This window comes from Podarcis muralis, chromosome 12 (genome assembly GCF_964188315.1).
Source record: "Podarcis muralis chromosome 12, rPodMur119.hap1.1, whole genome shotgun sequence".
NCBI lineage: Eukaryota > Metazoa > Chordata > Lepidosauria > Squamata > Lacertidae > Podarcis > Podarcis muralis.
Window position 1 is genome coordinate 48,109,252 of NC_135666.1, and position 576,716 is coordinate 48,685,967.

Here is a 576,716-nt window from a genome sequence, read left to right on the forward strand (position 1 = left end):
GAACTGGAATGGAACAGAGAAATAATTCACAAGGGCTTTTAAGGTTTTAATTATATCACGGTTAGGTGCTGTAGGTAGGCTTCAGTGGATAAAGCAAATTAAAGCAGCCACACTGGTGGGAAGTTTTCTTTCTCTTTAAGTTGTTACCTTGGCTGGAATTATGGGTGGTGTCCAAAATTACTTGTGCTCATAAGAATCATTACACTGCCCTGTTTTATTAATGCTTTATTGGTGGGTATTATTATTCTTGATGTACTCCTTTGTGTTCTAGTGCTGTTGCATAGATTTCTTATGATCTTATTGTGTCCTGAATAAGCGTCGCCACCCCCATCGTTCAGCCCGGACACTGAGGTCCAGCTCTGAGGCACTTCTGGCGATTCCCTCCCTGTGAGAAGTGAAGCTACAGGGAACCAGGCAGAGGGCCTTCTCGGTGGTGGCACCTGCCCTGTGGAACACTCTCCCATCAGATGTCAAGGAAATAAACAACTATCTGCATTTTAGAAGACATCTGAAGGCAGCCCTGTTTAGGGAAGTTTTAAATGTTTGATGTTTTAGAGTGTTTTAATATTCTGTTAAGAGCTGCCCAGAGTGGCTGGGGAAACCCAGCCAGAGGGGCAAAGTATAAATAAATTATTATTAGGTAAAGGTAAAGGTACCCCTGCCCGTACGGGCCAGTCGTGTCCGACTCTGGGGTTGTGCGCCCATCTCACTCAAGAGGCCGGGGGCCAGCACTGTCCGGAGACACTTCCGGGTCACGTGGCCAGCGTGACAAAGCTGCATCTGGCGAGCCACCGCAGCACACGGAAACGCCGTTTACCTTCCCGCTAGTAAGCGGTCCCTATTTATCTACTTGCACCCAGGGGTGCTTTCGAACTGCTAGGTTGGCAGGCGCTGGGACCGAGCAACGGGAGCGCACGCCGCCGCGGGGATTCAAACCGCCGACCTTTCGATCGGCAAGTCCTAGGCGCTGAGGCTTTTACCCACAGCACCACCCGCGTCCCATCAAAATAATAATAATAATAATAATAATTATTATTATTATTTGCAAACTTCTTTGGGTCTCACACATTAAACGGCATACAGGAGTTATTAGTATGTTGTTGTTGTTTTAAAAAAATGCTCAGTAGATCCATTGAAATTAATGACTAAATCAGGTCCATTAATTTAAGTGGCTCTGCTCCAAGCAAGTTGGAGCCAACCCTATGGCTTTATTGGGGCGAGCACTATTGTCCCATAAAACCAATGTGAGTCACATTGGATACGAACCTCCTAGGCATGACTCACCCCAACTGGGTAGGGGAAGAAGCCCACATCCTGCTGCTTAGTTGCACACTCTGCTTGTTGATTCAGAATTACGAGTGCACTGCCAAGCAGATGGGGACAATCGCCTGTTTGGATGTAGGTGGGACAACACACGTTCTCTTGTCATATCTCCCGAATGGGAGGATTAGAGCAGCAAAAGGAAGAGACCTGCTTGTAGCCTGATGCTGTGTGCAATTATTTCTGGATCAGGCAAAAATGTATTTTATTATTAAGGATGTGTTTTTAAAAAATGCAGGATGTGCAGATTTCAAAGGATAGCTGTGTTTTTGTTCGTGCATTGTTTTAGGAAGTGTGAACATGGTAGGTTCCCATTAAAACGTGACTCAAGGAAGAATTCCACCCCCATCGCTAGATCCAAGCCATTTAAACCATATGAGCTACATTAGCTAACTTCCATGCCTGCTTTCTCAGCTAGGTCCCCAAGGAGTCTGGAAACCAGTTGTTAGATGCCTCAAAGGAAACACTAATAAACCATCATAAACGAGTTGCGAATTCTCTAAAAAGATTGTGGTGAAACATGGTTTTCATATATGGGCTATTGGGCTTGGAATAATGTGCTAAACTCGAAGAAAGATTTCCCGCTGGACAATAATGGGCAACAGCATCTGAAGCAGCCTATTCAAAGTCAAAAGATTTCACTCAAAGGATTTTCATGGTATGGTCATTCAAATGGAGCTATTCGCCCTTCATTGCGGACCATGATTGATATCCATAAACCGTAAAAAGCTGTCGAGCCAAAACCAGGAGCAGGCAAGCCTGTAATGTCTGTCAACATCTCTTTGTCCGGGCACACATGCCTAAACAAAAATGTTTCAAGCAGGCACCAAAAAGACTATAGAAAAGGCGCTTGCCTGACATCAATCGGCAGGGAGTTCCGAAGTTTAGGTGCCATCACACTAACAGATTGATTTCTCAGAACTGTGAAATCATTTGCATATTAAAAAACAGAATAATTGCAGTCATAAAAACAATTACCTACATAGAAACAATTAAAAAATCAAATTTATAAAAGCAGTTTCAAATCTAGTACAGATACCTACTGAAATAAAAATATCCATTTACAAGGAAAAGGTAAAGGTAAAGGTACCCCTGACTGTTAGGTCCAGTCACCAACAACTCTGGGGTTGCGTGCTCATCTGGCTCTATAGGCCAAGGGAGCCAGCGTTTGTCCGCAGACAGCTTCCGGGTCATGTGGCCAGCATGACTAAGCCGCTTCTGGCAGTGCACAGAAATGCCATTTACTTTCCCACCGGAGCAGTACCTATTTATCTACTGGCACTTTGAAGTGCTTTTGAACTGCTAGGTTGGCAGGAGCAGGGACCGAACAACAGGAGCTCACCCCGTCGTGGGGATTCGAACCGCCAATCTTCTGATCGGTGCTGATGTTATACTCACAAACTCTTTGAGGAAGACTAGGATGAGAGAGATGGATCCTAGTGAGCTTTATCACTGAATATGGATTTGAACCCAGGTCTCCCGGGACAAGTGGTGCAACGTGATATAAAATAAGAACCAAATAGTTCTGTGTGCAGGGTGCTTTAGACTTTGTTTCCATCAAACACCAGCCCTTGGTGATGCATAGCAAGTCGTATCTGGAGCCCAGGAGTACGGTAATCCAGTGTGGCGCTGACACAGCCAAACAATGGAGAGAACTTGAATTTATTAATTTGCAGTTTTCCCTGAACAATGGCTCATGGCGTTATATATAAAGATAAATTTAAAACAGTGTGTTGCCTTCCAAATGCAAATGTCTGTGTTTAACTTCAGATTGCTTTGTACTGCGTAATGGACAAGAAAGCAGCAGGTAATGAATGCAGCCAGAGCGTTTGGGGAGTGGAAGGGAGGGTGTGTGTGAATTGAAATATAAAGACAAGCTGTGGATGCAGATGGAATTGTTAGGATCTAAGGATGTTCCTCTGGGGGGCCACAACTTTTCCTTTCAACAAACCCCCAGACAATTGCAGAAGTCTGTAACGTGTTCATATGGTGTACATTACAGTAGACTGAAGCTGAATCTTGCTAAGACCCAGATGCTGGTGAACGGTTCCCAGGTCCAAAAATGGAGGGTTGCCTGTTTTAGGTGGGGTTGCACTCCCTCTAGGGGAACAGGCAGTTTAGGGCAGTTCTTGGAACGATCTTTGTCCATGGAAGAGTGCCTGCCACCAACTTCAGCTGGTGAACCAACTGTGCCCTTCCCCGGATAGGAAATACTTGGCTATTGTGACACATGTGGTAGTTACCTCTCTTTTAGACTACTGTAATACTGTACACCCTGTGTTGGGCTTCCCTTGCAGCTAGTCCAGCTGGTGCAGAAAGCTGTGGGCAGGGTGGTAAGTGATGGTCCTTATGGGCTGTCATATTCTGGTCTCTGAAAAAAATTACACATCACTTGGGAAGACGGGCGAACTAATATCAGTGTACCGGAAGAAGCAAAGATCACCAGTGTTGAAGCAACGGTTCTTCAACATCAACTTCGTTGGACTGGTCATGTTGTACGGATGCCTGATGATCGTCTTCCAAAGCAACTACTCTATTCCAAACTTTAAAATGGAAAGCGTAATGCTGGTGGTCAACAAAAGAGGTTTAAAGACTGTCTCAAGGCAAATCTAAAAAAAGTAGTATTAACACTGACAACTGGGAAACATTGGCCTGCAAGCGGTCCAACTGGAGAACAGCCTTTACCAAAGGTGTCATGGGCTTTGAAGACACTCGAACTCAGGAGGCAAGGGAGGAACATGCTAAGATCCACACTGTGATCAACTCCCGCCCGGAAACCTATGTCCTCACTGTGGAAGGATGTGTGGATCCAGAATTGGCCTCCACAGTCACTTACGGACTCATTGTTAAAACTGTGTTTATGGAAGACAATCTTACTCGGCTACGAGTGATCGCCAAAGAAGATTCTGGTCTGATGCAGGATCCCACAGAGAACGAGGCCAGGCACACTATGGACATCTCCAAGTGACCAACAAGGGTTGGAAGCAAACGGAGGCCTCTGTATGCCTCTGTATGCTGACTACCTCCACCAGGCTCCACCCCTTGTAGAGAACTTTTGAGCTTTAAAGGGTGAACCCAATGGCCTGAAGATGAGCCTCCCTCCTTAGCTGAATTGAAATGACAACAACTCTTTGTTATTCAGAGAACTAGCAGAAGTTGGTGTTATTTGGAGACTGTCTGGCTGGCTGTCTGGCTTAGGAGGAGGTTGGGATGGGTATTAACTTTGGATCACTTCAGGCAGGCTCTCTTTGAAGGGCCCCAGCTTTGGTCCAAATATTCTCACCTAACTTGGGTATTCAGAATTCAGATGAAGAGGTTGCACAGCCCTACTGTTTGAGTCAGAGGGTGGTGACCAGGAGACAGTATTTAAGGATTTGATTAGATCCATGTTAGTTGCTGCCAGATTTGTGATAACACAGCTGTGAAAGTGCACTAGGACTCCTCCTTTAGATCTCTGGTACGGTAAACCTTGGGAAATTGCCATTGCAGCGAAGCTTACAAACCCAATCAATGTCATCAAGGGGCCAGTAAAACAGAATACCCCTTATTTGCAGAACGGAGTAGTTTTATTGTTCACGCTAATAAAAGCAGCATTACAAGGACACTCTCAGCCCAGCATACAACAATCTGCAGAAACAGTTAATGATTCAAGTATCTGGGGAATTGTCATCAGTTGATGTTGTTCATAATGCCCTTAAGTCCTCTGTTTGATTATTATGATAATGCTGATTGACTTCTATATTAGACTCATAATGAGAAAGGCTATTACGGTAGCTCAGCTGTCACACCACAGCAGTTCTCAGACCCTTCCTTTGATCTGGAATTTTGTTTTGTTTGAGAAATCTTGCTCTTTGATACAATCACATACAGCCCCTGTCGTCTGGAAACCATTTTTGGGTGGCACTGTGGTCTAAACCAGAGCCTAGGGCTTGCCGATCAGAAGTGCGGCAGTTCAAATCCCTGCGACGGGATGAGCTCCCATTGTTCGGTCCCAGCTCCTGCCAACTTAGCAGTTCGAAAGCACATCAAGTGCAAGTAGATAAATAGGTACCGCTTCAGTGGGAAGGTAAACGGCGTTTCCGTGCACTGCTCTGGTTCGCCAGAAGCGGCTTAGTCATGCTGGCCACATGACCCGGAAGCTGTATGCCGGCTCCCTCGGCCAATAAAGCGAGATGAGCGCTGCAACCCCAGAGTCGGACACGACTGGACAGGGGTCCCCTTCACCTTTACCTATGGTGCTGCAGTACTTTACTTTGGCCACCTCATGAAAAGAGAAGGCTCCCTGGAAAAGACCCTGATGTTGGGAAAGATGGAGGGCACAAGGAGAAGGGGACGGCAGAGGACGAGATGGTTGGACAGTGTTCTCGAAGCTACCAGCATGAGTTTGACCAAACTGCGGGAGGCAGTGGAAGACAGAAGTGCCTGGCGTGCTCTGGTCCATGGGGTCACGAAGAGTCGGACATGACTAAACGACTAATCAACAACAACATGGTGCTGCAGTAACTGGCGTGTACAGGGTCATCTAGTCCAATTCAGTTATATGAATCATTTCCAAAATATAATTATAAACAAGCCTCTTACTATGTACTATAAGACGTATAGAGTACTACACTGAAACGTTTAAATGTTTCATTGTCCTTGCAGCTTCCCGCCACACTTGCCATTCTCTCCTGCTGGACCAGTGTGGTGCACCCTTTGAGAACCACTATTGTAGAGCATGAATAGAAAAGGGGATGTGAGGTTGGGAGACAGCAAGGGTCAAAGTAATGCATGAATTTTATGTTTTCATTTTGTGTTTTTATGCGGTGAACTGCCCTGAGATATTCAGATGAATGGGTGGCATGCAAATTTAATAAATAATAATAACACCCTGCAATGCAGGAATCTTTTGCCCACTGTGCAACCCTGAGATTAAGAGTCTCATGATCCATCAACTGAGCTCTTCCCATTTAGCACATATTCTTCCGAAGGGCCTCCTGCTTATTGACAGCACCTGTTTCCCTCATCAACTTTTTAAATCTTCTAAAAACCACAACGGCTAAATACGGGCCTTCCCATTTTGGCCCGATTATGGCTAATCCAATACAGCTCTCGCATAATCCTGCCTCTAATCTCCATAATAACTTGTCCCTGCTGTTGCAAAAAACAAAAACACTTCATTTATATTCTGGGAACTAAATTCGATTCGAGCGCAAAAAATCCCCTCGGCCTATTCAGCTGGCCCAGATACCTGATTATTTGATGTAACATTGGACGCCAACTCAGCTATAGTAAAACAATTCAAAGAGGGCAAACGCCGTTCGTGGCTGGGAAGCTCAGCTGGGTAGAACGTGGTGCTGATAAAGCCCAGGTCGCAGGTTCGATTCCCCCCTAGAGGCGGACAGCTGCATATCCCCCGGGGTTGGACTAGATGACCCTCAGGGTGCCCCTAAGCTACCTAATTCTATTCAAATTTCCCGACTCCCAGGGTATCTTTCGTGCGTTCCCACAGCCGGGAATTCTAAGCGGGATGCTGGCGGGGGGGGGGGGGGGGAATCGGCGGAGCGGGACCCGCTGAGGGATTGGCTGCCGCCCGCCACGTGACGGACGCGAGGCAACATGTGCTATTGGCCTTCCTGGGCTGCCGCGGAGCATCGTCTTGCGTCGCGCGTGGCGGCGGCGGCGGGAGATCGCCGGGTTCCTCCGCGGCGGATCTTCGCAGCGGCGCTGCTCCTCCTGAGGTAAAATTCTGAGGTGGTGAGGAAAAGGGGGGGGGGGGGGTTTGGCTGAGGCTGCTTTTTCGGGACCCTGCCGTACGTTGTCCTCCTTAATTCCCTCAGAAAGTGTGTGGAAATCCCAATTTTGTGGGGCGAGGATGGGGCTTGCGGACGGATTGAGGGGGGTGGGTCGCGTTTTACGTGGGGTTTTCCCCCCCTCTTTGTGAGAGTTACGAGGCAGAGGAGGGGGAGATCCGTGAGGCGTTGGAAATATGACTTGGGTTTTCTTTTCTTTTTCGCCTCGCTCTTTTGGTTTTGAGGGTGGGGAGGAAGGGTGGAAGGAAATATATTTTGTCACCATCACCTTCATCATCATCATTTTATTATTTGCAAAGCAGGCAGTTTAAATTTAAACCTGGGAAATGCCTCTCGACTGAGGAAATGAGGAAAGGTGAGGAGAAAGGGTGGCATGAAATATATATTGTCATTATTATTATTATTGTTATTATTCTTATTTGCAAAGAAGGCAGTTTAAATTTAAACCTGGGAAATGCCGCTCGACTGAGAGGCGGGTTCGGAAATGAGGAAAGGTGAGGAGAAAGGGTGGCATGAAATATATATTGTCATTATTATTATTATTATTTGCAAAGCAGGCAGTTTAAATTTAAACCTGGGAAATGCCTCTCGACTGAATGAGGAAAGGGGTTCTCAGGATATCCAAATGAACCGGGGGTTAAATGAACCCTGTTGTTCTGTAAGGCGAATTTCAAGTGGGTTGGGTTTTGGGGTTTTTTTTTGCTACAGCCGGTTAAAAGCACACAACGTTTCAGCCCTGATAGAAGCACGCCTCTTTGAAGCAGCCAAGATACAGAGAGATTTCCATGAGAATTGTAGAGTTGGGAAGGGACCTCCGGTGGTCATCTAGTCCACCCCCTGCAATGCAGGAATCTTTTGCCCCATGTGGGGCTCGAACCCACAGCCCTGAGGCTTGTGGTCTACTGGCAGAGCTGGAAGTGAAGGTAGGTGGGTGGGTATGTTAGGGGTGGGGTGGGGTGGGGGGTGAGATGGAAGACAGTGAGTGCAAGACCAAATCTTAAGGGAAATTAACTTTTCATTAGCCATCACACCCATACCTAAAATCAAATGGTTCCTTGAAGCTCAGGGGTATTAATAATTACTGCAGAGTATGTGTCTGTGGAAGACATTTCTCCAAGGATCAATGGCTGTTTATTATTCATTTAAAATATTTATGAATTCATCTTTAATCATGGGTTTCTAAGCACTTTACAACAGATTTTTTTTAAAAAAAACTGAACAATGTACTCTCCAGCACAAAATAAAACAGTAGATTATTAAAAGCAACCAAATAAAATGAACTGTGCAGTAGGAATGTGGAATGTATAACCAAGCAGAAAAGGTTTTCTATCATGTGAGCAGAGAACATAATTGTGCATGTGTGTTTTTTTGTGCATATACAACATGCTCACATTTATTTATTTTTTAAAAATGGGGATGCTATTAGCTTATTTGAACAGGCTGCAAGTCTTAGGCAGGTAAATCGTACAAATTAACCCCGCAGTCCCACAGTTGGATTCACTTCTGAATCTACATGGATAGGATTGTGATGTGAACTACCCTGAGACCTCCAAGTATAGGTGTATAAGTTGAATAATAAATAAATAAATAAATAAATAAGTAAAGGTAAAGGTAAAGGGACCCCTGACAGTTAAGTCCAGTTGCGAATGACTCTGGGGTTGCGGCGCTCATCTTGCTTTACAGGCCGAGGGAGCGTTTGTCCGCTTCCGCAGACAGTTTTTCCAGGTTATGTGGCCAGCATGACTAAGCCACTTCTGGTGAAGCCAGAGCAGTGCACAGAAACGCCGTTTACCTTTCCGCCGGCGTGGTACCTATTTATCTACTTGCACTTTCAAACTGCTAGGTTGGCTGGGACTGAACAACGGGAGCTCACCTCATTGCGGGGCCTCGAACTGCCAACCTTACGATCGGCAAGTCCAAGCGGCACAGAGGTTTAAACCACAGTGCCACCCGCGTCCCGTTAAATTAATAAAGAAAGAAAGAAACTGGATCCATGTTGCACAAAACATGTAATATTTAAGAGGAACTCCGTTGATTTGCCTCTGGACATAATTCTGTAGGGATGTTTCTGGAAAATGATGCTGTCATTTTTCAACTGATTCCCACTGCTTCCAACCCCAGGTTACATGTTGTCTGTTTTTGTTTTGTTTTTTAAGCAAACTCTGAAAAAGTTGGCACCTTGCCTATTTAGCACCAATTCAGAGAACCAAATGCTCCTGTGTTCAAAAACTTCTGTGAATTTTTCATCAGCAGTGTTCTTTAACTGGTTTTCCTTAACTGATTTTCCTATCTACTGAGAACAAATGCTCTATAGGATTCAGAAAAAGTATATTCTGTTTTCTCATCTCTAGCATTTTGTTTTCAGCATTGCATGCTACAATGAGAATATCAAGGCTTCCAGCAACATCTGTTACAGTACCATCAAGTCTTACCATAAATTATCCCCTGTGACCATCCTTGTTTGAAAATATTTGTACAAAGTTATCTTGAATGCGCAGGCACTAAGCTAATTATGGTAAATTTATTTCTGGTAAGTCTGATTTTCAGGGATTCTTTAGATGCTAAGGATTCTACAGGATTTTTAAAAAATGATTCGTCAACTGAGAAAATTTCTAATCCAGTTAAGGAGCTGAGAGCTTACTTCACACTTGTAAATTCATGTTCTTGGTGCGTATATATATCAGAAATGACTAGGAAGAGTTATTTATATTTTTATAGGGGAAGAAGAAACAATGAATTGAGAAGAAATTGAGCAAAAGCATTAATGGAGATAACAGCCTATATGATGTGCACAAACAAAAATGCACAGGGAAACGTACCAAAATGTATAAATGCATGATAATGGAAGCTCTGGATGCAATCTCCAAGAGCTAAATGAATTTAAGCTACAGTCATAATAAATTCACATCTCGAATGAGATACATTGGATTTAATCAAAGGAAAATTAATTGTGGTTTAGATGCAATCCTAAGTACATTTCCTAAGGAGTTAGAGCCCATCTAGATAGCTGTTTTACTGAGGGTATATGGAATATCATGTCTTTGATATGTGAATAGTGCATAGTACTGGCAGCACATTATCCTCCTTTATCAGTTCTTCCCCAATATTCCTGCATTATTGCATCCACACTTTAAACTCTGCCCATTCTGTTTTCCACATTTCATCCACCCCCAGTTTCCCCTTTCCCCCAAACTAAAGTTAGTTGCCTTTGAAGCCATGCCACCATACTTTCATTTGTCGTCTTTCTCATGTTTTATGTTAGGGTTGTGGCTGTTGTGCAAAACTGTGGTTGTTTTCAGAGAGAAAAAACAGTATCTGGAATCAACAGGAAATAAAGTGGGAGTGATGCTGAAAACAAATCCTCCTCCCCACCATGAATATTTCATATAACCATCATGACTTGAATGACAGATATGCCGTCCATGAATGTTTTTCAAACCCCGTTTTATAACCAACCAGTGGTCACCACTATATCTTTATGGCAGGGAGTTCTATAAATTAATTATTTGACAATGGCTCAGTTTGCACATAACACAGAGTCAAATCATGGCTTAGGAGCAAACATGCAGGCTTACAGGGAGGAACTTGTGACCAATTTACTCCTCCTTCAGTCATTCTGCTGCGCTCTGCTAAGTCAGGGTAATGTGTCCTACAAACCTGGACTCTGGGTTTAGCTCTCTGTAGACAAACCCACGAGCTCTAGCCAAGGTTGGTCCTATGGTTTACAGCTTGTGGTTTGCCTTGGAGAGCTAAACCACAAACCTATGTTGATTGATATGCAAAGTCAAACCATAGTTCAGCTCAGTGCAGCATCAGAATAACTGAAGGGAGATCTCGCCAGGAGCATCTCATTCACACTAAGCCACAGTTTGGTTTAGCATTACATGAAAACAAGATCAGTGTCTTATATGGCAATTTTTCATATAAGAAAACAATATCTTCACAGTCACTTGTGATATGTGAGGTGTGTCTTTATTTTGCCACGAATGAGGAAGATGGCTGTGCGCGTTATCTCTGCTAGAAGAAACCTTAATGTGTCAATCAGCCCTTTGCCCCATTAATTTCTGTGGTACTTTCTTCGGTGTGATATATTACCTAGGGCAAAGGTGCTACACTAGCAAGCAGAAGAGCCATTAGAGAAATTTTCGTGTTATCTCCCCAGAAAAAAGTAGAAGTTAAAAAACAAAATCTGGTTTTCAGACTGATCTAGTTCAGTGGAGTCAGTGAGGAATGCCTTTAATAACTGCCATTTATTACTTGAAGTATCAGATGGGCACTGCTGCAAGTAGGATGTGGAAAGGCATAGTCTGTTGATAATCAAGCTGGACTGAATACACATAAGAACATAAGAGCTTTCTGTATCAGGCCAAAGGCCTTTTAGTCTAGCTTCCAGTTCTCACAGTGGCCAACCAGATGCCTGTGGGAAGCCCAGGAGCAGGACCCAAGTACATCATCACTCTTTCCACTTGTGATTCGTAACAAGTGGTGTTCAGAGAGTTACCACTTTCCGCAGTGGAGGAAGATCACTCACTTTTGAAAGGCAACTGATCCACCTCAAAAGGGAAGGGGATATTTGTCAACTGTTGGGTCTGCAAAGTTCGTTTCTAACTTCTCTAAGTAAGGGGAGCTAAGTTCCCCCTCCTTTTTTATGGAGAAGTGGCCCTCAGCTTAGGCAAGACTTTGAGCGATACTGAAGTGCTCACCTGGTTGATGCCCTTTTTGTCCTGTAGCACTGCAGTGCTGTGTGACTTGATTTTATCAGGGTTTCTTGTGTTGTGATCAAAAATAGTGTCCCCGTTACAGCAATGGGTTTATTGGCCTTTTCAGCCTCAGGGCCACATTATTCTCTAGTTAACTTTCTGTGGGAGAATGTTGCAAGTGGTGGGCATGCCGAAAGGCAAAAGAGGGCAGAAGAATCAATTTCAATGTTACCTTTGTACAAGAGGCTAGTTTAGACACACACTCACACACCCTCTTGCATACAGAAAAACAAGAATTTTCAGGAATCCAGCCAGGTAAAAATACCCAAGGTTTGAAGTGAGGCCAGTGAGAAGCTTGGAGGGCTGCATTAGGTTCCCAAGGCTGAGTTTCCTCTGTGTATCAGCAATAAGTTAGCTAGAAAGGTTGGCTGCCACTCAAGCCCACAGTGTTGTTTTGGTGAACTTTCACCATTCAAAATAGCATCTACATTACAACAAGCTCTCTCAGTCTTAGAACATCTTGCCAGCCCCCCCCCCCCCCTTTTCTTTTTGGAGAAGTTACCAGACAAGGAAGCTCCCTCCGTTTCACAAGGCATCTCGGCATCTTGACAAGGCAGATGCAATAGCATCATAAGGAATCCTTGTCAAAACATCCTCCTACTGTGTAGGCTGTAGGCACTGTGATTTATTATGCTAGAAGGAGATATCATTTTTTTGTGAAAATTCCAGGAAAGCACAGGAAGAATCGTTTCCTTTAGTTATCTTCTAGTGGAGTCAGAGCTATAGTTGGTATATCCTTGCTACAGCACTGCAGATATACAATGCCATGTGGTACATCTTTCAAACAATTGAAAATTACGCAATTGACTAAAAATACTGAGATTTTAAAATATTTTTGTTTTTTGAAAGAGTTGACCTTCCAGTTTACAAACTGTTGTTCATGTTCTCAATTTTTTTCCCTTAAAGCTGTGTGCTTGTAAGAATGCAGACATTTTTACCCCCCACCCCGTTTGAGAAAAATAGTTTTTGTTGGGCCAAGTGCTGTGCACATTTATTAAAAGTGAGCTTGAAAAAGATCTCTGTTCTATAGATACAGGGGAATCCCCAACTTATATGAGGATTCCATTCTGGGCTACTGCACACGTCACCGGAATGCACACAAGTGGGAAATCCCTCGTTTCTCCACCCAGCTCCATTCCACACTGTTCCACCCCTGCCCTGCCCCTTTTGGTTCTGTTTTCAGTGCATGTGTCAGTGGGAATTGGGTGCTTATTGCATGGAAGTGGGGAGACGCCTGTGTTACAGTTAGGGAGCCCTGTAATACTGAAGCATTCAACAATAATACTGTATTTCATGATGTCATCTGGTGTCTTTATGAGGCAGGATTCAAAGGATTTGATATTTTATTGTCTTCTGATTGAAGTATGTGCCTCATCAAAGTAATTAATTCATTTTACTGAGCAGCTAGGCAGCATATGGTTCCAGATGGCTTTATACAAACTCTTTGGCTTGTTTAAACTCCTTTGAGACGATTCCTCCCCTCCTTCCACGATACATGTTGCCCCATTGATATATTCCATTCTCTGACGTATCTTATAATGAACAGAGTGCAGATTTGACAATATCTCAGTTGAACATTTTATGTCACCATTTGCAACTCCCTACTGCTCATTTTAGTGCTTAGTTAAAGGGTTCTTCTGAACCTTGCATGGTCATAGGAAGCTGCCTTGCACTGAGTCAGATCATTGGTCCATCTAGCTCATTATCGTCTACTCAGTGATTGTTCAGGGCTACCTGGAGATGCTAGGGATTGAACCTGGTACCTTTTGCATGCAAGGCAGAGGCCCTGCCATTTAGCTACCACCCTATCTAAATGTTCAGATGTCATATGTGGCCAATAGGGCTGTTGTCTTGTGTAGGGTGGTACACTAACTGCGCTCATTCCTGGTGACTGGAGATTTGGACAGGTAAATAAAAGGCTTAGTGCTTGAATTCCTGCAGTGGGCTCTACAAAGGGCTGCATTTGAAGTGTGAGTAGAAATAAGACTTGGTTCAGAATGCTGCTGCTAAGGCTGTTAACAAATTTAGTTGACTTATTGAATTGTAAATTATTTCTTACCCTCCCTTCACCATGAAAGTTTACTCTGCTGGGGTTGCCACGGAGAATACCCTCTTTTATCGTGAAACCAGTCTTTGACTGGACAGTTCTTCAAATAGACAACTTCTTCAAACATAGAATTGTCTGCTGTGATGTAGGACATGTGGCCACCCTACTTAATAGGCCTATCATAAGCATTACTCAGCTATCTGATGTTGGCACTTTGCTTACATCCACTTTATATGTTCTAGATGTTATAAAAAACAAGTTCTGAGAAGAACTTTCAGAACATAGAGGGATTAGCTTTTCAGATCTATTAACACCTGAATTGTAACAGTGTGTTCTGAAATATGGATGGATTTCATTTTCTGGAAACCACCAGAGAAGTTTATAGGCTCCCATTTAAGATCAATGACCCACAGAATTGTTGTGGCCAATTGAAAGGAAGGTGATCTATCTGGGGAGATTCTGTTTGGATGGAACACTGTGCAGAATGCAGTGTGGCTAAGTAACTGGACATAATCACACTTTCTTTTAACTTTTCAGCTTGTCTCAATTGACAATAATCTTGAAAGCAAGACAAAGAATAATCCATCACCACAAATGAGAAAAGATAGAATCAATGGACGATGAGAATAAAAGTGTGACAGAGAGCTTTTACACATCTCGCTCCAAGGTATGTTTATGGTCATGATTTTTTATTATTGTTCTTTGTGCTCGTGAGGGAGAGCAATAAGGTGGATGTTTGCATGTTTTTGGAGGATAGGGGTGTGACACTGGTTGAATATAATAATAACAACATCCCTGTTACACCCAGTATAGCCATTGATTCTGGCAATCTTGGAAATGTGCTGTAGTACCAGAGTCAGCTGGATTCTTCTGGACTAAACAGACATGTAAGTGGGAGGAAGTTTGTAGGTTACATCCTTCCCCAGGCCACAACCCTCACTGGTCCTCCACACCATCCTTGATTGGCTAGAGCACAGCCTTGAACTCTGATAATGCCTCTTGATTGACTGGATGGAAGACCGAGAGGCATGTGAGTATGTGTAGATACCAGCCTTTACAAAGGTAAAATTCACATCACTGGCATGTGGCCCCCAGAATGCTGCCCAGAAGGGAATATGGCCCTTGGGCAGAAAAAGATTCCTCACCCTTGAGATCAGGCCTTGGAGAGACATTGGGGTGGCCAACGGATCAGTAATGTTCTTGATGACATAATTGTGGGGCACATTAGGGTCCAAATTGGCTTGCAGTTTGTCCTAGAATAAATCTACTGATTTTCAAAGTTAAGAGAAAAATAGTCTTTATTTTCCAGTTCCAAGCTCATTGCGGGTTGCTTCATCACTACTCATGCTGAAGACGTGAAACTGCTCTGCTATGGGCAGGGAATTGTTTGTTTGCTTTTTAAAGTAGTAAGCCTATGTTTCAGTGTAGCAGAAGTGAATGCTCAAGCTGTAAGGAGAAAAATAAGTATTAGAAAGGTGGGAAAGGACTTGTGGTGCTTTGGGTCACATGTCACAATCCCATCCTGTAGATGCCCATGGTGCTATCACAGCCATCCAGGGCTACTAGTCTATTCTTTCCAGAAGTTTTACAGGTGGCTAACACTAATTTTCTAGTTGAGTATTCTGAATCAGCATCATCTGGCTTGTTTAGCCACAACCTCCCTCATTCTTGCAGCAACCCATCTGGAAATGGAAGTGCCCAGTGTTGACTGAGGAGCCAGGGCATGAGTTTTTTACTGTGCTATACTTTGTGTATAAGTGAGTTAAAGGTTAGGAAAAGAATCTCTGGAGAAAAAGGTTGTGAGACCCTTGCCTCTCTTCTGATTTCATCTTGCAGCAAGTGACCCAATATACTGAAAAACACAGCATCTTGCTTTTTAAGACGGGGATGGAGGACTTGTGTCCCTCTGGATTTTCTTTGACCTCTGACCAACACAGTCAGTGATTAGGGATGATGGGAATTTTAGTCCAATAACTTTTGGAAAGCTACCGGTTCCTCATCATATGTCTTATGATATTTATGCAAAGCTTTTGAGGTGGGCCTCACAATGCAGTTTTCATTAGATTGTTACAACAATAAGCACCAGTAATCATGTCAGAGGCCCCATCTGCACTATATTTTTAAAGCATTATTATACTACTATAAACAGCCATGGTTTCTTCCAAAAAAACCACCACCCTGGGAACTGTAGTTTGTTAAAGTTTTTAAGGGACTCCTACTCCCCTTATAGAGCTGCAATTGCCAGAATAGTTTAGTAGCCAACTCCTTTTCCTATGGAACTCATTCTAGCTGTATAAAGGGAACAGGGGTCTGCTCACAAGTCTCAGCACCTCTAACAGACTACAGTTCTCAGGATGCATTGGGGAAGCTATGACTCTTTAAAGTGGTATGATACTGCTTTAAATATACTGTATAGTGCAGATGGGGCCACAATAAAACAGGAAAGACAATTGCAACGGCAAGATGGCTTGTTCATAAGTGCCTGTGCTAGCAGTTGAGAAAGGAAGGGGCCTCTGCTGAAAGCTGGATGGTGACAAATCCCAAGCTGTTTCCATTGCTGCTTTTCTCCCCTAGTACCATAGCCACAAGCCAGGAGACCAGACCTACCATTAGGCAAAGCAAAGCAGTTGCCTCAAGAGGCATATAACGGAGGGCAGGCACCCTCCTCCAATTCCCTTGAGTCTCTTAAGTTAGCCAACTGTCTCCAGTTGACATAAGATTCCAGCTGCGAGTCTTGCTGGATTCTACAGGTGTCATCTTGTCCTCCAACTCAACAGTGTAATGCCTTGGGCCAGCAACCATGAAGCACCTGAAAAGTCAGGGGCAATGTGAGAGAATTTGTGCTTTTCATGACCTGACTCTTCCTGGTTAAGAGGGCACACAGTTGGTTCCCTGCTTGTGCCCTCCTTGAATCATTCTCCCTGAATCGAACATCCCCCAGTGTCCCTGGTCTCATATAAATGGAGATGCATAGCTTGTGGCACATAAAGCATCCTATCTCCAGACTATGGGCTTGCACAATGAGGACAATAATAAAGAAATGTTGCTGGAATAAGTACAAAATGCTTTCACCAGCATCTTTTCAGAATTACCCATTGATTCTGGAAGATTTGCTGAGAGTCTAGAAATAAACACAGTACTTGCATTTTCCTGAAGTTGGCATGTACTCAGGCCAAATGGTGGTGCTTTAAATTCAGTTCACTGTAGAAGAGATGATACTGTGTACGAGACAATTGAGAATAGCTGTTACTCCATTTCCTGGCTCTTCTGGGTTTTATGCAGTCACTTAACAGCACTGAAGTGCAGCTGTTGAAAAGTGGTAAGGATAGTCTTTCGTACTGGTTAGTGCTTAAGATTTTTTTTTTAAAAAAACCAGACCCAAAATGTATTGCAGTGATAATTTAGGACTCAGATTGAGACACTGTTTATTGGATGATATAAAATGTATGTTTTGTAAACACTGAACAGTGTCTACTTTAAAACAGTTACAGATAGGTAGCCGTGTTGGTCTGCCATAGTCAAAACAAAAAAAATCCTTCCAGTAGCACCTTAAAGATCAACAAAGTTAGTTCTTGGTATGAGCTTTCGTGTGCATGCGTATCTGAAGAAGTGTGCATGCACACGAAAGCTCATACCAAGAACTAATTAAGTTGGTCTTTAAGGTGCTACTGGAAGGATTTTTTTACTTTAAAACAGTACTTTACTATTCTGTATAGCACTTTCCAGAGCTTCTCGTTCATGAAGGGAAATCTTCATAAAATACTGTATCAATGGTGTCTCACTGACACCATATTGACTGAGGGTTAAGATATACAAGAATAGTAGAAATATATGTTGGAGATATTCATAGGATGGTGCTGACACGTTTGGCGGGAAGGATCCAGGTGTTTTTTTTTGAAAGAAGGCTTTGTATACCATTGTTCGAAATTGAGAGAGCTATGATTTGTGATCCTATGGACATTTTTTAATGGATACGAAGGTTGTGTACACACTCCTCATTCTGTGCACTCCCACTGCTGGTTTGGGAAGTGGTGTACACACGATGTTAGTCACAATCCATATTTATCTTGTTGTTACCTAAGAAATGCTGTGTTTTCATGTATCCCCCCCCCCCAAACAAGCTTTGAACCGAATTGAGGAAAAGGATGGCCTAGTTCGGAACAGCCCAACTTTTCATACCTGCAAGAATACTTTGATATGGAAGCTGCAGGCAGTACTCTGCCTTGTCATGTGAAGAGGGGCATTTTTATGCCCCCTCAGCCCTCACACTGCCTTTCCAAAGCTGGCTAAGTTAGGTGCTAGGCTTTGGGAAGGAGGTGTGAGGCTCTGTCAGTGTCCTAGAGTTCTCCCATCTCCTTCCCAAAGCTGAGAAAGTGCTAAATAGGCTTTGGGAAGAAGGAGGGAGCACTCTAGGGCCCTGTCAGAGCCCTCTTTCCCAAAGCCCAATGCCTCACTTACCAGGCTTTGGGAAGGCAGCAGGAGGGCTGGGGTGTGTGTTAAATGTTGCCAAGGGCTGCCAAAAAGGCCTCAGGGGCCTCATGTTGCCCTCTGGCTGCAGATTGGACCACCCTGGCCTAGCTGCATTTTAAGGCAGTGATGAGATATGTGCAATGATACTTAGGTGTGATGTTTGATTTCTGTTGGCTGTAATCACCCTGTTCCCCTTTTGCATCCCTCCCTCCCTTTCCTAGCTTGCCCTTCCCTATTCTGTATCACCCTCCCCTAAAATTTAGCTTGTGAGCCTATCCAGACAGGAACTTGTCTCCTCCGCCCACCCGCATTTTCTTCCGTATGTTATTCTATCAAGTGTCATGTATATTGCAGGAGCTATACACATAAATAATTAAATGAATTATCAGAAAAAATCTTTTCTGTGTGGTGAGAAGGTCCAAGGGCTGTGTAAGCTGCAGGTTTTTGAGCCCCCTGCCTTGGGCAAGATACTGTCAGTGAATCCCCTCTGTCAGTAAGTCTCCCTTCTCACTGCAGCAGTTCCAGGAGCCTCTTGCCAGTGTTGAGGTGGGGGTCCCTCAACAGATGCTTGACCATGCAAGCTCTTGTCACCAACTCTGGGCAGGACTTAGTGAAGTCTGACTTCCTTTGGAAGGAGAAACCTCTTACAGTGTTTTTCAATATTTGAGTTTATTTACAAATATGCAAGTTGAGCGTAGCATTCCTACCAGCAGCAAATCCCCATGTCAGATCCCTGAGGAGCCACCCCAGCACACCTAAGGGAGCTCCTTTCCCTTCATATCTCTCTGTCCCTCATCCTCACCTCATTTTAAAAATGTTCCTGTTCTTCTCCTATCCAGAACACTAAAGAGAGCTCCAGCTGTTTCCTGACCATTGGCCACTATCCATTAAAAAATACCAACCAATAGGCCCCAGAGCGTCAATGCAGAGCGTGGCTCACATTATGTCATTTGTCTTGCTGTATATATTGTGTAATTGGAAGTGGTCTCGCCATAATCTTTCTTCTTTAAACAGTAGCAGCCAGAGTGTCTTTCATAATTTAGCCTCTTCACTCCTGCATCCCTAGTGGTAAGTTTGGCTTTTTTGCAGAACGTGATGCCTGAAGTGAAGTGATTGAGATAGCAACTAAGATGTTTTCTCTCTCTTTCTCCACCACATAAGTGCATGCATACCTCTCACTTCCCTCTTATCTCATGAGGATAAGTTAGAAGAAGTCATTAATCCTTCATAAGACAAATCATGAAGGGCTTCATTTTGGAAGTTCCAATGTTCCCAAAGCAGATGTTACCGTACGGATTTATCAACAAAGCCAGTGTGTGATATGAAATGTTTTGTGCTTTAACTCTCATGTAGCTATTTTACTAATATAAGGCATATTGGCCTCAAAGAAACTGATGAAAGGGAAGAAGCTACAGATAAAGCTCAGAGCCTTGAGAATTTAATCACTGGGTTTTCATATACGGAAGACCTATGGGTTAACCTTGTTTGGGATTTGTTCTGTCTCTGAACTGCTCTGCCTTAATTTTGGGTCCTGTAGACAAAGGCAAGTTTGTTTCTGTGAAGAATGGAACACTAAAATTAGAAGGGACTTACTTGCAAGTAAAGATGTATAGGACCAGGCTTTAAGCTGCTTAGAAAACCAGAGATTTTTTATTTATGTTTCTTAATCCATATATACAGCGATGATATACACCAGGGGCAGCCAAAACAGCACCTTCCAGATATTGTTGGACATTCAGTTCCCAGTCTGTGAACCACCCTGAGACCTCCAGGTATAGGGCGGTATATAAATTAAATAATAATTAAATAAGGTTCAGCCAGTATGGCCAGCGGTCAGGGATGATGACAGCCCAGTGATATCTGGAGGATATCTTGTTGTCTATCCTTGATGTAACCAGCAGAACAGATGGTGTTCTCTCCAGTGGCTAAACATCAGTTAGAAGCACCAGTGAATGACCTAGGACAGTCAGCAAGAAACACCCAGAATACTCTGCCTTAAGAGAAAAGTTTAAATCTTGAAGCAATTAAAGAAATGGGGGCCAGGATAATACCAGGGTGAGTGACCGTTGGAGAAAAGTTTATCTCGTTACAATGCAACACTCAGAAGGAGCTTGTCTACTTTTCTATCTGCCTATAAAGGTGAGCTATAACTAGAACAATGTCACCATGACCTTCTTTTTATTATCAGCAAGACTTGTTCTAAAGAGGCAGTGTTGATGGGAAGCATGTGCATTACAGTGGTACCTCGGGTTAAGTACTTAATTCGTTCCGGAGGTCCGTTCTTAACCTGAAACTGTTCTTAACCTGAAGCACCACTTTAGCTAATGGGGCCTCCCGTTGCTGCCGGGCCGCCAGAGCACGATTTCTGTTCTTAACCTGAAGCAGTATTTCTGGGTTAGCGGAGTCTGTAACCTCCAGCGTATGTAACCTGAAGCGTATGTAACCCGAGGTACCACTGTATACACAATTCTTTAACCTTATGTCCCTGATATTATAGAGATGGTAGCTAATATTTTTTAAATATCCATGTTTTATATCTAAAATTTCTCTCTGCCTTTTTTTTTGGCTCTGATTTATTCTTACACCTGTGAGCTGTGGAAATGTTAACCTTTGCCTCCAATTATAACTGTGTAAAATGTAACCTTTTATAAACACGTAAAACCAATAGAGGTCTTTTTGCTATCATAAATGAAAGGACACAAGTCTAGCCTGAATTACCGTAAGTAATCTGAGGTTATACTGACTGCAGTAGGAAAGGTAAGCACATGCTTAAAGCTCTTCAGTTAGAATCAGTAGAAAAAGGCATTTACCTTTTGACCAGAATGTGATTTAAGCATTTTCCTTTAGCTCTCAAAAGTGCTACTGTAATCTAGTAAATGGAATTTTTCACTAGTTAACCAAAAAGTACAATTTATTCACATAATTAAAAAAAAAATCTGGCAAATACTGCTCCAACCACATGATATCCTTGTGATGTTTTAAAAATGCTGTCTCTTAATTAATGCAAGATTGCAACTAGGGACTCCAATGAATTAAGCAAACTGTAGACAGATGTAACATAAATCCTATCTAGGTTAATCTTGATGAGCTCAAACGTGGTTACAGGAAATTAGCGATAATTAATATTTCACCAAGGTATATTGTTACATTCTTACCCGCAATCTGCTGTAGGCATTAGTGCTCTGGTGCGCACACAAAGATCATTTATCACCCCCCCCCATTTATTCCAGTAGCATGGGGGTTGGGGGAGAGATGCTCTCTTTGCATGTAGGAAATTCATTAAGGCAAATGGGGAGGCCTTCATGTCCAGGAATTCTTTGGGAATAGGGAGATAAAACGGGCAAGCCTGGCTGTGTGTTTCTGTCTAAAGAGGAACTTTTTCTGCATGGGTAAGAGATTTTTTTTTTTTAAAGTTTAATGATTTTACAAAAGCAAATTTCTGTTAAGTGAAGTACAGTTTCGCTTTATATTCCACCAGTTTAAAACAAACAACAGCAAGTCCACTTAATACTGAAAGCGATGAAGAAAGTCAATTTCTTCATATAATATCAATTTGCCTATTTTGGTGATATCTAAAGTCTTACACCCGCCATTCTTTAATAAACAGGAAGACTCTTCAGGCATTTATCAATGTCTGGTCATGTAAAAAGCTTCACCCCTGACCTTTCCACTTTGAGCAGGAAGGTCTGGAGGACCATAAGGGCATCAACAAGCCTCCTGCAACCAGGCTGATGGGTGGTCCATGTAGAGATCAGCATTCATTTACTTCTGAACAAATCAGACTTGACCAATTGCTCATTTCTTGTTTCTCTTATATCTGGGGTGAAAAGGATGAGTGTGGATTGTTACACTATTGAAGGAAGAGAGTACCGTATTTTTCGCCCTATAGGACGCACTTTTTCATCTCCAAAAATGAAGGGGAAATCTGTGTGCGTCCTATGGGGTGAATGCAGGCTTTCGCTGAAGCTTGGAGAGCGAGAGGGGTTGGTGCGCACCGACCCCTCTCGCTCTCCAGGCTTCAGGAAGCTATCAGCAGGCTTCAGGAAGCTATCAGTTCCCGCAGGGCTCCCTAGGCTGCGGATAGCAGCCTGCTGCCCGGAGCGCGGGGCGCGCTGAAGCCGCGGCTGGGGGGGGATATTTTTTTCCCCTTTATCCCCCCCCCAAAAAACTAGGTGCGTCCTCTGGGCCGGTGCATCCTATAGGGCGAAAAATACGGTATGTGACCTGTTGTACTTTATTAGGCCTGCTGGCCAAGTAAGTCTGCAGGTTTATATCATCACTTTCAGTAGTTAATTTACCCACCCTCATCTGGCAGGGTTTAGGTGTGTGGTGATGTTGTACCTGGACCAGGAAAGAAGCAGGGCATGCTGCCACATAGATCCTTTGTGGGGGTGGAACCAGAAGGGCTACGTTAAGCCCATTCTGTTCCTGGCCTAGCTGCCTTCCATCTTTTTGCAGCAGCTGCCAAATTTGTAGGATACCTGTGTTTCAGTTCATGCATTGTTTTTGGGAAGTTTGAGTTATGTAGGGGATGCAGATGAAACCAGATTTCTCCACCACCTATAGCACATGTGTACACACACACACACACACACACACACACACACACACACACTCAAATGGTCTATATTTGTTTTTTATGGGTTTAGCTTTTCACTGCATTACCTTTTCCATCCTGCAAGTTTTCAAGAGAGAGTGTTGTGGGGTAATTTATTTATTTTTAAGCCAAGCTAAGAATAACTATAGAGAGAGTCAGTCACCTTGTTCTGTTCACCTCTCTAATTTTGTCCATTGTGTTTTCTGATTGAAACACACAGTAGGTATCTTGTTGAAGTGGAAAGTTCTCATTGAGTGACCTTTGTCTCTCCACTTGCCTTTGTACTGCTTCTGATATAAACGACTTATAAGCAGTGTGGCTTATAAGCAGCAATAGATTTGATCCCTCCACCTCACATTCTGTTGTGGCCCTTGGCCCTTCCAATAGAAAGTTCTACATCCATAGTACAGTGGTACCTCGGGTTACATACGCTTCAGGTTAAATACGCTTCAGGTTACAGACTCTGCTAACCCAGAAATAGTACCTTGGGTTAAGAACTTTGCTTCAGGATGAGAACAGAAATCGTGCTCCGGTGGTGTGGCAGCAGCGGGAGGCCCCATTAGCTAAAGTGGTGCTTCAGGTTAAGAACAGTTTCAGGTTAAGAATGGACCTCTGGAACGAATTAAGTACGTAACCAGAGGTACCACTGTAGGCAACTTTTGAGTCTGGGTGGGTGCGATGGCTCTTGATGAGACAAGTCAAAACCAGATTACCTACTATCAATCAAGGTCCTGCTCTCCTTAACTCTCTTTCCCTTGTGTAATTCTGTCTGGTATGGGTAAGAGGGGATAATAATGAGCAATATGATATAAATTGGCTCTCCCTTCTCTTGTCTAAATAAACTAGTGTCTATCTTTCTTCCTTCAATCTCCTAGGCAAGGAACAGATAATTGTGAATGAGAGAGGATGGAGAGTTTTGACAAGGTCCTCTGGGGACAAGTTGGTAAAATGTGGGTTGGATGAGGTAACTGTAAGGTGGATTTGTAGCTAGTTGACTCACTAATGATTCACAAATGCTTACTAATGGTTCCTCATCATCTTGGAACAAGTAGGGTGCTGCAGATTCTGCCCTGGGACCATTGTTGTTCAATCTCACTTTTAAGAAAATGGCTTTAACAGTGGGGAGGAAATTAACAATGAGAAAACAAACCATACCCTTAGCGAGGCTGGATACGGAATCTAGACCAGCAGCTACTAATCCTCATCACCTTGCAGGGTATAATCCAGTAAAACATAGAATCATAGAATTATAGAGTTGGAAGGGTCCCAAAGCGTCATCTAGTCCCACCCCCTGCAATGCCGGAATTTCAACTAAAGCATCCATGACAGATGGCCATCCAATCTCTGTTTAAAAACCTCCAAGGAAGGAGAGACCACTACCTTCCGAAAGAGTCTGTTCCACTGTCAAACAGATTTTACTGTCAGAAAGTTCTTCCTGATGTTTAGTAGGAATCTCCTTCACCTTGCATAGTAGGAGAAAACAAGCTTGCTCCATCTTCCATGTGACAGCCCTTGAGATATTTGAAGATGGCTATCATATAATCTCTGTCTCCTCTTTTTGAGGCTAAACATCCCCAACACCCTCAACTGTTCCTCATAAGGCTTGGTTTCCTTGATCGCCTTGGTTGCCTTCACAGATTCTAGCTTGTCAATTGTTGTTGTTGTTTAGTCATTTTGTCGTCGTGTAGCTTGTCCATATACTTCTTAAATTGTGGTGCCTGGAACTGGACACAGAATTCCAAGTGTGGTACTACCTTGATCTGGACACTATACTTCTATTGATGCAGCCTAGAATAGCATTAGCTTTTTTTTTCTTCTTTTTTTTTTTTTTGCTGCTTCATCACTATTAACTCATATTAAGCTTGTGGTCTACGAAGACCCCTAGATCCTTTTCACATGTGTCCCCATCTTATATTTGTGCAGATGGTTCTTCCTGCCTAAGTGCAGAACCATACATTTGTCCTAATGAAATTCATTTTGTTAGTTTGGGCCCAGTTCTCCAATCTGTTAAGGTCAACTTGAATCCTGATTCTGTCTTCTGTGGTGTTAGCTGTTCTTCCCAGTTTGGTGTCATCTGCAAATTGGATGAGAATCCCCTCAATTCCTTCATTCAAGTTGCTTATAAAGATGTTGAACAACAATGGGCCCAGGGCAGAATCTGCAGTACCCTACTTGTTCCAGGATGATGAGGAACCATTAGTGAGCATTAGTGAATCATTAGTGAGTCAACTAGCTACAAATCCACCTTAGTTACCTCTTCCAACCCACATTTTACCAACTTGTCCCCAAAGGACCTTGTCAAAAGCCTTACTGAAATCAAGATATACTGTGTCCACAGTATTCCTCTGATCCATCAAGCTTGTATCTCACATTTTTTAAAAAAGAAAGAAATGGCGTGACTTGTTTTTGAGAAACACATGCTGGGTCTTTATAATCACAGCATCCTTTTTTAAGTGCACACAGACCAACTGTGTTCTAGGATCTTTCCTGGTATAGACATCAGGCTGACTGGTCGGTAGTTACCTGGGTCTTCTTGTCACATATTTTTGAAGATGGGGACAACATTTGTCCACCTCCAGTCTGCATACTGTCATACTTGCTCTATTTTTTCTCAGTAGTGTAATTGTAACAGTGCTGTAGGTTTCAGAATGATATTGATGTATTTCTGGGGAGATTGCAAAGAAGGTTCTCAACTGCTCTCATTCCATTTTTCTCTTGAAGAAGCCAAACCAGATTTGAGTAATTTCTTTCCTTAAAAAACTTCCACTCCCTCACTCCTTCACTTGCATTTATCACTATTGTGTTTTCTCAGCTAGTGTTTGGCACCTGTTTTTCATTTTCTTTTAGGGCTGGCAAAATTACTCTCTTGCAGTCTCTCTGGCTAATTAGGCTTCACTGTCTGGTGATCGCTGTGGCTTTATCCTGCTTTGTTTTAATTTGGATCTTCTGTCTCTTTGAACTCCTTGTGTCCTGTAAAAGAATGAAAATTTACTGCAGCTCACTGATGAGAAACCAGCACATTTTGTTCAGCTATATATCCTTGGCAAAGAACATGGTGTTGCACCACAATTCTAAACATATTTATGTGGTCCTAAACTGTCTGCATTTCAGTGGAACATACTTTCAAATAAGTGGCTTAGGCTGACAACTCATCTTTTTCCTACTCTTCCATTTTTTAATAAAACCCAGCAGAGCATTATATTACCCTCTCAGGGCCAAACTGCCACATACACATTTAACATGAGCTTTCCCGTTAATGGCATCAGTTGTGGGAAGAAGGCAAGCAGAGACAGTACTGCTTGAGGAAACATTTATTGGAAGAGGTCCTTGAGAACAGTGGTGCTGTTGGGCAGTTTTTGATTTTGGGTTTATAGGAGGCCTCTGCTTTTGATGGCAAGTTGGGGAACACAATTTTGCCTCCATTTGAGCCACGGACTTTTGGATCCAAAGAACTATGAATCCCAAATCCAGTCCCTATCCAGATCCATGTGGCTTAATGGTTGAAGTGTTGAACTAGGACGAGGGAGATCCAGGTACTGATCCTACTCAGTCATGAAGCATGCTGGATGACCTTGGGCCAGCCAATTTCTCTCAAAATAGCCTAGGTTGTTGTGAGGATAAAGGGAGGGGAATCATGTATGCTGCATAAACACATTGAAAGAAAGGTGGGATATAAAAAATAAAATAAAATAGAAATAGCACTGCTGCAAGAAGTTTACCAACTCATCCTTCTGACAACAGAGACTGGTCCTAGGATCCTTGGGTAATGTACTCTGTGTATTGGTATACGAGGTATCTTCAAAGGATTGTATCCAACAAAGTTCCACTCAAGAGTAGACCCACAGAAATTAAGGGACCTAAGTTAGCCATGTCTGTTAATTTCAGTGTGTTTAATGTGAGTACTGCTTGCATTGGATACTACCTAGAGCTACCTGCTTTATTTTGGGTACTATGGAAGACAGTCCAGCAAATGCCCAGCAGGACTGCCTTCAATCACATTTCTTGGCTGCCGTCTCCAGCTTCTATTTATCTATTTCTTTAAAAAGAGCAGGCCGCTTCATAAATCGCTGCAGTACACTGGCTACAAATTAAAACTGATAGCTTTCCCATTTGAGTGCACAACAGGGTAACCTTGATGTGGCTACTCAGAGGAGAGAACAGATTTAGGGAAATCATTAAAGGGAGGAAGCAGGAACATCGCTTCCACATTTCATGCAAGTTGCATAAGCTCTTAGTCATTTTGATACCTAATATCCTGAAATCTGACATGGATAACAAACCCGTTGGGGATATAACAGACTCTAATTAAAAAGTGTTTATATAATGAGACCATAATTCACCGAAGTATTAAAAGAACTAATGGCATGAACTCTTTCCTTGGTGTGTGTGTGTTTTAAACAGTTTTATCCTTAGTTTAACCTCTCATTATTCATTTCCACCTTTGGCCACTTATATAAAGCTGTAACCCTTTCTAATAAGATCTTGCATATGCTTCTGAGACTTTGACATCAAAAGGCTAATTTGCTATTGTTCTTCAGTGCTGGTTGATGCTTCAATGTAATACTCAGCACTTTTACTTCTTCTTCTTTTTGTATTCCATTGGGGATGTGTTTCCTGTTGAATATTTTTCAGCTGTTTATAAAATCAGGTTGTTGGTTTTTAGCCCAGAAGTACTGCCTGCAAATAAGCTGGCCCTCAACAGAATATAAAGACTATATGGTACACATATAGAACTGTGCTCTCATGAGGATTTTATGCATGATGGGAAATTGTGATGTTTCCAGTTGTGAGTTCTGGCCCTTTTATTGTAGGGTCCATTTTTGCATTTATCTCAATACACGGGGGTGTTTGGGCATATGGAAGTTGGGGAAGAGGTTCAGGTGGCAGTATCACATTCCCCTCCACATGTTGGTTGAATGGGAGAGAGGAGGACTGTGATAAAGGAGGGCTAACGTCTAAAAACATTGTGAGTTCAAATGTCCCAGCTCTCATGCCAATATTCAGCTGCAGATAAAATGGGTATACTTTGACTTTCAGCCTAATGAGCTGTTATGACAATTAATTACCACTCCATTCAGTCCCATATTGTTCCAAGGATGTAGATTGTAACACATGCTCAACCTTGCAGGATTAGAACAAGAAACACACACACACACACTTGTTGAAACGAGGTTCTCAGCCCAAGCCAAGATTGTAGGGTTGAGCCTAAGGCTGAAGGGCAGGGATGAATCCCAAGATTCTGTCATATCCTTCACCAAGAAATAGGTCCCACAAGCCCCAGACTGCATATTTCACTTGACTTTTAAATAGTCACCTGTTATGAGAGCTGCCAGTAGTAACATCTTAACTGTGTAAAGTACATCAACCACTTTAAGCCCAGGAGCCTTTAAGTCATAGTGTGTGGGTGTGATTGGATGATAAATGATTCTGAGGGATCTCCTATTAAGGAAATGCCCCTTTAGTTAAGGGGAGTAGTTTTTAAAAAATGACGTTCTTTCATGGTAACCCATATCTGACAGTGATGTCAGGTGATCTGTTTTTGCCTGCATGTCTTACTGGGTTTTGGCAGTGCCACGTACATAGTTTTGCAAGACCTAACAGTCCCGCTTTTGGTTCAGCTGCATGCTTACCTTCTCCACACCTGATGTCTCATATGAAGTGGCCTGATGGGCCAGATTGGAAGACCTGCAGGGCTTAATCAGGCCCATGGGCTGGAGGTTCCCCACCCTTAACTTAAAAACCCCCAATACCTGCTATGCCAATAATTGGAACTTTGGCAAACATGGTCTACCATCTACCTGATGATATCTGTGAGTGTGCCAAATTTCAAATTACACCAGACCTTGTTGTAAGCAGCAGATGACATGGATCAACCAAGAGGAGTGCAGGAGAGGATCGAGACAATGTGGTCCATTTCTGCTGGTCTCAGGCACTCTGTCTTCTCCATTAGGATTCGGGATGTAAAAGACCAATGAACAGTGCAGTAGTATGTAGGATAAGTTGTAAGCAAGCGTACTTTGTGACATTCCACAACATGACTGATCATAGGGCATGTATGTTAAGACGTCAGCCTTAGCTTCTAATTTTCTGGCTTTGTGGAGCTTAAGCCAACATGAAATACTTTAACTTTGATCTTAAACTACAGGATTTTTAAATTTTTTAAAAAATAATCAAGTATACCTTTTGTAATCATGCCTAAGGTTTGAGAAGAGGAAATTTTGTAGTGAAGAAGGATTTCAGCCTAGGGGTGCCCAGTATTTTCTGCAACCACTCCTTAGCCACTGAGCCATCTTCCCTAACTAATCATGTTGAACTCTACTCTAGTTATTCCATTGGTGACACTTTACCCTGCATTACAGTTTGATGTAGACAGACAGATTTTTTACAACCTGACCAGATGAATGGTTTCTAATGTCTTGTTTAATGTTGGTGAACACGACTGGGCAGGTTTCTTCTGTACCAGCTCAGTAAAGTCATTAGAATCTAGCCCTGACAGATGCCCAGATAACCTTCCCAGGATCTGACAGAAAGCATGAGAGATGGAAAAAAGAATAAGAGCCCAGAATCTCTCTAGAGATGCCTCTCCCACACCTAAATTACAACCTTGTTAGGGTTCCCTCTCCCCTTTTGTTAAGTGGGCACAGTATACGGTTCTAAAATCAATGTAATTTGTTCATTAAGTCCCCACAGCTGTTTTTAGATTTAGATTTTCACGCAATCATGACTGAACAGCTGGTGACCTTCGATCTTAAACTAAGCATCTCTATTGATGGGACTAAACAAGTGGAAAAAAAATCTGCAGCCACAGAAGGAGAGATAACCCCATTGGGGGAAGGAGAAGAAGAAAGAGTTCAACAAGAATGCAAACAGAAACCTGCAATTTTTGGGAACCAAAGAAACAGGGAAGACAACCAAGGGAATACAAATCTGCAGGGCCAGAAGAAGAGAGAAGCCCCCGGAATAACCAGATTACTGAGCCAACAAAGAATGAACAAGTTTGATGGGGACTTCTTTCTTGGGTTGGACTTTGGGAGATTTGTTCCTATTGGACAGATACCGTCTTTGTTTGACCTGGAAGAAAGAAAATATGAGGAGCTGGAGACGGAACTTCATGGAGAAGGGAAGACCAACAAAAAGGACTATAAACAAAATCGGCGGGGAGAGACTAACTGGGGCCTGAGGGCCTCGGACGTGAGAAATCCGGGCTAAAACTGTTGTCTTATTTTGAGGATACTTATTTGGGTAGGGGCAAAACCGGGGCAGGGGGGAGGGGAATGTAAGGTGGTAAAAACCTGGGATTTGGAACTGAAACATTATGATTTTGGATTTAATATAAAGAAGGATGAGTTTGTGGGAGAAAAATTAGGCCGACCTTGGAGAATAGATCCAAGATGGGAAAGGGAACATGTAAAAGTATGACAATTTAAAAATGGGAAACAGATAATTTGGAAGGAAAGATTTGAAAATTTTTTAAGAGATTTAATAAATAATTTGCTGAGTTATGTAATGAAAATGGAAGGTGGGCAGGGGAGTGTGGGGAAGTCACTGAAAGAAGGGAATGAAAATTTGGTTATGTTTTGTTTTGTGTTTGATTTACTTTTGTTTGGATTTCTTTTATGCAAGTTGGGTTTTTTTTTAAAAAAATTGAAAACTGAATAAAAATTATTTAAAAAAAAAATAGATTTAGATTTTCAAAAAATGAAACAGCAGCCTAATTCAGTTTAATTTTCAGTTTGCTTACCTCTTGCCAAAGAATTAATAGGGCATGCAGACTGGCAACACTTGGGTGATTTATTATGGAGTGCTATAACTAAATGACCAAGGCATTTTATGGTGCAAGAAGAGCTGAAAAACATCAGCATAAAGAGAATGTAATGCTTGCCACCATTTCTTTCTGACTACAAATAGCCTGCCCAAGCTAGTAAACAGCTGATTCATGGGTTATATGGAAGTGGATAGGGCACCTCATCCAGTGGCAGGGGAAAATGAAGGCAGTTTCTAAGTGCAGGATCGTAGTGGGCATGTTTTACCAGGAAAAGCCTGTCTAGTGCAGCATTAGTAATGGTCAGCCCTGGTATCAGAATGAGCATGTTAGCTTGAACTGCTGCCTACAATTCTTCCAAGAATGGAAGCTGCAAAGTATCCCTAAAAGACATTTAAGAGGGGAAAACACCAGAGATGGGAGTGAGTTATTGTCTGTGGTGACTCTTGAATAAAAGGGGAGCAAAAGTCCAAAAGGTGCTAGTTAATAATTTATTGTTTTAATCCAGCATGTTTGTAAAAGAGTTCCTTGAAGAAGAGTCTATAATATGTCTTAAAAATTGATGTTGTGTAGTTCCCTAAGGAAGAGTCAAAGGCTACAGTTTTATGCACACTGCAGTGGCAGCTATTTCTAAGCATGAGTGGCCGAATCTGTCAATTCGGGGTTCTCTCTGTTTCTTGTTTATCCAGTCTTAAATTCAGTTCTTCACAGTTCTGCATCAACTTGCATTTCTTACAAATAAAATCCTCATGAAAATTCATTAGCATTTTAGTATGACTTTCTCCTAATATAGAGGTAGCAACAGATTGCGCTGACCCTGGAAGTGACTTTAAAAATGGCCCTAAAGGAGCCCAGAAAGGGCAAAAGGGCATGAAAACAGTGCCTAGCAATCCCATGAGCCTTTGCAAGTGCAATCCCAGGAGCCCTGCTGGTGTTTTAAAAGTGTTTTCCAAGGCTCTCCAGAGGTTTAGCGGGTGTTTGCAGGCTTTTCCAATGGTGTTTCAAATATATGCAGTTTCACTTAAACTGCGGGACCTCGAAATGTAACCCCCGTGTAAATGGGGAGTTGCATGTACACATTTTTGCAAAATGAGTTCCCTTAATGCAATGCATTTTTGCATGTTATTGTCACTAATATATGCATTTTGTGCATATTTTATTGTAGTATATGCATTTTTGTACGCATTACTTGGCTGGAGAGCGGCATTGCAGAATTTGTTAAAGTGTGAATGTCAAAAGATGTCTGTTTATTGGATTGTGTATAGTTTCAGAAAGTTTGGATTCAGGAGGTTTATTTTAAATGCGAACTGAATAATGACTCCAAATGCATTGGGATTGAGTAAAACGTTTTCTTAGGACCCTTGGACTTCTTTCATCTTCCGTTTAAGAATTATTGACTGATGCACTTCTGATTTTCTGAAGGGAGTAGTGACTACACTGGGGTACAGTCATACCTCGGGTTGAATGTCCTTTGAGATGAGCGCGTTCGAAGAAGAAGAGGAAGAAGAGTTTGGATTTTATATCCCGCTTTATCACTCCCCTAAGGAGTCTCAAAGTGGCTAACAATCTCCTTTCCCTTCCTCCCCCCACAACAAACACCCTGTGAGGTGAGTGGGGCTGAGAGACTTCAGAGAAGTGTGACTAGCCCAAGGTCACTCAGCAGCTGCATGTGGAGGAGCAGAGACGCAAACCCGGTTCACCAGATTACAAGACTACCGCTCTTAACCACTGCACCACACTGGCTCCACACTGGCAACCTGGAAGTAACGGAGCGCATTACTTTGAGGTTTCACCGCTTGCGCTTGCGCAGACGCGCCAAAACGTGACCCGCGCATGCGCAGACATGGGTTACGTTTGCTTCTAGATGCGAACTGGGCTCCGGAACGGATTCCGTTCGCATCTAGAGGTACCACTGTATTCTAAGGATGCATGAGGCTGTAATGGGAAATCTATAGTGCATTAGAGTAGTCAAGGCTTGGCAATAAATGGTAGTCACAGTTATGAATGTGACAGAGACTGCCATAGCCTTCCTACCAGATGGATGGATTTATTGCGAAGCTCTCCTAGACATCACCAGTTTCCAGAAGCAGTTAGGCTTTCAACATAGACTGAATGTGTAAGGCTGACCCTCATAAGTGGTGCAATGACTAGCAAGCACTTCACAACTACCGGTACTTTCTCAGGAACAAAACTACTGTCCATTCTCTCTCAAATCAATAATACATAATAATTTAAACTGTTTCAAGGGGAAGGCAAAGCTCTACAGTAGATGTTACACCTTAGAAAAATACAAATCTGCCTTGGACTGTGAAAGTTTACATCCAGTGCTTTAATTCATAATTCTTTGTCACACAGTTCCTTCAATCTTGAATTATCATTCTGCTTGTGTTAATATTATGCAAAAGCAAAGTTTTTCTTTTTCTGCTCTCTCTATGCCACTGCATGAATCTCATGAACTATGTGAGTATGCATAAGTATCTGAATGATTAAATCTTTGACTGAAACCTAGGAGAAATAATTTTTAGCTTCTTGCTACAAACCCAATCAGTATTGGCTTTGAACCTTAACATCTGTTTACATCATCTATTCAGTTGTGGGAAATGATGGAAACAGCACTCCATAATTTCAAGATGCCCCAGTGATGACATCCTGTTTTATTGCATATGTTCCCGTAAGCTGCAAAATTTGTTAGTTCTGGATGTTTTTTTAATAAGGTCAGATGTGCAAACTACATGATAAATGAGTGTCATGTTTGCTAGTTACTTAACAAATTGAGCCCAGCATTGACACCTGTATTTTTTGAACTGAGTGTATGAATGCCCTTTTATTGTGGAATTATTGAATTGTGACCTATAGGACTGAGCTTTCTTATCGGTAAGGAAGCATTGACCAGAGTCTTTCACTTTCTCAAGGGTGGCAGTTTTTAGTACATTTTATGATCACTGAGCAATAATGCCTAGGGGCAGAAATAATTATTGGGGGAGTTGGTGATTATGTGGCCTTTCCGTCACAAACAGTACACAACACAAATAAAAGGAACCGTTTGATGATTAATCACATCAGTGATTTATCAAGGCCAGTATTGTTAACAAAAGTGGACAATAAGTCTTGAACACCATTCCCATTCCCATTTATTATATTTTTTAGTTCCTGGGCAGAGATTTCTTTTCCTAGCATTACTACTATTAGTCATGGGGTTTAGATTCACAAGACAATTTCAAGGGCAGACAGAAGAACAGCCAGGAAAATTATTCCTTCCTTTAGCAATGGTCTGTTTTTCTCTCATAAGGACCCAAGGTAGAGAACGGGGAAATGGACATCTTCTAAAAGTGTAATCAGCCATTTCCTATAACCTAGAAAAAATGTAGTGCCAAGTGCAATATTGTTATTATATTTTTAAAATAAATTTTATTATGCAAAAAGAGCAAAAACAAAGAAACAGCTCACATTAACAATAAAGACAACCCATCTTTAACATATATAATTCGTATAAATTGTCCATATGCCCAAATAGATATCGAAATGAGATTGGCAAATTAATATACATACTCAAACATAGAAAGGGCAGTGAGATCTTCTGACCACTGAGAAGTGAATGGTGATGTTTGGCCTTCCAATCTTTAACAGATCTCTTTGCAAGCATAAAAGCTTGCAAGATACAGTTTCATTGGCCAGGTATTAATCCCTACTTATTCTGATTTGTTTGTAAGGAAGTTAAACTGCAATGAACATTCATCCTGATTTGGTTGCAGCGAGTTTACATGTCTTCCCATTAATCATTGATTCATTGTACACTTTTCATTGCATTTCCTCATTACTTTCCTCACTGCAGTAAGTCAAGAAAATGAGTGGATTTGTTGGACTAGGGTGAGAAAGTGGTTAATCCACCTCAGTTGCATGAGCTTACATTTCATATGTACTGTACTTGAGTGCCTCCTGCAAAATAGTGAGTCTGGAGATATCCTTAGTTGCAATCTCTTCTAAAAGTAATTCAGTAAAGATCCTCAATAGCTATAGTACTGATACCAATGTTTCAGCTCTTTTTCTCATGTCATTTCAAAGAGCAGTGCATATTAATGGATGATAAATTGCCGCCACTGTAATTTATGTTGGTTGCAAGTGATTACTGCAGTCTCTAAAATTCACATATCGGTCATTTGGATGTTGATCCTTTATTACTGTTTTCATGTCTTGCAAGAAAACTGACACTTTGTAGAGATAATCATCTATTCTTTTTTTTTTTTTTAAATTTTAAAAAGTTTTTATTATAATCCAACATCTAAAAAACACATGTACATTATTAATAAAAAATGAAAAAGAAAAACAAATACAATAGAATAGTCCAAGAAAAACAAACATAATAGAATAGTCCAAAATCAATATACAATATTTCCGTTCCTTGACTTCCCACCACCACGACGAGATCTCTATCTCAACAATATTTACAGCAGTGTCTTTTACTAACTATCATGTTTTACTTCGCAGTTTTTAAATTATACCTACTGTGACTTTGGTATCTCCTAATGTCATCTCCATGTATGAAAAAAATTTGTTCCAGTCCTTAATAAATTTAGTATTTTTCTGTTGCCTAATCTTCTGCGTCATTATTGCTAAGTCGATGTGTTCAATTAGTTTGGTTCGCCAATCCGTGATTGTTGGAATACTGGGATTTTTCCATTTCTGCGCCAACAGTAACCTAGCGGCTACTGTTGCGTACTGGAATAGGGTTTGGTCGTCTTTACTGATCTCACTACCCACCATTCCTAAAAGGAATGCTTCGGGCTTTTTTGGAAAGGTATACTTTAACATCTTTTTTAGTTCGTCATAGACGGAACCCCAGAACTTCTTTACTACATCGCAGGACCACCACATATGGAAGAAGTCTCCTTCCTTCTTTTTACACCTCCAACAGGTCTTATCTCCGGTTTTATACATTTTAGCTAGTTTTGTTGGGGTGATGTGCCAGCGGTACATCATCTTTTCCATGTTCTCTCGGAGGTTGACACATGCTGAGAATTTCATGTCTTTGGTCCATAGTTTTTTCCATTTTTCATATTCTAAAGGATGTCCTATGTCTATGGCCCACTTAATCATAACTTCTTTGACTTCCTCATCCATGGTATCCCAGTCTAATAGTTGGTTATACATTTTGGCTAGGAGCTTAGACTTCCCTTCTATTATTTCTAACTGGAATTGGGATTTGTTCTTACTCATACCAGCCTTTTTATGTTCGTTCCATAACGAGTGAATTTGATGGTATTGTATCCACCCCGTTAATTTATCTTTTAACTCTTCGTAGGATCTAATTTCCCATCCTTTCTCAGATCTTTTCAGGAGTTCCTCATAGGTCCATCTTCTACCTTCCATATTCGTTTTTTTTATTGCTAGAATATCAATGGGTGACAGCCATAGAGGGGTACCTTTTTCTACCAAGTTCTTACACCTGTTCCACACTTCCAATAACGCTCCTCTTATAATATGATTGGAGAAACCTTTGTGCACACCTGCCTTATCTTGCCATAGGTAGGCGTGCCATCCAAACCTAGCATTAAAACCCTCCAGGTCCAATAATTCGGTATTGTTCAGTACTATCCATTCCTTCACCCAACATAAACACGAGGCCTCATAGTAAAGTTGCAAATTCGGGAGCGCAAATCCACCTCTATCTCTTTTGTCCGTGAGTAGCTTGTACTTAATTCTGGCCCTTTTACCCTGCCAAATAAATCTGGAAAGGGTCCTCTGCCAGTTTTTAAACATTGTTGTGCCCCTGATTACCGGAATATTTTGGAACAGGAATATCATTTTGGGAAGGATGTTCATTTTGATGGCAGCCATTCTCCCCTCCCATGAGAGGTATAATCTACTCCAACAGTCTAGATCCCTTTTGCATTCCCTCCATGTTCTGTTGTAATTATCCTCCACTAAATTTATATTTTTCGTTGAGAGCCAAATACCCAGATATTTAACCTTTCTTGATATCTTTATCCCAGATCCTGTTTCAATTTTATTTTTTGTTTGTTCATCTAGATTCTTTACCAACATTTTCGTTTTTGTTTTATTCACTTTAAACCCAGATAATCTCCCAAATTCCTCCATTACTTCAATGACTACATTCATCCTCTCTAGAGGTTCTTCTATTGATATTACAAGATCGTCGGCGTAAGCCTTAACTTTATATTCCTTTTTGCCTATCTTAATCCCTCTTATTTCCTGGGTTCCTCTGATCTTGTTCAATATTACCTCCAGGACCATGATGAATAACAGGGGTGATAAAGGACACCCCTGTCTTGTACCTTTTGTGATCTTAAATGAGTTTGTTAGGTTACCATTGATAATGAGTTTCGCTCTTTGGTTTGAGTAGATTGCTCTAATACCTTCTAGGAATGGCCCTCTTATTCCTGCCCTCTCCATACATTTAATGAGGAATTCCCAGGACACATTATCAAAAGCCTTTTCGGCGTCTATAAAGATTAAGGCGGCAGGGATATCAATCTTAAGATCCAGATATTCGATTATATTAACTACATGCCTCACATTCTCCTTCATCTGCCTACCCGGCAGAAATCCGGCCTGGTCTTTGTGGATTACTCTATTTAGGTATTTCTTAAACCTGTTAGCCATTATTCCTGCAAAAATCTTGTAGTCATTATTAAGCAATGATATTGGTCTGTAGTTTGATATATTAAGTGTATCAGAGTCTGGTTTGGGTATCAGTGTGATATGTGCCTCTCTCCACGAATCAGGCATTTCCCCTCCTTGGAGGATGTTATTAATTACACTGCAGAGTACTGGGACCAGCTGTTCCTCTAGGGCTTTGTAGTATTTTTGAGAGAGGCCATCTGGGCCGGGAGCTTTCCCGGGTTTCATTTTCTTAATTACTTCTCTAACCTCATCCATAGTTACTGGCTCGTTTAACATTGTCTTTTCCTCATCCGTTAAGTCTTCTTTCCCATATCTTTCCAAATACCTTCCCATCTCACTTATGTCTTCTACCTCTTTCTTTTTGTACAGATTTTCATAATATTGAAGGAACTTTCCCTTAACCTCACTGGGGTCCTCTATTATTTGATCTTCAACTTTAATTTTACTGATCACCTTTTGCTTTTGCTTTTTCCTCAATTGCCACGCTAACAACTTACCAGTTTTATTTGCTGTTTCAAAGTATCTTTGTTTCATTGTCTTTATTCCCCATTCTATTTCATGATTCAGCAATATTGAGTATTGGGTTTGTAGTAATTTATAATTTTGAATATACCTCTCATCCCCAGGGTTTGTTATTAATCTGTCCTCTACTTCTTTTAGTTGTTTAACTACCTCTTCCTTCTTTGCTTCTCTCAGGTTCTTTCTATATTTGTTCTGTTGAATCAGAAAGCCTCTTAGGACTGCTTTACTGGCGTCCCATACCACATTAATTTTTGTTTCTTTGTGTAGGTTATGGTCAAAATACTCTTTCAAGGCTTTCTTTGCCTTATCAGTGATCTCATCCTGTTCCAGTAGGTAATTGTTCAGTCTCCATCTATACGGGCCTGGTGAAGTACTCTTTATTTCCAAAAAGATTGAGTTATGATCTGATAGTGTTCTGGGTTCTATTGTACATCTCCCCGTTCTCAACGAAAGTTCCCTGGAGACCCAGATCTGGTCTATTCTACCCCAGCTCTGGTGTACTCCGGAGAAGTGGGTAAACTGTTTCTCTGTCGGGTTTTTATGTCTCCAGATGTCTATTAGATCTAAATTTTCTTTGAGATCGTCGAAAGTTTTTGGGAGTTTCCCCTGCTTCCCTTTCCTCCTTTTTTCGCTTCTGTCAATGTCGGGTTCCGGGACTCCATTCAGATCCCCTAACAAGATTAATTTATTGTTTTCTAGATCTAGTAATATTTGTTCCAGTTTACTAAAGAACTCGGTTTTGTTTGTATTAGGGGCGTATATCGATACTACATTAAATCTTTCCCCTTGGTGCGTTACTTGGATCCCTAGGATCCTCCCCTCCTCGTCCTTACATATTACTTTAGGTTCCAGTTTTTCTTTGGCATAGATGACCACCCCTCTCTTTTTATTCACCTCTGAGTTAATGAACTCCTTTCCCAGCTTTTTATTAATCAATATATGTCTGTGTTTTTTGGCCACATGGGTCTCTTGGCAGCACACCACATCACATTTTTTGTTTTTCAAGACTTTCACTATTTTATTTCTTTTCACTTTCTCATTTAGACCGTTGACATTCCACGTTAAAAAAGTTAAAGACATTGTTTAGAAGAAGCGTAGTGTTTATATCCGCTTATTAATCCTTTACTTCTTCCTCTTCCTCTGTTTCTTCCCCTGATTCTTCCCCTTCCGCTGCACTTCCCCCCTCAACCTCTTCTCCTTCTCCTTCCTCCTCCCCCCTCTGTAGTCTCGCCCTCCCCCCCTCCCCCTCCCCCTCCTTTCTTCTTAATGTTCCACTCTCCTTTTTAGTAAGCTCCTTCTCGTATCTTCTCAGGAACTTTTCTACTTCTAATGGGCTGGTCAGTTTAAATCTCTTATCCTTAAAAAAGAAGGCGATTCCCTCGGGGAATTCCCATCTATATTGGATATTGTTCCTTCTCAGAACACCTATTATGTGTCTGTAGCCTTCCCTCTTGCGTAATAACCTGACCGGGATCTCTTTCAGGACAATTATTGGTCTACCGCCTATTATGAGTTTTTTATGGTAACTTGTTTTAAGTATCAAATTCCTCATTCCTATTGAGTTAAACATTACTAGGCAGTCCCCTATGGGTTTCCTGGTTCTGTTCTGGAGTGATCTCGTTTTAATCCTGAAGGCGTTTTCTATTGTGTACGCGACTTCTTCTTCTTTAGTCTCTAACCAATTTGCTAATTCGGTAATTATTTTTTCTTTAATATTCTCTTTCGTTTCTTCCTCTATACCTCTAAATTTTAAATGCATTTGTCTTTGCCTCATTTCAGCCATCGCGATGTTATCCCATATCTGCTCCTGTGATTTGTTCAGCTCTCGCATCTCCTCCTTCATTTTTTCCGCCTCCCTTTTCTGTTCTCTTACGTCCTTTTGAATTTTTTTGTTAATTTCCTCAAATGTTTTTGCTTTGACCGTTAGCTCTTGTACTTTCTTTCCTAGCTCTCCTATCGCTCCCTCTATCCTTTTATCTATTCTATCTTGCATTTCCTCTAATTTATTTTCTATATTATTTTCGTTCTGCTTAAGTTCCTCCTTAATTTTTAGCCACAGAAAGTCCAGGTCTTTGATTTCTTCCTGCTTAGAGGTTCTATTCATCTATTCTTTTTAAGAACTTCACTTTTAAAATGCAGAATTTTTCATCTGCCTACCCGGCAGAAATCCGGCCTGGTCTTTGTGGATTACTCTATTTAGGTATTTCTTAAACCTGTTAGCCATTATTCCTGCAAAAATCTTGTAGTCATTATTAAGCAATGATATTGGTCTGTAGTTTGATATATTAAGTGTATCAGAGTCTGGTTTGGGTATCAGTGTGATATGTGCCTCTCTCCACGAATCAGGCATTTCCCCTCCTTGGAGGATGTTATTAATTACACTGCAGAGTACTGGGACCAGCTGTTCCTCTAGGGCTTTGTAGTATTTTTGAGAGAGGCCATCTGGGCCGGGAGCTTTCCCGGGTTTCATTTTCTTAATTACTTCTCTAACCTCATCCATAGTTACTGGCTCGTTTAACTGGCTGCCCAGGAAGACTCCCTGAGTGAGTGCTTGAGGGCCCTGCTCCTTCTTGCCACTTACCATCTGGCCTGGGGCGGGGCCTGGGGCCTCATGGGGACTGCGTGCGGCTTGCGGCCTGCTGCCCAGGAAGACTCCCTGAGTGAGTGCTTGAGGGCCCTGCTCCTTCCTGCCACTTACCATCTGGCCTGGGGCGGGGCCTGGGGCCTCATAAGGACTGCGTGCGGCTTGCGGACTGCTGCCCAGGAAGACTCCCTGAGTGAGTGCTTGAGGGCCCTGCTCCTTCCTGCCACTTACCATCTGGCCTGGGGCGGGGCCTGGGGCCTCATAAGGACTGCGTGCGGCTTGCGGCCTGCTGCCCAGGAAGACTCCCTGAGTGAGTGCTTGAGGGCCCTGCTCCTTCTTGCCACTTACCATCTGGCCTGGGGCGGGGCCTGGGGCCTCATAAGGACTGCGTGCGGCTCGCGGCCTGCTGCCCAGGAAGACTCCCTGAGTGAGTGCTTGAGGGCCCTGCTCCTTCCTGCCACTTACCATCTGGCCTGGGGCGGGGCCTGGGGCCTCATAAGGACTGCGTGCGGCTTGCGGACTGCTGCCCAGGAAGACTCCCTGAGTGAGTGCTTGAGGGCCCTGCTCCTTCCTGCCACTTACCATCTGGCCTGGGGCGGGGCCTGGGGCCTCATAAGGACTGCGTGCGGCTTGCGGCCTGCTGCCCAGGAAGACTCCCTGAGTGAGTGCTTGAGGGCCCTGCTCCTTCCTGCCACTTACCATCTGGCCTGGGGCGGGGCCTGGGGCCTCATAAGGACTGCGTGCGGCTTGCGGCCTGCTGCCCAGGAAGACTCCCTGAGTGAGTGCTTGAGGGCCCTGCTCCTTCCTGCCACTTACCATCTGGCCCAGGGCGGGGCCTGACAGGCCTCACCAGGACAGTTGTTACTGCCGGAGAGGCACAGAGTGTTTTTAAAATGTGTTTTTTTGTTTGTTTTTTAATTCTTTGGATTTTTTGTATGTGGGGGGTGGGGGTGGGATGGATGTTGGTTGGGCTTGGGGAATTATTTTATTATTATTATTTTGATGTTTTTGTAATTTCTACATTTTTCGCTTGTATTGTTTTATTGGTTTTGGTTGTTTGTTTAAGGTGTTATTTTGTTTTTGTTTTTAGGGGGAGGGTTCAGGGCTGCCGGGGAGTGGGCCCCAGCCCATAAAATGGCTGGGGCATGTTCCACAGGGCGGGATGCACTGGGACAACCGATCTCAGTGATCACGGGTAGGAGGAGGAGTTACGCTAAGACCAGACCCTATCATTACAGAGGAGGCAGGTTTAGTCGTTGTCTGAGGACTATCCCTGCCTCCGGGTCTGGTCCTGACCGGATGGATACTAGAATCAGCAAGGGATACCCACATGACCTGAAGGTGCTGCTGTGCAATGCCAGGTCAATGATTCATAAGACCACTGCCATCCATGACTTGATCATGGATGGAGGATTTGACCTGGCTTGTATAACAGAGACCTGGTTGGATGAAGCAGATGGGCCTGTCCTTGCCGCTGCTTGTCCACCAGGTTTCTCTTACGCACAGCAACCCAGGTCATGTGGGCGGGGAGGGGGGGTTGCAGTGATTTTTAGGAAGTCATTAGTTTGCACCAGGCGTCCTGTTGGGAAGACCCAGTTTTCTGAGTGCATGTTCTGGAAGTTGGGCAATAGGGGCAGTACAGGATTCCTTTTGGTGTACCGACCTCCCCGCTGCACCAAGGATTCCCTGCCCGAGCTGCTTCAGGTCGTGGCGGATGTTCTCCTGGAGACACCTAGCTTGGTCGTCCTAGGGGATTTTAACATCCATGCCGACACGACCTTACAAGGGGCTGCTCGGGACTTCATGGAAAGCATGGCCTCCATGGGGCTGTCCCTGAATAAGTCTGGCCCAACCCATAGCCGTGGACATGCCTTGGACCTGGTGTTTACCTCTATGGATGTTGGCGATCTGACACTAAGTAAAAGCGAAACGAAAGAAGTGCCATGGTCAGATCACTTCCTGGTGCAACTGGACTTCTCTGCGACCCATCCCCTCTGCAGGGAGGTGGGACCAATTCGGATGGTCCGCCCCCGCCACTTAATGGATCCAAATGGTTTCCAGAGAGTGGTAGGGGATGCTTTATCCCATGTTGATGGCCTTTCAGCTGATTCCCTGGTGACCCGCTGGAATGTGGAGTTAACCAGGGCTATTGACTGTTTGGCTCCGAAGCGCCCTCTCCGATTGCATGGAGCCCGGACAGCCCCGTGGTTTTCCACGGATCTGAGGGCAATGAAACAATCGTTGAGACGGCTAGAGCGCCGGTGGCGGAGAACTCATTCCGAATCTGACCGGACACAGGTTAGAGCTCAACGTCGAGCCTACCAAGTGGCGATAGCGACGGCAAAGAAGAATTTCTTCACCGCCTCTATTGCATCTGCAGAAAACAGCAGCAGGAGACTTTTTCAGGTGGTTCACAATTTAGCGGAACCACCTGCAACATCGGGGCCCAGTACGGGCCACATGTTCTCCTGCAATGATTTTGCAAAGTTTTTTGCAGATAAAATCGCTCAGATTCGGGAAGAAGTAGACTCCACCGTGGGAGCAGGGCCGGGGCGGGAGAGTGCTAGAGTTCTGTCTAGTCAAGCTGAGTGGGATCAATTCCAATCTGTTACCTCCGAGGATGTGGACAGGCTGCTTGGACGAGTGAAACCAACCACCTGTCTCCTGGATCCTTGCCCATCCTGGCTTATAAAAGCTAGCCGGGAAGGACTGGGCAATGGGCTTCGTGGGGTGGTGAATGCTTCCCTCCGTGAGGGAGCCTTCCCAGACCCGCTGAAAGAGGCGGTTATTAAACCGCTTCTTAAAAAACCATTTTTAGATGCGGCCACGATGGCCAACTATCGCCCAGTCTCAAATCTTCCATTCCTGGGCAAGGTGATTGAGCGAGCGGTTGCCGAACAACTCCAGGCACGCCTGGAAGAAGCGGACCATTTGGATCCCTTCCAGTCGGGATTCAGGCCTCATCATGGGACTGAAACTGCCTTGGTCGCACTGGTTGATGATCTCCGGCGGGCTAGGGACAAAGGTGAGAGCTGTTTCCTAGTTCTGCTGGATCTCTCAGCGGCGTTTGATACCATCGACCATAGCATCCTTCTGGACCGTCTTGAGGGGCTGGGAGCTGGGGGCACTGTTATACAGTGGTTCCGCTCCTTCCTCCTGGGCCGTGTTCAGAAAGTGGTGGTGGGGGATGAGTGTTCAGACCCCTGGGCCCTCACTTGTGGGGTGCCTCAGGGTTCTGTCCTCTCCCCCATGCTTTTCAACATTTACATGCAGCCGCTGGGAGAGATCATCAGGAGGTTTGGGCTGGGTGTTCATCAGTATGCGGATGATACCCAGCTCTACCTCTCTTTTAAATCAGAACCAGTGAAGGCGGTGAAGGTCCTGTGTGAGTGTCTGGAGGCGGTTGGAGGATGGATGGCGGCTAACAGATTGAGGTTGAATCCTGACAAGACAGAAGTACTGTTTTTGGGGGACAGGAGGCGGGCAGGTGTGGAGGATTCCCTGGTCCTGAATGGGGTAACTGTGCCCCTGAAGGGCCAGGTGCGCAGCCTGGGAGTCATTTTGGACTCACAGCTGTCCATGGAGGCACAGGTCAAATCCGTGTCCAGGGCAGCTGTTTACCAGCTCCATCTGGTACGTAGGCTGAGACCCTATCTGCCTGCGGACTGTCTCGCCAGAGTGGTACATGCTCTGGTTATCTCCCGCTTGGACTACTGCAATGCACTCTACGTGGGGCTACCTTTGAAGGTGACTCGGAAACTACAACTAATCCAGAATGCGGCAGCTAGACTGGTGACTGGGAGAGGCCGCCGAGACCATATAACACCGGTCTTGAAAGACTTGCATTGGCTCCCAGTACGTTTCCGAGCACAATTCAAAGTGTTGGTGCTGACCTTTAAAGCCCTAAACGGCCTCGGTCCAGTATACCTGAAGGAGCGTCTCCACCCCCATCATTCTGCCCGGACGCTGAGGTCCAGCGCCGAGGGCCTTCTGGCGGTTCCCTCATTGCGAGAAGCAAAGCTACAGGGAACCAGGCAGAGGGCCTTCTCGGTAGTGGCGCCCACCCTGTGGAACGCCCTTCCAGCAGATGTCAAAGTGATAAATAACTACCTGACATTCAAGAGACATCTTAAGGCAGCCCTGTTCAGGGAAGTTTTTAACATGTGATATTTTATTGTATTTTTGGTTTTTATGGAAGCCGCCCAGAGTGGCTGGGGAGGCCCAGCCAGATGGGCGGGGTATAAATAATAAATTATTATTATTATTATTATTATAACATTGTCTTTTCCTCATCCGTTAAGTCTTCTTTCCCATATCTTTCCAAATACCTTCCCATCTCACTTATGTCTTCTACCTCTTTCTTTTTGTACAGATTTTCATAATATTGAAGGAACTTTCCCTTAACCTCACTGGGGTCCTCTATTATTTGATCTTCAACTTTAATTTTACTGATCACCTTTTGCTTTTGCTTTTTCCTCAATTGCCACGCTAACAACTTACCAGTTTTATTTGCTGTTTCAAAGTATCTTTGTTTCATCGTCTTTATTCCCCATTCTATTTCATGATTCAGCAATATTGAGTATTGGGTTTGTAGTAATTTATAATTTTGAATATACCTCTCATCCCCAGGGTTTGTTATTAATCTGTCCTCTACTTCTTTTAGTTGTTTAACTACCTCTTCCTTCTTTGCTTCTCTCAGGTTCTTTCTATATTTGTTCTGTTGAATCAGAAAGCCTCTTAGGACTGCTTTACTGGCGTCCCATACCACATTAATTTTTGTTTCTTTGTGTAGGTTATGGTCAAAATACTCTTTCAAGGCTTTCTTTGCCTTATCAGTGATCTCATCCTGTTCCAGTAGGTAATTGTTCAGTCTCCATCTATACGGGCCTGGTGAAGTACTCTTTATTTCCAAAAAGATTGAGTTATGATCTGATAGTGTTCTGGGTTCTATTGTACATCTCCCCGTTCTCAACGAAAGTTCCCTGGAGACCCAGATCTGGTCTATTCTACCCCAGCTCTGGTGTACTCCGGAGAAGTGGGTAAACTGTTTCTCTGTCGGGTTTTTATGTCTCCAGATGTCTATTAGATCTAAATTTTCTTTGAGATCGTCGAAAGTTTTTGGGAGTTTCCCCTGCTTCCCTTTCCTCCTTTTTTCGCTTCTGTCAATGTCGGGTTCCGGGACTCCATTCAGATCCCCTAACAAGATTAATTTATTGTTTTCTAGATCTAGTAATATTTGTTCCAGTTTACTAAAGAACTCGGTTTTGTTTGTATTAGGGGCGTATATCGATACTACATTAAATCTTTCCCCTTGGTGCGTTACTTGGATCCCTAGGATCCTCCCCTCCTCGTCCTTACATATTACTTTAGGTTCCAGTTTTTCTTTGGCATAGATGACCACCCCTCTCTTTTTATTCACCTCTGAGTTAATGAACTCCTTTCCCAGCTTTTTATTAATCAATATATGTCTGTGTTTTTTGGCCACATGGGTCTCTTGGCAGCACACCACATCACATTTTTTGTTTTTCAAGACTTTCACTATTTTATTTCTTTTCACTTTCTCATTTAGACCGTTGACATTCCACGTTAAAAAAGTTAAAGACATTGTTTAGAAGAAGCGTAGTGTTTATATCCGCTTATTAATCCTTTACTTCTTCCTCTTCCTCTGTTTCTTCCCCTGATTCTTCCCCTTCCGCTGCACTTCCCCCCTCAACCTCTTCTCCTTCTCCTTCCTCCTCCCCCCTCTGTAGTCTCGCCCTCCCCCCCTCCCCCTCCCCCTCCTTTCTTCTTAATGTTCCACTCTCCTTTTTAGTAAGCTCCTTCTCGTATCTTCTCAGGAACTTTTCTACTTCTAATGGGCTGGTCAGTTTAAATCTCTTATCCTTAAAAAAGAAGGCGATTCCCTCGGGGAATTCCCATCTATATTGGATATTGTTCCTTCTCAGAACACCTATTATGTGTCTGTAGCCTTCCCTCTTGCGTAATAACCTGACTGGGATCTCTTTCAGGACAATTATTGGTCTACCGCCTATTATGAGTTTTTTATGGTAACTTGTTTTAAGTATCAAATTCCTCATTCCTATTGAGTTAAACATTACTAGGCAGTCCCCTATGGGTTTCCTGGTTCTGTTCTGGAGTGATCTCGTTTTAATCCTGAAGGCGTTTTCTATTGTGTACGCGACTTCTTCTTCTTTAGTCTCTAACCAATTTGCTAATTCGGTAATTATTTTTTCTTTAATATTCTCTTTCGTTTCTTCCTCTATACCTCTAAATTTTAAATGCATTTGTCTTTGCCTCATTTCAGCCATCGCGATGTTATCCCATATCTGCTCCTGTGATTTGTTCAGCTCTCGCATCTCCTCCTTCATTTTTTCCGCCTCCCTTTTCTGTTCTCTTACGTCCTTTTGAATTTTTTTGTTAATTTCCTCAAATGTTTTTGCTTTGACCGTTAGCTCTTGTACTTTCTTTCCTAGCTCTCCTATCGCTCCCTCTATCCTTTTATCTATTCTATCTTGCATTTCCTCTAATTTATTTTCTATATTATTTTCGTTCTGCTTAAGTTCCTCCTTAATTTTTAGCCACAGAAAGTCCAGGTCTTTGATTTCTTCCTGCTTAGAGGTTCTATTCATCTATTCTTTTTAAGAACTTCACTTTTAAAATGCAGAATTGAAGGAAGAAAATTGAATGAGAGTTTTTTGCTCGTTGGTTTGCTGTTGATTTCCACCCATTGTTTCTGTAAATGAATTGTCCTGACAGAAGCACTTTGCACAATGAATACAGAAAAGGGGAATGAATTGGAATCTCTCATCATTACAATTGAGTGTCATTTGGGCCATGCTCCAAAGTCCAATGGAGTTAATGAAAAGTATACATTGGCTTTGGGTGTATTCAGACAGCTGCTAACCACATGAGAACTACTTAAAATCTTACTATGTGTAGAGGCAATCTCAAGCTGCATGGTAAACCCAATGTTACCATCCTCTCAAAGCCACCTGGAAAGACAATTAAAGGGGCACATTGAGTAGATTTAAGAATCCAAACAAGACAGAAGTACTGTTTTGGGGGGATGAAGTAGGTGAGTGTGGGGGACCCCCTGGTCCTGAATAGGGTAACTGCCCCTGAAGGACCAGGTGTGCAGCCTGGGAGTCATTTTGGACTCACAGCTGTCCATGGAGGCGCAGGTCAATTCTGTATCCAGGGCAGCTGTCTACCAGCTCCATCTGGTATGCTGGCTGAGACCCTACCTGCCCACAAACTGTCCCGCCAGAGTGATACTTGCGCTGGTTATCTCCTGCTTGGACTACTGCAATACGTTCTGCATGGAGCTAACTTTGAAGGTGACTCAGAAACTACAACTAATCCAGAATGCGGCAGCTAGACTGGTGATCGGGAGTGGCCACTGGGCTACAACCCTTCGCAAGCTGACCTGCAAGTAAACCCCATTGAACATGTTGCACATTTCTGTACATTTATAAAAAATAAATCCAGTTGTTTTCAATGGGGGTTCCTTCCATGTTTCAGGTTAGTGTGCATAGCTTTGTACCCTTAGTCTTTAAATATGCATATTTTATAAAATAGACTAATGTTTAATGGGTACTGATTATTTGTGGTAAGAAACTTATTTCACATCATTTCTATTTCATCGCCAGCTTAATCATAATAATCATTTTATTATTTATGATCTGTCCATCTGGCTGGGTTGCCCCAGCCACTCTGGGCAGCTCCAACACATATAAAAACATAATGAAATGTCAGACATTTAAAACTTCCCAATACAGGGCTGCCTTCAGATGTCTTCTAAAGATTTAATGGTGACAGTGAGATGGCAGAGTTCTTCAGATAACGGAAAAGCTAAAGAAATAACACCTGAAAGTATATAATCCACTCTTTTTGTAATGGTTAGGGGCTGCAGAGATTTCTGCGGCCACGTTCTAACGATGAATTATATGAAAGTTAACTGCCCGTGTGAAAAGTAAGCTGAGATGGCATTAAAAAGAAATAGAGAAAACAGTATTTCTTTCAGTGCAGGACACAGTCTTGGCTACAACTAAAATGAAATATTTGTAATAAATGCATTTGGAAGAGCTCACTCAAAAAAAAGTGTTAGATGAAGTCAGCTAAGACCAAAGACAGAGCGTTCCATGGCAGCATTCTCCTACGGTGGGACCTGCCACTTGTGTTTGGTTCAGTAGGAATTACTCATAGGAGTGTAAGAAGCTGCCTGCTTCACGCTTATCATTGATCCATCTAGCTCGGTATTATCTAAGGTGACTGGTAGCAGCTCTCCAGGGTTTCAGTCAGGGGATGGTCCAACCCTACCTGAAGGTTACAGTCATTGAACCAGGACCTTCTTCAAGCAAATCAGATGCTCTGGCACAGAGAAGGAAGAACGTAAGCACTGCAAGGCACATTCAAACTATAAGAGAGCTATAAAGCATGTGCTGTTCATTCTTGTTTAGCCCCATCAGGAGTCCCAATGCATCACTGTTTTAAATTTGTGGTCTTCTGTAGTATCTGAGAATCTTGCTCCAGGGTTACGGCAAATAATTGCAAAGCTAGATGACAAGCCGTGTACTGTAGTGGAAACCATTTGATTCTCCTTGATTTGTGACACTGCAGTCCAGATTCTATCTAGATATGGGATATTGTTTCCCAAGTGATGTTATGAATAGTTTTTGAATTGCCTGCTGCTTTAATCTGAATGAAAAAAAGAAACCCAGATAAAACCCTACACCAGGGTTTTCAGCAGGGGGCCAGTCCACTGTCCCTCAGACCTTGTGGGGCGCTGGGCTATTTTTTAAAAATAATGAACGAATTCCTATGCCCCACAAATAACCCAGAAATGCATTTTAAATAAAAGCACACATTCTACTCATGTAAAAACACACTGATTCCTGGGCTGGATCTGGCCCCCGGGCCTTAGTTTGCCCACCCATGCCCTATAGAAAAACTATATAAACTATGCCTTCCATAGTTTATATTGTACATATTTATCTGGAAGGCAGAAGGATGGGTGGTTCAATATAGGAATTAAAGGGGATGTAGGCAGAGCTAAGTGTGAACACCATCTCTTCCATACCCTAAAAGTCATTTGAAGAAAGGGATTGTGTACAAAAGTGTACATATTGGTGGAAAAATGTATTACATTAGGGGAAAATTTTGCAAAAAAAGTGCCTTAGGCAAAACTGCATACAAAAATATGTATATTGAAAGAAATTGACACTAAAATGCTGATAGGTTTTCATAAGAACTTATGTGCCAGAATTGAGAGGAAACCAAACTGTTTTATTTGCCCACCCCTGCTATGTTCCAGACTACCAACTAGAGATGTGAAATTTCCAGAAATGTTGAAATTATGAGGAAAAAACGTTTCCTCCTGTTTCCCCCCCCCAAAAATGGAAATTTTGGAAACAATGAAAAAAAGTTCAGTGAGGAGTAGTTTTACAAATTGTGTGAAACACAGTGTAGTTAAAAAGTATTATGCTTGCAATAAAATAGGTAACTATCCCTCAAAAGCAACAACAACAAAAAAGCAAGAAACTCTCGGGTCTGCTTTCAAACCCTGAACTGTCTTTGCCATAGAAAGTCAATAAATGCCAAAAACAGAGAGAATCCAAGACAATTTTATTGAGCTGAATAAGAAGACAAAGGAGAGATTCAACTTCAAAAGACCAGATTGATTGACTGCAAACTGCTTTCCTTAGCATAACACTCTTGATAGATTCTCCAACAGGGAAACAGAGACAGCATTACACTTAGCAAGCACAATTTATACAGAAGTGAATATATCGTAGCTGGTTATTCTATATAAAAACAGGATCAGTAATCATTTCTGACCCCACAAAACCATCAACATAAATAATAATCAGATTTGCCCCTTAGCACCAACAGCAAATAAAGTTAAGGCCCATCTCAATATTTAAGCTCCATAGAAGGTCTACCTTTTGAGTAGTGCTTTTTTTTAAAGGAATATATACATACAACGACTGCAAGAAGATCAAACCTCTCCCATTCTTAAGGAAATCAACCCTGAGTGCTCACTGGAAGGACAGATCGTGAAGCTGAGGCTCCAGTACTTTGGCCACCTCATGAGAAGAGAAGACTCCCTGGAAAAGACCCTGATGTTGGGAAAGATAGAGGGCACAAGGAGAAGGGGACGACAGAGGACGAGATGGTTGGACAGTGTTCTCGAAGCTACCAGCATGAGTTTGACCAAACTGTGGGAGGCAGTGGAAGACAGAAGTGCCTGGCGTGCTCTGGTCCATGGGGTCACGAAGAGTCGGACACGACTAAACGACTAAACAACAACAACAACAATACATACAACACAACATATACATGCAGTTTATTCTATCTCATTTTCTGAACTACTGATATCATTTTCCATTTCTTCTTCTTCCTCTTTATCATTTTTCTCATGGACTTCTAAAAACTTTAGGTTTGCACGCATTGAAACAAGCTTTTCTACCCATTCACAGGTTAGTTTGTTTCTTGATTTGGTAGGACTATTACCAAACACAGACCAGATTCTTTCACATGCAGCAGAAGATGCAGGAATCTGCAGTGAGATGCAAGAGGTGTCAGAGGTCGTGTGGTATCAACCCCTCTGTAGGCCTTGCTGGGGCTGCTTCGTTTGGCATGTACTTGATTCCTTTTCAACATGGTCACCAGGAGCAGCTGGAATGGCCTGTCCAGTGGCTACATAGTTGTGAGTTACAATTTGCTGGGCATATGCTGCCTGTCCAGGGGCATTTAAAGGATTAATTTGCACAAGTTGGGCTGTTCAATGGCAGCTAGTGATGCTTAGCTGAGATTCATTAAGTTCCCTGTCTCTGTGCATAGTATCTGAGTCCCATAGCAGTTGGGGAACAGGCATTGCATCATTATATAATTACATCTGGTGACAACTGAGCCTTCTTTATTCTTTTGCAAAGGACAAAATTGCTGCGTTATTTTTAAAGAAATGTTAACAAATTTATTCCTTTATGTTACTCGTGTGCGGAAGGTGGAACAGACTAACATACACATTTTGCAAGTAGTTTCTCCAAATATAATGTGTATTTTGTATGTTATTTTCATGAATATATTCATTTATACTCACATTTCCCACTCCAGGTGGGAAATGTTTAGAGAACTGCATTGTTAAATTTGTCCTAAGTGTGAATTTTGAAGGAGATCTGTGTTTCAGTCCTCTATATTGTTTCAGAACATGCAAAATAGATAGTTTAGGGTTTACACGCAAACTGAATCGCATTATTCCACCATTCCTACCTTCCAACTCTTTGATTTTCTACCCTGAAGGCAGATGTGCCCAAGAGAGAATTGCATGAGGCTTGGCAGAGGAGCTCTCCACTGGGAACATCTTTTTTGTTCTGTTCCAGATTAGGAGCAGAAGTGTTTAAATTAAATAAAACACAGCCTTGCATGTCTTGCATTCCAAGCTTAAACTGGTGAATGGCTGTGATCTGCTCCAAGGGTTGCTAAGTCAGCTCAGCATCAGTTAAGTTTGTTTAGCTGAGATTTAAATCCCCAGCAAAGAATTTGCTGCATTTTTGAGAAGCAGAGGCATAATAAAGTATGTGAGCAGATCTAAAGAGGGAGAAGAAAAAGAAGCACCATAACATAGTGTAAGTAGTGTTTGATTGTATCTTTGTGACCTGTTTTGCAAATAGATTTGTCTTTAATTTTATCAGCAATAAATAAAACCACCAAGATGTTATTTTTACATACCAGACTTTTTTTTAAAAAAATTAAAATCCAAAGCCTTAGCAAGGGTACACTTTTAAATGAAAAGATCTGTTCTGAATCTATGAAGATCAAACTCCCTTAAAGAAAATTGTTTACTGGTTTGAGCAGATTCTGACAGGCTTAAGCAAATTATTTAACACATAATCTAAAAATAATTTCCATGATATAAAATGAAAATTGAATCTAAAACTGCTACATTGAATATTTTAACATTTACTTTGGTCTTTACATGGCTTAATTTGTTTTCTTTTATTTATATATGCTTCACTGATAATTGCACTTTCCCAAACTGATATAATGACTACAGGAGTTAACCGATTGCAGATAGGATATTTTAACGGAGCAATCCTTTATATATCTACTCAGGAAAAGCACCATTGACTTACTCCAGTTGTGGCCTCAATTCTGTAGATACTTACATGGAAGTATTTGGCTTACTTTTTATTTATTTCAACCATTTGTACCCCATTCTTCAGCCAAAAAGGCTCCAAGGGTAGCTTGCACACAATCAATTAAAACAAGGTGACTCTTGCCGGCAGGTTTGCAATCTAAAAAGCATGACACACAAGGAAAAGGAGACAGAGTGGGAAGAGCAGATGAAAACAAACTCAAGCACTGATTCTTAAAGAGTTCTTAAGACTTTAAGACTCTGATGTTGGGAAAGATGGAGGGCACAAGGAGAAGGGGACAACAGAGGATGAGATGGTTGGACAGTGTTCTTGAAGCTACCAGCATGAGTTTGACTAAACTGTGGGAGGCAGTGGAAGACAGAAGTGCCTGGCGTGCTCTGGTCCATGGGGTCACGAAGAGTCGGACACGACTAAACAACTAAACAACAACAAATAATGACCAGCTGGCATAGAAACAATCCAGGGGCATGAGTTACCTGATGGAGGTAGTCTCTCACCTGGATTGTCCTGCTTCCTATCTTTCCCATCGAGGCAGTCTGATGGAACAGCTGCTGACAGGCGATAGTTCAGCAAGAGAAGGCCTCAATAGGACTTCCTTTTTTTATTGTACTGCTAGGCTGTATGCACACAATACCTTTAAAGCACATTTGAAACATATTCCCTCCCTCAAAGAATTATGGGCACTGCAGTTTACCCCTCACAGTTACAATTCCCAGCAACCCTTAGTAAACCATAGTGCCCAGAATTCTATAGATCAGAAAGAACAGAGTTTCGAAGGAAGATTGTGGAAACATTACTTATGTGTGGTGAGCCAGTGTGGTGTAGTGGTTAAAAGCGGTAGACTCGTAATCTGGGGAACCGGGTTCGCGTCTCCGCTCCTCCACATGCAGCTGCTGGGTGACCTTGGGCTAGTCACACTTTGAAGTCTCTCAGCCCCACTCACCTCACAGAGTGTTTGTTGTGGGGGAGGAAGGAAAAGGAGAATGTTAGCCACTTTGAGACTCCTTCGGGTAGTGATAAAGCGGGATATCAAATCCAAATTCTTCTTCTTTTCTTCTTAAATGCAAATATGGCCATTGTAAACCAACAAGGGCAGTCCATACATGGAATGGATGGGAAGAGCCTCTCTGTGCGATCCCGTTCTTGTTCAGAGGCATGGATGTTAACACATGCTCCTTGGAGAAGGGAGACAACTTGCAGGCTTGGGTAGAGAACCATAGAATTGTGGAGTTGGAAGGCGCCACAAGGATCATGTAGTCCAACCCCCTGCAATGCAGGAATCTTTTGTCCGTTGTGGGGCTCAAACCCATGACCCTGAAATGAAGACTCTCCTGCTCTACTGACTGAGCCATCCCTGAAGACATGTTCACTCGTAGCTTGACAAGAGCTGAATCCAAAGCACATCTGCTGCCCAGATTGTCAATTTCCTCTTGGGAAAGTCCTGGGTGGGAGCAGAATACTGTTCGCAACTTCCCTGTTTCTCACCCAAAGTTGACATCCATCCATTTGGCAAGGCGCAACGGCTGACATGCACCAACATATGTTCGGTCTGCTACTGGGTGGGTAAGGATCTCTGGATCAAGGCCTACGTGTTTATCACTAAATGTGAAAGGCTTAGACGTGAGCAGTGCATTGTCTTTAAGTTCATTTTGTACTGTGTTGCGTAACTTAAATAGAACACTCTTATAGTTTGCTGTCAAATAAAAATAGTTCAAAATCAATTCTTTAAATACCAGACACCGCAGTTACGCAGTTATTAACCCTGGGTGTCTGCTTTTCTTCACAAATTGCACTCCAGAGACAAATCAAAGATTTCGTCTGTTTCTATTAAAAAAACAAAAGCCAGTGGTTAAGGCTCTTTAACATCACTTTCAACAAAGATATATATTCAGAATAACTTCTAAATGTCAACAAGCTAGATGAATTAATTATTGCAGTACTTCAATTCACCCAAACTGCATTAATTACTTTTAATTCAGGCTGAGCCCAAAGGGAGAGGGGAGTGCATTTCATGAACATTTTTAGCAGTGTCAAAAGGCACCCCTCATTTCCTTGATCTTTTTGCTGGTTGTTTCAAAAATCCAGTGCAAGTGTTCTGGGTGAGGGCAATGCTTTGTGACTGGCCTCATTTTTAATAGGTGAACACTTTGAGTGATTCACTGAACACAGGTCCCTTACCTTGTAGGTAGAATGACATTGAAGGAATAACTTTCTAAAAAGGGTGTTATTACTTAGGGAAATATTAGAACTTTGATTTTTCACATTAAAATACTGTGCCATACTGTTGTTGTTTGCACTGTATTGGCCACGTGGCTACCCTGCAGACAACAGCATCAATAAAAATTGCTTCATTGCTTTTTCATTATGATTCTTGATTATGCCACAAGGTTGCCTATACAGTGGTAAGTAAAGGTAAAGGTACCCCTGCCCGTATGGGCCAGTCTTGACAGACTCTAGGGTTGTGCGCCCATCTCACTCTAGAGGCCGGGGGCCAGCGCTGTCCGAAGACACTTCCAGGTCATGTGGCCAGCATGACAAGCTGCATCTGGCGAGCCAGAGCCGCACACGGAAACGCCGTTTACCTTCCCGCTAGTAAGCGGTCCCTATTTATCTACTTGCACCCGGAGGTGCTTTCGAACTGCTAGGTTGGCAGGCGCTGGGACCGAGCAACGGGAGCGCACCCCGCCGCGGGGATTCGAACCGCCAACCTTTCGATTGGCAAGTCCTAGGCACTGAGGCTTTTACCCACAGCGCCACCCGCCTCAGGTTAAGTACTTAATTCGTTCCAGAGGTCTGTTCTTAACCTGAAACTGTTCTTAACCTGAAGCACCACTTTAGCTAATGGGGCCTCACGCCGCTGCCGCCTGATTTCTGTTCTCATCCTGAAGCAAAGTTCTTAACCTGAGGTACTATTTCTTAACCTGAGGTACTATTTCTTAACCTGAGGTACTATTTCTTAACCTGAGGTACTATTTCTGGGTTATCGGAGTCTATTTCTGGGCTAGTGGAGTATTCTTTTGGTATACTTGAATGGTACTTTCGGGGCTGGACTTTTGTCCTAAAGTCCAGAGCTCCCCTCAGCAGATTGAGCAGGAGGCCCCCCCAAATTCTCCAGGTCTGGCTTATCACACTTTAGAGTTAAGTGAAATATGCATTACTATGTAAAGAACCCTGCAGAAACATTAAGTCCAGGGTCTAAAATTACCCAACTGCACCATTGTATACTTATTCCACCAAAGAGTAGTTGGTAGTTCAATGCAGCACTGTTGTGTAATTCACTAGGCATGCCATAAAGTGGCAATATGCAGGCTGGGAGAAATCTCTAATAAATTCATTCCTTGGGTTTTATCTCCACTGGGTGCTAACCTCTTGGCACCTTTCTCTAAGGAGTAATGATTGTTTTGCACAGTGAATCAAGCTTATGATGGAATGTGTAATACAATGCTTCTAAGAGCTAAAATAGCTATTTGCTTTACTTGAAGGGAAGTTTTTCATACGTATCTGTTTGTTTTACCCCCCACCCCTTTTCCCTTTTAGACTGAATCCTTCGTTTTGGTTTTTTCTTTTTCTGGTTGAAGTATCATTTGTGCAAGCAATGAACAGATTGATGAAATGAGGAAAAAAGTAGCATATGAATGCTTAGGCTATTGAGGAAAACATATTGCTCTCCCAGATTGGTGATGCTGCTTTTCTTGCAGCAGGCTGTGTTATGACCAGGGTATTGTGCGTGTTGTGTAGTCAACACAAATAAACAAAATAAGCACAACTCAAAATTCTTGCCAGTCCAGATTTAAAACAAAAAACTTAAATGCATAAAGACTTCACTTGTTACTGAAAATACCATATAGAAGGTGCCAGGCAAACCTTCGGGGAGGTTTCTCCATAGTTGAGGTGCCACCACTGAAAAGGCCCTCTTCTTGATATCCACCTGCTCAACTTTGCTTGGCATGTGAACCTAGAACAGGGCATCTAAAGAAGATCTTAATGTTCAGGAAGTTATATGCAGGAGGGGGCAATCTTTCAGGTAATCTAGTCCTAAAATGATTAGGGTTTGAGCTGTTAAAACTAGCACTTTAAATTGGGCCCTGGAAAAGATCAAGATGTAATGTAGCTAATAAAACAAATTTATAGGTAAAAACCTGTAAACACCTAAAATCTCAAATGATGCTTGCAAGGCATTAGAAAACCAGTGCAGATTTTGCTGCGTTTGGGCCGCCATCTGAAGTTGGTCGCCATCTGAAGATGAATGAACAAATGCTATTCCAGCTGTAGGCCAGGGCATACAACCCCATACAGAGTTTACAGCAGTAATTTGCACACTATCATTCATGTGGGTGAAGAAACAAGAGTGTTTGAAATGTGGTCATCTTTTCTTAATTTATATTTACCTTTCCAGATTTGGAGAGGAAACAAGTATATGCTTCTGTTAGTGGGAATCAAGTAGTGATGTATCTGAAATTCTGCTGCCCCAGAATCTTAGGGTGAAGGTAATAAATTAATACTAAACAACAACAACATATTACTTAAAGGTAAAGGTACCCCTGCCCGTACGGGCCAGTCTTGACAGACTCTGGGGTTGTGCGCCCATCTCACTCAAGAGGCCAGGGGCCAGCGCTGTCCGGAGACACTTCCGGGTCACGTGGCCAGCGTGACAAAGCTGCATCTGGCAAGCCAGCGCAGCACACGGAAACGCCGTTTACCTTCCCGCCAGTAAGCGGTCCCTATTTATCTACTTGCACCCAGGGGTGCTTTCGAACTGCTAGGTTGGCAGGCGCTGGGACCGAGCAACGGGAGCGCACCCCGCTGCGGCGATTCGAATCGCCGACCTTTCGATCGGCAAGCCCTAGGCGCTGAGGCTTTTACCCACAGCGCCACCCGCGTCCCTATGGGAATCAAGTAGTGATGTATCTGAAATTCTGCTGCCCCAGAATCTTAGGGTGAAGGTAATAAATTAATACTAAACAACAACAACATATTACTTACATCCCGCCTATCTGACTGGGTCGCATTTATACATACGAATGAGCACATGCGAACATACTGCAAATATGTGCCCTCTTTTTTGGGGCAATGCATTTTCTCTTTTGGGGCAATTCACAAGTGGCAAAGTAAATAAGGTCTGTTTCACACAGACAGAAGCACTCTTCATGTAGGATATGCCTGGCAGTGTAACATCAAGCGCAGCCTGAGTATAGTGATATCTCGGGTTACATACGCTTCAGGTTACAGACTCCGCTAACCCAGAAATAGTACCTCAGATGAGAACAGAAATTGTGTCCCAACGGCGTGACGGCAGCGGGAGGCCCCATTAGCTAAAGTGGTGCTTCAGGTTAAGAACAGTTTCAGGTTAAGAATGGACCTCCGGAACGAATTAAGTACTTAACCCGAGGTACCACTGTAGTCTTTCTACCACTACTATGCAGCTACTTGATCCATAGAGTTGTAGTGTGAAAAACACTTGCACTGCACTTCAGACACTTACGATAGGCATACATTTTTCTACACAAAGAGGATGTTCACACAGAAAACATATAATGTGCCCTTCGTAGGTGGCAAGTCAATAATGTTACTGCATTCCCATGAATCCGCCTGGGTAGATTAATGTTTTTATCAAGCCAGGGATGTTCTGCTCAGAAGGTTACCTGACCAAACATAACAATTCTGATTCCAAAGGCTGGAAGGAACCTCTTGTAGCTTAATACCTTTGTCACGGTGCTACACCGTTAAGATATTCTGTGGGAAGAGTGCCACCTATTGATTTGCCCACAACCATTTCTTGCATCTCTTAGCATGGAAACCTGCCAATGGACATAATGGTCTATTTATAGTCCTGCTTCAGTTATTGGAGCTGACTTGAGTAGCATGTCTTCAGGCTAAGTCTGTCACCTTGCAAGCCTTCAAAACCCAAAGCTGGCAAAAGGCTTGAGCTTGGCTACAGCAGGGACTCCATATAGAAAACGAAGAGAAGTATCTTTCTGTCGGCTGGCTGTCAGAGGTATTCGGCTCATCAGCTAGAGCAGGCACAGATTGCTTCCATCCTGCATCAGACAGGAATAGCTTAGAAAGGGGGATGTCTCACTGGAGGCTGAATCCAACCTGCGAAACAGTTTTATCTGTTTGCCCTCCTTTCCAGTGTCCAAGCCAAAAATCAGTGAGGTCAATTTTTTTCCTCACAGCTCATTTTTTTTTTAATCCATGTGAAAGATAAGGGTTACTCCCCTCTGTACAAGATTGGATCCAAAAGCTGACAGAATATGCTGAATTAGATGGCTTATCAGAAAAGATAAAGAATAAATCAAAACAGGAATTTGTTTCTAAATGGGAGGTTTTTAAAGAATATCTGAAAAATAAATATAGTAGTTTAAATTCTGTTGCAGCATTCGAGGAACTTCAGTAATAGTTGCTAGGTAGATAGAAGAAATTAGATTTATTGAGAATAAGTTTAATTATGAAAATGTGTATTGGCAATAAGTAATATGTATTTGAAATATGGAATAGACGGGAAGTTGGGTCTTTAGTGTTAAGACCAATAGATGTTTTATTGTTTGCCAAGAAAATTATGTGTCTATGGTTATTTTTCTAATTTGTGTGTAATTTTGTATTTGTGTTTTTTGTGTGTGTTTTTGTTATTGTATAAATAAAGATTTTTAAAATTAAAAAAAAAAAGAAAGATAAGGGTTACACCCACACCATACATGTGAAAGCATTAGTCTTCTACTAACAGTCATGGAAAACCTGGTAATTGTTAAGATTGTTAAAGTGCTGACTTCAGAACTACAGTTCCTAGCACCCTTAGCAAGTTACAGTTCCCAGGTAAATCCATATTAAAATGAAAATGAAATGAAAATGGCTCACAGTCCTTTGTGACTTTACAGTTAACTAATGCAGCCATAGAGAAACCTCCCTTACTCTAGGAAACACATCCATTTCAATCTCACATAAATAATGAAATAATTATGCACCACATACTACTCTTGTCCCTCGTTTGAGTAGGTTGTATACCAGTGTCAGTAAGTTTAATGAGCTGTTGTCCTGAACCTTGCCAAGGCACCCTGATGTTGACGTTTTCTCCACATGAGGCTCATGCAAGATGTCAGGCTATAGACAAGATTTATATTTTGCAATGCAGTTCCACTTTGCAGTCTTTTTCTTCAGGCCAGCTTGTGAGAGGAAGTTCCCATAAGGGAAGTTGTGTTCAGAGACTACAGACAAATAGGTGGAGGACCCCAACCTTTTTCCCAGCCAGGAATTCTGTGCCTTTAACAGCAAAGTGACAGGCAGAAATTGAGGAGGTGGTGTGTTCCCCACGATGCTGTGGAAAAAACTTCCAGATGACTCGGTGGCCATCACCACATTCTGTGGTAAAATGTTCAATTTTTTAATTATGGCGTGTGTGAAGAAATATTTCCCTTTGTCTGTCACGAATCCCCCACCATTCAGCATCCACAATCCTTTGAGGCTAGGGTGACTGGAAATAAAACCAGAGGAGAACCTATTATTATTATTATTAGTATTATTAGTATTATTAGAGCAATAACCAGATAGTGGTAAAGATTCAGCTGTGCCTCCTGCTTGGATAATCTGAGGTTCAGATGGCCCCCAATAGGGGTATATTTCTTCATTGGTATGCTGCTGTTAAACCACAGAGCCTAGGACTTGCCGATCAGAAGGTCGGCGGTTTGAATCCCCGCAACGGGGTGAGCTCCCGTTGCTCGGTCCCAGCTCCTGCCAACCTAGCAGTTCGAAAGCATGTCAAAGTGCAAGTAGATAAATAGGTACCGCTCCGGTGGGAAGGTAAACGGCATTTCCGTGTGCTGCTCTGGTTCGCCAGAAGTGGCTTAGTCATGCTGGCCACATGACCCGGAAGCTGTTCGCCGGCTCCCTCGGCCAATAAAGCAAGATGAGCGCCGCAACCCCAGAGTCGGTCACGACTGGACCTAATGGTCAGGGGTCCCTTTACCCTTTACCTTTTATGTTGCTGTTCCTACAAGCAGCTCTGGATAGCTTGGGAATTGTTGACATTCAGTTCTTAGAATAGATTGGGGTTTTCCATCAAGTGTGTGTACATCAAGGAGTGTGTGGAGGAGGGATGTAGAAAACTTAATTGATTAGAATATAATTAAATAGGCCTTTAAAATGTGGCATGCTTTACTGATAGTTATGGTCCTCTGGGCCAGCATGAGAGACAGTGAGTTGCCTAAAGCAATTAATATCACAGAGAAGGGATTGGGGCTCAGACCTCCACAAGCCATGTATCCACCGCAAGAAGAATCAGGAATCTTTGGACTTGTAGATGCTGTTAGACTAGAACTCCTGTCAACCCTGATCAGTGCCTAAGACTGATGGGAGTTGGAGCCCCAACAACACAAGGAGGGCACTACACCATGCCGGCTCTCCAATATTACTAGTTCTCAACTGGAAAATGGCACCTGCCCCTTCAGAAGCTCAGAAAACATCTTTGCATCTAGCACTGCAGGTGGCATTAATTATTGTAGCAATTTCTGTCTCCAAGCCTTGTCAAACTTCTGCTCTGCCAATTGCTGTCTATTGTGACACTGACAATATCCAGTGATTTCCCAGAAATCAAGATGTTGGGTACAGGACACCAGGCAGCCCTATTATTCATTCCTGAAAGAATATTTATTCATTTCTTCAGAGTGCCTCTTTATAGTGTCTTTATAGTTCTAAATTGAAGGACGCAGATGTGTTGGGCCTCCAGTCCAAATTCTTAAATTAAGCATGAATTGCCTAGGAGATTTCCCAGTCTTGTTGTTTGTTACATCAAACCTACTGCCAGCTTTATTGCTCAGAGATGCAACCACCTCGCCGAGAAGCTCATTTGGGCTCAGCTACAAAAGCTGTAAGTGCTGCCTTGAGACATTCATAGCCTGCTTTCTGCAGGCACCTGCGATTTTTTAATAATGCCATCAAATTCTTGTTGATAGAAGCTGAGCATGTGTAGGATAAGAAAACCTATAAAGAAAAGTTTAATTCTTACCCCCATTATGTCATTTGTTCTGTTTGCTTGGGTTGAAGCTGTCTGCCTTGAAAGGCTGCAAAAGCTCGATGCTGCTATTGTTTGTCTGCTTATATATCAAATGAGTCATTCAGATTGAGCATTGCTAGAATATCAAGGTATCATGAAAAGATCTGGATAAAAGCACTGGATTCTTGTTGTCAAGTAGAAATAGAGCCTTAATATTATCCTCTTCTTTCACAGAAAAGTTTAAGGGTTGTTTTTTTTGTTGTTTTTTACAGAAACCAACCAGAATATAGAGCTTAATTAAATTGACAAAATATGTAATATGAGGATTCCATTTAATTGACCTTTATTAAAGGTTTCTGCCTTGGGTGCAAGCAAGTGTGGGCATCTCATTACAGATTTTTTAAAAGTCCTTTTAAATAAGATGTTCTGAAACTGTTTTTTCCTCAAAGAGAATTATTCAAGATTAATGCAAGAAAATGCATCAGTATAATTAGGGGTCTGCCACCACAGTTTTCTCAAGCTCATCTTTATAATTTGAAATAAGAGTTCAATCATGTTGAAAATTACTTTTAAGTTTTCCATCTAGCTCTTGAACCCATTGTCCACATTTGGCTTGAACACATTGTCACCATTATTAGTTTTGGGTGATCTGCCTACTACCCTTCCTGGGAAAAGGGATCTTTTCACTGTTGTGCATGCCCTGGTAACCTCCCCATTGGACTACTATAAAGTACTCTACATGGTGCTATTCTTGAATGTAGTTCAGAAAATGCTGTTCAGAATTCAGCAGCATATAACACACAAAAACTATTTTGCATTACCTCCATGAGTTGCCTTTGTCCCCCCACCCCTACCCCCAGGCCCAATTCAAGGTGCTGGTACCTATATTTAAAACCCTTTATAACCTGGGTCTGGGACACTTGGGAAAGTGTCTTCTGCCTTGCCTACCTTCCTACTCTTTCAGAATGGTTACTGAAAAGCCTTCTGTCACTGCTAAAACATATTTTACAATAGTGACCCCTAAGCTTTGAATTCAGCTTCCTTTTACAGGGCCTTCTCAGTAGTGGCACCCACCCTGTGGAATGCCTTCCCATCAGATGTTAAGGAGATGAGCAATTATATAATATTTAGGAAACATCTGAAGGCAGCCCTGTATAGGGAAACTTTTAAAGGTTTGTTTTACTATGTTTTTATATATGCTGGAAGCTGCCCAGAGTGGTTGGGACAACCCAGTCAAATGGGCAGTGTACAAATAAATTATTATCATTATCAAGTCAGGAATTTGTCACTTTGAACCGTGCATCACCCAGGCTTATTTTAATAGTATGTTGGTATCAGTTTGCCCCTCTGCTTTGGTGTCTTGAGTTTCCAAATTTCATGGTGTGTTGTTTTAAATCTAGTTCTTCCCTTTGAGAACGTTATATTGCTTTACTAAACATTATGTAAGTATGTTTAGTTGCCAGCTGTTTTCATAGCCTATAGCACATGATCTACTTCTCGAAGCTGAATCTGCAGGCTTGGCTTTCTCTTGGAGAACGGCCAATGAACTACTTTATGACAGAAAAGCAGAGACTATTGGGTGCATGGTGGTAATGGGCATTCTGACTTCACCGCAGAAAAGGCCCATTCTGTTTGAACTGCCGCATGTGACACTGTGATGAGTTTATGGCCAGTCCATTTCCATCTGATGGTTTGACAGCATAACATAAATGTATTATAAGCTTGTGTCTAGCTGGCAATCGGATAGGGAGAAAGTGGCAAAATTTGTTCTATAAGAATGCAGAGTAGCTGTGTCTTCTCAGCCACCAAGTGATCACCAAAATGTGCAGCAAAACATCCCATGTATGGATCTGGGTTTTAGGGGGAGAAAGGATTTGTTTATATGATGCAAAAGAGGTGGATATTTCCTTGTGTTGTTATTTTTTTATTTATTCTTAGTGGCAGAGATGTTTCCTAGTTGTGACCCTATGGTTCAGCTTTCCTGAACCAGGGAAATTCTGTTTGAGTTGGTATGATGAGTCACCAAGCAACTTTTGTTTACTCTCTCTTTCTGAAATTTGTCCCTGTTACTTTTGGCAACAAAAACAAACACACAAATATTTTAATTTTTATAGCTTTCATACTTCATACCCTTTTTTCAAAAATGTTTTGATATAAACAAATAAAACCCCAGACCAAAAAAAAAAAAAAAAGGCTTAACAACTACAATGTCTTGACAGCTGAAGTAACATAATGTTGTTGTTGTTTTCTTATTACGGGTCCAGTGCAGAAGAAAACAATCACCATAATTATATTCATTAAACAAAGGGATTTAGGACATCATGAAAAACATCAACTGAGGTTAATTCTCCTGGCATTTGAATCATTATTATTTTTTCCAAATTGTGGCATACAAAGCTCAAAGTATACTTATTAGTATGAAAAATAAAACAGCTCCATTCAGGAGAGAAAATGTGTCCTGTTTCACTTTTCTCTTCTTGACCATGGGTTTGATATGTAAGCTTCTCTACAGTGGTGATTTCCCAAAGTTTACTGTTCCAGACATTTAAAGTAGGAGTCCTATTTTTTCTTCCTTAGTTGTTACCACAGGTCTGGCATCAACTATCATGAATCTAATTGAGTCCTTAAATACTCTACCTTCCTGCTTTAAGTAAAACCATGAATGTAATACCAGTTTTCAACAGTTGTTTGCCCATTTACAGTGCTCATTTCCTTGAGTTGCTTATCTCCAAACCTCACTGCCTGTGTAACTGCAGTTAAATATAAATGATCTCCTGACCACAACCCCTCCAACACTAGCATATATGTTAATCTTACTGGGGTGTATATAATACCATATGTGGATTGCTTTTATCTATTTTCTCTGGTATATGGAGACAGATTGCAGCAATTTCACTTTCTAGCAGTTTCACTCTTTGACTAGGAAATTGAATTTCCTTCCCTGCATCTCTTTCCCAAACTGCCCTAAGGATGGCAATCTTTCCTGTGACATCTTTTGTTAATATCTTTGAAACCAAAGCCCTCAATTCATCTTCCTTGGCCAAAACCAATGACATGAGATCCTCTGCTTGCTTCCTCCAGAATCTTTGTTAGAAATAACATAACAGATCGGCTGGGTATTAAGCCAGTTGACTTGTTTGTTGGGCGATTTATCTCCCAGTTGTTCTCCTGTGCAGGCGTGCTGCGTTCTGCCCGACATTGGGAGGCGCAATGTGTGTGTGTGAAATCATGCGATGGGATGAGGCCTGATGGGGCTGTTGCACTCTCCGAAAGGCCTGATGGGCCCTACTTGCAGCTGTGGGAGGGCCCAACTGGCTGCAGAATATTGAGGGTGCCCAGCTCCCTCAGTGAAAATTGGGGGGAGGGACTCAGCTCCCATGGCCCTGCAAAAATGGCACGCCTTCTGTGAGTCAGCAGGTGTTACTATAGAAGGCCCTGAGTGAGTACAATCTCTCTCCTTCCCTTCCCCTTAATTGTGTTTTAGTATTCACACACTGTAGATGGATGGATGATTTATTGCCATCATTTTGGAAGATCCACAAGGGATTAATGCAGATTCCCATGCTATCCATAGCACAGTTGTTCACTGAGTGACCATGTTGCTAGCACCTTGTCTACGTACAGCTTCAGCCTTCATGCTCTTGTTTTGAAGGCTTTCCATTGCTTTCTACCTGATCCTAAATGTCTTTAAACTATTGCTAGATTAGAAATAAACCGTGCACTGACATAGAAGCTATTCTTTGCTAAAAAGGCTGTCCCAGAGCTTTGTCAGCATGGCTTTCTTTCTCTGCCTTTTTGGTTGCTGGAGAAATAAAACTACACTGGCTTTCTGCCACCCCTAAAATCAAATTCAGATGAACCCGGTTCCTGTATAAGTATTTGGGCAGCACACAGAGCTTGCTGGTGGCACTGACCCAGAATTTCCATTTGTGGCCTTTGGCGCCTTCACTTGAGGGGTGGCACTGCTCTGCTTTGCATGATCATGGTGGCTTGAGCAAGGGCAGCTGTAGATACGAACAAACCCAGTATGGAAGAAACAGGGCTGTGCGCTCCTGAAGTATTCACACTGTGGACAGATTAGGCTGTTGTTTTTTAATGTAGCGCAGATCGTCCTTTTAATCTCTAAAAGAAATTATAATCACAAAATACAGTACAAGACCACTGTGTCAGCCTTTGGATTTGCATGAAAAACCACCCAGCTGGGAATAAGGCTTACCAAAATAAATCATTGTTTGTGGCAGTTGAAATGGACAAACACAGCGGAGGGGAAGCGAGGGAAAAGGAAAGGGCAGGCTAGCACCAGGGGAGCTTGAGGAATTTCACCTATGTGAACTCTTCTACAGAATGACCTGATCTGTACCTCTCCGACTAATGTGTGGATCAGAACCTAGCCATCAATCAGATTTTGCAGTTCACCAAATGTTGGGACGCAGTTTTAATTTATCAAAATAGGCATTTAAAGATGCTATTTTGAGAAGGTTTTTTGTTTTTGTTTTTAAAGAATAGAATCATGGGTAAATAGACAGATTTGTTTATCCTGAGCTAGGACAGTCCAACATGCAGCCATCCTTTATGCTCAAGTTCAGAGGTTACTGAGATAAATTGTGCCCCTTCCAAAGCAATTTGAATCATTCCTACACCAGTTCTCAGATGTTTTCAATCTGTCTGATGCAGGTTAAATCAACTAACTTGGCACTGAGTTGCTGTAAATTCTTAACTTCAACAAGCCTGTAAATAAACCATTTCACATCTTTTTCCAGACCCGTTCAGCCATCCTGCCTTGCTCTTGAGGGCAATGCTTCAACAGTTAATGCCGCTTATTCACTCACATGTAATAATTATAGTGTCTGCTTCTTAGAGCTGCCAGGAGCTGCACCCCACCGGGGCGGAAAGTAGTGACAGCAGCAAAGAACAATGCACTGTACAGAATCCTAAGCAGGGATTTGCTTGTTTGTGTGTAATGAAACTTCAGTGCCTTTCATCACGCTGGAGTAAGTTATCGTACTAAAAGCTCTTTCTCTGCATTGCAGTCTGGGCAAGTATAGGGCGGGTGTGCTCAAAGGAGACCCAAACAATGGACAATTTAATTTTGCTGTTGTTGTGTTGTGGCTATTGTAATCTCCCTGGCAATTTTCCATAACAAAGGCAAGTACAAAGCTGGCAGATTTAATTATGGCTGCACCGACTGGTAAGAATGGATTAAGGTTTCTGGTACAAGGATGGGGCAACCTGTTCAGGAGATCTTTTATTTTGTGTGCTAGCTCTAGCATGAAGTGATGTGTAAAGCTGCACATGGATTAAGAGGGCTTGCTGTACAAGGACTTTATAATCATAGGGTTGGAACAAATCTGGGGTTTCCTTCCCAATGAAAGTTACTTAAAGCATCAATCCCTGTCTGAACCAAGTATCGTCTAGTTAGCCCTTCCAAATAATCTTGGAGGAGTCTTGCCAAACGTCTTGCTTACATGTGCAGTTTGTGTACAACAGTTCCCTTCCTTTCCCTTGTGCTACTGAACTGTGCAGTTGCCACCATTCTCTTTTCTAGCATGTGCCACATTCACAAGAGCTTCTGTGCAACACATGACTCTCTTTGCACCCTCAAGGATCATACATGTTGCTCCCATTTCCCTCCCCATCCCCAGCCCATTACTTATTGATTTTTTGCCTCCTTCAACTTTAGCCCTAATAAGAGGAGAGTGTTGCAATGTGCATGAAAGAGTACATTCAAAATGGTTGAATTAAGCTTTTTATTATCCCCAGTGCTTAAGTTAATTAACCAAGTGATTCTCTGAGTAGTTTGTTTCTTAACAGCAGCCTAATAAGAAGCATATTCAATTCCCACTGAATTCACTCAGAGCACAGACGCTACACTACCTTGCCAGAGAGTGTCTTTAGGGAGTGTATAATCATACTTGAACGACCAATATTTTCATAATGGTTTTGTTTATGTGCTAATAAAATTATTGAAGGAAGGAAAGACCAATACAATGCAATGTATCTGCCAGCCACCAATGCTTAGATATACTGGTGTGTGCTGGAACATACTGATGATTAAAATAGATTTCTGGATGCCAAGAGGATGCAGTGGAATTAAGGAAAACACACAAAGGCTCATGAAGCATTTTTATTTACCAGCAGACACAGCCTATGCTTCCCTCTTAGGAGAAGCACTAGGTATCTTATTTTGCTTATGGCAAGTAATAAAACATTTTGCTGAAATTTCTAGCAAGGGGGAAAGGGAAAATAGTGACAACCATCCCAACTGCTGAAAACATCAGACCACAGAGGAAGGAATGGCGCCCTGATTGGCTTCTCTCCCTTGCTAGAAACATCAGAAATCTCTTCTCTACTCTTCACCACATGGCAACACCCTGGCCTTCACATAATCTTCCCCTCACTTTCCATTGTGTGTGGAAAGGTAGTGGTTGAAGAGACAATTTCAGCCTCTTTGCTTATCTTGTACCAGGCAATTTAACCCCATCTTCTCTTTCAGTTTCTCATTTTTCAAATCTTAAGTTCAGTTTTCCACATTTCCTAATCGGTTTGCATTAAAAACATAGTCCTCATGAAAATTCATCAGTATCTTAGTGCAAATCTATCCTAATAGGCATATTTTAATGCAGTTTTGCCTAACCTGCATGATTTCCCCTAATACAGTGGTACCTCGGTTTTCAACGTCTCCGTGGATGAACATTTCAGTTTTTGAACACCGTAAACCTGGAAGTGAATGCTTCAGTTTTTGAACATGCCTTGGAAGTTGAACATGAAACGCAGCTTCCGTATTGAGTTTTCGGTTTTCGAATGTTTCAGAACTCCAATGGTCTTCTGGAACGGATTACATTCAAAAACCGAAGTACCACTTTATACTGCTTTTTTATATTTTTATATATATTATTTTATATTATTATTATATCCTCTGGCAGATCTGACTCCGTTAATTTTCAAACTCACTGTGAAGTTTAGGAAGTCTTCTTAAGTTCCACGATGGTCGCAACGACATATGCCTCAGATTCATGCTTATTTTTGTTACCGAGCTTTAGATTTTTCATACCATCAAATGGTAATAAAGTCCTGGGTTAGGGAGAGCTGAGGATTTATGCCTCTGTATCAGGGGTTCCCAATGGTCCATAACCTTCATTCACGTGGTCCGTGGCCTATCTGTGGATTTGTGGTTGAAGATGGCACATCCATTGCAATGAGTATTCATACTGATTATTAACTTTTTTTTTTGCTTGTTTTTAAAGTTGTATTTTACTGTATTGGCTGGTCTTGATTTTGAGCCAGCCTGGTCTCAAGGGCTCAGGGCGAATAGCAACCACAAAATAGGAGACATTTCCCCATTCCCAAAAGGTTTACAAGCATATGCTCAGATTGTGTCAGTCTAATTTAGTGCAATTAGGATTAACACCTGGGCTTGGTTTTTACTTTAGAAAAGATTCTTTTGATGACCCTTCCCTTTGACCTATGGCTGAGGCTCCAGTTATTTATGAATCTTGCTTAGATTTATGTGTTCTCCTGCTGTTTCCTTTGCTCCCAAGAAACATCAAGGAAGACAGATTGTCTGTTCCATCAGAGCTTAGCTCTGGGGCTGCTAAGCTGCTAATAAAATCCTTAGTGTAAACTAAAGCTGCTTCATTGCTGCTGTATTTTTCACTTGACTGCCACATGTGGTTCCAAGGGACCAGTCCATCAACTACCAAGAGGGGATGGACACACACACACACACACACACAGAGAGAGAGAGAGAGAGAGAGAGAGACTATTTGCCTTTCTCCAAGCACCTTCCTTTGTGTTCTATGTGAATTGCAATGGAAAACAAAATAGGCAAAATCCTTGTTCAGTGATAGCTGAGCTCTCTCTCAATCTTTTTGGTTTTTATTATTGTTTGCTTTGTATGGCAGTTTAGGAAAGACCCTCTGGAATATTGCAGTGTGACAGCTTCAATAAAACTTCTCCCTTAATGGCTTCTGTATTCTGAGACAAGCCCTGCTATATCTGCCAATGACAGAAGGAACACTTACTTCGCATAATCAATTAATCATGGTTTTGCAAGCTGTACTTGAATTTTCTTGTTGGTTCAAAGCATGGCAACTGATGGAGACAGATTAAAATTAGGAGGAAACAGGAATTAGTGGTTCTGTCCATTCATTAGAGGGAGGCTGGGGAACAATCAGTAAAGGCTAGAATCAGATTCAGGAGACTGTGTCTCACAGTCACCAGTCCAGAAAGAGCTACCACAGTCGCCATTTTGAAAGCTTAATCATCTACAAAGGCAGTAATATTCATTCATTCATTTGTCCCTGCACTCATTATTTAATAGTTACTTAACATTTATACCTCACTTTTCACCACTTAGGCCTTCAGGGCAGCATACAAATATGCCTGAATAAAGTCCATTGCAGTGTCAGCAAAGGCAAGCTTCCCAGTGTATATCTTCCCTAAAGGAACAGAGTATCTTGCCCTATTCCTGAAGTCTACCCAGTATCTGGTTGTCTTGCCCTTGGGAACAGGGCAAAGAAAAAGGCGAGGGGAAAATGGCAGCGGTGGTACAGAATGTGGTGAAGCTCCTTGGCAAACAATATTATAAGGACACAATGGAGCAGTGCCACAACTACAGTGCCCGACTGTGCACTGAGAGAAGTATTTGATCGCCATTTCTCGACTCGCAGACTGGAGTGGCACAGAGTAACTGCTACATCTGGGTGGAGAAGCGGCACAGGGGGCCAGGTTTGGCATCTGGCCAGCTCTATTCCTACCCAGCTTGGGTGGAAAAAATGTCGCGCTCACCCTCCTGAGGATCCAAGGCTTCCCTTCCATTCCATTAAACCAGACACTGAGCAGACTCTAAAGAAAGAGGGTGTGATCTTCAGGGATGGCAGCAGCCTGGAGGCCCTTTTGAGAACGGACTCTCTTAAGGAGCACAGTCTGCCTGACCCTCATACTGACGAAGACAGCCTTGGCGAAATTCCTGTTGCCAATAGCCACACAAGGAAGAGGAACCTGATGATTTATTAGATGATGAGGACTATGAAGAAGACATGCCCAAATGCCGAGGCAAAGGCAAAGCCAAGGGCAAAGGAGTTGGGAGTGCCCAGAAAAAGCTGGATGTAGTCATTTTGGGAGACAACCGTATGCCTCTGACATTTATGGGAAGTGTTACAAGAACTGTCCTAGGCTGAGTTACCACTATGTGCACTCCCACCTACTGAGGAAGAGGGGGAAGACAAGTAACACTTGCAGCCCCCCCACACCTGTATCACAGAAGTCTGAGGAGCAGAAATCGAAGAAAGGTCTGGATTGTTGGCCTTGCCCAACAATTACTGCGACTTTTGCCTTGGAGACTCCCAAGATCAATAAGAAAATGGGGCAACCTGGTTTCATGTTCTGACTGTGGATAATCAGGGCACCCTTCATGAGTGGCTCCCTGTCTGTGGAATGCTCTCTCCAGGGAAGTTCACCTGGTGCCTTCATTATACACCTTTAGGCACCTGGTAGCATATGAGTAGCCAATATGTTCCTTTTTAACAGTTACCTGATGAGCTTTGAGCTGCCTCCCATATGGTCTAGCGGTTAGGATTCCTGGTTTGGGATGCGGGTGGCGCTGTGGGTTAAACCACAGAGCCTAGGGCTTGCTGATCAGAAGGTCGGCGGTTCGAATCCCCACGACGGGGTGAGCTCCCGTTGTTGGGTCCCTGCTCCTGCCAACCTAGTAGTACGAAAGCACGTCAAAGTGCAAGTAGATAAATAGGTACCACTCCGGCAGGAAGGTAAATGGCATTTCCATGCACTGCTCTGGTTCGCTAGAAGCGGCTTAGTCATGCTGGCTACATGACCCGGAAGCTGTATGCTGGCTCCCTCGGCCAATAAAGCGAGATGAGCGCTGCAACCCCAGAGTCGTCCACGACTGGACCTAATGGTCAGGGGTCCCTTTACCTTAAGTGAGCTTTGTGGCTGTGTAGGGATTTTAACGTGGAACACCCTGCCTCTTCCTTGTACAACTCCGTAACTTTTACTGTGGCTTTCAGACAGTTCAGTCCTTATGAACAGAAGCAGCAGCATTTGTGTTGTTGATTTCTTACAATATGTGATATATGCTGGTTGTCTTCTGTGACTGTTAAGACCCCAATTGGGGCACTGTATTAAATACCAAATGGCTGGCAAGCCATTTGGGGTTAGTTAACTTTAACTGAATATTAATATGCAGAGGTGGCAGACCTTACTATATGTATGAGGGTGTGTAAGTCCTAATTAATTCAGTGGGACACACTTCTAAGTAAAAAGGGATAGGAATATGCTGACAGTCATTGAATTCCTTTTATTTCCTGTTCTGTGTATCATTGTTTAGTTGGATATGCAAAAGCAGTTCTCTATAATGATGCTCTAAGGTCTGAATAATAATAATAAAACTGTGCCCTTCTCAGTTTTTCCGGTGAGACTATCATGCTCCCTCCTGTAACTGCTTCAAGCTGCATCCTAATTTTTAGTAAAGGGAGCCATCGAGGGAATGTTTGTATTTCTTCAGTGATCCGTCTGTCATTTCCAGTTACTGGCTTGGAAAAGAAATCCTTTTAGACTGTTCTGCTGCATTTTCCCCAACACCAGCTTCTAGCAACCTGGCAATCAAACCAGTTCAGATGTGACATGATGACACTATATATGCTCTCCAATTGTGCTACCTCACTGTGCACCTTAGCTGCTGGCATACATGGAATTTGTCCTTTGTACTGCTGTTGTGTGTATCCTCTGCCATCCCATTCCTATTAAAATGTGTTTTTCTTTTCTTTTTGCTTTTTGCAATGCCTGCTCCTGCAGACCGTAACTCCGTGATCGAGCATCTATTTTGCAGGCAAAAGATCCCATGTTCAATCCCCAGAACCTCCAGGTAGGTCTGGGTCAAAGACTCCTGCCTGAAACCCTGGAGAGCGACTGCCAGTCCGTGTTGTTGTTGTTTAGTCGTTTAGTCGTGTCCGACTCTTCATGACCCCATGGACCAGAGCACGCCAGGCACCTCTGTCCTCCACTACTTCCCGCAGTTTGGTCAAACTCATGCTGGTAACCTCGAAAACACTATCCAACCATCTCGTCCTCTGTCGCCCCCTTCTCCTTGTGCCCTCCATCTTCCCCAGCATCAGTGTCTTCTCCAGGGAGTCTTCTCTTCTCATGAGGTGGCCAAAGTACTGGAGCCTCAGCTTCAGGATCTGTCCTTCCAGTGAGCACTCAGGGCTGATTTCCTTGAGAATGGATGCGTTTGATCTTCTTGCAGTCCATGGGACTCTCAAGAGTCTTCTCCAGCACCATAATTCAAAAGCAGCCAGTCCGTGTAGACAATGCTGAAAGAGATTGCCTGATTATCTTACTCAGTATGTGGCAGCATCCTATTTTCACACACACACACACAGCCCACTCATAAAATATCAAGGCGATGTAAAACAGTTTCTACAAATGCAGTAAAACAGAAGATACATAAAACTATACAAAATGATTATAAAAATGATTGGCTCATGTTGGGGAGAGGGGGGGAAAGCGGAACCCTGTCAGCATAAAAGAAAAAGGTCTTCTAGAGATGTCAGTAGCAAGGATGCCTTCTGAATCTCTGCTGTAAAAGTGTTCCCCAGCATGGGGCTGGTGACACAAAATGTCCCACTTCTAGCTGAAGCCAGTCAGGCTTGTGAAACATGGGGAACAACCAATGATGCTCCTCCAGATTATCTCCATGATCAGACTGGGATGTAAGGGGTAGTAATACAAGAACCTTAACGTGGCCTGGTAGCATGTGGGTAGCCAATACAGACATTTTAGCAGAGCTGTCCTGTTATGACAACCACCTGCCTCATCAGCAGTCTATTCTGGTCCAGCTTTTGCCCATCCACCCCTGATTAGATCTTATGGGGAAGCAAAGCTGTATGTCAAGTGTGTACTGATGACACTGTGCTCCGGAACTCCTCATGATTGCTCCCAGTTGCTTCATGCAGATGTTAAATAGTAATGGGGACAAAATAGTGTCCTGTATTTCCACGCACTCTGGCACTTGTCACGGTCCTCCGTGCGCCAGTAGCTGTTGAGTCATGCTGGCCACATGACCCAGAAAGTTGTAGGTGGACAAACGCCAGCTCTCTCGGCCTGAAGTGAGATGAGCGCCGCACCCCATAGTTGCCTTTGACTGGACTTAACCATCCAGGGATCCTTTACTCAGCCATGCAGGTAAGAGTTATGCCTCCATAATATGGTGCATCCAATACCTATCTCACACATTTGATGTAGGAGTATATAGTCAATAGCATCAAAAGCCACTGAGATGGTCCCTCTCTTAATAAAGGTCATCTCTCAGGGTAACCAAGGCTGATTCAGTCCCCAAACCAGGCCTGAACCGAGACTGAAGTGGGTCTTATGTTCTGTGTCAAACTGGTGCTATTGGATATAGCTGTACTAATCTGAAAAAGCATGGGCTTTTCACTGCTGACATCCAGGATGGGAAAAAATGGTTTAGGCTCTAATTTGATCCTCAGCTAGCAAAGACATTCTGGTAATGATCAGCTAAAATGTGTTCCGGGCTTCACAGACCCTTTGATTAATGGGCATGCTGTCAAAAATAACCCCCATTTTCTACCTTAATGCTGAAAAGTGAAGCAAGTAAAAGGGATGAAACCCTGCCATGAAATGTTTTTAAAACAGAATTTTCCACGCAAAACATGTATTACTTTTTTTTTTAGAGCATGCCTTGAGCAAAGAATGGCCTAGTTTTGCTTTTGTGTTTTTTTAAATCCTTCTGATTTTCCTGCTGCAGCTCTGTACAACAAATGATGCTGTCATGTACCAGGGCAATTTTGGGCAACTGTAACTGCGTTTTAAAAAATGAGAAGACTGTTTTGTTTTTTTTGTAGAAATATGCTTGATCCCCGTTAGATCTTTTAGCCAATCAATACAGAGTTTAATCATTTTAGTCTTGTCACAAGTTACTTCATTTTTAATTAACAGGGGCCAGTGTGAAATGGACTAGGACTGGAGAGACCCATGCCCAACTCCTCACTCATCCACAAATCTCCCTGGGTAACCCTGGGGAAGTCACTATCTTAGTCTAACCCACCTCACATGCTTGTTTTGAGAATAAAAATGGGAGTGGGGGAGAGAACCATGTGTGTAGTGTTGAGCTCATTGGACAGAAGGTGAGAGAAATGAAAAATCTAATATATTTTGGGTAGAGGTAGCCTGTATAGCTCAGCCAGCCAGAAGAATTACATGGGTCCATGGGAGTGATGGCATATCAAGGGACAGAATTGCCTGGACTACAGGACACCAGTTTTCCTATTCCTGGCTTTCATCAATTAATTTTGTTTTCCAAGGTCCAATACAATCGCCATGGAGCATTTCTTCTGGCTGATTGACCTGCATAGGCTACCTCTACTCAAAATACATTACAATGGTTGTTGGAAAGACAGCCTTTGCAGGCTTGAAATTCTGGCTTAAAAGGCAAGGATCTCTGGGGAATCCTTTTATATCTACAGGATGATATGCAACATAGCACAAGCAGGAGTTCACTCATGCAGTGGGGTTACTCCTCCCTCCCCTCCTCTCTACAGAAGCCTGTACCCCAAAGATCTTTTGCAGAGAGATGAGGGACAATTTGGAGCACATTTGGGGGAGTGCAGAGGGGGACTGGAGGAAAGAATAAGATAAATTGAAAATCCTGTAACACGTGTGGATTTCCTTTGCACAAACAGGTGGAGTTAACCAGATGTCACCCTCTGTCTCTAAATGTAAAGAAAGCCTCTAAGAATGGACTGTGGGTGCACATGCAAATTAATGACATGATGACTGCAACCAATGTGAATGAGCCATTGTGGATATCAAACCTTAGCTAGAACTTTCACCTCAAGTTTAACTCTTTCCCATGGAGTCAGTTCACACATTCAGCTCCCAGGGATCACATGTAGGGAACCAGCCCTATGCTGCTATTGTATTTTGTTGCAAATGAAAAGACGTTTAGTTGGAGTTCTAGTAATTCCACTTAGCACTATGAGGTAATGCAACTTAGAAACGGTACAGTTATAAACAGATGATGGGTTTCATTCAGATTTTCTATCTCTTAAAGCGTTTAATTCTGTCTCAGCCTAATGCTAAGCAACATCTTGTCTGCTTGCTTGGAAATTTAGTGATGGCTCTTATTTCCCCTGACAAGTCAGAGAGCTAGCTTGATGGCTATTGGCTGGCTTTTCTGTTTGCTGGTAGGATTTGTACTGCAGCCTTACCTCCTGAATTAATGGCAGACTCTTCTATTATGATGCCCTGAATAACCATGGTGCCACTTGTCAAGGAGATAACGTTTGATGCTCAGGAGTGCAGACTTAGAAGGGAGGAAGATGAACAGCATCATTGTTAATTCTTTAATACGTGAAACTACTTAGCCAGCCACAGTTAGATCAAAGCCGCCCTTGAAAAGATTGTGGTTTCAGGATAGAGGATCCTGGAAGTGGTTTGGACGGCTACATTATAGCTGGTAGCCCTGGGATGAAAAAAAAAAATAGTGTGTGAAATTGTCTCTAGGTTCAAATAGCCTTTGTTTTCAAGTTTGGAATGAATTTGCTTGTGTACGTGTGTAAATATCTTTTATACGTACTTTGAGACATTGAAAAGAAGCTGAAGCTTGTTTGTCAGCAATGACTAATTGTTCTAAGAATAATACAGATAGTAGTATCAGCTGCGTATCAGTTCACCAAAAGTTTGGATAAATGGGAAAGTTTTAAGTTGGCATCTAAAAGATAACATTGTAGAAGACTGACAAATCCATATTTGTTCTTCTATACAAGTGTTATATGTATAGGGGTTGTACAAACAATGCAAAATGTGGCAGTATTAAAATGCACCTGTTCAGAAGAATATTCTATTCTCACTCACAATAGTTGGCATTCTGTGCCCACTGAGCATGTTCAGTCATCATTTGGATGTTTTGGGGATTCCCTCCAATTAGGTTGTTTTTTTTTAATGAAAGGCTCTTATTTTTTGTACATTTATGAACTTTGGGTTCCGCCAGAACATGCTGACATCTTCCTCTTGTGTATGGATTGTGCTGTTTTGACTAAATAAGGATCAGACTTTGAATAGATCACTGTTATGGATATGATATTTGCAATTATTGGGAAAACAGAGGCACCCTGTTCCATTGAGTCTCTCTTGTGCTGCATCTGAATAAGATGGATTCACACAGCATGCTCACTCGCTGTAAGACCATTTTTCTGTGGCAAAGAGCCATTTGAAACCTGGCTTTTGGATGGGTTTGTCAGGTCTTATTTTTCTGATAGTTACTGCAATCCTGGCTTGACATAGCATGAATCGTCTGGGGAAGGAAATGCTATAAAGGAATATTGCACCAGTACAATTGCTGGTTTAATATTCTCTTCCTTTATAGCTTTGCCTTGGCATGCATATTTGTGTGCCTGTATTTCACATTGTTTTAATGATTTACTTAAACAGCAGTTTTATATTATTGTTGTTTGAATAGAGCAGTCCCAGCACCTAAATATTCTTTATAAACATGTGTGACTCACAGCTGTCAGATTAAAGGATTTTGAGGTCTGGGTTTCAAATGTTTACTGCTTTCTGAAATTAGACTGCATGGTTCAACAAAGTATATTCCCTCTTATATAGCCAGCTATTATTCCACTGAAAAGTCAACCCTTTTACAAGGGACTGGGATTTAGTAAAGTGCTGTGGCGGTCAAGTGATAAAAGGTATGTCACATAGAATGTATGGGTAGCACATGGTAGTATCATTCATTCCTCAGCTTATGCTGTAAAAGAACAGATTGGTGGAGAAGACTGAATGCTTTTTTTCTGTTTAGAGAATTCCCCAGTGGCACATTTTACCTGGGTTTTGAGATGGCTCATTAATAACTTTTAGTAAATGAGAAGAGGCAGTTAAGAAAAGATGCCAAGATACCGAATAGGTTTATTCCTTTGAAACTTCATACACACCAAATGTTAAATGGTTAATATAGAATAATGTTGCTTTCCCATCAGCTCCTGTTGGCATGTGGTAGTAGCAGAACAAGGACTGGGGACCCGTAATCCTCCGAATGTTGTTGCACTATGATTATCATCATTCCTGACCTTTGTCATGCTGGCTGGTTCCCCTCCTCCGATTAATTCTTTTTCTCAGTAGTGGCAGCCCAGTTCTGAAGAATGTGTTGTACACTTTCAAGAGACAGATGAGAACAGTGTTGTTGTGCAGTGTTTGTCCTTCCAAAGTAGCTGTGGTTTTTAATAGGTATTTATTTTTTTGAATTACTTTTATTCATTAAATGCCTTTGTGACCAACCTTTCTTCCTAAGCATGAGTACAGTGACCATAGGTTTACTTTACAGAAGTGACTCCTCTCATTGAAGGGATCCTCTGTTTGAATGACTGTCTGGTCCAAGACCAGTTAAAACAAAACAAAACTGGAAAAAGCAGGGTCAGCCCAGGATGTTCTGCTGCCTGATGCAGAAGACAAGATGGTGATCCCATTCCCCAGCAAAAGTCAATGTGGGCAACGAAATAGCGTCCTCCACAGAAACTGAGGGAAGCAGGGTAGTTTGGAGAACTGGGTACAAGACAGGCTGCATGGTCCACAAATCTCAGCCCTCAAATAGAGGGGGATGCTAACCCCTTCCCAACACTTGCTGCCTGAGTTGGGTGCCTCACTTTGCCTAATGATAAGAAGGGAGAGAAGGGGTCTGGAAGGTGCCCATCAACAGGCTGAGCTGGTATACAGATCACTTGTTTACAGCCTTCGCAGCTATGCCCTGTATTTCTGTTTAAATTATAACAGTTATTTCTAAATTTGTCTAAATTAGAATATGTTTCCACCCCCTCAAATCTGTGTCTTCTTTTTGGGTACTGTGTAAGTCTCCACCTCCAATATACTCAGGGGAAGGATACAATTTAAGATACAACAAAGACCTCCAGTTTTTGTTCTTCTCCCACTCTTCACTCAAAAATTACAAGCCCTACTACTTATGTCTGGAATGCATTATATGTGCTGGGTTGTACAGAAAAGTAGCTCTGTTGCTAAGGAATCACAGCAGCCACAATACAGCAATGTGTTACAGCATGAAAAGGGATGGTTTCTATGGACTCTGGCAAACAGCATGTAGTGGGAATTCCCTTTGGATACACATTACATTAATCTTTCCATCTCACATCAGAATTGTAGTAAATTAATTTATGTTCCAATATCGCGGCTTGGCTGTGGAGCACTCTGAATGAACAGTTGTAAACACAAATGAAACAAATGGGTCTCCTGTGAGCTTTAGTTGCCATTTTTTCCTGTTGTCTCAGCAAAGCAATTGTGGAACACTCAAATTATTTTCAAATTTCCTTACAAATGTGCTGTTCGGGATTCTAGACGCTTGGCCTCCTTCTTTCCTCACACAGCTGCACCAAAGAAAGAGGCACATGTTTTTGACTGTATGCCTCTAAGTGGCAAGCGTATGGCTGGCATTTGTTAACACAGGAATAAAAGCAGACCTAATGTAGTCTGTGGCAATACTAACCAAGACAAGGGAGTGTACAGCATGGGTTATAAGAACACCTTTTGTACTTGTTCTCTTTGTTTGTGGCTGTTAGCATTTGTGTTACAGACTGGTGCTCCACAGTAGTCTCTGTGATGTGGAGGTTGTACTCAGAGTAGACTTGCAGTATTGGAAGCGAGACAGCAGCTGCAGCTGACAGAGGTGGTGGGCATTTTAATTTCCCACAATGTGCTAATATAGCTTCACTCCACGACATTATGGGAAATATAAATGGTAGCTCCCCAGAACTAGCCTGGATGCTAAGGACAGGGTTTGGGTAACACCAGTCCTAAGTATGGTATTTGCTGTTACCAGCATTCCAACACCTCCTCCTCCCAGTCTGCTCCCTCTGCTCATCATTGTCTCACCACCAATCCCCTGGCTCTGAGCCTTCTTCCCCTGGGGGCTGCCTGGGGGGCTCCCCTAAGGGTTGCCTCCTCTGCGTCCAGCTAGTCCATGACATAGCCTCAGGGTGAGTTATCATTATTATTGTTGTCACGATTGGTGTTTGGCGAAGTAGATAAATCCTCTGTTTACTTGATCAAGGAGATTTCTGCCCACATAATGAAACGAGAACTAACATGGACGTAATCCCCACTGTTTTCAGTGGACCCTACCAGTCCAAACCTATATGTGTTTACAGTGGTACCTTTGGTTACATACTTAATTCGTTCCGGTGGTCCATTCTTAACCTGAAACTGTTCTTAACCTGAAGCACCACTTTAGCTAATGGGGCCTCCCGCTGCTGCCACGCCGTTGGGACACAATTTCTGTTCTCATCCTGAAGCAAAGTTCTTAACCCAAGGTACCGTTTCTGGGTTAGCGGAGTCTGTAACCTGAAGTGTATGTAACCTGAAGCGTATGTAACCCGAGGTACCACTGTATTCAGAAGTAAGTAACACTGAGTTTACTTTTAGATAATTAGATATAGGGTTGTAGCCCTATTCCCAGGAACATATACTTCCAATTGTAGCTTAAAATTATTTAATTTCTAGTGGGAAAAAATGTGTCTTTTGGCCTTGTTCAGTTCACATAAGGGACAGTAAACATCACATGCTGTCTCAGAGAGGGGAGGGTGGGAAGAAATACATTTTAAGAAGATAGGAGACCATTCCTCGCCCACCCCCTGGGGCCTGGAATAAGATGTTAAATCTGAAACCCTCCTGAAGGTTGAAAATCTACTTGTGCTCTAGACACATGAATTGATACAGAAACAGCTGGGCACAGCTTAGTGAGCAGTTGTCAATAGCATGAAATTTATTATTATAATTGGCTGTAGATGACATTGCTGGAAGGGTCACCTGTAAAAGCAAGGAGTGAATTGACCTGGAGCTTTTTAAAAAATCAAGGTCTATGAGGTCAGAGTTTAAGTAATGCTGAGAGAGTCTTATATTAGCAAGCTCTGGGTTCTAAACAATCAAGCAAGACTAGATTGGAGCAATGCAGTTCTGAAGCTATACTGACCAAGGGGATGGCCACTTACGCAAACATGGAGACAATTTGGATGGGCGTCTAAAGATGGGTGTGAGATGCTGCTGCTGAAGAAGACTGATCTAATCCAAACAGATTTCACAAAGAAAATAGTTTAATTCTACTTTCAGTCATTTTAAAAGTAATACTACATTCATGAATTTTATGTGAGCATGGATTTGTAGAGGTCACATTTTGAAGTTTTTGTTTAGCATGACTTCATCCACTGAAGATATGTGGATGCTATGCAAAACTTTCTAAGTAAAACATGACCATTAGAAGTGATGCTAAAGGATGATCTGAAATTAGAGTAGTATAGGACAACTAGGGCCAAGTAATTGGTTTGACCATCACATTTATGGAAGACTATAAACTTCTGATTTTATTAGGAATTCAGTTCAGTTCACATTTAAAGGTGAACCTATATAGTTATGAAGCAATATGCAAACTGAAACACAACCATCCTTTGAAATTCACACTTCTCTGAACTTTGCAGTGCAGTTCCCCTGTCACGTAATGTGCATGAAAATGTGTATACTGGGGTAAGGTGTGCACAGAAATGCGTATGTAAGTGAAAGTAACATAAGGAAATTAATTACATTACTGGAAAGTGTCAGAAATTTGTAGATTCACCCCTCCCTAGCTTTGGTTTAACTTTTTGCTTTTTCAGAGTAGTCCTCCTGGGATAGCTGGGGAGGAAAGGGTTTTTCTGCACATACAACTTGCTGAAAGCAGGTCGCATGATCCTAGGATAATTTCTTGATCATCTTTGATAATGTTTTTGTACGATCCTTTCTGATAAATGGTAGGCATCTACTTGGGGTTATTCCTGTTGTTGCCATGGAGACTTCTGTACACAGCTGCAATTTGAAAGGGGGATCCTGTGGTTCAGTTATTTTTGTTGCACTGGAGATGCTGCAGCAGGAACATATTCCTCCTCCCAGCTGTTCATTAATTTCATCCATGTGCATACCTTCAGTTTTCTCACTCCATTACATGTGTGCCATCTAGAAAGAACCCAGGCCGGATAAATCAGTTAATCTCTGAACTGCCACCACCCCACTGTGCTCTTGCATTATATGCTAATTTTAAAAACATGGTTTTTAAAACTAGCTGTATGCGTTCCTAGAGTTGAACTGCAGAATGAATATACATCTTTAATTCTGTAATGACAGACTAATCTCAAAAATACAGAAGTGTGTCTTCGATGTAGGAACAAATAAAAGAAAAATTTTGGCTACCACAGGAAGGAAGTTGATATATACATACCACAGGATAAGGCAACCGTATCTGGCTAACCATGTCAAGACCACTGTCAGACTGGAGACGGGGTGGACTTTGGTAATATCGTGTCCCGAGTGAGGACAAAATTTGGCACCCCCACCAACTTTTAATAGGTACCCATATAAATATAGGTTTATGGTAGAAGAAGAAGAAGAATATGCACCCCCTCGGCTGAGCGCCCTTTACCGGGGGACCGCCCTCACTGCCCTAAATCCCATGCTGGTCTGGAGTCATCCACAAATGTACAGGATAAATAGATAGGAAGGTCACATATTTCCTAGCACAATAGCAACATACTTTTGCAGCTCTTCAAGCCTGCTTCCTTCTAATGAGTTTCAAATGCTCAAGTTGTTTATCTTTCACTGGTGACATTCAGAACTCTCTCTCTCCCTACACACATGCAAAAAGAGAGCAAATGTTGGTCTTAGCATCAGGCTGGCACCAGGTAGGTGTGAGCTGACCTTGATGGCTCATTTGAATTGCTTATTAATGAGCAGTGCACCCGTAAGAAAAATATCAGAGCACTATGGTCAGACTATTGTTTATTTCTTGTATGCCTGTTGATACCTAACAATAAAGCAACAATTAAACATTACCTTAGCCAGTGTTTGAAACTCCCATTGTTCTAGGCACATTTTGCAACAGGGGATTTCATTAGCGTGAGCAGTTTCTGAGCTCTGAGCACAGTACTGCGCCTAAGATTTCAGATTAAAACTGCAGAGTGGAAGGAAAGGAGGACCTTTTTCTGCTTCCCTACTCCCAGTTACTCTCTGAAGACTGGAGAAGAGAGCCTCTTAAGAATATTAGGGGGAGTGGGCAGGGGAAGGACTAGACCATATGAAAAATGAACACAATATTTTAGCTGCAGTTCATTCATTTTCAGCTTTGTATTCTTGTTATTAAAAAAAATCGTGCCTAGACATTCTGTTGTTGTGCCCATAACCTAGGTTAAAGGTGCCATTTAGCTCCTAGCTTTCATATATTGGTTTGTAACACTGACATTAGCTACTAAGCAAGGTTTTGTCGTAAAATCCAGCTGACTGGCATGAAGCAGTGGGGAGAACTGAGATGCATCCTGACATCCTGTCTGGCACCATTGCTGTTGCCTTTGTTTTTGCAGGACAGCTGCTGCAAGGAATAATTTCTCTAATGGACATATTCTCTGCCAGGGGCTTGAGTCCATGATATGTATGTCAGCCATTTTAATTAAGAGACTGGAATTAAATCTTCTCAGTAATTAACCTTCCTTTACAGTTGCGCCACTTTTTACTTTCCCTTTGATGTGAGAAAGGAATAATAGCTCGATATGCAGAAAAATCAATACCCTTTCCTTTACATATATTTCTTCTCCCTGCCCCACCCCAGCTCCAGCAGTTCACATCTGATAAAGGTGATGTGCTTTTGCCAAGAAAGCAAACTCTCTAGGTTCCTTTCCACATAAGAAGCTACATGGGTGAATTGGTTCCTGAGCTAGTGATGAGCAAACCCTGCTTCACTGCTCTGCTCAGAATTGTTGTTGTTGTTTAGTCGTTATTTGTGTCCGACTCTTCGTGACCCCATGAACCAGAGCACGCCAGGCACTCCTGTCTTGCACTGCCTCCCGCAGTTTGGTCAGACTCATGTTTGTAGCTTCGAGAACACTGTCCAACCATCTCGTCCTCTTTCATCCCCTTCTTATTGTGCCCTCCATCTTTCCCAACATCAAGGTCTTTTCCAGGGAGTCTTCTCTTCTCATGAGGTGGCCAAAGTATTGGAGCCTCAGCTTCACGATCTGTCCTTCCAGTGAGCACTCAGGGCTGATTTCCTTAAGAATGGATACGTTTGAACTTCTTGCAGTCCATGGGACTCTCAAGAGTCTCCTCCAGCACCATAATTGAAAAGCATCAATTCTTTGGTGATCAGCCTTCTTTATGGTCCAGCTCTCACTTCCATACATCACTACTGGGAAAACCATGGCTTTAACTATACGGACCTTTGTTGGTAAGGTGATGTCTCAGAATTGGCCCATCTCAAATAAATTATTTTTGCTGCTATACAAGTTGATTGATGTCATCAGGAATATGATGGAGTCCAGAGGTCTCTCTGATACCAACCATACTGTGAGGCCTTCTTTGTCACCCCATTCCCTTCCCATTCTTTCCCCACTTACCTGGCAGCACCGACTACTGCCAGGGGCTGTGCTCCACCCAAAGCCCAGCAGCAGCTCACTGGGTGGGGCACCATACCAGCTTCCTGACAGATGGGTTGCTGCTGCTTACTGGGAGGGAGCGAGGGTGGTGGAGGCAGTAGGGAGGTCAGCACAGTGCAGATGCCTCCCCATCTCCTCCTTCCCCTCCTCCTTGGCTTCTAGGGCTTGCTTTCTTGGCAATGAGCACACAAGGGCTATAGCACACCAAGTACATCTGATTCAACCTTTCACTCACACAGAGTGCCATGTTAGATACAGGGAAGCTGACTTATACCACTGGTCCATCTAGCTCTGTATGGGCTACACTAACTTCATTTATTTAGTAGCAACCAGGGCCTTGCAGAACCAGGCAGAGGCCCGGGCCAGGTAGATAATGTGCCCCCCTTTTTTTTACCCTGGGGATAACTGAAGTCTTATAAATAAGTAAGGATATAAATAATTTTCACTAAAGTTATGCTGACAAATAATTTTATTTCAAGGCTACGGAACTGATCTGTAAAAATATATAATGTAATTTTTTAAATAATGTATTATAATTTTAAGTACATTTTACAATAAATACTTTATTCATTTTAAAATGTATTATACAATTTTTAATAGTTCAATAATGTATTTAAAAAATCTATTCTTAAGTACAGTGGTACCCCGCAAGACGAACGCCTCGCAAGACGGAAAACCCGCTAGACGAAAGGGTTTTCCGTTTTGGAGGCGCTTCGCAAAACGAATTTCCCTATGGGCTTGCTTCGCAAGACGAAAGCCCATAGGGAAATCTCCGGGACAGCGGGGAAGCGCAGCGCGTCTTCCCCACTGTCCTCGGACCTCCTCCCGCCGCCCGGCTTCGGAACCAAGCTCCGATGCCGGGCGGCGGGGCCGCGAAGCCTGGGCGCGCTGATCTCAGCGCGCGCAGGCTTCGGCATGCTGGCAACTCTCCGCAAGCAGCGGGAGCGCTCCCGCTGCTTGCGGAGAGGTCCGCGAAGCCTGTCCAGGACAGCTTTTGAAGGGGGGGGGAAGCAAAGACTTTCGCCCCCCGCCCGCCTTCAGAAGAGGTCCAGGACCTCTTCTGAAGGCGGGCGGGGGGCGAAAGTCTTTGCTCCCCCCTGCCTGCCTTCAAAAGCCATCCGGGACAGCGGAGAAACGCGCTGCCTTTCTCCGCTCTCCCGGGAAGGCAGGCAGGGGGGAGCAAAGACTTTCGCCCCCCGCCCGCCTTCAGAAGAGGTCAAGGACCTCTTCTGAAGGCGGGCGGGGGGCGAAAATCTTTGCTCCCCCCCCCCCGCCTGCCTTCAAAAGCCGTCCGGGACAGCGGAGAAATGCGCTGCGCTGCCTTTCTCCGCTCTCCCGGGAAGGCAGGCAGGGGGGAGCAAAGACTTTCGCCCCCGCCCGCCTTCAGAAGAGGTCAAGGACCTGTTCTGAAGGCGGGGGGGGGGGTGCGCAAAAGTCTTTGTCCCCCCCCCCCAGCCTTCAGAAGAGGTCGGGGGACAGACTGTCCCCGGACCTGGTCTGAAGGCGGTTTCCCTAGGAACGCATTAATTGATTTTCAATGCATTCCTATGGGAAACCGTGCATCGCAAGACGAAAAACTCGCAAGACGAAGAGACTTGCGGAACGAATTAATTTCGTCTTGCGAGGCACCACTGTAGACAAATTTGACTATTAAATTATAACTTCTCCGTCTTCTTATTCTACTCTTAAAAAATAAGTATGCTTGTGAGAAAGCCACTATTGCTCATAAGCCACTATTTCTTTAAAAAACATGGTTTCCACCAAATTTTATCCTCATTGAGCTATATGTACTTGGGTGTAAGTAATATTCTTGGCCTAAATGGCCACATCTTCATCAATTTTTCATCATTTTCCAAAAAAAAAAAAAAAATTAGCGATAAGAAAGCCAACACATTTATCTTTAAGGTACGTGTGGTTTTAATTTTTGGCAAACAAGATTTCAAACAAAAACTAACCAACTTTTAACAGCATGAGAAACACGGTCCACCATCACATTCGCCTCCACCCACCCAGCGCCCATTCCGCGTTCCTCTGCGGAGCCAATTGCAGGCCCTGCCCCGGACACCAGGGAAGCTTTTCTCTCGCACTGCCATTCATGGCCCCAGGGAATCCGGCCACCACCGCCTTTGCGCCTCCATGTTCACCCCAGTGAATCCCCTGTGATTGTGAATATGCTGACCGAGTCCCCCTTTGGAATCTGAGGCCTGGGCCAAGTGGCCCATATGGCCCCCCCCTCTGTCTGGGCCTGGTAAGGTAAAGGTAAAGGGGCCCCTGACCCTTGGGTCCAGTCGTGACCGCCAAAACAGCTTAGATTCCTTCAACAGTTAATTGTAATGTCGGATGGCCAAGCACGCATTTCCCTGGTGAAATAGGATTCTCATCCCTATTATATATTTTTCATGGCAAACGGTCAACTACATAACAACAACCAATTAGCAGCATTTCCTCACTTGGCATCTCATAGGTATATTATAGCCATGGATAACTAAATAAGGAGGCAGAATTAACTATGCTTTATAATTGGGTTGGTTTTTGTTTACTCCCATAATGCAAAGTAAACTCTTCGTGCAATGAAGTGTGGGGAGGAAAACGACATTTTAACTTATGTGGGATAACAGTTATTTTTGTAGCCTTCCCCACATCTATAGTGTTTTTCAGTTATCTCGTTCATTACTTGCTTTTATGGTACGATATTGTTCAAGCGTTAATGACTTGAATGAAGACGTCTTTCATCTGCAATCAAAGGCTGGCAATTCTGCACGTTTCCATTTTTGTCTTGCTTGTTACCATTTGGGGATGGTTAGCAGGATCAATCTTCTAAGCACAGTGATTCTAGTAAAATGGAATGGTTACCTGAAATAGCATCTCCATAGCTAATTCTGCTATAAGTCAACCTGACACTAAAGGGTATCGCAAAGACCACAAAAAGGAAAGGTAATAAATAAGACATTGAACAAATGCTAATTGGGCTCTTTTTGTTTTATTTTTACTGCTAGATGTGTCTGACTCTGGATCATGGAGCTAAATTACCATGAATGTTCAAACTATGAAAGTTAGTGATTTAATTTCTACAGCCCACCAATTAGGGACTATGCTGGTGGTGAAAATAGCATACAAAACTTATCATTGGAGAAGTTGCTTGCAGACATGGGTATGTTAGTCTAAGTGCATTCAATAATGTGTTTATTAATATAAATTCACATTAAAGTACTGAAGAATTTTATGAGGATTTTTAAAAAATGTGCAGAAATATGGAGAACTGAATTTAAGACTGGAAAAAGGAGAAACCAAAAGTATTGAAATTGACAGATCCTTCAGTCCCCAGTGATGACTCATATGTTGTCTCCACACAGAGGCAGCTAGTGAGCGCACTGTAGGATTGCAACCTAACACATAATATTATTTATGAGATGCTTGAGTTTCAAGTATTCATTATACCAAAAAGATATTTTCAGACACAGCAGTGATTTGCAGAGGACCTTTAGACTGGAACATGGGAAGTAGTCCTTCATCCTCAATGCATCTTGTTGAAGCTAAAGTTCTTTCTTAATTGACAACATTTTGTACTCACATTTTGCCGTCATTTTATCCTACCTAGTTTAAGCATTACTAAGCCACCCCACCCTTTCTTAGCATTGTTTCCACAGCAATCTGTGCCCAATAAAAAGTTTTCTTTCTTCGGAATTTCACTGTGTGCTCCCCTTGACTTAATTTTGTCTCTAAATCCCACTACCTCGCCATCCAATATTTGCCCTCCTTTCTTCACAACTTAGCCCTCAGTTTGCCAAACTTGGCAGCTTGCCTCTCCTTATCTTCCTTCCTAAACCCAGTCTTCCATCCTCTTGATCCTATTTGCCTTTGAGCTTCCCGTCGTTTGTCAACAGCTTTTCATAATGGAATAAAACAAATGCAATATTTCATAGACGCTTTACTCCAAACCCTCCAAATCACGGGACGGAATCCAGAGGGCTGCTATGGGTGTCTGCAGGGGGGTGCTGGAATTGACAGTTTCACAACAGCTGTTGCATGGAGGCATCAATCCTATACGGTGCTGCTTTGCAAGTGGCTTTTCTGTAGGAGCACCTTGCACTATGCAGGATTGATGCAAGGAGGCATCAATCCTGTGGTGTGCTGCTTCAGGAATGGCGTGTCAGGCAAGAAGAAGAGTTGGTAAAGTCTCCTGGGAAGACAAAAGTGGCAGTCAGGTTGCGTCTTGACATGGGTTTTCCTGCTTAATGCCTGCCTTTTCTTCCTGCCTGATTCCCTGCCCCCTGACACCCCCAAATCATCCTGAGCCATCCAATCTGTCCTACAGCAATCAGTGGCTGTCCCTCAACCCACCTCAACCCCTTTAATCCCTTCAAATACACCCAGTTTGGCTTGGGACTCAGCCAAATCTGGTGCACAGCCCCAATTAATATGTTGTTGTTCTTCTTCTTGTTAATATCCCACCTTTCCCCCCCGACTGGGACTCAAGGTGGCCTACACAAAGCAAAACAACAGATGAAAGGCATAAAGTTAAAAACAAATAAAAGGTGATAGTTTAATTACGGTAAGAGAATTAAACCAATGTAAAAACAAATCTATTAATATGCAGGTTGTAAAAACAGCACAGCACTATTAAAATACCTTTTCTTAAAACAAAAGTCATTTCTCAAAAGCCCGTTGGAATGAAACAGTCTTCAGCTGCTGAAAGAAGCATGAGAAGGAAGCCAGTCTGGCTTCTCTAGAAAGGTCCAGCATAACCACCAGGGACACAGTCTCCCTGTCCAATTCACAGTGTAAGTCATCTACCAAGGTGGCCAAAGCCATCTCTTCCCCACAACCAGGTCTGAAACAGGATTGAACTGGATCTAGATAATCCATTTATCTCTCTATTTTGTATACCACCCTTCATCTGAAGATCACAGGGTGGTTCACAACATAAAAATTCAGAAACCCTTGGAGCTGAGATGCTACCACATATTCTAGTACCTTGAACAGAAATTAAATATTGGAGGCTGGGCGATAATTATCCAGTAAGGTGGGATTCAAAGAGGGCTTTTCAGTAGAGGTCTTATAACTGCCCCATTTATTTATATGCATTGTTGTATGTAACTGTAAATGTTGTATGCTAGTTACTTTAGGAAACCTGGAATGCATATGTGTAAAGTATGCATATAATAGGATATTTATAGTGTGCATAAGCTGCATAATTGTTAGTGGTTTTAGTGGAACTGATAAAAAAATTTTTTTATTATTTGTGAGATCAGAGGGCAAGATGGGAATTGGAAAGAATGCATGCATATAAGATCAACTTTGAGATTTTCAGAAAATTCCATCCCTACCAGAAAAACATCACTGTTTTCAAATAGTTCAAGAGCCTATTACATAAGCTCGTTTGCAACCATTCTCTCATCACAATTGCAATGTTTAATTTCTTTGTCATCTATTATATCAGGTCTTTCTAAATCATGGACTGTTGTCCTTATTTCTCCCTGAAGGGGAAATTTTGCTTTGTCTGTAGCTGTTCAATTCCCCTCCTCCTCTACCACCAGCCAGATATGTTGTTATGTTAAGCAGTCGAGCATTTCTACATGGTTTCTCTCAGCTCAGTCGTCCCCAGATAACACAAATGGACAGCGCTGTACATCAATCTTAAGCACAACAAACAAGCCAAGAAAATGTCGTGGTGAATTTGGAGCTTGGTAGATTGGTTTTTAATTGATTTTATTTTAAAAGAATTAAAAACCAAAGTGTATCTCCCCCCTTCTCTCTCTCTCTCTCTCTCTCTCTCTCTCTCTCTCTCTCTCTCTCTCTCACACACACACACACACACACACACACACTTACACACTTCAAATGCTTGCACTATACTGCTAATGCAATGGGAGCAGGTGGCTGATACATACATAATATGGTTGTGTCTACTAATACTCTAATTCAGAATCTCTTGAGGGGATTAATATCTAGACTCTTCAAAATGATATATTGTCAAAATCTGATTGGCAGCATCTCAGTTCATCTCCCCAAAGAAATTGTGTTATCTTTTTTGCCAATCTTCTTCCTTTGTATTGTTTTTCCTTCCTGCCTAGAAAACTTTAAAATCATTTGACGTACACATCTCTAGTTAATCAGCAACTCAAATAATATAACTTATTTTAAGGCTATAAGGTCAAGCCTCAAGATTTAACTAGCTTTTTAGGGTGCCTTTATGGTACAGTACTTTAGGTTCTCTACAGATAAAGGAAATTCAGCACTGAATGGTTATTGCTGAATGGACGCAACCCACCAGTCAATCTTCCATGCTCTTGACCAGCTCCCATTCATGTTAATGGGGCTAATGGAGAGAACATATTAGTGGATTGTGTCCTTTGTGTGTGTTGTTTGTTTCTTTGTTTTTACATGAGATTTTTGTGGTATCTGGCGACATTTCCCCCTTGATAAATGTTCCGGGTGTTATCCAACGTTAGTCATACTTAGAGTTGTTGGCATCTGTATCTTATTCAATCTAATTTAAACAGATCTTAGTCAAGGAGTTGTAGTTTTGTAGGTGAAGTAGGAACAAAGAAGTCCCATAATCTTTTAATATCTGCAGTCCCCTACATCAAGGATGGGGAGCCTGCAGACCTTTACGTATTGAAAGACAACAACTCCCACCATCTCTTACAATTGACTATGATTGTAAGGGACTGAGGGTAGTTGTAGTTCAACAACAACTGGAGGACCACTGTTCTATATCTTTAGGGCAGATGAAAATTGAACAACATCTTGTCGTGGAAATGCAGAATTTAGGAAGGTTTTACCTTGTGGTTTTTATGTCTGTTATGCTGGTGTTATTGGCATCAGAGGTGTCCAGAAAAAATGTTGGCAACCCTAAGAGATGCCCTTACCATCAGGTTTCTTCCCACCAGCTTTACCCCTTCAATCACGGGCCTTTCTATAGTATACTACCCCCACAGTTCCTCTTTATACCTCTCATTCTGTGGCTAGTTATTCTCCATAATCCATTCTGTTCTGCAAACACAGGTGCAATTCACCAATTGACTTTCTAAACAGAAAAAAATCATTCACATGTAGCATTAACTGTGCCCCTTAGCTCAGATAGCACAGAATTGACCTCAGTCAGTAGGCACCAGCTGAGCTTTCAACTTCAGAAATGACAATTAATGGGCCACAGTGTTTGTTGTAGGTGGATCTAACCTGCTCTGCCAGGGGTGGGCAACCTATGGACCTCCAGATTTTGCTGGACTACAGATCCCATAATCCCATAAACCATTGGCTGTGCTGTCTGGGGCTGATGGAAGTTGGAGTTCAACAACATCTGCAGGAGCATAGGTTCCCCATGAGTGCTAGGCACTCATTTTGGTTTAGAAATGAAGACATGAAACAGCCCAAGGCTGCCTCAAGCGGATTTCCTAGAAACGCTCACAGCCCGCAAGGCTGAACTTGGGTTTTCCCCAAAGCAGGGCAGGTTTTGTCAATTTCCCTCTCAGCATCCTGCTATATAAGTCTAGTTACAGTGCTTCTGTTCCGCATTTCATGCAGTCTTCTGGACATGGAGTACTAAAACTTCAGTATTATTATTAAGCAGCCTGTGCATTTTGTTAAAGAACTAAATGAAATGAATGCCAAGTTCAAAAGCACTACTCTTTAGATCATGGCCAGGTCCTTGCTGTACCTCTTAGGAGCAGATGTGTCAACTTGTCTTCGTTTCCTCAAGATACTTCAAGGGCCTTTGGGGCTTAAGAGTGCCAATTACCTGTGAAATAACAGATGGCCTCTTTGATTAGCCCAGATGAGTAAAAACACAATTGCCCCTAACAAAGGATTGTGATTAGTTAGTTACACAACAATAGAAAAAACCCATAACAGCTGTACTTAGAAACAAATGAAGGTTTTATTTATTTATTTCACTTCATTATCTTCTTTCATCATCACACAATGCCATCTTAATATTAGGACCACAAATTGTACAGGTTCCTTTTCACTTCTTTTTGGCAAATCACTTTTTGCAATTAAAGGAATGGATTAATAATTGCTCCCCAAAGGAGCGGTAATAAAGGCTTAGTGCGGGTTTACATATAATTATTGCATTTGTTCCAAAAGTCTCAGCATAAATCATTAAACATATGTTTTAACTAATTTCTTTTTAAGTAATCTTCCTCTTAAAAGGATTTTCTTTCTTCCTCTTTTGTATGTCATTCATTTGGTGGTTCTGTGCATTATTTTATTTTATTTTTTGGTATGCCTAATAATGACTATAGTAAAATTTGTTAACGGTGTACGAAGGCGTGTTGCTTCATCAAAGACTTTACAAGGATGGGCTTTTCTGCAGGCATAGGCAAAAGATAAATAATAAAAGAACATGCTCCTGCATTAGACACTAATACAGTTGAATGCATTACAGTGGTGCCTCGCAAGACGAAATTAATTCGTTCCGCAAGTTTTTTCTTGCGAGTTTTTCGTCTGCGAAGCACGGTTTCCCATAGGAATGCATTGAAAATCAATTAATGCGTTCCTATGGAAACCGCTTGCCAGGCTGGCGGTGGGGAGAAGGGCTTTTCTCCCCACCGCAAGCCTTCAGGACAGGTACGGGAACAGAGGGGAAGGCGCGCAGCGCTTTTCCTCTGTTCCCGGGGCTTGCGTGGGAGGAGGGTTTTTCCTCCCCACCGCCAACATTCAGAACAGCATTCTGAATGTTGGCGGTGGGCAGGAAAACCCTTCTCCCACCCCAAGTCTTCAGGACAGCCATCCGAAGGCTGGCGCGGGGAGAAGGTCTCTCCGCCCCCCCCGCCAGGCTTCGGAGCAGCCTTCCGAAGCCGGGCGGTGGGAGGAGAGGTCCCCGCCCCGCCGCCCGGCTTCAGAGCAGCCTTCCGAAGCCAGGCGGCGGGAGGAGGTGTCTCCGCCCCGCCGCCCGGCTTCGGAGCATCCTTCCGCCAGGCTTCGGAGGAGGTCCGAGGACAGTGGGGAAGACGCGCTGCACTTCCCCGCTGTCCCGGAGATTTCCCTATGGGCTTTCGTCTTGCGAAGGAAGCCCATAGGGAAATTCGTTTTGCGAAGCGCCTCCAAAACGGAAAACCCTTTCGTCTAGCGGGTTTTCCGTCTTGCGAGGCGTTCGTCTTGCGGGGCACCACTGTAGTGCAAGGTCCGAATACATTCATGAAAGATGACATGTAACCCCCCACCCCCCGTTCAACCCTTTTCCAGCATCCCTCATGTGTGCTTCCATGCTTGCAATTTGTGCAGCTTGTGGACAGTTCTAGCAAAGGGGAGCTCCACCCACTTTGGGCAGCATCTTCCTTGTGCTTTGACATAATCATATCATGCAACGCCAGCTGAACTGAGAAAAATGACTGCAGACAGGGTTCCAATATCTGTTCCTGAACAAGTTGTGTCTTCTGTTTTAGAGACAGAACACAATGGTGCCATTAGGGTTGCGCTCGGAGGCAAAGGTTTGGACATCTGTAGCCCATATTTGCAGGGCAGTGGGGGATGACATGTTCCTGCTCCCTGAGCTGAGCTTTAGAGTGGTTGCCCAGATTGCTTCCACTCTCTCACTAAAGTCACCGCTTGGAGCCACAGCTTTAATTTTCAAAGGCTAGCATGTTGGTGCAAGAAGAAAATATAGAAGGGTGAATTACTGGATGCCTAGATCCAAGTTTTGGGCAAATACTCTTTGGTGAGAACCCCAGCAGCGATTTAAAGTCACAAAAGTAAAGTATGCAGCAAACATTGCTGTTTGAAAAGTTTTTATTCCTTTCCAGATGCAATTTTGTCAGGCTTAGCTGTACTTTTGACATGTGTCAGTGCCTATAGAAAGAAAACAGCCACTTTCCCAATAAAAAGCAGACCTTGCTAAATGGACAAAGCAACAGGGTGGAAAGGGAGGTAGGGAATCGCACAACAATCATGCGACTAAGTCCACATTGCAGTTCCACAAATCTTATTATTTAGAACTAAACCTTAACTTGCAAAGCTTTATTAAAATGGTCTTGCACACAAACACTTCTCTTTACTTATTCATCCCTTGTCCAAGTATCTGAAGCTAATTTGTCATGTTGACATAGAGGGAACCAGGATTATTCAACATTCCACAGCAGGTGAATAATACTCAGTAAAAGCCAAGGAGATAAGTTGGTCTGACATTTACATTTATTTGGGATTCTCCCAATTGATCTGGGGGGAAACCCACATATATTTTCAAAATGAACTACAGCATTTGAGGTACAATAACTAAAATAGAGCATACATTTATAATTTGAGAATGAATCAATTCATGGAAATTATACCTTCCCATTTTTAGTTGCAGCATCTCATTTCCTCTCGGCGTATTTCTAATGGTATACAAACTATTGTGCTATATAAAAGAGGAATTATTTATGACCAGGCCATTGACTTATGATCCCTTGTTTTTTAGAAGGGAATAGCTTCCTTTGACATCTAACCCTGGAGCTCAAGGTTGAGATAAATAAAGGGCATTCCCAATGTAGGGGAGGCCATAATAAACCTTTTTATGAAATGTCAGATACACAAACCAGTACAATACCCTCCTCTTCTCTATATGTTGGTCACACAGCCCTCCAAGGCAGAATAAGTCATATTTTGAGTTCACTTTATTTCCCCGCCTCTTCTGGCTATATTGAGTGCATGATTATAGGAAAGGCAGTAAAGTGCTTCCATTAAAAAGAGGCTTAACCTGCAAGACAGAGGTCAAGGCACAACCTTAATCTCCATGACACAACTGTTGTATATGTGAATTCATCTATCCATCCATCTTGCTTGCAGTCGGAGCACAGGTTGTAATCATTTCACAGGATAGTGGTGTGGGAGGTTGGAATCAGAGATTTTCCATTCCAGATGACACAAAAAGATTAAAAAGAAAAAGTCCACTGTTCCTGCTCCAGAAAATAGCCCTGTAGTCTCTGCCACCCACCCCCCCAAAAAAAAACTAGGATTGGAGATAGGATCATACAACAAAAGTTGTTTGTCTTTGTAAAGGAGATTATAAAACAGCAGAATATTGGTGTTATTTCTTTCTGTGGTTCCTTGTTAGGTGGTGATTTGGGAGTGTTTTTGTTTTCTAAGGCTTCATTAGTAACTTGTGCACTGGAATGACACAATAAGAGCTGCTTAGCATTCAAATGTCTGAAGCATAAGGCATGTATAAAGATAAATATTTTTAAAAATAAATATTGTAAAGCATTTATAAAATTGTGCAGTCAGGCAGGGTTAGCATGCTATACAGTGGTACCTTGGTTCTCAAACGCCTTGGTACTCAAACTAATTGGATCCCAAATACTGCAAACTCGGAAGTAAGTGTTCCGGTTTGCGAACATTTTTCAAAAGCCGAACATGCTCCGTTTTGAGTGTTACGCTTCCGTTTTGAGTGCCACACTTCCGTTTTGAGTATTACGCTGAGGTCTGTCTGTTTTTGCTATTTATTTTGTGTTTTTGTGACTGTGTGGAACCCAGTTCAGCTATTGATTGATTGATTGTGTGACTGCAGTTTATTGCTTTCATTTTATGGCCCAATGGTCTGGTTAGATGGTAAAAATTTGTGTTAAATTGCTGTTTTAGGGGATGTTTTTAAAAGTCTGGAACGGATTAATCCATTTTGCATTACTTTCTATGGGAAAGCGCGTCTTGGTTTTGGAGTGCTTTGGTTTTGGAACAGACTTCCAGAACGGATTAAGTTTGAGAACCAAGGTACCACTGTACTGGCTGCTTGTGGTGCATGATGTCATAGGCACTGGTCAATAGATACTTATGTTGATACTCAAACATCAGCAGTCTACACAGCATTGCAATGAAACAGAAAATGAAGCAAGAGCTGACTGGGTGGAAGAGAATCACATTTCCCCAGAAATAAAAATTACTGCTTGAATGCAAAGAAGATGCAATTTTGCCATCTCAGGAGAACAACTGCAGGGAGAGACATTTGTATCCCCCCACAATAGCTGAGTAATAACTACACATCCATCACTCAATAAAACAATTGCCTAGAAATGCTCTCAGTGTTCAACGTGACTGATGTTCTTTCCAAGAGTAAATAGCTGTTATGGAAAGAATAATTCAAAGGAAAACTTTTTTTTTTTTAATATCCATTTCGGTTACCTTGAAGAAGCAAATCTGGCTGTTCAACTGAAATCCTAGTGAGGATGAAAGATTTATTGCAGATTTCATGATTCTACGCCACTTCATACTTATTGATTGCATTATTAGATGGCTTTCACGTTAAAGTCTCCCTTTGTGTAAACAAGTGGGGGGGGGGGAGCAGTGTCGTGTCAGAAGGCTCCAGTCTGAGCTATGTAAGTTTATCTGAACATCACAAGCAAGCCTGCGTGTGCACACATCCATCCTATACAGTAAGGAACCAAGGGTTCATTAATCCCAAATGGAATGTCTGTAAGGTCCTAATGTTCAGGCTCCGATGTTTCAAAATCACAAAATAGTGTGTCTAATGAACCGGCCTGGATCCTGTGAACATCATCAGAGGCCCTTCTTTGTGGGCCTCCTCCATGAGATGTCTGGAGGGTGACAACATGAGAATGGGCCTTTTCTGCAGTAGCTCCCCGTTTGTGGAACCCTCTCCCCAGGGAGGCTTGCCTGGTACCTTCATTATACATCTTTAGGCGCCAGGTGAAAACCTTCTTCTTCAATCCGGCTTTTGCCTAATGAACATTCTGTGTCCTTTTAAATGTCTTTGTTGGGAGCTGTGTATTTTTGTTTTGTTTTGTTTGTGTTTTTGTTATTATGTATTTTGTGTTTTTATTTTGTATTTTTATGCAAATTTCTTTGAATATAAACAGTATTGTATGCAATTTTGCCTAGCGTATACATGACTTGGCTTTTGAATTGCAAAAATGACTTGGCTTTTGAATTGCAAAAATTCAAGGAAGGGCAAATTTCAAGGGATGGTTGTGTTTTGCCTTGTGTATTATTTTGGTGTGAATTCAGTAAAGCGGCCTTTAAATGTGAACTGAATTGAACTGGATTTCTGCCCCATCTCTTCATCCAACCTTTCATCCACAACAAGACAATACCAATGCAACATTTCACAACAATGCCTTGTCAGCACAGCATGCTAGTAAAAGGTAAAGGGACCCCTGACAGTTAAGTCCAGTCACAAATGACTCTGGGGTTGCGGCGCTCATCTCGCTTTACTGGCCGAGGGAGCCGGCGTTTGTCCGCTTCTGCAGACAGTATTTCCGGGTCATGTGGCCAGCATGACTAAGCCGCTTCTGGCAAAGCCAGAGCAGCGCACGGAAACACCGTTTACCTTCCCGCTGGAGCGGTACCTATTTATCTACTTGCACTGCATGCTTTCGAACTGCTAGGTTGGCAGGAGATGGGACCGAACAACGGGAGCTCACCCTGTCACGAGGCCTCGAACCGCCAACCTTCCGATCGGCAAGTCCAAGCAGCACAGTGGTTTAAACCACAGCGCTAACTCCCCACAAAATAAACCTGCATCTTAAACATAGAAGCAGTCGTGACAGAGCGTATTCAGAGGTACAAATATGTCTATTGTCTTCAGCAACCTATAGTCTGTCTATCCTGGCCTGTGAAAACATACCAAAAGTCTCTCTTAGTTTGTATGTGTACCCTGAATTTGTTGGGTGATCCAACCCATAAAATAGGATTTACACAGCCACAACATGGTAGTTCCTCCCCTTCCTCTAATACAAGTTAATGGCTTATTTCATCTGTAGACAATCTGCATAATATAGGCAGATCTGCTTATGAGCTTCTCAGCTTCTTCTGATAGTCCCATCAGGGGCCCTGATGAAAGGGAGAAACCTTCAGATACAGATGGGGAATCATCCTTCATCTTTCATTCTGCAAACTGCCAGACAAACAGAAACCCCCATAGACAGGGGTGGGGGTTGCAGGAGTAGAACTGCAGCCCTTAACTGCAATTGATGTTCAGATGCAACTCCCACTGGGAACTGGTTCAAACAGATTTGCTAATGGTGAATAATTAAGAGCAAAATAAATAATCAATAATGCCCAGTACTTGTTGAGTCAATTGAGGTGGGGGATGGAATTCAATACTGTGAAGCATATTGGAAAGGATGGGAAGGAGGGTAGCAGTATCACATCAAGGGTTTCTTTTTTAACTGACTGGTCACTTTGGTGATTTTGATTGACTGGCAGCTTTTCAGGGGGTGGGGGGAAAGGTTAGGAGTCTCAGACCTGCCAGAAAGAGAGCTGTGAGTAGGTCACCCGTCCTCATTTTGAAGGCCAGAGAAGGCTGCAGGCAGAGCCTTTTCATCCACACTTCCCTGCCATTCTCTTTTTGTTCCTTTTCTACTTGAGCAGTTTTCAAAGGCCCCCAAATTGAGAGTAGAAAAGGTGGGAGAGACGTTTCCAGATCTAGTAGTGAATTTAAAGGGGAAATGTGCAGGAGGGGGCGGAAACACCTTCAGGTTGCAACCTGTCAGTTTTTAACCTCAACTGCAAGTTGCCTCCTCCCATCACCTCCTTTTTACAATGGTGCATTTGCAGCTTTAGTTTTTTTGTCATAAAGAAAGAAACAAAATCATAAAGATGGGGTTTTGAAGTATAAAAGGGAATTATTTACATAAAGGAGACATTTTACATCTGCTGGGTGATACGGTATTCCTTTAAAGTGAATGTGATGAAAGGCTCCTGAGCACGTTTGTCACATCTGAAGTCAGAGCGTTTTATCGCACATTGAATATATTAGATTTAATCACACGGAGACTTTGAATCTTGTGTCGGGTCATGGGCCCCTTATTTGCAAGGCCAGCTCTGATGCTTTGTTTATGAGCCCGAATGTGAACGTAGAGCTGAAGGGAGGTTTGAGCTTAAATCAGAGATCAGAGCATTCAGTGTGATAGGTAGCAAGTAGTGCAGAAATATTCTTGATGGCTGCAAATTTGTTTTAGGGCCCCACACCCCTGAAATCAGAACAAATTAAAACTTGACATTATTGGGGCTTGCCTACACTGCAGACTTAAAAGGGGTAGCTGCCAATTCCCAGGAAAAACAAGGGGGTGTGTGTTTAGGTCACAATGTACATGCCAGACATGCCCTGCTCCAGACATACAATTCACCATGGTAGGTATACACTGGTACATTTGTAGAACCCCTCACACCTGCTAAACACCTGGACATGGGGTTGTGGCAGGCTGGCCCACAGGGCTTCTCAACCCCCTGCAGGATTTACAATTTGGGGCACTGCAAATGTTAAGCGGGATATCATATTTTGGCAGCCAACTAAAAGGTTTGCAAGAACCCAACTAGAGAATAGAGAAAATACTCACCCAAGAAAAGGCTACTGGATAGGGTGAGCTGAGCAACCAGTGAAAACTTCATCAAGAATAAGCAGTTAACAAGCACAGAATAACTTTTTCATAGGTGTTTATGAAGCAGATGTTTATGTACACGTTGTCAGCTGAACAATGACTACTCATGTGCAGGATCTGATTTAGCATTCCAATATGGGGAAGAAATTCGGAGATGGGGGATGTTGATCAATTTGTAATGCAGCTAAGCATTTCAAGCGGGACATACTCGTATACTGAACCAAGTAATTATAAACGTGCGCGTTACAAAGGAAGTTAGGTTGGCAAGCACATGAGCCAGGGCTTTTTGGGTGGTGGCCCCACAATCTTGGAATACTGTCTCATGTTATATTAGGGAGTCCTCATCCCTGGATATTTTTATACAAGCCTTAAAAACCATGTGACCTTGGCTTACATAAACTAATAGTTGCTGTGGCTCTGATTGTGTGGTCTGGTCCTGGTGGCTGTATTGCTAGTTTTAACAATATGGGTTTTTGTTAAGATGCTTAAGTGTTGTTTATTGTTTTATTGTACTATAATGTGAACCACCTTGGGAAGAATTTTTATTCTAGAATTTTATTCTAGATTGTGCAGGAATTTATTAGATCAAAAAAATTCAGGGACTGCCACCAGAAATAAAGGGGAGACACCCCACCAAAAAAAACAAAAACAGTCCAATGAGGACTGTGTATGCTTAGTGTGTGAATAATGCTAAAGGACTGTTGCAAGGAATGGAAAACTGGGAGGGACACTGAGGGTCTTAAGCAAACATTCTCCACACTGCAACATTTTGTTGCAGGTCTCAGTAATCTTTTCCATAATTCTGCTGATTTCTGTTTTGTCAGGGCCCTACAGGCTTGAGATGCTGGTTGCAAGGCTCACACAACTGAATGCTCTTGCATATATTTTTAAATAGTTTTTATTAAAGATTTTCAAAAAAAACAATCCCTAGAGCTAGATGTGGAGGAGAATGTTCTAGCTCAGCCATAATACCTAGTTTGTAATGCCCAGTGACTTTTTGTTTTCATCTGTTTTCCTTTGATCTAGGACACTGTTGGCATCTTCCTCCTTCAGGCATAATGAACGATGCAGTGTTGGGGACCTGTCAGCTCCACTGGACCCTTTTGTTTTCTATTCATCATTATGTCTTAGTTGTCCTCTTTAATTTAGCCAGAGTTCAGTGTGGGGCACAGGTTGGAAATCACTCGTTGCAGAAGACAATACCTTGGCTCTGTATGGAGATTTCACACATCCATTTATCATCATGGGCTTGTGTGCAAGTGTGTGTGTGTGTTATTCCGGAAATCGGAAGCGAAAGCATCGCTTTCACTCTCCATGAACTCTGTGATCCAGGGAGGTTGGGTGGCCTTTGGCCCTAGGCTCCCCCCACCCCCCACTCTTGGCTGGAGGTGACTCTATGGTTGCAGGAGGCTAGGCAGCGGTGCTTGTAGGCAGCGGCGGGAAGGGAGAGCAGGTTTGAAGGGGAGCCACAGAAAGCAGGGCAGCAGTGGCCAGAGGTGCACTAGTTATGGTAGCTAGCTGCGTTATTACACATAAGGGTTAACTTTTCCCTTTAAAAAAATCAACAATTTTGGGGATGTCTGGATTTTTTACTTTTTGAAATATGGCAAGCCTACTCTACTGGGTCTTCTTTGTATCCTTGTTGAGTGTTTTGCCTAGGTAGAATGTGGCCTTGGACCTTGCTCATACTTCTAAACTGCCTCGATGGAGGGCAGAGAATCATCTAGTCTGCTGTACAAAGGTTCATTGTACAAAGGTTCATATTCATTGGTCTGCCCCACAGGCCACCCCCAGAAGGTACCCTAGAAGGAAATGGTGGCCTTCAGGCTGAAAAATGCCTCCCACCCCTGCCTTTAAAGCCAGCTTGATGTGGACAGACCACGTCAGTGGAGGAATAAATCTCTTAGATGACATCATCATCATCATTATTATTAATACCCCGCCCATCTGGCTGGACCTCCCCAGCCACTCTGGATGGCTCCCAACAGATTAAAAACAGAATAAAACATCAAACATTAAAAACTTCCGTAAACAGGGTTTCTTGTGAAGAAATATATATATTGGGGGGGGGGGTGAGCCCTGCCCCTTCTTTCTGTACATGAATAGGAATTCCTGCACAGGGACTATGTATATGCACCCCAGTACACATAGGATCTGAGTCAGGATGGATCTGATGGATTGAGCAGTCTACTTCCAGTCTGTGTCAGCTTCACATGTTCATAAGCCTGTTAAGTCCTGGTTTTGCATTCATTTGCATTTTTTTAAAAAAATTTGAATGAAAATTCATATTGAAATACATCTATGAGGTGTATTTCATCATGTGTATATTTATACACAGTAGATGCAGCTGTTAGGATTAGAAAGAACATTTAAGGTAATGATTCCTATAGCTCATTCAGCAATTAATAGCTTATCTATGGTATAGACCGTTTCGCTCCATAAGGCGAACCTAGTTTTTAGAGGAGAAAAACAAGGAAAGAAATATTCTGAACGAAACAGTGGGTGCATGATTTTTTTGGTGCAGGCTGTAGCCATGGACATGCTATGTGATCTGATGGTGAATTTGGGGTGACCCAATGCAAAAACCAGTAGTGATGTATGGAAGTGAGAGCTGGACCATAAAGAAGGCTGATCGCCGAAGAATTGATGCTTTTGAATTATGGTGCTGGAGAAGACTCTTGAGAGTCCCATGGACTGCAAGAAGATCAAACGCATCCATTCTTAAGGAAATCAGCCCTGAGTGCTCACTGGAAGGACAGATCGTGAAGCTGAGGCTCCAGTACTTTGGCCACCTCATGAGAAGAGAAGACTCCCTGGAGAAGACACTGATGCTGGGAAGGATGGAGGGCACAAGGAGAAGGGGGCAACAGAGGACGAGATAGTTGGATAGTGTTTTCGAGGTTACCAGCATGAGTTTGACCAAACTGCGGGAGGTAGTGGAGGACAGAGGTACCTGGCGTGCTCTGGTCCATGGGGTCACGAAGAGTCGGACACGACTAAACGACTAAACAACAACAACAACAACAATGCAAAAATCCCTGAGGATCCATGGGCTCTTACCTCCCCCCTCCCAGGCAGTCTCCTTTATCGCTAGCGTCCCTTATCTTCCTCCCGATCGCTTACCGGTCAGCTGCTTCCTTTCAACACCCCCTTCCCTCTTGTTTGCCTTAGTGTCTTTTCCTTAGCTGGAGCAGTTTTTTGCCCCTCCTTTTCTTCTAATTTCTCTCCTCATTACTTTAGTCTTTCTGTCTCCTCTCCTTGCAAGTTTGCTGTCTTTACCTCCCCGCTCCCAGGCAAAAATCCCTGAGGATCCATGGGCTCTTACCTCCCCCCTCCCAGGCAGTCTCCTTTATTGCTAGCGTCCCTTATCTTGCTCCCGATCGCTTGCTGATCAGTGGCTTTGTTTCAACACCCTGAGGATCCATGGGCTCTTACCTCCCCTGAGGATCCATGGGCTCTTACCTCCCCCCTCCCAGGCAGTCTCCTTTATTGCTAGCGTCCCTTATCTTGCTCCCGATCGCTTGCTGATCAGTGGCTTTGTTTCAACACCCACTTCCCTCTTTCAAAAAACAAAAAAACAAAACAAAAAGCATGATTTGCTTTTCTCCCCTGGGCAATTCAGCTCCAGGGACCACACATTCGCTCCATAAGACACACGGACATTTCCCCTTACTTTTTAGGAAGAAAAAAGTGTGTCTTATGGAGCAAGAAATTCAGTATTTTAAGGCCAGCATAAGCAATGCCCTTCTGATGTTGCTGAACAACAGCTCCCAGAATTCCTGATTGTTGGCTATGCGGGCTGGGACTTGTGGGAGTTGGAGTGTAACAAATCTGCAGGGCCACAAGTTGCTTACCTTTGCATTAAGCAGCTGCTATTATTATTTTAATACCTCTGTCTCCTTCGGTCCCATACATAACATCAAAAAGAGGTCTCTAATCGTCTCTGACATTAGCTTTGAGGAACAAAGCACTTCCCTGTTGCACATGTGGATAGTCCAGCCTTTGAGCTGCTTAGTCAGAGAAAGTATCCTTCACCCCACGTTAGGAAAGCTGGGTCGTACAAGCAGATGAACAGATCCCATTTACACAAAAACAGAGATTAAAATGCAAATAGATTTCCAAATTTTTAATCCTTCTTCCAAATATGTACACGATCCATTTGATCTGGGAAGTCAAAACCAGTTGACTGAAGCCCTCATTTGTCCACAGTCACCCTTGCATTAGTTGAGGCGAATTGCAGTGCATTTGCTTCTGTAGCTCATAGAAACTATTCCCCCTTTTAATCTTGTTCACATGAAGATTTCTGTAATCTCAGATGGATTTTATCTGTTGGAAATGCAGTTACGAGCTGAAATGCATAATGATACTCTTTTTTTCTTTTGTTTGCTATTAATGGAGATAGTCTCTCTCCCCCCGCCCCCTTCTTCTTGAGAACTATATTTTTGTATTGTGTTTGCTGTTCCAAAAAACTGGTAGCTTTATTTTTTTCAAGTATACCCACCCAAGAGGGCAGATTCCAAATGCTGAAATATTTATGATTTCAAAATTGTTGCACCTGGTTTTTCCTTCCTTTTTGTGTGCAAAGCATTAAAACTAATTAATGTCATTCTTTATTTCCTTTATTTCCATTTCTGGCTTTCTGTTTTCAGCAAAATTGTGCCATTTGCATGAGAAAAATGTCACAGTATGAGAAAGCTGAAAGCTGTGGGGTGGGGGTGGGGATATATGTGGGAAATAAACATCATTTCTGCTTTCACAGATATTTAGGACCCTAAAGATGGCTGCTCATAAGTAAGCCCCATTTAGTTCAATGCGATTTACTCACAGGAAGGGATGGGGAAGAAATTTGATTAAAATTTAAAGGTGAATCCCCCTAATTTTCTCTTTCCAAAACAGAATGCAAATTGGAATGCAGCCAGCCTTCAGCATTTGCACTTCTCCAAATTTCACAATGGGGACGCGGGTGGCGCTGTGGGTTAAACCACGGAGCCGAGGACTTGCCAATCAGAAGGTCGGCGGTTTGAATCCCTGCGACGGAGTGAGCTCTCGTTGCTCGGTCCCAGCTCCTGCCAACCTATTAGCTCGAAAGCACATCAAAGTGCAAGTAGATAAATGGGTACAGCTCTGGCGGGAAGGTAAACGGCGTTTCCGTGTGCTGCTCTGGTTCACAAGAAGCGGCTTAGTCATGCTGGCCACATGACCCGGAAGCTGTACGCCAGCTCCCTCGGCCAATAAAGCGAGATGAGCGCCGCAACCCCAGAGTCGGCCAGGACTGGACCTAATGGTCAGGGGTCCATTTACCTTTAAATTCCACAATGCAATTCTCCAGCCAAGTGATTTGCACAAATATGCATATACTAGGATCAAGTGTTCATAAAAGCATGTGTTGGTGAAAAATAACATACAAAAATGCAGTAGTTTGTGGAGAAATAATATTTTCAAAAATATGTATAAGGCAAAACTGCATACAAATATATGCATATTAGGAGAAATTCACACTAAACTGCTAGTTTAGTAAAAATAAAAATGCAAACTGGATCAGAACTGGGGAGAACTAAATTTAAGATTAGAAAAATGAGAAACTGAGGGAAACCCAGTTTGACAGATTTGCCCATCCTTAATCCCAGTTATAGGTTTGCAGCCTTAGAAAAGCCATGCTTACGTTGCTTTACTAGCATTTGATCAATTTTGGTGTAGCCTTGCAAGTCTTTTCTTCCCTTCCAGTCTGCTTTGTTTTCTTTCTTCATCCCGTTCTGTATTACTTTCAAAAGTAACTTCACTTTTAATACAGTGGTACCCCGCAAGACGAATGCCTCGCAAGACGGAAAACCCGCAAGACGAAAGGGTTTTCTGTTTTGGAGGCGCTTCGCAAGACGAATTTCCCTATGGGCTTGCATCGCAAGACGAAAGCCCATAGGGAAATGCTGGCGGTCGGGAGCAAAGACTTTCGCCCACAGCCGGCCTTCAGAAGAGGACCTCTTCTGAAGGCCGGCGGGGGGCAAAAGTCTTTGCTCCCCCCCGCCTGCCTTCCCCCCGCCTGCCGGGGGCGATCTTAAAATGCTGGCGGGCGGGAGCGAAGCGTTCGCTGCCGACCCCCAGCATTTTAAAATCTCCAAGGGACAGCAGAGAAGTCTCTGTCCCGGGGAGATTTTAAAATGCTGGGGGTCGGAGCGAAGCGTTAGCTGCCGACCCCCAGCATTTTAAAATCTCCCCCTGTCCCGGGGAGGTTTTAAAATGCTGGGGGTCGGGAGCGAAGCGCTGCCGACCCCCAGCATTTTAAAATCTCCCCGTGTCCCGGGAAGGTTTTAAAATGCTGGGGGTCGGGAGCGAAGCGCTGCCGACCCCCAGCATTTTAAAATCTCCCCGTGTCCCGGGGAGGTTTTAAAATGCTGAGGGTCGGGAGCGAAGCGCTGCCGACCCCCAGCATTTTAAAATCTCCCCGTGTCCCGGGGAGGTTTTAAAATGCTGGGGGTCGGGAGCGAAGCGCTGCCGACCCCCTGCATTTTAAAATCTCCCCGTGTCCCGGGGAGATTTTAAAATGCTGGGGGTCGGCAGCGAACGCTTCGCTCCCGACCCCCAGCATTTTAAAACCTTCCCGGGACACGGGGAGATTTTAAAATGCTGGGGGTCGGCAGCGCTTCGCTCCCGACCCCCAGCATTTTAAAACGCTGTTCCGAAGGGGGGGGTGGGGACACCTGCCCCAGCCGCCCCACTTCGGAAAGCTGTTCCGAAGCGGGGAGGGGGGGCGGGGACACCTGCCCCAGCCGCCCCACTTCGGAAAGCTGTTCCGAAGCGGGGAGGGGGGGCGGGGACATCTGCCCCAGCCGCCCCACTTCGGAAAGCTGTTCCGAAGCGGGGAGGGGGGGCGGGGACACCTGCCCCAGCCGCCCCACTTCGGAAAGCTGTTCCGAAGTGGGGAGGGGGGGCGGGGACATCTGCCCCAGCCGCCCCACTTCGGAAAGCTGATCCGAAGCGGGGCGGGGGCGGGAACACCTTCTGAAGGCAGGCGGGGGGCGAAAGTCTTTGTCCCCCCTGCCTGCCTTCCCAGGGGCTTTTAAATCGCCTCGGACAGCGGAGAAGTCCTCCGCTGTCCCGGGGTTTTTTAAAATGCTGGGGGTGGGAAGAAAAGCCCTTGTTCCCCCCCCCCCAGCCTTCAGAAGAGGTCCGGGGACAGACTGTCCCCGGACCTGGTCTGAAGGCGGTTTCCCTAGGAACGCATTAATTGATTTTCAATGCATTCCTATGGGAAACCGTGCATCGCAAGACGAAAAAACCGCAAGACGAAGAGACTTGCGGAACGAATTAATTTCGTCTTGCGAGGCACCACTGTATTTTACCCAAAAGGATCTATGTCTGCTCAACTGAATGACTTCACTTATATTTATAAGCTATAAAGCCAGAGTAGGATTTGACCCAAAGGATCTTACTCAGTTTATTTCATGGAGTTTTAAGTAAGGTTCATGACCATTAAGTGGTCTGGTTTTTTCAGCTGTTGGCAGAAGAAAGACTGACATTTCCAACCAAAATGTCTCATGGTTCTTATTTGTGCACAAGCCTGTTCTTGCCTCTCAGAAATCAATAAATTATCCAACTCCTATTTAAATACAATAAAAACTAGCACAGCAACTTATACATTATTACATAGTGCAGTTGACAGTAGTTGCTTAAGGCAGTCATGCATTGGGAATAGTAAATACACACACATAAATGGCAGTGGGCTCTTAGATATAGATACTGTATTCCTAATAGTGATTAATATAGAATGGTATGCTGGGTTGTTCACATGTATTGAAAAATTAATCTGTCTTTTGGAGGCAAAAGCCAAACAACACTACAGGTTAGTGCATGTTAATAGCTGGCTATATTTTGATGGTCACCACAAGGCATCTGCGGCAGGAATAAACAGGGAAAAATAAGCCTGATATAACTATAACCCGTCTCTCCTCAAAGTGAAGCTACTTAGTTAGTAAATTCATATCTAAGGCTTTAGAATGTTTATTCACAGGGTTGAATATATTCGTACAATCCTCCTTTTTGCACATTTAAAGCAAGGATGGGGAACCTCAACTTTCTGGCCCCCAGTACTGTCCTCAAGCGACACCCCTTCTTCCCTGGCCACACCCCTACACTGTAGGCTTGCCATATGTCTGGAAAATTCCAGACATGTATGGAAATCGGATGCCTAAAATAGCGTCCAGGGTTGTTTCCCCCCAGGGTTCCCCCTCCTTTTTGCGGCGTGCATGGCGAGAGCTCCAGCCACCCATGGCGCTGCTGCTGTTGGCGCTGGCTGCTGCCTCCCTTGCTTGGCTGTGCAAGGCCACCCCATCTAGGAACCGCTTCTCCAAGGCGCAGTTGTCCCAGCACAGTGTCCTGAGTGTGGTGGGCTCTTGCCACAGCCGCAGTGCCAGCACCTGGCACGCCTTTCCGAGGAGCCTAGACCCGCTGTTTACATCTTTGAGCCTGCCCGCCTGGCTACAAGGTTTGAGCATTCCTTTGCAACAACTCCCACCGTCTCCTGCAGGTAAAAGGAAGGCAACATGGGCTTGTGTGCAAGTGTGTGTGTGTGTTATTCCGGAAATCGGAAGCGAAAGCATCGCTTTCACTCTCCATGAACTCCGTGATCCAGGGAGGTTGGGTGGCCTTTGGCCCTAGGCTCCCCCCACCCCCCACTCTTGGCTGGAGGTGACTCTATGGTTGCAGGAGGCTAGGCAGCGGTGCTTGTAGGCAGCGGCGGGAAGGGAGAGCAGGTTTGAAGGGGAGCCACAGAAAGCAGGGCAGCAGTGGCCAGAGGTGCACTAGTTATGGTAGCTAGCTGCGTTATTACACATAAGGGTTAACTTTTCCCTTTAAAAAAATCAACAATTTTGGGGATGTCTGGATTTTTTACTTTTTGAAATATGGCAAGCCTACTCTACTGGGTCTTCTTTGTATCCTTGTTGAGTGTTTTGCCTAGGTAGAATGTGGCCTTGGACCTTGCTCATACTTCTAAACTGCCTCGATGGAGGGCAGAGAATCATCTAGTCTGCTGTACAAAGGTTCATTGTACAAAGGTTCATATTCATTGGTCTGCCCCACAGGCCACCCCCAGAAGGTACCCTAGAAGGAAATGGTGGCCTTCAGGCTGAAAAATGCCTCCCACCCCTGCCTTTAAAGCCAGCTTGATGTGGACAGACCACGTCAGTGGAGGAATAAATCTCTTAGATGACATCATCATCATCATTATTATTAATACCCCGCCCATCTGGCTGGACCTCCCCAGCCACTCTGGATGGCTCCCAACAGATTAAAAACAGAATAAAACATCAAACATTAAAAACTTCCGTAAACAGGGTTTCTTGTGAAGAAATATATATATTGGGGGGGGGGGGTGAGCCCTGCCCCTTCTTTCTGTACATGAATAGGAATTCCTGCACAGGGACTATGTATATGCACCCCAGTACACATAGGATCTGAGTCAGGATGGATCTGATGGATTGAGCAGTCTACTTCCAGTCTGTGTCAGCTTCACATGTTCATAAGCCTGTTAAGTCCTGGTTTTGCATTCATTTGCATTTTTTTAAAAAAATTTGAATGAAAATTCATATTGAAATACATCTATGAGGTGGTGGGAAGGATGGCAGAGGTTTCCTCCTCTGCGAAAAGGACTCAAATGGACCACTTCCGTCTGTGGACTTCCTTTTCTGCTAATGGAGGGGAAGGTCTACAATGTCTAACTGCTCCTCAGCAGACCTCAGGAACTTTGGGTTGCTCTCTTAATATTTAAAAGCCCTTCTTTGAAACTATTTACCTTCAGAATAACTCGCTTTATGCACAAGATCAATGGAACATAAGTAAATATTATTTTATTTAAGTGAAAATGATGTCTTCCCTTAAGGAAATATTGAACCATTTTCACATTCACAACCAGTTTTAAAATGAAATTGAGAGCAGGAAGAGAGAAGGGAGATATCCAAATAGGAGTATTCTTTGTCACCATGTGTATAAATAGCTGTAAAGTGATAGCATAAGTGAATGTCTCGCCTCTTCCACAGGCAAATGGAGCTAATAAAAGTGGCAATCCTAGGAGACTTCCATCTACAAATCAAATTTGGTCCTCCTGCTTTCATAAACTCCTGGCATTTAATCAGTGGCGGAGTGCTGTTTATTGGTTTGGCTTGCCGGGCAGATGCCTTCAACATCATCTCTCAAATAAGCTCCGAAGGAATTATAGTGGAGTGCATTGGAATAGCTTGCAAATGCCTTGAGTTGGAAGACAGGGAGAGAAGTTCTTATGAGAAATAAAAGGTATCAAGTGCCTAAAGATTGTTAACTTTTTTTTTTCAAGAGTTGGCTCTTCAGCCTGAAGTGGCAGGCTCTGCAGTAAAGCTCTTTGATAGATGCTGGTGGAGGCTTTCTGGATCTGGTTGCAATGACAAAAGATAACGGCTAGGATTCAAAGACCTGCATAGGCTTACACAGATTCCAGTGAAATGTTTGACACACAGAAACACCGCCACCCTGCTTTATTTAGCTGCCTCCCAACTGTTTTTCAAATTTCCCTTGGTTTCAGAAGCAGGTTTTCCCCCAATAAAAATAAGTCTTAAAATCCCCGTGGCTTCATGAAACTAATGCAATGCTTCTTTGGATCCATGTGTTTTGGTGATAAGGATCTGAACACAACAGTCACCTATAACCTTTGTTATATATTTCTTGGGTGCCTCCTGGAACTGCTCAGAGATCATTATGAATTGGTTGGGTGCATGCCAACTACTAAAATTACTGGGTGGGTGGGAGGAGTGGTGATACTAATTCTCTGTAAGAAACATCAGACAGATGGTTATGAAAATCGTGCAGGTGTGGGGGATATCTGGTCTTGCAGATGTGGGCTGGCATTTTTATACCAGCATTGTCAAAAAATGTGCATACATGAGGAGCACCCATCTCACAATCAACACCCTTGATGAATGGCTCCCAATCTGTATAATAAAGAGACCCAGCAGCAGAAATACTCAGTTGTCTGCTTCATTTTCATTCACATACCTTATTTTTTAAAAACTCACAGTTGGCAACTTGGTCAACCAAGTACGACGCAGGGACTCTTCAACCTATTTCTACAATTTCTGATTATGTTTTTTTAGCTGCTTGGAAGGTCAAAGAGGCCACATAGACCAGGATAGCTCCTTAACAAACAAACAAACAAACAAACAAACAAACAAACAAACAAACACAAAAGCAAACAACAAACAAACTTATTCATATCCTGTTCTTCATCATCTCCTAGACAGAATCATGAATAAACTGCAGGACAACCTGGAGCAGATGATACCATGAAGAGAAGTTTACAAGTCCTCTATTGCCAACTGCTTAGTAAGTAGACAGTCATCTGATTACTTTGATATTCTCTCTCTATTTTAGGTGTACTTACTTTGGATATGAGTAATACTACTCTTGCCACCCCCTTTCTCCCCCCTCTTAATGTTCATCAAAATTTATTGTCTTTTTCCTTCCATTGTTCATCTCATACAACCCACCTTATTCCTTTCTTCCCCTTTCTTGGGCTAGGGATTAAGTTGTTATATTGTTTTCTTTTAAGGGCAAGCTAGTGGTGATAGCAAATGGATGGGCCCATGTGTCTTAGAGTTGGATCTCTGCCAATTTCTCTTACAACAGTTGTCTGAACTACTAGGGACAACCTAGCATGTTGCTAAATGCCTGGATGCTGCCAAGTGCATGATTTCCTCTGATAACTGCTTAGAGGTTTTGATGATTAAGGGGTATATATAAAATAAATCTGCGGCTGCAAATTGTAATTCCCAGCTCCTCCATAGTGTTTAGAATGTAACTGTGTGCTGATGGTCTCCCCCCCCCCCCCCATTCTCAGTGATAAAGAGGGGAGGCAGTATAATGCTAGGCATAGGTGTCCGGTCTCAGCAGGGGTTGAGGTTGAGGTGGTGAGTGGTCTTTGGCACAGGCCCTTACAAACAAGGTCTCATCAGGAAAGGTGGAGTCACATCCAGTTCCTGGACAGAGGAGTGTCTAAGATTCTGGCTAGAGCATTTCCTTCTGTGCTGTGTAGAACTGTTGATTTAGCAGAATGGTGGTGCAGTCATTGGTTCCTGCAGCATGGAAGTGATGGGGGCTTTATTAAGAGCATTGTCTTGAGTCTGAGGAAGATGGCAGTACGTACTACTTGCTTCAGTTTGGGTCTGAGAGCTGAGAACAGCAGCTTCCCCAAAAGTTGGCTCCACCTCCCATGAGTTTTCCTCCAAGGAAGATGGGAATGGGGCCTGAAAACACAATAAGGTAAAGGTACCCCTGCCCGTACGGGCCAGTCTTGACAGACTATAGGGTTGTGCGCCCATCTCACTTAAGAGGCCGGGGGCCAGCGCTGTCCGGAGACACTTCCGGGTCACGTGGCCAGCATGACAAAGCCACATCTGGCGAGCCAGAGCCGCACACGGAAACGCCGTTTACCTTCCCGCCAGAGTGGTCCCTATTTATCTACTTGCACCTGGTGGTGCTTTCGAACTGCTAGGTTGGCAGGCGCTGGGACCGAACAACGGGAGCGCACCCCGCCGCGGGGATTCGAACCACCGACCTTTTGATCGGCAAGCCCTAGGCACTGAGGCTTTTACCCACAGCGCCACCCGCGTCCCTGAAAACACAATAGGATGCAGGTAAATTCTACCAGATGTTATGATGGGGGAGAACAGAGCCAGATGTGTATTTCTTACTTTTTGTAGCAGCTGTACATCAGGTCACATTTCTAATTTTATTTTTATTTTATTTTTTTAAAAAATTATTGGTTTTCACACTTATCGCATAAAAAAGATACAAGAGAAAAGAAAAACATTACAATACACAAAAGCAAAGAAAAACAGAATTATTACTTCCAAATCCTAATTTCATTACATTGATAACTGACTTCCTCGAATCCCCTCTAACTGAATTTCATTATATCACCTATTTAGCAGTTCTCCAAATTCGTATTTCTAATAATAGTAACTTCTTTGACATTTCTAATTTTAAGGTGTCTCTTTGTTCCATGCAGGACTTGTTTTTTGACCCTGAACTCTCAGATATAATCCACTAGTTTTATTGTTGTCATAGTAGCTGTACTTGCATGTTTGCAAATGAAGAATTTGTTTAGCTTTAGGGCTGCTAAATAAAGTAAAATTAAAGGGGATAAATATGTACTCAGTTCCTTTAGTTTAGTAGGTTTTATCTGTTGATAAATGTTTTATATCCAAACCTTGATTCATGTCATCAAATTACTTTCCGCAAGCTACATGCCATGCTATCTAATTCCATTAAAAGTTATTAGGTGTTTTAACTGCCATGGTTATTAGGAATTCTTTCGTGTTCATTTTTTACATAGTGATGGAATGTTTCTAGTCAGCAGTAATCTATTTAGGGATTATATATTTATGGAGCTATGGTATGGCTGAAAGTTATTTTCACATGTTCATAATTCACACAGTCTGAATAGATACATAGAATGTACTCATCTGTTTGCAAGAGAGGTTGAAAATCATTTCCAAAAAGAGGATTTCAAATTAGTTTACGAGGGTCATTCCCAACCCATTTATGAAAGTAGCACAGATTAAGATGTTTTTCTATTTACTGTTCTATTCATCACCACAATATAATTTAATAGAGTTTGAGCTAATGAAAATATTACATCCCAAGCTAATGCTAATTCAAGCACTGGTGAATGCAGTACTTTCTATAATTCACCTAAAATTTACTTCAGCTGCACGTAAGTGATTAGTATATTATTATTACTGATGTAATTCACTTCATCTGAGCATAGCAAGCTGTTTTATTGGTTCACCTTGCTCAGTATTACCTGACTAGCAAAGGCTTCTTCCTTGACTTCAAATAGGAGATATTCCTGGAGATGCCAGGAATTGAAACTGGGACAGTCTACTTCCAAAGCAGATGCTCTACCACTGAGCTTCAGCCTTTTCCCAACTGTACTTCGGATACATAGGCTACAAAAAACAAAGATTAATGAATCTTAGTCTTTGCATTCATAAGCCAGAATCTACTTCAGCTGATGCATGCATGCAGTTGGCAGGTTAGGGCAGGGATAGCAATATAGTGCTGCAATTGTAGCACCATTTACCTGGGAGAAAGCCCCAATGAATTCAGTAGGACTCACTGAGTAGACATGGTAGGGGTTGCACTGGTAGGAGATCAAAAAGCAGAGATAAACCATGGATCACCCAGCAGCTCCTCAATTCTGGCAGTCCCTTTTAGCTTGCTTTGCTTTTAGGTGGGTAAGCCTGCAAAACTGTCAACCAAGTAGAAGCAGGTTGTTGTCATGTGGTGATGCATATTGCACATGATGTGTATTATGTAGATGTAAGTCACAGACTGAAACATTCATTGATTTTTGCATGGCTTTTGAGAACAAGCTTCTAGGTTTCTAAAAAGTATTGGAAGCAGAATATAAAAGATATGTCAGCCCTTTCTGTCATTGTCCCCGATTGCTAGATTTGCTTTGGGCTTTTATTGTATAAGCTTTTCAAGTACAGAAAAGAGATAAAAAATACAAAGATCCTCTCAGGGATTTCAGTGACAAAAAAAAAGTACTGATGTGTTGTCATATAAACAGTGAAAGTGGCGCAACTTGTTATTAAAATACAACTTTTTCAAAAATGTGAATTTCAGCACAGGTTGAGTGAATGAACAGGCTAATTTTTTTGTACTATCTGTACAATGAAGCAGAATTGCTTCATTCTATCACTAAAGCTAGGCGGGGGGCAGGGAGAAGAATCTGTTCAGTATATTTGTTTGGAGCTATTGTAAAAGTGTTCTTTGTCCCTTACAGCAAAGAGATGATCTATATGTCTGTTTAATTTCCAATAAACTAGTTTGTTTATGCCTGCTAGGCAGACTTTCTACTTTAATGGGCTTGTTCCAATTGCTTTTCACACACTCCAGTTACCATTCATAAAGAGTAAGAACATATTAGACATGAATAGGGTTAGAAGGTTTTGATTCTGGAACTTTAATCCTCAAGGAAGCTGGCTCTGTGAAACACAGTCTCTCTCTCTCTCTCTCTCTCTCTCTCTCTCTCTCTCTCTCGTAGTAAAAATGTTTACTGGATTTTCTAAAACTGGTTACTAGTTCACATAAAATAACAGCTATAAAGATATCACCCTAGCCCATGATCTTGGCCACATTTATAGGAAAACCGAGGCCCATTGGATCAACATGTAATGTTAAACGGTGCCAGAGTTCCAGTGAAAATGCTGCTATCAGAGTGGAGGAGAAATTTCAGTGAGAAATGTGGGCTTGATCTTTCTGCTGAGTGAGAGCAAGTTTCAGGATGGTGTCACAGCATTCTTCCATGCAAGATTCTCATAAATTTACCACCTCCCTCCCTCCCCTCCCACTCATCTGCAGGAATACACATGGGTTCATGCGAGCATTACAATGGGCCACAATGGGACATCTATACAGTCTTCCTATAACCCCATCCAATATGGCTTTGCACCAGATTCGCTCCAGGTTCATGCCCCTAGCTTAAAATTGGACCTATTCACAGGGATTTGGGCATTGGCCAAGTTGGGTAGAGGTATCCATGGATCGCTGTTGGTCAGGATGCATGGCCCATAAGGACCCAAGGCTCTGAGGGTGGGGCATCAGGCAGGAAGGAAAAGCGGGCAGTATTTGGGAAAACCCTATGTAGAGGCTCAGACCAACTTGACTGTGTCTTCCTGGGAGAAGGTAGAAGCCACAACCACCTGGTACTACCTCCTTCCTGGCACTCCATCCCTGAACAGGTACCTCACACAGGATTGATGCCTGTGTGCACCAGCTGTTGAGCCATCACACCTTCAGGTTGCTCCTTTGCAAGTGGCTTCCCTGCAGAGAACCTGCTTGCAAAGGGACACCCTACAATTGACCCCTCTGGTCTCGATCAGGAGAAGGGAAGGAGACACATGTCCCTCTACCATTCCATGTACAGTAGCCAGCTGAACTGGTAACCAAATCTTAATTCAACATTAGTGAAATGAGAGCATCTTTCACCACATAAAAGGCGATGTCACAACAGAGAGGAATGGTGGGGAGGGGCATTCAGGAAGAATAGTTAGGAGTTGGAGCTGTTGCTCCCCAGCACCGGCCACATGAGGCGGATGCCTCACTTTGCCTAATGGTAGGGTTGCCCCTGCGTCCAGTGCCCTCCCAGCCATGCACATTTCTAGTTTGAAGCCTACCAGTAGCTAGGGTGGCAGGGCTCTGTTGTAGCCATCAAATGGTAACTTAATTTTAAATTATTATTATCATTTAAAAAGAATGCATCTATGAACTCTTATGGGGAGTTAGGCAGTTATTCTTAATCCTCAAGTAAGCATGCACAGAATAGAAGCTGTACATTACATTTTCAACATTTCTCTGGTAGATATACCTTCTATGCATAAATAAGAAGAATGGGGAGAAAGAAACCAAGATTTCAAAATAGGGCTTTTGTTGATAAGTGTCAATTAAAGTGAACATGTGTCTACAGCTTTCCTTCATTTGCCACCAGACACATATTATGCTACATTTGCTATTTTCATTAAGCGGCTGGCTTTGTAAGAAGAGTTTAAAAAACAACACACCCCTAATATGGTGATTAAGCCCTGCAGCTTGAACCATAATAATTCAGTATAGATGTTTGTTGTGCTTTCTTTCTCCATGGGTGGCTGAAACTGAATGTATAATAGTGATTTGGGGGGGGGGGGCGGGGAGAGACTTTAAGTGACTATGAACTTAAGCTCCCATCCAGGTTCTTTGGAGTTAAGCAGGACTAAACAGCTGTGCAGTGTGAGGTGTTTGCGGGCAAAGCTTCGCATAGTGGGTTGGATCCAGACTTAACAGCACAAGCCTATGCACATCTACTCAGAAGTAAGCCCCACTAAGTTTCTGCTAGACTTGTTTTCAGAAAAAGTATATAGGGTTGCAGCTAGGATAGCTGACTTAGCTCCTATTGAAATCAATGGGAAAAGCTAGTCATGACTTACATTCCATTAATTTAAATGAGAATTAAGTTCAACGAAGTTCTTCATTATTATTATTATTTATTGAACTTATATCCTGCCTTTCCTACCGAAGGACCCCAGAATGGCAAACACACCCTCATCAAAACAATAAAAAAACCTAAAAACAGTGAAAACATAGTTGAAAGCATCTAAAACAGTTATAGTTAAAATATTCTCAAAACAGTGAAAACATTCTCTCATCTCTGAATCCATATGTTAGTTGCATGAAGGAGGCATCACACGATTACTGAAGGGAAGAGTGGCCTCACTTAGATGTCCACATTGATTGCATGCAGGCTTCTTCACTGTGGATGACTATCGTAATATGTGAATGACTGAAGGCAGTCCCACACAGCATGTCCAACACCAGCAATGGCATGTGATTCCCCCTTCATACTAATAACCAATCCAGTTCAATGTCTCACTCCAATCCAGTGTTTCACTGGCTTTAAAAAACAAAACAACATATAGCCAAGGAGGCCATGATTGCACACAGGGGAAGGGGCTGCTTAAACCTTTCTCCTCTTGAAGTTTAACAATTAAGCATTACCCCTGTGAAATTGCTCCCCCCCCCGCCCTGTGGGTCTTTATTGTTATGAGTTTGCGATGTTAAGCTATATGCCAGACCCTTCTAATCCCTGGAGCAAGTGCTAAAAGCTAATCAAGTCTTCTTATTCCTGGAAATAGTCAAAGTAGGTTCTTGGTGATGTGGTGGGGGATTAAGGCGCTCAGTGCAAGAGCCTCAACAGACAAAGCCAGCGTTTGGAGTACAGTTTTGCAGCCATGGGACCTAGATGTAAAGCAGTAAACTGGGAGAAAACAGAGAGACAGAACAATATTTGATACCTGTTTGAATCCAAGGCTGTGGCTATGGGAGAAACAGTACCCTTTGGGGTGTTAATGCTGTTAACCTCTCCATCATAGGCTCAGGTTGTATATACAGTGGTACCTTGGTTTACGAACTTAATCCGTTCTGGAAGTCCGTTCTTAAACCGAAACCGTTCTTAAACCGAGGCACGCTTTCCCTAATGTGGTCTCCCACTGCCGGTGCCCTTCCACTGTTCGGCTTCCATTCTTAGACCGAGGTAAAGTTCGCAAACCGGGACACTACTTCCAGTTTTGTGGAGTTCCTCAACTGAATCGTTCATTAGCAGGGCTGTTCTTAAACTGAGGTACCACTGTATGTATAAATAAACCATATATCATAAAGACACCACAGTCTCCGCTGTGCCTCATTCTCAAAGGAAACCCAAACCCTGGGTAAGCACCTGGATCCCCTGAAATCTTGCATCACTCAAAGATTGGGATGGTGCGCAACAATATAGTTTCTTCTGTAGAGAAAAGCCACTAAGGAGGGAGCAATTATTATTAGCCATTACATGGATAATGTATTTCCATAATATGAACTGTTCACTGAATTTAGTTTTTCTTGTAGGCCAAGCTGAAAGCTCCTTAGTTTTTTCTGTATTTAGAATACACAATCAGAGCAGTAATAAATGTAGACCATTCGGCAACACATCTAGGCTGCTGTTTGATATATTTTTGGAGTTTTTGATATTCAAAAAGCAAAGGATGTCACTTTCTGTTTGAGAGGAAAATATAACACTAGGCAAAAAACATCACGAGTGGTGACATCTTCACTATTTATTCTGTCTGCTTTACTTTCAGTTTGAATCTGCCTCTGGGAGTGCTGCATTCTACATCCAAAGCTCCTTTGGATCTAGCTAGCTTAGAAGGAAACAATAAGGAATGAGTTATATGACTTGGTGACAGTCCGCTCATAGAAAACAGCAGGATGTTCCTCTTCCTATCTGGAAAAGTTGGTTGTTGATGTTTTTCTCCCAATCAGCATTGCTTTCATATTCTTCCTATGCATGAACCAGTTCCATAGCAGAAATCCAGTTGCGTTTTCAGATTTCTTTGATCATGTCAAATAGTGTTTTTAAGTAATGCAGAAGGCTGCATTCCTGTGCTTAGTGACACATGCATAAGCCTTGCTGAAGTCAGTACGATTTGCGCATATATAATTGATGGCAGAATGTAACTGTTAGACTTCAGTGAAACTGGGCATGCCTCCTCTTGTCAAAAGTATACACTTCTTAAGACACCAATTCTTTGAATTTCAAGCAGGCATGTGTAATGCAGAACAGTTTTCTATTTCTCAAAGCCAATGAGCATAATATTTGGAGTTTGGATAATTGCACGTATGACTGACTTCAAAGCTTGTTCTTTGTAACTAGGGATGAGGATAAATTTTATTTTGTTTGAATTTTAATGAGAAGCTACTTTATCCACACATTTTGAACACACATGTGAACCAGTCACAGTTATCTTTCTAAATTTATACTTTCCCCAAATTTGTGGTGCAGTTCTTCAACCAAACAATGTGTTGGCATATATTAGGGGATAGAGTGCAACCCTCGCCATACATTTTTTAAAACAGCATGCCAAAATGCATTATATTTGCATAAATTGCTTGCAGAAATGCGTAAAACTGCGTACAAAAATGTGTATATTTGGAGAAATTATTAATAAAATGCTGTTGAATTTTCATAAGGACTTTTTTATAATGCAAATAGCTGAAAAAAGTGTGGAGGACTGGATTTAGGTTGGGAGAAAGGAGAAACTGAAGGAAACTGTAATTGGAATATTCATCCCCATTTAACGCACTGCAGTGTTAAACAGATTTTCTGAGAAGAAAAAGGAGGTGGCAGCACCAAGAGGGCTGAAAGACCCTAGAAGGAGACAAAGCCTTGAAAGAATGTTCAAAGTGGAAACATTTACAGGAAATGCAAAATGCCCAGTGCATTTTGGTGTATCACCTTCTTCAGGGACAAAGAAGACAGCACTTGTGATGATTCATTTGAAGGACATTGAAGGAAATTTCTTTGCCTCTAGAGAAGGAGATAATTCATATATGAATCAAGCATGTTGCATTTCCCATAAATGTTTCCATTTTCAGTGCCATTTCTTCCCTTTCTTGGCAAAAGGTCTCCCCCCCCCATTAATTTTACTGCCGTAAATACACGGTTAAACTCTGTTTGTTCAAATGTGTGGATATTATCTGGTCATTGTTTCCAAATTGAGGAACATGAGAGATCTATGCTGGTCATACTGTAGCTTCCACATGTCTCCTCACGTTTGTTTTTTTGTTTTGCTCAGCAGCTATTTCCCCAACCCTGCATTGCACCCCCAGACTGTCAAGAAGGAAATACTTGCGTGCATGCCCTGTAAGGGAAAAGTTAATGGAGGGTAACTGAGAGTGTGCAACTAGTGATTGAGAAGAAAGGGGCAACACACAACCATGTGGTTAACTTGCCAGCAAACACTACCCAGTGGGAAATGTCAGTGTATAGGTATCAGAGACAAAAGAAATGTAAAGTGCTTTTGTATAGACAAACATATACAAATGCAGACACAGAAAGGAATGGATCTTTGTGACCCACATGCACACTAATACCATGATGTTGACACAACTTCAGTCTGGCTGATGCACCACATGTGCTGTTGGTTGGTTTGGTTATTAAATTTATATCTCAAAGCTGCCCGGGGTAGCAAAAGAAAAGTGACAATACATCAAAAACATTTCAAAAACAATTCCACAGCAGATGCAGACAGGGCAAAGATGTTGTGCTGATTCCAACTTTAAACTGGTGTTATTCTATCATATTCATCCAGAAGGGGGTGTAACATTAAGGGTATCATATCCATGTGTGTGCAAAATGAGCAGGCGAAAGGTTGCATAAATACATATAGGCAGGCCTTCACAATTTGTATTTGTTTTGCTCTGCACAGCAGAGACTTCCCTGACTCTGTATTGTACCCCAAACCATCAAATCTGACTTACGGTGCAGCAAGCAGTGGCAAAACTCATTTGCTGAAATAGAATTAATGGTGGTGAATTGTATTCAATGACACTCTAAAACCACAGATACAGTGGTGCCCCGCAAGACGAAATTAATTCGTTCCGCAAGTTTTGTCGTCTAGCGAATTTTTCGTCTTGCGAATTATTATTTAGAGAAAGGAAACAAAGTCGCGAGACGTTTTCGTCTTGCGAAGCAAGCCCATAGGGAAATTCGTCTTGCGAGGCAACTCGCAAACGGAAAAACCTTTCGTCTAGCGAGTTTTTTGTCTTGCGAGGCATTCGTCTTGTGAGGTACCACTGTACATTTGGGAAGTTTTGCAACCTAGCCAAAATATGCACAGGCGTAGGCTATTAAAAAGGAGCTGAGAGTATAGATTTGTATACCATGTTTTAAAACCATGTCATTAAATGTAGCATTAAAAGCTGATTGACTCCTACGTGATGGCATTGGCTGGTCTTGTGAGCAGACAGGCAAATCCCTGCATTTGCCCACAGTTCTCAGCATGATAGTATCTTGACAGAAGGCATCTTCACTTTTATGCTCATTCTGACACGTTTATAAGAAGAGCCAAAGAAAAGCTCTTTCAAGATTAATGAGAAAGGGTAGCTTTCTTTAATGCATATCCTGCATACACTTGCAATTTGCCAAGGCAGATTCCTTATGCTGGGAACCAAAGCAGTACAATGAGTTCATCCTATGCCAGACATATTAGTACAAGTTCATCATCTAATAGAAGATTTACATATGCAGTAGCCTATTTTCATACATGGCGCTAAAAGTGTCTTTCAACCTCTCTCCCACTGCATGTGTGAATGCTGTCAGCTCAGAATCAGAAGTGAAGGAGAGCTATTTTAAAAATGAATGTATATTCCAGCCAATGTGATTACTGAATAATGTATGTAGGAAATGGGGGGAAATGGATTTAAGCATCACTGTAAATATGCCATTAGCCACTGACATCTGTGGCACCTGGCTTTTATTTAGAGTATTTATTTAGGGTGCTTGTGAACTGCTCTTTCTCTAAAGGAGCAATGGATGATATACAACAAGCACCAAAGCAAAATATATCATATACACATCCAAGCTAAAAAATTAAATAATAAATCACTAAAACATAGTCATGCATTGCTGCTGTGGATTGAACCCCTCCTTATCACAGTATCAAACTGTAAAACCCTGGGTAAATAAAAATATATTTGGTTGACGTCTGAAAAGCAGCAATGTGAAAGACAGACACACCTCGGGGGGGGGAGGTAATTCCAAAGCTGAGGCCCCACCACATGGACCTTTCTGAACTTCCCAACTCCATGAATCCTGGCAGTGACCACAAGCAAAGCCCACCCACTTACCCGCCAATCTTAAGAATTGAATTGGCTGGCACTGGAGTATGTGCTCCTTCAGATGTTTGGACCCTGACTCATTTGGGGTTTATAAACTATTAAAGGTAAAGGTAAAGGGACCCCTGACCATTAGGTCCAGTCGTGACCGACTCTGGGGTTGCGGCACTCATCTTGCTTTATTGGCTGAGGGAACCGGCGTACAGCTTCCAGGTCATGTGGCCAGCATGACTAAGCCGCTTCTGGAAAACCAGAGCAGTGCACGGAAATGCCGTTTACCTTCCTGCCAGAGCGGTACCTATTTATCTACTTGCAGTTTGACGTGCTTTCGAACTGCTAGGTTGGCAGGAGCAGGGACCAAGCAACGGGAGCTCACCCCGTTGTGGGGATTTGAATTGCCGACCTTCTGATTGGCAAGTCCTAGGCTCTGTGGTTAACCCACAGCGCCACCCGCGTCCCCCTATAAACGATTACCAACACCTTTAATCGAGCCCAGTAGCACACAGGTAGCCAGCACCAAGCTTTTATTGGGTATAAGAAATGGTTCATAGGAAGTGCCTCTTTTCTATAGACAAAATGTGATGTATGCAGAGGAATGAGAGCTACTTTCTATGTAATGGCTTGATGGCAGTGAAAGTGCTCTTATAAGCCTCTCCATTATCAGGAAGCATAATAGGAGGCAGATTTCAATGCATAACTAATCAGAGATTGTGACAAGCTTCTGTCGTCCTACAGTACCCATATATGTTGTCACTGCAAAATGTAGCCACCCTGCATTTCTTCACCCCCTTCAGCTCATATTCACCACTCCTTCCCACCAAAAACCTCAATTAGTATGGTGATTCAGTCAATCCACACGGAATAAGTAGATCTGCACAGGTTGCATTGATGTGCACAATTTGCTATTCCTCTAGAGTTCTAACTTTTCCGTGGTACCTAGCAGGAAGTTTCTCCATACAGTTCTGAACACATCTGGCCTTAAGCATGCACTGCAATTACAGGCAAAACTTTGTAGCAATCTGCTGTGACAGTTCTTAATAGATAGCTCAATAGACTTGAATCTCACTGCCACTTTCAGCCTGGAGGTCTCCCATGCTGCTAACAAGTGTTCAACTGCATTTCTCAGCCTGGAAGAATATAGGACTAAACAGCATGATACCGGGAGTCCTTTGGAGCTATGAATCATTGCAGAAGTGCTTGAGAGAAGTTGGAAATTCGCACACTCCCAAAAGTCTTCATGTCACATCTTATTTGTACTTTCAGAAAGAGTTCGTAGAATATTAGAAGCTGCCGGTCTCCAATAAATTGCATGCAGCTCAGATGATTTATAGAAAAGTTATGTCTCCCTTTTAAATCCTGGGGCTTTTCATTCCTCTATTAGCCAATTTGTGAGGCTCTCCTCACTCTTCCAAGTTCTGATTCGTTTTCTGTCTGGGCAAGGGCGGAGGGCAATGTTATGTGGTGAGTGCAGTTGCACAGTGATAAAACTCAAGAGTTCCCCATTGCTGAAGGCATGAAGAATTCATGAACCATTATTAAGATATTGAATAATAAGAGGAAGTTGAAGAATAGCAAAATAGGCCATTCAGCATAACCTAAAATTTCCCTTAGTTGTGGAAGTAACAATTTTTAGCTTGCAGTGATCAATAAATGGCTTCTATTCCCCCCCTCAGAACTACCTTGTCTCTTTTTTCTTTTGTCCTTATGAAATGGGTCATTTTGGCCACTAAAGCAAAAGCCTAGCATTTGTCAATCCATCCATTTGTTGTTGGCACCATTTGTGTCCTCCACTTCCTACCATATAATAATCTTGCTGCCATTAACGTATATGAGATCTGTTCCTTATACAATTCTTTACTGAATGCAGTTTTTTTTCCAATGGAGAGGAGAGCTAAGTCAGGAATGAGTGTTTGGCTGGTAACCTATCCAATGATATAAAAAAATTAAGCCCTAAAGCTCTCTACTCTTTCACATGCCCACCACAGGCAAATATGACCCCTGAGATCCTCAGCCTCTCCAGCAAAATAGGGATAGTGAGTTGTGAATATAGCTGAGCTTTACTGGTGTTAAGTGTCAGTGATAAATCAGTTTCAGCATGCCTTTATGTCGCTTTCGAATGGGAACAAGACCATAGATGTTACCACTAAGTATCAGTGATTGTAATATTGCAATCCGTCTCCCAGGCTTTAAGTGCAGAGCAACCAGTTTCAAGTTTAAGATCCAAGAGGATCTTATTAAGAATGGAGATGAGACCCTTTCACGCCTTAGAAGATGGTTTGCAAAAGAATTCATAAAAAGTCAAAGAAAGAGGGGACAGGGACCCTCAAATCTGCAAACTGGTTGAGCAAAGGTTATTTGAGCTATTTGAAACCAAGAAACTCATGTTCCAGAGAGAAAGTATTTTTTGCAGATGAGAATTCAGAGAGATTCTGAATTGTCAGTAGGTTCAGTACCATATTTACAGGGTGTATAGCCTTGACAACAAGTGATCTTTATCATTCATCAGTATTTTGTCAAAATCCACTGGCCTCTTAGCTGCTGATGGATTCTCAAATAATTATTTGCTGAAGATTTTACTTTAAAATATTCATACCATTGGGAATTTTCCTGATGTAAACATCCTTTAATGTTTTAATTCTCCATCAGCAGTCCATGGTTTGTTAAGTCCAAATATCTAAACAACGTATTAGCTCCAAATTTCAAACCTTCCAACTTTTCTCTATATCATTTCATATTGATGGTGAGCCATTTGGGCTGGTTGGACTTTTATGTTGTTTCCAATTTCTCAGCAGTTCAGAATCAAGGAATTTTGTTTGCTTCCTTGAAAATTTCTCTCTTCCCATAGTATTTTATGTAGTATGACCTTCACCAAATTCCTCTCAAATTTAGATACCTTTGAATGTCAGTTATCCATTCTTAAGAAAGCCATTTGATACAAGTAGCAGTATAGTATAATTTTATGTTTGGAATAGATTGACACCCACTTCACCCTGCTGCCTTTTTCATCTTATAATATTCTGATGTTAATTTTTCCCCCTTGGTGCTTTTAATTTTTCTCGTGGATTCATCCTGCTTTATGCTGTTTTCTTTCATTTGTCTTTTTTTTTTTTTTTTGCAAAATGGTTTTGTGTTGCAATCATTTCATTTTAATCTCCATTTGTAAATCTCTTGGAAAGCGGAATATCAGCTCTCTAAATACAATATGATCCAATAAATAGCTTTTCCTGAACACATTTTGAAAAACATGGCTGTAGACCTCTTGTGCCACTGTGGGGAGGAGTGGTGCATAGATAATATGCTGAAATAACTGAATGATTATCAGAGCTTTTGGACTTCTCAAAGAACTTTAGACATTAAAAGTTACAGCATGATTAAAACAAAACAAAACAAAACACCTCAGGTGATTTTTATCAGCTATCCTTGTAAACATATTACAACTATATCCCCACTCTCGAAAGTATAAAAGAGCTCAGCAGCAACAGATGTATTATTAATATTTCTCTGGAAAGCAATATATTTTTGCACAGCTTGAACATTTCTCTTGTTCGTGAATTTGAACACTCCAATCATAACTCTTAAAACTGCTGTAAATCAATAGGATTCTTTTCCTCCTGTAATGAAACTTTAATAAATCAGAGGTGACAGAGAAGAGTCTTTAAAAAAGACTTTAAAGCTGGTGAAGTTTCATAACAGCAGTCAGTCAGCTTTCCACCAATGAGCATACTCAGCAACACAGGACGGGAAACTCTCAGAATTATCCTTCCCTTGAAAGGAATGATGTAAATAGGTGTCCATGCTGCTTGATGCAAATGTTTCATCGAAAGCCTATTTTGAAGGAAAGAAAAATGGGTGAGAGTCTCTTCTTCCTTTTTGGGTTTCTGGAACCCACCAGCTTCCAGTAAATTGGGCTATTCCATCTACATTAGGGATGAGGCAGAAATTCCAGCCAAGTGATGTGTACAGAAATGCATATACTGAGGTATAATGGGCATAAAAAATGCATATATTTGTGAAAATAACATACATTACATTAGGGAATGTGCCTTTGCAAAAAAAAAAAATGTGTATATTAGGCAAAGTTACATATAAAAATGTGAGTACATTAGGAGAAATGCACACTAAGACGCTGATGAATTTTTATGGGATTAAAAAACAACTGCACCCAAAAAACTGAGCTGGAAATGTGGAGAACTGAATTTGAGATTGGAAAAATTAGAAACAGAGAAAACCCAGAATTGCCAGATTCACCCATTCCTAGTCTAAATGCATTAATTGAGAGTCCTGGGTGCAATTTCATGGAAATAAAATCATGAACTCACTAACACAGTGGCTCCTTGCATATGGACACAGTAAGGGTCCTGGGTATGCACAGACAGCAGGGCTCGGCTGTGGCAATTATCTGACCCACTTATCAACAGTAATGAATGGGAATACACTTCCCAGGAGGGTGTGCACATGTCTTCATCTGGGATAGCTCAGTCGGCAGAGCATGAAACACTTAACCTCAGGGTCATGGGTTTGAGCCTCACGTTGAGCAAAAGATTCCTGCATTGAAGGTGGTTGGACTTAATGACCCTCATGTTCCCTTCCAACTTTACAGTTTTGTGATTCTATGATTCTGTGTGTAAAACCACAGACACCTTCTAAGGCATATCCTAGTATGGCAAGCCATCACACATCAGCCCAACTCCTGTCAACTCATCTCCAGTGACCCCAATCCTCCTCTTGGCCTTCTGTCCAGCCTGTTCATACCAGGAGCAAATATTAGGTTTACGTCCCCAGCACGGCAGCCCCAAAGACCATTCATGAGGTGGAGGCAACTCTATTGCCGGGTGGCCGCCACTGCAGGTGTCATCATCATCATTTCAGTAAATGTGTGTGTCACGCTTCAATCAAAAAGTGGTTTCAGTGCAGTTTACTGAAAAGATATCAAGAGGCATGCAAACGATTTGTGCGCAACCAGAAGACTAAGCATCAGTGAAGGAATGGGAGGGATAGCAAATATAGTAATAGTGCGGAACAATATAATAGTACATGCTTATGTACAGATCCTGCACACACATAGTGGCCTCCAGTGACCATCCTAGTTTGATTATGCAGTTGGTACATGCCCATACTGGTGGCTGTGGCATGGCAAGTCCATATCCATGCCCCTCCTGCTCAGCGGTCAGCCTTGTCTTGGTGATGCAGTCCATACACACAGAGAGAGTGTCATGGGTGCAACTGGCAGAGAATGGAGTTGTTTGTTTCAGTTTTATTAGCTGTGTACAAGAAGGAAAGATTCTCGATTGGACCTCACTGATTCCGCGGGAACAGACTTCAGGTAAATGTACTGAGAGCTGCTGCTTAAAATAGTCACATTTAATTAGCCGCCTTGAATCAAGCAGCCCCACCTCTCTGTATTTAGCTGTATCAATCCAATACTCTTTTTACTACAGTCTTATTCCCCCTTGGCAGATGTTGGCTGCAGATGGGCTACATATAATCTCCTTCCTTCTTCCTTGTCCCCTCTTGCACTTCAAACCAATTGCAGCAATTAGTGGGTAGAAAACAGCTCAGCTCTTTGTGCTGGAAGCTACAGATGTTAGCTTTTTCCTTCCATCTGGGAAAACAAGGAGATTTTTTTTTTTTTTACCTTTTGTTCATAAAGGTCAAGCCCATGTTTTCAAAGATCCATTTCCATTATGGCTTCCATCACAAACAAGTTGTTGGTTGTTGGTTTTTTTGCTAAAATAGTTGGCCAGCCAATCATATAATGGGAATGTTTTTCAAGCAATTACTTCGGTACTTCTGTTAAACTTGATTGCAATCAGTTTCTCAATAATCAATTTCCTAATTCTATCAGACAGCTTGGGGCGTCTTTCCATAACTGTAAGATTGGAAAACCTAGCCTTACAAGCTGTTCTGTCTAAGTTACAGTTCATATGATTGCTGCTTCCCCCTTGGCTCTATGGCTCAGTCCTCACTAAGGTGGCCAGTCTATGTGTGGGCTGTACCATTTCAAATGGCAGGTGGAAGCTCACATGGTTGCATACCTAATCATGCAAAACCATTCCCTCCACAAAGCAGACTAGAAGGCTTTCATCTAGATTTTTATATGGAGGTTTTGTTTTGTTTTTAATGGAGGAATTAAATAATGTGATACAAATAAAGCAGGAAAAATGATTACATCTGTCACAACTTATTCAATGTGAAATGCCCTCAAATATTTTTGCAATCAAATATTTAATCCAATTGTTCAGAGTCTAGCATACAGATATTTTAGCATGCCTGCCATGAATCCGCCTTTCTCTTATGAAGCAGTTTGTATGTCAGGCCTTAGAGATAATACTTCCTTGAGGGCAAGTATTCATATGAACTGCGTCAGTTTTATGGCTACTTTGCCTCTCCTCTCTCTCACTTCCCTCCCTTTCATTTACGGGAAATCTTGGCAATAGTTGTTACCATAGTAACATGGCAGGATAGTTCAAATGATGGGAGGGGCGGGAAATGAAAATATGAAGAATTAACCATAAACTGATTGAGGTGGCTTTAGCCAAAATGTATCTGCCCCCCCAATAGCAAAGTATATTCACTGAAATTATCCATAATTATTATTGAACTGTGCCAGCAATTATTGAAGAATATTTAAATAGATCGTGTGTGCGTGCGCGCGCATGCCTGTGAGTATTTCATTTCAAACAATACCATTAATCTTATGCCTGGCATACATGGGTAAATAGTTTCCAAGTCTTTGTCTCTCATCCTCAACTGCAAACTCACACAGAACATCACAAAGTAATAGTAATAATACTTACACGAACAAATATTGCTGCTATGTTCATGCTAACACACAACAGGAGTTCTCAGTGGTAGATCCCTCATTATGGAGTGCCCTTAGTGGTAAGGTGAAGCTGTCTCCCTCATTACACACACACACACACACACACACACACACACACACACACACACCTAACTTAGTAAATGCCATCACATCAGTTTACATTGTTGAAAGAAGACACAAGTTCCATTTAAAATTGGAAGTCCAGGGTAAATTTGTCTATACCAAGAGCTAAGTGTCTCCGAGAGGAGGACATAAAGTTCTAGTCTCAGTCAAAACTGTGTTTCTCAGGGCAAGGCACTTGTGGAGTTTTCTGTCTTAGGTGCCAAATAACTTGGCCATAATTGGATGCTATATATTTTTGACTTTGGAAGAGGGGCACCTTTTGTTATTCTGCCTCAGGCAGCACAATGTCCTGGTCTGGCCCTCTGTGTACATTTGTAGTAGAACACATTGTCCTCATTTGCACATAGTGCTAACCGAAACACAAATGAGCAAAAGTGTAGGCTTCTAAAGAGGAGACAGTGGCTGCTTTGCACTAAGCAAAGCCAAGAAGGAGGAGGAGGAGGAGGAGGAGGAGGAGGAGAGTTTGTATTTGATATCCCGCTTTATCACTACCCGAAGGAGTCTCAAAGTGGCTAACATTCTCCTTTCCCTTCCTCCCCCACAACAAACACTCTGTGAGGTGAGTGGGGCTGAGAGACTTCAAAGAAGTGTGACTAGCCCAAGGTCACCCAGCAGCTGCATGTGGAGGAGCAGAGACGTGAACCCGGTTCACCAGATTACGAGTCTACAGCTCTTAACCACTAAACCACACTGGCCTAGTGGTTTGGCTTAACATGTCTCCCAAATCTGGGCTTATGATTTAGCTCTCTCTCAGACAAAGCCCAGACTGTAACCCATAGGACACACCTTTGTGATGGACTTGAGGCTTCAGATTCAGTCCTTAGTACCTCATTTCCCTAAGACCCTGGGAAGTGGGTTTGAAATTTTCTGCCAGTCAGAACTGACAAAACTGAGCTGAGCATGAGATTCTTAATCTCAGGGTTGTGGGTTTGAGCCCCACTTTGGGTGAAAGATTCCTGCATTGCAGGGGGTTGGACTAAACGATCCTTATGGTCCGTTCCAACTCTACAGTTCTGTGATTCTGTGAGCTCAATAGATTATTTCTTCAACTCAGTATAAAGTATCTCATACCTTCATAATGATGTTGTGAATAGCTGGTGTGTGTTGCTCTGGCATCTATTTATTGGACCTGAAATAAATTTGAATAGAGGGAATTTCCTGGCAAATTCTCCTAACTCAAATGACATGCAAAGGAAACTGCATTTGTATTCTACTCATGTAGCAACCACCCATTCGAGGCTTACTCTAAAGGTTGTATTACTCTATTTGATAAATGTTGCTCAGCCTGTTTCTGTCCCTCTCTAGATAATGCTTTGATAAAGCCCCAGTTGACTGGTTTTGATGGGCAGCTCTTCTGTATACATTGGTAATATTGGGAGAATATCACATAGCATAACAGAAACCTTGAAAAGGTCACTCTGGCAGTGAGGATATTGGTAAAGCACGGGTGGCAAATCAGCAGTTCAGCTTTAATATGGATGATGCTCCCAATGGCTCCTAACAGGCAAAGGGTTTATTTTTGCTGAGTTTTATTCTGATCAGCTTCAGTACACTGCCCTGAGGCTATTTGTAATTTGTGTTCAAATTGTGACACCTTAGAAAGAAAGAAAAGACACCACGATTGGTAACAGAGGAGTTCCCGGCGGTTTCTGCTCCTTTAATTTTGAATTACGTTTGATTGCATGGCAAAATAATCTCTTTCAGGGAGGTCTGGAACCACCTGTGTTGAGCAAGGCCAGCCCCAAGTTTAAACCCCCCCCCCCATTAAACTGTAATCATAGACTCATACAACTGTAGCTTGGGAAGGGGCTCCAAGGATCATCTAGTCCAACCCCCTGCAATGCAGGAATCTCAACTAAAGCATCCATAACAGGTAGCCATCCAACCTCTGCTTAAAAACCTTCAGTGAAGTAGAGTCTGCCAAAATCAGTAGGGCTCCTTTCATATGGCTGCCCCCCTAAATATTGCCAGGGGAAGATTACCTCATACTGCAGCAGTTCCCACATTGAACTAGATGGCAGGAATAGCCAGTGTGGTGCTCTCCAGATATTGTTGGACTACAACGCCCATCAGCCTTACCCAACATAGCCAGCCGTCAGGAATGATAGGCATTGTAAGTTCAACAACACTTGGAGGGCTCCATGTGCAACTTCTGCGCAAGGGCATTGTGTGGAGGAAATAGTATGGTGGGGTGGCCACCAGTCAACTTGCACAAGTGCTGGAGGTCCTGGTCAGTGGTCCTGGTGGAGGGCGGCAAGATAAGCAGGCACCAGGGCAGTGGGCCGTCGCACGAGGATCCCATGTGCTGATGCTGGGCCTGATGTCTAGAAAGAACCTTGAGTGAGGTGGCACTGTCTTGAAAGGTGCTGTGTGCCTACTTTGTATTATAGGTATGTGAATTAGTTGAAAGGAGCACTCTCAGCAAGGCTGTGGCTGAGAGGGGCAGGCAGTGCCACCTTCCACTCTCTGAATATCCTGCTAGCTTTTTTATTTGTGGAAATCCAAGGTGTGCAAGAAGCGTTCTACCCAATAGTTCACCAAGGAGTAATACAATTATTAGGGTACATGTTATCTGTTATATGTTCCAGGTACTAATGGTTGAAGCAATCTAACCTCCTCACAGACTAAACTTGTGCATAGTTCATCTGTAGCTCTGCAGTTGGCATCATCTAATTGTAATGGTTTCCTAGGTATAGGGAGCATAAGACCATAAGAAGAGTCTGTTAGATCAGACCAGTGGCCCATCTAGTCTAGCATCCTGTTCCCACTGTGACCACCAAAATCCCTGTGGGAAGCTTGAGTGCAAAGACACTCTTCCCACCTATGGTTTCCAGCAACTTGTATTCAGAAGAATTTCTGCCCCTGACCATGGAGGCAGATCATAGCCATCGTGGTTAATCGCCACTTATAGCCTTAAAAGGTAAAGGTACCCCTGCCCGTACGGGCCAGTCTTGACAGACTCTAGGGTTGTGCGCCCATCTCACTTAAGAGGCCAGGGGCCAGCGCTGTCCGGAGACACTTCCAGGTCACGTGGCCAGCGTGACAAAGCTGCATCTGGCAAGCCAGCGCAGCACACGGAAACGCCGTTTACCTTCCCGTCAGTAAGCGGTCCCTATTTATCTACTTGCACCCGGGTGTGCTTTCGAACTGCTAGGTTGGCAGGAGCGCACCCCGCCGTGGGGATTTGAACCGCCGACCTTTCGATTGGCAAGCCCTAGGCGCTGAGGCTTTTACCCACAGCGCCACCCGCGTCCCTACTTATAGCCTTATTGATAGCCTTAGAGCACAGGAATTCAGATGGCATCATGGGAGAGCACTGAAGGACAATTGCAGTTCTATAAACTCCATTAAGAGGCTGAATGAGAGATCACGAGGGTCTCCTGCTATGAAGTAAGGTGAAACAAGCTGCCGTGGGTGGGTGGCAGGGTAGTGTCATGAAAGTAGGACTTGGTGTCTGAATTGTGCAGCAATACTATTTAAATGATACCATTTGTGGGGATGCTATTTGGACTCTGTTTCAAGTATCAAAATGCCTTGGGCTGTTTCCGCAAGTTCTTTGCCTTTCTAGAATCTACGAGACAGCAGTGGAACAACATTTCTACAAAATACAATGGATATAGTTGCTTTGTTTACTTTTCATAAGGTTTTAGTTAAAAAATAATTAAAAACCTAGCATAGCAGGAAAAAGAAAAACTGAACCCTAAAGAGACCTGAGTATGACTGAAGGGGTTTCATTGCTTTGAAGGCACTCTGTTCTCTGTATAATCACCAGAATCCAACAAAACAGAAAAAGAATGAATGCTTTGGACAGGGTTGGGGACTTCTTGCTAAGCTAGATGGATGTAGAATAGCTAAAGTCACGTTTAATGATCCTTTACTGTGACAGAATCTAAAAATAGATGCATGTAACCAATGAGCTACCTAGCTTTGCACGTACACACCCACCTCTTATCTACTCTTTCTCTGTGTATATCTATATCATCTAAGGAGATCACACATACACACACACCATCATCTTTGTTCCTCCATCCCCTTGTTGAGCGTGCCACAAAGCAACTGGCTAGGCGTGATGAAGGCACTTTAAAGTTCATCCTAATTAAAAGCTTTCATTAAATATCCTATCTTAATCAATTTTCCAGTGCGACACAAGGCTAGGCTGATTCTGGATTGTCAGTTTTGTGATTGCATGAATGCTAGCAAGACAACAGATACATAGATTTAAATTAAAATACCCTGATTCTATACATTGTGGCATTTTGAGAATTCTGCTTTATCGTTTCCCTTCCCCACCCCCACTCATTTTTTACATTGTTCTTTGTACTTATTAAACAGAGTGCAGGGTTCCAATGCTGCAAATCAGCAGAGGCTGACAGTACAGTGCAGTTGTCTGAACAGACCCTTGGAGGTTGAATTTAGGCAGGCATTGAGTGCAGTCCTCTCACCGACCCCATTTTCCTTCAACATGTTTACCTGAGAGAGAGAGGCATGCTTTTCTTTGGTATCTCCGCAGAGATGGGAAACAGTAGGGGATGAATGCTCTTGGAGTTAATGTACTCTTTTGACAAGTGTTCTCATTTAAATGCCTAAAATATTTGGTTGTTTGTGTTTGCTCTGCTTGCATTTTTGCTTTGCTTTGTGCTTGTTTACATGAAAAAAATCAAATGGAAAAAGGAAGAAATGGGCTGCTTGTCTCTAGAAACTTGCCTTTTCCCTTATGTATTAACTGTTCATGTGTAAGATTTTAATAGGGGAGCACTTTCAACTAAATGGTTGCCCCTGGGCATTCTGGGCCACTATAAAATAATGTAGAGGGCTGTGCTACGTAAATATCAAATCAAATAAACTCTTACTCATTTCAGATGTACTGTTGCACATCATCAGCATCATGTGTCACATTAATTCTGTTCTTTCTCCAGTGAGTTCCGGGTACCATACAATATCCCTCGCCCCCAGTTTTCCTTAGGCTGCCACAATGCTGTGAAGAAAGGGTTTGAAGCAAGGTAATTTGACTATACAAGAAGGACCTGGAATCATTTTTTATTTGTCACCCCACAGATATCTGCAGTCTTTGCAGCTACTGTAACTTCTATATTGCAATGGCTGCTTTTTCACACATCTTCTGAAATTCAAACAAAAAGGAAACCCAGATCACAGAATTTGTGTTTTAATTTGATAATACAAATGACTAAGTTGAGTTCTACACAACTACTAAGAAATGTGTGACATGGGTTCACACAAGCATTCCATGCGCTCTGTGAAGAGTGAGGGTGATCTTAATATGGAGTATAAGAAATATATGGTTCTTTGTACTTGCTTTTCCCCCTAGTAATTGCAAAAATAGTGGAAATCTTGGTCAGTTGGCTCAAGTGAGCATGCAGAACAACTCACAGCACTATATAAACATTGAGAAGGCATTTTTACTTAATGCAAATCATTTCTACTACTCCTAAGCAAGCTGAATTGTGCCACCCAGAACAGATATTTACTAAGAGATTCAAGCCCCACCCTAAGAGTCTCGCTATTGTTTAGCTTTTCTGCCGGAGACTAGTTTAGAAAGAGAATTAAAAATGCAAATGGTTCTCATAGCAATGACATCCACACAAGGAAGTTACAGGTTATTTTCTGACGAATACTGGAGTCTAGTTTCGAAACACTGGGACGCCAGCCCTCTGACAATGTATATACAGTCATACCTCATGTTACGTTTGCTTCATGTTACGTTTTTTCAGGTTGCATCCCGCGGCGACCCAGAAGCACCGGAAAGGGTTACTTCCGGGTTTCGCCGCTCATGCATGCACAGAAGCGCTAAATCGCACTTCGCACATATGCACAAGCAGCAAATCGCGCTGCTCACCTGCGCAGATGCAGCGCTTCAGGTTGCGGGCTTTTCAGGTTGCGAACAGGCCCTCAGAATGGATCCCATTCGCAACCAGAAGTACCACTGTAAATGGTGACTCAATTCATTGTATGACCCTGCAGTAGACAAATTGAATTATCTTTGGTGGAAAGAAATATCCCTACATTGATTTTCTGTTGTTGTAGAAGCCCAACTGTACTGTCATGGTGGTTGACAGGGTCAAAATCTTCTCTTTTTGCGCACTCTTATAACAGTATTGTTCAAATACATAACGCTTCTGTGACTTTAAAGGCAAGCTGCTTTCCAAGCCAATAAAAGGTTTAAATGCTCAACATAGGGAGTGGTACTGCTGGAAAATTGGCATGGGCCAATTTGGATGTGTGAAATGTTTAATAGGACTTCAGGAGCAATAAGGTGTGTTATCCGTTGCTGATGCAATGAAATAAAATAACTTTTCTTATCACATGCAGTTTATTTCTCCACCCATGAGAGCTCATTCTTGCCTCAGTTATTTCTTTCTGCAAGATCTCCTTTCCATGAAATGTTTTTCCAGACTCCTTCCTCGTACAGAAACGGTCTCAGACAGTGTGTTAAGGATGATTTACTTGCATGCTCTTCATTCATGTGAGGTCATGGTTAGATTGTCAGGCTTGGATCAGGAGGACTCAGGTTCAAATCCCCACTCAACCATGAAACACACTGGATGAACTGGAGCCAATCCCTCTCTTTTTCTCTCTCAGCCTAACCAACCATGTAGAATTATTGTGAGAACAAGATGGAGGAAGAACAGAACCTTGTGTGCTGCTCAGAGGTCCATGGGGAAAGGTTTTCATTATTTCATACACAATACATTCTGATGGTGCTGTGTGCACATTTAGACATCAAGTGGTGATATACAGTATTGCTGAGTATGTGAGGCATCAGGTGATGTATATACATGCACAAAAGAGCCCTTAACCAGTCAACAGTCATTGTCTAATGAGAATATGGGTGATTTAGATCAGCCCCTGTGCTGCTGATGCTATATAGGGGTAGAAGAAGGCAACTATGGAGAATGCAGTCCCCTCCAGACTAGTGTTTTATTGCATGTGTATTCTGCAGCATCTTCTTGACACAACAATAGTGGTGGATTTATTCTGCTTTATTAGTTGTTCTGCAGTGCTTCCCCAGTGCTAGCACATTAATGCTCTTCACAGGGGCCACAGTGCAGGTGAGTAGAAAAAAGCAGAACATTTGTGTTATGAAGAGTTACTGGATTTCAGCAGGGAGTTACCAGATATGCACTGACTGGAAATGAAGAAGTGTGACCATCCCAAAACTTTTGCAGGTGCAAGAGCTATTGGAAGTGAAATTGTATGTGACTACCCTGGTAGCATGTTGAGCACAAATCATCATGAACGCACCGCAAGATGATACCTGGAGGGCACCTGAAGATAGCACAGGATTGTTAGATTGCCTACAGGGCAGAGATCCTGTGTCTTTAACAAGGATGTGAAAGGGAGAACAGGAGCAGATGTAGCTTCTCCTGCTGCAACATCACCCTTTTGTCCAGATGGCAGGCTACACTTGAGGCATGAAAGCAAAGGTGCCAAAAGCACATTCTTCACTCATTTGAATGTTAACTCATTTGGATGTTTTTACAACTGGATCTCAACATGAATATAAGAACATCAGGAGAGCCCTGCCAGACCAGACCAAAGGCCAGTCTAATCCAGCATCATTTTTTACACAACAAATGCCCCTAGGTAACAGGACGCAAAGGTAATAACCTCCTCTCAGTGTCGTTCACCAGCGACTCCTATTCAGATCCTGGAGGCAGCATATAGCCATCATGATGTAGTAGCCATTGGCATCTGTAGCTGTACTTCTGGCTATACAATTTTTAAAATGAAACTTATGGAAGTTAAACAGAAAAAGGGATTTATTTCAAGAATGATAACAGAAATATTTTGGGAGTTGGAAACCTTCAAAGAATCATTAAACTCTATATATAATCCAGTAGTTGTTGCAGCTGCTCAATTGGATGGTAAGATGGTAAATGTACAGCTTAGATTTACTTCAGTCACTTACACTTAACACAGAGGTGTTCTGGCTTAGGTTTCAATAGCTTGTGAGTTCTGAAACAGGCTGGTACTTTCTGTGCTATTGCCTTTGAGATTCCCCACCTTTAGAAATCTCACACCCGAGGCTCCTCTAGTAGACTCAGTATATCACACCTTCTAACTGGTTTGGGGTTATTTTTCTCTCACTAGAATATATATCCCATTCCTACTGAATTGGGGTTTAAGTACAGCATCCCCCTACAACTCTACTTCTCATCTCCCAAAATTCAACTTCCCAGTTCTCGTGTGTCTGTCTGTATACCCTTAAAACACAATAACCACTGTCTTTTAGTCAAACCCTCCAGCTCAGAGACTGCCTTCTCTGGCTGTAAATATTCCCTCAGGGCGAGTTTTACACAGCTCAAAGATTATATGGTTATCCAGCTGAATGCCAAGAACCAAAACTCCTTTTCTTTTCCCCTCTCAACAGTGCTGTCTCCACACCCCTTCTGGCTAGCTGTACCCACAGCCAATCAGAGCGAAGCTCCAGCTCAGCATCACTCTGGTTGAATTCCGCCTGCACCGCACCACCAAACTCTGCTTTACCTGGCCCTTACCTCACAGCACCCTTTTCCTGCCTGAATTTGCCCAATTTCCTTTTAAAGCCATCTAAGTTGGTGGCCATCATCACAAAAACACCCACAATCACCATTTGGAGATCTAACTACAATAGGTTTCTTGCTATTAACAGCAGCAGCAGCACACACTTCATTGACAAGCATACCTTCTGCATCCTGTTTGGGATCTGTAATTATTGCTAAACCAATTACTGCATAACTGTGGAGAAAAAGCTTCATGTTCCCTCAGGCTCAAAGAAGCTGATTAACTGAAGGGCCATTGCGTCAGGGGCAGGCGTGTGTATTTTGCATTTTGGAAAAGTATAAGCCTCTCCCTCAGAGCCACTTCACACATGGTGCACATATTCGCCAATGCACCATTATCTCTATATGGCAGGAAAACGGGGTTGTGGTGGTAAATGTCAGTAGCGCTTTTCAACCCAAAGGAATGCACATGGCAGAGAGTTAATTCCTCATTGTCAAAGGCAACACAGTCACTTCTGCAGCTCTGGAGGCCTACGTGACTAGGCAGCTATTCCCAGGTCCGCGCTCTATGGAGAAGCTGCAGCAACTGGGGACTACTCCCCCTACATCAGTTTATGTAGCGTCCCTCAACGGGCTGCACGCACACAGCTGGAGACTACACCTGCATGGAAGCTGATTTTGCTCTTCTCACTACAAATCTCTCCTGGTTCTGGGAGACAGTGTCATAGGGGAGAGTGGGGAAACACCCGGCCCATCACTTGCCTGGCCTGCATCTTCTTCCTCTTCCTCCAACTCTGAAGCTTCCCCTGCCTCTCATTGTTGCCTCCAGGCTGGTACAGGTATCCACTGCCCCCCCTCTCCCAAGTCAGACTCCAGTCCCCTTCACCCAGTGTACACTCATCAGCATCCTGCCAGTCCCTGATAGCATTGCTTATTAAGTGTAACCCATCTTTTTGTTTTGGCTCCTGAGTGCACACAGCAGCGTCTCCGTACATGGATTGCATTGCAAATTGTACATGTGTGCTACTGTTCACATGTAACAAGGATTAATCTGACATCCGGGTGGGATTAGATATGATGCAAAACTTGAATCTAAGATAATTGGAGATTTGGCCTGATTCAGAAGACTGTCTCATTAGGTGCAGTGAAGCAGTTGCCTCAAGTAGCAGATGTTGTGTATGGTTCGGATGACAGCAGCAGCACCCCAGCTGTTCCTTTTGGGCTCCCTAGTCATTCCAGGGGGACGACAGAGGACGAGATGGTTGGACAGTGTTCTTGAAGCTACAAACATGAGCCTGACCAAACTGCGGGAGGCAGTGGAAGACAGAAGTGCCTGGCGTGCTCTGTTCCATGGGGTCACGAAGAGTCGGACACGACTAAACGACTAAACAACAACAACAAGTCATTCCACTCTGTTGGGGCGTGGAGTTGTGCATGCCACACAACCTGCCCTGAAACTCTAAAGTAGTCTGCAGCCATCAGGTGTGGTGGGGAACGCTGTCCTGATGCCAGAGTTTTAGTAATACTATATTACCAGTCTGGTCATCTTCTCTACATGGGAATATGGGGGTGGGTAGGTGGAGAACACCTTTGTTACAGGTAGCAAAATACTTTGGACTAATCCTGGTTCTCCAAATGTATAAAGATGGCGATGCACTTGTATACTGCTTTGGGGGAGGTGTTCAAAGCACTTCGCATCATATCATGCTCATAATAGCCCAGTAAGACTGAGTGGCATTTATTACTATACAGTGGGTGAAGGGCTGAATCTGAAACTGTGTGTCTAGGGTCATCTACCATAACATTCAGACCAAGGTGAGATTTGAAGTAGGGTCTTCCTCTCCAACTGCGATTAAGGATTAGACTTGATATATACATTATTGATTTTAAAAATCAGTGTAGCACTGGGTAGATCATCAAGCCTTGTTAATTTAATCATTTTAAAAGAAAATATCCAGCACGCTTACCTTCTGATGTCTGTCTGACAACCAGACACGTCAGAACTAATTAAAGCTCACCACGCTGGTTAGTTCCTAAGCCGAAGTGTCTGGAGGTTTTCTTCTCCGGCTAGCCAGTGCATCAGATTAATCAAACCTTTCAAATCCAAGCCTGTGTAACAAAGGATCACTGTAATCTGGCCATTTAAGGTCTGGAACCCAAATAAGTTCCTCCATATAGGGAAGGAATTCATCTCAAACTATGACATTAGTGATCTGATTAAGAGTGTGGTTTACTGGAAAGGTGAACTTGGATTGGCTGGGGACTAATCCATGGCAGAAATCCTAAATTAGCTGTCGGACTGCTGAGCGCATTAGGATATTGTATGAACCTTTAAACTTCTTTTGCTGTTCATGCATTATTCTACATTTTAATTAATCTCATGTAAATCAGCCTTGGGGGTAGCTACACCATATTTCCTGATTTGTGTTCTTATATACATTGCATTGTCCTTATGATGATTTGCTGCAACCGCTACATTTTATGACATGCAATAAATAGGCCTTCACGTAACATGCAACTATATGGCTCTATCCATTGGCTTTATTACACGAATCATCATGAGGAATCTGTTTTCCAGTGGCACTCTGTGCTTGTTCCTCCTTCCTGTCCATAACGTACTGCGGCTTGGATTGCACATGTTAATCCGTTGAGAGCTGGTGGATGGATACTTCTGACTTTGGGATACACAATTGGGCTAAGTGACTCAGAGTGATTCCTAATCATTTTGCACTGGGGATGCGGAACCTGAGGCCCAGGGTCATATGCAGCCCTCCAGGCCTCTTTGTGTAGGTCAGAATTCTCCCCAGGCCAAACCCTGCTCCATTCTCTCCTCGGGTGCCTTTGCTTAGCTGGAACATGTTTTTGACCTAAGATAATGACTCTGACTAGCTCAGATGCAGAGATATGTGAGTGGAAGTATGTGGAGAAAATGCTGGCTTTTGTGTGGCTGGAAAGTACAAATGGAAGTATGCTGGAAAGTACGCTGAAAGCGTACAGTACAAATGGAAGAGCCACAACCATTGCTCGGGCCCACTTTTGCCACTGGCAACACTTTCTGTTGACTCTGCCCCTGCCAACAACTATGTGACCAATAACATTGTCTATGAAGGAACGTGTCCCTCAGGTTGAAAAAAAGCTTCCCCAACTTTGGTTTACACTGATCTGAGCTGGATCAAAATATGCCTTCCCTAAACTGCAGGATTTGTGTTGATCCTTTCCATATACAGCATCTCGGCTTAGGTGCCAGTTACAAGCTGGAATGTACAGAAATCTCCTCTCTGAAATATCACTCATCTTATTGCTTTTGATTTCCCTGAAGATGCTTCCTGGCATTTCACTTGAGCAGGACTTTCCATATAAGCTTAAAATATTTCATTAGATTAAATTCATTGACAACTCCCTTCTGGCCATAGATGGCAATGATTGGCTCCTGCCTGAATTAGAAATTGGCATATATGATATGGATTTTGCCCCCAGGAATAAGTCCAGTTGAGAATTTCACTTATTTATGAGGTGGTTATGTAGCAATTTCCCTTTATCCATTGGTATTATCTTTCTCCAGCCAAATGCATACACATATTGCTTTAAATACCATGGAATATGAGATATGGGCCCAGGCACATGCAAAAAGCAAGGGGGATGCGTTTTTTTAATTGCAGAAATTCTGCCAAATACCATCTTTGAAACCTTTAGATTGCTGCTGTCTTTCCCCCCTTGAGCATCTTAAGAGATATAAATTCTTTGTTAAAGAGAGAAAAATAATCAAGCACTTTAAAAAAACACAATAGGACTTTAGCCAGATGATTGTCATGGAACTCAGTGGGAGCACATGACTGAAATTGTGTGTAATGCTTTGAATTTTTTCCCTACAAACATGTTATCCAAATGTGTGTACTTGTAGATACATCCTGGAGTTGTCATGTTGCCTTTGTGAGGGCTGACTGGACACAGCATCTTTATAGATGACTAATGCTGAGGCTGGCATGCTGCACATTTGACATTCATAAGTACAAAGAACAGATGAGAAATTTTCCCTATATAGCTTTGCCTCAAGCTGCTTACTTCTCCATTTTTGAGTGCTATTGGATTACAAAAAGCCCATTGTCAGGTGTAATTATTTCAGCAGAACTGGTTGAAAGAGCCAAACCACCAATGCTCCATCTTCTCAGGCTCCCTTGAAATGTTTTTCTAGAAAATCCTTACCTGTGATGTGAGATAATCTTAGCTTAATTTGACCAGATTTAAAATAAAGTATCTGTGAAATGAAACTTGCTTTGAGTGAGGAATGTCAAAGGCGGGGGTGGGGGTGGACTGAAGGCCAATGTATACATTATGTTAATTGTGACTTTAAATCTAATGTACAGAGGGGTTCCCCCTGTAAACAGTAATTAAATTGCAAATGGAAAGGGTTAAATTCCTTCTCAATTGATTCTATTAGTTATCGGCTCCCCCACCTGATACAATTTGCAGTTGAGAAAAGCCTGCACATTTGAGGCAAATATTCATGTCTTGACAAGGGAGATTTTGACAAGGGAGAAGTGATGATTGCACTCTTTTTAGTGGCTGAAGACACCATTCTGCAAGATGCTGAATCCCACATGCTTCTGCTAAAGAAAGCCACTTCCGGCCTGCCCAGGAGGTGGGGTTGCGGGCTTCACGCCCACCCCCCACGTGAGCGGGGGCTGGTTTCAGCCCCCGCGAGAGCAGGGGAATCCCGGCCGTGACCTGCCCTATTTAGGGCCAACGCAGAGGGGGCTGGCCCTCTTTTCGCCGGCTGGTGGGGGGCGGGAACTCGCCACGCAATAGCCATCGTCCCTACATCCTTCATGTTTATTAGGATTTCTGAATAACCAAATCCATATTAACATTGTGCATGTAATAAAAAGCAAGTGTTTCATAGTACGAAATTTAAAAGTGATTTTGGATTTGTTCCATTCAAGTTAACTTTGTGTGAATGAGTTCTAATGTGTAGATATATTTGAAATACTGCATTTACTCAAGTCTAATGTGCCATCAAATCTAATGCACACCTCAGTTTTCAGAACCTTGAGACCCAAAAAAGTATTTGCTGGCAAACGTAAATGTGCCATCAAATCTAACGTGCACCTTAATTTTTGCAATGTAATTTGGGCAAAAAAGGTGAGCATTAGATTCAAGTAAATACGGTAGTTCCTGCCAACCTAGCAGTTCAAAAGCACGTCAAAGTGCAAATAGATAAATAGGTACCGCTCCGGCGGGAAGGTAAATGGCATTTCCGCACATTGCTCTGGTTCGCCAGAAGCGGCTTAGTCATGCTGGCCACATGACCCAGAAGCTGTATGCCAGCTCCCTCGGCCAATAAAGCGAGATGAGCACCGCAACCCCAGAGTCGGTCACGACTGGACCTAATGGTCAGGGGTCCTTTTACCTTTAAAAACAGTACTACTGAAGTTGCTAGTCACAAAAGTGATTTCACTAACCCCTTACAGCAAGACTCTAAATTGCAGTAGGATGGATCTATGCTTTGGGGCCATTGAAATGAGTGGGATGTAAATTAGTCATGACTAGCTGCCCAATGATTTCACGTGGCTGACTTTATTGGGATCCAATCCAGTGTAAGTGGCACTTTGTCTGTGACGTAACATACCTTGGGCATGCCATGTCACAGCTGAAGACAAAACAACAAACTTGCATTATTAATTCTTTTTCTCAGTGTGCAAATAGAAGGCCTTGTTTAAGAACCACAAATTGATTTGCCAAGTCTACCTCTAAAATGAGGTGCAGTCCAGATAGAATCTTAATGGGAAATGGATAACATGGTGTGACTAGATCAATGGGAATATAGAGGAAGACAAATTGTATTTAACTTTCCTTTCCCCCAGCCAATCAACATTTCCCTCATGCTTAGCCAATAAAGAATAAAATCACATTAATAACAATTAATCAAGCATGTTGAATGCTTCACCTTGCGAACCCTGCAGCATCAATGCATTAAGAAAAGAAAGATTAGGTGTAAGAAAAGCCGTATCCCCAATATTTCTAAAGTGGGTTAAAGTCAAGCTTATTTTCTGCCTACAGTTGCACAGTTAACCACATTGTTTATGTAAATGAACATTTATGGAGATGGTAAATATTGGACAAATTGCAAAACAGATTTTAAAAACAAACTACCAGCCTCATTCCCAGCATTGCTCAGGAGTTATAAGAAACCAAAAAATCAGTGCAGTTTTGAAATATTAAGTCCTCCATTTTTATTCAAAATGGTGTCTGATTGTGTCCAAACATAGAAAACAAACTGCTCCTTTATCTCAAGAATGATTATACAAAGTTTGGTGATCATATTTTAAAGAGGTGTCCAAATGCATAACGAACTACTTTCCAAAATATGGAGCAGATGTCAGCCTATTTTTCTTCTGTATCAGTTTTATCTTGTTATTTATGAACTTTAAAAAACACACAGGGGGAAATCAAATTTAAATTGTATGCATTTTGTACTTACCCTTCCTCTAAAATACACTGTTGGATATATTTTGTGCATTTTTTAAAAAAACAAACTAAAATTGCACCAAAAATAGGAAAAAAGAAAAAAAAAGTATAATCCAACCGATAGCTCTGTTCTGAGATCCTGATCTAGGAGCAGTGAATTAGATTGGTTTTCTTTACAATGCAGACTGAACAAAATTACCCTCCAGCTCTAGTAAATGTTAACAAAGAATCTTGTGGCAGCAAATGTATAGAAGCAGGCTTGAAATCATTTACACTTATTACAATTTGTGGTTTCATTTAGTTACACATTCTTGCTCTTCAATTGACTTGTGGCCTTTGCTATCCCCAAGGAGTGAAAATCCGTAGCTATGAGATAAGTGGGATGATTAAAGAACTTACAGTTTGGGAATATTGGCTGCTGCAAATTAAAACAGCACCATAAATTATAGGGTGCTCATTTCTTAAGGTTAGATGTGGTCAATCCCAAGTCCCCAGAACATCTATAATATCTGACTACACTATTACATTTTGTTGGGATGATTCCCCCTGTTCTTATCACTGCTTTTTCCTCTTATTCAGTGCAAATGATTGGCGGTAGTTCTTGTGAAAGGAGCTGTAGAATTGATATGTTAGTGATGAGGTAGCCAATGTTTTGGACCACAGCTCTAATAATTCCTGGCCACTGACCAAACTGGCTGCCAGATCCTGAACTGCCCCACTCTCCACAGGTCACTTTGACATGTGAATGGTAAGTCATCTGTCAATCACCTCATATCATACAGCATCATGTGAATTTCATCAACTCCAAAGGAGGAATCGGGAAGAATTGTTCCTTTGCAGCCATGGCTTGAATTGAAATAACAATCCTGATTCTTCCTTTCTAGCTATAATTCAGTGCTTTTTGTACTTGGTACCCTTTTCTGTCACCAAAAAAGTACCAAATACAAGAAGTACCAAATGCTATGACTGGCTGAAATGGAAGAGTTGAAAATGCACTGGAAAAGAAGAATTGGGAGCCCCCTTTGTGGGGCGTTCTTCCCAGATCCCAGTGCAAGTGTCAAATAACTAGATGGATGGATGAAGATGCAAAGGAACCCACAGATGACACAGCAACTGAGCAAATGAGGTTGCAGACAAACAAATCAAAAGAAAGAAATCCTGATGATTTCAACAGATACCCTGGAGTTGTGGGACGGCATGGGAGGGAAGCTGATAAAACAAATGATCCCAAGCCATGCTGTTCATCCTGCTGTGAATGCTCAGTGACCTTAAGGTTACCCAAACAACAGGTGATCTGGTGCTTGCATTGTATGAAATATCTGTGCTTACCGAATCCTTGTGATTGCAGAAAGCTGCATGTAATCTTTAAAACAGCATGTCAGCCAAAGGACAGCACCACAGCTTACTCCTTCCTGTCCTTACACCCTTCTTTTGTACTCATTGGCATGCAGCCAGTATAAGAGCAGAAAAAGATAATCAGTGTAGTCGGAAGAGGTAGCTGGCTGCTCTCCCCCCCCCCCCCTTTAAGGTAATAAATGTGACAGCGACTGCAGATCTTCTACCAAGAACTCTTTGAATGGGGCTCCTTGCAGAATTTAGTCTTGACTAATGTTGCTGTCTGCCAGTGAGAATCTCTGGCTGAGGGACTTTTATGGAGACATCTGCCAAAGCTGATGCCCTGCAGGAACCCCGGTTGCTTAAGCACCTTCTCTCAGTAACAAGCTGCAAGATGAGGTTGCCTTTCACACTGACTACTATGTGGAGATTTAAATCATAATCACTTGGAGCTGGATATGTGAATTTATGGCAGGTTTCCATCACACAAGCAGCTCCCCTAGACAGAACTGCAGCTGCATCCAGCAGGGATTGCCACAACTGCAGCAGCATTTTTTTCTAGCCCATGTCATCACAGGACTTTCTGCAGCTGGATATTGGTGTCATTAAAGTTCAAGAATATCTGACCTGCTGCACTAATATATCTTGCATGCAGTATGCAAATATATTTGAAGATGAGTTCCTTTGGCCCCCAAACTTATCTGCTTGCCATTTAAATTGTGGCTATTGGGAGCTTATCTGCTTGTTTTGCACCTATCTACATTCTTCCAACTAGGTGATCAGAAAAGATAGTGGCTGTTTTGGCAGTTGGTTGGTGTATGCTCTTTGTGAAATTGACACCCGTAAATATGCCGTTGACATAATGATACCTGTTATGTGTGTGTGCCGGCGTGGTTGCTCGAGAGCGGACAGGCAAGTCTCCCACTGGTCTTTTCAAGGCTTTAATATCTGTACAAAACATTCACAGTGCAGAGCGTCTCAAGTCCATGTCTGCTCAGTCGCTAGCAGAATCTGGGAGTGGGCGGTCCTTAAACTTTCCCCAGCATAGCAGTCTTTTGACCCCCACTGGCGTGAATTCAGATCAACAGATATTAACCAATGTCCATTTTGTATGTGTATGCATTAGTTTGATTTGATTGTCAACACATGGCAATTGCAAACAACAACAGCTTATGTAGCCATGCGGTCTTTGGGCAGAAGTACAATTGTGTCAGTTCGTGAATTGCTACTACATTTTCATAGAATTGTGGACTTTGAAGGTACCCCTTGCATTGCTGTAATCTCAAGTAAAGCATCCATGGCAGGTGGCCGTCCAATCTCTGCTTTAAAACCTCCAAAGAAAGAGAGTCCAACACCTTCCAAGTAATCTGTTCCACTGTCAAAAAGCTTTTACCATCAGAAAGTCCTTCCTGATGTTTAGTTGGGAATCTCCTTTCTTGTAACTTGAATTCATTTGTTTTGGTCCCAGCCTCCAGAGCAGGAGAAAACAAGCTTGCTCTATCCTCCATGTGACAGTCATTTAGATATATGAAGATGGTTGTTATATCTCCTTTCAATCACCTCTTCACCAGGCTAAACATCCCCAGTTCCCTCAACCTTAAGACTTGGTTTCCAGACCCTTGATCATCTTGGTCTGAAATTGTGGTGCCCACATCTAGACATAGTACTCCAGGTGTGCTCTGAACGCTCTAAATTCTTGTCAATGTCCAGAATCCTTAAACAATACTATGCAGCATCTTTAAGCATGACAAGGAATATAGAAAATGCAACCAAATGGTCACATGCATCCAAGGACATGATATGTTAGAAACACGAGACAGGCGAAAATTCTTTGCACCTGGAAGTTCATTTGATGTGTTCAGCAGATGTGGAGTGTTTAAATCCTCAGTAATCCCCATGTTCCTGCTCCAAATGTTCCACACTTGGGATATTCTGTACTTACCAAGAGAACTTAAGGTGTAAGTGTCATGGGCCAGGAGTCAGCTTTGCCTGCTGGACAGCAGCCTGAAGGGCAAGAAGGGGGAATGATTTCACCTGCAGCTGGACCTTCAAGGACTCAGAGGTGAAGGTGCTGATGAGAACCAGCTGGCTCCAGCCTTCTTAAGCAGAGCTTCCGGCAGCAGTCAGATACTGATAACAATGTTTGCAGTTCCTGTCTCAACCTTGCTGCTTCCTGTTCCTCTTGACCCTTGACCGCATGATCATTGGATTCCCTGAACACAAGGATTGCTGTTTGCCCAACCCTAGGACTGGACCTGACTGCAAATGCTGACTCTGCCTCCAGGCAAGTACACCTCAGAGTCAATTCTGGTTGGCTGGCCTCCCACTCTGCACATTGTTGCTCAGCAACAAGCTTATAACAGTAGGTAGCCCTCCAGGTATTGTTGGGCTACAGTTCTAATCATCCCCAACCATTGGCAGTGATGGCTAGGACTTACGGCAATTGTAGACCAGGAACATTGTTGGCTGCCCCCGGTTAAGACTCGCAATTTATCTGCTTCTTCAACGTGCCACTTTCAGAGCACTCTGTTGAAAAACAAAGTTTGTTCCGAGATGGAAAACTAAAAGTGTTACCTCTTTCACATCTGCCACGAAAGTGGCTCATTAAGATTAGGAACACCTTAGACATTGCCCTAATTATGCTTCTGAGAAGGGGGGTTAGCAAAGACAGTGACTTGGAAAAGCTCCTAAAAGGCTGCCAGACCCTTTGCTTGAATTGTGAGCCCGTCTCATTTCCGTGGTTTCTCTGTTGTCTGCTAAGCAGTGCAGTTCAGGTGTGCCTACGAAAGGCAGGCCAAGGTTATGTTGGAATCACTCGCTTCCTCAGAGGAAGGCAGTAAAAGAGCGGAGCAGAAGGTCAAAAGCTGCCTGTGTTCACTTTGCTCTGCCTCTTCACTTTCCCTTGCTTGAGAAGTGGCTCTTTGGCCGCTGCCAAATTGGCCTTGGTTTTGCTGAAGCAGCAGCCACTTCCATCAAAGAACGGTGCGACTGGTTGTAATCTGTAAATTTATAAAGTGGCACTTTATAAAGGTTTGACATTGTTAGTCGTTTGTATTTCAGTTCAGTCATCATAGCCAAGAGTTTGGCTAAGGAGAATTGGAAGACTTGCTGCTCTTAACTGCAGTGGGACAGGAAAGGACTGGATCGTTGTCAGGACAGGGGATGGGAGGGGGAATCTATGCCATGGTAACCTACATTCTGCACCCATAAAATATTAAATTTGTGACTCACGTACATTACAGCATGCAAACAAAATTTAATTACTCTGTTGCATTAGTTCTGTGCTTCTGCAGAGCAACAGAGGGACAAAAATCTATGCAGGGCTATGAATCCTTGCCCACAAACTACAGCAAAAAGTACGTTGCAACTCTAGAGTCATGAGGAATTACTACACACTTTCAAGCATATCCTCACAATCATAGGGTCTAGAAACTTTGTTTTGTTTTGTTTTGTTTTGTTTTGTTAAAAAGCATGAGTGTGGGGATACCGCAGCCTGCATTTTTCTGCAGTTGTCCAGAATCACAATACATAGGCAGCTCCAATTATTACCATGAAAAGTTTAGACAAGAGTTCATTTCTAGACATTAAACAATGCAGGAAGTCCCATTCTACAGAAGATCACTCTGATTTGTCTGCTCTCCCCCTTTGTCTCCTTCTCCACTCCCTTCCTAATTTCTCTCCAGTGCTGCTGACTGTACTGGCTCCACTCTATTTCGCTCTCTTTTGCCTCTCGCCCTCAAAGTAATGGTTTGAGAGAGGTTTTAGCCTAAGGAGGAGAGTCCTGCTCAGCCCAAGCCATCAGCCCCACCATAGTCTCCCCTTCCCACTACCACCACAAGGCTTCCCAGACTCCCTTGGGGCAGGAGGTGGGAGAAAACAGTGGTAGCAAAGGTAGTGGTGGCAAGAATTCTCTAAAGCAGGAATGGGGGATCTATGGTTCTTCAGACCTTCTTGGTCAGGCAGGGTGGGAATTGTGAACCATTTGCCATGCTGCTCATGATGATTAATGGCAGTTGGTGTGCAGCTACATTTAGAGGGCCAGGGTTTCCCTAGCCCTGCTCCAAAGAATACCCATTTGTCCTAGGTATGTTCATCTAGAACCTTGTTTTATAGCCTGTCCTTCATTGCTACCGATACCACTGTGGGATATATAACACAGGGATGTAAGAAGGCAACGTTTCTGTTCTGCCCTGCATTCATCACAAGCAGCGCTGTTTCCATTCCACTGTTGTTCATCTTCTGCCAAAAGCTATGTTGTTTGTTTCACTGTCCACTTTGTCAAAATCACATAACTTCCGTAATTAATTACAGTACATATATATTGCCCAAATTACATTATTTTGCCTCATTCATTTCATTGCAAAGGAAATGCAATGCAAAATGGGGCAGGGGAACATAGCACTTGGAAGCTAACAGCAGCAGCAACTACTCAATCCTATTCACTGGATTGTTTTCCATTCCAGACATGGAATTAATGAGCTTTGGCAATTTCTGTTCCCATTTTGGTGGAATTCTCCAACATCTCTAGTACAAGATAAATAATTTAATAAAATAAATTATTTAAACTGAAAATAAGACTTCTTAAAACATCAGCAAACACAAATAATCACAGCCAAACAGAGGGGACGATTAAACAAGTTTTAATATTCCCTGTAATTTATTGGGGCCATGCTCTGTTTTTATCGTGGAAGTTTGATTTTTTGTTACTTTACAAATAAAGCTGGTATGAAGACTCTTGTTAAAGATCATAATTGTCATATCTTTAGGGTTGATAAAATGTGTTAATCATTTCAACCCCTATGTAACAATACACAGATATGTTTTGATTAGTGCCACTTGAGAATTTTAAAGTCTGCTTCTCCTGTATTGGTAGAAGCTAATTATAACTTAAGGCACAGTAGCTTTAATTAAATTGTCAGCACAGTGACAGTGGCATTCGGAAGATAATTGCACGGTCATTTCTTTTTAATGATGTCCATGTTTCATAATTGGGGTAATTTTGAATTTATGAGGATTACAGGAACCATATGCCACAAAGTATTTCTTGCACATTTCTGTTTGAGAGGGGGAGGAAACACTAGAAAACAAGATATATTGTGTGCCAATGACCCGTGAACCTTTCCTGTTGAATCCCCATTTTACAACTCCTTTAAATGATGTGCTCAAGTGTGAAAGTACATAACCTTGCTAATTGTGAAAAGCAAAGATTTTCAGCTTCTTGAACCATTATAAACATTTGTAGTTCTTTGGGGTCCCTACATTGCAATGAAGGGACGCGGGTGGCGCTGTGGGTAAAACCTCAGCGCCTAGGACTTGCCGATCGCATGGTCGGCAGTTCGAATCCCCGCGGCGGGGTGCGCTCCCGTCGTTCGGTCCCAGCGCCTGCCAACCTAGCAGTTCGAAAGCACCTCCGGGTGCAAGTAGATAAATAGGGACTGCTTACCAGCGGGAAGGTAAACGGCGTTCCGTGTGCTGTGCTGGCTCGCCAGATGCAGCTTGTCACGCTGGCCATGTGACTCGGAAGTGTCTGCGGACAGCGCTGGCTCCCGGCCTATAGAGTGAGATGAGCGCACAACCCTAGAGTCTGTCAAGACTGGCCCGTACGGGCAGGGGTACCTTTACCTTTACCTTTACCTTTACCTTTACATTGCAAGGATGGAGAACCTGCGACCCTTGGGAAATCATTGGACTACAGCTCATCTCCCTGACCATTCGCCATGCTGGCTGGGGCTGATGGGAGTCTAACCATATCTGTAGGGCACCAGGTTGAGGGATGTTGTTGCAAACCACTGTTTAATGTACCAATGTAAGAACATATGAAGACCAATTCTGAATCAGACCAAAGACTCACCTAATCTTGCATTCTGTTCTCACAGTGGCTAGACAGATGTTGATGGGAAGCCCACAAGTGGGTCTTGAGTGCAACCACATTCTCCCCTCTTGGGCTTGTACTAAAGACTTTGACAGCAACCCAGCCAAAGTTAGCTCCTTTTAGGCCACCTGCTGATTTAAATGGGAGAGAATGGTGTACTGAAAACAATTTGATGAGGCTATTTGAGCGATCTGCGTGAAACATTTTTGCCCTGTCAAATGTTAGGGATGATCTCCCCTCCCATTCTGCCTACATTTCTGCCACTTCAGAGTTTCCATACACCTTTCAGCAACTGCAGATTGTTCAATAATAGAGTATCACCCTACTTTTAATCTCTCATTATTTATATTGATAGCTGAATGAGAAGACTGGGGCTGCCAGCTGTACACTGCAGGCTGACGCAATCTGTCGTATTCCCTGTAGCCCACACCTTGCAAAATGAAGGATGGACTGGCTCTGTTCAACCACAACCTCATCCTTCACCATATAATAACCATGCCATTTGTTCCGCACGCTGTCAGGAGGGTGAACACACCTGGTCTCATCTGCTATCACATTTTAATTGTGTCCATTTCAGATCTGAAGGACTGCTGGTCTCAGCCCCTGAAACATTAAATTATAGTCCTTTAAGAACTAGTGTTGTATAGTGAACATCAGTTATGAGCATCCCCTATTCAGATCTCACCTCACTCATTAATTCAGCAGGTGGCCTTAGGGCTTAACTTTCAGTAGAAACTGGTCAGCTTCCCTCCCACTCCCACCCCCCATTCAAAACCCATATATTTGAATGGGTTATGCTTTTAAAAACAGGGCAACATCCATATCACTGTCAATCAGGGGAAGCCATTGTGGAGCCCTCTAGATGTTGCTGGATTGCAGTGCCCATCTCTGATCCATGGTCATACTAGAAAGGGCTAATGGGAGTTGCAGACAAGCTACATCCACTGGGCACCAGCCTGGCTTTCCCTGTTCCAAAGGGTTTACAGTATTTTTATATTCAGGTACTGAATTCTTTTCATTCACTGGCTGAACAATGGAGAGAAATGAAAGTGACTGGCTCCAATTCTCTTAACTAGGCAGAGAGCCCAACTAGACAAAGAAAAAGCATTTTTCCTTCTTATGACCTAACAAGCATAGGAGTAATTTCTGCGTTAGGAAGTCCAGCCTGTAGAGGCTTTGAAGAAAACAATGCTGAATACCTTTCAGAATCTGCTTTTGTTTCTCCTTTTGTATCCTGGATGTATTAAAATGCAGAGTGTGGTTGGGGTTTTGCTTGGTTTGTTTGCTTGCATTGTTTAGTCTTCACCAATTGCACTCTGGCCATTTTGGTTTCTTGTAACACTCCGATGAATTGGGTTTTTTAATATATCTATATCTATATCTATATCTATATCTATATCTATATCTATATCTATATCTATATCTATCTATCTATCTATCTATCTATCTATCTATCTATCTATCTATATCTATATATATATATATATATATATAATTCCTTAATGGAAATTGTGGACAAAATGATTTCATAATTTAAATTATCAGAATTTATTATTATTTATTGAATTCCAAACCGCCCTATACCTGGGGGCCTGGGGCTATATTTATGCACACAAATATATATTATATGTACACATATCTGTGTATATGTGCATGTTACCAGTAAGTATTCCTCTCTCATTATATATACACACAAATATAGGTGCTCTGTCTGTGCATGCAGACATGAGAGACTGCTCATGAAATAATCCAAATGAGCAAATAGGTGGTGTAGTGGTTAAGAGCGGTAGTCTCGTAATCTGGTGAACCGGGTTTGCGTCTCGGCTCCTCCACATGCAGCTGCTGGGTGACCTTGGGCTAGTCACGCTTCTTTGAAGTCTCTCAGCCCCACTCACCTCACAGAGTGTTTGTTGTGGGGGAGGAAGGGAAAGGAGAATGTTAGCCGCTTTGAGACTCCTTCGGGTAGTGATAAAGCGGGATATAAAATCCAAACTCTTCTCTTCTTCTTCCTCAAAGTTAGGTTTGCTTAGCTCAGTGGAAGAGCATCTGGATTGCATGCAGAAGGTCCCAGATTCACCCTCCAGCATCTTCAGGTAGGGCTGGGAGGGATCCCTGCCTAAAACCCTGGAGATCTGCTGCCTGTCAGTGTACACAATTTTGAGTTAGATGAGCCACTGGTCTGACTCGGTATAAATCAGCTCCCTTTATTCCTATGTTTAAATCTGTCAGAATCAGAGGGCTTAAGCTTTCTTAACTCCGCCTGCAGTCCTGTGCTTCCATGTATGCCCCACTGAAGCCAGTGGGACGTACCTCCATGCAAACATGCCCAGGATTGCATCTCATTGTTGGGTTATGGCCTTTGTGATTCACCTAGGCACACTCGCATTTCCTTTAATTTTAGGGTTGGCATGTAACGTACATGCACAAATACTAGTCCAAGAGAGACATAATGAGCACTGCTGCATCAAGGGATGACTTCTACATATGAAAGGGTCGCTGCAGGTCAGACATCACAGGTGTGTGCTTCGGCCACCTCTCAGACACAATACTTTTCACATCTGGCTAAAATACACAAAACTCATGGAAACAATGTCTGACTCGGCACAACCAAGCTTCCTGAATAGTGATTTGTATGAGGTGAGCACAACAATTCTTTTTTTAAACAAAAAACACCTAACTGTACTCAACAGAGGCAGTTCACCTTGATGAGAAATCAAGGATTGAGGACCGAGTGATGTGTAGGCATGTGTATACACTGGCCCAAAGAGTCCACTGACAGCATCTGCTTTGTTCGTCTGTGTGTGCAAGCATGTGAGAAGAGAGAGAGAGACTGAGACTGTTCCTGAAATAACCCAGATGATCAAACAATTTGGCCACATCCCAACACAAATCTAAGTGTGCTTTCGGGGAGGGCTGTAGCTTCGTGGTAGAGCATCTGCTTTGCACACAGAAGGTCTCAGGTTCAATCCTCATCATTTCCAAGAAGTGCTGAAAGAGAACCTTGTCTGAAATCCTGGATAACTAGTGCCAGTCTGTGTAGAGCTGGATGGGACAATGTTCTGACTTGCTAAAAGACAGTTTCCTATGTTCCTTAATCATGTGAATTCTTGCCCACTTCAATTGTTTTACACACCATGTTAACAAGAGTGAAGCATTGAGTGAAGGATGGGTTGCAGTTATTGCAGACAGATCAGTTCCCTGAACTCATAATTAGGAAAATAACCCAGGCTTTGCCGTTTCAATCATGGAAGCAGAGTTTTTCAGAAAGAGGATCCATTTGTGGACCTCCCTGAAGAAAACCCATGTGCATTGAACGACGGCAGAGCTAATTTTCCAAGGCCCTTTAAAAGCCATCCAAAGTGCTGAGGCCCATCAGCCAATAATGCCTTAATTGGCCTTTTCACAAGCTTGAACATTCTGTAACTGCCAACTGAGATTTACTCCAGGAAAGATGTGACCTCTTCCCCTCCCAGCACATCATATGAAATGTTGAAGGATCTTATAAATTATCTCCAGTCAGAAACTGATTTGCTAATCAGTGTAAGGAAGAGGCAGCATCAGAGTCATCAGTATATTCCCCCCCCCCCTTTTTATATATATTTCAGGAAGCTGGGTTCTCTTTCTCAATTATGCTCAACGGTTTTCATACTCTTAGAACCAATTTACATATTTTTCTCAGGATGAGGTAGCAATGGTTTGGAACGGGTGGGACATGAAGTATGTGTCATATGTTTGAACGCTCCTCCGTGTGAAAACTGCAAACCAAAAATTTGTAGTAGGCTCATGAATCTGGAACCTTTCTCTTTGATTTGCTACTGCATGCAAGCATAATTTTTATATAATGTGGAGAAACTTTCAAAAATACAAGCACACACATACTTTTATAGTCTGAAGTGGAACTGGCCAAGAATTCTGCCACCTTAGGGCCAAGTGAGAAGTGAGAGTTGGACCATAAAGAAGGCTGATCGCCGAAGAATTGATGCTTTTGAATTATGGTGCTGGAGGAGACTCTTGAGAGTCCCATGGACTGCAAGAAGATCAAACACATCCATTCTTAAGGAAATTAGCCCTGAGTGCTCACTGGAAGGACAGATCGTGAAGCTGAGGCTCCAACACTTTGGCCACCTCATGAGAAGAGAAGACTCCCTGGAAAAGACCCTCATGTTGGGAAAGATTGAGGGCACAAGAAGGGGACGACCAAGGACGAGATGGTTGGACAGTGTTCTCGAAGCTACAAACATGAGTCTGACCAAACTGTGGGAGGCAGTGGAAGACAGGAGTGCCTGGCGTGCTCTGGTCCATGGGGTCACGAAGAGTCGGACACGACTAAACAACAACAACAACAACAAGAAGGGCCAAGTGACTTTGCAGATGCATGACTTTATCTCTCTTATCTTTCAAGGCCCAGCCCCCTGCTAAAAATAGCTGTGAGGGGATTTGGATTGGGACCATGGCATAGAGCAGAGGAGACCTTGTGCACATGTTTTCAACTCCTTGGCTAACATAACAGATAAGAAGGGAGAAATTTGTTTCAGTTCACATTTAAATGTTAATCACTAATTCACACTTTTCAATGCAGTTCTCCAACCAAGTAATGGGTATAAAGCTGCATGTGCTAGGGTAAAGTGTGCATAAAATGAATATATTGGGAAAATTGCATAGAAAAATGTATATTTGGAAATTGTCACACTAAAATATGGATGAATTATCACAAACTGACTTGTAAATGTGGAGAACCGAATTTAAGACTGGAAAAATGAGAAGCAGAGAAACCAAAATTGACAATTGACTTGCCCACCCCTAACAGATGTCCAGGGGGCTGTGTGAAAAGGGGCTGCGGGGGCTCCTCCCCACACATACCTTGTGCTCATGACCCAGTTCTCCCCCCCCACACTCAATAGCAGCTTTTAACAACAAACACATCATAGAAACATTCATAGGTCTGATAGATCTAGTTTGGTCATCAGTCTGCTCTGTTCTGCACAATTTGTAAATTGGCTTTCTGGTGGGGTCAGTCAGTTTTCTTTATTTACAGAAAGATTTAGAAAGAATTACTCCAAGGAAATACTCATTTGTAGGTAGCATAAGGGATCTGTTTGAACCATTTTTAACAGCTCCTCTAGGTCTGAATTAAGGAAATTTGTTAAGCCAGCTTGAAGGAAAACAGCAAAGCACTAGTCTGTCAGTTTTTCAGCTGATAAAAGATTAACCTCTTTGCTATGATCTATTTATAATATATCCAGCAGAAGGTTCTTCACAATTTGATCTGTTAGAAAGTTGCCTTTATCCTCAGCGAATTATGAGATAAATGGAAAGAACACACTCTTTGTTAAGGGGGTTTTCAAATTACTTTTTATGTCAAGGCAAATGAATGGCCCAAGATTAAAAGTAATGGCGTGAATATGCATAGGAGTGAGAATTACTTCAAGAGAATATTAAAGGAGATCAGAACAACTGGGAATGAAAACATCCATGAAATCCAGCGCTTCCCACCAGTGTCCTGACTTTCATTTAGTGGAAATAATTGTATTGGCTGCTTCAATAGTACATACCCTAATTAAAGATGTAGACAAATTAAAAGGTCCATCACCTTTCATCTTTCCATTTAGAAACTTCATTATTTAAAGGCAGGAAGTGGAAGGCCCCAGAAAATGTCCAAGTTCTATAATTTGGGCGTTGACATACAGCCAAATTTCCATATACCTGTCTACAATTCGATCATTGTTTTGCTTGTTAGGGTATGAGGAGAGAAGGTTGTGCTGTGGTTGGAAACCGGGCAGGCCCTACTATTGGGCAGAATGAGAAAGCTGCCACAGACAGCTTATTTAGGGTGACAAGAAAGGGCAACAAATTGATTTCTATTCATTATTGCATTTTTACTCCATGGAAGGGGTGCTTGTGAGATGTTCTGGCTCAGGGGCCAAAATGACTTCTCTAGCCTTGGGTATTATGTACCTTGATTTGGGGAGCAGGAGCCATCCTTTGCTGTTCCACCTCAGTCAGCAAAGTTTCTTGAGCCAGTCCTGATTGGCCTTACGTTAAATGATGTACCATTTTCACACCTGTTACAGGTTCTCGCCTTGGCCAGGTATTTCCATGTGTCTGGCTATAAATATGTGATCAAGTGGTGCAGGAACTCTTTGCTAGGCACCAGCATGAACCCTGGTTATCAGTGATTCTCACAGCTGATCAAAGTCACCCAAGAGTCTGATAGTCATGGTGGCTCAAGAAAGTTAGCTTTAAATTCTGTGCAATTGCTACACCAAGCCGTGACAGTCAATTTCATCACTGTACATGCACCTCATACATTTCCTAAAGAAGGGGATGCTACCAAAATGGGCCCAAATGCCAGTCCAGATGGTTTAGCAAATGGCAGATTGGAAACAGAATGTACATGGGGAGCAAGTTGTATAAACAGAAGTTAAATTTCTCCAAGAATAAGGAATCAACATTTTAAATCAGTAGCAGTATGCTAATTTTAAACCTCAGCTTGCAGCTTGGCTTCAGTAAAGATGAAAAATGCCAAGTTAAGTTAAAAGCAAAATCAAGTTTGGCTTCCAAATGTTTAATGTATGATAAATCTGTATTTAAAAAAGGAGTGTTGGGGGTGGGAGGAAATTAAATGAAACCCATCTTAGACATGATACACCTACAGGCTTTGCTTCTGAACTGGAAGTGAGACAGAGAAACATACTATCAAAAACAAAAATGCAGCACTTTTATTTCTGGTCTTTGTTGACCAGCCAAATTGCTTAGTCATAACTTGCTAACTCTTCCAAGTGTTAGCCAAGCTACGGATATGTTATGACTCTTGTTATGTTATGAATCATTCAGTTACTCTGCATGCACAAATGTGTGTGGAAACATAAAGCATGAAAAAAAGGGAAAGAGCGCAGAAGTTGCCAGACAGGGCTGGCTCAGATATCTCGGTTCTATATGTTGTAGTAAAAGAAAGATCAGGGAGAAGCTGAGCTATTCAGCGCTATGCAAAAACTGCCCTCCAGTTTCAGCCATATGTCCCCCGAGTTTGGATAGGGTAATTTATGGGGAGATACTTAGTGGGTGGCGCTGTGGGTTAAACCACAGAGCCTAGGACTTGCCGATCAGAAGGTCAGCAGTTCGAATCCCCACGACGGGGTGAGCTCCCGTTGCTCGGTCCCTGCTCCTGCCAACCTTGCAGTTCGAAAGCACAAAGTGCAAGTAGATAAATAGGTACTGCTCTGGCGGGAAGGTAAATGGCGTTTCCGTGTGCTGCTCTGGTTCACCAGAAGTGGCTTAATCATGCTGGCCATATGACCCGGAAGCTGTACGCCGGCTCCCTCGGCCAATAAGGCGAGATGAGCACCGCAACCCCAGAGTCGGCCATGACTGGACCTAATGGTCAGGGGTCCCTTTACCTTTACCTTACTTAGTAACCAGGTGTTGTACTGGCAATATACTCTCTTTGCCCCCAACGGCCTCCCCCGGCAACTGGTGTGTGTTAGGTGTGTGTTATTTTCTATTGGTGTGTGTTATTTTTTGCTCTGTGTACCTTTTTGGCTCCTTAGCTGTTCAGTCCCTTCAATATTCAAAAGGAACCTTATTTTCAAACACTTGCATCCCTTCTGCAAGATACCTTTCTTTGCACATCTATGCAAAGAGCTGCCAAGGGGTCTCCCCCCCCCCCCGCGCTTCTATCTCTCAGAGCTCTTGGGATGAACATAGGAGACTGAAGTACAGATCCTTGTTTACCCATCCAGGTAAATGGGTGGCTCTGGGGAGCCAACATCTCTTTGCTTGTTTGTCCAATCTTCCTCGCACAGTTGCTGCAAGGATAAAATGAGATATATTGTAACCTGCTCTGAACACCTGGGATAGGTCAGGGGAAAGTCTGAACAAATAGCCGATTGGGATTGGCAACTACTCTCCCCGAACTATAGTCTGCTCTCTGAAAACATTGTCGTGTTCCACAGCTCTCCAATATATCATTGTCATTTATATGTATTTTCTCTTCCGTGCTTAGAGTTCTAGGCAGACCTTTAATTAGATGAGTTTGGAGTAATGCTGTTAACTAACCCACTGCACTGAGTCTCTCTTTCCCCTTGAGTGCCTGGGGAAAGATAGACTTTCCCATAAAAATTATCCAAAGTGTGTCCCAGATGCATTTTATCTGTTGTCACTCCAGCAAGTGTTGCATCACATTGATCCCTAAGAGACTTTCAGCACCAGAGGTGGGCATGGGGAGGTTCAATTTGCTGCTCTTTAGACATCCTGCTAGATGCACACTCCCTAAGTCCCCCACTGGAGTTGAGTAGCAGAGGAATTTGCAAATTCAAAACAACGTTGGTATTAAAAAACCAAAACAAAAAATTCTTCTTTTAAAAAATATTTGAAGGAGGCAAATATGTCTTCTTCATTAGGCATTAAATCACAGCCCACATATGTGCATGAGAGCCTCATGCAACCATTTCCCTTGCCTTAAAGGTGTCATCATCTTGGGCACCATGGCAGTGCAAAGGTTTTCTTTGGTGCCCCTGGGGTGAACCACAATCCCCAGATCCCCAGCTTCCATTCAAAAACTATTTCTAACAATTTTTGGAACCTGACATAAGAGGCAAAATGTACAGACACAATTTTTCTCATTCTTTGGGGGAAATTGGCCTGCTCCATTCTTCCGGTTTTTTTACCCTGGAATGTGCGAGGGAAGAAGAGATGTTTGTGTGATCTGCGTGTGAGAGACAGGGAAGGGGGTATGTATGAATTGCGTGGTCTGTTTGTGTCCTGAGTCCATGGCCCATCATCATCATTTCATTGGCTGCATCTGGATATGGATGTCATATAGGCAACAGTACCAGCATAGTCTTTAAGTGGTGGTATGTGCAGGAGGAGGTGGTGTGGAAAAGGCTGGCACCATAGACCTGACCCTGCTCCATTCTTGAATGGTGTGAGGAGAAAGCAAGGTAGGCACATGGATGGAGCCAATCTGCTGTTTTCACCAGTGCTCCTGCACTACCCAAACCTTGCTGTATAGTTGTTGTATAATTTTGTATCTTTTAATTGTACGGTTGTATGTTTTGTATAGTTTTGTATCTTTTTTTCTTTTTGAATAGTAAGAAATAAACAACTATCTGACGTTTAGAAGACATCTGAAGGCAGCCCTGTTTAGGGAGGTTTTTAGTGACTGATGTTTTAATGTAATTTTAATCTCTTGTTGGAAGCCACCCAGAGTGGCTGGGGAAACCCAGCCAGATGGGTTGGGTATAAATAATAAATTATTATTATTATTATTATTATTATTATTATTATTATTATTATTATTATTAGTGCTGCCCTGCACCAACCCTGCATCATTGCAGTAAGTGATGGTGATGCCAGTGCCACGAGGCTAGATCCTACTGGGTATGTGGCCTCATTTCCAAGGACACTGAGGGAGGGGTCTGCATTTTTCCACCCCTTCTTATATTTCCCGCTTCCCTCCCTCCCCAGGGTGAGCATGTACTGGATACAGCAGTCCTGCTACCAGCAATTCAGTGGCGTGTCTCCTGCCCTAGTGTAATTTGGGCATAGGATTGCTCTGTCCCAGTAGTGTAAACCTTTCCATTAACTCTTCTTTATTAGAGATGAAATAAGATGTGGTTCTCTTAGCATCTGTGTTTCATTCCACTCCCATTATCTTTAGAAGACCCACTCCTTGGCCTTCTGAATTCCAGAATTGTTTTGCTTCTTGGCTCCACTCAGGTGTGCAGGGGGGAACCAAGCAAAGGAAAGAGCACCAACTCAGCTGTAAAGGTCAGGTTGTTTTTCAAAGTTCAGCATCACAGCACACATTCCTCTTGTCTTTTTTTCCTCTGAGTGAAAAAGTGGTGCCAAAAATAAAATAAAAATAAAAGCGAGCCTAAAACGCTCTCAAAAGGCATGACCAATCTGCAATGTGCGTTGGTCTCATAGAAAAGGCTCCAACATGGCCACAGAGGAATTTGTATTTAATGGGAGACTGGGAGGGAGGTGGGTGGGTGGGTTCTGAGTTAAACATAGCAAGTAATTTCCTCCTAAAGGTCATCCTGGTTTAGATGTTAAGAGAGCTCTTGATGCGAATTTTTAAAATTGGAATAGAAATAGAAATGATTTCTAATCAAGCATTTATTATTGTTGCTGCATTTTAAATCATAGCATATGCACATTTTTCCTGTACAATTAGAAAAACAACCAGCAATAATAGAAATTAATACTGAAAATATCAATGTAAATTCAGAAACAGCAAGGGCCTTGAAGTTGTCCACCATGCAGAAAGCAGAAAAGGTTTTTTTTTCTACAGTTATAAGGTGTATTGTGTTTGAAGTCCTGTGTAAATGATAGCAATTATTTAAAAACGTGCCTCTGCACACAAAAATTAACATATGTGATTTCTATGCAAACCTTATTTTTTGGCAATGCATAATTTGTGGGCTTTGGAAGAAGGTGCAGATTTTCAAAATGGCTAAGTGGGAAGGCGAAATACAGTGGTACCTCGGGTTACATACGCTTCAGGTTACAGACTCCGCTAACCCAGAAATAGTACCTCGGGTGAAGAACTTTGCTTCAGGATGAGAACAGAAATCGTGCTCCGGCGGCAGCAGGAGGCCCCATTAGCTAAAGTGATGCTGCAGGTTAAGAACAGTTTCAGGTTAAGAACAGACCTCCAGAACGAATTAAGTACTTAACCCGAGGTACCACTGTATAGCATTCGTTTCTTGGAAACTAATTCAAAAGTACACATACAAATAGCCAGCCAGCCACAAAGCCCACCAGACCATATGCTAAAGATCTGATAAAGGTAACACTGCGAGTGTGAGGGTTAATGCCTGGGAAGGCTTTAATAGAAAAGGAAGCTGTATTTGTTATTCACTGCACAGACTTGATTCAGCAATGGGACAGAAAGGAAATGCATCAGCAGAAACCAAAACAAGAGGAGATAGTTGTGTGGCAGGCTAGCATCTTGGGACTGACCTGCAGAGGGAACAATTCATTGCTGCACCAGCTTAACATGGTCTTGGGCCATAAACACAACTGTTTCAGGGTGTGGTGGTTAATCTCACATATTGAGCTATAGTGGAGCCCTCAGCTCCCATTCTTGGTAGGAGGATTTTGTTGTGACAAATGCAGCAGGTAACTGGTGAGTCAGGGATGTGCAGGGATCAAATAAATTTTACCACCACAAGTTAGGGATGTGGGAGAAATTCAATTCAGAAGGTGCTGAGATGTCTCTTGCCATCATTTATTGGTCTGATGTCATTGCATCAGCAATGGTAGTTCTGTGGTGTTGGAATAACTTTTTCAAGGATGGGAGAAGCAGTCAATTTCTGTTTCTCTGTTTCCTATCCTTAAGTTCTCCACATTTCCATATCAGTTTGCAGTGTATGTGTGTGTCTGTTTTAAGTCCTCATGAAAATTTGTAAGAGTTTTAGTGTGGAATTCTCCTAATATGTTACTGTTTACAATTTACCTAATATCCACATTTTGGCAAAGTGTGTTTTCCCCAATATAATACATTGTAATGCAATTTTCACTAAGCATGTATTTCTATACCCACATTACCTTAGTGTGTGGCTTTTTGGGTTGTTGTTTCTTCAAACCACATATTACTGATTGCATTTATATCCCACCTTTTTCTCCAAGGAGCTCAAGATGGCAGACATGGTTCTCCCCCTCCTCATTTAATCCTACAACAACCCAGGGGGTAGGTTAGGCTGAGAACCAGTGACTGGCCCAAGGTCAGCTTCATGGCTGGGTGGGAATTTGAACTGTGGTCTCTCAGGTCCTAGTCTGTCACTCTAACCACTACACCACACTGGAAAATGTCATTGCAAAATCTGGAGAAGTGCTAATTTTGAAGGTTGCCTGTGTTCTGCGTAGCATATTGTTTTGGAAAGTACAGAGTAGGTAGATTCTCCTTTAAATGCTAAATGCATCAAATGTCTTCCCCATCCCTAGCTGTGCTGCATAGCAAAGCTGTCCTCTGCCACACACCAGCCTAGTTCTGTGCTGGCTTAATGGAGTCTTGCATAATGGAGTCACTGCAACTCCCAATTTGCCGCACCTTACTACAAGGGTTTTTGTGCTTAAGTTAATTTCTTGCATTTATACCCTGCACTTTCAACACCACAGTAATAACCCATGGCATCTTCCCGTTAAGATAAGGAGAATAATAGTCTCAGATGACAATTGCAGTAAACAAAGGGCTCGATATGGGAGATGGTAGGCCAATGTTGCCATGCAACAGTGTGATCCCTTCCTCTGTGGGTCCTATGAGACTTGGGTGGAATAAAACTTGCCAGTATTTAAGGTGAAAAGAATTCTTTCATTGGAACCATAATTATTCAAGCCAATGCGGCAATTGCCCACAAAGAGCTAAGCACATAGGTCATTTGTTTAACACACAAACAATACAATAATCCTTCTGAGTCCGTAGAGAGGAAAAATAGACAATATGGCTTGCAATTTTGTAGTCAGCCAGTCCAAAAGTTCCAAGTGCTGGATGCTTCAGAGCTGCTTTGCAAGCAGCTCTAGTCCCAAGGCAAGAGGACAACTGGTGAATTTATTATCGAAAACTCAAAGGACAGAGCCCTGCAGTTAGAATACAATATAGCAAATAATGCAATATGTACATGAACTCAGTTCCTACCCGCTTCCTGGTTAACGAGACATACACGTAAGTTCAGTATACCTTACACAAGATACTAAGATTCCAGGAATGTTAAACTTCCAAGGAGAGCTCCCTCCTTCTAGCTCCCCACTGAATGACTATACCTACTAGCCTAAACCAGCCCACTGATGGGGATTAACAGCACAAAGTATCCTGTTGTGCCCCTGTGATGCATTGAGTTGCCTTACCTATTCAGGGCAATATCACAGAGTTCGTGGCACTTCCCAGGCACAACAGCATGGTGGCTTATGGGATCAGGCCATACCAATATCATTAGGAACCATAGGAAGCAGCCGTATACCCAGTCAGACCATTGGTCCATGTAGCACAGAATTGTCTACACTGACTGGTGGGAGCTCTCCCAAGGTTTCAGGCAGGAATCCATCCCAGCCCTACCTGGAGATGCCAGGGATTGAGTTCTGGGCAATTTGGCATTCAAGCCAGATATTCCACCACTGAGCTGCAGCCTGATGAATGCAGACTTGCACATATCCTAAGAAATGACATATGCATTCTGTTCAGGAACTGGGGGAGTCAATTAAAGACTCTTTCTACCCTCTCCTCCTCCTCCTGAGGATGATCTTTTTAAATTGAAGAGTCATAAGCAAAGCTGGTATGGCAATCTATTCCCCTTAGCTATTCCTAATTGAAAACTGATTAATGCAATCATTCTGTGCATAATAAAGCTAGAACACAAACCAGCATAAACAGGAATTCTTCCAGCTTGATAGCAAAGACCTCCTTGAAAAGCGTCAATAGCATTAAAACACAGAGACATTTAACATCACGTAATGTGCTTCTATCAGGATCTAAGGCCTGCGGGCAACCTATAGATTTATTACCTCTGGCATGTGTAAAATAGCCTTGTACTGTCTATCAGCCTTCCTCCAAACCAGAAGGCTACTTCTTATGATACATTATATTACAGTCAGTGGATGGCTCTACATTTTACACTCATGCTTGGATTTTACATATTAAAGGGCCACTTTTGACCTGGCTTTTAGCAGGGAGTGAAGCAGTTAAGGATGGAGGGGGGATGTCTGTTTATGAAACTGCTATCATTTTCTGCCTTAAAGATAAGCATGGTATACTACGTTAGCCATTATTTGCCTAGATGCTAAATCGTACATCCGGATCAGATGTTGACTTTATAGATTTGATATATAGAAAAATACACTGAATGTGCAATCATGATGACTGTGTGATGCTAAAATGTACTGTTCTGCAAATTGCTGGAGAGTCAGATGCCCACATCCAGACACACATTCTCATGCATTCCCATTTACATCAGTTTCTTGCCAGCCAACTTTATTTATGTGTTTGTTTGTTATAAGGATTTCTATCCTGCCCTTCCAATGCTTACATGCCACCCAGGTGGGTTTACAACAGTTAAAACCAATTATAAAATACAATGACAATCACACTAAGATAACAATAGGATAAGGTGAAGAGAGGTCCAACTGATGAAGCAAAGGCATAAGATAGGAAATTATCTACTCATTAAAACAGAGGCCTGCTGGAATAAAAAAAATGTTTTTACCATCCAGTGAGACGCAGCAGGAGAAGAGGGCTGTCAATCAAGCATTTCAGGGCAAAGAACACAACCATTTGAAAAGGTCCTTGTCCCTATCAGCCAAGCCCCCATCTTAGTTGGGACACAAAGAAAAGTATCTGCACCAGATGTTAGGGGGCAGGGAGGATGGTACAAGAAGTGGTCTGTAAGGCACTTAAGCTATTCAGAGCTGTAAGGGTTACACATTACGTTATGGCCTGAAAGCAAGATGAGTGCCGCAACCCCATAGTCACCTTTGACTGGACTTAACCATCCAGGGTCCTTTACCTTTACCTTTTTTACTAGCCATGATGCCATGCTTTGCCTCCACAGTTGGAGGCAGCAATGCTTCCAAATACCAATTGCTGGAAACCATGGGAGGAGAAGGTGCTCTGGTGTTCACCTTCTGCGGACTGGTTGGTTGGCCACTGTGAGAACAGGATGCTGGACTGTATGGGCCATTCGCCTGATCCAGTAGGCTGTTCTTATTTCAGATATGGTGCACAATTAACATAAAATTATGCAGGGCCGGCCCTACCATTAAGCAGGTGGCAGATGGTTGGTGGAGTGGGTGGCAGTGAGGTGTTGCAAGAACAGCTTGCTGCCTTAAGGATGCTGCAAATCCTATTGAAAATAGTTTACTACTTTTGTGCAATGGGGAGGGCATTGCCCTTCAACATGGGCAGCAAAATGTATTGGGCTGGCCTTGACACTATGGTTAGTCACCACTCGGTAAACAGCCCCTATAATCGTCCATAGTCAGCTGAGCGTATAACTGGTTTCCAGCTCATTGTGTAAGAAGACATAATGTTAGGCCAACTTGCCTTCCACATGAGAACATGATCAAAAATGATTTCCTGATTCAGTATGCGTTATAACGCTTCTTTTAAAGTTCAGCTAATTTAAATCGATAGCTAGTTCTTATTCTAGCATCTGGTATTTGAGAATATTGCTTACTGTAATCCAAAGTACCAATTGCAGCCAATTGTGTTTCATGCAAAAACACAACCCTGGTTCGCCTAGGTCCATAAGTTACTTGACAAGTATAAAGCCTAAATGAGGTCCCTGTGATTCCTAAAATGGACGTGAGCAGGAACAGTGTACTTCATCCCTTTAGTGCATTTTTGAGAAGGGACTGAACATTTGGCACATGTTTACCAGTGCCAAACAACTGCATCCTTGTGGAATATGTAGCATTTTGCAATTAACCTCGAAGGCTGACCTCTTGAGAGGCTTAATGTGCTTCAGAGGCCCAGTCCTAATCAAGACTTCAGCATCCCATCATTCCGGGACCACAGTTCACCTACGTGGGTTATTTCTTTCTTTTCAGCATGATGAAAACTTGAATTTCCAACAAAATAGCCTGTCGTGAATGCACACAAAGTCTATTCTCTCTCTCTTAAAAGAAAAAATCATTCATGCTGATTTTTAATAAAATAACCTGAATGTTCTTTGTAAGAGGTTTCCTCTCTTACTGGCATCCACTTCGGCCTTCTCCTGGACTTGGATTCCCTTTGTTCCTCGTTTCTTTGGTATTCTACACTTCGAATGTTTCTAATGTTTTTATAATGGAATTATTCTGCCTCACCCTGCAGGCTGTGGGGCTGTGTGCTTTCTAAATAATATTATATTTATTTTTAAATGAAAGTGCTGCCCACCCACTAAGAGCCTGCAGTGCTAAATCTCCTTTATTAATTTGTCTACCTACCTGCCATTATTCTTGTGCTGGCCCTATTCGCTTAAATGGGAGCTGCTGTGCTGCCCCTGAGGGAGCAGCGGGCCATAAATATGCATGCAGTCAGCCTGTCAGTGTTACTCCTCTACCTGGGACTGCCCTTGATGACTACTTGGAAGCTTAAATGGATGCACAGTTTTTGACAGGGGTGGGAGCATAAGTGCCAGCGATATCAGCATTAGCCTCCTGCTTTCGTAACAAAATGTAAGGTGTTTGTTTATTACCAAGAAAGCTTCCGATAGCTTGAGCCCAACATTTCTGTTTATTTAGGGAATGTGCTCAAAATATAATATATAAGCTATCTCAAAAAACAAGCAATCAATAAAAGCAGTGCTCAAAATATAATATATAAGCTATCTCAAAAAACAAGCAATCAATAAAACAGTTGCAGGTAGAAAGGATAAAATCACATTGTATTATGATTATGATTATTATGATTATCATTATGTCAGCTTGTGACTAGGTTACTGTGTACCTAATGTGACTTACATTTAAAAAAGGAGGGTGTACAGCGTGAGAAATATTAATGGCTGCATTCCACATGTTTGCTGGAGGAGATAATTGCACCACCCAAAGTAGACCAGAGAGGACTGAGCATGCTCAGTGGGTGTGACTGACTATTGAGGTGCAGGTGCAGATGGGCGAATCTGTCAATTTCATTTCTCTCTGTGTCTCATTTTTCCAGTCTTCAATTCATTTCTCTACATTAGTTTGAGATTTATTTATTTATTTAGTAAATCCTCATCAGCATTTTAGTGCAAATTTCTCCTAATATATGCACTTTTTCCTAACACATTTCTGCAAACTAATGTAATGCATTTTTGAAATAATAATAATAATAATAATAATAATAATAATAATAATAATAATATATTATTTATACCCCGCCCATCTGGCTGGGTTTTCCCAGCCACTCTGGGCGGCTTCCAACAAAACACTAAAATACAATAACCTATTAAAAGCTTCCCTAAACAGGGCTGCCTTCAGATGTCTTCTAAAAGTTTGGTAGTTATTTTTCTCTTTGACATCTGGTGGGAGGGCGTTCCACAGGGCGGGTGCCACTACCGAGAAGGCCCTCTGCCTGGTACCCTGTAACTTGGTTTCTTGCAGGGAGGGAACCACCAGAAGGCCCTCGGCGCTGAACCTCAGTGTCCAGGCAGAACTATGGAGGTGGAGACGCTCCTTCAGGTATACTGGACCAAAGCCGTTTAGGGCTTTAAAGGTCAGCACCAACACTTTGAATTGTGCTCAGAAACATACTGGGAGCCAGTGTAGGTCTTTCAAGACTGGTGTTATACGGTCTCGGCAGCCGTTCCCAGTCACCAGTCTAGCTGCCGCATTCTGAATTAGTTGTAGTTTCCAGGTCACCTTCAAAGGTAGCCCCACATAGAGCGCATTGCAGTAGTCCAAACGGGAGATAACTAGAGCATGCACTACTCTGGCAAGACAGTCTGCGGGCAGATAGGGTCTCAGCCTGCGTACCAGATGGAGCTGATAAACAGCTGCCCTGGACACAGAATTGACCTGCGCCTCCATGGACAGCTGTGAGTCCAGAATGACTCCCAGGCTGCGCACCTGGTCCTTCAGGAGCACAGTTACCCCATTCAGGACCAGGGAGTCCTCCACACCCGCCCGCCTCCTGTCCCCCAAGAACAGTACTTCTGTCTTGTCATAATTCAACCTCAATCTGTTAGCCGCCATCCATCCTCCTTCCGCCTCCAGATACTCACACAGGACCTTCACCGCCTTCACTGGTTCTGATTTGAAAGAGAGGTAGAGCTGCGTATCATCCACATACTGATGAACACCCAGCCCAAACCTCCTGATGATCTCTCCCAGCAGTTGCATGTAGATGTTGAAAAGCATGGGGGAGAGGACAGAACCCTGAGGCCCCCCCAGGGGTCTGAACACTCATTCCCCCCCCCCCACTTTCTGAACACGGCCCAGGAGGAAGGAGCGGAACCACTGTATAACAGTGCCCAGAGCTCCCCGCCCCTCTAGACGGTCCAGAAGGATGTTATGGTCGATGGTGTCAAAAGCCGCTGAGAGATCCAGCAGAACTAGGAAACAGCTCTCACCTTTGTCCCTAGCCCGCCGGAGATCATCAACCAGTGCGACCAAGGCAGTTTCAGTCCCATGATGAGGCCTGAATCCTGACTGGAAGGGATCCAAATGGTCCGCTTCCTCCAGGCGTGCCTGGAGTTGTTCAGCAACCACTCGCTCAATCACCTTGCCCAAGAATGGAAGATTTGAGACTGTTATTTTCACTTGCATATACATTTTTTAATGCACACTTCCCGTAGTATATGCATATTATACAAATTGCGTGGCAGGAGGAACCTCATTGGAAAATCTGGAGAAATGCAAATTGCAAAGGATAGGCGTGTTTCAGTCCACGTCTTGTTTCAGAATATGCAAATTGGGTAGGCTTGCCTTTCAATGAGAACTGAAGGGTGTGCAGAATGGAATAGAGTACAATATATGGAGAGGCAGTGTCCCTGGGTGGCTAGAATAAGGAGCCCTACACATTGCAACATTTTGTTACAGCCCACATCCGTTTCATCTACAGTACAGTATATAGCTGAGGCTTATCTGCTTGCTTCATTTTGATTGGTAATTGGTAATTAAAAATGTGTTATTAATAGATTGCTGCTCACCTACCGAAACTCTATGGATAGAACAAATTAAAAAGCTACCCACGCTCACATGTCCAAAACAGAATAATATACACATGGTCCAGTTTGGCTTTCAGCAACAGCAATGAAAGAGCACTTGTCTGCGCAACATCTTTTCCCCAGTTGCCTGGCTGATCTGCATGGCTAAGACATCTGTGGTCTGCTGCAAAATTCATGTGACATAATTATTATAATAACAATTGAGAGTATTTGGCTTGCTTGGGCCAAGAGTTTTCCTGTCAGTTTCAGCTGCAGTCTGTACTGTGAGACTGACTGTAAGAGATAAGAGCTGCAGCGCTGGCAAGAAGGTTTTGTTTGCTTGACAATTTGCTGTCAGAGATACAACCCTGACAAAGGAAAAGCTAATGCACTAAGAGTTTCTGAAAGCAGAGAAAATAAGTGTGTATGTATATGTATATGTATAATGTATATTGGAGCGGGTGGGGAGAGGGGAGATTCCACTCAGGGACAGATGGAACCTGATCCATGTGGTTTTGCAATTAATGAGAAAATAAATACGTCTTGCACCCATTGTGATCTAAAAGCAATCAAATTAGAAAGAATCAACAAGCTCATAGGAAAGAGTCAAAACAAAAAAAAATCCTTCCAGTAGCACCTTAAAGACCAACTAAGTTAGTTCTTGGTATGAGCTTTCGTGTGCATGCACACTTCTTCAGATACACAGTGTGCATGCACATGAAAGCTCATACCAAGAACTAACTTAGTTGGTCTTTAAGGTGCTACTGGAAGGAATTTTTTTTGTTTTGACTATGGCAGACCAACACGGCTACCCATCTGTAACTGGAACTATAGGAAAGAGTGTTTGACTTGGGGTAGGCAGACTTGGATTCAAATCCTGATCAGTGGGTGGCCTTTGGCGAATCACTTACTACCTCTCAGTCTAACCTACCACAGAAGGTTGTTGTTAAGATCAAGCAAAATAGCTCCATGTGGGTATGCAGCCTCAGGCTGGAATACAAGTGTGATGGATAGATCTTCCTGCCATGGGGTAAGCTTCCATCCTGGGGGCAGGGGGAGAGAGAGATTGTAATCAAGATACCCTCAAATCAGTGCGTTTTGTTTTAAAGCGGCAGTGGTCAGTATGGTGGGGCAGAACGGCAGAGCTGCCCTCCCACCATCGCCGTAGCTTACCTGGATGGGGCAGGGGTGAGGCTGGGTGGCAGTGAGGTCAGGACTGTGCAGATGCAGGAATGCCCTGACTCACCTCAGGCTGCATCCACACCATGTATTTAAAGCACTATGATACGACTTTAACTGTCATGGCTTGCCCCAAAGAATTATGGGAACTGTAGTCCTTCACAGCCTAGGACCCTCGTACCAACGGGACCGTCTCTCCCGATATGCCCGCCTGGCCTTTGGCTTGGAATCAATTTGTCCCCCCCCCCCTTTCTTTTTTCCTTTCTCCTTCTAGGTTGGAACTCCTATTTGGGGACTTCCCTGGCTTTTTTCTGGCCCATGTAGGACCAGTCTGGATAGTTAGCCTTGGTGAAGACTTGACGTTTTCATCCCCCAAAAAAGTTTTTGATTGAGTTTCCACTGAAATGTGGCTGCATTTTAATGTTTTAATGTTGTATTTTAATCTTGTTTTTTAAGCTGTATTTCAATCAATTGTTTTTATATTTGGTGTTAGACACCCTGAGACTGGTCTTGGCTGGGGAGGGTGGGGTATAAATAATTTTTTTTATTATTATCATTAGTTCATTAAGAATGCTGAGAGGTGTTAAAAGGTAAAGGTAAAGGTACCCCTGCCCGTATGGGCCAGTCTTGACAGACTCTAGGGTTGTGCGCCCATCTCACTCAAGAGGCCGGGGGCCAGCGCTGTCCGGAGACACTTCCGGGTCACGTGGCCAGCGTGACATCGCTGCTCTGGCGAGCCAGAGCATCACACGGAAACGCTGTTTACCTTCCCGCTAGTAAGCGGTCCCTATTTATCTACTTGCACCCGGGGGTGCTTTCGAACTGCTAGGTTGGCAGGCGCTGGGACTGAGCAACAGGAGCGCACCCCGCCACGGGGATTCGAACCGCCGACCTTTCGATCAGCAAGCCCTAGGCACTGAGGCTTTTACCCACAGCGCCACCCGCGTCCCTGTTAGGAGACCCCTTAAAGCTACAGTTTAACAATTGAGCCTTCTTCCCAAGGAACTCTGGAAACTAAAGCTCTGTGCGGGGAATAGGGGTCTCCTAACTCCCAACACCCTTAACAAACTACAGTTCCCAGGATCTTTGAATGTTTGGTGAGGCTGTGGCCTCAGAATGCTGCCACTGCCTAGGCTTGCCACATGTACATTCAAGCCTAGATATTTTGCTTTCAAATGATCCTTGGTCTTTTCTTTGTTAGCATAATAGCTCTTGGTCCATTTTGTGTGCATATAGATATAGATATAACAGACCTAACTCTTAAAATGTGTCTTATGCTGTGCTACTTTCATTATGCACTTGGTGCCCTCCAGACATTTTGGACTATACAGCCTCACTGGTGGAAGTTGTTGTCCAATACTGGAGGGCACCAGGTTGGTGAAGACTCGTTTAGATTAGCTTGGCAAGCCTGGTTATTAACTGATAATTTACACACACAAACTGTGAGGGTTAGACAACTGGCTGTTTGTTCTCCCTCCCCTTTTCTGTTTTACATTTTATTACCCTTGCTGATAAATATCTTGTGGCCAAGGTTACCTTGAGGAAATAGTCGTAAGGTCCATCTACGTGCTTCTGGCAGAGAAATTGGCAGCGAGCAAATGTTCATAGACAGCTCCCAGCAGGGATACTTTTTGAATAAAGGTACAATAAATAGCCTGTAACACCAGGGGCATGTTTGCAGGAAAAAGATAGCACTGCATTTTTGCACTGTTAAATGTTCTCCGTAGCCTAGCAAGGAAGCAATTGCAAAAGACACCCCTGATCCCTAACTTCCTCACTCCCTTCCTTCCACCCACAACTAGCACATATTTAAGAATACATTTGGGCTTGGTTCAGGGGTGGAGTCTGACGTGCAGGAGGGTCCAAAATGCAGGCAAGTGTTGTTTCATTACACACACACACCAGAGAGAGAGAGAGCGCGCGCAACAATACATAGCGTAAAGCTAAAGGGACCCCTGACCATTAGGTCCAGTCATGGCCGACTTGGATTGCGGCGCTTATCTCGCTTTACTGGCCGAGGGAGCCGGGGTACAGCTTCCGGGTCATGTGGCCAGCATGACTAAGCCGCTTCTGGCAAACAAGAGCAGCGCACGGAAACACCGTTTACCTTCCCACCAGAGCAGTACCTATTTATCTACTTGTACTCTGATGTGCTTTTGAACTGCTAGGTTGGCAGGAGCTGGGACCAAGCAACAGGAGCTCACCCCGTTGCGAGGATTCGAACCTCCGACCATCTGATCGGCAAGTCCTAGGCTCTGTGGTTTAACCCACAGCGCCACCCACGTCCCCAATACACCCTGTTAATTAGGATCAGCCAATAAACTAAGACACAGGCCTCATTCTCTGACTTCTTGTATACTGAGCTGCCATAAACAATAGTAAAACATAAAAGCCTCATTACAACTTCATGCACCTGCCAGAGCAAGGAGGGACCATTGGTTATCCTGGCGCTCCAGCAGGTAATGCTATTGCCCCTCCTCCAAAAAGGGGCCTGGAGCTGCCTTCCTCCCCACTTGCCCCTCCACCAGTAGTTGCCAGAGGAGCAGCAAGGTCAGGGCAGCTCACCTGGCTTCCCAGTGTCACACAACACTGCTGGTTACCAAGGGCAGGGGAGAGCAAGGGGCAAGGCAGCGGGGAGCTTTGGCGCAGTGAAGACGCAGCAGCGGAGCCAACCTGATGCCCCTACTGCTGTTCCCATTATGTGCTCTCAGTGACCGGCAGCAATGCATGCTGTCGGGAAGCCCAGGGAGCAACAATGCCCACCAGCCGCTAGTGCCCTCCACTGGACCAGTGCATTTGAGCACAATTCAGAGAAAGCTAAGCCCATTTAGGACTGGTTCCGCAAGAGCATTTAAACCCTTTCACATTGCTCCCACCACTCAATGGCTTGCAACCAAGGGGAAGGACTTGGTCTCTACTGAAAAGTGCATCTGCATCTCAGACCGGAATATGGGTCTTCTGCTGCTTCTGAGCTTTAATTTTTCAAGCGAACCAAATCTGGGAGCTTCTGGAGGAAATCATTCACTCACATGCTGCAGAATGTTTTCCGTTTTTCATACTGAAACTGCAAGTGCTGTTACACAGCCTTTGTCAGAGAGGTGAATAAATTTTAAAAAGAGAGAGGGAAATGTGCTTGAAGTTTATTTGCCTGTTTTAGGAAAGCTACAGTGGAAAAATAGCTATCAACTTCACTTTTAGATTTGTGGGTGTAGCGTAAATTACCTCAATTAAAATCTTTAAAGACAAGAAAGGGAAAGTGGCTGAGGCAATTCAGATTATATGAAACCTCCACCTGTTGGGCTTGATCTCTTGAATGTGATGATCACACATGTGTCATCTGCTGTTGACATCAGTGGGATGCAGCTATGCTGCATTGATGTCCCTGGGGCATGAGCACTATTCACTGTTTTGCTTGTGGTGCACAGTCCTGATCTGGACACTTCAGTTCAGGCAAGGGGATGAATGGAGCATCTGCCTGACATGACTCCCTTATTTGTTTCAGTTCTTCACACACACCACTTTATGCTTGGTACATTTTGTGTAGTTAATTGGGGGGCGGGGGCAGGAATGCCGGCGTATCCACTCTGCAGCAGCAGTATTAATTGCAATTGGTTCAAAGCACTGAAATCCCCAGTTTATAATTTGTCATTAGGTTTGCTCCACTCTTAATTGCACAGCTCTTATTATTGCATAGTAATAATTCAGGGAGGCCTGTAACAAGGGTGGTAGCAGTAGATCAATACAGAAATAAAGTCATTTTTGATTAATTGATTAATGGATGAAACAGTCCTTTGCAAATGGAGACATTAGTATCTTTTCCCTAAAATCAATAAAGCTTTTGAAGATTCCTTGGTGTTAACAGAGAATAAGAAAGGGGGGGTGGTGTCTCATTTGAAAGCAGAGCCAGACATTCAGAAGGATCTCACATTGCAGTCTCCTGGGGCCCTGGAGTTTGCTCCAGAGGCTCAGTGAAATCTCATGCACATTTACCCCAAAGTAAGTATCAATGTGCTCAACGTGTGAGCAAACATTGAATAAGCAGCCTGCCCACTGATCTCAGGCCCCATTGAAATCAATAGGACAGGCTAACCATGATGTAACTTGAACCCCATCTCTTTCAACAGGAATTAAGCACAACTAACTTAGTCGGGATCTAACCCCAGATGTTTGCTTTGTGACCAATGGTTGGCTGGGGATTCACTGTGTTTTGGTTAGTGGGCATGCTTGAGAGTGAAGCGGAAGATTGGGAAATGGTACTGCAGGGAGAGAGTGCAGCTTCTATCTCAGAAGGCTCATTAGGGAGGAAGGGCAGGATATGCATTCAAAAATAAATAAATTGTTGCTAATGAAATGTGGAACCTTTATTGCAGTTTTCTGTTTGATTTTTATTGCTAATGCTTTATCAGTATGCAGTTTTATCTTTATTGTAGTTTGTATTTGATTTTCGTTTGTAATGTTTTAATTTTGGTATTTTCTCATGTCCTATTCAGTGTTTTATAATAGGTTGTTAACTGCAGAAATAACTGTCAAGGAAATTCATCAGCATTTTATTTTGAATTTCTCCTAATGCACACATTGCATTTAATCTTGTGTAATAATGCACATTTTTGCAAAGCCATTTTCCCTGGTGTATTGTTGTGTTATTTCCACAAATCTATACATTTTTATGCACACTTTACTCATTTCTGTGCACACTGCTTTGCTGGAGAAATGTGGATTTTGAAAGATGGCTGTGTTTTGGTTCATATATTGTTTTGGAGGGTGCAAATTAGGTAGGTTCGCCTTTAAATGCAAACTGAATTGCATTTCTCCCTCACCCATTATCACAGAACAGTCTGCCCAAGAACCCATGGTTGACTTGGAGGCACCACTCAGTCATGCAGTTGGTCACCTGCATCCTGAAGTGCTCCAGTCCCAGAAGGCTGTGCTACCCATTTCTCTTGTACATGTAGCTGAGTCCTGAGTTCCTCATATTTATGAATCCCTCCTCTGATACCCATTTGGCTTTAGCTGTTTTTATTTCTAGTCCACAGGCAGCCTTTCAGAACTAAGAGAAGCAGAATGTTCCAAGTACATGGCTAATGTTTCCAGGATTTCAATGAAAAATCAATAGTGTGCAGCATGAGGGCAGTAAAAAAACCAAGAGCGGGGAGCAAAGCGGCAAAAACGGCCTGTGCAAAGACACCTTGATGTTTTGTTTGGAGAGCATTCCATCATGGAAAGTTGTGGTTAACTGAAGGCTTGTGTTTTAATATTTTGTGGAGTTTTTGATGGCTTCCCCTGCGCATCAGTACTAAACAAATTAACCAAAAAGGATTTCAGATGATACTATGTTTACCATGCTATTTGTAAAAAAGAAAAAGTCTAAATTCAATATTCCTTATTGTAAAGCAGGGGTAGGGAACCTTTGACCTTCCAGATGTTGCTGAACTATAGCTCCCATCGGCTGTAGCAAGCATGGCCAATGGCCAGGGATGATGGAGTTGTGGTTCAGAAGCATCTGGAGGGGCAAAGCTTCCCCACACTGGTTGTAAAGGGTTGTGATATGGAGTAGAGCTGGAGTGGGAACTTTTCTCAGCCTGATGGTTGCATTCCCATCTGGAAAGCCTTCCAAGGGCCACATGCCAATAGCAGGACCAGAAGCAAAAGGGGGTAGAATAATTAAATAAACCTTTGTTTAATAGGCTGTGTTCCACCTACGCAAAAATACAAGGTTTCTGCACACTAACATCTTTCCATCCTCCATCCAGGCAAGCAAGGGGCACTGTCACAGTTCAAGGCAACATTAGACAGAAACACTTGAGGAGAGTGCAGATCACAGCCAGTGTGTGTTGTTGCCTTTGGAGGGGCCCAGTGAGAGTCCCAAGGGTTGTGATATGGAGGGCTGCATTGGACTTCCAAGCCTGATGTTTCCCATCCATGGAGTAGCCAATTTATCAAGTTCAAATGGCACAGCAAGCTGTGGTTCATCTAAAAGAGAAGCAAAACCTTCCAAACTGGAGGAGGAAGGAGGAAGAATCAGAGTCCAATATAAGACTTCTTATCAATAAAACATAATTTACCTGGCTGCCTGACATGGTCATGATCTCTTAAGTTTGCATAGAAGGATTCTTTCAAGCTAGATTATGTGGTATTATTGTTAATATCAGTAGTAGTAGTTGTATTTCCGTACTATTTCCCTGCATGTGGCGCTGTGGTCTAAACCACTGAGCTTCTTGGGCTTGCTAATCGGAAGGTCAGTGGTTTGATTCCATGCAATGGGATGAGCTCCCGTTGCTCTGTCCCAGCTTCTGCCAACCTAGCAGTTCGGAAGCACACCAGTGCAAGTTGATAAATAGGTATTGCTGTGGCAGAAAGGTAAACGGTGTTTCTGTGCGCTCTGGCTTCTGTCACGGTGTCGCGTTGCGCCAGAAGCGGTTTAGTCATGCTGGCCACATGACCCAGAAAGCTGTCTGTGGACAAACACCAGTTCCCTCGGCCTGAAAGCGAGATGAGCGCCGCAACCCCATAGTCACCTTTAACTGGACTTAACTATCCAGAGGTCATTTACCTTTACCTTAATAGTATTTCTTAAATTTGTATACCACTCTCTGTCTGAAGATCACAGGGCAGTTCACAACATAAAACATTATGGAAACAAATACACTCTTCAATACTGAAAACTAAGTTTCATTGTTAGTCTATTTTTTGTTTTATGACTTACAGTTCAGAAGATTGTTTGTGTATCCTGCATATTCATTTTGTAAGCCAGATTGATTTGTTACTGCTCTGCAGCATTTCTCCATAATACAATGGTCCCTGAGATGGCAGTAAAATAGTTGGGTGGAATCCAGTGAGTGCCTTTGCACTCAGGGATGAGCTTCTGATTTCTCAGAAGGATCCAGCAATGAAAGAAAAGGGGAGGCAATTTTGGGGTAAGTGTCATAGCTCAGTGGCAGAGCACTTGTCCTGCTTACTGAAGGTCCCAGGATCTACTTCAGGTAGGAAGATGTCCCCTGTCTGAAATCACTGCTAGTCATTGTAGACGATACTGGGTTAGATGGAGCAATAGTCGAATTCAATATAAGACATCTTCCTGTGTTCTCTCCCCTTGTAGCATCTACCCCCTTCTCCTGAAAATCGGCTCCAGAGAATGGTTGGATCCTCCAGAATAGGGTGGGAGGGGATGTGCAGGAGAGGTTAGGTGGAAGAAGGAATGGGCAAAAAAGCATTTCCTCTCCTCTTCCATTAGCAGATGCTATAAATGAATCAATAGCCCGTTAGTGCAGAGGCATCAACTGGAATCCATCCAATTTTTAAAAAAAGTTTAATAAAAAATAGAGCATCTAGAAAATAAAAATATTCACAGATTTCAGCTCAAGTTAAGCAAATGTATATATCACCTACTGAAATCTGTTAGAATTAAAAGTGCTTAAGTTTGACTGGATCGTGCCCTTAGCATCTCCTAGCTAATGAATATTCACACAAGGCACTCTGGTATCTAAAGGAAATGTGCTGTGGTAGTGAAGGACAGTTAAACGAATTACAAAAAGAGAATTCATTTCTCACTGGAAACATAAACCACCAGTCAAACAGAATATATTGCCAAATAAATCACAGCTTGGTTGCATATTGAATCAAGAATTTTTAGTTTATCAGCCACATGGAATCAGCAGAGCAGATATTGTGGAGGTACTTCAGATGCTATTTCAGTATTCTCAGCCCTCAACTACCAAATCTAATTAATCAAGTAATGGATCATAAAGGTTCTCTATTAAAATGCCAAGCGCTTTAGCCCTCATTAGCAGAAGCAGTTCCAGTGTTCTCTCTGAGGTTGCTCTATGTAAAAGCACACAATTTACTGCGTCAGCTTAGGCAATCCGTTATTCTAGTTCAGTATCTGTCTTCAGAGGAAGGCAAAAATCTATCTGTTCCTTTACCACTTGTGTTGTCCTCTTTATCAAGTGGGAGAGGAATAACTTATGATACCTGTAGTGATCATCTGACCTTCAGAAGAATGAGATGTGATCGCCCCTGTATTAGTAACACCTGCAGTGACACATACTATTAGGAGGCCAAATTGTCAAGTCCCTTTTCAAATGCTGCAGCAGCATGTTGCCTTTGTGATTTCTCTCCTCTATCAATGCTGCTCCAGTGAATTTCTTCCTTTAGGTGAAAGTCTTCAGGAGATATAAAATCACTGAGGCCCAGGCAATGAGTAGGCTCCTGTAGAAGTTCTGCCTTCTACCTTGGTGTCCATGTGTCGCTTGTGACAAAGGACAGTCCTCTATTTGAGGGGCTCTCCAATCCAAATCTGGTTTAAAGAGAAAGACTCATACGATGGGGCCCAGAATTTGCCCATCTGTGGTTAGCACCAAGACAATAGACTGAGCAGGTGCACACAGGTTTCTTGCGGTCTCACAAGATTGGCTGGGCAGGCTAGAAGGAAAATTAACCAGCAAGCAAACATCCTAATCTGGAGGGGGAAAACTTTACCCTAAAAGGTCAAATTTCCTTAGGGAGACATTGGAAGACTGCGTGTGCGTGTGTACACACACGTACACGCACACATGGGACCCCTCTAGACTGGAGGTTTTTGCAAGTGCTTGTCTCTCCACCTTGTCACCAGGCCCTGGAACTGACCTTTCCCACCCGATTCACACATTTCAGATGCATGTGAGCAGTCATATTTAGATGTCCGAAATGGTAAAGATAAGGCAGCCAAACCCACTTTTACTTTCTCTTTGATTCTTTCCTACCCTTATACTGCCACTACTTTCGACATTCTGAGTCAGCCTTTGTGACATAAAACAAAACCCTTCACCCAATAGGGTCCTGTGCAAGCTGTACTTCATGCTGGGGAGCCATTATGCCATTGCCACGATTCCTCCGAAATGCCTTAGAGCGTTAGCTGTGATGCGCTCAACAGCCAAAGGCCACACTGTCAGGTAAATAGCAACAGCAAATCTAAGTGGTGGTAGAAGAAAAAACAGCTGCACATCTATTCTATCTCCCTTGGCAACAGCATCCTGACAACCGAAATGCTGCCATGTAATGGCTAAAAAGGAGAATGGGTTTTATAGAGTAAAAAACTAGAAAGGGCAGGTGTTATTTGAACAAAGAAGAGCTAGGGATGATTCACTCAGAGAGGAATGGGGGAGAAGTCCAATTCGGTTCATATTTAAAGGTGAATCTACCTAGTGTGCACATTCCAAAAGAATATGTGAACCAAAGCACAAGATTTACAGCTCTGAATTTTGCAGTGCAACTCTTGAGATACGTGTGCAAAACTGCATATATTAGTGAAAATAACGCCCAAAATGTGTATATTGGGAGAAATTCACATTAAAATACTGCTGAATTATCATGAAGATTTTTTTTTAATGCAAGGTGATGTGGAAATATGGAGAACTGAACTTTAGACTGGAAAAATGAGAGCCTCAGAGAAACCAGAAATGACATACCCATTTTCACCCTGTGCAGGTGCATATTTCCATCAAATGTGGATATTTTTGCCTCTGAATAGCCGCATTGCAGCTGTGACTAGCTTTGCTCAGTTTGGAATATCCTTACAGAATCGTCATAAAGCTTGGCATTAATAAAGTACTTGTGTATTCAGAGCACTTCACACATGTGTCTGTTTTCCTGAACTTGGTGCCCTCCAGATGTTTTGGACTGCAGTTCCCATCAGCATCCAGCTTGACCAGTGGCCAGGGATTATAGAAATTATAGTTCAAAGCATCTGGAAGACACTAGGCTGGAGGAGGATGATCCATGTAATCCTCCTAACAGTGCTATAAGGTAGGCAAGATTCATTATCCGCCAAACACAGGAGAGGCCTGAGGCTAAAAGGCTGTGACTTGTCTGTGGCCAGCCAGTGAATCTCCTAGTGGAGAACTACAGCTCCCATATCCCTGGGACTACACAAGAACTACAGCTCCTATCATCCCAGGTCATTAAAGGTAAAGGGACCCCTGACCAATAGGTCCAGTCGTGACCGACTCTGGGGTTGCGGTGCTCATCTCGCTTTATTGGCCGAGGGAGCGTACAGCTTCCGGGTCATGTGGCCAGCATGACTAAGCCGCTTCTGGCGAACCAGAGCAGCGCACAGAAACGCCGTTTACCTTCCCGCCTGAGCGGTACCTATTTATCTACTTGCACTTTGACGTGCTTTCCAACTGCTAGGTTGGCAGGAGCAGGGACCGAGCAACGGGAGCTCACCCCGTCGCACGGATTCGAACCACCGACTTTCTGATCGGCAAGTCCTAGGCTCTGTGGTTTAACCCACAGCACCACCCGCGTCCCAGTATCCCAGGTCATTAGCTGTGCTAATTGGGGCTGGTGGGAGTTGGAGTCCAACAATATTTAGATGGCCAGAGGCCACTATCTGTCCTAGTGGAAGTGAGAGTTGAATTGGAGAATTAAAATCCACACCAACTCTTTCTACACCAGGGTTGCACCTTTATAGGCTGTGTCTCAGGTGTCCATCATACATGTATATAGAAAATTACACCATAGACAAGGTCGTCAAGACATTGCTTTTCTCCGTTTACTTCACTGTCCTTTTCCCTTAGCCCCATTGCAACCAGATGACTTAATTTTCTAATGATGTAGGAGGGGGGAAATGGTTCTTGAGTCATAAGGCAAATGAGAAATGACTGAGGCACTTGCTCTAGCCGAATAATTGGCCAGAGCTTTCTCAGTAGGAAGTTTTACAACTTCTCTCGTTTGACAGTGTTTTATTAGGCTTCCGGGCTTCTCTTGCCTACACCTCCTTCCCCAGTTTGGAAGAAGGAGGGTATATGCTGCTTCCACTGATATAGGCAGCCTACCTTGGCCCTGATCCATTATGCCATACAAATACATCACAGTTTTAAGACCATTGCATTACATCCATTACATTTCTACCTTAATCCCATTGATCTCTATAGGATTAAACCTGTAGTGATTACAGATTTAAAACCACAGAAATCAATGGGATTAAGGCTGTAATCCACTGTGCATTTACCTGTGAGTAAGACCTCTTGAATGCAATGCAGCTTACTTCTGAGTAGACATACGAAGGATTATACCAGGTGTCAGCAACCTAAGGCCCATGGGTCGGAAGCGGCCCATGGAGGCTGTTTAACCGGCCCACAAGCTGCCCCCGAACCGAACCGCCTGCTTGGTGAGTCCCCGCGCGCTGCACTAAACTGGCAGAGCGTGACACAGGGACTCTCTTCCACGGCTCCGAAAATTGCTTCTGCGCATGCCCAGATAATCGCATCTGTGCATGTCCACGGTGCCAGAAATCGCTTCTGTGCAGGCACGATTTTCAGCATCTGGGCATGCGCAGACGCGATTTCCGGCGTGGCGTTGCGCTGCGCCGGTCCAGCCCACGGAAGATCTCCATGGGAGTGATCCGGCCCATGCCCGGTAAGCGTTGCTGACCCCTGGATTATACTGTATATGTGCCTGACTCTGCCAATCCTATATATGTCTCCTTGGGAGGTTAGTAGCTAAAAGAATGCAACCTGAAGCTAGTTTTGTCAGTTTCCCTACACTCCTTGGTCTCTTAATTAGTCTGTACATATCTGGGTAATTAACAGATTCAACTTCTAATTCCTCAAGTATTGATCTAACAGCATGAAAATTTCAAAACTATACAAAACATGAGATACCTTCAGAGAATCAAAATTGCATATTGAAATATTCTTTCTTGCCCAGTGCACACGATCAGTTCAGAAGAGTGGGTGCCCACTTAGCAGTTTGAGGGGTTGCCCAGGAGAAGGCGTTCTCTGTGTCAACCCCCATGTTACAGAATTCCCTTCCCAGAGGTATGTTTGGTACCTTCACTATTGAGTTTCCATTGGAGAAATCGTTTTTTAGAACTCGCCCTATTCTTGTGAGTATAATTTGCTTTCTACCGTTTTAATATTGTATGTTTAATTTACTGGAACCTATCCTCAGACCACATGGTGAAGGGTGGTTAAAAATTGAATTCATCATCATCTCTTCACACACTAAATATCTGGTTTATTTTTACTGAAGAAATAACACAGAAGGAGAATGAGAGGGGTAACTTATGTTGATCAGATGGTTATATAATTTAAAATACCAAGTTATATATTTAAAAATACCAAGGAGCTCCAGGAACATACATGGCCAGTGATCAAGGATGGGACCTAAAGCCTAACAAGATCTAGACAACCACTGCTTCCCCATCCCTGACCTCCACCAGTGTTCTTCAAACCTTGGGTCTCCAGATGTTGTTGGACTGCAATTCCTGTCATCCTAGTAGCTTATCTAATGGTCAAGGATGACAGGAATTGTAGTCTAACAGCATTGAGAACCCAAGGTGGGAGATAACTGGACTGACTACACCATCACTGAGAATAATACTCTCTAGGATATAGGTTGAGTCCACACAACCCTCAAAGCAGAGTGTTGGAACATTCTTCACTATGAAGGAAATACTGTTCAGGATTGGAACCAGAGAGAGAAAGAGCATGTCAGAAGGCAATTCAGATTTCCCTTTTTAAAAAGAACAACAACCCAGATTTCAAATATCTAAAGAGAACAGGTCTAGAAAACAATCAGTGTGTAAAATCCAGCTGTGTGTATAGCCAAATTACATGTCAGCGTATGAGCAGTATTCCACCTTAACATAGGAAATTAGTCCAAGCCATCAGGATGTGCCACTGAGAGGCTAATGCTTCCTTCCCAGCAAACCAGAGCAGTCAGGGGATCTTTTGTGTAGCAGCATCTGAGTCTGGCACTGCAAGTGTGTATGTCGGAGTGGAAAAAACCCAAGCTGGAATACAAAGCAGCTCAGCAGGGGAGCAAATAAGGCTCAGTAACTAATAAGCCTTCCTTGCCTTTTGCAAAAGTATTGCACAAAGGAGCAGGCACTAAGCCTCACATTCCTGCAAGACACGCCTGCGTACTGTGTGCCTGTCGTCTTTGCTCCCAAGCCATCCCAGCATTAGCAGCAAAACTCTCCTCCGGCGAAGTAGTGGCTTAGCAGGCACAAGCCACTTCCTTTATTTATTTTTTAATTACTAAAATATGAAGCTTCCCAGCCTACATGATGTGAGTAGGTGAGAATGTCTGCTGACAAGTCCAAATGATATTTTCAGGTGAGTAATTTTATTACCTAGCGCAATCTGACCAGTCTCATCTCACTTTTCCCCTATTTGACCTCCTCCGTTCAGTAATTACAAGGCGATTTAATTCCCCGTGATCGTTTTCTGAAGGGTCAGCTATTCAGTTGTCTGAATGTTTTTCTCAATAGGCGTTTCTGAACCCTCTGTTATTTCCACAGAATCTTGCTTTCTTTCAGCTTACCGTGAGAATGAATGGGGAGACCGCCTGCCTGCCTGCCTCTTCATGTTAATGTTCTGTTTGTAATCTCTATTGTTCCTATTGCTTGACAGTCTGAGAGGGAACTGAATTTCTTGATTTATGAACTGACTCGCCTTAAAGCTTGGCTAAAAATTCACCTTCTTAGCAACAGGGCTGATGGCTCCTCTAATGGGTTTAATTGTTGAAAGAGCTGGACACTCGGTTGCTTTGTCAAGAGAGTGCTGTGCTTGAGCTGAACAGTGCTTGTTTCCTATGATAAGCTGTATATATTTTGGAAATATTTTGATTTCCCATACTTTTGAGCAAGCAAGATTTTGTTCATGCTGTAGGGTGAATGGCTTTCTTTTGTCCTCTGCCCCCCCCCCCAGCTAGCCCCCTCTCAGTTTACCTGTTACTATGAGATGGGCTTTATCAGACTTGATCAGCCCAATCCCTATGTATGTCTACTCAGAAACAAAGTAGTTTATTCCCAGGGTTGCGGCCATTTGAATCAATGGTGATTATTTTGAGTACTAACCCTGTCTGTGTGTTTTTGTACTTGTTATATGGAATTGGCATTGCTTATGTTGTGAACTGCCCTGAGGAGCATAAGATATAAATGAAGATCATGGCTATCGCATTCCTAGATTGACACCTATGAAATATTAACTGGGATGTGCCCATTCTTGGTAGAAGTGCCCTAACCTGGGTCTAGGCAGGGCACTGGGAGGACAAATAACTTTTCTTCTTAGTATGCCATTAGCTGAGAAATACACATTGGTGCTTTGTCAGGGAACTCCTGTCTGAAGGCTGGCCAACCTGGGGCCCTCCAGATCTTCTTGTTGGGCTGCAACTCGCATCAGACCCATCCAGTGTGTCCAGAGAACAGGAATGATGGGAACTGTTGTCCAACAAGCTCTGAAGGGCCCCAGGTTGTCCATTAGGTTGTTGAATTAGTCCCAAGTGAAAATCTCCAGAATTACATCAGGGGTATTTATGGGAACCCACTGATTTTGAAAGGTTTTGTTTGCTTAGGTAATTTTCACATATGGTTCATTTCAGACAAAAGACGCCCCATATCAACATCAGGCGGCAAAGCTGTGTCCCATGCACTGTATCACCTCAGAAGCAAACATGTAGATTGGTCCCAAAACCAAACAATGGGATTGTTTGTTCACAAGGGCTAGAAGGATCTCTTGCAAATGGCACTGAAGGAAGATGTCTAAAATTGCACTCAGTGCACTCCTGGCACAATCCTGTCTATGTCTACCCAGAAGTAAATCCTGTTAGGTTCAGTGGGGCTTACTTCAAGGTGAGACAGCATTTAGGCAAGGTTGGGGAACCTCAGGCCCAGAGGATAAATGGGACTCTCCTCCTGAGTTACACCCCCTCTTCCCAGGCCACACTCAACAGAGCTACTTTACACCCTCCATGAGTGTTTTTGGCTTCGCTGGAATATGTCCTTGAATTTGGATGATGCCTCTTGCCTGGATGGATGGTGGAGAGCAGGATCTGAGCGCATGCAAAGCCAGTCTACAGTACAAAGACAAAAATTTTATTTGCTCCAGGCAGGTAGCTTTTCTTCCCTAATTGAATGCCACGGGTGAGGTATGTGAGCACAAAAAAGATCTGCTCTTGACTTCCCAGAGCAACAATGCTTTTGAAGCCCCACTGATCAAGGAGGCTGTGTTTATCCTGTCATCGTCATGTCTGAGATCAGAGGGTGAGACTGAGGTGGGTGGGGGTTGAAGAGACTCTTGGCTTTGGAATGCAAGGCTGAACTCTTGGTGCGTAAATTCACCGTGGAAAAATGCCTGCACAAGCAGTAAATGTTTCCAATGGGTTTTTGACAATTCGGACTCGGTCCAAAGTCATAGGACTCGTTGGGAAGTGCCCAAGTACTTTGATCTACAACTGAAACAAAAGCAGAAAAAAGCCCTCTACTTGACAAGTCAACCTGATGCTATGAACTTTCATAACCTCCCATATAAACTCATGCTGCTGCCTGGCTGGGGAGTGTTAATAAACTCGTGAGGACTTTTTGTTAGTGGCTGCACACAGCCAGCATCAATCTAAATCAACCAGCCTTAAGGAACACTCTAAACATGATCATAGGACTGGCTCTATCATTGGACAAGAGGGTGCCAGCTCTCAGACAGATAATTTTTACTGTCAAGAAATTTAATGTGTTGTGGTAGTATCTTTACTGCAAAGGAGGAGGGACACTTGTGGGTTTTTCCTGCTTAAAGTACCAAAATATAGCCAGCCTTAGGTACTGTGTACCTTAATTGGGAGGAGGATGTTATCTACTGCTGTCTTAGGAACCAAAAATATTTTGGGCCAGCCATGGTAGAAATGTTTATTTGCCCCATTCCTGCATAAACCGTGTGTGTGTGTGTGTGTGTGTGTGTGTGTGTGTGTGTAAAATTAAACATAAAAGGGAGGTGCAGGTAATTGTCCCCCTTCCCAACTTTACTTTGCAATGGTCCATTATTCAGTTGGAGGGGGTGGGAAAGTTTTTCTCTCCCTCACACACACCTTTGGGTGTTAAAAGCACACCCCTAGGTGCTTCATCCATAAAACTGAGAAGAACCTTGGCTGCACTATTCAGTCTAGCAAGGCCTTAAAATCAGGGCGTGGGTGGGGGCAAGGGGGCTGTGGCCCCGGGCACGCAATTTTGAGGGGGCAAAAACAAGGTGCCCCCACAAAGGTCTGGCTTTTGCAGGGATCCCCATCCCACCCAGGCACATCCTAGCAGGGCTCATCCCCAGTTCCCCATCCTTCCCTGCCTGCTGCTGAGCGCTGTCTCTGGGCCCTGGAGCCCAGCCTGCCCTTCCCACCACATCCCTGGCTCCCTGGCTGAATGGCTGCATGGCCAGCGCTTGCTCACTTGACATGCTCCCCAGACAGTGAGCGGGCTAGGATGAAGGTGGGCAAGGGGCGACTCCCAGCCCTGCCCTCCTCTCCACAGGTTTCACCTGCCAAGGGCCACATCGGCTAGCTACCCCCCCCCCCCGTAAGTGGCATAGTGTGGCCCCACTTGGCTTTATAGGGGGCGCTCTGGCAGTGTCAGCATCGAGGGCTGGGCTGGCGCAGGGGTTCTGTTCACCCTCCGCGCCCTGGTCGTCGGCAAACCACGCTATGCTGCTGCCTAAATACACTTTTTAGCTTATAAGAAGAAATATTTTAAACTAGGGACTCTCAAATCCCATCAACCTCTGCCTGCATGGCCAAGAATCAGGAACGCTGGGTGTTTGACTCCAGCAACATCCAAGTCAGATTGCCCGCACCTGTTCTAAGGAAATGAGCTTGCATTGACTCCCCTTCTGTGACAGTGAACTCTTCTTTGATTATGGCTGGTGACACAGGAGATCTGGAATAGCATTGCTGAGGAGCAGTTGCAAGATTTGCTCCAATACCAAGCAAATGGTGAGGAGCTTTCATGTAGGCCCAGTAGTGGGGGTTGGCAGATGAAGCTTTGGATTCTGGAAGTATGGGCAGAACCATGGGAGACTGGAAAATCCCCCCTCCCCGCCCCTTTGTTCCCCTGAGTTGGAAAAGGTTCAGGGCAGAGTGCAGTTCCCAACATTGTTGGCAGACCTTTGGGTTTTTTGTTGATGCCACAGTATTAAAACAAATGAAGGCTGCACACACACTATACCTTTAAAGTGCATGTGAAGCACATTTTCCCCTCAAAGAATTCTGGGCCCTGTAGTTTACCTCTCCCAGAGTTACAATTTCCAGCAACCCTCAACAAATTAGTGCTCAGAACTCTTTGAGGGAAACCATGTGTTTTGAATGTACTTTAAAGGCATAGCGTGTACACAGTTTTAGGGAAATGGTTCGTTGTACTTCTAAGTAAATAAATATCAATGCATTGATGTGGGAAATACAGATGTCCTCCTGGTGCTTCCATTGTCTGGAAGGTGTGATATCTGGAATATAAGAGTAAACAACCCATTGAGATAAGTAATCAAACAGTGCTTCTCAGATTCTGTTCTTAATTTCCCTGTGCTTATTCATCCCAGGCCTTCTCTTTCAATAATATACAAGGGATGAATATTCTCTGAAGCACAAGTTTGAAGCTTCTGTGAGATCAGGTTGGACAGCTGCCCCCCCCCCCTTAAGCCCTCATAACTGTGGAGGAGCTGCTGTGTTGTATTAGACCAGTGATCTGAAGAGAAATGTGTCCTAAAATGACCTTGAGACAGAATGCCAAATTGCTCCACAGATGCTGTCTAGAAGCATCCAGTGTCCTCATCAGTGGCAGTCAGATACTTACTGCAAAGTAAATGTCTGTCTAAGATTTTGAGGGTACCTGTTCTTCCTCTGAAGTCTCAGAGTTAGCATTAAATGGAGACACAATTTTGGTAGGTGTGGACTTGTGCTACAGAGCTCAGAAAGATTTCTGCTGGAGAAAGTTCAGCGGCTATGCTTTGCTTTCATGCTCAGATGATAACTGATTGCCACACTGTGACGGAATTTTCCCTCTAGCTTGACCGTATGGTTCGTTCTCCTTTTGCTTTCTACTGTCATGCATGACACATCTCATTTACTTGAGCCATCTGGATGTGCTTTAACTAAAGATATTCCTTGTCCTACATTCACCTCTGGCTTCTCTTCTCCATATGTTATATGGCATTATCTGGAACCAGGAGTAGGGTGGCTACTTGCACATCACACACACATACACAAGAGGGAAATGCATCACTTTGGAAAAAAGAGGAGAAAGTGGAACACATTTGCATAAAAAGTGCACATGCTAAATGCTAGGCATATATGGAATTACTGTGATTTAAATAGAATTGCAATGCATCTCATTCTGGTTGGGCAGGCAGGAAGACTCAAACCAGGTGGCATGTGTAGCTTACTCAATCTGCTATCCAGGTGTTGGCAAGTGAATCCCAGGTTCCTCTCTTTGTATTGTTCTGTATCTTTAAACTGGACTTGTAAACAGGGGCAGTCCTAGCTGATTTCTACATTCTACTTCGTTCTACAGACAGTGTTCTGCAGACCATAAATGTATTTTGATATACAACAAGCTGACCTCTTTCTAGGTAGAGCAATGCCAATATAACAGTGGTGCCTTCTAGCCGTTTCAGTTATAAATTGTGTGTGCTCAAACATAGCCCTGCTTCAAAATAAAAAAAGGGGGTATTGTGATAAAGTGTAAACTATCTCTGTTCCTTACAACCTGCTAGTGTTGTGCTGTGTTGCCTTATGAGTGAAAGGGTGGGTTTGAATTGTCAGGTGCCCAGTATAATTGCTTTAGGCCCAGATCCAACCTGCTGGCCATCAAGAGAAATTAGCATTTTAAGATTTGCAAGGTTGTGTGTTTTCTGCACAGTGTGGTGAGTAACTGTTGTGAAGTACTTTGAGTGTTAGACTTGGCCTAAGAAGATCTGGGTTCAAATACCTGCTCACATGAAACTCACCAGGTGGCCTTGCCTCCCCACTCTGTGTCTGTCTGTGTCTCTCTCTCCGCAAAACCTACCTTTTGTGAGGATGAAGCAGGATACCCTCATATACTCTGTCCTAACCTGTGTAGTTGAAGACTGGGCCATAATTGTTTAAAATAAACGAACTTTACACACACACACACACAGACACACGGAATATGGGTAAGAAAGGGCATTTCTGCACTGCCATTCATACTTTATACAGGTAGAATTTTTTTAATCAAAGCTGAAATTCTCTGGGTTTCATATTCTGTACTGGAATATATGTTTGGCAAGCATACAACCTTGTGTACAAATAACCCAGCTGCAATGCAGGGAGTGAGCTTCTGTTGCCGTCACCTCAGTCCCAAACCTGCCATTCTGATTTTATGCCAGTTTGCTATGCTTTGGGTTTTCTTCACTGCAATCTCTCTCCTTGCAGGCGTTCTACTGATTTTGGCACTGACAGAAGAACTCGTGTTTGCAGTTCAGGCACCGTTTCCCAGCTTGGCATCATCTTGGGGCCTCCTGACAGACAATAGCAATATCTCAGCTATGGGGATGACTCCTGGACACAAAGGCCGTCACACCACCAAACTCTTGCCCACAGCATCCCTTGCAAACTTTCATCCCGCTAGCTCAGTGGAGACTTACACTCCTTCTGTTGGCCAGAAGGAATCAACCAGCAGCCATCCCATTGGCAACAAAGAACCATATCACTTGAACAACCAGAGTGCTTTGTTTTCCGGAAAGACTCTCCCCCAAGTGAATGTCTCTCAGGTTGTCAATGGCAATTCCACAGAATTTACAGAGCCTTATCGAAAGACGGGACAGCACTCTCCCCCGACCGTGAGGAACTGGTCTCCAGATCACCCCTTTCAGTCTCAGTCCACAGCCCACAGTCGTAGTAATGGCACCATGCTGGTAACCACAACAGACTCACTTGCATCTTTCCACAGTGATACCTTGGGAGGCCTTAACACGACAGGGAAGGGGAGCTCATCCGAACTGGTTACGCAGGAAACAGGTCTCACCACCCCAGCAAATCCCCCATCAGCTGCTCCTGAAATGGTTACAGTGCCTTCTAAACCCCAGCGGTATGGCATATGGGATATTCTGGGCAAAAATGACTCTTGGGTACCCTCGAGCCAAACTACAAACCAGGGACCTTTTTTTGTCAGCCCTGGGACTGCAACAGCAGCAGCATTTGGTCACTCTGGTCAAACGGGCATTGATGATGTTTCTTCCTCGCATACAACAAGAAACCCAAATGAAACATCTACTGCACTGAATCCCTCTGGGCGTGCCAACTTGACAAGTGCAGAGCCCTCCACGTGGATGCCGAGTTCCACTTCAACAGCAACAGGAAACTTCCTAAACAGATTGGTACCCGCTGGGACCCGGAAGCCTGGTATGCCAGGGAACATTTCTCACGCCTCAGAGGGAAACAAGCCCCAGCACAGGGCAACCATTTGTCTCAGCAAAGTGGATATAGCATGGATCATTTTGGCCATCAGTGTGCCCATATCCTCATGCTGTAAGTTGACTTCTTTTTTTGTCATACATTCTGTGGTAGATGTTTGTGATACTCCATCCTTGTGTTATGTATATCTAATGTAACGGAAGAGCCTTGAATGTTCAGGTGCTTGAAAACTGGATGCTAGGAATTGGATAGTAGCTTTTTTTCCAAAAGCAAGGCATTTCTACATAATTGGGTTTGCTGGTAAACCGTGCCTTATACAGCTGACTAGTACTCTTATGAGAAGAATAGTGTCTGTGTATTTTGCCTCCTATCTCAGGTTCAACAAATGCTAGAAAGGTACTCTTTTAGAATGAAAACTGGTGATCTGGGACTTACGAGTCCAGCGCTCCCAATGAACTATATCACATATAGCATTAAGAAGGGAAAGAGCACTGGCTGGATTACTTTTCCCAGTTGGTCATGCAAACACTGTTGGGTCTAATTAATTTTTCTCTTCTACTTGATGAATATTACTTCATGGGAGTTAATTATAGCTAGTACTAGTCCATCAGGGGAGATTAAGGGATTTGGTTGTGGAGATACTTGAAGCACTGCAATTTCAGTTCTCCCACACCAAGCTGAATAGCAGGCTGTGGAATTCCCTATAAATGGCTGCTGGGATTTCAGTATCAATTGTCAACAGCTCCCAAGTCGTAACATCATGGAGTGTGATCAGGGCTGGGGTGACTGAAAAAGATGGAACATGTAGTGATGTCTGGCCTTGCAGATACAATTAGTTTGTACGACTACCTTCAGCAAGACTGAGAGGTTGCCAGGATGGACTGCAACAGTGATCTACCTCTTCTGCGGCATAGCTTTGTAGCAGGGATGGAAACATAGATAAGTGGCAGAGCACAGTAAGCTCTACCTGTTTGTCTCATTCTGTGTGGCTGATGAGGCAGCCACATCCTGCTCACTTTATGTGAGAGGAATTGCTAGTGGCAGAAAACTCTGAAGAGGTGGTAGTAGTCTAGACAAATATGTGCCATGCTTAGTTCACTTTTGGATCAAGAGGCAACCATGTCAGATCACAAAACAGTCTCAATATAATGCCAATAGCTGAATGGTCCAGAAGTATGAACTCAAAAATTTAAAAGTCCACAATTCTCTTTGCACAAGTCTAAGCTGCTCTTTGGCTTCTGGCCCATTCATAGTCCTTGAAGGGTTTGGGTAGCGGTTCAAATGCTTCCCAACCTCTCTTGTCCAGATAACAATGGGACAAAAGAATACGCCAAGGACAGCAATGTTTTTTGTGTCAGTTCAACTTTTTTAGAAGCTCTTTTCTGTCTCCATCCTGTAAATGGCTTTTTGGGCCAGATGTTGCTGTATTAACATATTTCTCAAGTCAGCAGCTGGACTGTTCTATTTGACTTTGTTTCCCTGAACAGTTCGTTCTCTCACGAGCTACACCCTTCCTGTCCAATTGTAATTCAGGGGATGGAACGCTTCGCAAGGCAGGTGCCATGTATGGTGCCGCATCAGGATAATAAGATAATGACAATAATCATAGTATAATCTTTCCTTGGCTCTGCTAACTCTGCAGGCTGCTTCCCCATCATCTCCCAAGTTGAAAGGCATGCATTACATACCAGATGTGGTACAAATGCACACCCCGACAAGTCACTTTTCTTGTCATGGTAATGTGAAATAAATTACTTGCTCCCCCTGATGGACAGACCAGTTGCAGCTCCCTTGTACATGATCCCAAGGCAGAATGTTTTGGTTTTCCTGAAAATATGTTCTTGCCAAAAGAGTGCAATTTCATATTCAGCATCGCAGCACAGCTGCAACTGTAGGCTCCAAGGCAGATCACCTGACAAATGGGTCATGTAACTAGGGAGGTTGCTGCCACCTTCAGGACACAAGGCAAATAGAGTCAACCTTTTGTCTGACCAATTTGCAGGTTTATTGTTGCGCACATTTTTTATTTTTAAAGTCAACGGGGTTGCTACCAGTCAGCACGTTAATGGCACAGGAAGCAAAACATGACACAGTAAACTTCAGTTTATTTGACTGGCAGGCAGTACATCAAATACAGTACAGGATTATTGTGACAACCACAATGAAAAGTAGACATATAGGTGCACAAATGGTACACAGCTGTGCAACTGTGCAGTTAAGGAATTCTTAGACCCTGAACTTAATTATCGGAAGAGGGGCATTTAGATATCAGTGTGTTAGTACTTTACGTACTTCAAGCTGATAAGATAGCCCTGCTGTATCTGGGGACTTACAGTGGTGCCCCGCAAGACGAATGCCTCGCAAGACGAAAAACCCGCTAGACGAAAGGGTTTTCCGTTTTTGAGTTACTTCGCAAGACGAATTTCCCTATGGGCTTGCTTCGCAAGACGAAATTGTCTTGCGAGTCTTGCGATTTTTTTCGCCCCCCCTTTTTCTAAGCCGCTAAGCCGCTAATAGCCTTTTAGCTGCTAAGCCTTTAATAGCCGCTAAACCGCTAATAGTGCTAATCCGCTAATAGGGTTGCTTCGCAAGACGAAAAAACCGCTAGACGAAGAGACTCGCGGAACGGATTATTTTCGTCTTGCGAGGCACCACTGTACTTGCTCATTCTGCTGTGCAGGGCCCTCGACTGATTCATTGTTACATCCTCATGTTTATATCCCACCTCTCTTCCAAGGAGCTTCTTCTTTCCATTTTTCAGTGTGCCTAAGACAATCCAGTGCAAGCGTGCCACCTTGCACAGCATCACTGCATGTGGTCACACCCAGGGTGGGCTGACATCACTCGTGCACGCCCCACGGCATGCACGTGACGCAAGCATGCCCCACAACATGTGCACATGGGCCACCAGGGAATTATGAGAGGGTCCAACCGCCCCCTTGGAAATTTTGGTTCCCCCTCCCGGCCCCCGCTAGTTGGTGCACCTGATTCACAGCTAAGCAAAGGTTTGAACTCAGGTCTCTCAGGTCCAGCACTCTCAGCACTATACCACACTGACTTTTCTCAAATTCCTGCCCTGGTGATGCCAGTGGTTGTGATTCAAATGGAGTCCCTCATTGTTTTGATATTTTAAGACTGCAAGATAAAATTTCCTAGGAAACATGCCTGCCCAGATATGGAAAGTCAACATTTTACTGACTGCTAGCCTTAGAATTTCCATAGTTTGGTTGGGTTTAGCATTTTGCTAGTTATCCAACTGGGTCTGGCTCCTACAATAGTTTATCCAGGTGCCCCTGTTCATGTTCTGCTTCTTGTCCTGGTGCTTTTTTAAAAGCTCACACAATTGAGAATAATACAACGTAGCCATTCTCTAATCAAATTAAAGGGTTGTGGCAGCCATATTTCCACTTGAAAAGAAATGTGGCTAATCTTGCCATCACAAGGAGGTGGTGGGAAGTGTGGGATTAATTGAACAGTGAAATTCTGTATCAGTGTCCTTTTTCCTGTGCAATTCTAGGCAAAAGGGAATAAAGCATATAGAAATCAGGAAGGTGGAGATTTTTTGCACAGTGTTCAGCATAAGTCCCCATATCCATAAATGTAACCAAAGAATGGAGTTTCAGAAGAAGCATTTTTCCAGGGTTAAAACAGCACAGGGGGAGGTACAACCATCCACAGGAATTCTCTCTTTTCAGAGCAAAATCTACAGAGTCCCAGCCAAATCATGAGAGCAGCCAAATTGTGAGAGACCACATCACGCAATGCACATGTTCAGCTCATTATTGTACGCTCAGGCCAGTTGGTTTGGCCAGCCAGGGAATGAAGTAGTTGTTCCCAAAATCTGTGTGGTTTTGACCAATGCATTAGGAAGTACAGAGAAACCCTGGAAAATGTCTCTTCTATTTAACTAGTACTTACTGTACATGCTCAGCAGAGAAGTGCTAAGTGGCATTCAGTTCTTAACCATAAAAATGCATTTTCATCTTGTCACAATTCCAGTGGGTTTTATGTCCTCCTTGCTGCCTTGAGTCATTTGGGGAAGAGGGAGAATTTGTAACATGAAGTAGCAAAATGTTCAGCACAATCACTTTGAAAAACTTCTCCAAGCTCTTGGAATCCAGACCTTTTAAGGAAAAAAGAAAAGAAACCTATTGCTGCAATTAAAGGCTGGTGTGATGCAAAAGAGGAGGATGGGAAAACTGTGACTTCAATTCATGACTGTGAATCAATTTAGCCATTACTGTTCATGTGAAATGGAGGCCAGCTTGGAGTGTGGAAGTATCAGTAGAATACCAAAGATGCATGTGGCGTGTTCCTTTGGATCCTGTTCTAGCTCATACAGTGGTACCTCTGGTTATGAACTTAATCCGTTCCGGAGGTTCGTTTGTAACCCGAAACCGCTTGTAACATGAGGCGTGCTTTCGGTAATGGAGCCTCCCGCTGCTGCCGGCATGCAACTTCCACTCGTATCCCAGGGCAAAGGTCACAACGGGAGCATCTACTTCCGGGTTAGCAGAGCTCGTAACCCGCAGCGTTCGCAAGGGGGACGGTATGTAACACGAGGTTCCACTGTATTTCACATCCTCGGAACACTTGAGCGCTCCTCCTGCTTTTATTAACTCAGTATATCAGCAACTGGTTAAGTTATGATTGGGTTTCGGATTCCTCACCACCACCATTGAAATTCAGGAGAAGCGTCTGGCCCTTCTTAGCATCTGAAGGATAAGCCTTACCACTGAGATAGGCTGCAGGTGAAGATCACCATTACAGTACAGCTTTAGTATGGTGTCTTTGCATGGATTGCCTTCTACGCAACCCTGTGCTTTCCCTATCCAACTCACTTTGCAAGCCTATTTATTCGGAGATAGATCCATTCTGCTCAATGGGGCTTACTCCCTAGTAAGTTTGCTTAGGATTATAACTTAGACATATGGTCCTGTTTATGTCCCCCCCCATCTCCCCCCCCCCCAAGCAAGACATGTTTAACCTTATTTGACGCTCACACTCACTCAGCGTGCATTTGCACTTTGGCTCACAGGTCAGCAGTGCTCCTTTTAAGTGGTGAATGCAGTTTAGATGTGCTTTGACACTGTAATGAAAGTCAGGCTGCCTCAAATTGAAGTGTATTGCCGCAGAACCTGGAAGCAGCTTTTACACTTATCTAATTCTCCACACCACATTAGCGCTTCCTATAGGAGAGGTCTGCAGCAGCTGCTTTCATATCAGCCAGCATGATCCATATCAATGGAGGAAGTGTAAGTCATTTGACATTCTGCAGATTGCTGTCCAATTTACCTGGCTGTCGTAGAAACGCTGATGTAGGAAGACCCAGAGCCATCAAGCTAAGTGGATTCAGCTCTTCAGGAGTGAGCCAATTCCTGGTCACTCAGGTGTCTCTCCAGTGATTTCTTGGGGACCACCAAGCAGAAGTCTTTCTCAGCCCTGCCACTTTAAATCTGTAATTGGAGAAGCCCAGAATTACATTCTTAGCCATGGTTCAAAGCATGTGGTCTGACACTGAGCTGTGGTCTCTCCTTCGAAAGACTGGAACCTTATATTGGGAATTTCCATTGGTTTGAAACATCCAAGCCTGTAGTATTATGCAGCTCTGTACCATTTACATTAAAATCACTTTCCATTTGGAAACCCTGCGTGGTAAATTACTGGTCATCTAAACCCCAACTAACCAATATGCACCCCACACATGCAACTTTCATACTTTTAAGTTTGGGGTTCATGTTTACTGCCATTCCAATTGAGAATAAAAAACAAAGCAATCACTGTGGCTTAGATGCAACAAATCTGTCTTTCCAGCCCACCAGAGGCAAACCTGATGCTTTTCTGGCAACATAATTTGACGAACATCAAACCTAACATTTCCCAAAGGCTTACGCAGATTTAGCTGCAAAACCTCCATCCACCGTAACACAAGCCCTGTAATTAAGTATCTAAGCCATTCAGAATGGTCTGCCTAGGTGAAAGTACTTTCAGATGCCCTTCCCCCCTTCAAACCCACCACCTCTGCCTAATATAAGGATTCTTTGAGGACAGAAGGCACACAAATCATCTATACTAATAGTGATCTGAATTCTCTGAGTGCTGTTAAGCTTAAGAACCGAAAACTGCACCATCTACAAAAGACAAGCTATGGCTGTGCACTATTGGCACACATAAGAGTTTGAAGGGACATGAGGGTCATTTAGTCCAACCCCATGCAATGCACGGTAAGTGACTTGAGCAGATGGGTATGACTTAGCACAGTGGTTTATGAAGATGGGGACTGACCTCGGGCCAGTCATTCTCTCTCTCAGTATAACCTGCCCCACATGATGATTGCTAGAATAACATGGGGAAGGGGAGACCCATGTAAGCTGCCTTGATCTCCTTGGAGCAAAGGCAAGATGTAGTTAAAAGGGCATTTCCTAAGAACCCCGGGCTGTCATTCCAAATATTGTTGATCCTGACTCAACAGCAACCGCATAAATAAGCCCTGAAAGAAGATCAATTCTAGGGGATGAATTCTTCTCTAAGTGGGCACTTACGTACCAAGTGCTTTTCATTGCCACCCTGGGACTTCTTGCCTACACATCTGTTTGTTTGCTTGGGGACTAAGATTTGTACAGTAGGAATTAAATGAATGGCACCGGATAAATGGAAGCAAAGAGCCCGTCTTAAGCATTGTGGTAGGCGTATAATAGCCTGCAATTTTGAATGTGACAGGAGTAATAACTATATTTCTATTAATTCAACAAAGAGATTTGTAGCAGACACACACCTTTTCCTTTGAATAAAGCAGGAACTAAATCAACTGTTCTGATTAACAGCCTCCCCCCCCCCCCCCCGTGCTCCCTGTTACTTTAAACAGAACTCTGACCCCCTATGCACTGGCTAAACGTCCATAATTTATATTGTGAGGTGGGAAACGTTCATTTGAATCCCTGATGAGCAGTGGGGTATAGTGGTTATTAGTCCCAGACTAAGACCTGGGAGCCCGGAATTCAAATCCCAACTCAGCTACAAAGTTCATGAGGCGGCCTTTGGCCAATTGTCACTTCTCAGCCTAGCCTACCTCAGAGGGTTGTTTGTGAGGATAAAATGGGTAGCTCCTTGTGAGAATCGTGGGCTAAAAATGCTATGCATAGATACCAAGAAACCTCCTAGCACATGTAGTCCAGCATCCTGTTTTCACAGTGGCCAACTAAATGCCGATGGGAAGGTCACAAGCGGAACCTAGTGTGCAACAAGACTTATTCACAGTGGCTTTAGTTGTCAAACTATTCAAAGGGTCTTTGGCCTACCAGCATTTGCTTCCCCCCACCTCACCAGCCAATATGTTTATAATAATAATAATAATAATAATAATAATAATAATAATAATAATAATAATAAAAATTGTATTTATATCCCGCCGAACCCGGGCTCAGAGAGGCTAACAACAGTAAAATGATACAACATTCTAAAATCATTTCATTATAAAATCATTTCATTATAAAATTTACAAATCTAAGATAAAAAGTATGGCTCTTGGGTAGTTCTTGAATTGTTTTCCTTGGACTAAGAAGCTCCTAGAGAGAAAGGAATCTGCCTTTTTCACAGGGTCTGTTTAGTCTGCCCATGTAACTAACAGCCTAGCTGTTGGATATTGCATCAAGAATAGATGTGTTTTATATTCTGTGGACCCGTCCCTAAAGCTGTTTTTTTTACCACATCTTTTCTTTGAAAGAGCAAGTATGTGGTATAATGGTTAGAGCATTGGGCTAAGCTGAGCGGGGGGGTGGGGGCGGTACTTGGGTTCAACTTTACCTTCAGCCTTGAAGCTCACTGAGAAATTTTGGGCCAGTCACTGTCTCTGAGCCTAACCTACTTCACTGGGCTGTTGGGAAGGTAAAAGGAGGTGGGAAAATCATGAATGCTACTTTGAGCTTCTTGAAGGAAAGACAGAATATAAATGTAAATAAAAAGCTTACATAATCACTATTTTAGATAATTGGTGTACAGAACAATGCAGAGTTATGGTTCAAAAGTTTCCCCGGAGTAAGCACTTCTGTTTGAAGGCTCTCCTCCCAGAATTCAACCCATTATTTCCCAGGCTAATAGAGACCCTGCAACTAGGGGTCACCAACTTGGCACCTGTGGGTGCTCATGCGCCCAGAGGCCATCACTGGCACCCACAGGGTCCAACTGAAATCAGGCTTGTAAGAAGCATTCTCTTGCAGCCATTAGACATAGGGTCACATTCACACCATACATTTAAAGTGCATGGCTTTCCCCGCAAAGAACCCTGGGGGCTGTAGTTTAAGGGCGAAAGGAATTGTAGCTCTTCGAGGGATAAACTGCAGCTCCCAGGATTCTTTGCAGGGAAACCCTGTGCTTTAAAGGTAAAGGGACCCCTGACCATTAGGTCCAGTCGTGGCCGACTCTGGGGTTGCGCTGCTCATCTCGCTTTACTGGCCGAGGGAGCCGGCGTACAGCTTCCGGGTCATGTGGCCAGCATGACTAAGCCACTTCTGGCGAACCAGAGCAGCGCACAGAAATGTCATTTACCTTCCCGCTGGAGCGGTACCTATTTATCTACTTGCATTTTGACGTGCTTTCGAACTGCTAGGTTGGCAGGAGCAGGGACTGAGCAACGGGAGCTCACCCCGTCACCCTGTCACGGGGATTCGAACCGCCGACCTTCTGATCGGCAAGTCCTAGGCTCTGTGGTTTAACCCACAGCACCACCCGCGTCCCAACCCTGTGCTTTACATGGCCATCAATTTGACTTTAAATGTATGGTGTGGGTGCGACATGCTGCAACGTGTGTGTGGTGTCCACAACAGCTTCTCCTATTTGCATGTGTGCCTAGAGGCCCACTGATTGTTATAACCAGTAACAAAGGAGAAGCTCACAGTCGTGTTTAAACTTCACTAGATGCAGAAATGTCTTGCCAGTGTTGTCCAACAGGAAGCAAGCCTCGAGACTTTTAGCAGCAATAGCTGCTTCCTGTGCCCGTGCTAGTATGCTAGCTTTGATTTGTTTATCAAATTTCTGCCCAGCACTTCTTCCCGAAGGAGCCCTGGGCAGCAAACATATCTATAATAAACAATGCAATGAAAAATAAAATAAAAACCTATTTGAAACATTTAAAAGCTGTCAACGCAACATCTAAAAACAGTGAAGCACAATCAAACATGCAATCGATTGTGTGTCTGACTTGGCCTGCCGAAACAGCAACATTATCACCAGGCGTTTCAAAGAATCCAATGATGGCACTTGCCTAGGGAGCTCCAAAGCACAGGTGCTGCCACACTAAAGGCATGACACCTGATGAACATCACAGGAAGACAGTAGGCAGGGCAGAGATTTAATATTGTGCAGCTAACATGCAGTTCCTACCCATATGAGTTCCCACAGCTACGCAATGCAAAAGAGGATGACTAGCCTAGCGAAGTGATTATGACTGGCTTAGATGAAATTGCCCAGATTTTGAAGCTTTTTCAGTGGTAATAAGAAGATAAGACATCTCTTGATCCAAATCAAAACAGATACGATTATGCCTGCACTCTCTCTCAGTATTTTGTGTTAAGGATGGAGCCTGCTGTGAGACCTGATTATAGTGGCCCTGCTGGTAATATTAACTCAAGGCTTAGCCTTGGCTGTGTGCTGTGTTATCCAGAGAATCGTAGATGCTTATGAAATTAGAATGGAACACGTGACCTCTGATACTACTAAGACTGAGAGCGGTATTTGGGCCAAGCATTACACAGCAGGTACATGAAGCAGCCCAACAGATTTCTAATGAAAAGCAGCTATGGAAAGGAATGGTGAGGAGGGAGGAGAGGCAGCTTAACCCCTTTCCTTCTGCCCATTCCCCACTTGCACCCCCCCCCTTCCCAGCTGCTTTTCCACCAGTGGGTGGGGAGAGTTACGTATTTTCTTCCCACAGCTGGAAAAACAGCTGCACTGAATTTCAAACAGAAAAATGGCTGGAGGAGAAAGGCTTTAAGTAATCTTTTCCCTCCTTCCACCATTAAAGTTATAATATAAATTCTACGTATTACACTGGTGCTTCTCAAACTTGGGTCCCCAGCTATTGTTGGACTAAAACACCCATCATCCCTAGCTAACATGATGAGGGATTATGGGAGCTGTAGTCCAACAACAGCTGGGGACCCAAGTTTGAAAAACACCATTACTCTGTTTTTGAGTGTATTTCCTGGAAACAAGCTGGAACAAGAGCAGTACACACTGGTCCCTTTGGACTACAGAAACAGTGTCGAGCATTGTCAGCAGTTTGCTTCATTACAAACAACACACCTTGGATAAATACTCCACTGTATGTTTCCAAAGTCACTGATTCAAAAGGCAGGAAGGGAACAAGCAATTGTGTGTTTTGGTCTGGCCCATCCAGTCCAGCACCCTCTTCTCCCAGTGGCCAACCAGATGACTATGGGAAGCCCAAAAGGCGGACCTGAGCACAACAGCAGTCTTCTCACCTGTGTACTCCGTAACTGGCATTCAGAAGCATACTGCCTCCAACAGGGGAGGTAGAATATAGCCTTGTCTTCCATGAATCTGCCTCTTCTAAAGCCATCCAAGTTGGTGTCTAACTACCTGTTCTGGGATGGAATTCCACTAAGTGCTGCATGAAGAAGCACTTCATTTTTTTCTGTCCTGAATCAGAGAACTGTGCTTTTGTCCTTCCTGTGAGCTTCCCAAAGGCATCTAGTTGGGTCACTGTGAGAAGCAGGGTGTGGTGGCCTAGATTGCTCTGACTTCTTATATTCTTACATCTCTTTGATTCAGAACGTGAAAACATTAGGTGGTCTTGCATGGTGTTCTTAATTCATCAAATGTTGCATGAAGTGGTACATGAACCACAATGTGAACTTTTCATAGATCTGTGCATGCAACCCACAGACAGTGGGGGGTAATCTATTACAATATACAGTCTATTACGCAAGCCACCGCCAACTAATTTCCCATTGTTGCACAAGCAAACTCTCAAACATGTTTGTGTTAACAGCTGTCCTGCTCACCATCTGCTGCATGCGGAGAAAGAAGAAGACATCAAACCCAGAAACCAACCTGAGCTATTGGAACAATGCTATCACTATGGACTACTTCAACAGGCATGCTGTAGAATTACCCAGAGAGATACAGTCCCTTGAAACCTCAGAGGTAAGATCTGAACTCTGTTGGCAGTGAACCTCCCAGGTAGTTCATATCAACAAGCAGATTTTAGCCACTCTGCTTGGCTCTCACACATAGCGTTGTGAACTCACAGGACCCTAATGATAGGTAACGGGGAGAACTTTCCCTTTTAAGCGGTTCTAAAAGGCACATGGACCCCCTCAGATGCTACTCTTTGCAAACATGCCTTCTTGGTTTCCATGCACATAGTGTCTGGCTTCCCATTTCTGTTGATGCCCCTCCTGTTACCAGCATATAGACTCCTCCTGGACCAAGACAGGGTGGCCTTGTGTCCTACTTTACAGAGAAGAGTACTCAACTCAAAGAGCTGAGTCCAAATCCTTTTAAGAGTAAAGAACAAATGGAGACCAGGGGCCTTGAAGTGACCCATCTGTAGCACTGGACAACAGACTGAGCTGGTACACCTGGTCACATCTTTCTCACTATACTGAGGAATTGTATTTCTATTCAAATGGTAGTAATTGCTTCTAAATTTGCATCTCATCCAGTCATTCATTCATTCAATTTGTACACCACTTTTCCACAAGAAAAATATATATGCTCATCAGAAATGGATAGATTGAGAAATAACGGATCGAAAGAAGGGAAATTACCAAAAACTTTCTTTGAAATGGTCAAAAATTGTAATTTAGTGGACATCTGGAGACTAAGACACCCCTTAGAAAAGCAGTTTACCTTCTATTCAGAACCGAATAAGTCAATGTCGAGAATCGACCAAATTTGGACTTCAAACGAATTAACGCCAAGAATCCTACAAGTGGAAATTCAACCGAGAGTTATCTCAGATCATAGTCCTATCAAACTGGAACTTAAAGGCTTCGAAGAAAGAACATTCAGATGGAGAATAAACGATTATCTTCTGGACGACCAAAGGGTCATACAGGAGGCACAGAAGAAACTGAAAGAATATTTTGAAGATAACTGCAACAAAGGAACGAAAATGTGTACAGTCTGGGATGCAAGCAAGGCGGTAATGAGGGGTTTCTTCATACAGCAGAATTCGCTTAAAAAGAAAAATAGAGAAAAAGAAAAGAAAGGAATTTTAAGACAAATTATGGAAAATGAACAAAAGTTAATTAAGAAACCAAATAATGAAAGAATTAAGCAAAGCATTAAGGTTCTTCAATCTCAATTCGCAATGATGATTAACAAAGAGGTGGAATGGAATATCAAAAAATTGAAACAAAAGAACTTCGAATTTGCAAACAAATCAGGAAAATGGCTTGCCTGGCAGACCAAGAAAAGGAAAGAGCAAAATACAATCAACAAAATTGAAGTGGGAGGAGAAGAGATAACTAATCCCAAAGATATTAGGAAAGGATTCTTGGATTTTTACAGACAGCTGTATAAAAGAAAAGAGAAAAATAACAGGAGGAAGATAGAGAGATACTTAAAAGAGAAAGAGGTACAAAAGATCCCGACAGAAGCACAAGAAAGGCTGAACACCCCAATTGATTTAGCAGAAATAAAGGTGGCGATAAAGAAAATGAAAAATGGAAAAGCCCCAGGACCGGATGGGTTCACAGCAAGATATTACAAAGAATTGGAAACAACCCTGTCGTTACCATTGAGAGAGGTTATGAATAGCATACTAAAGGAGAGAGAAATCCCAGGAACGTGGAAGGAAGCATTTATAACTCTTATCCCGAAAGAAGATGCGGATTTAACCCAAGTAAAGAATTACCGACCAATTTCATTATTAAACACGGACTATAAAATCTTCGCCGGAATAATTGCAGAAAGACTTAAAAAGGTTTTACAAGAAATTATCCATGAAGATCAGGCAGGCTTCCTTCCTGGTAGGCAGATGAGAGATAATGTAAGAAATGTTATAAATATTCTAGAATATCTGACTGCCAGGAATGAGAAGCAAGCAATGCTGATGTTCGTGGACGCTGAAAAAGCGTTTGACAACGTATCATGGGATTTTATGTTAGAAAATATTGAACAGAGGGATATGGGGAATAACTTTCTCAATGGGATAAAGGCAATATACACGGAGCAAAAAGCAAAGTTAATAGTAAACAATGTGATCTCGGAAGACATAAAGATCTCCAAAGGTACTAGGCAGGGTTGTCCATTGTCACCACTTCTATTCATCATGGTTCTTGAGGTGTTACTGGATTCAATTAGGAAAAAGGATAGCATAAAGGGGGTGGCAGTAGGCCAAAATCAATACAAAGTTAAAGCCTTTGCCGACGATTTAGTTTTGATGGCGGAGGAACCGTTGGAGACCGCAACAGAGATACTGGAAGAAATTGAAAAATTTGGAGAGGTGGCTGGGTTCATCATAAATAGGAAAAAAACCAAAATTATAGCTAAGAATATGGAAAAAACAACTATGGAAGTATTGCAACAAAAAACGGGTATAGAAATTGCAAAAAAAGTGAAATACTTGGGAATATGGTTAACCCCAAAGAACATTGATCTGTTCCAAAACAATTATGTGTTGGTGTGGAAGGGAATTAAGAAAGATTTGGAAATATGGAATAGGTTAAAACTGTCCCTTTGGGGAAGAATTTCAATGATCAAGATGTCAGTGCTACCGAAGATGCTGTTTCTCTTCCAGATGATACCAATATTAAAAGGAGTGGCGATTTTCAAAGACTGGCAAAGAATGATTTCTAGATATATCTGGCAGGGCAAAAAGCCGAGAATTAAGCACAAATTACTAACAGACGCAAAAGAAAGGGGAGGCTTTGCCCTGCCAGATTTGAAGTTATATTACGAAGCAGCATGCCTTTGCTGGCTAAAAGAATGGATAAAATTAAAAAATACAAAGCTCCTTGATTTGGAAGGATTCGATACTAGGTTTGGATGGCACGCGCATCTTTGGAAAGAAAAGAAGGAAGGTTATAAATCATTTGGAAACCATATCTTTCGTAAATCGTTACTGGAAGTATGGGACAGATACAAAAACATACTAGAAACCGGAGTTCCACATTGGTTATCCCCACTAGAAGTCATAGGCGTTAAGAAAACTAATATGAGAAGTGATTGGATTACCTATGCAGATTTGGTGGTGAAGGAAGGGGGAAAGTGGAGGTTAAAACCATACGAACAAGTAAAGGAACATGTCTATGATTGGCTACATTACCGACAAATAAATGAAATGTTTAAAAAGGAAGAGAAAGAAAAAGGTTATAAAGAAAAGGATTCAAAATTCCAATCAGAAATTGTGAATAATGACTGTAAAATAATTTCGAAAATGTACAAAATTTTATTGGAATGGCATACAATGGATGAGGAAGTAAAAGTAGTTATGATTCAGTGGGCCAAAGATCTAGGCTACAATATAGATTTAGATGATTGGCAAAAAATTTGGAATGAAAATCTGAAGTTTACGGCATGTGTTACACTAAAAGAAAATACAATGAAGATGGTATACAGGTGGTATATGACACCAGCAAAACTAGCAAAAATGTACAAAATTTCTAATAAGTGTTGGAGATGCAGGGAGAAAGAAGGAACATTTATGCATATGTGGTGGGATTGCAGGAAAGTAAGGGGGTTCTGGGAGATGATACATATTGAGCTAAAGAAAATGCTAAAATACAGTTTCGTTAAGAAACCAGAAACCTTTCTGCTGGGGATAACAAGAATGGATATAAGTAGGAGAGATAGGAAACTATTTCAGTATGCAATCACCGCAGCAAGGACATTGATAGCTCAAAGGTGGAAACAAGAAGAGGTTCCGAATTTAGAAGAATGGAGGTCAAAATTAACAGACTACGCAGAACTGGACAAATTAACTGGAAAAATCAGATATCAAAAAGACCATAGATTTTTTGAAGACTGGGGAAAATTTACGGAGTATTTGGAAAACACATGTGAGGAGGGAACAACGCTAGTGGGTTTTAAAGAAGCTTTGTGAAAATATAAGGAAATATGACCAGTAGGTAAATAAGAACAGAAATATATAATACAATGGGAATATTGAAACAAAGGAATGTGTAGATAAGATTTGAACTACGAAAGATTGTCAGAGAAGTTGTGGGAGGTCCAAATAAGACAAATTTTGTGATATGTATATGGATATATTTTGGTGTTTTTAATGGAAAACCTTAATAAAAACTTATTGAAAAAAGAAAAGAAAAATATATATGCTCAAAGAGGCATGCTACAAAGAAACAGGTGTGCATCTCAAGCAAATGCCACAAAAAATTACATAATGACACAGCAAAACAATGGCAAATATAGCATACCAAAAAAACACATTTCAATTCTACCCATATAACAGTATTACTTAAACAACACCCAGCATCCAATAGCAAAAACAAGGGAGCTTCACAGTTTCACCTTGGTCCTAGAAACACGCCTCCCGTGAGGTTGCCACAGTCCCTCTCCTGCAGCAGCTTCTTACAAGGCTTCCAAAGGCAAAGGGTGGGGTAGCTGGAAACCCCCCTCCCGTTATGTTGCTCCATTATGTAGCATATGCAAATAAATGTCCTCTTTGGTCCTCTTTTTGGGTGCATAAATGGCTACCCTCACACCAAGGGGCGTTTTGCCCCAGCCCCACTGACTTCTCTGTCCCAATTCCGTTAGCCATCTCAATTTACCCAGTTTCATTCTTATCTTCTCCACACCATCCAAACCACCTTCTCTCTCAGATTTTCCCTACAGCCCCATCTATCTTTATACAGGGATGGAGAACCTGTGGTCCTCAAGTTGTTAGAGCACTACAGGTTCCCAATCTTTGCTCTATATATCTATCCCCTCCCCCCTCTTTTCTTTTGGTTTGCAGTTTCTCCACACTTCCCTCAGGTTCTGTTTCTCAGTTGATAACCTGCTCGGTCTTTTTTTGTTTGTTTCAGCCACTATCCTGCCATTAAGCTTTCCTGCCTCCTTCCCACCAGGCTTCCCTACCCAGCCCCTGCTATCCCAATCTCTATGTGAGGGTTTCCACACTTTCTTCCTAGAAGCTGGGCTATTTATGAACAATTTGCTGTTGAGAGATTTTTCAGCTGCTAGAATGTTCACAAAAAGGACATGAAATGAAAATCAGCAGTCACAGTTGATTTCATCACTTAGGATGGACGATCCACCTAACCAATTATACAATTCCACGTTTTTCAAATGAACAAAGCTGGAATGGGGAACCTGTGGCACACCAGATCTTTTTTGGACTACAACTCCCATCAGCCCTGACCTTTGGCCAAGTTGCATGGGGCTAATGTGAGCTGCAGAACTGCAACATCTGGAAAGTCACAGGCCTCCAATTCCTAGTATAAAGGAACCACCTTTTTCTAAGGGGACACTGACGTTTCTGTCTCACCCTACTGGTTTTAGCTCAGACCAGTGAATCCTAAGTATTACATTTTTTAAAGCTTTGCTTTGGCCATACTGAACCATTGGTTGACAGGATACTGGAAATTCTTCAAGACTTTGTCCTGCCAGTGCAAATTCTACCATGTTGACTGTCCCTTATTGTATTTCTGAAGCTTAATATTTTCTTCCCTTTCTCTCCCCTGACCCCTTTTTCCCTGTAGGACCACCTGTCTGAGCCGCGCTCCCCAGCTAATGGTGATTACAGGGACACCGGCATGGTCCTTGTTAACCCTTTCTGTCAAGAAACGCTATTTGCAGGACATGAGCAAGTGTCCGAAATATGACTTGTACTTGCAGTCCAATCTCCATTGTCTCCAAAATCTATATATAAATCTATATATATATATATAAATATATATATTATAAATATAACCTTTGTGTAACCTTGAATTATGAGCAACCTTTTGAGCTTCCCCCCACCCCACAAGAATTATCGACCTCTTTTTTATAAGTGTGATTAAAAACTTTACAGACCAAACTCCAGCTTTATAAAATAAAAGTGATTTCTAAGCAAAAACGCCTGCTGAACCAGTTCCTTTTGTCGCCTTTGCTAGATGCTTTTAATTTGTACTCCACTTGCATGTAACCAAGCGAGGGGTTTTTTTTTAGCACATCATTCTCTGTTCCCTTCTCTCCTCCCTTTCACAAGATTGAGCAAGCGCAGGAGCCTTTGCTGATATACTAGGCTATAGCCTAGCATTCTTTTGGGTTGAGCCATGGAACAAAAAAGACAGCTATCCCTCTTCCACAAAAACATTGTGCTGTGACTAAACTGCGTGCTGACAGAGCATTCTCTGAGCATTAAGGGATTGGGCTGACAAGCCAGGCAAGACTCCACGCTCTGCCATATAGGCAGATAGGCAGCCAGGCTCAGAGAATATTTGTGGCATTCCACTTGGTGAGCCTCTAACAGCGTGGCTCGATGGAATTGTTATGCCAGCCTTCCCAACAGCTTCCAAAATCCAATTTTTATTTGGCTCTGATTCTAAATCAGCTTTTAGTTACATCTTGCTGGACGTTTTGTGTTGTTACAGATTTTAAGCTAATTTTATCATGTTCTTTAGAGTGAGTCTTCCTGGCCTATGGATTAGGGAACATATACCCTTCCTGCCAGTCCCAAACACTGCTAAGCAACTTGCTTTCTTTTGAGCCCTTTGGTCTGCAAAACTAAGAGGGTTCGGGACTCATCAAGCGAGGTTGTTCCTGTACTATTTATAATTTTTATTTACAAAGGCTACACTTTCAGTTTTCATTGTATCTGATCTTACAACAACCAAATGAGGGAGATTGTTATTCCCATTTTAGAGATGTGGAGCTAAGGCCTAGAGATGAGGCACCCATAAAATAAGACCAGGGCTGAATTTGGAGCCAAGTCCAACTCCTGCCTGTTCCCTTCATCACACATGATCAATGTATTTCTGCGGGTGGGAATGTATTTTGTGCTTCTGTCACCAGCAAAAATATGAAGGAACCCCAAAATAAGTGACAAGAGACTTAATGAAGAATTGGCCAGTTTTCACTTACTTATTGCTTTCTTATCACTGTGAAAGTGTTAGACTGGTGGGTCATCCCTGTCAATCATAGAAACTTACAATAGCAACACACACACACACACACACACACACACACACACACACACACACAACCTGGTAGCAGGCCAGTTTGCTTCAAGCTTCTACTCTACTTTTCAAAAATGATCATTCATGTGTCAACAGCCAGGAGGCCTTTTGATGCTCAGGATCAGATGGGACGGTACAACCAGTGCTGCTCGCTTAAATTCAGCTAGATCTGCTCCTGGCATATAAGAGGCATCTCTGCAAGCTGGACTCATGCCAGTACACGTAAACCCTGCATTTGGAAGCCCAGAGAAAAGCAGCATTTAAACGTGGAAGAAATTATCTCTCCTCGCCCTCTACCCAGCCCAAATTGAGGCTCTGGACCACATTGTCCTTTCCATGTGCTGCTCTTGCAACAGACAGATCATTCTCATGAAATAGATTGCTGACCGAGGGGAAAGGCCCGAACAATTGTTCCCAACAAACACGCCTGTGGTACGCAGCCAAAGACAATGAGAAATGTCCCAGAAGCTCTCGGGACAGAGCACAGATAATGAGCCCCCCTCCAAATCCTGCTTCGCTCTGCAGATCTCGAACCGCCGGCTGCAGCAGCAGCAGCGGCAGAGGGGCACGTAGGGAAGAGGCTGCTCATTTAGTGCAGGCAGTCCGAGGTGCAGCATGCCCTTCACAAGACGCAGGGCTTCCTTTCTGGGGCAGCAGCCCTCTACGTCTGCAGCGGAGAGCGCGGGCACCGCCAGCCGTAGGGTTAGCATTGGTGGGGCAGGCAGCCTGTCAAGGCCGTCGGGGGTTTATGTGGGAATTGTGCCAACAGGAGGTGTCAGCAGCCTGGGCACCCGGGTGTCCCGCAGAGCTCTGGGTATAAGCAGCGTCTTCTTACAAGGCCTCCGTAGCTCTTGCTCTACTGTCCCACTGCCCCAGGGGCTGGAAAGAGGACGGGGCCTATCTTACGAGAGCCTGAATGGGTGCCTGGTGGACTACATTGAAAAGGTGAGAGCTTTAGAGCAGGTCAACCAGGAGCTCGAAGACCGCATCCGTGTTTACCTGAACAAGAAATCTTCCAGCGCCAACAACTGGGGAGCGCTGAGAGAGAGCTGGGAGACCATCTACCACCAAGTGAGTATGAAAACTGGCAAGAAAGACAAAGACGAACGAATCGTTAACCAGAACAAAGGGTTTCTGATGCCAATGATAAGAACGCAGCCTCGTGCTAGGGTAGAGCTACCCTGCCTAGCACATTTTAATTTTTATCTTCATGGTAATTAACATCATTTCACTGTGTGTGTGTGTGTGTGTGTGTGTGTGTGTGTGTGTAGGGAATGCATTATGTATGGGAATTGCCCTGAGGAGGTTCATGCACAAGAGGGGAAGAATGGAAAGCTCTCTCTCCCCTCTTTGGCATAGTCAGCCAATTCTCTTCAGAGCAGTCGTTACATTTAGGAGCAAAACTACGAAAGAAACGCTGCCAAAACAGCGAGTTTATCCTCTTGGTGTTATCTCATTGCCAGCTTGATGCTGTTTGTAATGAGGAAATACCATCTGAGTGGTATTTGCTGCTTTCATTCATCATCTTTTCCAAAAGCAAGGTCTAATTTTATTTATTTTTATTTTCTTCCACCCCTTACGCAACGTTTAGCACGGAGGGGAACTTTTCAGTCAAGGTCTTTGCAAACAAAGACTTTTTTTCACCTAAAATTTGTGGACATTTTTACCCATTTTATAAAACTGCCTTAAAAAAAAACTCCCAACACAACCCAAATATCTTATGAAATTAAAGCATGATCATACATACTGCAAGAGGCAAAAGGGCAAAATAAATAAAAAATTATGACCCTACAAACACTAGGAAGGCACGCCTATATCGAATCAACATTGCTGCAGCACTATGGTCACCTGGTAGATCTTGCGGAACTACTGAAATCCTGGATGCCTCTACTCCAATGGTTTTCAACCAGTGTGCCATGGCATTCTGAGGTACCTTGAATGATAGGGGTGCCGTGGGCAACACTGGCCTCTGCCCCTCTTTCCTTCCCTCCCTTCTTCTGATGCCCTCTTACATCTCTGCCTCCCAAAGGCTTGCACAGCTGTTTGTTGCAGCAGCCCTGGCTACGAGCTCCCCAGGCGAATGGTGCCTCTGGGTCTGGCCAGGGGGTGCTTTCCAGGCCCCTGCGGGGCAGTGTAGGAGGCCTGTCTCTTTGAGACGGGGGGGGGGGGGGCAGCTCAGAGACCAGGGTTGGCCACTGAGGTTGCTCAGAGGACTCCAAGGAGAGGGGAGAGGAGATGAGGCCGAGGGAACACTCCACAAGGGAGGTTGTTCAAAAAGGAGTGAGGGGCTGCCAGCTCTGCAGGCAAGGGGTGACACAGCTGGGCTCCTGAGCCCCACAGGGGTGCCGCAGAAAGAATGCAGTTGGTCAAGGGAGCTGTGGACTCAAAAAGGTTGAAAACTTCTGCTCTACTCTAATACAATTTCTTGGGAATGTTTTGGTGAACAGGCTAAGGGGTCAGAGAAACAGACCTTTTAGGGCCCATGGACACATTTGGAATGCTCAAATTGTGATGTGGGCACCACACCCTCCGGTCACTTCTTTCCACTCCACCCCCACGAGACAGAAATAGGAAAGTCCTCAGTTATTCTGGATTAATTCAGCTGCGACTAAGAGCACCACTTTCCATGCAAGCAGTAAAATACTTGAATCATAACTCTGCACTTAGCCTATACACGCTAAACTAACCCAAGAATAAATCCAATTGAACTTGCTTCTAAATAGACTTCCATAGCATCTCACTGTCAGGTGCATTTCCTAGATAATTTGATGTCAATTATGTGTAAATTATGTTAAATCATTGTACACTCATCTTCTCAACACAGTCCTGTTCACATATAAAATGTTAATGTTCATTATTATTGCTATTATTTTAAAAGGCTTCAGTCCTATAAGCAATCCTGTAAACTGCCCTGAGACGTGCGGGTATAGGGCAGTATATAAATTAAATTAATAATAATACTACGGGGAGGGAGGTAAGAGTGCCTTGTACTGTAAATGGGCTGCCTAGATATCACAAATGGGTTATTACTGGCAATGCTTTTTAAAACTTACTTGATTTTCCACAGAAAGGGGTAAATTTAGATTCAATTAGAAGGCGGGGTGGGGAATAAGGGCTGGCGTTTTGTTGCCAACGATGTTGTGCATTCTGAATGCAAAAGGAATACCCATGCCACAAAAGGAGGGTGACTGATGAAGAGGAAGGTGGCTGTTACAGTGGTACCTCGCAAGACGAATGCCTCGCAAGACAAAAAACTCGCAAGACGAAAGGGTTTTTGGTTTTTTGAGTTGCTTCGCAAGACGATTTTCCCTATGGGCTTGCTTCGCAAGATGGAAACGTCTTGCAAGTTTGTTTCCTTTTTCTTAACACCATTAATACAGTTGCGACTTGACTTCGAGGAGCAACTCATAGAACGCGGTGTGGTAGCCTTTTTTGAGGTTTTCTAAGACTTTGGTGATTTTTGAAGCTTTCCCAAAACTTTTCCGACACCGTGCTTCGCAAGACGAAAAAAAATCGCAAGACGAAAAAACTCGCGGAACAAATTAATTTCGTCTTGCGAGGCACCACTGTACTGCATCCCCCTGAACCTCAGACAGACTGAGGTTGGTGAGGGAGTGCCCGATTCACCCTAATGGACTAGTCTCTGCTGTGCACCACTGTGCCCCAATGCAGAGTTACAGCAACATTACTGGCCCAGAGAGGTGGGTGCCTGTTGCGTCTCTGCCTGAGTCACTGCTCTGGGTCCACCACCTTCCAATATGCCTGGACAGAAATGAAATTCTGTAAAATCCTCAGAGGCTGGTATTGCTGTCTTTACATATTCTGAAAACATTCTGAGTGAAGCCTCTTTGCTTCCAGAAGTTGTGGGATGGACTGAGGGAGAAACTGTTCTAGAGGCACACATTACCAGTCAAGTAAGGCTGATTTACAAGCCTTATTGCAGCATATGCTGCACTCAAAGGGACTCGAGGTATAAATAAGTGCATGAACACTCCTAACAACATTGCACAGCAGTCAAGTTCAACTAAAAAGAGCAGCTATTCAAACAAAGCTAACAAAATCACAGAACAAACTGTTTCAACAATCAGTACAACCATACTAAATTCCTGACAATTCAATTTATTAGTACAAACAGCACTATAATGAAGTATTAAATAGCAAGCCACAATTGGTTGATTTTAAGCTAGTCAAAATCACCAGCAGAACTCAGTGTAAATAGTAGCTAGCACAAATAAATTAAAGTGCCAATGGAACAGGCACATGAAAAGAGGCAGGCGTAACAGTCAGGCTATGTATATACAGTACATATTATTTTCTAATAAAGCAATTCAACAAACCAGTTAAGTTTGGTAGCTTTCTTTCTGCAGGGACAAAGGGGGGAGGGCTTTCTTCTTTAAAGGGTATTCTGTAAAATGAACCTGTAGCCCTCCAGATGTTGCAACTCCCATCATCAAATAGGGAAGCTTTTTAAGGTTTAATGGTTTATTATGTTTTTGTATAAGGGACGCGGGTGGCGCTGTTGGTTAAACCACAGAGCCTAGGGCTTGCCGATCAGAAGGCTGGCTGTTCGAATCCCCGCGACGGGGTGACTTCCTGTGGCTCGGTCCCTGCTTCTGCCAACCTAGCAGTTCGAAAGCACATCAAACTGCAAGTAGATAAATAGGTACCGCTCCAGCGTTTCTGTGCGCTGCTTTGGTTTGCCAGAAGCGGCTTAGTCATGCTGGCCACATGACCCGTAAGCTGTACGCCGGCTCCCTTGGCCAGTAAAGCGAGATGAGCACCGCAACCCCAGAGTCATCCGTGACTAGACCTAACGGTCAGGGGTCCTTTACCTTTTATGTTTTGATATATGTCGGAAGCTGCCTAGAGTGGCTGGGGCAGCCCAGTCATATGGGTGGGGTACAAATAATATCATCATCATCATTATTAATGACCATAGGCCATCCTGGCTGGGGCTGCTGGAACATCATCTACAGGGTCACAGGTTCCCCATCACTCCCTTAGGTTAACAGGCATAATTTGCACCAGGTTTTACAGGCAAAACAGGCAGAAACCATTCAGTTTTGTCCCCTGACCCAGGCCACATTCACACCATACATTTAAAGTGTGATACCACTTTAAGCAGACATGGGTTCCCCCAAAGAATTCTGGGAGCTGCAGTTTGTTATGGGAGCAGAGACCCCTATTCACCTCTACAAATCTCCAGAGTTTCCTGTCAAGAGGGATGATTAAACCACTCTAGGAATTGTAGCTCAGGGAGGGGAATATGGGCTGCCTAACAACCTCCAGCACCCTCGACAAACTCTTAATGACACCTCCCAGAATTCTTTGGGGGAAGCCATGATTAAGGCGGCATCATAGTGCTTTAAATGTATGGTGTGGATGTGTCCCCAAGCAACCTCCTAAGTCCATGCAGACAAAGGAAATTGGCAATCTTAGCTGCGCAGAAGGCCAAATCTGCATGCCGGAAACAGCATGAATCCTGTGAGCGAGTGGTTTGCAGTTGCTGAAAACTTGTAGGGCTATTCCACCATAGTTAGATGCTGTTGGAAGCTGCTGCTACAAATCGTATGTGTGTGTGTATATGCACACGCGCAAGAGAGAGAGAGAGAGAGAGAGAGAGAGAGAGAGAGAGAGAGAATTGGCCCATGAGATTTGAATTCTGGTTGCATTATTAAACAGTCCAAAGAGAGCTTTTTGATAAAAAAAATATTCCCCAGAGTCAGCAGGACAGCTGTGTAGTCAATGCAGCAAATTAAAAGATGGCACTTCTCTCTGAACCCGAGAACAAGGTGTTACAAATTGCAGCCTTCCTTCTAGTTTAGAAGTAAGAAAGTGAGCTGAGAAAAATAATTAACAAAAATCTCCATCTAATTCCAGTTCCCCCTCCCAAGAGAGGTTTACTGCTGAAGCAGTTAGTATTACACAAGGGAAATGTAAGTTTTATTTTTGTTAGCTGTAAAGTGTGAAAATGCATATTTTTAATTCCCTTTTAAAAAATCCTGACATAGTTTACTGCAGTCATATAACCAAACCCTGGGGATCCCAGGTGGGAAGACTGAATTTAAAATAAGGCTGCAGGATTTGATAGATGAAAATGTTTTAAAGGGCACAAAGTGTTTGGGCAGCACGATTAATTTTTTTTAAAAAAAACTACTGTTTTCGATGCAAATACTTATAAAGATTGCATATGGCAAGCACCACATTGTCAGGGCAATGCTAAAAAGAAGGGGAAAGGATAATACAAGTCGGAGGAATCACCAAATTCAAAATCCTGCCTGCTCTAGGTCCAGTCAGGCTGAAAGACCAGTGGTGGCTGGAGAAAATAACTACACTAGCTCCAGGCTGGTGCAATTTCCCCCACTATTATGGGGACTGGGGGGGGGGGGAGCTTTGGATGTTGCAGAATCATAGAAGCATAGAATTGTGGAGTTAGAAGGGACCATGAGAAGCATCTATCTGGAATTCCTCTTTTTTGTATTACTGCTGTTGGAGCACTAACGGCAGAGCAGAACAAACTTTTTTAATGCAATTTTGCCTAATAGACTCCATTTTACAAAACAATCCCTGCTAATATAATGTATAATTCCATGTTATTTTCACTATTATTTCACTTTTATTATTTTACTATTATGTGCATTTTTAGGCACACTTCACACTGGTATATGTCTTTTTGTACACATTACTTGGCTGGAGAACTGCATTGCAAAATTCAGAGAAAAATTTGCAGGATGGTTGTTTCAGTTTGCATATTGTTTCTGAAACTGAGAACTAGGTAGGTTTGCCTTTAAATGCAAATAATCAAAATTCTTACCCATACCTATCAATAGTAAAAAGTAATAATTCCTACACCATGCCATTCCACTGCCCTCCCCAAATGTTATCACTCCAACTAGTACCATGTTAGAGGAAGAAAAACTGCAACACACTGGCCATCTGCCCTTTATATCACTCTCAAGATGGTACCCACTGCATTCCTATATGCAAATTTATTCACAGTATATTGTAATAACTATATGATACCCTCCCTTTAAGCATTTGCTCCCCTAGCCACGTACAAGTAGAAACAATGCCAGCAAATGCCAGTAATCATCAACATATTTCAGTTCACAAGCTTATCATTCTAGTCAAAGGCCATGACAAACTTGTATTAAGCAATAGTATTAATAAAATTGTACAGAACATATATCCATAATATAATGATCTATAATATATTTTTAAAAAAACTTTGCCAAGTTTCTAAACATTAAAACAGTTTCCCTTGTGAATCTAGAATCCAATTTGCGAACAACCAGGATATAAGAGAGAGAAGTTATCAAAGACACCAACAAACTCAAATCCAGCTTGATTTCAGTTTAAACCTCCAAATCACCACAACAATTTATAGCAATTTTATCCAGCTCCAGGTTGTTTTAAGTTACTCCTTCTGGCAACTGTGTCATTCAGCAAGACACTTTCCCCAATAGCTCACCATGATACTCCAATGGTTTTTTCTACACTGTCACAGCGCTTTCACAGACTCCCATGAAGCCATTGGTTAACGCATATCAACCAACAAGAAATCTACTGAGTATTAACACCAAGGTTTCCAGAGCTGATGAAATTCAGTCTGGCCCAATGAAGGACCAGGTTCCGGATACAGATTGTATTTGTTATTTATATTTGACTGCTTCAACTGTTCTAGGTCGGCGATGCAGTCATGGAAAATGCCCGGCTTATGTTACAGACAGAAAATATTCAAGCCTGTGCCGAAGATGTTAAGGACAGGTAATCTCTCGTAGGTTAATTTTCTCTTCCTCTACTGATATGAGAGAGAAGAGGGGGAAAGATTCGAACTGGGAATAATAGTAGAGGGGTTAATCCTAATGAAAGGAATCAATTCATAGGCCATCTATCAGTGGGACAGAGCTTTTGACTGTGATACATTAGTAATATTATCATAATCATCATTACTTGCTCTCCACCAGCCGTTACAACAATTTAAAATTAAGTACTAAGAACAGTGAAAACTGATTACAGTCACAGGAATAGGATAGTCCCTTAAAACACACATCTCAGATGACAAAGGCCAGGGTAGAGAGATATGTCCTCGGCATTTGCCGAAAGCTATACACTCAAACCTCGGTTCCCAAATGCCTCCGTTATCGTACATTTCAGCTCCCGAATGCTGAAAACCCAGAAGTAAATGCTTTTCAAACGTTTTCCCCGGAACTCGAACGTCTGATGCAGCTTCCGCTTGAGTGCAAGAAGCTCTTGCAACCAATCAGAAGTGGCGCCTCGGTTGTCAAACATTTCAGAAGTCGAACGGTCTTCTGGAACAGATTACGTTCGACAACTGAGGTTTGACTGTATAGCGAATGAACCAGATATGCCTCTGTAAGGAGGGAGTTTCACAACTTGGTGTTTGCGTCAGAGGATTTGCCCTCTTCCCAGACTGCCACCCCCCAGACACCGATCACCACAGGATATGACAGGTGGGGAGGGTGGGAGTTGGAGTCTAGTAACATCTGAAAGGTGACAGGTTTCCTATCCCTGTAAACAAACGCATCTGCCAGAAGACTGAGCTCTGGGTTGCAGTGTCCCAACGTCCTGTCCATTTCTTCTGCAGGTATGAAAATGAGCAACCGTTCCGAAAGGCAGTGGAAGATGAAATTAATTCTCTCTATAAAGTGATTGATGATGCTAATTTGACCAAGGTGGATCTGGAGAGCCAGATCGAAAACATGAAAGAAGAATTAACTTTACTGTCAAAGAATCATGAAGAGGTAAGTTGGAGCTGAGAACAGGATATGGCTAGAGCATATCTTTTTAGGCGACTCACTGGCATCTATCCAAACAAAGGCTAACTTCTGCCAAAAATAGTGTTTATTGTTGAACTTTGCGATTAATGTCACAGTGCAGGGCTCTTAATTGGTGGGTTTTTGTTTTTGTTTTTTGCATTAGCTTAACTTAATGCCTCTATCTCAAAACAATAAGCAGGCTCTGACATACTTTGCTATTTTTACTTCTGTGCGACACAGTGCCACTTAAACATACGTGAAAGTCCACATTCATATAACCTTATAGCCAAACATCTGGGGGGAAACCTCTTCGGCTACATTCAGGTTATGAAGCCTCTGCTCTCCCCAAGGGGTTAAGCTTTTTGCGCACTGATAAGCTTAACTTTTACATGGTGCCTTGGAAACACCTTGATCGTGGGGTGCTCTCTCTACAGAAATGTAGGCCTTTATGTATGCAAGGTTGCCTCTTGTTCATAAAACCACAGGGGCTAAAAACAGCCCTGTAAATTTCCCCACAAAAGTTATTAGCCTGAACTTTATTTTTTTACTACTCTTCCAGGGGGCTAGTACCCTGTGTTTCTGTATGGGTACGTTTCTCCATGGCCAGCATGGAAACCCAGACTACTAGCTTCTAGTTTAAACAAAAAAATTTAAAAAGCCTTCTACCAAGCAGACTGGAAACAGAAGGAATGGATCCTGCAAATAATTATTTATCTCCTATTCATACCAGCTGAAATATCTAAAGAACTCTACATAATGCAAGGAGGCTGTGATTTCCAGCCTGTCCTGCATTCATCGAAATTACATAATTTCAATGGAAGAAAAATGTCAAGAATGCAAAAAATAACGTAATTTTTATATAAAAATTGTGGACTGAAAAAATATGGCAGTGAATACCGCTGGTGTTTCTTTGTGTGGTTTCCATTCCTTACCTCCAACAAACATGCAAATTGTGGCAATTTCCATTCCTGCTTCCATTTCTGATAGTATTCTCCAACATCCCTACTTATATGTCAACTTTCACAGCAAAACCCTCCCAAGGCAAATCACAAAATTTGGTTAAAACATGAATACAATATATAAAACACACCCCAACACAACGCAGCAGCCATGGCAGACTCCCTCAATTTAGTAGGCCAAGACAAAGGATACAAAAAAAGCCAGTGGCAATGGCATGCTAAGGCTGCAATCCTATATGCAACTACCTGGAAGTATGTCCCAATGAACTGAATGTTACTTACTTCTGATAATATATGAACAGTAATGCACTGCACTGCACTTCAGAATCTGGGGCTATGGCAGAGCAACTAGGTAACTATTTCATCATCAACACAGTCATTGATGGAATTAAGATGGTCCCGTGAAATGACCCAGATACACTAAAAAAAAACGCAAAAAAACACAGACTTCCCATGAGAAACACCTTCTACATCAACTAGCCATGTCTATCACAGGCTAGGAGGAAAATAATTTCATTTCCAGCAATTCTAAACAAAGTTCCTCCTGAAAACTGAGCTATCTCTGTCACCAAACAGCTTTTGCTCTAGAAATAGCTATTTGTGAACAGTAACACCATCAGTAATTCCGATCAGAATACGAGCGTTTTGTGGGGGGAAACAGATCTGACCCAGGGGGAGAGCGCCCCCAGCAAAGTTTAAAACAATCACAGAGTTAAGCAGTAGTACAGCGTGGGGAATATAGGCTGCTAGAGCCTTTTATATATCCCATTTAGTTTGCAAACAGCACTTGATCCTCTCTCACTACCCTATGGCAATGAACAGACCACACACTTTAAAAGCTTTACTTACAAAATCCAAAGGTCTGATTCATGCACTGTTTTAGCAGCAAGGAGAACACAAATGGAATACTCTTGGGTAAAAAATACAGTTTCAAGCATGCAGTCTGAGCTTAAGCAAGCTCAGACACATCCTTCCTGGTCAATTACATGGCACGAAAAGAGTGAGGAAAGGAAGAGAAAAAGTTCCACTTCCCCCGTCACCTCTGAGTTCCTAATTGAGTTCTATGATCTTAACCCCTTCATGCATTAACTAGCCCTATGGTTACTAGTTATGTTTGACTGCAATTTCCCACGTACAGTCAAACCTCGGTTGTCGAGCGTAATCCATTCCGGAAGACTGTTCAACTTCTGAAACATTCGACAACCGAGGCGCAGCTTCTGATTGCTTGCAAGAGCTTCTTGCACTCAAGCGGAAGCTGCGTCAGACGTTCGGGTTCCGAAAAATGTTTGAAAACCAGAGGATTTACTTCCAGGTTTTCAGCGTTCGGGAACAAAAATGTACAATAACAGAGGTGTTCAGGAACCAAGGTTTGACTGTACTGCATTTACATTTGGGTGACTATTTGTAGAAAACAAACAACGAGAACTCAAGTAAGGCTGCAGTAGCCACGAATGACGTCTACCCAGTTGCATCAATGGGAATTGTTCGTTTTGCTAGAATCTCAATGGGTGCTGCCCATTTATTTATGTGGGTGGTTTTCAGGATGTCAAGATGCTTTACAAGCAGCTTGCTGTCTCACCACTGGAAGAACTAGATACTCCCATTGGAACAGGCCTGGATGACATACTGGAAAAAATCCGGATTCATTGGGAGAAAGATATTGAAAGGAACCGAACTGAGACTGGCGCCCTGCTCCACACCAAGGTAAGAACAAAACAAGGTAAGAGTAACTAAGACTGCAATCTTATATACATTTGTCTGGGAGTAATTCCCATTTATCTCAATGGGCTTTGTGTTTTAGTAGACATGTATAGGCTTGCAATGTAAAATGATTAGGGAGATGGAGCACCTCTCCAATAAAGCCAGGCTTACCAAGCATGGACTGCCCATTCATTATGTGTGTGGGAAGCTTAAAAATAATACTGCCCAAATTACTCCATGAAATATCGCTCCCCTCCATTTTCTCCAATCAGCACTGTCAACCAAGAGTAATATTTATATACCAGTATATGCTGTAAATGGAGGAGAAAGTGATGGATTTAAAATCCCAGCAGCTTTTCTTCTGAATTGTATATGATATATTTGTGTGACGCAGGCATCCCCAAACTTGGCCTCTCCAGATGTTTTGGGACTACAATTCCCATCATCCCTGACCACTGGTCCTGTTAACCAGGGATGATGGAAACTGTAGTCCCAAAAAAACTTGGAGGGCCAAGTTTTGGGATGCCTGGCATAACAGAACAGCAAATAAGAATCTGCATTTTTTCCCGTTCGTCACTGTTAAATGTTGTCAGCAAGCCACAGAAACAGCACCATCTGTACGGACACAAGAGGAGGAACTGGTTGAATCCCTGAGGGTAGAGTTTCATGAAACAGCTTGCAAAATCCAAAGCCTGCAAGCAGAGACTGAATCACTGAGAACTCTGGTGAGTCAGAAATGAGAAATGGTATCTGTTTATAGGTGCAAGGCTTTTGCTTCCAGGATGAACAGATTCCTATTTGTATATGGGTTTGACACCTTATGCTATAAGAGAATCAGTGCAATACTTCTGTATGATTTCTCAGAAGCAAGCCACTGATTTCAATGGAAATTATTCCCCAGTAAATGTGCATAGGATTGCAGCTGACATTTTCAAATGTGTTCAACAAACCATTGTTCATCCATTATAATTGCAACCACACGCTTCTTGTGGACATCAAGGCTTGAAAACTCCACTTTTCAAAACAGTTTTTATAGCTATAAAACTTAGGGTACAAGCTGAAAAGCTGACTTATAACTGTTTACCAGCGATTCCAGTAGGAGCATTAAGCAAGTGTTTAAATTTCTTCCACTGAAATCAGTAATGCCCCTTTGGTTCTTTTCAGGATTGTGGCCCAGTTTGCATGCAATGACAAACACAATGGCCAAAGACACAGAGCGAGTGTGTGGATACTCAAAGCAAAAACTGTGGCTGCTTCACTCCTCCACTAGTCCTGCTTCTGCCACACCACTTGAAGCAAAGCCACAGTGTGGCTTAGTGTTACATTTAGAGACAATGCTTTTCTTCTTAGATTCACAAAATGTTTAGGGGTATGCGTACCCGTGTACACCCAGAAAAAACAACTGCATTTAGACATCTCAGTACATTTCCAAGCACAATTCAAAGTGTTGGTGCTGACCTAAACTGCCTCGGCCCAGTATTCCTGAAGGAGCATCTCCATCCCCATCGTTCAGCCCGGACATCGAGGTCCAGCTCTGAGGGTCTTCTGGCGGTTCCCTCACTGCAAGAAGTGAAGCTACAGGGAACCAAGTAGAGGGTAGTGGAAAGTGGTAGTGGTAGTGGAAAGCCCTGCCATCAGATGTCAAGGAAATCAACAACTATCTGTCTTTTAGAAGGCATCTGAAGGCAGCCCTGTTTAGGAAAGTGTTTAATGTTTTATCACATTATTATTATTATTATTATTATTATTATTATTATTATTATTATTATTTATTACATGTGATTGTCTTGCTCACAATGAACCATGAGCTGAACCAATTTGTGCTCAGTTTACTGCTTGTGGTTTGTTTAGGAAAAACCCACAAGGCTGGCTTCACACAAAATGCTAAGCCAAACCATGGGTAGCATAGCAATAGTAACACCAGGAGAATACCTGTCTGGATACCTGCATGCTTACTTGTTCTCCCTAAGCTATGATTTGGCTTAGTGTTGCATGCAAACAAGGCCTCTGTCAGAATGGTTGCATTCTGCAGGGCCTCTATAACATGGATTCAAGTATTTGAGAGGAGCCAATAGCTCCTCTCAATGTTCCAGACACCACTTGTTAACCTCTCTCAAATTTCCAAAATTTCTGGCCAACTAATGTGTGGAGCTATTGTCAAGAAAGAAAGATGACAAGGTTCAGGTGTCCCACTCCACATGCCAAGGTTACAAACTTGAGCATTCTCACCTATGAAAACCTACACTGGACCTCCCCAGCTTATAACCACCAAATGCAGCCCTACACTCTCTTATCATATGAGGCCACACTACAGGGCTGCTGAGTTTACCTTGGTAGAGCACAAACTGGGCAGGCCAAAAATATGTATTAGCATTTTTATTACCTATATATATATACATAACAGAATTTTATTGCCTTGCAGAAGAGAGGTTTGGAGAACTCCCTCTATGATGCCAAGCACTGGCATGACATAGAGCTTCAGAATTTAGGTTCTGTCATCACCAAGCTGGAAGCAGAAGTAGGAGAAATCCGTGCGGAGACTGAGCAGCAGCAGAGGGATCGCGAAACTCTGCTGTCCATTAAAACACAGCTGGAGAAAGATATCACCGCGTATCACTGCCTTCTAGACAAAGAAGAGAGCAGGTATTTCTTTATATGGTGAATTGTGTCTTGCCTGCATAATCACTTCTCTGTGCACAGAGGAGAATTAATCAGAGTGGACACAAAAGGATAAATCAAGCAGGATCTAGCAAATATTAGCATTGCTACATTATAATATTACATTGCCAACAACTTCATTCTCTTGTGCAACTGATGCCTCAGTTACAGATTTGGAAATACAGCTACTAGTTGACTGAACTCATACATATACTCCATTCCTAAGTCATATGTGAACAATTCCTCATTACAAGGTATGGCCAGACCAGATTCTCCACTCACTCGCCACCTTCCCCAGAAACAGCAGGCACAATCCAGTCATTCCAGTACTGCCTCTCTTCAGATTTAAATTTTAGGCCTCTGAAGGAAGGGGTGGGGTGGCAAATCTTGATGGCAAAGTTCTCCCCAACTGGCAGCAGTGAAGCTCAAACAGTACCATTGCCTGTTGCTTGGCTCAGTAGGCCAGTCAAAACCACATCATGGCTTAAAGTTTCCTAGAGCTGCACCATTTTCACAACAGGCGACACACTTGCCAAAAAGAATGGGCCTCTTTGATTTTGGCTGCTCCTTGTGGTCTCTGCAAAGAGTGCTGCAAGTGGACCTGAAACAAAAGCTGCAGCTTAAAATGCTCCTGTCCAGAGTTCCAGCCAGTCAGCCATGCACTTTTCCAGGATATATGGTACTCCATTTAATCAAAGTATCTCAGCTCACATTAATGTATTAAATGTTCATTAAAATATCAAAATATAAATAAAATCAACATGCCATTCCCCTCTCCCCCACCCCAGTTTTCCACACTCCTGTCTCAAACAGTCAGCATTCCATAACCATTAAATATGATTACAGTAGTCCTCACTGTGCTATTTTGAGAAGTGGGTTCCTCCGGATTTTTTCTTATACTTTTTGGGCATTTTTGCAAGCATTGGGGTTCCCCAAAACTTTCTTTAAAAAAAAAAAAGTTTACTATTTTACACTGATTTACATTAAGATCATATGATATACAATTTACATCGGAATCTATCTTGGCAACTTCCCATCCTTACATATGTGATGGCTTAATTTTTTTCCTCTTGAGTATAGACTGCAGACCCTCCAAGTGTCCCTATCTTCCAGATTTAGAGAAGCTTTTCCAGTTTCTAATTTGACCCCAGAATGTCCCGCTTTTCCTTAGGACGTCCCTATTTTCACTGGAGAAATATTGGCAGGTATGGAATTATGCACCCCCTGAGACACCTGAAGGCAACATTTTACATTTTTTTTAAATGAAGGAAGTTTTTTTAAAAAATGTTTAATGTTTCCTTATGTTTGTATATAAGTTGGAAGATGCCCACGGCTGGGGCAACCCAGTAAGATATGTGGGGCATAAATAGTAAAATTATAATTATGGAAAGGGATGTCCCTATTTTCATCAGAGTAATATTTGAAAGTATGAGACTGTACCCTTTTAGCTACATAAGGGTGCACACTCAGATGTTTGCTATTAGTTTATAGGAACACTGCAAGACTAAACAAGCAGCAGAGCTCAGTGATATAGGTCCTGCCCTGGTCCCAATCTTCAGAAGATCATAGATACAAAATAGTGGGTGGAGATATAACGCAGTTTGTTTGCATGTATTATGCATGAGTTCAATTTTACCACCTCATTGCAAGCCACGGTAAGTCAAAGAGCAAAATTTGCATATACTGCAACCTTGGGATGCTGCCACTAGTTAAGACTGACAATGCTGCATCAGAAAAACCTATAACTCTTCTGAAGAACTGGCATCGCTTCAGATTTTCTAGCTTTAAAAAATTAACAGTACATGGCACCAAGTATTCTCTTCTTTGCAGAAAGGAAGCATCAGTCCCAGTTCAACAAAGTAACTGAGATATATATTATTTATCAAAACAAACATCTATTTGTGTTAATTCTTAGTCTCTTGATTTACTAGCACATTCCATTTTTAAAAGCTAGCCCATTCTAATTCAACACAAAATACAGGACTTAGATTTTCATCTTTAGTGGGAATTCATAACAACTGAAGCCTTGATTGAAAGCATTGATTCATTACTAGATTAGTGTCTGCTGTGGAGCCCAAACTACCAACAAAAAGTGGTTGAATAAAGCAAACTAAACGGCATGAACAGACAAAACAGCAATGTATGAGGATTTGGCTGCAGAGCAAAAACGACTTTTAACATATAGTTCAGGATAGTTTCAAACACAAACCAAGAACAACAACGTTTTCCCTGTTAAAAATAATAATTATGTCTTCCATGGGAAACATTACGCAGAACAGCTAGCTTTTGGTTTACCATAAATGGAATTCTCATCTGTAATACGCCAGGAAAAGCTGCCCTTTTCACTGGAAAATTTGATTTCTAAACAAGTGTATTTCTTTTCTGGCAACTGACTCATGAAGACCTGGTCTGAATTTTTCCTATCAGTCTTGGAAGTCCTGGCTGGATTTAACATCCACTCTCTTCATTAGGAAGAACATATTTTCGCCCCCACAAAAAAACTCTGAATCCACTACTTTGATAAAAACACAAAGGACAACTTGGATTAGAATAGTCATCCCAGACCTTGAAGCCCACATATTCACTGCATATGTGCATCTATTTAATCATGCACGTGATAACCTTTCTACTTGCAACCACAAAGCTGACTTATACAAAGTGTGTGTGTGTTTGTGTGCGTCATTTTGTTGCTCATCTTGCCAAAACTGCATCAAATCAATTTGTACTGTTAAGGGTCTGATTATCTTTGGAGAAATAATGATTTTGTTGTTTAGTCATTTAGTCGTGTCCAACTCTTCGTGACCCCATGGACCAGAGCACACCAGGCACTCCTGTCTTCCACTGCCTCCAGCAGTTTGGTCAAATAATGATAGTGTTGTTTTTGTTTAACTTTTCAGCTGATTTTCAAATTTGTTGTCTTCAGAAGACAATGATTGTTGCTCAAAGCACAGGATGATCTCACTGGCAAAAGTGTCCATGGAAACAATGAAAGCCAATGCAGCCTACTCCAACTTGATTCGTCAACTTCAGTAGGCCACAGCTTGACCGACTGCACTAGGCATCCCCACGTATGATTGCTTCGCTTACAGATTTCAAAACTTCCTATATGATAATAGAATAAAATATCAGTTCAACTTGATGGCTCTTTTTTAATATAAAAAACTGCTGGGGGAAAACTAGACTGATCCTGCATTCTTGTCAACACTGCATTCTTGTCAACACTCATTTGAGAATATATCTCACAGATCTCAGTTTGACTTTTTTTTTTAAAGCAAAGGCACAAAAGATCAAGAGTAATACTTTCTAAAATCCCGTTTTACCGGAGGAGACTTGCAAATCGTATTCTGGACACTCCTGAAGTTCCTTAGGTGGTTATCTGGAGTTTCATTTGTCCACCATAACTGACCGCATTCTGCAATGCATGGCTGCAAAAGAGCATTGAGTGTTTACTAGGCTACACTCTCAGTTCATATGGAGCAATGGTGAGGGAGGGGGCCTATAAGTCTAGCCAGTCCCCTGATTTAACTGAGGGTGTGTTCTAGAACATGAACCTACCCAAACTATATGAGACATGACTGGATCTCTGATATATTTGTTAAATTATAGAACAAGGCTGAAGAACCTGTGGCCATCCATAAGATGGACTCCAATTTGCACCAGTCCCAGCCAGTATGGCACAGGACTTGGAGTAGTTTATCCCCTTACCTGCCCATGTGGCCATTTCCTGATCTAAATTCTCCCTTCTTCAAGTTGCTGTTACCCCACTGAGGAAACACACAGCTACAGTATAGACCTATCTGCTTTCACTACTGAAGCAAATAGCAACCGGGGGAGTGGAAGAGAAAGAGATTTCTACTGAGAAAACAGTACAGAAAAAAGCTTTGTATGTTTGCGGGGGGTGGGGGGTGGGGAGCAGCAACATACCTTAATCCTCCCCCCCCCCCAGTGATATGCCTCTGATCCACTTCAACTCCCCTGATGTAATCATTACTTTGGAAGTTTAAAAAAGACACCTGGAGATCTGACTCCAGGTTTCCCACATCTCACCTATTTTGACCTTTAGAAAGGGTTTCTTGGAGCTATGAAATCTCAAAATATTGTCTAGATTCAGAGAGGCCCATCATCACCAACAAACATGTGTTTATTTCTATGCTACTTTCCCACAAAATTGTGCTTAATGTGGCTCACAACATACAAACAGTAAGTACAGCATAACTACTAAAAAATATAAAATAACAGATACAGTGGCTTGGATCCCAGACATTCTTTTAGGACACTGTAAACAGACACACACACTGCCCTAGTACTGTCTCACTACACCAGCTTTCCCCAACTTGGTGCCCTCCAGCTGTTTTGAACTACAACTCCCATCATTCCTGGTGAGAGTTGTAGTCCAAAACAACTGCAGGGCACCAGGTTGGGGAGGGCTGCACTATACTACTAAATGACAATGGGAATACTTTTTGTCTGATCACTGGAAACATTTTGAGTCTAACCAAGTTTGATTTGAACACATCAATCTAAAAGAGAAAACTGATAGAATTAAATAATATAAGCAGGTTTGTAACAGACAAGAGTATTGTCAACAGCACTAGATGGAAGCTCAGTCACCTTGATCCCACAATACATTCTAAGCCACACCACTAATCCTCTCAAATTTGGTGCTTGTCACACAACTCACACTGAGTCGCCCAGTACCAGTAATACTTCTCAGCTGCTTCCCATCTGTCCATCTCTCATCATGGTGTACAAAGCTCCTGCGCAGACATTCACAACCACACCACAGTTTACAATGATGCCTTAATTTTAAATTAATTTGGATCTCTGAGGAACGTGCACACAATAGGTCCACTCTGCGTATGTGTGGGATTTGTTCCTTTAGTTTATCTAAATTCAGGCCAGGTAAACCAATGTGTAGAGAAAGCAACAGTTCTATACCCAAACAATTAATGCTTTGACGCCAATACCCTGGCAGTAGGTCTTTCACTTTACTGAAAGTCTGCAAGTGTTTTCACAAAAAGGAGAGCATAAATAGTAGAGGCAAGCTATATAGTTGTGAAGATATGTTAATATGGCCGAAGGAGGGAGGGCAGGATACTGGATGAAAATCGTTTAAACCATACTATAATTTTCCTGGAATTCTCTGAAGAGCCCTTAGCCCTCGCTTTAGCCTAACACCCCAGGGTCACTAGCAAAACTAGACACTAAAAAGCATGGAAAGTTGTGATCCATTCTAAAGACTTCAAAATCCACAGTTGGAAAATACCTTAACTATTACCAACCAAAATGTCACAAAATTATAAGCAAGCTTTCTAGTTCTTCAGAAATCTACTTCGAACTGGATGCTAAGCAGCACACCCAAAAAGTGGGAGAAAAGTTTTCTTGATATTGACACCACAAGGCTGTACAGTATTTAGTCAGTTTTAAGGCTTGGAAGATGGAGAATGCAGACTTACCCTACACCCTACACAGCACAATCCTACATGTCTAGTCAGCAGTAAGACCTGCTGAGTTCAATGTTGTGGCCTTAACACAGGTATATACATTCCTCCAAACTACTCTGCAGACCTGCTTTGACTATAATGCCCCAAAGTAATTTCACAAAAGGCATGAGCTTATGGGCCCAATTAAAGAATGTCTTTCTCATGAACCTTATTAGCTTTCCTTGTTGCTTTTAAGCAGTAAGGTCTCCACAAAAAGCACTGTCTTCAAATGCATTTCTAAACAAACTAGCAAATAGGAGCCATGTCCATACTATAAAAGAAATCACAATCTGTTGCACATAAAGTTGGTGCAGAAAAGGCTAAAAAACACCACCCAATCAAACATGACTTAAGAGATTTCAAAAAGTTGATTTTAGAAAAAACATCAGCTAGAAAAATGCTTAAAGAAATTGCAGCCTGTCAAAGTCCCTGCTAGTGCTACTTATTGTATCTTACAACCTTATCTTATGGATTAGTTTTAATTGCTAAAGCCACATTCATTACTGAACAAGTTGTGCAGAGGCATTCTCTGAATCCTAAGGGAACAGCGGTGTAGAATTTTGCTAACTGACCAATAGTATCAGGCAGTGCTATTTTTCTAGAAAAAGAGGTGCCATAACTCACCATGAACTCCTCCTTTGTTCTCTTATAACGGCAATGGTGCCCACTTGAGAGGTGCTGGAACTGAGTCGTTGAGCTCGGCTGGGGGGGAAAAAGCCCTGGTATCAGGACAGCAGCTTACAAAATTTGCCTATTTAGACTACAATCATATGCACATTGCCTAGCAGAAGCCACACAGGTGAATCCATTTTGTGAAAATCTACTTTTTGCAGCTAAGCTTGTTGCTTTTTGTTTCATTATGACTTGCCTTTTGTGGTCCTGCTTTGTCCTTGTGTCGCTTACATAACAGAACAAAAAGTACAAGGATTTACGGCAAATTTACTTGCAAATATCAGAAGATCACTGTGTTAATTGCAAGTAAATTTATTCATGGTTGGCCCTCACCTGCCACTTTAGATAGCATATTACACACCTGCTCACAGGAGCTTTACTCAACTTAGGTGCTGGGACTGGTAATGGGTTCACTGTCCAGGGCTTTTCCTTTACTTAGATAAAAGTCTATACTTCAGGAAACACTTCAAGGACACACTTAAATTGGAACTGAGACTAAACAAGTCTACATTTAATTAACCTACAGGCTTTTTGCGGCTATTGAGTCCTTCACACAATAGTGTCTGGCTTGCCAGAAGTACATATGAAAAGGATCTAGGAGTCTAAGTAGACCACAAGTTTAATGTGAGTCAACAGTGTGATGCAGCAGTAAAAATAGCTAATGCTATTGCAGGCTACATCAACAATGTATGGTGTGAAGTCATAGTACCTTGGTCAGACAACACCTGGAGTACTGTGTCCTGTTCTTGACGCCATAATTTAAGGATCTAGAGTGTGTGCAGAGGGTGACCAAGATGATCAAGGGTCTGGAAATCAAGCCTTATGAGGAATGGTTGAGGAAGTTGGGTACATTCAGCCTGGTAAAGCGGAGACTGAGAGGAGATATGATAGCCATCTTCAAATATCTAATGTAATCTGGTCCAACTCCCTGCAATGCATCCATGACCAATGGCCATTCAACCTCTATTAAAAAACCTTCAGTGGAGTTGGACCAGGTGGGCCTTGGGACCCCTTCCAACTCTACAATTCTCCAATCTTATGGCAACTCATTCCATCAGGCCTCCTCACCTTCAACTGTCACCTGGGTGGAGGCATTCCATCACCCTGTCTCAGGGCAAGAGAGGAAGCTGGTTCATTGCATTCACTTTGCTGGAGGCCCAGCTCCCCTTGGCACCTTCTGCCTGTTAACTATGCCAGCTGGTCAGCATAGGAACAACTGTCTCTAGAAATTGGTGCTTAAACTTTTGAGATTTATTTTCCCCTGTCCTCTTGGGCGTTGTATTCCTTTTTCATTTTAAGAATGTAAGGGAGCGTATTTAATTTCTCATAAGTCGCTGCGGGAGTCTTTTTGGCTGAGGAGCAGGATATAAACACCCTAAAGAAGCCAACCCCGCAGGTGCGGTTTTTCTCCCTCACAAGAGGCAAGGGGCGCAGCTGCACCGGTTGCGTTTCTGCCTGTCGTGCGCAGCTGCCGAATCCCGTCAGAAGGGGAGGGCGGCAGCATCTCGAGGGCTCAACGCGCCCCCCTCAGGACGAGTAAAAAAAGAGCGCGCAGAACCAAGGCCCGCTATCTCTGCGCTGAGGGAGAGCAGAAAGATCAAAGCCTGGCCCGTAACGAACATCTGCCTGCGCTGTACTGCCTCGTCACTCCCGGAGCGCCCAAAGGCGTCGACTTCGCGCAAGCGCACTCCCTCCGCCTTCTCTCTCCTCCCACATTCCGGGCCGCCGGGCCAATCACAAACGGGGCTGCTGACGCTTCTGCCGCACCCAAAGCTCGTCACCGAGGCCTCCTTTGCCTCTCATTGGCTCCCGGGTCGTTTGTTCCCTTTGGGCGGGTTGGCCCCAGCGGAAGGAGGCGCGCGCGGCCTCCCGCCTCTGCGCCGCCATGCCCAATAAGGTGCCACGTTAGAAAAAGCTCCTGCCGCTTGGCTCCGCCCCCACCTCCTCTCTTCCTTCGCCCCCACTTTTCCTTTGGCTGTGTCAAGCGGCGGCCACCAACGTGGAGAGCGGAAGCCGCCGCCGCCGCCGCGTGAGCTGAGGAGGGAGAGAGAGAGGCGTCCGGCGCGCGGGCAGCCGGCGGTTTAAGGACTGTACCATTCGCCTCCCGCGGAAGGGGCGAGCGACTGCCACCCCCACTGAGGCGCACGTGAGGGCTGCTGTTGGTGGGCACCTGTGAGGGGGTCGCTCGCCCGCTCGCCTTCCCTCGCTCACTCCCCCGCCCCCGGCGCAGCGCGTCGGCTTGGTAGGCGCCCAACCGCCGTCAGGCGCGAGGAAGACACGTCCCGTCAGCCACAACCGGTTTGAACCGGAGCGCGAGGAGGAGCCGCCGCCGCCATGGCCGAGACTGAGGAAAGGAGCTTGGACGACTTTTTCGCCAAGCGGGACAAGAAGAAGCGGAAAGAGAAGAGCAGCCGGGGGGGCGCCTCGGCAACGGCCGCCTCCTCGGCGGGCTCGCACAACGCCCCTGCCAACGCTTCTGGCGGGGGCGGGGGGAGCCGGCAGGGCGAGGGCGGCTCCGGGACGGCCTCCAATGCCAACGCCGCCGCGACGAAGGGGGGGATTAAGGTGAGCAGGCAGGGCGGCGGGGGCGGGTCTGAGCCGGGTGGGTTCCAGCATGACCAGTCATGGGGCGGCGTGGGGGGGGGGGGGAGATGGCGGTGAGAGAGAGAGAGAGAGAGAGAGAGAGAAGTAGGGAATTATCGGCTTCCTGTGGGCGTTGGTGACTTCCTGTCAGCAGAGGGCGCCTTTGCGGGGTCAGCCCGGCCGCCGTGGCCTTGGCGTGGGGCGCGTGGAAGTCGCACCCATCGGTCACCCTCCCGGCGGATGGGGTGGGAACGAGGGCAGAGTTTAGGACTCTCGTATTTAGCGATAAGTAGATACCCGATGTGGAAGCCAAATCAATGGGCTTGAAATAGTCGTCTTGCGCCCCCACCCACGCAACCCCCGGCATGTTCTAGCTCTTTTGTAACGGCGCCGGAGTTTGCATAAACTGCTTTGTTCCCAGCAGCCTCTGTTCATTGGAGGCATGTCCGTAGTAACTGAGGCCGTGGCTCTCTCCCTTGAGCTGTGCCTTCATGCTGGCAGGCAGGGATAATTCCCCCCCCCCCCCCTGTGTAATCGTCCAGTCGTGCCACTGAGTGCTTACCTTCAGCCGTAGAAGTAAATGGTAATGCAACTTCTTCCGGGGCTTTTCATTGCCTTCCAAAAATGGTTCCCGAAGTACTTCATTCAGTTGCATTGGTGCTGTGTAACATGGATTAAACAGCTCTCACTGGCACATGAGGTTTTTGCACACAGTGCTGCTTTCTTGTTTTATCTGGTCCGTAGCTTTCAATATTTGAGACACTGCAGTTTTTATAAAGCTCAAGGACAGGACAGGTTTATATATATATCTATAAATCTAATTCTATGTTTGGCCGTTGTCACATTGAGGCTCATCCTCTTGTGGTTGGGTGGCCACTGTGAGATTAGGATGCTGGACTATACAGCCCATTGGCCTGACTCAGCAGGCTGTTCTTAACCTAATGCAGTGATTCTAGATCAAATGTTTGGACAACATTGCAATGATTTTTTAAGATGAGGGAATAAGTTTGGTGAGAAATCCGCATTAGGGAGCCATAGGTGGGCCTGCAACAAAATGCTGTGGTATGGAATTTTTTTTGGGGGGGTCTCTTTCAATCCCTTCTCCCCCAAAACTGAGCAGCTGTCTTCTGTCCCTGGGGACACTGAAAAATAGATTTTCCGTGTGAACCAGGAGGCCTGTCCAAGCAATCAGATGCTTCTTTCTGTCCTTTAATATATATGTGTGTGTGTGTGTGTCTTGTCTCCTGTTCAAGCCACTCTATTCTACTCTACCTCTTTAGAAGAGCCTGCTAAATCAGGACAAAGACGCATCTAGTCCAGCATACTGTTCTCAAACTGGCCAACCGGGTTCCTATAGGAAACCAGCAAGCAGGATCCAACCACAAGAGCACTTTCCTCCTGTGGCTTCCAGCAACTGGTGTTCAGAAGCATTCTTGCCTCCAACAATGGAGGCAGCTAGTAGCCATTGCTAGCCTTATTCTCTTTTAATTGGTCCAATCCTTATTTAAGCTATCTAAGTTGGTGGCCATCACTGCCTCCTGTGGGAACAAGTTAGTTTATACTATACACTGCATGAAGGAATACTTTATCTGTCCCTAATTCAGCTTCATTGGATGTCCACGAGTTTTCAGAGAGGGAAAAATTGTCCATGCCATGCACAGTTTTTCAGATTTACACCATGTCACCTCATGTGCCTTTTCTCTAGTCTAAACCCCCACCCCCAAAAAGTTGCAATATTTTCTAATGGGGAGCTGCTGTTAGGTTCTTTCCCTTCTCTCACAATGTTCTGTGCAACTCAGGGTGCTTCTTTGGGGTCCACCTGTTTTTCCTTATAGATTTTTTGGTACATACCCATACATCAAAGTTACTCTAATCTGCCAATGTGCTTTGATGGTGCTGCTTTGGCTACATAAGCATGAGCACTATAAGAATAATTGGTATGAGTATACAGTGGTGCCTCGGGTTACATACGCTTCAGGTTACAGACTCCGCTAACCCAGAAATATTACCTCAGGTTAAGAACTTTGCTTCAGGATGAGAACAGAAATTTTGCTCCGGCGGCGCAGCGGCCGCAGAAGGCCCCATTAGCTAAAGTGGTGCTTCAGGTTAAGAACAGTTTCAGGTTAAGAACGGAAATCCAGAACGAATTAATTACTTAACCTGAGGTACCATTGTATAGGTAATAAAAGATGGACCCATCTACTGAAAGAGTGTTGCTTTGATGGACTACAAGTTACCAGTCTAGAATGCTGTCCATCTGTGTCTCATTTTTTTGGAAGATAAGAGTGTAGCTTTCCTGTTAGCAAATACTTTTCAGATCAGTATTTTCTTCTTGGGTAAGATCTGTTGGCCGTAGATAATAACTTTCCAGCTGAAATTTAATCCTCTGCTTAATAGATGGCAGAAATTTAAAGGAAGACAGTGGCATGGATCCAAAGTGGAAAGCCCTTCCACTTGCATGAGAGGGTGTTGTTGCCAATTTTCTCTCCACTATCTCTAGTCCTCAAAAAGCTAACTCCAGAGACCCAAGAAGAGCCTATTTTCCCACCACCTCTTGCTCAAGCTGAACTGTGGGGTCTTTGGATCCAAACTATTTCCTGTAGACTCAAGGATTCCACTGCATCATGGGGAAACTTCACTAGTGTATGAACCCACACTTGCACACATCGTACACTGTAATCATGCCTGCCATGAAGAGGCTTGGATATATTAGGAAATAAGTGCAAAGTGTTATTAAAGTCTATTCTAATAGGGCCAGGTTGGATAATAAAAACAAAATGCTTAGGCAGAAACACAAGTTATATGCACTCTTCTTTACTAGCTTAAGCTAATATGTTAGAATTGAGGTAATCATTATATTAATTAGAAATAAGAAATGTATGTGAAATTCTCTGGAAACTTGAAATGTATTATGTGCTCCTAAAGTAGGCAGTGTTTACTTCATTGCAAAGAAATAGAAATATTTGCATTCTGTGAGGGGTTTTTTACTATTGTACAATTTAATATCTTTTTTTGTTTTTTATATTACACAATAATTTTAGAGCTTATTGTGCTGGTTGCCTTCTGTTAAGAGCAGATAATGAGTCTACATAATGTTTGTCTCTCTTACAGGAGGAGGATGAGTGGAAGGAATTTGAGCAAGAAGAAGTAATTGACTACAGTGGTCTCAGAGTTCACTCCATGCAAATTAGGTATTACTGTCTTAAAAAGACACACTTGTTAAAATATAATTGTACTCATCAACTTTCTGGATGTGCCTCACTGATAGAGATATTACTTGCAGCTTCATGAGTTATTTCAGCCTAACATACAACAGCTTAATAGCTGAAGAAAAGGCACTAACAAAGTCATATCCCTAGACTTGCCACAGAATGGCTTGAAGCGATCAGCACAATCTATCTGTGCATCTTAGCCACTTTTATAAAATGCTTCCTTGAAGTTCTGCTGCTTTGTATGGCTTAGAAAGCACTTGAATACTTTAAACATGTTTATGGGTGTTCTGTCACTTCTCAGTAATTGTCAAACCTAAAGAACTAAACTGTGGTTGTCTACTGTACTTCCTTTTGCTGGGTAATATGCTGTTTAAGCATGTCTCTTAAAACAGATATGGGCAGAATTATATTGGAATTATTTGCCTTTGCTATCCCTTGAGTTGTGTAATTCTAAATCTTTGTCCCTCCTTTCCTAACTACAGGCCCATTTTTTAAATTGCCAGACTCTGTTGATACTTTTGTATATTCACACAGGGTGGAGAACTGTACTTAATGTCATAATATGCAAAATGTGCATGGTGTCATGCATTCTTGATTTACGAAAATGATGAACATGTATTTCACCTTCGTTTTTATTTCAGTGAAAAAGATGATGAAGATGGTGAAAAGAGGGAAGAGCCAAGGGATAACAGTGAAGAACCAGGTGGGGGTATGGATAAGTTGTCAGGTCCTTGGAATAGATCTGCTCCTACACAGACACCTGTTGCTGAAATTATTGGTGAGTTGTTGGTTTTTTCGCTGTTTATTTTAAAGGTATATTGATTGAAATGGCTTGTATTGGGCTTTCTGTTATTTGAGCTTCCCATTGCTTCTCAAAATTTAATTGCAGGATACAAACATCTCAGTGTTATGTAGCATGATTCATACAAATTAATAAGGTTGGTCTTCTATGGAAAAAGTGAAACAAGTTGACAGAACTAAGGAGAGGGAAAGTAATCTGGTTTGTTAAAATTAAAGCATTGTGTACCAATGCAAGGGTAAGTAGTAAGTGTGTGTGATGCGGTATAGCCATCGCTCAATAGGTGTAGGGTGTTGTTCCTGCTGTACAGTATTAATACCAAGAGCTAAAAGAAAAATTCAAGCTCCCTAGGTGCCAGAATTCCTAACAGTTACTATTTGTTAAACATTTTCTTCATTTGAGAGGAAAATCATAGTATTACAGGGAGATAATGAAAGCAGTACATAAGATTACTGTTGCTTACCTTGGTAGTATACATAGTTGTATTTGCCTCTGCTTAAAAAGGATGTGCAAATATGTTTTTCTCATGCATAGACAAGATGCCCTTATGTCCAGTGTTAGAAACTGGGATAGGAAAGCTAGGTGCCCTGTAGGTCTTGGGACCTGGGGTTTGGGCATTTTCTTTTTTGCTGCCACGCTACCCTGCAGACCAGGTGATTTGCTTGACAGTGTGGCATCTCCAGTCGAAAAAGGCTGGTTGCCAGTCACAGCTGGCGCCGAGCTGTTTTCGAATGCTGATGTATACTAATAAATATTTTCTTGATGTGGTTAATTAAAAAAAGAAAGACTAGGAAGTGTCTTGGAAGCGTCTTGCCACACACAGCGCCACACGACATTTAGGTGGATTCGCATACTTCCCCCTTGTCTTCCTTTTTTCACTCAAAAAAGAGGAAATTTGAAGTTTCCATTTGTAGTTTGGAATAAACCACATTTCTCACTGTGTCTGATATCCCAGTTTGTGAACTAATTTCTGTAAGGTAACAGTTTCCATATTTGGCAAAAGCAGGGAGACAATAGTTTGTTCTGAACTGGAAATAGAAGTTTCAGGTTCTGCCCATCTCTTGAAGTAGAGACAACATTGATGTAACAACAAACCATGATTTATCATTATTCCTGAAAATAGCTGTTGGGATTCTTTGTTTTTAAGATTAGTTTTGATAATAGGTTGCCTGCTAGCAGCACTCCGCTACACCAGATGATTTTTTAAATCCAGATTGAATATATTAAACTGGAATATTGTAACAGGCTCATATAATAATCGAAGTATGCCAAGATGGTTAAAAAACAGCAGAGTCCTTCATATTAATCTACTTACACATGACTATTTCTAATGCTCTTTTTGTCTTATTTGCAGAAGCCCCAGAGCCAGTCCAGTCCAGTGGAGTATATAGGCCACCCGGAGCAAGAGAAACTAGAACAAGGAAAGTGCCACAAGGACCCCCAGAGATTTATAGTGATACACAATTCCCATCGTTGCAGGCCACTGCCAAGCATGTAGATACTAGAAAGTAAGTATAGTAATAGGACTCTGCACATCTGCTTTAAAATCTCTTTCCCCCCTAATCATTGGTTCAAAGCTTCATAAACCTGTCCACTGATACCATAAACAAGTTTGTGGTGTTACATGCACCAGAAGAAGCAAGTGGATTTTAATTGCAGATATGTTATTCTAGGAGCACTGCCTAAGTTTGGTCAAGAGGCTTTTAATTTGTTTTACAGGAAAGTGTTCTGAGGGGTTGGGTGGTAGAATGTTGAAAGGCATGATGTGTGCCAATTCCACATAACAAATCACAGTCCTGTGTGGATCTTAAATTCAGCGTGCCATTTGCAGGACTTCAGTGCTTTTCTTATCTCAGCAGAAGAAATAATTTTATGCCTCAGAGTTGACTTGCTCGGCTAAACTACAGCTTAAGCCCTGTTGCAATTTTGTCTGCCTGTGGAACAAAGTATGTTAACAAAGATGGCATTTGCAGGACATTCATCACAATCTCTCACTAACCCTGAGATTGTGATTGTGACTGTGATCCTGAGAGCTACTTTAAGGGCTCCCAAGGCCTTGGGCATGCTTGGTGGAATGCTTTTCTTTGACTGTCAGACACACACATACACCCAATGCCATATCACAAACTGTTTTTGAAACCTGAGCACCCCATTTCGAAAGAGGCTTTCCTTAAACCTCTCTTGGGCATGCAGAACTAGTTGTAGGGGTTTTTTTGGATATAGGCCAATGCTTTGGAACAGTTACTTTAAAATATTTACAATTGTTATGGTATTGCAGTGTTCAAACCTCTGGGAGTGTGAAGTAGCATGTTTGTTTATGGCCACAGTTCAGCAAACTCTACCACTAACACACTCTTCAGCATAGCTTTGAACTTGTTTTTTTTTTAACAGAAGATAATCTGCTAGTGGTGTTTTGAAAGCAGTTTGTGTTAATGCCATTGAGGCTTTGTGTTCAAAGAAATATCCCACTAAACATGCAGAAGCTCTTGACTCTGCCTACAATAGCCCCCTGGGTTCTGGGCCATATATCCATTCTGTCAGTGGCCCTAGCCATGGAACTTTGCAACCAAAACTAGTGTCCTTGAAATAATATTACTTAAGGGGCAGGTGTGTGTAAGACAGTTACTGATTACATTTATTTTCCCTTAGGGATAAAGAAATGGAGAAGAGCTTTGAAGTAGTAAAACACAAAACTAGAGGTAGGGATGAGGTTTCAAAATCCCAGGCAACTAAACTTCAGCTAGACAACCAATATGCTGTGCTTGGGGATCAGTAAAGCTGTACACACATTACAATTAAGGAATGGTTATTTGATACCTTTCCAGTCTAAGGTAACTAAACCACCTATTATGAACATGCCGTCTTATATCTGCTGGATCTACTGCAACAAGTGCAGACCTCTTTGACGTAAGTGATTTGCTCTATGGAAGTATGCTTAATTTGGTACATCTGACACTTCTTTTGGATATGAGGGAAATTAATGTAACTGGTCGAACGAGAGTCCCCAGTGTTTTGATTACTCTGCAAAAGCTACCGGCAGCCAGTGGTTATTTCAAATTTTTTTATGTTCAGATACTGAGCCTTCGTCAGGGTTGACTACCTCAGACTTGCTGCACTCATTGTGGACACCATGTGGATCACAACCTCTGGAAAAGGTTACAACTCTTTAGTGGCCATCTGAAACTCGAAACCAGCTCTACTGGATTCCTCTCAGAAATCCTGCAGAAGTCAGCCATCTGGGTTCTGATTTATTCTAAATGACAAATTTAAGTGACCTTAAATGAGCAATTTGTCCTGTGCCCCCATTTATTATTCCATCCTTTCATATGTAGCCATAACTTACTAGGAACCTCTAGCATATACCACTTTCAAAAATATGCAGTGTAGTGTTGAGCTGTTTGTTTGGGTTATGTTTCAATTTAGGTTTCCAGAAAATAAATATCCATCCAGATAGAAAACTTAGGTAGGGACACTAGTCTGCGTATATTAACTGGTTTCATCTATGTAAACTCTTTTATTTTTTTAAAAAATGCCTTTTTTTTTTTTGGCTTGAGAAATTGCAGCATAGTCAAGTAGCAGTATGGATTATGCAGGCTATCCATACATTTTTTCTTCTTTATTTTCAAGTGACTAGGATTTCTGTAGATTTGCATTCAATGGCCAACAAATGTCTATGCGCCCCTAGTCTGTGGAGCTCATTTTTGAAAAATTCAAGCCGTATACTTAACCTTAACAATGTATTATGGCAAGTATCAGCTGTTGGTCGCACACACTATTGTATTTGCAGGATGGAAGTAATTATATGTCTAGTGAAAAATGTCATTTGTTGTGGTTTCTTACTGGTTGAAACATGGAAATATTCTGGAAATGTGTTGCACTTATGACAGTTTTTTGTCTGTTGCCCAAAGATTAAGTGAAAACTTCAGTCAAAGATCAGTCTTCTGACCAGCTGTGTGACATTTGGAGAGATACTAGTACAATAACACTTATATGCTAAGATTTGTGCTTTACTGTAAAGTATGACACTGATCGTGAATAGAATTCAAACCAACTCCCAAAGAGATACCTGGGGTACAGAAGGTAATCCTCCCTAAATTTTCTTCTCAACTAAATCTTGATGTGGCTGCTGCTGCTACTGTGTCTTTTCAAGAGTCCTGTTGCTTTCTTGACTCTTGAGCAGGAATTCAGACATCCTCAGAGCATACAGCTTTGTGAGATGGGTAGGTAAAATACATTCATAGGAAACAGCTTTAGTTATAAACACGGGGTGACTTTGCAATTGACGACTGGCTATGATGTGAAATGATTAATATTCTGGGTAACGAACTTTCCCCCTCTGCCTAGAATTGCATTGGCTTTGTGATCAAAGAATTGCTTGGCATAATTGAAAGAAAACGCTACTAAATAGTTGCCTTTTGTAAAGCTAGGCCACTAGATGTCCATATCACTGAAGTAAATCTACAGCTGACACCATTGAGTTGTGTATCTTCCTCAAAGTGTGTTTCTTCGCCAACAAAACATTGGCAGGGTATTAAAGCTAAAGATTATGTGTATATGTATGTCACTTAATGACATAGCAAAAACTTAAAATTGCAACTTTGGCATTTTATGAAGCTTGTTACTACACATGAATCAAGTTTTAATATACTGTATGTTAGAGTAGGATGAAGCTGTCCTTTGTATCTTCACTTGAGTTCTTGGGCATGGTCGACAAAGCAAGATAACATTGTAACATTAATAAATATAATACATGGCAATGTACATGGCTTCTGGAGTCTAATGAATCTGTACATTTAGTTATGATGCTATGTCATTTAAACTGAGCATGGCAAAGCTGATAAATGATCATGAAGTTGAAACTCGAGGCTGCAATTTTTTATACATGACATGGGAGTAAGTTCTATTGAACTCAGCGTGGCTTACTTCTGAGTAGATGTGCACAGAATTGGGACTTCAGAGCAGCTGTTGCTAATGAAGAGTGATCTTCGTTTAGCTTTGTCTGGTTACTGTCTACCTCACCCATATACTACTATTAAGAAAGGCACAAACTAATGGGAAGTAGCAAGTAAGCTGATTGCTTGCTATGGTGAGGAACTAGAAGTGCTGAGGTTTGTAATCAGAGCTGCTGATTACAATCACTAATCCCAGTTGGACAGCCTTCTGAAGTCCTAGATCTGGGGTAGCCATTGGACATGCTGGCTGGGACTGATGGGAGCTGGAGCAGCATCTTGAGGTACCATGTTGGCTGCCCATTCCTTAGAGTCTGAAGCCTCAAAGAGAAACATTTCACATAGAAGAATTTGATTCCATTGGCCCAGTACACATCTCACATTCAACTACTGTTAAAAACAAACCCTGGTTTGATGTGAGTGTACAGCACACTGGTGCACAATGCTGAACAATTATGAAAAGCTCCACTCCTGCTGCTGGGAAAGCCACAGTCTGGTTTGTTGTGATGTCACCACCTGGGGTTCTTACCTGTTTCTCTGCAAACAATGAGCAGTAACCAAGATTATTAACTTACTGCTTAGAGTGCATTTCTGGGGAAACTAAGCCCAATCATTGGTTCAAGCATTTTGAAAAGTCAAGGGCCTGGCTTGTTTCCTGGCAGCAGCAGATGTGAGAGGAAAGAAAGCATATTCACAATAAACCAGTTTTAACTATGGTTTAACATGACGTGTAAATCAGGCCATTGAAGCACTAGGCCTCTGAATTGTCTCTTTAAGTCACAAATATTTTCCAAAACCCAAGATACAGCTCAAAGAAACATGGCATATAGTTCTTTTCATACTGCTGAATCGCTTTTAGGACAAAGTGTAGTCCTACTTCCTTGGTAGGCTGATATGCATAGAGGCAGTCTGTGACTAACCTTTAATGCTGTGTGAAGTTGCTGGATCCTTATGTATGCCTATTTTACCTATATGATGGGATACATCCTGTTATAGAACTGCTTTACAGTTTATGATCCATAGGCTAAAAGGAAAGGAAGATTAATTTAGGCATATCGAGATTGGAAGTGAGTAATGGTTCTTTCTTGACATCTGTTGCCAGTTCATTATTGGTAAACTTTCATGGTGAAGTTTTAGTTATTAGCATGAAGAATCTGGCCCTGCTTTTTGTTTCTAGCAGCCACACACTAAATTTCAGAAACGCCCCAACAGGAACATTTCTAGTATATGTGCTGCCGAAGCAAGCACAAATAGGAACATTTCTATCCCTGAAATCAAGCCTTGTCTCGTGCAATCCATTTTCTATTTGTGTTCCGGTAGCTATTCTGTGAATGGACGTAAGACTGACTTTTGGCAGAACGTGCACCATATTTGTAATTGGTCATAAAAATATTTAGTTGTATTACTGCATTATTGACACTTTATAATGTTCATGACATCATCTTGTTCAAAGCAGGCGTAATAGTTGTAACCTATTCAGTAAAGCACTTGAAAGCCAACTTCATGCAAAGAAAGGAATGTGAGGGTCAAATAAGCCAGGCTTAAATAAAATAGGGTTTTAATCTGGACTTTTGATAGCATAACAAGAAATATGTGTTGATGGGTAGAGCTTTTTATTCCAAACATGGTTGGATCATTTTTAATGCATCTGTGATGCATGGTAAAGAGATCCTATGGAGTGGGTGTTCATTCCATGGAAGCATTAGGAGTGCCTCAGAGCCTTTGCATCACTTTCAGAGGCGTCTGTACAAATGCTATAATGGTGTGGTTGCAATGCAAGCTTTGTGCAGATGTGGCTCTAACAGCAGCGATCACAAACTTTAGGGGGTCATGAGTGCCCTTGCACTGCTGGTGCATCTGCTTGATACCTGTATATTTGGAGTCTCATTTGAATAGGAGACTATGTGCATATTGCCCAACCTGCATAGGCCCAAACAGCACAATTTTTACTCCAAGGACTTGGAGGTATTGGGTTCTACATGCATAGGCTCCCATTCAGATATGAGATCCAGTATGTTAGCATCAGGTGAGCAGGGTCATTCCTCAGCTTCCCACCACCACCTGCCAGGGTGTACTGTTAAAGCCATGTCTGCATAGACAGTGTCTTCTATATACTCTTAATACTTGACTTCAGTGGGACCTGTATGTGGAAAAGTTTAGTGATGAGGCCTTAGACTGCTGTATCCCTGATAATCCATGTTATAGCTGAAAGTGTGGACGGCTGCAAGTAATGTTAGAAGAGTGAAACAAAATCTGCATTATTTTGGATAAACTGTGCCTAGGCCTAGATAACTATAGAGTCAGAACTGATAGTTTTCATGAAGCTGTTTTTAAAGCAAGGTAGGCAAAAATCCGAGTGCAAAAATATATGCCACATTGAGTAGGCTTCTTTGTATAGTTTTATTAGCTCAAAAGAGCCCACATAAAGAAAAGTTGATAGTAAGCATTAAATGAAACTTTCCTGGGGAGTAAGACTAAAAGGTGCAAAATGTAAAAGAATTCTATCCTGGAAAGCAATATCCTTATTTTACATAATACCTACATAAAAGTGCCCAGGAATTGATTCACTTCATCCTTGAGGTAATCTTGTCCCAAAGCACTGATGCAGCTATAAAACTGCATTTTTATTCAATGTGTCTGAAACAACACAGATACTAAAAAGGAACTGCAGAAAAATACTTGAATTGCTCATAGAGGATTCAGAAAATTCTGAAGAATAAATCCTACCAGCTCTATGTGCAGGGGTGGGTGGCTTGTATTTTTAATGATCCTCCAGAAACTCCCCATAAGTAGAAAACAAAAATATATAGGGTGTTGCCAGGCCCTATATGAAGCTTCATATAGAGGAGAGTATTTGAAAAGTGCACCCAACCTGTAATATGAACTTTAGAATTCTGTCATTTCTATTCTGCCAAATCTGTAGAATAGTTCTCAGAGGAAAGTAACAATAGGAAGAAATACTTTAGGATGGTGTATTATCTCTGCAAATATGAACCTCCAGAGCCTTCAAGCTGCGATTAGGTAAATGGGGGTTACTAAAATGAAAGATTAGTTACTTCTAAATATATATAAAGTAACTTTAAGAACTAAAAAAAGTTTGACATTTCTATTAGAATATGAATTACCATAAGCGTTGCTGGTATATAGACCACTTGCTTCGATTTAAAATGTTAACATACTTGCCAAAGGCAAGTCCATGAACATCAATGAAAAGAATCTGATCCCAAACCATTGCAAGGATGAAAGCAAAGTCTGCTGCAAGTATGGCATAGGAGTGGATGGAAGTCTTGTTGTGCCTCTGTTTTCTAGGCTGTAAAGATAATGCTTCCCTACCTCACAGGGGTGTTGTGAGGCTGACTTCAAAATGCTTTTGAGTTTTCCTGATGGAAGGTGCTATAGCAGTGCACAACATATAACTAATCGGCCAACATCTGATGGCTGATTCTGTCACCTTATTCAACTTTTTCATTACAGTATTTTGCTACTACTATAGAAGGCTTCTTTACAAAACATTATTTAAATGTATGGATCATGTAACAATGGACTTTGCAAGAAGGCATGGTTGAGTTTTCAATCTTTATGCATCCCCCTTCTGGTTTTATGTGATTAACTGTGCAGCTCTAATTGTATTAACAAGGTTTTTTGGTTTTGCATGGAAATTACTTAAGATCAATTATCATTATTATTTTTTTGTAAACTCCCTGAATGAAATAAACTTATGTTCACACTGTTTGTTATCCCTCTGGTATGATCTACTGTTTTTAAGTGTATGTTTAAAGCCAGGATGGGGGAACATGTGGCCCTCGATATGTTCCTGGGGCACACTCCTACCACCCCTTGTGGTTGATCATTCTAGTGTTTATGAGAATTGGAATCCTAACAACATTGGGGGTAAGGTCACAGGTCCCCCATCTCTGGTTTAAAATAAGGAACTGTCCATTGTTAACATGTGTCTTAACACCCCTTGGTCATACTAACTACATAGCGACTTCCGAACTATGAAACACTATTTTCCTTTAAGAACGTAAGAGCCCTGTTCATCAGGCCGAAGATCCATCTAATGCAGTATCTTGTTCTCACAGTGGTTAGGTAGTCTATGGGGTGGGGGGAGTCCCTCCAACAGTCCAATTAGGATAAATGGCATGGAATGTTGAGAGGAGCTGCTTGGCAGAATGAATCTGGATGGTTGCATAGGAAGGAGGGAGAGTGGCTTACAGATCTTAAATTTTGTAGAAAGAACCTCAAAGTATGAACAGGTCATTTCCTCTCCAGCAGAATAGCATAAAAGGGGGTTAGGGGGAAAATGTCCCTGGTGACAGAAGCGAGTGCTGTCAAAATAAATCAATGGAAAATCAATATATTAAGGGGGTAAAGCTGATTTCACTTCCAATAAACCCAAGATGACTGAACACAAAAAAGGAAGGGGTGGTGGTGGAATGGAGCAGCTGAAATCCTGAACAGAAGCATTCTACCCAGCAACATTTGGAAAGTGGGCTACAATACCCTATTTCCTCCCCTCAAAACTTGTTCAGGTTGCACTAGCTGAGCCTTTTTCAATCATTACTCTACGAGTAGCAAGCAGTTTCCAGGGCACACCTTTAGCCCTGCTCTCATTGTCAAATGGCTCCTGGCTTCCCATCTGTTTACTGCAATCAGCAATGAGATACCTACATGGGGAGCCTAAAGTACAGCCGTTTTGCTGCTGTCGATTATTGCCCTTAGCCCATGGGAAGCCAGAAGAACACAAGAATCGGGAACCATTTAATGTCTGGTGTTTTATAATTTTTTTGTATATGCTGTAAGCCACACAACCAGATGGGTGGGGTATAAATAATAAAATTCCTATTTATTAAGTATGAGGGCAGGGGGCTAAAGGCATGGTCCAGCAGTCTCTTGTTGCCTCAAAATGCAAATAATGACTGAATAGGGCAGGTGCTAAGAAAAGTTCTGCACTGAGAGTAAATGCCCTCCTATGCTTCTTATTAAACATACTGCATTTCATTCAATATACTGAAGTGCCTGGCTTCTAGAATTTATTAGGAATGCTGTACTGAGGGAGCTCCTACAGGTAGAAGGTTCTGGAAGTCCAGCCTCCAGAAATGGAGGAATCCTCCATCACTGACCTCCAGCTGAGCAGAACTAACCTTCACAGTAAGTCCAACATCCTTTATTCTAGAAGTAAATGTAAAAGCAGCCGAAAAGGGAAGAAAATATGCTATGGGGAAGCATGACTGGGCTCCACACAAAGGGACATAAATCTACTAAGAAAATAAAGAATAAATTTAAAATATTCAAAGAACCAACTTTACCCTGGCAGCAAAAATCAGTGGAGTCTAGTGTCTGAGCAACCAAATTTCATTTTAAAAGCAATATACACAAAATATTACAAAAGCATTTAATGACCTTTTTATGTGGAAAGAAAACAAGTATAAATAGAAATTAGAAAAAATATTTTTAAGGTATCAACATACTCAGACTTGCTTTATCGGGTGTGTTTCTTCAGGAGATATCTGCTTCTAAGATAACCGGGTTTCATGTTCTCTGCCAGAAGCTGCTGCCTATCTTCATACCAGCAAGCGATAACCTTCCATTTGAGGTGGTTGCTCCTTCAAAATAAGATTTTAGTTTAGTTTATAAAGATCCAAACCATCACTAGTCCCACATTTCTGTTACCTAGGACGTTCTTAAGGAGCGCCCGTTACCAACACATACACACCCACTCACGATAGGAACTCATGCTTCTGGCTTTTAAGTTTTCCTTTCAAATATCGCACCCTTGAATTCATTATCAGACATTCTCTTTCCCTACTTATTACCCTAGCATTTCAGCAGGAATACTGGCTAAAGTCTGCCCTGTCTGCAGACCTGGCCCTTTTTGCTTCTTGTTCTAACCAGCTCTGGCAAAGAAAAAGACAACATCCACCTGTCTTGAAATGTCATGTTTTAAGCTGAAGAAAATGGGTCAAGAGCAACGTAATCATCACAATCTCTGCACCTGAGGCACAATCCATAGCCTTGGGTAGGCAACAGGTTTTCTATCTTTTTCTACTGCAACACACACAGCTTTCCTATTGGTCATACAAAGGGAAAGGCCTTGTGGGAAACCTGTGGTCCTCCCGGTGTTCCTGATTTACAACTCACATCACCTCCGACCATTGGCCATGCTGACCACTGCCACTGGGAATTGCCCCAGGTTTCCTAATCCTTGCCCTAGGCACACAAAATTCTGCACATAGTTGCTGCAACAGCTTTGATTTTTGAGATGCGGCAAATTTTCTTAAAAGTAACAAAAGTCACACTGCTACTGGCATGCAGACCTGTATAAGATAGTCAGCAATGTATTCTGGCTTCAGGCAGTTCACTCCTTGAGCAGAAGCCTCTCCTAAATTAACTCTTAAATCCTCTGGCTTCAGTTTGTTAAAATCGGCAAAAAGATGGGTGGCTTCTCTAAACACAGAGGCAGAATGAGCAGGCAGCACCTGTAATTTCAAACACAGAGACACTGAATTACTTATATATATGGTACATGCATACTATTAACATTTAAACTAGCCTTGCCAGCAAAATTTCAGAAGGTAAACCGCCAGCCCTGCTTGCAGCTTCCAGAATGGCCCTGGAAGTGGCATGCAAAATCAAGAACATATTAACTGTTAGATTGTCAAAATAAGGTGCAGTGGTTGTGCAACATCTCCACATGGCTAAGCCCCCATGACTCTGTTCCTATGACACCTTAAAGGTAAAGGTAAAGGTACCCCTGCCTGTATGGGCCAGTCGTGTCCGACTCTAGGGTTGTGCACTCATCTCTCTTAAGAGTGAGAGCTCGGGCTCCCCCCGCCCTCGGCCCCCCGCCCTGCAAGCAAGAGGCCGGGAGCCAGCGCCATCCGAAGACACTGCTGGGTCACGTGGCCAGCATGACGAAGCTGCAGCTGGCGAGCCAGCACCAGCGCAGCACACGGAAACGCCATTTACCTTCCCGCTATAAAGCGGTACCTATTTATCTACTTGCACTTAGGGGTGCTTTCGAACTGCTAGGTGGGCAGGAGCTGGGACCGAAAGACGGGAGCTCACCCCGCCACGGGGATTCGAACCGCTGACCATACGATCGGCAAGTCCTAGGCACTGAGGTTTTACCCACAGCGCCACCCGCGTCCCCGTGGCACCTTACCCTATCTCTAAACATATTTTCCACGCTCCCAGAATACTAGGAAGGAAATTGGCTGGACAAGTGCCATTGATACTGCACAATATTACAGCACAGTGCAAACGGTGGTAGTCCTCCATGTCACATGCAGCTTCTGAAACTATTTTTGAGCCTGTGACAACTGTCTTGTATCCAGTCTCAAAGAGCCAATGGCTAAGGAGAGAATGCGGAATTGAGGGGTCTGTGAGTAAATTATTTGCCACAAACAACCTAGCAAGTGGCTGCCCTAGTCTGAATTATACAGACAAAAATCTACCTGTTCTGTTAAGAGGGTGTTCAACCATTACTTGAAAATATTCAGCTTTCCAGAACACCAGGTATTTCCAACAATTGAGAATTTAATCATATCTTATTAAAGGTAAAGGTACCCCTGCCCGTATGGGCCAGTCTTGACAGACTCTAGGGTTGTGCGCTCATCTCACTCTAGAGGCCAGGAGCCAGCGCTGTCCGCAGACACTTCCGGGTCACGTGGCCAGCGTGACGAAGCTGCTCTGGCGAACCGGCACCAGAGCAGCACACGGAAACGCCGTTTACCTTCCCGCTAGAAAGCGGTACCTATTTATCTACTTGCACTTAAGGGTGCTTTCGAACTGCTAGGTGGGCAGGAGCTGGGACCGAATGACGGGAGCTCACCCCGCCGCGGGGATTCGAACCGCCGACCATGCGATCGGCAAGTCCTAGGCGCTGAGGTTTTACCCACAGCGCCACCCGCGTCCCTTATCTTCTTAGATCCTTGTATTTAACAAATTCTCCAATTTTTAAAGCGGTAATCTGGATGCAACTCATAGCAATTATGGAGGAAATATAGTTGGGTTTACCAGACATTTATATCAATCCCACATATTTAGCTAACTGAGTACCAGAAAATTATTATTTTTATTAGCCCTATTCCCCTGCCCCATTTCATGCAATGGTTTCTTCCATTTCCTCCCTCATATACATATACAATGGTACCTTGGGTTACATACGCTTCAGGTTACAGACTCCGCTAACCCAGAAATAGTACCTCGGGTTAAGAACTTTGCTTCCAGGATGAGAACAGAAATCGTGCTCCAGCGGCGCGGCGGCGGCAGGAGGCCCCATTAGCTAAAGTGGAGCTTCAGGTTAAGAACGGACCTCCGGAACGAATTAAGTACTTAACCTGAGGTACCACTATATGAGTTTGTACATATAACACAATTGCAAATTTGGCACAAACAAACCTCCATTTCCCCCCATCATGAGTATATTAGCTTTAAGTCTTGGTTTATTATTATTTCAAATACTTTTTTTTAAGATCTCTTGCCATTTTTTTAGTTACATGAATTTGGAGAGATTGAAATAGAAAAAAGGTTGGTAAAATAACCATTGTCATTATAGATAACTGCACACACACACACACACACACACACACACAGACAGACATTTGTGTTTCAGTAGCTGGAGAGAGGTGTGAATAACCCTTTAACCCTCCAGATGTTGCTGAACTACAACTCTCATCAGCCGCAGTGAGCACGGCCATGGATAGTGATGATGGGAATTGTAGTTCAGCAACATCTAGAAGGCCAAATGTTCCCCGCACCTGCCCTAAATTATTTGCTCAATTTTTACATATTACTTATTTGTAAAACAAAAATACTGATTGATTTCTCCTCCCGCCCCCAAGTGGATCTGGAACAATAATGGACACTACAAAACTTTTAACTGAAATTAATGGAAAAATAACATTGGAGTACGCTTAATGGATGTGTGTTGCATCACAGGATGAAAAGTTTCTGGTGACACAACCAGTTCCTTGCTTTGGAACAATTCATCATTCTGATCTAATACGAAATCTTAAGATCCTATGTTCTTATGCAGAAAGCAGCAATTCAACGCCCACTGGCATCAATACTGGCAAATAAACAGAATACATGCCTTTGCTCCGCCTGACTCTAGAAGACGTTTGAAGCCTGCTTCCTTGGCTGGGTCAACATTCAAAATAACTTTCCAACCACGAAATGCCCCCTACAAAGATAGAGCTATTAATATTAATACACATGAACACATACATATAAAATGCTACAAAGTAAGTTTAGCAACACATTTTCTAAAAGTAGTTTAATAAGTTAGAATGCTTAACGTTAGTAAGTCAGAATGCTGTTTTACTATACTGAAGTACATCTCTTGACTATATAGTGATAGAACATACCTTTTTATTTCTTTATTCACTTAATTTTGTTCAGGAAAGGAATATTTTAAAAATTAGATAAAAATGAATTGCATCTCTCTTTACAGCCACAAAGTGTCAATCAACCAATAAATAAAAAGCTGAGAGCTACTTTCAAAAAACCCACTACTCCTCAGAAAAAATACCTCAGTAATGCCAGCTTCCTCTCGCCGTCTTTGTATTATTTTCCTCCACCTCATTGCTGCAACTGCTAAATTCTTCTGGGATTCAGTTATTTCAGACGCAGCACTGAGTATGGAATTACTTCCCCATTCAAAATCTTCCTCCTAATGGGTGGAAAGTCTCTTATTCACTGCAATTCAGTCAACAACATGAAACAAGAAAAATCCCAAAAACAAGCAACCTATAGTTTATAAACAAATAAAATACATGTAACATTTACACTGGGTGCCCTTTGAGATAGTTTTTAAAGGGAAAGTATGCTTTTAAATTACCCAAGTTCAAGCACCACTCAACTTAAATAATGAATTCTCAGCTGAAATCCACAGAGTAGCTAATTAAAGTGGGATTCAGTTATTTAAGGACATTGCGGTGAGGCAAGATTTCGGTTCATTGTTTTCCCCTCATGTATATCCCTGCCTTTAGTCCATGGAACTCAAGGCAGCATAGGTACAATTTCCCATCTAGACACTGCCCAGACCCAGACCACATAATTTGCTTTCCAATCACATGCTTTTATTTTGTAAATTATATCAGCTTCATTTATGCCTTTGCACCATGAATGGTGTTCTGATGTTTTAATCTCTGATGTTTAAGTTTTGAATTTTGTATATTGTATGTTTTCATTTTGTAAGCTGCTTTGTGACACAGATGTGGGGGAAAGCAGGGTACACATTTAAAAACAAATACAACAGTAAAAGAGTTTTTAAAGCAGACTAAAATTCACTTAAAAGTATGCCGTACCGGTAGAAAGCGTTGTACTGTTCTGCATGCATCCAGGTAGGAGCAATGAAGTACCCACTTTCCAGCTGCCATTGAGGCCAAGAATTTCTCATTGCCAATAGGGTGCCCCACTATTGTGTGGGTACACCTAGGGTCAAAGCACTGCTTCTCAAGCACCACTCCACCTAAAGAATGGATTTTAAATATAGTTATTTTTACAAGCAATTCCTACTAGAGGAAGGTCAGACATAGAAAGTGATGAGGTGTTTTGTAAGCCGTGTACACACAACCACCCCACCAGATGGAGCCCCAGTATGCTCTGATCACCGATTTCTTACCCAGCTCTTCAATCATATGGTAATAATCAATCCGTGCCTGAGGGCGAACAGAAGACAGCTGGAATCTGTACTCTTTTTTTGGTTCTTCAGCAGTCATTTGGTCTACTCTAATGACCTGAAAAGGTAAGTTTGGGGGAAAGAGGAAAGGACAAAAAGATGTCATTGATTCCCAGCAGTTTGTCCCATTATCCATTTAATTCAGTCACATTTTTTAAAAACCTGTATGATAAGCCCCTAGAGAGACTTGAGTTACATATTTGTTATTTAAAAAAATCACTTCGATATCTTTGCCCGAGTCTCTACTAATGGCAAGGTATACAGTAGAAGCTATTTATTCTGATCAAGTATAGCTGAATGTATCAGAGCTGAAGTCTATCTATATGAAATATGCATTATACAGTAATTTAGCAGGTAGCACAAAGTCAACGAGCACTACATGAAATTAAATACCTCCAGATATTTCAACCAATATGTCAGACCCTTGAAATCTTTGCAAAAATCATTCCTGAACTCCTACTCCCCATAATGAAATTATTTTAACCGAACAAATCACAGGTACTTCTTTTCTTTCAACCTCTCCATTATTCTTGAGCTGGCAAGAAAAAGCAGGTTGCATATGGGATTTAAAGTAATTTCCAAGAAGCCACGGGGATAAAATATTTACTGTCTGCTGCGATCTATTATCTGTATGTTAATATTAAACTACTAACAACTTCAAATGAAAGTTCAAACAAACACTGGAATATAACTTCTCAATGCAAATATTAATATATGAACCAGCATGCTGTCATAAGGCATACATTTGTTTTTGGCTGAGGAGCCACAGGAGGATTTGCCAAAGGAAAGGCAATGGCAGGAGCCAGCGGAGTTGGGATCAGATTATCTTCTTTCACGGGGATCTCTGGATTTCTGCAGCCTGGAAGCTTTGGGACCTCAACCCAATCTGTTTTTGCAGGTTCATCAATTTCTACAAAGCAAAAAAACACCCCATCAAATCACTAAAGCAGGCAAATATAAAACTGAACAGTTCTCAAAGGAAGCCAAGCAGAAAATGAAAAGGAGAGAAAAAATAATGTATTATTTAAATCAGAACCTTCAAAAGCGGCAGCCACAATCCCAGACAAGTAACCCTGTTGGTTTAAATAGCCTATAAATGATCAAGACTGCAGCCTAAACTTACAGGAAATCCTTGTTTTACACAGGGGTTCCGTTCCAGACCCCCCACACGTGTCGGTAGAGCACATGTAAGCCTGCTCCACCCCTTTTTATGACTTTTGGGGCTACTTTCTGGTTCAGTACCATGTGAGTGTGCGTGATCACACATCATTCAGATCACACATCATTGGGAGTCGCCTGTGTTTGCCTACACATGTGAACAGACTGACTGTAGAACAAAATTATCATGTATCCTTAATGCTTTTGAAGTGCCACATAAGCCATACAAAGTATAAAAAATCTCTTATTCATCATTCTATCAAGTGAACCTTTGGTTAATCAAGCCCTCCTTCTATCCCTGGATACCTAAGACAGCTTCAACCTTTCCTTTGCCCCCATATTCTGTTCCAGACACATCCTTAAGACCAATTTCTCAACTCCTTCCTACCCCTAAATATTTGGTGTGCGGAAGGTGTTTCAAATATACATGAATAAAAAGGCAAGGGGTTGTTTTTTAAATGGATCATCATTGGTATCCTCTGACACAAAGCAAGTATATAGTTAGCTGACAACAAACTACTCTACACTGGAATACACAATTCCTGGTAGCAACAAAACTGTGTAATGATTAGATTGGGCCTAGCAAAAAATAATAATAATTGTACATCAGATGGTAAAACTGTTAATGAATTCTTATCATTGTACCAGTGGTGGGGACTCACATGACTGAGGACTCCACTATACAAAGGAAATCTTCATTATATATAGAAAATATGCCTGAGCTTAATTCTAACCTAGACTTCCCCCAGACATGCATTTAAAAACAAAACAAAAACAGGGAAACCTTCAATAATACAACTACACATCTACAGTCTTAAGTGAGCATAATCCAGGGAACTTTTTTAACCACGAAAACCAGCTATTTCAACCCAATCACACTGTTTTCTTTTCTTACCCATTTCAGCAATTTCCGTATCGGTAAAGGATTTTGTAAGCGAGAGGTCTCCAGCGTTTACTGCAATAGGTTGAATTTGTTCAGAACACTGTGAGGGGCTGCTGGGCCACTGAAGGTTACTAGCAAGCCTTGCCCGCTCTTCTCTTGCAGTGGGGTCATCCCAAATAATCTGTTCACTCTGTGATGGCTCTGTGTTGACATCCATTGCTACCTGGTGTGACTGCCTAAGGACCAAAATGAACAATGAGGATGTGCACTGCTTTAATAAGTATACAGAGTTCTCTGTACAGCAGAGTTGGAAAACCTCTGGCCCTGGTTTTCAGCTATGCTTTTCTGGAGTTGTTGGCAGTTTGAAGTCCAGCAACATCTGCAGAGTCACAGGTTCCCTAACCTTGTGCAACAGTAATGAAACACATCGGGTTAGAACAAGCTTAGGTTAGCTGGACTTAGGTTACAATGCAGCCAATGGGTAATTTAGTCTCTGTGCACTAGCATGGGAGAACGGCATTCACAGCTGGGCATTTAAAGTTTCTGTTGCAGACACTTGCGCAGCTGATCAGACAAGTCACTTTTCTGTTTAGAAATTTGTCATTCAGTCACACAAGCAGCTGTAGCAAAAACCTCAGAAGACACCTCTGGCTGCCTATGCATAGCTTCCTAGGATGGTAGCCCAGAAATTCAAGATGTGTTCAAAATGTCACACAGTACCTTAGGGCTTCCAAGACTCGGCTACGGCCGTTACGAACAGAACGAGGGCCATCTGGAGTTGCCGGAGAATTGTCAAATCCGTTCCTAGACAAAGATTTTCTTTGTCCTTGAAACTTTGCTAGTGATGTTGCAGTCATGATTTCCTGTAGCTGCCTTTGAAAGTTCTCCCTCATTTCCAGTGTCTGTGTTAAAACTGGAGGTTCAAAAGAAATGTAAATAAATAACAGCTCTTTCTACTTAAAATATGTCAAATGCCATGTAATAAAAGCCATGTGGGCCCCTTCTTCACTGCTTATTAGTTACGCATACTTTGCCCTTCCATATTCCGTACATTTCAAGAACTCACTGAAAATTCTGCCCCTCATCTTAAGGTCCCAGGGATGGGTCACACGAATTAAAAATACAACATTAAAAACAGATTAAAACAAGTTACAATCACAAGAACAGGGTGGGTTCCAAAAAGTCGGGTGAAGAAGTGCATCTTCAGGATATGGCAAAAACGGATGGAAGATGCCAAACCATAAAATAATGCACACAAAGAGTTACCTCCTTTTGATGCATTTTCTTTTTCGACAGAAACTGCCTCAGTCACTTGATCCATACCAACATCTTCTATATCGTTAGTATCCAACGACATTTTCTGAAACAGTTGATGTTCAGGTCTTACACAAGTCATATCTCAGAACAGAAAAAGTATGGCAATTTGTCCCGTGTTCATTATTGATGCAAGGAGAACTGTATACAAACTTTACTAATAAACCCAACAAAAATATTCAACAGTCCCAACAAAAGTAAATCTACTTCCAGGTTGTCACTATGACATTAACACAGGAAGTTGCCTTATACCAAGTCAGACCAAAGGCTCATCTCGTTCAGTACAGTGGTACCTCGGGTTAAGAACGTAATTCGTTCTAGAGGTCCATTCTTAACCTGAAACTGTTCTTAACCTGAGGTACCACTTTAGTTAATGGGGCCTCCCGCTGCTGCCGTGAGATTTCTGTTCTCATCTTGAAGCAAAGTTCTTAACCCGAGATACTATTTCTGGGTTAGCAGGGTTTGTAACCTGAAGCGTCTGTAACCTGAAGCGTCTGTAACCCAAGGTACCACTGTATTGTCTACACTAGGAATGGGGAACCGATGGCCCCCCAAATGTGTCTGGGCTGCAACTTCTATGTCCCCTGAACACTGGCCATTCTAAGTGGGGAGACGGTGAAGGTGAAGGCAAACAACATATGGAGGGTCTCCACTTGTGGTCTACACTGACAGCAGATCTCCAGGGATGTTTCCCAAGCCTACCTGGAGATGCTGGGGCGGATGTACATGCACCACAGATATTCTACCATTAAGCTCTGGCCTTTCCTCCAAGTAGCTGAATGTGGCCATATAGCAGTCAAATAGTTTAGTCCGTTTACTTTCATAATGTTGTGAACACTAACTGCCATAACTACAATAAATTGAAACTTTCAGCATGTATTAGACTATAGAATTAGCATAATCTAAGTGAAAACAATTGCAGAAAACCATTCACTGTTCTGTTATTTATTCATCCAGGTTAAGGTTACCATAATGATTTTAAAACACACATACACACACAAATTGCATCTACCATACCTCGTCTTCCTTCCCTGTTTTTTCAGACGAATCTAGCCGATCTGAGAATCTGTCATCTTGAATACCACTAATATTCAAACTCATTTTAGGGTTATATGTGTAAGGATAGAGAGATTCAGGCAGCCGTTTATATTCTTGTGCACTCTGGAAAGAGTTAGTAGGGAGAGGAATTAATGCTACAAACTTAGAGCAAGGAAGTGAGCAATTTTATTTTATTTTTGTTAAGGAAACATTTCTTTTTCTGCCCAGCCAACAATAAATATGTTCCTCAAAAATGTTACTTTGTTGGTAAAACAAACAATCCTGTGGCACCTTTAAAATTAATAATTTTGCTGCGGCATAAGCTTTCATGAACTAGAAACTGTTTCCCTGGATGCATGAAATGTTTATTCTCAGTTACCTGGGGAGGGTCTCTTCGCAAGGCAAAGACACAGTGAAGCTTTACGAAGGCCTTCCACCTAACAGCTGATATGTGGGGTAGAGAAGCATCAGCAGCCCCTGCTTCCCCACACCTCAGCTGTGCAAGCCACACGAGTCGCAGGGACAGTTGTGGGGAAGCAGTGATGGCGGCTGCAGCTCTACCCTGCACATCAGCTGTCAGGCGGGAGGCCTCAGCAAAGCCCCGCTACACCTCTGGCTTGCAAGAAAACCCTCCCCAGAGCCCAAAGAGGATGTCCTCTTTGGGCTCTGGGGAAGGTCTCCTCGCGAGCCAGGAGGACTCACCAGGGTGCTCCCAATATAAGCAATTTCAGTTACATGCCCAGAAGTGTGAAACGTAACCCTAGTGTAAATTGTGCGTTGTCTGCACACCACTTAAAAATGATAATAATTAAGTGATAAACAGAGGCTTTAAAATAAAAGGAAAAGCCTATCCAGGGCAATGGAGCAGGAGGATAGATGAGTGGGGGAACTCGAACTGGGAGCCACACAAGTAACTAAGGACAGAAGACAAGAGAGATGAGAGACACCTGAGTTGGAAGACAAATACACTTTGGAGAGCTGAAAGAAAGACAGGAGATGAACTGAAGGGCTGAATAGTAGAGGAATAAATATCCAACAAAATGTGCTCTTTACAGTGTATGTATTTCTGGCTGCTACTTTGCAGGGTCTTCTATTATTTCCTTTTTGGTCCCACGCCAATCACTGGCTTCTTAGTACTGCCCCACCAATGGAAACAGCACTGCCCTTAGAATCACAAATACAGTGGGACCTCCGGTTGTGAACTTAATTCGTTCCAAAGGTCCGTTCTTAAGACGAAACCTTTCTTAACATGAGGCGTGCTTTCGCTAATGGGGCCTCCTGCTGCTGCTGTGCCACTACCGCTCGCATCCCGGGGCAAAGTTCGCAACTAGGGGCATCTACTTCCAGGTTAGCGGAGTTCATTACCCCAAGCATTCGTAAGGAGGACAGTACGTAACACGAGGTTTCACTGTATATTACTCAACAGTACAAGTTGCCAATGTGGTGCTTTCTAGATGCTGGGCTCCCAACTGTCCTCAGCCCCTAGCTAGTGTAGCCAATAGTAAGGGACCATGAGACTTTGAATCTAACAAAATATGGTGGCAGGCATACTGGCAACCACTGACTCAGAGGCTGTGTTTCTCACTTAATAGCACTTTCACCTCATTCTCTTGTAGCGCAGTGCTTCAGGGACATACTTAGTAGCAGACAAGTAGCAAGTGACAAGTCTTGCTGAAACACAATCAAGCTTTTGAAATACAGATGGACCTTAGAAGAACTGCAGTGTAAGCACACAAATATTGCCACGCTACATTTATAGATATATGAAACAGAAGTAGCACACACGGCACTTTATTTGCTGAACCCTTATATTGCATAGCCTTATATTGCTTGTAGACTGGCATGCCCAGAATACTCCTTATGAATGATATCCAACTAAACTCAGAGTAGGCTCACTGAAATCAATTGACTTTAGCCTTAATATGATTAATGTAGGCTGTCACCCCATATATGCCCGATTTTTAAAACAGATTCAACTCACATTAAAAAAAGAAGTCAGTAATGACATGTTGTGCAACCTTTCCCTTTCCCCATCCTTGTGTTAGGAAAAACCTGTTTCTCCATACCTCCAAAAGCCAGTGTTCCGACACTACATGTATGCCCCTTTCTTTAGCAGATTTGTATTCCCGGTTACCATCATTTTGCCTTCCTTGGTAGATAAAATGAGTTACAGTTTCATCAAAGCACCACCTAAAAGATATGAAAGACATGTTAAACTCCACGTTAAGTGATTTCCAGTTTTGGGAATGGGGGGCGGGGTGACTTGTGGTTATCATGATGCCAACTCAACATTCCTAACACCTGCACACACCCCAAACTGGAACAGCTCTTAGAAATAATATCCACCATTATCACATGGAGGGTCCACATGCCTCACCCCGAGAAGACCAGGGATGCTGATCATTTTCTATGGTAAATATGCCAATAATATTTTTTTTAAGAATCAATCAGTCGACAAACATGGTGATTTAAAACCGTCCTTCAAAACCATGATTTGTTTTTCAGAAACATAAAATAAATGTCCACCTGGTAATTCAAATTTAATAGTCACATTTAGCGGAGGAAGCTGCCTTATACTGAATCAGACATATTCACCCATTAACTCATTACTGTTTACTAGCAATGGCACTCCGGGGTTCAGGCAGAAGATATTTCCAGCCAATGCCAGAGCCTGAACCTGGGACCGTCTGTATGCAAAGTAGATGCTGTACCACTGAGCAATGGCTCCTTCCCAGGGTTATTCGTTGTGTTACATTCAAAAACTGTAACAAATTTAATTTATCCAATCTTTTAGAAAATAGATTCTCAAATGAGTTACAGGATAGATTTATGGTCTGCAAGTTACACAAAACAATCACAGAAAGTCTCAAGCTTCCATTGCATTTATTCCAATAACAAGACACAGCCACTTATCAACAAATACAGTATTCTGAATACTACCACTTCTCGTATGCATCATATCTATTAATTTGTCCATCTCTGCACTATCATTCCGATCTAGTTGGAGCTTGTGGGTTTTTCCACTTATACACCCAGACTTTTTTTTTTTTGAGATTTTAATAAATTTGTTATTAGAGATTTCGTATTCTTTGACACATCAGCTCCTATCCATTAAATTAGCTTAATCCCAATCATAGCCATCCATATATCACCAATTATTTGTCTCTAAAAGTCACGTGTCATCTGGCATTCCCACCACATATGTAAGAAATTGTCATTTATAGCTGAAGGCTTCCAACACCTGAAACATGCATCTACATGAATTTTATTAACCCTAGCAAGTGTCAGATATCACCATAATAGTATATATTGAGCTTTCTGTATTGATAGGCTCAGTGAAGAGTTCTTTACGGAGTTCCAAATCATACTCCATTTTTGTTCAGATACAGTAAATCTGAGATCTCTTTTCAACCTAGATCTAGTTATAGGTTTCCTTCTTCCTTAGCTTCTGCTCATGGTTTGTTTAGAGAGAAACAAACCATAAGTCCAAGGTTCGGGTGACACAAGCCAGATAATGGCTGTTTTTCCACCAGTGCAGCAGGGGTGAGGAATATGCACCAGCATACTGTTCATTCACGTAAAACCACAATTTATTTTACCTATGGTTCAGTGTGACTTGTGAACCAGACCAGTGAAATAAATTGCCTTACCCTCCAATTCCTCCCTCTATTTCCCTTTTTGCATTATGTGTACTAGACTGTAAACCTGAGGGCAGGACCATTTCTGCTTTTTATCTTTGTACAGCAACTAGAAAATTTTAGGCACTTGAATCATTATAATAATTTCAAGAGCTAGATGTCAAAGTCTTATCAGTGCAGAATTCTGTTAACTGCATGTACCTGTAATCTGCTCCAAGGGAAGCAGCAATGGCATTCAGCTCGCCCTGCTTTTTACTGAGCTTCTTACTCACACATATGACAACATCAGCGAGAGGCTTTGGCTCCTCTTCCTGTTCAAAGTAGAATTAGCAGAAATGTAGTTCAGGGTCACATTTTCAAGGGTGAGTTCACTTGCTTGTTTGTAATGTAATGAAAGAAAAGTTATTCTCCTTCCTTTCTCCTTCAATGCAATAGTTCAGCAATACCAAATTCATGTAGGTATCTCTAGAAATGTGGTGCCAGTTATGACAGCACTGATTATTTGTTAATAATTATAATTTTTTTTTTATTTGTATCCCGCCCTCCCCAGCCAAGGCAGCTAACATCATAAAAACAACACAATATGCATAAAAACAGACCAATTAATTAAAATACATCTTAAAATTAATTCAGACAAGTGAAAACCTGGCAATTATCAAGCTGGAATTGAGGGTGGTTGATACTTGCCAGGACCAACTGTTTCCACTGATCTTACAAGGACATGTGAGCGGGTTAAAGGATTTGGGGTGGGGTGGGGTGGGGTGGGAGTGAATTGAAGCGACCCCTTCCACTGCCCATTGATAACAAGTGATTGGCAACGTCAAATGAGACAACACTGGTCATCTACATGTTCAGGAAGTACAGGTGCAGCCCATGGCTGGCTTGCAGATTAAGAACCAAAGTGTGTAATTTCACTTCTTCCAGTTGACACACAACCATGGTCACATCCCTCCTCTCCCCATGGAGCCATGCTTATTTCCAAATGCCATTTGAATTCTGCTGCGTTTAACCAATCTTTCTGTACAAACAAGCAGCCCCCAATTTATGTTATATTTGCCCAATCAATCTAAAACCCAAGCCTACCACTTGTTGAGTTGCAACTTTCAACTGAGGGCTTGCAGTGAGAGCAGCTGCTTGCCGAGAGCTGTTTGCCAAAGCCACTTTTAAGTTCCTGCCAATGACTTCTGAAAGAGGAGTACTCAGTTTTCTTTTTTGTGGTTTAGAGCTCCCTGGAGTTTCCAAAGCTGCTAGCGCATCCTGAAAAGCAATTAAAATGCACTCATTTAACTGGGCATTGGTTCTCTGCTCAAAGGGATTTTCAAGTGATAAAAATGTTTTACAAGTTATTAAAGGCAGTTTACACATTTATTCTAATTCAATGATAATCACAGTTGACATATAATAAATAAACTGGGAATAGAAAGGAAGGGGATAAAAGAGGAAGGCTGTTATAGGAGAAAGAAGATTTGCAAGGTATTTACCTTTACATCAAAAGAAGGTTTGAACAGCTTGTCTTTAGATAAAAATTTAGATGGTGTGTCAAGATGCAGGGATGGTTCCTTCTGTACTGGCTTCCCCGCTTGTGAAGGGCTTGGCTTGTTACCAATATGATGTGAGACAACCCTCTGGAAAGCTTTACTCTGGAACCGATTCATATCCAGAGGTGTCACAGCTGTTCTTCTCCCAATTTCAAGGAGACTGCTGGGATGGTCATGTGTATTTGGAGATGCAGAATCTGTCCCTGTCTCAACTGGATGATTTGTGAAACACTCTTTGTTGAGTAAAAAAAAAATATTAAAATTAAAGCACCATCATTATTTTTTACTTATTTCTTTTGAATACAGTTTTTGTAATATAGCATCTAATTAGGTTCTTTTAGCTAACAATTTTTTCAGCTTTTGTATGGTGCTAGGGATGATGCCACAACCCACCTTTGGTAAAGATCTGAACCAATGGTGAGTCCTGACCTACCAGCAGAAGACCAATGCTAACACTGCTTTTCTCCTTTCACAGATGGAAGTGAACATTCTAGGCCTTTTCTGGTTGTGTCTTATAACTGTGAAGGACTGTGCCATTCAGCAACTATGCTACCAAAACTTGGGGAGTAGAGGGAGGGGAAAGGAATTCCTCTTATAGTGAGGGTTGTGTGGAAATTAGGGTGATGAGTGGCCACTTACATGTTTGCCCTGGTTAGCCAGGGGTTGGGGGAGGGGAGGCACACAGATAATTTATCCAGGTGAGCAGAGTCAAATTGCAACTCATATTCATCTTTTTAAATATTTTATTTATTGAAACAAGGAATCCATATTGCATAGATTAGGAAGCACCATGTAAAAGTTCTAAGCACCTAAAAAATCCCTCTTAAAATATTACGGTCTCAATACTGAACAGCTCCAAGAATGGAGTCTAGGGCAACATAAATAACTTAGGTCCATTGATTTCAATGGCTCTCCTCCGAAGAATGACTAATGTTGGATCACTCATAGCATTTAACATATCAATATGCTGCCAGTAGATGCTCAAGATTAGGATGTCAGCAAGTAAGCACAGAATACGTCTGCCTTACGCAATCATGCTACTGAACACACCTACAAAGCTTCAAATGAACCAACCTTCAGTGTCTACATTGTCAATCAGGAACTTGCTGTCATCAGGCTTCTTTCCTGTCCTTGCAGACTCCAGCAGCCAAGCCATGGTCACAGCAGGAAGGTTCCACTTCTTGGCAGCTTCATACTTCGAACCTTCCGGCTCTTTCACCACCAGGTGGGTGCTGACAAGCATTCCTTTCCTTGGGTTGGCTTTTCTCACAAAGAATTCTTGCACTCTGTAATCAAAGCCAGGCGACATTTCCATACCAAGCCACACTACAACATTAACCTTAAAATAAGATCTGAACGCTACTTCATATATGCTCACAATACGCTGGCCTCCTTAAGACAAACACGGTGATTTGAAGTAAAAGTGATAAATCACAGTGAGTACATTTCAACAGCAATTTCCATTGCTGAGTTGATTTTTTAAAAAAAAGCTTACATGTTTTCTCCTCTCTCCAAAATCTATGCACTAATTTATGGGGAGGGTTGTGTCCCTTTTGTATCAGAGGGGAAGTCTTGCTTTTTTGTTCCTTTTTAGGTGTGTTGTTTGATGAAATATGTTAAACTGTTCTGCATTTTGAACGTATTCTGTATTTATAGATGTATCAAATTGTGGTGGGCCATGGCTCTGAACAGCCGATTCTTACCCTTTTGATATTTCGGAGGTGAAACATTACAACTTGATTGTACAATATTAACAAAAAATAAAGACATACTACATACCTTGCCCCAAGCAATTGTGCCAAATATATTAAAGAATCTCTTTCTGCCCCATTAAACTGACTGAAAGACAATACACATTGTTGTAACGGAGTGTTTCCTTCCTTCACTGGCACAGGTGTGAAAAGTGGACTCGATTGGGGATCTAATAGGGACTGCTGCTCCACACACGTCACCTAAAGATGAGGAAATAAAGATTAACCAATAACCTAGACATTCTTTCAACTACAATTCAGAAGTTCTGAGACAACAAACCACTGAACTCTATATACAATGTTGCTGGCATCCATCTGTCTTGGGAGACAGTGCAATACACTCCAACTTTCCAGGACAGTAGTAATGCTGTTACACATATTTATTTGGTAACTGTCTAGTTGTTCAATGCAACTGGGAAATTAAATTATGGTTCAGTACATAAAGCTACTATTTATTGTTTTGTAATTGTCATGATATTTGGCACCACAATTCATCTGCTTTATTCAGATGTATCAAGCAATTAACTGTAGCAATTGCTGGGTGACATTTGTTAACCATCTTCCAGTGAGTCTCTGGGTTCAGTTTATGAATGTGGGCAGAGCAAATATCTGCAGCACAGGATTTTTGTGATTGGAACAGGGATAAATAGAACAAAAAATACATATTTAAGATTCCTAATTTAGTGAGGTTCTGTGTGTGTGAGAGAGAGAGAGAAAGAGAGAGAGAAAGAGAGCGAGTGAGCGAGCGCACATTATTTTAGCATATGCCATCCCTCAATGCAAATTTAAAGTTAGCAGCAACATTTTTCTTCACTGACTTTTCTTTTCGCACATGCCATGTATTATCCTATGACTTACACTTACCAGCCATGTATTTGTAACCACATCTCCTACAGTTGATTCCACGTTGTAGCCAAGTAGAGGAACCACAGCATAGTCAGCAATAGCTTTACTTTGTTGAGGCAGAACCTTCCCACCATTCTCTTCAATCAGAGGCCTCATGCAAGATTCATCCTCTTTACCAAAACCCAGAAGGATGAACCTCTTTCTGTTGAACAAGGCTCCTTCAATGACTGTAGAAGTGTCTGCCAAGGTACCATGGCTGGCACTGAACTCTTTCTCTTCTCGAAACGCAGTGTGATCAATATCACTGTAGTTATTGGCATCAACTGGAAGAGGGGAAAATGTTGCTTCAAAACAAATATTAAAGTGAAGATGTGTTGACCGTGAAAATGAGAAAACGTTCTCCAAGTTACTAGGCTGAAGAGATGTTGAACTGGAGTCCTATCACTTCTTTACACATTCAAGAGGTTACCTTCTTTAATTATTGCAATCCACCAAGCACTTCTTCCACACAACTGTCTTTCATTTCAGCAAATACCGAACTCAAGACTTACGCCCCTCCAACATACAAACAAGCCACACTGCGACCAACTGAACACAACCAACCAAGTTCTGGACCCCCCAACCTCTCGCAATGTCAATATATATAAACAAAGGACCTATCCACGTGATGCTGATATAGCCCCACTGGGGAGAATGAAAGAACAGCAGCCCACCATCTCTCTCCCTCCCTCCTCTTTCCCCCCAGCTGTACTTTCCTCTGCTTATTTGTCTGTTTTGTAACACAAGAAAATCTTTAATAAAAACTAATTTTTTAAGAGAGTGAATGCTGAACTCTTTAGTAAGCCCCAGTAAAAAAAAATGTGATTGTGTAGCAGCCGAAGTAGCACCAAGTAAATCATGCCCCACATTTTAGAAGCAAAATGCACGTTTTTAAATGAAAAATATGAAGAGGTTCCACAAGATGGGCTATATTTGCCCCTTAGTTTCCCTAGGAATCAGGGTGACTGGGGGAAGGGAGACAAAATAGGGAGAACAATTAACAGAGGTGGCAGAAGGCCAAAGTAATGCAGTGGCAAATGAAAAGAAACTGGCCAACTAGAGATGGAAAATCTGGGAAATTTTACACAGGCTCTAAGGATAAGATAAATTGTGAGGTTCTGGTGGAATAGTGAGGGAGGTCAACATAAGGGAGCTGTAGATAGGTGGGGATACTGGAACAAGGAGAAGAGGCAACAGTGGAAGAAAGAGAAAAGGCTACATTGCGTAGCAATCTTACCTACTGTGGACTCATTAGCTGAATACTGAGACAGTAGAGCTTCGTCTGCTTCTGGAGCCTGCACTGTTCTCACAACTTCTTTCTTTGAAAGACTGCTTCTTTTTGGAAAGATAGGCTGCTCTAAAACTGGACTGTCAAGTGGCTGGTAGTTTGCCGAAGTGTACTGAACCTCAGGTAGTAAATAACCTTTTCTAAAGCATTCCAACAACCATTTTGCTGTCACAATATATGGCCTATAAAACAAAAAAATAAGTTACTATGGGCAGGAGGCTATAGGCTTCCATAAAGGAGCAACCATATTTTACATTGCTGCAGTGAAGCACAGGCAAGGAGAATTTTTAAAATATAAAGAAGTGACACACAGAGATGTGTCCAAACCACACCCTTTGATACTCTAAGAATAAAGAATTGTTATCTTGGGAAAAGATGTGTAATACATGATCTGCAGTCACAATCTATGTTTCTGTCCCTGTACAGTGGTACCTCAGGTTAAGTACTTAATTCATTCCGGAGATCTGTTCTTAACCTGAAGCACCACTTTAGCTAATGGGGCCTCCCGTTGCCGCCGCGCCGCCGCTGTGGGATTTCTGTTCTCATCCTGAAGCGAAGTTCTTAACCTGAGGTACTATTTCTGAGTTAGTGGAGTATGTAACCTGAAGCGTCTGTAACCTGAAGCGTATGTAACCTGAGGTACCACTGTATGTTCAAGTGAAATCAGAGGGCTTACATTTACTTCTTTGGACAGGAGACCATTACAGAGAATAAAGCCCGTAAGACAATCACTTTCATTTAACTCTCTAAAACCTTTTCAGTAATTTACACTGAAATATACACTTCAAAATGTGAATCATTGCACACAAAAGGATATGCAATGGGGAGACAATTTATTGTTATAAATACTTTAATATAAGGGCCATATGCTGGCAGAAGTTAAGGCTCCAATTCTATACCCATTACCCAGGAGTATATTCCAGAGAATACAACAGGACGTACTTCTGAGTAGATATGTATAAAAGGTAAATGACCCCTGACAGTTAAGTCCAGTCACAGACGACTCTGGGGTTACAGCACTCATCTTTCCTGCTTGGCTGGGGGTTGGACTCGATGGCCCTTGTGGTCTATTCCAACTCTGTGATTCTATGATTCTATGATCTCGCTTTACAGGTCAAGGGAGCCGGCGTTTGTCAGCAGACAGTTTTTTCCAGGTCATGTGGCCAGCATGACTAAGCCGCTTCTGGCGCAATGGAACACCGAAACCAGAGCAGTGCACGGAAACGCCGTTTACCTTCCCATCAGAGCGGTACCTATTTATCTACTTGCACTTTTTGGCGTGCTTTCGAACTGCTAGGTTGACAGGAGCTGGCACCAAGCAACAGGAGCTCACCCCATTGCGGGGATTCAAACCACTGACCTTCTGATCAGCAAGCCCAAGAGGCTCAGCCCCACCTGTGCCCCTATAGATATGTATAGGATTACACTAAAAAAAGGTAAATGTAAAGGACCCCTGGACAGTTAAGTCCAGTCAAAGGTGAGTATGGATGTTCATCTCGCTTCAGGCGATGGAGCCAGCGTTTGTCCACAGACAGCTTTCTGGGTCATGTGGCCAGCATGACTAAACTGCTTCTGGCACAATGGAACACTGACGAGTGCCAGAGTGCACAGAAAAGCCATTTACCTTCCCGCCACAGCGGTACCTATTTATCTACTCTCACTGGCGTGCTTTCGAACTGTTAGGTTGACAGAAGCTGGGAAAGAGCAATGCGAGCTCACACTTTTGCATGGATTAAAATCGCCGACCTTTGGATTATAAAGCCCAAGAGGCTCAGTGCTTTAGACCACATCACTACCCGCGTCCCTTTAGGATTGCACTACATGTTATTATCAGTACCTCTGTGTGGTCTTCTTCAAAAACAGTTTAAGTTCTTCATCATCATAGTCACCCACAATGACATGTGTCACATCTTCATTGAGCTGATTAAAACGAACACCACCTCCGGAGTTAATAAGCTTTCTCATTTTATCTAATTTTCTGCCACTAAAGCCACAAAGGTAAATCTACAAGAAAGGGTAGAGAAAAATCATGGTTTACTGGCACATTGAGAGACTCCAAATTCAGTCGCAGCTTTATTTTAAATTCTCTCCAGCAGCTTCCACTACTAAATATGTAAGTCATTGTTCAGTACACATCACTTCCTGCACCTATGTCTCCTCTTGATTGTCAACTTTTACAATTATCAGTAACCAAATGCATGAAGACAACTAATATTGACTGTTTTTAATTCCATTACAAGGAAAACCACAAAGGAAGCAGCTAAACTATGTGAGTGGTGTCCTAGGAGATCATCTTAATACCTTCAGCTGCCTGTCCTGACTTTAGGACAGCAATGCTCCCAAGCAAGTCACTCATGAATTTAATACCTACTTCTGCTCAGCAAAACTCACAAACTATATAGTTTGAGGTGTCCAAAATGTCTGTATTCTCATCAACAGTATCATTATCAACAACATTTATTACTTGGGTAATATGCACATGCACAGTTAGACATACTCTGCATCCATCTAGTAAATCTTCAGGTGCTTGCAAAGAACTTGTATCCAAGCTGTTCAGGTCATCTGAAGAGGGATCCAGCCTGCTATTCATAGTAGAATTACAAGAGGTTTCATTAACACCGCTTAAATTAATATTTGAAATGTGGCTGACATCTGAGAGTGTTCGACCTTTGAATAAAATGCAGATAGAGACAAAAGTTAGGAGTTATTTCGGGAAAATGTTATATCTACTACCTTTTTATTTTGGTATAAGAAAAAAGGGTAAAATGCCAAGGTTATTATTTATTTTAGCATTTATTAACTACTAGCTCAGTTCTATCACACTGAATATAGTGGTCTGCTATCGTATATAGACAGAACTCACTTTCTGCTTCTTAATGCTTATTCAGGTCCCTCCAAGACAGATTACTCAAAATAATTATTTCCTAAGTTATGAATTTTCTTCTGTCCTTAAGGAGAGAATGTGGACCAAAGAAAGAAGTGACAAGAAATTTAAGGGGATTCTTGTTTTTCAAGCTAGGATAGCTCAGTTGGAAGACCATGAGACTCTCAATCTCAGGGTTGTGGGTTCAAGCCCCACATTGGGCAAAAGATTCCTGCATTGCAGGGGGTTGGACTAGATGACCCTTGTGGTCTCTTCCAACTCTACAACTCCATGATTCTATTATTCTAAATATATTGTATGGATTTAATACAGTATTTCATACAGTGATTTAAATATGGAACAAAAACAATATATGGAAGAATTATTTTAACTATAGAGAACTTAAGGTTGCAATCCTAGCCCACTTTCTAGCAAGTATAGCCCAATGAACACGATACAAGGGATTTTTACTTCTGAATAAGTACTCTGCATGCATTTAATCCTCAGTTTACTAACAACCACAGGCCTTGTTTTCTCCCCATGGAACTATGGCAAGACTATGGCAGGATATTGTAGACATCCTGCATACTAACAGCAAGCTCATTCTCAAAGTGTGGATTATTATAAAGCCCAAACAACACCATCCATACACAACAGAGAGGTATCAACAGGCTCAGGAAAGCCATGGCTGGAACCTTAAACAAGAGCACTCCAAGCTACAACTTTTTTTTGCAAGCCCTACTTGTCTACTTGAAAATCACAACAAGGATGCTCTTGCCTTGGGCTCCAAACATTTCCAAAATAATAGAAATCCTAGACTAGTACACAGGTTGTCAAAGTTTATGAGCCAAAAGTTCTGCAAAAATAGACATTAAAAGTGATAAATCAAATCATAATGCTATAAAGATCTCTAATTTTTCTGTTCATAGAGACGTTAACACATTACAGAACTTAATACTTACTATCGGGCTTGCAAGTTAGGCTAGTAGGAGTTGATGTGCTTGGTGCACTTTCTTGCTTTGCTTTAAGGTCGACTGTATACATGGATTCATCCTGGCAAAATCCCTTCTCAATGCTGTCAAAAAACCACTGGACTGAAATGCAATGGACATTCCACCTTCTTGCGCATTCATATTTCTGCCCTTTCCCAAGTACAAAAACAAATGCAGTTAAAGTTAATATTAAAATAAATTCCTCAGATAAATACCGGTATATAGGGACAGATATTCTAGCATTTTTTTTAAAAATAGCAAACTTTTGTTTCTTAATTTCTGTTTGGGGTGATACAGCACCCAAGATTTAAATACATCCTCAAGAGAAAACCTGAAGAAACAAAACATTGCAGTCAAACCACAACTATTTAAGTGTTGGTTTAACCATTTTGGCTGTGCAGGAAATAAAACACAGCTAGCAGAAAACAACACTTTTTTTTTTTAATGAGCAACTGTGATTTTAACACAGTCAATTTGCATCCAGATGATATTTCTCAGTTTCAATAGAACCTATGTCCACACGTGCAAATGCATGGCAGCCTTAGTTTACTGTTTTCAATCTAGCACGCTGCTGTTACTCAAAGATATACATATGCCTGATTCCATTACAGTGGTACCTTGGGTTAAGAACTTAATTCGTTCTGGAGGTCCATTCTTAACCTGAAACTGTTCTTAACCTGAAGCACCACTTTAGCTAACGGGGCCTCCCACTGCCGCCGCACCGCTGCTGCACGATTTCTGTTCTCATCCTGAAGCAAAGTTCTTAACCTGAGGTACTATTTCTGGGTTAGCGTCGTCTGTAACCCGAAGCGTCTGTAACCCAAGGTACCACTGTACACTCTCTGGCCAAACCATATGCAGATTTTACATCTTTTTCTGGAAAAAGCTGTTCTAAATTTGGCCAAATGCAGTCCTGTTAGTGATAAGACAGGTGGGCAGCCTTCAGTCCACGGGCAATAAGGCCCTTCTTACCTGTTTGCCCTCTGGCATCCCTCTACGTACTTGCCAATAATGGAGGTGAAATGAATGGATGATGAATGAGGTTGCATGCTTGTGTATAAAGTGGGGAAGAGAGAAAATGAATACATGAAGGAGATGAGAGATATGGTAAAGAGAGTGATGAAGTTGTGCTCAGTCTCCTTTCCAGGTTTGGTCCTACTCACTGCCAGCTCTGGGCTCACGCACCAGTAGTATGTGCCCACAACTGTTTCCTCTCCAAGATAATGTGATCCTCAACTTCAAATGGGGTATCTACCCCTAACACAGAGTGTAGAGGGAAGAAAATGGTTGCTTGTGAGTACTTGAAAAAGCATTTTCCATTTTTCCAAAGTAATTAAGTGGTTCAGTGGGTTTTTTTAGTGTCCCTCCTTTGGGAAAAGAGAAGCATTTTCCTTCCATTTATGTGAGATTTCCCCTAACCCTTTATATTGAAAATTCTTCTTTATACGGAGTGAAAACGGAAGCATGAAAGCCAGAGGCTCACTCCCAGTCTCCATTCAAAGGAAGGAGAAAGGAGGGAAAGGAATGCTGGAAGTGGTTGTGAACAATGGATTGTGTGGCATTTTTGTTGCCATGAGGACTCTGTTCATCGATTTGTCACACAGCACACCATGTCAGGCAGCATAAATATCTTGCTACTTGACATGTTTTGCAGCATGTCAAATTAAAATTACAATAGAAGTTCTGTCTGCATTCAAGTTGTGAAACCAAATTATTTTGCACAAATACAAGGATCCTCCTGAACTCAACAAATACATTTTTATTTATTTTTTAAAAATTACCTTTTGGTTCTTGAACAATAAGATGGGTACATTCATTCATCTTAAGTTGCCCTGTATACTGACCACCATTCTCAATAGTAATACGCTGGACTGCTTTTCTGTCTGCACTGCTTAAACCAGTCACACAGATTGTACAACCAAGAAACAAAGGGCATAGGTAGTCTCCCATATTGATGTCTGTATATCTAAGCATCCTGTTGGGAACAAGAGCAATAAAAGTATGTCTTGCCATTTCTCTTCATTAGCAGAAAAACAGAGTTGTGCATGAGTAAGTAAAGCCAGTACAGAATTTAATGGCTATGCAGCAGAGCCAAGGATATATCATCATTCTTAGGTGTTTAAACCTTCTCCTATAAATCCAAGTAAAGAACAATGTCTTTTTTATGTTAATGGTGTGAAACTTGCACTTTGCAACATGATTACTAACATATAAGTTTAAATTACTATTTGGAGAATACCATACCGTAGCTCAGAATTTTTCAAATAGTCAGTGTTAGAAATTGAGATATGAAAGCTAGGAACTAAATACAACCTGAAATCTAGGTTATGGGTGCAACTACAGAATGTCTAGGTGCACTTTTTATAACAAGAATACAAAGCTGAAAATGAATGAATGCAGCTAAAATACTAGGTTCATTTTTCACATGGTCTAGTCCTTCCACTGCCCACCCCTCTAATATTCTTAAGAGGGTTTCTTCTCCAGTCTTCAGAGAGTAGATGGAAGTGGGGAGGCAGAAAAAGGTCCTCCTTTCCTTCCACTCTGCAGTTTTAATATGAAATCTTAGGTGCCCAGAGCTCAGAAACAGCTCACGCTAATGAAAATTCCTGTTGCAAAATGCGCCTAGAACAATGGGAGTTTCAAACACTGCAAGTAGTATTACTTTTCTAATTGCACGAATGTAGTCTTACCTATGTTGGGATTTATCCCACAATGCTTTTACCCAAGAGGGAAGCAAAATGGGTTTTTTTAAGTTAGCTGCAACTAAATATTTCTTGCTTCCAACTTCTCCAGCTATAAGATGTGTTACTGACACATTAAGATCTCTATATACACGGCCGCCCATCATCTGCACATACTTGTGGACTTCTTCCTATGAAAGAGAAAAAACAGCAGCAAATGACAATAAACCAAGACAAAGCAGATTAAATGAGGATTAGCAAAACACTATAAACAAAAACAATAATATGGTATCATAAAGCTAACAGAAGTACAACTGAAATAGTGTCCAGGTGTGCACAGAGCATTTAGGAGACAATACTGGCAGGCTTAAGATGATTCAAGGAAACGCAAAAATAAACATAAAAAGCATTCCTGTGATGCACATTTTTGTTGTAAAACATCCTTAAATCCAGATTGGATGAAAGGTGGTACATAAATGTTTCAATAAATACATAAAATAGCAGACTCAAAGTAGTTATTTTCAGACTGCAGAAAAAGAAGACAGGGAAGATTCATGATAATCTTGAAATGTCTGACAGCCTTTCCCCGCTTTCAAAAGAAAAGGACAAGTACTATTAATATGTATAAATTAGCAAATAACAGATCTGTGTTACATATTACTAAAGCGTTCCTAAATCAAAGAGAAGGGCAATGAAATATATTTTCTTAAGGTATAAAACTGATGTGATTATTTTTTTTTTTTAAAAAATCATTTTTATTGATTTTCCAATAAAAAACATCCAAATAAATATCCAATCATAATGCTTCAATTAAAAAATTAAAAAATAAAATAAAAAAGATCAAATTGTAGTCCAAATTGTATTTATTAATTTCTTGGGGCTCCCCATGGTCTGGATCTCTGGAGCATATCTCTGCATCTTAGTCCTTTTTTAAAAAAAAAATAATAATTTTTATTAATTTTCCAAGCATATAATAAAAACAAACAATCAAACAAAACAAACAAAACATACAAACATATAAACATGTATACTTTCGTAATCTTATCTTCCTACACCTTGCTTCCCGGACTTCCCCATACCTCCCCTTTTCTGCATCCTTGTTTTTGCCTTCCTTCAGCAACCCTCCAACTGATTAATTAATTCACTTTCATCTAATTTCCTTAACTTATTGTTTACAGCTGCAATTCTCTATTTCTTAACACCTTAACATCTCATTACACTTCAATTTTACAACAATTTTTAAGGTAAATTTTAAATTTCTTCCAGTCTTCTTCCACTGTCTCTTTCCCCTGGTCACGGATTCTGCCGGTCATCTCTGCCAGTCCCATGTAGTCGATCACCTTCGCTTGCCATTCTTCCAGAGTGGGTAGCTCTTGTGTCTTCCAATACTTTGCCAGAAGAATTCTTGCTGCTGTAGTAGCATACATAAAAAACGTCCTATCCTTCTTTGTCACCAATTGGCCAACCATGCCCAGGAGAAAAGCCTCAGGTTTTTTAGGGAAGGTCCATTTAAGAACCTTCTTAATTTCATTATAGATCATTTCCCAAAAGGCTTTAATCTTCGGGCAGGTCCACCAAAGGTGGTAAAAGGTACCTTCAGTCTCATTACATTTCCAGCATTTGTTATTGGGCAAATGGTAAATTTTTGCAAGCTTGACTGGGGTCATATACCACCTGTAAATCATTTTCATAATGTTTTCTCTTAAAGCATTGCATGCCGTAAACTTAAGACCAGTATTCCATAACTGTTCCCAGTCAGCAAACATAATGTTATGACCAATGTCTTGTGCCCATTTAATCATAGCTGATTTCACCGTTTCATCCTGTGTATTCCATTTCAACAGCAAATTATACATTCTTGACAAGTTCTTAGTATTGGATTCTAACAGTTCTGTTTCTAATTTTGACCTCTCCATCTGGAAACCTATTTTCCTGTCCTGTTTAAATACCTCGTTTATCTGAAGGTTAAAACTGATGTGATTAGTGGTTTACAAAATTAGACATTTGTCAATGATGTTTTAAGCAAGGTAATGTTCTTGCTGCACTGAAGAGTTTTGGCCCTTCTGATCTTGATTTCAAAGCATCTATGGCAAATCTATCTATTTAGCTGAAATGGTGACATATCAAAAGACAATTTGACTCCTAGTTATGACTAGATGCTTACAATAAGATGAACACCCAACTCTTCAAAACACATCAATAAAAAAGAATTACCCTAGTTTCTTTCTGTAGGCTTGTACAGGATACAGTTACATCAGCCATTGTCATATTAAATACTGGATGGTCTGCCCTTGGCACACATCGCTGGTTCTGCATACAGTAGACAACTACTTGTGGTCCAACAATTCTGCAACCAAGCTGAAACAAGAGATAAGACAAATCAAGATGGTAAATAAGAACCTTTTCCTTAGAAAAACTGTTCTCCCACAATCCCAATACACATGGCACACCTTTAAAAAAAAAAAGCAAATAGATAAGTTTGGTGCCAAGGTTGCAGGCTTGATCCCCAAATGAGACAGCTGCATATTCCTGCATTGCAGGGGTTTGGACTAGATGATCCTTAGAGTCACTTCCAACTCTACAAATCTTTGAGTGTGTGTCAATACATATCTTGCAATACTAACAATATACACGTGGACAACTGTTCAATCAGATGACACTGGATTATTTCAGAAGGCAAATAATGACATATAAATCATCTATTTCGTCATCCCATTTATAGTCCCAGTATCCAGATTAGGTTCTGCTAGTCCAGTTTTCTTCAATGTTGGGTCCTCAGATGTTGTTGGACTCCAACTCCCATCATCCCTGACCATTGGCTAAGCTAGCAGAGGATGATGGGAGCTGGAGTCAAACAACATCTTGAAGAACACCGTGCTAGCCTACACTTGATTCCCACAGGAACATACAGAAATACTGACATAAATCTGCTCTCCGTGAAATAATTAAAAACAGAGGTGAGATACATCTACAGCCACTTCCCTCCCCACTGCATTAACAAAGTCACTATGTAAATAAAACACAAACCTTTTGAAGGTGATTAAAAACAATGCCATTGAACTGATCACAAATATAAAGGGATTTGTCATTCTCTTGTATCCTCAGTGCAGCTGTATTTTCAAGAATCTGGAGAGATTCTTCTGACTGAAATTCTTTGATGGACTGCAAAATATAACAAAAGCAGTAGGCAAGTATTCTGCAGATTTGCAAACATTTTTTTTGAATATAAACCGTGGTTGCACTGAAATATGCCTGTACTTGGTGATACTTACTAAAAACATCTACACATTCAATTCATAATATTGGGCCAGTTCAGAAATAACTGTAAGCCAAACCATAGCCTACTACAAACATCTAGGTTCTCAGAGAGAAGATTGCAGCTGCTGCCCTAAACCATAGTTTAGCTTAGAATTACATCTGAACCAGGGCTTGTTGTTTACATTCTCCAGACAAACTACAAGAGACAAGTCATAAAGCAAAACTTGGCTACAATTTGTGCTTTGTTTACAGTGAGATAAACCATAAAATTGCTGTTTACTTTTTCAACACACAAACCTTAATATTTAAAATACATATAAAATGATATTCATTGATCACATTACATTCACAGACCAACTCCACGTACTAAATAAGCTTACCTCAAGGGCCTGAAGGAAAAATTCTGAGTTTTCTGCAGACTTTATAAACTTCACAAAATATGGTTCCTTGCTATTTTTCATTGTTCAACTAATGAAGAAATAGGAAAGCAGATTTAGCTTTATTTAGAAAGGAAAACTATTATGAAAAATCAGTTGCTAGTGGAAACCTATGCATGCGGATACTATGGCACAGACCAATTTTTACCAAACTATGTTGGCTGTTCGGAAGCACCTGTTTTCTGCTTACTTTAAAATACAGTAACAACCCATTTGACGAAAATCACAATGTCCACCTTACTAAGAGTGACTACTCCTGATTAGTTCTCTTCATTTATATTCCTATCAGTTATTCATAAAATACTTTATGAGAATATACAGCCCGCACTTGTTTGTTGTCTGGGCATTTCAGGATGTAGGCGCACACATTGCCCAGGCTTGCGCCCCAATGTAGCCTGATGTGGCAGTCAAGGCAAGGATGTTGCAACTTCCCAACAATCCCCCTTCAGGTGGGACTGCTGCTGAAGGCCAGGTGCTTGACGACACCTGTCCACTTCCTCTGCCATACATTGAGGAAGGAAAACGGGAGGCTGCTGTTGGCTCCAAACCCCATAGGCAAGAACAAACAATGGCCAGGTGTATCTTAGGCATAATCTTATGTCCAGGCCCATGGTTCCCACGGGGGTGGGGGGCAATTTGGAAGCTTGTTTAGACCACGTTAATGGCCTTTTAGGCTTCCCTGACCATTAGGTCCAGTCGTGGCCGACTCTGGGGTTGCGGCGCTCATCTTGCTTTATTGGCCGAGGGAGCCAGTGTACAGCTTCCGAGTCATATGGCCACCATGACTAAGCCACTTCTAGCGAACCAGAGCAGCACACAGAAACGCCGTTTACCTTCCCGCCAGAGCGGTACTTATTTATCTACTTGCACTTTCACGTGCTTTCGAACTGCTAGGTTGGCAGGAGCAGGGACTGAGAAATGGGAGCTCACCCCGTTGCGGGGATTCGAACTGCCAACCTTCTGATCGGCAAGTCCTAGGCTCTGTGGTTTAACCCACAGCGCCACCCGTGTCCCCCTTGAATAATGTAGTAAGTATTATATGTCACAAGAGCGGGGGCATCAGGATTTTAGGTGGGGCATGGCCAAAAAAAGGTTGCGAACCACTGGTCTAGGTGCCGGCTGGTTCCAAGCTAAGCACAGATAAGAACATGGGTAGGCAAACTAAGGCCTGGGGGCCAGATCCAGCCCAATCGCCTTCTAAATCCAGCCTGCGGACGGTCCAGGAATCAGCATATTTTTACATGAGTAGAATGTGTGCTTTTATTTAAAATGCACCTCTGGGTTATTTGTAGGGCATAGGAATTCGTTCATCCCCCCCCCCCCCCAAAAAATAGTCCGTCACCCCCACAAGGTCTGAGGGACCCTGCTGAAAAAGTTTGCTGACCCCTTGTTTAATAACCAAGGAAGAGCCCTGCTGGATTGGGGTCAAAGGCCCATCTTAGTCCAGCATCCTGCACCGCCGTTTGCAAGGAGGGGTGCATTGCCCTCAAGTGCACCAGGCAGCCAGCGCTGAGGGGACTCGATTCAGGTTGTGGGGATACGGTGGGATGAACCCACGGCCACCTGCCCCTCACATCTTATGGCAGGTAAAGGGACATGGCAGGCATTGTCCTGCACAGCGAAGTTCCATTCTGCTTTGTTTGGGTGCGTGAATCATAGAACTGGAGAGCGGGATGGGGACCCCCAAAGGTCATCTAGCCCAACCCGGGAATCTCAGCCAAAGCATCCACGGCAGACGCGGCCATCCGGGGAAAGGAGCCCCCACCGAACACCTCAGAAAGCTCTTCCTTGCGATGGGGGTTGGGAGCCCTGGGCGGCCTCCGCTCCCCCCTCAACCTCTCCTTGCCTTGAACGGCTCATAACCGAAAGCCCCGACCACGACTGAGGCAAACTGGGCGGGGAGGGCACCATTTCGCCCCTGGGGTGCCCGCCTACTACAGGGGCGAAAAAAGGCCGAGGCGACGCTCCCCTTCCGCTTACCCCGTCGCCTCAGCTCTCCGCCGCGGTTTCCTTCCTCCCCTCAGAGGGACCCAGAATCATAACTTCCCGAAGGCTGGCGGGAAAAGACGAGGAGCGGGAAGTGCGCATGCGTGAATGACGCCTCAGCTCTTCTCTCGCGAGCGAGCGAGCGCCCTCTCCCCGCCCCGCTTTTTTATTGTTGTTGTTGTTAACTCCTTCGCTGCTTCTCGAGGCGCCTCCCTTTAGGGACGAGAGCCGGAAAGCCGCGCTCGAGCGAGCGAGAGAGTGCGGCCCCTTTTAAAAATACACCGCCGGTTTTCGACGTCGCGGGAAGGGAGGCGCCGGGTGCAAAAGCGCAGCGTGGGAGCGGCAGCCGCCGGGCAATCGCCCCCTCGCCTAGGAGGCTTCTAAAGTACATCGCTAAGCGAGGAGCGGTGTTCACGTGTTTGGTTCACGTGTGAATGCGCGGCCGAGCTCCACGCTGTGTTCGTGTTCTGTTGGCAGCCGCCCAGAATAGCTGGGGAAACCCATCCAGATGGGCGTGGTATAAATAATAGTAATGATATTTTGTTTTATTCGTGGAAGGAAGCGTGGAGCACAAGCCCGTGGTGCTTTAGTTGTCACATGATCAGGCACTTCCATTTCTTTAAGAACTTGACATAGTTTGCTGTGGTCGACACAGTCAAAGGCTTTTGCATAGTCAATGAAGCAGAAGTAGATGTCTTTCTGGAACTCTCTAGCTTTTTCCATAATCCAGCGCATGTTTGCAATTTGGTCCCTGGTTCCTCTGCCTCTTCTAAATCCAGCTTGCACTTCTGGGAGTTCTCGATCCACATTACTGCTTGAGCCTTCCTTGTAGAATTTTAAGCATAACCTTGCTAGCGTGCAGGAATATCTCCTGCCAAACCCTTTGAGAACCGCTGGTTTTAACATTCTGCCATTTGTATTGTGATGAATTTGATGTGGGAGGGGGAGTCTTCTGTCTAGGACTCTCCGTATGCAAAAGAAGGATCCATATTCCAATTGGTGTTTGCAGGTTTAGAATGTTTGATTGGACAGTGTGATTGGCTGGTGCTAGACTATGGCTACCAGATTTTTTCCAATGAATCCAGGGACACTTTTTTATTTTTTCTATTTTTTTTTTGGAAGCTGAGTAGCAACAGGGAGTCAGTAGTGGGCATGGTGAGGCAAAAGACCCTGGGCCCAAGCACACATGCATATTGCATAAAGGTGCAAAGCCCTTTTTCACCCTGTGAAACATAAATGCGCAGAGTTTTTAAAATACTGGGCAATGGCACGCCGCACACCTTTGACTCCCAAGCCTTCCTCAATCTCCTGCCCCCTTCCCCCTTTGTTTTGACAGATCGGGGGAGGTTCGGGAGTGGCAGGCGGGTGGCCGTTGCCCAGGAGGGGCTCAAGGCATGCGGTTTCTCTGCCAGGCAAGGTGCAAAGCGCTTCTTTCCCACGCTGTGAAATGTAATGCACAGTTTTTTTAAAAACTGGGCAATGGCTGCCCGCGATCAGTCAAAACAAAGGGGGAAGAGGGCAGGAGATCTGTACCGCCAGGCGTCCCCGGTTCCCCTTCGGCAGTGGCGGCGGCAGTGGCAGCCTCAGCAGCCCGGAATCAGCCTGGTAGTGCAGTTGGCTCTGGCTGGCTTCAGGAGCTGCTCGCTGGAAATCCCCATATGATGTGTCTTGTGTGCAACGCATCATATGGGGACTTCGGGCGAGGAAAAATGGCGGGTGCCGTGGCAGCGAGCAGCTCCTGAAGCCAGCCAGAGCCAACTGCACTACCAGGCTGGCTCCAGTCTGCTGCTGCCACGTTTCCCGGGGACAGATTTGCAAATCTGGGGACATTCCAGGGACAGAATTTGTCCGGGGACAGATTTGCAAATCCAGGGGCTGTCCCCGGGAACCGGGGACATCTGGTAACCCTATGGTAGACCAAGGAAGCTAGGAGAACGGTAGGCTCTGGTATCTGGTGGGAGAGCCAGAGGAAGATGGCAGGAGGGCAGCAAAAAAACCCAGGCCTGTGGTTCTTAGGTCAGTCAGAACTGAACCAGAGAGTCTTCAACAAAAGTCTTCAGTTATAGTGTTGGTGAGGCATAATCGGGATGGAGTAATTGGCAAAAGTATTTGAAAAGGGCGACTAGCTGCTTCTTTACTGATCTGTCTACGCAGCTGGAGGCAGTAATACTTTTGAATGCCAATTGCAGGAGTAAGGGCTATCAAGCTCATCTCCTGCTTATGGTCTTCTGTTAACGGAGAAATCTGAGGGCTCCCTTGGACAAAAAAACAAGGACACCAGCCAGGAATACCAGAGCAAAACAGCAGCCAGTAGGCTTGGTCTTTATTGAAGACTGTCGCGACAGAACTCCCACCTGCCACCAGGTGAAACAAAATGGAAGCCCTGAACAAAAGAAGACTCCAACTTTTATTAGCTACGAATCCCCCATGCTACACCCCCCAAGACTGCATCATAACAACATCACAACTACATCATGGACACATCACAAAGAGGAGGGGTTGAGGGAGGAGTTGTGGTGGTAACCTGAGTGTCTTGTCACCTGGCCGGTTCCACCTTTCCCCCTCCCCATGAGTAATTTCCAGAGGACAAAGGGGAGTTTGCAGTTTCCTGTCCCCAGAGGAGAGAGCTGATCATTGTCCTTTGTTTCAGTCCGTGCTGAATCCACTCCCATATGCAGGTCCTTTGTGAGTGTGATGGTCTTCTGTCTGGGACCATCAAGGTTGGCATGCCAACTGGGTAGGGTTCCTGTGGACATGTTGGTACGCTCGAGGGATTATGGATGCCCTCTATCAAACCTTCCCCATTTTGTAGTCCTTCCTTCATGGAGTAAAATAAAAGTGGAACGGTGCAGATCCGATATATGATATAAGATATATGGGTGATTTTCTATGAATTTATAACAGAAGCGTCGCGTATGTCGTGTGCGAGTGTGTCGAGTTTGTACAAACTGAATGATTTGGGGTGGGGGGGGTGGTTCCTGCAACACTTCCCATAAGCATCTGGTTGGCCATGGTAAGACCAGCATGCTGGACTGGGTAGGCCACTGGCCTGACAGGATGTTCTCAAAGCTGTCTTGGTTTAGTAAAACAGCTCTGCTGTTCTGAAGTGAAAAGAAACATGTTGGGTTATCCAGTTACTCATCTGGAGAGTGTAGAAAGTTCTATACTGATCTGTAGAAAGCTCTATAGACATAGGCAAACTCGGCCCTTCAGATGTTTTGGGACTACATTTCCCATCATCCCTCACTGGTCCTTTTAGCTAGGGATCATGGGAGTTGTAGTCCGAAAACATCTGGAGGGCTGAGTTTGCCTATGCATGCTATACAGCTTGGGACAAGGATACCTGAAAGATTGTCTCACTCCTTATACACCCAACCAATCACTGCAGGTGAGGACCTCCTGAAGATACCATCTTATCGGGAGGACTCTTCTGCACATTATATGATCCAGGCCTTAAGGTTGTTTCACCTGCACTTCAGAATTCTCTCCCCTTAAATATTAGACAGGCGCTGTCTCTGTTGTCTCTTTGGCACCTACTGAAGACCTTCCTTTTCCAAAAGGATTTTTAAGTACGGCGCTACCTTGGTACTCGAACGGCTTGACTCCCAAACAAATCAGCTCCTGAACGCCACAAACCCGGAAGTAAGTGCTCCGGTTTGTGAACATTTTCAGAAGCTGAACGTCCGACACGGCTTCCGCTTGAGTGCAGGAAGCTCCTGCAGCCAATCAGACGCCACACCTTGGTTTTTCAACAGTTTCAGGAGTTTAACGGACTCCCAGAACGTACTAAGTTCGAGAACTAAGGTACCGCTGTAGAGATCTTTCCCAGTCTGCATCTGCAGTTGTTTGCAGAGATTTAATTGGTTTGGGTGTTTGCCTCCCTGGGCTCCTTTGGGGAAGAAGGGTGGGGTATACATTTAATAAATTATAACCATCTCCCACACAATGAGTGTTGGTCCCTGAGGAAAACAAAAGAAAAGACCTATTAGGTACTGACTATATTATATGTTCTGGGAAAAGAAGCAGGGTATGTTTTGCGACCTGCATATTTACTTCCACCCCCCCCCCCAATGCAGTCTTGGTTAAGTTTCTAGCTCTGTGACAGAGGTGACTGCAGAAAAACATGTTGGGGAAATAAAAAGATTGCAAGCACCATTATTGGGAGAGCAAGGATTTAATCTACGTTATGTAGGGCCTCAATATACAGCAATTTGATGCTGAAGTAGTGAATGGGAAATATGGAGGGGGGGGGGTCACAGCAACTGCGCTTCATTATTTTCCCCATAGGAGTTGGAGGCAGATTTTATGTATACAGTGGTACCTCAGGTTAAGAACTTAATTCGTTCCAGAGGTCCATTCTTAACCTGAAACTGTTCTTAACCTGAAGCACCACTTTAGCTAATGGGGCCTCCCGCTGCCACCGTGTGATTTCTGTTCTCATCCTGAAGCAAAGTTCTTAACCCAAGGTACTATTTCTGGGTTAGCGGAGTCTGTAACCTGAAGCATCTGTAACCCGAGGTACCAGTGTACTGTATATTGATATGAGCTTCCATCGCATAAAGGAGCAAACTCTCCTATTATCCAGTTTAGTTGCCATCATCCCATTAAACTACAGGCAAAACCTATAATTTTCAGAACTCCAGAACACAAGGAAGCAAAATTTAATGACCACACATGTATATTGTAGTACAAAACAAGCTTTTATTGTTGGATTTATAACAAGTCAATCCTGAGCACATTTACGTGAACATTTATCCCACTTTTCGCCGCTGAATAAGCAGTTCAGCTTAATAAACAGCACTATGTTCTCCATTTTTTACACTCTCCTTATTGGCTTGTGTCAGGGATACCAGTTCCCTCTTTCTCACTTACCAAAACCCACATTTGTATAGCTGTTCTTTAATATTCCGCGGCCACCAGTTTCAAAGCCTGGTAGCTGATATAAAAAGTTTAGGCTGGAGATGGATGCCAACACGAGAGATAGGTTGAACTTTAGGCTTGTTGGTATATTAAAAGGTACTATGTACATAAGGGAATACTGATATTTGCATTGGGGTCTTAAAGGTGCTCGGTTATGGTTTCTGAAGACTTTAAAGGTCCTGTTGCTGACACCAGCCTCTAAGTAGCTTTTATCTGAGGCTGAATTCCCTGAACTTCCACCCCAGTCAAAATACTCTGACAACTCCATCCAGCCTCTGTTGGGGGACAGTCTGCCTCTGTACCCCAAAGCTCTTCTGGTTGTAGTTCTGGCTGCTTGGACAATTAGGCCAACTTAAAAAACCCATTTGTGTAACCTTCCTCTGGCAAGACTTTTGCCCAGGGCAGCTTTTTCAGATCACCTCCGCCGCTGACTCCTTTCTCCTGATCTTCACCAGACAGGTATTAATAACAAGCTGACATTTGTATCCAGACTTTAGCTATTCTCATTAGCCTTTTTCTCTGGCCTTTCCCCTCAAACCTCTCTCATCCACTCACTTCTCCACAAAAATCTAACTTCCTTTCCCTGACAATTGACTCTCAGCTGACTAGGAACTCCAGCCTGTCAATGTGCTATAACCCAGATCAATCTGAATGAATACAGTGGTACCTCGGGTTAAGTACTTAATTCGTTCCAAAGGTCTGTTCTTAACCTGAAACTGTTCTTAACCTGAAGCACCACTTTAGCTAATGGGGCCTCCTGCTGCCACCACGCCACCGGAGCACGATTTCTGTTCCCATCCTGAAGCAAAGTTCTTAACCTGAAGCACTATTTCTGGGTTAGTGGAGACTGTAACCTGAAGCGTATGTAACCTGAAGTGTATGTAACCTGAGGTACCACTGTATACCTGTTCCAGGCCCAGCCTAATACAGTTGTACCTTGGAAGTCGAACGGAATCCGTTCCGGAAGTCCGTTCGACTTCCAAAACGTTTAAAAACCAAAGCGTGGTTTCTGATCGGCTGCAGGAAGCTCCTGCAGCCAATTGGAAGACGCGGAAGCTCTGTCGGAAGTTTGGCTTCCAAAAACAGTTCATAAACCGGAACACTCACTTCTGGGTTTGCAGGGTTCGGGAGCCAAAACATTCGAGAACTAAGCTATTCAAAAACCAAGGTACAACTGTACATTCCCCAAATGATAATCCATCTCTCTCTCTCTCTCTCTCTCTCTCTCTTCACAGAAGCTGTCAAGGAAAAATACTGCCAATCAGGCTTGCGACATCATAACAGTATAAGGCCTCGAACCAACATTAGACCAGACTTGATAAGTGCAATGATCTTGCACCCAGTATAATTTCCTTGGGAAGAGTTGGCGGGTAGGTTGTCTTCATTCCAATGGCTCAGTTTGCCGTGGTTGGAACTGGGAAGGAAATTGCGCTGCTATTTACTCTGCAGCCAGCTTTCCCAGTGCACCTACCTTCCCTTTGCTTCAGATGCAACATACCGTATTTTTCGCTCCATAGGACGCACTTTTTCCCTCCTAAAATGTAAGGGAAAAAGTCTGTGCGTCTTATGGAGCGAATGTGTGGTCCCTGGAGCCAAATCGCTGTTGCCCTGCGCTCCCGGGCTGCTCTTTAGGAGTGGGGGGAGGAGCCACGGTGCTCTGCCGGCAGCCTCCGCTTTCCCCTGAAGCCCCGGCAACGTTTGCAAGCAGCAGGAAGGCTGTGCGCTCCCGGGCTGCTCTTTGGGGGTGGGGGGAGGAGCCACGCGGCTCTGCCGGCAGCCTCTGCTTTCCCCTGAAGCCCTGACAAGGTTTGCAAGCAGAGGGAAGGCTGTGCGCCTTTGCCCCGCACTCCTGGGGTGCTTTTTGGGGGTGGGGTGGGGAGTCACACTGCTCTGCCTGCAGCCTTTGCTTTCCCCTGAAGCCCCGACAAGGTTTGCAAGCAGAAGGGAAGGCTGTGTGCTCCTGGGCTGCTCTTTGGGGGTGGGGGGGAGGAGCTACACTGCTCTGCCTGCAGCCTTTGCTTTCCCCTGAAGCTCCGACAAGGTTTGCAAGCAGAAGGGAAGGCTGTGTGCTCCTGGGCTGCTCTTTGGGGGTGGGGGGGAGGAGCCACGCGGCTCTGCTGGCAGCTTCTGCTTTCTCCTGAAGTCCCAACAAGGTTTGCATGCAGAGGGAAGGCTGTGTGCTCCTGGGCTGCTCTTTGGGGGTGGGGGGAGGAGCCACGCGGCTCTACCTGCAGCTTCTGCTTTCCCCTGAAGTCCCGACAAGGTTTGCAAGCAGAGGGAAGGCTGTGTGCTCCTGGGGTGCTCTTTGGGGTGGGGGGGAGGAGCCACACTGCTCTGCCTACAGCCTTTGCTTTCCCCTGAAGCCCCGACAAGGTTTGCATGCAGAGGGAAGGCTGTGTGCTCCTGGGGTGCTCTTTGCCCTGCACCCCTGGGATGCTTGGTGGGGAGCAGCAAATTGCTGTCTCTCAGTGCCTCCTTATTCAACTGCAGAGGATTGCCTAACAGGATTCTGAGCTCCATTTGAAGTTTAAAAATATTAAGTTTGGGGATTTCTTCAAGTAGCAGTTTTGCAGAAATAGTCATAAATACATGCAAAGCATCTCCACAAACCAGTAATAGTCAGCTCAGCTACAACTGAGCAGGCATCTGGCTCAGGAACAGTTTAAACTGCACAACTATAACCAGACATCCTGTGTGTTTGTGTGTGGACCATGTTCCTAGCAGCTAATCTTTATTGCTGAAAAGAGACACTGATATTCCACTCCAAATCTATAATTCATTATACAAATTCTTACAAGTACAGTCCACCTATACCAAACCAAAAACATTGTGTTCTCTTGTTATTGAATGGAAGCTATTTATCTGCCCTCTTTTCCTCCTCTGTTCTTTGCTCAGTCACTCCATTTTGAATCTTCCTTTCAAAACAACCATGCCTGTTTTGAGAAAACTTAAGAGATTTAGGAACTGGAGCGCAATCATTTTATCTCTTTGCTGTTCCTCCATACTCCAAGCACTTCTCATTTGCACAGCCCTGGTTTCTCTCCCTGACTATTAATATTCTTGATTAATAACAGTAAAATGCTCAAATTTTAGTTTTTGTGACTGCTGCCAATACTGACTTCCCAGTGATAATGAAAACAGCTGCATTATAATGGAATGTCTGTCCTTTTCCCATTCACTTCATTATATACCGTGGCTCGCTTTAAAGCAGCAAAGTGGACAGGAGCCACACACTTTGCTGTTTTAAATAGCTTAGTACAACATTTGAGTCCGATTTTTTTTTCTTGTTTTCCTGCTCTAAAAACTTGGTGCGTCTTTTCGTCAGGAGCGTCCTATGGAGCGAAAAATACGGTAGTTTAGATGCATAGTTTGATCTGTCGGGGACCGGAAAGTGGATGATCATGTTAAGCGGGAAGGCGCTAGATAGCCATTGCTCCCTTCCAACATTCTATCTGCAGGTGGTGAAATGAAGACATGGTTTTTGTCTGTTAATGCATGACCTTGCAGAAAACAAACTGGGTGTGGGAGCAGGGTGTTTAGTGTCCTTAAGGACAGAGCAATAGGCTCACTTGTGCAAGGAACTTGTTGTTGTTGTTGTTTAGTCGTTTAGTCGTGTCCGACTCTTCGTGACCCCATGGACCAGAATGGATGTGTTTGATCTTCTTGCAGTCCATGGGACTCTCAAGAGTCTCCTCCAGCACCATAATTCAAAAGCATCAATTCTTCGGCGATCAGCCTTCTTTATGGTCCAGCTCTCACTTCCATATAGCATGCTAATTTGTGCAGACATTCGTATAAGATTAGATTTGGCATACATTTGCATTAAAAAAGACACACATGCATTTCAAAGGCAACAGAGAGCAGCGTATAAGATGTGCTTGATCAGTGGCGTAGCGTGGGGGGTGCAGGGGGGGCCGGCCGCACCGGGCGCAACATCTGGGGTTAGGGCAAATCCACGGGTTAGGGGGCGCAAATCCACAGGTTAGGGGGCGCAAATCCACGGGTTAGGGGGCGCAAATTACTTGCCTTGCCCCGGGTGCTGACAACCCACGCTACGCCGCTGTGCTTGATATTAAACCCCTGGTGATGTTCATAACATCTCCGGTGTCCTTGCATGTAACATTTGTTTATCACTCAGCTTGTGAGCTGACGTAAGCCAAGCAATTACAGTATAAATCCGACCCAGATCTTCTCTCTTGCCATAAAAGTGGCTTTTGTCGGAAGCAACTCAGCCCTTTTAGACTGCAAAGCTCAAATGGATCTGGTAAGTTGCACCGGCAGAAGTAAGTTTTACTTTTTCTCTCTGGAAAGCCCCTACAACACCGCCGACATGTCATGCTCCCCAGTAGACTGGGAGTATGTGGAACTGGCACGTTCCAGGGGCTCTGTATACAGAGAGAGGCATGTTTTTGGAAGGTGGAGAGCCACATGCTTTCGGAAAAGGCTGCAAACATATTTTCTGAACTTCTCGCCAGCAAAAGCGTAGATCACAGGATTGATGCAGCAGTGAGCCATTGCTATTGTTTCTGTCGCTTGCGCTGCTATAGCCAAATTACTAATGGAGGCACAATTGCTGAGATCAAATGCATCTTGGAATGTCTGTAGCAGAAGAACAATGTTGTATGGGGCCCAAAAAATGAAGTAAACTATCATGATGATAAAAATCAGCCGGACCGCTTTGCTCTTCTTGTCATTCCTGCATTTCATTAGAGTCTTTATGATCTGTGCATAGCAGAAGGTCATGACGATCATTGGGAAGATCAGGCCTATAAGGTTCATTTTCAGTGTAAAGAACTGGTTCCAGACAATCTGATTTTCATAAGAAAAATGAGGAGTGCACACTGAACGATTGTCTTCCTTTTGTAATCTGTTAAAGACCATTACCGGCACAGAGGCTAGGAGTGCCACACCCCACATGACAACGCTTGTGAGGATGCCATAGGTAACTGTCCGGGCTTTTAATGCAAACACAGCATGGACGATGGCTAGATATCGATCGATGGTCAAAAGGATTATGAAAAAACTTCCGCTGTAGAAGCCTACGTAATAGATCCCAGAGAGAATTTTGCACATTGCATCTCCAAATACCCACTCGTGCGCTGCGTAATAAGCCCAAAATGGGAGTGTGAAGATGAAAAGCAGGTCCGAGATGGCTAAATTGAGCAGATAGATATCAGTCATGCTCTTGAGCTTCTTATATCTGATGAGAATCAGCACCACCAGTGAGTTGCCCAGCAGGCCAAATATGAGCACCAAAGAGTAAAGCGGTGGCAGGAACTGGGAAGCAAATTCATTAACACTGGCACTTAGGCATGGTTCTGCTGTTTCATCATAAACGTATTCTGTGGTTGTTACATCTTCGTAGTATGCTGTGCTCGCAGTAGGCATCTTGTTCCCTGTAATTGTAGAAGATATGCCCATTTATATTTACGCATCCACACTGCATGCACAGTAATCATAAAATGCTGGTTTCCGTACATAGGAGAATATGCTGAACTTTCAACACAGGAGGGCAGAAATCAAAATACAGAAAACAATAGATTTTGCTCATGCAGATGTTTTCATGTTTAGGCTAAGCACGCACTTATTAACGATCAACAACTGCTGGGACTTCACCAATCTACTGATATGCAATTATGCAACTCAATAATAACAACATTGCTTACTCCTGACAGGTCTCTCCAGTGTCTGGTTATGGTGTAAGCATGGACCAATGGTACCAAATAGTATGGGAAACAGCCCTACTAGAAAAATTAACTAATAAACTGAAACTGACACGGGGACAAACAGAAGAAGACGCCTTCACCCCGGTATGGCTCCCCTTTATCACATACACAGCCCAACAGGACAATGACAATAATCCACCAACAGCATACAAATCAATATGGCTAACCTGATCCAAAACACCCACCCACCTCACTCACACACGAAAACAAAGATCACCACAGCCAATCACAAACAAACAACCACACCCTAGGCCAACCCCAACCTCTCTCACCACCAAAGGAACACAAGTGAACAACACAAGCAACGCTGACACCAAACTCTACATACATTAAACATAATAGAAACACCGCCACCCGACCCCACCCCTATCCATCTTCCCTCTCTCCACCCCCCTTTCTCTTTTCTTTTCTTTTCTTTTTTTTTCTTCTCCCCCTAATGCCTCAACAAATGAAATGGATTTGTAAAAATGTTACATGGAAAAAAAAACAAAAACGAGGCACTACACTTCTGTAAAACAATAAAATCCTTAATAAAATATTTTTTAAAAAAATAACAACATTGTGTATCTGTGCAGAAGCAGTTGCATAGGAGTGATTATAATCAGTGAGCCTATTGGCAAAATGCCATTCTTTCCATTATAGCTTGCTTGGTGCCCCAGCACTGTTTCAGCACGTTCTGAATCCCACATTGTACGGTACATATATTTTGTACATAAGGCACAAGGAGAAGGGGGCGACAGAGGACGAGATGGTAGGATAGTGTTTTCGAGGTTACCAGCATGAGTTTGTCCAAACTGCGGGAGGTAGTGGAGGACAGAGGTGCCTGGCGTGCTCTGGTCCATGGGGTCACAAAGAGTCGGACACGACTAAACGACTAAACAACAACAATTGTGAAGTGAGAGAGAAATTACAGGTGGTCTAATGTAAACCTTTGAAACCCATCACATCACTCTACATCGATTACTTACAGTTTAACAAACGAGCATCCTCTGTTGAAGAAAGTGCCATACGGTATCCAAAATGAAAGAGGCTGAATGAAAGCCTCTTCATCATTGTTAGTATATAGTAGTTTCATTTTCATTAAAGTCACCCAAAAAAGATGGCCATATGAAATCACCCTTGGATGTTGACCAGAATTTTGTACAGCCCAGAAATGTATCTTAACAAAACGTGAATAAACTGCTGTAACGAAGCTCAGAAAAATCAACATGAAATGGTTATCTTGTGAAAAGCGTTGTCTCCTCCCACCCCACTCCCTGACAAAGAGTGTTAGTAAATGTGTACAGTATGTGACTGGGCAAAATTTCGCTGAGGATTTCTTTAGTAGTCAGCTGTGTAGAAACGGAAGAGTCTACATTGCAACTACTTTTCTGCCATTTGGAGGAGCTATAGTTACATTTTTCAAGCTTGAAAGTGGTTGAAGGACAGAGGGCTTAACCACACACTATCTCAAGCTTTGCCTTGTGGTTTGCTCCTTCCTTCATTTTTTGGGTAGGAACCACACAACATTTCTACTGTGATTAGGTGATATGTTGTTTTTCTGGAACTAAAATCAAGTAATCGATGGTGATGCAAAAAGTGCTTTTTTAAATCGCTTACACGCCTTGTAATGTGTTTGCCGCATCAGCCTTTTTTGCTTACTCCATTTCCCCCTGTTTCTTAACCCCTCCTCCCCATGACCTCAGCAGCATCCATCTCCCAGAGGTGAATATAAGGGAGTGCGACCAATTTGCCCACAATGAGCACCGAGCTGGAAGGGGGGCACAACAAAGACTTGGAACAGAAAGTGAGAGGCAGGGGGCACCAAATTTTGGCATTGTACAGGGCACCACTAAAATTTGAAAATTTAAACTCCTTCGGGGAGAGCAAATGTGCTTACTGCTGGGTCCCCAAAGGCTTGGCTGGTTGTTGGGAGCTGCACAGAGTGGCTTTGGGTAAGCTGTGCCCTTCTGGTCAAGCTTTTTCCTTACCTGTATGACATCGGGTAAGGGGTGGCACTGTGGGTTAAACCACAGAGCCTAGGACTTGCCAATCAGAAGGTTGGTGGTTCTAACCCCCACGATGGGGTGAGCTCCCATTGCTCAGTCCCTGCTCTTGCCAACCTAGCAGTTTGAAAGCACATCAAAGTGCAAGTAGATAAATAGGTACCGCTCCGGCGGGAAGGTAAACGGCGTTTGCGTGTGCTGCTCTGGTTCGCCAGAAGCGGCTTTGTCATGCTGGCCACATGACCCGGAAGCTGTACGCCAGCTCCCTCGGCCAGTAAAGCGAGATGAGCGCCGCAACCCCAGAGTCGGCCATGACTGGATCTAATGGTCAGGGGCTCCTTTACCTATGACATTAGGTGTAGTGCAGGTGGCTCTGGCTTGCCCCAAGTGGCCTGACAGACCAAATGGGGAAGCCCTGTAGGCCCAGGTTGGCCCAAAGGGCAGAAGTTCGACACTATTGACCTAGAAATACAAGAACTCACCTCGAGCTGAAGGTTTCTCGCCTTGCCTCTGGAAACGGTTACAACCCTGCAAAAGGTTGAAGGCAGTCTTGAACACAAGGTGTAAATTACTCATTTAAAGCAAAACAGTACAAACACAGGGAATAATGTCCCTATAGGCAATGTGATCACCATGAAAGAAGCAGAAATGGCCACTGAAGTTCTGGTGTCACCCGGGAACTGTGCAGAGTTTGAGACTGGGAAATGGAAAATAAAAATTGTTCGCCAGGTGATATGCTATGATGTTGATTAGTATAAAATCCTCTGCTTAAAAACGGACTTTTGCCTGCCCTGCAAATGATGCTGGCTTGAAACGAAACAACTCATAAGGGTGTTGCCCATGGTTAAGTGTAAATCCCCATTAGCGCTACAGCTTCCAATTTGGACTTGATTCCGACTTCAACTTGTGAATACATAGCTAAATGTCCTGTGTGCTTTATTTGGAGGCATTTATTTGTGGGTGCCTAGCAGTGAATTGTCCTGTTCTGATGGCTGCAGGTCATTTGCCAGGAAACCTTTTTTCTTACTGTTTCCAATAAACATTACCGTAAGTAATGAAGCATACGCTCTTATTGCTGCAGGTGAATTGTTTCATTCATATGTTTAGAGAAAACAATGAGCCAAGTTACAGATAAATTATCCATTTTGCGAAACTGTTACGTTGGTCACACGAGAAAAATAAAGCATTTAAACTACCTGTGGCATTTTTTAAAAAATATATTGTTTCTATAGGGAACACACAAATAGTTTAACAGAGTTAAAGAGTTCAGATAATATTAGCTAAAACGCAAAATATTTTTTGAAAAAGCTTACAAATGTTATTTTGGTCACAGATTAACGGTTTGTCACACTTTCAGATTTCCTCCCAACAACACCTCAGGCCTTTTCCCTCTGTCCCTCCACCCATTTCTCTGTCTCCATGCCTCCTTTCCTTAGCATGCAAGCAGTTGCTGCTGCCGTCATTGGTCTGACCAGCTAGTGTCTGTGTCAGGAAGCAAGAGTCAGGTGCCTGTTCACTGCGTGATGAAAGTGAGCACTCCAACCCTGAAAGCACAGTGGCAACACACAGGGGCAGCCTGAGAACCACTGCACCAGATGAATGTGCAGAGCCATTGCTTCCCCATCCATCTGGGAGGAATCCACAGCAGAAGAAGTCCATCACAGTAGGAGATTACTGGAGAAGGCTGGACCCCCCCAGAAGTCAAGCAACATCTTGCAGCATAGGGGCCGCCAGCCACTATACAAGGGCTCAGTTTCTGCTAGTTCCTTGCTAAAGCAGCTTTAGAACTCTTGTGTTCGTTCCTAGATCAGAGCCTGAACCCCACGCTGCCTTACAGCTGGTTTGAGTAGAGAATGGTAGAGATAGGGGCCGCTTAACCCTTCTACAACCAAGCCAGTAAATCAATGTTATTAAATGAATAAATAAGCTGTTCCCCACCCAACTACTGCATTTTTCGCCCCATAAGACGCACCTGACCATAAGACACACCTAGTTTTTAGAGGGGGAATATTCTTTAAAGGGAGCACTGAGCAGAGCCTGTATGCATCCCAGGCTCTGCTCAGCGCTCCCTTTCACGAGCTGCGTGGAGCGTGTGTGCGGCGCTTGCAGGCTTTTCCCCGAGGAAGGAGAAGGGCAGCCCGGGATGAAGGCTGTTCTGGGTTCTTGGGATAGCAGCGCGAAGCCTCCTCAGGGCAGCAGGATGAAGGCTCCCGCTGCTCTGAGGAGGCTTCGCACAGCTAAGCCAGAAGCTAGAACAGCAAGAGGGAGCACTGCACAGCGATCCCTCTTGCTGTTCTGGCTTCTGGGATAGCTGTGCAGCCTGCATTCACTCCACAAGATGCACACACATTTTCCCTTACTTTTTAGGAGGGAAAAAGTGCATCTTATACAGCAAAAAATACCAGTTACAGATAGGTAGCCGTGTTGGTCTGTCATAGTCAAAACAAAAAAATTCCTTCCAGTAGCACCTTAAAGACCAACTAAGTTAGTTCTTGGTATGAGCTTTCGTGTGCATGCACACTTCTTCAGATACTTTAAGGTGCTACTGGAAGGAATTTTTTTTGTTTTAGCAAAAAATACGGTATTTTTCTTCTCAACCCATGCCCTACACACAAGAATGTTGGGTTGTTGTTTTTTGCTCATGGGGGGGGGCTGGTGTGTGTGAATTTTGAGTTAAACAAATCAAGGTGCCCCTTAATTCAAACTTAACAAGTTTCCCGAGGCTGCTTTAGTTAAAAATCAGCAGCAAGAGAAAGAACTGACTTGGTTTCAAGAGCAGTTTGCCACGTTGCACAAAGGGCTGCTGGTGGAAGCCAAATCTCAACCTCCTTAGGACTCCCGAAATACTTTTTGCAGTTATTTGCCCTGCTATTTGTGTTTAGAAATAAGTGTTTCCTGCAACTCCATGGCACAGGAATAAACAATTGGTCATGGCTTCCTATACCATGCAGATGGGAAACCTCTGTGCCTCCAGAGGTTGTTGACTCATCATCTTCAGCTGGCATGATGAAGGGTTGGGTGCTGTAGTACAACAACATCTGGAGGGTCAGAGATTCACCATCTTCCGTTACAGAGTGTCCTCCTATCAGGACATGTTCATTTGTTACCTAGATAATTTCTGAAGCAGCCCTAAAACTCTTGGAAGCTGGGTGTTCATCAGTATGCGGATGATACCCAGCTCTACCTCTCTTTCAAATCAGAACCAGTGAAGGCGGTGAAGGTCCTGTGTGAGTGTCTGGAGGCGGTTGGAGGATGGATGGCGGCTAACAGATTGAGGTTGAATCCTGACAAGACAGAAGTACTGTTTTGGGGGGACAGGGCAGGCAGGTGTGGAGGACTCCCTGGTCCTGAATGGGGTAACTGTGCCCTGAAGGACCAGGTGCGCAGCCTGGAAGTCATTCTGGACTCACAGTCCATGGAGGCACAGGTTGAGTCTGTGTCCAGGGCAGCTGTTTATCAGCTCCATCTGGTACGCAGGCTGAGACCCTACCTGCCCGTGGACTGTCTCGCCAGAGTGGTGCATGTTCTAGTTATCTCCTGCTTGGACTACTGCAATGCGCTCTACATGGGGCTACCTTTGAAGTTGACCCAGAAACTACAACTAATCCAGAATGCGGCAGCTAAACTGGTGACTGGGAGCGGCCGCCAAGACCACATAACACCAGTCTTGAAAGACCTACACTGGCTCCCAGTACGTTTCCGAGCACAATTCAAAGTGTTGGTGCTGACCTTTAAAGCCCTAAACAGCCTCGGTCTAGTATACCTGAAGGAGCGTCTCCACCCCCATCATTCTGCCCGGACATTCTGTTCCCTCACTGCAAGAAGCCAAGTTACAGGGAACCAGGCAGAGGGCCTTCTCGGTAGTGGCACCCGCCCTGTGGAACACCCTCCCACCAGATGTCAAAGAGAAAAACAACTACCAGGCTTTTAGAAGACATCTGAAGGCAGCCCTGTTTAGGGAAACTTTTAATGTTTAATAGACTATTGTATTTTAATATTCTGTTGGAAGCCGCCCAGAGTGGCTGGGGAAGCCCAGCCAGATGGGCGGGGTATAAATAATAAATAATAAAAATTATTATTATTATTATTATTATTATTATTATTATTGGAAGCGTTGTTCTTGGTTGGTAGACTGTACCTTTATAACTTTCAAAAAGAGATGTTTGTGCAGTGCATCCTACATGAGCATGAATAATGAATTCTTGTGAAAAGAAGACACACTGGGGCTACAGAAATGAACTAACAAAATCAGAAAGAAGGCACTGTTGCAATAATTTAACTGAAGATTTATGGTGCAATCCTAGCCACATAAACAGCCATGGAGCAACTGTTCCAATGGTTACATATCCACTCTTAAAATGCATATGCTTCTTATGGGAAAGATGTCTTTCTGTGTCAGGAATGGATTGAACATAATAGTTTAAATTGCCTTCATGTCTGTGCACATTCATTTTCCCAAGGAAATGATCAGCAAAACGCCTCCTGATAATGGCCTCTATACCAGTTTAACTGTGATGGTATTCTGCAAAGATTCATGGGAACAGTAGTTTAATGAGTATGCAAAGAATTATCAGTTAGGTACACACACACACACACACACACACACACACACACACACACACACCATTCCATCCCTACTTCCAGAACTGCAGTTCCCAGAGTTTCCTGTTAATTAATTAACACATGCTACAATTTTGACTGACCCGCTTTTGCAAACTCATGTGCCAAGATAGACAAGTGCATCAACCTTCCATAAACGCTGAAGACAAAACATTGAGCATAGCCACTGACTGGACTCTCTCTAGGAATATTTAATGTTGCTGAACACCAGTCATGCAAATAATTAATGCTAGGTTGCATTCGATGTATGTTGTTGTTGTTTAGTCATTTAGTCGTGTCCGACTCTTCGTGACCCCATGGACCAGAGCACGCCAGGCACTCCTGTCTTCCACTGCCTCCCGCAGTTTGGTCAAACTCATGCTGGTAGCTTCGAGAACACTGTCCAACCATCTCATACTCTGTCATCCCCTTCTCCTTGTGCCCTCCATCTTTCCCAACATCAGGGTCTTTTCCAGGGAGTCTTCTCTTCTCATGAGGTGGCCAAAGTATTAGAGCCTCAGCTTCAGGATCTGTCCTTCCAGTGAGCACTCAGGGCTGATTTCCTTAAGAATGGATTGGTTTGATCTTCTTGCAGTCCATGGGACTCTCAATAGTCTCCTCCAGCACCATAATTCAAAAGCATCAATTCTTCGGCGATCAGCCTTCTTTATGGTCCAGCTTTCATTTCCATACATCACTACTGGGAAAACCATAGCTTTAACTATACAGGCCTTTGTTGGCAAGGTGATGTCTCTGCTTTTTAAGATGCTGTCTAGGTTTGATGTATAGAGGTGGACAAACCTCATTTGCCAGAGCAAATGAATTTTGCAAGCTAAGATCCAGAAGTCTCTGTTTAATGCAGGCAGCTGGTTTTTCTAACCAAAGAGGCAGAAGATGGGGTGGTCAACAGCCAGTAGTGTTAACATGAGAGCCAGTGTGGTGTAGTGGTTAAGAGCGGTAGGCACGTAATCTGGGGAACCGGGTTCGCGTCTCCGCTCCTCCACATGCAGCTGCTGGGTGACCTTGGGCCAGTCACACTTCTTTGAAGTCTCTCAGCCCCACTCACCTCACAGAGTGTTTGTTGTGGGGGAGGAAGGGAAAGGAGATTGTTAGCCGCTTTGAGACTCCTGAAGGGGAGTGAAAGGCGGGATATCAAATCCAAACTCTTCTTCTCTTCTTAACCAGCTTGAGCCAGGAGGAGTCATAATTATCAAGCAAGGCCAGGGATTCATAGCCCAAATCTAAGGGGGGGATAGATATTGGTGGTGCCAATAACCCATTGAAAAAGACTGTACTATTGTTTCCAAAGAACAAATGCTTGCTACCAATTTCATTAGATGCACATATGGGATGCAAAAGATCTTTCTCACCAGGGATTCTTTAATCCCCAGTATCCAAAGTAGAAGTCTGTACATAATCTTGGTAACTAGTTTGGCTTTGTACACCTTCAAAACTGAAGGTATATGCTGGCCACCTTTCCTCTAGGAGAATCTCAACAGTGTAACTAGAATATTCAAGGTACACAATGTGGAATTTTCAACCTGAAGTAACCAGGGCAAGGTAAATAGCAATAAATATTCAATAGATATTGCAGTTATAGCAAGTGAGGGTATGAAAAGTGTTACACACACACACACACACACACACACACACACACTCCTCCTCACAACTGGGTAAGATAAGTTGTTATCTCCATATCACAGTGTACAGGGTGGGGTTGGCTAGAGAAGCTGTGACTCAAAGATAATGGTGCTTTTGCAAGGATGATATTTCAGATTTCCGTAGGGAGGAAGGCAATATTTTCAGCGAGGCTCCGAGGCTTGTTTTCGAGTATTTCCAATTGCAAAACAGGCCTTGTGTTTTAGGAGCATTTGTTAGAAGCATAGAATGGTAGAGTTGGAAGGGAGCCTGAGGATCATCTAGTCTAAACCCCTGCAGTGCAGGAATATGCAGCTGTCCGATATGAGGGTTGAACCTGCAACCTTGGCGTTATCAGCACCACGTTCTAACCACGTTGTGTTTGTTTTCACTTTATAATGGTTACAGCAACGGTATAAAATATGTCACCCACCCCTTTCTTTTTTAGCAAAGAGGCTGCTGATTTGACCATGCATACTTAGTACATAAGGGACGCGGGTGGCGCTGTGGTCTAAACCACAGAGCCTAGGGCTTGCCGATCAGAAGGTCGGCGGTTTGAATCCCCGCGACGGGGTGAGCTCCCGTTGTTCGGTCCCTGCTCCTGCCAACCTAGCAGTTCAAAAGCACGTCAAGTGCAAGTAGATAAATAGGTACCACTCCAGCGGGAAGGTAAACGGTGTTTCCGTGCGCTGCTCTGGTTCACCAGAAGCAGTTTAGTCATGCTGGCCACATGACCCGGAAGCTGTCTGCAGACAAACGCTGGCTCCCTCGGCCAAAAAGCGAGATGAGCACCGCAACCCCAGAGTCATCTGCGACTGGACTTAATGGTCAGGGGTCCTTTACCTTTACTTAGTACATAGACCTAGTAAACTCTTTCTAAGAACAGTCAGAAGCAGAGCAGTTCTAATACATGTTTGAACTCAGTGGGGCTTCCTTCTGGGGCTTCCACTCTAGCACGCTTGGCGCAATGATTGCCATCATCATGTTATGGACCATAGAGTTCACAACCATAGAGTTGGCTAGAAATAGAATAGCAATAAGTGCATTGCGTTTGAAATATAATGGGTGAGGCGCTCCTGACCACTTTCCTTAAATGCAGTGCTCACAGTTGGTTGGCACTGAGTGGGATGCCATCCTGCTTCTTTCCAAACAGATCTAAAACAGAACAAAACGAAAAGCAGACCAAAATACTAACACACCCTCTTTTTCTTCCCACTTCAAGCACTGAGGTGAATGGACCAAAAGGTGAACTGGATGCGGCCTGGTTTCATAGCTGTCAGCTTTCCCCCCTTTTTAAAGGGAAATTCCCTTACTCAGAATAGGATTCAACGCAAGAAAAGGGAAACGTTGGCAGCTATGCCTGGTTTGCAACTAAATCACCCCACTTTCTCGCCTCTGTCTTTCAACACTGAGTTAGCGTTGTGCTTGATAGACATGTAGCAGCTTTAAAGTTGGGGCGTGACTGGGAAGACGGTGGCTCCTAGCTCACGCTCATTCTAAATAACCAATGCTAGAACCAGGGCTTTTCTTTTTTCAGCCAGCTAATCGGATCTCAGCTCCGGCACCTCTCAGGTGGGTGCCATTGCCATTCTAAGGGAACACCGGAGAAGTTCGTGGTGAGTTCTGGCAGCTCCTTTTCTAGAAAAACAGCACTGGCCGGAACCAAAGCATGATTGGAAAACCCAGGTTGGAGCTATGAAACCTGGGTAAATGAAGGCTTTGATGAGAGTATAGGAAGCTTCCTAATGCTCCAGTGCAGTTAGGGAAAATGTACAAAACTAGTTGAAATATATGTTGGAAGTGTAAGGAAAAGGAGGGGACATTTTATCATATGTGGTGGGATTGTAAGGTACTTAAAAAATTTTGGGAAATGATATACAACGAATTGAAGAAAATGTTCCATTTAACATTTGTTAAAAAACCTGAGGCATTTTTGTTGGGGATTGTAGGGAAAGACCTGCCAAAAAAGCTGAAAAACATGTATGCGACAACGGCCGTGAGAGTTCTGGTGGCACAAGGATGGAAGACTGAAGAAACCCCAACTAAAGAATTATGGCAAGAAAAATTGGTGGACTATGCAGAACTGGCAAAACTGACATATAAGCTACGGGACAAGGATAACTGTGACTTTAAGGATGAATGGAAACCCTTTACAAAGTATCTGAAGACGCAACAAAGCCAACTGGACTCCTTGGCAGGTTTTGAATAAACATTCACAAACCTTTTATTGATAATAATCAGCTAAATAGTTTGAGGATCTATACAACGTTGTAACATGCAGAAAACAGCTTTTTTAGAGAAATCAAAGACTGGAACTGAGGGAAGTCGGGGGTGGGGGTGGGGGTGGGTTTTGTGTGGGAGGGGGGAGGGAGGAAAAATGGGGGGGAAACAAGGATGAAATGTTTTGTTATAATTTTGAATTATTATTTTTTTTTTAAAGGAAGCTTCCTAATGCCAAATCAGACCATTAATACTATCTAGTTCAGTACTACACAAACAAATACTATCTAGTTCAGTACTACACAAACAGGGTTTTCATAAAGGAGTATTTCTAGCACCAATGAGAGATGTCAGAGATCAGACCTGGGACCTTTTACATGGAAAACAGACACACACTCTCTGAGCTACAGTCATTTCCCCTGAAGGCTAGGATGCCTAGGTGCAGGGAGCAGATAGCTATGGCTTCCCTTTCATTTATTCCACTTAAACAGATAGTAGCCATTCATTCCTATGGGAAAACTCGGCAACGTTTTAGGGGACGTTGGAGCGAGGGCAAAATCTGCTCGCCGAATAGCCTGCCCTCCCCAGCAGGAATTCCATGGGGAGATGTGCCCACAAGCAGAGCGCATAGCTGTCCACAGGGTTCCCTGCAATATTCAGGTCTCTCCTCCAGTGCCCAAAGTGATGGGCATTTTGCTGATCCAATAGTAAGCCGCCTCTTTTTCATTCAAAATCGTTATCGTACTACGCATTTAAAATGACACACGGTTAAACAGCAAACTTCCCTATTAACAAAATATCAGAAAATAGCATGTGGTCCATATTTACACATGTGAAAGGCATGTACCTGCGGCAGCCTGTCATGATAACCAAGCATGTTTTATACTATTAGATGCACATTTTTTGCAGTATTACTCACATAGGAGTAGTTACAGGTAGGTAGCTGTGTTTAGTGTGCCAAAATAAAAATATAAAAAAATTCCTTCCAGTAGCACCTTTGAGACCAACAAAGTTTGTTATTGGTATGAGCTTTCGTGTGCATGCACACTTCTTCAGATACACTTCTGTTTCAGTGTATAACAAACTTAGTTGGTCTCTAAGGTGCTACTGGAAGGAATTTTTAAATTTTTTTTCACATAGGAGTGTTTTCCTTGTGAAATGACCCTCAGCCCGCATATGCACTGAATAAATGACACCCAAGATTTAAAGGGGAAATAATTTTGCTATTTTTGCCTGGGGAACAACCACCCACAGCCTTGCGTATTCTCTTGTCAAAATTTGGGACAACTATCTGATTGGATACCTCACTGCAGAGAAGAAACAAGAAACAATAGTTCTTTCATATCGCATTCAAGCTACTGAAAAACTATTAACTGCATCTAGCCAAAGATAATTTTTAAAAATGGCAGAAAAACCCAATTCGGTCTTTATGGCTTTTTTTCTGAACAATATGAACGTAAAGAAAGGGTCATCAATATTAATCATCAGTTTTCAGGGCTTGTAATATGTAATAACTGCCTTTTTTACATCTAGGTAGGTTACTTTCATGCATCATTCCTAATCATTGTTAACTCTTTTTTTGCTGTTAATTTATATATATAAATGCAACCCCCCCCCCCAACTTAAATTTACTTACCAATTTACAATCGCTTGCTTTTCAGTGATGCTGGTGATCAGGCACGTTGTAAAAAAAAAAAAACACACCTTCCTGTGTGAAGAAATACTTGTTCTGCAAATTTATAGTGAACAAATGTTTCTCCTTCCTAAAAAAAAAAAGATCAAGAAACAGTTCCCTCCTTCTAAAAATAATTGTTTAGCAGGCTAGCAAAACTCAGCAGAGGATTTTAAAAAGTGCAGTGCATCTTACTACTCCGTGGACTTCAATTGCACAAACTTGGATTACAGCCCATGCTGTAAAACACAAAAATACAACGAAGAAAAATCTTCATCTACCAATTTTGCTGTTCGATATCTTTATGAAACCACATATTTTTTTCACAAAGGAAATGGGTTCCATTTAAGGGTTTTTCACTCTGTGGATTACTGATAATGGTATCATCAGCATCTGGTTGTTCATTTAACACACTCCAAAGAACTTGCAGAGCTGCTTATATAAGACTTCCGAGGCGGTCTTCAGAGCTGCCTTGCCCAATGTTCATGCAAGAGTCTCAGAAGTCCTTGAAGGCTGGCCTTAATGCAGCGGCGGAGGAAGGTTGCTCGGGCACCTGGAGTGGTGCACTCAGGGGCGGGGCGAGCCGCCCATAGGGGCAGGGCGTACCGCGGGGCCTCTGGAGTCTGCCTGCCTCCCCCCACTCAGCCGCCCTACAGCTGGGGGGGAGGCAGAGGGCGGAGCGCTTGGACGTGTGGCTCGGGCGTGGTGAATGCCACCTGGCATTTTGTCACCCCCCTCAGTGGTGACACCCGAGGTGGACAGCACCCACTGCACCCCCCTTCCTCCGCCCCTGCCTTAATGCACAGCAAGTACTCACTTGACCAGATGCCCCAAGCTTCATAAGTATGACTGCATCTCCAAGTAGCTAGAGAAGGGTGAATCTGGCGTTTTAGGTTCTCTCAGGGCTTTCCACCCTTACCATGTAAACTGGCACAGTTGCTTTTTGATCCCACCTTTTAAAGAGTGATTTTGGAGCCGATTCCCCACTTCCACATTAATGGTGGGTGGTGCCCAATTTGAGAAAAGTCCTGTTGCTATGGTCACATCCCTTATGTACCCTCATGTTCCTCTAGCCAGTAGATGTTAGTCACGAGGATGTATGCTGAGATAGCCCTTTTGTGGGAGTGAGGGCAGTACAGGAAGCTTAGTATTCCAGAATTCTAACCATTTGGAAGTATAGGAGATTAGAAGAGGTTAGGCGAAAAGCTCTGATCCTAAACTTCGGCTGCTTTGCAGGATACGTTCGGGAGAACAAAGGGCTAAGGAGTAAACCCTACACAAATCCAGAGTGGAGTACCAAAGATGGTTGGATGGTGCCTTGTACACCTTCTTCTGCCAACTCCTGCACCTAAGCTGGTGCCAAATACATTGCTTTGCTTTCCTTTGGACCATATCAGCTAGACCAAGAGAGGGGTCTTGTCATCTGGGCAGCCCAGGACTTCCATACATACTGCCCAGGCTTGCACCCCAGGGGGGGGTCACCTGGATGGTGTGAACACAGTGGTTTGACTTCACCCCCAGCAATGGAGACAAATGGATGCCAACAACATGTGTTGGTTTTGTGTTGTTGTTTTTAATGCACAGGAATGACACTGCACATTTAGATAACTACTGACACCAAGTTACACCTGAACTTGCCTCTTGAGGTCTCCATGAAACCCCATAGCCCACTACAGCTCGTCCCTGAACTCTCATCTGGACTAAATAGCTCACAAACTGACAGCTCGCACCAGTCAAAGGGAATTGGCACAAAACAGGTGTCTCCAAAACCATGCCCATCAACCCCTACCCCTTCCACATAGAAAGTGGGATTGTTCATGCCAAACAAATAAAAATATTGAGAATCTATTCCAGATCTTTCACAAATGGAAGATCTTTGCAGTAAAATAAAGTGCATTTTTAAAAATAAAATAGGCATTATTCAGGCACAGTAGATGAATAATGACAACAGCACACTGTAGCATGCAAATATTAAAGCAAAAGGGAATAGAAATGATACCACTTTAAAAGGTAAGTGCAAATTTCCCCCCATTTTCTCATTTTTCTCATTTCCCATCTGTCCATATTTCTACATCAGTTCGCAGCATACATTTTATTTTTATTTTTTAAAAAAACTATTCATTTTCAATAACAATCTTCCAATAAATGACAAATTAAAGCAAATCAATCCAAATTACAATAATAACAATACACCAATTATATATTCCAATTATCAAAACTTTATTGGGACTTCCCATGTTCCAGATGTCTAGAGACATCCTCATTCATGTCTCTGCATTTTTGGTATTTTTCAAATTCAAAACTAATATTATCCATCTTTATTCTCAGTCTAATCAGCTATTGTTTCTGTGGCTCGCATCTTCTGTAGCAAAGTTTCCATATTGTTAATCTACAAGAGGCATTTTTTTAATCATCTTATTCTCTGTCCAGTTATTTGGTATTCAGTCCTCTTATCTCTCTTTTGTTCGTCAAGTTCTCATTAAAGACACCGGGCTTGATTCCAAAAGTAAAGTTTATAAATGGCCAATCAACAATTTCTCTCCAATGTCTTTTAAAGAGCTGATGACCGTATATGTCTGTATATATTGCTGTATTGTGGGACGTGCTTCCCAGCTGTATATTATATGAAAATTACTTAAATTCCTCCAAGAACAACAAGACACACACACCCCCAAGCTCTTCCGGGCCCTAGAAGAGCTGGCAGGGATCCAGCGCTCTCCGTCTTTCTGTCCACAATTTCTGTCCACAATAATGCATAAAAATAATCCACACAAGCAGATATATTTTAGAACCAAATACAGTACACCCTGTCCAAAGGAGCTCTTTTCCATAAGAATCCCCTTTTTCTGTAACTGCGCAATAATGATCGCCATTTTGTTTCCGTCTTCAGCCCAAGCTGATCTGGTTTTGCCAACTTCTCTTTGAGTTTTTGAGGGCTGTATATCATGCATTCAGTTATAATTTTCGCCTCTTGTGTTTTGTTCAAGTAATTAAATTCTTTCTGGCTGAGCTTCGCCAAATCATGATGTAATATAGCAAGTATGGAAAGGTAGTGGTTGTTCACCTCCTTAATCCACGTTTTAAGGTGAGAGTCTGTTTAAAGTCCGAAATTCAACATCCAACGACTGTATAATTTAGCAGGGTTTTTTCTTCCTTTTTCTCCTCCATCTGGAACATGCCTGGTTCCCCCCACACCCAATCTTATAATTATGAAAAACAGGTGTCTCTTGCGTGTAGGAGTGGCTCTGGAGAGTGCCCTTAGACCCAGAATCCCTGCCACTTGCACCTTGATGCAAGCTGACAGATCACGGACGATCTGCGGGTTTGTGAGACAGTCCTCCCCGCAGCATATATTTTAAGTTCTCCAGAAAATTCACCAGCATTTTAATTTTAATTTCTTCTAATCTAACAAAACATTTCCCCAGATCTGTGCTGTGTGTAAGGATTGTGGAGAAATTAGATTCAGTTCGCATTTACGGACAAGGCTACTTAATTTGTTCTTTCAAATGCAAAGCAAGAACCAAGACCCTTGAAAATGTGCATCTCTCCAAATTTTGCAGTTCAGTTCTTTGGCCAATTAATGTGTACAAAAGTGCATATGCTAGGATATAAAATGTCCATTAGAATGCACACGTTAGTGAAAATGGCATATGAAAGTGCATTATATTACAGCAAATCAATTTGCAAAAATGTGTATGTTAGGAGAAATTGCATAGAAAAGATATTAGTGGAAATGATGGTGAACTTATATGATGACACTTTTTTAAAAAATCACAAACTGCTGTGGAAATGTAGAGAACAAAACATAATAATGGAAAAATCAGAAACTTGCTGAAATTGAAAACTGACAGATTTGACCATGCCTCTTCTGGCAGTAGTATACTTATAAATTTTAATGTGCAGGAGTTCATCATGATAGTCCCCTGCTCCTTAGGCATAACAACTAAACAGATGTACACAAACAAAAAGAGCACACAACTGGAAATCACTTTACAAACCAATAGAAATGTCATGTTCTGTTGTACTCATGTAGGAGGAAGTAGACCGGTCTAAACTAGGGTGATCGCGACCTGGACAGAGAGGAACTAACGTACACTTCTGGAAAAAGATAGAGGTATATTTCCTAAATTTCTCCCCCACAAAGGCATAGATCACAGGGTTGATGCAACAGTGGATCATGGCAATGATCTCTGTCACCCCAATGGCTACAGATAACTTTCCCTCACAATCATTTTTTAAGCCACATGAGAAAATTGAATCTTGATAGGTCTGCAACAAAAGAGTGATGTTGTATGGCATCCATAAAAGGAAGTAAACAATCATGATGACAGAAATAAGCTTGACAGCCTTCTGCTTTCTCTCATTTCTACCCTTAATCAAAATCTTTATAATCTGCATGTAACAGAAAACAATGATGACCGCGGGAAGAGCTAGGCCCAAGACAACCCTCATTAAAGTTAAAAATTGCTTCCAATCATTTTCATGTTTTGAAGGATAATGAATAGTACATTTGTGGATCTCAGATTCCGTTTGAACATGGTGAAATACAAATTCTGGCACAGAGGCGAATAAGGCCACCACCCACGTGACGACGCTTGTGAAGGTGCCATAGGTGATTGTCCGGGCTTTTAATGCAAACACTGCGTGAACGATGGCCAGGTATCTATCAATTGTCAAAAGGATGATAAAAAAACTTCCGCTGTAGAAGCCTACGTAATAGATCCCAGAGAGAATTTTGCACATTGCGTCTCCAAATACCCACTGGTGGGCTGCGTAATAAGCCCAAAATGGGAGCGAGAAGATGAAAAGCAAGTCCGAGATGGCTAAATTGAGCAGGTAGATATCAGTCATGTTCTTGAGCTTCTTGTATCTGATGAGAATCAGCACCACCAGTGAGTTGCCCAGCAGGCCACATATGAACACCAAAGAGTAAAGCGGTGGCACAACATAAGACGCAAATGATTCCCCCGCCATGATGCGGACTGGGGCTACGCCTGTATCATAGTAATAAGATGTGGTTAGACTATAATCTTCTGGCCAATCAATATAATCGTCCATCTTCTTCCCTGAGAATAAAGAATTCACATACATCATATAAGATATCAGCATGAAACTTTATTGTAACATATAATTTATTTATTTATTTTTTAAAAAACTATTGCTAGTTGAATATTCAGTCTGCTTATGAGGATCAAGATACTGGCGGACAGTCTAAATATTAAGAATAAAGAATAAGAGCAAAGAAACACACAAAAAAACCTGGGAGGGGGAAATGGATCATAGAATCATAGAGTCATATAGTCAAACCCTCTGCAATGCATGAATCTCAACTAAGTCACACATGTCAACCTCTCCTTGAAAACCTCCACAGAAGGAGAGACCACTATCTCTCAGAGTCTGTTCCACTGTCAAACATCTCATGCTGTCAGAAAACTCTCTGGTGTTTAGTTGAAATGTCCTGTCCTTTTAACTTGAATGCATTGGTTTGGTTCCTAGCCTCTGGAGCAGGAGAAGACAAGTTCTACCCTTCATGTGACAACGCTTTAGATATTTGAAGGTAACTATCACTATTACACGTGGGACACGGGTGGCGCTGTGGGTAAAACCTCAGCGCCTAGGACTTGCCAATCGTCAGGTCGGCGGTTCGAATCCCCGTGGTGGGGTGCGCTCCCGTTGCTCGGTCCCAGCGCCTGCCAACCTAGCAGTTCGAAAGCACCCCCGGGTGCAAGTAGATAAATAGGGATCGCTTACTAGCGGGAAGGTAAACGGCGTTTCCGTGTGCGGCTCTGGCTCGCCAGATGCAGCTTGTCACGCTGGCCACGTGACCCGTAAGTGTCTTCGGACAGCGCTGGCCCCCAGCCTCTTAAGCGAGATGGGCGCACAACCCCAGAGTCGGACACAACTGGCCCGTACGGGCAGGGGTACCTTTACCTTTACTATCACTATTACACCCCTTGATTGGGACCCTAGACTTCTTTTGATGCAGCCTAGAATAGCATTAGCTTTTTTTTGCTGCTGCATCACACTGTTGACTCATGTTAAGCTTGTGGTCTACTAAGACCCCTAGATCCTTTTCATATGTACTTCTGGCAAGCCAGGTGTCTCCCATCTTATATTTGTGCAGCTGGTTCTTCTTGCCTATGAGTAGATCCATACATTTGACCCTATTGATATTTGTTTTGTTAGTTTTAGCCGAGTTCTCCAATCTGCTTAGGTCAACTTGAAATATACTTCTATCTTCTGCGGCATTGCCTACCCGTCCCAGTTTGGTGTCATCTGCAAATTTGATAAGAATCCCCTCAACACCATCATCCAAGTTGTTTATAATGATGTTGAACAACAGCAAACCCGAGACAGAACCCTGCAGATGTTAACATATTTGCCTATAATGCTCTGATTGTATTTCTGACCACCTTCTCCCACTGAATTTCTTTATTGGTTAACGATGTTCAAACACACCTTAATCCATTCTGCCATTCATTCCCACTTTCAACTGGTATTTTCTGTTAAACTCCAATTGCACAAGTCTGTGTGCCATTTTGTCTTTTGTTAATGCAGAAATATATGTTCTCTTTTGCGTAACACACAATAGACACCAAAATCTCAGTCACCAACAGATATTTGCAAATTAACTGCATTCCTTTGGGTTCCCTTCCAGCATAAAGAAACAGATCACTCAGTTAGTCTTCTACACAAACAGAAGAGTCTTACGACACCTTAAAAACAAAATGAATGAAGTGACTTAAGAGCAAAGCACCAAAGCCTTCTATGGCTACAAACCAAAGTGTCAGCTGAGAAGTAGCTCCCACTGAATTCAGTGGGGTTTAAGGTAAAGGTAAAGGGACCCCTGACCATTAGGTCCAGTCGTGACCGACTCTGGGGTTGCGGCGCTCTTATCGCTTTATTGGCCGAGGGAGCCAGCGTACAGCTTCCGGGTCATGTGGCCAGCATGACTAAGCTGCTTCTGACGAACCAGAGCAGTGCATGGAAACGCCATTTACCTTCCCGCCGGAGCGGTACCTATTTATCTACTTGCACTTTGATGTACTTTCGAACTGCTAGGTCGGCAGGAGCTGGGACCGAGCAACGGGAGCTCACCCCGTCACGGGGATTCGAACCGCTGACCTTCTGATCGGCAAGTCCTAGGCTCTGTGGTTTAACCCACAGCGCCACCCGTCTTTACTCCCAGATAAATGGGGTTAGGATTGCAGTTCAGTATAAAGTTCTGGAAGGGCCAAAACTCAGTGTTACAGCATCCGCTTTGCATGGAGAAGGTCCCAGGTTCAGTCACTGGTGTCTCCAGGCAGGGTTGAGAGAGAATCCTGCCTGAAATACATCAGAGATGCTGCAAAAACTGAGCTAGGCAGCGGAAAGGAATGGTTTAATGTGGAGAGGAGGGGAGGGATTTAAAATTTAATTTAACATGAAGACTTTGGGTGGTCAAAAATAGGCAGTCGAATCCAGCTGGTTCTTCCCACTTTGGGGGAAAATAGACAACTTTAAGGAGTAGTATCAAAATACGCAGATAGCAAAGTGATCACTTCTAACCAAGTGAAAGGAACAATAATGAGTTAAAAATTCACAATAGGAAGTAGGTTAAGGTTGAAATCCTAACCCTACTTACCAGGGAGAAAGCCTCACTGAATTCAGTGGGATTTACTTCTGAGTAGACATGGTTAAAACAGCCATTTTACAGCATTTCAGTTGCCTTTAGCAACAAATGATACTACAGAAATGAGAAAACAACATGAAAAAGGAAGTATCTAGAAGTGCAGAACAAAAAGGAGAAATACGTCTCAAAGATTTAAAAACAAGGGCATGTTTTATTATAGATACTGTATGCCCGGCACATTTCAACATGATTGTCTTTATCAAGGGCTTTTCTGTAAAAAACAATGCTGGCACAGCTGCTAAACCACAAATATTGGACACCACATTTAGAAACTTTTAAAGTTGCCTTTGACTGGACTTAAGCGTCCAGGGGTCCTTTACTCTTTTTTTGTATTATAAAACCTCATATTAGTAACACAAAACCACTTTGAGGGAGGGTTGTTGTTGTTTTTTTGCAACCAAGTGATGTATACATTTTATTAATTAATAAATTAATATTCAGGGTCATCTACACAACTATTAAAGTGCAGAAGTCCTGCTTTCATTAGACTTTGGCTAACCTATCCAGAATATTACTTTACTTTAAAAACAAAACAAACAAAACTCTGATCGACTTTCAAAACACTCCGCCTGCATATTCATTTCCTCCGGATAGTGTTTTAAGATCCAGGCTGATACTAATTTCAAAACTCTGCTTTCACATCACTGAAATTGTGTAAATGGATCAGCTCCAACTGGGGCAAGTTGTACATTCACTGGGCAATCCTGTATATATACATTGAATTCAGTGGGGCTTACTCATGGGTAACTGGCTATAGGATTGGAGCTTTAGCTTCATCTGTACATTCAAGAGTACTGGAAAGTGGTATTTGGGTCAATTAAAACCAGGTTTTTAATTGACCCAATTTTGGGGGTCAATTAAAAGCAGCTAAGGCATGCATATTAGTTTAAATGTTAGCACCATTGGTAAAATCCAGCAATGGAAGTGAAAATTAAAGGACTTTGATTACAAAAACTGACTATGGAATTCCAATGTTCTGAACAATATGAACATAACAGGAAAGTGTTAACTGGTTCATTAATACCAATATTCACATATTTTACATCTTGGTCAATTTACAGGCTTAGAAATTCATGCAGCATTCCTATCTATGTTGACTTTTTCGCTGTTTATTCACATAAAGGCAAGTGCTCCCCCCTTAAATTAACTTACCAATCTACAAAGTTGCTTGCTTTTAAAAGATGGTGGCGACAGCTAGATTCTTTGGAACAGGAACATTATAAAAAGCAGAAAGTAAGAAATAGCCCTTTTCTCTGTGAAGAAGGAATTGTTCTGCAAATTTCTAGCCACCAAACATTGCTGCTCAAAATCAAGACTAGTTCCCTTCTAACAGGAATCATTTGGTCAGCAAAAGCTATTTCTGTACTACTACAGATGGTTTTGAAAACTGAAGTACAGTATCTTGCTAGACTTTCATTGCACAATTTTGAGTTACAGTTTATGTTGCCAAATCAAATAATTACCAAAAATCAATTCCCATCAACTCACAGGACTGTTCACAAAGTATTTCTGAGGCGGTCTTCAAAACTGCCTGCCTTGAAAGGTTGTCTGACAAGTGCTCACTTTAAGGGATTCTGTTAAAAGGTTTCTCACTCAGCAGATTCTGATAAGGATATCACTTCTGAACCAGAAGTGAACATGTGGTTGTTCAGTTAACCCACTTAAAAATAAAATAAAAACCACTCCCGGTGTTGTCTGGCCCAGTGTCTTCATATAAGAGTCTCAGTAATCCATGAAGTATAAGCTTTTTTAAAAAAATAAATTGTATTAGTATTTTCCACACAACAACAACAACACGTAAGATATCTAAAAATAACAATACACAACACACAAAAATCAACATTCGAAAACTAAAGAAAACAACAACAACAACAACAAATCCATATCTTACAAGTTAATATTATAAACACTAAAACAACAAGACATTGACCAATCCCACAGCACCTCCTTTATCTCTCATTGTGTCTTCCTGTTTTCTTTATCATCTCTATACTAACATCTAGATATAAATCCCTCTTTCACAAGTATAAGCTTAATATGCAACAAGTGCTCACTAAACCAGAGCCCCCAAACTTCAGCAGCAGAGCAACATCTCTGGGTCGCCCAGATTGAGGATGATTCTTTCGACAGAGTCTTTCAGTGAGTCGCTTGTCTTAAAAAAATTAATAAGCCTAAACCTAGGAGATCCTCATGTACAGGGTGGGTCCTTTAAAAGAGGACCCGTGGATATAGAGTACACATGTTCCATGGGGCCTCTTTTAAAAGACTCACCCTGTATAAAAGCATCATCATTAGGCAGCAGAGATCTTCAGAAGAGAAGCTCAGTTACCGAGGGCCAGCCCACCTATGAAGCAAGGTGGGGTGGCTGCCTCGGGTGGCGGGATCCACAGGGGCAGCAGATCTGACCTCCCAAGAAATGCACACACACACCCCACCGCTGCCGCCACAGGGGTAGCAACGGCTGCAGAATGCACCTTAGAGGCCACCTCTGCTGCCTCTATAGCAGCCTCTTGGCGAGTAGGAGGCACTGGTGGTCTCCTCCCACTCTCGAACCCAATGTACATATTTAATTCCCCTTCTTCCTTCTTCCCTGGCAGGGTGTGTGCGCCATTTTGTGGTTCGCCTCAGGTGGCAAAATGTATTGGGCTGGGTTCTGTAGTTACCACGTATGAGGTGATGACTTGGGCCCAATTCATCTATGCCTCTCTAACCAGCAGGGGATCCCATGTCATGGGTGAAAGCTCCCAAATATCAAAACCTGAGTAATAATACTACACAGGATGCACACAATGACTGGCTTTCATCCCACTTGCATGGTTCTTGGATTTATGCCTTCCTTCATGACTAGGGGCAGAATCTAAATTAAATATTTTAAAACTATTTAATTGAAGGATGCTATGGAAATGTTTAGGGATGCGGGTGGCACTGTGGGTTAAACCACAGAGCCTAGGACTTGCCGATCAGAAGGCCGGCGGTTCAATCCCCGCAACGGGGTAAGCTCCCGTTGCTCGGTCCCTGCTCCTGCTAACCTAGCAGTTCGAAAGCACGTCAAAGTGCAAGTAGATAAATAGGTACCGCTCCGGCGGGAAGGTAAACGCCATTTCCATGTGCTGCCCTGGTTCGCCAGAAGCGGCTTAGTCATGCTGGCCACATGACCCGGAAGCTGTACGCCGGCTCCCTCGGCCAATAAAGCGAGATGAGCGCCGCAGCCCCAGAGTCGGTCATGACTGGACCTAATGGTCAGGGGTTCTTTTACCTTTACCTTTAGGGAAATGTTTTAAACAAGGAAACTAAACATTTCATGCAGACAGTTTGCACATGAAGGTGGTTCTTCCAGGGTAAGGCTCATCCATTGCACTCCGGGTGTGCTGACTCCTGTGATTTTTCCAAATGCAGGAAACTCGACTGCATAATTTGCTGGATAGCTCAGTTGGGTAAGGCATGGTGCTGATAAGGCCAAGGTCTCAGGTTCAATCTCCATAAGGGGGATATTGCTGCATTGCAGTGGGTTGGTCTAGATGATCCTCAGGGTCCCTTCCAATTCTATGATTCTAGGAGAACAGGATGCTGAACTACATGGTCTACGAGTAGGTACTGTGTCTGCATATGTGAAAGCAGAGAAAAGTGGAACAGGTCTCAATCCTCAATCGTCACATGTAGAAAAGACTCAAATGGTGCATTTTCAGAAAAAGACAATGTGCTAGAACCTCTTCATCCCTATTCCGAATCCAGGACAGAGAGAAATTAGGAACATGCCATCAAATAGAGGCTGTAGTGTAGCCTTATTAGACTTTACCGATTGGTGGGGTCTGCGTTGCTCCCGGACGGGAGGAAGGAAGTCAAATGACACCGAGGTTTGGTTCAGAGAAAGAGTTTATTCTGCTCTCCAGATAGCAGAAGGCACTTGCATGGTCAGTTCACAGCAAGTCCAAAGAAATGAGAGATTCCATGCAGTATATATATCCTCCAGGCACCCTCTCCCCCCTTCCCCAGGAATCCAACCACGTCAGCTTATACACGTAAGTTGACATCCATGACCATAAACAGTTGTTCCTGTTCTGGCACTCTTGACCATAAAAGGTTGTTCCTGTTCCTATACTCTTATCTCGGGGCAGGAGGTCACCAACTCTAAGAGCACTCCTGGCGCCGTTCCCGGGTCTCTTGTCAGACCTGACAAAGTCTGTGTGTCTTTGTGGTCAGGATGTAAGATAAGACCCAGACGTGCCATCCCTGCTCTACTTGGAACTGGCAAGGCCATCCATTGCCGTCACGGACTGATAAAGGAGAGGGCTTTGAGTACTTGTTTATACAGCTGGCTTTCTGTTTATACATTGACTCAAGAGCTCAAGTTAATGCATTTTAGAAATGCTCCCTTGGAGAAGGAAAAATGTGGATTTTGGGTCCCGTTTCAGACTGACTGCACAGAAACCCATTCCTTCAGTAGAACTGGTGGAAGAATATTCCCCTCCATCCACTACTTGAACAGCACGCAGAAGGCATACATCTAGCAAGTAGGATTGGAGCTTGTTCCTGGACCAATGCAAAGGATTCTCTGTTTACATTTTGTGCAGGGTACTGACCTTCTCCTACCCTTTGTCAGACAAGAAGAAGTAAATAATGGTTTGATGTACCTTAATGGCTTAAGATCTGTTCTCCAAAGAAGCCAAAAGTTTAGGTGTACGAGTAGTGACAGACAGTGGTGTATGAAGTACAGGATCTCATCATGGCATTCCCTGTAATCCCACTCCCAAGGAGGATTCCAAACAGGCAAGCAACAGTGTTGATCTATTATAAAATAATATACACTCTCCCAAAGGTGGCATAATACAAAATTTATTAGGATCAGCATGACTGCAGTTGTATACAGAGTTCACTGGTAGTAGGTTCTATTGAATTTGGTGGTGCTTAACATGGAGGAAGTTCCAGCTTCACTTCAGTTAAATGATCCTATGGTAGCAGAAAAACACAACCTGAAGCCCTGGATCAACTGCTGCCTATCTAAGTAGAAAGTAATGGGTTAATGGATCACCTAAGACAGCTTCAAATGCTCATATGAACCTACCAAGGAAGACCAAATGTTGATGGATGCATTTAATTAACATCCTGTGCTTCATGGTCCTTGGATCAGATTCTGTATCTCATATTGAAAGAAGTCCTATATGAAGTGTCTTCACCTTCCAAACACAACTGGTTTCTATTTATACATGCACAATCTTTTCAGTCATTTGTGTGAGTGGTTATGCAACACCTATAATAGCGGGTTAGTTCACCAGAATGTGTCTCACCAAATCTGCCTGCTTCCTTCCCCCATGAGATTTCTAAGTGGGAAGGGGAGATGAAATGGTGTCCTTCTAAAGATCATAGGCTATCATTTCTCTCTCCCTCCTAGCAGTCTGGCATACTTCTCCCAGACATACCAACTAAACTATTTGCAAATAAAACTGGAAATCACTTCACAAACCAACAGAAATGTCATGTTCTGTTGAACTGGTATAGGACGAAGTAGAGCGGTCTAAATGAGGCTGACGACGGCCTGAACAGAGAAGAGCTAACATACACCTCTGGGAAAAAATAGAGAGATATTTCCTAAATTTTTCTCCCACAAAGGCATAGATCACAGGGTTGATGCAACAGTGGATCATAGCGATTGCTTCTGTCACAGCAATGGCTACAGATAACTTTCCCTCACAATCATTTTTTAAGCCACATGAGAAAATTGAATCTTGATAGGTCTGCAACAAAAGAGTGACGTTGTATGGCATCCACAAAAGGAAGTAAACAATCATGATGACAGAAATAAGCTTGACAGCCTTCTGCTTTCTCTCATTTCTAACCTTAATCAAAATGTTTATAATCTGCATGTAGCAGAAGACAATGATGACTGCGGGAAGGGCTAGGCCCAAAATGAACTTCATTAAAGTTAGAAATTGCTTCCATTCTTTTTCTTTTTCTGAGGGATAATGAATGGTACATTTGTAGTTCCCTGATTCCTTTTGAACATGGTGAAATATAAATTCTGGCACAGAGGCGAATAAGGCCACCACCCACGTGACGACGCTTGTGAGGGTGCCATAGGTGATCGTCCTGGCTTTTAATGCGAACACTGCGTGGACGATGGCCAGGTATCTATCAATTGTCAAAAGGATGATAAAAAAACTTCCGCTGTAGAAGCCTACACAATAGACCCCAGAGAGAATTCTGCACATTGTATCTCCAAATACCCACTCGCGGGCTGCATAATGAGCCCAAAATGGGAGCGAGAAGATAAAAAGCAAGTCTGAGATGGCTAAATTGAGCAGGTAGATATCAGTCATGTTCTTGAGTTTCTTGTATCTGATGAGAATCAGCACCACCAGTGAGTTGCCCAGCAGGCCACATATGAACACCAAAGAGTAAAGCGGTGGCACAAAATTAGACGCAAATGTTTTCCCCTTCTCGCTGTGAACTGGGGCTGTATCCGGACCATAGTCAAAAGTTGTTTCATCGTCTGGCATCATGGAAAAATTGTCCATCTTGCTTGTCACAGAATATGAAGAATCTATGTAGATGACATAGGAAACAACAATTAAATAAAACAGCAAAATAATGTATTTTTAATCAATGGTAATATTGAATATTTAGTCTGCTGATGAGGATCAGTATATAGCCAAATATAAACAACAAAGATTAAAGCAGTGACAGAAAATGGGGAATGCACTGATGTTAAGAATTAAACCATGCATTTTAATCCGTGATAATGCTAAATATGTGGTCTGTTGCTGTGGATTAGTGTATCGTCCAGCAGACTAAACATAAATGATAAATATTAAAGCAGTGACAAAAGATGGGGAATAAACTCATGTGAAGATACTGGCATAAAACCTTCTAAATGGCTGTCTGAGCAGCTCCTCCTCCTGAATCAATTCAATGGAATCCAGGAAACCTTCTTATACTGAATTAGAACACTGGTATTATCTACAATAACCAGCAGCAGGAATCATAGAATCTTAGAGTTGGAAGAGACCCCAACGGTCATCTAGTCCAACCCCCTGCAACGCAGGAAACTCAGCTAAAGAATCCAGTACAGGATAAAAACCTCCAAGGAAGGAGAGTCCATAAGGCTCCTAAGAGAGGCTGCAAGAACTCACAAAGGATTCAGACAGGAGTCTATTTGAGGTCCTCAGGGATTGAAACAGGGACCTTTTGCCTCCAAAGCAAATGACTGAGCTTCATTTCTGCCATATGGAATAATACATGGGAGATATACCATTGGAAATTGGGGTGGGGGGGCTTAGCCCTTGGTCAGTACAGTGGTACCTCGGGTTAAGTACTTAATTCGTTCTGGAGGTCCGTTCTTAACCTGAAACTGTTCTTAACCTGAAGCACCACTTTAGCTAATGGGGCCTCCTGCTGCCACTGCACCACCAGTGTGCGATTTCTGTTCTCATCCTGAAACAAAGTTCTTAACCCGAGGTAATATTTCTGGGTTAGTGGAGTCTGTAACCTGAAGCGTATGTAACCCAAAGCATATGTAACCCGAGGTACCACTGTATCTATGAGAACCTAAGTTTCCTGTGCACATTAAGAGCATTTGGGTTAATGAAAAGCAGAACTTTGTGATAACTTTAAATGTTACCATATAACTGGTTGCGTGTCAAGGTCCCCAAGCCACCCCTCAAATAACTCACAACACACAAATAAATTTTTTAAAGGTTTTTGGCATAATTTTGGCCACAACTTTATTGAAATACATAAATGTGAGTGCTTGTTTAGGCATAGGTTAAGACTATCTGTCCCCCCTGCCTGGGGACAGAACTGACTTCCGGGCACCACCGAAAGCCAGTAAGGGAAAACAATATTGGGGAGAAATAGAGCTGAGGCACAGACCCTCACCTCTCCCCGCATGCTCCCCGGGGCTTGCCGGCCCTAGCCCCATTCCAGGGATTCGGACGAAAAGATAGCAAGTCCCTGGATTCCTTTAACGGAATTCCCTTTCCGCAGCAACCATGGAGGGGCAGGCCCAGCAAATCCTAACCCCTCCTCCAACCAATTGATAACCAATGCCTAAGTGCAACCTTACAAGTTGTGACGATTTGCTACGCAGTAGGCAAAAACCAAATGGCCCAGCCAATCAGCCGGATGGACAAAATTCCTACCAGGCCCCTGCCCCAATGGCAGACGACACCATGACAGGCATAGCAAGGTCAACGCAAAACCCATAAAATTAGGGCGGGTGGGTGGGTGATCCGCTGCACGCAGCGAAAGAGAAAGCTCCAAGCTGCGTTCACAGGATTAAAAACATCCAATCCCTCCCACCATATTGCAACATAGGATTTACCCCAGCAACCCAGCCACCCAATCGTTGCCACAGGCTTCCTTAGTAATCCTGCCTGGCAACAGAGGGGTAGCCTGGTGGACCCCACCGCAACACGTGCTCTCCATGAGGGAGAACACGCTTTACCATATAACTGGTAAAAATGATAAAAAGTTGGGTGTCTATAGGACTAGGTAAACCAATATGTGTCCATAAGTCCCATTGAATTCAATGCTGGGCTTTCTCCTGGAAAAGTGTCTATAGAATTGGGACCTGTTTCCTTCATTCATTCAGAGTTCTGTATAGTGTTATCTGGCTTTTGTGGTAGCCAAGGCATGTAGCTTCTAAGTAAAATGTTAGTATCACTTACCCTGCAATTGGTAGAATCCAGCACAGGAGGTGAGAATTCAAGGACTTTGATTACCCAAACCTCTCCTGACTATTGAAACAGTCAGTTTATTTCCCTTGCAATTCCAAATCACTGTCGTGAGCTGTGCAAATCTTAGAGCAGCTGTTTGGGAAATGCTCAATGCTGCTGATTCTGTTTTCTGGGCCGCCAGCTGTAAGAAATGATAAAAAGTTGGGTGTCTATAGGAGGAGCAGGAGTTCTAAAAACAGGCTGGCTGCAAGTCCTTCATGTACATCCAGCAGTTTCCGTGGAATGGCAGGGAAGGGGAGTCTTTGGTCCAAGTCTGGGTGTAGGACAGGGATGCGTAGACTGTGTTCGGCAAGCCAGATCCAGCCCACCAAGCCAGACCAAGTCGCCCTCGCAGCTTTGGGCAGCTCCAGGCTGGTGGTTTTGTGGCTGAATTCTGCAACGTGTCATTGGCACAATAATAGTGCATTTGTGGTGGACTGTCAACGCATCAGTGTCTTTTATCAGCTATTCCCTGATGCTTCCTTCCCCAATACTACTATATTATCGCTGCCTGCCATTGCAGCTGAACCAAAAAAGCTTCGCTCAGTCTAGAATTAGAGATGCGGAGTTCTAGCAAAGAAGAAGGAATTCCCAGGGGTCTTCTGCTGTCACACTGAGGTTTGCAGCCACAGTTTTATCATACGGTATTGATTTATGTTGCGGTGTTCATTCTGCATTTCACTAAGGAAGTCATGAAGGCGGGATGCACAGCAAAAATACAGGGCTGGGAATTGCATCGATAAAGCCTCATCATAACAAAAGAGGGAGGAAATCTCCCAAACTGGAGTGGCTGGTTAGCTCTCCAGATGTTATTGAATGCCAGCTTCCACCTGCCCCAGCCCACTTGGCCAAATGCCAGGGGAAATGGGAGGCCAGTTTCCCCATCCCTGGCCAAAAGTCATTGCAGCCCCAGCAGACTAGGGCTCAAGGACTTGGCAAAATCACTACTAATAATTTTTAATAATAATTTTATTACTTATACCCCGCCCATCTGGCTGGGTTTCCCCAGCCACTCTGAGCGGCTTACAGCATATATAAAAACATAGTAAAACATTAAGGATTAAAAACTTCCCCAAACAGGGCTGCCTGTTAAGATTTCATTGCTTTCCTGAGCTTATTTAGCTTATTACATTGGAAACACAACTGAGAAAGGCATCATTCTAACACTAACCAGATTTACCTCTAAAGGATATTGATTCCCACACTCAAAGCTAATTTAGGAGGTTGACATCCTCTTGGTTAGCAGTATGCTCCACCATTCTTGTTTCTTTTATTTTTGCAACTATCCCACGAGATAGATAGGACAAGTTACATCCACATGCAGCCATATGTAATACCACTAGGCATCCCAAATAGGGCTTCATTGCAATTAGGGATGGAGGATAAATTTTATTTGGTTTCCATTTAAAGCAGAAATTATCAAATTCACACTTTCCAAAACATTACGAGAACCGAAAATCTTGCAGCCTTCAAAATCCACACATTTGAATTTTTGTGATAGAGTTCTCCGGCCAAACAACACTAATAAAAATGCATAAATTAGGGGAAAGTGCCTATAAAAACAAACACGTTTGTTGAACTAGTTACAAAACGGGGGGAATGCTTGCAAAAATGTGTACGTTATTCAAAACTGATTGTAAAAAAAATATGGTTTGTTAGGAGGAATTCGCACTAAAATTCTGAAGAATTTTCACGAGGATTGGTTTTGTTTTTAATCACAAAGAAGAACTGCATCTAGGACTGAATAACTGAGAAACCAAAACCGACAGATTCTTTCACCCCCAGCGCGCGATAAAGGACTGAATGAGATGAACGAAGTCAATTCAAATAAAACCATGGTACTTTGAAGCACTCACCCTATTAGTTATAGGAAACAACACCAGCAGAACATCTGCCAAACTGATTGCTTGCTTGACTGATCAATGGGAGTCTTGATTGCAGGGCAGGCTAAAATGTGCCCCCTCTCCAGTGTGGCAGATGGCTGCTCAGTAGACTGTACCACAGTGTTAATTTCCTTTTCCTGCCCCTCCTTTCAAAAGTTCATGCAGAAGTACCTTAAAAATAGGTCTTCCTTTCTGTCCTTCTCTGTTCAGTTAACAAATATCTGCATTTCAGGATGAAGGTCTAGGGCTTTCCTTCCAACGATAAGAGCCACAAACAGATCTTCTGCAAAATTGTTGAGATTTAAACCTGTTTGTGTTTGTCAGTGATATTTGGGCTGTTTTGAATATTTTTGATATTTTGATGTTCCAAAGTGTAATATTATATATTCCAGATTCCCAAACTGATGAAAAACACAAGGTGCTGAGGTCTTCCACCCACCACTTGCAAAAGGGATGGGGGAGAAAATTGGTTGAGTTTGCAAACCATTGTGATTCAGACTTCCCAAAATAATGCATGAACTGAAATGCAGGTCTCCTTCAAAATTCACACTTTTCCAAAGTTTGGAATGCAGTTCTCCAATCAAAAAACGTGGGCAAAAGGCATGTGTTAGCAGACTAAAGGTAAACGTAAAGGGACCCCCGACCATTAGGTCCAGTCGTGACCGACTCTGGGGTTGCGGTGCTCATCTCACTTTACTGGCCGAGGGAGCCGGCATACAGCTTCCGGGTCATGTGGCCAGCATGACCAAGCCACTTCTGGTGAAACCAGAGCAGCGCACGGACACACCGTTTACCCTCCCGCTGGAGCGGTACCTATTTATCTACTTGCACTTTGACGTGCTTTCGAACTGCTAGGTTGGCAAGAGCAGGGACTGAGCAACGGGAGCTCACCCTGTCGCAGGGATTCGAACCGCCGACCTTCTGATTGGCAAGTCCTAGGCTCTGTGGTTTAACCCACAGTGCCACCTGCGTCCCATGTTAGGAGACTATGTGTGTGGAAATTCATATATTTGTGACAAAAATATACAAAATGCATAATATTAAGCTAAAATTGCTTGCTAATGTCAGGAAGTTAGGTCATGCATGCAGAATGTGTAAAAGAAAGAAGGATGGAGGTGTTTGAGAATTTTAATGAGAACGTGTTTGAAAAAAATCACAAGCTGATGCAGAAATGTAGTGAATTGTACTTACAGTTCCAAAAATGAGTAGGAGAAACTGCTCTGGAGGTTGCAGTCTTAGCTGCAAAGATTCAACATGCTGGTTCAATGCAATTTGTTATCTTAGTCACTCATTATTATGAACTAGCCAAGAGTCATGAATATGTTTCGGTGGGGACACAAAGGATGTACTGATTGATTCAGAAGATTTATACCACCACCTCTTCAAACTTCAGAGGCTCCCACAATGGCTTACAGGTGGATAAAAATAACACCATCACAACCCTCAAGCTTACAATTGAAAAGGACAAAACACAAAGAGAAGAAAGGGTGGGGAAGGAAGGAGGAAACGTACAAAGTCAGGTACAAAATTCACACAAATGCAACCCCCCCTCCCTGCATTACTCAGATTAACTCACCAATTTACAAAGGTGCTTGCCTTTAAAATATGATGGTGAAAGCTGGATTATTTGGAACAGGCACGTTGTGGAAACCAGAAACAAACAGCCCTTTCCTGTGGGTAGAAAAGTTTGTTCTGCAAATTTCTAGTGGAAAAACGTGACTCCTTAAAATCAAGAATTAGTTCCCTTATTCTAACAGCAATGATTTGCCTGGTCAGCAACATCTGTTTCCGTACCCCTGCAGAGGATTTTGAAAACGACAAAGTATCTTACTAGACTTTCATTGCACAATTTTGAGTTGCTGTTTATGCTGAATGGCAAAAATACCAAAAGCAATCAAATGAAGTCTCACAGGACTGTTTATATGGGATTTTATGTGTTTTAAAATGTTCTTAAGCAGTCAGTGGCACTTTAAGTGTTTTCTTATTTTCCCCCCTTTTTGCTCTGTTGGGGAGGGTGGGGTGGATATCCGGTTGGGGATTAATTTTAGTATAACTGCTGTTTTTTTATTGTTTTATTGGTTGTTGTATAGTTTGCATTTTGTTTTTAAGGGGCGGGATCAGGGCTGCCTGGGAGTGGGCCCCAGCCAATAGAATGGCTGGGGCAAGTTCCACGGGGGGGGGGGGGATGCACTGGGACATCCGATCTCAGTGATCATGGGCAGGAGGAGGAATTATGCTAAGACCAGACCATGTCATTACCGAGGAGGCAGGCTTAGTCATTGTTTGAAGACTATCCCTGCCTCCAGGTCTGGTCTTGACCGGATGAATACTAGAATCAACAAGGGAAACCCACATGACATGAAGGTGTTGCTGTGCAATGCTAGGTCAATGATTCATAAGACCACTGTCATCCATGACTTGATCATGGATGGAGGACTTGACCTGGCATGTGTAACAGAGACTTGGTTGGATGAAGCAGATGGTCCTGTCCTAACTGCTGCTTGTCCACCAGGTTTCTCTTACACACAGCAACCCAGGTCATATGGATGGGGGGGGGGGTTTGCAGTGATTTTTAGGAAGTCACTAGCTTGCACCAGGCGTCCTACTGGGAAGACCCAGTTCTCTGAGTGGATGTTCTGGAAGTTGGGCAATAGGGGCAGTACAGGATTTCTTTTGGTGTACCGACCTCCCCGCTGCACCAAGGATTCCCTGCCTGAGCTGCCTCAGGTCATGGCGGATGTTCTCCTGGAGACACCTAGTTTGGTTGTCCTAGGGGATTTTAACATCCATGCCGACATGACCTTACAAGGGGCTGCTCAGGACTTCGTGGAAAGCATGGCCTCCATGGGGCTGTCCCTGAATAAGTCTGGCCCAACTCATAGTGATCTGACACTAAGTAAAAGTGAAACAAAAGAAGTGCCATGGTCAGATCACTTCCTGGTGCAACTGGACTTCTCCCTTCCCCTATGCAGGGAGGTGGGGCCAATTTGGGTGGTCCATCCCTGCCACTTAATGGATCCAAATGATTTCCAGAGAGTGGTAGGGGATGCTTTATCCCATATTGATAGCCTTTCAGCTGGTGGCCCGCTGGAATGCGGAGTTAACCAGGGCTATCGGCTGTCTGGCTTCGAAGCACCCTCTCCGATTGCATGGAGCCCGGACAGCACCGTGGTTTCCTCTGGAGCTGAGAGTGAGGAAACAATCGCTGAGATGGCTTGAGCGCCGGTAGCAGAAAACTGATTCTGAATCAGACCAGACATGGGTTAGAGCTCAAGGTTGAGCCTACCAAGTGGTGATAGCAACGGCGAAGAAGACTTTCTTCACCGCCTCTATTGCATCTGCAGAAAATAGTAGCAGGAGACTTTTTCAGGTGGTTCGCAATTTAACAGAACCATCTTTACCATCAGGGCCTTATAAAGACCCCAAGATCTCCTACAACAATATTGCAAAGTTTTTTTTGCAGATAAAGTCGCTCAGATTCGGAAGGAGGTAGACACCACCGTAGGAGCAGGGCCGGGGCGATAGAGTGCTAGAGCCCTGTCTGGTCAAGTTGCATGGAATCAATCTCAATCCATTACCCCCAAGGATGTGGACAGGCTGCTTGGACGTGTGAAACCAACCACCTGTCTCCTTGATCCTTGCCCATCCTGGCTAATAAAAGCAAGCTGTGAAGGGCTGGGCGATGGACTCTGCAGGGTGGTGAATGCTTCCCTCTGTGAGGGAGCGTTCCCAGACCTGCTGAAAGAGGCGGTCATTAAACCGCTTCATAAAAAAAATATTTAGACCCGGCCAGTATGGCCAACTATCACCCAGTCTCAAATGTTCCATTCTTGGGCAAGGTGATTGAGCGGGTGGTTGCTGAACAACTCCAGGCACGCCTGGAGGATGCGGACCATTTGGATCCCTTCCAGTCGGGATTCAGGCCTCATCATGGGACTGAAACTGCCTTGGTCGCGCTGGTTGATGATCTCCAGCGGGCTAGGGACAAAGGTAAGAGCTGTTTCCTAGCATTGCTTCCTGTAACTGTGGAGACAGAGCATAGCCACATGGCTAGTAGCCTTCAATAGCCCTCTGCATGAATTTGGTGGCCATCACTGCCTCCCGCAGGAATGAGTTCCATGATTTAACTACACACCTCATGAAGAGGTGCTTTATTTCATCTGTCCCGAATCTTTGAACATTCTGCTCCATTTGACATCCACAAGTTCTATTGCTACGAGACAGGGAGAGAAACCTTTCTCTTTCCACTTGTCTTCATGCCATGTCACTGTCAGGTTTAGCAGTTCTCCCACACAAGACACGACACACCGGCAGTTCGACTAGCTGAGGTTTATTTATCAACAACGGGCTTTCAGCAATCTGAGCTTCCCACAACTCATACCTCACTGTCAGAGTCAGTTGACTCGACTGGCATCTGGCCCTTCCCAAGGCCAGATATACGCCAAGCCCACCCCCACTTTCTGCTGGTCTACCTTTGTTCTAATCACTTGCTCCGCCTCCTACTTCTTGGAGACTCAGGTGCAGCCAATTCCTCCTCCTCTGGAGTTGAATCCAACCCCTATGACCACCTGCATCCTGCTCCTTCATCTCTGTGCTGCTGCGAAAACTTACAGGCAGCAATTCAGAGCGAGAAGGGCTTATCTCACTTTCGTGGTGTGAATGAACCAAGTTCCTGTTTTCCTCTGCTTCTTCCTCCCCCTCTGTTGAGTCCTCTCTGCCAGCCATGTCTCCGACAGTCATGTCTCCTCTTCTATCTTACTTCCCTTCCTCTAAACCTGTGGTTCCCAACATGGGGCACACAATGCACGGGGGGCAATTTGATATTTAAGGGGAGCAATTTGAGAATGAGTTATTAACAATTAATGGTCTTTTAGGCTTCCTCCACATGAATAGGAGATCACTTTTTGAATAATAAGAATTATATGTCACGGGGGGGGGGGGCACCAGGATTTTAGACATGCTGTCATGAATGAGACAGCTCCCAGTGAAGGTTTGTAGCCAACTGAAGGAAACAGCCAGGTACAGAGAGAGTTAACTGTCATGCAGGCTGAGCAACTCCTCCGCCCCTTGGAATGCCGGATGATAAGGGAATGACTGAGAGCGGGAGGGAACCCAGCCAAAGCTCTCGGGAAGTTCCAACAGGCGGGAACAGAGAAGGAAGTAGTCTGTCAGAACAGGAAGAGATTGGAGCTGATCCAGTCCCTCCTAAGAGTCGGCCAAGGGGACTGCTGTTAGACAAGAAGCAGAACAAAAGACGTAAGATATGCAAGTTCAATATCTTTTGCAAAACCCAGAAGGAATCTTCAGAAGGGTCATCTTGAGTAATGATGCTGGCGGCTTTGTCACAGCTGTCCAGAGCTATCTGTTTGTTTTTGCAATAAATCCTCCTTTTTAATTAGCTACGCTTACTGTGTTATCAAGCTGGGAACCTGGATTCCTGATAGATGCTTAGGTGGGCCATGGCCAAAAAAAGGTTGGGAATCACTGCTCTAAACTAAAAATCCCCAAATGCAGCAACATTTCTTCATAGGCCATCATACTCTCCAACAGCTATCCTATGAAAATAGGGATGTCCAATTCAATAATAATAATAATAATTTTACTATTTATACCCCACCCTTCTGACTGGGTTGCCCAAGCCACTCTAGGCATCTTCCACAGTATATAAAAACATAACAACACATTATTATTTTTTAAAAAAACTTCTCTATACAGGGCTGCCTTCAGGTGTCTTCTAAAGGTGTAAAAAGGCAAACAGCTGTATTAATACATTGTGAAATAATGCAGACTCTCCCAAAGATAGCACAATACACAATTTATTAGGGTCAGCATGGCTGTAGTTGTATACAGAGTAAAGGAGGAGTAAGTTCCATTGAACTCAATGGTGCTTTACACGCAGAAGGTTCCAACTTCAGTCCTTGACGTCTTCACTTATAGGGCCTTCTGGTAGCAGGACTTGAGAAAAACTCAGCCTGAAGTCCAGGATCAATTGCTGCTTATCCAAGTAGACAATACTGGGTTGATGGACCAAGAATCTAACACTGCCAATGGTAGCTTCAAATGTTCATATGCACCTATCCAGGGCTGAATGTCTCCCTCTGGTAGAAGATCAGGTAACAGAGGAACTATTGATCATCCTGGGCATCACGGTACTTGGAGCAAGTTCTGAGAGAAGGACTATCTGAGTCCAATAGGCTTCCGCAAAAGTCTTTCCTGGGTGGTGCCCTTAGTCATCTTTCAACAGAAATTGAATAATGTCGAGTACAGCATGTTGACAGGGTTGTTTTCTGCCTTGACCTCAGTGACCAAAATTGCATCTATATGTCCTTTAAACATGATGGGTGACGTCCTGGAAATCTGCAGAGATGTGGATATTTCCAACTATAGCACCTGTTAAACTGGATATAACTCTGATTTGCCATTCCCCCAGGAAAATACAGTTTTAATATGGACAGGACTTAAAGATAATAATAATAGAATCCTGTATTTATCTTACCATGTCATTATCTCACAGGGAAACCACATGTGTAAGGGAGTTACAGCAGTCTCATTTAAAAACAACAACTAAAGTTTTGGGAAGATGCAGTGGTGAATGGAGGAGCTTCTGATGGGTGGAGAGAGAGGCAGCATGATTCTTTGCCTTTCCCCTTCCAACTACTTTTTCTGCTCCATCTATCCTCAACTAGATTCTCTCCTGGTTGGATTGCAGGGCAGGTTCATGAGAATAAGCCTTGCTCAGAGTTTTGACCTGGCCGTTCCCTTTGTCAAACAGGAAAAAACTAATCATGGTTTGATGGACCTTAATGGCTTAAGATCTCTTCTCCAAAAAACTCAAAAGTTTAGGAATATGAGCAGTGCCTGACAGAGGTGTAGGTAGTACAGGAGCCCATTATGACATTTCCCAAAACCCCAGGATGACAAACAGCTCCTGTGCTGATCTATTATAAAATAGCATACACTCTCCCAAAGGTGGCATAATACAGAATTTATTAGAATCAGCGTGACTGCAGTTATATACAGAGTGAACTGGGAGGAGGTTCCATTGAATTTGGTGGTACTTAAATGTTCTAACTTCAGTCCTTGACATCTTCACTTATAGGACCTTCTGGTAGCAGGACCTGAGAAAAACTCAGCCCTGGATCAGCTGCAGCCTATCCAGGTATTGGATTAATAATGGACCAATGTTCTGATCCACTTAAGGCTGCTTCAGATGTCCATATGAACCTGTCCAGGACTTAATGTCTCCCTATATTGGAAGAGGGACACGGGTGGCGCTGTGGGTTAAACCACAGAGCCTAGGACTTGCCGATCAGAAGGTCGGCGGTTCAAATCCCTGCGACGGGGTGAGCTCCTGCTCCTGCCAACCTAGCAGTTCGAAAGCACCTCAAAGTGCAAGTAGATAAATAGGTACCGCTCCAGCGGGAAGGTGAACGGTGTTTCTGTGCGCTGCTCTGGTTCGCCAGAAGCGTCTTAGTCATGCTGGCCCCATGACCCGGAAGCTGTACGCCGGCTCCCTCGGCCAATAAAGCGAGATGAGTGCCGCAACCCCAGAGTCGGTCACGACTGGACCTAATGGTCAGGGGTCCCTTTACCTTTACCTATATTGGAAGACCAGATAATGGCAGAGATAACTCATTAACATCCTGGGCTTCATGATCCATTTCTGCATCTCATATTGAGAGAAATTCAATAGGAATTGTCTTCACTTTCCCAATAGAACTGACTTCCAAAGCGAAGGTTCGGCATTTATTTCTACAAGCTCAGTATTTTTCAACAATTTGCATGAGCAGTTTTTCACCACCTATCATAACAGGAATTGTAGTACATCAAAATACGTCTCACCAGATCTGCCTGCTCCCACGGGAGCCCCAAGGGGGAAGGACGCGAGAACGGTTTCCCTCCAAAGGTCATAGGGTATCCTAACACATCGTTTTCATCTTCCCCTTAGCAGTCTGACATACTTGGGTCAGATATACCAACATAGGATTGGCATATTTCAAAAAGTGAAAATCTGGGCGCAAGAGTTGTTGAGCTTTTGCAAAATCTCAAAAACAAAGAAGCAGCTTTAAGAAAACTTGCCCCAAACTAGACTTCCGACATGAATTGCCATACGTACGGATTTGCCTGGACATTTAAGCGATTTCTTCCTGGACACTGCTATCTATACGGCCTAGGACCCTCGTACCTACGGGACCGCCTCTCCTGGTATGTCCCACAGAGGAACTTACGGTCTTCAAACAAAAACATCTTGAAGGTCCCAGGCCACAGAGAAGTTAGGCTGGCCTCAACTAGAGCCAGGGCTTTTTTGGCTGTGGCTCCGATCTGGTGGAACTCTCTGTCACAAGAGACTAGGGCCCTGTGGGACTTGACATCTTTCCGCAGGGCCTGCAAGACAGAGCTGTTCCACCAGGCCTTTGGCCAGGGCACAGCCTGACTCCCTCCTTTGGCAATCTTCACAGAACTCTAGCCCAATGGTTGCCATCAATTTGATTTGAATTAATTTTATAATGAAATGATTTTAGAATGTTGTATTATTTTATTGTTGTTAGCAGCCCTGAGCCCGGCTTCGGCTGGGGAGGGCGGTATATAAATAAAATTTATTATTATTATTATCTTCTGGCTATGTCCTGGAAATCCCGGACATATGGCAACCCTAACCAACTAAAGTCTTTAGAAAGAAAAGATGGACAAAGACAACAGGAAACCACTTCACAAACCAATAGAAATTTCATGTTCTGTTGAACTTATATAGGAGGAAGTAGACCGTTCCAAAATAGGATAATTGCGACCTGGGCAGAGCCTACAGAGAGGAGCTAACAAGCACTTTTGGAAAAATATAGAGGTATATTTCCGAAATTTTTCGCCCAGAAAGGCATAAATCACAGGGTTGATGCAACAGTGAACCAGAGCAATTACTCTTGTGACTTCAACACCGAAAGCTACCTTGCCCTCAATATTATTCTCTGAGTTAAATGAAAAAAATGAATCTTGAAAGGTCCGCAGCAAGAGAGCAATGTTGTATGGCATCCAGAAGAGGAAAAAAACAACCATGATCACAGCAATAAGCTTGAAAGCCTTCTGCTTTCTCTGATTTCTACCCTTAATCAAAATCATGATAATCCGCAGGTAACAGAAGATAATAATGACTGTAGGAATGGCTAGGCCCAAAATGAACTTCATTAAAGTTAGAAATTGCTTCCATACTTTTTCATTTTCTGGGGGATAATGAATGGTACATTCGTCTGTCTCATTTGCCTTTTGAACACGGTGAAATACAAATTCTGGCACAGAGGCTAATAAGACCACCACCCAAGTGACGACGCTTGTGAGGGTGCCATAGGTGATCGTCCTGGCTTTTAATGCGAACACTGCGTGGACGATGGCCAGGTATCTATCGATAGTCAAAAGGATGATAAAAAAACTTCCGCTGTAGAAGCCTACACAATAGACCCCAGAGAGAATTCTGCACATTGTATCTCCAAATACCCACTCACGGGTTGCATAATGAGCCCAAAATGGGAGTGAGATAATGAAAAGCAAGTCCGAGATGGCTAAATTGAGCAGGTAGATATCAGTCATGCTCTTGAGTTTCTTATATCTGATGAGGATCAGCACCACCAGTGCGTTGCCCAGCAGGCCAAATATGAACACCAGAGAGTAGAGCGGTGGCACAAAGTAAGAGGTAAATCCTTTCACATTTTTGTCAGTGACTGGCGGTTCTAGACCCGCATAGTCAAAAGTTGTCGTTATCCCATAATCTGGCATCGTGGAATAATCATCCATCTTCTCTGTCACTGAATATGAAGAATCTATATACATGAAATAAGAAACAACAATGACAAATAAACCAAGTATTTTAATCAGTTATAATGCTAAATATATAGTCTGTTGATGAGGATCGGTATACAGTGGTACCTCTGGTTACTTACTTAATTTGTTCCGGGGGTCTGTTCTTAACCTGAAACTGTTCTTAACCTGAAGCACCACTTTAGCTAATGGGGCCTCCTGCTGCTGCTGCGCCACCGCCATGCGATTTCTGTTCTCATCCTGAAGCAAAGTTCTTAACCTGAGGTACTATTTCTGGGTTAGCAGAGTCGGTAACCTGAAGCGTATGTAACCCGAGATACCACTGTATTGTCCGGCAGGCTAAATGCAAACAATAAACAGTAAAGCAGTGGCAAAATATGGAGAATAAACTCATGTTAAAGTATTGGCATAAAATCCTCTAAATTTATGTCTGACCAGCTTCTCCCCCTGAATGTCTTCACTGTTACCCAGGAAACTGGCCTATACTGAATTAGATCATTGGTCTATCCAACCATAAGAGCTCTCAAAGGATTCAGGCAGGAGTCTTTTCTATCTGAAGTGTTCAGGAACAGGGAACTTCTGCCTCTAAAGCAAATGGCCTACTACTGAGCTTCATTTCTGCCATATGGCATGGGAGATATAACATTGGAAATTTGAATTCAGTGCTGGGCTTTCTCCTGGATAAATATCTATAGGGTTGGGACCTGTTTCCTTCATTCACTCGGAGTTCTGTATAGTGGTATCTGGCTTTTGTGGTAGCCAAGGCATGTAACTACTACTACTACTACTAATTTATTTATTTATACCCCACTCAGGGCGGCTCCCAACAGAATATTAAAAACACGATATAGGTAAAATGTTAGTATCGTTCTGTTTTCTCGGCCACCAACTGTAAGAAATGATAAAAAGTTGGGTGTCTATAGGACTGGGTAAACTAATATGTGTCCATAAGTCCCATTGAATTCAATGCTGGGCTTTCTCCTGGAAAAGTGTCTCTAGATTTGGGACCTGTTTCCTTCCTTCATTCAGAGTTCTGTATCGTGGTATCTGGCTTTTGTGGTAGCCAAGGCACGTAGCTTCTAAGTAAAATGTTAGTATCACTTACCCTGCAATTGGTAAAATCCAGCACAGGAGGTGAGAATTCAAGGACTTTGATTACCCAAACCTCTCCTGACTATTGAAACAGTCAGTTTATTTCCCTTGCAATTCCAAATCACTGCCGTGAGCTGTGCAAATCTTAGAGCAGCTATTCGGGAAATGCTCAATGCTGCTGATTCTGTTTTCTGGGCCGCCAACTGTAAGAAATGATGAAAAGTTGGGTGTCTATAGGAGGAGCAGGAGTTCTAAAAACAGGCTGGCTGCAAGTCCTTCATGTACATCCAGCAGTTTCCGTGGAATGGCAGGGAAGGGGAGACTTTGGTCCAAGTCTGGGTGTAGGACAGGGATGCGTAGACTGTGTTCGGCAAGCCAGATCCAGCCCGCCGAGCCAGACCAAGTCGCCCTCGCAGCTTTGGGCAGCTCCAGACTGGTGGTTTTGTGAATGAATTCTGCAACGTGTCATTGGCACAATAATAGTGCACTCGTGGTGGACTGCCAACACATCAGTGTACTTCATTCATTTTTTTCCCTGTTGCTTCCCCAATGTTACCCTATTACTGCTGTCTGAAAGGGCACTCGTTTTATAGCACCACCAACATGGGGCAGCTCCCTCCACCCTGAACATCTGTGGGACGACAGGTTGCAGGTTCTCACCCTAAAGGTATAGGATTTGCACTGATAGGAACTGAAGCTGTATGAAGGCCCCAAAGGTTTCGCAAGAGCAAACAGGATTTAAAGCAAGGTCGCGTATAGCGATACTGTAATGAGCACAGATTATCTTTAATGCACAAGATTCTTTATCTCCCAATGTGAAAGATTTGTGCAAAGGGGGAAAAAGCAATATCAGCATCACCCCATCACTGGAGTGGAAAGGGTTTTGTTTTTGTGTGTGTTCGTGGCTGTCTAGGCCTGTGTGACAATATGTGAGTTCTCTGCTTGTTTGTGTGTGCTGCGTGTGTGGTGAATATGCATCTGTGGTGAGTGTATGTGTGATCTGAATGTGTTGATGGCACACATCCATCGGTCAAACCCTTCCTTTTCCTCTGTACTTCTCCCAGATTTTCAAATCAATACCTGGCAGCAAACAGAGATCTGGGAGTTCCATGCTTGCAGCGCAACCTAGAGTTCCAGTCTTAAAATCCATTCTTAGCCCAGAAAATAGTATTTCTGGTTCAACAGGACTTTGAATTCAGATCTCCTACACATACAAGTGAAGCACTCACCCTATTAGTCCTTGGCTAGCTATAGCAAAACAACAACAATACCCCCTTTCCAGTGAGGCAGATGGGTACACAGCAGACCACACCCTTTCCATTCAAATATTCATGCAAAAAGAACTTAAAAATAGGCCTTTGTTTCTCTCTTTATCTTAAGTTAACAAATATTTGCATTCCAGGATGAAGGTCTGGGGCTTTCCTCCCAGCAATAAGAGCCACAAGCAGTTTCCTCTAACCAGCCGATAATATTATCAAAGAACTCTTCAATCTGCATCTTCTGCAAACTTGATGAGATTTAAACCTGCTTGTGTTTGTCGGAGATATTTTGGCTATGCTTGTACCATGCTAGATTCCAAGCTGTAATAGTTTATATTCCAGGTTCCAAAACTGATGGAAAACACAAGACCCTGAGGTTTGCCACCCACCAGGCACAGTGGGGATGGGTACGGGAATTGGTTCAGCTTGCAAACCGCCTTGATTCAGAATTCTCCAAATAATGCATGAACTGAAACACAGGTCTCCTTCAAAATGAACTCTGTCCCACATTTTGCAATGCAGTTCTTCAGTCAAAAGATGTGGGCACATGTTAGGGGACAGTGTGGATAGAAATCCAGATATTATTGACAACACTACACAAAATGCATCGTATTAAGCAAAATTCCCTGCAAATATGTGCATATTAGGTCAAACTGCATGCAGAACGTGTGTAGTAAAAGAAAGAAGGACTAAGGTGTTTGAGAATTTTAGTGAGAACTTTAAAAAAAAGCAATTCAAACTATTGCAGAAATGTAGTGAATTGTACTTAGAGTTTCAAAAATGGGTAAGAGAAACTGCTCTGGAGCTTGCAGTCTCACCAACAAAGACTCAACATGTTGGTTCAATGCAATCTGTTATCTTAATAACTCATTATGATGAACTAGTCAAGGGTGGTGAAGTGTTGTAGGCGGGACACAGAGGGTATACTGATTGATTCAGAAGACTTATACCCCTGTTTGGAGCCAGATAGGATCCCAGTGTAGCTTATAGGTGAATAAAACAGTGTTCTGCCTTCAAGCTTAAAATCTAAGAAGGCACAACATGAAAGGAAAAGGGGATGGGAAAGGAATAAGAAAACAGGCAGATTCAGAAACCGAATTCTTGATGTTACAAGATTCTTGGAATGAACAGCTTGGATATAAATGGGTTGTGCATATTTCAGAAAAACAGGACAGGGCTTCTTGGCCCCTGAGAAATTGTGTGGCAACCCAACCTTCCAGGAAGTGGCTGTAACAAAGCCAGAAGCTATTAGTCGTACAGGGTGTGGTCTTTTGGGAGCTAGCTGGAATTGGCAAACTTTTTCTCATGCTTATCTTTGGTAGGTCGGCTCACAGTTGATACCACCACCCCTAGGACTGATGTTCCTCCAAGTCTTCCTCACAGGGGGAAGGGGCCCAGCCAGTTGGTACAAGTAGCTGCCGCTGAAGATGGGAAGTTCCTCGCCACTTCTCTTTTTCATACGGCACTTGGGACCTAACCCTTGCCTAACCCTTGAACACCCTTGCTTGTGTCTCCCAGTTCAGCAACCTCCAATTTTTTTTTTCACTGCCACCAACTTCTGCCCTGAAGTCATCTCCACAGCATCCTAATCTTGGCAAGCAAAGGAAGGACCATTGTCAAAAACCTTCACTGTAGGTCCCTTCCTTCTCCAGATCACCAGATCTCTCTCTTTGTGCTGTCTTGAGTGGGAGAGCTCACAGCGCAACAAAATTAAGGGATGTGGAGAAGTTGAGAATGAAGATGATTTTCTGTGACACTTTAACAGCATGAAATTAACAGCTTCCAACAAGTAACTGTGTTTAGAACTGGGGTTTTAATATGCACTTGATCTTATAATACTTCCTTCAAAGTCACCGAATAGCTACAAAATGTGATAAATTTAAAGCAAGGCCACTTCTGCACTATACATTTAAAGAAGTATCGTACTACTTTATGCTGTAAACTTTATGCTGTAAACCACCCTGTGATCTTCAGATGAAGGGTGCTATAGGAGCAGCAGCAGCAACAACAATAGGAATCTTGGGAATGGTAGTTTTTAAAGGATGCTGACAGTTGTTATGAGACCCTTGTTCCCCTGACAGTGCTATAGGTTCCAGAAAACCCTGGGAAGAGAAACTGATTATTAAACCACTCCAGGAACTGTAGCTCTGTGAGAGGGATCTCTGGAAACTATAGCACTGTCAGGAGAACAGGAGCCTCCTAACAACTGTCAGCACCTTTAACAAACTACAGTTTCCAGGGTTCTTCGGGGGTAGCCGTGACTGTTTAAAGTGGCATAATACTGTTTTATATATACAAAGCAAATGAAGCCCAGCTTATTCCACCAGAACTGTATTAGTTTAAAATATAAGTTGCATTATATAAGGACCTAATCAATAAGCTCATTTTCTGTGAATTATGCTGAGGTCGCTTCTTACTGATTCTATACATGCTCTCTTTGAGACATAGATAATATTTGTACTTTCCAGAGCAGGGCATGAAATTGTGATTTAAAAAAAATAGTCAAGTCTCCTCCTAGTCCAAGTAAGTTTTTGACTCCAAATAAAGTTTATTTATGAGCTGTGTATCGATAACACATAATAATAGAAATATGAATACTCACCAATCCCTTCTCCTTGTTGATGAGAAAATCACGGGTTTTGTGACAAAGCAAGATTCTGTGCCTAGATTTCAAAGGAGCGTATCATTTCCTGAATTAGAGTACACAGTTCCACCACTGACTGTTTAGCAACAAGTGAAAGAATAATGTCCCTTTTTCTGAAAATGACTCTTCACTTGAACACCACCCACCGTGGCAAATACTGCAATACTAAGCGTGACAAAGACATCCCATTTCTTAAATGTATTCCCAACCATAGGCTAGTGAAGTTGGTGCAAGAAACTGCCTAGTTTAAAATGACCACAAGAACAGGAGCAGGACCATTTTTTGCTTGCTGTGTGTCCATAATACTTAAATAGCTATGCAATCAGATTTATCCAGTATTCCAACAGCAAACAGTCACTCAAAAGAAGTTGAAACAAAATCAAAAAAATTCCTTCCAGTGGCACCTTAGAGACCAACTAAGTTTGTTATCGGTATGAACTTCCATGTGCATGCACACTTCTTCAGATACACTGAAACAGAAGTCACCAGACCCTTATATATAGTGAGAGGGTGGGGAGGGGTATTACTCAGAAGGGTGGTGGGAATGGGTGATTGGCTGATAGGTATGGTAAACCTGTTGACGACTGTTAACGACTGCAATTGGTCTTACAGGAAAAAGACATGGGTGGCGCTGTGGGTTAAACCACAGAGCCTAGGACTTGCCGATCAGAAGGTTGGCGGTTCAAATCCCTGTGACAGAGTGAGCTCCCGTTGCTCGGTCCCTGCTCCTGCCAACCTAGCAGTTTGAGAGCACATCAAAGTGCAAGTAGATAAATAGGTACCACTCCAGCGGGAAGGTAAACGGCATTTCCGTGCACTGCTCTGGTTCGCCAGAAGTGGCTTAGTCATGCTGTACGCCGGCTCCCTCGGCCAATAAAGTGAGGTGAGCACCGCAACCCCAGAGTCAGCCACGACTGGACCTAATGGTCAGGGGTCCCTTTACCTTTGCCTTTAAGGTGCTACTGGAAGGATTTTTTCCCCGACTACGGCAGACCAACACGGCTACCTACCTGTAACCCAAAAGAAGGCAATATCAGCAACTAGCCAGTGTATAGCAAAGGTTAGAGTGTTAGACGAGGAACTGAGAGAGCAGGGTTTGAATCCCCATTCATAGGGTTGCCATGTTCCCCAAAGTAAAAATCCGGCCCTATAAATGAAGATGTCAAGTTGGAACTTTCTCCATGTAAAGCACCACCAAATTCAATGGAACTGCTCATATTCCTAAACTTTTGGCTTCTTTGGAGAAGAGATCTTAAGCCATTAAGGTACATCAAACCATGATTAGTGTTTTCTTGTTTGACAAAGGGAACGGCAAGGTCAAAACTCTGAGCAAGGCTTATTCTCATGAACCTGCCCTGCAATCCAACCAGGAGAGAATCTAGTTGAGGATAGATGGAGCAGAAAAAGTAGTTGGAAGGGGAAAGGCAAAGAATCGTGCTGCCTCTCTCTCCACCCATCAGAAGCTCCTCCATTCACAACTGCATCTTCCCAAAACTTTAGTTTGGTTTTTTTAATGTGACTGTTGTAACTCCCTTACACATGTGGTTTCCCCATGAGATAATGACATGGTAAGATAAAGACAGGATTCTATTATTATTATCTTTAAGTCCTATCCATATTAAAACTGTATTTTCCTGGGGGAATGGCAAATCAGAGTTATATCCAGTTTAATAGGTGCTATAGTTGGAAATATCCACATCTCTGCAGATTTCCAGGACGTCACCCATCATGTTTAAAGGACATATAGATGCAATTTTGGTCACTGAGGTCAAGGCAGAAAACAACCCTGCCAACATGCTGTACTCGACATTATTCAACTTCTGTTGAAAGATGACTAAGGGCACCACTCAGGAAAGACTTTTGCGGAAGCCTATCGGACTCAGAACTTGAGTGGTGCAGCAATTGTTACTGGCTCGCTTAAACTGCCATGGTGCAAGCTTTTGGCCTAACCTCTTTAACCTTTATCCACAACAGACATTAATTTTCTGTCCTCGATGTTTTCCCCACTGTCAGAATAGAATTGCAAACTCCTCAGGCTAGATATACACATATACTGTACGTATGCAATTGATTTGTGAACAGCACTTCTAAGCAGGGGCATTTACAAGGGACTGGTGGACAAGAATGAAGAGAGTGAGCGTGCGTCTTTTGGATTAAGGCTGGTAGTTTGTCTGAGCTGTCTGAAGACTTGATTGATTGATGGTTTGTTTGTGGGAGTGGCTGCATGCTCTTCTAGAGCACATGGTCAGAGGGGGAGGAGCTTGTGAACAGGATTCATAAACAAGGACGTTTGCAAGGGCGCTTAGTGGAGGAGGCCCAGAGTGCTGTCTCAGGTGGAATCTATACACATTAAAAAAAACGTTCTGGAAATGCTTTTTTTTAAAAGCGTTTTTAAAAATACATTGAATTTTCCATAAGGCCCATCTTCACCATCACATTGTATATTGCACTAAAAACACACGTTAAACATTTTATTTGCAGCTGTATAGCTGAGTCCTCACAGTGGGCATAGGACCAAGAGATATGGAGGGCGAGGGAGCTGCTGCTGCAGTGACTTGCAACACCTGTGCCGTGTTGGTCATCCAGCTTGAGAACATGCAAAACTACAACCATAGCAACTGCAAACTGGTTGCCTTGCTGGAAGAGAAGGTACAGCAACTTGAGGCCTGCATGGCCACATTTTGAGCTCTAAGGCAAGTTGAGGAATTTCTCGATCGTGCAGAGTGGACTGTGCTGGAACAGCAACACAGGTGGGGTGCTCCTATGGTGGAGGGAGAAGAAGAAGAAGAGTTTGGATTATATCCCGCTTTATCACTACCTGAAGGAGTCTCAAAGCAGCTAATGTTCTCCTTTCCCTTCCTCCCCCACAACAAACACTCTGTGAGGTGAGTGGGGCTGAGAGACTTCAGAGAAGTATGACTAGCCCAAGGTCACCCAGCAGCTGCATGTGGAGGAGAGGAGACGCGAACCCGGTTCCCCAGATTACGAGTCTACCGCTCTTAACCACTACACCACACTGGCTCTCCCATTGGAGGAGGAGAACCTTTGGAGGAACATGACATGCACAGGTAGGTCTGTCAGGAGCCATGCTGTGTCACTGGAACTGAAAAATGAACTGCAAATTTGATTCCATGCCCTTACCTCAGACACTTATTCTGCGTCAGAGGAGGAAGCACTCTAGTTGCAGATCTCAGAACACACTAAGGTAGCTGTGGAAGGTACAGTGAACAGAACAGGTACAACAGAGACTGAAACTCCCTCACTGCGTGAACTTTTGTGCGACCAATGTCTCTTGACAAAACAAACAGCAGAGGGAATTGTTAGCCTTGGGGAATGAGGTTTCTGGTTTGAATGCCATAATTGGTACACTGTTGGGTTAGTTATCTCCTCAGACAGGACCTACCAGAGAAGATATTGAAATTGGTGATGGTTTGGAGCAGGGTTTTCAAACTTGGGCCACCAGCTGTTTTTTGGGACTACATCTCCCATGATCCCTGACCACTGGTCCTGCTAGCTAGGGATGATGGGAGTTGTAGTCCAACAACTGCTGGAGACCTAAGTCTAGGAAACCCTTGTTTGCAGGTACATCAAGACAGGAATAGGCCCGAGCTCATTAAGTCCCTATCAGATTCAGTAGCTAAACAATTAAGGAAGCTCCTGCAGCCAATTGGAAGCCGTGGAAGTATCATTGGACGTTCGAGTTCCAAAGAACGTTTGCAAACTGGAACACTCACTTCTGCGATTGCTGCATTGGGGAGTCAAAATGTACAAGTACCAAGGCGTTCGGGATCCAAGGTACAATTGTACCTGATTTCAATGTACAGAATCTGTGAAATGAATAAAGAACTGAATATTTTACCTATTCAGTGGGACAAAGTTTTAACTTTGGTGTCGCTAGATTACAAACTATATAACAAAAAATAATATTAAGTATTTATTAGACTCCGCTATGTTTGGACATAAACAGACAGTGTAGAACAACACACTGTAGTTAGGATAATGCTTCTTTGAAACGTATGTTTGTGCAACGTCAGCTTTTGGAGGAAAGTATTAAGATGTATAAATATTACTTGGGAGAAACATTTAAAATTTTCAGATGGTCATATTATCCTAAATCCTAAATCCTACCAACTACAGTGGTACCTCGGGTTAAGAACTTAATTCGTTCTGGAGGTCTGTTCTTAACCTGAAACCGTTCTTAGCCTGAGGTACCACTTTAACTAATGGGGCCTCCTGCTGCTGCCACACTGCCACAGCACAATTTCTGTTCTCATCCTGAAGCAAAGTTCTTAACCTGAGGTACTATTTCTGGGTTAGCAGAGTCTGTAACCTGAAGCGTCTGTAACCTGAAGCGTCTGTAACCCGAGGTACCACTGTATACAGGTGTCAACCATTTTAGAGGCGTCCAAATGACATATGACCACCAACACGCAGAAGAGGGCATGGCAGAGCGGGCATTTGCATGCTCTGTCAACACACGCAATCACCCAGAACACAATCCCCAGGCAAATCATAGGTTGCCTGTGTGTGGTTTGATAGCAGGTCAATAAAAATAGAGTCTTTGTGCCCTTACTTCTGCTAAAAGACTTAGATTGACATTCTGGAAGGATAATACCATGGCTGCCTTTGAATGATGGATAGAATATATAACTACACTTGCAACATAAAAACAGATTGCTTTTAAATGTAAATTGTGTAAGGATAAGTATAACAACATCTGGACATGGGTGGCACTGTGGTCTAAACCACTGAGCCTCTTGGGCTTGCCAATCCGAAGGTTGGCGGTTCAAATTTGTGCATTGGGGTGAGCTCCCGTTGCTCCATCCCAGCTTCTGCCAACGTAGCATTTCGAAAGCACACCAGGGCAAAGAGATAAATAGGCACCACTGTGGCAGGAAGGTAAACGGTGTTTAATACGCTCTGGCACTCTTCACAGTGTCCTGTTGCACCAGAAGCAGTTTAGTCGGGCTGGCCACATGACCAAGGAAGCTGTCTGTGGACAAATGCCAGCTCCCTCAGCCTGAAAGCAAGATGAGTGCTGCAATCCCACAGTCGCCTTTGACTGGACCTAACTGTCCAGGGGTCCTTTACCTTTACCTTTAATGGCATTTGGATTGCTTTATAAAAAGCATAATGACTTTTTAATAAGTTTATACTTGTTACAATAATTGTAATACCTCAGTGCTCTTTTTCTAGAAAAAGAGATGCCGGAACTCAACATGAATTCCTCCCTCATTCTGCTACAATGGCAATGGCGCCCACCTGAGGTGTGCTGGAATCGAGTTCTGGAATGTTCCGCCTGGAAAAAAAAAGCCTTGGTCATACTTACCTACTGTATTGTACTATAGTTTCATGTACTTTTCTCTTTGTTTTGTGTAGTGTTGGCTTTTCCTCAAAAATGTTTACTTCAATAAAACATAAATATTTTAAAAACCATGGTTGCAAACAGTGTGAAGAAGAGCTCATCACGACATTCCCCAGAAATACATTTCCGAAGGAGGGTGCAAAAAGGCAGACAGCTGTGTTAATCCCTAATAAAATACACTCTCCCAAAAGTGGCACTATACAGAATTTATTAGGATCAGCATGACTACAGTAATATACAAAGTGAACTGGGAGTAAGTTCCATTGAACTCAATGGTGCTTTACATGGAGAAGGTTCCAACTTCAGTCCTTGACATCTTCCCTTATAGGGCCTTCTGGTAGCAAGACTTGAGAAAAACTCAGCCTGAAGTCCAGGATCAATTGCTGCTTATCCAAGTAGACAATACTGGGTTAATGGACCAATAGTCTAAGGACACAGGTTATCATTTTCCTCTCCCTCTTGGCAGGGTAACACACTTCTCCCAGATATACCAACTAAATCGTTAGGAAGGAAAAGATGTACAAACATAACTGGAAATCACTTCACAAACCTATGGAAATGTCATCATCTGTTGTAGTTGTGTAGGAAGTAGACTATTCTAAGTTGGGGTGAGCCTGGCCTGGGCAGATCTTATAGAGAGGAGGAACATATGCTTTGGAAAAAGGTAGAGATATGTTTCCTAAATTTCTGCCCCACAAAGGCATAGATCACAGGGTTGATGCAACAGTGGATCACAGCAATTGTCTCTGTCACAGCAATGGCTACAGATAACTTGTTCTCAATATTATTCTCTGAGTTAGATGAAAAAAATGAATCCTGAAAGGTCTGCAACAAAAGAGTGGTGTTGTATGGCATCCAGAAGAGGAAATAAACAATCATGATCACAGCAATAAGCTTGACAGCCTTCTGCTTTCTCTTATTTCTACCCTTATTCAAAATCATGATAATCCACATGTAACAGAAGATAACGATGACTGCAGGAATGGCTAGGCCCAAAATGAACTTCATTAAAGTTAGAAATTGCTTCCATACTTTTTCATTTTCTGAGGGATAATGAATGGTACATTCGTATGTCTCATTTGCCTTTTGAACATGTTGAAATACAAATTCTGGCACAGAGGCTAATAAGGCCACCACCCACGTGACAACGCTTGTGAGGGTACCATAGGTGATCGTCCTGGCTTTTAATGCGAACACTGCATGGACGATGGCCAGGTATCTATCAATAGTCAAAAGGATTATGAAAAAACTTCCGCAGTAGAAGCCTACGTAATAGACCCCAAAGAGAATTTTGCACATTGCATCTCCAAATACCCACTCGTGCCCTGCGTAATAAGCCCAAAATGGGAGTGAGAAGATGACAAGCAAGTCCGAGATGGCTAAATTGAGCAGGTAGATATCAGTCATGCTCTTGAGCTTCTTGTATCGGATGAGGATCAGCACCACCAGTGAGTTGCCCAGCAGGCCAAATATGAGCACCAAAGAGTAAAACGGTGGCAGAAAATTAGTTGCAAATGCTTCCACAGCATGGCTGTAGACTAGGCCTGCATCAATATTATAGTCAAAAGTTGTTGTTATCCCATAATCTGGCATCATGGAAGAATTGTTCATCTTCTCGGTCAAGGAATAAGAAATATCTACATGATAAAAGAAACAACAATAAAATATGTAACTACCGGTATGTATTTTAATAAGTGATGATCTTGAGTATTTAGTCTGCTGAAGCCAATCAATATGTTGCCTAACAGGCTAGGTATCAACAACAAAGATTAAAGGAGTGAGAGATATGGAATAAACTGATTTTAAAATATAGGCATACAGTAATCTCACAGTTCACACGAGGATTACATTTTGGGGATTGCACCGAAAACCATAATCAAATATAGTCAAATATGTGTGACTATATAGTCACATACCTTGAATCTCAAATGCCTTGGCTCCCAAACAAATCGGCTCCCAAACGATCGAAACCCAGAAATGAGTGTTCCGGTTTTCGAACATTCTTTTGGAAGCCGAACATCTAACGGGACTTCCACAGCTTCTCATGGGCTGCAGGAGCTTCCTGCAGCCCATCAGAAGCTGCGCTTTGGTTTCCAAACATTTTGGAAGTCGAATGGACTTCCGGAACGGATTCAGTTCGACTTCCAAGGTACAACTGTACAGTCAAAATGACATATAGTCTGTGGTGGGTGGGATTACCAAAATTATTTTTCCCTGCCCCTTTTCCACCCCATGCAATGTATGTAAAACTGAAAGTGCACAAGTTAAATGTGTATAAATTGTGGACTTACTGAATAATGTTCTAATTATCTGGCCACCTTCTTCTCCTGAACGTCTTCACTGGTACCTGGGAAATTGCCTTTTACTGAATCAGAACATTGGTCCACCTAGTTAGCTATTATCTACACCAGTGGCATAGTGTGGGGGGTATGAGAGGGGTGGTTGCTTTGCACGCATTGGGGGGGGGCTGATTCTCGTGCCTCTGTTCCTGGGCTGCACAACCTGTTAGGGGCTGCCGCTGCTACCCAGGCACATTCCAGTAAGCCCCACGCTTTCCTGCCACTGGGGTTCTCTGGGCCCAGATGCCCGGTCTGGCCTCACCGCTGCATCACTGGCAGAGGCCGTCGCCCGCAGAGGCGCTTGCTCCCTTCCTGGTACGACGAACTCCCTAGAAAGCGGCAGGAGCAGCCCAGACCCAAGGTGAGCAGGCATGGATGTAGGGGGCAGGCAAGGGGCAACCCCCCCCCCCAGCGCAGCCCTGCCAGTGCTCCTCTCTGCGGGCCTCACCAAGGGCTACGTCAGCCGGTCAGGCTCCCCTCTGTGCTGGCAGGCAGGCAGGTTGCATACACCTGACGCCAGCAACCCTTGCTATGCCACTTTCCAAAGGTGAAGATGGGTCCCTCAATCTCCCTCAATCTCAACCAAAGGGACCAGCTGAGAGCTGGAACAAACTTTCCATTCCTCGCTGTCCTCTGCTCCTTTTGTTTTTCAAAGGGCACGTGGGACCTTTTCCTTACCATCACACCCCCTTAGGCGATTTCGGCTCTGCAGTCCAGTAACCTTCAGATTCGCTTTTCACCTCAAACCCACTCCCCCAATTCCTTTGCCACAGCTTCTGCATGTTGACTAGCAAAGGACAGGACCGTGGACGGAAAAAATTATAAACCTTCAATTGGCGGCCCCTTTTCTTTGTCCTGTCATGAGGGTGAGAGCTCAGAATGTGACAAAGATAGGGAGTGTGAGGGTGTTGTTTTAAAGGGGAGATAAAATGAATTTCTGCCGCACTTTATACCTGTGATCCTGGCAGCATGAAATTAATAGCACATACTTCCAGCAAGTAACTGCGTTTAGGACGAGGGTGTTAATATGTAATTAGTCTTACATTCCCTCCTTCAAATTTACACTATGGCTATAATCTATGAAAATTGTCGTGCTACTTTAAATGGAGTTCCTTGGGAAGAGAGGCATTGATTGTGAAACCACTCTGGGAAGTCCAGCTCTGTGAAGGGAATAGCGGTCTTCTAACAGATCTCAGCACCCCTAACAAATGACAGTTTCCAGGATATTTGCGGGGAAGTTGTGACTGTTTAAAGTGGTGTAATACTGTTTTAAATATTCAGGACAGATGGAGCCCAACTTATTCTAGGGGAACTGTATTGATTCAAAATATAAATCACATCATTTAAGGACCTTCTCAATAAACTTACTCCCTATGAACTATAGGATGTAGCATTTGAGAGACTCTATAAATTCTATGCTCACTTTGAGATATAGATATAGATGTAGATGTTGATACAGATAGAATTAGATATACAGATAGAATTAGAGATAGATAAGATTAGTAGATTCTGGGGCAGGAAATGAAATATGACATACTAGACATGTCAAACACTATTAATCAGTTTTATTTTCTTCAAGCCCCCTCCTAATCCCAGATCCAAATGAGTTTTTCCACTGATACTGTATTCAAATAAAGATTCTTTTAGGCTAGCACACAAATGACTCTTTCTGAGATATTTCTTGATTTACTATTTACTATTTACTATTCTTTATACATTTAATGGTGATAATAACAAAAACAAAAAAAACGAATACTCACCAATCTGTGTTTCACACTGATGAGAAGAAAGTCACTGATTTTGTGACAAAGCAAGATTCTGTGCCTAGATTTCAAAAGGATATATCCTTTCCTATGCTGGAAATGAATGCTTAGTAAGAAGTGAGCGAAAAATGTCTCGTTTTCTGAAAATGACCTCACTGAAGGACCATTGCATATCCCTTTCAGTCGCCGTGTTCATGGAGACTGCCAAGCGATGAGGTTTGATCCAGGTGTGGATAACCTGTGCTAATATTATGCAGGTCTTGTGCCATCAGTTTTGCTCAAAGACCAGCTGTATCAGAACCCTCCTGCTTCTGAATTGTGCCAGTTGGCCATTAGAAGAACAACAGTTTAAGAATTGGTAGAGTCAAGTTTGAGTTTGTCATCTTCCCTCCCATCCTTTTTCCCTTGTGTATCTTTTTTTCTTATTATTATTATCATTATTAAGATTGTATGCTTGCAGGTAGGGACTGCCTTGTTTTAGTTGCTACACAGGGAGCCTTTGGGGCTCTAAATAATGAATAATCCAATGTAGGAGTGCGAATATCCAGAGTGTGGGATCAGATGGGATTACAATGAGGAATTATAAAATATGCATCAAGCCATTGTGTCCACGATGAATGCATTGTGTTGACTGGGCTTGATACATTGACAACAATTTCTGATCAAATCCCACAGCCCTCTGCATCTCTGGCCATTTCCTCTACTGCCCATTTCTCTCTCTTCACAAGTCACGTACACAACCCAGTTGCTTCGCCAGGCAGGCACCTGGGTCTGGGCAAGCTTCTTTGAAGTAGCTTTCTAATATGTTAATCCTAGAGTGTTAATCTTAGGGCCAGGAAACAGATCTCACATGAAGGTGATAATGATTGTTGTCCTCCTGGCCATCCTCCTTATCATGTATATTGCTTGTTTATCACCTCCCGGGGTTGCCAAATGGACTCCTTTGTAGTTCTGTTAATTAGTTTTGGTGGTTTAACTTCTCCTCAAGTGGGTTTGTTGAAATGCTCAGAAGAAATCTGATTGCTTCTTTCGAACACTCTGTAAAAAGTTCTTTTGTGAATAAAAGGACCTGGGCCGAGGGGGCTAGAGGCACAGAGAGAATATTATACGCACCCTTCCCAGAGTCTTGCTGGTTCAAGCCTCTGTGTGTATTCTTATTAATCAGAGTTCAATCATTCCTTTACTTTGTGAACACCTCAATCCAATCAAGTTTAAAACATTCCTTTTGCAAACCGATCTTGTCTTCTCCTTAAACAGGAACATTATTGTTTTTTGTTTATTGAATTTATATACCACCCTTTACCCGGGGGCCTCAGGGCGGTTCACAGAATAAAATCAAGATATAAATCCACAAAATACATAATAAAAACGGATCAACCAAAGGCCCAGTTAAAAAGGAACATTTTTGCCTGGTGCCTAAAGGTGTGTAATAATGAAGGCACCAGGAGAACTTCCCTTGGGAGAGCATTCCACAGATGGGGAGCCACTGCAGAGAAGGCCCCGTTCTCGTGTTGCCACCCTCTGGACATCTCAAGGAGGAGGCGCACAAACATTCCCATGTGGACAACCGAACCAGGTTTACCAGCTTCAGTGAAACAATCAGGCTTATGTCTAACATGAGTGACAACAGATACAGCAGAAGGGATAGAGAGGATTTGGGCACACGGTTGAGCACATACGTTGCAGTTAGAAGGGTTCAAGTTCAATCCCCGACACACCTAGGACTTATCTTTATATTATAAAAATGCGTAGTTAGCCACTAATTGATTTGCTTATATTGTCGATATCGTTGTTAGATTTGAAAAACCAGGGAACTGAAAATGTGAGCACACATTAAAAAGATTATTGCTTAAGAAAACATAAAGGTAAAGGTATAGGTACCCCTGACCAACAGGTCCAGTCGTGACCGACTCTGGGGTTGCGCGCTCATCTCACTCAAGAGGCCGGGAGCCGGCGCTTGTCCGAAGACAGCTTCTGGGTCATGTGGCCAGCGTGACTAAGCCGCAGCTGGCGAGCCAGCACCAGCGCAGCACACGGAAATGCCATTTACCTTCCCGCTGGACAGCGGTTCCTATTTATCTACTTGCACTTTGAGGTGCTTTCGAACTGCTAGGTGGGCAGGAGCTGGGAACGAACAACGGGAGCTCACCCTGTCGCAGGGATTCGAACCGCCGACCTTTCGATCAGCAAGTCCTAGACTCTGTGGTTTAACCCACAGCGCCACCCCTGCATTTATACTCATCAAAGCCTAATGGTAGAATTCAGATTTAGAAAGACTGGAAGCTGCCTGATACTGGTTTATCGTTTGCATGCAATGACTGGCAGCACCTCTCCAGCATGTCAAGGAAGAGGGTGTCCCTGCCCTACCCAGAGCTGCCTGGGACTGAACCCAAGACTGTAGGGATGCAAAGCAAATGCACACTCAGCCATGACCCTAGGCATGCTTAGCGGAAACCTACTGAAATAAAAACAAAGTCTGGATCTGGTTTCTGTTCTTTTGGAGCAGAGGTGGGGAGCCTTCATCTGTCCAGATGTTGTTGGACTACAACTCCCATCAGCCTGGCTATTGGACATTCTGGCTGAGCTGTAGTTCAGCAACCTCTAGAGCAGTGTTTCCCAACCTTGGGCCTCCAGCTGTTTTTGGACTACAACTCCCATCATCCCTAGCTAGCAAGACCAGTGGTCAGGGATGATGGGAATTGTAGTTCAAAAACAGCTGGAGGCCCAAGGTTGGGAAACACTGCTCTAGAGGGCCAAAGATTCTCCACTTCTGTTTTGGATAATACAACTCATTGTCCTCTGCGTAAGACTTTACTCCTAACCTCTAGGTCATGTGCCCCTTAAACAAACTAAGGGTGGATCTACACATGGGGGGGGGGACGGGACACTATAAATAACTCGTGATTTAAATTGTTATAACAAAAGAAAAAAGCACTATGTAAAATTGCATAGAAAAGATTTGTGCTCTGCAGCACCATCTGGTGTTGCATGTTTATAACGCATTCAAAATGCTGTTTCTTGACTAATGTAGCTGAGTCCATAGTGTAACTTTCAGTGAGCAAATACTCAAATAAACAATTGCATGCATATATATGTATGTCCAGCCAGGGGAGTTTATATTATGACAGTGGGGGAAACATCAAAGATAGATGTTTCACTTCTTTTGTGGATAAGCTTAAAACGTCAAGCCCAAATCTTGCACAATGGCCTTTAAAACAGCCCAGTGACAATTGCTGCCACACTCAGGATCTGAGTTCTATTTGCAATGATATGCTTCTGCAAAACTCTTCTGGGTGAGGCCCTTAGTCATCTTTCACAAGAAATTGAACAATGTAGACTACAGCATGATTACAGGGTTGTTTTCTGCCTTGACCTCAGTGATCAAAAATGCACCCATATGTCCTTTAAAATGACTGGTGACATTGTCCAAAATCTGCAGAGATGCTGATACGACAAACTGTAGCATGTAGTAAACTGGATATGTTGTGGTTTGCCATTCCTCACTAAAATACAGTTTTAATATGGATAGGATGTTAAAATTCAGATTAAACTGACCATGCCATTATCTCCGGGGCAAGCTACATACCCTCCAACATTTCTCCAATTAAAATAGGGAGGTCCCATTCCATAAGGATAATTTTACTATTTGTGCCCTACACATCTTATTGCACTCTGGGCAGCTTCCAACATGTATGAAAACATAATACAATGTTAAACATTAAAAAACCCTTCCCTATACAGTATTGCCTTCAGACAGCTCGGGGGTTGGATAACTCCATACCTTCCAACATTTTTCCAATGAAAATAGGGACGTCCTATGTAAAAGCAGCCCTGAGTTCTCACTGGAAGAAGAAGAAGAAGAAGAGTTTGGATTTGATATCCCGCCTTTCACTCCCTTTAAGGAGTATCAAAGCGGCTAACATTCTCCTTTCCCTTCCTCCCCCACAACAAACACTCTGTGAGGTGAGTGGGGCTGAGAGACGTCAAAGAAGTGTGACTGGCCCAGGGTCACCCAGCAGCTGCATGTGGAGGAGCGGAGACGCAAACCCAGTTCCCCAGATAACAAATCTACCGCTCTTAACCACTACACCACACTGGCTCTCTGGAAGGACAGATCCTGAAGCTGAGGCTCCAATACTTTGGCCACCTCGTGAGAAGAGAAGACTCCCTGGAAAAGACCCTGATGTTGGGAAAGATGGAGGGCACAAGGAGAAGGGGACGACAGAGGACGAGATGGTTGGACAGTGTTCTCGAAGCTACCAGCATGAGTTTGACCAAACTGCGGGAGGCAGTGGAAGACAGGAGTGCCTGGCGTGCCCTGGTCCATGGGGTCACGAAGAGTCGGACACGACTAAACAACAACAACCATGTAAAAGTGTGACATTCCGGGATCAGATCAGAAACCGGGACGGCTTCTCTAAATCAGGGATGTCCCTGGAAAATAGGGATGCTTGGAGGGTCTGAGACCACACATTGTGCACAAAGATCTGGAAGGAAGCCACAACAGCCACTGTTATCTAAAAGTAAAGAAGTCAAATTTGTGAGTGAAGGAACCTCTGAGGCATGGAGAGGTGCTTTGCCCTTTCCTTGCGAACTGTTTTTCTGCTTCAAACGACCACCTGCTTTTTCTTTCTTAGGGCGGCCATATTTCTTTTTTTTTTTTTTTCAAGACCTAAAAATCCTGACACAAAAAGTTGTTGAGCTTTTTTAGGGCAATCGCCCGATAGCACCACCGCCAAGCCAGAACCTGGACCAGAGCCCAGGTTGCCCCCAATTCCAGGACATTTGCTTTAAAAATGTAAAAATTCCCCCTGGATGGGTGTGTAGGACACCCAAAAGAGGACATGTCCAGGAATCCCTGGGTGTATGGCAACCCTATTTTTCTCCACCACTGGATTCCAGCACAGGTTTATGAGGTAAAGGTAAAGGTACCCCTGCCCGTACGGGCCAGTCTTGACAGACTCTAGGGTTGTGCGCTCATCTCACTCTATAGGCCGGGAGCCAGCGCTGTCCGCAGACACTTCTGGGTCACGTGGCCAGCGTGACAAGCTGCATCTGGCGAGCCAGCGCAGCACACGGAACGCCGTTTACCTTCCCGCTGGTAAGCGGTCCCTATTTATCTACTTGCACCTGGAGGTGCTTTCGAACTGCTAGGTTGGCAGGCGCTGGGACTGAACGACGGGAGCGCACCCCGCCGCGGGGATTCGAACCGCCGACCATGCGATCAGCAGGTCCTAGGCACTGAGGTTTTACCCACAGCGCCACCCGCGTCCCCGCGGTTTATGAGGAGAATCACACTACCTCTGAAATTCTGTGCTGGGTTTTATATCTGTTTTTGGCTGGAGGCTGCTCCTCTTCTCATAGACAGTAAGTGTTTTTTAGTGTTCTCTTCCACCATATTTTTAGTGCACCGAATGGAAATGTTAAAGAGCGGAGCACTAGTCTGTGAAAATTCAAACCTAGACCTCTACCAGACGCAAATACTGTATACTTCCAGAAGAATAACAGGGATGTGCTATAAGCCAATCTGTCAGTGCCTGACTTTTACATACCCTAAGCTTTTTAAGACAGGATGAATAATATTAAATCTATTGATGGCTGTGGGGCTTCTGTACCATACTTAGTTCTGGCAATACTGATAGTACCTAGAGTTTAGATTCAAATGTTCATGGAAATGCAGCCAGCTCTTCCATTGTTACTTCCCACTTAGAGGACATGTTGCTTTGCCTGGTCTCCTCTGCCATGAGCCAGCCGCCTCCCTCCCTTCCCAACCTTTCTGCCTGCAGCCTCTCATTCTAAATGTCTTTCAAATTTTGTATTGACACTGCTCTGTTATGCAGGAAAATGGAACCAGCCTTTTCGAAAGAAAAAGATGTTAAGAGGACTAAGTAAATTTTATGAGATTTTATTTTGGAAAACCGGTACAATGATATATAATGAAATTCAGTCAAGGGAATTTGAGGAAGTCATTTAACTTGGACCAAGTTCAGTTATGATTTATTCTTGTTTGTTTGTTTAAAATTTTGGAAAATCAATAATAAAAATAATAAAAAAGAGAAACTAGCCTTTTCAAACTAACAGAAATGTACATGCTTGGATAACTCATTGTTAGCAATGAAAAGAAGACCTCATGCTTACCAATACAACATACTTCAATTCCCTCCCTGTGGTACTTGGGAGAAGCAGACCCAAGAACAGGCCGAAGATGGTGAAGCCACAACTAACAAAACAGATGCATCACGGACCTTTCAGCCCTGCCAGTAATTATGAAATAGCTTTTTTGTCTGTGTGTGAAGGTGGGAAAGGGAAAAGCTGTGCTTTCTAAAGAGCAAACAAAGGGGAGGAGACTCTAAAATTCATCTGGAAATTTAATTTGATGGCTACTGATTTATGGCTACTGATTTATGGCTTTTTGTAATATAGTCAAGGACAGAGGAGGAAGTGCCAAGTTCTGTGGTGCTGGAGGACCACACTTGCCACACGGCAGATGCCAGGACTTAGGAGGATGTGCCCCATGATTTTTCTCCAAAAGGGAGGACACTCCGCTCTCTGCTAATGGCTAGAGAACCACGGGTGATGGGGAGGTTGCACATTCAGCCTTCCAGGAAGAACATCGTGGCAGTTTGAAGGTGACCGCTCGATCAAATGGTGGGTGGGGTGGAAATCTTCTAAATAAATCAGCAAACGTAGTGGCACTGCTGCCAAGAGGGGCAGGAAAAATGTCATGGCAATATGGAGAAGAGCCTGGACCCCTCCAACTGGCCAGAGAAGGAACAGCTGCAGGCAACTTGCTCCCTGCCTTTCCATGTCCCACAGAGAAACTTACGGTCTTCAAATAAAAACATCTTGAAGGTCCCAGGCCACAGAGAGGTTAGGCTGGCCTCAACTAGAGCCAGAGCTTTTTCGGCTGTGGCTCCGATCTGGTGGAACACTCTGTCACAAGAGACTAGGGCCCTGCGGGACCTGACATCTTTCCGCAGGGCCTGCAAGACAGAGTTGTTCCACCAAGCCTTTGGCCAGGGCACAGCCTGACTCCCTCCTTCGGCAATCTTCGCGGAGCTCTGGCCCAATGGTTGCCATTGGTTTGATTTGAATTAATTTTATAATGAAATGATTTTAGAGTGTTGTGTGGTGTTGTACTGTTGTACTGTTTTATTGTTGTTAGCCGCCCTGAGCCCGGCTTCGGCTGGGGAGGGCGGGATATAAATAATAATTGTTGTTGTTGTTGTTGTTGTTGTTATCTCCAGCTCCAACAACTGTCAGTTGTCTTCAGACTGTAAAGCTGAAAGGAATCACATTCTGGTGCCCATCCAGCAGGCCAAGGACTAATGGTTGCTCAGCTGGGTGAGTTTGTCCAAGACCTTGCACAATCTCATCACTAGAAGTATAATCAAGATGGGAGAACAATTCTTTTTCTTGAATCATTTTTGGGTGAGCAAATAGATGTGGGGATATTACAAATATTCTGCAGCACAGTATACTTCCTGTTTTAGAATTAGATGGTTCTCATTTTGACTGTAGGTCACCTTCTCCTCCCCTCCCCCCGCACCGGTTTCCTAGGCAAAGAGCGCAGAACACACACAATCCTGCCTGGGATAAGAGTTGAAGACCCACTTGGTTAAGAAAGAGTTTAACCTTTCTGATGCCAACAGGAGCAGCTGGCGAGGCAAAATCCTACAGTGCCACTACCCTCCCAACAGCAGTGTCACTGGGGCAGTGTGGGAGGCAGAACAGGGCAGGAAGGTGGGGCTAGGTGGGTGCACTGGGAGGGCCCCTGCTGGGGTGCCCACACAGCCCCAGTCATGCTGTCCCCTGCTCTGCCCTGCCCCATCCCAGCAAGCAGCAGTGACCCTGCTGTCACGGGGGCAGCAACACACCACTGCTTCACCACACTGGCTGTTCCTGGTTGCCAGTAAGCATAATAATGTATCCAGGACGGAGGTACAAAAATGTAAGTGATGGGGGCAACATTTAGCCCAAGTTTATTTATAAGCTATTCTGCTTGGACACAGAATCTCATGCTCCAAAGGAGAGTATTTGCATGGGCAAATAGTTAGATGCATCAAGGTTCCACAGCATGGTCAGTCAATGAGGACATCAGCACAGTACAATACCATTAGCTCTTTCTACTCTGAGGGGGCCTTATTCATCCCTGCGGCCTTGAAAGTGTATAGCATCAAAATGATGGCTACAATGGCCTATGCTGCTCCTTTATGGGCTGCCTTTGCAAACCTCTCACCTTTAGAGACACTTCAAAGCCAATTCTTACGCCGACTTTTAAAATTACCAACATGCGTAAGTAATGCGGCCATTCGCTTAGAAATGAAGATCCCCTCAGTGGAGTTAGTCATATGGAGGAGAGTTTTGATCTATTGGATATCCCTATGGCATAAACTCCCGAACCACTATCTAATTCAATGCATGTGGCGGGATGACTTCACAAATTTGTGGTCAGGAAAAATCCATGCCAAATTGCTGTCCTATGAGATCTCGCCCACTGAATTGCTCAAACTGGATCTAAATGTGGCAAAAAGGTGTATAAATCAAAGGCTGGATGATGCGGAGCTATACCAAAATTTCGTAGCTGGTGGTGGAGCCTGCTCGCCGTTAAATTTCGGCATAACCCCTATCTACCGCGCTCCGTCCTACTTAACATCGCTTATGGCTGCGTCTCACCGTTATGCCTTCATTAGAGCTAGGTTCAATGTTTTTCCAACAAACGTGCTGAGACATAGATTCACTAAGGGCCAAGTCCCTTCAATGTGTGCTTGTGAAATGAAAACATCTGAATCTCTACATCATGTTATGTTTATCTGCCCTTTGTACAGTTCAGCCCGTGCTAGTATTCTAAACCCCATAATCCAGCCTATGGCTGACAAACCAGTAGACCTACAGCTTGCCTGGGTACTTCAAGATGTGGATCCTTATATTACCCTACAGGTTGCTAAATTCCTAACAGCCGTCCTCTCGCACAAGAGACGGAACGGAATGTTAGCTGATTATTGATAGTCACAAGAATTTTCTATAATGACATCAGATATTGTTTTTAGTGTAGTGCCAAAATTTTTTAATCTTAATCTTAAACTTTTTTATGAATGGCTAATATCCGTCCTTGTGAGTTGTGAACTGTGTTATACTACTTGTGGTTTGTATGAGTCCGCTGTTTAATTTGATTTGTTTTGTTGTGTTGTGCTTCATGATGGGCGTAATAGCCGAATAAACATTTGTTGTTGTTGTTGTTGTAACATGAGCTCCGTAGATTAAGTGTTCACTGAGCAAGAGAATTTTTAAAAGCTCAGGTACATCACATTGCCAAAGCAGGGCCAACCATCAGTGGACCATGTTAACGTTAGCCCTTGGCAGAAACTGAACACAGGGAGTCAGAAGTGATGTAGTCTGTACAGAGAGACCAGGCAGTTTCAGTGCCTATCATGTAACAGATGGCTGGATGCAAATATTTATATCACTAGTATGATGTACATGGTGGTTGTGCACCAGACTGGGCTGAATCCAGAACTGAATGGGTTATCAGGCAGCAGGATTATTATTATTATTATTATTATTATTATTATTATTATTATTATTATTAATCCAATGCAGCCTTTAAAAAGAGATCCTTACATTTGGGATTTGTTGAGTGCAGCATTACATTTCAAGGTGTTCCAGAAGCTCAGTTTACTCTTCCATCTTGCTTATTTCCAGTTAGGCATCTTTGTCCTTCCTTCCTTCCTTCCTTCCTTCCTTCCTTCCTTCCTTCCTTTCACAAAGCCTGCTCATTTATTTATTTACTTGTTTCTTGGGAACATTTTCCTGTAAGAAACAATTAAAAGGCTATTGAAATATTCTTTACTTATCCCTTCATCCTTTTCATCTTCCCCTTCCTCGGCTTTTGGATTTTGTGGCAGCAAAATAGCTATTTCATCCAGGTAAGTCATGTTAAAGGCTCTGAGACAGCCCTAGAATTGGTAAACTGTAGATTGTGTAGCCCAGTGTCTGATATCCAGAATGCGGCAGGTAGACTGGTGACTGGGAGTGGCCGCCAGGACCACATAACTCCGGTTCTGAGAGATCTGCATTGGCTCCCAGTACGTTTCCGAGCACAATTCAAAGTGTTGGTGCTGACCTTTAAAGCCCTAAATGGCCTCGGTCCTGTATACCTGAAGGAGCGTCTCCACCCCCATCGTTCAGCCCGGACACTGAGATCCAGCGCCGAGGGCCTTTTGGCGGTTCCCTCACTGCGAGAAATGAGGTTACAGGGAACCAGAGGGCCTTCTCGGTAGTGGCGCCCACACTGTGGAACACCCTCCTTTCAGATGTGGAGGTATCCTATCTTTAAAAGACATTTGAAGGCAGCCCTGTTCAGGGAAGTTTTTAATATTTAACGCTGTACTGTTTTTAACACTTGATTGGGAGCCGCCCAGAGTGGCTGGAGAAACTCAGCCAGATGGGCGGGGGATAAATAAGTTATTATTATTATTATTATTATTATTATTATTATTATTATTAAAAACAAGAAACTCTTTAATAATAATAATAATAATAATAATAATAATAATAATTTTAACAAAAGATTTCAGGCAGGATCTCTCCCAGTCCCACCAGGAGATGCTGGGGACTGAACCTGATGCCTTCTGCATGCTAAGGAGTTGTTCTACCACTGAGCTACGGCCCTAGCTCACAATATTGCTGTCAGGATAAAATGGAGAAGGTGGAGGCAGAAGTGTATATGCTCTGTGGAGGAAAGGTGGGATAGAAGTATAAGAAGGAATAAAGTATGTAAACTAGCCCATAAGTGAATAAACTACAGTATATTTTTAACTTACTCTCCTAATAATTTGTATATAAATTCTAAAAGTGGTATATAAATTTGGTATTTTTTTTAAAAAAGAGGAAATGTTCAGACTTTCAAACAGTGTGTTATGCCTGAGCCTTCATTGCTGAAACTCCCAACAGCATTTTCATGCTCACAAACACCTGATGAAGGCTTAAGGAACCATTGTGACATAACCCATTCAAGCAGATTTAAGGGGCAACAGGCTGTCAACAGTGGCAGTAGTTGGGAGCTCCCAGCTATTGAAAAGCCACATAGAGACTTTTCATACTGCCTGAGGAATTAATTTCTTATTTAACGTTCCTAATTGCTGGATCAATTTAACAGGACGGGAGCTAAGATTTGCTTGCATTTGGCCCCATTGATAGGGAACTGCCTGCTGCATCTTCTGCTTTGAAGTCACCCTGGTCTTTGGGCCTCCAGCACCTTCTTCAACATGCCCAACCCATCCAAGAGGCGTATGATACTGGTGTTCCACTGGATTAGCAAGAAGCCCCTGACAGAGAAGCCGTGCTCTACCATCTCGGCCAGACCTTCTGCCTCTGCACCGGCTTGCAACACTCCTCACATTTCACCCTACTTCACGAGGAGCAAGACACAACCCGCTCCACTCCGGAGGTCCAGCAGGCGCAAGGTGCTGCGATTTCCGAATTTCACTGACCCCAAGATTTTAAGATCCGTCATTGGCAGCGTTGGCCGGAAGAGAGCCCACAGGCGTGGCAAGCCAAAGAAGACTCCAGCGTAAACAGGAAAAGGGGAAGCGGCCTACTGGAGTTGCCATTGACAACTACTCTCAGCCTCCTTTTCCCCCTTCTGGCCCAGCATGCTTTGCGCGCACCCAATATGGCGGCGCTCAGCCCCAGCACGTCCCGACCGGCGTCCGCTTTCCCTTTCCCATTCTCCGCCTCGACAGCTGGGGCTGAAAAACCCACGGAGGGGCAGCCTCGGCCGGCTACCGAACCGAACAAGAAGAAGCCGCCCTTTCGGACTTCAGGAGTTGGAATATTGTCTAATATTGTCTTTATTACTGTTCTGTTTGTAATCTTGCCTTTTTTTTTTTTTTTTTGAGTATCAATTAAATAAATAATAATAAAAAAAACAATACCCTGAACCAATCAGCAATCCATGGCTTTGTAGGAGAGGAGGAGGGTGGCTGCTGTCACAAAAAATAGTGGAGAGTATTAAAAGAAAATTCTGCAAAGTGGCCTTTTCTCTTTTGGGGAGAGAACATGAAAAATCTCAGGCATTTTCTTAGAAATATTTCCTCTGAAAATCTAAACTTTGTTATCATGGTCAATGATCATCATTAAGAAACTGGGATAAAACAACTCTAACGTGCCTTCGATGTGTTTATTGATAAATAAAATACATTTGCTGAGGGAGCTGCATTGTCTTTTGATATGTTACTGAATGTAGTTCAAGGTTTTACATTTAAAACTCTAAACAATTTGGAACCAGATTTCTTAAGGGACCACTTCTCCGATGATGATAATGATGATGATGATGACGACGACGACAATGATGATTTCTTTACCACCCTATACCCATAGGTCTGGCTGTCATCCACACTCTTCAGATGCAGCACTACTGAGAGAACTGTATGCCCCAGAGATGTGCTCAGCTTTTACCAAAAACTGGGCTTTTAGTGTTGCAAAACACTAAAACACTGAACCTGATGCCTTCTGCATGCTAAGCAGTTGTTCTACCACTGAGCTATGGCCCTAGCTCACAATATTGCTGTCAGGATAAAATGAAGAAGGTGGAGGCAGAAGTGTATATGCTCTGTGGAGGAAAGGTGGGATAGAAGTATAAGAAGGAATAAAGTATGTAAACTAGCCCATAAGTGAATAAACTACAGTATATTTTTAACATACTCTCCTAATAATTTGTATATAAATTCTAAAAGTGGTATATAAATTTGGTATTTTTTTTAAAAAAGAGGAAATGTTCAGACTTTCAAACAGTATGTTATGCCTGAGCCTTCATTGCTGAAACTCCCAACAGCATTTTCATGCTCACAAACACCTGATGAAGGCTTAAGGAACCATTGTGACATAACCCATTCAAGCAGATTTAAGGGGCAACAGGCTGTCAACAGTGGCAGTAGTTGGGAGCTCCCAGCTATTGAAAAGCCACATAGAGACTTTTCATACTGCCTGAGGAATTGATTTCTTATTTAACGTTCCTAATTGCTGGACCGATTTAACAGGACGGGAGCTAAGATTTGCTTGGATTTGGCCCCATTGATAGGGAACTGCCTGCTGCGTCCTCCGCTTTGAAATCACCCTGGTCTTTGGGCCTCCAGGACCTTCTTCAACATGTCCAACCCATCCAAGAGGCGTATGATACTAGTGTTCCACTGGATTAGCAAGAAGCCCCTGACAGAGAAGCCGTGCTCTACCATCTCAGCCAGACCTTCTGCCTCTGCACCGGCTTGCAGCGCTCCTCACATTTCACCCTACTTCACGAGGAGCAAGAAACAACCCGCTCCGCTCCGGAGGTCCAGCAGGCGCAAGGTGCTGCGATTTCCGAATCTCACTGACACCAAGATTTTAAGATCTGTCATTGGCAGCGTTGGCCGGAAGAGAGCCCACAGGCGTGGCAAGCCAAAGAAGACTCCAGCGTAAACAGGAAAAGGGGAAGCGGCCTACTGGAGTTGCCATTGACAACTACTCTCAGCCTCCTTTTCCCCCTTCTGGCCCAGCATGCTTTGCGCGCACCCAACATGGCGGCGCCCAGCCCCAGCACGTCCCAACTGGCGTCCGCTATCCCTTTCCCATTCTCCGCCTCGATGGCTGGGGCAGAAAAACCCACGGAGGGGCAGCCTTTGCCGGCCGCCGAACCGAATAAGAAGAAGCCGCCCTGTCGGGCCTTTCATGGACTTCAGCAGTTGGAATATTGTCTAATATTGTCTTTATTACTGTTCTGTTTGTAATCTTGCCTTGTTTTTTTCTTTTTTTGAGTATCAATTAAATAAATAATAATAAAAAACAATACCCTGAACCAATCAGCAATCCATGGCTTTGTAGGAGAGGAGGAGGGTGGCTGCTGTCACAAAAAATAGTGGAGAGTAGTAAGAGAAAATTCTGCAAAGTGGCCTTTTCTCTTTTGGGGAGAGAACATGAAAAATCTCAGGCATTTTCTTAGAAATATTTCCTCTGAAAATCTAAACTTTGTTATCATGGTCAATGATCATCATTAAGAAACTGGGATAAAACAACTCTAACGTGCCTTCGATGTGTTTATTGATAAATAAAATACATTTGCTGAGGGAGCTGCATTGTCTTTTGATATGTTACTGAATGTAGTTCAAGGTTTTGCATTTAAAACTCTAAACAATTTGGAACCAGATTTCTTAAGGGACCACTTCTCCGATGATGATGATGATGATGACGACGACGACGACGACGACAATGATGATTTCTTTACCACCCTATACCCATAGGTCTGGCTGTCATCCACACTCTTCAGATGCAGCACTACTGAGAGAACTGTATGCCCCAGAGATGTGCTCAGCTTTTACCAAAAACTGGGCTTTTAGTGTTGCAAAACACTAAAACACTGAACCTGATGCCTTCTGCATGCTAAGCAGTTGTTCTACCACTGAGCTATGGCCCTAGCTCACAATATTGCTGTCAGGATAAAATGAAGAAGGTGGAGGCAGAAGTGTATATGCTCTGTGGAGGAAAGGTGGGATAGAAGTATAAGAAGGAATAAAGTATGTAAACTAGCCCATAAGTGAATAAACTACAGTATATTTTTAACATACTCTCCTAATAATTTGTATATAAATTCTAAAAGTGGTATATAAATTTGGTATTTTTTTTAAAAAAGAGGAAATGTTCAGACTTTCAAACAGTATGTTATGCCTGAGCCTTCATTGCTGAAACTCCCAACAGCATTTTCATGCTCACAAACACCTGATGAAGGCTTAAGGAACCATTGTGACATAACCCATTCAAGCAGATTTAAGGGGCAACAGGCTGTCAACAGTGGCAGTAGTTGGGAGCTCCCAGCTATTGAAAAGCCACATAGAGACTTTTCATACTGCCTGAGGAATTGATTTCTTATTTAACGTTCCTAATTGCTGGACCGATTTAACAGGACTGGAGCTAAGATTTGCTTGCATTTGGCCCCATTGATAGGGAACTGCCTGCTGCATCTTCTGCTTTGAAGTCACCCTGGTCTTTGGGCCTCCAGCACCTTCTTCAACATGTCCAACCCATCTAAGAGGCGTATGATACTGGTGTTCCACTGGATTAGCAAGAAGCCCCTGACAGAGAAGCCGTGCTCTACCATCTCAGCCAGACCTTCTGCCTCTGCACCGGCTTGCAGCGCTCCTCACATTTCACCCTACTTCACGAGGAGCAAGACACAACCCGCTCCGCTCCGGAGGTCCAGCAGGCGCAAGGTGCTGCGATTTCCGAATCTCACTGACACCAAGATTTTAAGATCTGTCATTGGCAGCGTTGGCCAGAAGAGAGCCCACAGGCGTGGCAAGCCAAAGAAGACTCCAGCGTAAACAGGAAAAGGGGAAGCGGCCTACTGGAGTTGCCACTGACAACTACTCTCAGCCTCCTTTTCCCCCTTCTGGCCCAGCATGCTTTGCGCGCACCCAACATGGCGGCGCCCAGCCCCAGCACATACCGACCGGCGTCCGCTATCCCTTTCCCATTCTCCGCCTCGATGGCTGGGGCAGAAAAACCCACGGAGGGGCAGCCTTTGCCGGCCGCCGAACCGAATAAGAAGAAGCCGCCCTGTCGGGCCTTTCATGGACTTCAGCAGTTGGAATATTGTCTAATATTGTCTTTATTACTGTTCTGTTTGTAATCTTGCCTTGTTTTTTTCTTTTTTTGAGTATCAATTAAATAAATAATAATAAAAAACAATACCCTGAACCAATCAGCAATCCATGGCTTTGTAGGAGAGGAGGAGGGTGGCTGCTGTCACAAAAAATAGTGGAGAGTAGTAAGAGAAAATTCTGCAAAGTGGCCTTTTCTCTTTTGGGGAGAGAACATGAAAAATCTCAGGCATTTTCTTAGAAATATTTCCTCTGAAAATCTAAACTTTGTTATCATGGTCAATGATCATCATTAAGAAACTGGGATAAAACAACTCTAACGTGCCTTCGATGTGTTTATTGATAAATAAAATACATTTGCTGAGGGAGCTGCATTGTCTTTTGATATGTTACTGAATGTAGTTCAAGGTTTTGCATTTAAAACTCTAAACAATTTGGAACCAGATTTCTTAAGGGACCACTTCTCCGATGATGATGATGATGATGACGACGACGACGACGACAATGATGATTTCTTTACCACCCTATACCCATAGGTCTGGCTGTCATCCACACTCTTCAGATGCAGCACTACTGAGAGAACTGTATGCCCCAGAGATGTGCTCAGCTTTTACCAAAAACTGGGCTTTTAGTGTTGCAAAACACTAAAACACTGAACCTGATGCCTTCTGCATGCTAAGCAGTTGTTCTACCACTGAGCTATGGCCCTAGCTCACAATATTGCTGTCAGGATAAAATGAAGAAGGTGGAGGCAGAAGTGTATATGCTCTGTGGAGGAAAGGTGGGATAGAAGTATAAGAAGGAATAAAGTATGTAAACTAGCCCATAAGTGAATAAACTACAGTATATTTTTAACATACTCTCCTAATAATTTGTATATAAATTCTAAAAGTGGTATATAAATTTGGTATTTTTTTAAAAAAAGAGGAAATGTTCAGACTTTCAAACAGTATGTTATGCCTGAGCCTTCATTGCTGAAACTCCCAACAGCATTTTCATGCTCACAAACACCTGATGAAGGCTTAAGGAACCATTGTGACATAACCCATTCAAGCAGATTTAAGGGGCAACAGGCTGTCAACAGTGGCAGTAGTTGGGAGCTCCCAGCTATTGAAAAGCCACATAGAGACTTTTCATACTGCCTGAGGAATTGATTTCTTATTTAACGTTCCTAATTGCTGGACCGATTTAACAGGACTGGAGCTAAGATTTGCTTGCATTTGGCCCCATTGATAGGGAACTGCCTGCTGCATCTTCTGCTTTGAAGTCACCCTGGTCTTTGGGCCTCCAGCACCTTCTTCAACATGTCCAACCCATCTAAGAGGCGTATGATACTGGTGTTCCACTGGATTAGCAAGAAGCCCCTGACAGAGAAGCCGTGCTCTACCATCTCAGCCAGACCTTCTGCCTCTGCACCGGCTTGCAGCGCTCCTCACATTTCACCCTACTTCACGAGGAGCAAGACACAACCCGCTCCGCTCCGGAGGTCCAGCAGGCGCAAGGTGCTGCGATTTCCGAATCTCACTGACACCAAGATTTTAAGATCTGTCATTGGCAGCGTTGGCCAGAAGAGAGCCCACAGGCGTGGCAAGCCAAAGAAGACTCCAGCGTAAACAGGAAAAGGGGAAGCGGCCTACTGGAGTTGCCACTGACAACCACTCTCAGCCTCCTTTTCCCCCTTCTGGCTCAGCATGCTTTGCGCGCACCCAATATGGCGGCACCCAGCAACAGCACATACCGACCGGCGTCCGCTATCCCTTTCCCATTCTCCGCCTCGATGGCTGGGGCAGAAAAACCCACAGAGGGGCAGCCTCTGCCGGCCGCCGAACCGAATAAGAAGAAGCCACCCTGTCGGGCCTGCACGGACTTCAGGATTTGGAATATTGTCTAATACTGTCTTTATTACTGTTCTGTTTGTAATCTTGCCTTGTTTTTTTCTTTTTTTGAGTATCAATTAAATAAATAATAATAAAAAACAATACCCTGAACCAATCAGCAATCCATGGCTTTGTAGGAGAGGAGGAGGGTGGCTGCTGTCACAAAAAATAGTGGAGAGTAGTAAGAGAAAATTCTGCAAAGTGGACTTTTCTCTTTTGGGGAGAGAACATGAAAAATCTCAGGCATTTTCTTAGAAAAATTTCCTCTGAAAATCTAAACTTTGTTATCATGGTCAATGATCATCATTAAGAAACTGGGATAAAACAACTCTAATGTGCCTTTGATGTGTTTATTGATAAATAAAATACATTTGCTGAGGGAGCTGCATTGTCTTTTGATATGTTACTGAATGTAGTTCAAGGTTTTGAATTTAAAACTCTAAACAATTTGGAACCAGATTTCTTAAGGGACCACTTCTTCGATGATGATGACGACGACAATGATGATTTCTTTACCACCCTATACCCATAGGTCTGGCTGTCATCCACACTCCTCAGATGCAGCACTACTGAGAGAACTGTATGCCCCAGAGATGTGCTCAGCTTTTACCAAAAACTGGGCTTTTAGTGTTGCAAAATTATTCATTACCAGCTGATATCAGGTTTGTGCCCAGTGTCACAATGTTTAGGCACTTTTTACATATGTTTTTCTTTTAGAAAGTTTTCCCTGAAGTGCCACCCAGACATTTGTGAAACTTCAATCGTGCAGCTGTAGGAATGGGTTTTGTGGTTTTTAGAGTATGCAGGAATGGTTTGAATTGTTTCTAGAATCCGCATTATTTGTGTTTCATCTTAATTTTTATCTGGTGTCTGCTGCTTCGATGGCCTCAGGCTGTGAAGCGACTGATCAAATCTGTATTTATTTATTTATTTAGAAGAACAAGGTTATGGCTGTGATAAGGTATGACCCCCCATAAAGAACTCTCAGACTCGACCTGCTTGCATAGTCTGAGCATCAAAGGGACTGAGCTTGATGCCGCTCACCAAATGCATCTCTTTGAGCTGTACTAGGCCATATAATAGGGACGCGGGTGGCTCTGTGGTTTAACTTGCCAATCAGAAGGGCGGCAGTTCGAATCCCCGCGACGGGGTGAGCTCCCGATGCTCAGTCCCTGCTCCTGCCCACCTAGCAATTCAAAAGCACGAAGTGCAAGTAGATAAATAGGTACCGCTCCAGTGGGAAGGTAAACGGTGTTTCCGTGCGCTGCTCTGGTTCGCCAGAAGCGGCTTAATCATGCTGGCCACATGACCCGGAAGCTGTATGCCGGCTCCCCCAGCCAGTAAAGTGAGATGAGCGCCGCAACCCCAGAGTCGGCCACGACTGGACCTAATGGTCAGGGGTCCCTTTATCTTTACCTTTTAGGCCATATAATGCCCCTTTGGGATCAATGGAAGCTCAGTGGGACAGTATGGAGCCTTCATACTGGCAAGAGGATGCTTCTCTCCTTAGCTCCTTTTTGGAGGTTTTTAATAGCTTATTAGATTTTCTCTCTCTATAAAAAAAAAAAAATATCAGTATGTTATGCAAAATAACAATGTGGAAAACCATTAACAACCGTGTAGCGCATTTATTGTCCATGCAGGTAGGTAAGAAGATCCATCTCAATTATGCACATTTTAGTGAGAGGAAAATTCTTGAAGGGAACCACAATAAAGGTAAAGGTACCCCTGCCCGTACGGGCCAGTCTTGACAGACTCTGGGGTTGTGCGCCCATCTCACTTAAGAGGCCAGGGGCCAGTGCTGTCCGGAGACACTTCCGGGTCACGTGGCCAGCGTGACAAAGCTGCATCTGGCGAGCCAGCGCAGCACACGGAAACGCCGTTTACCTTCCCGCCAGTAAGCGGTCCCTATTTATCTACTTGCACCTGGGGGTGCTTTCGAACTGCTAGGTTGGCAGGCGCTGGGACCGAGCAACGGGAGCGCACCCCACTGCGGGGATTCGAACCGCCGACCTTTCGATCGGCATGCCCTAGGCGCTGAGGCTTTTACCCACAGCGGCACTCCACAATAAGTGTGCCTAATACAGCTGTAGAAGCAGGAAATCACACGCTAACCAGATTGCCTCACCACAAAACGGTGTGTGTTGTTGGGGTTTTGGGTTGTGCGCTAGTCATGTTTAGGGAACATATGAAAGGGAACCTTATAATGTCAAAGGGGTCGTGTTTGATTGCCTGCCACCACCACCCCTGCTATACACCCTCTGATGATGTGTTAATGTGACCCCACACTTTCTCAAGCCCCCTTCATGAGAGGGGCTGGGGGAAGGAGACGACTTTCCTGTGCTGAGCGATCTCAAGTCTGGCTGCAGCTAACAGCCATGCTACCAATCTTTCATGGAGAAAAGTAGGGTTTAAACTGCTTTCACTGGCTAGGTGTGCCAATACTGTATCTGGGGTGTGGGGCTGAGAGATCAGCTAATATTGATTGCTAAGGTCCCCACGGAGGACCTCAAGGTCCATAAATAGCAACACCCTAGAGCAGTGTTCCCCAACCTTGGGTCTCCAGCTGTTTTCGGACTACAATTCCCATCATCCTTGACCACTGGTCTTGCTAGCGAGGGATGGTGGGAGTTGTAGTCCAAAAACAGCTGGAGACCCAAGGTTGGGGAACACTGCCCTGGAGGTCCCGGGCCCTAAGGAAGTTAGATTAGCCTCAACCAGAGCCAGGGCCTTTTCAACACTGGCTCCAGCCTGGTGGAACGCTCTGTCTCATGAGACCAGGGCCCTGCAGGATCTGATTTCTTTCCGCAGGGCCTGTAAGACAGAGTTGTTCCGCCTGGCCTTTGGCTTGGAGCCAATTTGATTCCCTCCCCCTCTTTCTTTTTTCCTTTCCTTTCTCCTGCGATGAGGCTGCATTTTAATGTTTTAATGTTGTATTTAACCTTGTTTTTTAAGTTGTATTTCAATCAACTTGTTTTTATTATGAGCCCAGCCTTGGCTGGGGAGGGCAGGGTATAAATAAAAATTATTATTATTATTATTATTATTATTATTATTATTATTATATACTACTTTCTCCCACCACACATGGAAAAATGTGCCCTTATAGCCACAAGCTCGCCAACATAGTGGGTTAGTGGTGAAGCTATTTTTTCACATATGTGATAGCCTCACAGAAGTCCAGTGCCAATGCAATAGAAGCTTGAGTGAAGCTTCTTGTGTAGATTCAGGCAGATTCATCTATTTGTATACCCAGATCACCCTCACAAGCTCCTCAGTGATGGTCCCACAGAAATGTTAAACAAATAACTTGCACAATAGGGATGCTGATATCTTCAAATGCTCAGATGACTGCATTCTCAAATATTTAAAAGTTTGAGAATGAAGGTCCTTCCCCCTCGTCAGTAAAGCATTCATAGAAGATCTGACTTAAGTCAGGGTTTCTAATTTTCCACATCCCTCACACAGAACAGCCCTTGGGTTTCCACTCCCTGTACTGGAGGTATCTATTGTCATCTCAGAACTGCAGGTGATCAAGAAAGGGACTCCCCCACCTCTGAAAAGTCATTCTAAGAAACGGGTTATCAATTTTACGAAGAGCTGCCCAGGAATGGCGCAAAAAGGGAAGTGCTTGTAAGAAAGGTATTAAGGAAGCTGAATCAAGCTGCACCCATGGGATTGAAGCAGTCCCGTTTATAATTAACATAAATTGCTTTAATTGAACTGCTTTAATTGAATTGAATTGAATTGAATTGAATTGAAATGAATTGCTTTAATTTAACCAAGTCCCCCTTGATCTATACACAGTTCAGTTATTTAAATAGTTCTTGCTTTCCCTCCATGGTGAAGCTACTTAGCAGCCTCTGTCCCTTGACCAAGCAGTTATTAGGAAGTCCAGCATCCTGTTCTTTCTCGCTGTGGCCAAGCAGGGTGCCTATAGGAAGCCTGCAAACAAGATATGAGTGCAACAGTGCTCTACCCACTTCTGATTCTCAGGCATACTTTCTCCAAATGTGGAGTTAAGAGTACAGTGGTACCTCTGGTTACATACTTAATTCGTTCCGGAGGTCTGTTCTTAACCTGAAACTGTTCTTAACCTGAAGACCACTTTAGCTAATGGGGCCTCCTGCTGCCGCCACACCGCTGCTGCACGATTTCTGTTCTCATTCTGAAGCAAAGTTCTTAACCCGAGGTACTATTTCTGGGTTAGCGGAGTCTGTAACTTGAAGTGTATGTAACCTGAAGCGTATGTAACCCGAGGTACCACTGTACAGCCATTTCTCCCCAATCCTTTCCCAGCTCTAAAATACCTTTTCTGAGGTGAGGTGGACAGAAATGTCTACCATCTTCCAAGTGCAGTTACAGCATAGATTTCTATAATGGCATCATGTTGTTGGCAGTTTTATTTTCCTAGCACTGCATTCACTTTTTTTAAAAAAATTGCTATACACTGGGTTGACATCTTCATCAAGTTATGCAAGGTAAAGGACCCCTGGACGGTTAAGTCCAGTCAAAGGCAACTATGGGGTTGTGGTGCTCATCTCGCTTTCAGGCTGAGGGAGCCGGCGCTTGTCCACAAACAGCTTTCTGGGTCAGGTGGCCAGCATGACTAAACCGCTTCTGGTGCAATGGGACACTGTGACAGAAACAAGAGTGCATGGAAACGCCATTTACCTTCCCGCCGCAGCAGTACCTATTTATCTACTTGCACTGGCGTACTTTCGAACGGCTAGGTTGGCAGGAGCTGGGACAGAGCAACAGGAGCTCACTCAGTCGCGGGGATTCGAACTGCTGACCTTCTGATCAGCAAACCCAAGAGGCTCAGTGGTTTAGACCACAGCGCCACCTGCATCCCAATTGGACTTAACTGTCCAGGGGTCCTTTACCTTTACCTTTACCAGTTATAACAAAAAAATTCCTTCCAGTAGCACCTTAAAGACCAACTAAGTTAGTTCTTGGTATGAGCTTTCGTGTGCATGCACACTTCTTCAGATACACTGAAACAGAAGTTGCCAGATCCTTCTATATAGTGAGAAGGTGGGGAGGGGTATTACTCAGAAGGGTGGTGGGAATGGGTGATTGGCAGATAGCTGTGATGAGCCTGTTGACGACTCTTAACGACTGCAATAGGTCTCACAGGAAAAAGCAAGGGGTGAGAAGGTGAAAAATGGCTTTGTCATGTATAATGAGATAAGAATCCAATGTCTTTGTTCAGACCAGGTCTCTCCATGGTTTTAAGTTTGGTAATGAGTTGCAATTCAGCAGCTTCTCTATCTGTAACTGAATCTTTACCAGTTATGTAAGCAAAGGTTGGTTATCCCTTCTTAAGGACCAGTGCTTCCCTGCTGGGGTTTCTGTCCTCATCTGTGTTGCCCAGGCTTATTCTCATCCATAGGCTGCCTTAGTGGCACAACACTATCCCACCTCTCAACATCCCACCCCAATGTTTTCTCTTTTGCCCTTCCCCACACTGTGTTTTGCAGTCCAGACATCACCAGCGCATCCCTAGTGGAGTTCACAAAGATCTTCCATACATCACAAAACTCATCATGTGTTTTGTAGATCTTCTGGAGATTCCTCGCAGCAGCGGACTCCGTTTTAGACATCCAGTCTTTTCAAATACATCAGAAGCTTCCATAGACCACATGGTAAGGGCAGCATCTGGAAAAGGAGTGTTGCAATGATTCTTTGTCCGAATTACACAAGTTTGCAATTGCAAAACTCTGACTGGAGACCGGGGTGATTTGGAAAGTAACAGATAAGCAAGTACTTTCTAAAATATAGTAGCCCAGACGCTCTCACATTACTGAGTGTGCAAGAGAAAAGCAATTCATAAGATACAATACAGCATCATGAGATGACACTGATCCTTCACCGAAGATATAAAATCATTGATCAGGACCAAAAGGCCTTTCTTAGATGAACTAAAATGGTCTTGAGGAGTCCCAGTATAATTGTTGGCAAACCTTTTTAACAGCCCATGCCACGGCATAAATCCCTTTTGAAAACCTGCTCAGTTTCAAATGTGGTTTTCTATCCTGTTGCCAGTGAGTCAAGAGTGAATGAAACTAACTCACACAGTTGTCTGGATTGTAATCAGAGAATCCAGAGTATTCAGGTGATAATTTCATAGTATTGATGTTATTGTTTCTGCCAGTCTGGTCATTGTAACGTTCATAAACCATTAGCTCATCAGTGTTAACTTTGTTCCTACTTATCAACTTAAAAAAAAAATAGCTCATGGGTTCAAGGAGAAAGGAGGAATGAGAAAGGTAACTGGGGAGAAGATAGCTGATGTTGTAGGTGAGCATATACCAAGATTGCAATCACTACTTCCTTTCTTCATTCACCTGGGATATGTACAGGGAGGAAAAGGCATGGATAACCTAACGAAGAGAAGGGTTCTAAATTTCATATGAAGTAATCTAACCACAGGTACCCTTGTAGACAGCAAACTTTAGAATCTATCTAGATTGTCACACTGGGCAATAGATATAGGTCACAATATAGATTTTAACCTCTGAGGAAAACTCTGGAAAAAAGTAATCTGAAGTTCACAGCATGTTATTATTTGAAGGAGATCTACTTCAAAATGATTTACAGATGGTATTTAACTCTGAGTAGGCTTGGGCAAAGGTCGGCTCCCTCAGCCAGTAAAGCTAGATGAGTGCTGCAACCCCAGAGTCATTCGTGACTGGTCTTAACTGTCAGGGGTTCTTTTAAAAAAAAAGGCTTGCTAAGGTGTATAAGACTGAATCAGATAAGTGCAGGAAATGCAAAGAGGTTGAGGGAAAGTTCTTTCATACGTGGTGGGCTTGTAAAAGGGTAAAAGAGTATTGGGAAATGATACATAATGAATTGAAAAAAAATGTTTACAAGTACTTTCCCAAAAAAGCCAGAGTCCTTTCTGTTGGGGATAATTCAGATTGAAATTCCCAGGAGTCAAAAAAGGTTATTTATGTAAGCCATTGTTAGCCCAATACGTTTAGAGAAGGTTGGAAAACATTTATTGAATATATGGGGAATAACTGTGTACAGCTGAAAATGCTGGCACCATTAAGATAAATTCAACAGTGTAAATAAGTTATCATGGATGTAATAATGGAATGCTGAATGGTATAGTTTCTGTGGCACAAGGAGAAGGGGACGACAGAGGATGAGATGGTTGGACAGTGTTCTTGAAGCTACCAACATGAGTTTGACCAAACTGCAGGAGGCAGTGGAAGACAGGAGTGCCTGGCGTGCTCTGATCCATGGGGTCACGAAGAGTCAGACATGACTAAATGACTAAACAACAACATAGTTTCTATAAAAGATCCAGGGATTTATGATATGTAAAATGAGCCATGGAAAGAGAAGGAGGGAAGTCACTGATATTCTAAGGATGTAAAAATGAGTGCTTTAAACTGTAAAACAGAAAAATTAATAAAAATTATATATAAAAAATAGAACCTATCTAGATTGAAAGCAGAATGCTGGGGTCAAGCATGAACAATTCCAGATTGAAACAAACTACATGTGTGCTACAAATGGGTCAGTGTTTACGCGGCCTGATATTGCAACACACCACCTTCTAGAGTTCTTGTGCAATACGGGCGAGCCAGGAAATGACACGCTGCTATTTCACTGCTTGTCTATGATTTGGCAATGTTGATGGTGAACTTCTCCTGTTCATCTGCACCCATCCACAGGCCCTGAACATGAAGTCTGCTCAAAAGATCATTTTAATGCAGCTCAAACCCAGTCTTCTCAAAATCCTGACTCTGATCCAAAGGCTTCTTGTACATGTACCAATTTATATGCACACATAGAGTTCCCACACCACCACCAAGAGTTTACCATGCAAAGCAATGTCACATCTGGGCAAGCATTTTCTTAATGCCATAGCCCAATTCCATTCCTGTCACATACTTTGCTATAGTGCAATGACATTTATTTCCCCTATAATCAATCATCGCTCCTATGGATCATTTCTTAGTGTGAAATTTGCATGGGCAGGAGTAGGGATGGCGGGGGGGAGAGAAATTAAATTCAGTTGCATGTGAAGCCAAATCGATCAAGTTTGCACTTTCCAGAACAATATGAGAACCAAAACGCAGCCATCCTACAAAATTCACACTTATTCAAACTTTGTGATAAAGTTCTCCAACCAATGTTTGCAAGATGTATATATTAGGGAAAGCGTGCATAAGAAATGTATAGATTAGTGAAAACAACATATGAACATGCACTATATAAGGGGGAGATGCTTGCAAAGATGTGTACATCCGTCAAAACTGCATACAAAAAGATGTTTATTAGGAAAAATCCACACTAAAATACTGGTGAATTTTCGTGAAGTTGTTGTTTAATGCAAGCTGCTGCAGAGACATGGAGAACTGGATTTAAGATTGAAAGAATGAGAATTGAAATGGACAGATCCTTCCATCTTTTCTGCTTGCAGACACTTTGGGGAAGTTTCTTTCAAGCCTTCATTTCAGGACCTAAAGAAATAGTAGGGTGAGCAATCAATTGGGCAGGAGGCCATATTAAGTTGTAGAAACCCTATTTCCCTGTGTGCTGTGCAGTTGGCCACTCAACTGCATGTTGCAGCATCGGCGTAGGCAGCTTATGAAGTTTAGGCCCTGCTCTGATATGTGAGTCATTAGTTAGTCAATTGTCATTGGCTTCTCCCGGACAGGAAGGAGGCTTCCTTTTTCCTGTTGCTTGGGCAACAACAGCTCAACCTGAACCCACAACGGCAAAAAAATTGTAGAAGCTTGGGATGCATATCACTGGCCCCACCCACAAGTTCCCCTTGTGTACCAGGTGCGCCCACTCCAACCCAACCTTCTCTTACTGAGCAGTAAATGCTGAAGGGGCCTTCTAAGTCTATCCTAAGTAGGGTTACTGATTTGCTGGATGTGTTTAGAAGTGTCCTTCACACCTCTGTGGTAAATGTATGAGGGCATCAGGGTGTGCCCCCTGTGGGGATGTGGGGGGGGCATGAGCAGCACATACCCTGCCTGACACAATTTTTGCCCTTGTGGGTTCAGGTTGACTAGCTGAAGGGGGCTAAGGTCTTCCTGAAGTCTGGCTTGCTTGTCAATCTTGACATCTGGCTTGCGTCTTGATTCTGCCTCCTGGTGTCGCCCTCAGTCCTGGCTTTCTCCCATAGCGCTTAGCTCACCCCAGTCTGCAGCTGACAGTCTAGCTCTGACATTCACCAAAGAGAGTTTCGGTTCCTAGCAGATTGCCAAATGTATGGGTTCCATTCCGTGCCTGTGTGACTATTGCCAAAGGAAGCAGCCCACGGTCTCCTCCAGTTCTCTTCTGAAAAGCATGTGATGGAATGTCAACACATCCATGAAAGGTTTCCCTGAGACTATTACGTGTCATGGGCTACTTCTTGTGCAGAAACTTTCCAAGTTGCTAACACAATGCAAATTGTACACCACTACCTTGTGCTAGGGGACGCGGGTGGCGCTGTGGGTTAAACCACAGAGCCTAGGACTTGCCGATCAGAAGGTTGGTGGTTCGAATCCCCTTGATGGGGTGAGCTTCCGTTGCTTGGTCCCTGCTCCTGCCAACCTAGCAGTTCGAAAGCACATCAAAGTGCAAGTAGATAAATAGGTACCGCTCCAACAGGAAGGTAAACAGTGTTTCTGTGCACTGCTCTGGTTCGCCAGAAGCGGCTTAGTCATGCTGGCCACGTGACCCGGAAGCTGTCTGCGGACAAACGCCGGCTCCCTCGGCCAGTAAAGCAAGATGAGCGCCGCAACCCCAGAGTCGGTCACAACTGGACCTAATGGTCAGGGGTCCCTTTACCTTTACCTTTTTACCTTGTGCTGGGAAGGGCAACTCAGCACTATCAACTGATCTCCTGCCTTTTCTTTTCTCACTTGAAAGCCTCTCCAATTTTGATCAGTTTTGAGCAGCTCTGAGAATGAAATTAACCCCATCTTTTCCCTATGCAATTTTCAGGATCTAAATTGCTCCCTGGAGCTGCTATGGTAGTCCAGTAGAATATATGTGTATATATATTGCTAGAATTTCGTAACTAGACATTAGATTAGAAGCATTTTGATGTTGCTGCTTTACAAACAACAGAGGGAGCAATGAGAAAGATCACAGTTCCTTGCCCCCCCCCCTCTCTCCAGCAAAACAGCTAGCATGTAGCAGTTTCTGAACCTAATGAATGCTCCACAATGAATGCTCATCACTCTTCTCTCAACAAGGACACCCAAGGGCTATTGTCTTTTAATCAGGCTTTTTAGCAATGTTGATATACCAATTGGCATTTAATTAGAGATCTGCACTCTGTTTACAGCTGTTTTAAATTCAATTTTGCTTTTATTAAAGTGTACTGGGTTTTGTTTTTAACGGCTACCTCTTAGTTGTTGTTTTTTTGTAATTCTAAATGGATTACTCTTAAGAAATTGTTCAGAAATGATAGTGCCTTACAGCACAATCCTGTTCCCACGATGGTGGTGTGTCTCTCTGTGTGTGTGCATAGGTGGCATATAGGTGTCTCCTTGCCAGACTCTGCTCGTCAAGAGAACCACTGCTCATGGTAGTGGACCTCTGCATGTGGAAAGCTACTAGTGGGACCTACACCAGAGAGCCCCAAAATGGAGCGAGACCCAAAACATCATGGTTCCTCAAAGGATTCTGAAACTTGGGCTTCTCTGCTATGCTAGCCAAGAGCTGGTTCAGCAAAACAGGGTGGGAAGGAATCAGCCACCTCTATCCAGGGATGCATGAATCTGTTCATTTCATTTTTCTCAGTTTCTCCATATTTCCACATTAAAGGTAAAGGTAAAGGGACCCCTGACCATTAGGTCCAGTCGTGGCCGACTCTGGGGTTGCGGCGCTCATCTCGCTCTATAGGCCGAGGGAGCCGGCGTACAGCTTCCAGGTCATGTGGCCAGCATGACTAAGCCGCTTCTGGCGAACCAGAGCAGCGCATGGAAATGCCGTTTACCTTCCTGCCGGAGCGGTACCTATTTATCTACTTGCACTTTGACATGCTTTCGAACTGCTAGGTGGGCAGGAGCAGGGACCGAGCAACAGGAGCTCACCCCGTCGCAGGGATTTGAACCGCCAGCCTTCTGATCAGCAAGTCCTATAATAATAATAATAATAATTTATTATTTATACCCCGCCCATCTGGCTGAGTTTCCCCAGCCACTCTGGGCGGCTCCCAATCAGTGTTAAAAACAGTACAGCATTACATATTAAAAACTTCCCTGAACAAGGCTGCCTTAAGATGTCTTCTGAATATCAGGTAATTATTTATCTGTTTGACATCTAATGGGAGGGCATTCCACAGGGCGGGCGCCACTACCGAGAAGGCCCTCTGTCTGGTTCCCTGTAGCCTCACTTCTCGCAGTGAGGGAACCGCCAGAAGGCCCTCGGCGCTGGATCTCAGTGTCCGGGCTGAATGATGGGGGTGGAGACGCTCCTTCAGGTATACAGGACCGAGGCCGTTTAGGGCTTTAAAGGTCAGCACCAACACTTTGAATCGTGCTCGGAAACGTACTGGGAGCCAATGCAGGTCTCTCAGAACCGGTGTTATATGGTCCCGGCGGCCACTCCCAGTCACCAGTCTAGCTGCCGCATTCTGGATTAATTGCAGTTTCCGGGTCACCTTCAAAGGTAGCCCCACGTAGAGCGCGTTGCAGTAGTCCAAGCGTGAGATAACTAGAGCATGCACCACTCTGGCGAGACAGTTTGCGGGCAGGTAGGGTCTTAGCCTGCGTACCAGGTGGAGTTGGTAGACAGCTGCCCTGGACACAGAGTTAACCTGCGCCTCCATGGACAGCTGTGAGTCCAAAATGACTCCCAGGCTACGCACCTGGTCCTTTAGGGGCACAGTTACCCCATTCAAGACCAGGGAATCCCCCACACCAACCCGCTCCCTGTCCCCCAAAAACAGTACTTCTGTCTTGTCAGGATTCAACCTCAGTCTGTTAGCCGCCATCCATCCTCCAACCGCCTCCAGGCACTCACACAGGACCTTCACCGCCTTCACTGGTTCTGATTTAAAGGAGAGGTAGAGCTGGGTGTCATCTGCGTACTGATGAACACCCAGTCCAAACCCCCTGATGATCTCTCCCAGCGGCTTCATATAGATATTAAAAAGCATGGGGGAGAGGACAGAACCCTGAGGCACCCCACAAGTGAGAGCCCAGGGGTCTGAACACTCATCCCCCACCACCACTTTCTGGACACGGCCCAGGAGGAAGGAGCGGAACCACTGTATGACAGTGCCCCCAGCTCCCAACCCCTCTAGACGGTCCAGAAGGATGTTATGGTCGATGGTGTCAAAGGCCGCTGAGAGATCCAGCAGAACTAGGAAACAGCTCTCACCTTTGTCCCTAGCCCGCCGGAGATCATCAACCAGCGCGACCAAGGCAGTTTCAGTCCCATGGTGAGACCTGAATCCCGATTGGAAGGGATCCAAATGGTCCGTTTCCTCCAGGCGTGCTTGGAGTTGTTCAGCAACCACCCGCTCAATCACCTTGCCCAAGAATGGCAGATTTGAGACTGGGCGATAGTTGGCCAAATTGGCCGGGTCTAAAGATGTTTTTTTAAGAAGCGGTTTAATGACCGCCTCTTTCAGCGGGTCTGGGAAGGCTCCCTCACAGAGGGAAGCATTCACCACCCCGCAGAGCCCATCGCCCAGCCCTTCCCGGCTCGCTTTTATCAGCCAGGATGGGCAAGGATCAAGGAGACAGGTGGTCGGTTTCACTTTTCCAAGCAGCCTGTCCACATCCTCGGAGGTAACAGACTGGAATTGATCCCATGTAACAGGACCAGACAGAACTCTAGCACTCTCCCGCCCTGGCCCTGCTCCCACGGTGGAGTCTACCTCCTTCTGAATCTGAGCGATTTTATCTGCAAAAAACTTTGCAAAAGCATTGCAGGAGATCTTGGGGTCCCTACCAGGCCCCGGTGGTACAGGTGGTTCCGATAGATTGCGAACCACCTGAAAAAGTCTCCTGCTGCTGTTTTCTGCAGATGCAATGGAGGCGGCGAAGAAGGCCCTCTTCGCCGTTGCCATTGCCACTTGGTAGGCTCGACGTTGAGCTCTAACCCGTGTCCAGTCTGATTCAGAATGAGTTTTCCGCCACCGGCGCTCTAGCCGTCTCAACGATTGTTTCATCACCCTCAGCTCCGGGGAAAACCACGGGGCTGTCCGGGCTCCATGCAATCGGAGAGGGCGCTTCGGAGCCAGACAGTCAATAGCCCTGGTTAACTCCGCATTCCAGCGTGCCACCAGGGAATCAGCTGAAAGGCCATCAACTTGGGATAAAGCATCCCCTACCACTCTCTGGAAGCCAATTGGATCCATTAAGTGGCGGGGGCGGACCATCCGAATCGGTCCCACCTCCCTGCAGAGGGGAAGGGTTGCGGAGAAGTCCAGTTGCACCAGGAAGTGATCTGACCATGGCACTTCTTTTGTTTCGCTTTTAGTTAGTGTCAGATCACCAACATCCATAGAGGTGAACACCAAGTCTAAGGCATGTCCATGCCTATGAGTTGGGCCAAACTTATTCAGGGACAGCCCCATGGAGGCCATGCTTTCCACGAAGTCCCGAGCGGCCCCTTGTAAGGTCGTGTCGGCATGGATGTTAAAATCCCCCAGGACAACCAAGCTAGGTGTCTCCAGGAGCATATCCGCCACGACCTGAAGCAGCTCGGGCAGGGAATCCTTAGTGCAGCGGGGAGGTCGGTACACCAGTAGGAATCCTGTACTGCCCCTATTGCCCAACTTCCAGAACATGCACTCAGAGAACTGGGTCTTCCCAATAGGACGCCTGGTGCAGACTAATGACTTCCTAAAAATCACTGCAACCCCCCCTCCCCGCCCACATGGCCTGGGTTGCTGTGCGTAAGAGAAACCTGGTGGGCAAGCAGCGGCAAGGACAGGCCCATCTGCTTCATCCAACCAGGTCTCTGTCACACATGCCAGGTCAAATCCTCCATCCACAATCAGGTCGTGGATGGCAGTGGTTTTATTCATCATTGACCTGGCATTGCACAGCAACACTTTCAGGTCATGTGGGTTTCCCTTGCTGAATCCAGTATCCTTCCGGTCAGGACCAGACCTGGAGGCAGGGATAGTCCTCAGACAACGACTAAACCTGCCTCCTCGGTAATGACATGGTCTGGTCTTAGCGTAACTCCTCCTCCTACCCATGATCACTGAGATCGATTGTCCCAGTGCATCCCCCCCTGTGGAACATGCCCCAGCCATTTTGTTTGCTGGGACCCACTCCCAGGCAGCCCTGACCCCACCCCTTAAAAAGCAAAATACAAATTATATAATAATTTAACAGAATAATAATAATAATACTAATAATAAAACAAAACAGAACAAAATAAAACAAGAAACAATAGCGCTGACTAAATGCTTATCCCTCCCCAAGCAAAAATAAAATAATAAAATAATATAATATTATAAAAAACAACAACCACCATTTAAGGTGCTGCAAATTAAAAACAATTAAAACATTTAAAACCATTTTGTCCATTGCTGCCGGTAGCTGCTCAGGCCTCTAAACTGTAGTGGTAGTGCAGGCCCCGCCCCCTAGGCCAGATGGAGTTGGCAGAGGAAGGAGCAGTCTTCCCAACACTCACACAGCAGCAACAGCAGCCGTGTCCCGGAGGCCTCTCTCAGGCCTCTTATGCTGTGACGGTGAGTGCAGGCCCCGCCCCCTAGGCCAGATGGAGTTGGCAGAAAAGGGAGCGGTCCTCCCAACACTCACGCAAACAGCAACAGCAGCCGTGTCCTGGAGGCCTTGATGGAGGCCCTGGCAGTGAGTGCAGGTCCTGCCCCCTAGGCCGGATGGAGTTGGCAGAGGAGGGAGCAGTCTTCCCAACACTCACACAAGCAGCAACAGCAGCCGTGTCCCGGAGGCCTCTCTCAGGCCTCTTATGCTGTGACGGTGAGTGCAGGCCCCGCCCCCTAGGCCAGATGGAGTTGGCAGAAAAGGGAGCGGTCCTCCCAACACTCACGCAAACAGCAACAGCAGCCGTGTCCTGGAGGCCTTGATGGAGGCCCTGGCAGTGAGTGCAGGTCCTGCCCCCTAGGCCGGATGGAGTTGGCAGAGGAGGGAGCAGTCTTCCCAACACTCACACAAGCAGCAACAGCAGCGCCACCCGCGTCCCATTTCCACATTAGTTTGCTTTTTAAAAAAACCAACACATCATGGAAAGTCATCAGCATTCGGGACACAATTTTCCCCAGTATACACATCTTTCTATGCAATTTCCCCTAATATGCTCGTCTCTGCTTAGCGGTTTCCCTACTGTAATGCATTTTAATGCTAGTTCCATTTTCAGCATGTAGTATATGCATTCCTTTACACGTTACTTGACTAGAGAACTACGCTGCAAAATTTGAAGAAGTGTGAGTTTTGACAGATGGCTGGGCTTTGGTTTGCATACTGTTTTGGGAAGGGCAAATCAGAAGGCTTTGTCTTTATATGTGAACTGAATCAAATTTCTCTTCCTCTCTTCAGACCCTACCCCACCCCCCAATCTTGCACCCTGCTTGTCAAGAGTGGCAGGTCTTTGGATCTGTCACTTTGCTCTAATGCTCCCTACTGAAAGATTGGGTTGTTCTGACAAATTATATTTTGTATTCATTAAGATATTGTAAGCCTCTTTGTGGAGGCTCGCCTTAAAAATAATGTAAGTAAATGAATAAAATCAAAAGGATGCAAAATTAAAATTGCGGTTCTGCATCACAACATGTAATAAAGCAATATAGTCACCCAAAAACCTTGCGGTCTCTCTCTCCGTGCTCAACATCACGAGTATGTTTACCCAGAAGTAAATGTTTCTTCGGACTACAATTTTCATTCCACAAACCTCTCTGCTGGGCGAGAATAAAGTGGTTTGTGCTTCTTATGATGAAGAGCAAAACTGAAACCAGTACTTTAGGTAGTCACTTCCTGAAATAATTCCCCCCAGCTGCTGGTATTTATGAAATGTGACTTTTCTGTATTTGTTTCCTTTTTGGAACATCAGCAAGCAAGACTGCCACTTGCTTGCTTGTTCTTTTTTTTAAATCTCTTTCTTATTTTGAGTTTTGTGCTTTGGTGCAATATTTATTTTTTATGGCAGGAAATAACTTCCTTGATGTAGGGGCAGGGAACTGCATCTGACCAGAGGACTGGATCACCATCTCCTCCCCTCCCCCCCCCCCCCGACTTCCAGTGACCAAGTTTGACAGGTGGGTAGGGCGGCTCTCCTGTCAGTCACATGACATCACGTGATGTTGGGTGACTTGCTTTTACATAGTGCTGTGCAGAGATGCCTTGACCATCAGTAGATGACTGGGGTTTCCGAAACGCTGTCCAGGAAGCTTTGCAGTTCCTGCCACTTAGCTGATTGGCAGGGCTTGCAAACCCGATTTATGCCCAGCTGTGTCTTTACCTGCCCCATGCTTGATGTTGTATATGGGCAAGTGGGCACAGGTTGGCCAAACAACAGCCTTTGGGCCAAATGCCAGGGAGTTTAGGGGGTGGGGGCCTGCAGAGCAAGACAGTGCAACCAGGAAATGAAGGGCAAGCATTTGCCCACTTTTCCTTTGCCTTGGGATGGTCCTCATAGGGGCATCGTGAAATCACTCCACAGACTAGCAGTGAAACAGCCATTTGCCAGTCAACGCTGGATAGACTGCCCCTGCGACTGAGCTTCAAGTCTGTAAAAGACTAGTCAGGTCTTTAAAAATATGGGAGGCAACATGGAAAACAAATGTTACATGAGTTCCTTTGTACCCTTAATGGCTCATTACCCCCAAGCTATCACCTCACAGCTAGACTGGTGACTGGGAGTGGTCGCTGAGACCATATAACACCGGTCCTGAAAGACCTACATTGGCTCCCAGTACATTTCCGAGCACAATACAAAGTGTTGGTGCTGACCTTTCAAGCCCTAAACGGCCTCAGCCAGGTATACCTGAAGGAACATCTCCACCCCCATTGTTCAGCCCAGACACTGAGATCCAGCTCTGAGGGCCTTCTGGCGGTTCCCTCATTGCGAGAAGTGAGGCTACAGGGAACCAGGCAGAGAACTTTCTTGGTAGTGGCGCCCGCCCTGTGGAACGTTCTCCCATCAGATGTCAAGGAAATAAACAACTATCCTACTTTTAGAAGACATATGAAGGCAGACCTGTTTAGGGAAGTTTTTAATGTTTGATGTTTTATTGTGTTTTTAATATTCTGTTGGGAGCTGCCCAGAGTGGCTGGGGAAACCCAGCCAGATGGGCACGGTATCAATAATAAATTACTATTATTATTATCACAGCATGAGGCTAATCCTAGCTTAATTAGCTTTTGACACATGCTGATCAGAAGCATCTTGTACACAGCTTAAATACACACAGCTCTAGCACAGTTTTGACACTCTGATCTTAATTAAATTCTAGCGCCCACTGATCCCAGGAGTTTAGGGCAGGTCTAGCACCCCCAGCTCATAACATTATTATTACAACAAGGCCTTTCTTTAAACAATCAGATGCACAACTAGATCTACACGTTTCTCCATTTCGTGGATGCATTGTATGTGCTGTATCTTGTTCCTTTCTATTTTCTGCGGTTATGTGGCTTGCTTTCTGTAACTTCTTCAATTCCTTTGAAACTGACTCATCTTGAAATCAGCTATCTTGGCCCTATCTATTTCATTGGTTTCTGTTCTTAAGTTCTTCGGTTCTTTCTAAACTGACTCATGTGGAAATTACTTCTGCTTGTACCTACATTCTGTTTTTGTAGTGCTGTTCCCCCGTGGTCACCATGGTGGTGATTCTGATGCTCCATAGATCATGCCAGTTAGTGCCTGAGTCTTTGGATAGTCCTCTTGGGGCCAAATGCCATGTTATGTCGCACACACAAGCACAGGGGAGAGGGACCAGAGTCACCCCTCATGTGGTGGAGTGTGAGAATGGAGGCCAAGGTTGGAGGTAGGAGGTAGGCCAAAAAATGTGCATCACCAGCAGCAATTGCCTCTGGAAAGTGTTGCCCTTGGTTTGTTGTTGTTTAGTCATTTAGTCGTGTCCGACTCTTCGTGACCCCATGGACCAGAGCACGCCAGGCACTCCTGTCTTCCACTGCCTCCCGCAGTTTGGTCAAACTCATGCTGGTAGCTTCGAGAACACTGTCCAACCATCTCGTCCTCTGTCGTCCCCTTCTCCTTGTGCCCTCCATCTTTCCCAACATCAGGGTCTTTTCCAGGGAGTCTTCTCTTCTCATGAGGTGGCCAAAGTATTGGAGCCTCAGCTTCACGATCTGTCCTTCCAGTGAGCACTCACGGCTGATTTCCTTCAGAATGGATAGGTTTGAATATTCACCCGTGAGTACCTAAACTTGGACAATTGGATCTTAAATAAGGACTTGTGAACAGAAAGGAAAATTGGACTTAAAAGTCTACCTCAATTTGGCACTGAAACGGGAAGGTCTAAACAGGAAGTCAGCCTTCCGTTTCTTTGTAGATAGATCAAAGCAAAGACATGGCAAACTAGAGCTCAGAAAATCGCCTGTAAAAGATTAACTTTCATCATTTAAAATTGCTGAACCCCCTTCGGAAGGGGGATGACAGAGGATGAGATGGTTGGACAGTGTTCTTGAAGCTACCAGCATGAGTTTGACCAAACTGCAGGAGGCAGTGGAAGACAGGAGTGCCATGGGGTCACGAAGAGTCGGACACGACTAAACAACAACAAAAATCTCTGTGTGGCATGGCTCCTTTGTAATAAAGGAGGAAATACATCACCAATGAGGATAAAGGAGTGCACCGAATCACATAACATTTGCATCTGCTCATTTATATCACGAGATGCAAATTTAGAAATAATTATTACAGTTCATAAAGAAATATGTAATACAACTTACCATAATGGGGAAGATTGTATGTCTGCTCTGTCTGCTTCCTATTTTATGGTTGACGAACAACTTTAAGGGCTCTGCTCTCCCTTTTGTATTGATTTCTTTAGACTGGATTTGGCCTGGGCAGCCCTTCAAAAAGGAATTTATTTTGTAAAGTAGGGCACATGGCCAGCCTACAGTTAGGGCGGAAGATAAGGAACCTAAGGCTGCAACAGGACAACTTCAGCCACTCTCCTGATAAATAGGGGTCCTTGACTTCTGAAGTGGAGCATGGTGGAACTTGTGTGGTAACTCCTTACTTATAGGGAAAGACATTATTTACTTCCAAGTTTCTTTAAACTTGAAGGGTGCTGTCACAAAGCAGTGATGAATTTGTGGGTGTCTCTTATGAATGACAGACTTGATATCTTGAGACTGATAACAGCGAGGAGGGAGAGAAAATGAAAACTTGCCCAATATTATTCTTTTCCCCTCTTCGCCAAACTTTTCTTAGGCATAGCAAGTATAGGCCATCGTAAAACATCCATATATAAAAAATTTAAAATATATACAAATAAACATGTAAAATATGTAATAGTGAGGATTTTCATTGGAATTTCTTCCCGCTAAATAGTGCCATTCGTCACTCTGAGAGATACTATTGACAAAAACTCAGCCACCCTTGCAGTTGCTACTGGGTTAATGTCAGACATATAGAATCTGATATTTTCATGGTGCTGTGATGTTAGACTACCCAAAGCAAGGGATAGCACGCTTGCCCAATATTATTCATCTTCTTATTGAGGAATCCCTGCTAAGCTCCCAAAGAGTCCCAAATTTCCCTGAAATGCAATTTTAAAAGCATTGCTTTGAAATACTATGAAGAACATAAAGTTTATACAGTGGTACCTTGGAACTCAAACGGCTTGACTCCCGAACAAATCGGCTCCCGAACGCCGCAAACCCGGATGTAAGTGTTCTGGTTTGTGGATGTTTTTCGGAAGCCGAGTGTCTGACGCGGCTTCCGATTGAATGCAGGAAGCTTCAGCCAATCAGAAGCTGTGCCTTGGTTTTCGAATGGTTTTGGGAGTCGAACAGACTCCCAGAATGGATTAAGTTCGAGAACCAAGGTACCACTGTACTACAATAATAAATACAAACTATTTACCACCACCACCATCCAGACTAATTTAAAAGAAGGTATATTTAGTACAGCTAACTTGGTACAATAGCAGAACCGATTAAATTTCACTACCTGTTTTGAAGTTTGTATATTTGTTTCTGGTGTCCTGATTTCTTTTTCAGTTTTCCACTGACCGCAGTGAAAGTTCCTTGCTTGGAGGGGTTTTTATCCACAGCTTCAGAAGTGGACAAGCCCACCCAGAAGATGGAACTGATGGACTATATGCTCGAGGCAACCTCAGATTATGATCCAGCAAATTATCCTTCAGTCGAGTCGAATGTGTGCGAGATGGGGTCTGTTTCCACAATTACGAATATGTTTACCAGCATCCTGTATTCTCTCATTTTTCTCTTCAGCCTGCTAGGAAATAGCCTTGTCTTGTGTGTCGTAATGAAATACGAAAGCCTCACCTCCTTAACAAACCTCTTCATCGTGAACCTTTGCATCACTGACTTGACTTTCTCTTGCACGCTCCCTTTCTGGATTGTGTACAATTATTACGGATGGATTTTTGGCGATTTCCTCTGCAAAGCTGTGACCGCCATTTTCTCTATTAGCTACTATGGTGGTGTCATCTTCCTGACCATAATGACAGTCCTCCGGTACCTGGCTGTGGTGGATCCCTTGTCATCACTGAGAACTCAGACAAAAAGGTGCGGAAAACTGTTGAGTTTGGCCATTTGGGTGTGCAGTGTGTTAGTTGTGGTTCCTGAGATTATTTTTACCCGCGTAATACCTCACAATGGCGTACAGTACTGCGACTACGAAGGGGAATCTATTTGGAAGCTGGTGGAATTGGGCCAGCAATCTGCCTTCTTCTTATTTTCCTTCGCGATCATTGCATTTTGTTACATAAGGATGCTGAAGATCCTGCTTCGACAGCGGTCTCAAAGGAGGCACCGGACCGTAAGGCTCATATTTGCTATAGTGCTGGTCTTTTTCCTGAGCTGGGCACCTTATAACGTGCTTGGTTCTGTGTACGTTTTGTCTTTTCAGCAGTACATTGTCCTACCCTGCGAACAGTACAGGCAAGTTTTCTTTGCTTTCGACATCAGCCGCAAAATAGCCTATGGCCACTGCTGCCTCAACCCGGTGCTCTATGTCTTCGTCGGAGTGAAATTCAGAAGGCACCTGAAACTCCTGTACAAGCATTATTCCCCTTGCCACAGCAGGATCCCACCTTCCAGCCCCAGAGCTCATTCTTTTCACATGAACCCCTACGAGGATGCATCAATGTACTGAAGAAAAGGCCGCCTGAAAAAGGAAGAGTCTAATTGACCCAGCCAGCCTAACAAATAGATGAATGGCCACAACAACAACTGTCAATTTGCAACATCTTCTTCTTCTTCTCCAGAGGAGGGAAGAGAATTGCTTGGAATTGCTTCTGTTTTGCCAATAACATATATTGGGGATCAGTCTTTTCTCTGTCTTTACCTCTGCTAAAAATTTCAGAACTATAAATAAGAATCTGTATCCATACAGGATAAATCGACCGTCTTTTTGTTTTCAAATAGTCAAATATTACTCTAATCCCTGAAATGTTTAAATGATCCAGGTATTGTTGTGCGATAAATCAAAACTTGAGATATTAGTAGCAAGGTGTTTCCAGACAAGGGGTGTGTGTGTTAATATTGTAAATATGTCGCTAAGATATTGAATGGGTGTTGCAACAACATGTGTTGCTATGTTTTAACTAATCGGGGGGTTTTCTCAGAAAGGCTAAATCCGGGTGAAATAGTGGTGGGGAGGAGATGCAGGTTGCCATTTTGATGCCAAGGAACCTGCAAAAACTTGCATACACAAGGAGCTCCCATCCCACAATAAACAGCCATATGCAATTGCATATTTGACCCAACATAGCTACAAACACATGGAAACTCCCAGACATGAATTCAGATCTTGCATGCAGAAATTAGGAGGAGCAGAGTTTTGTCTATGTGCTGTTATATGTGGACAAATTTGAAGAAGGGGGGGTGGGTGCTATAGTTCAGTGGTAGACGCAGATGTTTTACATGCAAAAGGTTTGATGTTCAGTCCCTGGCTTTTTCAGGCAGGGCTGGTAAGAAGAGCACTGTCTGGAGAAGTCCCTTTCTGTTAATGTAGACAATGCTGAGCTAAAGAGAAAGACCGAAAGTCTGACTCAGCATAAGGCAGTTTTTTGTTTTCCAAATGCAGGCTGAAGTTTTCATTCAGAGTTAGGATAACGGTTTGACCATTAAGAAAACCAACTACTAATTTGCAGCACTGTGGTTGAAATATGTCCCTCTTTGGGTTCACTTGAAATGGTGGCAAACCCTTCCACAATATAACCTCTTAAAACTTGTTTAGTTCTACAGTGATACAGCATATATAGAGTTGCTACGAAACCTTCATATATATATATATTTTAAAGATCTGTACTTTTGCATTATGAATCCCTGATAATTGTAGAAAGCTGTTTATTTCCTATTTAAGGCATTTTAACCATCACGGTTTCCATAATGAAAAGGGTTTAAAATGCATACTCCATAAGTACAATGAACAAGTAAGCAAAAATAGCATTATTTTTAAAATTGCATTGTTTTGGTTTTTTTGCTGTTCCTAATAAAGTGTTTTTGAAAACTGAAGATGTGGTATTTGAGTGTCATTTTATGCTCGGACATGGGCTCTGGTCACAGCTACTGCCAGTCAACATGTCCCCAAATAGATTCAGGTAGGTAGCCGTGTTGGTCTGACGCAGTCGAAATAAAAATAAAAAATTGTCCGGTAGCACCTTATAGACCAGCTAAGTTTGTTCTGGTATAAGCTTTCGTGTGCATATGAAGAAGTGTGCATGCACACAAAAGCTTATGCCAGAACAAACTTAGTTTGTCTATAAGGTGCTACTGGATAATTTTTTTTATTTTTTTTTTATGTCCCCAAATAGTTTAATTAATCTTAGGGCTAATCCTCCCAAGATAACAGCAGTAGCAGACCATGCATTCCTTGGAGGATCTGCTGTCCCTGTGGATACTGCCACCTGAGGCAGTTCTCTGACCTTGCCTCATGGGTAGGGCAGCCCTGGGTTATAGAACAGGAAGAAGTGTAGGAGTAGCTGAACAGTTCAACGGAGGGATATGAGAAGTGGGGTCCCCCAAGGACTGGCATTGGGGCCTGTGCTTTTAAACATTTGTAAATGACCTGAAGTTGCAAGTGGACCGTGAGGTGGCTGGGTTTGCTGATTATAACCAAATTGTTCAGGGTTTGTTGTTGTTTAGTCGTTTAGTCGTGTCCGACTCTTCGTGACACCATGGACTAGAGCACGCCAGGCACTTCTGTTTTCCACTGCCTCCCGCAGTTTGGTCAAACTCATGCTGGTAGCTTTGAAGACACTATCCAATCATCTCGTCCTCTGTCGTCCCCTTCTCCTTGTGCCCTCCATCTTTCCCAACATCAGGGTCTTTTCCAGGGAGTCTTCTCTTCTCATGAGGTGGCCAAAGTATTGGAGCCTCAGCTTCACGATCTGTCCTTCCAGTGAGCACTCAGGGCTGATTTCCTTAAGAATGGATAGGTTTGATCTTCTTGCAGTCCCTGGGACTCTCAAGAGTCTCCTCCAGCACCATAATTCAAAAGTTCAGGGTAGCAATAAACTAAAAAGGGAAACCTCAGAAAATCATAGTGATCTAGCAGGTCTGTGTGGAGGAAGGTGTTCTTTCAGGTAATCTGATCCCAAGTTCTTTAGAACTTTATACAGTATGTTAATAAAAACACCTTAAGCCTGGTTCAGTAGCAAGCTTTCAGCCACTGCAGGTGTTTCCTCTCTGATGTTGCGTGCATGGCCAGATGTCCCAGCTCGCTACTGTGTTCTGCACCACCTGCAGCCTCCAAGGTAACCTTAAGGGCGGCCCAACACACAGTGAATAGCAGTAGTCAAACCTGGAGGTTATCAGTGCATTGGTTACAGTGGCCAAGTCGTTTCTTTCCAGGAATGAACATACCTGGTGTTCCAGCCCCTTCATGTCATGCACAGACACCCTTGACAGAGATGTAGCTAGGTGTAAGTAACTAGCTCTCAGAAACAGAGCTGTCATCAGCTTCTTTATGACATCTCCCCCTAAATCTCCTCATTACCTCCAACAGTGCCTTCATATAGATGCTAAATTGCATAGGACAAAACAGTATCCTATGGCAGTATCCTATACAGTGGTACCTCTGGTTAAGAACTTAATTCGTTCTGGAGGTCCGTTCTTAACCTGAAACTGTTCTTAACCTGAGGTACCACTTTAGCTAATGGGGCCTCCCGCTGCTGCCGCTACGGGATTTCTGTTCTCATCCTGAAGCAAAGTTCTTAATCCGAGGCACTATTTCTGGGTTAGCAGAGTCTGTAACCTGAAGCGTCTGTAACCTGAAGCTTCTGTAACCCGAGGTACCACTGTACTGTATAATTGCTGAGGTATAGTCACCCAATGCTACTCTCTGAAATCTGCCCTGCGGACACAAGTTGAAACAGTCTTTCAGTGCCCAGTCTCCACAACTCCCAGTCCATAGATCTGATCCAGGAGGGTACCAGTGGTATCAAAAGCCACTGTGAAATTGAGCAAGAGGATCAGGACCATACTCCCTGCTTACATTTCCAATAAAGGTAATTCATAAGGCAACCAAGACCAATTCCATCCCAAAACCAGACCCAAATGGGTCTGGTGTGGAGAACAGTTTTTGTCCATTGGGCCAGATCACAAACTCTCCAAGTGTCCCTATTTTTTAGGGATGGTCCCTGATTTAGAGAAGCCATCCTGGTTTCTGACTTGATCCTGGAATGTCCCACTTTTCCTTAGGGTGTCCCTATTTTCATTGGGAAAATGTTGGAGGGTATGGAGTTATCCGACCCCCCCCCCAATCCACCTGAAGGCAATCCTGTATAGGGAAGCTTTTTAAAAAAATGTTTAATTTTTTATTACGTTTTTATACATGTTGGAAGCTGTCTGGAGTGGCTGGGGCAACCCAGTAAGATGTGTGTGGTATAAATAGTAAAATTATCTTTATGGAATGGGACGTCCCTATTTTCATCGGAGAAATGTTGGAGGGTATGTGATCAGTATCGCTGCAGGCCAACTTTGACAGCTGGGCAGGACCACCCATCTGCCAATCATCTGCCATCATGATGATGGCAGGTGACTGATACGTGAGCAGTCCTGCCCAGCTGTCAAAGGTAACACCCCACCCCCAGTGGGGAAAGTGGTCTACTTTGCTAGTGCATTTCCCACAGCAGCAGTACATGAAAAGAGTGTTATACAGTGGTACCTCGGGTTAAGTACTTAATTCGTTCCGGAGGTCCGTACTTAACCTGAAACTGTTCTTAACCTGAAGCACGACTTTAGCTAACGGGGCCTCCTGCTGCTGCCGCGCCACCATAGCACAATTTCTGTTCTCATCCTGAAGCAAAGTTCTTAACCTGAAGCACTATTTCTGGGTTAGCGGAGTCTGTAACCTGAAGCGTCTGTAACCCGAGGTACCACTGTACTGTATAATTGCTGAGGTACAGTCACCCAACGCTACTCTCTGAAATCTGCCCTGCAGACACAAGTTGAAACAGTCGTGCAGTGTCCAGTCTCCACAACTCCCAGTCCATAGATCTGATCCAGGAGGGTACCAATGATATCAAAAGCCATTGTGAAATTGAGCAAGAGGATCAGGACCATACTCCCTTCTTACATTTCCAATAAAGGTAATTCATAAGGCAACCAAGACCAATTCCATCCCAAAACCAGACCCAAATGGGTCTGGTGTGGAGAACAGTTTTTGTCCACTGGGCCAGATCACAGACTCTCCAAGTGTCCCTATTTTCTAGGGATGGTCCCTGATTTAGAGAAGCCATCCATGAAAAGAGTGTTATACAGTAGTACCTCGGGTTAAGTACTTAATTCGTTCCGGAGGTCCGTACTTAACCTGAAACTGTTCTTAACCTGAAGCACGACTTTAGCTAACGGGGCCTCCTGCTGCTGCCGCGCCACCATAGCACAATTTCTGTTCTCATCCTGAAGCAAAGTTCTTAACCTGAAGCACTATTTCTGGGTTAGCGGAGTCTGTAACCTGAAGCGTATGTAACCTGAAGCGTATGTAACCTGAGGTACCACTGTACAAGTTTTCTCCTTAAGCTCTGGATACATGTTTTAAACGCAGGGAAATACTAGTAAATGACCTGAGGATTGCTTCTGCTAGTTGAAAAGCAAAGCAAAAGTCTGTGACTGCTTACCACAAGATGTTAAGATGGTCAAGGACAGCCAGCATGTGTGGTGAGGGACCACAGTACATCTTATCAACTTGATACCGTATGGTTTCCGTTCCTAGTTTTCATAAACATTTTTCTTGAGAATCCACAGCCTCCCACAACCCAACTGGATTTTAATGTTTATCACTTCTTTCCAAGCATATACTGTAGCAATGATACGAGAGAGATCTGTGACTGTTGGTTGAAATTTGCGAAACAAAATTATTCAAACTTTAAAAAGAACGAAGGCGGGTGCTAAAAATATACACCTCAAATGTCAAAAGCCATATGTATATCTCAAACTTATTCAGCCTTCACTGAAAGCTTTGCAATGAAAGTAACCTTGGAAACGGGCAGGGCTATCCTATTAATTTGAGTAACAAACTCTGAAGGTGACAGGAGGGACTTATCCTGGCCAAACAGCAGTAACAATAGCATCAAGTTTACCTGAAACTGCCATGACTGAAAGGGAGAAAAGAAAAAGAGAAGTCAAAAGAAAAGAAGAACTGGGCAGCCCACACCCCAAACTGGACAACACAAAGTGAGAATAAGTCACAGGAAGTGTTAGACAGGTTTTATTTTGTCTTGATGTGTTGTAAACCAAAATTGCCCTTTTCCCTTATGGGGTATCCAAGAGCCCATATAGACTAAGACCTTTGGACCAGAAATTATTAAAAGAATGGGAATGCGCTAAAGAGTATATGAAAAAACATTGTTCTGGAGTAAGCATATCGGTATGTAATGAATGATGCTTTGCAGGGTTAAAGAAAAAGAAAAATGATGTAAAAAGTATAAAGATAGAGGTAATCTACATTAGACACAACAATTTAGAAACAGTATAAATTTTGAGGTCTTAAAACAAAGGAAGGTAGTCAATATGTGTCTATGTATGTAATGACTAGATTAGAATGAAGATATGGTTTTATTTGTAGATGTGTGCTTTTTTCTGCTTTTTGTGTGTCTTTCTTTCTTTCTTGTTTGTATAGTTTTATTCTGGACTCAATGCTTGTAATTTTTGTTGTAATTTTGCATTGAAAATAAAAAATTAAAAAGTTAGAAAAAAATAAACATCAGCGAATGCGGTGAAAGGGTTAAATTAAAAACAACAACAACAGCAGCAGGAGGGCAGCCGAGAGGCATCATGGGAGTTTGCCGGCCTCCGGGGGAATCATGGGAGTTGTAGGAAAACGCCAAGGAGCGTCTCCCTATGTCATGGCCGCCTTACGTTCGAGGTAACGTACTTGGTTCTTTCTGACAGGGTCGCGGTGCGTCTCTCCCCTTTCCCCGCTTTGCCCAGGCGGCCTTGGCTGCCCTTGTATTTCCGTCGCCTTGTCAGGAAAGCGGCTCTCAGGCCCACTAGGCTGGGCAAGAGTGTATATATTATTTTTTTTGGTGGGGTGGTGAGGGTAACTTTAAAACCAAAAACTTTTTATTTCTTATTTCCACTTGTTGCTGCTGCTGCTCTTTTCCCAGCCTCCTCTCTTCTCCCCTAGCGAGAAAAGGATGTCGCTTTGATAAGCTGAAGTGAAAAGGGGAAAAATAATAATCCAATAATTTCACGCCATCTCTTTTTATTTGTTTTTTTTAATCTTAAAAGCAGCTGATCTGCCTTCCTGCCTTTTCTTTCACTTCGAGTTCCTGGGGGTGTGTGTGGAAATAATAATAATAATAATCACAATCTTCTTAGCGACGAAATCACTTCGATTGTGTTTTAACTCTCCCAAAGTGGGTCGGGGATGCGATGCCTTTTATTTATAACTCCCGTGGGAGAGCATCCAGTAGGTTGTGTAACAGGCGCAGCTGAGGGGGGTGGAAAAATAAAAATAATTTTTTTTTCGTGTCTCGTTCAGATCTGTCATAGGAAACAGTAAACAAAGAGTGTGGGGTACCTTTTTTGGGTGTTTCTTTCTTTTTTGGCAGGGCAAACGAGAAGATGCAAACGAAAAGCATTCTCTGGCAGCCAGCCCACCCACTCAGAATCAGCTGCTCATTCCTTTCTGTTGTGGATTAACAGGCCCAAACCACAACTGGGGCGATAACCAAAATGTCCAAAAAATAATAATTAGCGAGTAAGGCTTTCCACTTCTCCCGAACTGCCCCTCATGGCAGGCTGGATGGTAATATATCAACAGTAGAGGAATGACAACAGCAAACAAAATGGGCTTCATAATAATAATAGTAATAATTTTATCATTTATACCCCGCCCATCTGGCTGGGTTTCATGTTGATCTTGTGTACTTGCTTAACTCGGAAGTAAGTCGAGAAGCTTAGTTGAGATTCCTGCATTGCGGGGGGGTTGGACTAGATGTCCCTCAGGATCCCCTTGCAACTCTGCGATTCTATGATTCTAAGCTTCACAGGGTCCAAATGGCAACTGCTCCCACAAGATTTCTGCCTCTGTAAGCCTCCCATCGCTCACTGTCTCAGCAACCCCAATCTCATTTCCTTCCCAGCTGCTGTGTCGCACATTATTTTCGTGAAGACAGCCACTTCAAAAACAAAAGTTCTGCTTTCATCCCCCATGTATTTGATCATTGTTACACTTATCTTCTGCCTTTTGTTCATGGAGTTTGGGCATATGATCCTCCCTTTATTCTTAACAACAACCCTGTAAGAAGTGTTAGGCTGAGAGGCAGGGGCTATAAACCCAACGAGGTTAGCTTCGTAACTGAGTGGGGATTTGGGTCTGGTCCAAGTCCTGTGCTCTAACCATAACATCACACTGACTCTGTCTCGCTGTCATTCTGTTTCTTAGCAGCTGTATACCTTTAACTTCTAGTCACTATTATTTACTCTTTGAGAAGTGCCAAAAAGTAGCAACTTTTTTATTTCCACTTGAATCTCTTCATTTCAAAGGAAGTTAGCTTTGATTTTTGCAATTTGTTAGAAAGGACTTGGGGGAAGCTGCTGGTGAGTCTAAAAATGTGTTCCACCTTGTTAGATTTTAAAAATGCTGACATGTAAACATTCAGCGGCCTACTAATCCTGCCGGCCTAGTTTCTGCCAGATGACAGGGTGTTGCTAGCCTCTGCCAAAACAGTGAAGTTATTGTATAACTCCATGTATACCATTCTTATGATTCACGTCTGAAATACAGGTATAATAATTCCCTTCTGGAATTGTATCACCTGTTTGCTGTGAAGTTTGCTTTCTTTTTCAAAAAATTCAAAAATCCCCAGCTAACTGCCTTTTATATGTAGCTGAATTTTGCTGCAGACTGAAGATGCAAAAGCGACCTTATTCCTATCTATCTGAGCAGTGCATATAAGGTCTTGATGCTGCTTGATTCTGGGTTCAAGATCTTATTGCTCCTCTCTGTTTCAGGCTTTCCATTGTCACAGATGAAACATCCCATTTCCCAGGCTTCAAAAGTGAGCAGGGCTAATGGCGGTATAGAAGAGATGTCCCAGTTGAGTGCATTTTTTAGGTTCAAGACAATCTCTCAGCAGAGGGGATGGAATAAAAATGTTGCTAATGTGTCAAAGGTTTAACAGTCAGGAGTTTATTCTCTCCTTAAACTAAAAAACGATGCACCCTTCAGTAAAAATGAGTCAGATCCCCATCTAGAGATACCATAAAAGCACATTTTGTTGGTGATTTTGGAGGAAGCCAAGAAACACGCAGTGGTTGAGAATTTAACAAAGCTCTTTTTCCTGAGGAAAGTGATCACAGCAAGATAAAGTACCAGAAGCAGATCTTAAAATTACATTTCAAGCACGTTTCAACTAGTTACTATATTGTGGTTGAAATAGTGTGATGTGAAACTCTCTGAGGGCAGTGTTACCCCTCTGTATACAAGCAAGCTGTGAACCATGTGCCTTAAAGAAAGGGGTTTTGAGATTTATTTTGTTCATGAACTAGGCTGTGTTTTCATCTGCTACTTATAGTGCCTGCTTATGATTTAGATTTTTTTAAAAAATTACATTTTGCTTTATTGTCTTTAATTGCATTTAGGTTTACGACAACTTTGCTGGATGTAGGTTACTGTCACCTCATTTTACAAGTGGGGGGGGCTAAAGTAGAGAACTCCCCAAGAAACTTCATAGGGGAAGTGTCAGGCAATCTCTATGCATCAATAAATACAGGTACCACGTTTATGCAGGCTGCTGCAAAATAAATAGATTGGTCTTCTCTCGCTCAGGGCTGCTGCCCTGAAGTAAGTGAGGGAAGCAGTGGTCCTGAGTGACTTCCAGCCCCAGGAGCGCACGTGAGTCACTTTCTCTCTCCTTCCCATGTGCTCTCCTTTTTAAAGTGGGGTGCTCCCACATCTCCCCCACCATCTTAAGAGTAACTGTGATTCTGTAGTAAGAGTTGGGGGAGAGATGCATTTAAATCTTGCTTCTGACAGATGGTGTTGTTTTCTTCTATCTGCCACTTGTCTAAGGTCAGTTACGCAGCACCTAGCTCCAGTGTTAGAAACTGAGATATGAAAGCTAGGAGCTAAATGGCAGCTGAAACCGAGGTTACGGGCGCAACAACAGACTGTCTAGGCACATTTTTTTATAACAAGAATACAAAGCTGAAAATGAATGAATGCAGCTAAAATATTATGTTCATTTTTCACATGGTCTATTCCTTCCCCTGCCCACCCCCTAATATTCTTAAGAGGGTCTCTTCTCCAGTCTTTAGCTGGAAGTGGGGAGGCAGAAAAGGGTCTTCCTTTCCTTCCACTCTGCAGTTTTACTCTGAAATCTTAGGTGCAGTACTGCGCCCAGAGTTCTGAAACTGCTTGCCTTAATGAAATTCCCTGTTGCAAAATGTGCCTAGAACAATGGGAGTTTCGAGCACTGCATATCTCTTATCAATGTGAACCGCCCTGAAATCTGCGGGTATAGGGTGGTACATAAATTGTTGTTAATGGCCTCTGACAGTATTTTTATTTTATTGTTTATTAAACTTAGTGGTTGCTGGGATGGTGGTCCGTATGGTCTGAAACACATATTTACAGTTGTTGGCATTGATTTATAGTTTTAAACAAAAAGTGCAAAGTTCTAATTTTAATCTGGCAGCTCCTGATGTGACTATAACATCACATGACTTATCATACTTCTGACTACTACCGCTGCTCGCCATGTGAGCAGTCACCTGACTACTGTGGCCTTTTTGATTGTGTCACAGGTGATGAACCTCACCTCTAGTGGATCACTGACTTTGGGAGCCCTCTGTAAAACCCAATTTTTCCATTATGAATGCAACCACTTTGAACACATTGAAGGCACATTCCAGGGAGTATGGGGTGGGGCACTGAAAACTACCATTGAATCTAAAAGTGAATGAGCTATGAGTTGTTTCTCTTTTGACATTCACTTCTGTGCAATGGCTCAATTTAGATTTCCACTGAATGAACAGAGAAGGAAGAAAATTGTTCCACCAATAAGAAAAAATAAAGGTATTGTTGATGATCCATATGAGGGCACTACCTTTATTAGACCAACAAAAATGTTAAAAACTATAGTGCAGTAATCATGATTTAAAAATCAGAAATACCATAATAGCTGCCTGTAGCAGAATTTGTAAATACAAAATCTTTCTCTTCCCTTCCCTTGCAGATGCTGCAAAGACAACTAATCGCTGCTAACCAAATGCCCACCAACCATACAAATTTTGCCCTCTTTGCATAGCTGGCTGAGGAGTCGAGTGGTGCACCTTTGCTTTCCGCAATGGCCAGAAGTGGTGAAGAAAGTCAGTTGCAGAGGATTATTCGGGATTTGCAGGGTAAAATACTGCCTGGGTGTGATTGACTCATTCATTGTATCGTGATGTGAATTTGTGCTTCTGTGGGAAAGAGAGAGACAGGAATGTTGTTGTGTTGGGAGAGAGGCTACAAGAAACAGAGGGCAAGAATTGTTGTTAAATGAATTGATTTATAGACAGCTACCACATAAAGCAATTGAAGTGGGGTAAATGATAAAAGCAGAATAAAACATAGAATCATGTGAAATTGCTTGCCATTCAAATTGGCTATTTTCTCCAGGCTACCACAAATGCTCCATTTCTTCCACCCTGGTTTTTTTTTTAAGCGTAGAGACAATTTGCACAGGGAGCTACTGCGCTCAGGTTTCAGCAGCCTGTGTGTGGTATCCAAAACATTGCCATTTTTGTTAACTGCCTTGAGGCATCTGCAAAAGACAGGATATGCATCTCTGAAATAACAAATAACCCTGCCGATGATGTCTCAGGTGGCCCGTTTCAGACCTGCTGAAGGGAACATTTCAATGGGAACTTCTCACGCTCCCTGTTCAGCGTTATAGCCTTAAACCAGAGCATAGGGGAAGTTACTTCTTAAAATGCAGGTACAATGTGATCTAGGTGAAATCAGTGGCTGTGTTTGGACATCGTAAGTTATCACAAGGGGAATGAACCAGAATGAAACTTGGGTTTGTGTCCTCACTCACTTCTCCTGTCCCATGGCTGGAAGGAGTTTGGAAATGTCAATTTCTGCTTTTGGTTAGCTACAGCTTTGTTTGTCATCTGAACCAGGAGCTGTGGTTAAATACTTCTTTCTCCGAACCTTTATTAGGCAACTCTTGCAAATCTTGCCAAGTTCACACCAGTATTGCCCTGACCAATGTATTTTTTCCTCCATTTGTGGCATTTTATGTCGCTTGAACTCTTGACCCTGTGTAAGACGCTGTATGAAACCTAAAATATATTGATGGACATAAAAGAGATTATCGTTTCAGTTATTCACATTGTTCCTGTTTAAATTCACAAATGGTGCTTTGTGTTTTTCTCCAAAGATGCTGTTACAGAACTGAACAAAGAATTTACAGAAGGAGGAGAACCAATCACGGATGACTCTATCAGTTTGCACAAATTTTCCTACAAGCTAGAATACCTTTTGCAAGTAAGTAGTGTTAGCATTTACAAGCGGACTATTTCCTGAGAGCTTTCCCTTAAAGTAGCTAAATGAAGAGGCTGATAACCAGAATACATATTAAGAGTTGTTAACCAGGGAACTGGCCAAGGAAAATCTACATATTAAAATGTGTTAAAAGGTCAAAGAGCATTATTATTATTATTATTATTATTATTGGAATTTTGTGTAACTTGTCTTTGAAAGTGCACCCTTTTGCATTAGAACCGTAATGGTACATGTTGCTGTGTGTTCTAAATCTCATTCATTAAAACAGAATAATCTACAGGAATAAGTATGTAAAAACAATTCCCTGGGCTCTCTTGTATTCTGCAGTGACCAACAAAACCCCGCAACCCTCCAGAATGGGGCTGTGCAAACTGGTGCAGACTCATTTTGTGTTGTCTTTCATTGAATTCGGTGACACAAATGAACATCTTATGCTTGTTCAACTAAAACCAGTTCATTAAAAAAAACACAACTAAAACCAGTTCATGATGCTTGCCCATGATGTTCAAGTCAGGAGAATAACATATAGTTTGGTCAGTATGCTGATTTAACTAGTTGCTGAATCTGGGATAACCATTTTTAGGTCTAACAGCTTTGTTGCGCTGTTTGTTTCCATAGTATTTATAAACATACGTTTCAGACTGGCAGTGTTAGCCTATGTTAATTCATCCAGTGGCTTTTAGGTCTGTTCAGAAATCCCAGCGGTTATTGGTGGGAACACGCTTCACTTTTCTCTGAATGCTTACAAAGAGAGCAAGCGATGTTTTGGCAAATCATCCGTTTGAAGTTACCCTTTCCCCTTTTCTCTTCCAAAGTTTGACCAGAAAGAAAAGTCCAGCTTACTGGGCAATCGGAAAGACTACTGGGATTATTTCTGCGACTGTCTGGCAAAGGTTAAAGGAGCCAATGATGGAATACGCTTTGTGAAATCTATTTCAGAAGTAAGTGAAGTGCATGGATCTGTCATTGGGGCCATGCAGCATAACGTTCTGACAAGCCAGTCTAACTTGGATGGGTGATGCTAGAGCAGAAGCTGTAGATGCCAGTGGTGCTGTTATCTAGGCTCCCTAATATGAAGCCTTCCACCAATTCCTGAAGATCCGTCCTTTTGCAAAGGATATTTCAGTACTTGTGTTATGGTGCTCTAGGGCTACTACATCTCTCATATATATATATATATATATATATATATATATATATATATATATGCAGGTTTTGGTGTCCTCGGGTGTCTTCCCGTGTAAAAGTTGGGGTGTCTAGGCGACGTTTCGACGAGGTCTCACTCGTCATGACGAGTGAGACCTCGTCGAAACGTCGCCTAGACACCCCAACTTTTACACGGGAAGACACCCGAGGACACCAAAACCTGCATTCCTATACCCGTGAAAATCTACGAAAGCATATATATATATATATATATATAATTTGTATTGAATTTTTGAAAAGATTTTATACATATAAAACAAAATGATCTCCAACATTAAGATACAGAGTTCTTTCGAACCCTTAGACCTCCCTCCCTCCCTCCATGGGTTCCATCTTTAAGATTAAATTTACTGCATCTTTTACCCTTACCTATCTATTAAGGTAAAGGTAGAGGGACCCCTGACCATTAGGTCCAGTCGTGACTGACTCTGGGGTTGCGCCGCTCATCTCGCTTTATTGGCCGAGGGAGCCGGCGTACAGCTTCTGGGTCATGTGGCCAGCATGACTAAGCCACGTCTGGCGAACCAGAGCAGCGCATGGAAACGCCGTTTACCTTCCCGCCGGAGCGGTACCTATTTATCTACTTGCACTTTGACATGCTTTCGAACTGCTAGGTGGGCAAGAGCAGGGACTGAGCAACGGAAACTCACCCCGTTACGGGCATTTGAACCGCTGACCTTCTGATCGGCAAGCCCTAGGCTCTGTGGTTTAACCCACGGCGCCACCCGTGTCCCTTCTATCTATTTATTATATAACCACAATTACCATAAAATTAAATTCCACATTACAAGTGTCTTTACGTCCCTGCCAAAGATTTTAACTGTTTACAGTGGTCTTTTAAATAAATTACAGATTTACTCCAGTCTTTCGAAAATACTTGATCTTCCTGGTTTCCAATCTTCCCAATACATCTTTCATAGCTGTTAATAAAATCATATGGGCTGACAACTTTTGAGTTGGGAAAATGACAAAGACTTATATCAACATATATATTTAAATGTAAATATGGTCTACATTTTGATAGTGTGCAACAAATGTATCTTCACCCCTCTCCCCTTTAGATTCCTGACCTTCATTCAGACTGCAGGCCAGGCCAAGTCACATGATAGATTCATTTTCCTCATGTGATCAGTCCTGACAGTGGTATCTCCCCCTCCCACATTTGTCCTTGTGAGCATGTGCCCAAAGATGTTAAGAAGTGCTCTAATGAGCAGATGATCACATGGCAGCCAGCCCTTGTTGCTCCCTTCTTGCAAGCTACAGAAACGCAATGGGTTGTATGTCTTTCTTCCTCGTATATTTTTATGGAGTGGATCCTGCTATTGTACTCCCACCTGCACTGAACTTGCATCAGGTGCCAGGGTTTGTGGTTCCCCTCCCCCGACTCATAATGAGCTTCCTTAAGTCAATAATAATGGTTGGAATTTTCCCGCCCTTTCAAACAGAGAGCATTTCTTTAGAAATGTTCACTGTAGTCCTTGGTTCAAAAATAAACGTCTCCAAAGAATAAAGAGCAATTGGTTCTAGAGAAGCTTCAGGGTCTGTAAAAATGGAGGGGTGCAACTGACAGTCAACATGGGGGGGGTACTTAATGTTTGTATAGTGCTATCTGTGTGCTTGGTGCTTTACAAAATATCACAGGAGGAGTCCCTGCCCCAAGAGTGTAACAGCTCAGTTATGTGCAAATAGACAAATAACCTCAGTAAGGCCCTGGAAATCATTGTTTCAGTTTCAGGTGCTCAATTGTCCCCTTATTCTTATTGCCACCAATATAAATTTGGCCCCTATCAATGACGCCCATGAGATTTTCTCTCCCAGCAGATATTCAACATGAAATTAAGATTTGGCGGGCCGAGTCGGACATTTGCTGACAAGCTCTAGCATAGAAATTATAGAACATAAATAAACATTACACAGAATCCATCTGTCTTAGGAGAGGGGAACACCAGCAGATCTACTGCACAGCATTTGAGATGGCAAAACTTTGAATCTGGCCAGAGTAAAAGGCCAATGGCTACATACAGATCCTTAAAGTAAGCAGCTAATTGAAAAGGAGCATCATAAGACAGTGGCGTAGCATGTGTGAGCCAAAAGGTGTTGTAAGGAAACATCCCAGAGGCTTTTATTTACTGGGGGAAATGCAGAATCAAATCCCGTTTGAAGAAGGGAATAGGGTGTCGCAGTTCAGTGCAACAAGCTTTTTGAGGCAGCAGACTTTGTCTACAGTGGCTATCCTCAGGTAAATACTTAGGCAGCCCTGCTACCATCTTAAAGATCTTAAGCCAAAGCTTTAAGACTGCTAAACAAGCTCTCAAAAGAGCACTGCCCTGCTTCTAAGAATATAACTTGGTATATGTAAAGAAACACATGAAAAAATAGCTTGGTTGCATTTTCAATTTGATGACACTCCCTTCTCAGCTCCTTTACGCAGCTGCTATTATGAGCACTGACAATGAATAGCTTCAGGAATATACTGACCCCCTTTGGTGTAAAAGAAACAATGTAGTAGAATGACTGACTGAAGCTTCCTAAGAAGCAAGGGCGTTATGTGTAGCCCAAGAATACCACCACCAAATAGTGGAAATTTTAATCTATTGTATAATTTAGTGGTTTAACACCCAACTGCACTGCGAAAACTTCTTTTAAAATACTAAAATCTTTTATTGTCTAGCTGATCTTTGGACAATTGAGCTTGCAATAAGATGAAAACTTAAGACAAGAGCTGCCTTATTTATCCCAGGTCTGGAATGGAAAGAATAACAGCAGCATTGGTATAAAGTAGAATACAAGCTTTCCTATTGCTTGGTTTTGGTCGTTTAAGACATTTTCAAGTTCATTTAAGAACAGATTAAGAAGCCTTGCTTAACTCCCTTTGACATGAGGATATCCTGGGTGAGCTGTCCGTGATTGCCACATCTAATCTGTATAAGACTTACTATGCAAACCTTCATGAGATAGAAAAGTCTTTTATCATCAGCAGGAATGTTGTCCAGGTTCTGCCATAGCTTAACCTTGGAGATGGAACTCGGAAGCTGCCTTTCGATCCATAAAGACAGTAAAAAGGGCCCCTGCATATTTTTCAGCATGATGAGAAAGCCCAAAATAATTATATTGAATCGAGCTGTTCTTTCTAAATGCCACTTGAGAGTCAGCGAGTAGATTCTTGAACTCAAAAAAATGAGTTCAGCTTACCTAGTATATGGTGTCCCGTAATAGATAACAAGGTAATGGATGTAAAGTTTCCTGGATCATTGACTTGGCCATTTCTGAAGATGGGTACTATTGTTGCATTCTCCTAACTAGAAGAAATCACCCCAGAGCTGTTTTGCAGCAAAAAGGGCAGCCAAGAATGAGCTCAACAGGGCTACAATATATCCCTAGAGCCTTCCCAGCCGTAAGCTGATTTGCTTATAGAAATAACTTCGTCTGCTTCTTGGGAGAAGGGCAATGACAGGCCTAGACAGCATCTTGAGAAGTAAAGACGTCACCTTGCCAACAAAGGTCCGTATAGTTAAAGCCATGGTTTTCCCAGTAGTGATGTATGGAAGTGAGAGCTGGACCATAAAGAAGGCTGATCGCCGAAGAATTGATGCTTTTGAATTATGGTGCTGGAGGAGACTCTTGAGAGTCCCATGGACTGCAAGAAGATCAAACGCATCCATTCTTAAGGAAATCAGCCCTGAGTGCTCACTGGAAGGACAGATCGTGAAGCTGAGGCTCCAGTACTTTGGCCACCTCATGAGAACAGAAGACTCCCTGGAGAAGACACTGATGCTGGGGAAGATGGAGGGCACAAGGAGAAGGGGAAGACAGAGGACGAGATGGTTGGATAGTGTTTTCGATGTTACCAGCATGAGTTTGACCAAACTGCGGGAGGTAGTGGAGGACAGAGGTGCCTGGCGTGTTCTGGTCCATGGGGTCATGAAGAGTTGGACACGACTGAACGACTAAACAACAACAATAGTAACAAGGTTCCACTTTGGTATGCCTACAAGTACAGCATCAGATGCAAGTCCATCTGGGGCCATAATGATGTGTCTAAATAAAATGTTCCTCCCAGACCTGTTCCAAAATATCACGGTTTGGAGCTTATGATCAAGAGCACAGAGCTTCTGAAACCAGCTGCCAAAAGGTTCTTGAAACTTTCTTTAGATAAGCATTTAGAAGCAGTGACTCCGAGGAAAGTTGGCTGTGATAGTTTTGAGCAAAACAGCAATGCCTTATATTCTTCTTTGAGCTGAAAACAACTAGGGGGAGGATAACTTCATCTGGATAGGTAAAGGTAAAGGGACCCCTGACCATTAGGTCCAGTCGTGGCCGACTCTGGGGTTGCAGCGCTCATCTCGCTTTACTGGCCGAGGGAGCCGGCATACAGCTTCCGCTAAGCCGCTTCTGGCGAACCAGAGCAGCGCACGGAAGCGCCGTTTACCTTCCCACCGGAGTGGTACCTATTTATCTACTTGCACTGTGTGCTTTCAAACTGCTAGGTTGGCAGGAGCAGGGACCGAGCAATGGGAGCTCACCCCATTGCGGAGATTCGAACCGCCGACTTTCTGATTGGCAAGTCCTAGGCTCTGTGGTTTAACCCGCAGCGCCACCCGCATCCCTCTTCATCTAGACCAGTGTTTCCCAACCTTGGGCCTCCAGCTGTTTTTGGACTACAACTCCCATCATCCCTAGCTAGCAAGACCAGTGGTCAGGGATGATGGGAATTGTAGTTCAAAAACAGCTGGAGGCCCAAGGTTGGGAAACACTGATCTAGACAGCCTGTAGCAAAACTTAGTGCCCTTTTCACAACGCAGCACTCTGCCTCGAACCATTGGGCACCATCAGAATGATTTAAACCGAAACTCCTAAAGGAAGGGTTTAAATCTAGTATGCTAACTAAATGTATTAGCTCCTCATTTGCTGCAATAACAACAGGATAGTAATTGCTTAGGAAGTAATATAATATAAATGATGTTAAAAGGTATTACGAGGTCTTAAACGTTCCAGCCTGGCGTCAGATTTGATGGAGGCCTTTGGCAAGGTATTCTCCACCCACCCACCAACCTATTACAGCAATGTTGATGTGTGTGGCCCTACTTTTTCAATAACCTTTAAAGCCCCGTTGCTGAAGCCTAAGGCTGGATTGCTGCAGGTTTCTCTTTTCCTCCAAATTGCTCTTGGTCCTGCCCGCCAACAAAGTGCCCATTTGCAATGCAGTGCTGGGCCCCAGAGAACCACTGTCAGAAGCATTTGGGGAGAAATAATAATAATAATAATAATTAATAATAATAATAATTTATTATTTGTACCCCGCCCGTCTGGCTGGGTTTCCCCAGCCACTCTGGGCGGCTTCCACAATAGAGGTGGCTGCTATAGTTACTGGGCCTGACTCTCCTCAAGGACAGCTGACTGTCCTTATCTTCCCCCAAGCAGGCTTACTTGGCAGTAGGTAGCAAGGACATTGCAATGAATGGGACATTACAGCAGTTTTGTTAACAGAGGTAAAGGTAAAGGGACCTCTAACCATTAGTTCCAGTCGTGACCGACTCTGGGGTTGTGGCGCTCATCTCGCTTTATTGGCCGAGGCAACAGAGGAGGACCCCCATATTGTAGTTCAGGGGATAGTGATGTTACAGTTTAAATGAAGAACAAAAGATTATTAATCTATTCCAGGATTCTGCTGTCCAAAAGATCTGGACGGCACAAGGTTGGCAGTGGCTGCCCTTGATAGAGTGAGCTTTCATGAATTTGCCGACTCTTTCTTTTTTCTGTATTGAAGGAGAATTATCTGCCTTGAACCATCCATTCAGTCTCCTGCAGTGCTTTACTTTCTCCATATTCTTATTGACAGCTTCCCACCTTCATTTTGGCAAGATTTTTCCCCAAACTCAGTGCTTAGGCCTGTAGGTGGCATTATACACCCAACCCATATTAGTTAGTAGACTTCTATCCTGTTCTTCAGGCCTGAAGCCTACCAGAGCTAGGCTACTCTTTTGTTTCAGCTTAAAAGTTCCTCCATTTTTGCCGTTTGAGAAGGATAGCAAGAATAAGTGGCAAGTCTATGGAGAGTCACCCACAGCTGCTTGCTGTTAATTGATAGATTAGATTAGTTAAGAGGATGCTTCTAAAGGGGTTTGAGATATGTTTGCTAAGTCTGCTAGTAAATCTTTGATTTCATGTATACAAACAGGAGTTGCAGTGTCCAATAGATGAATATAATGGTGAAACCAAGTTGAGAAGGGTTAAACATAATGAGCTAGAGGAGCATAGTATTTAGAAGAATCTATTATTATTATTCATTTCATTTCTATACTACTTTATATTTTTAAGGGAAAAAATCTCAAAGTGGTTTACAACACATTCAAACATCAAATCAAACAATCCAGAATAGAACACTACTGAGGAAAGTCAAATATAAAATATACATTCACAGCAACATAATTAACAGGAAACTAAAATTTTATCTTAAGATTTCAAAATAAAACATTGCGAAGGAGGTCAACTACAGGATGCACATTTAATGCAGCAAAATTTGTAAAATGCACGTTTCCAATACTTCAAGGACCGCCTCTCCCAATATGAACCAACCCAAATTCTGTGATAATCATCTGAGACCCTTCACTGTTTGCCTCCTCTGTGAGATGTCCAAAGGGCCACAGCACAAGAATGGGCCTTTTCTGTGGTGGCTCCCTCTGCACTAGTTGGACTCTTTGTGCTGGCTCCTGCTCCCATGGCTGTTTAGTTGAATCTGGCCCAATAGCTCTTGAAAACCACCCCCAGCTTCACTAGAATCTCCCACTTCAATGGCAAAGGGAGAACTGCAAGGAGATTGGTGTGGGATATGACTAATATTTCCCCTGACCTTGAGTAAAATGCAGAGGTGTTTAGATATGATCCGTGTGGAGAATGGCGAAGTGTGAAAGTACCATGATTTCTACAGATAACATTTTCATCTATCTTCTCCAAGGATTAAGTTGCAGGGGGAGGTGAGAGAGAACCTTTTCAATATTCTGAGAAGGCTGAAGGCTGAATTTTCATTTGAGACCCCAGTGCTTTCTCTTCTCAGTTAGGTTTTGACAATGTTGATGTGGCCTAGACTTCAGGCAATCTCCCCACTTGCTTGCAAAAAAAATAAGGACCTAGCATAAGGTTCGTGATTGTCTAACAACTCCAGCCCTATCAATGTAAGATTAGATATTACCTTGCTGACTTCTGGTTTTTAATGCTAAACACTTGCTGGGTAGAATGTGGCCCCGGCCTGGTGTAACACTCTCTCACAAGAGACCAGGGACCTGCGAGATTTGACATCCTTCCGCAGGGCCTGCAAGACGGAGCTGTTCCGCCAGGCCTTTGGTCAGGGTTCCGTCTGACTCAATTTCTCTTTGTAGAAGAACAAGTGCAAAGGAGGTTTCCCAGCCCACTCACAGGTCCTTATAATATCAGTGGAAACAGTTGGTCCTGGCAAATATTAACCACTTGCAATTTTAACCTGAGGATTGTCATTTGTCCAGTTTTAACTTTAATTTATTTGAATTAATTTTGGGATGCATTTTTAATTGATTGATTGCTTGTTTTTATGCATATTGTATTATTTATATGCTGTTAGCCGCTCTGAGCCCAGTTCCGGCCAGAGAGGGCAGGGTACAAATAAAATTTTATTTTTATTACAGTATTATTATTATTATTATTATTATTATTATTATTATTATTATTACTGATCTTTATGTCATAATAGTCACTTTTTTCTGTGATTGTCTTTTCCACCCCCAGCTGAGAACATCCCTTGGTAAGGGCAGGGCATTTCTCCGTTACTCCTTAGTGCACCAAAGACTTGCAGACACTTTGCAGCAGTGTTTTATGAATACCAAAGTAACAAGGTAAATGTTGCCGTTGTTTTGTTCAACATTTCTAGGATATGTACCAAATGTTACAGCGGTTTTATAACAACTGTCTCAACTAGTAGCTTTGCATTCTGCTAAGAAAACCGAGAAGGTGAAAAGAAGAAATGGGAATTGCAACGGTGGGAATGGGAAGTGGTGAACCATTAACAGGAACCACCAAGTGTGTGGTTTTAATTGGCCGGTGGCCAGGGACTTTTGAGAAAATCATTTGGTTATCCGTTTTATTGTAGCAGTGATTACAGAGAATGACTTATTCCTCTGAATGCCTGCTTTAGAAAAGGACATAAAGTCTTTTTTAAATGCTACAAACTTTGGAGGCTGTGGCGATCACACAGGGTCCCCAGACGTTTAACGGTCTATTGATCCCTGTGCCACCACTGTGCTCGCTTCTCCGCAGCCACCAACCCATTACTCTTGGGTACACACTGAGTCCAGTTGTTAAAAGTGAACTAAATAAACAAGTTTATTTTATAAATATTAACAAGTTTATGGTTTCTCAGATAATATTCCTATCAGTATCTTAACTTTAGTTTCTTTACCGGCCTATACCTTCCTAATACCTTCTGACTGATTATCTCAACTGTTTGACTGACTCCTCTTAACAGATTCTCTCACTCTCTCACATCAGACTAGCCCAACCCACAGACTTATCCTCTCTGTCTCTTCTGTCTTCTCAACCACCCTAACTCTTAACGCTAACTCCTCCCCTTGGGTTCCCATTGGTTAATCATTTTACAATTAGTTAACATTTTCCTTATGAACCCAGTATGATGTCACACACCTAGGAGGACAAACGCCACAGAGGCCAACACCTATTATGTCATGTGCACGATGAAGTCATCGTGAACTAGATGAAATTGTCTCTAACATAACACAAGCCCTTCTGGATCTGACCCCCTATCTAGTCCAGGGTTCTGTGTCCCCCGGTGGTGGAGCCACATGCCTGTAGCCCTCAGCGATTGGTGTTCAGAGGTATGCTGCCTCTGATGCTAGAGGGAGTGTACACCCGTCATGACAGATAGGCATTGATAGCTTAGACCTTCATGAATTTGTCTCCCCTCCACCCTTTAGAGCTATTTAAGCTGCTGGCCATCATCACAACTTGCAAAAGTAAACAAACTTCATGACGCAATCCATTATAGAACTGTCTCCTGCTTTAAAAAAATCTGAGCTTCACTCAACTGATTAATTTAATTTACATACAGAACAATGTTGTTTAGTCATTTAGTCGTGTCCGACTCTTTGTGACCCCCACGGACCAGAGCACGCCAGGCACTCCTGCCTCCCACTGCCTCCTGCAGTTTGGTCAAACTCATGCTGGTAGCTTTGAGAACACTGTCCAACCATCTCGTCCTCTGTCGTCCCCTTCTCCTTGTGCCCTCCATCTTTCCCAACATCAGGGTCTTTTCCAGGGAGTCTTCTCTTCTCATGAGGTGGCTAAAGTATTGGAGCCTCAGCTTCACGATCTGTCCTTCCAGGGAGAACTCAGGGCTAAAAGGGGTTTTCCTTTTTTGGTGATGTATTGCAGCACGTGGGCACCATCTTATACGTGACATTAAGACCAGTTAACAATTTGTTTGTTTTTTAACATGCTTCCCAGTTTAAATTGATGACTCTAACTAGCCAGTTAATTGACTGAGAGTTGTTAGTTGTTTTCATATTGCACAGACTGGGGCATCTTTTTTGGTGTGAGTGTGTCATTTGGGAGGTATTTCTTAATGGGGGGGGGAGTAAAATTTGCATCTAGTTTTAAAGAACTGATCTTGGACACATTCACTGTTACTTTGCAACGGTGAAATGTCCTTCAAAACATCTGTTGCGGTTACATTTTTATAGCCCCTAGTAACTAAAGATGTCAATACTGAAAGGAATATTGATATCTCTCGAATATTGTTGCGGGATGCAAGGGGAAAAGACTGTCTCTGCGTTCCCTAAATGTCAGCCAGGGGAATGAAGTAAACAGAATGTGTGAAATATGTGGGGCGTGCAAGCAAGTGTGCTGCATACAGTCTAAATGTTAAGCCATTAAGCCTGTGATGCGTCCTGGCTTGGTTGATCTCCAGCCAGCTTCCAGTGTGCAGGAGGGTGACTCGCTGGTGGGATCCTTGTCAGCGGGAGCAAATAGAAAGCCCCAAAACACAACATTCCAAGGATGGGGTGGGGTTAAGCCAGGCCAGGATCTGCTGATCCTGAGGCAGTCTCACTGCTGTTGTGCAATCCAGGACCGATCATACTGCCCCTGCCCCTTCTGCCATGAATGCAAGGGTTACGGATACAGTCGTGACCCCTCTGCTCTACAGAGTGGAGGGAGAAGTTAGGATTTCACCTGAAGTCTCCTCCATCCTTTTCATTGGGACTTCATTTCAACTCGTTTTGTAGAATTGTATGCTGTGTACTCATGCAAGGATTCCCTGTGGAGCAGCTCTTTCATTTGTGGGAGAACAGCTGCGATGAAAATGGAATCACACAGCATTTTGGGGAAATACATAATCAACAATGCAGTAGTCCTGATATTCTCTTGCAACTTGTTGACGATTATCGATAGGAGCTTTTGCTTACTTACTGCAATCCTTGTTTCTTTAGTGACTGGTACTATGCAAGAAGTCCCTTCCTGAATTCAAAAATGAGCTCTGATATTGTTGGTCACCTCTACGAACTCACAGAGGTTCAGTTTGATCTGGTTTCTAGAGGCTATGACTTGGACTCGGCATGGCCCACGTTTGCCAGGTAATACAAACCAGCTGCTAAGGTGGAAATATTTCTATAATTTGTATGGTTTTGTCAGGGGACTGCCACCGGAACAGGGAAGCGAGGCAGCCCCTCTCTGTTCCATTATTGTATGTACAAAATTGATGCTTTGATGATGTAGTCCAGGAAGTTTTCTTGTTTTGTTGGAACAGAGGGGAAGAAGGTCCATGTATAGTGCTGCTAGGCAGAAAGCAGCACCTCACATTGTAACTGGGGGGTTTATAATACCAAGCCAGAGCAAATGGAGGGATGTGCTTTTAGTAGATAATTTCAGAGAGGAAGCTGTTCAAAATATGTGCATGGTGGCGGTGGTGGTTTCTTACTTTCTAAAATAATTAAAACCCTCTTCCATTTGCAGGAGAACATTGCCTTCATTTGGCTCCTCGGCTTACCAGTGGAGGCCTCCAAGCCGCACTTCAAGCATGAGTAGTTTGGTGAGCAGCTATTTGCAGGTAATTATATTGACAAATGGCTACATGTGCAACTGTGGCGATCACACAGGGTCCCCGGATGTTTGACGGTCTATTGATCCCTGTGCCACCACTGCAATTGCCTCTTCACTGCCACCAACCCATTTCTCTTGGGTACACACGGAGTCCAGACAGTTGTTAACATTAACAAATAATCAAGTTTATTTTTATAGGCATGAACAAGTTTATGGTTTCAGTTAATTTTTCTTGTCAGTTACTTAAATCTTAAAACAAAAAAATCCTTCCAGTAGCACCTTAAAGACCAACTAAGTTAGTTCTTGGTATGAGCTTTCGTGTGCATGCACACTTCTTCAGATACCAGATTTTTTTGTTTTGACTATGGCAGACCAACACGGCTACCTATCTGTAACTTAAATCTTAGTTCCTTTAATGTCCTATACATCCCTAACAACTTCAGACTGATTATCCCAACTAACTATCTGACTCCACCTAACAATTCCTCTCACTCCCACACAACACAACACAACACAACTCGACTAACCCACAGACTTATCCTCCCTCTTCCTTCTCCAACTCCCCAACTCTCAACTAACTTCCACACAACACCGACTCTAACTCTAACTCCTCCTATCAGTTTCTCTCTCCCAATCACATCACACTTATTTAACCCTTTCCTTATGACCCAACTAGGAGGCAAACGCCACAGCAACATTTCCTTATAAGAGCAGCAATAGTGCTACTGTTAGTCTTCCTTATGTGTAATGACCCCTTACCATTAGACTGAACATACAAAGGGGAAATTACGGTAGAATCCACTTGATGTTATTTTTCTAATTGGTCTCCTGAGAGGAACTCACTCTGTGTCATTTAGCTGCATGCCATTGTAACTTGATGCAAATAATAGCCCTACTGTTTTGGTTTAATTGTATATTGTGATGATTTCCCAGCCATAGGCTTCTTCATACTAACCTGTGGTGGATTCCAAATGCTGAATATACAATATATACCAAAGAGGCATCTCTTCTTCTAACTAAAACCATTTTTCTTCTGATTTTCTTAGACCCAAGAGATCCCCTCCAGCCCCAATGGGAATAGTTTTTTAACTGCTGAGCCTCTTGAGGGCCTTGATGAGCTACACGTGGAGCTGGACCAGGCAGAACTGAGGCAGAAAGAACTGCAGGATCGGATCCAGCATCTAGAAAAGGAAAACCAGGAGCTCCAGGCGGCCATCAGCTTTGAGAAGCAGCAAGCGCAAACAGAAAGAGAGAAGAGCAGGAATATCAGCGAGGAGAACTCCAGGCTAACGAAAATGCTGGGGGAGCTGGAGAAACAGCGTGAGATCTCCCACTGCACTCAGGACACCATTCAGGACCTGCAGAAGTGCCTGCAGACATTAGAACTGAATGCCGCTGAGAAGCAAAAAGAATACTGTTCAAGGTTGGGGGAACTGGAGTCTGGGAAAAAGGATTCTGACTCAAAGCTTCTTCTCTTGAACCAAGAGCTGGAAGCTGCAAGGGCTTTGGTGTCCACGAAGGATGTCCGCATCAGTGAGCTTCTGGCCAAATTGCAGTCAGGAGAGCAGAAGAATGAAGAGCTTGTCGCCAAAGCCAATGCTCTAATGAATGAAAAGGCACAACAAGCCACCAGTCAGTTTGAGTCTGCACTGAAGATTGAGGATTTGCTGAAGAAGCTTAATGAAGCGGAAGGGGCAAAGGCCAGTGCTGAGGAGTTAAATAATAAACACCTTTCTCTGCTTAAGATCGCAGAAGAGCAACTCCAGTTAAAGGACGAGGCACAGAAAGAGTTTGAATCAAAACTGACGAACCTCACTGTCAACTGCAAGGAAGAATCTGAAAAACTTTGTGGTGATCTGGAAACTATGGCAACTAAAATGGCAGACCTTCAGAAGGCATTAACAGCAAAAGGCCATGAGGTGGCTGATCTTCAAATCCAGTTGAAAGGCTTGTTGGATTCTATAAAATCCTTGGAAAAAAGCCTTGAAGAGGAAAAGAAAGAGAAGACAAAACTTGAGGGTTTGGTCACGCTTACAAAAACAACATTGGAAGAAGAAGTAAAAAACACGATGGAGCAACTTGGGTTTAGGGAAATCCAGCTTTCAAAACTAAGTCAAACAGTGAAGAGCTTAGAAGAGCAAAAGAGAGAACTTATTTCTGAAAGAGAGCATCTCAGAAAGACAATAGAAAGAATGGAGGAACAGGCCACAGAGCAAAGCTCCTCACTGAGAATGATCTCTGAAGGAAACGAGAAGCTCAAGTCTCAGAATGCAAAGCTGCAGCAAACCAATCAGAAGCTAGAAGCGAAGCAAAGAGAGTTGGATGCTTCTCAATCTTCTCTGGAGGCTGAGGTTGCCAGACTGAGAGCCTCCGAGAAACAGCTCCAAAGCCAGATTGAAGATTCTGTGGTGTCCGTGGATGAAAAGGAGAAGAAACTCCGGGGACAGAACAAGCTGCTGGATGAAAACCTGCAGAATGCCACAAGGCAAAACCAAGTTCTGGGAGAAAAGCTGGATGCCCTTCGGGCTGATTACCAAGAACTGAAAAAAAGTGAAGAAGCTGCCAAAGAGTCCTTAACTGCGCTGCAAACAGAGCTCCAGAACACCAAAGAGCATAGCCTGCAGGTGGAAAAGAGCCTGTCCTCCTCAAAGGAATATGAAGGATCTCTGAAGCTGCAGCTCAAAGAGAAAGAGGAAGCATTACAAGACTTGGAGAGCCGGTACAAGGAGCTACAAGGACAGTCGGAGAGGTGCAGGAAAAAGATGGAAGCCCTGGAGGCAGAAAAGACAAAAGCAGAAAAAACCTGCCTCCATCAGACAAAGGTGATTGAGTCCCTTGTTTCTGAGAAGGCTTCTGTGGAGAATGCCCAGTTGGAACAGGCATCTTGTCAGGAGAGAGAAGCCAAAGAGCTGGCTTCAAGACTGGCCCTTTCGGAGGAACAGTTGCGCCTCAACCAGGCAGAGGTGTTGAGACTTCAGGAGGAAATGGTGGACCTTCAAGCCAAGCTTCGACAGGCAGCAGCAGAGCAGCAGAAGCTGCAGGAAGAGTTGGATGTTGGGAGGGCTGTTCTGAGCGAGCAAAAGACCCTGGCCCAGCAACTGAAAGAGCAAGGCGAAGTCCTCAACAGAAAGCACGTGAAGGAAATGCTTCAGTGTCGCCAACGAGAGGAAGTGCTGCAAAAGAAGAGGGACCAGGAAGCCCAGCAGAAGGTGGAGCTGGAGGAGAACGTGCTGAGCCTCACAGAGGAGCTGTCCAAGGCCAAGCAGTATTTGGAAGCAGTTAATGCAGAAAACGTGGAGATCAAAGACCTCCTCCACAGGACCAACACGGACATGGCTGAGCTTGGCATTCAGATCTGCAGTCTGACATCTGAAAAGGCAGAGGCAGAAGAGAAACTGTCCCAGCTCATGGAGGAACTCAGAACTGCCAAGGATAAAGCCACCAGAGAACGTGAGGAGCTTCAGCTTGATCTCTCAAGACTCACTCAGGAGAAACAGGAATTGGAAAGCAAACTGGAAGAGTCTAGGGTTTGCAACGCAGCTCTCCCTAGCCTGCAAACTCAGTTGGAGATGGCAGAGAAGCATCACCAGAAGCTGCAAGAGACCAGCAAAGAGGAGCTGTCTGCAGTCAAGTTTCAACTGAGCACAGAAATCATAAACCACCAAACAAAACTTAAGGTAAATTAACGTAAACAAGTCCTCGTTGCTAAAATAAGACCCTGCACACACTTTCCTGAGAATGCATCCTGTTGATTTCAGAAGCACTTCTGATTAGACCTGTGTAATGGTTGTATTGGGACGCAGGTGGCGCTGTAGGTTAAACCACAGAGCCTAGGACTTGCTGATCAGAAGGTTGGCGGTTCGAATCCCCACGACAGGGTGAGCTCCTGTTGCTCGGTCCCTGCTCCTGCCAACCTAGCAGTTCGAAAGCACGTCAAAGTGCAAGTAGATAAATAGGTACCGCTCCAGCTGGAAGGTAAACGGCATTTCCGTGTGCTGCTCTGGTTCGCCAGAAGCGGCTTAGTCATGCTGGCCACAGATCCCTCGGCCAATAAAGCGAGATGAGCGCCACAACCCTAGAGTCGGCCACGACTGGACCTAATGGTCCGGGGTCCCTTTACCTTTTTAATGGTTGTATTATAGTGTCATGGTTATGAGAATCCTCCTCAAATGAAGAATTAAAAGCATTGAAAACTTGCAATCTAAATTTGTCGCTGCCACCGCCCAGGCTCTGTGGAATGGCAGAGCTACTGCTGCATCTGTAGCCTGGCCACTCACAGCAGTTCAATTTGGGGTGGTAGGCAGATTGGGCCCAATCCCTGCGCCAGTTCCAAGCTGACACAGCGTCTGGGCCTGAGGTATGTAGAAAAGTGGGGAGGGGAAATGCTTCTCTCACCAGGTATCCCTGCATATTGGCCCCACCACCTCCACTCCTGGTGTCTGCACATTTAGCATGAAGGCCTGGAAAGGACTTCACAGCATGTTTTGGCTGAATCTGTCAACAAAAAAACCCCATTATCAACCCTTGTCTTCTCAGCGTTCCTGATCGCGACCTGGGTATCAAAGCATATTCAGCAGAGCATCCTTAGAAGCTCAGTTTGACACCCCCTCCAAAACACACACACACATACATTCTTTTGAATACTTAAAAAGGGTGATCGTTAGCCTCGGATTTATTAAAGCATGTGGCTTTAAGAAGGGGAGGAACCGTGTAACTCTTTGTTTTGACAAACAGATAACTTCTCTTTAAAAATAATAATAATCAACGCTGATGTGTGTTTTATGGGTCCTGCCAGGCTCTCAGTGAAGACTGCGAAAAATTAAAGCGGGAAGTTGAAGAGCAAAGCCAGCAAGCACATGTTGCAAAGGAAGCACTCAAAGAACTGCAGGTTGGTCCATGATCTGATTGAAATAAGAAACTCACTGAAGCAACTCTCTCTCTCTGAGGCTGACAGTGTGCTTCAGTGGTGAATATGCACTGACACTTAACAGACAGGAACCTGAATACAGCAAAAGTGGGTGGGGCCAAGCTATGGCCAAGATACAGAGATGCAAGCCAGCATGTTCTGTGCTTGCATACATATTTTTAAAAAACAAATAATATGCCCTTGAACCCTGTTTTCAAGCTGCATAGAACTTGGCATATCATCTCCCTTATGCATATAGATCACCCTGTAACATCATCAGGCTCCGATCTGGTGGAACACTCTGCCACAAGAGACTAGGGCCCTGCGGGACTTGACATCTTTCCGCAGGGCCTGCAAGACAGAGCTGTTCCGCCAAGCCTTTGGCCAGGGCACAGCCTGACTCCCTCCTTTGGCAATCCTCACAGAACTCTACACAATGGTTGCCATCAATTTGATTTGAAGTAAATTTTTTTAATGAAATGATTTTAAAATGTTGTCTTATTTTATTGTTGTTAGCCACCATGAGCCCGGCTTCAGCTGGGGAGGGCGGGATATAAATAAAAAATTATTATTATTATTATTATTATTATTATTATTATTATTATTATTTATTTATTTATCACCCTGCCATCACCCCAGGGTCCAGCTGATTTCCTTTTGCCCTCTGCCTGAAACAGGAGCCCAAGCACTGGAAAATCAGAGACTGCAGAACAAATATAGCCATCTGGATTTTAGCTTTCCAAACTCAACCCATTGAGTTTTTAGTTTGTGTTTTAATTGTGTTTTGACTCTTTTTGCACACTTGATTGCCGCTAAAAGGGTAAAAACCAACGTTTTTACAAGTGTTTTTTTTAAAAAGAATTGTTATACTTTTTATCGTTTTATATTGTGTTGAATGTATTTTTAAAACTGCTTTGTCAGTTCATAAAACTATAACAATTCTTTAAAAAAACTTGTAAAAACATGTTGCTCTGTCATGGGGTGTCTGTTAGTTTGCGTTCTACCTATAGCCCTTGGATTACACAGCATCTCTACTTCCACTGTTGGTGATTACTGAGCTGTGGTTACTTAGATATTGCTTCTGCTGGCCATTTGGGGGAAATACAGGAAAATTGTTACTTAGAAAATCTATAAGGCTTTGGTTATAACAAAAGGTTAGCACTTTGAATATACCCTGCAACCACATCTGTGCAGATCTCAGTAGCAAATTTATTAAAGATTTTGAATGGAATCTGAAAAGCCTTCCATACATCTCTTTGTTATTTACCTTTTTTAAAATCATCTTCCTAGGCTGTGAAAAGAGATCTGTGCACGGAATTGGACCTGGCCATGGATCAGGTGACAGAGTACAAAGCAGCCCAGCAAAAAAGAGATGAGGAGGTGACACAGCTCAAAGAAGACCTAAAAAGGTGAAAACTTTGTTTATCCTGTTGTTTTTTATATAAAAAGTTTCAAATCTTGCAAAGGGAGCTGATGCAGCGTAGTGACCAATAAGAGGCTAAGCTACAAATCAGAAAGTTCTCTGTTAAATCTTTTTGCCCTGAATTCACTTAGTGGCCTTAGGCAAGCTGCTATTGCTTAACCTCAGCCTCACCATCATCAGTACGGGAGGATATTACCGTATTTTTCCGTGTATTACACGCCCCCCTGCATAACACGATCCCTATTTTGGGAGGCTACAGTTTTGGAAAATGGGGGGGAGATGGCCAAGAGTTGTTGAGCTCTTTGGGGGGAGGATTGCCCCCAAAGTTGTTGAGTTTTTTGGGAGGAATGCATAAAGTTTTTGAGGTATTTGCGGGGGGGGGGGGGGGGATGCCAAAAAACACCGCCGAACTGACAGGAGCTGGCATTCGCATGCCCAACTGCTGCAGCGCTAGCCAATCCACAGCAGCAATCACAGCAGACTCCATTCTCCTACCCAATCACAGCTGACCAGCTACGGCTCGTGCCTGCAACCAATCGCCAGCACCAGAAAAATCACTATCCATGTATAAGACTACCCACCCACAATTTTTATCCTTCTCTTACAGTTAAAAAAACCTTGTCACATATGTGTGTGTGTGTGTGTGTGTGTGTGTGTGTGTGTGTGTTATTAGGGTTTTTTTTTAACATATCATTCTCAACAGTAATTAAACATACTTTTACATCTTATTCAAATTTTTGACTTCCATCAATCCTGTCTGAAAATGTTCCAATCTAATCTCTCAGTATGCATTTCTTCTCTTCCCTATTGCATTTCAAACTCATAGCCAATATCTCTATCTTTTTCTACTTTGTAACACTTCGTGTATTTCTCCTTACAAAACTTCTTGTAGTCCTACTAGCGTAATTTGTTGCTCTTCAAATAATTCATATACTTCTTCCAATCTTCTTTAAATCTCTGGTCCCACAGGTTACGAATCCTTCCTGTCATTTTATCTAATTCTGCGTAGTCCATTAATTTCGTCTGCCATTCTTCTTTCGTCGGAATTTCTTCGTTTCCATTTCTGGGCTAACAATACTCTTGCCGCAGTTGTTGCATATAAAAACAATTTAACATCTTGCCTCTTAATGTCCTGACCTATAATACCAAGTAAAAATGTTTCTGGTTTTTAAAAAAAATGTATATTTCAACATCTTTTTCATCTCATTATATATCATTTCCCAGAAGTTCTTTAGTTTTTTACATTCCCACCACATATGATAAAATATTCCTTCTTTTTCTTTATATTTCCAACATTTATTATTTGTCTTATACATTTTAGCTAATTTCACTGGTGTAATATACCATCTAAGGGACGCGGGTAGTGCTGTGGGTTAAACCACAGAGCCTAGGACTTGCCAATCAGAAGGTTGGCGGTTCAAATCCCCGCGACGGGGTGAGCTCCCGTTGCTCATTCCCTGCTCTTGCCAACCTAGTAGTTCGAAAGCACGTCCAAGTGCAAGTAGATAAATAGGTACCGCTCCGGCGGGAACGTAAACGGTGTTTCCGTGTGCTGCTCTGGCTCGCCAGAAGCGGCTTAGTCATGCTGGCCACATGACCCGGAAGTGTACGCCGGCTCCCTCGGCCAATAAAGCGAGAGGAGCGCCGCAACCCCAGAGTCGGCCACTTCTGGACCCAACGGTCAGGGGTCCCTTTACCTTTAATATACCATCTATACATTGTCTAATACACAGAAAAGTAAGGAAATAATGATCTATCTTTCAGCATGGGTGGGCAACCTCCGACCCATGGGCCTAATTTGGTCCACCAGACATTTCCATTTGGCCCACCAGGCCATTTTGGTCAAGTCACACTCACCTGCCCTACACCTGATGTCATAGCACTTTGAGGCTCACCTATCAGCTGATTGTCAGGCCTCCAAAGTGCAATGCGGGGCTCTCCACAAGCACCAACAAACGGCTGGCTCCTGGTGTTTGAGGAGACCCCAGCACAGCAACAGCTGGGATTTGCAGCACAAAGAATAAGACTCCAGATCTAAAAAGTCTTATATATGGAAATTAATCCCCCCCCCCCCCGATGAAAAACAAGCTCTCTCCTCCACGGCTAGCATTATTATTATTTTTGAAAACCTGCCATGGTTCTAATGATTCATTATATGCTCTTGAGAATGAAGGGAAACTAGAAACAATGTTGTGATGTAGCTGTGCTGTGTGGGAAAGACATTAATCATGGTACTAATTGAGGTATGACTGAGGTCAGGAATGGTTAAAGATTATAGATATATATATATTTATCTAAGGGCTCAAATGGAAGTCAGCAAAGCAAATGAGCAAATTCAAGACTACTGCGAGAAACTCAGCAAGACGAGAGCAGACCAAGAAAGCAACGAAAGGAAATTACTGGCTGAACTCGATGACCTAACAAGAACAAAGCAGTTCCTTGAAGAACGGTTAATTGAACTTCTCAGGTTGGTAGCTTTATCGTTAAATATTTCTAACCTGGACGGAGAAATCTTGTCTTTTGATCCCTGGCACGTTCTGCAGCACAACTAAAGAAAAAATTACAGTGTAAGCCTAAACAAGCAAAATCAGAAGTAACTCCTACTGAGCTCAGTTGGGTTTACTTCTTAGCAAATGGTGTTTAAGGGGACGCGGGTGGCGCTGTGGGTTAAAGCCTCAGCGCCTATGGCTTGCCGATCGAAAGGTCGGCGGTTCGAATCCCCGCGGCGGGGTGCGCTCCCGCTGCTCGGTCCCAGCGCCTGCCAACCTAGCAGTTCGAAAGCACCCCCGGGTGCAAGTAGATAAATAGGGACCGCTTACTAGCGGGAAGGTAAACAGTGTTTCCGTGTGCGGCTCTGGCTCGCCAGAGCAGCGATGTCACGCTGGCCACGTGACCCGGAAGTGTCTCCGGACAGCGCTGGCCCCCGGCCTCTTGAGTGAGATGGGCGCACAACCCTAGAGTCTGTCAAGACTGGCCCGTATGGGCAGGGGTACCTTTACCTTTACCTTTTTAAATGGTGTTTAGGATATTAGGATAATCATGATTGTGGTCTTTTGTGGAATGCTGGAAGTGACAGACTTTCCAAACCCTTCCCCAAGTGTAATACTTCAACCACAGCTCCAAGGAAGTAAGACGTTATTTAGGAACAGTCTTTGCCTCCTTGGGCCTGCAGGGGTTCAAACTTTTGACCTTCTCCAAAACTCACTATGAAGACCCACTTGCTGGATCACAGCAGTTCCTGGCAGGGCAGGAAACGCTGTTACTGAGTAATGCCTTGCAGCCCCAAGGCTGTTAAAGATACGGATATGATACCGTTCTACCTTTAGAAAAGCCAGAGCTGTTACTTGAGCCCTAGGTGCTCAGGAGACATGGTGGCAGCAGCGCTGGTAGGAAAATTTCTCTGATAGGAAATATTATCAAGATACTGCAGGTTGTACCCTCACTGAGGGTTGGCACCACCATGTGGTCGAAGGCAGCAGTTAGGGGATCCAAAAACCCTTCAGGCAATTTGCTTTCCTGTTAGCAGAGAGGATCTGTGTGTGTCCCCTTGGCTATTGCTGTTGCAGTGTCTGATTTCCCCTTCCTTGGCTTGTCATAATTGAAACATGAGTTCCAGTGGAGGGAGGGACTTCAAAAAAACATTGAAAGCAGCAATTTTGCCTTTAAACCACAAGGTGGCGCTCATATCCCAACCTGTGGTCACCTGTTGATTGAAACCTCTTTCACATGTAGGATTTATTTGATTTAGTATTTTTTGATAAAGAATTTTAAAAACCAAAGCTCCATGTGGTTCCAGTGTGAGCGTGAAATATTGTGCAGCAGGGGCTTACCCCGCTCTTCTCAAATGCTAGTGGATTATTTGCACGGAGCTCCACATTCACATCAATGCCCTGTGGAGTTTTAGATCAGCCAGTGTTTCTGATCCAGTGATCTTCTGCAGGCGATGGAAGCTCCCACGCTTCCAATGCCCCCATTCACTCCAGTGGAGGGGGGAATACATGTGCTCATTTCTTCGTCATTTCGCCATTAATATCAAAGGTGAAACTAACTCAGGAAATCAACATAAATTGCCTACCTTCATGCAAGCTGCTATTCAGTTTCCTGGCAAAATCCAGTGAAGATCAGCTCTCCAAAGCTGCTGTATGCATTTCAGGGCAAGCTTCCCTTAGCAACAATGGGTTCTCCCCTCGAAATGTGAACAGCAGCTTCAGAAAGGGTTGTCGCAGGGAAGGATAGTTAAATGTCCCCTTTCCACTCCCCATGGTCCTGGGGCTGCTCAAGCTTCTCTATGCCTGCACGAAAACAGTGCAAGTTAACTGCATTTGTGCAATCCTTAATAAGTAAGGAAAAAGGGGCGCAGGTGGAGCTGTGGTCTAAACCACTGAGCCTCTTGGGCTTGCCGATCCAAAGGTCGGCGGTTCAAATCTGTGCAATGGAGTGAGCTCCTGTTGCTCTGTCCCAGCTCCTGCCAACCTAGCAGTTCAAAAGCACGCCAGTGCAAGTAGATGAATAGGTACCGCTGCAGCAGGAAGGTAAACGGCATTTCCATACGCTCTGGTTTCCATCATGGCGTCCTGTTGTGCTAGAAGTGGTTTAGTCATGCTGGCCACATGACCTGGAAAGCTGTCTCTGGACAAACGCCGGCTCCCTCAGCCTGAAAGCAAGATGAGCGCCGCAACCCCATAGTCGCCTTTGGCTGGACTTAAATGTCCAGGGGTCCTTTACCTTTACCTTTTTTAATATGTAACTAATCTTATTAAGACTAAGGCTTCTCTGAAGCTAATTTTTGTTGTTGTTGTTTAAGGGAAAAATATGAGTAAAAAATTGGACAAAAGGTAGCTCATCTATGTACAGTGGTACCTCCAGTTGTGGATGGGATCTGATCGGATTCCGAGGTTTTCGCAACTGGAAGTGCCTGTTCTGCGCATGCGCACAGTGTGGTAGAGCACTTCTGCGCATGCATGCTGGGCGAAACCCAGAAAAATTCTTCTGGGTTTGCCACATGCGTATCCCGAAGTATATGTACGCATAAGTAGAGGTACCACTGTATTGTGAAGTGATACCTAGTGTTACATCTATGGCTCAAGTACTAATTCAGCAGGAACAGCATGACCTCTGGCTCTTTGCAGCCTCTGCAAAAAATCTAGCAGTGACCATAGAAAAATAGCAGTCTGGGCCATGGAAAATGCAAGCTGGAGAACCAAGCCCTGGTGCATGAGCCGCAGAAAGAAGATTCCACCTAAACATTAGGAAGAACTTCCTGACAGTAAGAGCTGTTCGACAGTGGAATTTGCTGCCAAGGAGTGTGGTGGAGTCTCCTTCTTTGGAGGTCTTTAAGCAGAGGCTTGACAACCATATGTCAGGAGTGTTCTGATGGTGTTTCCTGCTTGGCAGGGGGTTGGACTCGATGGCCCTTGTGGTCTCTTCCAACTCTATGATTCTATGATTCTATGATCTGATCCAGCCAAAGGGCTGGATCCAAAGCTCCCACAGACAACCCACAGGCCATTTGGACAGGTGGTCGAGGCCCGCCCTCTGTCAATCACCCAGCATCACCAACGACATCTGGTGACTCAGTTTCAAAGGAAAGGATCAGGAGCACACTCTGAAGTGTACTCCTGATTTGTCCTTTACTTCAAAAAGTGACCCCTTTTTAAATTTGGCACTGCTGCAGCTTGAAGTTCCCAGCCCGTGACATCACCCAGGAAAGATGGGGCTGGTTTGGAGGGGTCCAGCTTCTGAGGACCAGGGGCCCACCACTGCCCTAGTGTTTCCTGAAAAAAAAATTGTGGGTTTCCGATTCTAATGGTGGAGCATAGCTAAGGCCACCTGCTCCTAAATCTTTGCGCTGGCCAATTTGCTTGTATCACTAGCTCAACACAGCTCCAGCACGAATATGACCCCAGGGTTTGTGGCGAGGCCAATAGTGCACCCCATCTGAGAAGCTTTACTCATTTATGTTCTCAGTTACTTTGCTGATGGCATTTAGAAGAACTGGCTACTTGCAAACTGAACCATCTTTGTTTCTGTTTCCTGTGCATCTGTGGTAGATTCTATGCAATGTAATGTTCTCTCGGCAGTGGCATCACACCTTGCTTCTTAATGATACATCTTCACCACATATTTTGCAATTACTTCAGCACTTGTTAAGTCCTGTGGTTTGTGGGTCACACTTGACATTTTAAACCACAGAGAACTACACCCCCCCCAAACAATATCTAACACAGAAGGCCTAAATAGATTTCAGCAATGCATGTTTAATAAGTCTCCCTTTCATACATGTGTGTAGTTTTTGCTCATCTTTACAGGTTTACCCTCCCTAATTTATTCCCACTTTCCTGGAAATAAGTCCCATTGAAACTAGTGCGACTTGATTCCGAGTAAACATGCACGCGGTTGCACTTTAGTTGTCGTTGTTGTTAACAAAGGTCTGAAATGGTATAAAGATGGGAGATTTCAACCTTTTTGACATTTGTAATCATTAAAAGGTAAAGGTACCCCTGCCCGTACGGGCCAGTCGTGTCCGACTCTAGGGTCGTGCGCCCATCTCACTTAAGAGGCCGGGGGCCAGCGCTGTCCGGAGACACTTCCGGGTCACGTGGCCAGCATGACATCGCTGCTCTGGCGAGCCAGCGCAGCACACATGGAAACGCCGTTTACCTTCCCGCTAGTAAGCGGTCCCTATTTATCTACTTGCACCCGGGGGTGCTTTCGAACTGCTAGGTTGGCAGGCGCTGGGACCGAACGACGGGAGCGCACCCCGCCGCGGGGATTCGAACCGCCGACCTGACGATCGGCAAGTCCTAGGCGCTGAGGTTTTACCCACAGCGCCACCCGCGTCCCTTTGTAATCATTACTTGATCATAATTATGAGTCTACTTCACATGTTATCGGTATGTATTACTAACATGCCCTGTGTTCCTACTAAAACTGTAACATTTAAAACCATCTCACTGTAGGAACCATAATGGCCTTGGCTCTCTAGTGCTGTGGTTCATCTGTTTAAAACAAAAAAAACACTTTAAGATAACTGATTCGCACCTCACCCCAACACCATTTCACAAACTTCCCTTCAGCTTCACAGATCCTAGCCAGAGTTTTTATTAAGTAAACTTACAAACAGAGGTTCACAAATGTTGGCTTGATCTGCTAACCAGGCGATTATTTGTGGCTGCCAGTGCTACCCTCCCTCCTCCTTTCAGTTCTCTGGCAGACTTTCAGATTTTCTGAATGATAAAATGCAATAGATAACATATTATTATTTAGATCTTATAAAAGTGAAAGATTGAAGCATAGCCAGCAACAGTAGAGGGAAATGGTCTTGAGAGGCTATGTTTTGTTTATGTGCACACATCATATGTGCTGCCTTCCTTTCGTACCCACCCACATGGTCTTGCTCAATGTCATATATGGAATGCTTGCAAAAAGGCAAGCATGGCGTCCAACCAGAATTTTAGCTAAGAATCCATTGTATTTAAATGATATTTGCCTTAATAGGGGAGATTTGTTTTTCCTGTGATTGGCTGGGGTTGAATTTTTAAAACCTAAAACTCACAGATGATGAATTGTTCTTTATGCACACCTTTGAAAGAGACAAGGATGCCCTTTGGCAGAAGTCGGATGCTTTGGAATTCCAGCAGAAACTCACTGCAGCACAAAGATGGCTTGGTGATGCGGAAGTAAGCTGTTGCCTAGACTGTAAGAAAGAATTTGGCTGGATGAATCGCCGCCACCATTGCAGGTCAGTTTGTAGGGGTGACTTGATAAACACTTGTGAGCAACTGTATTTGGCCGGATGACAAGTAATCAACAAGATGTTATACTGCAGTTTTTCAGACCACATTTCTAAATAGTGCCGTTGTAAATAGTGTCACTTGGAATTACAGCAAATTCTACCTTAAGTGGCATTCATAATGCATTTGTGGTTTCTGCTTGAAAAGACTGTGGGACAAAAGCATTGTTTGTGTGGATATGGAGATCTTTCCAGACTCGACCTCATCTCAATCTGGAAAAAAAATGACAATCCAAATTATCACTGGTCTGCTCCCCATTAATCTCTCTGCAATGTTATATAAAGGAATTACTTTATAAAGGATTGTTGGTTTGGAGAATGGGTTGATATAGTTGGCCTTTCAGGTGTATATTTAACTCAGCATCCAATTACGTTACACTCAGAGTAGACCCATCAAAATGAATGGGCCTAAATTAGTCATGTCTGTTAATTTCAATGGATTTACTCAATGTTGGATAAAACCCAGTGTTCTTCCATTGACTTCAAAGGGAATCCAGATTGGCAATATTATGAAGAATGTCACTTTCTGCATGTTGGATATTGTATCCCTTGAATGCCTTCATTTTGACATGAAGAACTCTTTTCTCTTTTAAAATTCCATTATTTTTAGAATGTGTGGGCGCATTTTCTGCTACTACTGCTGCAACAACTATGCCATGTCGGAGCATACTGGCAAGAAGGAGCGCTGTTGCCGGGCTTGCTTTAAAAAGGCAAGTGCCATCTCAGTTGATTCGGGATCAAACGCAAGCCAGGAAGAACCACCATCAAGCCTGCTAGCCTCACCACTGTCCCTGGTCCATAGAGTTATGGGTGAGTCCTTCCTGTGTATAAATGGGATCAATTTTTTTGGAAAAGAATCTCCTATGGACTTCAGATCATATTCTATCCTTGTGTCTGCTTTGGTACAGATGGCAGTGTTTGATGTCCCTTCAAGTCCCATAAGTCTATAATGAACACTGAGAAGTTATGTTGCCTTACTTTATATGCAGCATAATAACACTTTCTTGTTTTGTGTCCTTTCTTGTGGTACAGTTACAAATGAAGCCTCTAAACCCACAGATGATGCCGTGTTTGATATAATCACCGACGAGGAAGTGGGCCAGATAAAGGAAGACAACTTGGTTCACAATGAAAGCCAAACTGAAGAAGAATCTTTGGACCACGGTATAACCGATCTGTGAGTAAACATAATTTATACACATGTGTACACACGCACACACACACACGATCTGTTCCAAAGTAGATTAGGCTTGTAAAGGGCAGTGGCGCAGCATGGATTTCTGGTGCCCAGGGCAAGTATCCTTGGCACCACTCATCCGATAAGCTGGAATGAAGGGGCAATAGCTCACCCCATGCAGAGGGCGCCATAGCTATCAGCCATCACCCAAATCCTCTCCTCAGTCTACCCATGCGAACATGGGGAGATTTTCTGTGTGAGGCGGAGGGTGCACTGTTTTTTATTTATTATTACTACTACAGTGGTACCTCAGGTTAAGTACTTAATTCATTCCGGAGGTCTGTTCTTAACCTGAAGCACCACTTTAGCTAATGGGGCCTCCTGCTGCCGCCGCGCCGCCGGAGCACGATTTCTGTTCTCATCCTGAAGCAAAGTTCTTAACCTGAAGCACTATTTCTGGGTTAGCGGAGTCTGTAACCTGAAGCGTATGTAACCTGAAGCATATGTAACCTGAGGTACCACTGTACTATTTTTCTTCTTTAAAATTTTGTGCCCCTAAGAGTTTGCACTCCTGAGTAACTGCCCCTGTGACCCTGCCCATTCTGTGCCACTGGTAAAGAGCCCTTCGTTGTCCATGGGAGAGTGTAGCTGGGGAAGAAAGGTTAACTCTTCCCTCCCCAGCTGCACTCTTGAGGAAGATCACCCAGCCAATTTTGTTTGGAAGAAAGTGAAAACACACTTATTCAAGTCTAACCACTGGCAAGGAGGAGTGTGCCTTTGGTGTCCACAGCAGTGTCCCCAGTTTGCAAATATGCCCATGGGTCCGGTCAAGGTTAGCAATCCCAGTTTTAAAGGTTTCCCTCCCCACAGTCAGGCTCATCAACTAAACCAGAGCTCAGCAAGGGGTGGGGAGGCCTGCAGGGGTGGCCGGGGGGTGGCATTTGGAGGCAGGAATTGGCATGTGTAATGCAGTCCCATTCCTTCTGCCAAGGTAACGTCTAGTTTCACCCTACATAAGGAAAATTAAAAGTATAGCCCACAGAAGTATGAACTAGTATGGCTTATTGATTCCTTCAGGGTTCATAATCCTATGAACCAGGGTTGGGGAGCCAGTGGCTCTCCAGATGTTGGACCCATCAGCTTGGCCAGCATGGCTAGTGGTCATGGACGATGGGAGTCATAGTCCCAGCTGTAAACACTGTTAGTAATTCCTGTCCGCCTTGCTCATATCAGAACTGTATCAAAGTGCCCAGCGATGCAGTGTTTGTTCGTTTCCACACTGTGAAGCAGCCAGCTCAATGTCAGACAGGAAGCTTGCATGAGAATGCCACAGACACTTCTGGTTAAGAGTGGCAAGGATTCAGGTTCACCGTTTCATTTGTCGGCGCACATTTCCTGCCCAAAGTGTCTGCCTCACACAAACTTCCCTTCCCTTTTTTGCTTGCTCACACCAAAAGATCAAAGTTTTGATGCCAGTGGCAAAACTGCTGACTTAATGAGTTTTGTGTGTAAAACAACCTTTTATCATACATGGTGGGGATGTAAAATTGTAAAAAAAAAAATTGGAATGAGGTCTATGAGGAACTGAAAAAACTATTTAAGATTTCGTTTATCAAAAAGCCAGAGGCTTTTCTGTCAGGCCTAATATCTAATGACATCCCCAGAGATAAGAAAAATGTATTCCTTTACGCAGCGGCCAGAATATTGGTCGCGAAGAATTGGAAGGGGGAGAAAATACCATCATTGTTAGAATGGCAAAGGAAGCTCTGTGAGTTTGTGGGAATGGCAAAATTGATGGCAATCATTAGAGGCCATTCAAAACAGAGAATAATTAAAGAGTGGGATGGAGTGAAGGAATACATGAAAAAATATGGTTCCGGAACTGGAACATTAATAGATAATGTGTAAAACATGCAGGGGTAAGCAAGGAAATAATAAAATCAAGTGAATAATTATTACGCTACAACAACACAACAAGATGGAAGAAGTTTAAAAAAACATTGAGATCACAAATGGGTGAAGGGGAGTGGGGGGTATAGGAGAATTTATAAAAATTTCTAATTGCGTTGCATTTATATATAGCAAAGGGAAGTCTATATATAGCAAAGGGAAGATATATTTTAATCTAGTCAAATATGTAATAGGCTTATGTTACAAAACGAATTTGGATTTTGAATTTGATGTTTGTAATTCTTTTCCGGTTTTGGAATAAAGTTAAAAAAGAGAGAGTTTTGTGAGTAAAATAAAAAAGGAAAACTGGGCAGAGAAACCAAAAGAAGGGTAAATCTCAGACTGATGGCTGGAGGGAAAATTAGTGGGTTTACTGTATTATGGCTTGGATTCTAAGTTAAGTTCACTGAAGGTAACCTTCCCTTCCCCGCAACTACTTGAGGCCCCTGAAAAAAAACAACCTCTGGAAGGCTAGGAGATGCCTCCCAGTGTTTGGTGGAGTTCAAGGAGCTGTGGGGGGAAGAAGGGGACAGGAAGTTTTCCTCCCTTTAACTCACTGTTTCTCAAAACAGTAGACCTGGGCCTCAAGCCACTTTCCTGCTTCCTGCCACTTTGCCTCATGAATTGACTGTCCTTCCCTGCCCCATAGCTATGCTGTAGCCTTTTGGTTAGACTGATGCCAACCCTAGCAACTCCTCCTAGGCTTCATCAAGGTGCCCCGGAAACAGAGGAGTTTGTGGGAGGGTAGAAGGCCTCTCTGCTCTGAGGGGAAAGGGCCAGAGAAGGTGCTGAAGGAGATTAGGAAGAGAGATTATAGCCTAATATTCTGAGGTGGTGATGATTAACTGGGCATAGAAAGGAAGGGGATTAGAGAGAAAAGCTATTTTAGGAGGAAGAGGTGAATGGAAAAGGACCTGGGAGGAAGGTTGAAAGAAGTTAGTTGGAGAGGAGGGTGGGGTAAGGTACAAGTGAATTGTGGAAGGGGAATTCTGTGGGGAGTGGGAAAGGGGAAATACAGTATAAACAGCCTTCTACACTTAAAGCCTCTGGATGAGCAAGCTGTGCCTAAAATTGGGGGAGAGGGGGTTATGTCGCAGTGCCTCCAGAGCAAATGTTTGTTCTTAGTTTGAGAAAGCTGAGCTATGGAACTCCTTGACACAAGAAAAGACAAGAGACACAAACACCGTGTATGTTTTTTGTTCTCCGTGAACATCTATATTTATTTATTTATATAAAAAAGATTCATATGGTGAACCAAAGCAAGTAAAAACATGGTTTGCAAGTTCTTGCATGCCAACCACATGAAAAGTGTGTCCGCCATTCATGCTTTTTCAAACTGTGCTTTCATGACCAGCTTTGAATTGCAAACTATCATGATTTAACGTTCATAAAGTACCCAATGTTTTCTAAGCGCTGTACAGGGGTTAAAAGATAGTCCCGGCCCACTGGCTCACAATCTAATAAGCAGGATGCAAAGGGGGGGGGGAGACACAGAGAGGGCAGAGTAAATGAACCCTTTACCAGGGACAAGATGGCCATCTCCTTGCCAGTATGTTCTTCCTGGGAAGCAGAGGCTGCAGCTTCCCACTGGCACTTCCTTAAAATAACGGCAAACGCTAAGTGACAGCCTAAATTCCCATTCATCATCTCTTCCATAGCTGCTGTATACCTTAACGCAATTGAGTCTTTTTTCGAAGTTTTTATTATTAAAATAATTCAGCATTAATACACACATATTGTGAATATACAAGCATACAAACATACATTATCTGTGGGATTGAGTGTAGGTATGTTTGAACATTTTTAAGGATTGTATGAAATGTAACGCAATTGAGTCTTTTCTCGTAAGATGCCTCTAGCATAAGAATCAGGGTGGCAATGAGATTCTGCAAAGTTTGCTTGTAGGGAAGCTTTCACCAACTTTACAAACAGGATAGCTATGTTGAGGAGATTCTGCCTGTTGCTTTTGCTCGCGCGAATGCCCAGGGCGACTAAAACTGAAGCTCCACAAAAGAATGCTCTTCAAAATCCTCTTACAATGGATACATGCTTGTTTCCTCTGCGTTCTGTGTGGCAGTGCAGGATTTTGAGCAATCATCATCCATAGTTTGGAATGGCTTCCTGGTTTGTTCATGTTTAGCACATCCAAGCTTTTTAAGGATTTTTACCAGGTTCCTCCTAAACTTCAAACCGATAAAGAAATAGAGAACAGGGTTGAGGCAACTGTGGAAATAAGCAATGGCTTCCGTTACGATCAAAGCATATTCAAACCGGAACCCATTGTCCATCATGACGCTCTGGTCCGCAGCACGAACGAGTTTCAAGATGTTATAGGGCGTCTGTGTAAAAATGAACACCACAACAATGGAAAATATTATTTTTAAGGATTTCTGCTTGCGGAAGCCCTTCGCGTAGAGTAAAGTTTTTGTGATGATTGAGTAGCAAAGAACCATGACCAGCATAGGGCAGAAGTATCCAAGAGTCATTTGAATTGCTTCGGTGAGCATCTGCAAAGAATTTGAAGGGTATTCCGCAATGCATACCTTTTTGCTATACTCCTTTTGTGTGCTAAATAAAAATTGTGGCAAAGCAAATAGCAGAGAAAGCACCCAAACCAAAATGCAAACCGTCTTACCCCAGACGATTCTTTTGGCTTGGCTGATGTGTGCTTTGGTGGCTTGGACGATAGCAAAATACCTGTCAATGGTTAAGCAGGTGAGGGTTAGCATGGAACCGTACAGATTCAAGGTGTAGAGGCCTCGGATGATTTGACACGGCAAAGTGTAAAAGATCCACTCCCTAGCAGCAGAATAAGCCCAGAATGGCAACGTGCAAAGAAAGCACAAGTCAGCTACAGCCAAGCTCACCAGAAATACATCCGTCAGCACCTTTACTTTTTCATAGAAGATGAAAATGATGAGAACCAAAGCGTTCCCTGAGACTCCAAAGATACAGGCAAATGAATACATGCAGACCAGGAAGACACTGCTAAACGCTGTAAACGTCTTGTGTGCGCTTTCATCGTTCTGAAACGTGGTGTTGGGATATTCAGCAAAATAATCATCATCAGTAGCCATGTAGCCTGCTTTCTCAAATACCTGTAAAACATACACATTTGAAAATTGTCTCAGTAGGTGGATTGTAATGTCTCTCTACATTGCTGCAAAACTCTTAAATTTAACTTGCTCTGTGATGAAACCACATAATCATTGACAAGGGACATGATATAAGCCCTGATTATGTAATGCATACCCCCATCTATGGTTGTGTTTGCCTTATCTACCACTGGGTGGGGAGGAAGCCCATGTAAGCTAACTTTTGAGACATAAGATGTAGATTCAAGCCAGTTTTGCTTGGGCTGAGTTTCGAACTCTTGGAAGTGTTTGTACAGTGGTAACTTGGTTCTCAAACTTAATTCGTTCTGAAAGTCCGTTCCAAAACCAAAGCGTTCCAAAACCAAGGCACACTTTCCCATAGAAAGTAATGCAAAATGGATTAATCTGTTCCAGACTTTTAAAAACAACCCTTAAAACAACAATTTAAAATAAATTTTATTATCTAACGAGACCATGGATCCTTAAAGTGAAAGCAATAAACTGCAGTCACATAATCAATCAATCAATAGCTGAACTGGGTTCCACACAGTCACAAATACAGAGAGTTGCAAAAACACAAAATAAATAGCAAGAACAGACAGACCTCAGTGTAACACTCAAAATGGAAGTGTGGTACTCAAATCTGAAGTGTAACACTCAAAACAGAGCACATTCGGCTTCCAAAAAAAGTTTGCAAACTGGAACACTTACTTCCAGGTTTGCAGTGTTTGGGTTCCTAGTTGTTTGAGTAGCAAGGTGTTTGAGAACCAAGGTACCGCTGTATTAAGCATTGTGCACAATCTATTGAAAACCGTCATTAGCAACAACAGTAAGATTCAGGTAGACAGCTTGTTTTCCACACTCTGGTTATCTTGAGGTAGCAGCCCCTGAGCTGCTTTAAACCTCTGTTTGTAATATACTTGTTCAAGGGCTAAATTCAAAATTTTAAACTAATTTAAGAAGGCCACAAGACCTGGCAAGGTAGGGGTTTTTAAAAAAAATCTCTTCCACCCCAAGAAAAGTGATCATGTAAACCAGGAGTGGGGAACCTCTGGTCTGTGGACATCATTGATGAGCAGGGATCAAAGCCTTTTGCAAAAATGCTGTTTGAAGCAACTCATTCTTTTTATTTGAGCAGGCAGGTTGTGGCATCAGTGGTATTGTGGGCAAGAGGAAGAGTAGTCTCACCCACCCACCCTGCTGTCACCAACACAGAAATGTGAGCTGCTTCGAACAATACTTTTGCAAAGGACGTGAAGGCAGCCCCCATGCTTCCATTTCTGTCTCCAAGGCTGCTTTAAAGTGTTTTGCAAAAGCACTGTTTGAGGCAGCAGCCACTCTTCTCATTTAAAGGTGAAAGGGTCTGTTTCAAAGAGCACTTTTGCAAATGGCTTTAAGGCAGTCCCCACACTGCCATTTTGGTCTGAAACAGGAGCTCAGGGACTATCTTAAAGCCTTTGCCAGCCTCCCCACACTCCCCTTTTAAACCTCTGAGATTAGGAGTTTACAGAGAGAGCAGGAAGCAAACTTGCAAAGTTGCACAAAGGATTTTGACAGGTGGGCAGGGATTAATGAACATTAATGAACATCATTCTGCACTAAAAACTTTTAAAGACCCAGGCATAATTATACACCAATGAAACCCACATCCAAGCAAGACTGTATAAAATATGCACATTTGTATTTACTGCTTATTTTTCAAAATGTACTGTGCTTCCAGCAGCCTCAGGGAGAAATCACTGATATGTAAGGAACAGAAATTCTGCCTTTTGTGGGCTGGAACTCCCACCCATGCATCCCCTTTCCCTGTTGTTTAGATTTTGTCAGTCATAGCCAGTATCCTTTTAAAATCTCTTTGAAGTCATAAAGGCTAGAAACCTCATTTTAAAAAACAAACAAACAACAACATGCAGAGGTTCTTAGGATGCTGAATTCTGCACATGATTCCATATTATGATCTTGCACAGCCCCAGTGCAAAATTGCAGAACATACACTGCACTGATAATAAAATTCTTTGGGGCAGCATGCTTAATCGACTGGGGATCAAGTATTGGACTGGACCAGGGTACATTACTTGGGTTCAAATCCCCACTCAGCCCCAAAGCTCACTGGTGTTCTTGGACCACTCAGTATCTTTCAGCCTTACCTAACTCACAGGGTTGTGAAGATAAAATTCAGAGGGGGAAACAACATATGCCACCTTGAGTTCCTTGGAGGAGAGGCAGGCTCTAAATGGAATAAGTAAATAAAAATTAATTGAGTCAAGCCGTAGGCCACTTAAGTTACATGGAGTCTTTGCCTCTTCCCCTTCATTTTTATCACAATTGTCCCTGCACTTTTAGCTGCGCTTTCTTTGACTCCCCAACATCTTACTCTAGCTACTGTTCTCCATATGATGCCACACAGGCTCAGTATCACAAGGGAGTTTGGAACTGGGTTGCCAGAATCCCCTCCTGCCAAGCAGGAGTGGCAAGTCAATAAGTAAACTGGCCATCCCCACCATTTGAATGGAACTATTTAATTGAGGAACAGGCATTCTATGGTCTTCCAGACATAGCTGGACTGCAACTCCCATTATCCCTTGACCGTTGGCTGGGGCTGATGAGAGTTGAAGTCCATCAACACCTGGAGGGCCACAAGTTCCACATTCCTGATTTAACTGGTAGTGTGTCAGGAATAAGCTGACTCTTTATTAGCAAGGACATGATCTGAACAAACTTGGCGGAGTCTCAGGCCTGATGAGAACAGCAGCTCATCCCTGGAAGGTCTTGCCCCATGGATCTGTTGCCCAGATGGAAAGTCCCTACCTCCTCACAGCTGTCTTAAGTTCCCTCCTCTTCAGGGTTTCCCCCCAAGCAATCAGAGCCTGTGCCAACTTCTCTGCCCTTTTATTGCCTCATCTGGTTCTGGGAGTCCAGTAAGGAGGACAGCTTGTCGCAGCAAGAAGGGCTCTTCAGCAGCTCAACTCATCTCTCCCTCTTGACCTCCCTCCTCTGCTTCAGCTTCTGCCTCTGATTCTGGACTTCTCTCTGCCACAGACTCTCCCAGCTCACTAAGCCCTGTTATACCTCTCCAGCTTCTAACACCACCTCCTCCCAGTCTTCTCCCTCTGACCACTCGTTGTCGCCCCACCACCAATCCCCAGGCTCTGAGTCTTCTTCCCTTGGGGGGTTCCGCAACTGGTTCCTCCCACCATTCTTCTGCATCCAACCGGTCTGTGACACAGTGCCCCAGATAATTATTCTAATTTGTATTTGTTGGTGAGGCATTTGGGATACCAGCGAGTAAATGATAAACAAATACATTTTAATGTTAGCTTCTCTTTACTTGCATGTCACTTTCTTGAAGTTGATGGTATAGATGACAGGCAATAAATTACCAGAGATAGGATCTCACTGCAAGACTAGGCTTTAGAGTTTCATTTCTTTCGTAGCACAGTGCTTTTCAAACTGCTTTTCAAACACTAGTAATAGCAAAACCACAGAGTTATCTGTGACTAAATAATACCAGAAAGTATACTCATGAAAAGGCAGCTGCAGCCATCAATCCCATGTCAGTATTGAGTGAAAGGAGTTAAAGAGCCGTACTTCACAATCTGGCTGTACGTCACAAGCTGTGTTTTCACGATAACAAAGTTGACCTGGACCCTGAAAGAAACAGCATTTCCCAAATTGAGCTAGAATATGACTCATCAACAGAAAAGAATGTTCATATTAAAAGAGTAAAACTAGCAATCTAATGGAGCAGAGCCAAACAATCCCACGGAAAGAATTTTGTGGGGGTTTTGGGGAAACAGTGGCAATTTTGTGTTGTTTTGTGCAGTCGTGGTTCTTCCTTTTTGTGTCACATGGCTAATAGGAAGCTGCCTATACCAGGTCAGACTATCTACTGTCCAAAAAGTAGCTCTCCGGAGAATGGATGTAAGAACGCATCATTTTCCATTCCACTCTGTATTTGCTGCATGCAACACTGTTTCCATTTTGCTGCAGTTCATCTTTTGCCAAAAACAACATTATTTGTCTCGCTGTTCACTGTGGCAAAAGGACCTAACTTATATAATTTGCACAAAGCCATTACATTATTCCACCCCATTCATTTCAATGCAAAGGAAACATAAGAAGAGCCTTCTGGATCAGGCCAGTAGCCCAGTATTCCAGCATCAATTCCAGCATCCTGTTCTCACAGTGGCCAACTACATGCCTGTGGAAAACCTGCACGCAGGATTCAAGCAAAAGAGCCACTCTCCCCTCCTGATGCAAAGGAGGTAGAAATGTAAAATACTTTGGCCATCTCATGAGAAGAGAAGACTCCCTGGAAAAGACCCTGATGTTGGGAAAGATGGAGGGCACAAGGAGAAGGGGACGACAGAGGACGAGATGGTTGGACAGTGTTCTCGAAGCTACCAGCATGAGTTTGACCAAACTGTGGGAGGCAGTGGAAGACAGGAGTGCCTGGCATGCTCTGGTCCAGGGGGTCACGAAGAGTCAGACACGACTAAATGACTAAACAACAGCAAATCTCTGGTAGATGGGAAAACTCGAATAATAATATATGCCCCCAGAAGATAGTGCAAGGGGCCTATTGTCTTAACCAGACTCTGTTTAAGTAAATAAGATAAACATTTTTTTTTATTTTTTTAAAAAAGATATTTATTAAAGTTTCAAACAATAAAACAAACTTCACAAAACAGAATAAGAAAAAAGAAAAAACACCATCGCAATCGATCCGAAAAAACATAAAAGCACAGTAAAAAACCCAGCATAAAAAGCAAAAGAAAAAAGACATAGAAAAGACATAGAAAAAAAGAAAAAAACCATTTTCATAGATATTATTCTCATAATCCTCCTTCCAGACTCCCTCACATCTCCCTTTTCTGTGTTCCCTTTTACACACTCTTGTTCAGCAATGCCTCACCTTCTTTCAAATCTTATTTCATATTATACATTTCACCTATTATGCCTCCAATTTTTCCCCATTTTTCCATTTTATTTGAGTTTGACATAATATTATTCTTTGTTCTATAAAACCATTTTTTTAGATACTCCTGTCAACTATATCACTAATACCATATTATCTTTCTATCCCGCATCATTCTAACATTCATACAGTTTGCAATACTTTTGCAGGTAGTCTTTAAATTTCTTCCAGTCCTCTTCCACTAGCTCTTCTCCCAGGTCTCGGATTCTGCCAGTCATTTCTGCAACATTTATTTTTTTTACAGCAAAACCTCTTGGTAAAGAAAATTAACCTATTTGTAACTTCAAAGCTACTTAAGTTAGCTTTCAAGGGGTTTATTAGAGGAACCAACTGGGCCCCGCCACAACCTAATGTTTACAAAGATGGGATAGCTTTCCGCCTGAGGCAAGAGCAGATAACTACATACCTTGCAGCAGTCAGTGCAAGAGATGAGACTCAAATTCAGATGTCAGCTCGAGGTAGTGGTGGTTATGCGCATTTATTAGAGCTGCTGCCTCTGGAGTTTCCTTTCAGTGGTTTCTTCGTTTTATACATCAGACAAAACCACAAAGCAGTGTAGAAGAGAGAGAATTGCCTATGCTGCCAGGCTAGGGGTGAAAATAAAGCTAATATGTAGATCTATATCCCAAAATATGTGCAACCAGGGCTGACCAGTGCATGGTCAGTTCATGTTACTTTGGCACCTGAGGCAAAATAGAAATAAAAATCACACTGCCTGCCTGGCAGTAAAAATAAAATAATAAATAACTGAGCATCTGCTGCCCTTTCATGGCACACAAAATCACCTGCCTAAGGTGGCTGCCTCACTCAGTCTCTTTATTACAGTCAGTGAGTTGTATTCAGAAAGAAACTCTTCGCAAATATATAAAAAATAATGCAAAATAATACCAAACAAAATAGAGAACCGTAACAATAAAATTACTAGTGCTGTAGAATGCCAGACGTAGGAGATAAAATTATGAGTTTGCTCAAATTAGCCCGCGGCATTTTTTACATGAAGCAGCGCAATATTTCGCCATCCTGAAAGTGTCAACTGCGTCAGGTTTTCAACGCTTGCTTAGAACTTCCTCACACTGGCTTTTCCTGAAGTGTGAGCCTAGCTACTGATTAGTTTATTTGAATTTTGATTTATTTATTTTTTTGCAGTTCATCATATTTTAATGTACACTGCCAAGGTATTCTCATATAAATGAATGAATGAATAAAGGTACGGCTGAATGAATAAAGGGACACAGGTGGCGCTGTGGGTTAAACCACAGAGCCTAGGACTTTTTTTCGAATCCCCGTGACGGGGTGAGCTCCCATTGCTCAGTCCCTGCTCCTGCCAACCTAGCAGTTAGAAAGCACGTCAAAGTGCAAGTAGATAAATAGGTACCACTCCGGCGGGAAGGTAAATGGCGTTTCCGTGCGCTGCTCTGGTTCTCAAGAAGCAGCTTAGTCAGGCTGGCCACATGACCCGGAAGCTGTAGGTCGGCTCCCTCGGCCAATAAAGCGAGATGAGCGCCGCAACCCCAGAGTCGGCCACGACTGGACCTAATGGTCAGGGGTCCCTTTACCTTTAATTCTCTCTCCATTCAGTAGAGATTACAGCCATGCCATTTAGCATTCAGGTACAAGCGTGTAAGGGCCCTTTCAGAAGAGCCATCTGTAAACTGCATTTACTCATGAACGCGTGAAAGAGGCAGTCATTGTTTTATGGTTGTTTTATGATGACAGCATGTAGGAGCTGAGGCAAGATCAGTATGCTCAGTACTTGTTATTTATTTTATTTCAAGGATTTACAGTCTATACCGCTTCTCAGCAGAAAAAGATCACGGAGTTGTTTATGGTACATATGTGGCTGAAACAAGATATATTGTAGGAAAACTGTAGCTGTACATGATAGATAGAGAGACTGATAAGGGAGATAACTTATCACATCCTTTTCAATGGAATGGAAAACTGAACTAAATGATGCACATGGTTGGATGAACAAGATATCCTGTGGACTTGCTTATGAATGGGTTTTTTGTGGGGTGGGGGAGGTTGTATTTATAAGATCAAGGCCTGTGAGAGGACCTGAACAGAGTTGGGAAAGCACCACAGGAAAATTGAAATGTTTAACGCTCTATTCCCATGCAGGTTTTCCTGTTTAAATCTCCACCTGGCAGGGTTACTGCTTGTCCCACAGGTTTTTCTCACCAGAGCAAACAGCAGGGGGATTTTTTTGAGATGGGTGAGGTTAAGATTGGGAAAATAACATTGCTTAAACACCCTGTCCCACACCACTTACCATTCGTTCCCTGGCCCTTTAGGGATCCTCCACCCTGCTTTGATCTAAATAATAATAATCTACGATCTGTTTATGACTCGCCAGACATCCCAAAAATATAACTGCATGTAATTTGCTTTCAAAATGCTGGTGTGTTTTAGGGATTTGTTTTGGCACAAGTTAATGTATTGCTGGTTATGTTTTCATTGGTATTTTGAAAAGGATTCCAGCGTGTCCTGCTCATCAAAATGACTGGATCAGGCTTTAAAGGACTTTCAGCTACCTCTTGAAGGCACTTGCCTTCTTGATGAACAGAAATGTGAAGCGAAATGCAGCATTCGTTGAGGCATTTGCTCCTGAAGAACCATCTTTTTGCTCAAAAGGCACTGAGATCAGCCTGGCGCAAGTTGTTAAAATCACTTTTGTCCCTGTTGATTTTGTCTTCTCCTTATTTTAGGGGCAAGGCTGCATGCTTACACTACCCAGTCGTCTTTGTCCATGCAGTACGAGAGCTGTTGTAGTGTAATGGCTAGCAGTGCAGTCTTATACACACTTTCTTTGATTCTTTCTGATGGAAAAAGCGGTAGAGGCAACTCCCCATTTAAAGGTAAAGGTAAAGGGACCACTGACCATTAGGTCCAGTCGTGACCAACTCTGGGGTTGCGGCGCTCATCTTGCTTTATTGGCCGAGGGAGCCGGTGTACAGCTTCTGGGTCATGTGGCCAGCATGACTAAGCTGCTTCTGGCGAACCAGAGCAATGCACGGAAATGCCGTTTACCTTCCCGCTGGAGCGGTACCTATTTATCTACTTGCACTTTGACGTGCTTTCAAACTGCTAGGTTGGCAGGAGCAGGGACCGAGCAACGGAAGCTCACCCCGTCGTGGGGATTTGAACCGCTGACCTTCTGATCGGCAAGACCTAGGCTCTGTGGTTTAACCCACAGTGCCACCCTCGTCCCACAACTCCCCATTTATCCACGTCCAATTGATGCCGGGTTGCACCGAACCTGAGAGTGAATTTAAAAATTGCAAAAATGGCCCTAGTAGAGCCCAGAAAGTGCAAAAAAAAAAAAAAGTGGGAAAACAACACCTAACAATCCCATGAACCTTTGCAAGTGCAATCCCAGCCCTTGCACTGGCCATTGAGGCCTATGGAGAGTTGACGTTTGAGCAAGGAGGTTTAGAGGGTGGAGCAGACCCCCCCCCAAGTGCGCCTATTTTCCAGGGACGGTTCTGGATTTACAGAAGCCGTTCTGGTTTCTGATTTGATTCCGGAATGGCCCACTTTTACTTAGGGGGTCCCTATTTTGATGTTGGAGGGTATGGAGTTATGCAACTCCTGAGCCAAGGAGATAAGTAACTATACAACCTTTAGAAGGCATCTAAAAGCAGCCCTGAATAGGGAAGTTTTTTTTATAATTTTTTTAATGTTTTTATATATGTTGGAAGCCACCCAGAGTGACTGGGGCAATCCAGTCAGTTGGGCAGGATATTAATAATAGAATTATGATGATGATTATTATGGGATAGGACTTCCCTATTTATCGGAGAAATGTGGGAGGGTATGTGGAGTTTGGCATCTGGTAACTGCTGCTGTTTTTTAAGGTGTTTTCATGGGTTTCCAGATATTTATAGGGTGTTTGCAGGCTTTTCCAATGGTTTTTCAAATATATGTGATTTTCCTCACACATGCAGTACCTCGGAACATAACCCCCACATAAATTGGGAGTTGCCTGTGTATTAAAGACATGATAAAGAAATACATAAAACTTATTTTTGTATGGAGCAGCATTCAGTTATTCCAGGCTATTTGAACTCTAAAGTTATACAGCCCAGACAAAGGTTTGCTACCTCAAGCAGGATTAGGCCTAAGATAAACCATAGTGCTGACCTACTTTTCTGCAGTGAAACATATCACATTTGATCTGTTTCCTTTGACACGGCTGGTTTTTTAAATGTAAAAGCCACAAAAAACCCACAGACTAAGATGATTGTTATCTGTTCTTCTAAATTGTCTTGACATTTGAAACTTGCTTTTTTTAGCTAAGGTGTGCAAAATGACTAAAAAGTGTTCAGATACCTTGAAGGCCTTACTAGTAAAAAAAAAGGGGGGGCAAAGGACCCCTGAATGGTTAAGCCCAGTCAAAGGAAACTATGGGGTTGCGGTGCTCATTTCGCTTTCAGGCCAAGGGAGCCGGCGTTTGTCCGCAGGCAGCTTTCTGAGTCATGTGGCCAGCAGAACTAAACTGCTACTGGCACAATGGAACTCCGTGACAGAAACTAGAGCGCATGGAAACGCCGTTTACCTTCCCGTCGCAGCCGTACCTATTTATCTACTTGCACTGGCATGCTTCTGAACTGCTAGGTTGGCAGGAGCTGGGACAGAGCAACAGGAGCTCATCCCGTCATGGGGATTCGAACCGCCGTCCTTCCAGTTAGCAAGCCCAAGAGGCTCAGTGGTTTAGACCACAGCACCACCCGCATCCCTGTCTTACTAGTATTCATTCCCCCAAGATATGTCAGTATCAAGCACAGTATGAGTACATCATGCAGATTATCTGATTAAGGCAGACAGAGGGAAATACTGCCAAAAATTGACTCATGTCAGCTGTCATGTACTGACATGCCAACTACATGTGAAAAATGTGAGTGCACTGCAAACTAGCTGTCAAACATTGACTGCTACTGCATTCTTTACAGATAGCAAATGCTGATGCTCAATATCAAATACTCACTGAATCTTTGCACATCCAGAGACTATATAGAGCAGTATTTCCCAAAGACAGGGACGCGGGTGACGCTGTGGGTAAAACCTCAGCGCCTAGGACTTGCCAATCGCATGGTCGGCGGTTCGAATCCCCGCGGCGGGGTGCGCTCCCGTTGCTCAGTCCCAGCGCCTGCCAACCTAGCAGTTCGAAAGCACCCTCGGGTGCAAGTAGATAAATAGGGACCGCTTACTAGCGGGAAGGTAAACGGTGTTTCCGTGTGCTGCGCTGGATCGCCAGAGCAGCTTCGTCACGCTGGCCACGTGACCCGGAAGTGTCTGCGGACAGCGCTGGCTCCCGGCCTCTAGAGTGAGATGAGCGCACAACCCTAGAGTCTGTCAAGACTGGCCCGTACGGGCAGGGGTACCTTTACCTTTATTTCCCAAAGGGTGTAAATCAGTGCTCAAGCATGAGGGCAGAAAACCTTAACCCTTTATCCCATGTGAGGGTCCCAATCCAGATTGGGTAGCCCCTGTGCTGGCAATCTGCATGTAAAAATCATCTCCCATTCAATGGGATCTTTTTCCTGTACAAATTGCTAGCACGGGGTGTGTGATCCAGATTAGGACCACAGCGAAGTCATTAAAGCCCCAAAATGCCCACATGTATGTGTTTGCTCATAGAGGTCTTCTCCTCCCTGCCAGGATCCGCTCCCTCTGCCAAAATTAGGCTTGAAGAAAGCATTTTATTGTAGTTTGTAGAATAGGCTGCAGTGTGGGCTTCATTTGTAAATGGAACCAGTTCATCTATGTGAAGCTGTTCTGACAGCTATATAAAGTGCCATGCAACAAAATACATTGACTGTCTTGAAGGACGTCTGTTTTTTGTTCGAACCGGAAAGCCTAGTTTATTAAAGATTTTAATGAAGATTATTTTGTGTGGGTTCTGCAGCCTTGTAAGGGCATATGTTGCAGCAAACAAATGGTGATGGGGAGATATTCATCCCCAAACATTCAGGAACACACAAGGGAGATGTGGTTGGGAGCCAGAATTGGTTCCACATTGTATAAACTGCCTCAGAGGAACCAGCCATCTAAGAGCAAGAAATGTGTGAAAATCAGTGTGCAAACTAAGGCACCTTAGTAATCCATTGCCATCTAGTGATGCTACCGCTAATCTGCTTTTTAAGTCAAATGGGTTAAAATCTATTGAAGTGGATTGTTTCATGCAATGTTCCGCCCTTCCCCCCGAAATGGATTTATTTCACAAATGTTCTTATGAATATTCAAAATAATAGTGATCAAACACAATAGTTTGGTTACTGCAGACACGAACCAACACAAATTACCACCACACTGTAAGTGCCTGTGGCCTCTTTGCTAGAAAAAGCTTTTATGGGATATCAGAAAAACTCAAGTTGTCCTATGCAAGGAGTACAGTATTCCTGGGACTAACAAGTCATGTTCCTTCCTTTTAGTAACACAGCCAATATAGATCAACTGTGCGTTGCAAAAAAAGAATTTAGTCTTAGTACTTCATGGTTTTTTGTCTATGAGAGTATGTTTTATGCAGTGTTAATTAAGGAGTTCGCATTACAATAGTGAAATTTTATCAGGGTGCTTCCACACTGTGTGTGGGGGAGATGGGTGGAGTGGGGATGGATTGCAGCATCAGTTTTTCCAGTGTGGACAGGCAAAGCCCTATTAAGATGTTTCTGGCTTCCTGTGCCTTTAAACGGAACGCTTCCTTTTTGCAAATTCAGACCATTATTGTATTCTGTTGATCCAGGCTGCAGCAATGACTGGTGAATAAACTGCTCTTTGTCCCTTAAATAATCAGTCTCTCTTTCCCCCTGGGGGGGTGGGTGGGAGGTTTTACTGCTTATTTCCTTTCATTAGGATTTCCCCAAAGAAACTAGTCAGCCCTGTAGTCTAGCTAACAAATATACTTTGGTTTGATCCACTCTCTTTATGGATGCAATCCTATACATGTGGGAGTAAACTACACTGGATTCAGTGGATCTACTTTTCAGTAGACTTGTACAGTAGGATTGTACTGTTGAGTTCTAGCCATCCTTTCTACCAGATGGGGTCTAGGTCAGTTTAAGAAAGTCATAAAATTCAGTTGTGAAAGCTGGATATATTTTGGAGCTATGGAATTTCCTCCTTAGAGAGGTTCAACTTGGCTCAGCTGTTGCTACATTCTGCTATTGCCATTTTCTTGTGTGTTTATTTAGGTTTGTCATTTGATACATTTCTAATTCAACTTGGTTTTGTGCTTTGAAAATATTTATTGTAATCTACTGCATATTTGAGTCCGGGCATAAATATTTTAAATAAACATTAAAGATTGCTCTGTACCATTTTGAAGAATGTTTAATGATCTCCTTTATCCCTTTGCCTCAGAAACAGCACCTATAATTCCTCAACTTTTGATGAGACCGACGACTTGCAAATGGCCCAGGATGCAGAGATATGCTTGCTGAAGTCAGGAGAACTGATGTAAGCAAAATCCATTATTTAGTCTTTAATTACTTTTTAAAAATCAGTGGTGCAGTCCTATACATTCTACTCAAACGCAAGCCACATTGAATTCAGTGGCGTTCACTCCAAGTAGGTGAGCAAAGCTCACATTTGTGTCACAGATTTTGGCTGCATGGAGTCCCCTTTCCTTTCTATTTCTTTCTCTTTTTGAAGAAAAAGCCAACGGAGGGATGAATTGGATATGAGGTAAAAAAAAATATTCTGAGGTGAAAAAATCTGAAACTCTAAAGGGAGTTCCCTTATTGCTGTCGCTCAGGTGGTAGTTGTTTTTTTTTTTAATTAATCTTAAAAAAGAGCCTTAGCCCCATACCTGAACCACACAGAAGCACAAAGTTTCCCTTTTTGGGAGCAGGGCTCACAGACTCTGCAAGTTTCTGAAGTTTCTGTGGAGGTATAGATCCCATGGATTGTATATCCCATCAATTAATTTCAGTGAGTCTGCTCTGAGTAAGCTGAATGCAACCCAGTATTTGTAACTGCACAGAGACCATAAAGAACAATTATGTTTTCCTTTCACATCATGTGGGACTCACTGAGAAAACATGAAGGAAACACGCAATGGGTTCCCTTGGATTTGTATGTTGTAAAAGTAGCCTTGAGTTTGAGATTCACAGTGCACAAATGTTTCTGCAGTAAAGAATGTACATGTACACTCAGAGCCCATGTGTCATGTGCGTCATCAAATCAGATACAGTTCTGTCATGTGTTCTTTTGTTTTCTTCAGGCTAAGGCTGCCTCTAACCGTGGAGGAAATTCTAAAGTTTGGAGAAGCTAACAGAGAACTGTTCATTAAGTCAAATACTTACAGCGTTATTCCCATCACTGTGGAGGAAAGTGGCCTTACAATAAGTTGGGTCTTTTCATCAGACCCCAAAAGCATATCGTTCAGCGTGGTGTACCAAGAATCAGAAGATGCTCCTCTGGATCAGTGTAAAGTAAGGCAACTTCTTCATAGGGGTGATGTCAAATGTGAAATTATAATAATAATAATAAATAATAAATTTTATTTATATCCCGCCCTCCCCAGCCGAAGCTGGGCTCAGGGCAGCTAACAACAATCAAAATAATCCGACATTCTAAAAACATTCATTATAAAATTAATTAAATCAAATTAAGATCAAATTAATGGCAACCATCAAGCAAAATTCTGTGCAGATTGCCGATTGCCAGAGGAGGGGGTCAGGCTGCGCCCTGACCAAAGGCCTGGTGGAACAGCTCTGTCTTGCAGGCCCTGCGGAAGGATGTCAGGTCCTGCAGGGCCCTGGTCTCTTGTGACAGAGCAATTGCTAACAAAATTTCTAACAAAAATATGTAACTTGCCCCTCAGATCAGCTTTCATACCTAAAACGTAGCCAATGTAACCCCAATTTTTACAATGGGAACTGGGGGAGGGGGACAGTCCTTGAAGTTACAAGCTGGTTAGCTTACCTTCTGTCCCAGGAAAACTGGTGGGAAGTATTGTTAAATGCACAATAACCAAGCATATAGAAAAACAAGCCTTGCTGGAACATGAGACAGGTCTTATGAACCTGTTAGGAGTTCTTTGATAGTGTTAACAGACAGAGGTGAAGCAACTGGCATAACGTACGTGGACTTTCAAAAAGCTTTTTAACTTGTTCATAAACCATCTAGAGTTAGACTTCCTTTATCAAGTTGCTGCAAAATATACACATAATCTGTTAATTATTAATTTAATTGACACAAACCATGCCTTTTAAAGAGATCTTTATTCATTTGACCATGGCAAAGTTCCTGTAGACAAATTTTGTTCTGGTGTGTCTCTTGCAGGTTCTTATTCCCATGATCCGGTGCAACTCCCATAAGGAAACCATCAGAGGGCAGGTGAAAGTCAGAAATACTGGTATCTACATCCTCATATTTGACAATACTTTTTCTAGGTAGGTGCAGCTGGAGTAGGTGAAGTGGAATGAGCTGTCATTTGTAGCATTTTGTGTGTTCTGTTTCTGAAGGGGATGCAAAAGGCACGCTCCTTATTCTCTCTGAAGCCTTGTGGTTTAAATTCAGCGCCGAATGCAGTCCCCACACCTTTCAGCTGGAATTGGATCATGGCACTCCTGAGTGGAACCAATCTCAGTGGCGCCTGCATTCAGCACCAGATTTTAAACAGTGCCAAATGCATGTCCCACTGCAAAGGGACAATCAGGAGTGCACTCATGACATCATGATATGACATCAGGTGAGTGACTGCGGAGTGGGGGTGGCCAGCCAAAAATTGCCACGGGGGCCAAATTGGGCAGTCTGGCTTCTTCTTTTTTATTTCACAAATAGAGCCCACTTTAAACTTGACTTTCCACACCTAGCACATGTATGCACTGTCCTTGTAAGCACACCCTACTATCTTCCATCTGCCTTAGTTGACAGAGCATAATAGAAAGCAACCTGGTATCCTTTTACTGCTCCCTCCTGCTGTTCCTCCCAAAATGCAGTGCTTCCTCTCAATAGATGCCTCATCAAGTTTGAGCATGCTCAAACATGCTCATTTCTTCATCTGCATACACATGCACACAGTTTAGGCTCAGCTAATGTTTCAGCTATTGCTTTTCCCCAACAGGTTTATCTCAAAAAACGTCTTTTACCACTTATCTGTTCAGCGCCCAGTGATCTACGATGGAAGTGATTCTCCAGATCCTTGAATGGAATATTTATATACTGTATGTTTTCAATTTATATTTTTAAGAGACACTATTATTTATATACACATAAGCACTAAAATCAAAGATGTGTTGGGAGCCCTCATAAGAGTCATGCAATAATTCTGAAACATGTAAGTGTAGATATAAAGGAACGTAACCTTCAATAGGAACACTAATGATTCTGGACTGCAGGTGCTTGTTCAAAAGCCATTTTGTTTATTTAAACAACCTAAGCTATGCAATGCTGCATTTGATGCAAAAATGATCATAATCCGGATACGCATTGTAAAAAGGGCTAAGAAACAGGACATCTTCTTTTGATGTATTCAGGGCCAACCAAGATGTGATGTTTCTTATATAGTTTGGTTCCCTATTGTGTTTTCTTTACTTTAACCAATAGGTAGTGGTGAGAGCAAGGGAGGACAGATCAGGACCATGGAATGGGGGAGGGTAAGGTTGATCCCTTTGTTTTCACTGTGGTCCCAATAAGAATCTCCACACACACATATGTGCTAGCTATTTTCATAACGAGAAGAAAACCTACGCTGGAAGCGTATATGTATAACTATTTTTATATGTCGCTGCTTCTGCATCTCATTTTTAAAAAAAATGCTGCAAAAGGAATGAAATTCAAATTCAATTCTGCAAATCTTTTAACATGGACAGATTTACTCCAGTCAACCTTTCTATGCAGGAAGAAAGTGATTAGACAGATTTTGTTGCTGTTTGATCACATACTACACATGGCAGGAAAATGACTCTAGATGACGTGCCTACTTGACTTGTTTGCAGTCTTCATAAAAGTCTGCTTACATTAATCTGTGCCTTAATGAGGAAATTCACCTGCTTGATCTTGGTCCTTTGTGGTAAAGGTCATTTTGTAACTTCATTGGTACCTGAAGCCTAAATGTGTCGTGTGGAAGTGACCTGCATTGATTTCAGTGAGATAAACTATTTCCCACTGATGCATGTAGCAGAAGCCAGCTTTGGAATTAGTAAAAGGAAACCCTTACTTTTAAACCGCAGCATATTCACAAGGAGTTTCTTTTCCTAAATTCATTTTACCATTTCATAATTTAGTAAAAATCTATCCAGTAATAGTGCATCATATGGCCATGAGATTCATATCTGCAGAATATTTCCTTAAAGCACTTGTTTTTATAGACACAATTTTTAGTTTCTATTTTTTAAGTGAAGAATAAAAACAAGACTCAACATGACTACCTCCCATACTGACAAAACTTTGTGTAATATTACCAAGAGGGGGACAACAAACACTACCTTAGCCGCATTCTAAAACTATGAATGCTTAAAATCAACAAACTCAAAAGTTGCACCAGCATTTTCTTTTGCCACTGCTGGCCAAATACACAGATGAAAATTATTAGGACTGGCGTATATGACAGCAATAGACAGAGGAATATGAACCATAGGGATACAAGATGTGTAGTAATAATTTCAGCTAACTGCAAGAGCAGAAGGAAGTATTGGGGTGAATGCTTTAAGATATGCCACTACAAATAAAATTGGTCAGACATGGAAATCACTGAAATAACAGCCAGTTAATTATTTCAACTATTCTTGCATCAGGAGCAGTTCAAATAGGAACTGCTGATACAAAAGACAAAAAATGCCCGAGTTTGACTCCTAGATAAATCTACTGAAAAAGTAAGTTCTATTGATTTAATGGTGCTTATTCCCAAGTGAGTATAGGATTGCAGTTTAGAAATATTTTGAGTCTGAAAATAAGTGAGAATAACTTCAGACTTTAAAAATTGCTTTATTTCATAGATATTTTCAGGGAAACACAAAATGCTTTCCTTCTGTTTTTGTAAGAAGCAAGCTACTCCCCACCCCATTTCCCCCCAAAAGTAACTTTTTTTGAAACTTTTTCTGGCAAGAATTATCATAGGAATGAAGGCATTCCTGCCATAGATAATCAGTATTGATGAATTTATTATTGCCAACAGTAAACTTTGAGAAATTTGGACACTTCCTTCTGAACACTATTAAACTGCAGTGCCAAGGTCAATATTTCTATGACAATAGGGGAACTACAGTGGTGCCTCGCAAGACGAAAATAATCCGTTCCGCGAGTCTCTTCATCTAGCGGTTTTTTCGTCTTGCGAAGCAACCCTATTAGCGGATTAGCGCTATTAGCGGTTTAGCGGCTATTAAAGGCTTAGCGGCTATAGCGGCTTAGAAAAAAGGGGGGAAAGCAGAAAAAAAATCGCAAGACACGCAAGACGTTTTCGTCTTGCGAAGCAAGCCCATAGGGAAAATCGTCTTGCGAAGCAACTCAAAAACGGAAAACCCTTTCGTCTAGCGGGTTTTCCGTCTTGCGGGGCACCACTGTATGGATATGAAATGAAATTTGCGAAAAAACTAAGTAGAGGGAGGTACTTTATTAAGCAATTATTTGTACGATCTAGATAAGACCTTCTACATTACAACAGCCAGGATATTTAGGACAGGGCCCTACTTGAGATTGCCTAACACGTCTGTTAAGCCTAGTATCTGTTCCCCATGCTGAAACTTTAAGAAAGTGTGCAATATGTGCTGTAGGAAAGACTTAAACTGTTTTACTCTCTAGATTCCTTCAATTAAGAGAGCAACCAATTTTAAAAAAAGTTTTTGCATCTGTAAATGTTTTGGCATCCTGTCTAGTCCTTTTAAAAAAAAGGAATGAATTCAGACTGTTACTTGCACTTGCTTCCAACTGAAATCAGTGGAACTTAAGTCATTACTAACTTTTCACACTGTTTTCAATTAGACGTATGTGCAACTAATTTAGATTGAATCCAACTCAATGATTCATGGTGGGGAAAGGAGAAAGGAGCTAAATTGTCCGGGGATGAAAGTTACTATAGCACAGACTTATAGTAGCTTGGCTCCACCCATAATATGTTTTAGCCGAGTACATATCACATTGCCAGCTGTTCTCCTGCTTCACATCTTTACTATCCCCTTATGTACAGTACTTGTTCTGTCAGTTAAGGCTGTGTGATACAGGAATAGCGGCTTAGTTAAATTGCATGGCAACATTATGCAAGTACTTGTGCAGATTTGGGTGGTGGGCTATATCAGTGCCACAGAGAAGCAGTGGTGGTGTTCATTATGCAACTCCTCTCCTCCGTGTATATTGCTGGTATAGTTTCATGCAGATCTGTGCGATGCCTGACACGGTTGAGATGAAATTGTAGAAGGAAAAGAAGAAGTAGAAGCAATAGAGTATATATTGTGCATTTGCCATTTCATTATTGAATGGTGTTATTATTTAAGGGCTAGGGGTGTATTGTTTTGAATTGAGAAGCATTGTGAATTTAATGTTAAAAGTTGAAATGCTGTTTGCCATGGACTGTGCAATATAAAATGGATTTTGAACTGAAATCCACTTAATATTTTAGCCCTGGTTTTCCATTCTATTTTGCTGTGGTTTGGGGATAGAATGCTTTTTTAAAATGTTATTTGTATTTTAAATTAATATGAAAGAGATACTGTCAAATGCTATATTTCAGATTTATGACTTTGAATATACATAATTGTTTGAACTACAAGACATCTGTTATTTGTATTTCCTTTATAGCTTTGGTTTCCAGTTACTATGTTTTTCAACAGAGGGTTGAATCCAGAGAACTTCGCCCCTACAGAGGACCTTTCTCCCTCTGAGAAACTTGATTCCTTCAACAGAAGAAACGTCTCTCGATTCAACCCCAAGAATATTTGTTTTGTGGGGCTCACTGAAAGCTCATCAGCATAAATGAGAACACATACTTACTGCATTTCATTTCAGATTGTTCCTCATACCAATACTAGTCTTTACACATTTCTCTGACCCATTGCAAGCTCAATTATGTCTCCCCAACCCTTAACATTGCACTTACACACATGCACGAATGCATCCAATAGGAGCTTTGATGTGGTAGCACAAACCAAACATGAGATGATGTCATGTCCAAGCTTCTATAAGGCCAGAAAGAACTCTCAGCTCAGAATATTGGAAGCCTCATTGGAGGTGAAGCCTATCATTGTCCCCAGGCCCCTGACAGCGGTATCACCTTTGGATCACGAGCAGAGAGGCCCATCCAGATGCTGCTGCCGCCTCCAGAGTTTTGGCAAAAGGGAATGAAGTCGTTCAAAGTTCTATTTAAACTTTTCAAAATAGAACTTTACAGTTCATCTCACCATCTCTAGGCTGAGCATAGGCAAAATACACAAAACAGAAAGTAAATTATGTAGCTGCACTACCATACGTAAAGGTTATCCCCCCAAAACCATAGCCCAAACAATTCCCAATAAATCACTTTGTGAAGGTAAAGATGCTGAAAATGGAAGCTACACAATAGTTCAGTTCATCACCCCGGGCAAACATTGTGGCTGATGAATAACTGGTTGTTATTTATGAATATCCATCATAAACCTTCGCAATCCATTTTCCATTTTTATTTATTAGTGGCAGTGCTCATTTACTGTATTGCAGTATCGCTAATAACAAACCACATTTCAGCTATTCACAAGTCTCGTTAGGTATGGTCCTGGAAATAAAGTTTTAATACTATGCACGCTTACCAAGGAGTAAGCCACACTGAACAGAATGGAACTTCTGAGTAAACATGCAGAGGACTGTACACCAAATGTTGTATCTCTTTAGAAATGTATTTGCTTGCATAGTAGGATCTACCACACTAACAAGGTTTGCAGAGGCAGGTTTACCTGCACAAAGAACAAAACAGAATTTAGCTGGGGTTTGGTTTGGTTTTCAAAAATTTTGTCCATTTGTGTTTCTCTACTTATTATTGAAGATTGGTTTATTAACCTGAAAGCCACTATGTACAAAAAAAGAGAGAGGGAGGCTCCGTAAAGAAAGCACAATTGACCAGCGACAGCATTCAATTTGATATTTTGTTTTGTAATTTAAATCAGTGTGGTTTTATTTATTTTTAAAAATTAACAGGAAATTTTGTACCTGCAAAAATATATTGCACACTGGAATGACACCAAACCTCAACTGATCTAGCACAGGCCAAAAAACAAACCCCAATGTCAGTACATTTTATATCTGTACAGATATATCTATACATCTGTATAGATGCAGATGGTTTTTTGTACTAGAATGTTTCTTGATGCCTTCTATGCTCAGGAACTAAATAAAATATCTCTTGTCATTTAAAGTGAATGGCATTTTACCAAATTAGTAATCAGTTATTTGTAGGGTTGCAGGATCTCCTGAGTCACAATGAGCAAAGCCTGGAAGCTAAAGGAAAGAGGCCACTGGGCTGGACAGAGTAGTCAGAGGAAGGGCCCAGGAATTGGTGCCTTAGGGTGCAGGGTGAGGGGTATGGAAGGGAGGGCCAAGCAGTAAAAACCTCTCAGGCATACCCCCTTTCCCTCCAGCTGCCCATTTTGAAATTTTACTCTTCCCATGCTCCTTGAGAAACAGGCCAATACAGTGGTGCCTCGCAAGACGAAAAGAATCCGTTCCGCGAGTCTCTTCGTCTAGCGGTTTTTTCGTCTTGCAAAGCAACCCTATTAGCGGCTAAGTGGATTAGCGCTATTAGCGGTTTAGCGGCTATTAAAGGATTAGCGGCTTAGAAAAGGGGGGGGGAGCGGGGAAAAAATCGCAAGACTAGCAAGATGTTTCATCTTGCGAAGCAAGCCCATAGGGAAAATCGTCTTGCGAAGCAACTCGGAAACGAAAAACCCTTTCGTCTAGCGCGTTTTCCGTCTTGCGAGGCATTCGTCTTGCGGGGCACCACTGTATTCTGAAAGTTCAGGACAAAGATCTGGCAGTCCTAGCAATATCACCAACAGGGAAATTTGGAATGCTAATGAATCTGGTTATCTCACTAGACTGTAGTTTAAAAATGAAATACAATTTTATCAAGGTGATTTTGTTTTTAATGGTTCAAATGTTCACTGTATGACCTATTTATTTAATACTTACATATTGCAATAATGTGTGCATATTGTATTTATATTATACAATTACATACCTATGCAACCTTGAAAACTGCATCTGCTGCCCACCTCTTTCCCTGACTTGCGCCTTGTGATGGCATAATAAATAGGGCAGTATGATTTGTGAGGGTATGTTTGCCTTTCCAAGTGTTTGGTTTTTGTAACCCAGACATAATTCAATTAAGGAACCTAAAGGCAAGGGGCAAAAAGCTTCCCTCTCTCACAAATACATACAGCGGTAGCTGAATTTTACTCCAGCGTCCTCCGGATGAAGGGCCTAATAATAATAATAATAATAATAATAATAATAATAAATTTTATTTATACCCCGCCCTCCCCAACCAAGGCCGGACTCAGGGCGGCTAACAACCAATAATAAAAACAAGTTGAATGAATACAACTTAAAAACAAGATTAAAAAAATTAATAATACAAATTTAATTAATAATAATAACAACAACAACAGTATTTACGCAGAGAGAGAGAATAAACGACATGCTTACACTAAATAAAACCTGAATTAGATCACGCATCCCTCTTGTTTTTATTTTTTTAAAGGGGGGGGGCTACCGCTGCCCAGAAATAAAGTCACGTTAACACCCCGGATTTCTCCCCCGGCCTGTGGGAGAAATAAGCAAGAAGGCAGCCCAGTCTCTAACATTAGAGCCGTCATTCAAACGTTCCGCGCTGCCTTTCAACTGCTCCGCCCCCGCCGGACGTTCAAATCCTAACGGCCGTTCCGCGCGCCTCAACTTCCGGCCTCGCGACGGTTTCCTCCCCCCCTCCTCTTCCGCCAACGGCATTCCGAAGGAGGGAGTCGCGAGCCTCCTGGCTCCGTCGCTATGGCAACCGCCGCGCTGTAAACCGCCGCCGCTTTGCCTCAGGGCCGCCGCCGGTTCGACATGGTGAGCAACCGGCGCGCTACCTCAGCCTCGCCCCGCTTCTTCTTCTGCCCCCTCACGCAACGTTTAGCTACCCTCAAGCTTCCCGAGAAGGGAGAGACGAGGCCGTGGCGTCTCCCGGCCCCCCCCCCCCAAGTGTGGCGCCTCCTTCGTCTGAGAGAGGCCTAACCAGCCTGGGCTTTTCCTCGCTCCTCACCCCCAACGCACCCACCCACCCGGGTTTAGAAACTGGGGGTCCCTCCTGACTGAGGGAGCCCGAGCCTCCCTCCGTGATTCGCGGTCCCCCAAACCACGCCGGCCTTGATCCTTCAGCCGCCGCCTCCTCACCCCGCCCCCTTTCGTGTAGGACGGCGGGACTTAAAACATAATTTGGGACCTGTATTTTTTTTATGCTCGTTTGTTTTGGCCTATCCGCACACACAACCCCGCGTCCGCCTTCTCCCAATAGTTCGTTGCCACAAATAGAGCTCCTCTTGCCTACTGTATAGGGAAGCCTTTTAATGTGCAATGCTTTCTGATGTTTTCATATACATCATACATTTATATACATCATTTTATATATCTGGAGGGGTGTTATGGGATTATTGTTCTTATTTTGATTTTATATATTGTGATCTTTTCTGTGAACCGCCCTGAGACCTCTGGGTATAGGGCGGTATATTAAATAAATAAATAAATAAACAAACAAACATTGGGAGCTGCTCAGAGTGGCTGGGGCAACCAAGTCAGATGGGCAGGGTATCAATAAAATAACAACAACCACCACCTTGCAGGACGGATAGGGGAGGAATGTATTTCTGCACAGCTTTTAAGTGGGAGAGAGGCCCACTGAGTTGAGCTTGCTTTAGCATGTAATTTTTTTATTAAAGCTTTTCATAGTACATTGCTATATAGAAAACTAATGTAAATAAAAAACAGAAACAGCTACATAAAATACAAATAGAATAAATAATATACGGCGTCCTCTCACCCTGAAAAACCCAACATTTCCTTGCCTCCAACCCAGGGTCCTCCATCAATCATCTACCACCCATGACGGCTTACTTTCAAATAAATGCACATAAGAGATGGTAGGGTCATGAGGGTGAGAATTAGGGACCAAGACCAAATGACTTATTGCTATGTGGTTTGGGTGTTTGGTTGTATCTATCTCTACCCCTGCACCTCTGTAGTGCAATGGGTCAGTGTGTCTGGCTCTTAACCGGAAGATTGGTGGTTCATACCCACCACCACTATGGAACGACTGTGGGCAGGATTCCTGTGTTGTAGGGGGTTGGACTAGATGACCCTCAGGATCCCATCCAACCCCATTATTCTATTATTATTCTTGTTTATTTCTCAACAATATATGGGACCTTCTGCTGTCACCTGTACAGTAGCTCTGGCTCTGAGTTTTAATCAGTTCATTAGCAGGAAATCCAAATATGATACTTTATTGATATGAGCTTCATTGCTGTTTTTATTCTCGTTGCAGGCAGAGCTGGGTCTGAATGAGCAACACCAGAATGAAGTTATCAACTACATGCGATTTGCACGCTCCAAGCGTGGCCAGCGTCTTAAGACAGTAGACTCTTGTTTTCAGGACCTGAAGGAAAGCAGGTACCATGAGGATAGAATACCTGTAATACAAATGTAAACACAAATGAAACCAATATTAGGAGTCATTCCTTAACAAACTATGGGAAGTGACATATCCCAGATATCAGGCAGCCATGTTTGCTTGCTGATACTTATGTAGAAAGCAGGATGAAGACACTTTTGGGACGATGGGCATAATTTGGAAGTGCTCAGTCTAGTGATGGGCTATAGCATTTGACCAGTTTGCCAATCATCTTACTAGAAAAATAAATAGTCATATAATATTTCAAGGTCTTGTAATACTGCTGATGCTTTGGGTTGTTAGCACGGTTATTTTTTTAAATTCTGTTTTGTGGGCTTTTCTGTTTAGGCTGGTGGAAGACACATATACTATTGATGAAGTGACAGATATACTGGATGGCTTGCAGACTGTGGTACACAGTGAAGTGGAATCAGAACTTATTAACACAGCCTATACCAATGTATTACTTCTGCGCCAGATTTTTTTCCAAGCAGAGAAGTGGTATCTTAAACTGCAGACTGACATTTCTGAGCTGGAAAATAGGTAAAATACTATAAAGAGAATTTTATATCCACTTAAAATGTATCCTTACTAATAAGGTCTTTCCCACCACAGTAGTTTCATAAATGGCAGTTTATAGCATAATACTGTTCATGCAGAAGTATCAGTGAATTCATCGGAGGTTACTGCCTAGTAAGTTTGCAGCCTTAGTCTCAAAATGATTGTTTTGTTTTTTTAATCTAAGAAGTGATTGTTTTGTCTTCATTAAAGGTTCTGTCTTGGCATAGTTTTTACATGTGAGACTTCAGGGCTAATTCTTTCATTTTCTAACTTTGCATTCCTTTATGAATTATGGAATATAACTTGGGTGTTCAGTAGAATTGCTTGACTAAAATATTTTCTATTCTTTTTCAAGAGACTTACTAGAGCAAGTTGCAGAGTTTGAAAAGTCAGAATTTACATCTTCAAATAAGAAGGTATGTGTCTATTTCTAAAACTCACCAGATTTATTGTGAAATGAGGCTGTGAGGGTTTTGTGTGTGGTTCTTGTTTAAGGGGAAAGGTAACAGTACTTGCAACTAGTGAACACCCCTGCTGAGCACAACATGTGAGTCCTTTGCCCTGAGTCAGGGAAGGAAGATTTTCTCATGCCGTGCTGTTCTTGGAGCAAGCATCAGCTCTGAGAGAGTTTAGTACTGCTTTTGCCTGCTCCAAGGCTTGATGTCCTGTGGAGGTCACTGTCAGTCAGCTCTTCAGGGTGCAGAGAGTGGACAGGCTGACCCAGTTACTCAGCAAGCTAGGGAAAAAGCAGTGACAGCCTAATTGTGGATGGGATGGAGAGGAAGGGGTTCTTTTCATGACTGGAAGACCAGCTGAGGCAATGTCAGCCCAAGATAGCAGACTTTTTAGGAGTGTAGGAATCCCCTTTTTGATTGCTACACCCCTCTTCTCTGATTACTCTAGCATGCACAGAGTATATGATTAAGGGCTCAGTGACAATCACAATTTTTAAAAGACATTTGAAGGCAACTGTGTGATTTTTAAAAGACATCTGAAGGCAGCCCTGTTCAGGGAAGGTTTTAGTGTTGGTGCTGTATTTTTTTTTACTATTTTTGTTGGGAGTCGCCCAGAGTGTCAGGGGCAACCCAGTCAGATGAGCCGTATATAAAGATGTTATGGACTACAACGCCCATCATCCCTGAACATTGGCTTCACTGGGTGGGGCTGATGGGAGTTGTAGTTCAAAACATCTGGAGGGCACCATATTCTCTACAATATGATTAGTCTTCCGGCCAAAGTATGGAAAGGCTGGAGCAATAATTGCTATTATAATACTTGTTAGAAAGAAAATGTTTAATTGAGTACTTTGTAACATATTTGTGCCTACTGTAGCCTAATCCAGAGTTGGTGAAGCCTAAACTTACTCCATTGCATGAAGGAGCATCAGAATTATTGAACAAGGTAAAACTTGGTTTTTGTGATATTTATTGTGGTTCATTGTTGGTTCAACTGAACCTGTTTTATATTAATTTTAAACTGTTTAGAAGTTACTGAAGTCCCCATGGCCTCTTCTTAGCTTCATCAGGTGTATGTGTCAGTGGAGTGCAATGGTGTGTGTAATCAAAAGAAACGTGAGGGAGGGGACAGGAAAATATCTTTAAAGGCGAAGCTTCTGTCAGAAAAGAGCTTGAAGCTATGTCTTCAGAAATGGAAGCTGAGAACTAGAGGATGTGCACAGAGCAGTCAAGATTAATGCATTTCTACCCCAAATTAAAGTGAGAACATTTCCTTGCCACCACCAGCCTTTAATGATTCCTTTGGATTCAGTTACTTTCATCGTTCCTCATTCTGTGGTGCCTCAACAGCTGCATGGGGAAACAGGAATGTTAATTAGAAGTGGATCCCACTTTTCATCCTAGTTTAATTTTCTGTACAGCTTCTATTTTTCAAATAAAGCAGGAACTAAGAACAGTATGCCAAATCCTAGTAACTTTCTTGGTCTCACGTAGGCATACATTTTTTTCTAGTCTGAAAAACACTTCTATGTGCTAGGCATGATGTATTTAGGGTTTGGTCAAGAGCAAGCTAATTTTTTAATTGTTCACAGGAAATAGCAAGACTCCAAGAAGAAAATGAAAAATTGAAGACTAGATTAAAGACCATAGAAGGGCATGTAAGTTTGCTTGAGATGTTGGTATATGTGTATCAAAAGAGTAGTAATTCTATTACTTTTCTAAAAATATGGTCTGAATGTTGTTTTCAATCTTTTCCAGGCTACAAGTGCACTGGATGAAAAATCAAAGTTAGAGAAGGCTCTACGTGAGCTACAAATTGCCCAGGGAGATCAAAAGGTTTTCACATCATTTCAATTGAATATTGCTGTTTTGATAAAATTACTCCATGTAGATTATTTTAGTAAATTTTCAGAGATCTTCTTGTTAATATTATTTATCCAGATGCGATCATATGTAACACTGTTTTAAAACAAAATTTGAAGAATAATACCAATAAAACAGGTTTGGCACTGCAAAATAAGAATTTCTCTTTGAGTAAGGTAACATCTTAAATTTGAGGCAGGCTTTAATAATTTTCTTTCATACATCTTTTTCATTGTTATAATTCACATTTCTTGTTTTGTTTTGCTTTCTAATATGGTTTGTGGTATGTATTTGATTTCTCATTTCTAAGCATTTCAGCACTTTGCTCCAGGGTTTACACTTATACTAAACTATGGTGCATCTGCTATTGTCAATTTAAAAGTGTTTTCATCAATTCTCTAATTCTGAAAATCTTTTCTATGTTTACTCAAAAGTACCCATTGATTTCAGACAGGCTTTATGTAAGTTTTCAGTAAGTTCAGAAAAATTATATGCATGCTTACTTGGAAGAACGTTACTGTCTCCTTCCCAAAGTCCAGTATCTCGTTTACCTGGCTATGGGAAGGCAATGCAAGGGCTGGGTGAGGGCATCAAATTTTGGTCTCACCCCCCTCTACCCCACGCAACAAGGCAGCGTGTGACTCATGGGTTCTATGTCGAAGTACTCTTGTGGCCCACTTGGTATGAAAAGTTGGGCCACCCTGAGCTATGTTATTAAAATAAACAAAGTACTCATATACAATCAAGTGTCCAGGCACTCTTTTAAGTCACCCTGACAAGAAGGGACTTGTTTTTAGGCAACATTATACATATTAAGTATACCATTATTTTCTGCATTGCTTTCCAGAATTAAGATTGTACTATACCTACTATGTCAGCTCCACTGCAGAGTTCTATCTTTGATTTTTAAGTAATGACATAAAGTTACTGCTTTTATCATCCACCTGTTCTGGAAAAAATGAGGCTGAGCTGATGTCTGAACTAGAATGCCTCCAGCTGATCATTAGAACTCTATAATTAAGAAATAGTGCCATGAATTTTCTTTTTTCCTCCTCCCTTCTGTTCCCTTTTTCTTTTGTGTTCAACAGCAGTTACTTTCATACATTTGTAAGATGCTTTGGGAACCTTTTTGCTTAATAATTGAAATAGAGAAATTAGCTCATTGTATATATTTTTATAATTTGAAACTTCAGATTTTTACAGAGAACAATTGTTTACTCTTGTAACCAATGGTCATGCATTTATTTAATTAAATCATGAATATATATATATATTTTTCAGTTTAACCCAACTCAGGATATTAGTGAGTTAGAAAATACTATGGCTGATCTGAAGTGCAAGCTTGAAAAGACTTTGCAAGACAGTACTGCAAGCCAAAAATCATTGGAAGAGAATTTGGTAACAACAAAGCATGACCTTCTTAAGGTTCAGGACCAGTTGGCTATGGCTGAAAAGGTTAGTTTTTATTCTGTTGAATAGTTACAGTCATTACCACCTTCCTTAACGCCTGTAACATAAGGCATTGATAAAAGTGCACAAGCTTTTTCTGAAGCATAATATTGTTATGGCACATATACACAGGGGCAATAACTCAGATCCAGTGTTTCTGTGCATGCAGTTGACACGTGAGGGTCCACACATGTTTTTTTCAGCACAATATTAATTGGTGTTCTGCTGCTTGCCATCAACACCTGTGGGCACAGCTTGACAGAAAATACCTCAAATGTGAGTTTTTCAACCCTCTTCCCCCAGTTTGCTTGCAGGGTTAAACTGCAGTTTGCTTTCTCTTTTTTAAAATACATATTTTTGTGCAATTCTGATTTACAGAATTATAAAAGATCTGTAGATCTGTAAATAAAAACAAACTAGGACTACTTAGTGCTCTGAGTGTGCAGTGTGCTTGTGCAACATCTGAGAGCAAGAGGCGGCAGGGTGCCTTCCTGCTGCAAAGGAAACACTGGCTGTTTTGTTTTTCAATCTCTCTGAGAGCTCCATGCAGCAGGAAGACTGTTGGAGCAGTTTGAAAATACAGCGAAAGGAGGCTCAGAGTTTATTTGATTCCTTTCCCCACCCCTCAACAACACAATCAGATCCTGGATGCTTTATGCTGAAACTGAATATCAATTGGAGAAGGCTGGGAAAGAGGAATTATATTAGTTTACAGATGTTTGGCACACATGTACATGCTCCACTCAGAGCATTGAGCAATCCCAAACATTTATTTTTGTTTTTGTAGGTTTTTTGTAGGTTGCTCATGTTAGGAGCAATGAGAAGTAGAGGCGATAGAGGTCACCTACTAAAATGTCTCTACCCATGTGACATACCACTCAGCCAGCCAAACAAATGCTTTAAATGATTTTTAAGTGAGAGTTGTTAAATACATAAACAGTGTCTATTTCGCTTTTAAAAATAACAAAGTAAATATATTGGTAATCTCAAATCAACAGGAATTGGAAAAGAAGTTCCAACAAACAACTGCCTACCGCAATATGAAAGAGATTCTCTCCAAGAAGAATGAACAGATAAAGGAATTACGAAAGAAGCTTTCAAAGTAAGCAGTGCTCTTTCATTTGTCCTCTCAGCATGTGGCTTGTATGGTAATTTTTGCTTTTGCAAAACTTTTAAGAGCTAGATACTTCCATTATCTGAAAACAGGTTGGGGTCCAGTGAGCTTGCTTCTGATGCACTTGAACACTTGGGACGAGCTCAGTAAAAATTTATTCCTTTTTCTTTAAAATGCTGACCTTCATGCCATAGTACAAATGACATCAGAAACCCCAACATTTTCCAAACCTGTTTGCCAGTCAACACAAATTACTGCTGTGTCCGAAACACAAGGGTAAAGCTGCCTTGGACATTCAGATCTAGCTGCAGAGTTCTTTGGATCGCAGCCTGAGATTCTGATGTTCTTTCTACAACTTAGGCAGTGAGAACCCATAAAGAGGTGGTCCTTACTAAAGTGCTGCAGAAAGGAGATGAGTAGCTCCTTCTGTTGACAAGATACAATGGTGGCAGATTGCACTTCAAACATTTAGTAGACTGTGGGGGTGGACACTCGCCTGACGTCTGGTCACCTGTATTGCTGCTGCATACTGAAACAGGGTTATGTGAGGGCAGCATGGTACCAGTGTGTTCATATCTCACTGTCATGTTCCCTTTCATTTCCCTGGTATGTAGCAGCAGTGAGGCAACCAAAGGTCAGTTTGGTGCTGCCTCCCCACCCCACTATCCACTGCTGCAATACACTTTTCATCTTCCTCCAAATGTGTAGAGAGATCTAAGTAACCCTAGTGTATATCTAGTCACTTAGATATTTAGAGTGTCCATCTGTTTCAGTACTGTTTCATTGAAATTACACTGCAGAATTGGAATGGAATGGCTCAAATGGAGCTTTCAAATTAATTGGGTTTTGAGCTGCTTGGATAAGGTTTATAAATCCTAGGGTTATGTATTAAGATGGTAAATTATCAGATTATTTTGTAATTCAAAATAGATTATTGGCAATGTCTTATGTGATTATTTAATCATTACCTTCCTATCTTGCCTGTTTATTTTTTTAAAAATATTTTAATCTGTTTTCTTATTTCTTTTTAGATACGAACCAGATGATTAAGGTCTGAAGAGCATCTGCTGTGTTAAACTGCCACAAAAAGAAAATGCATAGGATTTTTAAAATATGAAATCTATTTTCCCCAATATGTTGGGATTTATGCTTTCTAAGGAGTTTATTGTTTCTTTTTCTGAAAAAAATGTTTATTGATAGGAAGCTGTAATAGAATTGAGAGCAAAGAAAAGGCATAGTCTTTATTTCTGTACTTCATGTCTTTGGAATAGCTATCTTGTGGATTGCCTGGAAAACTACAAACATGGAGGTATTAATTCTTGTGAAGTAGAAAGATTTATTTTAAACAAAACCAAAAGTTCAAATTCCAGTTCTTTTCATACCTATAAGGTACAGACCCAAAGAGTTAAATTCCTGTAATTTACATGCTTCTCAAACATGGCCTTTCTTTTACAATTGTACTAGGAGCAGTGATTCTCCAAGTAACTTGTTAATTCATACCTGCTATTTATTTTAAAAATTATTAGCTCTGTAGTTTCAAAAAGAGCTTCTGCACTAAAAAGGGGGGGGGGGGAAACAATCTGTTTGTTATGTGTAGGAAGTGGAAAAGCTGGTGCTCAAATGTTAACTAACTAGTAAAAATATATTTTTTTGTCTTACACATCTAATTAACTTACGCTGTCTTAAATTTTGTTATTATATCACAGATGTAAGGAATCCCATCTCCAATACACCTTCCATTCATTTCTCTGATGGTTTGCACAGAAACCCTGGACACTCCACACTGAAATCAATAGGTTATATGCAGCAAACAGCCTTTCTGGAATCTGTCCATATATCCCAGGAAATACATATCACATTCTAGAGGTAAATGTTCAATAGTAGAACAGAAAGTAGAGTTTCCCCCCAAATCTGCTAAGTTGGCAACAGACTAGATGAAACTATTGTTACTTTTGGGAGTGACAGGTCAACCAGTCTTCATCACGCATATATTCCAACCTTTTGGGTTCTGTGTATTTGCCAACCATATATTGGTATATATTTTGTCTTCGTTATATATGTTATTAAATTCCTTATTTAATTAAATTCCTAATTAAGGCTAATGAAACTTCTTGCCTCCCAAATCCTGTTTGTTTGTTTTTCAGAAAATACAGAAGGACAAGTTTCTTTGCCTCCTAGGGGTTAGGCATTTTTGTATGTAATCTCATAGCAATTTACATCTCTTGACCTTATTCTCTCTTTTAAAAAGCAAACAACCAGTGGCTATCTTGAGTGAGATCTCATACTGTAGTGACATATAGAAATTTTGCTCATATAAATCAAACACAGGCATGCATATTTGCATAGTTCACCTTTTACGAAATTCAGAATATTTTGGTCAAGGCTGTAGAGCAACTTTTTCAGCCTGAGAGCTGCATTCCTGCATACACAACCTTCTGGAGGCCACATGGTGGCTCAGAGGCAAAAATGGATGGCTCAATGGATGTGGCTTGCCTTTATACAGTAGGTGACATTATTATTTACCCCATCCCTTTTTTGCTCCATCTCTGGGTAGGAAAACAAAATAGAATGCAAGAGAAGGAATGTGAACTAGTAATTCGATAGAGGAACTCTCTGACCAAGCTCTGTTTCATAGTAACAGGCTTTGCAGCATCATTATGTAGATTCTTCTTTAAATCTTCGTTCTTTTATTTGCTTCAGCACACTATAATATAAATAAACATTTCATTATTGAGTATCAATGACTGCTGAATAATTACAGCAAAACTAAGTGCATTTTTTTAAAATACCAAGTTTTCTTTTACCAAAGTACAGCCTGTGCTAAAGAGCTACAGACACAATATCCAGTATTACTGGACTAGCATAATAATCTTAAATTGCAGTGGTTGGTTTTTTCTATTATGAAATGTAGTTTTAAATCTTGATTCTTCACATCCCCTCTCTATACATTAAGTTAACAAATCAACATTCTATTTAATTGATAGGAGGAACTGAAAAGAACTTTCTTGAGAGTTTCCTAAGAATTTTTTTTAGCAAGTAACAACCAGAGGGAGAAATAGAGGAAGGATATAATGGAAGAGGCAAGGATGAAAGCAAAGAGAAGTATTGGGGGGGGGGGAGACTCTGTATCTAACAAAGTGCCCATCTAGTCTAATATCTTGGTTCTAGGATCAGCCTTTCTCGACCTTGGGTCCCCAGATGTTGTTGAACTATAACTCCCATCATCCCTAGCTAGCAAGGCCAAAGAGGGATGATGGGAGTTGTAGTCCAACAACAACTGGGGACCCAAGGTTGAGAAACACTGCCTCCAGAAAGCCCACAAGCAAAGCTGACACACACACACACACACACAACCCTTCAATTGCTGATGTTCACAAGTCATTTACCTATCAGGGATAACAGACGATAGACCTGTATGTGCTGGGTCTGAAGATTCCTTTCCTCTGTCAGAGAAAGCAACCCTTTGGCTCTAGCCCCATGAATTTCTCCTTTAAAACCTTTGAAGGCTTTTCTAAGAATGTGACAGGTTCTAGTGGCAGAGCCTATAACTTACATAGTGTGTATTTTAACATATATTTTACCAATACTTTACCATAGTGTGTATTTGTGTCTTTCATACCTGCTGCTTCAAGATTGCAAAGAAGCTCCTAAATACTTTTGGATATAAATTAACAAAAAAAACACACCTCAAAAACATAAAATTGAATGATTCCTTCCCTCATAGGCCAGCATATAATAGCATTAACCCCACACTCATTTTTAATAAAATAGATTTTGTTCCCTGGCTGTACTTCAAAATTAGAATAGGATGCATTTTCAGTAACAGGAGGTTGCGAAAAAATAACTTTTTCTTTCAATGTGCTTTTGTGCTTATGAAATGAAGCATGTTTTCTGTCAGTCAAAATTTAAGCTGTTTCACATTGCCATGACAGAATAAACAGCTTGCATAGCAGGGAAGCGGCTGAATTCAGTAGCTGGTCACTAATTGACTTGGAAGTGGTTCAAAATGGTAATACTTTAACTGTTCAGTATGTTTCATATGTTTTGACGGCATTTGTCTAAAAATTAGTGTAAACCAGTATACTTAAAAACATACCCATTTTCTTTGATGTGTCATAAAGAAAAAACAAGGGTCATACAGTCCTTACTGAAAAAGCTCTCATGACATTTGGGGGCAAATGGTAGATAGTTGGATGTGGGGTATAATTTAGACTGGAGGAAACAGCCCTAACACAGCAGCCTGAATCCAAATCACAAACACACTGTGTGGCTGCTCAGATTTCCCAACATGTTGTCTCATCTGGCCTTCAAAAGAACTACTAACAGCAAATACGCATAACAGAACAAGCAACTATACTTTGTTGCTTGTTTTAAGGCAGGCTACTTTTTGTGTTCCCGGTTTAAGTCATGAGGACCTCTGGTTTGGGACTAATGCACTTTACATGACTAACAATGCAATCCCTAACCATATCTACTCAGAGGCAAGTCCTACTCGCAGGTCAGTGGGGTTAGGATTGCAGCCTTAGTCTAAGGGTACTTCTATAGGTGGGCTTCATTTGTAAATGGGTCCGAATTTACTGGATAACCTACTTGACATTCCCCAGATTAAATGTGGTGAGCAGCAGGGAATACCAGCTAACATTCTGATATCAGTAATATTGTGTGGATGCTGGGGGGAGGGACGTTATCCCTGCATGCATAAACAGTACTAAACATCCATCTGGAAGTACCCCTAATCTGATGTTGCAGCAATGATACTTGGTGCTACCTTTTAGACTCTTACATAAAAACACTGAGAATTTTTGTTAATTTAAAACCACTTTAAATTTAATTTAACGTCTAAATTAAAATATTGTGAAAGTGGGTCAAAGACTGAATGATTTCAGTCAGTCTTTCCCTATGATCATCTTCATTACTGCACTTAGTGCACATTTATCATGCCATAAATTGGTTATTAGGAAGGTGACCCAAGCTATTTTACATGTATGAACACATAGGTGTTTAACAAAGTGGCCACTCTGGAGCCCTTGTCCTTAAATAATTTGTATGCACCATATCTTGTTTATTTTATTCTATCAGATCTCTTCAGCTCACTCATTCTTTCCATGATACTCCTCCCAAACTCATCATATAATTAAGACTGCAATCCTCTACCACTTTCCCTGGACATGCCCAAAATAGTGCTGTTAATCTATATTACATGGTGATATTCACAGCTAAGGAAAATGTTTCATTCAAATTATTATCCGGTGCTTTATCTGATGTTCCATTCAAGCAGAAATCTGGCTATCAGCAAGCAGGTTTGCACTCTACTTATCTTTCAGATTGCCCATCATTTATTAACTTGTCATAAGAAGCTGATGTTTGACAGAATTGCCATTACGTATTTTTACAAGGTAGGTCAATCACTGATCAGTTCGATACCAAGAGGAGTCAACAGCAAGGCTTCATACTCCTCCTTTGGAGTGTATGCGTCCCAGTTAGACTTACAGGAAATGCCCTACATATATGCATCTCCCACTCCTGTGGCATCACTGACTTTCTCCCATTCGCATCATGGAATCATAGGGCTCTTCCTACACTGCAATTCACAGGTTTCTTGTAAACAATTGGGAGGTATATAAATTTTGTTAAAATGAATACATTCCCATTGGGTTCACAGATAATAGCACACAGCCCTATCCATGAACCTCATATGAGTTATAGAATCCCCTCTTCCACTGCCAGAGTCAGGAGACTTTTCCCCCTAGGTGCAGAGGGGGGGGGGGAGCAGAGCGAAAAATGCAAACGTTGCCTTCATATAGTAGGCTAGTTTCTAAACATTCACACCCCACTCTTATATGGAGTGTTAGGGAAGGGATAGTACCTCTGGTGGGGGACATGTTCTTCTGGGGTAGTTTGTCTATATTTGGTCCCCATCCTTCACTCGGTTTTCACCTGTGGCTTCTAGAAGCTGTCAGCATGACAGTGCCACACCCAGAAAATGGCCTTGACTGACCGGCTAACCCAGTTGAAGGTAGCCCATGGGTCTCAAGCCCTTGGCGAGTTAGGGAGTCGCTGGTGAGTTAGGGACAGGCTCCAGCAGATTGAGCAGATGAGACTAGTAGTGGGTCCAGCGGTCAAGAAGGCAGTTTCTGTACGTACCCGGCAAGGTAGACCATCTAGGGGAAGGAAAACTCTGACCCTAAACCTCCACTGCCTTGTGGAATATCTTTGGGAGAAGAAAAGGCTAAGGAACGAACCCTACACAACTCTGGAGTGGAGTCCTTAAGACGGGTGTATGGCACCTTCTATGTCTCCTTCCAGCAACTCCTGCAGCCAAGCTGGTGCCAAACATACTGCTCTGCTTTCCTTCAGACCACATCAGCAAGGCTGAAAGAAGGGGTCTTGTCTAGGCAGCCCAGGATTCCCATGATGTTATGAACTGGCAGGACGACAGAGAGGAGAAAGAGTATCTCGGTGAGGGGTGTAGTTGGGACTGGGACACACTGGGGCAAGCAGGGGCAGAAAAGGAAGTCTTCACTGGGTGATGGAGGATGGCGAGGGGATAGGGGTCAGTACACAAGAACCAGTGCTCACTGGAAGGACAAATCCTGAAGCTGAGGCTCCAATACTTTGGCCACCTCATGAGAAGAGAAGACTCCCTGGAAAAGACCCTGATGTTGGGAAAGATGGAGGGCACAATGAGAAGGGGACGACAGAGAACGAGATGGTTGGACAGTGTTCTCGAAGCTACCAGCATGAGTTTGACCAAACTGCAGGAGGCAGTGGAAGATAGGAGTGCCTGGCATGCTCTGGTCCATGGGGTCACAAAGAGTCGGACACGACTAAACAACAACAACAACACAAGAACCAGAGCAGCAGGACCCATCACCAGAGCCAGAGGGACCCCTGTCTCCACAAACACAGGCGTAGGGAGCAGCGAGAGGGGCAGTCCAGGAGGCTGAGGCAGCCAAGGGCCCACAGCCCAGCTCCCTGGCTGCCCAGGTGAGGCTCACTAGATCTGGGAGGAGGTGTGTGATTGCTCTGCTGCATTAGGCTTGGGACAGGTGAGGGTCACAGGCCTCATCAAGTCCAGATGCTGCAATCAGCAAGCAAAGTGTAAAAGGGAAGCAGAGCTGAGGTGCTGTGTCTGCTCTAACACCCATGTTGGTGGACCTCGACTTGGATGCATCTGGACCTCTATGGGAGTGGACTTTGGATGCGTGGATTGACCACTGGTCTTTGGACTTTGACATACAGACTTGTGACCAGGTAGGCCAGGGTTTCAGGACACACACACTGCCCAGGCTTGTGCCCCAAAGAGGTCACTTGCTGCTAACACAGCAGTTTGACCTCCAGAGGCTATATTATTTCTGATCCAGATACCAGACTTGTACGTGATTTCTACTGTGAGTGAGACTCTCTTGTGAGCCTCTTTGAGAGCCTCTCAGGGCCAAAAAACAGAATATAAACCAAATAAGTAAATTTTGTGAGGTTTTTTTGGGGGGGCGGCAGCAGTTAGGCTGTAGGCCGAGACCTTTCCTGTATCCAGGAAATGTTAAAATCTAAGCAAGGGTTCAAATTCCTATAATAGCCAGGCTAGCTTCCTGGTGAGGTAATGGCTTAATTATGGGTTGTTAACAAAGGCAGTGATTCTGTGCCAGAGGACAAAAAGGTGGGCCATCCTTTCTCAGCTGTTTGGAGGTCAGAGTCGAGAGTTGGGTTATGTGAACTAGAAGTTGGAACTTGGCAAGGCTGCAGGCCGGGCATCTGGAAGACAGAGCCATGCCTGATTTCTGTTGGAATCCACGGCTGTGGCTATGGGAGAAGCAAGACCCTCTTGGGGTGATTTTTTTTATTCTGCTTCAGGATAATATATTGGATATTTGCTTTACCAGACTATGAGCAATTCCAGATTGTCGCTATTTTCCGGTGGGAGTCAACTGCATACTGACAAATTCAGTTTGTACAATTAAAGTTGATTTGGAGTCCTTGTGCAACAAACAAGCTCCTCTCGCCTTGCTCACCCCTCCCTCAATTAACTTTTTGCAATAAGAAAGTGAGGGGGGAATGCATTGAGAGTGTGGGACAACATTTGCTGGATGCAACATCTTCTAACCTCCCTGCAAGCATATTGGAATGAATGCTCAATGAACTGGGGGTGTCTTCTAAGCTCCTTGCAAACTTTGTGCTAACTAATCAGGATTAATCCTCAATAAACAGGCTGCCTGGAAGCAGCAAGACTAGAGTAAACTTCCCACACCCCGCCATTCATGTGCATTTGTGATGATTTGTGCTTATGGTTATGTGATTCTGCTCTCAGTATAGTTTGCACCTGCAAAAGAAGACATGAACAAGCCTGCTGCATGTGGTGTGGTGTGGTGTTGTGTAGTGGTTAGAGTGTTGGACTAAGACAGTGCTTCTCAAACTTAGGTCTCCAGATGTTGTTGGGCTAAAACTCCCATCATCCCTAGCTATCGGGACCAGTGGTTGTATTCCAACAACAGCTGAAGACCCAAGTTTTAGAAACATTGGACTGGGACCTGGTACTAGGATCTAGGTGCTGGGAGACCAGGGTTCAAAGCCAAGAGGGCATGTAAATGTTAACGATAATAGGCCTCAAAACGTTCATGATACGTACTCCACCGAGCATACATCATTGTCCCAGAGCATTCACCACAGTGATAGATGGGATAGAAATTACCCATCTGGCTGGGTTTCCCCAGCCCCTCTGGGCGGCTTCCAACAAAGATTAAAAATACATTAAAATATCACACATTAAAAACAGGGCTGCCTTCAGATGTCTTCTAAATGTCAGGTAGTTGTTTGTTTCCTTGACATCTGATGGAAGGGCGTTCCACAGGGCGGGCGCCACTACCAAGAAGGCCCTCTGGCTGGTTTCCTGTAGCTTTGCTTCTCACAGTGAGGGAACCGCCAGAAGGCCCTCGGAGGCTGAACGATGGGGGTGGAGATGCTCTTTCAGGTATACTGGGCCGAGGCTGTTTAAAGGTCAACACCAACACTTTGAATTGTGTTCGGAAAAGAAAATATCCTTTCTTTAAACTCTGTAAACATTGGTCGTGCCCACAACATACATTAAAAACTTCAGCATCTCCCCCCCCCGCAAAGAATCATGGTAACTGTAGTTTTCCCTTCACAGAGATTTACATGGCATCCACCTCAGTAACTCAGAGAACCAAGTTGATTCAGAAACAGCTTGTCCTCCTTCTAACCTAAGTTGAACAATGTGATGTGCGAAAAATATTTCTGTGATTTACCCCATCTAGCCTACTGTGTTTTCCATTTGATAATCCTTTTTCTGAGCAAAAGCCCCGCGTGGTTGTTTTCGATATGTGAGGAGAACCTTTCCCCCTGCCCCACCCCAGGCATCTGTGAGGTAATTTGCAAATTAAGTGGAATGTTTTGAAGGCGGCGAGCGCCGTAACCCAAACCCATACTGTGTGGTATGTTTCCCCCTACAAATAATTAAACACAAGATGTTGACAGGTGCAAATAGTTCCCAAAGCCCCGTGGGCCTGTCGCAGTGTAATCCTGTGCAACCCCAAATGTTTTTTGACATTAAGACCAGCATGGGGCGAAACCAAACAACCGCATTTCAGATCTTTCCCAGAAATGCTGAGTTGAAAACCAAACAATTGTTTGCTGGTTTTTACAGCTTGCTTTCCGCCTCCCTATTTACCTAACTGGCATTCCCACTTCACAAAGTGCCTGTTAATAAGATTAGCAATTAAAAAGCTTGGCTGGCAATTGGCAAGCATGTTCTCCTCGGAGTTGGTTGGAGGCGCTTGCGTGTGTCTCCAGCAGGGCTTGAGGAGCACCTGAAGGAGGGAAGGCGAAGGCACGCAACCCAGCACCACAGAGCAGAAATGGAGAAAGCCCGGCCGTTATGGGACAACCCCTTGCAGTTTGTCTTTGCCTGCATTTCTTACGCAGTGGGACTGGGGAACGTATGGCGCTTTCCCTATTTATGCCAGATGCACGGAGGAGGTAAGCGTGACTTCCTGGAGTTTACTCTGAGCACAGAATCGGCGTTCAAGCACCTTGACTTGCAAAGCCGAATTGTCTTTTTCAGAATAGTGTTGGATGCTGGATAGGACTCCTCAGGTTGAGAAAGAAATAAGATGTTATGTTTTAAGGTGGGTCAAGAGCAATAGCCAAAGGTCTCAGCATCCTCTGATGTTCACTGGCTCTCCTTTCCACATGCTCTTTCCTTCCTCGGTTGAGTTCCAGAGTAGGACTTAAAACTGTAAGTCAGTAGTCAAGGTTTTGTTCCTTTAAACTTTAACCTGGTGCCTGAGGTATATTCTTGTTACGCTGTCAGTTCTGACAGAGTCTCTTGTCCTAACTGAGGTGAGCTGAACAGCTGCATGCTCCTAAAGTCATGGGTGGTTTTTACGTGCCAGTGGAGAGCCACTTCGCTTTCTTACAGATGCATGTCATCGCATGGTTTCCTAGTGTGGCACATGCGCCCAGAGAGGCCTTCCTTGGCATCTATGGAGTCCTGTACCTATCAACTACTCGCCACAGAAATTAGGATTGACAGAAACCCATCTGTTGACGTCAATATACAGTGGTACCTCGGGTTACAGATGCTTCAGGTTACAGACGCTTCAGGTTACAGACTCCACTAACCCAGAAATAGTACCTCGGGTTAAGAACTTTGCTTCAGGATGAGAACAGAAATCGCGCAGCGGTGGCATGGCAGCAGCAGGAGGCCCCATTAGCTAAAGTGGTGCTTCAGGTTAAGAACAGTTTAAGGTTAAGAACCCGAGGTACCACTGTAATAGCCTAGTTTCATCAAAGGAGTGGCAATTTGAGGGGTTACACCTAGGAGCCCTCTTCTCCCCTGACAATTAGACTTGGAATAAAGTTCTCTTGTCATCCCAGCTATCCTCTCCCAGAAGATCTCTCTGTGTCTCCCTCTCACACACACACCCTGTGTGTGGGAAGCAAAAATACAGTTTTTCAAGACCAGTTGCAGGCAGGGGGAGAACCTAGAGTGCGGTTGCAATTTGTGCCCAGTGCCCAGTTTATCTGGTCTGCATATGCCCCATAAACTTGGCAGTCCCTGACATAGGGAACAAGAAGACACATTGCCCCAGAGTCCCATTATTCATGACGAACAAGGGATGGAAGCCAATCGCTCGTTCTGTACATGACTAGAGAAAGGACCGTGAAACTTACCAAGTGTGGTTCTCATGCCCCTTCTCTGCAGGCCTTTCTGTTCATCCCATTCTGCAATGCTTCCTTCCCTTGCAGGCCACCAAATCGGGTCCTGAAGGTTATGAAGGGGGCATCACTGGGCTGCTCTGTCTTAGGTTGTGGACAGATATCCCCAAATGCAGGACTTTTACACAGGATAGAATAGCAGTCAGTCATACTAACATGGGGGAAACTGCTAAGGGCCAAACCATGTATGATGATGGTATGAGAGAGCTATGATCAGAGCTGACTTTTCTTTTCTTTTTTACTTCCAAGTGGGGAGGGGACGACGACCCATTTTCAGTTCAAGGGCAGCATTTCCTTCTGGGAAGTCTTCTGGTGGGCCGTCAGAGGCAAAAATGGGCCAAACAATGAATGCGAATTTTGCCTTTGTACGGTAGGGTAGTTCTACACACACTAAGATGCCCCTCTCTCTGTCCAATGGTATATTCCAGGCAGGCAAAAACACTCAATGAGGATGCAAAGCATGACCAACCGAGAGGGGGCTTGGCCTGGGGAGAATCCTGAGGGGTACAATGGCCTGGAGGACCACCTTTGTGGTCCCCCCCCCCATGTGAGATTCCCCATCACTGCTTTAAGACATCCATTGGGGTCTCCATTTTGATCAAAGCTGTGATACCACAGGAGGAATAGTTAACCTTTTCACTTGACATTGCTGCTCTGAACTGCCCAATAAGAGCAACAAGCACCTGTGTTGGTTTCTTCTGTTGGAGTGCGTTGAGGGGAAAACAGCATGAAAGTCCACTCCCCCACTGTCACTGATCCAAGCAAAAAAAATGGGCTGTGTCAAGATCATGAATCATTTCACCCTGAGAATCACTTGCTCCTGTCTGTATCCTGAGTTTTGATTCTTTTGTCATTGTTGAATTTCAGTGAATATGGCTGTATGCTGGGAACCTTTAATATATAGTTTGGAATGATGACAGACCCTCCAATTGCCCCTATTTTCCAGGGAGGGACAGCCCTGGATTTACAGAAGCCATCCCTGTTTCTGATTTGATCCCAAATACCCCACTTTTCCTTAGTATGTCCCTAGTTTGAGCAGTGAAATTTTGGAGGGTATGGAGTTATGTGACCCCCGAGCTAAGGAGAAAAGTAACTATACAACCTTTAGAAGACATCTGAAGGCAGCCCTGTATAGGGAAGTTTTTAAATGTTTTATTATGTTTTTATTTTTTAATGTTTTATTATGTTTTTTATATATATGGGACGTGGGTGGCACTGTGGGTTAAACCACAGAGCCTAGGACTTGCTGATCAGAAGGTCGGCGGTTTGAATCCCTGCAAGGGGTGAGATCCCATTGCTCGGCCCATGCTCCTGCCAACCTAGCAGTTCGAAAACACGGTCAAAGTGCAAGTAGATAAATAGATACCGCTCTGGTGGGAAGGTAAACGGCGTTTCCGTGCGCTGCTCTGGTTCGCCAGAAGCGGCTTAGTCATGCTGGCCACATGATCCGGAAGCTGTACGCCGGCTCCCTCGGCCAATAAAGCGAGATGAGCGCCGCAACCCCAGAGTCGGTCACGACTGGACCTAATGGTCAGGGGTCTCTTTACCTTTACCTTTATGTTTTTATATATGTTGGAAGCCGCTCAGAGTGGCTGGGGCAACCCAGTCAGATGGGCAGGGTATAAACAGTAAAATTATTATTATTATTATTATTATTATTATTATTATTATTATTATTATTTAATGAATAGGTTGTCCCTATTTTCATCGGAGAAATGTTGGAGGGTATGTGATGACAAGGAGAGCAATGCATCTTCCGTCTGCATTCAGGGACAACATTCCCACTAGTATAGATTGCCCTTTAAAAGTGTCTGTTGGTGGACTGTGACATCTTGTGTCAGCTTTGAGTGATTGCTTCATCCACTCTTGTGATCTGGATTGCATCAAGTTATAACATCCCACCAGGAGGCTTTGTTTTCCACGGATGCTGGGGGTGAACTATATCTTTGCTGGGCCAACACAGCCGTCCTGTCCAGCCCAGTACTCAAAGCACACCAGATCACAGCCCTGACCTGCTGAAGCAAAACTTCAAAGGCATCCAACTTGTACTCTGCAAGGAAGAAAAAATACCAAACATGTTGTTGGAGATGCGATGCATCCTGCTGTGTGCAAGTCCAAGGGACGAGGGGGAAATTCAGTTCACTTTGGATTTTAATGCAAACCTACATGATTTGCACGTAAACTGTGCATTTCAAAAATTGTATATGCTCGTGAAAACAACGTAGCAAATCATTACATTGAAGGCAGCCCTGCAACACCAGACTGAGGTGTCATAACAGCCATTTGTTTTGTACATTGCCTTTCAAAGTCAGGGTGTGGCAGTAGTGGAGCAGATCCAGGTGCTCTTGGAGGAAACTGATTTTCTAGATGCATTTCTATCAGGGTTTAGGCCCAGTTTTGGCCCAGAAACTGCTTTGGTCACCCTGTATAAAGGCCTCTTTCAGGAGATGGACAAGGAAAATGTGTCCCTTACTTCTCTGCAACCTCTCAGTGGCTTTTGATACAATCAAGCATGGTATCCTTCTGGAGCAGCTGTCCGAGTGACAGGTGGGTGGCACCACTTTGCAGTGGTTCCTGTCCTACTTGGACAGTCGTTGCCAGAGGGTGATGCTTGGGGAGTACTTTTCAATCCTGTGAAACCTTCAATGTGGAGTTCCTCAGGGCTCAATTTTAACCCCTATGCTATTTAACATCTACACGAAACCACTGAGGTCCAGTATACCTGAAGGAGCATTTCCACTCCCATCGTTCAGCCCAGACACTGAGATCCAGCACCGAGGGCCTTCTTGCAGTTCCCTCACTGCGAGAAGTGAGGTTACAGGGAACCAGACAGAGGGCCTTCTCGGTAGTGGCACCCTCCCACCAGATGTCAAAGAGAAAAACAACTAGCAGATTTTTAGAAGACATCTGAAGGCAGCCCTGTTTAGGCAAGCTTTTAATGTTTAATAGACTATTGTATTTTAATATTCTGTTGGAAGCCACCCAGAGTGACTGGGGAAACCCAGCCAGATGGGCGGGGTATAAATAATAAATTATTATTATTATTCCAGAGTTTTGGAGTATGTTGTCAGCAATATGCTGATGACACACAACTTGACTTCTCCTTTACATCTGCAGGTGAGGCAGAGGAAGTGCTGGACCATTGTCTTGCCTCAGTAATGGACTGGATGAGAGCCAACAAACTGAAGCTCAATCCAGATAAGACTGGGGCACTGTTAGTGGGCAGATGGACCAGATGGACCCTAGACCAGATGGCTGGGAGGTGGCCTGCTCTTGATGGGGTTACATTCCCTCTGAAGGAGCAGGTTCGTAGCTTGGGAGTCTTTCTGGATCCTTTGCTGTCGCTCGAGGCTCAGGTGGCCTCAGTAGCCCGGAGTGCCTTCCATCAGCTTCGGCTGGTGGCCCAGCTACACCCCTATCTGGACAGGGATAGTCGAACTACTACTCTATGCTCTGGTAACCTCAAGGTTAGATTACTGCAACAGGTGATATGTGGCGCTGCCTCTGAAGACGGTTTGGAAACTTCAGCTGGTGCAGAATTCAGCTCACCAGGGCAAGATGGTTTGAACATATTACACTGATTCTGGCCCAACTCCACTGGCTACCAATTAGTTCCGGGGCCCAAGTCCAAGTGCTAGTTTTTACCTATAAAACCTTAAATGACTCTGGGCTAAAGGGGCACACAGATAGGGTTGTGTCTCAGTGATAGAGCATCTGTCTTGATACAGAACATCCCAGGTTAAATCCCTAGGATCACCAAGTAGAATAATAGAATTGTAGTTGGAAGGGACCCCGAGGGTCATCTAGTCCAGCCCCCTGCAATGCAGGGATCTCAACTAAAGCATCCATGACAGATGGCCACCCAACCTCTGATTAAAAGCCTCCAAGGAAGGGGAGTCCACCACCTGAGGGAGACCATTCCACTATCAAACAGCTCTTACTGTCAGAAAGTTCTTCCTGATGTTTAGTTGGAATCTCCTTTCTTGTAATTTGAAGCGGTTGGTCCTAGACTCTGGAGCAGGAGAGAACAAGCTCGTTCCATCTTCTATTTGACAGCCCTCCAGATATTTGATGATGGCTATCATAACTCCTAAGGGACGCGGGTGGCGCTGTGGGTTAAACCACAGAGCCTAGGGCTTGCCGATCAGAAGGTCAGCGGTTCAAATCCCTGCGACAGGGTGAGCTCCCGTTGCTCGGTCCCTGCTCCTGCCAACTTAGCAGTTCGAAAGCACGTCAAAGTGCAAGTAGATAAATAGGTACCGCTCTGGCGGGAAGGTAAACGGCGTTTCTGTGCGCTGCTCTGGTTCGCCAGAAGTGGCTTAGTCATGCTGGCCACATGACCTGGAAGCTGTACGCCGGCTCCCTTGGTCAATAAAGTGAGATGAGCGCCACAACCCCAGAGTCGGCCACGACTGGACCTAATGGTCAGGGGTCCCTTTACCTTTATCATAACTCCCAGGTAGGGTTGGAAGAAGCCTCTGCCTGAAACCCTGGAGAGCCATTGCCAGTCGGGATTGACCAGTGTTTCCCAAACTTGGGTTTCCAGCTGCTTTTGGACTACAACTCCCATCATCCCTATCTAGCCAGACCAGTGGTCAGGGATGATGGGAATTGTAGTCCAAAAGCAGCTGGAGACCCAAGTTTGGGAAACACTGGTGTAGACTGAACTGGAGGGTCTGAAACAGCTTCTGGTCTTTCCTACCTGAAAGCTTTCCTGACTGGGGCAAACAGCAGCTTCAGCTTCAATTTGCATTGGGAAAGCAGTACGGTGCGAAGGTTAGCCTCCTCTCCTAGCTCTGTAATCTGAGTCCAGATGGGGAGAAGGTCCATGATTTCTTTTTAACAAGAGGGGCTGAGCGTAACCCGTTGCTGATCTCCAAAGTTTTGAAGCTGAGAACCCTCTCCAAATTCTTAGTTCGTTCTTTTAGGCTCCTGCAGTTATAAAAGGGCTCTGCTACAATGCCGAGGCTCTTAGACGCTTGAGAATTCCCCTTGCAAGGAAGACGTTACCTAAGTTTCAAACAAAGGGGCTGTTAAGAAAAAGGCACATGCAGTGCAAATATTAATTCCCTGAAATAAAACGGATTATGGCTGAGCATTCACCTCACTTTCTCCGCCGGCTGCTATGCAGATAGCATTCATTTCTACTGCTCAACAGTCCACCCCCCCGCTTCAAGGAATGTTAATGCTGGAGATTAAACACCAAATAATAGATATTTACAGAAATACTTTGGCCTGCTCTGAAAAGAAAACCGGGGAAACCTTTTTATACAACCTCCCACCCAGCAAAAACAACCACAGCCCTGTTTTTAATTTGGTCAGACATGGCGGCTCCAAGTCAAACACAGAAGCTTGGACTTTTCTGAGAGGTTATGCTGCATGTTAGCTATTCTGTGGGAGTGCTGTTCAAAATGGCATCTCTGCGGTGAGTTCTCCCCGCAAAATGTAGGAAAGCATACACCTGACGAGTTTGCCCATCACTTCAGGCAAACCCACCTAATTTATACTTTCCAGAACAATACAAGAAGCGAAACACTGATGTTAATTGACCAAGTAAATTTTATGGGGAAATAGTTTTGGAAAACTGTTACAATGATTTATATGGAAACTCAGCCAGGGGGATTTGAGGAAGTCATCTAACAATGTTAACAAAAGTGGAATTATTATAATCAGGATAAATGTTTGTTGGTTTGTTTGTTTGTTTGTTTTTCTTTTTCCTGTTTGCTATAAATTAAGAAAATTAATTAAAAAAATTGAAGGGGGGAAAAAGAAGCAAAACACGACTGGTCTTCGAAATTCACACCTCTCTAAATTTTGCAATGCAGTTTTCCAGCCCAGTATTGTGTACAAAACTGGATATGCCAGGGTGAAGCATGCAGTTTTCCAGCCCAGTATTGTGTACAAAACTGGATATGCCAGGGTGAAGCATGCATATACATGAAACTACGGCTGAAAATAACATACAATAATGTTGGAGGGAAATTGCTTTGCAAAAAAAAGTTCTACAGTATATTGGGCAAAATTGCATGCGAACGTGAGCCTATCAGGATAAAGTTGCACTGAAGTGCCAGTGAATTTACATCACAAACAGATGTGGGAAATCTGGTTAAATGAATTTAGGAATGGAAACTGAAAATGACAGATTGGCCCATCCCTACAAGTCAGATCCATTGATTTAAAGGAGAAACTTCCTTTGGAAGTTTTAGTTGACTTCTAAGTGCCACCGTACTCTTGATCTTTTTTCTCTTCCCTTGGTTAAATTTTAATGCTTTTTAAAGCAATTAGTTATCCTTTAACAGTCACTAGTCTGGACTGTGTGAAAGACTTTCCATAATCACATCTGGAGTACAAATTTGTTTACAGGAAATGATTCTGGCATTAGCGACCAAAACAGGCTGTGGGAGATATCATCATTGCCTAAAATTTCTGAGGCACTGTTCAAAATAATAATACCTTTAATAAACAAGCCTTATTCATAGACTTATAATCTAACAGACAAAAGAAAAATGAGATGAGAAAAGAAAAGAAAAAACAATTCAGACACCAATTCTTACATAAACTTACACAACTTAGGCTACAGTCATTTTCCTGGGAATAAGTCCCATGAAACTCATTAGGGTTTCCATCTATCAGATTGCACTTTAATGTTATAATTGCATGGGATCTGAAATATAGTAGGAATTGGAATTTTGTTCATTTGGAGTGTGTATACCCTCACACGTTATGTTACTAACGCAGCAATGGTTTGGATGAAATCGCTTCTTTGTATTTCCTCCCATTTATGATCAATATTCCTGTATTCCTCTCTAGATAGTGTGGTAAGACCCTTTTGTCTGGGTTTTAAACGAGAAAGCAGTTTATTCTGGAGGTGGTGAAAGCGTAAGGGAGCCTCGTTTTTTTACATGTGGCGGGAACGTGAAAGTGTACAAAACGATTGGTGCGATATATTAGACCTGACTGGTTGTATCGCAAGCACCACTAATTAAAATATTTGTGAGCACATTCCGAAACCCATTTGTTTAATAAATATAATCTTTTGTTCCTCTTACAGGTGGATTTCTAATCCCCTACCTGATCATGTTAATTGTGGAAGGCATGCCCCTCTTGTACCTGGAGTTGGCAGTGGGACAGCACATGCGACAAGGGAGCATTGGGGCATGGAAAGCAATAAGTCCTTACCTTTGTGGGGTTGGTGCGTTGTTGTTTTTTAAATCTATGCAACTATTTTTCCTACCCCCCTGTCAAATTATTACTGCTTATTTGATGCGCTACAAAGACGACCTCTTCATGACATGCACACCACTTGTCAGATCTTTTTAAAGAATATTTAGAGACCTCCTAACAACAAAGGGACACGGTAAAGGGATGGTATCCGCAATATACAAAATACTACAAAATCCCACGAACCCCCTAGACACAATCAAAAAACAATGGGAGGATGACATAGGCTATGAGATTAACCCCACTCAATGGACCAGAATGTGGTCTAACCCCCCCCCCCTTTAAATCTGTATCAACGAAAAGAAAAGAAGTCACTCTGAAACTCACTTACAGGTGGTACCTAACACCAAGAAAACTAGCACTTATACGCCCAGGAACCTCACCAAAATGCTGGAGAGGGTGCACCTCCACAGGCACATACCTCCACATGTGGTGGGAGTGCCCCAAAATCCAACTATTCTGGACAACAGCCATATGAGAAATATGTAAAATAACTAAGCAAGCATTAGAAATCACCCCAGAATTGGCCCTACTAAACATCTTCCAAGACAATAATGCCCATTTACACCACAAATAACTCATAACCCACCTACTTTCAGCAGCCAGAAACATCATAACCAGAAACTGGAGAGAGCTGTATGGATGGCACAGTTTCGGCTAGATAAGCAACAGCATCTACAGCCTAAACCAGGCATAGGCAAACTCGGCCCTCCAGATGTTTTGGGACTACAACTCCCATCATCCCTGAGCACTAGGGATGATGGGAGTTGTAGTCCCAAAACATCTGGAGGGCCGAGTTTGCCTATGCCTGGCCTAAACACTGGAAGAGAATGGGAGACAGGAACCAAGGTGTCAAAAGCTCTACTCTCCACCATTATAGTCCCACCTCAAGTAAACTTAATACCCTCCAAGTGTCCCTATTTTCCAGGGACATTCCCAGAATTACAGACACCGTCCCAGTTTCTTATTGGCTCCCGAAATGTCCCAGTTTTTCTATTTCCTCCCCTCCGTGTTTAGGAGTGTGTAGGTGCAAAAGCGGAGTCCTGTTTAGACTGAAAATAAAATACCTGCACCAAATGAAGGAAATGAAGCTGGCATACGAAGCTCTCCCTATAATTTTGAAGGAAAATGTCACCAATCCACTTCAAATTCTTTAAGTGCAATGCTTCAGCAGTCAGCCATTTCTTAGGAAATGTGCATGGAGTGTTTATTCCTTTATTGTAAATGGAGCCTGACACTGTCTACCGAGAAGTAAGTTCCACTGTATTCAATGGAGCTTACTCCCAGGTAACTCGGTCAAGACTCTGCAGCCTCACACTGCAATCTTAAGCATTTTTACTCAGAACTAAGTCCCACTGAGTACAATAGGATTTAAACCCTGCTATGTTCCTGAGCATCCTGTAGAATAGGATGTCCCTATTTTCATCAGACAAATGTTGGAGAGTAAAATTTAAACCTAGACGTGGTTATGTGAGGACATAGTGTGATAGGTGTGGACCTTCCTTAAGTTAATTAGTTGGTTCTGATGGCGGAAGATATAGCTGCAAAACTGATGCCCATTTCCATAGCTCTCTTGTTTTCCTTTTATTTTTAGGAATTGCCAGTGTCATCGTTTCATTTTTCCTCTCTATGTACTACAACGTTATAAACGCCTGGGCATTCTGGTACCTCTTCCATTCATTTCAGGTGGGTAAGAAAATGCTTGCAGCAGCAGAGTGCCGCACACAGTGGTTTCCCTCCCCTCCAGAATTACGAAAATTCAGCCAATGTGTCTGGCAGCTGTCATTGCAGAAACCTTCTCTAGTAAAATGTTGGCTGAAAACGAAACCTGTTTTATGATCAGCAGGGCAGAATATTCATGCATCTTCTTCCTTTCTAATTGGGGGCAATCATGGAATTAAAGTGTTCTCAGGTTATTTATCCTGGAATCACACATTGGATTTTGCTCGTATGATAAGGAGCACATTTTATGATGTTCCTGAGGCAGTCTAGTTGTGCAGTGTCACTGAACTTGGAAATTTCATGGTACAATAATGTACAACAGCAATCTCCAAGCCAGCAGTCAATTTGCTTTTGACATTGGTGCTTCAATCACCCGGGCAGCAGAGGCATTTATTGACACCTAAAAGACATCTGAGTTGATGTTATAATTTTACAATTTGCTCTGTGTACCAGAAATGCATAGCAATAATACAATGGTACCTTGGTTCCCAGACTTAATCCATTCCAGAAGCCTTTTCCAAAACCAAAGCGTTCCAAAACCAAGGCATCCTTTCCCATAGAAAGTAATGCAAAATGGATTAATCCATTCCAGACTTTTTTAAAAAAAAACCTAAAACAGCAATTTAACATGAATTTTATTATCTAACAAAACCATTGATCCATAAAATGAAAGCAATAATCAATGGACTGTGCTATAAAATAAATAAGACAGTATTGTAGGTTGTAAAAATTAATATATATTTTTCTTACGTGCATTTCTGCAGTCACACAATCAATCAATCAGTAGCTGAACTGGGTTCCACACAGTCACAAAGACAAGTCACAAAAACGAAGTCACAAGCCACAATCACAAGTCAGTCTCATAAAATGAAGAATAAGTCACAGGCGAAAAAGCCACACAAACAAAAATGCAAAAAATAGCAAAAACAAAAGCTCCAATTATCACCTCTGTGTAGTGTGGGTGCTAGGGACTCCACAGCCAACAGACTCAACAGAAAGCCTCTTATTAGCAGTGGGGGACTAAATTTACAAATGGAACACACTCAACAGGAAGCGGAACATGTTCAGCTTCCAATGCAAAGTTCACAAACCGGAACACCTACTTCTGGGTTTGCAGCGTTCTGTTTCCAAGCTGTTCATAAACTAAGCTGTTCTAAAACCAAGGTACCACTGTATAGGAAATAGGAATACATTGCCAGTCAGCCCAGAGTTTATTTTTTCTTGAAGTTCTTTTTTTTCTCTTCCATTGTGAGGTTTTTTCCTCAATAATTTAGTTTTTTGGTAGTTTATTTTCAGCCCCATTATTTCCCCATATTTTCTAATTAAATCTACAGCAGCTGGTAAACTTTGCTTCGGGTCTTGGGTTGTTACTATCAAATCATCAGCAAATGCTCTTAACTTTATAGACTTTCTCCCCAATCTTTCTCCCCCTTATGTTTTCATCCTTTCTGATGTTTTGAAGGAGTAGTTCTATCACTAATACAAATAACAAGGGTGACAGAGTTTAACCCCAGAGTTTAAAGTAAAGGAGGTGGTTATTTTTGGAAGATGTGGTTTCGTGTGAATGTAAGAATCAGAAAGAGCTGAAGATTTCAAAGAGCTGATTAGTCCACTTTCTAATTGAACTAGATGCAGGTTAGTTTGCTTTCCATTTCATTGAGAAGGCTATTTTTCCTGAAAAACTGACATTTTCCTGCACCATCAGAAGTTGATCTAGTATCAAATGGCATCTTACTCATGTTATAGTTCAAACACTATTAGAACATATTATAAAACATGTTGTTCATCCTGTCTTTCATAATTAGATTGGAAAACTGCACTACAGGAAGTTTGCTCAATGAAAAAGAGATTTATGGTTTAATGCTCCGCTCCCCACAATAACCTCACATTGCTGTGGAGCATTGCACACAGTTTTATGCCACCTTAACCCACAGACAGGGAAACTGTTGCCTGTCAGAAGTTGTTGGACTACAGTTCCCATAATCCCTGATTGCTGGCCATGCAGGCTGGGAACTTTAGTCCAGCACCACCTTGAGGGCCGTGGCTTCCCCATCGGTGACCTGACCTTTTCACAATCTGACTCATGGTACTTGGGAAATTCAATGTACAGAATAATGTCTGCTTCACGTCCAAAGGATCCTTTGCCGTGGGCAAACTGTCCACTCAATCTTAACCACACGGATTACGTGGAAGAGTGCGAGAAGGCAACACCCACGCAGTATTTTTGGTACCGAAAAACCCTCAACATCTCTCCATCCATCGAGGAGAGTGGGAACATCCAATGGGAGCAGGCAGCCTGTCTGGTCCTGGCTTGGCTAGTGGTCTATCTGTGTATTCTAAGAGGAACAGAACACACAGGCAAGGTAAGACGATTATCGCTGCTATTCTTGAAGAAATAAGCTTTAGTGAGTAAAAAGTGACTGAAGGGAAGCATCTTTAAAAAACTTTTCAAACTAGCTTGGGGTTTAATTCCCCTCAGATGAAAAAACATTGCTTTTCAACTGGTGAGACATGACTCTGCATGAGTATAAAGGTAAAGGGACCCCTGATCATTAGGTCCAGTCGTGACCAACTCTGGGGTTGCAGCACTCATCTCGCTTTATTGGCTGAGGGAGCCGGCGTACAGCTTCCGGGTCATGTGGCCAGCATGACTAAACTGCTTCTGGCGAACCAGAGCAGCACACGGAAATGCCGTTTACCTTCCCGCCGGAGCGGTACCTATTTATCTACTTGCACTTTGATGTGCTTTCGAACTGCTAGGTTGGCAGGAGCAGGGACTGAACAATGGGAGCTCACCCTGTCGTGGGAATTCGAACTGCCGACCTTCTGATCGGCAAGTCCTAGGCTCTGTGGTTTAACCCACAGCGCCACCCATGTCCCACCTGTATGAATCTACGGGGCAACTATTTGTGTACAGTACATGGATACACAGGTTGTGCACTTGTCAAATGTAATGTTAGCACCCCTAAAGTCTAAAGCTTAAGTGTGTCACACAGCTCTATTAAATGAAGCCTTTTGTTGTTCATTTGCAGGTTGTTTACGTGACGGCTACTCTCCCTTATGTAGTCCTCCTCATATACTTAATCAGAGGCTTAACTCTCCATGGAGCTGCGAATGGGCTGACCTACATGTTTACACCCAAGGTAACTATGCCCTAAATGGCTATAGACAGATTATTATACAAACTGAGGCAGGTTCTTCACAAATGTGTATTTTCACCATGGAAGTTTAGGCCTACAAAGAGCCCGAATACAACAGTGTACATGTGAATATGATCTACAACTGATTTGTATTAAATATTATTGATTGGTAATGGCAGAAGCAAAAAGGTCCTCAGATCTGGACTGTTTACTGCCCACCATGTAGTATCTGGGACCAGCCTAATTATACTGGCCTTATGGCTATAATCTTAACCTTACTTTGCAGTAAGTCCCATTGAACCCAGCATACCAACAGGCCTTATATTTTAAAAAACTGGATTTCTTTCTCTCTTTTTATGCTCAGAAACCATCTCTGCTGTTCTGCTTAAAAGCAAATTCAAATGGCATTGTTTGTTTCATCACTGTATTTTTTATAATTATGAAATAGAAATAGGAAAAGGTGTGAAAATGAAGAGGGAGAAAGATTAGCACCAATTAATGCTGCTGGGACAAATTTAAGCAACCATTCCCATTCAGTTTGTTGCATTGTAAGCTTGTCTTTCATTAGATTCCTTCCCCATTTTCTTCTGTATGTTGGCTGTAATGGTTTTCTTTTTACTTCAGATGGAGTTAAACACATTTTAGCAATTGATTTTCCTTGGCCCATTTGCAGCAAACATTTTCAATTGGACTTTTGAGATGCGGTGTTCCGTATTTTGTTAATGGTTGCTCGGCTATGTGTCTTGGCTGGAAACACTGAGAAAATGGAAGTCTGATTCACCAGAGGTGTTGCCTGATCATAACACATAATACATAAAAGTAACAGGATATAACTGGATAGGATCTTTCTCCATTCCACAACCATTAAGACGGGTGTCATAATGTTCCACCTTGCAGGCATGTTAGTAAGATGAATAAAAGTCTAAAAATGCTACACAGTTCATCTTCTTGGTTTATGACTTGCAGCTAGAGCAACTAGCAAATCCCAAAACCTGGATTAATGCAGCTACTCAGATCTTTTTCTCCCTTGGACTTGGTTTTGGCAGCTTGATAGCATTTGCCAGCTACAATGATCCAAAAAACAACTGTGAACGACATGCCATCATCGTTTCATTGATAAACAGCACCACCTCGATATTTGCCAGTATTGTGACTTTCTCAATTTATGGCTTTAAGGCAACTTTCAACTACGAAAATTGCATGAGCAAGTAAGTGTGGCGTCTAATTCAATTACCTTATTTTCTTTGTACCTGAAAATGCATTGTAGTCGACACGTTTTTATTTTTTTTACTCCAGGATTTTCTTTTTAACTGTTACTAGACATGACTGGCATTCATCTGAAATCTTTTTTCTGAATGGGTTCATCCCATATGATTTTTGAGTTTTGTCTGACTGGGGGTGATGGGAGAGCCCTCGGATGGTTCAGGATCCCATGCAGAAGATCTTTCACTTACACTGTTTAGTAAATGTTATAATAATGGTGCTAACAGAAACAATTGCCTGCTTAGACACTACTCAATTGATTATTGCTTTACAATTTATTGGTCTCAGTTCAGATCTGGACCCAATGTCTTTAAAATGAATTTAGGAAGTATCTGGTTTCAATTAGTATCACATTTCCTTCAAATTTTGTGTTAAAATGCACTCTCTCTCTCTTTTTATTCTTTTTTTTAAAAAGGCTATTTCCCCCATCTTCCAGAAATTACTATTTGAAAATATTAGTGTGTTGTTGTTGTTCAAAATATTGTTGCTTTATTTAAAATAATTGTATTTCATTCTATTGTGCAGGGTGATATTGATGCTGACAAATTTTTTCGACCTGGAAGAAGGATCATTAACAATAGAAAATCTTGAAGATATGAAGAATTTCCTAGCATCTACTCACCCCAGTGAATATGCAGAACTGTTGCCGCAGATTAAGAACTGCAGTTTGGAAGCAGAATTAGACACAGTGAGCTGCAACTTTTTAAAAAATAGTTTGACTCGGCACAGAACCGAGGGACACAATGAAAGAACCTTGTGGTCAGTGCTTGAATGGTGTAGTGGTTAGTGTGGAACCAGGTCTGGACAGGAGTCTGGAGGCCAAATCCTCACTTAGGCAAAATGTTCATTGGGTGACCTGTCACTTCCCAGGGTAGCCTACTTCACAAGGTGGAACATACATGCCACCTTGAGGCGTTTGGAGGAAAGGAAAGATGCAAATGTAACAAAAATGAATACCTAGGAAATCTAGTCAAAACAAAAAAAATTCCTTCCAGTAGCACCTTAAAGACCAACTGAAGAAGTGTGCATGCACACGAAAGCTCATACCAAGAACTAACTTAGTTGGTCTTTAAGGTGCTACTGGAAGGAATTTTTTTTGTTTTGACTATGGCAGACCAACACGGCTACCTATCTGTAATAGGAAATCTAGGTATGCCTTCTTTCATTCTGTGAAAGAAAGGCAGGACATAAATATTACACACACACACACACACACACACACACACACACACACTGAGCCTCTGGTGAAAATTGTGTATGGCATGCGCCATTTAATTTTGCTGCCTGTTGAAGCAATAGCTTAAAAATCTGCCTATAGATTCTTCCACATATGGCAACCTGGGACCTAGCTGCAGCAAATGTTCCTACAGCTGTCATTGCGAGTGCTGACCGCAGAAGTGCCAAGCCTTTTTTGTTTAGCAACAACCTACACAGCTATTTTGCTTACATGTCATAATGTTCAAAGTCCTGTTGAATGACAATGCAAGGGATTCCCATTATCAGGCTGCACATGTAACAGGGCTGGATAGGAGTCATCCCACACTTAGTGGCAACTCAGTTCCATAGAAATCAGTGGTTAACAAGGTATGTGTTGTATGCCTAAGTAGTTAGGTTCGACTGGTTGCAGTTGGGGCTAACTTGCCACCAAATTTGCACTGCAATGTGTCGTTGTCAGAGTTGCACATATGGAAGCAAGCTGATGTTCTGCATTTAGAGCTTTAGAGCGAATGACAAGCCTGGAAGTGAATTGGAAGCTATTGAATCAAAATAAGTGTGGTGATATGACACAAAATCTCCCCGGCTGGGATGGATAGCTGGATCTCTCTCAATGTGATACCCATATGTCTACTCCTTTACCTATTACCCGCATGGCCAGAGCTTTGGAAATCTTGATTTGCAATGAACTTGTGTACAAGCCATTGATGGGAATGATGGAAAGCAGTGGTTGACACAGCAAGGAATTGCATGCATGGCACTCCCTTGTGTGCGCCATTTCCGTTTTCTTCATGGCAATGCATTCCCCGCAAGTCTGGGTATTTTCTATTTTTCTCTCTCCAACAGGCTGTTCAGGGTACCGGACTGGCATTCATAGTGTATTCTGAAGCAATAAAGAACATGGAAGTCTCGCAGCTGTACTCAGTGCTGTATTTCTTCATGCTGCTGATGTTGGGAATAGGCAGCATGCTGGGGAACACAGCAGCCATTCTTACTCCTTTGACTGACAGCAAGTTCATTACCTCCCATGTGCCTAGAGAGATGATATCAGGTGATTACCACTCAAGTGCACCCAATGGACTTCAAGGGAGTCAACCAAGGTGAAGGAAAGGTAAATCTGCAGTTGCAAAAGAACAATGTTCCTTTGCAGCTATGGCTTTACCTTTGGCACCTTTCCTCGTTGTGTTTTCAGAAGGGATTGGGAGTGCTCAAGTACAGTACTGTATATCAGAATCCCTTCAAAAGCAGCGAAAGATGCTAAAATTCATACTGTACACAGCTTGAATCTGAAGACTAGCATGTGCTGACTCAGTAGTAGAAATGGCTAAAAGGTAAAGGTACGCCTGCCCGTACGGGCCAGTCTTGACAGACTCTAGGGTTGTGCGCTCATCTCACTCTATAGAGGCCGGGAGCCAGCGCTGTCCGGAGACACTTCTGGGTCACGTGGCCAGCGTGACAAGCTGCATCTGGCGAGCCAGCGCAGCACACGGAACGCCGTTTACCTTCCCGCTAGTAAGTGGTCCCTATTTATCTACTTGCACCCTGGGGTGCTTTCAAACTGCTAGGTTGGCAGGCGCTGGGACCGAGCAACGGGAGCGCACCCCGCAGCGGGGATTCGAACCGCCGACCATGCGATCGGCAAGTCCTAGGCGCTGAGGTTTTACCCACAGTGCCACCCGCGTCCCAGTAGAAATGGCTACTTGGTCCCAATGTAAAATTAGGCCTATGAACAAGCGACTTTCCACTACTGTGATGCAGTAAAGTCAGCCTAAAATTAGTTGACCTCAAAAGCACAAATCCATGCCTTATTTAATTTACAGCCTAAACTCAAAACTACTTTTTTCCCCAGGAGGTGTATGCATCATCAACTTTTTAGTTGGCCTAGCATTCACCCTGGAAGCTGGCAACTACTGGTTTGATATCTTCAATGACTATGCAGCTACTCTCTCCTTGCTACTTATAGTACTGGTGGAAACCATGGCTGTCTGTTACGTATATGGACTCAGAAGGTAAGACCTTGGGAACATCCTATCACATTTTATTGCCATAACTTATCCAGTAGACTTGGCAACTGTTATCTCAAACCTGTGCAAAACTTTCCGCACACCAGAACCATATTCCTTCTACATTATTTCAACAATCTTCACCACAGAACTTGGTTTTCCTTGGCAGTTACAATTTTGATCCAAAACAATGTATCGTTAAAAAAACGGACTAACCAATTAAGTGTGTGCTTTTCTTTCTTTGACAGATTTTCTAAAGACCTTTCTGTGATGAGCGGACATAAACCAAGTTGGTACTGGAAGATTATGTGGGCTTTCGTTAGTCCTGTGTTGATTGTAAGCCTCTTTATATTTTACATCACAGACTACATCAGAACAGGGACATTGCAATACCAAGCCTGGGACGCAACAGAGGTATTTTACTCATTGCAATTTTTTTCTTACCCACTCGTAGCTAGAAGTACAGGTAGAAGGTGGGAGGAAGGCACTTATAATTGGTGACTTAAAAAAACAACAACTGCTGCATTTAACTATGTTTAGGGTATAAATTTCATGGCAAGTGTTAAATAATCAGAATTCCAAAATGGTTTCTTACGGTATTAACAAGGTTAGAAAACTACTCTTTATAATAGGTCTCAATAGTCTTTAGTCATGTTAAGTTTTAATCACTCTATTAGACCTAGAGTATGAGTATGAGACACATGCTGAATACTTGTCAAGTTAAATAATCACAATCTAATACAGAAAGCACTGTTCTAGCTATCCTTAGACCATACTGCATCTGTTTTCATGTCCTCTTGCAGAAAAGATATATTAGCAGCCAGGGTTCTGGAATGGCTTACACCACAGCCACTTTGAGGAGCACTGATAAAAACAGGCCCAGTAAGCTTCAAAGCAGCTTAGCATGTAGAATAAAATACAACTTGAAGATTCCCCCCCCCTGCTAAAACAATTCACAGCATACATATGTTCAGGTTCAATGATTACAAGTCAAATATCCATCTGGAGTTTTACAAAATAAGCAAACAGCTGTAGATACGAAATGTATGTTACAGAAGCATTAGCTGTTTGACATGTTGCATATTAGAGAACAGTGGTCATTATCAAGTTGTTGTTTTTCAAATGCAGTGGTCAGATGAAACTTTACATGCCCTCTGCTCACTGAAAGGCCTTGCGGTACGTAGCCCTGTAGTAGTCTGAATTTCAGTTTTAAGTATGCTAGGAAGCATCAAAGATGAGGTGCTCACTTTGAAAGCAATGCGGGGTGAGCTCTGAAAAAAGTGCCTCCCACCAATTCTAAATTCGCACAGTAGCACACATCTGCATTAATAGACGTTTGTTTTACATCTGGTCCTCTCTCTCTTGCAGGGTCAGCTGGTTACAAAAGATTATCCAAGTGGCGCCCTAGCCGTTATTGGGCTTCTTGTTGCAGCCTCCACTTTGTGCATACCACTGGGAGCGTTAGTAACTTTTATAATGAAAAGAACAAATCCTTAGTTCTGGACTTATGAGAACTTCATCAACATCTGCAACTTTTGCAAATCACCTTGAAGACTACAACAGCAATAACCTGCAACCATTAACAAGCATGCAGAATTTTACTGTCTTACCAATGAATGGTCAAGAGAACTGTCCTATAGCAGATGGAAGATTTAAGATTGTCTCTGAGGGGTACGAACGCAACATGGTGGCTTACAAACACCTTGGACTGTGCACAGTATATATTGGTCAATTCATTCTGCCTTCTTCTGAACAATCTTCACTTTAGTAGAAGTGTATTCCTACTCCACCTGAAGTACAGGAAGAAAGGCTTGCACTGCAAGAAAGCTGCAACGTGCACAAATAATTTTTCCATGTATAATGCAGCGTGACCATGTTATTTGTATTATTCATGGGATCTATATTTTAGTAGGTGCTTAAAGGCTTCTTTAGAAGCGATATAAGCTCAGTAATCAGCTAGCAATGTTTATATGCAATGTAAAGAGCAGTTTCCAAGATGTATCACTCAAATGAATTTCCCCACTTTTCTAGAGATGCCTTAAAGGAGAGTGGGGTTGGGCTGTTAAAAGTAAGGAAGAGCTACGCTGGAGCTGTTTCATGAGCTGGGGAACTCAAGACTGGACATTTTAGTTATATCAAGGTAATGTGCGCATTAATGTTCTCAGTAGCACATTGTGCCACATTCAATATTTTTAACATTACCTTCAACCATAGGATAAACATGAGTCCAGACAAGCCACAAGAGATTTAAAAAGGCAGGTGTTCTTTTTACTGGATTTCCTTTCCTGAACCATGATCAAGTGTTGACAAAGTTTTAATCTCTAAAAGAGTAAAAGCTGAACATTTTTAAAAACGAAAGTGGATGTTCTGAGGCTTCTAACAAATGCTTGTAGGTTACGCATAGATCATCTATGTATTTATCAGCAAGGCTGAAAAGGTACTTCGAATGCAAAAATCTATTGGTGTGAAATTTAGACGCTCCCGGAAGTTATAGGTTTTTCCATTAGTAACGCAGTTTCACTTTCTATGCCAAACTCCTTTCAATTAAATTCACCAGTGTATGTAAATGCTGATTTAATATTTAACAGCCTACATCCATTCTTCCAGGCAAAAACTTAAAAGAAATATACTCAAAATATTAGTTGAAACTGAAGGTGTATGTAATTTCAAGCAACGTTGAAAACACAAAAAATGCAAGGTCTTTTGTTATAACAGAATATGTGGCGGGAATCAGGACTACACCACAATGAGCACATTCCATATCTTTGTGGGAATCTGGAATAAATTTTAGTATATACCAATTTAAGGAAGTTAAAGTTTGGCTTGGACAGTACTAGAGGTTACAAAGGCATGTATAATCAAAATTCCAATAAGATTGAAGGATATAACTTGACCTTAACTGACACAACATTTCCCACATTTGTTTATTAAAAATGGACAATGAAACAAAACCTGTACAAAAAATATCCAAAGTTGCCCGACATTTTTAGTGGCTATAAAGAAATTATCGTCTTGGACCTCCTCTCCCCCTGCCACGTGCTCTGCCTCTCCCACGTCCTCTGCCACGTCCTCTCCCTGCAACTGAACACAAACACAAAAAACATCCTTCAAAAACATGGAATCGCAGTATATAAAGGTCATGCCAGATTTTGGACTCAAAACATCTATCATTTAAACATTTTGTTTTAACTTTTTATTGAAGTAATCTTAGTAATTTGGTTGCAAAATGGTATACAGCTACTGTTCTGTTTCCCACTTTGGATAACAAATCAATTCATTAAAGAAGTCAAAAAGATGTGTTACGTGTTGTGAGCGCCATTACAAGTAGGCAGGTTACTGCTGCAGTTTTTGTCAAAGCCCAAATAAATATACTAAGCAGGAATAAAGTCTGTAAATTCCACATCTCCTTTTGGGGACAAGGATAGATTTCAGGACAGATTAGTTCCTCCAGTAGATTTCATTGTTTAAAGAGCAACAGAATTCAGAATTTTGCCTACAGGAAACTGGTGGCTTCTGAGTGTAACATGAACAACTCTACTCTTCAACATGAAAATTTTCATATCCCTCCCTACCAAATAATTTTAAACCTAGCAATATGAAACGGGTAACATCTGGATTTGTTGGTGCCACAAAAGATCAGGGTTAGATCCAGTCATATGCTTGTCTAACAAGGCTTTCCTGGCTCCCTCCTGCACAAGAAGCCACTGCCGCCGCCCCCCAAAGCCCCTCATGAGAATTCATATTGCAATTAAGGGCAAACTGAAGTGCTCATGTATAGACAGCAAATACATTCTTGGTGGTTTGAAATCAAATCACTAACCTGCTTCTCTTTTCTTGGATTTGACTTTTGGTTCAACATCCACCAGCAAGGTATCCAGAGGCAAACTATCTGGCAGAATGAAATATCTAATATTGTTGCCTCGAATACTTAACGTCTCCAGCTGGACAGGTTCTCTGTTCTTCAGAGTCATCTTTACAGCTTTAAGATGTGTATTCATACTGACATCCACTCCTGAAACATAAAGAACAGGAAGCTTCCTCTACACTGTTTTCAAAGAGACTTATATTAATAATTACAGAGTTTCTAAATGGAGAGTGGTATAAGGTACTGTACTACATTTGCCATGCCGTCTAAGAGACATTAAGTGCTTTACAGTGGGGAAGCAAAATGAATGTCCTACACGTGTAGTTGTAATAGCACAGCTGTAGAAAAAGTGATACTCAAAACCTGAAGAAAAATATACTTCCTAAATAGCTAATTATATTTAAATCATTTTATCTGCATTGCCTAGACTTCCGGACCCTTTTAGTATTCAGTCAGTGCAGAGGTAATTCACTATTACCTCTGCCCACTGCAACAGTACTTAGATAGAACTAACACATTATCCCTCTTCCTTATTCTGGTGATAATATAAATGAAGATGTCAATATATACAGACAGATGCTACCTAGGCAAGTTACAAGTCATTAAACAACCACCTCTCATCCCCCATCACTTAGCTCTATTTAACATCAGCTATGCAACCATTATAGCAGAGCAAAAATGCATACTCTGAGAGCCAGTGTGATAGTTTCAATGCACTGGATTTCAAGAAGGAAAAACCTCCCCTCTGCTGTTCTATGAAACCCAGTGGAGTAGCCTTCATTAACCTAACCTGATTCACAGGCACATAAGCATATCTGTATTTCTTGAGAAAGGTGGACTAATCAAACATTTAAATGAAAGACTAGAACTGCCTAGTGTTTCACAAAAGGAATTTAACATTTAAGATATCCCAAATCCCATACCTGTGATAGTTCCATGTACTTGGGTCCCGTTCTTCAGTTCTATGGTTACAGTTTCATGACTAAGTTTCATTAGAAACCTGCAATGCATAAATGAAACAATAACATTTCCAACTCAATGCACTGGTACTAAGTGCTAAAATTATAGAGACCTTTGTCTGCTACATTTAAATTATAGAGACCTTTGTCTGCTACATTTAAAAAATGAACAATTATTTCTGGACCACCCCACCAGCCAATGGATAACTTAACGACAGGCAAGCATCTCCTCATATTAGTCCCAATGAGACCTATCTGTGGAAATTAGGGATTCTCCAGTCCAGCAATTAAAGTTATGTGAATGTGGTTTAAAAAAAGGAGAGGCAGCTGTGGAAGTTTATGAGAGCATAGAGTATCTAAACTCCCATATCCAATGCTGACTCCATGGTACTTCAAATTGGGACGACTGTTCTGATGTCCATGTTTCAAGGGGCCCTGCATATGGTCAGGGCAATGCACTGCACACCCGTCCCTGGTTTACTTTTGTTTTCCTACTAGTAATGCAGAGGCACTCCCTCCCTCTTGCTCTCAAGAAGGGGGTCCTTCCCCTGAACCACTTCATGCAGAATGTCGTGCTCTGGAGAGCCCTGCAACTAGTGCAATTTGCCCTCCCCTATGGACAGCCTGGCCCACCCCCCAAAAGTCCATCAACTGGCCTTTCTCCAAATGTCCCCTCATAAAGCAGCCTAGAAGACAAGTTACAAGTGGGATGGTCTTTCTTGCAGTGCTCCCACCTACGGAATATTCTCCCTGGAAAGGCTTACCTTGGCTCCTATCAGCACCAGGCAGGGATTTAATATTCTCCCAGGCCTTTAAAAATACCTATTTTGTTATCAGCAGTATTTTATTACAGTCTCTGCAAAACTACAGCAACCTGGCCAGTTTTGGCTTATCATTAGCAGGTTCTTGTTGTTATGCTAACTAGATCAGTTGCTGGAGATGGATTTGTGTCTGTCCACAACTAATTTTATTCTTGTGCCACTGCTGGCTGGACATGATTAATTTACAATTTTCTTCTTCCTCCTCCTTTCCAGTTTACTAAACAGAGAATCCTAAAATCACAGAATTGGAAGGGACTAGTCACCTAGTCCAACCCCCTGTGATGCAGGAATCTCAACTCGTGGAGATTCCCCATTCCCACCTGAAACCATGCAGAATCCTGCTTAGTTTTGAAAAAGTGCTAGCCGTTTTACTGCTGCCCAGAGAACAGTTTCTATTAGGCAACTCGTCAATTATTCTTTACTAAATTTGTACAGTGTCCTTCATCCATATGTCTCACGGAGGAAGCACTGCAAATTATCATTTATTCATTTGGGGCTAGGGGTCCCACCTTTCAACCCCACCTCCAGACCCTCCAATTGCCCCTATTTTCCAGCGACAGTCCTGAATTTACAGAAGCTGTTCTGGTTTCTGATTTGATCCTGGAATGTCCCAGTTTTCCTTAGGACTCCCCTATTTTGATCGGAAGAAAGTTGGAGAGTATGGAGTTATGCGATTCCTGTCCTGAGACAAGGAGAAAAGTAACTAAATAACCTTTAGAATACATTTGAGGACAACCCTGTATAGGGAAGTTTTTTAATGTCTAATGTTTTATTATGGTTTGCCACCCCACACACACTTTGGAAGCCGCCCAGAGCAGCTTGGGCAACTCAGTCAGATGGGCAGGGTATAAGTAATAAAATTATTATTTCTATTATTATTATGGAACAGAATGTCCCTATTTAATGGGATAAATATTGAAGGGCATGGAGTTGTGCATCCCCCAGACCAAGGCTTCGGAATCCTCCAAGGCTTTGGAATGCAGACAGCTCTGCGCAACCCTTGGGAGACTGGCGTGAAGTCGCGCCGGTCTCCCAAGGGTTGCACAGCGCTTCCTGAAGCCTGGAGAGCGAGAGGGGTCAGTGCGCACCGACCCCTCTCACTCTCCAGGCTTCAGCGAAAGCCTGCATTCGCCCCATAGGATGCACACACATTTCCCCTTCATTTTTGGAGGGGGAAAAGTGCGTCCTATAGGGTGAAAAATACAGTAGCTATACAACCTTCAGAAGACATCCCTGTATAGGTAAGGTGTTTTTTTAATGGAAACTTCCCAGAGCGGCTGGGGCAACTGCAAGTCAGATGGGTGGGGTATAAATAATGAAATTATTACAGTGGATGCTAAGGTTGCGAACGTGATCCATACGAGATGCACGTTCACAACCTGCAGTGGTGCGTCTGTGCACGTCTGGGTTGCGAATTGGTGCTTCTGCATATGCACAAAGCGCGATTTATTGCTTGCACAACCTCCAAAACCTGGAAGTAACCCGTTCTGGTACTTCCGGGTTTCGGAGCGTCCGTAACCTGAAAAAACACAACCTTAAGTGTCTGTAACCCGAGGTATGACTGTATTACCATAACTATTATTATTACAGAGTAGGACATCCCAGATTTGGACTGGAGTGTAATTAAAATTCATAAGATTTTGGATAGCAGAAACAAAGAAAATAATCAAACCGTTAATTCCAGCATGTGGGGGGGGGGCACCTAAATTGTTTAATTTGCCATCTCAGTGATTGGTATTATTAACTGTATTATGATTTGGCGTTGTTATGATGAGGCTATTACAGTGGTACCTCGGGTTAAGAACTTAATTTGTTCTGGAGGTCTGTTCTTAACCTGAAACTGTTCTTCACCTGAAGCACCACTTTAGCTAATGAGGCCTCCTGCCGCCAGAGCACAATTTCTGTTCTCATCCTGAAGCAAAGTTCTTAACCCAAGGTAATATTTCTGGGTTAGCGGAGTCTGTAACCTGAAGCGTCTGTAACCCGAGGTGCCACTGTATTGGATTGTGGTAACTGAAAACTAAAAAAAAATTGAAAAATTAAAAAAGGGAATAGGACGTCCCTATGTTTATCGGGTTAGTGTTGGAGGCTAAGCACCTCACCCCTAAAAAACAACCAAAGCAAGCAACACCCCACCGTCCACACCTGCTATATGACAAAGGCCTGAGGCGGGAAAAAGGCAGTGGGGGGGGTGGGGAGAGACCGTTGCGTGAGGTGATGCGGCGCGGGGGGGGGGCGTAGCAGCAGCAGCAACAGAGGGGGGCGCAAGGGCGCCTGGGAGCAGACGCCGGCCGCGCGAGCTCCGACGACGCGCCCAGGCCCGAGCCGCGTCTGCCCAACGTCTTTTCCCGCCCCTTCTTCCCTCCCCGGCCACGCGCTCGCCCTTTTACCTCACGAGCTTCATGGCGGCGAAGGCGTCGGGCGCGAACCTGAGGCCGCAGCTTCCCCCGAGGCGAAGGCGAAAAGGAGAGCGGGGAACGGAAGAGAACCGAGCGCGGAGGAGGAGCAGCCGCAGGCAGGCAGCCGAAAACTAGGCCGCTCCCGACGCTGCCGAAGAGAAACCCCGAGTGGCGTTTCCCTTAGGAGCGCGCTGTGAATGGCCGGAAGCCCCGCCCCTTTCTCTGTTCTAGGCCCCGGAAGTGGAAAGCACGTGAGCGGGAAGGGGAAAGGTTGCCGGGAGCGAGCGCCACCATCAGGCTCGGAGGAGTCGTCGCAAGTTTTGAACCTCACCGGTTTGTCCCCCCGCGTGAAAGATGCGTTAATAAATAAAGGAGTAAACAATCACTTGAATAAACTTGGTACTGAACCTTGAGCAATCTTCAGATTCGACTTATTGATTCTAAAAAAAACTCTGTGACACCTAATTTTCCAAAGAAACACAAGCGCTAATAAATGAACAGCAAAATGAGTTAAAGCAAACGAACCACCTGTCCAAATTAAACTCACACACACAATCAAAATACTAACTAAAAACAAACTGCATTTCCAAACAGCCATCAACATAAAACCAAGTCTTTAAAAAGTGTTATTTCTAATGAACATTGTAGATGACATATCATCATTATTATTATTGCTAATAGTAGTAGTGGTACCCCACCCATCTCTGGTTGATCTCCTTCAGTTCAACAAGTTGAATTTGCTTACTACTCTCCTTCTAAGGAGTGAAAGCTGACATAATAGGTCCACAGTGAGGGCCACAGACTGTTCAGCTGTGGGAGCTAACCCATAAAATAGATGTCAACAGAACTGTTATTACATGGAAAGAAAGTTACCTATAACAGGAATGGATTTCATCAGATTATTTTGTCCACTGTAACTTTGTGGCGGTAGTCAGTGGCATGCTAAGTGCACACACTGCACATTTTCTGGCGATTCCCTGCGTGGGGCTTTCACTGATAGGTTTGCACTAATAACCATGCACGCCATACACACATAAGCAGAAATACAAGACGCTCATGTCACTTGCAGCATCTGCTCACTGTTGGTCCCAACATTCATCAAGGGGACCTGTGTAGGGTGAGTACAACTTGATGCTGTTTTGAGGCTCCTTGGCCACCTATGCCCAAAGGTCCCTTTTCAGGATCCTGCAGTCTCTCCTGGGACAACATGGGCTCCTCCTGTGGTTGTCGCTGTTGCTGCTGCTCACCATTCTCATGGTCCCTGTACTGTGTGTACAAAGGTGCAACAAGGTGGGAGGGGGAGGGGTGGTTCAGTGTCTATAAATTGCTGTCAAAGCAAGCCCTAATGGCATTTTCGCTTTGCACACAGTGCACTTCTGCTAAGAGGAACACCCTTTTGCAAAACACACACACACCCCATTGCAGCAACCACTAGCAAACATTGTGCAAAGAAAACTGCAATGACTGTTGTGCAAACAGGCCCTGGCTAAAAAGCCCTTGAGCTTTCTGAGGGTTGGTTTTCCATCTGTATGGCCTCTGAGCCAGTGACCTGCTCCCAGCCTCCTGTCTGCCCTAGTTAAACCAGCTCAGCCTCAAGTGGCTTCCACTTGGATCTTCTCAGCAGTATGCTCTGCACAAAACTCTATTTGTGTTTCTCTATCTATATCTGAACCATGTATCTTAGGACCTACTGAGCTACTGCTTATTAACAGTGAACTCCAGGCGTTCTGCAAGCATTTGATCAAGGGCACCCACAAAGCTATGGGTGCTGTGAGAGATTTTTGTGGGGAATGTCCAGAAAACCTTCAGGCCTTTGGGTGTGCTCTGCATGGGACATCCACAAAGACAGGACTCCTTTGGGGCAAGCATAGAGATTCATGTGCATTCCTGAAAATAACACAAGACGACACTGCCAGCTTCCACAATCTTCTCCTGGGTGCCATCTTTGGAGTGCAGGTCTTGAGGTTCCTAAGAACGTACATCTCCTGCAAAACCACATTCTCTTACTACTGTTAGGCCCTAAAAAGTTTTGTAGAAAGGAGGTTTGTCTCAGAATCCAAGAGTTATAGACGAAACAAGACACACAGAAAACACATTTCACCCCACAGTTCTGCACCAATCCACAGAGTGCTACTTAAAGATCTGGGTCTTTGCTGACTTCTTCAGTGTCTTCAGTCCACGCCCAGGCTCCTTCTCCTGCCCGGCTGTTATAAGGGTGGCACAGCAGGAAATCTCAGATGTGCAGCCAACATGAGGCACTTTAGGAAGCTGAAAACTGCTGGAAAATTTATTGTCATCCCCCCTCCCCAATGCCAAGCCTCCAACAGTGGAAGAACTACCCCTATACAGTGGTACCTCGGGTTAAGTACTTAATTCATTCCGGAGGTCCGTTCTTAACCTGAAACTGTTCTTAACCTGAAGCACCATTTTAGCTAATAGGGCCTCCTACTGCCGCTGCGCCGCTGGAGCACGATTTCTGTTCTTATCCTGAAGCAAAGTTCTTAACCTGAAGCACTATTTCTGGGTTAGCGGAGTCTGTAACCTGAAGCGTATGTAACCTGAAGCGTATGTAACCCGAGGTACCACTGTATAAAGACGGGTGGTACTCATAAACTAATAGTGCAATGTAGTAGTTAATACAGTGGTCATAGTTTTGAGAAAATTCTCACATTGCAATTTGCAAAACCTGCACTTTGGGCAAAAGTTAATAGCTTTATTTTGGATCGGAATTTTGGTATATCACACAGTACAATAAAAAGTCATGGGAGTGTGGAGAGTGTGCATATGAACTTAACAGTGCTTAGTTAATATTTTACCATCGTTAATATTGTTTTATGGATTACAAATGCAGTATTGCTTTGCTAATCATATGACTGTTGCTTTAATTGTGATGTTTCAGCTTAATTTTTGTTGTTGCTTTGTTATCAGTGTTTATAGATTGCAATTGTTTGACTGATTATTTGTTAATTCGTCTATGCTGTATTTCTGATGTTCTATTATGTTATATAAGTGCTATAATGACGCTGTTATTTATTCCTTGTAAGCCGCTTTGGGATTAATTTGAATGAAAAGCGGCATAGAAAGGTCAAATCAAACAAAAACAAATGCACCAGGAGTTTCGGGACTGCAGTTGCGACAGTGGATCTGCAGCCAACTGAATCAGAAAGCGTTGAGAATTTTGCGATCCCATTGCTCAAAACTCTAACCTGAATTAATTAAGCAGTAGGGGGGAAAAATACGGCCGAGCCAGCCAGGAGTCGAACCTAGAATCTTCTGATCCGTAGTCAGACGCGTTATCCATTGCGCCACTGGCCCCGCTGGTGAATAGCGCTTCTCTGCCCATATTCTAAATTCATCCGCCACTCCTTCTCAACTGGATGGGCGGGGGGATAGCCAGCCAATCAAAACCCTCCCAGGCGCCTTCACTTTGGCCAGTAGCCAGCGAGAAGCGCTTTTTTTTATTATTTATGTGGAGGCGGAGCCCAAGCGAATCTCGCGGCCAATCCGGGCTCGGGCTGCGTTCGGCGTCGCCCGCAGCTCGCGCCTTAGCAGCGTCACAATTCCGAGCTCCCGCCCGCCCTCTCCCCCCCTCCCTCTCCGCGAGCGTAAGGCCGGCGTGGCCTTGAGAGGCGGCCTCCTCCAATCAGCCGCCGCCTTCGCCCGACGCCGAAATGCTTTCCGAGTAGCTTTGTCCCGAGCGGCGCTCCGTCCCGAAAGGCCCAAGCGCGTCAGGTGAGAGGTGAGGCGAGAGTCCTGGACGCGGAGGAGCCGGGCGGCACTTCAGAGGCGAGCGGCTGAGGGGGCAGCCATGGCGGCGGCGGCAGGAGCCTACGAGAACTTGAAGCTGTGAGTGGACGGAGGGAGGGAGAGGGCGGGAAAAAAACCCTCCCTGCAGTGCAGACCACCCCGTCCCAATGGCAGACCCGCAGTGCCCACCACCCGCCGGCCTCTCCTCGCTATCATCGTCCTCCTCCTCCTCCCCTTCCGTGGCCATTTTCCGAGCTTCCCTCCTCGGCGGCCCCTCTTTCCGGCGACGCCCCAAATTGTCCCCCCGCTTTGCACAGGCAAAACAGTTCCTTCCACTCGCCTCATCTTCCCTGTCGCTTCATTTCCCCGCCAAAAATTTCTTCTGACGCGACCAGACCAGCTTGGGTTATTTTTCCATTTCCGACCCCTCTCACCCCATGTTGCTTAAATAACAACAGCAGCAGCAGTTTTATTGTTCGTACCCCGCCCCTCCGACTGGGTCGCCCCAGCCACACTGGGCAGCTTCCAACACACACACACACAGAGTATATTAATAAAACATTGCACATCACATCATTGCGCATCTTCTAAAGGTTATATAGTTGCTCATCTCATTGAGGGCGTTTCCACAGGGTCACATTGCCTTTCCTACATTTTTCTTCTCAGTGGGTATTCCACCCCCCCTCTCCACAACACCAACATTTATCCCTTTTTTTCTGGTGCGGTTTTTCCTCCAGAGAGTTCATAGAACCGTAGAGTTGGAAGGGACTGTGTGAGGGTCCTCAATCCCTTGCAATTTAGGATTTTTTTTTTCCATTTTACAACCCTGATATTGAGTCTCATGCTCCACCCCACTGAACTATCCTCAGCCTATAGGTTGTGTGCAAGGTCTCATCCACTTTTTTTTTACCTTCGGCAAGAACTCTGTGAATAGGTGAGGCTGAGGAGAAGGTGTTTGGCCCAAGGTCACCCAGAGAGTTTCATGGCTGACACGACTAAACAACAACAACAACAACAAACATCCCAGGCCTCTAATCTGACCCTCAGATTGCTAATCGCACACCTGCTCTTCTCACCCTGGGTCCTGCACCTGAATAATATGTACTCTGATTAACAACTAGGCTGCAGCATCTTGGGGACTAACTAACTACTTCCCGGTAGAAATGAGTTGCTTACTGTATTTTATTTTATTTTTTGAATGCCTATTCTGCCTGTTTCTCCAAGGAGAAGCGAGGTGGGTAAGACAGTTAAAAAAAAAAAAGAATAGTAAAGCAAACATAATTCCTTACAAATATGGAGGCTCTTCCATGTAAAAATTTACATTGTGTAAGAAATAGTAATTTCAGGGTTTTGTTGTCTGTCCTCTCGTTGCAATGCATACAGTTCCTGGAAATTCTTCCATAGAAGCAGCTTCTTGGTTTACCTAAACTCTCCACTTTCACTCTGCGTGTCCATTCTTTGTTTTCTCCTGTCATTGTTTCTTTGCAAATGTGATTCTGCCTTTACTGTGTCTCCTGAAAAGTAGAACAACCTCTGCCAGTCTTTCTAGTAATCGTATTATTCATAATGAAGTTAAAAGGGGTCTCAGTTGCATTCTTTCTAGCACTATAGCCTGCAGGAACAAGATAACCAATGTCTGAAGTGAAGGTTAGCCTAGCAAAATGAGAAATGCCAGGGAAGGGAACATAAGGTTCTGGGCGGAAAGATGACTCAGGACACTCCAGGGAGATTCTTTTGTAAACATCTTTAGTGTTGGTTAAAAGAGATCTAGCATCCTCATCTTAAAACATATCTACATGGAAAGAAGACCTATGAAATTAGTGGAACTTTCTTCTAAATATGCACAATTAGAAGGTTAGAGTTTAAATTCTCAGGTATACCGATGCTGTTACATTTAATTTCCGCAGTCTTCTGTGTGTTTAATAATTAAGTGCCTAATCACTATGGGGATCGTTCAAAATCGAACTCTGTTCCTGGGTCGTCTTTTGTATTACTTCATGATAATAATAGGTGGTTGTGTTTTCAAATAGGCCTTTCAAGGACTTTGGGGATTGCAAAATTTCCTGCAACTTCCACTGGGATTAGAAGAGGATTTTAAAGTCACTTTTTCTGTTGGCATTTAATTCTTGTGTAACCTGATATATGTTTCAGTTGTGACATTATCTGATCAAGTGGTAGGCGCATGCAGGCCTCTTCTTGCATGTGTCCTTAGTTTAATTTCAACAAGCTAATTCAATTGTTCCTTGGCTATCCTGCTTTTCTTTAGAGCAGGGATGTGAAATCTGGTGCCCTCAACCCCTGTCATCCCAGGCCAATGACATCTGGAGGACACCGGCTTCCCCGTCCCTGATTTTAGAGTGCCAACATTAAAGCAAAGTGTAGAAAGATTGTTTCATTGTTGCAGTACCCCTGACCAGCTACAGGTTCCTCAGGAATGATATTTACTGTTTTTATTTTCTCAAGCCATGCTTGCATTCTGCTGTGAAATATTTCAAGAGAACATGTAGATTAATCAATTGATGGGCTGCTTTGTGGAGCAGAAATGAGGATGAGAGCATGCAAAAAAATATGCAAGTGCCCACCTAGCTGCTATTAGTTTAACAATGAAGCTTATAACTAAGACAGTTCAGTAGGACACATTAATAAAACCAAACAGCAGCGACCTACTTACTTATTAAAAATAGTTATACTGTATACTGTTTAATAACTAAAGTCTTTTGTATTTAAATAGTAGGCATGCAAATAAAGAGAAACTTACAGAAACAGAATTAACTGTTGGAAAACCAGTAATATGAAAATTTGAAAGTACTGCAGTCAGTTATTATAAGTATGTTATGTACATATGGATGAATGTCAGTGATAAAGGTATTGTCTTAATATGGAATTTTTATCTTATGACCTTCACTTTTTGAACGATATTCAAGAGATTTTACCTTTGACTCTTAGTTGGAACCCCAAGGACAACCCAAACAATTGCAGGTTTTGTGTTTGAAATGTGAGCAGATCAATTATAGTAATGTAGGCTGACATATAGAAAAAGGCATTCTTTTGATCACGGTATATTTGACAGGCAGCATCTCAACTTTAATAAAATCAGATGAATAGCGAGCGAGAACATGCAGAAATGATTTTTTTCTCTTTAAAGAAAGCTGTTGCTGCTTTGCTTTAAAAAATGGTTAGTTATGTTAAGAGGGATACTTAGAAGGGTTATGCAATTGAAAATTATTTGATTGGGACATGAGGCAACTTGAAGCACAGAGCAGCATAAGTAGAACTGAAATGTAACATTTTATACAATTTGCAGAATCACCTCTGTTCAGGGTTCTGCATAAATGTTAGTGTAATGTGGCCTGTCTGCTCTCATTCTCGTTTTAGTTTGAGGATAATGTCAAGATGGATGGGTGATGCACTGCTCAGCACAGTATGTGTGCCTTTTTTTTTATTCTTCTCTCGACAATCTGTGGTTGCTGGCATTGAGTAGCTTCCTGTATTAGAATAATATTAAGCATTTATGATGGAAATATGTACATTACTGAAATCAAGGTTGGAGCAGTGAAACTGTATAAAGGAATTCTGAAATGATAGTGGATGCTGAATGCAATGCTAACTTTAGATGCCATTAGAGCATCAAATACTAAGTGCATAATGTCTTTCCCCCTAATTGGAAAAAGAGCAAGGTGCTTTTGCAGAGAAGACTTACATCTGCAAATCCCAAATGAGTATTAAGTATTCAGTAAGGTCTTTCTCTGAATTGTCTACCCGTTCTGTGAAATGGTTGCAAGTGAGAAAATAATATATGGATTTTGTGATTTGAAATGCTTGGCAGCCTATGAAACTAAACCATAAAACTAAACAAGACCTCATTGCAAGTTCTTTATCTCAAATATAAACTGGCTCATCTAGGTAACTCAAGATTGAATAACTTTGAGTTTCATTTTTAAAGAACATGTTTGCCCCTGTTGTTATATTGCTAAAAGAAACAAATGTTGATTTTTGTTTTTGTTTTAAAGCAAGCCTTTGTTGGTATTTTGTTATTTTTATTTATTTATTTAACTTACTAGTTGTTGCTGGATAACTTTGGAGATAGATTCATTTAGACAGATAGAGTGGAAAGGCAGAAAAGGGCCATAACCTGGAAATTTAGGTGAAGTGTGAAGGAAGAGGAGAACTAGGCATGAAGTACATGAAGGCGCAAAGAAATACCAAGTCAAGGTTGCACTAGGGAGACAGGATATCCTCTTTTGCTGCTACATTTTTATAAACATTGGTTGGTATTGCAAAACTGTGATAAGTGCAAACTTTGAAGGATGGCTATAGTTCTATTCTTGTATTGTTTCAGAAGTTGCACATTTGGCTTTAAATGCAAGCTGAATCAAATTTATAGCAGTAGCATTCAAGGGCAATGAGAAACAAGGCCTCTCCATTCCTTCATTGCCTTTGTTAATAAAATAAAGAAATGCACAGCTTTGGAATCAAAGCACCATGATCATACAGGCAACAATAAGAAAATACTACGAAATAGTTGGAAGATACAGACACTGGGGAATTCAGTTGTCTCCTGTGCCATCTAGATGGACAACAACTGTAGACTGATATGCAAAGGAAGTTACAAAGGTGGACCAATTTGAACTTATTTTGTTTTCCAGGCAGGTGCTATAATGAGCCATGCCAGGAGTTAAACTCCTGTGGCAAGTTAATGAACCCAGAGAGTGATTGCAGTACAATTGATTGAGAAAATAACTATGAAGATTTTAAAGAGAGTTTGTAAATGCCCTGTGTTATGCTAATTGATCATTAGTTAGGAGGGTTATGTGGTTTTGGAGTTTGGGTGATCAGGCTGGGAGAGAGAGCAGTGAGCCAAACTTTAGGATTCCTGGGAATGTGACGTTCTCTTCTAAGTAAGGAGTCATGAGACTCTCTGTTGCTCTATTATGTTTTTGGTGAGGATAAGAGAGATGGAGTGTAAAGCATTTTGTATGTCAAAGTCCCTGAGAAATTCCGTATTAATCCATCCAGTCATAGTGTGTTGCAATCAAAGAACAAAGCAGATGGAACGTGCGTTTGCTCGTACACAATCATTTTATTTGATGATGCCAGCATTAAACGATGTGCATTTCTGAATTGGTTGGCATGGCTAAACATTGGATAAGATGCTCTTATGCCTAATAACACCATAAGCAGCACTTGTCTTTTCATAGCAACAGTTCCAGTGCTAGACTGTAAGCAAGGGATGTGTGCAGGAATTAGCCCTAAGCTGTACTGCACCTATAGAAATAGGATCTGAACATGGAACAGTCTTAATACTCAAAGTCGTTGAAGAGGCTTCAGTCTTTAGACCCACCAGCCAGTTTCAGATTTTAGTTTATACTTCTTTAAAAGGTAAAGGTACCCCTGTCCGTACGGGCCAGTCGTGTCCGACTCTAGGGTTGTGCGCCCATCTCACTTAAGAGGCCGGGGGCCAGCGCTGTCCGGAGACACTTCTGGGTCACGTGGCCAGTGTGACGAAGCTGCTCTGGTGAGCCAGCACCAGCGCAGCACACGGAAACGCCGTTTACCTTCCCACTATAAAGCGGTACCTATTTATCTACTTGCACTTAGGGGTGCTTTCGAACTGCTAGGTGGGCAGGAGCTGGGACCGAACGATGGGAGCTCACCCCGCCACGGGGATTCGAACCGCTCACCTTTCGATCGGCAAGCCCTAGGCGCTGAGGTTTTACCCACAGCGCCACCCGCGTCCCAGTTTATACTTCTTTAGTGCTTTTTTAATGTAAGATGCTCTACAGGTTTTTCTCATTCTTCTTTGTACTGTACTGTATCTCTATTTGATAGCCTGTCTAAAGTTCTAGCAATATCTGTTACCTTAGACTAAGGAATGGAAAAAGGCAGTACGAGGGGGAAATTAACATTTCTGAGCTTCCAAGATTTCAAACCTTGCTGCTGTGAAAACAGTGTGTGGAGTCAGGTGGCTGAAACACCAAGCAGCAAGGGGCCCTACCCATTTTCCAGCTGATAAGCATGGAAATGGCTTACCTATTTTAGTGGCCCTGCTCAGAGATCCTCCCTATTGTCAGTCCTTAGTTTTGAGTGCCTTGTAATTGGCCTCTGCCAGCATAATGGATGACTGCATCTGAGGCTTGCGCTCCCTTTCTCTCCTCTCACCCTGTTTTGCCAATCTCACTGCTTAACAGTGCATAGATATCTTGTCCCTTCTCCTAAATCAGCTGCTCATAGACAGCTTTCCCCCACTTCTTATCTTGCATTGCTCTGTTTGAAGCTGTCAAGTTGTTTTGCTAATAAAAAATATGGGCTCCCATATGCTTTCCTTGCTGAAAATGAAAGTGAATTGGTTGCTCTTTCCTTTTGCTGGATAGCTGCCATTTGCTGTGAATATGGAAATGTGATTCCATTGTTTGATCTCGCATCATTTGCACGTCATGCGTGTCTGTGCCTAATAATAATAATAATAATAATAATAATTTATTATTTGTACCCCGCCCATCTGGCTGGGTTTCCCCAGCCACTCTGGGCGGCTTCCAACAAAGATAAAAAAATACACTAAAATGTCACATATTAAAAACTTCCCTGAACAGGGCTGCCTTCAGATGTCTTCTGAATGTCAGGTAGTTGTTTATCGCTTTGACATCTGATGGGAGGGCGTTCCACAGGGCGGGTGCCACTACCGAAAAGGCCCTCTGCCTGGTTCCCTGTAACTTGACCTCTCGTAGTGAGGGAACCGCCAGAAGGCCCTCGGAGCTGGACCTCAGTGTCCGGGCAGAACGATGGGGGTGGAGACGCTCCTTCAGATATACTGGACCAAGGCCGTTTAGGGCTTTAAAGGTCAGCACCAACACTTTGAATTGTGCTCGGAAACTTACTGGGAGCCAATGTAGGTCTTTCAAGACCGGTGTTATATGGTCTCGGCGGCCGCACCCAGTCACCAGTCTAGCTGCCGCATTCTGGATTAGTTGTAGTTTCCGGGTCACCTTCAAAGGTAGCCCCACGTAGAGCGCATTGCAGTAGTCCAAGCGGGAGATAACCAGAGCATGTACCACTCTGGCGAGACAGTCCGCAGGCAGATAGGGTCTCAGCCTACGTACCAGATGGAGCTGGTAAACAGCTGCCCTGGATACAGATTTGACCTGTGCCTCCATGGACAGCTGTGAGTCCAAAATGACTCCCAGGCTGCGCACCTGGTCCTTCAGGGGCACAGTTACCCCATTCAGGACCAGGGAATCCTCCACACCTGCCCGCCTCCTGTCCCCCAAAAACAGTACTTCTGTCTTGTCGGGATTCAACCTCAATCTGTTAGCCGCCATCCATCCTCCAACCGCCTCCAGGCACTCACACAGGACCTTCACCGCCTTCACTGGTTCTGATTTAAAAGAGAGGTAGAGCTGGGTATCATCCGCATACTGATGAACACCCAGCCCAAACCTCCTGATGATCTCTCCCAGTGGCTGCATGTAAATGTTGAAAAGCATGGGGGAGAGGACAGAGCCCTGAGGCACCCCACAAGTGAGGGCCCAGGGGTCTGAACACTCATCCCCCACCACCACTTTCTGAACACGGCCCAGGAGGAAGGAGCGGAACCACTGTATGACAGTGCCCCCAGCTCCCAGCCCCTCAAGACGGTCCAGAAGGATGTTATGGTCGATGGTATCAAACGCCGCTGAGAGATCCAGCAGAACTAGGAAACAGCTCTCACCTTTGTCCCTAGCCCGCCGGAGATCATCAACCAGTGCGACCAAGGCAGTTTCAGTCCCATGATGAGGCCTGAATCCCGACTGGAAGGGATCCAAATGGTCCGCTTCTTCCAGGCGTGCCTGGAGTTGTTCAGCAACCACTCGCTCAATCACCTTGCCCAAGAATGGAAGATTTGAGACTGGGCGATAATTGGCCATCGTGGCCGCATCTAAAGATGGTTTTTTAAGAAGCGGTTTAATAACCGCCTCTTTCAGCGGGTCTGGGAAGGCTCCCTCACGGAGGGAAGCATTCACCACCCCACGAAGCCCATCGCCCAGTCCTTCCCGGCTAGCTTTTATAAGCCAGGATGGGCAAGGATCCAGGAGACAGGTGGTTGGCTTCACTCGTCCAAGCAGCCTGTCCACATCCTCGGAGGTAACAGGTTGGAATTGATCCCACACAACTTGACTAGACAGGACTCTAGCACTCTCCCGCCCCGGCCCTGCTCCCACGGTGGAGTCTACCTCTTCCCGAATCTGAGCGATTTTATCTGCAAAAAACTTTGCAAAATCATTGCAGGAGATCATGAGGCCCATACTGGGCCCAGATGTCGCAGGTGGTTCCGCTAAATTGTGAACCACCTGAAAAAGTCTCCTGCTGCTGTTTTCTGCAGATGCAATAGAGGCGGCGAAGAAGGTCTTCTTCGCCGTCGCTATCGCCACTTGGTAGGCTCGACGTTGAGCTCTAACCTGTGTCCGGTCAGATTCGGAATGGGTTATCCGCCACCGGCGCTCTAGCCGTCTCAACGATTGTTTCATTGCCCTCAGATCCGTGGAGAACCACGGGGCTCTCCGGGCTCCATGCAATCGGAGAGGGCGCTTTGGAGCCAAACAGTCAATAGCCCTGGTTAACTCCACATTCCAGCGGGCCACCAGGGAATCGGCTGAAAGGCCATCAACATGGGATAAAGCATCCCCTACCACTCTCTGGAAACCATTTGGATCCATTAAGTGGCGGGGGCGGACCATCCGAATTGGTCCCACCTCCCTGCAGAGGGGATGGGTCGCGGAGAAGTCCAGTTGCACCAGGAAGTGATCTGACCATGGCACTTCTTTCGTTTCGCTTTTACTTAGTGTCAGATCACCAACATCCATAGAGGTAAACACCAGGTCCAAGGCATGTCCGCGGCTATGGGTTGGGCCAGAGTTATTCAGGGACAGCCCCATGGAGGCCATGCTTTCCACGAAGTCCCGAGCAGCCCCTTGTAAGGTCGTGTCGGCATGGATGTTAAAATCCCCTAGGACAACCAAGCTAGGTGTCTCCAGGAGGACATCCGCCACGACCTGAAGCAGCTCGGGCAGGGAATCCTTGGTGCAGCGGGGAGGTCGGTACACCAGTAGGAATCCTGTACTGCCCCTATTGCCCAACTTCCAGAACATGCACTCGGAAAACTGGGTCTTCCCAATAGGACGCCTGGTGCAAACTAATGACTTCCTAAAAATCACTGCAACCCCCCCTCCCCGCCCACATGACCTGGGTTGCTGTGCGTAAGAGAAACCTGGTGGACAAGCAGCGGCAAGGACAGGCCCATCCGCTTCATCCAACCAAGTCTCTGTCACACATGCCAGGTCAAATCCTCCATCCATGATCAAGTCATGGATGGCAGTGGTCTTATGAATCATTGACCTGGCATTGCACAGCAGCACCTTCAGGTCATGTGGGTATCCCTTGCTGATTCTAGTATCCATCCGGTCAGGACCAGACCCGGAGGCAGGGATAGTCCTCAGACAACGACTAAACCTGCCTCCTCTGTAATGACATGGTCTGGTCTTAGCGTAACTCCTCCTCCTACCCGTGATCACTGAGATCGGTTGTCCCAGTGCATCTTCCCCTGTGGAACATGCCCCAGCCATTTTGTTGGCTGGGGCCCACTCCCCGGCAGCCCTGACCCCTCCCCTTAAGAACAAGATAACACCTTAAAAAAAACAACCAATAAAACAATACAACAAAAAACAGCAAAAATTACAAAAACATAAAATCAAACAGATTCCCAGGCCCAGTAAACATCCATCCCACCCCCACCCCCCCCACTTACAAAAAATTCAAAGGAATTTAAAAACAACAACAACAACAAAAAAAAAACATTTTAAAAGCACTCTGCACCCCTCCAGCAGTAACAGCAACTGTTCTAGTGATGCCCGTCAGGCCCTCTGCAGCAGAGCGCAGCAGTCCTTATGGAGAGGCTTCAGGCCCCACCCCAGGCCAGATGGTGAGTGGCAGGAAGGAGCAGGGCCCTCAGACACTCACAGGAGAGTCCTCCTGGGCAGCAGAGCGCAGCAGTCCTTATGGAGAGGCTTCAGGCCCCGCCCCGGGCCAGATGGTGAGTGGCAGGAAGGAGCAGGGCCCTCAGACACTCACAGGAGAGTCCTCCTGGGCAGCAGAGCGCAGCAGTCCTTATGGAGAGGCTTCAGGCCCCGCCCCGGGCCAGATGGTGAGTGGCAGGAAGGAGCAGGGCCCTCAGACACTCACAGGAGAGTCCTCCTGGGCAGCAGAGCGCAGCAGTCCTTATGGAGAGGCTTCAGGCCCCGCCCCGGGCCAGATGGTGAGTGGCAGGAAGGAGCAGGGCCCTCAGACACTCACAGGAGAGTCCTCCTGGGCAGCAGAGCGCAGCAGTCCTTATGGAGAGGCTTCAGGCCCCACCCCAGGCCAGATGGTGAGTGGCAGGAAGGAGCAGGGCCCTCAGACACTCACAGGAGAGTCCTCCTGGGCAGCAGAGCGCAGCAGTCCTTATGGAGAGGCTTCAGGCCCCGCCCCGGGCCAGATGGTGAGTGGCAGGAAGGAGCAGGGCCCTCAGACACTCACAGGAGAGTCCTCCTGGGCAGCAGAGCGCAGCAGTCCTTATGGAGAGGCTTCAGGCCCCGCCCCGGGCCAGATGGTGAGTGGCAGGAAGGAGCAGGGCCCTCAGACACTCACAGGAGAGTCCTCCTGGGCAGCAGAGCGCAGCAGTCCTTATGGAGAGGCTTCAGGCCCCACCCCGGGCCAGATGGTGAGTGGCAGGAAGGAGCAGGGCCCTCAGACACTCACAGGAGAGTCCTCCTGGGCAGCAGAGCGCAGCAGTCCTTATGGAGAGGCTTCAGGCCCCGCCCCGGGCCAGATGGTGAGTGGCAGGAAGGAGCAGGGCCCTCAGACACTCACAGGAGAGTCCTCCTGGGCAGCAGAGCGCAGCAGTCCTTATGGAGAGGCTTCAGGCCCCGCCCCGGGCCAGATGGTGAGTGGCAGGAAGGAGCAGGGCCCTCAGACACTCACAGGAGAGTCCTCCTGGGCAGCAGAGCGCAGCAGTCCTTATGGAGAGGCTTCAGGCCCCGCCCCGGGCCAGATGGTGAGTGGCAGGAAGGAGCAGGGCCCTCAGACACTCACAGGAGAGTCCTCCTGGGCAGCAGAGCGCAGCAGTCCTTATGGAGAGGCTTCAGGCCCCGCCCCGGGCCAGATGGTGAGTGGCAGGAAGGAGCAGGGCCCTCAGACACTCACAGGAGAGTCCTCCTGGGCAGCAGAGCGCAGCAGTCCTTATGGAGAGGCTTCAGGCCCCGCCCCGGGCCAGATGGTGAGTGGCAGGAAGGAGCAGGGCCCTCAGACACTCACAGGAGAGTCCTCCTGGGCAGCAGAGCGCAGCAGTCCTTATGGAGAGGCTTCAGGCCCCGCCCCGGGCCAGATGGTGAGTGGCAGGAAGGAGCAGGGCCCTCAGACACTCACAGGAGAGTCCTCCTGGGCAGCAGAGCGCAGCAGTCCTTATGGAGAGGCTTCAGGCCCCGCCCCGGGCCAGATGGTGAGTGGCAGGAAGGAGCAGGGCCCTCAGACACTCACAGGAGAGTCCTCCTGGGCAGCAGAGCGCAGCAGTCCTTATGGAGAGGCTTCAGGCCCCACCCCAGGCCAGATGGTGAGTGGCAGGAAGGAGCAGGGCCCTCAGACACTCACAGGAGAGTGAGTGTCTCTCCATAAGGACTGCTGCGCTCTGCTGCCCAGGAGGACTCTCCTGTGAGTGTCTGAGGGCCCTGCTCCTTCCTGCCACTCACCATAATGTAATTTAGTTAGGTTATTAGCATGTGCCATTCTGAGCAGAATGTCTTTTTTCTTTTAAAGAAAGCGTTAGAAAGCAAATACACTTAAAGTAGATTTTTTTATTCTTGGTGTCTTACTCTGAAGTGATATTTAAACTACAGACTTCTTAACTCATATTTCTCATCCACTGTGGTTTCTCCATTTAGTTGCGTGTTTTGTGGTATGTCCTGTAATTTGTATGTTCTGCCCAGTGCCCAGAACACATGGCGAAGTATAGGAAGAAGAGAAGCACAATGAAGCATTGGGAGATGGACTGGAAGGTGCAGAGATAATTCAGTTACATCAAAAATTGAATGATGCAGGATATAAAGATAATATGGCATTAGTGACATAGCTGAAAGGAGTATGCAAAAACTGGTTTATAAGAACAAAGGTGAAGTTAGAATAACGTTATGTCAAACCCAAATAACTGATAATAAAGGGAAAAATTGGAGACATAATAGTTGAAATGTATAATACAAAATAAGATTTGAAAGAGGGTGAAGTATTGCTGAATAAGATTTTGTAAAAGGGAACACAGAAAAGGGAGATGTGAGGAAGTCTGGAAGGAGGGTTATGAAAATAACATTTAAGAAACTGGTTTTTTCATGTTTTTATTTCTCTTTTTCATGTCTTTTTTCTTTTAATTTTGACGGGGTTTTTTATTGTATTGTTTTTTTCTTTTTTGGTTGTTTTTGATTGACTGTGATGATGTATTTTTCTTTGGTTGTGAATGTGAAGTTTGCTTTATTGTCTAAAACTTTAATAAATATCTTTTTTAAAAAAAACCATAGGACGTTGCCTTATATGAACTCAGACTATTGGTCCAACCAGCTCGGTAGTACATTTATGAAGCACTCTCATGGTTTCAAACAGAGAGTCTTTCCCAGCCATACCTAGAGATATTGGAGTTTGAACCTGGCACTTTTTGCATTCAAAGAAGATGCTCTACCAGTACAGCTCTTCCCCAAACCGGAGCTTTTTACTTCCTGCCTTTGTTTACTGTCTTGCATAATGGGTATATAGCTTTTCTTCCTATGGGTGATCGTGATAAGAATTCCAGCGAGCCCTAGTATTTTAAAGTGATGTTGCTTGTCTGGTGGTGATCTTGCACATTTCTTGCATTTTAGGCACATAACGCCAGAAAGGTTTTATGTGGAAGCTTGTGATGATGGAGCCAATGATGTACTTTCCATTGACAGAGTCTCCACAGAGGTCACTCTTACAGGTATTTTTCATCATCACTTTGGAAATACTGTAGTTTAGCCTTAAATTATTTTCCTTTAAGCTACACAGTAAATTAGCCAGCAGCCTGAAAACCATCACAAATCTGGCTCATAAACCCATCAGTTATCCTTCCTCCTTCGTAATACTATATCTGTTTATACATTTCTTGACCGATCAAATTTATTTTCATTTGCCTGTACATTCTAAAATTTTAGTGTGTGTTTGTGAAAACTATTATGTATATTCAAGTTTCTCAAGCTTATATTCAAGCAATGAGCTTTGGAATAGAAACGTTTAGGAAATTCTGTTTATTGTGTAGCAGTATATGAATCCAGTTGGCTTTAGCTGTACAAACACCACACTTCCTGGTTGCAATACATCTCTAGCTGAAGAAACAATTCAATACTGAATCAATATTTGGTGAAGGAAGGAAAGAAGCAGTGATGACTCAGAACTTTTCTGCGTTTACGTTTTCCCTGTACATATCAAATGTTGGCAGGGATGCTCCATGGTAGAATAATCTTAAAACCTGCTAGGCGAATTTTGCTTCCTGTCAGCTCTTGTGGAACATCTTTATTTATTTGTTTATTCAAAAAGGTGATTTACAGTATCTGATATAATCAGTTAAAAGCATATACAACATTACAATAGCAACAACGGCAAAAAAGACCAACCAAAACAAACAATGAACAGAAACAATGGAATCCTACCACTCCACACAGCCACTAAAAAGGGAGGTGGGACCTAAGAACAACAGAATCTACAATTAAAAGTAATTTCAAAAATCTTTGGTACATTACATTGATTTCTGTCATATAACTGTTGTGGCTTCCGCCAAAGAATTTTAGGAATTGCAGTCTGATGAGGAGGTAACAATTTAGTTAGAGATTCCCAGACCCACTGCTGAACTAGTAATTCCCTGGGACTGACTGTTTAATTAAACAGTCAATAAATATAGTTAAACCTCTTAAACTAGGTGGTTCTAACATTCTACCCCCCCCCCCCGGCTATCTGCATACTTTAAAAGCAGTGGCATTGCTGCATATTTTTGATTTCCTACTTTCTGTTGATGGTAATAAATCATTCTCCCTCACCCCCCATCATTTTCCTGGTTGTGTTTTGGTTCTTATGACTCCGTAGCCCCCAGTGTTGATGGTAATTCTTCTAAAATAAATGCACCTTTCCATACTCACAAATCCTCTGCCGAGACTTTTACCTGCAGAGACAGGTAAAAATGTTGAAGCCAAGAACTGCCAAATACAGCACTGATCTTAAGGCTTCAGTAAATCAAGTCTGTATTGGCGGGGGGTGGGGAAAAGAATCTCATCTAATGTGTGAATGATTCCAAATTCATCTAATAAACATTAGTGTTAGTTCCATGTGTTTAAATTTTCAAGTTTTTAGTTTTGATCTTAGTAATGTTAAACTATTATGCACACAGGGTCATTTAAATCTTATTGTGTTTGGCTGCATGTGATAGATCTAATACTGGTATACTGAGACAGTAAATCCTGTTTTTCCTTTGCAGTTAAGAAAGATATTCCGCCTTCAGCAGTTACCAGGCAAATATATGGCATTTTGGGGACAATCCGTCTAGTGGCAGGTATGAGAATTTCAGTTATGAAGCAGTATTATTTATGATGTCATACAGGTATTTTGAGATCTTATAAGAAGAGCCTGGTGCACATTCAGAATTGTTAGGTGGTACCACTCTGCTGGAATGTCATCATTTCAGGCTGCACGTGTGGCAATGCATATTTTGATGTTCCCTCTTTGTGTTTTAAGTCTTGCTTTATAAAAGCAGCACATTAAGTTGAAGGCTCAGCCACAGTCCGTCTCCCCCAATGATGGTTTTTGAAGTGAAAGAGCATTTGTGGTTGGCTATTTGGCAGTCTTTGGGAATGGCGATTTGTGATGAGTACATGCAGCCGGAATATCGTTTAAAAACCACAGTGTCCATGAATCTCCTGAAAACTGGTACATGGAGCAGTACAACAGAAACATGCTTCGTCATGTTTTGCGGTAGAAGAGAATTCCAGCTCTCAAGATTGTGGTGGTGATGACAAACATTGTAAACTACTTGAAGCAAGGCAGGAAGTTCAGTGTCCCTGCCAACTTCCCTGCTTCCTTTTTGCTAGATCTGCCTTATATTAGTAGAAGACAAATCAGTATTGCTAACCAGAGTCCTTCTGTTTTACAGGCACGTATCTTATTGTAATAACAAAAAAGAGAAAAGTAGGTGAATTTTTCAATCATGTTGTTTGGAAAGCAACAGACTTTGACATCCTCTCTTACAAAAAGACCATGCTACATTTAACTGATATTCAGGTAGGAATAGATTTGGTAATAGAAACACCTTTCGGCTGCTTTGAAATATGTTTGAGATGAAATGAGCATAGATCTCTTTGTTAAAAAATATGACTTGTTCAAGCATTATTTTTATGAAGTATTTTTATGAATTCAAAAAAGGCGGGGGTCCAAAGGGACACTTTTTCTCAGAGGATACCTTCTCATTGCAGCATGTTCCTTTCACTGTAGAGCTGCTTCTGAAGGCCAAGACAACCTCCAGAACAGAATTTAGTGCAGTTAAGAGGATAAAATTGATGCATGCCCATTCCTTCTTGCTTGCACGCAGAGCTGCTGTTAGGAGCACACAGTGTTCTTTTACTCCTGACCATAAGTTCTTAACTCCTCATAAACAGCTGTGCATTGGTATGGTGGAATTGGGTTATATTTTAGCAACAGAATGCCTTATCTTGAAAAGAAGAACCTTGAAACACTTTCTCTGTGAGCTCTTTGTCGGATATTGTAGGAAACTTGTATCCACCAGGAGGGGAAATTAGAGAGAGAGTGGCAAATAATGCTTTCCCTCTTTAACAGTTACAGGACAATAAAGTCTTTTTATCCATGATTAGCCATGTATTGAGTGTGGACGGATTTTATTTCTCTACGACATACGACTTAACGCACACTTTACAACGGTTGGCTAATACCAGCCCGGAGTTCCAAGAAATGAGCTTGCTAGAAAGGGTAAGAAAGGATACAGTTTATTGCCAACTAAATATATATGTATATATACACGCACAAGATATGTGTCTTTCAGTGCCTGAATGATAGCGTGTTTATTTAAACTGTAAATGGAGACTGTCGGGACACGGGTGGCACTGTGGTCTAAACCAGAGTCTCTTTGGGCTTGCCGATCAGAAGGTCGGCAGTTTGAATCCCCGCGACGGGGTGAGCTCCCGTTGCTCTGTCCCAGCTCCTGCCAGCCTAGCAGTTCGAAAGCATTCCAGTGCAAGTAGATAAATAGGTACCACTGCAACGGGAAGGTAAACAGTGTTTCTGTGGTTTCCGTCACGGTGTTGTGTTGCGCCAGAAGCGGTTTATTCATGCTGGCCACATGACCTAGAAAGCTGTCTGTGGACAAATGCCTGCTCCCTCGGCATAGTCGCCTTTGACTGCACTTAACCTTCCATGGGTCCTTTACCTTTTAATATTTATTTAAACAGTAAAAGTTGCAATGTATTTTTATGTAATATCCTGTTTACAACAAAAGCCATTTGATCTTAAATTTAGATTGATAGTTTGGGAATTTATTCTGCGAACCACTGATCTACCACCTGATTTGTTTTACTCTTTGGGGAAGAGAGGCATGTGTGTTTCTTTAATTGTTAGATGGTAGGGGAAAGGGATTTGCTTACTGCCACATTTCAGGAAAGCATTGTCTGAAAGCAAACAAGACCCTTTATGTTTAAAATTTACCCTATGATGCAACTCCTTACAGGCAGATCCTCGGTTTGTATGGAATGGGCACCTCCTTAGAGAATTCGCTGCTCAGCCAGAGGTAATGTATATGCATTTTGCTGAGCATAATCTCCATAATGTTGAAGATAGTGAAAACACAGCTATAAAAGTTGGCCTGCTTTTGGGTTCATGTGACCAGAACAGCTGGTGATAAAATGCGAAGTCTTTTATGGTTGTAGCAAACTATATAGTAATAACTGTTACAGAAACCAATAGCCTTTATTTTAAATGGAGCAGAAACACTAGTGGTTAAGCTAGTTGAAAAAGACCTTAATAAAGCGGGGGTTGCTAGGCATCTTTCCCAACCAAATGTGTTTGGCAATCCCTGGTTCAGAACTTAAATTTGTCAGCCATCCTCCTATTAAGACGTGTGTAGAGCAAATTCACTCAATCAACGTCTTGCACAGCTCGATAAGAAGAGTCCTCAATTATGCATGCAGGATACAGTTTTTACTTGCCAAGACGTGGTATTAATTCCTCGCAGGTCAGCTAACCACCCTAATTCCTTTCAGCAGTGAACAGGCAGTAAGCAAGTTGCTAATACAGTGTTTGCCAATGGATCCGGATGAGGTGGCTCCCAGAATGTTGCCTTTACAAGAGATACTACAAATCTCCCTTGAGATGTCACAGCAGCTGCCGAGAGCCAAACAATTCATTAAGACTGTCGACTTAACAAAATAGCAGCTTGTGAAACCGTTAGTGATGAAAACAACCTCTTTCTAGCCTGCAGCTTTATTATCAGTTGCAGGGGGGAAAACCACCTATTCTGTGCTCTTTATGTTCATACAAATGCTTACTTCTGCAATTAGCTGCCTTATGGTACGATCCAACAATTAACGCTTTGAGCCAACAACATTTAGCCACGGAGCAGATAGCATTCTTTACCAATAGCTAAGAGTTGCAAAGTCCCTGGTTGAAGTTTTGCTTGAGCCATAAGTTTGGTAGGTAATAGGAAACCTTTTCTTAAACCAAGAGCTAGTGTAGCATTGTAGCTAAGAACCTGAGCAGAGAATTGGGGAAACTCTTAGTCTAAATTTCACTTCAGAGAGAAGAAAATGCAAGCATCAAAGCCACTCGTTTTATTTATTATTCCATTTATATCCCACTTCTCCTCCAAAGTGCTCAAGGTGGAGTACATATAGTCGTACCTTGGTAGTAGAATGGAATCCATTCCGGAAGTCCATTCGACTTCTAAAATGTTCGGAAACCAAAGCGCGGCTTCTGATTGGCTGCAGGAGCTTCCTGCAGCCAATCAGAAGCCGTGGAAACCCCTTCGGACATTCAGATTCCAAAGAACGTTTGCAAACTGGAACAGTCATTTGGGATTGCAGCATTCGGGAGCCAAAACATCTGAGTACAAAGGCGTTCAGGATCCAGGGTACAACTGTAGTTACAACTAATGTGTTTTTAAAACAGTTTCATGTTACAAATCCCATATCTTATAACATAAGTTCCGGAAAATAGGTTCCTTTAAGGAATGCTTATTTTTGGACTTTGAACAAGACTCTTCCCTTGTACATCCCTCTTCTGTGTAGGTATAAGTTTATTTCTCTTGCGTGTGAGAAAGAGTTACTTTGCTTTGCCCTTCCACATTTTGTCTGCCAAATCTCAACTTTGGTAGGAATATGTCAGGTGGCCTTTTTCTTTCCATGCATATGCAATAAGGAGTAAGTTCCATCTACCTTGCAAGGTGGTTGAAAGGATACTGAAACAATGCATATGCGAGGGTCAAAAATCTAAAGCATGGTATAATTAAGGTATATTATTGATCCGTGTGCTACAAGCAGGTGGCATTAAGCACATACAGTGTGAGTACAGAACATTCCACTGTAAATAAATGTTGTAAATGCTGTATTGTTAGTTTGTGCAAGTTCTGTATTGGTTAACATTCCAATGTCCAGTGCTTGGGCAAGTCTTCAAATACTCAAATATGGTGGTTCAACGATGAAATGTTTGTTTTACAGATCCATAGGTTTGCCACTCCAGTGATGCATGGATGTATCTTTTCATGATTCTGTCACAATTCGATTAATATTTAGAGCCTTGGCAGAGTGCTGCTTCCACACTAGTTCTACAAAATGAGGTACCTGAGCAACTTGAAGGTGGAAATGCCAAAGCTTTTTAGCATATACAATCCTGAACACCTCCTCTAAAACATCCAACTTCATCCTAAAAGCTACCCCCTCCAAAAACAACAACAACATCCAGGCACTGCAGGGACTGGGAGAAAAGGAGCTGGCTGAGTAATACTATTTACTGTTTCTTGACTAGAACATAAAAAAATTGTGCTGTTCAGTGCCAATGTAAGAAGGGGTCATGATTTGTGTTTAAGATATTAGCCGGTGAGACCAAAATGCTGACGTGTGGAGTGTTCCTGTTCAGTGCTGAGCCAAGCCTTCTTCCATAAAACTCCATTGCTTTTCATTTCTAATCCCCACTCCAGCTTTCAGTTGGCTTCCCGTCCTCTCCTCCAAACAATTGACCAGCATTACATGGCCATTCAGTAGTGTCCATTGGGTGGGTTGGTTGGTTGGTTTTTTGGAATGGGGTGGGATGCCTCTTAGGGTTTTTCTGCAGACTTCCTGAACTTTGCAAGTATTGTGGGATCCCCCAAGCATGGTTGCGCCACCTGCTTCTGTGTGCATTGTGGTATTTTGGCTACATAATATGCCCTTGGTGTTCACTTTAGTTAGTGTGTGGGTGTATGCACAGTGCAGTAAATACTATTTATCAGGTTTGGTTTGAAGTCCCAACATAATGACTTCTTCATAAAAATGTCACTTTTTCCCTACCAGTTGGAAATTGAGGGGAAATGCAAATTTCTCTTCCCCTCTATTCCTAACAAAAGCACCAAAACTCCCCCAGTATTTTTAATCATGCCTGCACTCATAGATATTAAGTTGCTTGCTCTTAACTTCAGTGTTAAGAAGTTTGAAATAGAGAAAAAATGTGTTCTCCATGGATTGTATCCAACATTGACTCTTAGCTGATGATAAGGTTCCCATCAGTGGAAAGGGGAGATAAGCAATTTTTAGTGATTCACTAAATCTGCTCTGGAGTGTCCCACAATCCTCTGGAGCAGATCTGGAAGTTCAGAGAAGAGGGAATACCTGAACATTGCCTCTCTCCTAGTTCAGCTGATGAAAGCTTTACTGTCAAGGAAGTAATGGTGTGTGTTCCAGCTCTGTGTCTGTATTACTGTATCTCAGCCATTCTGAGAAAGGTTGGCGATATCGCTCCCTTATCGGATTTACTGTTGTTGTCAATGTGCACATGTGTATTCCTTAACACATCTCCTTCAATCAGTTATTATCATGCACTCTTGTTCCATTAATGGAAAATATTTTGACTGGATTCTTATTTCCCGAAGAAGTTGTTTCAGAGCAGGCGTGCGCTACTATGTAAGAGGTAAGACACATGCACCGCGAATGGTTGTTAGTAGTGCTACCTTGGTGATGGGAAGGTGTATATTATTATTATTATTATTATTTATTTATACCCTGCCCATCTGGCTGGGCTTCCCCAGCCACTCTGGGCGGCTTCCCAAAAAATATTAAAATACTGTAATACATCAAACATTAAAAGCTTCCCTAAACAGGGTTGCCTTCAGATGTCTTCTAAAAGTCTGGTAGTTGTTGTTCTCTTTGACATCTGGTGGGAGGGCGTTCCACAGGGAGGGCGCCACTACCGAGAAGGCCCTCTGCCTGGTTCCCTGTAACTTGGCTTCTCGCAGTGAGGGAACCACCAGAAGGCCCTTGGTGCTGGACCTCAGTGTCCAGGTAGAACGATGGGGGTGGAGATGCTCCTTCAGGTATACTGGACTGAGGCCGGTTAGGGCTTTAAAGGTCAGCACCAACACTTTGAATTGTGCTCGGAAACGTACTGGGAGCCAATGTAGATCTTTCAAGACCGTGTTATATGGTCTCGGTGGCTGCTCCCAGTCACCAGTCTAGCTGCCGCTTTCTGGATTAGTTGTAGTTTCCGAGTCACCTTCAAAGGTAGCCCCACGTAGAGCGCATTGCAGTAGTCCAAACGGGAGATAACCAGAGCATGCAGCACTCTGGCGAGGCAGTCCGCAGGCAGATAGGGTCTCAGCCTATGGACCAGATGGAGCTGGTAAACAGCTGCCCTGGACACAGATTTGACCTGTGCCTCCATGGACAGCTGTGAGTCCAAAATGACTCCAAGTCTGCGCACCTGGTCCTTCAGGGGCACAGTTACCCCATTCAGGACCAGGGAATCCTCCACATCCGCCCGCCTGCTGTCTCCCAAAAACAGTACTTCTGTCTTGTCAGGATTCACCCCCAATCTGTTAGCCGCTATCCATCCTCCAACCACCTCCAGACACTCACACAGGATGATGCATAAGGCCAGAAATGACTCACTGAGTGGCAACGGACTGCTATACTAGTTCCCTGGCAAATGAGTCCCTGTTGCTTACCAGAAGGGGGAGGGGCAAGGAGGTTGGTAGGGTGCAAATGCTCCAGCAGAGCCAAACCAGTGCTTCTTGCTAGTGCATTTGCACCACACCTACCTCCCTGCTTCTTTTCCCCTTCTGGTAAGCAACAGTGACTCACCTGCTGAAAAGCCAGCATAGTGACTCCTTCCCACTTGGCGAGCCACTTCTGTGTAAGTTGCCTTGAGTGGGACAGGCCCCCAAAGGCAGCCTTGTTAACAGGATGAAACTGTTGTTGTGTTTTACCACATACTATGCAGATTTAGTTTTGAAAAGTTCTCCAATTGCCTCTTATATCTCCACACGTTGATGCAGATCCAAGTTGCTTGTGTATAAAAGTATATCTCTTTGGAGGAAGGAAAATGCACATGTAAAAATAAACAAATCAGCAAATATGTGTGTGTACACACACACAATCAACAGGCAAATACCCATTTACACGGGGGTTACATTCCAAGGCAAAGCCTGTTTAAGTAAAATTGCGTATATTGGGAACACCATTGAAAAAGCCTGCATTTTGTTGAGGGATCTGAGTAATCCCAAAATATGGATTTAAGATTGTGTGAAAAATGTTTTATTTTCTATTTTTATGTCTGTGGTTTATTCTTTTATACTTATGTGATGATAATGTTTAATTGTGAAAATTAATATAAAAAAATATTTTTTAAAAAAGCCTGCAAACACCCTCTAAAAAACACCCTTGAAAAACAAAACAATCCACCACAGTCTCTCCCTCCAAACTGCCTTGTTCAAACACAATTCTCTACAAGCCTCAAAGGTTGGTGGTGCAAAGGCTTATGGGGTTGCTATTTTTGTGCCGTTTTTGCCCCTTTTTATACCAGTTTGTGGTGATGTGTGTGTGTGCCTTGAACACACATAAATGGGGGAGTTTGTCTGTATAGTTGCTGTTTGTCCCTCCATGCCAAGTGCAACTCAATGCAGCGACCTCCCCCCAACCACCTTGGAACAGCACCCCTCACAATTCTGCAATTGCTGCTATTTAACAAACTGTTTTTGTGAAACAAAAAGCCCCAGTGGATACAGAGAGCTAACTGCATGTTTTTTTCCGTGGATCACGATTATCTTCTTGAAGTGGATTCATTGGTGGCGAAGTATCTTCCACTACTTGTCTTTTAATACTTGGAGAGCTGCTGTACCCAGTAACAGAAACACACTGCCTATGCAGCATTTTATGAATGCACAAAAATGCAACATAAATAATCCTCTGCAGGACACGGTGTCCTATTGGAAGTTCTTGGTTTCATTGTACTTGAAGTTTGCAGAAATGATGAAATGGAAGGATGTGGATAATAAGGCTTTGAGCTATAGGCAGTCAGGTATGACTCTGAATTGCTTAATCTCGCAGGTATTGATTCTGAAGGACATGCGGCAAACTTCGTGGAAACGGAACAGATAGTACATTACAATGGGAGCAAAGCATCTTTCGTTCAGGTACGTTTATGAAATTTCTCAACAGCCCTTCATCAGAAAGGAATCAAAATGAACGATACAATTAAGGGAACATAGTCAAATGATAATTTAAAAGGAGCACAGGAGACAGCTTGAAAATTTTAACCAAAAGCCTGGGTGGACAGATCAACATTTTAATCTGGTGTAGAAAGCCCAGTAAGGTTGAGGCCCTATATTTTGGTTTTTATAACTAGTCTTTGCCTCTACCCTCTTAATGCAAGTCTGCTCAAAGATGTGATGCAGAGGTTATTTGGGAGGTTGTGTTGGTAACATAGCATTGTATGTTTCACTTTTCTGTTCCATTTGTTTTCCAGACACGTGGATCAATTCCTTTTTTCTGGTCGCAGAGACCGAACCTCAAATATAAACCAAAGCCACAGATCAGCAAAACAGTAAATCATGTATGTTTTATTTATTTTTTTCCTGTCCATCTACAGCGAGGGTTTAATATTAATATGGTGCTAATGGCTGTATGCATTTGCAAAAATCCCTAAGGTGGTTGCTGTTCTTCCGCAGAGTGTTTTTTCCCTAAGGTGTTCCTCAATATGGTTTGAAGGTTTGCTCTTGAAACAGCAGTCCTCTCATCTTCAAAGACAGTCCTTAATTTTCCCTGAATCACTCTATACTGGAGAGGTTTTTTTTAATCCAAGAAAGCTTGGGGCCAGTCCATAGGTCAAGAACAGGATGGCTGGCGTTGCCTCACAAGGTCCTTTGGTTGGGAATGCCTGAACCTTGATGCATGCCAATTACCAGGCAAGAGTGCCTGGTAAGACCAAGACCAAATACTTGACCGGACCATTTAATGTGGACTCAAGAACTTTACCTGCTTAATTGTTTGCTCATTGAAAGGCTAACAATCTTTTGAAAGCAGCAAGTAGTTTCTGGTTAATGCTCCAAAGGTGATCTATAGGGCTGGGAGATACATCATTGTATTGTCCCAAACTGGTTTGAAATCCATATTGGTTTCGTAATTTTTGATCTGGCAGTATATTGCAAATCATCGTGTGTGTGCGCGTACCCTATGCAAAAATCACAATGTGGTAAAAACCATGAAGCCAGCCAATGCCTCCACATAGCTCCATCCTTATTTTAGGTGTTGTGAAATATCAGTATATCATGATGTTTAGCTGCTGATGTATCACGATGTTGAAAACCAGATATCGCCCAGTCCTAGTGATCCGTTCCAACAAAGAGCCGTTGGGATGTTCTTTTGTGTAAAAGCACATTAGTTAGTGCCTTAAACTGTCAATAGAGCTAGGAGTTCAAAATCAAAAGATTTCCCCTATTGTCTGTCTTTCTGCCCCTGCCCCTGGGCCGACAGTCTTCTGTTTGGCTCAAGGTGTTACACATCAACATCAAGAGAGGCAGGGCAGGTATACGCAGAGCTGTGGTGGTGGCGGGGAATAAAAAGCTGTAGGTAGGCAGAGATGGTTGATGAGTCTTCTGGCTAATTTCAGAATATAACAACAATGAATGCATGATCTAACATCTGTAGCAGTCATGAACATGCTGCCATTTGCTTTTAACTCTGCACAGCTGGAGCTGCATATTGAACCTTTTTAATATTCCTTTGCTATGTTCACTGAATATTGAGCAAGTCCTCCCCCCCCCCCTTTTTAACAAATTCTCAAAAACATGACGCTTTGGCCAGTACTTTGAATAAAGAGTGTACCATGTTCTTTTTCAGATGGATGGCTTCCAAAGACACTTTGACAGTCAGATTATTAGCTATGGAAAGCAAATAATTGTTAACCTGGTAAGATTTGAATTTAACTGTACACTTGCGTTCAGGAAAATGTTATCGCTGCTGAGTGTGACCTTTTTCTTCCTTTGCAGGTTAACCAGAAGGGCTCAGAAAAGCCGCTTGAGCAAACGTTTTCAAAAATGGTAAACAGCTTGGGAAATGGAATGGTCAGGTACATGCTAAACGAAACAGTATTTGCATCAGTATCAGAAAAACTGCCTGGTTTAGACATAAAATTGTAACTGCATGTGAAGATGTCAAGTTCTGTGTGAATGCAATGATAACATGCTTTCTGTAGTTGCACTGATTTTATTTAGGACTTTAAATGAAACCGCACGGCTTACTACTGTCCCTCTTTTTAATTTGTCCAATTTTAGTATATGTGCTGCCGAAGCGAGCACTTTTTAAAAATTTGTCTATCACCCATTCTTCACCACAGGTCCCAGGGCAGGTTACAATAATTTAAAAGCAGAAATTAAAAAGAGTTGAAACAGATCAGTCACAGGAATTGTGTGGGCCCCGAAAACACACCCCTCTGTTGTGTTCACGCTTACACACACACACACACACACACACACACAAAAGCACAAATGTGCTAGGGCAAAACTTGTTTGAATCCCCTTTCTAGGCCACGACAGATAAAGTATAAACCTGTGCAAATTCCAAGCATGCCCATATTAAGAGCACCATCGGAGTTCAAAGATGAGAGATGGAGAAATGGAAGTAGAATGGTTGTTACGAGAGTTCATGGTTGGTTGGGTGGGGGATCCATGAAGATGGTAGGTGGCTGGCTGGCCTGGGAAGGAGGAAGATCCCCTCCAAGCAAACTGTCAAATATAAGGGTGGTCATGTCATACGGTCCAGAAGCTGTATGCCGGCTCTCTCGGCCAATAAAGCGAGACGAGCACTGCAACCCCAGAGTTGGCCACGACTGGACCTAATGGTCAAGGGTCCCTTTACCTTTACGTCATACGGTAGGAGAGGCAAGATGCAAGAGTGCCATTGTGTGGCTTTTGATTTGGAAATGTTTGTCTGGGAGGGGAAATTAAGGATTATAAGCCTGTTGCTGGAGAAGACTTCAGGCAAAAGTTTGTTTGTTTGTTTGTTTGTTTGAATTGGAAAGAAAAATGCAAGCTGAACACCCCCCCCCCACCCCACAACCTAAAAGTCCCAAGTTCACTGGGCAGTTTGCAGTAAAAAAACACCCACCAACAAAAACCTTTAACTCTGGGGGGAAAAAACACATTACACTTTCATGTGAAGCTGGGAAGAGTTATCTTTCAACAACTAACCCTTTTAGGTGGGCAGAGCATGCTTTTTAAAAACTTCTGTACAGTTCCGAGCTCTACTTTTCTCCCCTGCTAACAGAGACCTTTGTCCATCCCAAAGGCAAAATCCTGTTTCCTAGTTAGATATGATGCTTGGTACCTTTTGAGAAAATGCTTTCTCAGGGGAACCTCATGCTGCTTAATAATGCAAGTTTTTATTTTTCTGACCTTTTATCTGCTGCAGCCCCTCTCCTTCCATTCCCCCACCCTGTCCGCTGTCCCAATCCCAATTCAGATACTGAATAGCTTCCTAACTCTCATGTGCTTTCTCTGCCCAGATATGTAGCATTTGATTTCCACAAAGAATGCAGTCATATGAGGTGGGATCGGCTCCAGATTTTAATGGATCAACTAGCCGAACAGCAAGATGAATTGAGGTAATATAAATGACTCAACAACAACCACAAATGTCGTGTCATATGCAACTGCGCTGTGCAGGCATTTAGTTGTGGTTAGTGGACGTTACATAATAATTCGATTTGTACACAGCAGACACTGGAAGTAAACTGCTGCCTTAGTCCAAAAGAAATTTGCATAGTTGTAGTGATTCTTAAGGAAAATTTTATGAACAGACAGTGATCTGGGACGAAATTAACTGCATTGATTTAATAGATACTTAACTTCCCTTTGGATATACCTAAACTAGTTCCTTTGATTTGTGTGGCTTCTCTTTACAGTTCTACATAATAGTATAAGAATCTTGATAGTGTGGCATCATTATAGTTGGCCATTTTTAAAATATAAAGCTGATGTTCACTGTAAAGATGTGTTCCATTGAAAATCTTAAACCAGAGACGACTGTGCTTGGTTACAAAGCTAGCACATTTTGATTTCTGAGAATGGATAAATCTCCAAAGGCTAACCAGCAGAAATCTCAGAATTGAATTCCATGTCCTAACAAGATTAAAACATCTCTACGGAACAGGAAGCCCTCTGATTTCCTGGGACATGTTTATTATTAACGGAACACTTCCTTTTAAAACACTGCTCCTTGAATAAGAATTTAGTCTGGATGTTCAAGATCAGACATAATAAATAATACACATAGCTTTTAGTAGGACATCTTATAAATTTCAACGGAAGGAAGAGGATGAAACGTTAACGCAGGTTCTGTAATGAGAACCTTGTTTTCTCATGAGAATCAGAAAACGCATTTTCCAGATGCATTGTGGGCAACAGCCAACTATTGCCTTGCCCTAGTTTGTCTCTCCTCTAAAACAGGCTCTGAGTATTAGTGAACCAGGGTCTAGAGTTCAAGAGCATGTGATCTTTTTACTTTAATTCACAGACATTTGTGCTGTAATGCAAGCAGCTTTTGGGTCTCTCCTTGATTTTGAACATGGCCTGCCGTGTGGGCTGGAGGCTGCTTTCAAGAAACAAGACCAGAATTACTTGGGCACATAGAACAGCTTTCCTTCTCTGGGGATCCTGGCAGGAATTTCAGATATCTGGTCTTGAAAGATATTAAAAAGCGCATCTTGGCAGGTGTTTGTAATAAGAGAAATGAAAAGTAGAATGATTAAATAGTTAGATGATTGCAACCTTTGTGATCTAAGCAAAACTTGTTCATGGCGCAGTTAACCAGCAGCGATACTTTAGAGTCTGTGGGAAAACTCTAAAGTTAAGGAGATTGTTTTGGGATTATTTTCTTTTTTAAAAAAAAATTCTGGAAAACCATCATAAATACAGTAGTAGTAGTTGTTGTTGTTTAGTCAGGTTAAGTACTTAATTGGTTCTGGAAGTCCATTCTTAACTTGAAGCATTCTTAACCTGAAGCGGACTTTCCCATTGAAAGTAATGGAAAGTGGATTGATCCATTCCAGACGATGAAAAACACCCCCTAAATCAGCAATTTAACTCGAATTTTACTGTCTAACTAGACCATTGAGCCATAAAATGAAGACTTTAAAAGAATTTTTCAATTTCAATTTAAATAAGGAGACTGACTTAAAGATCGTTTGGGATGCCAGCAAAGCTGCCCTTAGAGGATTTTTTATACGGTGGTACCTCAGGTTAAGTACTTAATTCGTTCTGGAGGTCCGTTCATAACCTAAAACTGTTCTTAACCTGAAGCACCACTTTAGCTAATGGGGCCTCCTGCTGCCGCCATGCCACCGGAGCACGATTTCTGTTCTCATCCTGAAGCAAAGTTCTTAACCCGAGGTAATATTTCTGGGTTAGCGGAGTCTGTAACCTGAAGCGTATGTAACCTGAGGTACTGCTGTATTTTTCTTTGCTGATGCCACATCTGTAGTAGCGTTTCAACAAAAAACGTAAAAGTGGTATTTTGTGAATTCTTAGGCAAGCTCCCTTGTGTATTTCAGCTACTTTCTGGTTGATTCTGATGGGAAGGTGGTGATGCAGCAAGAAGGGACATTCCGCAGTAATTGTATGGACTGCCTGGACCGGACGAATGTGATTCAAAGCCTCCTGGCACGGCGCTCTCTCCAAGCACAACTTCAGGTGATGATTGCCTCCTAGTCTCTCCCGTTTCCCTTTAAAAGCTGCATGTAAAGGGATGTTGCTGGCCGCCTAGAAATTTGATAAAACAAAGCATTCTATATTTACATGGTGCAAATGTCTACATAGATGTATAACTCCTTTTTCAAGTTTATAGGCACATGCTTTTTCTGGCACATTAAAATGGTCCCGTTTTCATACAGTTTCTGTTGTCGTTGTAGAGATTAGGCGTTTTGCATGTCGGGCAGAGAATTGAAGAACAAGCAGAATTTGAGAAGCTTTATAAAAACGGTAGGTTTTGGTTTTTGTCACCAAGTCGACTTTACTTTTATGAGCATCTTATTTGGAGTATCTTTCTAAAGGAAAAAAAATGTTCTCTGTTCATAGCGTGGGCCGATAATGCGAATGCATGTGCCAAACAATACGCCGGAACGGGTGCCTTAAAGACAGACTACACGAGGCAAGTTTGAACCAATCTTTCTTGGGAGAAAATGTATTGTAACATCACTAAGAGCAGTTACCTGTTGTTCAGACACTCTGAACTTGCTTCCACAGTTGCTGCGTATTACCGTATTTTGTGCTCTATAAGACTCACTTTTCCCCTCCTAAAAAGTAAGGGGAAATGTGGGTGCGTCTTATGGAGCGAATGCAGGCTGCGCAGCTATCCCAGAAGCCAGAACAGCAAGAGGGATTGCTGCTTTCGCTGCGCAGCGATCCCTCTTGCTGTTCTGGCTTCTGAGATTCAGAATATATTTTTTCTTGTTTTCCTCCTCCAAAAATTAGGTGCGTCTTGTGGTCTGGTGCGTCTTATAGAGCGAAAAATACGGTGCATAGAGTGGGAAGGGACCCTGAGGCTTATCTAGAAATAATTTGAAAAATTGTATCTCGTTCAACCAAGCTATTAGGATTCTCAAAGCAGTGTGCAGCCGTTAATCACTAAAATAAAAGCAGAATAAAACTATAAAATAGCATAAAGCCAGCAAAGCAAATATGCTGTGTAGAAAATACTACCTCTGTTACTTAATGCTTCTATTTTTTTAAAAAAATTATCTAGACCAGGGCAGTGCAACATTTCATACCAAATGGGCCACAAGAGTTTTTTCGACATCGAACCCACGGGCTGCACACTGCCTTGTCCTGTGGGGCTAGAGAGTGAGGCCAAAATTTGACACATATCTCTGGCAGGGTGCTAAAGCTCTCCCACCTTCTTCCCAAAGCTAACTAGACTTTGGGAAGGAAGTGGACTCTAGGACCCAGTCAGAGCCCTCAAGCCTCGTTCCCAAATCCCAGCGCCTAGCTTTCCCAGCTTTGGGAAGGAAGCATGAAGGCTGTGAGGCGGGGTTGGGGGGGGAGGTTGTCAAATGCTACCAAGGGCCACCCAAAAGGCCTTGGGGGCTGCATGTTGGACCACCCTGATTTAGGCTTATAATATGAATGGCTGTAACTTTCCATGTTTTTACTGCTCTTGGCAACTTCCCTTGCTAGAATCTTAAATGAAAATAGTATCTTTGTCGTATGCTGTTTATACAGGCAGCTGTTCCACAGCTAAATTCCTCCATCAGTTGCATATTTTCTCAGGCTAAATACAACCTTGATAAGAATCGTTTCTCCAGATTCTGAATAAAGGAGGATAAAACAGCACTATAGAGTCCATGCTAGTATCTGGACTATTTGTGCAAATGGGTGAAAGGGAGGAACTCTCTGAAGGGTTTATCTTTGAAATCACGAGGCCTTACTGTGGAGCCCTTGGTAACTCTTTGTGGTGGTGGGGAGGGGAAAATTGGGTTGAACTGGAAAAAGTGCTTTGGTTATAAAAGAAAGGCTAGAGGATTTGAGGCCTACCTTTTCAATTTTGGGGTAGAGGGTGAAGACACCCCCCCTCCCTGGCCAATATTAGACCAGTTCCTTGTAAGCAACAGATTTCAATTTTCCCTGTTGAAAATGTCTGCTTTTATTATATTTTTCAGTAATACTGAAAGTTGTCTTCTTTTTTTAATAGAACTGGGAAGAGAACTCAGTGGGGCCTCCTGATGGATGGTTGGAACTCACTCATTCGCTACTACAAAAACAACTTTTCTGATGGATTTAGACAGGTAAGAACTTCCTAGCATTTAGCTTTTCCTGTTGCTTTTTATTTAGCTTGAAAAGCGTGCCGTGCGTTGAAAGGAACGAAAAGCGCTGTGGTCACTCTGCCCCAGGGCTTATGCGGCATGTAGCACAAGGCAGTTAATTCAGGAGAAGCGGGAGATTCCAACGTGTGGTGAGGAGGTCAGGCGGTTGTAAAAATTGCAGTGAGGACCTGGCTACTGTCCTGTTGAAAAGGATTCCAAGAAGTGGAAGGAGGGAGGCAATGAAGGAGAGGGACGTGACATTTGACAAGCAAGTAAATGGCAAACGGATCCTGACATTCGGAAAAGCATAGGTGTAATGTATAGAACTGGGAGAGGAGACCTTTCATCAGAGGCACCTTGAAGTCACTGGAAAGATGGCCTGCAAGCGGGGAAGGAAAGCTGTCAAAAGAGAAGTTGCAACTTTTTAGATGACAAATGGGCAGAGTACAGTAACTGGAGGGTGGGTTTTGGCGGTGCCGAGTGGGTTAATATGGGACTTGATTCTCAACTGTTTAACTCTGGATTGCTTTGCAGGACGCTATAGATCTATTTCTTGGAAACTATTCGGTGGATGAAGTTGATTCTCTCAGTCCTCTTCATGTGCAGAAAGACTGGAAATTTTTGGCTGTAAGGGTTTTTCCATTTTTGCGAGCTTATCTTTATATAACGCTATTTAAACTTCGTTGAATCAGGCTAAGATTAACAAAGTGTTGTGGTTGCATGCATTTTACATTTTACTTACTGGGACTGAAGCCCTGGTTTGGCTTTTGCAAAGAGTAGAGCAACTTTCATGGCTTACATTTGGGGCTAGTGAAAAAAACCTGTGTGTCCAGTATTGGATTTGTATCCCTCTGTTCCTTGGGCTCTCAAGCAGACATGGGAGATAGTTACTTGCTGTCCAGAGGCGTCTCACCTAATGTTCTCTCCTCCCCTTGCATAACAATGGGGAAGATTTTTACTGAGTTTATTTTCTTTGAAACAGAATCTTGGCTTTGCATATACCCCAAATCCTGGTTGAAAAACAAACAGCGGTTAATTGCTAAACAAATGATGTTGGCTTGTTTAGCAGGAACCCACTGTTGGTTTTAAACAAGGATTTCTGGTTTGCATGCAATGCTGGCATTCTTTGAAGCTGAAAGTTAACTGGGCAGAAATCTTCCTTCTGGCTGGCTGGGAGTGCGCAAGCCCAGAACTTTTCCATATAGCACTAGAACATGGCTTAGTGTTACGTGCAAAACAGTCCAGCAGGGATCTGAACTCTGATTTCATGCATGTAAAACCTAGCTATGACACCATCCTACAATATACAGTGGCCATGATAAATAGAACTGATCCTGTTCTCTGCAGCTGAGCAGAATAGGATGGAGTGCTAGGCTCTTGGCACAAGAGGCGCCTTTCCCGTTGTTTCGGTGCTGCTCCCTATAAACTAAGGGAGTAACAGCCTTTGCTGTTTCAGCAAAACTCCAAATAAGCCTCAGAGATGTAAAGTGTACTGGGGGGTGGGGGTGGGAATGAGCTACCGGTGACCCTCTTTGACTCTCCCCTGCCACTTGGGCAGTTTTCTGATGGCCCAGCAGTGCAGCAAGTGGAATTGCAGGTGTGACTTTAACAAAGATGGAACGGAGAGCCCAGCTCTTCCTTGGCTGGCTTCCCGCAGGCGGCTTTTCACAGCTGTCGCAGTACTTGTGTGAGCATCCGGGAGCTAGCTGTTGTTTTCTGCTCGTGATCAATAGGGAGGCTAAAAATAGAAGCGCTATTAGCAAAACTTCAGGTGCGCTTGGAATTGTGGGCAAGTATTAGCAGCTGTTCTCTGTAGAGATTTCTGCACGGAGAAGCAAGGAAAGGGGTTTTTGCGCGTGTGAATTTCACAATAGCTGCTGTTAACCTTAATGCTGCAGAATGTGTGGCAGGCAGAAGAGAGATCAGCTTTCAGCAGACTGGTGCCCTCCAGATGTTTTGGACTACAATTCCCAATTCTCAGCCAGCTGTGCTTGCAGAGAGATGTCATCTAAAACATCTGGAGGACACTAGGTTAGCAAGGGCTGTTCTGCACACGTCTCCTAAACACCAACCTCTTTACCCCTGTCTGTGATGCCTGAGATGTGTGCGTTCCTGACCCACATTAATTAGCAGTGCTTGAAATTCACCAGGCACATTTTGCACCTGGCTATCGGCCACTTGCAACCAAATGAAGATAAGATAAGAAGGCGATTGGTCATCTGTAGCCTCTGCCCACTTGGCTAACCCGTAGTGCTGTGACCTCTCCGTAGCCCCCTGGAAATCCAGGCAAGTGGAGGCAGGAGGATGCTCCGCTTTAGGTTTTGCTGTCATGGGCTAAAGACAGACATCTTCCTACACAGTTACAGGCACCAGTGGGATGTGGGTGGAGCTGTGGTCTAAACCACTGAGCCTGTTGGGCTTGCTGATCAGAAGGTCGGCGGTTTGAATCCCCACGACAGGGTGAGCTCCCGTTGCTCTGTCCCAGCTCCTGCCAACCTAGCAGTTCGAAAGCATGCCAGTGAAAGTAGATAAATAGGTACCACTGTGGCGGAGAGGTAAATGGCATCTTCATGCGCTCTGGTTTCCGCCATTGCGCCAGAAGCAGTTTAGTCATGCTGGCTACATGATCTGGAAAGCTGTCTGGACAAACGCCGGCTCCTTCGGCCTGAAAGCGAGATGAACACCACACCCCATAGTCACCTTTGACTGGACTTAACCATCCAGGGGTCCTTTACCTTTACAAGCACCAGGCAGTAAACTGCAATACTGAAACTTTTCTATACATCTAAAGAGCAGGGGGAAGTCAAACGCACTGTTTTTTGTTTGTTATACGTGCTACCTTTCTTCAGAAATCGATATGGCGTATGCAGGGTTCCTAGGCACTCATTCATTTCTGCATATTGTGAGAGGAAGCATGCAAGCCTAAGGCTCATCACAATCCTGCCAGGCATAGAAAGGTGGGGTGTGGAAAGTAATGCCTGCGTGGCCACGCCATGGAATCATAGAATTGTAGAGTTGGCAGAGACCACGAGGGGCATCTAGTCCACCCCCTCCAGTGCAAGGAATCTTTTGCTCAATGTTGGGCTTGAACCTATCCCCCAAGATCAACAGTCTCCTGCTCCACCAACAGAGCTGTTCTTTGGTGCTTGGAATATGGTTTGTGAGCTCAGCAGGTAACGCAAGAGACAGCGGGAGTGAGATTGACTCTGGTGAAAATAGCACAGGGAGGAAATGAGCAGGAATCAGAAGGGCTGGCAGAACTTTAGAGGGTAAAAATCCTGTTCCTCGCTCAACTTTCACTAAGTTTTCATAGAGCCACATACAGCCAAGCTGTTCTGGAACCAGTGCCCGCACCCGTTCAACCCTGTTCCTGCAACTCATGCAAACTTTGCAGAAATGAACATTCTTTGTTTTCTGTAGCACATGTTTAATGTCCAAAAGTCCCATACAATATCCTTTGCGCTGCACAAAAGGGTTTAATACATTGCAGCAAGTTAGATGCGGTGACTAGCTTTTCCTACAACAAAGGAGGATTCCTCCTGTATTTTAAAGGCTGCCAAATTGTGGCGTAAGGTTTTGTTGGCTGAAGCTGATTGCATCTGACAAAACAACCCTGAGAGTTATGCCACAATAAATTTGTTGGTGTATGAAATATTTCTGAAAATGGGGTATGCCCAGAATAACTTCTGTTTCTGATCAGATTGGCATGTTAAGATTACTGATGTGCTAGCACCATACTCTCTACTTTGTGTATAACTGAGCTATGATTATGTATTGCCTTTTAATTCTGTTTTCCCCCCATTTTCTTTCTCAGTTGCCTATTATTATGGTGGTGGCTTTCTCAATGTGCATTATCTGTTTGCTTATGGCCGGTAAGTGATCATCTGACCTGTGCATGAAATTCACAGCAATATTGTACATAAGTCAATGGCAGTAGCTTCTTGGAAGTTAACGAGAGGTTTTTATAGGAGCTCTTTCTGCAATTGGGTATCATCAGAGCTAGACACGGGCAGTTTGTAGGTGAGAATTTACAAGCATCGTAGCAAACAAGCCACAAAATCTGATGGCTAGCCTCATGTTTGTGAGGAGTTCAGTGAAAGCCCCTTGAAGCAGCATAGGATCATTGGACCATAGAACCAGCAGGCTGCCTAGGCTGGTCCTCTGCTCCAAAGCAGAATCTTCCACACCAAGATTGCCTATAGTTTTAATCTTCATTTGCTGCAAATGTAGAGCAAGAACAAAGGGTATCACGCAGGAAAAACTTTTGTAGCCAAGAAATCATATTGTTCAGGTTTTAGGAGCTGAATTTCAACTACAGCAGAACCCATTTTAACCTCTGTATTTGAAATGACTTAGTAAAAATGATTAGGTGGCCAAATAACCAGAGCCCCATTACCTTTTCAGATACGTATTATCAGTGCTATGTCCTACATCAAAATCATGTTTCCTAAAGAACGTTAATATTTCTTTAAAATAGAAGGGAGGAATTGCAGTGATGATGCATTATAAAGATATACAATGGCTTACTGGCCACTTAGGGACGTGGGTGGCGCTGTGGGTTAAACCACAGAGCCTAGGACTTGCTGATCAGAAGGTCGGCGGTTCAAATCCCCGCGACGGGGTGAGCTCCCGTTGCTTGGTCCCTGCTCGTGCCAACCTAGCAGTTCGAAAGCACGTCAAAGTGCAAGTAGATAAATAGGTACCGCTCCGGCAGGAAGGTAAACGGTGTTTCCGTGCACTGCTCTGCTTCGCTGTACGCCGGCTACCTCGGCCAATAAAGCGAGATGAGCGCCGCAACCCGAGAGTCAGCCATGACTGGACCTAATGGTCAGGGGTCCCTTTACCTTTATGGGCCACTTAACGGCATCCCCCGCTGAATCAAATATTCTCCCTCATAAGCTACAGGGGCTGGAGCATTTCAGATGCGTCCAAATGACGAACAGCTTTACTATGCCTGATGTTATCAGTCCGTGGGAAATTCAAACCATGGCTGCTGCAAAGTGCCTAATGGTGCCTGCAAAAGAAGAATGGGGAGTGCCCTTAGCGTGCACCGGGTTCTTCCATTGCAGCTGTGGGCTGAAATTAAGATCACCTGGTGCCAGGTGATTGCTAGGTAGATGGACCCCACTTGCCTGTCCGAAATGACCCATGGAGGGTTGGCTGCTTTTGCATGGAGCCCGCCATTTCCTCACCTTTGATGCTGTGGGAAGCTCCACTTGCATTCCAGTGTTTTGCTGTGCCATGTGCTCTTTCACAATACATTTTCTGCAAAGGCCCATACCACCCGCTGTATGTTTTCCTAATATTCTCCATCACCCTTCAAGTTCCCAAATGTCACCTTCATACATATGAAAATATTCTCAACACTTCTGGTAATAAATACGTTGGCGGCGTGTGGGGAAGAACAGTCAGATTTGTAGCTCTGAAATTGCACTTCAGAATTCTAGCAGGCTTCTCTTTTTCTGGTCGCTAATATGGTTTCTTAATAGTCCTTGTACGTAGCTGAAAGCAGTTTATTGTGTCCACAGGTGACACCTGGACAGAGACCCTGGCCTACGTGGTTTTCTGGGGAAGCGCAAGCTTTGGAACTCTTGCTATCATCCTCTACAACGGCAAGGATTTTGTAGATGCGCCCAGGCTGGTTCAGAAGGAGAAGATGGACTGAATTTGTGTGTGTGGAAAACAGCTTGGTAGGGATGGCTCCTCAACCAGTACCTGGAGCCTCTACTGACCTGCTTTCCACACAAGCTCATGGTCTTTTTTCTTTTTAGCTTTCATCTTTGCAGGGTGAAAAACTGAATCGAACTCGTTACTTGGTGGAGGGGATTCGCCGTTTTGATTCTATAGTCACAATGATCTTAGGAGTATTGCATTTACTGGAGAGCTTGCACACATAACCCTTAGGAGGATTAAGAGATGAAAGCCAGTTTGCACCGTGGTCCCACAGGGTGTTAACTGGATTCACAAAAAGGGTGTGCCAAGCGCTTCGCAACCCATGAATGTAGTATTGTAAAATCTTTTGAGATGTCTCAGCCTTTTTAAAAAAAAGACGCTGTTCGCCTGACGTTACTTAGCGATCTAGCCACTACTAGGGTACAACCAGGTTACAATATCTGATACTAGTAAAAAGCCTTGCTTATTAACAATATCAAGAACTGCTGCTTAATTAAACTTCTGTTGAGTGCCCTTGTAGCCAGGAGAAAAGTCAATGTATCAAGAGCAGGGTTGTATGTATTTGTGTGTGTCTCCCCCCCCCCCCCCAATATATTTTTCTCCTCGTGCTCCCTTATCTAAAGGCAAGTCTCTCCTGCCATTTCTGGGACTGCTGATGCAATATTCTGTTTAAATCATTGTCGGGAGGATTGACTCTGTTTGGAACATGTCCTGTGCTGCTTTAATGACTACAGTCCTTAGAAGACTTAGATGACAAACTTCAGTGTGATTAAAGATTGTTTTGTCTCTTAAGAAGATGTAAATGGAATCAAAGAATGTAAAGCTACTTATCTGAACCCTCGTACGCTAAAGGTCCAAAGTATTTGCTTTTTCCCGAAGAGTCTCAAACGCAGAAGGCATTTCTTATTAATTTGGCAAACCACCTGCTGCTTTATGCTGCCTTGGTTTTAGGAGGGGTAATCTGTGGAAGACAATATACATTTGATGCATTTTGGGGGAGGGGAGGGGAGGTGAAGTTAATTCCATATTTGCACTTGGGATCAACATCAGCTTGCTTTTTGTGCATGCCGTAATTATATTTCTCTACAATTGTAACTTTCTCTGGAAACTACTAAGCTCTAAGAATAGCCTTGTGCTGGTTATCAATAAATGTGTGTCTCAACTTTAGTGCTTCCAAGCTTTATATTAAAAACTAGATGATCTAAACCCAAGGACCAATTTTAAACTACTTTGTCAACCATTTTCTAATTACTTGCGTTCAGAACCAGACACGGATCAGCTTCAGGTACTGTGAATTGTTTAATTATACTTCCTGTAATTACAGCTGTATAGTCGAGATTGCAATTATGAATTTAAGTATTAGGAGGACATGTAGACAACTAGGGGTTAATACAGTTGGTCATTCCAAGCTAAAACACAACTTGCTGTGCAGTTTTTCATTGTATGACAATTGAACATACTGTACCGTATGGAAACAGCAACTGTTCATTTTAACCTTTGAATGTTTGAGGGTCTCTGAGTTTGTTTCAATATTATTCTCACAGTCCTTGTGAGTCCACATGCAGTTTTTGTTTGCAGAGGAATGAACAGTCAGCAGAGTTCGAAAACTAAAATCCAAGTCATCCACTTCAATGCATGGAAAATGTAAAAAAGGTCTTGCATCAAATATTTGATTTAATGTTCATTAGCAGATCATTTTTTAAGTGACTCCTGCTTTTGTCCTTCTGATGCACTTACCATTAAGAACTTGTTGCAACAAAGAAGAAAGTTTGGGCAGCTAGCATTGTTAGAAAAGAACTAAATTTCAGTAGGCTTGAGGTTTGGAAGGATGTCTGTTTTCCATTGCTTTGCAAAGAGGTTGCATTTCTAAGTCCACACAGTGTACTCAAACAATAATAAAACTTCCATCTTTTCTAAATACTGAATTCTGTCTCTGAATCCTGATTGATTAATGGACAAAATGTGTATTGGGACTGTGGTTAAAGGCAGAATGAAGATGAATAGCTACAGACTAGCCATATTCTGCTAGACACTGTTGGGTTGTATTACGTAATTCGCCATCTTTGGGGGGGAAAGAACTGTTGTGAAAATACTCACTTATTTTTAACGCTCTGCGTGACCTCCAACTTACCCCATTTCCACGTGCAGCCATTTTAAGCATTTTAATGTGTGCTGCAAAATACCCAATAAAGGTAAAGGTACCCCTGCCCGTACGGGCCAGTCATGTCCGACTCTAGGGTTGTGCGCCCATCTCACTTAAGAGGCCGGGGGCCAGCGCTGTCCGGAGACACTTCCGGGTCACGTGGCCAGCGTGACGAAGCTGCTCTGGCGAGCCAGCACCAGCGCAGCACACGGAAATGCCGTTTACCTTCCCGCTAGAAAGCAGTACCTATTTATCTACTTGCACTTAAGGGTGCTTTCGAACTGCTAGGTGGGCAGGAGATGGGACTGAAAGACGGGAGCTCACCCTGCCGCAGGGATTCGAACCACCGACCATGCGATCGGCAAGCCCTAGGCGCTGAGGTTTTACCCACAGCGCCAGCTAATCATGTATGGAGGACTTTAGCTGAAGGACTGAAATAAAAACAACAGAAGCTCATATGCATTTAGGATGTTAGTTAAAATGTGAAGGAAATAAAATAAAAGCACATACCTTTTAAATCATTTTTAAAGTTGAAATACAAAGAGCACCTCATCTGCTGCACCGTGTCGAAACAGGTGAAGCTCATGTTGCATGGATTTATGAAATATCTGAAAACGAAAGTATGAACTGCCTGTGTTCCCCCTGAAATCACAATAACCCCTTTCTTCCTTGTGGGTTCTACTTTGCTAATTTAGGATGCAATATAAAACTACACCATGCAACTATCTATAGGACTCCAATGTGAGGACTGAGAATGGAAGTCAGAGAGTTAAGGTCATGGCTGAGCATACAGACGGCCACTTGCCCATCCCCAGCCCAAAGGGATAAGATGGCAAGCAGTTGAAGGTGGAAATAAGAGCGTCCCATCACAACTGTAATGAACATTTTCCATGACATGGCCTGCTACACTGAGTTGGCATCCAAACACCCATCTGGGCAGATCTGTTGGCTTCTCAGATACAACAGCTGGCGTGTTGAAAGTAATAAAGGAAACCAGACCCACCTGCTTTCATGATGCCCGATTGCTTTTGCTACAGGAAATCACTCTGATTATTTTTAACACAACAGTGACTGTGCAACCTAAGGGAGAGAATTCAAGATCTGTGATCCACAAGTTTGCATATGGCGCTCAATCAGGTGCTACAGCTTAACCAGAAAACCAAGTATGTAAAAAAGCACCAGGTCTTACCAACCTCATTAAAAGAGGGCAGAGCTTGGAGGAAAATCAGCTATAACCGCAATTATAAGTTCACAGTGGAAAAAAATATTCACAAAGACCTCTCAAAAGTTGAGCACACATCAAAGCGCTGATGCAGAATTAGTTTATTGGCACTCAGTAACCTTGGATTGCATTAGGGTGATCAACTCCTTGACTTGTGGGGCAAACATTTTAAAATTAACATTAATTAAATTAACATCCGCTTCCGTTTATCCCAAGAATTAGTAACTAAAGTGTACACACACGCTCACATATTCCAAAGCCCATGTCAAATGTATTAAACACATACTTTAATTGTAAAAGTTAAGATTTAAGGCACAGGAGTTCCAAGACAAAAACAGGTGTTAATCTATTCTTCCTAAACAGTGTAGAAGATCCTAGTCTTGAAAATAATCTCTGATTATTTGGCAGCCTGGTCAGGCAGTGGCCGGTAGCACAGACCCTAAAGCTCGACCCAGACTCAAATTGTTCCAAGTGCTCAAAATAAGTGAGGCTATTAAAGCGCAGCAAGCTGTGCTAACCTTAAATTTGTGCTCTTGAGTCACTGTGACTATTTATTTCACAGCAATGCCAGTGGCGTAGTAAACTCTGAAGTGCACAGCCTCCGCAGCCAACCTCTTCCAAGACGATAGAACAAAAACGAGTATTTGACCAATGCAGACATTATGGCTTCAATACCAAGCCAGCATTTTCCACATCCCCTGCTACCTTGTTTAATACCCAGCCTGATGGAAGAGTTACAGTGAACTCTCGGGTCCCTATTTTGTGACATTTTAGTTGGCCACAACAACGGATCTATGGGGGTTTTTCAAAACAGGAACGGCAGTTTTACCCTTCACTTTGCATGCTGACGTTATCTGCCTCTCTCTTCGGCTTGCCTTGTTCAATGGGTTTTTCCTCACAGAAAAGCTTATTTATCTGACATGCGGAGGATTAGCAAATAGCAGCATCCGGGGAGATGATCTCAACATCACCATCCCTGTTGTGAAGTTAAGCGGCAATGTTTTGTCCCTACTCCACAACAACACTTGCTGGTGGCTGAGCTGTGGGAACAGGTAGAAAGAAGAGCTGGGTTTCTAAATCGAATGGTGAGGGCAGATCAGCTCTTCCAACCTGCATGCAATAGGATAGGACAATAGGATAACTTCCACCAATGTAAGGAAAGGCAGGTGATTACGTCTCGGTCACCACAAATTAAAAACATCACGAGAGTCTGCTCAGTATGTAGACTCGCTGGCGGGCTGGACATTGTGTTTCCCTGATTGACTATCAGAACAAAAAGCCACAAGAAGAAGAGGAGGAGTTTGGATTTGATATCCCACTTTATCACTACGCGAAGGAGTCTCAAAGCAGCTAACATTCTCCTTTCCCTTCCTCCCCCACAACAAACACTCTGTGAGGTGAGTGGGGCTGAGAGACTTCAAAGAAGTGTGACTGGCCCAAGGTCGCCCAGCAGCTGCATGTGGAGGAGCGGAGACGCGAACCCGGTTCCCCAGATTACAAGTCTTATCGCCCTTAACCACTACACCACACTGGCTCTCAGATGAGACGTGCAGGTGTATTGTCACTTATTTGTGGCACTTTCTTGTGTCCTTTAAAGGGTATTTGTTGTGATTTTACTTGCTAAAGATTCCTCTCAAATGACTTGAGAAGAGAACAGTCTCTCCCGCCACTTTCTCCCAGCAAAAAAAAAGGGGAGGAGAAGCACACAAGAAGTCACAAACCACTCCAGCTAATACTGCAAGTTTTTGTCCGGAACGAAAACAAATCCTTTGTTGTGTGCAATTGCCACACACACAATGCACAAGGCCAAAAAGAAAGAAAAAACGAGAGCCTCTTCCTTCATCTTCTCGCTGCAAATCGCCAGCTGAGGTAGATACGCACCTCAAAAACGACAGCTGCGAAAACCCTTCCCTTGGCAGGTTTCTGGGAAGTCTGGCAGAACTGGCTAGAAATGGTGTACGTAAGCATCCGCATGAGTTGTTGTGCCTTTCTCTATATGTTTAAGGTGGCAGGAATGGCAGAGCAGGTGGTCATCTAGGGGGTAACACCGATGTCCGTCTTCATCGTTGAGTTCCATGCCGCAGTCCTATGTGAGAAACGAAAGGGACAGAACTGCTATTCAGGACATGCACCAGCCGTAATACGAGGCCTTTCCGAGGTGTATGTACAATCTTCTGATCAGCAGCCCCAGCCCAGAGTGTCAGTATAGATTAATAGTCAATTCCTAGCTGCCAGTTAAGGAAAACTTGATTCTGTCCCCGTGAAACAAAACAGCATGAGGATTTAAAACAGTTCACTCCAAGTGAGATTCCGCACAACTGCCCTATGCTGAAACAGGTGTGTATGTGTTTTAAATTCTAAACTCAGCAAGGATGCCTAGGCTGGAGAACCTCTCAAAAGGTTATGAACGTGCGAGTTTTGGACTTTACACATGGACTAAACGACAGAGAGTTGTATCCCAAGTTAGTTCTATTCAGATTAAAGGACCCCTGACCATTAGGTCCAGTCATGGCCGACTCTGGGGTTGCGGCGCTCATCTCGCTTTACTGGCTGAGGGAGTCGGCGTACAGCTTCCGGGTCATGTGGCCAGCATGCCTAAGCCGCTTCTGGCGAACCAGAGCAGCGCACGGAAGCGCCGTTTGCCTTCCCACCGGAGCGGTACCAATTTATCTACTTGCACTTTGACATGCTTTTGAACTGCTAGGTTGGTAGGAGCAGGGACCGAGCAACGGGAGCTCACCCCGTCGCGGGGATTCGAATGGCCGACCTTCTGATCAGCAAGTCCTAGGCTCTGTGGTTTAACCCACAGCGCCACCCGCGTCCCTATTCAGATTAGGCCCACTGAAATTCATGGACCAATTTAAGTCTGAGTAAAATTGAGCGATGTACTAGGGGGTACATCTTTAATCTTGGTGTTATTTTAACAATTGGCATGGCTTGGGGTTAGACAGAATTTCTGTGGCTATTGAAAGGCATCTCAAACTGACTAGTGAAGACAATCTCTTGTTTTTATGACACCAGCAGTGTTATGCCTTGACGAGCTAGTCGAGCTAAAACTAACAGCCTCTTGGGGGGTAATCAAGGTCCTGACATCCATATTAACCTCATACGAAGCAAAAAAAAATTCGCTGGAAATACGTAAGAATTGCCCGTTGTACATCCTATTAGTGTGAGAAGGATACCTCCTTATTTACTGGTGTCCCATCTGGAAACGAATGACAAACTACTGCTTTTGAGTTACCGTATTTTTCGCTCTGTAACACGCACCCAACCATAACACGCACGTAGTTTTTAGAGGAGGAAAATCCATAGGCATGCCACCCGTAGGCATTCCCTCCATATCACGCACAGACATTTCCCCTTACTTTCTAGGAGGAAAAAAGTGAGTGTTATGGTGCAAAAAATACGGTATTTCAGCTCAAGGGTGTCCAATTTGGTCGCTCTCCAGATGATGTTGGACTACAACTCCCATCAAACCAATGGTCAGTGCAGGATATCCTCTAGTGGTTAAGAAACAACTGTCTTAAAACTACATATACTTGCTACTTTGTATTTATATTGTGTCTGTAATGAACAGCTGGCCTACCTCACAGCAGTAACATTCGACATGGTAATCCTTGTGCATTGACACAACACGTATAGTCTCATCGGATCCCTGGGAACATTAAAGCACAAAACAAAGACAAAAGGTGTTTAAATGGGAGAGATGGGCTGAAATGAACTAATCTGGAATTTGCTCTGGGCCACGTGAAACTTTCTTAGGGCAAAGTGAAGGATGAAGCGAATGCCTAAACACAAGGTGTGTGCAAACCTCTGGCAGCCTCCCCAAGTGAGACAAACCAAATGTCTACACGCTAAAAAGAAAAATCCCAGATCACACTGATTTAAGCAAAGACAAAATTTCACAGGAGATACCCCATAGCATTTAAACATTCTCAAGTGTTATTGCTTGGAACAGCGATCCCAAGCAGAGCTCACATATTTTTGGTCAGCAAATAGCAAAAAGGGGGAGGAGAGTTGTGCATTCAAAGTTCTGTGCAAAGGAACACCCATGTAAAATAGATTTTTTCCTGTGACATAAGACTCTGAACATACATTTGATTGCTGTGCATAACTTATTCTGGTTTTGAGGAAGATATTTCTTTCCAGATTGGAGGTGGAAGGGCACGAGGATTTTGGATGCAATCCAAGATGTGTTCGGTGCACCTAAGTCTCACTAAAATCAGCACAGCTTTCTGAATGATCCTGAGCATGTTTACTCAGAAGCAAGTCCCACTGAGTTAAAATGTGCCTTACTCTCTAGCAAGTGTCCTTAGAATTGCGGTTACAGGATTGTAACTCAGCTCTGCAGTTCCATTTATTTAAGTGGGGGTTAGGTGCCACAAACTTTTGTTGGATTGTATCCTTAGGATCCAAACCAGTAGAAGTTAAGATTTGGCTAAATTCCATCAAAACCAATGGAAACCATTAACTATGGCAAAGTCCCCTTCCCAGAGGAATGGCACCTTAAAGACTTGCCTACAGAGATCCATCTATAAAACCTCATGCCTCAAGGAATCTGTTAGTTTTTCAAGTGCCACAGCAGCCTTTGTCAAATCTATCTATGACTCCAGTTAGGAGCTCTTCACATCTTTCACAAGACTGGGGGCCTTGCTAATATTCCACTCACAGAGATTTGTTTATTTAAAAGCATTTCTAAAGCACTTAGGGTTCTTGTTGGTTTTTTGGTGGCACACTGTTTCTGCAATATAAAAACCCAACACCTCCCCTCTTAAAAAAAGCAACCTAAAACTAATGAAAACAGTAAAAAAAGCAAATAAAACAGATTTAGGGAGTTCATATCCATAAAAATGGGTCTGATCCTATGGGTCAAGGAAAGCCCAGAAAAAAAGGTGTCTGAAGCAACAGATGGTTGCTGTGCCACATATGGCAGAGGGGAGGGCATTCCACAGAGCAGGGAGAAGGGCAAAAATGCCAGTTTCCAGGTCACCACCCTAGGATATTCTGCAGGGGGCAGTGCCATAAGTAGAAGTTCTTCAGATGATCTAAGGGCAGGTGGTCTAGCCATGCTTCCACATAGAGCTTAGAATAAGACTATTGCAAATAACTGGGGGGCTGTAGCATTACTGAGAAAGGGTAGAAGCAAAAAATATAAATCACTTACCTCACTTGGAAGAATAGGAAGACCACAGGCTGCACATTTAGGCGCCAAAACCCTTTATAAAAAACAAAAAAAGGCAAGTTACAAACATGAAAGAGAACCCAGATTTGAATCATTTAAAAATATTGCTTCAATGGGCATTGAACACTTTGCACATTCTCCAAAGCACACTGGGGTCCCAACCTCGCATTTCCCCAGTTCTAGTAAAAATGGGAGCGTGGGAAAAGGCTGGTGCAGAGGAACTCCCAGAGCAGAAGGGGGCAAAAGGGAGGCTGGAATTTACTTGAGCGATTTGCTGCAGTAGATTGGCAAGGGTTTCCTGACTCTAAATTGTTTTGAGAACAGCAAGCTACCGTATTTTTCGCCCCATAGGGTGCACCGGCCCATAGGGCGCACCTAGTTTTTTTGGGGGGGAAATAAAGAAAAAAAATTATTTCCCCCGCAGGCGTGGGGCTGGGGCGGGGGGAGCCCGAGCGTCCCCCGACCCCAGCCCCCAGAACAGGCTGCTATCCGCAAGCCTAGGGAGCCCGGCGGGAAGTCACGCTGGTCTCCCCAGGCTTGCGGATATCTGTCCGAAGCCCGGGGTGCGCTGCTCAGCTTCGGGATTCCTATAGGGCGAAAAATACGGTACTTGTTGCACCTAAATTAGGCTGTGCAAATGAAGAAATTAGGCTGCGCAAATGAAGAAAACTAGCCAGGTGTGGCGTTTTGTGTGAAATGACTATGAGCAGATTTGGTTTTCAAAACCAATTCCTGGACCCTGTTCTTTAATTCTAACTGCGTGTCATTTGCACCTGACTAGTTGCTGGATCTTGGGATTATAGCATTTCTGAGAAGCCTGAAATCTGCTCATCTCTGTCCTAAGGGCAGAAGATGATGAGAATATAGGTTGCTAGAATTTTTATATTACTTGTTGCACCTTCATGATCAGCAAGCAATACTGCCTTCCTGTGAATACACATATTTACTTGCAAGCAAATCACACTGATTTCAACAGCTCTTGCTTACAGCCAAGTCTATTTAGATTCCCCGCCCCCCGCTTACTTGTGGTAATCTCGGACACAGTAGATTTTGTTCTCGCTGTCTACCGTGAACGGCACTCCATCCAGACATTCATTGCAGATCACACAACGAAAGCAGCCAGGATGGTACGACTTCCCCAGAGCTTGCAAAATCTGCAATAAGAAACAGGAAAATGCTTCTGAACGAGCATTCAGGTGTTTTTTTAAAAATGCAATAGAGAAGCAATTTCAAAGGAGTGTAAGGAATATATAACGATTACAACAACATAAGGATGTTTGTAAATTGTTCCCTTAATGGTGTTTTGCTTCACAGCAACCATGCCACCACATCAGGAATCCTGTAATTAATTTGAGCAATTTTGGTAGGAAATTACTGGCAAGAGGCAGAAATGACAGAGCAAATTTCTGTCGTCGTAATTCCGGTGGAATTTGAAGCAAGCGAAACAGCACCCAGTCTGAAAAGACAGGGAGCAGGCAGCAAGAGTGAATTCAACCAAGACACAGGAAAAGAGAATAGAATTTCCAAACAGCTATTGCGAGACAACTCAGGTAAGATTTAAAATGTCTTTATTTTTATGCCCCGAAGGGCTGTTCTTGATTACAGCAACCAGCTGTTCGTTGGTTCAAGTTAGGCTGGAAGTTGCATGTGGCACCTGGGTTTAGATTGTTTTTTTCTGGCATTCAAATATATGCAGAACCATTTAGTTAAGCGATTGACTAAAACCCGCCTGATTCCTTGACTAGGGTTTCGTTAATCAGACGACAACCCTCCTTTGAATTCCAAAAGCCCTCCCCATTGTTAGAGAGGCTACAGAGGAAGCATTAAGAGTCATGTGCAATCACAAGAGATTACAGGGAAAAAATGAAATCAGCACTCTCCCATATATTTTGCTTTACAGGATGTGAGCATTTGCATACCTTAAAAAATGCACACACAAAAATTATAAACAAGACAAAAAGCACACAATTGGATTTAGTTTGCTTTCCTCATTTTCCTTATTCCTCATACAATAAGAAGTGGATGGCATACAGCAGCGACATTCTTATATTTTCCATTTGGGACGTCATTCTAAAATTACGGGGACTTTCCCTCCATAGCGTGTTTTCCACACACAAAGGTCACTTACCATGTCCATGATCAAATGGCCACATATGAAACACCTGTCAGCTGACTGCTGGAAGCCCGAATACTGCAGTGGGAAAAGAAAGCATGCTTAAACCTTTTGAGTAAAAGCATGAGCAACATTTTCCTACTTTCTTAACTGGAATAAGGCTAGCTGACCAGGGTGCAAAGCCACAATAATGTCTCTGGGCACATGATTCCCCCAAATAGCTTTTATTACTTTCTTTAAAAGCTTCCTTCCTTCAATTAAAAAAAAATACATATTCCCAAGTGCTAGCAGAATGAAGAGACAATGAAGAGGCAAAGTCCCCAGTTCTAACCTCATTTTAGCAACAAAGACATTAAGCAAACTGCTGGCCCTCAACCTCAGACACTCATTTGCCTCAGTAGGTTGGATTAAGTATTGCTGAAATAACGTATGTGAACTAGAGCTGGCTTGAAAACCACTTGTCAGTTTAATAACACGGTGTATAAACAACCCTTGTGGACAAGCACATACGTATGAGGCTCCTTTATATCTCAGGCATAATCTCATAATTATATATTATGTAGACAATATATGACTGTCCAATTACTGCCACTCAGTAATTGCCCAATCATTACTAGTAAGAGCAACATGAATAAACAGTACGCTATGTTAAGTATAACTGGTTTAATTCACACTGAAATGGGAATTGGGGAAAGGGTTTGACTGTAAGATTCCATCAAGGCCAAGAGCAAGAAGTGGTCTCTGGGCTCCTTAATGGGTTGTTGTTGTTCTCAGGTAGCTCTGACCCGATGTTTTAACCTTAGAACACATGAGAGTGATCAAATGTCAAGTTTGTTATCTCAAAAGGGTGGTTGCTGAAGTCTTTCTTCTCAGACTCAGTGAGAGTGAGGATGCAAATGAAGCTCTCCGGGAAAACAGCTCCAGGCAAAATGGATGATGAAAGGAGAGACAGACCCCTGTTTGGAATATTTCACAATTTATAAAATGTTGAGCCTATGCCTTGGACTGGCATATGTCTTACGGAACTGTTTGGATGTAACATTAGATGTTTTGGTTTTGATTTGGAGAAAGTTCAGCAAGTGAAGTTTTAATTAAACATATGAACTCCCGTTGCTCTGTCCCAGCTCCTGCCAACTTAGCAGTTCGAAAGCATGTCAAAGTGCAAGTAGATAAATAGGTACCACTCTGGCGGGAAGGTAAACGGTGTTTCCGTGCACTACTCTGGTTCGCCAGAAGTGGCTTAGTCATGCTGGCCACATGACCTGGAAGCTGTACGCCGGCTCCCTCGGCCAATAAAGCGAGATGAGCACCACAACTCCAGAGTCGGCCATGACTGGACCTAACGGCCAGGGGTCCCTTTACCTTTACGGGCCTTGACAATATTTCATTTCCAAAAAGAAGTTGGTTTTCATGCATCCAGTCGCTTTAAACTGTGCAATATTAATATCTGCAATACACCTAGATTTACAAATCATTTATTTATTTTCCAGCTAAGATAGGACCGTGTGAACAAAAATCTAGAATCTATACTTGAATCTTGCACCTGCATTTCAGTCCGTAAGGAGGAGTAAGGGAAAAGTACAAATCACAATGCTGCAATTCTTTTTGGGGTGGGGGGTGGGGGTGGGGAGTCATCAGCACTGATTGCCTCATTTAAGATCCTCACTGCTTTCACAAAGTTGCTTAATCAGACACAACAGATAAGAAGAGGTGTTAATTCATGCCTTACTCTTCAGATGTCAAGGAAATAAACAACTATCTGACAATTAGAAGACATCTGAAGGCAGCCCTGTTTAGGTAAGTTTTTAATGTTTGGTGTTTCATTGTGTTTTTAATATTCTGTTGAGAGCCGCCCAGAGTGGTTGGGAAACTCAGCCAGATGGGCACGGTATCAATAATAAATAATTATTATTAAATATTAAAAACCCATCACTCTAGCAACATGTAGGACACATAACCTGACCCACTGCCAGTGGGTTCTCCACCCTGCAGTCCTCAACCTCATTTAGCATTCGTCCATGAGCAACAACATGCAAGAGCCTGCAGCTTACTCACCAGGAAGTCTTCTTCACAAAACACTTTCCCATTAACAAAATAAAAGGCTTTTCCTCTCAGCTTCCGACCTGCAAGGGAAAAGGGGGGGGGGGGGGATATGATCAAAGACCAATAAATAAAACATCTGAAGCCAGAAATAAAGATGCAGTTTCGATGCAACTAAACGCTAGGACAGATGCTGCGATCCTGCCCTGTGCTGTTTTGTGCATCCACAGTTCCTTATTGCAGAACTGTAGCATGAAGAAGCAAAGGCTATATATCATTCAGGGCTTTTTAATTTATAGCGTAACTCCAGGCTAGGACCTGCACAGTGGACACAGGAAGTATTTGCTCTGATAGCTCAGTTGCTAAGACCGTGGTACTGATAACGCCAAGGTTGCAGGTTCGATCCCCGTATGGGGCAGCTGCATATTCCTGCATTGCAGGGGGCTGGACTAGATGGTCCTCAGCGTCCCTTCCAACTCTACATTCTATGATCCTACTTTAAAGGTAAAGGGACCCCTGACCATTAGGTCCAGTCGTGGCCGACTCTGGGGTTGCAGCGCTCATCTCGCTTTATTGGCCGAGGGAGCCGGCGTACAGCTTCCGGGTCATGTGGCCAGCATGACAAAGCAGCTTCTGGTGAACCAGAGCAGCGCACGGAAACGCTGTTTACCTTCCCACCGGAGCGGTACCTATTTATCTACTTGCACTTTGACGTGCTTTCGAACTGCTAGGTTGGCAGGAGCAGGGACTGAGCAACGGGAGCTCACCCCGTTGCGGGGATTCGAACCGCCGAACTTCTGATCGGCAAGTCCTAGGCTATGTGGTTTAACCCACAGCGCCACCTGGGTCCTTTCGAGCACCATTTAACCTGGTGCTGGCTTTTGACTCTAACCTGTAACATGAGCCCCACGCTTCTGTCCATCTTATTCTTCCTTCCCACCCTCAACTTTCTCCTCATCTTAGAAAATGTGAAACGCTCGTTAAAAAAATAAAATAAAATGGGAGCGGCACTACTACTGCAATCCATTTTAGGCAAGGGTCGTGACGAATTATGTCGGTCACAATTTGCCAATTAAAGAGAATGCATTAAAGGATACAGAGGTGGCGATAGCAGGAGATGAACATTTCCCTATACCTGGCTCACCGCATTAACACCAGATGGCGCCTCTCGTCAAGGCAGGAAAAAATAGATGTTCAGTCCTTGTGGGATAAAACGATTCTGTAAATGTCCACCTTACCAATTTTAAATATTCCTAGCGCAAGACCCAAATTGTTTAGGTTGTATCTGGTGTTAGTACTCCACTGATAGTAAGCCTTCTGAATAAGGAAGGAGTTTGGAAGCGATGGATCTGAATATATATAAGCAACAGGTAGAACCCTCCAAAGATCCTTTGTCCCAGGGAAGGGTGGTTTGCACTGGGCACAGCTGTCCCTCTGCTCATCGCTGCTGGTCACTGCCAGCCTCGTCCCGCAGAAGGAAACAGCGCAGAACTCCAGGGCACGATGCTTTGGACCCAAGCTGGACCCACTGCTGTCACGTGACCTGCAATCTGTTGTTCACTCAATACCTTCTTCCCCACTGGACACACTCAGCGGGGTAGCCCTGCTGATCAGGAGCCAGGGTTAGGATTGCTGCCCAAGGTAGGTACCATACCAGGGGAAAGCCCTTTTGGTGATAACATCCTGCTTGGGGAATGTGGTCCCCAGGGAACTCGCCTCGACAGCTAACTATCATTTCAGTACTGGGCAAAACATATATATATATCTTCCTAAGCTTTTACCGTATTTTTCGCTCTATAAGACACACTTTTCCCCTCCTAAAAAGTAAGGGGAAATGTGTGTGCGTCTTAAGGAGCGAATGCAAGCCGGAGGCTCTGCTCAGCGCTCCCTTTAAAGAGCCATGTGGAGCGTGTGTGTGGGATCACGGCGCTGCGATCCTGCTCACTGTCCTGGCTTCTGGCTTAGCTGCGCAAAGACTCCGCAGGGCAGGGAGGAGCCTTCATCCCACTGCCCTGCAGTGGCTTCGCTCAGCTATCCCTGGCTTTTGCGGGAGATGGGGGAAGGGACAGAGCGTGCGGCTCTGTCCCTTTCCCCCACCTCCCAGAAAAGCCCCCCCAACAGCCGCCCTCCCTTTAAGGAGCTCTTGCGGGAGGTGGGGAGAAAGCCAGTAGGCTTGCTTTCACTGAAGCCAGGAGGGCAAAAGGGATAGGTGCGCACCGATCCCACTTGCTCTCCTGGCTTCAGGGATAGCCCCGCAAGGCCTCCTGAGCGAGGATGGAGGAGCACTCCCTCTTAGCTCAGGGTGCTTTGCATTGCTTTTTTATTTCTTGTTTTCCTCCCCTAAAAACTAGGTGCGTCTTATGGTCCGGTGCGTCTAACAGAGCGAAAAATACAGTATATACTGCCAACATTTCGAGCTGCACTGTTTGAAGCTGCTGTGTGTGTGTTTTTATTGCTTCAATTCTTTATCACAAGTTGTGCTATTTTGTGGTTTTGTTTTGCAACATTTGTAATTTAAAAAAAAAAAAAATCCTTTCGTAAGAAACCCTAGGAATGCTGACTGACCAATGGAGGAAAGGATGCATGCTTGTTTGTTTATATAAGTATTTATATACCCCGTCCCCTTGCAAAACACTGGAGCACTGGACAACAACATGAAAGCATTTAAAAGCAAGCCAAAACAATCATTAAAATGACTGGCTACTCCTACTCAAGAGACATTTTAAACATCTGCATATGCCTGTCAGCATATATATGATATATATATAATTCAAGAGAAACTTGAAAGTCAAAAGCCAGGATGCCTGCTGAATGTCTGCTGGAGAATTGTTCCACAGCAATAAATGCCCCACTTCTGGTTGAAGCCAATATGGCCTCTGAAGTATGGGGGACAACTAACAGTGCTCTTCCAGAATATCTCTGTTATTGGGATATTTGAAATAAATAAATCACTGAGCAGTCACAAGCAAACTGGACCTGCGCATAGCCATTTTATCACATATTATTTGGTTTTATAATTGATTCCTGGGCTCACCTTTCACGAAACTATAGCTCAGATTATTCCCTGACAATGTGTATGGATCATATTCTGCTAAGGCCCATGTGTTCTGGGCAATGAATTCCACATTTACAGAGAACTTCTCCATCCCTCTCTGCAGGGATGCAGTTTTACTGGAACGTTACAAGATGTCCCTGAAAACTCTGGGTCTAAATCTCAAGGACTAGCCTGCGAGTCACAAAAGAAAATGTGCCTCAGGAGCCCAAGCCAGTTGGGTCTCAATTCAATGGTTTAAAAAGCTCAAGCGGTTATCAAAACAAGCAGCTGCCTGAAGGCTTTTTGGCTTTTTACAGCCAATACTTTTCACAAGGGCAGGGAAAGCAAGTGAAGGGAGGACTTTGCAACCACATGAAATACTCCCACTTCAGATTATTTTTCTGGGTGATGAAAGCTCTCACTAGGAAAAAAAAGGACATATCTTGGATAGCTACCACTTATGTGACAGACACAAGTCAATTAACAGAAATTCTGCATTGTGCCTGTCTTTTAACTTGGCAGCAATGATGTGGCTATGACAGAACGATGGAAGTTGCACTGTTTGTTATGTTCTGTTACCGCTTAACAGAATATCAAATCTCGGATGAAAGGTGCCTGCAGCTTTATAAGGGCCAAATCCCAAGAGTCTTTTGCTTCACTGTGCTGTCTCACATAAATATGTCTGAATGTAAAAATTAAAAAATTGAAGTGCAGACGACTGGAGCCAACGCAGCTGCCAGATTAAGAGTTAAAAATAAAATTAAAAAGTCAGTGCAAGCCTTCTCAGAATATGCACCACTAAGTTAAACAGAGCTTACTCCCAAGTAAGTGGTTATAGGATTTCAGCCTAAAGCAATGTGATGTGTGGAGCTGCAGGATTATAAATAAGGCTCTTTCAATTCAAATCTTTATTACGGTCATAGACCAGCATTTAAAATCTAAAAAGGTATTAAAACACAAGGTGAATATAAAAGTCTATAAGAATTTAAAAGAAGCTAAAAGAATCCAAAATAAGGGTCAGGAACATTGGACGGGTGTGGAAGAGCACAAAAGGTTGTTATTATTATTTTTTTTAATTGTGGCAAAAGCCAGTGACACTAGACACCACAAGATCAAACAAAAAGAGATCAACAACAACATCAGAAAAGAAAAGAAAAAAAGGGGAAAAAAAGAAAAAAGGATTACACAGGGGAACTTCGCAGAGTGCCGTTCAACAGAGGAGATTTACGCTTCCTGATTACTAAAGTGCAAAATTTGGCCACCTCATATGATATTGAGCTTGAGGAATCTTCCAGAAGGTATTTTCGTAGAATTTGGGGGGAGGATTCCAAATAATGTTGTAGGGGTATAAATTTTGATAAAAGCGGCAAAATAAGTTGAGCTCGTTCTTCACTATAAAATTCGCAGAATAGAAGGATGTGTGTGACAGATTCTACCTTATTAGACATACAGGGGCAGAGACGCGCATGCATTGGTACCCGCGTGAATTTGCTGTGCAGCACTGCTGAGGGCATTGTCTCAAAGCGGGCTCTAGAGAAAGCCCATCTATAAGCTTCGTTAGTGATGTTAGTTAAGTAAGGGGCAGCTGCAAAATTAGGCCAAGCTTTTAAACATCTATACGACTCCGGGAGTAGGGCGTCTTCTTGTTGTAATTCGACATCGTAAAGTCTCTGAGTGATAATTGCTTTTGATAAGGCTCTTTTTATTCTTATGAAGCTGTGATATTCTGAAATAGAAGACATTCTTACTTGAGACATAATATGGTTCTCAAGAGACAGAGGTTGTGCTTTATTGCATCAGACCACCTGCACACCTCTTTGAAGACATGCGCTGAGGGTAAATTCTGCTTACTATGATGTCCTCTCATAGAAATGTCAGACAGCTTAATTTATGGGCTTCTCCAGAGACAGCTAATTACTACTACAGAGAGGCTGGGTCCTGAACTCTTGGTTCCTAGCAATACTTCAAGTCCACTGTCTGCTATACTCATCCATTTCACTGCCAGCCAGAGTTCATGCACGAAATAACCACGTTGGTATTTCTACTGTCCTTTTTTACCGACTGTAATTACAGGACATGTTTTCCCTTTGCAGTTTGTAATTAAAGATTTGATGCCTGTCGCTTGTGCATGGGCTGATCTATGTAAGCAACAGTTCTCATTCCCTCATACTTAAGACTTAACAGTAGCATGTTTTTATCTTCTAGATGCCCCTCTTTATTATCCACTGGACAGCAGGGCCCATATAATCAAAATGAATTTTGGACTTTGGACCTCTGTAATATAAAATTCAGATTACCAGCAAGAACCTAACTCCACTGAACACTGTGGGACTCCGTTTCATTTACGTCAAAGGAGATGTTTTATTCGGTCTGAACATGCTCCTGAACCCACATCAGGCAAACAGCAAATCGGTCGCCAGCCTCCCTGTGGTCGGCATCAATCCCTTGCACTTTTGACCGTTTCCTATTTTTGTACTGGTTCTGTCCATGCTTATTACCCTAGCTCAAAAAGAAACCAAGACAACAAGCCCAAGCCAACAAGGCAGACAAGAGAACACGTCTCTCATCGGCATTTGAGTTAGATCTCTGAAGATTTTAACATAACTAGCTAGGTACTCAATACATTTCCCCCCCCCCAAAAAAAAAAAAACGTACAGCGGGGATTTGGGAAAAGTTTGAAGCTCATGGAAACTGTGAAAATAGTATTTTAAATATTAATTCTGATGGCAATCATCCCAAGTGTATTCCAGGTGAAGGTCCCTGGAATGATAGAGTTTTATGGTGAATCTAGCTTTGGCTTTGGGACGACATCGGGGGGGGGGGGAGAGTGAAGGGGCTTCTCATTAATTAAAAGAATTTACATCCACTTTTCCACCTCAGAAGTATATGGGGGGTTGTTCAGTGAAACAAAACCAGGTCCGTTGTTTATCTCACATTCTCCAACGTTTTCCCGGAAACTCACCTGAACCTATGTATAAGCATTACATCAGAAGCCATGTATAATACTACAAAAGCATAATGCTCTAATGTAAACAAAGATACAACCATGTTAAACTGTTTAAAGATGAAAAGCGGGTGGCGCTGTGGGTTAAACCACAGAGCCTAGGACTTGCAGATCAGAAGGTTGGCAGTTCGAATCCACGCGATGGGGTGAGCTCCCATTTCTTGGTCCCTGCTCCTGCCAACCTAGCAGTTCAAAAGCACATCCAAGTGCAAGTAGATAAATAGGTACCACTCCAGCGGGAAGGTAAACGGCATTTCCGTGCATTGCTCTGGTTCGCCAGAAGAGGCTTAGTCATGCTGGCCACATTACCCGGAAGCTGTACCCCGGCTCCCTCGGCCAATAAAACGAGATGATCGCTGCAACCCCAGAGTCAGCCACGACTGGACCTAATGGTCAGGGGTCCCTTTACCTTTATGTTACAAAAAACTCCAACCACCCTCCAATGAAGGTACACCATAGAAGCAGCAGCCTATCCCTTTCCTCAACAATCATTCTCACCTCTGTTATTAAGGACAGGACACCAAAAGAACAAAATTCTACCATTTCTATTTGCTGGCATAACTCACCCCCTTTCCAAGATGTGAAAAACTTCAGGCTCCAATTGTGGATTTTATGATATACCTAACATCTGGAACATCAGTCCCCATTGCATGTCAAACATCTTCTTTTTCGTTTCTAAGCCTTTTACCTCTCCTAATTTTTTTCAGTCATTTAAAGTACCGTATTTTTTGCACCATAACACTCACTTTTTTCCTCCTAGAAAGTAAGGGGAAATGTCTGTGCGTGTTATGGAGCGAATGCCTGCGGGTGGCGGGGGGGATCTGCTGCAGTCGTGAGCAGAGGATCCATGGTTCCCCTTCCTTCCCTCCTCCGTGGTTACAAAGCATGGATCCACATGGATCCTCAGGATTTTTGCATTGGGCTACTCCAAACTCAGTCAGATCACATGTCTGTGGCCACAGCATGAACCACAAAAATCATATATCCATTATTTCGTTTAGAATATTTTTTTTCTTGTTTTCCTCCTCTAAAAACCACGTGCGTGTTATGGTCTGGTGCGTGTTGTAGAGCGAAAAATACGGTACTTCCTCTGCACTTTTTTTATTTGGCTCTCATCGTTCCTATCATGACCTCATCAAGACAGCTCAAAATATGAGAAACATATGACACGAAAATGCCAAGTCTATGTGGCTTATACGACATCACTGGGAAGCGTTTGTGTTCCAAACAAATGTGTGAAACTAGACTAGTATCAAAGGGTCTCTGGCAGGTGAAACGATATACTACATGGTTTTCAATGCTTATGTCTGTGATGCAGTAAAGTGTACCTGTCTTATGAATTATGGCCTGCATCCAGAAGAGTGATTTTACTGATCCTTCAGCAAGCCACATGTCCAAGCTGCTGATCTGCAAAAACTGCTTCTGCAGCCACATGCAAAAAGGGATGTGACCTCATTTCTCTTGTGCAAAGGGTTTGCGTCAGAGGAAAGCCGACGAGGCGTTGTGTGTTACAGCCAGTCCCATGAGCAATTCCTGAAGCAAACCCAAGTACTGGAGCCCTCAGCCATAGCTCTTGCCTCCTAAACCAGCCCTCAAGTTATAAAAGCCTGTCCAAGAGAGAATACAAAACGACTTCCTGTATACAGGATGGCGACACAAATTTATGTGGCAACTGAGTTAGGTGCATTCTGTAGAATGCAATCTTCTGTAGAAAACATAAGAAGTAGGAAGGGCAGGTGTCCTTCAGAATAAACCCATGTAAATAAGCCTGAGAGCTCCAATTTGATTGTTGACTCCTTGGGCATTTTAAGGTCGCAGATCTATCATTTGCATTTTTACTGAGGGAAACAGCCTTGAAATGGCTAGCAAAATATGGCAGAGTCCCATCCACATAGAGAGGATTTACTCTGACATTCATTTGATACGGAATAATACTAATTATATATGCAGTGCATTTATCCTCAATGCCAAAATACAAATCCCCATGTAAATACCAAACCTAAGCATACTTTTTTTGCAAGCAAGTGCGACTGAAATAAATGGGGTTTACTTCCAAGGGTACAACCTATTTATAGTGTAGAATTTAGAACATTTGTAGCTCTGGGCAGCTAAGCCCGCTTATTTAAATATTTTTAATCAAGATGAGGACATGGGAGCAGTTTAGGTTTAAAAGGGAATCTATGGTATCAGATAACGTCAATCATGCCAACGTGCTCCACTGCCATGCATTCTTCCTGATGTTTAGTCAGAATCTCCTTTCTTGTAACTTGGATCCATTGGGCAAGTCGTCTGGCCTGGGACATGGCAGTTTCCCAAAGGAGAAGGTCACTAAAAGCAGACAAGCCCCTTGGAAAGACAGCTTTGTCCACCAGTAGTGGTGTTCATAGGAACATAGGAAGCTGATATGGAGTCAGAACCCTTTTCCCCATCTAGCTTAGTACCATCTACACCAGGTGTGACCTTTGGGCTCTCCAAATGTTGCGGAACTACAATTCCCATTAGCCCCAAAGGACCTGGCCAACAGTTAGGGATTATGGGATTTGTAGTTCAGCAACCTATGGCGAGCCTAAGGTTCTCCACATCTGGTCTATACTGCCTAGAAGCTCCCCAGGGTTTGAGGAAGAGCTCTCTCCTAGCTGTAGCTGGAGACGCCAGGGTGTCAGGGACCAGGCAGAGGAGGAATGGTGGAGACCACCTCCCCAGCCTGACCCTTCTAGAGAAGACGATGACAGTTCAGAATTACAACAGGGGTTTGAGGGAGATCACAGCTCAGAGGCAGATGAGGGGGAAAGCTGGGAAATAATGGGAGAGGAAGAAGAAGCACCAGAGGGTGGACAGCTGATGGACACAGTGTCTTTAGAAAGCATTCCAGACCCCCCTCTCCCAGAAACCGGCGAGCATTGAAAGTAGGAGAGCAAAGAGCTCAAAGGCAGAAGGCACTTCTCAGCACCCGTAGTGATGACACATGAAGGAGAGGGAGATGGTGGAGACTCACTCAGGACAACGCCATTATTCGAAGAGGCTGCATTCCCAAGCCTCTCTCTGTGAATATTGAATAAAAAAGCAGCTGGTACTTTTCCTTGTTTTATCTGTTCCTGGCAACCTGCCACGGGGGTTGGGTCCACTGCTGCCTGACACAGGGGTTGAACCTGAAGTTTCTGGTTTGCAAATCTGATTCTCTACCTCTGAGCTACATCCTTCCCCTCCAAAATGCCAGGCCTGAGGTGTGTTCTTTGGCACATGTTCGGTTTGCATGAGGTGTCGAGTTCAACACACTCAGCTGACTCCCCACATCTCACACTGGAACCCTTTGCAAGTTACAGAGGTTCTCCAGTGGACAGGTTGCTATGAAAAGGTTCCCTGAAAGTAGAAGTCTGAAAAGCCTGTGCGCTAAGCCTTCGAAACCGGTGTAAGATGTCCAGAGCTTGTGTTTCAACTATTATTGAAGAGATGCTTATATAAGCCTGCAAGGCACGAGTAAATTTAGAGATTTATATAAAACGGAAACAGTGAAGCATTTATTGTAACTATGAGTACAAGAAAGAATGGAATCCCTATTTTGGGAAGTGAGGTACGAGGTCCTGAGTATATATACTAAAGAGCCAGGTGGCCTTTACTGCCACTGAATACACACTAACATCCCTCTAAATATAAACAGGTATGACTAAAATAGTTGTCTCAATGGAAAGAGACAGAGACCATGCGAGTGGAACGCTCTCTATTTCCAGCAGAACCATAAACCTATTATTATAGGACTCCAAACACTTACTAACTCCCTGTAAAACCGTTACTCTTCCATCTATGAAATGGGGGGCAGGGGAAGAGAAAATCTAACCACCAATCTAAAGTCAGAGAAGCTTATTTCCCAATTCCTGATTGGAGTCCCATCTACCAGCATGAGAAGGAGGTGGTCCACCTGATTTTTCAGCCCACTGGCTGAATATTTTCCTCAGTCCAGCTGCTGAAGATGGGCAACGATGTATTGCCTCTGGCCCCAAAACAGCTTGTCTGGGGAGAATTTGACTGAAGAAGTTGGCTGTCATAATCAAAAAGAAATGCGGAAAGACTGGATAGATATTCCAGGAGTTCACCATGCAATTAAAAATCACTTCCTAATTAAAAGGAGGCAGAGATTGTGCCAGGAATGCAAAAGTGCTGAAGGCCTAGGTCTCCCCATTCCTGCATATCTGCAGAAGTGCACATGTGAAAGAAAAAAATGATGAAGAGTTAAGGCAGCATTTTAGGAGCCTCTGCTAAGTTTTGGAGATCAGCAGATACCTGACTTTGCTGACCTCTGACATCAGGTTTGTGCTCATTTTTTTCACTGCAAGGCACACGTTTTCTGCAAATCTTGTCTCGCCTGTAAACAGAGAAGCTTTTCCTTGATATAACAGATACTTACTACATGCCCCACAGGTAAAGCATCCGTCGTGGTAGAGATTCCCCATTGCCTGGCAAGCTTGGTTTGCACCATATACACCTTTGTTGCACTTCACACAGGTTCCTAAAAAAGACACAAACACAGGTCAGATGAAGACTCCATAACACTTAAGTAGTAATCCATGCATGGGAGAAATAGAGTACACCCACGAGAGGCAGGTGTATATTATGGTTTGGTTTAGAAACTAAACTGGTGGAAAAACATAGTTCCAAACATAAAAAGCCTAAGGGTGTTCAATGTACTGGTTTATTTATAAAGGCAGATAGCTGGGAACAAGCAAACATACTTTTAGGAGGTAAAATTGTTTCACTTATCTGAAGCACATTCTGTTCAGTTCTATAATCTGTTTACCCTAATAGTGCTCACAGATTTGTTTTTTAAAATTACTGTCTTAGGTAGCTTGATGTGAGCAAGTAGAAAGTTGCACCCTTTTTTTTCTTGCCAAAAGAACAAAGTGGCTCAACTATAAGGGGATTTTTCTTCCTTCAAAATCACATGTTTATCCTCATTTCAAGGCCACATTAGGAAGCGTTTCATATACCCTGTGGGTATAGGATGATATATAAATTCAATAAAAATAGATAGACAGGTAGATAGATGACAGACTGACAGATAGTTTCTGAATTCTGGTTTTTGCTTTCACAAATACATATGGTTATATTCTTACCCATTTCCATCTGAAACAGTGTTTTCCCAAACTTGGGTCTCCAGCTGTTTTTGGACTACAAATCCCATCATCCCTAGCTAGCAAGACCAGTGGTCAGGGATGATGGGAATTGTAGTCAGATAAACAGCTGGAAACCCGAGTTTGGGAAACACTGACCTGGAAGTTCCAAAACAAATAGAACCAGAAGGGCGTATTTTGAAAACCCATGCCATTCTAGGGCTTAATTTTAATGTAGCTTGATCACAGACCTCAAAATTCAGAAGTTACAAGTTTCAAAAGGCCCTGTCAAATTGCTCTTCTGGTCAAAGCTAACTGCTCTGACATCAGACTGGTAGGCCCAAATTGACAGACTAGGGCGTCTGTGACATCAAAACACTAAGTCAGCAGGAGTAAAGCAGAGAGAATATAGTCAAAGGCAGAAATGGCTCTTCTACAGAGTTTCCAATTAACAGTACTGGTTGAGATGCGTGTGCCCCTATGGGCAAAACAACGTAAGCAGTTAAGGTACTTTGTAGAGGTTTGCTTTGTCAGCAGTGTGGAGAGCTGAAGCAGTTGTGGGAACAGCTTTCAAACCTCTCTTTTGCAAAAACCGTGGGAATCCGTGGTGTTGCACAATAATAATAAGAAAGAACCCTATGTTTATTTGCTACTCTTGATCAAAGATCCTCTGCAGGTGCCACATGTTGAAAAACGTGTGATTTTTTTAAAAAAGGTTTGCATTCAACACCTTTTTTTTTTTTAAACACCCGACAAAACTTGCCTCCTCAGTTTACAATGAATATTCTACAGCTAAAAGGTGTGGAGGAAGGAGGGGTTGTGAAAGTATGGTCTTTCAGTTAAGTCTGTGAAAGGTGCTACAACCCTTTCCCCTCTTAATAGCACCAGCAGTATTTTGCCCTGAATAAAAGTACTGTCTTTTGCTTCTAAGGCTATGTATTTATAGCCGTTGTCATCATTCATCACCTTCCATGCAATCATCACAAGGTAATGTTCAGGAAAAAATAGCTAAAAACAGTTCAAAACAACACAAAAACCAGCAGATATGTTGAAGAAACCAAATCAAAATGGCGGAGACCCATTCATCCAACTGGGAAATAGGGCTTCAACTGTTTCCACAAAGCACAAATGATGGGTGCCTGTCATATCTCAACAGGAATGCTATTTTACATATATAAAGAATAGTTATGACATTATGATCCTTGTGATAGGATCTCGCCTTCTTAAAAAAAAATTCTTGTCTCATGGAGCAAACAGCAGCAAACGGCCTCGGCCCAGTATACCTGAAGGAGCGTCTCCACCCCCATCGTTCAGCCCGGACAGTGAGGTCCAGCCCCAAGGGCCTTCTGGTGGTTCACAAACCCCCACACATTAAGCAAATTAGAAACATTGCCTCCCGACCCCACCCCCACTCTCCTTTCCCCCCCTCCACCTCTTCCCCCCCCTTTTCTTCCTAATGTAACCCTAACGTCTCAGCAAATGAAACTGACCTATGGAAAATATAACTTGAAAAAAGAGACATTGCACATACCTTTGTAAACCAAGAAGACTTTAATAAAAATATTTTTTAAAAAAAACCTGTGAAGTGTGAATATGAGGAACAGGTTTTTGGAAACATGTGCATCATTACAGGACACACTCATCAGAGAGCAGGGATTGGCTGTGGTTTCCAATGAGTGTGTTGCTATGTAATATATGAAAAACTCAAGATTTTTATCATGCACATGCTGGTTAATCAAAACAATAAAACAAAACAAGAGCTGCTTCCAAGAGGTTTTCTTTTTTTTATAATTGCAAGTACTTTTCCAAATCATACTGCATAATGACTTATCGGAAGGAAGATGTGGGTATCAAAGAAAACCTAGGGACTCCTCTGTTTACTCATCTGTTTCTCACAAGTGACTTGGGAGAACATCCCAAGACTTGAAATCATAATCTGGGGAGTGGCAATAAGATTCCTCTAGAGAGGCAGCTAATTTAAATCGTGATTTACTTCTCTCCAGCACTGGATATTTCTCAATAAATCAGCTACTGGGAAGAGTACCAAGTCCACAGCTCTTCCCTTTCCCAGACTATTTCATGAAATGAAGTTTCAATATGACTCAGTATCCCATGCCAGATTGGTTTCCTGCAGTAATTTCCAGATCGAAGAACAGATGTTTTCTGCTGGTGGCAATGCAGAGAATTAGGGTGGGCCCGATTCTCAGGGCCGTTTACTAAAAGGACACAGGCCCAGCATTCATATGATGTGTTGAGCTAAACGGCAAGAGCCTTTTGCATCTTGTGACTGCAGAAGATGTTGTCACAAGACAGTGCATTCGCTTTATTTTCCTTCCACCACCCAAAAATGGACATACACCAAATTCCACTCTTCTGCTAAGTGCCTGCACACTGCTTTCACTTTACCATTGCAGTTGTTTTTCTCCTTCTTGTGTGTTACACGGAAACAGACTTAATGGAACCAGTAATACGTTCTTTGTTTGATAAGGATTCTGGAGGTAAATACAGTGGTACCTCGGGTTAAGAATTTAATTCATTCTGGAGGTCCCTTCTTAACCTGAAACTGTTCTTAACCTGAGGTACCACTTTAGCTAATGGGGCCTCCCGCTGCCGCCGCACGATTTCTGTTCTCATCCTGAAGCAAAGTTCTCAACCCGAGGTACTATTTCTGGGTTAGCGGAGTCTGTAACCTGAAGCGTCTGTAACCTGAAGCATCTGTAACATGAGGTACCACTGCAAGTCCATTAAAGAAGAAAATAAATACAGTGGTACCTCAGGTTAAGTACTTAATTCGTTCCAGAGGTCCCTTCTTAACCTGAAACTGTTCTTAACCTGAAGCACCACTTTAGAGAATAGGGCCTCCTGCTGCCGCTGTGCCGCCGGAGCACAATTTCTGTTCTCATCCTGAAGCAAAGTTCTTAACCCGAGGTACTATTTCTGGGTTAGCGGAGTCTGTAACCTGAAGCGTCTGTACCCTGAAGCATCTGTGACACGAGGTACCACTGCAAGTCCATTAAGGAAGAAAAGAAATATGCCAAATCCCACTGGGCTGTCATCATGTCTCCCTTTGGGCGTTCAGGATTTCCACTGTGCCAGATTTATCATCAATCCGTTCCTAAGAAGTACCAAAATCTGGGGCACTTTGCAGTGGTATATTTAGTTGCATATTGTGCATGAACAAGTACAATTACTTTCTAGTCACGTGTGCAGGTTACATTATAGAAGCAGCACGTATATGCAAAAATTGCATATAGCCAAAATTACCTTTCTTTTTACCTGGCAGCTAGGGGAAAGCCCCTGTGTTTCCGCTGCCTCCCCTCTTCTCCATATGCGAGCAATCAAGAATCAGAGGAGAAAGGAGGCAGGCAGAGAGAGTCATAGGTAGAAGACTAGGATGCAGCTGCAGCCAAGAGTGTATACCTGAATTATTGCAAGTTAAATGTGCATGTGATGCAACTCGACTGTATTGCTTGTTATGAGGCTTTTCAAATTAAGCAGTTAAGCGGCAGACAGAAGACAGCTGTGTATTCTGTCGTACACTAGAGTCCACCCCCCAATTTCTCCAATAAAGAGTAGGGAGGAAACCAGCCATCTCACCATTATTTACTAAGTGAAAGAAGGCCGACCAAGATTTGAGGAGGAAGCCGTGCCGTGCAATCTCAGGATTAGTAGCGTGCAGGAAATCTGCTCTTGTGAAATACGCAGATCAATCATGCAACTTGGAATATGGCCTGAAAGAACCACTTCAAGCTGAGAGCAACCTTTATTTTTTATGTATCGTAAGAGTCAAATTATTATACCTTTTACAGTAGGCAATGTATCATCCTTCGCAACCAAACGGGAAAGAAAAATAGCATCTCTGTGTAGAACAGGCCTTAATTCTACTAGCGCTCCTAAATTCTACTATAGCATTCTCCTATATACCCTCTTCTTTCCCATTTTTATATGCTTCTTCTCAGAATCTAAGCTTTATGATGAGCAACCTGTTTTTCTATATTCTTTTGCTGGCATTTCTTTGTCCATTGCAGCTTCATGCCATCAGAATACCCTCTCACCCAACACCTGATTTTCCTACAATCAAGTGTGTCCTTTGACATGTGTTTACTTTGACTTTTCTTCAAATTTGACTCTCCTTCCACCTTCTCTTTCCTTTACTTCTCAACGTGCGTTGTCCTTGATTAGATTGTAAGCCTACAGGCAGGACTATTTATTTTTAGATGCTTACAGCATCAAGTATGATTAGGCACTTCATAAAACAACATGAACACCAGCTTCTGAGTAAAGATGCTTGAGGAATTTAATTTATGTGCATTTTGAAGCAACGGCCTGATCCATACCTCCCAGACTAATATGCAGATTGGAATATAATTATTCTTCAGATTTTGTATGCATCAGAAATTTGTGATACAGTTCTCGGTGAATACCAAAATGCATTTTAAAATGTGCATTTCAGGACAAAAATACATCTTTAAATACAAATATCTGAAAGCCTTTTTAAAAATGCAGATAAATGTGGAAATAAAATTAATATATGCAAAATTGTCATGGACTGGAAATAAGCTGATCTATCCATCTCTAGTTTTGTCCCACCACAGCGACAAAGTGAAAGTACATGCTGTATTTTGCAACTCCATTAGATGCATACAGCTTTGTCCAAACACCGTGTGCCCGTTTTATCTCAAAACAAATTTATTCTGATAACAGAAATAAGGCTCGCTAGGCTTGTGAATAGCACTACCAGTGAGGGAGGGACGCAGGTGGTGCTGTGGTTTAAACCACTGAGCCTCTTGGGCTTGCCAATCAGAAGGTCGGCGGTTCGAATCCCCGCGATGGGGTGAGCTCCTGTTGCTCGGTCCCTGCTCCTGCCAACCTAGCAGTTCGAAAGCACGCCAAAAGTTCAAGTAGATAAATAGGTACCACTCCGGTGGGAAGGTAAACGGCGTTTCTGTGCGCTGCTCTGGTTTCGCCAGAAGCGGCTTAGTCATGCTAGCCACAAGACCCGGAAAAACTGTCTGCGGACAAACGCCGTCTCCCTCGGCCTGTAAAGCGAGATGAACTCCGCAATCCCAGAGTCGTCTGCGACTGGACTTAACTGTCACGGGTCCTTTACCTTTTACCGGGGGCGACTATCTGCTACTTTTATCAAAACAATGCAATATAATGGAGTCATTAAAACTGGTGTCACAAGATTATGAGGTCAACCACCAAACAGGGAATTTTACCCTAAAAGGTTACAGTGATTTTTCTTAAATGCAGAAGTAGTGCTGATGGCTTCAGAGGGCCATCAAGTTCAAAAACAAAACCCACACCATTTTCCAGAGAAAATACCTGTGATTGAAAACCCCCATCTGCACTATTTACTGGATGGCTCAGTTGGTAAGAGTACGATGCAGATGACGCCATGGTTGCAGGCATATTCCTGCCTTGTAGGGGCCTAGACTAGATGACCCTCAGGGTCCCTATCCAACTCTACAATTCTATATAACTGATCCCATGATTTAAACCATTTTAAACTGCCACAGCTTTCCCTCAAAGCATGCTGGGAAGTGTACTTTGTTTAAGGATGCTGAGAGATCCCCATTTCCCTCACAGAGCTACTTCCCCTCTGGAAATTGTAGCCCTGTGAAGGGGAATATGGGGCTCCTAACAACCCTCGGCTTTTTCAGACCCATCATCCAGAAAGCCAAACAAGCAAATGGCTGTGCCCACCCTGCTCTTCAAAAGGACAGCAAAAGGGGGCATGCCAGGTTTTGAGACAATGTCTTGGGCTTGTGCCTAACCTTTGTTGTTGTTTAGTCACTTAGTCGTGTCCGACTCTTCGTGACCCCATGGACCATTGCATGCCAGGCACTCCTGTCTTCCACTGCCTCCCGCAGTTTGGTCAGACTCATGTTTGTAGCTTCGAGAACACTGTCCAACCATCTCGTCCTCTGTCGTCCCCTTCTCCTTGTGCCCTCCATCTTCTCCAGCATCAGGGTCTTTTCCAGGGAGTCTTCTCTTCTCATGAGGTGGCCAAAGTATTGGAGCCTCAACTTCAGGATCTGTCCTTCCAGTGAGCACTCTGGGCTGATTTCCTTAAGAATGGATTGGTTTGATCTTCTTGCAGTGCGTGGGAGTCTCAAGAGTCTCCTCCAGCACCATAATTCAAAAGCATCAATTCTTCGGCGATCAGCCTTCTTTATGGTCCAGCTCTCACTTCCATACATCACTACTGGGAAAACCATAGCTTTAACTATACGGACCTTTGTTGGCAAGATGATGTCTCTGCTTTTGAAGATGCTGTCTAGGTTTGTCATTGCTTTTCTCCCAAGAAGCAGGCATCTTTTAATTTCGTGACTGCTGCCTAACCTTAGAGCTCTGCTTTGAACTCCCAAAGCATGTAATCTGCAAACTGATCTATCCTTAAACTGTATAGTGATGAAAGTCACTGGGAATACTGCAGCTGGGAGGTTGAATAGCCTGTATTCAGATGTGGGAGCCAGGGCAGGTATTGGTTGGCATGTCCACCAGCTGCATCTTGGCCCTTACTCTACTTGTCTTAAGTGATAACACAAATGACTTTAATCGTAGCCAATGACATCATGCAAATTTAAATTCCTGCACAAGATGGATATTTTTTCCAACATGGTCAGCAATATTAGACATGCTCTCCCCTTCCCATCTACTGTCTGCTGTCTTGTCTCTCTGGCCAATTCTCCAGCTGTGGCCCATCCTAATAGAGGAATCTTCAGCACAGATGATGCCTTGACTACTGCAATGCTGCCTCATACATTAAGCATGTGAGAGGGAACATACCTTCCTCGCTGCCTCACATAGTCAGAGCATCTCTGCAAAAGTGACTGAGCACCAAAAGAATGTTGGCATGGTATATTAATTCAGCAGCAAATCATCTTCTTAACCACCAAGCTGTTTCCATTCACACAACTCAAAAAAACCCCCAGAACCTCTGCTCCTATGTCAGAGTTATTTAAACCTCAGAAGCCAAATGTAGGTGAGGCTATTTAAACACGAGCAGCAGCATGAGTAGCAATGATGTATTCTCTATTAGACTGCATAATGACTTCAAGTCAGCTTCTAAAGCAGTTATCTAGCATAAACACCCTGCTTTCAACTATTCTGTGCCTATAAAGGTAAAGGGACCCCTGACCATTAGGTCCAGTCGTGACCGACTCTGGGGTTGCGGTGCTCATCTCGCTTTATTGGCCAAGGGAGCCGGCGTTTGTCCGCAGACAGCTTCCGGGTCATGTGGCCAGTATGACTAAGCCGCTTCTGGCGAACCAGAGCAGCGCACGGAAACGCCGTTTACCTTCCCGCCGGAGCTGTACCTATTTATCTACTTGACTTTGACGTGCTTTCGAACTGCTAGGTTGGCAGGAGCTGGGACCGAACAACGGGAGCTCACCCTGTCGTGGGGATTCGAACAGCCGACCTTCTGAACGGCAAGTCCTAGGCTCTGTGGTTTAACTCACAGCGCCACCCGTGTCCCCTATTCTGTGTCTATAGCTGACAGCAAACCCTGCCTAACCTCAATCCTTTTTCATTTCACACCTGTTCTGTTGAACAAAACACAATAGGCTTAATTGTAATTATGGTTAAAATTACTTTTGATACAAATTGGCAATTTATAAATCGTTGTCCCACCGTGCAAATAAAGTTTGTGGGCCCTCTTTTTAATTAACCCCCATCATATATAGGCAGGAGAATTATCCTTTGTAATGCAGAGATTTTTTAAAAAAATTAAAGACTGAACCTATTCGTTTCTGAAGGGCAACCATTTCTAAAATGACTAAATGGATTAAAGCATAGTCATCGTGAGCCACACAGTGAGCTCACAAATTCAGAATGCAATGAAGCACAACTTTTTTCATACAACACCAGACCTCTTCATCTTTTTGAGGCGTCAGTGCAGCCGTTTCTCTACATTAATGCCTTCGGTCAGGAACTCACAATGGGCCCTTTTCAACTAACCCTTGCATGGATTTCTCATCATCCACAGACCACACCTCATCCTCGTGAGGAATGCACACTTCCCAACCTATCTACACCCAAAATAAACTGAACACTGCTAGTAGAGGGTCACAGCAACACAAGGCCTCAGAGTTTGTGCTGACCACAGTTGAGCTGCCAACAGCAGGAGCTATGTTTTTAAAAAAAATAAAAACAAGTTCAATGAAATCCTGCTCTTGAGCACGTTTAAATTTGAGACTTGCTCAGAGCAGTATCTGATGCTCAGAAACGGTTAACAAGTTGTGTTCAATTGCTCACCTCTATCATCAACACTGTGTGTTCTCCCTCCTTCCAAACTGAAGTATGAACAATACAAGGGCATTTAATTTTTGAGCCCATTCATTTTGAGAGGACATCCTTATTTTGCATGCTATTATTCCAAATATTTTCTGTATTACAAAATTACAATAATTAAAAAAAAAAAACTCCTGTCCATCATACACCCAATGCCCTACTCACATGCCCATCTGTGAAAACAGCCAGACTGGCAGGCTTAGGGAGAGGGCATTTTCGGTGATGACTCTATATTTTTGGGATGTTTTGCCCCATCAGTGAAAGCCTTTAAGAATGTCTGCATTCTTTGCTACTAGCCCAGAGAAGGAACAACAACAAAAGAATGAATTGCAGACGAAAATGATGGAGTATGCAGAGATGGTGAAACTGACGGGGAAGATCTGAAACCAGGAAGATCAAGTATTTTAAAAAGACTGGAGTAAATTCTTAATTTATTTAAAAGACCACTGTAAGTAGTTAAAATCATTGGCAGGGATGTAATGACACTTGTAATGTAGAATTAAGTATGGTAACTATGGACATACAACAGATGGACAATGGTAAAAGATGCAGTAAATTTAATCTTAAATATGGAACCCATGGAAGGAGGTCTGAAGGTTCAAAAGAACCTTTTATTTTAATGTTTGAAATGGTTTAAGTTAAAATGTATAAAATTGTGAAAAACCAATAATAAAAAGGTAAAGGTAAAGGTACCCCTGCCCGTTTGGGCCAGTCTTGCCAGACTCTAGGGTTGTGCGCTCATCTCACTCTATAGGCCGGGAGCCAGCACTGTCCGCAGACACTTCCGGGTCACGTGGCCAGCGTGACAAGCTGCATCTGGCGAGCCAGCACAGCACACGGAATGCCGTTTACCTTCCCGCTGGTAAGCGGTCCCTATTTATCTACTTGCACCCGGAGGTGCTTTCGAACTGCTAGGTTGGCAGGCGCTGGGACCGAATGACGGGAGCGCACCCCGCCGCGGGGATTCGAACCGCCGACCATGCGATTGGCAAGTCCTAGGCGCTGAGGTTTTACCCACAGCGCCACCCGCGTCCCTTGAAAAACCAATAATAAATAATAATAAATAAAGAACTTCTGAATTCTCCTAAACAGGATGCTTGCTCAGATTGTTGAACTTATGAAGCGGTTGTAGCTACAATTACTGATCAGCTCTTAGTGTTCTTGCCGGCCTTGGTGTGCTTTTAGTGTTAGTACTGGTTCTTAAACTAATTTTTAGTAATATGGCCGTATTGCTTTTTGAAGATTATCATTATTTATACTGGATGCCGATCAATGGAAGCTGTCGTGAGGTGTTTTTTCTCTTAAATAACTTAAATACTTTTAATAGTAACATAAACAATAAGTGTCGCGGTCAAGGTGAATAAAGGAAACAAGCTATTTCTTAAAACAAGGGCAACCCCTGACCAAGGAAACCCAGCAGAGAATGATTTGGTGCAAGGGTTATGTGCATGCACACAGCTTCTAAAAACTAGGAATCTTTGTGTCCTCCACTTACAGCTGACAGTTCACATGTGTGCGCAAAAATATTGTGTGTCAGTATAAGTCTCTTCTTGCATCGAGGTTATAGTCCTCTGTAATGCATCATAACAGCAGCAGCTGGAAGCAAGACATGCACATCTGTACTAGTATCCTGTGCAACCCGCAATACTTGTTTACATGGTAAGAACACAACCTCTGCATCTGAATGGACGGGTGGGTTCATACATTCAGACTCTTCAGAGCCCTGGTAGAATGGCCACAATGTCTGAAGAGGAAAACAGAAGCGACTCATAATTTTCACTTTGGTTTTCTAGTTGTAGGGCAATTTGTCCCCGCACAAAGATGCCTCTGTTTGCCTTTAGCATCATGTGGAAAGTAAATGCCTGACTTGCATCTTAGCTTCTGAACAAGGGATCTTTGGAGCAGAGCAGGACTGAAAACATGCCTTGTGAAAATATGCCTCGGCTCTTATCAGACTTGGTTTCTTCATCATAAATCACAAGAAAAGTTGTCACCGGGGAAAAACCCCACCTCATGAGGCCCACGCGTCAGAGCTTAGGAGCTGTCAGTAATGGAAACTCGATCCTCTGAAATGATTCAAAATGCCAACAGTCCCAGCCACAACGCTAACAAAACCAACAACTTTATTTCAGCTTCCTGGCTTTCTGAAGCGCTCAAGAAAACTTGCAAAAAGAACAGTTTCTCATCATTTAAAAAATAATAATAAATTAAGCGAACTCTAGTCATTCTGACTTACTAACAAGGTTGAAATGTCTGCTTGGGTGTGTCTGACTATCGTGGTAGCCTCCTCATTAAACTCTTGCTAATGTAAGATTTTTCCCTATTGGGCTTCAACTCGCATCATCCCTGACCGTTGGTTATTACGCTGACTGGGAGTCCAAACACATCTGGAGGCTCCACAGGTCATCAACGAGTTAAAGTGAACCAAATTGTTGGTTTCTACTTTATCGTACGTACACAAAATGCAGAAATGCATATTATATGCTCTCAGGTTTAAGCCGAAAGTAAAAGCATACTCTACATACCTCATGCTGTAACATTCTGTGTAAACCAGGCATGTCCAAAGTCCGTTTGGGGGGGGCGCTAATCCGGCCCACCAGTTGATTTAATCCAGCCCCCGTGGCAGTATATGTCCTGGGGTAAAATCCTTAAAAAAGCTCAGCAACTTTGGTCGGCCCTCACGCATGTTCACTTCGTCAAATCTGGCCCTCTTTGAAAAAAAGTTGGGGCACCCCTGGTTTAAACAAAGGTAAGATTGGCTAGATAAATAGGTACCGCTTTATAGCGGAAGGTAAACGGCGTTTCTGTGTGCTGCGCTGGTGCTGGCTCGCCAGAGCAGCTTCCTCACGCTGGCCACGCGACCCAGAAGTGTCTTCGGACAGCGCTGGCTCCCGGCCTCTTAAGCGAGATGAGCACGCAACCCCAGAGTCGGTCACGACTGGCCCGTACGGGCAGGGGTACCTTTATATTTACCTTTAAGATTGGCTAAGAATAGGCAGGGCCAGTGTTCGAAATTAGCCAGGTGCCAGGCACATTTTGTGATTGGTGCGGGTCCAATTGCAACCACATGGCAATCTCTGGTTGGCAATTGTGGAAGGCAAAATGTCACTTAGAGAAGGATCTGAAATATTTTCTTTGAAGCTTGAATTAGTTTTATTCTGGATTGGGATTTTTTAATGCTTTAATGTGTTGCAAACCGCTTTGAATTTTATTCTTCAAAATAGGAATTGGTACAGAAATGCAACAAATAAAAATATATTTTTTTAAATCCCAATGGGGGGGGGGGGAACAGCACCTAGACATTCCATTGGAGCCAGTGTTAGGAACTCGGATATATAAGCTAGGTGCCAAATGGCTGGTTAAACCAGGGTTACAGTTGCCAAAACAGAATGCCTTGTTGCCATTTTTGAGCCAGACGGCTCGACAGTTGTATTTTTCAATACAACTTTTGGGTTCCTGAAACTCATTCTGATTGTGCAGATAAAATATCACAGACAGAATTCTACAGGCAGTGAGTGTGCTAGAGCAGGGGTCAGCAACCTTTTTCAGCAGGGGGCCGGTCCACTGTCCCTCAGACCTTGTGGGGGGCCGGACTATATTTTTAGGGGGGGGTGAACAAATTCCTATGCCCCACAAATAACACAGAGGTGCATTTTAAATAAAAGGACACATTCTACTCATGTTAAAACACACTGATTCCCGGACCGTCCATAGGCCGGATTGAGAAGGCGATTGGGCCTTCTCAGTCCAGCCCCCCACAAGGTCTGAGGGAGAGTGGACCGGCCCACTGCTGAAAAAGTTTGCTGACCCCTGTTCCAAGTGCTGAGCCAACTAGTTCCACAAATCCTCTCTTACAAGCCTTCTTGCAGGACTTTTATGAAAATGACAACAAAGCAGCCCAAATCACACAAGAACGAACCGTGGTTCTTTCTTCTAACCCAATCATCAAAAACCTTGACTTCATTTGGCGTTTCCATCCTTTTGCCCTACCACACAGGGTTTATCATGCATGTGTGTGTTGCAGCTGAACTGGCAGGTAGTTTTAGCATGCTAGACCTCAAACGAAATTGTCTGCATCTCAAATATTCTTTGGATTAGACTGCCTGTGTGTTTACACAGAAATGTACCTTAAACTTTGGTTTTTCACAACATTGTGGGAAGTAAATGTTGACTGGGGAGCAGGAGCTTTCCCCGCCCCATTCTCTTCCTATCTTTAGTTCCAAATAAAAACAGCCTAAGAGTTAAAAAGGGACACTGGCAAGATGTAAACCTACTGTTTTCGAATGTGTTGCCTTTTGAAACTAACATACTAATAAAAGCTAAAATGCGGCAGCTAGACTGGTGACTGGGAGTGGCTGCCGAGAACATATAACACTGGTCTTGAAAGACCTACATTGGCTCCCTGTACGTTTCGGAGCACAATTCAATGTGTTGGTGCTGATCTTTCAAGCCCTAAACAGCCTTGGCCCAGTATACCTGAAGGAGCGTCTCCACCCCCATCGTTCTGCCTGAACATTGAGGTCCAGCTCCGAGGGCCTTCTGGTGGTTCCCTCTCTGCAAGAGAGAGGAACCAGGGAACCAGGCAGAGGGCCTTCTCGGTAGTGGCGCCTGTACCTGTGTTCCACAGGTGCCCTCCCATCAGATGTCAAGGAAATAAACAACTATCTGACTTTTAGAAGACATCTGAAGGCAGCCCTGTTTAGGGAAGTTTTTAATGTTTGATGTTTTATCGTGTTTTTAATGTTCTGTTGACAGCTGCCCAGAGTAGCTGGGGAAACCCAGCCAGATGGGCGGGGTATAAATAATCAGCGGCGTAGCTAGCCACTTGAGTGCCCGGTTGCGGTGTGCGCATCCTGCAACCAGGGGCGGGGCGAGCCACCCATGGGGACGGGGCACGCTGCGTGGAGCCTTTCTGCTACCTCCCCCTCAACTGTGGGGCGGTTGAGGGAGAGTCGGTGGGTAGACGCAAGCCGAACACTGCTGTTTCAGGCAGCACGGAGCCTGCAGGCGCCCAAGCCACCACATCACTCCCAGGAGAGTGCTGACCCCCGTGGTGTGTTGCCCAGTGCCAGCCTTGTTTAGTTACATTTGTTGATTGAATTAAAAAGTTTTATGATCCCAATTTTTTAAATTATTTTTTAAAACTTACATTTTTGTCATTTTGTCACACACACACCCCGGGTTGACACCCAGGGTGGACCGCGCCCCCTTCCTCTGCCACTGTAAATAAATTGTTGTTATTATTATTATTATTATTATTATTATTATTATTATTATTATTATTAAATCATTTTAGCTACAACTTTCAAACAACTCATGTTTCCATTTCCTGATTTCCACAAACTAGGATGCAATTGCTGCACACAGACTTGCACTTGTAGAATGAGTAGCGTAGGCTTGCTCTGAAAATTCCCACATGCGCAACGTAAGCCAAAGCTCTGGATAACTCAATGCTCCTATCGTGTTCAAAACCAATCCCGCCACTTACACTTAAATAACTATCAGGAGATTAAAGGGGTGGGGACACAATATTCTACAGCGATGAATTTCTCAATGTATTCCATGCAAATATATGTCACCAGGAAGCAATTCCTACGTTACATTTTCTTCATGGGTGTGCCTTTAGAATCACTAGACTAGAAAAGTACACATTGGGTTGGATCCAGACCTCGCCCCCGGCAGTAGCATCCCCTAAGTGGAGTTCTGCTCAGGAAAGCACGAGAAGAGCAGAGCAGAAAGGCCATTTTTGCCACCCCCACCTGCAGCCTCCAGCACTGCCTTTGAGGCTGCTCCAACTCTCAGGAGCACATTTTTAGGGGGCACAGGGGTGCGGGAAATGAGTGGACATCGACTACTCCGCCACTGCCATTCCTTCTCTGGATCAAAAGACTTCTGTGGATGCAAAGAGTCCTGCCATTCATGTCTGGAACCTAGCCACAGAAAATATTCTTCCAGAAATTAAATGTATGTGGATTCCCCACCCCACCCCAGGGAAGAAAAAAAAAGAGAGAGAGTGTGCGATCAAGATATTGCATTCTTTGCAGCTCCTGAAAAAAACAAACACAAAGAGGATTTCAATTCCAAAAGAATGTTTCCCATGCTCTTTCCTTTGGCAGAATCGTTCTGAAAATAGTCCTATAGAGCAAAGCCTTATGTTGGAAGAGGCCTGGAGTCAACTGTATACATTCTCTAATATTTCGTCAGTGATGCTGCCCCCTACATCCTTCTCAGGCTTTTCCTGAGGTGGTGGGGGTCTATTATTGGATTCCAAGGGGACTTGAAGTAGCCTCAGCTTTCCTCTTTCCCACAAGTACGTTAATTAAAATAATCTTACACACCCACTGTCTAGACCTTCTGTTGCCAAAATTACTATTGTGTTTCATTACGTGCTTTCAGGGAGATCAAAGTAGACCGCTCGCGATGCTATTTAGTGAAGGGCAAAAGCCAAAACTCACTCCCCGAGTTTAGACGCGCTATATTGGTACACGTCTACTTCTCCAGAGCACATTTATACACTGTCATTCAGCCTGACTGGTTTCCGCACAACGTGGAGCCTCACTCCTCAGAAAAGCAAAATCCAAAATACAGCTCACATGACCACTTCTTGACACCAGGTGATTCTTATTCTGCGCAGATTGCATCATGTCCATGATTAGAAAGAAGACTGTCTGAAACAACTGCATCTTGCACTCAGGACAATTTTTCAGCTTGCTCCCCCCGCAAAAAACAACCAAACCTCAGCACAGATGAGCAACTGCATGCACAAGTAAAATCCAAAAGCAACTGTGTGAATTGGGGCCTAGCCTACCATTAATGTGGCTGTCTGTGAATTTGGGCTTTCAGGTTAAGACAGAAAGTTCTAGGAAATAACTAATATTAAATCACAGTCCTTGCCTAATCTGGTATGCCCTAGTTTCAATTTTACCTAGACAAGAGCTAAACTGTGCAGCCCCACAAACTTCCTAATTACAAATTAGCATCTTCCTGAGATAAAGAAAAAAATTTAGTGTTAAGACAAAATTGTTGTTAAGTCCATCACCAAAAGAAAGCCGGCGTAGCATAGTGGTTATGAACATTAACCTATGAGCAGGGAAATCCTAAATTTAAATCTCAAGCTCACTGATTGGCTTCTCTATCTATCATGTGGCGTTAACAACACAGGTCTACAGCTGGAGACCACAGGGAAAGACTTCTACTCTCATGGTCCACTTGTGAACTGCTAGAGACATCCAGCTTGCCACAGAATGCTGGAGAGGATGACAAACCTTGGGCCGACCCAAGGAGGCCATTCTTATGCTCAAGAAAATGATTTGTTGAACCTTCCTGGAAATTATAGGGCAGGAATTACATGCTTTCAGAAACCGAAGTTGTTGGATCACATCTCCCATCATCTGTGACCACTGGCCATGGTAGCTGGGCCTGATAGGGCCTGTAGTCCAACATCTGGAGGACAACATGTTGGCTACCCTGGCCCAGTAGTGTGGAGGGCACAGGGTGCAAAAATTGTTAGGGGCGCAAAATTTCAACACAAAATCTCAACACAGCTGTGCGCTTCCATTGCTGGGCTCCACTGAAAACGGCTTCCCCATGCAAAGCAGTCAGAGACCTCTGCAGATAATAGAATAACTCTTATTTTCTTACTTCTGCGGCTGCAATCTCCTGGGTGACACGAACACCATTAGGCAATTGAATGTGCACCCTCCCACCCAGCCCTCCGCACGGTCCCCGGGTGCTGGCAGCCCTCGCTATGCTACTGCCCTGCTCTGGCCTACCATATCCCTGTTAAGTGACAGCAACTGTAAGGCTAGGAAAAAAATGTAAGTAGCAATGTGACGTTGTTCTCTTATCTGCACGCTCTTGGAAGCGTTTTAAATATAAGAATCAAGTAGGATAGAAGAGTGATGGATTCACTGTACTGATGCTGTTACAATTGGGGACACTTAGCCCTATGATCTACCACTGGAAAAGTAAGAGAGGCATGTGTAATTAGTGGCAAAATTATCTCCCGTTTTCAATAAAGCCAGCAACAGATCTACCATTTGCGATCATACGGTCAACCTCTACTCATTAAGCTACAGGCCGGCTGTTCAGCTTCTCTAAAGGTCAGTGCCCCACCTGGCAAAGAAGCAAATGGAAAAACACACAAGCTACTACTGTCAGAATTGCATAATGAGCATACCATGATAACAGATTTAAAGCCTCGTCAAGAATGTGCCCTAATGAGAAAACACCAAATATGCTGAGCACCTGCTAGTAGAAAACCAAGAAAACCAAGAAGAATGACTAAGTAAGGTGAGCCAACGGTCCAATTACTTCTTTAACCTGTGGCAGCCTGGGCACTGAATCTAACTGGGCACACTCAGCTGGTTTAGTGGCAAGGGAGCAAGTAAGTCCTCTTGCATGTGAGAGGCTGCAGAAGAACAAGGCAAGGGACATGCGTCGTATAAGTGCCCCATAGAATCCTTTTTGGCCCAGCTGGCTGCCCCATACACAAAGTCTCGGGTTCGTTCAAAAGGGCACCCTCTCTGGGGAGCATTCTCAGTTTACATGCTGACCCATTTCTATTGTTCTATATCACCCCACCTCTTCCAGAGAGGAGTGGGGCGACTGAGAGGTAGCCGCCTTCCTTGGTAACAGAGTGGCAGGGATGAGACTTGACTCCTCGCCCCATCAACCGTTCAGAGCAGCCCACAAGTTAGTTGCCGACGAGGGACAATTTCCCAACAATTCCTAGTACTTTTGGGTTCACCGGGTGATGAGCTTGGTTGCCTAAACAGAATACAGCTTAAAAGCAATACAGTATCATACAAGATACAATATTATGTGGCCTTGGTGCCATGATCCTTAATTCACTTCCATAGAACTAAAGGCCACTTACAACTGGCCAGCTTCTTTCACACAGCCTTTTCGGGGTGAGAACGAAACACTATTTAATCAATTTCCCCATCAGATTATTTTAAAGCCAGTGATTAAAATAATAATAGCTATAGCCCGACACACAGCATAAATTAACTGCAGCCACTGAGACATTAAAATTGGTATATCAACTTGCTTCTAAAATACGCTTCCCATTCCCTTTTTCCCTAGCTTATCATTTTCTACTGAAGTTTTTATATTAAAATTGTAGCTTTCGGTAAACATAATTTGAAAAGTATTAGCTGCTCCCCATGATTACTGACACTGAAAAGAACAACACAAGAAATATGCCTGCAGGTGCAAAATACTGTAGCATTTATCAATGAACGTATAAATAAAAATCCAATGCGCTGTTAAGTGTAAAAACACATATACCTACCAAAGTAGTCAGCCTTTGGACAAACATCCATCTCCTGCTCCAGGCGCTGCGTAAGAGCTTCTAATTTTAATTCAGCTGTGGATGAACCCTGTTCCTGCTGAGGAAGGAGTGTCTGACAGGGTAGCTTTATTTTTGCAGAAGCGGTGGTTTCTTGGTGACCAGAGTCATGCCGCAGAGTGGCGGTGCCCTCTTTAAAAGGAGATTTCGGAACATCAGAAATCATTGGCCCATGAGATGTTGAGCAGATGGAATTCTGCTCGGGACTCATGCCAGGCCCAGCACAATTGAGCCTGTGATTTTGACCGTGGACTACAAAATGACCTGCCGGTTTCGGATGAGTGTTAGTTTGCTGGTAATCTACACTTGGAGGTAGGGGAGCAGGAAGGAGGCCGGAAGCGGAAGGCTGAGAACTGTCACTATGCCTTGACTGAATATTGCCATTGCTTTTGTTTGGAGTACCAGAAGCCCACAATTCCATGCCACAGTTTGGGTTAAAATCATCAGATCGAATGGAAGGGCGTCTAGAGAATGACGGAGACCTCTGCTGCGAATATTCCGCAGGCAACTCATCACCAAACCCAGAGGAAGAGGACAACGGGGTACAGGCCTTAGAGAAAGACGATGATCTCGGGCAACCTGGATTCGGCTCATAGCTTTGGCTAAGCCCCGGGCCTTCGCCACTGCTTTCCTGACTCCCATACCCACTTTCTGAAGACCTGTAGGAGTTTCGTGGCTGCTGGTATGAATGGAGATCTGCCTGAGGTTTCGTAGGACTTCTCTGCAACGACTCGTCATGATTAACGTTGGACCATAAATGGGGGCCCATGCTGGATTTCAGGCTGGGAAACTTGCCAGCATCTCTTCCCCAACTTTGAAGGCTTGCCCGGTTATCACTGTTATTGGGCTCCTCGTGAGAAAGAGAACAAAAAGGTGTCTTAGGATTACATGGGTTCAGCTGACCTGCTCTCTGATAACTATGTCCTCCAGAAACGTCTGAACCCTGGAGACTTTCACTGTATCCGTAATCATCGCTGGACCTCTTGTCATCCTGGTATAACTTTGCTCGCTCTCCATCAGCATGCGCTTGGGGCTGGTTTGGGAAGGCAAGCTGATGGCCTGCACACACGGTTGACGGTGTAGCCAGAGGGGGCTTTGCTGTATTTTCTCCTGAATGCAGTTTGTTTGTTCCTGCAGTGCTTCTAGCCACATGATGGCCTGGGAGCAGATGCTGAATCCCAAAACCAGCCCCGCCATTTGGAGCCCCCGAGGCCGAGTTCACCAATTCCTCTTGTTCTCGCTGTTTCTGAAGGTGAATTTTGGCCATTTTTGTAGCAAAAACCCTCCTCGTTTCTTCAAATTCTGGGTTGTTCCCAACCGCTTTGTCCACTCGAAAGAGCCCATCTTTGGAGGCTTCATACATATTGAGATCTTCTATAAATTTACTTGCCTCCAGACCCAGGTCATCGTATTTGTCCATTTTGTAAAGATTCACTTGTGCCTACAAACAAGCAGGATGGAAAAACCAAAGCGATGGTATTTTAAGTGTTCAAGTCTGCTCAAGATTTCCACTCAGCAACCAATGGGGCTACTTCAGGCATCCAAAACATCCCATGTAAAACGTAATTAATATTTTTTATGAGAAAAAGTAGAAAAAAACAACAATAACGCAGGTCCCCAAACCTGTTCTTAAAACGTTTCCTCTTCCTCAGGTTATACAAGATAACTAAGTGCAGAGGGTATCCCTTCAAAAATGGCAAGATCCAATTCTTTGTGCTTTTAATCGGACAGAAATGTTTCTTCAGGCTTCCCCGGCTTTTATTCACTTTGGTGGAAAATACTGAAATAATAAATAGAGGACAAAGGGGTGTTTTAGCACAAATCTCACCAAAACTCACACATTCTCTCCCCTGCTACTGCTAGAGAAGATTACCTCTTGGGCTAACCTGGGGGGCAGACAAACTGTGGGTCAGCAAGTGTTGTTTGGGGTCAGGTCAGGGTGGTGCAAGGAAGTTTCTAAACAGGATCTCTCGTGGATGCTTTTAGTTGAGATTCCTGCATTGCAAGGGTTGGACTAGAATGACCCTGGGGGCGGGGGGATCCCTTCCACCCTTGAGAGACTCTAGGGTACCCACGGGGTCGCCGTGCGTGGAGTAAACAGGAAAAGCCCTCCAACCAGAGGAAACAGGAGCAGCTCCGGGGAAGCGGCGCGCAGGTTCCTATCCACCGCGGAGGAAGGAAGGAAGGAAGGAAACGCGCGCTTTCCAGATTCCGGCCCCGCCAAAGCAGAGGGGAAACCTTCGCCACTCCTTCGCCGCCCACCCAACCCGACTCAAACTTGGGAAAGGAGATTTCTCTCCTCGCCACCCCGCCTTCCTCAAGAATGTCCCCCTCCTTCCCGCTCCCTCTGGGGGGAAAGAGGCCACTTGGAGCAGCGTGCGCGCAGACCTTTTACGCGCAAACTTTTTACGCGCGGAACTTCTGCTCGCTTGCTAGTTTGCGCGCAGGCAGCGGGCAGCGCCAACCCTTTGCTGCGGCGCTTCTCCGCCTGACTCACTCACCCGAGGGCGGACTCCGCCTGCTCTGTGGGGGGAGACGAGCTTCTCGCCTTCCTTCCCCCCCACCGACGAAAAGTTCTCGCGGGGAGGACGGCGCGCTGCTTCTCCTTCGCTAAGGGCCGTGGCGCCGCCGCCGCTCGCCTTTGCTCTCCGCGCAACCGCGAGGTTTCCTTCCTCCCTTCCGAGGCGCCGCTCTTTTCGGGCCGCCGAGGCACTTCGGCCTCCTCCTCCTCTTCCCTTCCTCGCTCGCTCGACAACCCCTCGCCTTCCCGTGCCAGGCTAGAGGAGGAGGCGGGAGGAGGAGGAGCCCAGGCCGGCGGGGAGGAGTTGCGAACAGGTCTTTGCAACGTGGTTGAAAGGGAAAGAGAGAGCGAGGGAGACCCGGGTTAGTCAGCGCTGGAGCGCGACCAAACCCGCCCTGCTCTCCTCCCAGCGCTTGCAGCCTCGGGTGATTTACTCGGAGCCAGCACGGAAAACGGTTCTCAGTGCCCGTCCCGAAATAGTAGCAGCAGCAATAGTAGTCCCTGCATGGTTGGCGCTTCTGCCTTCCAAACAACCCTGCGAGGTAGTCCGGGCTGAATGGCGGTGCCTGGCTCGCTGTCAGTGGCCGTTTGACACTTAACTCAGTGGTTCTCCAAGGGTGGCAAATCGCCCTGGTGTGGCAGGAGGGGATGGCAAGTGTGGCAGGAAGATTCAAGGGCAATCAAAGAAACGTTTAAACATGTCAGTGCATTGTAAACATGTCTGGCCTCACGCCGAATATGGATAGTATCTTTTCAAAACGAGAGCAAGAGCATCAGGTGACAATTGTAGACAGTCCCAGGAAAATGCCAGGATTTGTTTCTGTTTTCCAATGTACGGTATTTCTTAACAATAATAATAATTTTAAAATTGGTGTGGTGCAAGTACATGTTTATTATATAAATTCAATTAAAAATCCTATGCCCTTTTAAAAATGTGTTTTTGGGGGGCACTATTTGGTTGTTTTTATTATTTTGTGGTAGCCAGTAGTGATGTATGGAAGTGAGAGCTGGACCATAAAGAAGGCTGATCGCCGAAGAATTGATGCTTTTGAATTATGGTGCTGGAGGAGACTCTTCAGAGTCCCATGGACTGCAAGAAGATCAAACGCATCCATTCTGAAGGAAATCAGACCTGAGTGCTCACTGGAAGGACAGATCGTGAAGCTGAGGCTCCAATACTTTGGCCACCTCATGAGAAGAGAAGACTCCCTGGAAAAGACCCTGATGTTGGGAAAGATGGAGGGCACAAGGAGAAGGGGACGACAGAGGATGAGATGGTTGGATAGTGTTCTCGAAGCTACAAACATGAGCCTGACCAAACTGCGGGAGGCGGTGGAAGACAGGAGTGCCTGGCGTGCTCTGGTCCATGGGGTCACGAAGAGTCGGACACGACTAAACGACTAAACAACAACAACATTATTTTGTGGTTTTATATCTTGATTTTATTCTGTGAACCGCCCTGAGACCCCCCGGGGTTTAGGGCAGTATCTAAATTAAATAAATACATAAATAAATAATATTCCAAAAGTTTGGCCCAGAAAACAAAGTTTGAGAACCACTGCACTAACAAGGCGCTGCTTTTGAGCACATGCAAGCAATGTTTCCTTCCCTCACGTTTTCTATCCAGAAACAGCATTTTTGTGGGTGCAGAATTAGTCGCACTGACTTCTGAATTCAAAAGGGCAGGGTGTTTTTTTCCCCAGCTGGAGCTCAGGCGAATGCCATTGCCTTTCTAAGAGAACAAGGGAGAAGTTTGTCGTGAGCACCTCTTTTTCTAGAAAAATAGCCCTGCAAAAGGGTATAGGTGAATGTGATGCTAAGGACCAAGACCAAGATGACGGTCCACCAAGATCTTGTGTTGAGCATGCTGTTTTGTGGAAGTGAGTTGTGGGCAACCTGACACCCACCAGGACCAACACATATTGTTCATGGATTGTGAAGAGACATTAGTGTCTCTTTTGGAAGTCCCTGGGGCATATGCTGTCCGGAGACAATCCAAGTCATGCCCCCTGACCCTAGGTCAGAAATTATAATTCACACTGGTTCAGTTTATAGTAATTAGTAAAGCTTTCATTCCTCAAAACACAAGCAGGGACCCTCAAGCCTATGGACCAAGTTAGGATTGGCACAGGCCCCAATTTGGCCTATGAGGCCATTTTTTCCAAACTGCTCACCTGCCCTACAGCTGATGTCATTGACATGTGACTTCAGGTGTGGGGTTTGTAGAGACATGGATGCAAAGGAACAACTAGGAACCTCTTGATTGTTCCCTGCCCAAAATGGGAACTCTAGTACAGCTGCTCCCACTAGGGCTTGCTGTCAGAACAAATATATGTTTTTATTTATAATAAAAATATTATAATTCTCAACTCAGTAAAAAGATCTCCATGTGCTTTATGTAAACCCAGC

The 576,716-nt window shown here is 43.3% G+C and overlaps 17 protein-coding genes, 2 long non-coding RNA genes, 1 other non-coding gene and 1 pseudogene across 38 annotated transcripts; 9 read left to right on the forward strand and 12 right to left on the reverse strand.

Annotated features, from left to right (window-relative positions):
• Positions 1-6,913: 6,913 nt before the first annotated feature.
• Positions 6,914-207,756, forward strand: TMEM108 (transmembrane protein 108). 3 transcript variants are annotated; one of them, XM_028751602.2, is made up of 6 exons: positions 6,914-7,040; positions 14,457-14,586; positions 110,702-110,787; positions 189,739-190,833; positions 201,728-201,882; positions 207,405-207,755. In XM_028751602.2, the coding sequence occupies exons 3-6, from the start codon at positions 110,748-110,750 to the stop codon at positions 207,525-207,527; spliced, it is 1,413 nt and encodes a 470-aa protein (XP_028607435.2). In that variant the 5' UTR covers positions 6,914-7,040; positions 14,457-14,586; positions 110,702-110,747; the 3' UTR covers positions 207,528-207,755. The 3 variants fall into 3 exon arrangements, with proteins under 3 accessions (XP_028607435.2, XP_077772519.1, XP_028607436.2); XM_077916393.1 differs by lacking the exon at positions 110,702-110,787; XM_028751603.2 differs by lacking the exons at positions 6,914-7,040; positions 14,457-14,586; positions 110,702-110,787 and adding an exon at positions 183,304-183,653 and having other exon boundaries at positions 207,405-207,756.
• On the forward strand, positions 68,552-72,574 carry LOC114607908 (zinc finger protein ubi-d4 pseudogene; annotated as a pseudogene).
• Positions 192,805-230,882, reverse strand: LOC144324947 (uncharacterized). Of its 2 annotated transcripts, none has more exons than XR_013390252.1 (4): positions 230,184-230,882; positions 229,068-229,145; positions 196,015-196,175; positions 192,805-194,842 (listed from the first exon to the last, which is right to left on the reverse strand). It is a non-coding gene; the product is annotated as an uncharacterized LOC144324947 (long non-coding RNA). The 2 variants fall into 2 exon arrangements; XR_013390253.1 differs by having other exon boundaries at positions 229,825-230,882.
• On the forward strand, positions 208,880-226,094 carry BFSP2 (beaded filament structural protein 2). The gene is made up of 7 exons (XM_028751605.2): positions 208,880-209,933; positions 216,547-216,629; positions 217,471-217,627; positions 220,144-220,305; positions 220,896-221,027; positions 222,725-222,945; positions 225,858-226,094. The coding sequence occupies exons 1-7, from the start codon at positions 209,478-209,480 to the stop codon at positions 225,859-225,861; spliced, it is 1,215 nt and encodes a 404-aa protein (XP_028607438.2). The 5' UTR covers positions 208,880-209,477; the 3' UTR covers positions 225,862-226,094.
• Positions 230,883-231,104: 222 nt separating the features above from the next.
• Positions 231,105-244,395, forward strand: CDV3 (CDV3 homolog). 2 transcript variants are annotated; one of them, XM_028751189.2, is made up of 5 exons: positions 231,105-231,680; positions 234,810-234,889; positions 235,552-235,688; positions 237,064-237,217; positions 238,359-244,395. In XM_028751189.2, exons 1-5 carry the CDS (start codon positions 231,450-231,452, stop codon positions 238,483-238,485), a joined length of 729 nt encoding a protein of 242 aa, XP_028607022.2. In that variant the 5' UTR covers positions 231,105-231,449; the 3' UTR covers positions 238,486-244,395. The 2 variants fall into 2 exon arrangements, with proteins under 2 accessions (XP_028607022.2, XP_077772526.1); XM_077916400.1 differs by having other exon boundaries at positions 231,107-231,680; positions 238,782-244,395.
• A 1,602-nt stretch (positions 244,396-245,997) lies between these two features.
• TOPBP1 (DNA topoisomerase II binding protein 1) lies at positions 245,998-277,170 on the reverse strand. 4 transcript variants are annotated; one of them, XM_028751601.2, is made up of 28 exons: positions 277,050-277,170; positions 275,013-275,100; positions 274,402-274,536; positions 273,589-273,732; positions 271,384-271,565; positions 270,475-270,668; positions 268,664-268,843; positions 267,336-267,505; positions 266,676-266,842; positions 264,788-265,020; positions 263,530-263,834; positions 262,694-262,866; positions 261,989-262,200; positions 260,858-261,147; positions 260,460-260,633; positions 259,578-259,687; positions 257,805-257,928; positions 255,718-255,861; positions 254,653-254,746; positions 254,107-254,299; positions 253,399-253,622; positions 252,089-252,255; positions 251,289-251,403; positions 250,972-251,135; positions 250,194-250,334; positions 249,756-249,845; positions 246,976-247,137; positions 245,998-246,264 (listed from the first exon to the last, which is right to left on the reverse strand). In XM_028751601.2, exons 2-28 carry the CDS (start codon positions 275,091-275,093, stop codon positions 246,223-246,225), a joined length of 4,410 nt encoding a protein of 1,469 aa, XP_028607434.2. In that variant the 5' UTR covers positions 275,094-275,100; positions 277,050-277,170; the 3' UTR covers positions 245,998-246,222. The 4 variants fall into 4 exon arrangements, with proteins under 4 accessions (XP_028607434.2, XP_077772517.1, XP_077772515.1 ...); XM_077916391.1 differs by having other exon boundaries at positions 260,858-261,126; positions 263,530-263,855; XM_077916389.1 differs by having other exon boundaries at positions 263,530-263,855.
• Positions 277,171-281,680: 4,510 nt separating this feature from the next.
• Positions 281,681-283,466, reverse strand: LOC144324948 (uncharacterized). Its single transcript, XR_013390254.1, has 2 exons — positions 282,794-283,466; positions 281,681-282,702 (listed from the first exon to the last, which is right to left on the reverse strand). It is a non-coding gene; the product is annotated as an uncharacterized LOC144324948 (long non-coding RNA).
• A 1,867-nt stretch (positions 283,467-285,333) lies between these two features.
• Positions 285,334-301,742, reverse strand: LOC114607767 (C-C chemokine receptor type 5-like). 2 transcript variants are annotated; one of them, XM_077916394.1, is made up of 4 exons: positions 299,780-301,742; positions 290,169-290,214; positions 288,477-288,575; positions 285,334-287,371 (listed from the first exon to the last, which is right to left on the reverse strand). In XM_077916394.1, the coding sequence occupies exons 3-4, from the start codon at positions 288,541-288,543 to the stop codon at positions 286,290-286,292; spliced, it is 1,149 nt and encodes a 382-aa protein (XP_077772520.1). In that variant the 5' UTR covers positions 288,544-288,575; positions 290,169-290,214; positions 299,780-301,742; the 3' UTR covers positions 285,334-286,289. The 2 variants fall into 2 exon arrangements, with proteins under 2 accessions (XP_077772520.1, XP_077772521.1); XM_077916395.1 differs by lacking the exon at positions 288,477-288,575.
• Positions 301,743-303,690: 1,948 nt separating this feature from the next.
• Positions 303,691-309,099, reverse strand: LOC144324946 (C-C chemokine receptor type 5-like). Of its 3 annotated transcripts, none has more exons than XM_077916397.1 (2): positions 308,951-309,099; positions 303,691-304,881 (listed from the first exon to the last, which is right to left on the reverse strand). In XM_077916397.1, exon 2 carries the CDS (start codon positions 304,871-304,873, stop codon positions 303,806-303,808), a length of 1,068 nt encoding a protein of 355 aa, XP_077772523.1. In that variant the 5' UTR covers positions 304,874-304,881; positions 308,951-309,099; the 3' UTR covers positions 303,691-303,805. The 3 variants fall into 3 exon arrangements, with proteins under 3 accessions (XP_077772523.1, XP_077772522.1, XP_077772524.1); XM_077916396.1 differs by lacking the exon at positions 308,951-309,099 and adding an exon at positions 308,640-308,934; XM_077916398.1 differs by lacking the exon at positions 308,951-309,099 and adding an exon at positions 307,440-308,254.
• Positions 309,100-312,304: 3,205 nt separating this feature from the next.
• Positions 312,305-329,072, reverse strand: LOC144324949 (C-C chemokine receptor type 5-like). 4 transcript variants are annotated; one of them, XM_077916401.1, is made up of 3 exons: positions 319,658-319,789; positions 316,151-316,340; positions 312,305-314,025 (listed from the first exon to the last, which is right to left on the reverse strand). In XM_077916401.1, the coding sequence occupies exon 3, from the start codon at positions 313,997-313,999 to the stop codon at positions 312,941-312,943; it is 1,059 nt and encodes a 352-aa protein (XP_077772527.1). In that variant the 5' UTR covers positions 314,000-314,025; positions 316,151-316,340; positions 319,658-319,789; the 3' UTR covers positions 312,305-312,940. The 4 variants fall into 4 exon arrangements, with proteins under 4 accessions (XP_077772527.1, XP_077772528.1, XP_077772529.1 ...); XM_077916402.1 differs by lacking the exon at positions 319,658-319,789 and adding an exon at positions 318,055-318,350; XM_077916403.1 differs by lacking the exons at positions 316,151-316,340; positions 319,658-319,789 and adding an exon at positions 328,994-329,072.
• On the reverse strand, positions 323,882-329,125 carry LOC114607426 (C-C chemokine receptor type 5-like). The gene is made up of 2 exons (XM_028750590.2): positions 328,994-329,125; positions 323,882-327,890 (listed from the first exon to the last, which is right to left on the reverse strand). The coding sequence occupies exon 2, from the start codon at positions 327,862-327,864 to the stop codon at positions 326,791-326,793; it is 1,074 nt and encodes a 357-aa protein (XP_028606423.2). The 5' UTR covers positions 327,865-327,890; positions 328,994-329,125; the 3' UTR covers positions 323,882-326,790.
• Positions 329,126-338,556: 9,431 nt separating this feature from the next.
• LOC114607860 (C-C chemokine receptor type 5-like) lies at positions 338,557-339,859 on the reverse strand. Its single transcript, XM_077936615.1, has one exon. The coding sequence runs from the start codon at positions 339,857-339,859 to the stop codon at positions 338,879-338,881; it is 981 nt and encodes a 326-aa protein (XP_077792741.1). The 3' UTR covers positions 338,557-338,878.
• A 40,155-nt stretch (positions 339,860-380,014) lies between these two features.
• Positions 380,015-382,502, forward strand: XCR1 (X-C motif chemokine receptor 1). Its single transcript, XM_028750844.2, has one exon. It carries the CDS (start codon positions 380,101-380,103, stop codon positions 381,136-381,138), a length of 1,038 nt encoding a protein of 345 aa, XP_028606677.1. The 5' UTR covers positions 380,015-380,100; the 3' UTR covers positions 381,139-382,502.
• Positions 382,503-387,258: 4,756 nt separating this feature from the next.
• FYCO1 (FYVE and coiled-coil domain autophagy adaptor 1) lies at positions 387,259-444,308 on the forward strand. 3 transcript variants are annotated; one of them, XM_028750546.2, is made up of 18 exons: positions 387,259-387,354; positions 391,673-391,838; positions 392,864-392,970; positions 393,804-393,929; positions 401,953-402,059; positions 404,667-404,810; positions 405,190-405,283; positions 406,323-408,953; positions 410,072-410,164; positions 411,473-411,591; positions 413,905-414,072; positions 419,197-419,346; positions 420,008-420,207; positions 420,430-420,574; positions 437,960-438,055; positions 438,822-439,032; positions 439,886-439,995; positions 440,670-444,308. In XM_028750546.2, exons 2-18 carry the CDS (start codon positions 391,784-391,786, stop codon positions 440,749-440,751), a joined length of 4,638 nt encoding a protein of 1,545 aa, XP_028606379.2. In that variant the 5' UTR covers positions 387,259-387,354; positions 391,673-391,783; the 3' UTR covers positions 440,752-444,308. The 3 variants fall into 3 exon arrangements, with proteins under 3 accessions (XP_028606379.2, XP_077772532.1, XP_077772531.1); XM_077916406.1 differs by having other exon boundaries at positions 420,457-420,574; XM_077916405.1 differs by lacking the exon at positions 387,259-387,354 and adding an exon at positions 391,225-391,512.
• On the reverse strand, positions 423,735-431,830 carry CXCR6 (C-X-C motif chemokine receptor 6). Of its 3 annotated transcripts, none has more exons than XM_077916407.1 (4): positions 431,004-431,738; positions 429,208-429,267; positions 427,767-427,848; positions 423,735-425,622 (listed from the first exon to the last, which is right to left on the reverse strand). In XM_077916407.1, exon 4 carries the CDS (start codon positions 425,599-425,601, stop codon positions 424,558-424,560), a length of 1,044 nt encoding a protein of 347 aa, XP_077772533.1. In that variant the 5' UTR covers positions 425,602-425,622; positions 427,767-427,848; positions 429,208-429,267; positions 431,004-431,738; the 3' UTR covers positions 423,735-424,557. The 3 variants fall into 3 exon arrangements, with proteins under 3 accessions (XP_077772533.1, XP_077772534.1, XP_028606383.2); XM_077916408.1 differs by having other exon boundaries at positions 429,128-429,267; XM_028750550.2 differs by lacking the exon at positions 427,767-427,848 and having other exon boundaries at positions 431,004-431,830.
• Positions 444,309-447,466: 3,158 nt separating the features above from the next.
• Positions 447,467-456,759, forward strand: LZTFL1 (leucine zipper transcription factor like 1). Of its 2 annotated transcripts, XM_028750552.2 has the most exons (10): positions 447,467-447,613; positions 449,085-449,209; positions 449,559-449,753; positions 450,127-450,187; positions 451,104-451,172; positions 451,819-451,884; positions 451,985-452,062; positions 453,371-453,544; positions 454,537-454,640; positions 455,684-456,759. In XM_028750552.2, the coding sequence occupies exons 1-10, from the start codon at positions 447,611-447,613 to the stop codon at positions 455,700-455,702; spliced, it is 894 nt and encodes a 297-aa protein (XP_028606385.1). In that variant the 5' UTR covers positions 447,467-447,610; the 3' UTR covers positions 455,703-456,759. The 2 variants fall into 2 exon arrangements, with proteins under 2 accessions (XP_028606385.1, XP_077772536.1); XM_077916410.1 differs by lacking the exon at positions 449,559-449,753.
• A 7,601-nt stretch (positions 456,760-464,360) lies between these two features.
• Positions 464,361-485,743, forward strand: SLC6A20 (solute carrier family 6 member 20). The gene is made up of 11 exons (XM_028750547.2): positions 464,361-464,642; positions 472,936-473,076; positions 474,700-474,791; positions 476,963-477,190; positions 477,860-477,970; positions 478,934-479,175; positions 479,756-479,918; positions 481,292-481,496; positions 482,295-482,454; positions 482,697-482,862; positions 483,817-485,743. The coding sequence occupies exons 1-11, from the start codon at positions 464,522-464,524 to the stop codon at positions 483,943-483,945; spliced, it is 1,758 nt and encodes a 585-aa protein (XP_028606380.1). The 5' UTR covers positions 464,361-464,521; the 3' UTR covers positions 483,946-485,743.
• On the reverse strand, positions 485,359-490,718 carry SNRPD1 (small nuclear ribonucleoprotein D1 polypeptide). Its single transcript, XM_028750553.2, has 4 exons — positions 490,484-490,718; positions 487,237-487,313; positions 486,269-486,460; positions 485,359-485,529 (listed from the first exon to the last, which is right to left on the reverse strand). Exons 1-4 carry the CDS (start codon positions 490,495-490,497, stop codon positions 485,453-485,455), a joined length of 360 nt encoding a protein of 119 aa, XP_028606386.1. The 5' UTR covers positions 490,498-490,718; the 3' UTR covers positions 485,359-485,452.
• Positions 490,719-493,734: 3,016 nt separating this feature from the next.
• On the reverse strand, positions 493,735-493,807 carry TRNAR-ACG (transfer RNA arginine (anticodon ACG)). The gene has a single exon. It is a non-coding gene; the product is annotated as a tRNA-Arg (tRNA).
• A 270-nt stretch (positions 493,808-494,077) lies between these two features.
• SACM1L (SAC1 like phosphatidylinositide phosphatase) lies at positions 494,078-532,215 on the forward strand. Its single transcript, XM_028749892.2, has 20 exons — positions 494,078-494,338; positions 507,148-507,245; positions 508,773-508,847; positions 509,445-509,572; positions 510,125-510,274; positions 511,029-511,088; positions 513,013-513,046; positions 514,355-514,456; positions 516,871-516,956; positions 517,289-517,375; positions 518,662-518,730; positions 518,811-518,890; positions 520,325-520,423; positions 522,371-522,509; positions 522,728-522,797; positions 522,894-522,966; positions 524,506-524,599; positions 525,152-525,244; positions 528,432-528,489; positions 530,146-532,215. The coding sequence occupies exons 1-20, from the start codon at positions 494,301-494,303 to the stop codon at positions 530,280-530,282; spliced, it is 1,770 nt and encodes a 589-aa protein (XP_028605725.1). The 5' UTR covers positions 494,078-494,300; the 3' UTR covers positions 530,283-532,215.
• Positions 532,216-533,721: 1,506 nt separating this feature from the next.
• LIMD1 (LIM domain containing 1) lies at positions 533,722-574,612 on the reverse strand. The gene is made up of 9 exons (XM_028750296.2): positions 574,288-574,612; positions 571,730-573,566; positions 553,431-553,532; positions 543,006-543,073; positions 540,966-541,028; positions 539,861-539,991; positions 538,820-538,871; positions 537,242-537,310; positions 533,722-535,741 (listed from the first exon to the last, which is right to left on the reverse strand). The coding sequence occupies exons 2-9, from the start codon at positions 573,204-573,206 to the stop codon at positions 535,601-535,603; spliced, it is 2,103 nt and encodes a 700-aa protein (XP_028606129.2). The 5' UTR covers positions 573,207-573,566; positions 574,288-574,612; the 3' UTR covers positions 533,722-535,600.
• Between the last annotated feature and the right edge of the window lie 2,104 nt (positions 574,613-576,716).

What these genes read in the sequence shown, in the direction of transcription:
- LZTFL1 (XM_028750552.2), top strand. An exon ending in CATCAGAATTATTGAACAAG is followed by an intron (nt 451,173 to 451,818) that starts GTAAAACTTGGT and finishes AATTGTTCACAG; the next exon opens with GAAATAGCAAGACTCCAAGA. An exon ending in AGTTGGCTATGGCTGAAAAG is followed by an intron (nt 453,545 to 454,536) that starts GTTAGTTTTTAT and finishes TCAAATCAACAG; the next exon opens with GAATTGGAAAAGAAGTTCCA.
- CXCR6 (XM_028750550.2), bottom strand. Translation starts at nt 425,601, where the DNA reads ATGGCTACTGATGATGATTATTTTGCTGAATATCCCAACACCACGTTT.
- LOC114607426 (XM_028750590.2), bottom strand. Translation starts at nt 327,864, where the DNA reads ATGGATGATTATTCCACGATGCCAGATTATGGGATAACGACAACTTTT.
- LOC114607860 (XM_077936615.1), bottom strand. Translation starts at nt 339,859, where the DNA reads ATGAACAATTCTTCCATGATGCCAGATTATGGGATAACAACAACTTTT.
- LOC144324946 (XM_077916397.1), bottom strand. Translation starts at nt 304,873, where the DNA reads ATGGACGATTATATTGATTGGCCAGAAGATTATAGTCTAACCACATCT.
- LOC114607767 (XM_077916394.1), bottom strand. Translation starts at nt 288,543, where the DNA reads ATGGACCAGAGCACGCCAGGCACCTCTGTCCTCCACTACCTCCCGCAG. An exon ending in GTTTGGACAAACTCATGCTG is followed by an intron (nt 287,372 to 288,476) that starts GTAACCTCGAAA and finishes CTACAATTACAG; the next exon opens with GGAACAAGATGCCTACTGCG.
- CDV3 (XM_028751189.2), top strand. Translation starts at nt 231,450, where the DNA reads ATGGCCGAGACTGAGGAAAGGAGCTTGGACGACTTTTTCGCCAAGCGG. An exon ending in GTTCACTCCATGCAAATTAG is followed by an intron (nt 234,890 to 235,551) that starts GTATTACTGTCT and finishes TTTTTATTTCAG; the next exon opens with TGAAAAAGATGATGAAGATG. An exon ending in AAGCATGTAGATACTAGAAA is followed by an intron (nt 237,218 to 238,358) that starts GTAAGTATAGTA and finishes ATTTTCCCTTAG; the next exon opens with GGATAAAGAAATGGAGAAGA.
- FYCO1 (XM_028750546.2), top strand. Translation starts at nt 391,784, where the DNA reads ATGGCCAGAAGTGGTGAAGAAAGTCAGTTGCAGAGGATTATTCGGGAT. An exon ending in ACCACCAAACAAAACTTAAG is followed by an intron (nt 408,954 to 410,071) that starts GTAAATTAACGT and finishes GGGTCCTGCCAG; the next exon opens with GCTCTCAGTGAAGACTGCGA. An exon ending in CGGTTAATTGAACTTCTCAG is followed by an intron (nt 414,073 to 419,196) that starts GTTGGTAGCTTT and finishes CACCTTTGAAAG; the next exon opens with AGACAAGGATGCCCTTTGGC.
- BFSP2 (XM_028751605.2), top strand. Translation starts at nt 209,478, where the DNA reads ATGCCCTTCACAAGACGCAGGGCTTCCTTTCTGGGGCAGCAGCCCTCT. An exon ending in GGGAGACCATCTACCACCAA is followed by an intron (nt 209,934 to 216,546) that starts GTGAGTATGAAA and finishes CAACTGTTCTAG; the next exon opens with GTCGGCGATGCAGTCATGGA. An exon ending in GCGCCCTGCTCCACACCAAG is followed by an intron (nt 220,306 to 220,895) that starts GTAAGAACAAAA and finishes AAATGTTGTCAG; the next exon opens with CAAGCCACAGAAACAGCACC.
- SNRPD1 (XM_028750553.2), bottom strand. An exon ending in AGTACATGGAACTATCACAG is followed by an intron (nt 486,461 to 487,236) that starts GTATGGGATTTG and finishes TTTATGTTTCAG; the next exon opens with GAGTGGATGTCAGTATGAAT. An exon ending in ATCCAAGAAAAGAGAAGCAG is followed by an intron (nt 485,530 to 486,268) that starts GTTAGTGATTTG and finishes GTTTGTGTTCAG; the next exon opens with TTGCAGGGAGAGGACGTGGC.
- SACM1L (XM_028749892.2), top strand. Translation starts at nt 494,301, where the DNA reads ATGGCGGCGGCGGCAGGAGCCTACGAGAACTTGAAGCT. An exon ending in CACAGAGGTCACTCTTACAG is followed by an intron (nt 507,246 to 508,772) that starts GTATTTTTCATC and finishes TTTCCTTTGCAG; the next exon opens with TTAAGAAAGATATTCCGCCT. An exon ending in TCAGCAAAACAGTAAATCAT is followed by an intron (nt 517,376 to 518,661) that starts GTATGTTTTATT and finishes GTTCTTTTTCAG; the next exon opens with ATGGATGGCTTCCAAAGACA.
- LOC144324949 (XM_077916403.1), bottom strand. Translation starts at nt 313,999, where the DNA reads ATGGACAATTTTTCCATGATGCCAGACGATGAAACAACTTTTGACTAT.
- TOPBP1 (XM_077916389.1), bottom strand. Translation starts at nt 275,093, where the DNA reads ATGAAAAATAGCAAGGAACCATATTTTGTGAAGTTTATAAAGTCTGCA. An exon ending in ATTTACTAGATGGATGCAGA is followed by an intron (nt 266,843 to 267,335) that starts GTATGTCTAACT and finishes CCTTTCTTGTAG; the next exon opens with ATTTACCTTTGTGGCTTTAG. An exon ending in AGGAAGCTGGCATTACTGAG is followed by an intron (nt 249,846 to 250,193) that starts GTATTTTTTCTG and finishes CTATCTTTGTAG; the next exon opens with GGGGCATTTCGTGGTTGGAA.
- LIMD1 (XM_028750296.2), bottom strand. Translation starts at nt 573,206, where the DNA reads ATGGACAAATACGATGACCTGGGTCTGGAGGCAAGTAAATTTATAGAA. An exon ending in TTTGTGAAGAAGACTTCCTG is followed by an intron (nt 541,029 to 543,005) that starts GTGAGTAAGCTG and finishes TTCCCACTGCAG; the next exon opens with TATTCGGGCTTCCAGCAGTC. An exon ending in GCCATTTGATCATGGACATG is followed by an intron (nt 539,992 to 540,965) that starts GTAAGTGACCTT and finishes TTCTTATTGCAG; the next exon opens with ATTTTGCAAGCTCTGGGGAA.
- XCR1 (XM_028750844.2), top strand. Translation starts at nt 380,101, where the DNA reads ATGGAACTGATGGACTATATGCTCGAGGCAACCTCAGATTATGATCCA.
- TMEM108 (XM_028751602.2), top strand. Translation starts at nt 110,748, where the DNA reads ATGAAGAGAAGTTTACAAGTCCTCTATTGCCAACTGCTTA. An exon ending in CCTCTATTGCCAACTGCTTA is followed by an intron (nt 110,788 to 189,738) that starts GTAAGTAGACAG and finishes CTCTCCTTGCAG; the next exon opens with GCGTTCTACTGATTTTGGCA. An exon ending in TGTGCCCATATCCTCATGCT is followed by an intron (nt 190,834 to 201,727) that starts GTAAGTTGACTT and finishes TTGTGTTAACAG; the next exon opens with CTGTCCTGCTCACCATCTGC.
- SLC6A20 (XM_028750547.2), top strand. Translation starts at nt 464,522, where the DNA reads ATGGAGAAAGCCCGGCCGTTATGGGACAACCCCTTGCAGTTTGTCTTT. An exon ending in ATGCCAGATGCACGGAGGAG is followed by an intron (nt 464,643 to 472,935) that starts GTAAGCGTGACT and finishes TTCCTCTTACAG; the next exon opens with GTGGATTTCTAATCCCCTAC. An exon ending in TACGTATATGGACTCAGAAG is followed by an intron (nt 482,455 to 482,696) that starts GTAAGACCTTGG and finishes TTTCTTTGACAG; the next exon opens with ATTTTCTAAAGACCTTTCTG.